The 560,115-nt window shown below is 40.9% G+C and overlaps 53 protein-coding genes, 5 long non-coding RNA genes, 3 other non-coding genes and 1 pseudogene across 175 annotated transcripts; 30 read left to right on the forward strand and 32 right to left on the reverse strand.

The window, feature by feature from the left end:
* Positions 1–537: 537 nt before the first annotated feature.
* Positions 538–23,395, reverse strand: Mid1 (calcium-permeable channel component Mid1). Its single transcript, XM_076618643.1, has 4 exons — positions 20,789–23,395; positions 3,260–3,479; positions 2,793–3,005; positions 538–2,505 (listed from the first exon to the last, which is right to left on the reverse strand). Exons 1-4 carry the CDS (start codon positions 23,393–23,395, stop codon positions 1,274–1,276), a joined length of 4,272 nt encoding a protein of 1,423 aa, XP_076474758.1. The 3' UTR covers positions 538–1,273.
* A 7,986-nt stretch (positions 23,396–31,381) lies between these two features.
* LOC117158532 (E3 ubiquitin-protein ligase RNF13) lies at positions 31,382–36,348 on the reverse strand. 3 transcript variants are annotated; one of them, XM_033337531.2, is made up of 8 exons: positions 36,209–36,348; positions 35,041–35,361; positions 34,620–34,812; positions 34,297–34,505; positions 34,018–34,192; positions 33,756–33,914; positions 33,443–33,652; positions 31,382–33,255 (listed from the first exon to the last, which is right to left on the reverse strand). In XM_033337531.2, the coding sequence occupies exons 2-8, from the start codon at positions 35,218–35,220 to the stop codon at positions 33,029–33,031; spliced, it is 1,353 nt and encodes a 450-aa protein (XP_033193422.2). In that variant the 5' UTR covers positions 35,221–35,361; positions 36,209–36,348; the 3' UTR covers positions 31,382–33,028. The 3 variants fall into 3 exon arrangements, with proteins under 3 accessions (XP_033193422.2, XP_033193423.2, XP_076474774.1); XM_033337532.2 differs by having other exon boundaries at positions 35,041–35,270; positions 36,209–36,347; XM_076618659.1 differs by having other exon boundaries at positions 33,192–33,330.
* On the forward strand, positions 36,219–44,442 carry CSN6 (COP9 signalosome subunit 6). Of its 3 annotated transcripts, none has more exons than XM_076618664.1 (6): positions 36,219–36,338; positions 42,903–43,160; positions 43,230–43,513; positions 43,585–43,750; positions 43,838–44,031; positions 44,103–44,442. In XM_076618664.1, exons 2-6 carry the CDS (start codon positions 42,929–42,931, stop codon positions 44,241–44,243), a joined length of 1,017 nt encoding a protein of 338 aa, XP_076474779.1. In that variant the 5' UTR covers positions 36,219–36,338; positions 42,903–42,928; the 3' UTR covers positions 44,244–44,442. The 3 variants fall into 3 exon arrangements, with proteins under 3 accessions (XP_076474779.1, XP_033193733.1, XP_033193731.1); XM_033337842.2 differs by lacking the exon at positions 36,219–36,338 and adding an exon at positions 42,466–42,841; XM_033337840.2 differs by lacking the exon at positions 36,219–36,338 and adding an exon at positions 42,467–42,824.
* On the reverse strand, positions 37,082–42,215 carry LOC117158673 (uncharacterized). 3 transcript variants are annotated; one of them, XM_033337835.2, is made up of 5 exons: positions 42,074–42,215; positions 38,632–40,267; positions 38,392–38,565; positions 38,175–38,315; positions 37,082–38,091 (listed from the first exon to the last, which is right to left on the reverse strand). In XM_033337835.2, the coding sequence occupies exons 2-5, from the start codon at positions 40,252–40,254 to the stop codon at positions 37,933–37,935; spliced, it is 2,097 nt and encodes a 698-aa protein (XP_033193726.1). In that variant the 5' UTR covers positions 40,255–40,267; positions 42,074–42,215; the 3' UTR covers positions 37,082–37,932. The 3 variants fall into 3 exon arrangements, with proteins under 3 accessions (XP_033193726.1, XP_076474773.1, XP_033193729.1); XM_076618658.1 differs by lacking the exon at positions 42,074–42,215 and adding an exon at positions 41,808–41,943; XM_033337838.2 differs by lacking the exon at positions 42,074–42,215 and adding an exon at positions 40,569–40,709.
* On the reverse strand, positions 40,477–41,808 carry LOC117158674 (phosphatidate cytidylyltransferase, mitochondrial). Its single transcript, XM_033337839.2, has one exon. It carries the CDS (start codon positions 41,678–41,680, stop codon positions 40,568–40,570), a length of 1,113 nt encoding a protein of 370 aa, XP_033193730.1. The 5' UTR covers positions 41,681–41,808; the 3' UTR covers positions 40,477–40,567.
* Positions 44,443–44,506: 64 nt separating the features above from the next.
* On the reverse strand, positions 44,507–52,360 carry LOC117158671 (uncharacterized). Of its 10 annotated transcripts, none has more exons than XM_076618647.1 (17): positions 51,995–52,129; positions 51,649–51,773; positions 51,303–51,462; positions 50,080–50,223; positions 49,496–49,692; positions 49,242–49,383; positions 49,023–49,119; positions 48,753–48,947; positions 48,452–48,604; positions 48,099–48,363; positions 47,744–48,016; positions 47,458–47,665; positions 47,200–47,384; positions 46,816–47,108; positions 46,305–46,580; positions 45,724–45,906; positions 44,507–45,642 (listed from the first exon to the last, which is right to left on the reverse strand). In XM_076618647.1, exons 4-17 carry the CDS (start codon positions 50,208–50,210, stop codon positions 45,484–45,486), a joined length of 2,757 nt encoding a protein of 918 aa, XP_076474762.1. In that variant the 5' UTR covers positions 50,211–50,223; positions 51,303–51,462; positions 51,649–51,773; positions 51,995–52,129; the 3' UTR covers positions 44,507–45,483. The 10 variants fall into 10 exon arrangements, with proteins under 10 accessions (XP_076474762.1, XP_076474761.1, XP_076474760.1 ...); XM_076618646.1 differs by having other exon boundaries at positions 51,886–52,129; XM_076618645.1 differs by adding an exon at positions 50,935–51,053 and having other exon boundaries at positions 51,649–52,129.
* On the forward strand, positions 50,096–52,854 carry LOC143302695 (uncharacterized). The gene is made up of 3 exons (XR_013058427.1): positions 50,096–50,179; positions 50,496–50,575; positions 52,484–52,854. It is a non-coding gene; the product is annotated as an uncharacterized LOC143302695 (long non-coding RNA).
* Positions 52,855–53,168: 314 nt separating this feature from the next.
* On the forward strand, positions 53,169–53,964 carry LOC143302696 (uncharacterized). Its single transcript, XR_013058428.1, has 2 exons — positions 53,169–53,378; positions 53,756–53,964. It is a non-coding gene; the product is annotated as an uncharacterized LOC143302696 (long non-coding RNA).
* A 145-nt stretch (positions 53,965–54,109) lies between these two features.
* On the reverse strand, positions 54,110–55,940 carry LOC143302694 (uncharacterized). The gene is made up of 3 exons (XR_013058426.1): positions 55,488–55,940; positions 54,912–55,066; positions 54,110–54,326 (listed from the first exon to the last, which is right to left on the reverse strand). It is a non-coding gene; the product is annotated as an uncharacterized LOC143302694 (long non-coding RNA).
* jbug (filamin-type immunoglobulin domains fbug) lies at positions 54,354–74,524 on the forward strand. Of its 6 annotated transcripts, none has more exons than XM_033337795.2 (40): positions 54,362–54,593; positions 56,121–56,498; positions 57,471–57,595; positions 57,740–57,870; positions 57,956–58,166; positions 58,244–58,361; positions 58,475–58,662; positions 58,769–58,924; positions 59,013–59,154; positions 59,227–59,432; positions 59,508–61,017; positions 61,092–61,227; positions 61,296–61,375; positions 61,462–61,629; positions 65,882–66,028; positions 66,117–66,344; positions 66,418–66,732; positions 66,806–67,024; positions 67,113–67,433; positions 68,679–68,900; positions 68,992–69,179; positions 69,280–69,484; positions 69,553–69,690; positions 69,768–69,941; positions 70,018–70,325; positions 70,394–70,622; positions 70,702–70,830; positions 70,910–71,125; positions 71,206–71,382; positions 71,466–71,705; positions 71,784–71,927; positions 72,024–72,182; positions 72,281–72,429; positions 72,551–72,737; positions 72,821–73,083; positions 73,156–73,327; positions 73,411–73,629; positions 73,701–73,897; positions 73,980–74,282; positions 74,352–74,524. In XM_033337795.2, the coding sequence occupies exons 2-40, from the start codon at positions 56,129–56,131 to the stop codon at positions 74,418–74,420; spliced, it is 8,859 nt and encodes a 2,952-aa protein (XP_033193686.1). In that variant the 5' UTR covers positions 54,362–54,593; positions 56,121–56,128; the 3' UTR covers positions 74,421–74,524. The 6 variants fall into 6 exon arrangements, 5 of the variants coding, with proteins under 5 accessions (XP_033193690.1, XP_033193686.1, XP_076474756.1 ...); XM_076618641.1 differs by having other exon boundaries at positions 54,383–54,397; XM_076618642.1 differs by lacking the exon at positions 54,362–54,593 and adding an exon at positions 54,958–55,077.
* Positions 74,525–74,635: 111 nt separating this feature from the next.
* Positions 74,636–78,887, reverse strand: LOC117158659 (ribosome biogenesis protein BMS1 homolog). Of its 2 annotated transcripts, XM_033337803.2 has the most exons (3): positions 78,251–78,392; positions 77,676–78,165; positions 74,636–77,596 (listed from the first exon to the last, which is right to left on the reverse strand). In XM_033337803.2, the coding sequence occupies exons 2-3, from the start codon at positions 78,134–78,136 to the stop codon at positions 74,674–74,676; spliced, it is 3,384 nt and encodes a 1,127-aa protein (XP_033193694.1). In that variant the 5' UTR covers positions 78,137–78,165; positions 78,251–78,392; the 3' UTR covers positions 74,636–74,673. The 2 variants fall into 2 exon arrangements, with proteins under 2 accessions (XP_033193694.1, XP_033193693.1); XM_033337802.2 differs by having other exon boundaries at positions 77,676–78,887.
* A 1,764-nt stretch (positions 78,888–80,651) lies between these two features.
* On the forward strand, positions 80,652–86,539 carry Hey (Hairy/E(spl)-related with YRPW motif). The gene is made up of 3 exons (XM_033337565.2): positions 80,652–83,131; positions 83,422–83,636; positions 85,642–86,539. The coding sequence occupies exons 1-3, from the start codon at positions 82,503–82,505 to the stop codon at positions 86,046–86,048; spliced, it is 1,251 nt and encodes a 416-aa protein (XP_033193456.1). The 5' UTR covers positions 80,652–82,502; the 3' UTR covers positions 86,049–86,539.
* Positions 86,540–87,486: 947 nt separating this feature from the next.
* LOC117158548 (uncharacterized) lies at positions 87,487–90,117 on the reverse strand. Its single transcript, XM_033337566.2, has 2 exons — positions 89,682–90,117; positions 87,487–89,092 (listed from the first exon to the last, which is right to left on the reverse strand). Exons 1-2 carry the CDS (start codon positions 89,724–89,726, stop codon positions 88,838–88,840), a joined length of 300 nt encoding a protein of 99 aa, XP_033193457.1. The 5' UTR covers positions 89,727–90,117; the 3' UTR covers positions 87,487–88,837.
* Positions 90,118–92,770: 2,653 nt separating this feature from the next.
* On the reverse strand, positions 92,771–98,802 carry LOC117158410 (uncharacterized). Its single transcript, XM_033337268.2, has 10 exons — positions 98,496–98,802; positions 98,007–98,183; positions 97,809–97,924; positions 97,523–97,735; positions 97,339–97,448; positions 96,973–97,260; positions 96,796–96,890; positions 95,812–95,914; positions 95,526–95,729; positions 92,771–95,457 (listed from the first exon to the last, which is right to left on the reverse strand). The coding sequence occupies exons 1-10, from the start codon at positions 98,625–98,627 to the stop codon at positions 92,858–92,860; spliced, it is 4,038 nt and encodes a 1,345-aa protein (XP_033193159.2). The 5' UTR covers positions 98,628–98,802; the 3' UTR covers positions 92,771–92,857.
* A 427-nt stretch (positions 98,803–99,229) lies between these two features.
* On the reverse strand, positions 99,230–109,823 carry Pfk (ATP-dependent 6-phosphofructokinase). 9 transcript variants are annotated; one of them, XM_076618752.1, is made up of 20 exons: positions 109,654–109,821; positions 108,731–108,901; positions 108,505–108,644; positions 108,049–108,169; positions 107,815–107,966; positions 107,559–107,748; positions 107,274–107,484; positions 106,051–106,159; positions 105,374–105,562; positions 105,087–105,277; positions 104,945–105,020; positions 104,498–104,524; positions 104,363–104,383; positions 103,950–104,051; positions 103,678–103,884; positions 102,980–103,132; positions 102,567–102,891; positions 102,271–102,493; positions 102,038–102,200; positions 99,230–101,099 (listed from the first exon to the last, which is right to left on the reverse strand). In XM_076618752.1, the coding sequence occupies exons 2-19, from the start codon at positions 108,819–108,821 to the stop codon at positions 102,059–102,061; spliced, it is 2,670 nt and encodes an 889-aa protein (XP_076474867.1). In that variant the 5' UTR covers positions 108,822–108,901; positions 109,654–109,821; the 3' UTR covers positions 99,230–101,099; positions 102,038–102,058. The 9 variants fall into 9 exon arrangements, with proteins under 9 accessions (XP_076474867.1, XP_033193154.2, XP_076474866.1 ...); XM_033337263.2 differs by lacking the exon at positions 106,051–106,159 and adding an exon at positions 106,967–107,075 and having other exon boundaries at positions 99,230–102,200; positions 109,654–109,823; XM_076618751.1 differs by having other exon boundaries at positions 99,230–102,200.
* Positions 109,824–113,403: 3,580 nt separating this feature from the next.
* 14-3-3zeta (tyrosine 3-monooxygenase/tryptophan 5-monooxygenase activation protein zeta) lies at positions 113,404–132,738 on the reverse strand. Of its 6 annotated transcripts, none has more exons than XM_033337276.2 (5): positions 132,590–132,738; positions 120,160–120,467; positions 119,284–119,407; positions 116,981–117,144; positions 113,404–116,532 (listed from the first exon to the last, which is right to left on the reverse strand). In XM_033337276.2, exons 2-5 carry the CDS (start codon positions 120,457–120,459, stop codon positions 116,377–116,379), a joined length of 744 nt encoding a protein of 247 aa, XP_033193167.1. In that variant the 5' UTR covers positions 120,460–120,467; positions 132,590–132,738; the 3' UTR covers positions 113,404–116,376. The 6 variants fall into 6 exon arrangements, with proteins under 6 accessions (XP_033193167.1, XP_033193165.1, XP_033193161.1 ...); XM_033337274.2 differs by lacking the exon at positions 116,981–117,144 and adding an exon at positions 117,556–117,719; XM_033337270.2 differs by lacking the exon at positions 116,981–117,144 and adding an exon at positions 118,135–118,298.
* Positions 127,740–129,084, forward strand: LOC143302720 (uncharacterized). The gene is made up of 2 exons (XR_013058460.1): positions 127,740–128,120; positions 128,193–129,084. It is a non-coding gene; the product is annotated as an uncharacterized LOC143302720 (long non-coding RNA).
* Positions 132,739–133,100: 362 nt separating the features above from the next.
* RpLP0-like (ribosomal protein LP0-like) lies at positions 133,101–134,257 on the forward strand. The gene is made up of 4 exons (XM_033337277.2): positions 133,101–133,263; positions 133,389–133,693; positions 133,769–134,005; positions 134,076–134,257. Exons 1-4 carry the CDS (start codon positions 133,236–133,238, stop codon positions 134,232–134,234), a joined length of 729 nt encoding a protein of 242 aa, XP_033193168.1. The 5' UTR covers positions 133,101–133,235; the 3' UTR covers positions 134,235–134,257.
* A 1,510-nt stretch (positions 134,258–135,767) lies between these two features.
* On the reverse strand, positions 135,768–148,097 carry Lpin (phosphatidate phosphatase LPIN). Of its 5 annotated transcripts, none has more exons than XR_013058454.1 (12): positions 147,746–148,096; positions 143,757–144,671; positions 142,522–143,514; positions 142,312–142,445; positions 141,896–142,107; positions 141,526–141,705; positions 140,930–141,463; positions 140,515–140,843; positions 139,899–140,402; positions 139,698–139,801; positions 137,422–137,865; positions 135,768–137,311 (listed from the first exon to the last, which is right to left on the reverse strand). XR_013058454.1 is itself a non-coding variant. In XM_076618750.1 (12 exons), exons 3-12 carry the CDS (start codon positions 143,943–143,945, stop codon positions 137,715–137,717), a joined length of 3,330 nt encoding a protein of 1,109 aa, XP_076474865.1. In that variant the 5' UTR covers positions 143,946–144,671; positions 147,746–147,840; positions 147,935–148,096; the 3' UTR covers positions 135,768–137,714. The 5 variants fall into 5 exon arrangements, 2 of the variants coding, with proteins under 2 accessions (XP_076474865.1, XP_033193148.1); XM_076618750.1 differs by having other exon boundaries at positions 135,768–137,865; positions 147,746–147,840; positions 147,935–148,096; XR_004464410.2 differs by lacking the exon at positions 135,768–137,311 and adding an exon at positions 138,745–139,265 and having other exon boundaries at positions 137,726–137,865; positions 147,746–148,097.
* A 1,433-nt stretch (positions 148,098–149,530) lies between these two features.
* Positions 149,531–162,291, reverse strand: LOC117158575 (uncharacterized). Of its 7 annotated transcripts, none has more exons than XM_076618745.1 (4): positions 162,188–162,291; positions 159,432–160,145; positions 151,164–159,350; positions 149,531–151,000 (listed from the first exon to the last, which is right to left on the reverse strand). In XM_076618745.1, exons 2-3 carry the CDS (start codon positions 160,042–160,044, stop codon positions 156,199–156,201), a joined length of 3,765 nt encoding a protein of 1,254 aa, XP_076474860.1. In that variant the 5' UTR covers positions 160,045–160,145; positions 162,188–162,291; the 3' UTR covers positions 149,531–151,000; positions 151,164–156,198. The 7 variants fall into 7 exon arrangements, with proteins under 7 accessions (XP_076474860.1, XP_076474858.1, XP_076474862.1 ...); XM_076618743.1 differs by having other exon boundaries at positions 149,531–150,674; positions 150,735–151,000; positions 151,164–160,145; XM_076618747.1 differs by lacking the exon at positions 162,188–162,291 and having other exon boundaries at positions 151,164–159,122; positions 159,191–159,350; positions 159,432–159,569.
* On the forward strand, positions 154,203–155,491 carry LOC117158576 (uncharacterized). Its single transcript, XM_033337638.2, has 5 exons — positions 154,203–154,340; positions 154,463–154,598; positions 154,670–154,819; positions 154,907–155,058; positions 155,173–155,491. The coding sequence occupies exons 1-5, from the start codon at positions 154,258–154,260 to the stop codon at positions 155,360–155,362; spliced, it is 711 nt and encodes a 236-aa protein (XP_033193529.1). The 5' UTR covers positions 154,203–154,257; the 3' UTR covers positions 155,363–155,491.
* LOC143302719 (uncharacterized) lies at positions 162,233–167,496 on the forward strand. The gene is made up of 4 exons (XR_013058458.1): positions 162,233–163,387; positions 163,752–163,907; positions 165,272–166,551; positions 166,666–167,496. It is a non-coding gene; the product is annotated as an uncharacterized LOC143302719 (long non-coding RNA).
* Positions 167,497–167,816: 320 nt separating this feature from the next.
* On the forward strand, positions 167,817–171,121 carry LOC117158471 (uncharacterized). The gene is made up of 2 exons (XM_033337383.2): positions 167,817–169,319; positions 170,148–171,121. Exons 1-2 carry the CDS (start codon positions 168,677–168,679, stop codon positions 171,047–171,049), a joined length of 1,545 nt encoding a protein of 514 aa, XP_033193274.1. The 5' UTR covers positions 167,817–168,676; the 3' UTR covers positions 171,050–171,121.
* Positions 171,122–177,289: 6,168 nt separating this feature from the next.
* LOC117158588 (uncharacterized) lies at positions 177,290–179,867 on the forward strand. The gene is made up of 2 exons (XM_033337652.2): positions 177,290–178,157; positions 179,046–179,867. Exons 1-2 carry the CDS (start codon positions 177,744–177,746, stop codon positions 179,484–179,486), a joined length of 855 nt encoding a protein of 284 aa, XP_033193543.1. The 5' UTR covers positions 177,290–177,743; the 3' UTR covers positions 179,487–179,867.
* A 521-nt stretch (positions 179,868–180,388) lies between these two features.
* Positions 180,389–180,470, forward strand: TRNAS-GCU (transfer RNA serine (anticodon GCU)). The gene has a single exon. It is a non-coding gene; the product is annotated as a tRNA-Ser (tRNA).
* A 967-nt stretch (positions 180,471–181,437) lies between these two features.
* Positions 181,438–181,510, forward strand: TRNAK-CUU (transfer RNA lysine (anticodon CUU)). Its single transcript has one exon. It is a non-coding gene; the product is annotated as a tRNA-Lys (tRNA).
* A 347-nt stretch (positions 181,511–181,857) lies between these two features.
* TRNAN-GUU (transfer RNA asparagine (anticodon GUU)) lies at positions 181,858–181,931 on the reverse strand. The gene has a single exon. It is a non-coding gene; the product is annotated as a tRNA-Asn (tRNA).
* A 2,446-nt stretch (positions 181,932–184,377) lies between these two features.
* On the forward strand, positions 184,378–204,300 carry LOC117158468 (uncharacterized). The gene is made up of 23 exons (XM_076618765.1): positions 184,378–184,645; positions 190,212–190,735; positions 191,116–191,673; positions 191,813–192,216; positions 192,311–193,006; positions 193,070–193,529; positions 193,637–194,553; positions 194,658–194,827; positions 194,899–195,107; positions 195,899–195,975; positions 199,326–199,425; positions 199,550–199,678; positions 199,791–199,957; positions 200,026–200,179; positions 200,272–200,677; positions 200,768–201,044; positions 201,120–201,301; positions 201,531–201,981; positions 202,079–202,271; positions 202,378–202,523; positions 202,594–202,717; positions 202,790–203,152; positions 203,285–204,300. Exons 2-23 carry the CDS (start codon positions 190,586–190,588, stop codon positions 203,990–203,992), a joined length of 7,041 nt encoding a protein of 2,346 aa, XP_076474880.1. The 5' UTR covers positions 184,378–184,645; positions 190,212–190,585; the 3' UTR covers positions 203,993–204,300.
* On the reverse strand, positions 196,560–198,891 carry LOC117158475 (CXXC motif containing zinc binding protein). Its single transcript, XM_076618762.1, has 2 exons — positions 198,738–198,891; positions 196,560–198,630 (listed from the first exon to the last, which is right to left on the reverse strand). Exon 2 carries the CDS (start codon positions 198,570–198,572, stop codon positions 198,087–198,089), a length of 486 nt encoding a protein of 161 aa, XP_076474877.1. The 5' UTR covers positions 198,573–198,630; positions 198,738–198,891; the 3' UTR covers positions 196,560–198,086.
* Positions 204,242–205,821, reverse strand: Obp11 (odorant binding protein 11). Of its 3 annotated transcripts, XM_033337399.2 has the most exons (6): positions 205,114–205,821; positions 204,958–205,033; positions 204,769–204,857; positions 204,576–204,678; positions 204,435–204,499; positions 204,242–204,371 (listed from the first exon to the last, which is right to left on the reverse strand). In XM_033337399.2, the coding sequence occupies exons 1-6, from the start codon at positions 205,192–205,194 to the stop codon at positions 204,354–204,356; spliced, it is 432 nt and encodes a 143-aa protein (XP_033193290.2). In that variant the 5' UTR covers positions 205,195–205,821; the 3' UTR covers positions 204,242–204,353. The 3 variants fall into 3 exon arrangements, 2 of the variants coding, with proteins under 2 accessions (XP_033193290.2, XP_076474879.1); XR_004464424.2 differs by having other exon boundaries at positions 204,435–204,678; XM_076618764.1 differs by having other exon boundaries at positions 204,242–204,678.
* Positions 205,822–206,049: 228 nt separating this feature from the next.
* Obp10 (odorant binding protein 10) lies at positions 206,050–208,101 on the reverse strand. 2 transcript variants are annotated; one of them, XM_076618763.1, is made up of 6 exons: positions 207,385–208,101; positions 207,007–207,094; positions 206,869–206,921; positions 206,616–206,760; positions 206,332–206,396; positions 206,050–206,246 (listed from the first exon to the last, which is right to left on the reverse strand). In XM_076618763.1, exons 1-6 carry the CDS (start codon positions 207,451–207,453, stop codon positions 206,229–206,231), a joined length of 438 nt encoding a protein of 145 aa, XP_076474878.1. In that variant the 5' UTR covers positions 207,454–208,101; the 3' UTR covers positions 206,050–206,228. The 2 variants fall into 2 exon arrangements, with proteins under 2 accessions (XP_076474878.1, XP_033193289.1); XM_033337398.2 differs by having other exon boundaries at positions 206,604–206,760; positions 207,385–208,093.
* A 601-nt stretch (positions 208,102–208,702) lies between these two features.
* On the forward strand, positions 208,703–213,377 carry LOC117158469 (uncharacterized). 3 transcript variants are annotated; one of them, XM_076618758.1, is made up of 8 exons: positions 208,703–209,832; positions 209,913–210,181; positions 210,269–210,683; positions 210,752–210,977; positions 211,047–211,231; positions 211,322–211,572; positions 211,722–211,975; positions 212,069–213,377. In XM_076618758.1, exons 1-8 carry the CDS (start codon positions 209,719–209,721, stop codon positions 212,380–212,382), a joined length of 2,028 nt encoding a protein of 675 aa, XP_076474873.1. In that variant the 5' UTR covers positions 208,703–209,718; the 3' UTR covers positions 212,383–213,377. The 3 variants fall into 3 exon arrangements, with proteins under 3 accessions (XP_076474873.1, XP_076474871.1, XP_076474872.1); XM_076618756.1 differs by having other exon boundaries at positions 210,752–211,231; XM_076618757.1 differs by having other exon boundaries at positions 210,800–211,231.
* A 99-nt stretch (positions 213,378–213,476) lies between these two features.
* On the reverse strand, positions 213,477–215,582 carry Bcs1 (mitochondrial chaperone BCS1). Its single transcript, XM_033337393.2, has 7 exons — positions 215,271–215,582; positions 215,006–215,197; positions 214,707–214,846; positions 214,446–214,640; positions 214,148–214,381; positions 213,890–214,060; positions 213,477–213,815 (listed from the first exon to the last, which is right to left on the reverse strand). Exons 1-7 carry the CDS (start codon positions 215,399–215,401, stop codon positions 213,601–213,603), a joined length of 1,278 nt encoding a protein of 425 aa, XP_033193284.1. The 5' UTR covers positions 215,402–215,582; the 3' UTR covers positions 213,477–213,600.
* Positions 215,583–215,873: 291 nt separating this feature from the next.
* Positions 215,874–223,639, forward strand: Uggt (UDP-glucose-glycoprotein glucosyltransferase). 3 transcript variants are annotated; one of them, XM_033337367.2, is made up of 24 exons: positions 215,874–216,024; positions 216,431–216,641; positions 216,713–216,948; positions 217,027–217,209; positions 217,278–217,450; positions 217,603–217,798; positions 217,910–218,123; positions 218,204–218,424; positions 218,517–218,738; positions 218,834–219,192; positions 219,273–219,516; positions 219,624–219,809; positions 219,882–220,140; positions 220,238–220,346; positions 220,436–220,621; positions 220,718–220,924; positions 221,003–221,395; positions 221,576–221,590; positions 221,825–222,002; positions 222,080–222,262; positions 222,371–222,646; positions 222,727–222,843; positions 222,939–223,080; positions 223,212–223,639. In XM_033337367.2, the coding sequence occupies exons 1-24, from the start codon at positions 216,001–216,003 to the stop codon at positions 223,256–223,258; spliced, it is 4,581 nt and encodes a 1,526-aa protein (XP_033193258.1). In that variant the 5' UTR covers positions 215,874–216,000; the 3' UTR covers positions 223,259–223,639. The 3 variants fall into 3 exon arrangements, with proteins under 3 accessions (XP_033193258.1, XP_033193260.1, XP_033193261.1); XM_033337370.2 differs by lacking the exon at positions 215,874–216,024 and adding an exon at positions 216,164–216,298; XM_033337369.2 differs by lacking the exon at positions 221,576–221,590.
* Positions 223,640–223,927: 288 nt separating this feature from the next.
* On the forward strand, positions 223,928–230,963 carry LOC117158472 (proton-coupled zinc antiporter SLC30A2). Of its 5 annotated transcripts, XM_076618759.1 has the most exons (9): positions 225,483–226,019; positions 227,808–228,039; positions 228,147–228,391; positions 228,866–228,982; positions 229,098–229,246; positions 229,402–229,553; positions 229,663–229,870; positions 229,959–230,199; positions 230,291–230,963. In XM_076618759.1, the coding sequence occupies exons 2-9, from the start codon at positions 227,933–227,935 to the stop codon at positions 230,434–230,436; spliced, it is 1,365 nt and encodes a 454-aa protein (XP_076474874.1). In that variant the 5' UTR covers positions 225,483–226,019; positions 227,808–227,932; the 3' UTR covers positions 230,437–230,963. The 5 variants fall into 5 exon arrangements, with proteins under 5 accessions (XP_033193280.1, XP_033193283.1, XP_076474874.1 ...); XM_033337389.2 differs by lacking the exons at positions 225,483–226,019; positions 227,808–228,039 and adding an exon at positions 223,928–224,063; XM_033337392.2 differs by lacking the exon at positions 227,808–228,039 and having other exon boundaries at positions 225,470–225,591.
* Positions 230,964–231,093: 130 nt separating this feature from the next.
* Positions 231,094–233,889, forward strand: Tap42 (immunoglobulin binding protein Tap42). 3 transcript variants are annotated; one of them, XR_004464422.2, is made up of 6 exons: positions 231,094–231,331; positions 231,547–231,885; positions 231,985–232,382; positions 232,466–232,707; positions 233,085–233,246; positions 233,706–233,889. XR_004464422.2 is itself a non-coding variant. In XM_033337395.2 (5 exons), exons 1-4 carry the CDS (start codon positions 231,104–231,106, stop codon positions 232,674–232,676), a joined length of 1,176 nt encoding a protein of 391 aa, XP_033193286.1. In that variant the 5' UTR covers positions 231,095–231,103; the 3' UTR covers positions 232,677–232,707; positions 233,706–233,889. The 3 variants fall into 3 exon arrangements, 2 of the variants coding, with proteins under 2 accessions (XP_033193286.1, XP_033193285.1); XM_033337395.2 differs by lacking the exon at positions 233,085–233,246 and having other exon boundaries at positions 231,095–231,331; XM_033337394.2 differs by lacking the exons at positions 233,085–233,246; positions 233,706–233,889 and having other exon boundaries at positions 231,095–231,331; positions 232,466–232,914.
* Positions 233,890–236,486: 2,597 nt separating this feature from the next.
* On the forward strand, positions 236,487–241,427 carry conu (Rho GTPase-activating protein conundrum). Of its 2 annotated transcripts, XM_076618443.1 has the most exons (11): positions 236,487–237,084; positions 237,198–237,278; positions 237,602–237,822; positions 237,907–238,148; positions 238,246–238,376; positions 238,459–238,664; positions 238,748–238,901; positions 238,995–239,341; positions 239,422–239,588; positions 239,680–239,857; positions 240,037–241,427. In XM_076618443.1, the coding sequence occupies exons 3-11, from the start codon at positions 237,684–237,686 to the stop codon at positions 240,411–240,413; spliced, it is 1,941 nt and encodes a 646-aa protein (XP_076474558.1). In that variant the 5' UTR covers positions 236,487–237,084; positions 237,198–237,278; positions 237,602–237,683; the 3' UTR covers positions 240,414–241,427. The 2 variants fall into 2 exon arrangements, with proteins under 2 accessions (XP_076474558.1, XP_076474557.1); XM_076618442.1 differs by lacking the exon at positions 237,198–237,278 and having other exon boundaries at positions 236,488–237,084.
* On the reverse strand, positions 240,393–243,997 carry Hr83 (nuclear hormone receptor 83). Of its 3 annotated transcripts, XM_033337650.2 has the most exons (6): positions 243,532–243,997; positions 243,321–243,461; positions 243,128–243,223; positions 242,535–242,870; positions 242,074–242,403; positions 240,393–241,925 (listed from the first exon to the last, which is right to left on the reverse strand). In XM_033337650.2, the coding sequence occupies exons 1-6, from the start codon at positions 243,995–243,997 to the stop codon at positions 241,693–241,695; spliced, it is 1,602 nt and encodes a 533-aa protein (XP_033193541.2). In that variant the 3' UTR covers positions 240,393–241,692. The 3 variants fall into 3 exon arrangements, with proteins under 3 accessions (XP_033193541.2, XP_076474565.1, XP_076474566.1); XM_076618450.1 differs by having other exon boundaries at positions 241,703–242,403; XM_076618451.1 differs by lacking the exon at positions 243,321–243,461 and having other exon boundaries at positions 241,703–242,403.
* On the reverse strand, positions 243,878–264,274 carry LOC117158458 (uncharacterized). The gene is made up of 6 exons (XM_033337349.2): positions 263,260–264,274; positions 246,624–246,871; positions 246,248–246,537; positions 245,401–245,573; positions 245,023–245,290; positions 243,878–244,940 (listed from the first exon to the last, which is right to left on the reverse strand). The coding sequence occupies exons 2-6, from the start codon at positions 246,842–246,844 to the stop codon at positions 244,561–244,563; spliced, it is 1,332 nt and encodes a 443-aa protein (XP_033193240.2). The 5' UTR covers positions 246,845–246,871; positions 263,260–264,274; the 3' UTR covers positions 243,878–244,560.
* A 4,477-nt stretch (positions 264,275–268,751) lies between these two features.
* Positions 268,752–279,797, reverse strand: LOC117158557 (uncharacterized). 7 transcript variants are annotated; one of them, XM_033337597.2, is made up of 8 exons: positions 279,583–279,797; positions 274,837–275,342; positions 274,035–274,776; positions 273,100–273,648; positions 272,605–272,730; positions 271,093–271,239; positions 270,186–270,496; positions 268,752–270,116 (listed from the first exon to the last, which is right to left on the reverse strand). In XM_033337597.2, the coding sequence occupies exons 2-8, from the start codon at positions 275,334–275,336 to the stop codon at positions 270,023–270,025; spliced, it is 2,469 nt and encodes an 822-aa protein (XP_033193488.2). In that variant the 5' UTR covers positions 275,337–275,342; positions 279,583–279,797; the 3' UTR covers positions 268,752–270,022. The 7 variants fall into 7 exon arrangements, with proteins under 7 accessions (XP_033193488.2, XP_076474550.1, XP_076474554.1 ...); XM_076618435.1 differs by having other exon boundaries at positions 270,186–270,510; positions 271,104–271,239; positions 279,583–279,796; XM_076618439.1 differs by lacking the exon at positions 279,583–279,797 and adding an exon at positions 276,365–279,121 and having other exon boundaries at positions 270,186–270,510; positions 271,104–271,239.
* Positions 279,798–281,018: 1,221 nt separating this feature from the next.
* On the reverse strand, positions 281,019–313,260 carry LOC117158556 (uncharacterized). Of its 4 annotated transcripts, none has more exons than XM_033337595.2 (9): positions 312,319–313,260; positions 296,936–297,392; positions 295,364–296,677; positions 289,725–289,867; positions 289,313–289,642; positions 284,953–285,128; positions 282,995–283,257; positions 282,382–282,635; positions 281,019–282,298 (listed from the first exon to the last, which is right to left on the reverse strand). In XM_033337595.2, exons 1-9 carry the CDS (start codon positions 312,389–312,391, stop codon positions 281,883–281,885), a joined length of 3,426 nt encoding a protein of 1,141 aa, XP_033193486.2. In that variant the 5' UTR covers positions 312,392–313,260; the 3' UTR covers positions 281,019–281,882. The 4 variants fall into 4 exon arrangements, with proteins under 4 accessions (XP_033193486.2, XP_076474543.1, XP_076474544.1 ...); XM_076618428.1 differs by lacking the exon at positions 312,319–313,260 and adding an exon at positions 297,506–297,906; XM_076618429.1 differs by lacking the exons at positions 284,953–285,128; positions 312,319–313,260 and adding exons at positions 284,343–284,431; positions 297,506–297,904.
* A 2,902-nt stretch (positions 313,261–316,162) lies between these two features.
* Positions 316,163–318,210, reverse strand: LOC117158564 (Translocase of outer membrane 40). Its single transcript, XM_033337620.2, has 6 exons — positions 317,828–318,210; positions 317,551–317,665; positions 317,214–317,467; positions 316,977–317,138; positions 316,721–316,870; positions 316,163–316,555 (listed from the first exon to the last, which is right to left on the reverse strand). The coding sequence occupies exons 1-6, from the start codon at positions 318,003–318,005 to the stop codon at positions 316,416–316,418; spliced, it is 999 nt and encodes a 332-aa protein (XP_033193511.1). The 5' UTR covers positions 318,006–318,210; the 3' UTR covers positions 316,163–316,415.
* Positions 318,211–318,837: 627 nt separating this feature from the next.
* On the reverse strand, positions 318,838–320,114 carry mRpL14 (mitochondrial ribosomal protein L14). Of its 5 annotated transcripts, none has more exons than XM_033337633.2 (3): positions 319,985–320,114; positions 319,317–319,520; positions 318,838–319,237 (listed from the first exon to the last, which is right to left on the reverse strand). In XM_033337633.2, exons 2-3 carry the CDS (start codon positions 319,504–319,506, stop codon positions 318,984–318,986), a joined length of 444 nt encoding a protein of 147 aa, XP_033193524.1. In that variant the 5' UTR covers positions 319,507–319,520; positions 319,985–320,114; the 3' UTR covers positions 318,838–318,983. The 5 variants fall into 5 exon arrangements, with proteins under 5 accessions (XP_033193524.1, XP_076474574.1, XP_033193525.1 ...); XM_076618459.1 differs by having other exon boundaries at positions 319,317–319,517; positions 319,985–320,108; XM_033337634.2 differs by lacking the exon at positions 319,985–320,114 and adding an exon at positions 319,789–319,917.
* Positions 319,927–320,748, forward strand: mRpS28 (mitochondrial ribosomal protein S28). The gene is made up of 3 exons (XM_033337630.2): positions 319,927–320,205; positions 320,348–320,469; positions 320,530–320,748. The coding sequence occupies exons 1-3, from the start codon at positions 319,927–319,929 to the stop codon at positions 320,675–320,677; spliced, it is 549 nt and encodes a 182-aa protein (XP_033193521.1). The 3' UTR covers positions 320,678–320,748.
* A 709-nt stretch (positions 320,749–321,457) lies between these two features.
* Positions 321,458–324,718, forward strand: Mccc1 (Methylcrotonoyl-CoA carboxylase 1). The gene is made up of 9 exons (XM_033337609.2): positions 321,458–321,702; positions 321,779–321,848; positions 321,920–322,304; positions 322,415–322,749; positions 322,849–323,145; positions 323,317–323,529; positions 323,617–324,111; positions 324,211–324,399; positions 324,478–324,718. The coding sequence occupies exons 1-9, from the start codon at positions 321,665–321,667 to the stop codon at positions 324,586–324,588; spliced, it is 2,133 nt and encodes a 710-aa protein (XP_033193500.1). The 5' UTR covers positions 321,458–321,664; the 3' UTR covers positions 324,589–324,718.
* Positions 324,719–324,863: 145 nt separating this feature from the next.
* Positions 324,864–328,527, forward strand: LOC117158562 (transmembrane protein 209). Its single transcript, XM_033337618.2, has 8 exons — positions 324,864–325,116; positions 325,216–325,341; positions 325,429–325,730; positions 325,809–326,129; positions 326,194–326,327; positions 326,416–326,742; positions 326,823–327,044; positions 327,145–328,527. Exons 1-8 carry the CDS (start codon positions 325,070–325,072, stop codon positions 327,271–327,273), a joined length of 1,608 nt encoding a protein of 535 aa, XP_033193509.1. The 5' UTR covers positions 324,864–325,069; the 3' UTR covers positions 327,274–328,527.
* LOC117158555 (uncharacterized) lies at positions 327,465–334,322 on the reverse strand. 6 transcript variants are annotated; one of them, XM_033337589.2, is made up of 3 exons: positions 334,096–334,322; positions 330,941–332,525; positions 327,465–330,842 (listed from the first exon to the last, which is right to left on the reverse strand). In XM_033337589.2, the coding sequence occupies exons 1-3, from the start codon at positions 334,232–334,234 to the stop codon at positions 328,841–328,843; spliced, it is 3,726 nt and encodes a 1,241-aa protein (XP_033193480.1). In that variant the 5' UTR covers positions 334,235–334,322; the 3' UTR covers positions 327,465–328,840. The 6 variants fall into 6 exon arrangements, with proteins under 6 accessions (XP_033193480.1, XP_033193481.1, XP_076474541.1 ...); XM_033337590.2 differs by lacking the exon at positions 334,096–334,322 and adding an exon at positions 333,569–333,821; XM_076618426.1 differs by lacking the exon at positions 334,096–334,322 and adding an exon at positions 333,439–333,552.
* Positions 334,323–335,369: 1,047 nt separating this feature from the next.
* LOC117158558 (uncharacterized) lies at positions 335,370–352,398 on the forward strand. Of its 4 annotated transcripts, none has more exons than XR_013058336.1 (16): positions 335,370–335,580; positions 336,241–336,441; positions 336,529–336,894; positions 337,652–337,865; positions 338,173–338,315; positions 338,387–338,640; positions 338,762–338,947; positions 340,082–340,290; positions 340,385–340,456; positions 340,535–340,772; positions 340,894–341,022; positions 341,105–341,391; positions 341,458–341,550; positions 341,936–342,011; positions 342,104–343,142; positions 352,169–352,398. XR_013058336.1 is itself a non-coding variant. In XM_033337606.2 (15 exons), coding segments are annotated over exons 2-15 (2,463 nt in total). In that variant the 5' UTR covers positions 335,370–335,580; positions 336,241–336,247; the 3' UTR covers positions 342,109–342,159. The 4 variants fall into 4 exon arrangements, 2 of the variants coding, with proteins under 2 accessions (XP_033193497.1, XP_076474556.1); XR_013058337.1 differs by lacking the exon at positions 352,169–352,398 and having other exon boundaries at positions 342,104–342,347; positions 342,548–342,699; XM_033337606.2 differs by lacking the exon at positions 352,169–352,398 and having other exon boundaries at positions 342,107–342,159.
* On the reverse strand, positions 344,594–367,678 carry ITP (ion transport peptide). 8 transcript variants are annotated; one of them, XM_033337624.2, is made up of 4 exons: positions 367,586–367,678; positions 350,091–350,653; positions 349,110–349,230; positions 344,594–347,470 (listed from the first exon to the last, which is right to left on the reverse strand). In XM_033337624.2, exons 2-3 carry the CDS (start codon positions 350,648–350,650, stop codon positions 349,110–349,112), a joined length of 681 nt encoding a protein of 226 aa, XP_033193515.2. In that variant the 5' UTR covers positions 350,651–350,653; positions 367,586–367,678; the 3' UTR covers positions 344,594–347,470. The 8 variants fall into 8 exon arrangements, with proteins under 8 accessions (XP_033193515.2, XP_076474567.1, XP_033193517.2 ...); XM_076618452.1 differs by lacking the exon at positions 367,586–367,678 and adding an exon at positions 365,299–365,325; XM_033337626.2 differs by lacking the exon at positions 367,586–367,678 and adding an exon at positions 364,807–364,984.
* Positions 356,019–372,321, forward strand: LOC117158560 (peroxisomal leader peptide-processing protease). Of its 6 annotated transcripts, XM_033337612.2 has the most exons (9): positions 365,076–365,153; positions 368,191–368,489; positions 368,640–369,435; positions 369,521–369,714; positions 369,822–369,934; positions 370,066–370,261; positions 371,012–371,296; positions 371,389–371,469; positions 372,032–372,315. In XM_033337612.2, exons 2-9 carry the CDS (start codon positions 368,474–368,476, stop codon positions 372,124–372,126), a joined length of 1,776 nt encoding a protein of 591 aa, XP_033193503.2. In that variant the 5' UTR covers positions 365,076–365,153; positions 368,191–368,473; the 3' UTR covers positions 372,127–372,315. The 6 variants fall into 6 exon arrangements, with proteins under 6 accessions (XP_076474559.1, XP_076474560.1, XP_033193507.2 ...); XM_076618444.1 differs by lacking the exons at positions 365,076–365,153; positions 368,191–368,489 and adding an exon at positions 356,019–356,228 and having other exon boundaries at positions 372,032–372,321; XM_076618445.1 differs by lacking the exons at positions 365,076–365,153; positions 368,191–368,489 and adding an exon at positions 364,123–364,659 and having other exon boundaries at positions 372,032–372,316.
* Positions 372,322–373,602: 1,281 nt separating this feature from the next.
* Positions 373,603–386,119, forward strand: pps (protein partner of snf). 7 transcript variants are annotated; one of them, XM_076618419.1, is made up of 16 exons: positions 373,603–374,022; positions 374,348–374,612; positions 374,681–374,941; positions 375,103–375,356; positions 375,417–375,570; positions 375,657–375,950; positions 376,071–376,733; positions 376,857–377,099; positions 377,169–377,339; positions 377,427–377,551; positions 377,688–378,070; positions 378,135–378,505; positions 378,624–379,091; positions 379,180–379,322; positions 379,416–382,343; positions 383,078–386,119. In XM_076618419.1, exons 2-16 carry the CDS (start codon positions 374,486–374,488, stop codon positions 384,029–384,031), a joined length of 7,539 nt encoding a protein of 2,512 aa, XP_076474534.1. In that variant the 5' UTR covers positions 373,603–374,022; positions 374,348–374,485; the 3' UTR covers positions 384,032–386,119. The 7 variants fall into 7 exon arrangements, with proteins under 7 accessions (XP_076474534.1, XP_033193467.2, XP_076474535.1 ...); XM_033337576.2 differs by having other exon boundaries at positions 373,603–373,905; XM_076618420.1 differs by having other exon boundaries at positions 373,603–374,612; positions 378,138–378,505.
* Positions 386,120–386,545: 426 nt separating this feature from the next.
* On the forward strand, positions 386,546–391,249 carry OstDelta (oligosaccharide transferase delta subunit). Its single transcript, XM_033337619.2, has 11 exons — positions 386,546–386,699; positions 387,144–387,352; positions 387,579–387,710; positions 387,906–388,066; positions 388,178–388,311; positions 388,431–388,806; positions 389,015–389,194; positions 389,265–389,487; positions 389,570–389,782; positions 390,122–390,293; positions 390,527–391,249. The coding sequence occupies exons 1-11, from the start codon at positions 386,690–386,692 to the stop codon at positions 390,667–390,669; spliced, it is 1,953 nt and encodes a 650-aa protein (XP_033193510.2). The 5' UTR covers positions 386,546–386,689; the 3' UTR covers positions 390,670–391,249.
* On the reverse strand, positions 391,097–391,882 carry LOC143302661 (dynein regulatory complex subunit 2-like). The gene is made up of 2 exons (XM_076618461.1): positions 391,561–391,882; positions 391,097–391,465 (listed from the first exon to the last, which is right to left on the reverse strand). Exons 1-2 carry the CDS (start codon positions 391,750–391,752, stop codon positions 391,301–391,303), a joined length of 357 nt encoding a protein of 118 aa, XP_076474576.1. The 5' UTR covers positions 391,753–391,882; the 3' UTR covers positions 391,097–391,300.
* A 616-nt stretch (positions 391,883–392,498) lies between these two features.
* On the reverse strand, positions 392,499–393,223 carry LOC117158586 (dynein regulatory complex subunit 2-like). The gene is made up of 2 exons (XM_033337649.2): positions 392,930–393,223; positions 392,499–392,865 (listed from the first exon to the last, which is right to left on the reverse strand). Exons 1-2 carry the CDS (start codon positions 393,160–393,162, stop codon positions 392,499–392,501), a joined length of 600 nt encoding a protein of 199 aa, XP_033193540.2. The 5' UTR covers positions 393,163–393,223.
* LOC117158570 (uncharacterized) lies at positions 393,058–394,920 on the forward strand. The gene is given in 4 exon segments (XM_076618565.1): positions 393,058–394,036; positions 394,039–394,076; positions 394,273–394,553; positions 394,686–394,920. Coding segments are annotated over 4 exon segments (456 nt in total). The 5' UTR covers positions 393,058–393,975; the 3' UTR covers positions 394,762–394,920.
* A 1,208-nt stretch (positions 394,921–396,128) lies between these two features.
* Positions 396,129–397,592, forward strand: LOC117158572 (uncharacterized). Its single transcript, XM_033337635.2, has 4 exons — positions 396,129–396,240; positions 396,328–396,572; positions 396,735–396,914; positions 397,006–397,592. Exons 2-4 carry the CDS (start codon positions 396,328–396,330, stop codon positions 397,013–397,015), a joined length of 435 nt encoding a protein of 144 aa, XP_033193526.1. The 5' UTR covers positions 396,129–396,240; the 3' UTR covers positions 397,016–397,592.
* A 1,088-nt stretch (positions 397,593–398,680) lies between these two features.
* Positions 398,681–409,539, reverse strand: LOC117158553 (retinal guanylyl cyclase 2). Of its 7 annotated transcripts, none has more exons than XM_033337585.2 (22): positions 409,088–409,538; positions 407,598–407,998; positions 407,279–407,442; positions 406,987–407,113; positions 406,278–406,430; positions 405,629–406,001; positions 405,188–405,504; positions 404,842–404,947; positions 404,617–404,719; positions 404,349–404,537; positions 404,145–404,225; positions 403,868–404,044; positions 403,272–403,431; positions 403,033–403,182; positions 402,781–402,952; positions 402,546–402,686; positions 402,167–402,359; positions 401,832–402,003; positions 401,458–401,728; positions 400,951–400,962; positions 400,097–400,656; positions 398,681–400,017 (listed from the first exon to the last, which is right to left on the reverse strand). In XM_033337585.2, the coding sequence occupies exons 2-22, from the start codon at positions 407,869–407,871 to the stop codon at positions 399,716–399,718; spliced, it is 4,197 nt and encodes a 1,398-aa protein (XP_033193476.1). In that variant the 5' UTR covers positions 407,872–407,998; positions 409,088–409,538; the 3' UTR covers positions 398,681–399,715. The 7 variants fall into 7 exon arrangements, with proteins under 7 accessions (XP_033193476.1, XP_033193473.1, XP_076474538.1 ...); XM_033337582.2 differs by having other exon boundaries at positions 405,629–406,067; XM_076618423.1 differs by having other exon boundaries at positions 405,629–406,067; positions 407,598–408,242.
* Positions 409,540–411,806: 2,267 nt separating this feature from the next.
* Rab10 (RAS oncogene family member Rab10) lies at positions 411,807–414,071 on the reverse strand. 3 transcript variants are annotated; one of them, XM_033337629.1, is made up of 6 exons: positions 413,930–414,071; positions 413,504–413,684; positions 413,133–413,193; positions 412,939–413,077; positions 412,763–412,852; positions 411,807–412,687 (listed from the first exon to the last, which is right to left on the reverse strand). In XM_033337629.1, exons 2-6 carry the CDS (start codon positions 413,628–413,630, stop codon positions 412,502–412,504), a joined length of 603 nt encoding a protein of 200 aa, XP_033193520.1. In that variant the 5' UTR covers positions 413,631–413,684; positions 413,930–414,071; the 3' UTR covers positions 411,807–412,501. The 3 variants fall into 3 exon arrangements, with proteins under 3 accessions (XP_033193520.1, XP_033193519.1, XP_076474571.1); XM_033337628.2 differs by having other exon boundaries at positions 413,786–414,068; XM_076618456.1 differs by having other exon boundaries at positions 413,504–414,068.
* A 361-nt stretch (positions 414,072–414,432) lies between these two features.
* LOC117158561 (lethal (2) k01209) lies at positions 414,433–417,763 on the forward strand. Of its 2 annotated transcripts, XM_033337617.2 has the most exons (10): positions 414,433–415,044; positions 415,115–415,245; positions 415,618–415,788; positions 415,867–415,973; positions 416,042–416,212; positions 416,286–416,357; positions 416,468–416,719; positions 416,789–416,998; positions 417,076–417,261; positions 417,340–417,763. In XM_033337617.2, the coding sequence occupies exons 1-10, from the start codon at positions 414,992–414,994 to the stop codon at positions 417,655–417,657; spliced, it is 1,671 nt and encodes a 556-aa protein (XP_033193508.1). In that variant the 5' UTR covers positions 414,433–414,991; the 3' UTR covers positions 417,658–417,763. The 2 variants fall into 2 exon arrangements, with proteins under 2 accessions (XP_033193508.1, XP_076474564.1); XM_076618449.1 differs by lacking the exon at positions 414,433–415,044 and having other exon boundaries at positions 415,856–415,973.
* On the reverse strand, positions 417,678–424,570 carry LOC117158585 (uncharacterized; annotated as a pseudogene). Its single transcript, XR_013058436.1, has 9 exons — positions 423,967–424,570; positions 422,685–422,770; positions 422,534–422,629; positions 422,377–422,457; positions 421,612–421,774; positions 420,574–420,798; positions 418,476–418,588; positions 418,210–418,284; positions 417,678–418,126 (listed from the first exon to the last, which is right to left on the reverse strand). The product of XR_013058436.1 is annotated as an uncharacterized LOC117158585 (transcript).
* Positions 424,571–424,863: 293 nt separating this feature from the next.
* On the reverse strand, positions 424,864–468,308 carry Nhe2 (Na[+]/H[+] hydrogen exchanger 2). 6 transcript variants are annotated; one of them, XM_033337253.2, is made up of 18 exons: positions 467,474–468,303; positions 465,992–467,384; positions 461,979–462,242; positions 458,453–458,649; positions 455,976–456,232; positions 453,110–453,327; positions 450,478–450,680; positions 443,426–443,515; positions 441,765–441,835; positions 440,622–440,837; positions 439,448–439,583; positions 438,107–438,247; positions 437,926–437,995; positions 437,735–437,839; positions 437,348–437,449; positions 434,918–435,079; positions 432,313–432,489; positions 424,864–430,044 (listed from the first exon to the last, which is right to left on the reverse strand). In XM_033337253.2, exons 2-18 carry the CDS (start codon positions 466,455–466,457, stop codon positions 429,806–429,808), a joined length of 3,114 nt encoding a protein of 1,037 aa, XP_033193144.2. In that variant the 5' UTR covers positions 466,458–467,384; positions 467,474–468,303; the 3' UTR covers positions 424,864–429,805. The 6 variants fall into 6 exon arrangements, with proteins under 6 accessions (XP_033193144.2, XP_033193143.2, XP_076474549.1 ...); XM_033337252.2 differs by having other exon boundaries at positions 438,107–438,268; positions 467,474–468,301; XM_033337254.2 differs by having other exon boundaries at positions 429,860–430,058; positions 438,107–438,268; positions 467,474–468,305.
* Positions 468,309–511,310: 43,002 nt separating this feature from the next.
* On the forward strand, positions 511,311–554,092 carry LOC117158624 (cell adhesion molecule 3-like). The gene is made up of 6 exons (XM_033337723.2): positions 511,311–512,064; positions 527,257–527,465; positions 536,520–536,655; positions 544,208–544,341; positions 547,455–547,761; positions 551,718–554,092. Exons 1-6 carry the CDS (start codon positions 512,028–512,030, stop codon positions 551,804–551,806), a joined length of 912 nt encoding a protein of 303 aa, XP_033193614.1. The 5' UTR covers positions 511,311–512,027; the 3' UTR covers positions 551,807–554,092.
* The last annotated feature ends 6,023 nt before the right edge of the window (positions 554,093–560,115 follow it).

A 560,115-nucleotide genomic window follows, 5' to 3' on the forward strand; every position in this document is an offset into this window, starting at 1 on the left:
CATTCGCTACCTCTCTCGCGTCTCCGCGCGTATTCGCTCTTTCTCTTTCGTACGCTGTTCTCGCTTCGTTATACTACGGCGCAATCTTCCCCTCTGACGCTCGCTCTTTCTTGCTTTTTATCTCCTCGCGAAATAACGAATTATCTGTGTGTACGTGCTGGTTCCGTGTGTTCAGTGTATATGTGCGTGTTCTCTTCGTTAAATTCGAATGCATACGACGCATCGAACGTGTAACAATAACTGTAATCGTAATCATTCTATCGTTAACGTTAACGTTACTCCATTGTATCATCCCCACCTTTTATCGTTATCTCGTTATTTAATCGTTATCATTTACTTTATTATCCGTAAACTATTATTTATTCATTGTCCTTTGTCACCATTTTATCGTTATCATTATCGTTATCGTTTGTGTATCATCGTTTTCATCATCGTCGTCGTCGTCGTCGTCGTCGTCGTTGTCGTCGTTGTCGTCGTTGTCGTCGTCATCGTCGTCGTCGTCGTCGTCGTCGTCGTCATCGTCGGCGCCGTCTCCATCGTTATCGTCGAAACGTCGGCGTCATAGTCGTCGTTGCAATTACCGTCGCAGTCACCGTCTCCGTCATTGTCGTCGATATCCTCGTTAATATTTTAATTAATTAATTATTGTTGTGTATTGTTGTTCTTGATCTTGTTGTTATTGTTGTTTTTATTATTATTGTTATTACTATTATTATTATTATTATTACTATTATTACTATTATTATTATTCTTATGATTATTATTATTATTAATATTATTATTATTATTATTATTATTATTAGCGACAGACGTTACGATTTCATCGTTTTGTTTCACGTCCTTTTGTCCTCACGTGCGAACTTCGTGTTTCGACGTCGACGTGTTTCTTCGTCTCTTCGATACCCGGATTCTCCCCATTTCTACTTTCCCCTATTCCTTCATGTGTACACATTTTCGGAAAATTACGTCGCACGAGTTTTCCTCCCGATCCTTCTCACACTCTGTTCCATGTATTTTTCATCTCCGTACGTACGTACTTCGAACGTTTCGCGTTTTCCTCTCTCCGCTTCCTAACGCTCGTCTGCCAGCATTTCTTGTACGCTCTTTCTCGGATTCCAGTCGTTCCGCGATGCGTGCTTCGCTCGAAGACGTTGGATCTATCGAGAGTTGAAAATCGAGAAAGGTACGGCCAAATACGTACTTGCCGACAGAGCTCTGGATATACCGATAGAAAAAACCTGCATTTTGTACGCTTTTGCGTAGACGAACTGCTCTATGGTGGGTCCTTTTTCCTCGAGAATAATTTCGAACGTCGTCTTCCAGCCGAACAAGATCGAGTCCACTGTTCGGAAACTTCTAAAGCCTCTCTGCTCCGTCTTCTCCTCTTTCTCCTCCTTCTCCTTCTTATTCTTCTTCTTCTTTCTTTCCTTTTTCGATTGGCCGCTTCGTCTCGATCACGCCGGAAACCACGAAAACGATCCTTCCTGCCGAGCGATATCGCCGTTCCGACGAATCCGCCGTAATGCGTTTCTCGTGATCGCCACCATCGGCGCAGCCACCACCACCGCCAGCACCATCGTCGCCATAGGCACTTTACCGTGAACGAATCGACGAGGAAACACTCGATCCAACGCTCGTACAACAACGAATCACGATACGTCTTTCGTAAATGGAAAAAGGATTCGTTTTTCACGACGGTGGTGGTGGTGGTGGTGGTGGTAGTGGTGGTGGTGGTGGGGATGGTGGTGACGACGGTGGTTGGAAAGGTGACGACGATGGTAGTGGCGATGGCTGTGGCGATGGTTGTGGCGGTGGCGGCGGCGGTTGCAACGATACGAGTTAGCGTAGCACCGGTAGTCGAAGGATGACGCGTGTCGACGAATCGAGCGAAACGACTTTTCTCACGCGGCCGTCGAGGTCGAAATTTCCATCGGACACGACCGCTCGCCGATGATATTTTTCGCCATCTCCACCACCACCAGTACCAGCAGCGACACCACCAGCTTCGGCATCGACGTTCGATCACCAGCCACTTTTCCAGCAACCGGTTCGCACGGTAACGCGCGCCGACGTAGTTGCCGCGAAAGCAACGGCGCAACCAGACGACGATGTCTATCAGGCCGCTCGTTTTCTTCGACTTTGATTCGCTACCGCAACGATTAGCACGGTGATCGCGACCATCGCTACCCTCGTTGCCATCGAGCGGCACGACCGGCCACAGAAGGATCTTGGCGATCCAGAGGACGGGAATCGTTCGAACGTTGCCGAGGATGCTGGTTAAAACGGAGCATAGCCAGAAGAGTTGCGGAAGGATCGAGGCTGCCGATCGATCGGAGGAGGAAACGCTGGCGATCGAGTCGACGCCATCGCCGGTTCCGCACACCAACGTTCCCTGTTGCCGCCCCGTACTCGAAATCGACGCAGCTGCGGAGTAAGTGGACGAGTCGTGTCTCTGTTCGCGCTCCAGGCTGCTGTCCGTGAATCCCGATTCTTCGTATCCTCCACCTGGTCGAAACAAAAAACGCAGAACCTTTGTCTTACGTCCGATCCAACCTACGGTACGCCGCGTCTTTCCACGTTTCTACGCGGTAAAGAGACGAACGTACGAAGGAAAGCAACCGAGGCTCGAGCCATCCGCGGCGTCTGACGATATCGCTATTCGTAGCGCGAGGGATCGCGATCCAACTGTCGCTGCTGTTCTTCCGCGACGTTTTCGACGCACTTTCTTTCAACCGGAGAATCGGACCGTCGCGAAGAGATCAGCGTAAAGAAAGACGAAAGAACGTACGTACCTGTGGAAGCCGGTTGAATGGGATTAATTTCGCAACGGGGTGCCGTTGGAGGATCGTGGTTGTTGCCGCGTCTCCGTGGTTCCTTGTCCGTGCAATTCGCGCAAATGCCCGATCCCGGCAACTCCTCGGAACACGCGTGAAAGCAGCACTCGTTCTCTTCGCTGCTGTGCAATGCCCTCGCGGCTTGCTCTCCGGTCTCGGGGATATTCGGATCTGAAATCATTTCCGTTTACAAGTGCCGCGTCTCGCGTCTTCCTTCGAACCAGCCACGCGTCTCGTCACAGGATTATCCGCCTTTCGAAATCGGCCATTTGGTCGGACGACTTTGAAGAGGATGAACAGGGTGCCAAAAATGCTATTACCCTTGTGCGATGTGGTGCGTGGTTCGACAGAGGGCGAGGGACGACAAGCGGTAAGAGGACGGTGGTAAAGTACAGGCGGATCGTCATCCACGACCAAAGAGTTACCTCTGCAAAGAAAAGTGGGTTCGCCGGCGTATTGCGTGGGATAGGCGGGAGCACGATCACCCGGAAGTAAATAGGGACAACGTTGCTCCACGGATTGGCAAAAGGACCGACAGGGCCTAAGTCTGCTTCCGGCCCAGTTGTTGGAGCTATTCAAGTCCTGTGGTTCCCCATGAGCAAAGTAAGGCACCAGGGAGCTGCACACCCATTTCCTATACGCTTCCTGCAATCACAAACGATCTGTTTAGTCTGCGTTAGAACGCGGCGGATCGGCCGATTCCAGTCGACCGCTAGAAACAGAAAACACGTTCGCACGATGTGCGACCAAAAGATACGTTATCGCTCTCTTCTCGTTTCTACGCTCCGTTTTCGGAGTTCTATTTGCGACGATCGGAGGTCAGAGCAGGCAATAAGACGGGTCAGTGGCTGACCTACTTTAAATATTACACTTTCTGCGCATCCTCTAAGAGCGCGTTATAATTACGCTCTGGTTGCAGGAAAACCCTTTTATTCGCCACGGCGACTTATCCCCGGCTGTTCTCTCTATCCGTATTCGTTATCCTGCTTCTCGTCTCTCGTCGCTCCGCTTTATTAAGTATTTCGTGTACACAGCTGAAAGAAGCGCTGCTCGGTATCCCTGTGATACAGGATCGTGAAACGGGCTACGCGTTTCACGTTCTTCCGTAACCTTGGCTCGTGCTTTGCCCGGCAAGTCCAGCTGTACGGCCGCTGCCATACGAAAACGAGCGACCCGGAACAAATCTACGAAAAGCAACGACCTCGGCGTAACTGCCTCTGCCCTGGTTTCTACCGAATCTCCGACCAGCTCGCTTCTCGCCGCCAAAATCCGCTCGTTAACGCTCGATCGGCCGAATCTCACGATCGATCCCTGTCGCGATAAAGTCGCTTTTCCGCCAATTGCTGGTCGCAAAGGAACGCGCGACGCAAGCACGCGTCCCAATTGGAAAATATGAATTTCACCGTGGCGAAAGCGTACGGTCGCACGGTACATACGACACGCGCGGTACACGCGTTAACGCGATTTAACGGCCGTTGCATCGTTTTTCATTTGCAACCGTTCGCGCGACCAGACATACAACGGCGCGTTGGAATTGCATCGTACAGGCAGCAGTCGCGTCTTGCGATTTTTCGCTCGTGCAGAGACTCGCGTGACTCGGCTGCCGTATCAAGTAGGCAACGTATAATGCGATACGATATAATACGAACTATTGGTTTGGCACCTAAGTGATCGCGAACTTTGACAATACCACCTCTAATGACAGTTGCCAACCCGATACGATCGAAACTTGTCGGAGTTGGACTTTGTTCGCGCAAATGCCACCTTTTCCTTTCGTTCTTTCTCTATCGAAAACGAACGAGTCGTCGATAACTGCGTTCGAACGGAACGATGTTGCGAGTTAACGGAGATGACAGTGCTTCCTGAAGAATTCTACGAATCGCAAAGAATCGACTAAGAAACGCGGCGGACGTAATCTGCGAAAACCCTGGACGAGCTACCCTCTGTCTGGTCCGGAGACGCAGAAGGGAGACTGTTCGTAAAGCCAAACTCGCGGCAACGCGACGATATCTCACGGTGCGAGTATCGTAGCTTCGCGTATAGATATCGACGCGTCTTTTCGTCGGATTGGAAAATAGAGCGGTGGAATCGGCGTCGAAGCTGTGGCAAGGACTCCGAGGCTGCGACAGCTTCTTCGACTCGACGAATGCCAAGAACGACGGCAGTTCGCCGCACGGTTAACGAGAAAAGAAAGGGCAAAGATTGCTCGGCGAGAAACGCGAAAGGAATAGCCGAGAACGCTAGGACGGTAGATCGGCGGATAGGTAGCTACACCTGAAGTACGCACTCCAAGTTGGTTGACCCAATTCTCTCCAGCCTCTGTCGAGTATCTACGTTCGAGCTAGGCAGATGCGGTACCCTCCCCTTCGGGCTACGTCCTTCCTTTCGTCCCTCTGCCAACCCCGGCTCGTGCTGCTCGTCTTCCACTCGCTCCACCCGCAACCCCGTCCCTCTGTCTCCCATCTCAGCCGTCTCGTCCACCCTGTCCCTTTTCCCGCTTCGTGTCTCGTCGCTCGCCGATCAGTCTTCTCCCACCTTGTGCTCCGTCGACTCATCCCCCTCGATCGGCCGTCCCTACCCTTCCTTCGCTTACAATTAGATCGCTATAACGAAGCGCAGCTTTCGAACAATACGTCGTTTTCCGATTTCCTTCCGCCGAATTCTTCGACGCCGATGCGTTCGCGGTTACGTGGCGCGACGACGCGGGTCGCAACCTGCGCGGGTACGTTCCGCCTCCTTCCTATCCGATCATCCCGTCTTCTGTCTTTTTCCCGCCGACTGAATTTCTCTCCTTTTCTTTGTCCCTTTTTTTCTGCTCTCTCTCCTTTTTCGTCAGATCGACCAGATGGTTCTTAACCCGAATAACGAACGAAACAGCAGCCACGTATCAACGTTTCCGATTCACTGGTCGGACTGGGAAGAGAGAGAGAGGAGCAAAGAAATGGGAAATCGGATATAGTCGGTGGAAATGGTGCGTTTTGTTCGCACGACCATACACGTTCCACCGGTCGCGATGGACCGCGTACTTCGTTCCTTTTCACCCGGACTAACGTACATCGACGCCGAACCTGCTTTCTTCTCGCTCTACTTTTCTTTCTCTTCGATACGGGCGACAGATAGCGCGCAGCCAGAGGTCTGCGTGTGTGTACCGTACGAGTATCCGTGTGGTCGTATTTTGCGACGCGCGGCTGTGTACGCGTGTATGCACGTACAGCGCATACAACGACCCGTAATTCCGCCTGTCATTGTTCACCCCGGATCCGTGACATTAATTTTATCCCTCTTTCGGAATACGCCGGAGTGATCCTTTGTCTCGGTCAGGCCGTCGAGATCAAAGACGAGAGGCTTGAAATTAGTAATGCTCTTTGCGCCAACGATTCTTTCGTCTTTCTTTTTTCTAGAAAAAACGCCACCGCGCTTGTGTTTCGTTTCACGTAACTGGGTAATTTAACCGACGATTTCACCGCCGATCCTCAGGATCGGACAAGCGTCTCGCGACGAACGAAGCCTCGATCGCGACGACCGTGACACAGCTAGCACGAGGCACGTTCGGCTTGACCTGGCGTACGTGCTAATTTGCCCGCTGGGAAATTTTCAAACGATGCTCGTGCAACCGGAAACCGTAGCCCTCGGTTCCGGTGTTTCTCGTTTATACGCCGCACTTGGCTCGCGAACGAGCTTTTCGGCCCACGAGTGCCACGAGTGCGCCGGATTAATTACCTGCGAAAGCGAGCGGAGGAGAAGAAAAGGGAAACGGCGAATGTACAGATCGCACGGGGCGAATGCGTAATTCGTGCAAACCTGAACGAGTTGAGGTGTATAAGTCGTGTCCGTGATGATTGTGGCTGGAGTGGCTGTAGATGTCGCTGCTGGGGGTACTGCTATATTTTCTTCCTATTTAGAATCGTGGAATAAAAATCGGACTTCGGTCGCTGGGATTCGATCCCGCATTCCGAACGTTCGTAATCTAATGCGCTAACCACTGCGCTACCATCGTCCGTTAGTTGTTTACGTCGAGTGGCGGTATTTGTGCTGTCGAGTGCCGCCACAGAGTCAACGAGTCGTCAGCCTTTCGATCTTCGAAATGCCTGCGATTCTCGCGACGACCAGCTGTTCTTGCAACGTTACGCGCGAAATTTACCTCCACCCTTCGAAGGAAATTAATCAGGGGCTCGATGGAATGGGAAATGGAGAACACGCGGCACGGAGAGTGGCCGTGCGTGATCTTTGCAATTTTTCGTAGCTGCGACAGCTGAAACATGGAGAAGCAAAGGGAGAGAAGAAAACGTCCGCGACGCGATTCCTTTCCACCGTCAAAGTTCCCTCGATGGAGCTGCAACGCCGTGGTAAATTCTATCGCCAGTCCCGCGGCAAATTCCTCGGCCGTGTAGAAACCTCGACGGATCTCCGTCGAATAGCTCGGTGGAATGAAAGAAAGTATTTTTCGTTCTCCGGAGAAACGACGAAAAGACCGCCAGCAGAAAAGACGCGAGAAGAATGAAAAGGAGAAATAAGAGCACCGCTGAAACGCGAGATGCGTCAAGCGATACAACGTCGAGGAACAAAGATGCCTATCGCGGATACAGAGAGATGCGACTGTTGTTCGACGTGTCGTGTCGTGCGTCGTGTATCGAGTGACGATGAGGGAAGCGACGAAGAAAGAGAGACAGAGAGAAAGATAGATAGATAGATAGATAGAGATAGAGAGAGAGAGAGAGAGAAACGTGGAAAAGGATGGAAGGATGAAAAGGGAGAAAAAAAGAAAAGGGGCCAGAGGGGAAGGGGTAGGGAAGGTTAGAGCAGCTCGAATGGGGTGACGGGGTGTCGGTGGTGGCGCGCGGCGGTGGTTGGCGGTTGCAAAAGCAATGCCCTTAGTCGCGGTGACCTGGTTACCTGGCCCATATCCGTGCCACCGTTCTACCAATGCTACCCCAAATCCTACCCCTCCTCGAGCCAGCTTCCACAGCCTCCTGCTGCACCTTCTGCAGCCTCGTCCCGGTGGTTTTCTCCTCCTCTTACTCTTGTTGGATCCTGCCTTCGCGTGTTCGTCGTCCTCGTCCAGATAAGGACGTTTCTCGATCGTGCGTGCCTCTCTCTCCTGCGTCCTTCCCCTCGTCTGCGTTCTATCGATGTGCGATCAGAGAGAAAACAACGGAAAATGTTGCTTCGTCCAACCACGCTCGTCTTCTCTTCCGACGTTCGATATTCGGAATTTCACCGGGCATAGATTTGCTCTCGCGTAGATTTCATTAACGGATAGGTACACCTGCACCGCTTTCAAACAGGCGAGTTTCAATATTGTTGGTTACTCGGTCGCTGCGTGCCGAATTCCAATTAGTTTCGCCCCAGAAAATGAAAGCTGCGCGAACCTCGCAGATCGACATTTTCCAACGGCGAAATTCCCAGCCAAGTAAATATCGATTATTTCGAGCGTTTCCCAGCGCGTTGTTTCGGAGAAACGAAGAAGAGAAAAGGAATCATACGGAGATACCTATGAAATTCTCGCGATCTCCTTACCTAAACGCCATTGCGAAGGATCTAGAAACACGACGACGGAGACGACGACGTTTCGTCGTGTAAACGCGGATGAAAATTTTCCCGTCTTCCCACCTTCGATCGGACAGCGACGGAGGGCTGACCAGAGGGACGTTGTACAGGCGAACGAGGACGATGGACGTATCGATCAGCCGAACCGTCTCGTCGTTTCTCCTTTGCCTCGGAGTAGTAAGAAATTTTCGATCGCAAGAGCGGTCGTTCGACGACGAACCGATTTAATTACGACGAACGCGGTTCCCGAGGGCTGTCCACTTTCTTCGAGTAGGCGCAGTTTTGCGAACAAATGAAAAAACATTCAGTTACGCTCTTATACGTCGACCGGGCGCCACTTCTTACCGAGACAATTGCTCGCAAGACGACAGCCGCTGGCAAGTGTCGCTTCTCCGGCCGCACAAAGGCTCGAACAACTTGGAACAAAGAACGACAAAACGTGCCTCGAGTACACGACGTTTCCTCCTTTTCCACACCGTTGCTTTCCCAGCCAGGCTCGATCAACGAACCGTTTGTCCAACTAAATCGCTAAATTTTCGTTTGAAAAGGAAGCGGTGGTTCGAATCGTATAAATCAGGCTGTAGAAGAGAAGAGAAAACGAAGAAAACGCGGAGAAATTGGCGTTCAGTGGGCACGGAGTTTGGTAGAATTCGATGTCGTTCGGTCGGACGATTACGAACAAAGAACGATACGTACGCGTATCACGGTCGTTGAGCGAAGCTTCGTTCGTGTCGAACGATGTATGTACATACGTCGGCCGTAAACGCGTCCGCTTATTAAACTTGGGTATTGCGCTGTAAATACGAGCGGTAATGAATTTCAACGGTCGACAAAGGGACCCGAGAATCTCCGATATCCGACTTACGCGAGCGAAAATTGAAAACGTTCCCTCACGGCGCTTACGTGGTTCGCGCTAAACGCGACAATTACCGTTCGTATAGCTTCACATCGACCACTCTGACCGCTTAGACCTTTCCGATGATATCGTCGAATCGGAAGGAGAAGGAGGCGATGAAATGTCACTCGTTAGACTCTGCTCTTCTCTTCTTCTCTTTTTTATTCCATGCTTTATACGATTGAAAATTATCGTTTCTGTCGGTCGTCAAAAGGTTAATAGATCACCGTGTTCTCCTATTACGAGCGACTGCAACGCCATGGTTTCTCACTGCAGTCCATCGTCGTAAAAACCACCCACCGGCAAAGACGGAGCTAGCAATCACCGAGAGCGTCGCTCGTATCCCACTCGAGGCCGTTAACGATCAAGCAGCGACGATTCCACTGAACGGACAATAAGCATTTAGCCAGACAACGAGAAGATCGTGCGACGAGAATAAATAATCGCCGCGAATGAGAAATTATTGTTGCAAAGCGCGAGCGTGACATGCACCGCAGAGTTGTGCCCGAACCAGCGAGTTTGTAACTAACGCGATACAGAGATCGTTGCGTGTTGTTGCGCCGAGCGCCAAGTATCCCTCGCTGAAATTAGCCGGCCGTTCGTGGAACAAGGCAATTTTTTAACGCTTTACCGACCGATACCCGATTAATCGACTTTTTATCGACAATCTTTCTTATTTAATTCGTTATTTAGTACTAAGGTACTTGCTCACTTGCGTCACACAGTTTCATACCAATTTGAAACCGAAACAGAGTCGGGGCCGGTCAGATGTGCGTATGCGCTGTTGAACCGCGAGCGGTCGGTAAAGTGTTAACTAGTTGTCCGATGTAAAATTTAAAGGTTTAAAGACGTCTCGCGCATCGAGCGCTCGGGCAGCGCCGAAGATTTGAGAAGCGGGAGAGACGAAGGGCCGCGAACCGATCGGATCAAACCTGTTTAACGTTTTCGTGGCAAAAGTTGGAGAAAGAGCGGCGGATTCGGGACTCGGAGATCGATTTACGGCGTTGAATAGCTAGTTACGTTGCAGCTATTTGCGTCGAAGAGGCCAGAACGTGAAACGAACATCGATAATCGAAAGAAGGGCGAGTACGCGGTGGTAACGTGATACCGCCACGTGACATACGTTTACCTGATGAGAGGATTTAAGGACGTACGCGATCGTACGTGGATCGAAGGTCGCGCGATAGACTTATTTGATCCTGGAATATATATAAAAAAAAAATAAAAAGTTATCAGCTCACTTCCTAGCTGTCGATGAGTTTTATCCCCCATCCGGTATGCGTTGCAAATTCGACGAACAATTGCGCGAGTTTGGAACAAGGATCGAGTTTTTAAACGCGGTCGTCCTATTTCCTAAATTCGTTCGTATCAGATTACGACGATGACGACTGTTTCACGGGCTGCGATTCGAAAGAACGGCACCGCGTTCCCTTGGGTATTTCCAGATAAAAGTTTTCGAATATTTACGAACAGCCGACCGTGTCTATATCGGTGTCTATATCGCTCGGGAGTAGAAGCAGAAAAATCGCCAGATACGACGAGCTAAATATACCTATGCAGCACTCGCAAACACAGATAGAATTCGTCATTTCCTACCGCTGCCGTTTCTAGGCGAATCGAAAATATCAGCCTCCAACTAGCGTCGTCTTTCTTCCCTCTGGAAACACGGAAACACGGAAAATCGATTTCAGCTTGGGAACCACTATCCGCTGGTACGTATCGGCGATCTACAGGCTATGCTGAAAATTAATTTTGTCCAACGATAGGACGTAGGGCGTAGAGGGAAGAGAAAAGGAGAAGAGAAACGTAAACGACGACGAGAGAAAAGTGGATGTCCCCGTGAAGACGTATGGCGTAGCGTCGATGTTAAACCGAGGAAAATAACGCTCTTGGAGGAGATCTTCCTGCACGTGTACGGTGTTATCGATCAGGCGAAGGATACGACGGTGACCAACGCGTACGAAGAACCAATGGCGAACAACAACGATCCCTTCGATCTTCCTTTATCCTCTCGCGCTGTATCGCGTCGCGTCGTTCGCTGCCACAGGACTCGCTTCGCTCTTCTATCGATCGAGCTTCGTTTTCCTAATTTCTCCGACCGCCGTTCGTTGCGAGGGTTTCGCGACACGGTACCTCTATTCGTGGAGCTCGCGGATGCCGAGAGATCGTTTGTGAAAAAGTAGAAGGAAACGAGGAAGCGGTTTGCGGGAAGCAGGAATTTCTCACGGGCAATTTCCTAGCGGTCAGCCGTGGAAAGTTTGTAATTTTTAAATGGACGCGAGGGAACTGTGGCGACCACACACGGTCTTGTATTCCCTGGACGTTGCTCGCAAAGTCTCAACCTGCGCTACGTATCGCGTAAAAGCGAACCACGTTACCTCCGAGCCTCGCTTTCAACGTTCTCTCCAGGACGTTACTACGCCTCTCCTCGAGCTTCCTAACAAGGTAAACAGAAAGAAAAAATTGCCACTCCTTTGTTGCTCGTTCGTGTTTCGCACGATCGGATATCGTTTTCACCTGTAACGCGCGACCTCTGGCTTTGACCTACTTGAACTACCAGCATCGATGGTAATAGAGAGAGAACGCTGTCTCGGTCAAGTAAGTTTTACAGTTGAAAGACGTACAGGCCGAACGATTACAAAGAATTTCTTTTCTTCGCGATTAACGCAAGTCGAGCGCGCTACTTTCATCCACGTACATACGTATTTCCCCCTCGATGAGAAACAAAAGCGTTCGTTCTATAGCTGAGATTTTCGTAGCGGTCTGTTTTACCTCGTTTCATCTGCAGCCACGTGCGATAGGACTTCCTTTTGTTTGTATACCGATCGTACGTAAGCGTCCACTAATGTACGCGCGTAAGAAACCTTAGCGAACGATACGATATCCGCTCGTAGTCCCGTCGTTTTTCACGTATAGCGATTCGATGGAGAGTGGAGAGAAGAGACAAGTATTTTTCGCGCGCGCCAACGTAAAAGAGGACGATTCGTGTGTCCTGTTAGAACCTTTTCATTCTTCTGTGCCGTTTCGTTGTATCGATCGAAAAAGTCTTCTGACTGTACAGCCACAGGACGAGAACCGATACCCGTTGTTTACAAAGTCTATTCACCGATGTTATACCCGTGAAAACTTCAAACAACGTTTTACACTTGCTCGCAATTCAAGCAATTAGATACGACTATCGCGATACGCATCGCTAGCAGAGAATCGTTGGCCGTGCGAGGCAAACGGAGACAGAGGTCGAAGAAGATAGAACTCGCAAGAAACGGGGTCGCGCGAAAGAAAAGGCCCTTCCATCGTAGTCGCTGGTTTCTCTCGGTCGAATCGATTCCCTCGTTCCAAACCGAAGGAATTTTAACGGAAAGATGTTCGATGTCGACCCCTTGCGACATCGATCCGTGTTTTATCCGCGCAGCATTGCCTCTCCGGTTCTGCGTTATCCGGTTCGCTGTACCATCGTTCGTATTTCACCTTCGTTCTCTTCTCATCGCTGTTTCTTCACACTCTTTCGACGTTCTCGTTCGAATCGAACGGCAAGCCTTCTCACGCGCCAACTTTCCTGTCTTTCGCTTCGACAAGGAAAAGAAGAAAACTTTAACGAGTAGAATCGAGGGAGCACGGAGGGAGAAGCTAGCGTATCTCAGGGACGAAACACAAGCAATTCGATCGTGTAAATTTAGCGATAGGATGCTCCCGTTGCCAACGAGTTATCGACGTTCGATATCAGTCGTTTCTTCTTCGAGCGAAATAAATGTCTTGCCGAATCTTTCCTATAAATTATAGAAAGTTGTGGCAAGTTGGAATCAGATTAAATCCGTGGTTAAAATATCGCCGCGTAATAGACGCCTTTACATCCATACACGTGATAAATAGTACGCTCTTTTCCACGATGCTAATCGCTCAGTTTCGCATGCCGAATCCTTCGCTTGCACACGGAAGGTTCGTAAAAAGAAGAGAAGAAAAGGTCGATATGGGCAAACGGGAGAGCGATGAATTCGTGGCGTTTCAACACCTTCGATCGTATCGCGTGTACTCGCCTCGCTCGGTACCTGCGTTAAACAGAGAAGTACACTCGTGTTGAGACGTGTGCACGTGTACGTCTCGATGGTCGTTATCGAGTACGTCTCTGGCGCTCAACGAGGCTTACGTCGGCTACTAGGATTACCAATTACACGAACCGTTGCCAATTTCTTGGTCGATGTTCATCGACTAACGACAGGAAAGCGAAACCGTGCAATTTTATGGCGAGAAACGTTTGCAACCTCGAAGGATAATACTCGTGGAAAGAGAAAGTTTCTCAAAGATAATAGAAAGTTTCGAGGGGAATCTTTCGGTAAGGTTACGTCTCGCAACGGTGTTGACTATAAAGTAAAACAAAGAAAATAGAAACGGAACGTCTCGTAAGCGCGTATAAAGCTGCGAACGTGAATTCTTATTCGCTGATTATCCGACAGCATGCGCTCGCAGTAAATCTACGTACATATACGTATTTCACAGCCGTCGATATTTTACGAGGATGCCTGCAATATCGATTCGGTAAGTTGCTAACCAGCGCACACGTGACTACACGATCGCATAGTTGCAACTTCGTGAACTAGTTGATAGACCAGCAGACTTCCGATTTCCTCCATTCTATTCCTTAAATGACGGTTGCCACTCGGGTACGTTCGCCAGTAGTCGACGTATGGCGGAAAGAGAAGGAACGTCAGCGAGCGTTTCTTTTCAGTTCGATTAAAACAACCAGCTATAGAATGAAATATCGACGACGAGTAAACTTAGTATTTTTGCTATACGAAAGTAAGAACGAGCTGTTGAAGTGTCACGCGAAGGAACGTAACGCGTGCTGTAAAAGTGGAGAGGGGACGGTAAGTAGGCGAGAAGAAAGATTGGCGAGAGTAGACCGAATTCGACGATGCCTTGCAATTCCGTCCGATATATGGGTCAGGACGGTTGTTTTCTTCGAGTATTTTTCCGGTTTCTGTTATCGCGTTCGTCGCATTTGCTACAGCGTCGTCGAATTATAAAAAGGCCAGACTTCTCGACACGATCTGCTTATTCCCCGAGACACGCGTCTTTTTTTTTCTTCTTCCCTTGTTTCTTCGACGATCGTCTTGCCGGCGTTCTCCTCCGCCAGGTATTTTGCCTAGTTTCTCGCAGAGGGAAGAGAAGAGCGAGAGAAGGAGAGCCAAGGGACGAAGAGAGAAAAGGACGTAGGGAGGCTGAGTCACGACGAGGGTAAGAAATTTAAAGGATTTCGCGGCTGGAGGCGCGTTTCGCTCGAGTTGCGCGAAATCTTGACGCGAAAAGGAGCTGTGCAACACAGTTCTCGAGTACTCGTAGCACCCAAGTGCAGGCTAGAATAATAGGTACTCGTAGCCGGTACGAAATGGCAGCTAAGCCCCGATTTTATTCGAGAATTTCTTTGCACGAAGGAAAGCCATTTGCACGACTTTATTACGGCGAACACGTGCGGGACAACAATAGAAAACAAACGTAATATTTCCAACATCATCTTACCAACGTTTTACGACAGAGAGCGGCGTCTACAGATTGGAGCAACGATCGATCGTATCAGGTCACGGTCAAATTATCTCTTATTATCGGCTACGGAGGATCGTGGCCGATCGAACTGTAAGCGCGACGCCAGCGGTATCGTCCGACAGACGGATCGAAAAGTCCCGATGGCGATACCTTGGGCACGCGTTTCGGCTATGTAGAATCCGGTACAGAGCAGCGAATCTATAATACAATCGTAACAGCGCTAACAGCTCTACGCTCGTGTCTATAACGTTCCTCTATTGGCGTTGAGTAGCTACCGAGCGAGGGCAATCTCGCTATTGATTGCACCTCGCATCCTCCCACCCCTTTTACTCTCCTACACCGGCTCCCCTCTCCTCGACCATCCTTCGTCCACCCCAACCTTCGGAGCAACCCCTCCGATTCCCCTTTTTCTCTATTCCGCTATCCTCTTTCCCTCCTCTAGACTCTTTCGATTCGAATCTGTTCCGTGACAGACGTTCGGCACGCGCGTATCCTTTCGTTCCTTCGACACGACATACGATGCCGATTATCAAGTCCGACGAGCGATCCGTTTCTGTCCGATTAATTCCTTTTCTCGATTACTCGGTGAAACGCGCGATAACGCGACGTACGCGTTACAATTCGCAGTAGTACCTATATACAGGATAGTTGGTAACTGGTGGTACAAGCGGAGAGGGGATGATTCTACGCGAAAAAAGGAGTCGAAAATATAGGATAAAAAATTTTCGTTCGAGGCTTTGTTTTCGAGAAAATCGACTTTGAATTTTCGCTCGGTACGCGTGCACTTTATCGCGTCTCGTTATAACGGATCTCACTCTGTAGATCGGTGTCTCGATGGATATTATCGCAGTTTCAGTTTGTTTTTGCCGTAACGGAAAATTAAGAATACATAATGAAATAATATTACAAAAATTGCTGAAAATGTTGCCCATTCTGCCGAGCACGTACTTCTGCTCTTTCAATTAAATTTCTATAAACACTTCCTAACGTATTCGATTGTTTTAAAGTACGAAGGGCTACAATAATTTTTTCTTCCAATTGCTCGCAACTTGCGATTTCTTCGGAATAGACAATTGATTTAATATGGCTTCGTAAATAAAAGTCAAGCGGAGTTAAGCGAGGAGGGCAACATTTTCAGCAATTTTTGTAATAACAAACTTTATGATTACTCCGTATTATTTCATCATGTATTCCTAATTTTCCGTTACGGCAAAAACAAACTTAAACTGCGATAATATCCATCGAGACAACAGTCTACAGTGACATCCGTTATAACGAGACGCGACAAAGTGCACGCGTACCGAGCGAGAATTCAAAGTCGATTTTCTCGAAAACAAAGCCTCGAACGAAAAATTTGTATTCCATATTTTCGACTTCTTTTTTCTCGTAGAATCACCCCCTTTCCGCTTGTACCACCAGTTACCAACCACCCTGTATATACGTATGTATGGTAAAATGGTACGGTTACGTCGCAAAGATCACGTACAGTCGTAAGGCTGATCGATAGCTGGAAGCAACTGGAAGCCGAATGGCAAGAGTTAAAGGAACAAGCAAGGAAATAAATATGTATCAGGAAATAGTATCGTCCGCGATAGTTCGAGAAGCGGCGGTCGCGCTTTGACGTCAGTTTTGTTTAATTAATTCGAGCGAGTTGAAAGAAACGATGGAGACCCGAGGTCGAGACTACGTCACAGACGAACAGGGCCGCGTTCGAATAAAACGGCAACTCGATTCAGCACTGCTAACGCGACCTTTCGTCGCTCGATTCCACCAGTGTTCCGGCCGGCCGAAATTAACGCAGCTTATTTTTACCAGCAATATCGAGGAACGCGTCGTCTCGCGCGTCGACTCGCGTCGACGGTCCAGCTTGACGTCAATTTTGTTAATTAATTCGCCTTCGTTAGAACGATCGATCGAACGAGACGCGTTAGCCACCTCGCTACCCGCGAAAACTCGATTTAACCGCTTAAACATTTATCGGGGACATCCTATCTCGTCGACTTGTTATCGTATCGAGAGACCGATATTTTCATTTCGAGCTACAGTTCGCCCCCTTTGCGAATCATAGCTTTTCCTCCGTCGTCGAATTTCACGTAGCGTCGCTTCGTCGCAGCTCGCCGTACGTTCGTCGAATGTAACGCTTTGCGCGTGTCGTAACGCTTCTGAAAAGTTGGGATCCGCGGCGGTAAACGCGATTACCGTAATTCGTTCGCTCGAAGGTCGAAACGGCGGAGCAACGAAGCCATCGTTTCCTCGTAATGCATCGCGTAAAGCCGCGCGAAAATCTACCAAATCCGTCTATCTGCTCACTACCGAAATACGCTTAGTTGAAACAGCGAAACGATAAATTACGGGAAAAGCCGGTCGTTCGATCGGTCGACGCGCGTTACGTACTCGACGAGAAACGTACGGACGCGGTGGACGATGGAAACGAGGGAAAATTTCAAACAAAAGAGAGATAGCATAGAGTGGCGCATCGGAAACGAGAGATACTGGAAGGAAACACCTAGCTAGTCGACATAATAAGGAACACTCTGACAGAGTCGCATTCATCCGCATAGTTTGTTGCCAATTACCCCAAGTGTCCACCTACGTCGAATTCTGCACCAGAGCCGAGAGACATCAACGTCGTATCGTTGAGTAACATGTATGCATAACTTGCATAGGACACGCGATATATAGCTATGCGCGTATATCTACGTAGCTACACGTATATGGATAATGTACACACGTAGGAAACGAACGAGGAAGAGGAGTGGCCGCGCACTGCATCGGACAGCTTGCAACTGCGTATATTGTACATCGGTAATAACCGTTCGCCAAAAATGTAGCCAAGCATAAACAGTTTTTTGCGCTGTTCCGTTCAAGCCATCTCAACTGAAAATCTTTGCCATTTTCGTTGGTCCACGAAGTATTTTATCGGAATTACGAGCTCGGATTTCGCTCGAAGGCAACGAGAACGAGTTACGAGTCGCGCCAAATAAAAGTTTCTTTGGCAACAGGCAACGCGATCTTGCTACCTCGTACCGTACGTTCTCTCTGTCTCTCCGTCTCTTTCCCACCATCTTTCGTTGCTTCGAGTTTCCCCTCGAGCGACGCTCCGCGCTCCATCGTTCGCTTCCCTTCTCGCCTTTCCCTCTTTCCCGCGTTTCTATCGTTTTGCAAACCGTTCTTTCGTTCGTCCGGCCATCCACGCTCCTTACCGATCGCTCCTTCTTTTAACCTGGCGATCTGCCGTTCGTCTCGTTCGTGCCGAATTTTCCCATCTACGACGAGTACTAACGAGTTTTCTCGATACGAGATCGCTGTTACGCTTTCCGCCTTGCCGACTACCGCCGACTAAACTAATTTCGTTCGCTAAGGATACGTAGTTTACGAGCAAATCGTGGCTTATCCGAGGCACGCGCGTCATTACGAACAAGTCGTAAGCAAACTAGCTGCCACGGCCAACCAACAGTTTCGCACCGACGCACGGTTGACTATACTTGACGTTTAATCGTTAAACCACTTGGTACGCGCCAACGTGTCCGTACGCGTGTGTAAGAACAGTACGCACATGTTCGTAGCACGTACCAAGGGACGAGCGAGGCTGGAGCAAGCGCACTAATCGCGCGACCGGATTTCGCGGTTTTCCATCGTCGGGCGAAACGACGGGCAAGAAACGTAAACTTTCGGAGGCCGAATGGTCGACGGTTGGACGCGTAACGTTCGCTTTCCAGGCTAATCGTTCGTTACGTCGAACGAACGATACGTGGCTCGGACAGCGGTTTCGAGAAGGGACAACGAGCCATTAACAAGGTTACGCGAGGATTTCCCTCTATATCTGTCTCGGACGATCCGCGTGTATACTTTGCTCACCTATATACACAGAGACCCTGCAAGCAGCGTAAACGCGCCGACGCCAACACCGACACCGACACCGACACCGACGCCGGCGCCAGCGTCAATTTCGTAGCACAGAAAAGCAATGACCGGCTGCCCGTCGCCTGCCTGCAACTTTAACTGCAACTGCAACTGCGCCGGTCATAGTCTCCGGTACACCTGCACTCGGGACCTTTCAACCCTTGCTGGCTCCGGTATCACCTACCTATAGCGACGTAACGACGTAACGCAAAATGCTCGGACGTTATGTAGAAAGTTTCGTTGGATCGCACGGGAAATCGGTCGGGCCGAAAAAGTTTCAACGATAAAAACCGATAACCACCGATCGACACGTGACTGATAACGGCTGCCACGATGTTCAACGCACTGGAATATCTGCAAATTGATTTCCGATATAATCGTCGGGGACGTCGTACAAATTAGTTTACTACTTGATCGTACCAACTCGTTGCATGTTAAAACAATATCGGTAGCTGCCGAGGAGAGACGAGCAGTTCTAATCGAACAAGTAGCAAGTATAGCGTAACGAAGGTTTCTTTCAGAAATTGCGCCATCCACCGGATATCGCGAATACACGGATTACAAATATAATACAAATAGGTATAGGTCCGCGTTCCTTCCTAAAGGTAGAACATCAATCCGGAGGAAGCGCGCTCGATGATTAGCTGTCTGGCAACGACCCGACTGATTGGGATCGAGACGCGAGGCACGTTCGTATCTCCGATACGTTGTCCTTAACGTTGATTTTAGTCGGATCCCGGTACACGTGCTTCGATTCGTTCTGCTAGGAATTTTCGCTCGTCGATGCGCCACCACGATGCCCTCTTTTCGTACGCGTTTCGTTCGAGCAAAAAGAAAAAAAAAAGAAGCCGATGAATAATAAACGAACCCGTCCGATTAGCCCACAATCAGCCGCCATTTAACGCGTTCTCGCGTTATATAAAACAGACTCGCGTACCGTAACCGGGATCCTGGCCATCTCGTGCAAGTTCGTTCATCCACTTTCGTTCTCCTAATTTGTAGGTCAACGATTCTTCAACTTTCATCGAACGCTGAACAGAATTAATTAATCAGTCCCTTTCCTTTTCTTTCTTTTTTCTTTCTTTTTTCGACAATCAGACGTTTTATCCCACGAAGAATCCGGCACGCGTTCCAAACGTGTCGCGGTCGCGTACGATGCAACGACGCGCTTAAGACGATTCTCTGGCGGATAGTCGCAGCATCGACGGAGAAAAAAGAGGACGAAAGTTCGAGGCGGAGCGCAGATGCAGATCGAGGTAACGAACGAAGAAACGAATCGTCGCTTCATACATATGTATATAATGGCATTAAATCACGAGCCGCAAATGGGGCAAACGAATGGTCGTGCTAATCGCTCGAATCGATATCGCGCTCGTGCTACTCTTCTCGCGTAAACTTCTGTCCGCGCGATCAGCCGAAAATTTTTAACGCCGTGTAAGCTTAGCGCCACCAACACAGCGGCAGTCCGAAGGCACACCGTGGCGAACGATTTTTCATAGTCGGTAGCATCGCACGATTAATCGGATCAATTTCTTCGCGATGTTCCCGAGACTCTCGCTATCGAGCGCGAAAAGGTGGAACAAGTTGCGCGCGATGCGAAGAATTTGCACTAAGTAAGATACTCGTTACGAGAAATATAACGGACGTACAAGGAGAGAGGGAAACGGGATTCGTAGCTAATTGGCAAACTTTCTGCGCGAAACGTTTCTCTGCGCTGAATCGAACGAAAGAGGAGATCGTTCGGTTGTTCGATGGTGCGTCCCGCCGATTCGTCTGCCAAATACCGTGTTTCCGCGTTTTCCCTCATCTCCCGGGAAAGAAGAGGGGACAAGATCTCACGAGGACGACGGTTATCGGCGAGACGAGGCGCTTCGTTTGCCAACTTTTGCGATTACTTTGCAAGTTGGTCGGTTATCGGCTAAAGGCTGGTCGAGCGAGTACGCTCGACGATAACAGAGCGGAGATGGGGGAGGAAACGAAGAGACGAAGGAAGAAGAGAAGGAGCAAACGGAGAGAAGAAGAAGAGAGAATAGAGAGAGAGGAAAGAGAAGAGAGCGTGAAGAGCCGTTACCTTGCAGTGGGTGCAGTTGAAGATGACCGAATAGGGCTGTGCACAGTCGTATCGCGCGAGCACTTCCTCGAACTCACAATGCAATCTTGCGGCTAACACATCGGCGTGCAACAGCTTGTCCAGGGCATCGACGCACTTCTGGCCACCGTTTAGCACATTCTCGAGCGGACCACCCTTGCCAGGTGCCAGGGCGTTGACCACCGCGTGGTCGCAGCAGTGCCGCAGACGCAACCCGCTCATGAACCAATATCGATTCTCCCTCGGGGTTAAAAAACTTCGCGTACTGGTCCGGCCAAAATCATCCCGACAGATGTCCCTCTTATGTGACTCCTCGAGATAAAAAAGGCACTGTTCCGGATCCATCCGTACGCCCTCGGCTTTCTCTCGGTCGGTCCTTCCCTTTTTGTCACTCGCCACCTCACCGCCGTCCGTCCCGGACGACTTTATCGAACTCGAGTCGAACCGTTCCGATTCCGCCACTGCTGTCTCTGTCGTTGCCTCCTTCTTTCCACCGGTCGACCAATAACAATTCCTTCCGGTGACCCTGACCTTCTCGATCACCTCGACGAACTCGGCATCGTTTCCATTACCGCCGTTTCCCTTCGAGCTTGCCACACAGGCGACCGGACAATATTTCGGTACTTCCGGTGGACCGCAGCTACCCTGAAGATCGGCCGGCGCTGGGCCCGCCAGATCGCAGGCCGATAACCAAGGATTTATTTGGTTCATCTCCCAGCTATATTCGTTGTAAGGATGTGTCGATTCGGATTCGAAAACGGCTTCGCCGCGATCTCGATACGACGATTCTTCCACCTCTCGTTGCTCGCGACCTTGGTCTTCCCGCTGTTGTAGTAGTTGTTGTTGTTGTTGTTCTTCGTGACGGCGACGGTGATGTCCGTTACTGGCGTACTCGGCGTCCCGGACCAATTGCTCTCGCACACCGTGCTCTTCCTCCAGTTGCCGATAACGTTGCTTCTGTTGTTGTTGTTGTTGCTGCTGTTGCTGCTGCTGCTGATGTTGCTGATGTTGTTGACGCTGCTGATGTTGTTGACGTTGATGAGCGACGCTCGACGACAACAACAAGGAGGAAATTTGCGTGACATTGTGCCGCGGAAGGTTTTCGACTGGGCCGAGGGATGGATTACGGGTAAAACCGGAGATGAACTGTCCGGAGAGATTCGTCGAACACACCAGCGGCCAAGCCAATAAATACAAGATGAACAGCAATCCGTACTTTCGGCCGCGCCAGTTGTTGGATACCTTCGTCGTCGTTGGTCCGTTCCTCGAGAGTTTCGTTTCATTCTCGCTGCTTCCGTTGGGGATGATCGGCTTCTGGAACCGGGCAGTGTAGTGGCTCTCGCGTCTCCCGCTGTTTCCGTTCGCGACGCAAACCTTTCCGCGCGTATCGCGTCCCGAATCGGCATTCCGCTTACGACGGCTTCGAAATTTACGAAAACGTTCTCCGTCGTCACAAATACCATCGTCCACCACTTTTCTCACTTGGAGTTTGTCCCCGTGGTTGCCAACGTCTCGACAAAATTTCGTCTCTTCTCGATACTCTTCCTGTCCAACACGAACGTTCCCGATCTCGCGGGACGACGCGACGACACGCGACGACTCCCCGATATCACGGTAGCTTCCGATATCATCGTCCTCGTCATTGTAGGCAGTGTAAGGAAATACATCGACCGAAGGAACGTTCGTAACATTCGCGATACGAATTCCAGAGAAATTGACGGATTCCTCGGTGATCGCGCGATCCCGATCGTCATCTTTCTTCCATCTCGTTCTCGGTTTCCTGCTTCCGGTATAACAAGACCGTGACCTCGATGCTTGGCACGTCGATAAAATAAGGTCATTGACGTAACACACGTAGTCGATGACATCGTTGTCGTCGTCATCGTCTTCGTCTTCGTCGTCTTCGTCTTCTTCGTCTTCATCTTCGTCCTCTTCGTCTTCGTCGTCGTCGTCGTCGTTGTCGTCGGTGTCGTCGTTGTCGTCGTCATCGTCGTCGTCGTCGTCGTCGTCGTCGTCGTCGTTGTCGTTGTCGTCGTCATCTTTGTTTTCGACGGTGTCGGCGTTGTTGTCGTCGTTGTTGTCGTCGTCGTCATTGTCGTCATAACCGTTGTCGGCATCGTCATCGACGTTTTTCTTTTCCTCGCTTTCGAACTCGAACCGATCGTTCCCTCGCTGTACGCGACAATCACCGCTTTTTTTCTGCAAAATATTGGTGAGCGTGCGAATGCGCGGGCGCACTTCGCTGCGGTAAACCGAGTCGTAAGAGACACGAAAGGCAGTGGCGTTTCTGGTTTCGGATCCGTTTCCTTGCTCGATCGAGCAGCAACGTCGAACCGACGACAAGAATCGACGATGATGGACACCGTATGCGATAACTGCGGTGAATTGTCGTTGCCGTTGGAGAATCTCGGAACCACGAACGAACGGGGCCGAGAGTCGGAAACGAAAGAAAGAGATTCCCGCGGTGGTAGATCGGCGCGGAAGAAAATGAAGAGGCAAGCCCGAGGACGAGTAGCAGCGGTCGTTGCCGTTGTTCCAATCGTACGACGTGGATGGTGGTCCCGTGAATTCGGGCGGATCGAGCCGCATGGACACAAGCTCGGGAACGTTGTTAACGTCCCCGGTCCGTCCCGACGACGATCGTCCCCGTCGACGGCCCACGCCACTGACTCGTGACGCGGTCCAATATCCTTCGGTTTGTCCACGTTGCCTTTCCGTTCTCGACGATATCCGTTTCGATGATATCGACGCCGACGATATATCGTGATATCGAATTTGTTTCGCTGATGATCCCTGTTGCGATCGCGTACGTTCCCGTCGTCTGACTGCACAAGGCCCCGCATCGCTGCCACCAAAGATCGGGGCTCTTGTTAGCTCGCCGCGTATGCTTCTCGATTCTGCCGTTTCTCGTCGTCGTCGTCGTCGTCGTCGTCCTCCTCCTCGCTTCTGTGCTCGTTGTTCGCTGGACGGACGACGACGGGTCGTCGGTAACGCCGAGGCGACTCGCGCTACCTCGTTCCTCGATTCTCCGCGGGTCGACGACGACGCGATCGACGGCCTCCGTGCTGGCGTCGCCGCGGCGATTCTCGTCGGTAAATCGTCGAGACTCGGATCTTCTCGGTTGCAGCGGCAACGAACACCGACTGTCTCGGGGAATCGAAGAGCAAATCGAAGAGCAGGCCGTGATTGCCGATCGAAGCAAGGCGAATCTTTCGTCGTAACTAAGTTGCCGGTGTCTATCGTATAACCGATACACGGAGGATCGAATTTGCGCGTAAAGAGGGACAGTAGATTGTTCGGCGAGTCGCTTTCCTCCCCGCGGATGATCGAGACGATTTTCTTTTCCAGACGACTCGTAAATGATGTCAGCCCCGCTCGTAGATATCCCGGAGCCGATAGCCGGATGACAGCTGTCCGAGCGGCCCGGGGCGGCGGGGCCCTTAGAAGTCCCCCTGGAGCAGGCGGCCTCCTTCTCGACGATCCCGGCGATCTCGACGATGATCTCGACGGTGATCCGCGAAGCGAACGGCCAACTCGAACCGCGCCAACGCGACGATAACTTGCACGGTGGTGAAAACACCGGACGCCAACTCGCGCGGCAATGACAGTAGTGGTAATAACAATGGCGTGACCACGCGTTCCACGCACTCGGGATTCTCGTGCCACCGCCGCCTCCGCCGCCGCCGCCGCCGCCGCCGCTGCTGCTGCACCCGATGATCCACCGCTTTCGCCTCTTCTTTCTGCCGCGCCACCTGCACCACCGACTCCTCGTGTCGTACAATCCCGCTGCTGCTCTCTTCTTCGCTCTCGATCTCGCTCTCGATCTCGCTCTCGATCTCGCTCTCGCTCTCGTTTTCGCTCGAACGCTCCTGTAACTGTTGTTGCTGTTGTCGCTGTTGTTGCCGCTGTTCCTGTCGCCGCCGCCGCTGTTCCCGATCTCGCTCCCGTTCCACCTGCCACTCGCGAATCTGTTGCTGATCTCGATCTCGATCCCGATCCCGTTCCCGTTCCCGCTCGCTCTTTCTCGCAATCTGATTCTCTTGCCAGATGGTAGCCGCCACTTCCGATGCCGTTGCGGCACTGCAACCACGCCGGTAACGGCAGCTCTCGACCAGATTGACCAGCGAGACAGTGACGATCGTAAACGCGATGACAACCGTCGTCGTCGTTGTTGTTGTTGTTGTTGTTGTTGTTGTGGTAGTAGTTGTTGCTGCTGTTGTTGCGCCGACAACGGCGACGGTGACGACGACGGCGACGACGACGGCAGTGGCGACGGCAGTGACGACGGCAGTGGCGACGACGACGCCGGCGATACTGCCCGTTTCGAGGACGACGGAGACCTGCGATCTCTCGACCGGCGAAAGCACCTGGACACCGTAGTCCCCCTTCCGAGGCTCACCAGCTCCCGATACGGGGCACCGAGGTTCATGCTGCATCCTAAACGCCCGGCTATTCTCCCTTTTCTGTCTGCCCCCCTTCGGTTATCGCGGATGATCACGCTTGCCGATTACACGGCAACGCGTCCCACCGCGTTAACGACAACTTCAACGGCCACCACGTTGACAGCCTACACGGCACCGACGTCGTTTTCTTTGTTCGTTGCCATTGCGTCGGCTTCATGGACACACCCCAAGCAGGTTCGCCAGTAGCCTGCCGAGTATCCACCTTCCGCGCGAGTACTCTTACCTAACCTTTCCTCCTTGACCTCGTTGTGCTTTTCTCTCCCTCTCTCTCTCTCTCTCTCCGTCTCTCCTCAACCCTATCAGGCTGTCTTGCTCTTCCTTGCTCGCTCGCTCTCCCGATACAGTCAACGTATACCTGGTTTCTTACCCGACAACACCACCGTACGAGTTCTTATCTGCTTCCTCTTATCCTTTGTAACTTTTTCCGACACGGATCCGGACAGACACCTTCTTCTCCCTTCCTTCGCTTCTCGTTCGTATACAATACAGACAGGATTGCTTCCTCGGTGGCAAAGTGAGGTTAGGGGACTACCCTTGACAAATATGGTAGCGCGCACCAGGATCCGCGCGTGAGAGCTCGCGCGCGCGCGCGCGGAGGGGCGCGCGCACGGCCCTCTACACCGTGACGATGGAAATTCCAAACGATAGACGACGATAAGATCGTGGAATATTTCCTTCTTCCAAGGAATTCACCGATTCCTTTCTTCTTTCCTTTCCGTGCGTATTCCTCGTCGACTTCCTAGCACGAACGTTCGCTTCGTTCGATCGTTTCGTCGTTTCGCCGCGCGTCCTCGGGCAACCACCTTCTTACAAACTCGACGATTCCACTCGAGCCGTTTCGATACGCGAGACACTTGGACGAGGCACAAAACGGACGGATCGCGCGTCCGATCGGTTCACACGGGCTTTCGAAACGCTTCTCTTGCTCGCTGTACGAACATCGGATCGTAGCTCGAACACAGACGACGACTCGTTTCGGCTAAAATTTCAGCGAGCTTGTCGCCAAGCTCCTCGTGGCACCGTACTCCGTCTCGACCGTGGCGCACCTTTAAAATCGCGTCGTGTCACGTCGACTCGTTTGGTCGAATCCGGCGAAGGAAGACTGGCACGCGCCTGCTTCTATTCGGCACACGATTCGGCACAGATTTACAGACGGGTTATCGATACGCGCGCGACTCCTTCGCTCAACTTCTCTTATCGACGCATCGTATACAGGTTCGAAGGAAGTTTTATGCCACGACCAGCGCGACCGACGAACCTCTCCTTTTTTTCTTCCTCTCGCGCGTTTCTTTCGTTTTCCTTTTCGTTTCTCAGAACTAGGAAACGTTGGAGGCCGTGGGTACTGGCGTGGAAAGAGGCGAAACGGGGCCAAGTATACCGTGTTCCAGCGAAACCGACGAATCCACTTTTCGCGGTTTCGGGCGAGCAACCTTTATCGACAGGATGGTGGCGCGACCGATAACGATCGTGACTCGTCCAACCTTCTTTCTTCTTTCTTTCTTTCCTTCCTTCCGTTTCTCTACCTCTCCTCCCCCTCCCTTCTTCTTTCTTCTCCTTCGTCACCTGCGATTTCCTCTGTTCACCCTCGTACGCGAACGTTCCACAGGCAGGATCCCGCGTTTATCGTCGCGTAAATGAGAAATCCTGCAACGCGGACGGCGCTCGAACCACGCACGCAGGTACGCACGCACATACACACTTTTTGGGGTCGTGCGCGTGACGCGGAAACACCGACCCCGTAGCCGCGCACCAGCAACTGCGCGCGGGTCGTATGACGAACGTGCGGAGAGTCCCTCTTCGAGAGACGACGGAAACTTCGGTGCACCTTCGCTCTCTCGCTGCTCTGTCTTTCCAATTCGCACGCGCACACGCACACATACGTCGAAATTTCTCCTTCCGTTTATCCCCTCTCTCTATCCGCTACCGGTCATCCCCTCCTTCTACCCCATACTTTTTCCATCCCCTTCGTGCTTTCGTTCGCACGCGATTTTCCTCTTTTCACCGCCCTACCTTGCACCACCCGCTCCCTATTTAACTCGCTCCTTCTCCTTCTTTCCCCTGTTAGCCTCCCTTTCCAACCGACCCACCCCCGTCTATTTCGGTCTCCGTCTCTCTCCCCTCTATACACGTATTCCTACCAGTTGTAATCTCGGGTGGATCTCTTGCGCGCGCCTCTATCTCGGCTCCTTTCACCCCTATCCTCCTTTCCTATATATTCCTCTGGGAATATCAGCTACGTTGCCTCTCGCTCGCTGTCCACGTCCACGGCTATTACTCGCGAAAGAAAATTAACCACGGGATGGTACGTCGTCGAAAAACCATCGATATCGGTAGCCTGCGAATAAACATCGATCGCTTAAACACCATCACCGTTTATCGAACCAGATCGGCATCGGTTGATCTGCACGCCGTGCGTTCTGCATACTGTTTACGGAATAGAAAAGTGTCCCGTGATCCGCCATCTTTCTTTTTATCGCTCTCGTCCAGGCGAGCTCCAACCATTTCCACCCTGATGCCTGTTTCCCTACGCCTCGATTCTACCCTTCGCTCTGTTCCCCTACCTCGGCCACCCAACACGGTGCCCTTGCCTTGCCTTGCCATCAGCTTCGCGTTTGTCCGTCTCTCTCTTTCGTACCCCTTCCTCTACTCTCGCTATTCCCCTAACTCGCTTTTCGGCTCCTCCAGCTTCCTCCCTCCCCGTTACGCAGTTTTCACGATCCCCTACCGCCGATTTTCCACCTCTTCACCCCTTTATCCCGTATTTTTCCGTCTCTCGACTAAAAACAACGGTACACACGTTGCCGGTTGCCTTCTGCCCCACGCAGTGCGTCGCTTCTATCGTTTCTACTACCAACGTCTATCGTTACCGTCTCCGACTTCTATTTCTCTTCTTTCCCCCGTCCTTCTTTCTCTCTCTCTCTCTCTCTTTCTCTCACTCTCACTCGGAACTTTAACTCGATCTCTCGGCCTTCGAACAATTTCCACCGAGATGCTCCTTCATTTTCAGAGAAAGCAACAATTACCTTTCCTCGTCACCGTTCGCCTATTTCCGCTCCATATTTTTCTCTCTTTTTCCGTAATTACCGTCTCGTTCGGCATTTCCGAGCTCCTTTCCTTCCTTCTTCCACGTTCGATAGATTCCTGTAATCGTACGCGTTCGCGCTATATCCGAAATTCCCGGACAACGGAGATACCGTGGTCGGGACCGACGCGAGGTCGAGCGTCTGAAAAAAGCGTCGGATTAAGATATCCTCGGATTCGATGTCGCGCCTCCTTTATTCGTTGACCTACTGTCGTAACAGATCCGATAGAAACGTAATTCTAATTGCTTGGGATCGTGTTCGCGAAAGACGTTCGTATCTCCTGTCTCCCACCTTCCCCCTCCGCCGCTTGCCCTGCTCGTACGATGCTCAATCGCTTCGTTCGTTGAACGTAAGGGATCGTCCGTTTTCGAGGACTGATCGTATCTCGATAAATGGCTGCGTTTCCAAGATGCGACGCAATCGTGCGTTCGTTTAAACGACGATCGTCTGATACTTATCTTTGTTGGAGAGAGTAACATCGATATTTACGGAATTGAGAAGATCGTCAACGTCTAAGGACGTATCGCCGTAGATGCAACCGTGATGTTCGAAATATATCTGTGGACGATGCAGCATTGAAGGCGCAAAGCGCATGTACCGCGTTAGCATCCAGAGCGACCACGTTTTCTTGCGCACGGATATACGCATACACGAGAAGGCGTATCCTACCAAGGACGTTTCGCAGCAGATCCTTCTCTCTCCGTCGCCCTTCTCCGCTGTCCCCCTCTCTCTCGTACTTATTCGCTCTCCCTGTTTGAAAGTTAGGTCGGCAGTATTACCGCGCATGACCACGGACGAAGGGAAATATTCGCGAATCGATAATTCGCGAGCAGCTGCAGCAACAGCAACGGGTTAGTCACGCGAACGACTAGCCCGTTCGATTATTACTGGAGCAATTCGCGTTGTGGTGGTAATCTCTAAATTATACATTGTTGTATATCCTTCGCGATATAGCACGGTCGTAGGTTAAGTCAACCGTCAAAGTCTATACGATCGAGATACCGATACGAACGAACGAAATTTCAGAAAGTTGGAGAGATAAGAGCCGGACTACTTAGTCAGAGTCTCACGAGTGTACCAACTCACCTATGGTTTGTCATCGGTATTTTACGCTTTAATTTAGAATCATACCGGCTACGGTAGAGAATTTATCGGTCTCGTAGAATTTGCACGTGTATCGTGTCACATTGTCGTACGTCAAGAACATTCTCAATCTTAAGATGATTTTCGTTCAAGTATATCCTAAAATTTGTACGTCGTTTCCTGCGCGCATGAAAATTTTTACTTGTCCTTCGTGTCCTGACGATAGCGGAAAGATAGCGATAGCGATAGAAAATCCTTGCAAATGTTTACGATAGCCAGATAGCCATCGGAAATAAAAACTTCAAAAACGTGATCACGCAACGCTGATAAATACCTCGCAGAATAGACTCCGGCATTTTAGTGCTCATGAAAACGTGCGGTTATCTATATTCTTTCGAGCTAACTTCGATCGCAATGACATCTGATCATTGGCAAGGAATATGTATGTACACGCTTAAATATACACGCGGTACGATCATCATTGATCTCGTATTTTGATCCGCTCGTATCATGTGCACTAATTATCGCAATATCATTTCCTTTGTCTAATATCGTGAGTTGAATTTTAAAAAGTATATTCTTTGAATATTCAGATTTGTATCTTCAATTCTTTTTCCACCACTTTCCTTCCTCCGACAACACTTAGCATGTCGATCCGGTGTCAGTTACGGACATTAAACGCTATTAACAGATAGAACGTATAAAAACACGACGCAGGTAAACGTAAGGTCAAGTTGTTAGAATTCGTTTTCTTTATCTTCCTCGATCCTCGCGCAACGGCAAAATTCTATTTTTATAAATCGCCTCGAGAACGAAGATTTATCGATTGCGATAAGATAGAACACTCGGCAAAAATTACTTGTTCCATAATAATTTTGTATCCGTACTAAATCATTAATTTTCATTCATCGCGTTAAACATTATGTAACAGCTATAATATCTTCCTTGAATATGCGGATGCGATTACAGCGATGAATCGTCGACAAATTGCGTCGCGTTACAAACGTTATCTAACAATACATACAGATTTTTGTAACACGTTCTGAATGATATACCAATGGTTGCGATACGAGGAAATTGATAGAAACGTTCGATTACTTAATTTTCGGTCGCTAATGTGACACATCCATATCGTCGAGAAACTGTTTTGAAATAACTAGAAAAAAATAAAAAAATTACAATTACGTGTGTACGTGTCGGAATCTGACTGGTTATTAGCATCGGACGTGCTCGATTTTGTGATCACCGCATATGAAAAAGCAGCAAGAGGTAGAAAAAGGGATGTCGAAAGGTATGGGTAACAGAAGAGGAAAGATCAAGAGGATGAATAAGAAAGATTCAGAGGTGGAGGAAGAAATCGGGGTTGCTGCGATAGCGAAGGTGGAGAGGATGAAGCTATTCGGAAGGTTGAAGAGGCCGAAGCTACGAAGAACAGAGCACGATCTTTCCTCGTCATCGTGACCGTCTCTGGCCGATTTTCTAACAAGGAGGCCAATTCAAATGGCATTGTGTCGTCACGTGCGGCCACTCACTCTTTCTCAACAGAACGCTGTTAGAACCTCTTCCCCCTGTACAACCGCAAAACTTTCCTACATTATCACCTCTCTGTACCTACCTTCTTCTTCTCCTCCTACTCCTCCACCACTATCCTCTTTCCTATTCTAGTCATTTTAGTCTCCCACCTCTTCTTTATTCTCTTGTATCAAAACAATCTTCCATGAAATTATACACACTTTGTTTCCTTTTTTCGCGAAATGCAATTTCCTACTCTTTTCCTTATTTTATGTCGGACCTAAAATTTATCGGACAACAGTAACATGTTTCTATACGAACAATTAACACAATGAACCAGTATGTATTTTGAATGTACTATGAAACACGATTCCTCCCTCTATTTATTTAAATAAATTACTTTATCTCGATAGTGATAGAAAAACTACATACAGTAGAACACAAAATATAAATATCTTTTTATTTTTATCCGAATAATACATCTAACGTTAAACAATAAGACGATAGCAAGCCCAATCTTTCGATTTAGACATCATAATGATCAAGTAAAAATTCATTCTTTGATATTGTAAAATATACATATATATATACATACATACATACATACACACATACATACATACATACATACATACATACATGCATGCAACATACATACATACATACATACATACATACATACATACGAGCGCGCGCACGGATAATAAGTTCACACATACCGGCTATTTACACAATTTTATACAACTTTCCTTTCTCCCAAAAGACTTTATTTAAACACCAATCGAATCACAGTAATCATTTCCTAATTTCCGTAATTCCGTAATCGTATTTTCTTTAGATAATATGCTTTTCTAATATCGGTACGCAGTTTAATTTCAGATAATTTTATCACGTTATTAGGAAATGGCTGAAAGCTCCCCTTTCTATCTGTCTATATATATATATATATATATAAAAGTTTACAGAACCTATACAGAAAACGTCATGACAAAAACATTCAATTACATTTTATTACGTCATTTTAGAAAAAGATATTACAGATGTACCATTACTCTCTATCAAAGGTGTTTAACAAACAAATATTTCGTATTAGAATTTTATTGTATTTAGTTATATCTTATATGTTCTGCACATTGAAGAAAATTCTATTTTTGGTCTCTTAACCTATATATGTATATATATATATATATGTATGTATGTATATACAATAACAAATAATATTTACAAACTCATGTTGCGCATCATATCATTAAAAAATATTCTTTCTCTCATTATATGTATATATGTATATCGCCAATAATCATCATTTAATGTTTATAAAATAACTAAAAGTATATCTATTCGTCTATCAAAGAAAATTATGTATATATCATGGTAACTGATAAAGAAAATGATAAATGTAGATATATTAATCGATAGCTGAGTGCAAAGATAAAATATCTAGGCCATAATTGTAAATATAAAACTGTAAATAAACATTAGTAATTTTAACGATGTTGATCAAAACTTTGAATAAAATAAGTGAATATTTCAAGTGGACTGATTATAATAATTTTGGGTAAACTGTTTCTATACGAATATTTTTTAAACGACTAACAGATATATCTGAAAGATTAAATTACATAGACATATGCCTAAAAAAATAATTTGCAGTCTTAACGCTATTAAACTATTTTCATATATTTAAAATGAGTTTTAGTTAAAACAAATTAATAGGGTAACAATTATTCTTACTATTAAAACAATGGCAGATCGTTTTGAAGAAGAAATTTTCTCTTACCTTGATATAAAATACACGATGTAGAAAAAATGGTTGATGAATGGTGAGAATGCTAGACAAATGATATAAGTTTACAGAACATGCACGTTAATGCAAACCATTTAGTTGACCGAGTTACAAGTGGAGATAATTTTAGTTCTTTTAAATAAAAGGTAAAGTTCTTGAAGCATTCAAAATTTTCCATTTTTTCATAGTTACGATTATTTTAGTGATCTATATCAAATTTTGTAACACCTTAAAAGAACATACCAATTTTATCCAAGACATAGACATGTGATAAAAGAATAGATGCAATCGAACTTTATACGTGAATATCGGTCTCTTCATAATCAGTGTCAGTAATATTTGTAGCTTCATTTTCAATTGGTACAACAGATCCAATTTCACAAATTTGTGAATTCGCTACGGGTCGTCTATTGCGATTTATTATTTGAGCAACAGGGGCTGGCAACCCTTCAGCATCAGTATATAAATTCACCGTGTGTGGTTTAGTACTGCTCACAGAACACTCTAAGTCCGGCAACTCACCTAATTAAATGATTAAAGTTGCTATTTTCTTTTTTTCACTACTTTGTTTATTAACCCTCACAGTGCTAGGGAACACTATAACCATATAACAAACTATGTAGGTACTAATGAATAACGAATCATGTTAAGCTGCAATGGGAGGATTAATAAAAACCACATTTAAATGATGTATAAAAATAATTCTTACCATTGATGCTATGAATGTCAAACGCTCTGAAAACCGTTCCACTAGATGGTTCTCCAGCACTTATACTAGATTCATCATCTGGAGTATCAAACAATTCTTCAGAATCAGAACTACTGCTTGAATGGATCATATCGCGCTGCCTTGTTTCCGGCCTTCTAGCGCGACTAAAAGGATTCTCCCTCTGTCGTGAAAATGTTCCACCTTGAGTTCCTAATAAAATATTTCCAATTTAGTAGAATATAACTTATCATACGATACAAGTAATTCTGTAATTGAATTTTTTAATATGGAAAAATAAAGATTTTTTTCATACCTTGATGACCTTCACGAATCAAAGGTGTCGTGTCATCGGCATCCGAATCACTTTCGTCAGTAACAACTTGCTCATCCGCCGCAAAAACTTTTCGTTTACAAACAGGACAAACCCTACGATTTTTTGTCAGCCAAGGGTCAATACATTTTGTATGATAAGCTGGAAATAAATGATACGTTATTATTCAAGATACAAATAATATTAACTATAAAACATTTCATGTACTAAACAATGTGTTTAACTGCACTAAACACATACTAACCATGTGCACAAGGCAAAACTCTTAATTTTTCACCTTCTGCGTAATCATCTAAACAGATGGCACATGTTTCATATGGATCGCCTTTTGTATATTTATGCGTAGGAATCTTTTTCAAACTTGAATTAGGTAACCTATGCCTTCGTTGCCTTCTTCTATCTTTAATACATCTAACAATCTGTAATTTACAAAAAAATGTTTTAAATATAGTTATTTGCTGAAAACACTTACCACAATAATTTAGACATTGTTTAATATATGATATGCTTAGGATATGCTCACCATAAAGATAACCATGACTAGAAAACATATCCCAACAACAATAGCAAAAGGTAAGAGCAAGTGTGTTATATTAAATGGAGTATCATCATTAATTAGTACAAAATACAATTCATCGTATAAATAATTTTCCTTAATAATCAATCCTGTGATCTCGCTAACAAATACAGATGGTATTAATATTCCTACAGGATCTCTAGCTTGCATTGGTTCTGTAACAAAGTATATATTTATAATTTCCCCCTCTCAATACTGGAATATTATTATACAAATATTTCCAATGATGATTATTATATATGTATATTTTTTATAATGAAAATAATTACCTAATTTGTTGCTGTTCACATTATGTATAATTACAGCGTCATATCCTGCTTTCTGTGCCATTCGTATTTTTCTTTCAAAACTACAGTTATAGCGAGCAATTAAAATTACCCAATTACCATTATAATTAGTAATATTGGGAGGGCCCTGTATTTCATGACATGCTGTAGGTGGTTCTGCATACACAACCATCCCCTAACAAAAAGTTTCCCGTAAATCAAAGTATTTATTTCGTTTCTAATTTGTATTTGTTTATTATTTTATTTTTTTATAAACTATCAAAACTATTAACATAATGATATCCCATAGATAATATTTTATATTTTATACATATCTGTATAAATACTGCGATATTTTTTCCAATGTGTATAACATAACAGGAAAGATCATAGAAGCATCATATATGATTGTATGTTAAAATACCTTAATCCCTTCAGATGGTATTAAACCTCCAAATCTTGCAGGTATGTCTCTAAATTCTTCTTCAATTTGATGCCTTGCAGCTGCAGAAAATACTAAAATATCTGCTCTGCTGCACATCACACAAAAGACAAGAAATGTAAGCCACAACTGAAGTTGGTGGCTTAAGCAACACTGTTTCATCTTTTAAAGTATCAGAAGTGTGTATCCACTATCTTGTTAATTTTAATACTCTATCAAGAATTTGATTAAGGACTTCATTATATATTGTATTTAATCCCAAGATACTAATGTATCCATCGCAATGAACAAAATAACGCTAGCCTGCCAAAATGATTATAATAGTTTCAGACTGTTTATTTACATTGTTGTTTACTTTTTATTTATGTATCTTACATATCATCATAAAATTGCAATTAATAAATTATACAATTTTATAATTTTTACAGTGAAGCTTGTGAACTTGTATTCAAATATTTCGATTAAAAACAACATTAGTTTTCAATGTGAATCTTTTTTCCCAATACATATTTCTTAGCGATAAGTCACATATTTTATAGTAATGAAGACCTTTTATCTTTAAAAGGATTGATTATTAGTAGATTTACTAGTAGATATGCTAAATATTGTTATATCATTAAGTAATAATTAGCTTTCCGTGCAATAACAAAGAAGTTAATTCGCATTTCGTGGAGTAATTTCCATTTATTTTACGTAATTAATGAGCGAAATTAAGGAATCAGACACATACAAAGTACCTAATATCGTGTGAATTATAACGTTCCCTTCTAACAATATATGTATGTTGTAAACGATTAATTATTGATTAATTCCTAAATAAACGACCCGTAAGCAGAAAATATAAATGTTATTCTTTTGCTGGTATGAGAAAAAAGATTGTGCATTTAATGTGCGACGCACATCCGTAATTTCGATGTAATATATCGAGGAACGGTTAGCATGATCATAGGATATGATAATTGAATTTCTCCAAGTTATACTGGATACAGTAAAATACTAGATATAATAATTCATATGAATAAAAACAATATACACAAGTAAATAGATACGTGACAAACGGTGAGATACATATGTATGAAAATTTAACCCTATAATTTTTCTTGCTAGTAGAACGCTCAAATATAAATACATAGATAATTTCGATACATACTAGTATTCCTCTATTTTTTTCATCCAGGAAACTGCGTTATGTACGGCACGCAGGGAACGTTCAATCGGTTCGTAAAGTGCACGTACATGCAAACCATCCATTCACAGATGTAATATCGTAGATATTATGGGTATGCAATAAGATACATATCGTTTACACATCGCATTTCATTTGCACCTTCTTGAATCTTTCTTCCAAAAATTTGAGGTTATAAAGATATCGTAAAACGTCGTGAATATTGTTCACTGATAAAAACGTAAAATCTTTACGACGACATTAGGTCGACTGCGAAGTTGATTAATCTATTGAGTAAAATTTGTAAGCAAATGTCAAAGGCCCAGCTTTGTAAACGAATTGCTCATTCGTGCTTATTCATAATTACTTCGATAAAAGCGATTCGACCAGTCGCATGTACATAACACAAAAACCATCTATACAATTTCTCTATTTAAAAAAAGAAGAAACTGTACGTAACTTGATCACTGGAGTGGAGTCACGCGGATGTCATACAGATACATACATATACTTTTTCCTCTATTTTCTTGTGGAACTATCTGATAGAGCCATGACGAACATATTCATCGCTGTGTTTGCCTGTGTACACGTCCACGCGTTGCAAGCGCTAAATTTAAATTCAATTAAATGTCAGCTTATAACACATCGATTTTTATGTCATACGACTAATATTCTTTATAAAACTAACCTACAGATTAAACTTTACTTATTTAAACTTCCGATTCGTTATTTTCATATCCTAATCATTAAAGGAATGCTAATATTTATTTGAGATATTTTATTCTCTAATCTAATCTAAAGTATGTATGTAGTACTCAATTAAATTTGTTATTCTTATAATCAATTATAAAACTGATGTTAATATTTTTAATATTATTTTTATTTTAGTTCATTAAACAAATTAAACATATGACATGATTTTCGTAAAAAGTATATTTAAAGTATACATACTTACAATTAATATAATTAGTACAATTACAACTGTTTACATTAGATAAAACATCTACAACGCCAGTGTACTTAAATAATCACAGAAAAGACTGATTACTCAGTAAAATCAAACAAGGGAAGATACTTTTCTGTTTTCGGATGTAAAATTTATGTCTATGTATTTATAATCTCGTACTTTTCTAAGTTACTTATATTTTATGTTAAGAAATTATTAGCACATGTGCACATCACAAGTGTGAAGAACGATCATTTACAAAATATATGATTCAACAAGTGTAATACATAGCAAAACTGAAATTCGACTTTATCATTTATAAAGACAATTAAAAAAACATTATTTATATGTAATCTGGTTTTTTAATACTTAAGGAATAATTAATTGAATTTACATCATAGTATATAACATATTTTGCCTGAGTGACTTCGAAAAGACTATATTTTTACTATTTCAGCATAATTATCATCATTTATAAAAAAAGTAATTAACTATTACAATGGTAATATACTGAATATATTAAAAAGAAAGGTCATTATGGAAAATCAGAAATTTCGGCTTGTATCAAAGTGTTATTCCATTATAAATAAAAATGTGTGTATATATATATACACATATATACATACACATACACACATATAAGGTGAAGGCACTCATCAGCAAAATCGCTTATACTGAAACAAATTACAAATTTATACATTGCACCAAGTTCGTTATTTTCTATCAGATTTTAATAATGAAGTGAAACATTACTCTGATTTCATTAAAACTTTCCACGAGAAAATCTTTCATCCAAACGTTGTGCTTTATTAATGATAGCATTCTTCTGAGCTTGATCAAATCGATTAACTTGTAAGTCAATATCCCTGTCAAATGGTCTTCTAAGTACCTGCTCAGTTGATCTTGCCTTTTTCTCTTCTTTCTAAAATTTATATTTTATTTACTAAAGTTTCATTTATCGAGAGATCAAAATATCTGAAAACAAAGTATGTAATAAACGTATACCCGTTTTTTTTCCTGAAGCTGGTTTTGATGTATTTCTAAAAGTGACTTTTCACATTTCTTATTTTTCCGACATTCAGTTTCATTACTTTCATCAAATAACTCTCGAATTGATGTTTGAACATTGTACAGTTTTTCTTCTTCCTAAAATAATAAAATATTGACAACTTTAATGTATTGAAATAATTCTCTACTCTACTAAATATTATATCGTATTTACTCGTTGTTTCCGTTTCTCAGCTTTCTTTGCTGGAGTATCTGTCCAGCACGACCTATCAGACATATCTGGACCTGCTTTCATTCGAAATTTTCGTGCTGTTAATCCTAAATTATTGATCTGAGTCGGAGGTAACTCGATCATCCATTCTTCCCGTTGATTCACCATACTATAATCCTAAAATGTTATTCATTATATTGTTGTCTTTGAATATTGTAAATATCGAAATATGATTTATTTTACCTCGTCCTTTTGTTCACTTTTAATTAGCTGCGCTCTTTGTTCCAATTGTCTATGTACATAGTTACTCTCTAACGCTGGATGATTAACCGGCAATGGACCTATGCCGTCTTCGTCTTCAGATTCTATTTGATCTACTTCATTATTATTAAACGACTCTATGGTATTTGGAAGAGTAGGGCCTATGGTTTTTGTATTTGTTTCATCATTACATTTCTGCTTTAATAAATGTGGTGGTAATGCTGGACCAAAGACAACATCCGAATCGTTTTGCATTATATTATCTCGATTAATACTATTTAGTGTGTCTTTTTCAATTCTTTCATTTATATTCTGTGCATCATATTTTGGTAAACAAGGTCCTATAAAATGTACATCTGTATTTGATTCCATACTAGTGGGGGAATTAGTTATTAACTGCGGCGGCAAAGCCGGTCCATATGTCGTAGATTTCTCAGCATACATATGAGATGAATGGACATCTGTTACTTTTACAGAGTCGTAATTATTAAGATGCAAGGAAGTTTGCTCAGTAAAATTCAAATTTTCTTCCTTACTATTTAAATCAACTGTATCTTTCCTTGATTCCGTCAGTATAGGCGACGTAGTACCTAATGAGGAATCTGAAATGGCACCAGAATTATTATTGCTGGAACCATACAACATATCATTCTTCCTTGCATTTACCTTTTGCGATCCTTCCATGGATTCGATTCGTATCACGTGCTTTTTCGGTGAATTATCATATTCATTGCTCAAATTTCTTTTTTTCGACTTCTTATTATGTTGTCGTGATAGTGAGTTCCTGTTTCTTATTTCCGAACTATCAGACATATTTTCATCCGTTTCCGACAGGATATCAAATTCAGATAAATTTAATTCCTCCTTATATCCTTGACTCTCCACTGAAAAATCTCGTTTCATTAGTGATTCATTACCGCTATGACCCTGCCCTATATTTTTGGGTGAGGAGTATGCTTCTAAGCGTTGCCCTTCATCTTCTTTTGCCTGCATCCTTTTATGTATGTATCTTTCAGACTCTCCTCGAAACTTACCGTGATCTTCAGATCTTACTTTATATGATTGATAACTTTTATCACGACTTTTATCGCAAATATGATGCTTATATTTTTCGTTAGATTTACTTCTATGCTTGTCATTTTGAGATCTATCATTTTCATTTCTGCTACGACATCGTTCTTGAGATCTGTCGCTTCGATGTTCGTTTCGATCTCGATTTTTGTGTCGTTTTGGGTCTTTTGTTTTATGCTTTGAGGATAACGAAGTACTTTTAGTATCCGAACTGACATCTCTTACACTTTTATAATCTTTATTATCTTCGCGTCTTGAGTTCCTTGACTCGACAGAATGTTTTGTGTATTTAGTAGAATATTTGAGGTCTTTATTATCAATGTTTAATTCTTTTGAAAATCTATGTTCTCTATTACAATCATGTTTAGATTTGTCTTTTTTGTCTTTGTATTCTATGTCACTATAGCAAAATTCCTGTTCTGACTTTCCTGATTTTACATCTACTTGCACATTATCTTTACGGGTGGCTTCAAAACGAAATCGTCGTCCTTCATCACTGTCCTGACTCTCCGAGTCAGAATCCATCGTAGTCATAATTAGTTACTTGCTGAAAGTAGCAGAAATTTAATTTTTTACATGTACATAAAAGAAATACACATATATTTTTAATATAAACAGATAACACCATATACATATATATGTAACAGAGATTAATTTTAATTCTTAACTCTTAATTATTCTAACTAGCTCATAAAAATATTTCATGACACGACTATACATTATGTGAACGATAATACCCAGGAAAAATAATTACAATTTAACTAGATGAGAACTTTATTTCAAATACATTCGTATGAAACATAGTACATATGACAGAATTAAAGTATGAGTAAAATAAATGTAATTACTACTCCATGCGCTTGGCTGTTTCCTTTGATTGTGCTTGGTTCTTCACACCTTCCACTATGCTTTTGACTTTACTTTGATTTGACTCTAGTTTTGAAAGGGATGTTATCTGTGAATTTGTTTGTAACATCTTCATTACTTTTGCTACACTGTACTGAACAGATTTCATAAATCCAGCAGTTATAATCCCTTTTAAACTTTGGGTAACACTGGATCTCCATACAATTTCTTTCAAGCATTCCTCTAATATTTCACCACAATCAGGATCATAAGCAATTGCTCGTAAACAATCTTCAGTATCCTTTGATCTAGGACCTTGAGACCATGCTCGGACAAGTTTAACTTGTGGTATTCTAGGTAACTGATTCAGATGATGTATTTTTGCTGTAGGACTTGCATCTTGATGACAGGTAACAGCCATTTTCTCAGACTTTGGAATATCAACATAATTTTCAAAATGTTGTAAAATTGGACTATATAATTGCTTGAAGTATGTCAGCTGAGGTAGAACAATGTTATTAACTTTTTCTTTATTCTCACCAAAAGTCATTCGAAAATCACCGTTGTAGGATAAACCAGCAATTTTTTTATAAAAGTCAACTTCCGTAAAATGCTGTGGAAGTAATAATAATGCTGTATGTACAGCTGAATGTAAATTTTGTACGAGAGCTGTAGGTAATTGAGAATATTCATTTGGTTCCACGAGTATTTTAACTGGCTTATGTAACCTTCCTGCTAAATATATATCGGTCCAATCTAACAGATCTTCTATTAGTGAAATTTCAGAAATTACACCATATTTGACAATATATCCTTCTGACATTTGAACTAATGTATTATAATATATTTTAGCACCCCATTTTTCTTGTACATTAGTAATTGCTTTATGTCCAAAAAATCTCAATGGTTGAGCGTAATGTTTAGGATTAAGTTTCAAATTTTCAGCATGCCATTGATTTACATTGCGAACAACAAATATAAGATCCACCATATTGTTAGACTGATTGTTTAATTGTTTGAATGCAGCAGATCCATATGCAAAGCAAAACTTTATGTTTCTTGGGAAATTTTTAAGTAATTCTTTCAATTGATGAACTCCTACTAACTTTTCCATTGTACAGAAATATTAACAGTACAATCAAGTTCTGTATAAAAGCACTCAATAGCTTTAATTCTGCATAATACTTCTTTATCCTTAAATATTAGACTAAAAATTGTAATGCAATCATTACAGATGTTACCTCTTTTCTTTCTTCTATAAATTTAATTAGAGTACAGTTGATTTGTTTTGTGACTATCAAAATTATAAATGTAATTAAAGGAAAAAAAGAAGTGGCACTTGAAGTAAAATAAATATATTTCGGTCCCAAATCGTCTTACAGTTTCAACAAGAAAGATCGCAAATTTTTGGACATTTGTAATCAACTGCGCCCTTTATCAACCGAGATCCATTCCGTCTAACCTAAAATTTCGTCTCATGAATTGTTTAATTAATGTACATACTTACTTAAAGTTGAAGGAATATCCTATACCGAAGATTTACTACTATCCATTAACCTCAATAATATAATTAATTTAAAATAAACAAGAGTAAACAAACGACAAAATTATACAATATAACATTTGTGCTGCGCATCGCATTCACAAAAACATGATTGCTTGAAGTACAATACTATCTGTTTTATATTGGCTAGTTTAGAAATCGCCAATTTCCGTTCTGTCTTTTCATTGGATTTAATCATTGGATACTTCTATGTACTATTTTGTTTGAACATTTTGATATATTTTCGCAGTTATTTTCACACATACACACATATATACCTGTATTAGTAATACAATTAACCATTTTAATAATTCTTAATTATTTCCTTTCAAAAATGTTCCAGTCTATTCGGTAGTATACATATATAGCTAGGTACTAGATGGTTTGTCAACTTTGTCACCCTAGTGTATTTTTTATGCAACTTCTGGTAGAGTACGAGAGCATGATTACTAATTCCAGATTTGCAATAGATTTATAATAATTTACAATTTATATCAAAACAATATATTTTCTAGTGTATTACGTGCATTATCTAGTTATATATGCACGTCTAAATTTGACAATGTTGAATATATAGTTAAACATAATAGCGAAGGAACACACGATCAAATTAGACGTTTTGATTACACGGTTGATATTACTTAAATAAAGGATATTATTTAAAAATATCTATTGGAATATCACAAGGAACTGCTTCGTTTTATTAAGAAATTGGGTATTGTAACAAAATCTGTACGTAGTATATTTCATGAAATATTGACTAACAATTCTATTTAACATATATATTATACAGACAAATAGAAATAGATATTAAAAGCTATGGAGGTTGAGGAAAATAACGCAGCGGCTTCAACGGATACACCGATGGAAGTTGACGAGGATAATTCTGGAAAAACTAATATCACATCAACAAATCCTCCTAGTGCTATCAAAGTAATGGCATCTTCTGGAACTGTTGGCTCTGTTTCTATCAGTCTTCATCCTCTTGTTATAATGAATGTTAGCGAGCATTGGACTAGGCTTCGTGCTCAAGAAGGGACAGATCAACTAGGTATATATTTTGTATCATTTTTCGTTGTTCTTTCGTTAGATCATATTTTTCATAATTTTAATATTTTAGTATATGGAGCACTAATTGGCAAGCAAAAAGGACGTAATATAGAAATTATGAATTCTTTTGAATTAATGTTTACATGTATTAAAGATGATGTTATAATTGATAGAGATTATTATAATACTAAGGAAGAACAATTTAAACAAGTGTTTAGTGAAATGGATTTTCTTGGGTGGTATACTACAGGTGATATGCCAAATGAAAGAGACATTACAGTACATAAACAACTTTGTGAAATTAACGAAAGCCCTGTGTTATTGAAACTTGATCCAAGACCAAAAAATACTGATGTATGTATTTGTTATTATTAGCTATATGTGTACGTGCATGTTATTTAATAAGTATTTAATATGTCTTGCAGCAACTCTCTGTATCCATGTATGAATCTGTGATTGATTTGGTAAATGGCGAAGCTACAATGTTGTTTGTTCCATTGACTTACACATTGGCAACAGAGGAAGCGGAAAGAATTGGAGTGGATCATGTAGCGAGAATGTGTAGCAATGATCAAGGAGAAAGTTCATTGGGTAATTTCAGGCCTATTTAGTTAATTTATAATTATGTAAGTAACTGAAAATAAAATAATATTTAAATCTGTGATTTGTTTGTTACAGTTGCAGAACATCTTACTGCACAACATAGTGCTATAAAAATGTTACATTCAAGAGTAAAACTAGTTCTGAAATATGTACAAGCTGTACAAAATGGAGAATTAAAGGGGAATCATGAAGTTTTAAGAGCAGCCTGTTCTTTGGGTCATAGATTACCAGTTTTAAATAATCCCAAATTCAAAGCTGACTTTTATAACGTAAGTATATGTTACAATGTCATTAGGAAAAAAATTTGCCAACATATTTAATATATTGTTTGTGTTTTTAGCAATGTAATGACTTTGGTCTTATGACATATCTTGGTATCATAACAAAAGGTTGCAACAATATTAATCAATTTGTTAATAAGTTTAATATTTTGTATGATAGACAAGGTGTAGGTCGTCGATTGCGGAGCCTTTTCTTGTGATAAGTGAATAGGATTCATTGTTTTTATACTTGTATCTTTTTTACTCCATAAATTATAATGAATATTCTTGAAATTCAGTACAGTAAATTTAATTGGTTTGTAAATTGATTGCTGTAGTAGATATTGTACCTCTTAAAAATAAACATAAAAGTGAAATAAATATTGCAATACTTGGTTTGAGTTCGCAAGGATAATCAAATTCTATGTTACTTTTGTAATATAAATTTTTTAATACATGCTTCGTACTTCTTTTTTAATATACAATATACATACAAAGAATTTTGAAACACATTCTACATGATATTATTTAAAACAAAACGTACATCGAGAATGTACAAATGGTTGATACAGATATAGTTGCGCGCTTTTTCCTTTCTTGTTTTCATTTTTTTGTAGTAGTGGAAGACATCTCGTAGTATATATATATACATACATACATACATACATACATACATACGTACATAAGTTTATATATATACGTGATTTATGTTCTCAGAGGCCACATTACTCTCTCCTTATATACTCAATTTGTATCGTTAATGTAATTTATTTCGTATAAATTCTATTCAATATAAAAAAGCGGCCTATAAAATACGACTAGAAGTCTTTATCTAAAAATCTATATGATTATTACATATATCTTTACTTGACATTATATAACGACTTATAAATATTATACTGTACAAAATATATAGTATAATAAATTGTGCCTCGTTAATTATTGCAGGTAACTGTTATCCAGTTACATACTTTATGTTAACATAAAACAGAATTGACTTCTTTTTCATATGACTAGATCTCTATTGAATTAGGACAAATGTCTGTTCACGATTTCATCAAATAACTGTGTTAGTTACTTATAATATTTAATTTATATTGCACTAACGATATTTGATGTTACCTGTACAATATATAATATATTCTCTAAAAAGTACAGAATTTACAACTGTTATTTTTGTACATTAAGTTGTGCGAATTTGTTTGATATTGTATTGATATGAAACATTTTAACCACGAAAATTCATGTTTCTTTCTGATTCATACAAATGTTAAAAAACTAAAATTCTTTTGATTGCGAGATATCTCACAAATAATTTCTGAAGTACATTTTACTTTCACGAATTGCAAAAGACACACACTCGTTTGTTGTACTGTTTTGATATTACCTTCAAGTATTTAATAAGCTGTCTTCGATCATGGTAGCAAGTATGTCTACCAAAACAGACAGCATTAAATCGGGCTAAGGACTTGGTTTATCCATACCAATTATCTCCTCAAAAAGAGTATTTCTTCCTTCTGTTCTTTCATCAATAATGTGTAACGCAAATCTTAATGTTGCTGCGGCTAAATCGCCGACTGACCAATGTCTGTCCATAAGAACTCTACTCACAGTATCTAACTGAAATGTCAAATCCAAAGTGATAAAACAAATGGAATTGTGTATGGAAATGTTATATATGATTAGTGTTGTATTTGTTACCTTAGACAAACTGGGATTTCCTGTAGTATAATATATTAATTTTGGTACTCCTGCCAAGGAAGCAGCAAGCCATTGAATAACAAGCTTCAATTGTGGGTCACCCCTTAAACGGGATCCACAACCCCAGTTGCCTGTAGCAACAGGTAATAATCCACCTGTTTGTGGACTACCATCTCTTGGTATCTAAAAGATTATTTTAGTAAATTCAAAATTATTTGTCATTTTTATATAAACGTAATTCAAACCACATAAAACTATAAAATCTTGGACAATGTTATTATAAAATGCACAACAAGTTATATCATATTTTATATTAATATAAAAGTTATACTATATTAATCTACGAGTAAGAGACATTGAAGACGTTATCAGATAGAATGAGAGACAAATCATTAGTTATTGGGAATACAATTAAAAAATATTTTAAGCCAGATAGAGAAGTATATACTTGTAATTCATCATGCAATAAGTAACTAAGTTTAAAAGGCATTTATCGTTATCATAGTAAAAGATAATTAATTGGTGATATCATTACATGCATTATATTTATATTAATATATTTGTAACATAAATTTGCTCACGTTACATGTTATACTCGATTCGAATTGTTGCGCAATTTTGTCATTTCTGATATTGAAAGATTGTGCTGTGTTTATCCCTTTCACAGATCCAGATGTACTTAAAGAAACAGGATTAGATAGATACACGGTAGTTTCGTCATCAACCAAAGTTTGAAAAACTTCAGACGTAAATGTTACCGTTCTAAGCTTTTTACGTTGAATATCCTTTACCTCTTTTGACATAGTATGATTACTTAAAGCATCTTCAGAATATTCTACATCTTCAGACACAGACACCTGTATAGCGTAATGAACTGATGAGATTTGGCTATGTATAAAACGTTATTTAACATAGCAATAGTCTTCAGTTTGTCTCTCATTCTTCATCGATACAATAATTTAAAATAAAAAAATGTATAATCTATGGAATCATTAATAATCCATTTTAATAGATGTATGTTTGCAATATTATTGTTTCGTTCAAAGATCAAGTAATTTTGACTGAAGGAAAGGAAAGCATCTTGTTTCTTACTGATTGTTGCCTCCTATTTTTTTGACGGGCTAGCTCTAAACTCAAACTTCTCACAGCCAAAGCTAATTTATGGCTTTGATTTACGTCGGTAGAATCAATGAAAGGTTGCGGCTCGCCCTCTTGAACTGGAACACCAGCAAACGATTCACTAAGAGCTCTTTTTAATAATGAGCCTGCGAATTGAACTACTGCTCTATCTCTCGCGTCTAATTCACGAGACTCATCTGCTGTTATAGGGTCTTCTAACCACTTCGCCAGTTGTTCGTAAACTTCTTCGAGTTCCGAACAAAAATCTTAACATAAGAAAATAAGTCAGTTTCCTTACATTATATTTAAAAGCTGATTAAAGTATATTATCTATAAAATGTTCAGTGTGATACTTGCCAGAATTGTATTCAGTGCTGAAACTGTACCTACTACTTGCACTTGTGTCTCTTCTTTGTAGCATAGGTTGATTTTGCCGAAATCTACCTAACCATTTTTGTTCAGCTTCCAAAGATTCCTTCAAAAAATCTTCATCCACCGTTTCATCTCGTAAAACAAAACCCCTTGAACCTCCTCTTTTTACTCTATATAATTTTATATAGATAAAATAAATTTTTAATTATGGTACAGTGTGCGTATTTAAATAAATTGTCTTACTTAATATCTTGATCGCAAACGTGACTTCCAGATACGCTTATTCCTACTGCATAGCTACTCTCTCCAAACGAAGTATTCAACGAAGCAGCTCCAGTAGCTGTAGTTTCTCGTTTTAATGCGTCTCTTAATCGTTGAGCGAAAGTTCCTCTTCGTTCTGGGGTATCCAATTGAGTGCTGTAGCGTTTACTTAATTTCTGTTCTTCTTCCTCTTTATTGCAACAAATAATAATATATAAATTCCGCGTTTTGTAATATAGGCGATTGATTAAAAATATTACATACATACCCAAATCTTCATCTATAGTATCTTTCGCGCTATGGAAGCTGTCTGTACTTTGACTATTACAACTACTGTAAACCGACATTTGGCCAAGTGACTTTCGTGTAACTGGCAAAACTTCGCCGCTGGATCCAAGAACGATAAACCGATTTCTTTTGTTTGTATAACTAGTATCATTGTACACTTTATGGGGACTAGGTGATCTTATGGATTTACCATTTGGTTTGCTACGAACTTCTGTGAAAATATCATACTTGTGTTCACATAACACAGATTTATCTAAAAACAGATACGAATTATAATTCTGCGTGATTATTAATTATCTTCGATAATGGTTTTGTTATCGTATCTCCTTTGGTACCGTTATTTGTTGATAATATTTTATCATCCCCTTCTATTTCTGGAGGAGTGCTACTAAAACTTTCTCCGATCGGTGATAATCTCCGAGATGCAACTGTAACGTCTATATCTGATTCTGACTTTACAGGATCAGTTGGGCTACTTGGAATATGTCTTTGTCGGAATCCAAGTAAAGATTTATTCATTTCTCGTAATATATTATCTTCTTCGAATTGTGACAAAGGTAATCGTGAATAATCTTCAGGATCGATACAGCATACCGTTACCTGTGCAAAAATAACAAAGAAATAGCGTAAATGAAAACATATCGATAGTAAAAAGAAAAATTGAGAAAAATGATAATAGTATACTAACGATATTTGGTTTTGGCAGAGCTTCAAATATGGCTCTGTTGCGAGGATCATTTATTCTAGATAAATGCCTAACTCCTTCGACTATTAAAACTTCGTTGTCTTCTAAACCCTCGACAGACAATATTGCCACGAGCATTTCGGGATGCGTTGCTATCTAAGAATTAAATTAATAACTATAATCGTTGCTTTTTATTTCGAAAACAATCTCTATTGTTTAGTTTTTTCGGTCTCTCTTTTTTTCTTTTAGAAAGCTACGATTAATCCAGATGGAAATTATTTTTCTCACGCCTTTAATTATTTACATGTACGGTTTCTTGCGTAACATCACCATCAAGTACACCGCCACCAAATTTCGCACTCGCAAAGCAAACTCGCAGTACTTTAGCTTCTGGTTCCACTCTGTCTAAACGACCCTCGTGGCGTATCATCAGCGGACATAAAGGAACAGTGCTCTCTAACCAGTCCTCAATAGTTAACCACTGTTTTGATATCATTACCTAAAAATTTGATGTTCATTTCGATGTCACGAGATTTTGATAAGACTATAGCATCGAAAGTATAGCATACAGTACCTGTCTAGAAATTATTAATTTTCCATCTAAAGCGTTTTCAGTATCAAGGTAGTCGTAGTAGCGAAATATGCTTCTCAGTTTTGCTTTTTGCCCGTTACTAAAAAAAAAAATAACACAGAATTACATTTACGTTTCATATTGACCTTTTATCCTGTGCTTTGCTGAAAGCATCCTTAACATTAAATACTTTTTACTCAATTTCTTGAGCTTGATCCTTACTTATGAAGATGTTTGAAGAAATTTGTGAAATTGAAGTCCCGTAAAGTTGGGTGCGTCTTTGCGGTTCTTTTTGGGTATGTGGAGAAGAACGCGTTCGCGATTAAAGATGAAATGAAGGCATAACTGTACTCCACGCAATCTCCTACAACGTAGACAAAAAATATCTCGTTTCGTCTTATCCAGGATATTTATTACATTATTATATTATTGTCAATCGCTCGACATTAAATTAAATGAAATTTATTACAAATTACCTTGCTGCTGAAGACTAAAGTGTAAACCTTGCGGAGGTTTACAAGATCTTAGAGCTTTCGCTCTTTCTACTATTCGTGGTATCGTATTTATAAAGATTTGATCCCGTTCGGTGAAATCGAGATCGGTATCAAGAAATGTCGCCAATCCGGAAAATAATTCAGGATCCTGTACGTCCTCTTCAGGATCAAGACTTATGCTGTAAAATAAATACGAAATAGCTTAGGGTAACTCGTTAAAGCTGGCTGGAAAACTTATAAAAACACGTAACAATTACAGTACAAAAAAACATTTAAAACATGGGTGATTTTTGTACAGATAGGCGTTGTATACTTAAGAGCATTTGGGTACATCTTTTATGGATATTTAGAAATATTTTTGATCAGATACCTTTTCAGTATGCACTGTTCCTCGTATCTTTATAACAGCATGTAGCAAAAAAATCGAGTTCGTTAATATCTCCGCGAGACGGAGCAATCAAATCGATTCGATATGCATATCATACATATATATTCGCGTTACCGGTTAATCGAAATTCGCGTATGCGTGATATTCATTTAAATAGCTGTAGTGACGACATACTTACTTGCACATGTCGTGTAGTCTTTGCATCGCTTCCACGAGATCTTCGGAATTCCTGGCAGCAGCCGCCCGGTCCAGTTGCTTTACGACGGCAGGCCACCATGGTAAGTCACAGGGTAACATTACTAGAGCCATTCTAATCGCCGATCTAAACATCAAATATCACGGTATCCGGTCCAACGACGCGTCGAGTATGTAAGTCGAAAAAGAGTGAAAGAAATAATCGGTAATAATCAGTCGTAAGCCAGACGACGTCGCTTCGATACTGTATTTATCTATATTCTCGATCGTGTTTCTAATCACATTGTATTTTATGTTAAAGGACTTAACATACGTAATACTAATCTTTGCAGTCATGCTACCGCATAACATTACGTGAAAAGTAAATATAAAGTTTCAGAAGAAATTCTTTGTTTATAGCTAGCCTACGATCACTGATTCACCGATTTGAAACTATCTATGTATAAGTGCGAAGTTGGACTACGATTGGACGATGATACGTAAGCTAAGAACGAGTACTCGTTATATTATGAACTAGATAAATTTTTGACTAAATTTTACTATGTAATATTTTCTATCTCATTGCTACAACAATTTCGCGTAATTATTTCGATCAAAATTCAATCAAATCCCACAGCATATATATATATATATATGTATATATATATATATACATATATATACATACATCTTTTTACCTGAATTATTATTAGTCTAATTGTAAATGTATTACTACAGCACACACTACTATGTGTATTACTTGCGAGCATACATATTGTATTCTTTTAAAGAATGGCAAGTAGTATAAATTTAAAACAAGCGCGATGTGCCTACCGAATCGTCGACACGGCATACGTACGTTTACGCGCGAATTGTCGCGTAAAAATAAATATTCCATGGTTATAAAATGAAACAAGGTTTCACGCGCCATGTAACTCGATATCCTTGGTCTCTCGCTTAAAAATATACGTCGTATTCCTTGTAAAATGGAACCTCTAATTAATTTTTAAATACACGTATTCGAAAGGATAAGTAAAAACTTCTACATTACGACACAAATTTCACAAATAAATTGTTCTTTTAATCGATATTATTCTCATTGTGCTTAGTAATATATAGACAAATAATTATATTAATATTACAATCAATTATTATAGAAAAAAGATAATTCATAGTACGAAAATCATATTAACGTTAATTGTATATATAGGCCATTTAATAAATTACCTCTCTCTGACACTTCTCCCGGTTCATTTCAAACTGTAAACATTAAAGTATTAAACACTCGATCCACGATTTTCGTTAAGCATAAGTCAGTTTTATCCAACGGACAGGCAAATAAATCTCCATCAAGGTCCCCATATAGATTTGAAAAGTGCTCGTGTGCCTGGTGGAAAGGGTTGTATAGTTAGTAATCTTTCGTCACGGATAGTATAATTAGTTTTTCTTGTAGGCAGGTGGAGAACTAGCCGGTTAATTCGCAAATATTGTGTCACACAGAGGTACATAGGTGCCCGATAACGTTTTGCAGGACACGAGTACGGCTATTCAAAACTAGAATTTACATAATCACCTAATTTACTCGATAGGTTGTCGATCAGCTGACGCGATCACGAATAAAGTCACATCTTAATGTGTGCCATTGCGTCAACGAACATGCTGCATATCGTCCAGTCAACACTCGTGCTATTGTAGCGTCTTTAAAAAGTAGAAAACACCCTACATACAGCCGAATTTAATGACTTTTGCCAATAATTTTTGACGACAATATTAGCAACTCTTTGATATGGTACAGAGATACATAGTTTACCCTCTAACAAATTTGACGCGCAAACTTATCGAATTGATTGGTATACGATGCAGCGAACCAATAAATCTATCTTCGCGGGTAGATGGCACAAAACGCAGAAATGACCCACCGTTAACTACAATCAGCTACAATACTATCTCGTCGTGCACAAACGATGGCTGGCAGTCCTTTTACTTTGTTCATGAGCCGCGACCGGCGGTTGGCGTTGTACGCACTATTTATAGAGCGGCGCCGGCGCCTTGCCAAACCCTATATAGAATTTTTGACAACAAACTTACTTATAATACTTTATTCAATCTGGGTGTCATACCAAGCATCAAGACAGTAATCTTCTAAACTTCTACTCGTTAACGTGATCTCGATACAAGTAAAATACTAACACAGTCTTATATTCAAAATTAACTATATATATGTAAGTACACAGCAAGACGCATACAGGACATACAGAACACATTTTTCTGCTTCACGTCTTGAATACCGAGTTCTCTTACCATTTTAACGTCATTTCCGATATTACCGAGTATAGTATAACGTCTGTGACTAAGTCATTGACTAACAAATCGTAGAGGGCGTAAGAAACACTCTGATTTTTTTCTAGGTCGGTAATTCAGAACGTGAGACACGAAGTCCCACCGCCGACGAGGTACAGAATATTTTTGTATCACATGCGATATTATCGATCCAGAATAGTAGTGGTTTGGATTGAAATTATATTTTCATAAAACTAAATTTTTCCTTCAAAAATTGGACGCGTAGATTATAAACATTATAGTTTACGATTCAAATGTGAATGATTAACTGGATTGTGTATGACTAATCGTTTCTTTGATCTTTTATCGACGGATCATCGACGGATCCTATCAGTCTCGAATGTCGCTGTGCAATAACTTAGATAAAATTAACTTTAATTACAAAGATTATTGTATAATTTCTTAAATTTAATCAATAAATAGGTCTTTTTAAAGCGAATTCGAATGTCTTATCATTTATGCTTAACTCTCTCACCTTTGTCTTTTCTGTCATTTTCCCAAGTTAGATTAAGTGAAACGTTAAAAAATAAAGACGCAAGGTCCAGTGATACAATCCATTTCATACCCTGTTCTTCGCTGTAGGGGAGATGCTGGCCTATGAGGGGATGCAATTTCGATAAATATAACAACGATAGATACAAAAGTTCTTAATAATTACATCGGTAAAACAGCAAGCCGTTGGTAAGCTGACGCCACAAATGTCACGTTTATTCTGTACGTCGGTAATAATTCTTATGTTCGCCATGAAAAATCACAGAGGACGTAAGAAACACTCTGATTTTCTGGCAGGTCGGTATTTCATAACCTGAAACACAAAGTTCCATTTAATATCACATCTATCCTGTCCTTAGTCAGTGGTCCCACATATAGAAGTTTATGTACAATATATCTTGTATTTATATATATATTGTATATTTAGTTAATACCCCTACCTACATTGTGACTAATTTATAAAAGACATTGGTAGGTAGGCATTCTATCTTATATCTTATATTCCATTCTATACAGCTTAAAAAATTGATAACATGATATTCATACAAGAATAATTGTAATAAGAAGCAAGGACAAACATTTTATACTGTATGTATATTGTTATGACATATGTATAAACATACGTACATATATATGTATATGAAAGTTTGATGAAACATGAAATGTAGTTGAATATGTATGAGTAATTCAACTATATAGATTATATAAGAATATGTATTATTATTTTGAAATGATATCGATAATTATATCAAATTTTTCTCATTCTTAATGATTCCGTATAAATAATAAAGCATGGTGAAATTTTTAAATATAACTAATTAATATATTAAACGATATATTCTATGTAGATGGGTGGTTTGGAGATTTCAATACGTGATAAAGAAACATCCGAATACAACGATGAATCCCAGTCATTGAAGTTACTCCCATCCGAGTTGCTTACTGAGAATAGCCAGATATAAAAAAGATCTTTAAAATTCTTGTTCGACAATATATACATACATGCATAAAAACGTATTGTATAACGTAATGTATAATAAAACATAATTTGTTCATACACCTGTGGATATGCTACCTTGCGATTGCGACTCCGACAGGTGCCACCACCTTGCGGAATAATTTGAGTGATTCTAGTTACTGAATTTCAGTGATGCATCAAACAGAAATAAGTAGGATATATTTCACAAAAATTCTTGTTATGCTGGAATAATTTCATTTGAAATCATCTTTTATTTGCTTTATTTGTCGGAAAGATCGAGATATTCTCGTTTAGTAGTCTCTCATTTTGTTTAAGATATATTATTTGGATTATAAAGAAAGTTATGCAGTGCGGGGCCCGTGGATGTATAGATACATGCTTATATTCATCACAATCGTGTGTTCCAAGTTCCAACGGTCTCGGAAAGCGCTTGTGTTGAGCTGAGAAAAGAAGGGGTTTTTCATGTTAGTTCAGTGAGCTCACGCGCGTCGAAGAACAATCGTCGACAACGGTACGATCCGGAAATCTTCGACAACCAAAAATGGCGTTTCTCGCATAGTATATCGGCACGTTAAAGTCCATCCTAATTTTATCAACGAGTGGAGCAAGCTGTTTCAAAGAAAAATCGTGTAAATCAAGGAATAGCGTTCCTTCGGAACGGTTCCCTGAAATTTCGTGTTCAGGAAGTTGCTTCGCAGTATAACGACGTAAATATCAGTTCGCATACCACAACGTTCTTACTTTCTTACGTCTTCAGTTGTGCAAGTGAATGAATAAAACAATTTGCGTTTATAATATTTATTTCGGTGACGTGAACTTCGTTCTTAACGATCAAAATTTTTGCATAATTTCGGAATTATCCTTTTGCGTATTCTTTGAATAAACCTACTCCAAATCGCGCTCTTTCAACGAAGATTCCGATTGGTCACTTCATTAACTATTGACCAATCGACGAATGCTCTTCGTACAAAGTCTACACAATTTACGTACACACATTCTAGAAACTAAATTATCTATTATCTTACGTTAGAATGACTTCCATCGATCATAAACAATTATCCTGTTAAGTCGTTTAGAACCACGTCTGTTAGCGCCTGCCAAATCTTAATTAATATTGTGGAATATGCCAAAAATTGAGTGATTGACAATACAAAAATTCGGCAAGATAAATGTGGTGAAGCTGCAAGGAAAGCAAGTAAATTTCGTATACATCAGCTCTGTAGGTGCAAGTCTGTAACGTCGATATCTATCTGTGCTCTATTAAAGTTTCCCACGAAACAGTGAAAGAACTTATTTTTTCTATTCTTGTGATTAACTAATTTCTTGCAATACGTTCTTACAACGTTAGTATAAAATATCATACATAGTCGAATATTAAAAGTGTATTTTTGTTGCTCGGTAATTTTGTTCTTGCTGGTTTTATATTTATTTTCGCTATTTATTTTCGCTATTTACGTTATATCTCGAAATCGAATTTTGAAATCGAACATTACACGATAAACGTACGATACCACAAGAGAATTCGATTCTATCGTGATCGTAATGTTCGATAGCATCGTCGGTCGAAGTTTTGGTTCAATGTAAAATTTTTACATACTTACGCAAGCTTCACCGGTCGGACAAGGTTTTGAGAGAACAGTGATGTCATAACATAGTGTAGCGTAACGAAGCAATTCCTTTGGCACGTGCAATTGATGTCACATTACTATAAGTATCATATTAGTAATTTGATTAGTAATAGGTTGATTTTTGATGAGACGTCTTTCGCAGATAAAGAACACGAGAACAGAATGGCTGAACTGCAATATTATTTCTACGCTTTCTTGTTTCCTTTCTCTTGCCTGTAACCGTAAGAGATTTAATGAATGCAAATAATGAAGTAGCGGAGCGCTGGATTTTCATTTTAACGGATATAAACTACATAAGATGCATCGATGATTAGAAACATAGCAGTGTACCGACATTTACTTTCACCATAAGATATATTTTAACGAACTCGCGGGGCAACAGTATCGTGCAATCAATCGAATCTTTTACTGATTTTTGGAAGTCAATAAATTATTATGTTGTACTCAAGAAAGTTCGATATTGCTATTATCTCTTGCCCTGAACATATTAAATTACTTGATTTATAGTTCGCATTTAATTATCTCGAACTATTATTTTTTAATTAAGAATATTATATTAGTAGTAAGTAAGAATTTATACGGTATAATTTGTTCAATACACAATAGGAACAAAAATGGAATCGACCGAACAATTACGACCAGAAGAATTAGTGGGTCTCGTAGCCCGGTCTGCCGAGGGTACGGCAGCGAAAGGAATGCCTATCAAAGGACACGAAGATCTCTGGGTGGAAATTCAAGCGAACACTTTCCGAAATTGGGTGAACGAACACTTAAAACACGCGGTCGATGCTGCAAATGGTCCTGTGATCGACCTCGTTGAAGATTTTCGCGATGGTACACGACTCTGCGCTCTTGTCGAGGTACTTACTAAACGACGTTTGCCTCGATGGAATCCTAGACCAGCTAATCAACATCATCATTTAGAAAATGTTTCAACAGCCCTTCAAGCTATCGAGGCTGACGGTGTGAAACTCGTCAACATCGGTGAGATAAATTCTCTGTTACGCTAATTTCTCACTTATAGAATACGATACAAATGTTATACCAAGTACATATATGTATACGATTACTGTAGCAAGGAACGCGTCACATTATCTAATAATCGCTTTTCCATTCTAGTACTTCTCCTAGATGATTTGTGTATAATTACATACATGATTCCTTGATTTGTTCGATTTACATAATTATGTGCTTTTGATCAATTAATTATGTAATTTCTTTCTTGCTAACTGGTTGTGAGGAACAGAGAAACTTTATCTACTAATCGAATGTGCCATATAAACTACAGATTATTTTCTTCGATAAAACATCAAGCAATTAAAATGTTCGGAATCATATATATATATATATATATGTAAAGAGAAGCTCTCTCGGTGGTCAGTGGCAAAATGCACAAACACATGGCTTGTATGCGCTATGCTATGAGTCACATCACGATAAGCGTAATAGTTAAATGTGGATCATCGTCACAAATGTATTTTGTATAAACTTATATATACAAGTAAATCCATACATCACATTTTTTAATAATATTTTTCGAAATTAATGTTTTAACAGCGCTACAACGATAACATTTATGCACAATTAAACTTATCTTTCGAAATGAAAAATACAATTGTGACGACGTTGCTTGTAAATCAAACTTCGAGGTCATTGCCTTTCTGGTGTTCTATTGGCGCCTACGAGATCATGGTCTAGCACCATTACAATTAAACTTCATGTGTGTATCCAGCAGCTAATATAATTTCTAGCGCGTAAGTGCCTTATTAAGTGTCTTTAACACGTGAAGAAACTTTTATAATTTTTTTAACAATACTTACTTACACTTAATGATGGCAGAGTTACTAACATTAAACCTCAGTTACGGTAATGATCAGCTTTATCTGTATAGTTTCTTTTTATTGACAGAAATTTAAATAACTTAAATAATTTTAATCTTACACTTGTTCTTTGTAGGTAACGTAGATATCGTCAATGGAAATTTGAAACTGATCCTTGGTCTAATATGGTCGCTCATTGTAAGGTACCAAATAGGCAAGTCCAAGTTCCCACCAAGGAAACTTATGCTTGCATGGCTCAAGGTCAGTACATATATGTAATTACACCAGTAACTTTGAGTAGATTTACTCTTATATATTTTGAGTTACACGCTGATACATAGGAAAACTTCTTAAGTCTTACGAGCTAAAGGCTGTTTTTTTTATCAATACATACACATTTTACAGACGGTCTTGCCAGAATGTAGAGTCAATAACTTCACTACAGATTGGAATTCAGGCGTATACCTGAGTGCGTTGCTTGATTATTGTCAACCAGGTCTATTTCCCCACTGGCGTCGGCTCGATCCTAACGATAGGTATACAACTGCAGAATCTTAACTTTTCTATAATTACTTTACAAATTACAAGTTAGAAATTCCATAAGAAATTTTATACTTATAGCGTGTATAACTGTCGAAAAGCTATGGAGATTTCAAAACGTGAATTCGATATACCTATGGTGTTGGAACCGGAGTATCTTGCATCTCCATATTTGGACGAATTATCGGGAATGACCTATTTATCATACTTCATGAAGGAAGGTTCGCCAGGTTTTCATGCAACATTACGATGGGTTAACTCACAATTATCTCATCCAGTACAAAATTTTACGGTGAGTGAGTACTTCTTACACTGGTATGAGATTACCATACTACGAATATTTTTCTATTTTCGAATCATTTCTTACAGACCGATTGGAACGACGGGAGAACTTTATGTAGCATTGTCAGAAACTTGGGTGGACCAGCTCCTGTTTACGATAAAATCGATACCGATCCTTCTGCATGGGAACATAATATACAGATGGGTAAATAGCATTTATGTGTAGTTACATGTGAGAGAGTATTTTCACTCTCTTTGTTTTTCCTTTTTCACTTTATTGTGCAAAGTACTATGTTTACTTTATATATTCTTCAAAAGGTATTGACGGAGGCAAAAAACTGGGCGTGGAGCCTATTCTCAAGGCAAAAGATATGGCAGATCAAAACGTAGAACATTTAGGCGTTATGGCGTATGCGGCAAACTTTCAATGGGTAAAGCCTCGCCCTCAAGCGAGCAAACAAATTGTTGTTCACATTGATAGCACTTCCGCTAGAGTGCAACAGCCGGTTAGTTCGTTAATTATTACCTAAGAACTTATTTGCGTTCATTCTTCCAAGTATATTGTTATATGTATTAACAAAATGTAACAGTGATTATAATCATTGCTTTTAGGCGCATTTCAAATTAGAGATTCTTACCAAAGAAGTAAATACAAGAGAAGTACGTGGTGAAGTGATAAATCCGAGCGGACGGATAGAATGTAGACTCACGTGGAACGGAATTCATGGGAAAGGAACCTTCATACCTACTGAAGTCGGAATGCATAAGGTTTGATTCGATAATTCTAAATACATTACATGTTGCGCATATTATATGAGCAATTAATACCCGAAGTTCATTACTGTTTGCGTCACAGTTAATGGTATATAACGATGGAGAATTAGTAGATGGATGTCCCTATTACTTTAGAGTTTTACCTCCTTTAACCAAAATTAAATCGCCTGGTATGGATCCGTGCGCGATAGGATCTATCGTCGAAGTTCTAGTCAACAGTTACGGTAAATATTTTATGTGAAATAAATGAGAAATTATATCAAATTACTTATATTTATAAAACAAATAAATTTTAGGAACTAGTCATGATGGCATTGATGTGACTGCGTGGTCCCCCACTGGAAGATCTCTGTCGTGTCCTGTCAAAGAGAATGATGGAGTTCATACTGCGACATTCCAACCTGATGAGACAGGAGAATGGAGTATCGCGATAACTCATAAAGGAAATCACATACAAGGTGGACCATTTACATGCTTTGTATTTGATCCTAATGGAGTAAAGGTACGTCAGTTTTTATATTGTATATTTTCATATTTATTTTATTGAATATCGATGATATTCAGTAAATATTTGTAGCTACTGGATACGGAAGGTGCTTTGCCAAGACAACCATTTTCATTTACCGTTGATGCAACAGGAACCGGAGGTCTTGGCGATGTAATAATAGATTTAGTCCATGATAAACAGTCCGTTCCTTTCAGAGTGGAAAATCTTGGACATATGCAATACCAAGTTTCATTCGTCCCATCAGAATCTGGAAAGTACAGAGTTTATGTATACTTCAATGGTTCCGATGTTCGAGGTTCTCCATTTTCTATTCGAGTGGGAACTCAAAAAGGATCGAAAAGGTCAAAAGAATCTAGTCTCGAAAGATCTAAATTATCTTCGTTGGAAAGACGAATGAATGGTTTGAACGTTTCGGTTGGAACTGATCGATCGAGTCCTGTACAGCAGAAAACTTATTCTTCGCCTACGTACAAATTACCCAGCCCAACTCAACGAGTACGCGAATACTCTCCCGTACAGCAAACTACCTCCACTTATAAGACATCGAATAATTATTCGTTGGAAAATTCTAGCTCGACATACCATACATCAACTTCTTTTAATCATACTCGATCTCCAAATCATAGTCCTGTTTCACGAAATCTTCATAGTCCATCTATGGTTAAAGATACGAAAGAAATTTATTCTACCACTACATACAATCATTCAAGATCTCCGACTGTACAAAGTCCTAGCTTTATGAAAGAATCGAAAGACGTTTATACGTCCAATACAATAAGTAGATCACGCTCTCCAAATCCAAGTCCGACTGTACATGATCCAAGATATTCGCCAGTTATTAAAGAATCTCGAGAAATTTATAGCTCAGGATCATTAAAGCGATCTCGGTCACCGAACCGAAGTCCAATGACATATCGTAGCGCGACTCAAAGTCCTATCAATAGAAGTTTCAGTCCAAGAAATAACGACAGAGACAACGGTTATAATAGGAAAGATTCTATAGATAATGGAACAGTTGATACAAGTAGCAACGTTAGAGTATCGTCAATGGTAGGCGGAACATCTAGAAGAGATTCGTGGGATGCTATAGAGAAAACAAAATCTTTGTTATCTTACGGCAGTTTAGAATCTCTTGCTAATCTAACCAACAATTCTGCTACAGCTGAAAATACGAATAACCCAAATTATTTCAATAACAATTACAAGAATACTCAAGGTTATAATTCAAAGAATATTTTGCATACTCACAATAGTTCCTCAAATTTTATGTCCACTCAGAAACTTTCAACTTCGGAGTACAACATATCTCAAAAATATAACAATGAAAGTCATAATACTCGCACACAAACGCATGGAATTCTTAAAAACAAAAATAATAATTATTACAAAAGTGCGGATACCACAGATGGAATTACCGAACGGTATATTAATAGTGGAATCTCTACTAGTTCATCAACGCAAGCTAGGGATTACGAACTTGCAAGTGGAAGTGCGCTTGAAACATTGCCGATCCATAGACCGGCTACTTTTATCATAGATCAAAGTATAGATCCGGATAAAGTTACCGTTAGTGTTTCTGGTAAGATTTTTTATTATAGTATATTACTAGTACAGCAGATCATATATTTTTCAATATAATTTATCCGATTTTAGGCCCAAATGGTAAAATAATTCCAGTACAGAAATCAACTCTCCGAGGTTTAACGTATACAATAACCGCCGAAGAAGTTGGAGAACATATCATTCAAATTTTAGTAAATGGCCAACATATTCAGGGCTCACCGTTCAGGTTTGTATTTACTGAAATTATTAATAAAGATATAATCACATAAAAAATTAAATCCTTTATTATATCAGATCGCAAGCATACAATGCACGTGGTATTCAGATTGGGAACATTCCGAATGGCATTGTTAATCAGCCAGTAGAATTTGAAAGTATGTATTTAAAAACATATATTATACAAAATAAAGGGTATTAATGCAAATTTATCTGTATTGTCCTGTATCTTTCAAATTTATAGTTGACGGATCTAATGCTGGATCTGGAAATCTAGAGATCCTCGTGAATGGTGGTCACGTAACTAGTTTTGTCAGAGCATTAGGTAGTCAACGATTCCTGGCATCATTTGTACCCCATGAAGCCGTTGTACACCTTGTGGAAATGACATTCAATGGCGAAGTAGTCCCTGGTAAGTCACTTTTTATTCGATATTTATACGATAAAAATCCGTTGCATTCCTACAATATAATAATTTAGTAAATTAAACTGAATGTAGTAGAAAATCTTTAAAGATAATATAGCGTAATAATATAAAATAAAATTTTAGATATTTCCAAGTTTAAAATATTTAAAGAAGATCTTTTAGACAATGATAATGTTATTTCTATTTCCTGAGTGAACGATTTTCTTCTCAAACTGCCTTAATGTATCAATCTTCTAATAGTAAAAGTGATTCATAGCTTTATATATTTCTATAAAGAAAATAATTAAATAGAGATGGTATTGCTTGAGAATTGAATCTCTCTATTTGGTAAAAGGAGTTACCAAATAAAGTTGTGCAATGCATAATATTTAACGAAAATGTTTTCTTACATTGTAAGAGTATAATCAGTACTGTTTATGAAATTTCTTATATTTATGTACGATATTATATTTAAATTTTGTACGAAAATTACATTTAATAATCTGCATGTCTTATATTATTTCACTTTTTTCGAGCACGTTTGTGCATACACACATACATATACATATACTGTCGGAGTCAACAGGTCATTGATCAGGTCATTGACTTGCGATTTCACGCATCCACGTGATGTTCCACTGACATATATACAACGTCATCATTTCCTTTCTTTCTTAAATTTTTTCCTTTCATTTATTAACTAAGCACAATCAATAATATCCCTATTTAAGTAGAAATATATTACTTTTGTTGTACAATATAATACGATTATACAATGTTTAGGTATTTCGGGAATTTATCTTATTGTTTGACACAATCTTATAATAGTTTAGAACATTATTTACTATGACAGATTATGAAAGTAAAATTTGAAAGAATTTGTGCTACGCTACTGCACATCTACGAAGGATATCATTAACGATATAAAAAATTGCATTTTGCAACGGTAATTATACATTGCACGTGACCTACAATGCTGTAAAGAAGTTCGTTGGTGTACAGTTTTCCAATTGTTCCGAGCATTAAGATAGCTCAAAAATGTCATTTCTGGTTTTTAGAAAAAAACATGTTTAACATGAAAAAAATCAGAAAAAATTAAATATTCCGATAGCCTAGATTTTATTTTACAGTCTACGTCGTATAATATTTGTCGATAAATTACATTTAACAAATTCTTTTATATATATAACGCTAATGCTTTTCAAGTAGCATTTACTAGATAAAGTTTGTATAATATTTTTGTAATATTCAATCTTGTATATTATCATTAATTGAACAAGAATATCACGGGGAGAAGGAAACCGTAGGTGTGGTCACTAAAGTCTTTATATGCTTGTAGACGTATTTGGTTACGAACGAGGATAGTCGATCTCTGCCTACATAGAGGTAAACGTAATTCGCGTAACTGCACATACTATAATGATGATTATGATGATTCTTAAGATTTTCTAGAGAATATTGAGATTTAATATTAATATGTAAATATATCAATATGTCATGATATATAGCTACTATTAAGACAAAATGTATTCGATAATGACCTGGATATCTTTTTACTTTCTTGATATGTTTAAATAATGAGTATTTTTTTAGTTATATTTCTAATAATAGTAGTCTATGATAATTATGAAGAACAGCTGTTTTTATGCGATCATTTGTAAAGCCAAATATGTCCTGCGCCGTTATTATTTATCACGAGAGAAATGATTGCGGTTGTTTCTATTCTAACGCACCACGCAGAATAACTTATGGTTTGACGACATGTGGAATGCGTCTTAGATATATTTTTCAATTTCTTTATTTCAATTGCTTTCTCTTCTCGCTGTTTCGTGCTATTTTAATTCGATTTCCCTAATTTAAATTTATTTCTTAGTTATTTCCAAAATGTTGTAAAAGCACATCTATCGATTGTAATTAGAAATACGTATGTTGTTAAGAATTTATCTAGATATATCTACATATCAAAAAAATATATATACATACTTGCAATGTACCCATATACATAAGTACAATTTCTAAATGCAAGTGATGCGCAAATTACCGTAACGCTCGGTTAGAATATGTACTAACCATGAAAATTTCAATTATGTATTAATTACATCGCTACAGAAGAATTTATTGCGTTTATAGGATGGAAATTACGATACTGTGTTTATATAACATCATTGCTTTCGTGCCAAATTATGTATTCTTACATTACGTATAATTAATTCCAAATTATTATTGCATAAGTGATGTAACATTCATTACGATATTAGATTTACAAATTAGATTTGTTTTTTTAGATTTTTTTTCGTTAATCGTATTTAAATCAGTAGTTAACAATTTAAGAGATATTTTTGAAAATATTGAAACGAGTTTTCTTCCGTATGACCCGTTATGTCGGGGAATGCAGCGAATCATGAACCACAGTCTCTTCGACATAACTCCTGGCATTAAGAATGTAGCGCAAGACAATTCGGAACGAAAGGAAAGCAGGAAATCGTGTAAAACATATCGAACGCTTTTTAATTGCCCTTTTTACTTTTCATACATATAAAAAAACATTACTAATCTTGTTCTTTTTACATTAACAGACTTCAAAAGTATAAGATGTATTTAACATAAAATGTCACAAACACTGGCGAATTCACTTCCAAACTGTCCTATTATTGAAGCGATATATCAAATTTATTATGTCAAATTGGAATCTCCTCGCATGATTGGTTATAAAAGATGGCAATGCCAAATTACTAATAAAGATAAAGCTCTAGTTTTCCGACTCTCTCTCAAGGAAAAACCGAACGAACTCGACCGTCACGAAATTCCAATACATGAAAGCTATATTTCTTTTATACATCCAAGTATTGTGTTGTGATATTCGTTTAGTGTAGTAACAAAAATGTGATTATTAAATAGAATCGCGATACATGGAAGATTACACATTTGTTTCGTTTGTATCGAATGATGATAATCATTACTCTTGTCTAATCGTTAATTATACAGTCACACTTTTTCCATAGTTATTTTAAAGTAATTTCGTATTGAATGCAAATAGTGAAATTTCTATTTGCGGCCGACCTTAAAGTATCGAAATACGCAGATCAGGTATCCTATGAACGTGTACTGTAGTACATACATAATATACTGTAGCCGGTCGAACGAGCAAGAAACGGATGGGAGAACATACTCGTATCATGTCCATTTAAAACCCTACTCTGATTTATACTATAAAGTTAATTTCTAGTTAAAATAGTCTTTTTTTCTTGGTAAAAAATCATCGTATGAAGGGGAAAAGATCATAAAATCCGAAATGAAAGTAAATGTGGAATAAAATAGATACAGGGGAAAAAGTATGAAAGAGGATTGTTGAATGTATACCAAGAAAAGCACGGCCCTGGTTTTGGGCCTAAGCAGCAACCCAGTAGTAGCAGCAGCTACACCCGTCTCGTCGCTTGACTCTGAGTCTGTCTCGATTCTGAGTCGCGACCTGCTGACGTTTCTTCATCAAGAAATTAAAGCTATAAAGTTCTCTGACTTTCTCGATCATTCGATCTTTCTTCTATTTTTCGTCTTTGTAGTTTACAAATGATATTTAAAATGGATTTCCAACGGAATCATTCGCAATTAGTGTTCAGTAAAGATGGAATGATCATAATCGAATTAGTGCGCGAGCGATTGTGAAAATACTCAATATCTGTTCGTGCTTATGGCCGAGATCGAAGTGTATTCCATAATGGAACCGTATTATTGACCGATAGATTCGATTTGTGTGTTTCGATTTCCTATTTTGAAGTTTAGTACCCTTATAACGTAATTCGATTCTACCCTTTCTCCCTTAAGTTTTTCAGCATTTTTCAGGTCTCTTAGTTTAATATTAACAGTAGTAAAGGTAATTTGGTTTCTTGTATCTTCTTACAATTACCATAAATGTCAAATATTCTCATGTCAAATTCGAATAAATATAATCCTAACGATTTTCCCGCGATAATTATGAAATCTATTTTCTTCTTCACTTTACGTTATGCTTCTTCTTATACTAACTATAAAGGTTAGGAAGCACCTGATTGGAGTTACATAGTATTGCCGGAAAATTAAAATTTTACTCAAAGTGATGCAGTGTCATATATAAATTCTTCTATTATTTCTAACAAATTCATGGTGTATATTGAAACAATAATCAATTAAAGATTGTTACTATATTACTATGTATATATATGTATATATTTTTGCAATTTTATATATACAATTATTATCTGATAAAATTATAAATTTACAGGATCACCCTGGCGTGTGGGCATTATGCCAGCCCCAAAAATGTCAGTGATTGGGGATTCCATAAGATTGGTCCCTGCTGGTAGTCCAGCACTTTTTGAACTTTCTGCTCTTGGCTTTAATAGTAATGAAATTGATGTACAAATTATAAGTACGTATCTAAAATTAAGTATATTTCCAGATTTGATATTATATTTATTAATTACTTCGTATAATAAATATATAATAATTATTTCTAGCACCTTCTAAGAGACATGTACCAGCAAAAATTGATGAAGAGTCAGGAAGACCAGGAGAATTTCGCGTTGAATTTACTCCAATAGAAGTAGGCAGTCATCTTGTAGAAGTAACCATCGCTGGACAAAAGCTACCGGCAGGACCACTAGTTGCTAAGGTGTACAACAGCAGTTTGATACAAGTTACCGATGTACCCAGTGCTGTTGTTGGGCATGCCTGTCAATTTAGAGGTAACTAAAGATAACGAATTATAGAAGAAAAAATATAATACATGTCAATCTATATCCTTTGTTAATTTTATAGTTGATGCTAGTGCGGCTGGTGAAGGACAACTTGAAATTTCTATCAATGAAGGAGAAGTACCCAATCATGTTCAAGTAGTAGGGGGAGGACGTTGCCTTGTTTCTTTTACACCAGAAATTGCTAAATCACATTACATTGATATAAAATTTAATGGAGAAGCAGTGAAAGGATGTCCTTTTATTTGTAATGTATCTGATACCAGTAGAGTAACTTTAAGTTTAAATCACCTGGAATTAATTCCAGTAGATCAACCTGCTAGTTTTCATATGGGGGTTGATGGTAGTGGCAGTGCAGAGCTTGCAGTTTCTGTAAGAGGTCAGTAAGAATATCATATTATAAATTTCCCAGTACTATTTTATGTGATGCTAGGAAAGCGTATTCTTTTTAGGACCAAATAGTGAATTGCCCGTGAAAGTAACTGGAGATATAAAAAGTGGTTTTACTGCAGAATTTATTCCAAGAGACGTCGGTGTTCATTCGATTAGTGTTGAATATAATGGTCATCCTGTAAATGGCACACCATTTTTAGCTAAAGCATTTAATGCAGATAAAGTATTAATTGGCCCAGTAGCTAGGGGTAGTGTTGGTCAACCTACACATTTCACTGGTATGTAGAAAAGATATTTAAAAATTACTTCTGTTCAATTTTCGATTTTTTGTTACAATTCTTTACAAAATATTTATTGCTTTGATAGTTGATGCAAGTCAAGCTGGTGAAGGAAATTTAGAAATTACGATATCAGCTCGCAGTCAGAACATACCTACTCAAGTCACCCCACAGGGAAATGCTCGGTTTTCAGTTAGTTTCGTACCATTCGAGGCGTGCGAACACATAATTAATATAGCCTTCAATAAACGAACAGTACCAGGCTGCCCGATTGTAACTCGGGTAGGTGGTGATAGTCATGTAACTGTGAGTGGGCAGGCATTAAGCAGTGCTGGACTAGGACGACAAAGTTATCTTACCGTTAGTAATGTTGCCGGTAGCTTAGAAGATTTAGAAGTTAACGTTGAAGGTATGTCTATCTCCCTCTTATTGTCATTGACATTGACATTTCCTACTGTAATTGTATATTAATACGTGTATCCTGCATGTATATCTTTCAGTTCAAAGTTGTATCTTTACTGTTATCACACAAATGTCACAATTTTCACAGCAACATCATACCCTACGATATTCTTTTATTGTTCCAATTCAGTATTATAAGATTTTTGCAAATGTTGCACAGTGGTTTGCCGACAACCGAAAGTATATATATATATAAGCACCTTCCATGTTGTATTTATCACTTTCATAATAAATTTTTGACTGTTTGTTACATTTGTTAGTAATATTCATGTAATGTATATCTTGTCTGTTAATTATGGTAGAAACTTGCACGAAGTTCTGCCTCTGTGTTGTCTATCTTGTTAATCTCTAGCTTGAGAGCAATTCTCTCTCTGTTGCAGGTCGGCCAGCTTTCAGACTACGACATTACTAGACTTCTCAAACACAACTAATCTCATTTTTATTTTAGTAATGGATTATATGAAATAACTGGTGGTGGGTTTTTTATTTAACGTATACTCTAAAAATATTGTATTGAGATAGCTCATTATGTCGTCTCCATGTTCTTCTACCACTAGTTACCACTTTAGAATATTATAAAGGCGTCGGTTTTACCTTAATATTCGTTTGTTAAAGCAGTGACTAACACTTCCCAATTTTACTGTTAACTACTAAATCAAAGTAAGCGTGACAGCCATTTTCGTGGTGCTATATATATGTTAATTTTATCTTTATCATAGACTCTGAATGTGAAACCCGTATTGCTTTAGACAATGTGCCAACATGATCATTTATTTGAGTAGTACTTAGCTATTAAGTATAATATCAACAATGCAAAAATCGATCTCTAATCTATTTCTTAAATTTTCATACATTTTGCTTGAGTTACTTGTTTTATATAACTTTGCAGTATCTAATATAAACTAACTATCAATTTGAATTCAATTACCAGACAATACAAGCAAACTAATACCTTATTGAATTTTTATTTAAAAAGCTCCAGTGATTAGTTCTTTCATAATAACATGTCTGTATATATATACATATATCGCTTTCTTTAGACAATGCTTATCATAATTAAATACCTTAACATCAGAAAAGAACTTGATAGACTCGCATAAACGCTCCACTGTTCACTTTTGGTATCCATGTGATCCACCCTAGTAGTTGGCTGACTAAATTGTATTAAACAACTAACCGGCGGACTTGATAGGACCCAATGGACAGGCTGTACCCGCTCAAGTCACTGACAACAAAGATACAACGTGCAGCGTAGCATTTACGCCAAGAGTAGTTGGAGAACATAGAATTTCAGTAAGCCATCGGAATGTTCCCGTGATTGGTAGTCCATTTAGCTGCAAAGTGTATGACGTGACTGCTATCAAAGTGAAGGATTCTAAACATGGTGTTATTGGAATGCCTGTAACTTTCTTAGGTATTGTTGCTATAGTTAATAATATATTGAAATCTATTATATATTACATATATCGAGAGTTATTTGTTGATTTTCTTCTTTCTCTTTTTAGTTGAAACTAGTCAGGCAGGTCCAGGAAACCTGGAAGTGACGGTAAACGGTGGTCGCGTACCTACATCTGCTCAAGCTCAAGGTCCTCACACGTATGCAATATCGTTCACACCTCGGGAACCAATTGTACATACTGTGGATTTAAGGTTTAATGGAGAGGATGTACCTGGCAGTCCCTTTAGTTGCCAGGTATAATAATTATTTTATTTTTTTGCTCTTGTAATATTATTACGTATTTCTATTTATTATAGTTGTTTATTAAAAATAATTAACTTCTTTGAAATGTCAGGTAAGCGACACGGCGAAAGTAATAATAACTGAAGGACTTGAAAAAGTGTCTGTGAATCGTTTAACAACGTTTACAATAGAGGCAGATTCCTCATTAGGAACTCCTACTGTAGAAGTTCTCTCACCAACTAGAGAAAGTCTACCAATTCATGTCAAGCAAAGTGGCCATGGATGTTATACTGCAGGATTCACACCTAAAGATGTTGGTATGTGAATGAATATGAAACGATGATAATGGAAAGGATATCTAAAAGAAAGTACATAAAATTTATAGGTGATCATAGCGTTGAAGTAAAAATAAATGGATTGCATGTGGAAGGTAGTCCATTCTTAGTAAAAGCTTACAATGCTGATAAAGTAAAAGTAACAGATATAAATAGTGGTGTTGTTGGTAAACCGGTCTTCTTTAGCAGTAAGTGTAATATTTCCTTATTTCCTTTCATATATTTCATACATTAATTATATTTATACACGCATGTTTCATTTTAGTCAATGCTAGTCAAGCTGGTGCTGGCAATCTTGAAATTATTGTTGCTGTAAATGGTAAGAATGTGCCAAATTATGTGCAAAGCGAAGGAAATGCAAAGTTCAGAGTTAATTTCAAACCACAAGAAGCTGCTGTACACAGTCTTAGTGTTCGCTTTAATGGAGAACCTGTCCCAGGTAAATACAATGAATCCAAATACATAACAGTTATGTATTAGATGCCTCAGACTCAAATTTAATGTTTTATGTTTAGGCTCACCATTCAGCTGTAAAGTAGTTGGTGCAGGCCAAGCCATAATTACAGGTCACAATTTAAAAATGGGAGCTGTAAAGCAATTAATTTCCTTTATTATAGATCCACAAGCTCCTTCAACAAATTGTGACGTAATTGTAACACCACCATCAAATATATCACTTCCTATTACAATAGAACCTATAGAAGGAAAATATAATATCAGCTTTGTGCCTATGGAAGTGGGCAGACATAATATCAGCATATTAGTGGACAATGAACATGTGAAAGGCTCTCCATTTGCTTGCAATGTTTATGATGTTACAAAGGTAATCTTTTTAAAGTGTCACAAAATATCGTTTACTTGGACGAGTTATCTCACTAAAAATTCATGCAGGTACACGTATCAGGTCTTTCTGAAGCATTATTAGGTCAAGCAACGACATTTACTGTTGATGCAGCAGAAGCTGGTGAGGGGACATTGGAATTAGTAGTGAGCACGGACAATAACACAGTTAAGGCCGAAGTAGTTGCTTGTGCTCGTGGATTATACGATGTAACATTCGTTCCACAAACTACTAGTACTCATTATGTCAATATTAGTTTCAATGATGATAATGTACCAGGTTAATAAATCTTTTTCTTTTCATCAGATTTTAATTAATATTCATTAAAAGATTAGTAATTTTATATGTCGTCCAATAGGGAGTCCGTTCAAATGTCCAGTGATTAGTACAATGTTAGATGGACCATCTATGATTCGTGTTGGGAATACAGCATATATGGACTTAGAAATGCCAGGATTAGAGGGGCCTGTATCTGCAGAGGTTACAGGTAAACTTATGTTTCATATATTAATATTGTTATATGATGCATCCTGTAACATTATAATTCAACTGTGCGTCTGATATAGGCCCCGATGGTATAATTATTCCGTGCACACTGACGAAATTATCATCCAATTTATATCGAGTAGAAATTCGTACGCGACAGGTCGGTACCTACAGCGTAATATTCAGTGATGGTCACAAGATAATTAGTTCTCAGACACTTCAAGCTTTCGATCCTGGAAAAGTAACAATTAAGGAAGTGTCAGATGTAGTTTGTCATCGACCAGGAACCATACTAGGTATAACGTGTAAAATATAATTTTATATTAAAATAGATATAAAATATTTCTATTCTAAATAATTCTTTAAAATTCTGTAGTTGTTGCACCAAAAGAAGCCGGACCCGGAAAGTTGACCGTAAATGTACGCGCCGCTGGAGCTGATGTCGATAGCGTAGTTAGAGAAGGAGAAAATGGCCACTATGATATAATGTTTCATCCTACGCGAGCAGCTCCTCATAAAATCCACATAAAATATAACGAAGTTCATATATTGGGTACAGTATTTATTGTCTATTTTTATAGTTATCTGTTGATATTTTAGTTCAGTTACATTATTCACTGTGTGATTTTTTGTTAGGAAGCCCATTGGATGTGACAGTTCGTGGTCCTACTGGAGGAAGAGAAGTAACTGCGACAGGATTAGGATTATATCAATCATGCGTTGGCAAAGTGACCTCATTTACTATCGAAACTTTAGGAAGTCCTGGGAAAGAATTTGATGTAGTAATTAGTGGACCACAAGGTAATGCAGTTCCAGTTCGATGTTATCAGCATCGAGATGGAAATTTACTCGCCGAGTTTACTACAAATACTGTTGGTATGTAATTTAAAAATGCAAGTAATAATACTAGTAATATTATTATACCTAATAGTTGAAATATTCTCATTTTATTAGGGACGTATAAGATTGATGTCTTACAAGGCACAAAGCCAGTTTTAGGTTCACCTTTTTTCTGCCAAGCTTTCGATATTTCCAAGGTGAAACTGCAAGAACTAGGACCAATGATAGTATCTGTACATGACCACATCGCCTTCAAAAGTATAATAATAAAATTATAAATACATGCATATATATTTTTTGTTTCGCAAAATAAAATAACATTTTTATTATAATTGTAATCGTAAATTGTTATAGTAATAAAAACAGATGCTGGAATGGCGGATTTGGATGTAGTAGCGACAAGTCCACTGGGTCAAGAACTTCCGTTACAAGTTACTCCGCTCAACGATGGTGCAGAGATGGTTGAATTTTCTCCTAGCGTACCTGGTACATACATGATTAATATCACATATGGTAAGATTAATATACATACACTTTAAGTATACACTAAAATGTTTAACTAATGTAAAAAGTACTTTAGAGAGATAAAGAAAATTATATTTTTTTTTCAGGTGGGTGTCCTATACCAGACAGCCCATTAATATGTACAGTTGATGCAGCTGGACAAGCTCGTGCAAAAGGAGAAGGTTTATTAAGCGGTCATGCCGACAAAACAGCACATTTTATTGTTACTGGCACCAGAAGCCCTCCAGCAGTTCAGGTACTTAGCAAGAAGTGTAATATTTCATTTGACTCACATTCTACATGGATATTATTATGTTTTACAGTTTTATTCCTTTTTTTACCGTGCTTTATTACGATCTATTACTATCCTTCTTTAGGTAGATGGCCCGGATAGCGTTTCGAAAGCGATAATTGAAGCCGGAGCTAATCCGGGTACCTGGAATGTGTCCTATGTCCCAACTGAAGTTGGGGTATTTGACATTCGAGTTGTTTCTGCTGGTCAACAACTTCCAGGATCTCCCTGGCATCCAAAAATCATAGATACACGGAATCTACGAGTAATTGGTAAATAACAATAACCTTTATTACTGTTGCTATTATAAAAATAATATATTAACTTTTATAAATATTTTCTTTATTTTTCTAAGGTGGCTGGCCGGCTGTATGCGATGATGTTGGGCGATTAAAATTACATCCATCAAATAAAATTAGTTTCGACACTGCTGAAGCTGGACCTGGTGAACTTACTGGAAAAATAGGAGAGCATATGTTGTCTTTTGAAATGACTTCAAATAATAGACTGAAACTCATTCCGCCAGAATTAAATGGTGGGGAACATCGTTTAGAAATATTATTTAACGGAATACCATTCCCAGGGGCTCCAAAATTAGCAATTGTTCAAGACATAGAGGTATTTAACTATTCAGAATTATGTTTATACTATTATAACTGTAGCAAATTAGTATTAATCTCTTACTTTTAGCCGCCTATACAAGACACAAGTCGAGTTTTGCTAAGGGGAAGAGGTTTAACATCAGCAAAGTGCGGAGAAGAAGTTAGTTTCACAATAGATGGTTCTCAAGCTGGCACAGGCACACCAAAAGTTCAGTTATTTTCACCAACTAGCGAACTTAATGTAATGTTACAACATTTAGGTAATTATATCTTTTATTTTTTATAACTATGATTTTTTGTATTACGTCATAATTTGTTGTTTAAATTATGTTTTTACGTATAGGTGACAGCGTTTATCGAGCAAGTTACATACCATTAACGCCTGATCCTCTTCTAATGACTGTGTCTTGGAATGGAAGACAGCTGAAAGGATGCCCTTTGCAAATAAATGTAACGAGTGCCGCTGACGCGTCGCGAGTTATTTGTTCCGGAGATGGATTGAAACATGGTATAGTCGGTCAGGAAATAAGAAGTTTTATTGATACAAGACGTGCTGGACCTGGTATGTATTATACTTCATTATTTTTGTTATTTAATTGTGTGGGTTAAATCTAAATATCCTTTTATATTTAGGCGAATTAACGGCTCATTGCGTTGGTCCTCATAAAGTTGCTTATTGCGAATTATACGATCACGGTGATGCAACGTTTACATTGAACGTAAAACCTCAAGAAGCTGGACGTCATGCATTAACCATTAAATACGCCGGAGAACATGTCCCTGGCTCACCTTTTACGTTACGCGTTTCTGGTGCTCCAGATGCTTCAAAGGTATCGTAGGATCTACATTTTGTATGGATCATGATGCCCATAAACGAGAAAGATGAATGGCGAAAAATGTTTTTAATAATAGGTTCGAGTTTACGGGCCAGGTATAGAACACGGAGTATTAGCAACATTTCAGTCACGTTTTATTTGCGACACTCGTGGAGCCGGCGCCGGTCAACTAACGGTGAGGGTTCGTGGTCCTAAAGGAGCGTTTAGAGTAGAAATGCAGAGAGAGACTCAGAAGGATCGGATAATCTTATGTCGATACGATCCAACGGAACCAGGTGATTATAGAGTCGAAGTTCGTTGGGCAGGCGTCCTTGTACCTGGATCTCCATTTCCCGTTAAAATCGTCGACACTCAAGACGAATTGCTAATGTTGACGCAGGTAATCAGAATGATGAAAATATTCAAAACAAAAAATATATCCAAACTATCCTTTTCCCATTGGTTTTAGAGTGGAGATAATTATTCAACAGGACATCATACTATTGCCTCATGGCGTGGATCACAAGCTATATTATAAATACATTGCGTATAAAGTTGTTATTATTTTATATGGACTAATAATATATTTTCATAATATATAACAATTCTGTAACTTATCTAAAATATATGCAGTAAAACAAATATTTTGACAACTGCTTTATTATATACAGTTTATTGTTTACATAAGAATACGGACGATCAAAACGTGCACGGAACAAAAGTAAAAAGTGGTAAAAGATAACTGCCAGCCTATCTATTAGAATGCAATATATTTTATAAACAAATATACACTATGACCTCTTTTTCTTTTCTAATTTACCAAGTTCTCTAAACACTTGTTTCTTCAATTCTTTCTGCCGTTTAAGTTTTCGTGCTTCAACGGCAGCAATTTTAGCTTGATGTCCCTCGATTCTTCGTTTAGTAGCTTCTTTAAGTTGTTTTTGTTTATAAGCGTAGTTGGTCTTAATCATTCTCATCAGCTTCGCAACGTTAGCTTCATTTGGTTCACGTATTACTGCTACTCTTCCTTTCTTGAAGTTTGGCTCGTGTTTCGATTTTGGCATTAATTTTGGTTTGTCTCGGTACGGGAGCTCTTTCTGTAAACTTCGGGGAATAGACAAAGGTTTGAACACTTTTACCATTCTCTCGATAGGTGTATACATAGAATCCTTGTTAGCAGGTGCGCGAATGTTCTTTTCTCTTTTTAATTGTCCAGTTGTTTTCATTCCTTGCCATCGATTCTTTTCTTCGACAGGTAACAGGAGCGATGTAACAGGATTATAAAATTTTGGAACGTCAATCTTATACCAAGTTCGACAGAAAACAATATCACTCAAAAGTATTTTGTCTTCGAATGTCGCACGGAAACATCCCTCTGGCTTTGATACAGCTTTCTTTATTTGACCACGTATACCGGATACGGTTTTTATTCTAGCACCCTCAAATTTAGCAACTTCGAGTGCCGAGTTAAACATATCTTTTATAAAAGCTGTTTTTTTATAAATCTTCATCGGAACACCAGTAAGTTTCAATTTTTTCATGATCTGTGTGCTTTTATCCATCTCTACGATAGAACCTGTTGCCGCTATTCTAAAACCTGGTACCCTAGTGGCAACATCCTGAACTGCCAGGATTCCTGTACTTTGTGGTGTAACAGGACCCCAAAAATGTGCCATACAGGCAATATGTTCTGGAGTATATTTTAACATTCTATTTTTCAAGTTGTCTTCTAATTTTGAGAAAACTGGTAACGTCTGGAATCGACGCCAACCTACAGAAAGTATTAATGGATCTTTGCTCTTTAGGATCTTCGAATACCATCGATGCTTTTTTATTCTTGTTTGTACATATCCTATATTCTCTTCCCCATGTAACAACCCTCCAATAATTAATGGATATGTAGGATCCAAATTAGTAACCAGTTCACATGGCACAGTTTCAATTTCGACACGCACGTACATACCTGGGCGATAACCTTCCAATTGTACCCTTATGTTATCGTCTAATCCCTCAAATTCTGACTTATTTAAATTCGCTTGTTTTTCAACTTCAAGTTTCAATTCGTCGTAATATGTTTTAGATTCGCCGTTATCATACTCTAAATCAAATTGTTCCTTCAATTTTTTCTTCTTTTCCAAGAGCTTTTCCCTTTCCTCCATTTCATCCTTTATGGATTCTTTTCTACTTTCTGCTTCATGCTTTTCCCCAGTTTCCATATCTTCGAAATCACCGTACAATTCTTCGTCATTTACATCATCTAACTTTAAGAGTTCTTCTGCATCTTCCGATTCTTTCCATTTTCCGGTTACGAAACGATTTACTACAAGTATTTTATTTTCTTCGTCCAACCAATTCCGTTGAGTTTCCGGAAAAAATATACATTCTTCTTGATTTTGCAACTCTTTTTCTTGTACTTTTTGTTTCTGCTGTTCTTGAACGACACGGAAGATACCACCTATTTCGTCATTTTCGACCTCCATTTTCTCCACATTCTCATCCTCTTTCGTGCAGTTCCTATCGAACACTCCGTAAACGACTTTCATGAGATTTTTGTTACTTCGCTGACGTTTTTCGAATGCTTGTCTGGCTTGTTCGACTAAGTTTGATTTCCATTTTAATTCATCTTCAACTTCTTCGTCGTCCTCGATCTCATCAACTTCTTCCTCCCTCTTCTTCTTCTTCATATTATTAGCTTCGATATTTTCTTCTTCTTCTTCTTCCTCGGAAGTTTCACGAAAATCAGTTCCCTTTTCCGAGTCATCCATTTCTAATCCATCTCGTGAATCTCCGTCGCTTAATTCGTCAAAACTTTCGCTCTCGCTATTTATCCTCTCGCTTGTTTTACTTGAATCTAAATTTAATTGGTCGAGCGCTTCCTTAATCTTATTTTTTACGAAGATATCCGATTCCTTGCACAGAGAACGATAAACATCCGTGTCATTCGATACATTTGAAATTCTACCTTTTGTCAAATTCAGAGAGTTTTGCTTCGTAATAGATACGTCGTTGTCTTCCAGATTTGAATTATCTGACGAACTTTTCCTCTTTTTAACATTCTCTGGTTTATAGCTTTTACTTTTTCTCTTAAGGCCTTTCTTTTTATACGTTTCTTTCTCACCGTCATTGTCTGTCTGCAAACATTCAGCCTTCGTTTCCACTTCATCTACTTCCTCATTCTCACTTTCTTCCTCTTGATCGCTGTTTAACTGATCGTCTGCGATATCTTCCTGATCGCTATCATCAGATACATCAGAGAAATTCTCCAGTGATTGAGAATCAGAAAAGAGAACCTTTCTCCTGATCCTGCCATTATCAATTATAGTTTCTCCCTTATAACTGTCTAAATCTTCGCTTATATCCTGTGACTTTATTGGAGCAGCATCGCTAAATAACTGTAGCTCGCTGTATTGTAACTTTTGGTCTAATGTTTCCTGTGTGTCCATTAAAGCTCCAACCAAGCCTGTTTCTTCTTCTTCTTGATGAGAATGGCTACCACCCAATTCAACATAAACAGCATCCTTGTCATATACTATACCACCAACACCGGAAAAAGGTGCATAAATTAATCGTTCCTTTTCTACTAATGCACGTTTCTTTAACTCTTCAGGCAAAGGACACGGATCTGGCAAAAAACTAACATCTTTGATCTTTAGATCGCCACAACCCGGAATATGTATGGATGTTTCTTTATTTAATGGAATTCCTCTCACATACCTGTCAATATTAACAAAAAATTAATATTAAAAATTGAAAGAAACATAATATTTACATATATATATAATCCTTTACATACCCATATAAACTTATTGTCCTATCAACTTTTGGATTTTGTCTAATTAGTTCCGGAGATGTTAAATCTTCTACTCTATCAGCTAAAATATAAGGATGCGTGGTACGCCAAGTCAATGGCCTAAATTTCATGACAGAAATAAATCTTGCTAAATTTTTTATTTCTGTACGTAAATATTCTCCATGAATTAATCCAGATAGATAAAATAATTTTGCTCCGGCATAGACTTCCGTCCAAAATCTTTGTTTCAACGTCTTTTTGATTTTCTTTAACTGTTTTGCATTTTTTACTAAATCTAAGTGAGTTAAAACACCCATAATTCTAGGCATACCATGAACTTGACAGATGTTTAGAAATTCAAATATTTCCATCTCAAAGCCAAAGGACGCGTCTACCAAGAGCAACACTAAGTCTGCTACTTTAGCAATGTCTATCATACTATTTAGATCATTGTTACATTCCATAAAGGTAATTCTTCTTTTCTTCCCAGAAACTACAGTAACAGGGCCAACTATATTAGTTAATGGTTGTTTCACGTAACTCTTAATGAGACATTGAACAACTAAAGATTTGCCAACCTTCGGAGGGCCAACAATAGCAACTAAAACCGGAGGAGGTTCAAGAGGAGTTCTATCAACCAGTGGTATGTGTTGTTTCTTTGTTTCTATATCCTGTTTCCGTCTAAATTGTCTTTCTGCCTTAATCGCAGAATTAAATGTAAATGCCTTTGGATTTTTCTGTTTATCCGTAAGTTCTTGAACATGGCTTTTCTTTCGTTTCTTTTTTTCCGCTTTACGACCGGCATTACGCTCTCTATGAGTTTTATGAGTGACGTCGTTCCCCGTTTCACTTGACATTTTCAATTTCTTTATAAAACTTACTATTCGCTAATTGGTATTATAACATTAAGGTTATATTATATCCACGATACACTTTATACACATATTTCTGCATATAGAAACGGTATAATATTTGAAATAATTTCGATATTTCAACGATAAGCAGGTATTATAATTTGCAATACAATATTTAGAATACAAGAAACGCCACAACTTATAAATGTTTATCACGTGTTGTCTGCGAGGGCAGACGTTTGTCGTTTGAGCGATCGTTGCAAGAAGAAGGTTATGTTATGAAAACTATAATTTATGGGAAATGGAATTATACGAGACAGTATGAGAAAATACATTTCCAAGTTAGAAATTAATAAAGAATTCGATATAACGATCAAAGAGATTTATCACGAATAAAAAATATTTATTCTTGCATTCTTCGGTTAATATTTCATATTTTCACCGCTAGATGATTCTAGTTATTCTAACTATGTATACCGACTACTTATTCTTATATACGTAATATCAGAGGTAACATTAAATTTTGTTTGTATCTCGTACAATGTTCGGAAAACACTACGTTGATAGAGAACGTAAAGAGTCGTTTGAAACAAAAACGGGGGGGAGTTAACGCGTTAGGACAATATGTATCGTTAACACGGCCGCTACATTTTCCCCTGGGATCAAGCGATAGCAGACTTCGATTGAAAAGTCATCGATCAAAGGTATCTTAATTCGTACAATAGCCGGTGATGTTGTAAAATTTGGACGCATGATCGATCGTTCCATAGCATGGTGGCAAGGAGCTGGTTAACTGAACGCAATGTCGTTCTATTCTATGAAAGTAGAAACGAATAAAATGAAATTTCGAAGATAGACGTGCAGTGACATATTGGAAAGGAAGGAACGTGGTTCTGCGGTTGTTCCAGTCCGTCGAATCGGCACGTGACAGCTGTCACCTTTGAAAATCACGGCTAAAAAAATTGTTTAATATATGAGCGCGGATCCGCGACGATTTACACTTGTTTTCAATTGAGACGCCCCGAACCGCGGCGAATTGCTGCGACGATTGGGGTGACTTTTAAATGGAAGTATAATTTTAGGGTGTGAGCATTCCCATTCGACTTTCTAAATGTATATATTCATTTAAGTGCGATGAGTTTCTGGCCACCCCCACTCTCGAGAATATACAACGTCCCTTTTCTGTTCGTAGCCCAACGTTTTCAACGAATATGGGAACTAACTGAATCAGAATTACACCGAAGACACTAGAAACTGACCGCAGGACGACTTTTCGCTTTTCCCCGGATCTGTGTTTAACACTATGGGCTTGTAATTCGAGTTGGACAACGGTTAATCGGAGAGTCGATTAATTGGCGAAGGGCAGGCTACGATGTGCCCATGGCACATATGGCATGGGACGAGACGTTCCATGACTCGCCGGATTTTCAGACATTCGTTTGGAAACGTGAAAAATGTTTCGCTATCGTTCGAATTGGTCGAAAACTGTTCAGAGAGGAAGAAGAAACGGAAAAGGGAGAAGCGAGGAAAGGTAAGGATCGAATTGCTCGTATTTGCGGATACGTAAAATCGCGACTAACCTCGCGAAACGTGTGTATTTCCATGTCCATAGAATCCGAGGTACGACACGATACAAAAGAAGAATTCGATGGTGGAGAAAGATTGCGAGGACAAACAAGGGTAGAACGTACGGTTCGTAGAATCGTAGGGGCTGATATTTATCATTCTATTCCGATCCTCGTAATACTATCGCCGATAAATTCTCGCGGATGCGTGGAGATACTGTAACGCGATCGCCGATAAATTCATATTTCCGATTGATCGGAGAAACTGCACCAACAAATCGTAAAGCAATCGAGCACGCGATCATTTAGATACGCGGACTGGCATATGCGTGCGCGCACGTTGCTTCGGACTCGAGCATTCCGAACAATATCAACCAATTATCGGACGATTGTGTCGCGGTGCCAACTGTCAACGTCGATGGTCAACCGGTCGATCGGCGGAGGGTGTGACCATCGGTCACGATCGATGGACGCGGTCCATCACCCTTCGGTCCATCGTCCGATCGAATTGCGAACCTTTGTTTTCGCAAGGAAGATCGCGCCGGACAAGTGTCGAATGCTACTAATTTTATGCGTGTTTGCTTTACACCGAACATTCGTTGTTTGTGCAAGAGATGGGCAAGCCATCGGACGAATCGACTGGACGCTTTCGCGCGTACTCGTCGGTCCGGCCGGAATTATGAATATAAATATTTGTAGGCCGAAACGAGCGAAGCTCCTCTTGTAAAATTATCCCTACCAGTTTCGCTCGTGGTGGATAGAAGCGTGGATAGAAGCGTGGATAGAAGCGCGTATAGAAGCGTGGATAGAATCGTGAAAAAATCGCGCGGCAACCTCTTCGAATTGGACAGCGTAAGTGGAAGAAGGAGCGACCGCTAACGCGCTAAGTGACGGCGCGGTGCCCGTTCGCAGCAACACGAGCGTACACGAGCGACAAGATTCGCGACACGCGACTTCACGTGCACGAGTCGCGTGCAGCCCGGAAGCGACGGTGAAATACTTTGCTTCGATTTCGACAGCCTTCTCCTATCCACAGAGCGACGCGGAATATCGCGCTAGAACTCTGCCGGAGTATCGATCGAGCTTTTCGATCGCGAACCAACCGCGACGGTCTTTCGAATCAGTTCGAATCAGTACAAAGCATCGCCGAATTACGCCGAAAATTCGGATATTCGGATCTCGCTAGCCGAAGAAGAAAAAGAGGAATTTTCGCGTTTTCGGATCCGGCGAATAGTCGGCGGATCGGCAGCGGTCGCTCGGTTTCGATAAAAAGTCAACGACGCGACGCACGATTAGTCGGCTTGGTTCCCATAGAGCCAGCGATAATCGTAGGAGCGCGTGCCGCGTGCGATTGCCGCGTGAGAACGGTTCTATCGTGATCGCACCCTCCCTCGTAGCCGGCCACCCTTCGTAGCGAGCGTTCGCGAGTCCTGGCAACCGTGGGAGTCGCGTCGAGAGATAGCCGAACCAGCAAAGCGATTTCACGCTAATTCAAGGACCGATCCGCGAGATCCAGTTTTCTCCGATAGATGCGACCGCATTCCTCTTCCTTGTGCGATTCGGTAGGCGTCAGTAGGCTCGTCGACGCGCGCAACGCCAACGCGCATCGAGTGGCGTCACGTTCCCAGATTTTGCAAAATCTCGCACAGGCACGAACAAGAGGGTAGAGGCGGCGTGCGACCAGTTAAGCGCCACGAGCGTTCCCACGAAAATCGCCCTGTCCGATCGCCGCTTTACTCCCCCTTGGTCTCTCGCTCTCTTTCTTCCCCCAGTCGCAAACCCCTGTGCTTCTAAAGGGAGCGCAGAGGTTGGGAGAGAGAGAGAGAGGAGAGGGGTTTTCACCTTGCGATCGAGAAGCGAAACAGAGAAGTTGCCCCCTCCGCACCAAGGAGGCGCGGCACACCTAGTCCCCACCAATAGTGCCAGGGACGAAACGGGGCACGCGGTCGTGTGCCGTCCCCAAGTCCGCCCGCACATGACAAACGTCGTCCGCCACGCGACCAGTGCACACGCCTGCGAGTGCGTCGCGTTTCGCACCATCGTCTAATATATCGCGAGCCTACTTGGCGCGCGTACACGCGACCGCGAACCTCCTCTGGAAGCCGCGACACGTGGACACCATCGACTTCCGGCCAACGCTACGCGAAACAACGATCGCATCTCGCGACGGCCGACTTCGTCTTCCTCTCGTCTTCGCGGTGTAACGTGGTGGTGAAGAGTGACAGCGACGATCGCGTTCGTCGCACGCTTACGAACCCGAACGAACGTACGACGCGACAGCTTGCGATGAATCAGTGACGACCTGTTTTCGATCTGTGCGCGATTTCGACCGCGAGGAAAGCGTCGCCGATCGATTTCGAGGAATACGACAGTTCGAGAGCACGGGACAATTGGCGAAGAAAGAAGAAGAAATGTGGAGGGTCGTGGTGGCGCGATCGGACGAAAACAGCACGTTGCTGTCATCGGAAATCGGCTCCGGGCCGGTCGGTCCGGTCGGCCCGGTCGGTCCCAATCACATCTCCGGTCTTCCCGGTCCGCCTTCCACTCATCATCATCACCACTGGGGCTATCCACCGCCGCCGCATCCCTCTTATCAGCCGCAGCATTCTGACGCACCGCGCCATCATCACGATCCGCGTCCACCTCACGACCTCAGGCATCCGGCCACCACTACCACCAGCACCGCCGATCTCAGACACGAGATGCACAGGTCGGATCCGAGGCATCCTTCCGCCGCATCGGAGATGCAGCAACGACACCAGCCACCGGAATTGCACAGGCCCGAGATGGTGCGACATCACCAGGATTTGTCGGGAATGAGGCCAGACATGGGCAGCGAAATCAGATCTAGTCACGAGTTCCCCGATCTTAAGATCGACGTCGTGGACATAAGGAGTCAGGAGAGCGGGCAGCAGCAGCAGCAGCAACAACAGCAGCAACAGCAACAACAACAACAAACGTCGCAACAGAGAAACTTGAAGAGAGCTATGAGCGATTCCGATTGCGACGACGTGTTTTCCGAGGAGAGCGGCAAAGAACCGTAAGTTTCGATGCCGATTTCGATGCCGCGTCCAATCCGAGTGTTTCGTGTCCGATCGGCCGCACACGTCCAGATGTTTTCGAACGACGCGCTAATTAAAATCTCATTGTCTTGATTGAGAGAGGGTGACTGTTGCGAACAGAGCAACCCCCGGATCGGCCGTAACGTTAACAATAAATTCGATAGTTGTTCTCGGCGGTGTTAGTCGGTTACATAGGTCGTGCACTTACGCTTTCCACCGATTAATTCGTTTCGATCGCTTTGTTGATTCTCTTATTTGTTCGATACAGTTGTAATTCGCCGGGAGGCGATTCCTGTCAGCACGCGTCGCGAAAGCGAAGAAGAGGAATGATAGAGAAGAAACGCCGCGACAGAATAAACGCGTCGCTCGGCGAGCTGCGGAGATTAGTGCCGGCAGCAGCGAGAGATCCTCACAGCGGCAAATTAGAGAAAGCGGAGATCTTGCAGCTCACCGTCGAACATTTGCGGTCGCTTCGAAACAAAGGTAAGCCTCTCGACGACCACCACCATCCGTGTTGCACGCCGGTTGGCCCCTTTCCGTGCTTCGACGAGTCCGACTCGTCCGACGAGGATCTTTGGCCCGAACGCGAATATCGCGAGCCAGACTCGCGAACAGACAGTGTAGGGCGAAACGTAATTATCGCAAGCCAGGTTCGCGAACGGAAAGTCGAGGGCCAAACGTAAACGTCGTACCGCCTACCGCTTGGGTCCAGTTTCGTCGAGCTACGTGGCACGGCAAGGGGTTAAATACCAGCCGCTGCTCGTTTGTTCGTTTCTGAAGAACGTCAGAAACGTCAGAATCTTCCGAGTACGTCGAACGATCCGATAAAGCGAAGGTCTATCAGCGATAGACGCGTAAACAAATTCGATAAATTCGCTCGTATTATATGCGTGCAAAGGCACAAGATTATGAAACTTCTATCGCGTACCTTTCGATCGAAACGGTTGGCACGCGAAACAGATACCGATACAGACTTGCGAAAACAGTCTCGCGGAGTGATTCTTGTTCCGATCGCTCGTATTTTGCTTCTTGAGGCAGAATAAACGCAGAAAGAAACGAACGACGACGAGTGCGTACGCGTCGATGCGTAAGACGCGCATAGATAGAGAAACAAAAGTGGCGCGATATCGTGGCGTCGGTGGTGAAGCGCTAGGCTGAAAATCTGGCGATATCCCGGCACCGGCGGTCAAGCGATCAACCGAAAATCACGCGTTATCGCGACACGTTGTAAGAACGTTCGAGCGAGTCGAGCGAAACGATCAAACGAGCAACGTTCTCTCGTAAATCGGTACGAAGCGATACTTTTTCCTACCGAAAGACACCTGTTGACCGTGCGGCGTGCCACGTATCGTGGTAATCGCGTGTGACTCGAAACTGTGCAACCGAAAAACCATCTGTCGTCTGTGCGTTAAAATCGTGAAAACACGAGTCGCGGTCGTTCACGGGATCTCGTGCACGATCGAGATCGAGTCGTTGGTCGGCATGTAAACGACGCTCGTGTTTCGCGATCTAAACGACACGAAGGCGCTGGAAAACGACGGCGTTCGTTCGTAAAGAGGATCTCGGTGTCGGCGCTGATCCAGCGGACAAAGAAAAAGAGAAGAAAGACGCGAGATCGAACGGTATTCCGGCGATTTGAAAGGGAAGCGCGTGGTCGCGTCGGTGAACGAGATATCCTTGGAGAGAAGCAGGTGGCAGGGAGGAGCTGCAGCCGAATCGGAGATCCTGTGGGAAGCACAGGAAGTCAACGACTCTTCCGAAGTGGTGTTCCCACGATTGGTGGCGAGTTAGGTAGTAGTGGGGTGTCCCGCGTGGCACCCTTCGTCAAGGAGGCACCGCCGAGTTGCTCACGGTCGGGGCAGATGTCGAACCCTGTGGGAAACCGACTCCCGTTTTATATCTGCGCGCGCGCGCGCGCGTACACACACGTACGCGTAGTTTTCGCCCTTGCCTTCTCGCCTACCTATCGGATAGCGATTCCCGTCTCTGTCGATCCACGATCACGCTCTCTCTCTCTCTCTCTCTCTCCTTCTCTTTCTTTTTTTCCAAACGCTCTGAACGCGATTTCTCGCGATTTTTCCAAACGCGAACCGATGTATCGCGTATTTTATTCGTCTTTGCGTAACCGGGGCGCCTCTTGCGAATCGCGCGACGCTCTCGACGAGAGGAAGAACCGACGCGACGTTCGAGCAACGGAAAAAAAAGAAAAGAGGAAGAAAAAGAAAAGAAACGCGGAAGAAATCAGCGTAGTAGCGTAGTCTGGATCTTCGCAGCCTGCGCGTAGCGGCTCGTATAACGCGCATCTGTCAGGATCTACGGGGGTCTAAACGGTTCCCACGCTACCTGTCCCGTTCCTCCTGTACGTACTACGCGTACCATATCCTTCCGGCTGCCATATCCTTTCGCGTAGATGAAAAATACGCGCCGATTCGAATGAAAATCGACACCGCTGCACGCGTACTTGACGCATCGTCTTGTAATTTTACAGGTCCCGAAGGATACGACAGTACGAAGCTGGCGATGGATTACCACGCGGTCGGCTGGGGCGAATGCGCGGCCGAAGTCGGTCGCTACTTGGTCACGATGGAAGGCCTCGACGAGAGGGATCCTCTGAGGTTACGATTGCTCTCCCATCTGCAAAGTTTTCACCGCGATCATCCTCCGTCCGCGGTGCCCTCGTCCGTGCCCCCGGTGACGAGTCTGACGTCGTCTTCGACGAGCAGCAGCTACGAGCCGGCGGCGAGCTCGGTTCCCCCTGGAATGCCACCTGGAACGGGTACTATGCCACCTCTTCTGGGTGGTAGCGCGCTCGGATGGGGCCAGTATCCCGGCCAGTATCCCCAGCAGCAACACGGTAAACCTTATAGACCGTGGGGTGCCGAACTGGCCTACTGAAACACGGCCCATCCTTAGGCGAGTTTCGCCACTTCCTGCGTCTTCTTATCATCTCGTCTCGTTTTCGAACGAACGTAGAACTCTCTTCTGATTTCGTATTCCTCTCCTCGGGGAATTCTCTTTTCTAAGTTACGACACGGTACGGTACTTTACGTACGATAGTCATGCGAGTACCTAATAACCATCCAAGCGGATGTTATCTATTTATTCGGTTCGACTCGACTCGCGATGCCTGCCGATCGAGCCACGACGTTGTACATAGATTTGTATATAGATATAATCGCAATTATTGTAAATAACGAAACGCGATCGAAATCGTTCGCTCTTATTTCTATTTTTTACTCCTTTATATTTCACGTTCCTCTTGTAACAAATATAGTCTGCTCGTTTGTATAATAATCGAGTCGAAGATGTATCGATCGAACAAGTGCCATTAAACGTATCGCGCTGCGTACGTCCTATGGAAGGAAACGCTCAAAGATGTTTGCAATAAAACGACGATAACGAAACATACCATAACGTATATTTATTTACTTATGTACATATAGACACGTACGTTATATCCGACTTCTCGTTTCTGCCGCTACGTTTCCCGCCGATCGAGTCAAATTCACGAAACCATCGAAACGCGCGAGTATTTATCTCTTCTGCCAACTTATTCTCTGCTCGCCTCTATCCCCACTCCTTATCCTCTATCATCCAGGGTTTTCCCCGGAACAGGATTCGCGCTATGCCCGCTGACGCATCGTGCTCGTAACGACAAAGTCCGCCAACTATTCTTATGCAAAGATTCGTTTTGCAGCTTGCCGAGGCCAACTATTGGTCGCAACGAGAAACAAAGTAAGCGTCCGTGGTAGGGTTCCGCTCGAACAGCGGCATACGAACCAGTTTTGCGACTCGTTAAACCTTCCATAGAGAATACGTTCGCAAAACGGGAAATTCGCGCAGCTCGTTACGATCGATGAGAATAATTAGCCGCTGCTGCTTCTCTTTTTTTTTCTTCTTTTTCTTTTTTACGAATATTCGAAATCCACGGGGAGTAGCCGAGCTAATTGTCAAACAGGAAGAATAGTGCGTGGGCACGTGGCTATTGTTCGATGCCGAGCCGCCGAATTACCGTCGCCTCTCTTTGCTCTTCGCGCTCCTCCCTTCTCTTGCGAACGTTACCATGGAACGCTGCTTGTTAGTTGTACATACCTATTTCGCGCGTTTAAGAAACTCGCTCGATCGTTAGTGTCCGCCACTCGATCGATCGCCAAACGTAACTCCTCTACCTTCACCTATGCACAAGTACAAGTACCTATGTACCTCTTTGATCGCAAGCGTAAACGCGTTATGCTGTACCTGCATATGGATACGGGTTACGTGTTTTGCGTTATCGAGAACGAACGCAAGCTTCGATCGAAGCTTCAACGACAAGGGTCATAAAAACGTCGAATAATCGTCGACAAAACTATTTTATTTACGATATATTCGCATGCATTAAAAAGTCACAGCCTCGTCGGACATACTTACAATAAGATATCGCCACTCGTTCGTTATCGTACATCGTCGTATCTATGTACATTCGCGCATATCCTATAACTATGTACATATAGATTCACGTAGTTTCACACATCTGTACACATACCTATACATGTAAATACGATACAAGTAAGTACACGACGCGTACAAACGTTATACCTAAAACTATGGTCGCACGAGAGAACCAAACGTTCGACATTATCTTAACATAAATCGTACGACGTGGTAATTCGAAAAGAATACTGCGAGTAAAATACGAGAGCGGCCTTTACTCCCGCGCGCTTCTTCCGCGAGCTTGAACCTAAGCTTACGACCAGCGGAACGTGTGTAGCCGGCACTCTGTCGTACTTGCGTAAGGAGTGCAACTTTCAGGACTAATTTGTACCATAAAACAATTTGATATCTCTGTGAGCATATCGTGTGAGCAAAATATCTTATCTCTAGAAATAATACTTTCGATAACGAAAATGTTTAAATCGCGCGTCATCGTGCATTTCAGGTAGATTATTTGCATATATCGAAGCATCGATATCTTTTTACGTCTAAGAAACAACGTATTTTTCTCCTTCCTCTTTTCTCGCTTCAGTTCCTCTACTGTCCCTCTGTTCGCTATCAACGATTAAATGCCAGCATCCAATCGAGTCGACGCGAGATCGAAATAACGAGTAAGCGCTCGTGAGAAAAATCCGACTCGATCGAATCGACGAACCACCAACGTGGTGGTATCTACCAACGTGTCGCTCTTCGGAAGACCGATGTAAGTACGTAATTAGACTATTCTTTCCTTCTCTCTGTTTATACGTTATAAACGTTATAAACAAAAATATATCTAATAGGCTCGATTTCACCCGACGTTACATCCTTCGCTCTTAAGAAGTATATATAGCTATTTTTTTAGACGGTTCGTTGCATCATAAAAAAAAAAGTACGTATGTACGTAGGTAACGTATATATCCTCTTTGATAGAACGTAGGATTCGGCGTGGTCCAATTTTCGTTAAAATTCGACTCGAAAGATAACCGAGCGTACGACCATCTTATAAAGCGAACCGCAAAGGATATCCAAATGGCCGCCAATACTTGTGTTTTTTTTTTTTATCCTCTCGACTCTTCCATGTTCCATCCCGTTCGTCGATATCGTGGCTACGTTAGTACGCTCGAGGCGACGACAGCGACCACGAGATTTAGATTCGTCTGGCCAACGAAGAGAAAGATGGAAGTAACCGTATGGATTAAATACTCGTGGCAACCGTAACGTCGCATACGTTAGATCATCATTTCGTTCTCTATGTTCTCGTTTCGCTGATTCTCCTCGTATTCGTCACAGAAGCAACACATTGAGCCACCATCCTCGGAATTGTCGGCAACGTACGTCGTGAACGTGTCGATGCTCTTCGTATCCAGAGACGGTAAAGACCACGAAAGAGACTCTGTCTCCAACTCCGGCATGGCCGAGTGCCAAGAGGTCGAGTTTTGTGACTTTTTCGCCTTGCGGCTTCTCGTTGACAATTTCTTGATGGCCTGCAAATCGAAACAGCGGCATACGATATAGTCTCCACCACCTCCTTTATCTTTTCTCTCTACCGTTTCAGTCCGATTGATTCGAATTAATCGGCGAACAAACGAAACATCATCGTCGAACTCTATCGACAACTCGCTGAAACCGATTAAACATTTTGAACCGACTATATAGCAGCAGTAGGTTAGGTCGTAGATACACGTAGTACATGCACCTTACAAGCAAAGCATATGTCCGTGCGAGTTGGGTTGTAGTTAAACGAATCAATGTCGAGCAAGGCTAAAATCACGCTGACGAAAATTACACGGCCCTGCGTCGTATGAAAAATGTCCTATATAGAATTGATCGAAGCTTTAGTTAGACACGTGTAAAGAAATCTTGCAATGTACACGGGAAACGAGGAAAGGTTCGCTTCGTTACGGCGATTAGACGAAATTAAACTAAAATCAAAATAGCGACATCAACCCGGTGACTAGGTTAACGATGCGAAACGCGAGGTTAAAGAAATCAGGTCGGCCGATGCGACAGAAACGTGCGTGTATACGTGCGTGCGTGCGACATAGTCGAAAGGGATAATTGTCATCGCCTTACCCTAAGAAGTCTGCGACCAGATTTGCTCAGCAATTTTCGTAACATGTCCGATATCCGAATTTCCTTTCGATTGTCAGGAAAATTGAACGTAGCGGCGGCTGTAAGATTGATTTCTGACCGATACGAACTCTCACCGTGCAAACGAATCAGTTCGATGCGCACGCCTCAGCGTCGCGCGACCAAATACCGCTCCGAGCCACTAGACGGTCCTATTTATCACCTCGGCTGGCCGGATCTTATCGTACCACGCTGTACGAACCTCCCTATCCCCACTCAAACACTCACTGTGTACTACTTCCGAGTGGAATCGCGTTTCTACCTTATTGTACAAAGAGCGAACTTCATGAACGAATGGAGGAAGGGTAACCGAGTATGTACGTACCTCGCTGCTTACCTCTTCCCTTTTTTTCAAACGTACGCCAATCCTCTCATCGGTTACATATTTGAAAAGCACTTTTCCCTGCTTTATCTTCTATTATTTCTTCTTTTCCTTCCCATTCGAAACGCTGTCTATCGAAATACTAAAACGGAAGTGGAACGAGTATTCATACTCGCGACATACTCGCTGATCCATAGAGGATACGAGGGTGAAAGATCGAATCGAATTAAAGCGCGATCGATTCGACCTTTGCAATCGTATCGATAGCGAATGTATAATTTTTTCGTCGTTTACGATCGCGATGATACAAACGCGATACGTATCGATCCATGTTCGAAGATGATGTATACCGGCGAAGCTGAGAGAACAAAGAAAAAGGAAAGAGAAAAGAAAGAGAAGAAGAGGAGGAGTGCTCATTGAAAAGTTGGAGGGTGGCAGAGGCGCGTGGCGCGGTCGCGGGTACGCATGCGTGTACGCAAAGCTAGTAGACGCAATACATAGTAGATATGCACGTGCGCGACGTAACGCGTGTGAGCGAAGCTGTTCTCACGCGGCGACACGCGGCCACCATCTCCCCAATGCGCGTCGCCACGTGCCACCTCGATGCACCCACGGAAAACTCATAATTGTCATAACATTCGAGCTGTGCTCGCTCGAAGGAACGCCAATACCGGCTACTCGATCTACGAAAGTAAGTACTCTTCTTTGTAAAATCCCTCTACACATTCGTCGGAATAAATGGCTACACTTCCTTTATGTTTCTGGCCACGATTTCATAACACCGCGATCGTTTCGTACGCGATGCTCGCCGCGACCGTTCGTCGCCTTCAATCACCGAATAAGAGGTACCTTTATCATTGCTAGGTCGTGTCGCATCTTCGGGAAATCATTGTCACCTTTCATAAGGACGAGTTAAACGATTCTAAAGTAGCGTCATACGGACGACGTCACAATGCACCATTCCAATTACATCGATGACGTCAAACAAGACTACTTGCATCTTGAATTGTCCTGAAACTAGTTCGCCATCCTGTATATCTACCATACCATATGTACATAAATATATGTAGGAAGCATGTACGAAAGTCGATATAAGTAACAACGTGATAAAATAAAAGAGAAAAGATGCTTGACGGAAAGATGCGTGACGCATCCTCGTATCCCCTTTGCCTTGTCAGTTTTTAATCTTCGTATATTCGAACAAGCAAAGTAACCAAATCATCATGGCACGTGCCAAATATTTCCGACAGCGGTATCTAACCACCCGCTTTTTTCGCCCCGGTTAAACATAATACTCTGAACGTGGCCCGGTGACTCGACAAGCTATATACGTACTTAATCGGTCAAAGCATATCAGTGTTCTTAAAAAAAAAGGGGAAAATCGAATTTTCGGAAAAGAAACGACAGTTGCATATTTTCAACGAAGAAAAGAATGTGGAAGGGGAGAAAGAGAGAAAAGGGAGTATCGATGAAATAAAAAAGAGCGTAATCATTTTTAAAGGAAACAATCGCCGATATCGATAGAGTAACGAGCGACGCGTGCCGTGTCACGTGTCCCCCGATGCTCGCTCAAACATTATACACGACATGGCGTGCGCAAAATAAGTCTCACCTAATTGCGACGGCTGTTCCATTAGAGATTAAACTTCAAACGAGACTCGGTCAGATTCGTTCGGTTAATTAAGACAGCTCTCCCAAGTATAACACCGTCTTTGTATTCCCTTCCTTTCGTTCGGAGAGAGAAAACCGACGATATCGTATATCCAACGATTACCGCCCTACCTTCTGCCTTCCCGAAAATCATCAATACGGCACCATTGTCGTTCGATCGCGTTATAATCGATCGAACAAAATTTCCTCGTGATTCGAGAAATTGCACAAACAAACGTGCCTCTCTGACAATAGGAAAGTACAAGGATAGAAGGGACAATAGGGAAATCTGTTTATTCGTTCAATGAGAGTCAAAAGTCGCAGTATCGAGGTTGTTTAACTACTTTTACTAACCTCGATATATTACGTAAATCCGAGAGAACCATTCTTAATCTGTTACTCTTCTTTTCACTATGTCACGTATTGCTCGAGTTTCATTACGTCAAATTCACTTGTCACAAATATTTATAGAATCGTGATTTTCGTCACGCGTTGATCCGTAATAAACCGAAAACAGAAATAGTCACTAACATCCGAGCGAATCATTTTCAGCGTGATAATAAACGATATTTCTTTCAACGACAAGTCAGCGAAACAACGATAAACTATCTGTCATACTTGTCGATACGAAGAGGAATAGAAAATTTGTATACCTGTGGAAAGGTAGAAGCGAACTTATGTACACCTGTACTGGTAACGTGGATGCGTACAAGGTCCAACTGTATAGCGGACGTGTGGATAAAGGAAAAATGGAAAAAAAGGAAAAATAGAAGCGTTGACCTTTTGGAACATGGAGTGTCCGTTCCGTGGGAAACGTCGCAATTCGATCCTCACACGCCTTGCTTCGCATTGATTTAGACGCTCAAATATCGATTGACCAATGCTAAAATACCAGCTCAAATTACATAAACAACCAAATGTACATCTACATTTTATTCGATATTATTTATAAATACTTTTTGTATTCTACGTACAGAGATTCAATGGAGAAAAATGATCACTTTAATTAGGGCATAAAATGTAAGTAACCTTCTGATACGAAATAAATTGGACCGATTCCTTCCTTTGAACATAACGAAAATATATTTATTTACATTCTGTGGTATGAATCGCGTTAAATGTAACAGCGCCATGTACAACAAACAGTTCAAGGGACTAGAAGAGGTTTGTGCAGTGTGTTCGCGTCGTATGGTATATTTCTCTTGTTTCCAGGTAATAACATTGGCACTGTTTTAACGCGAAGCTCATAGGGAAAGAAATCATGACAAAAATTGTAAAAATCGTTTCGAGTATGAATAATATCAAGCCGTGCCATTTCTTTCATCAACGCGTACAATTCAGCTTTATAATTCAAGTATGATTTACGTTTGGCGATCAACGTTGTTACACTCGACAACTGATGTATAAATTTTTCAGAAACCACTCTAGTTTCCAACTTGAATCTCGGTTCCATACACTTCCACAAGTATTTATAAAGACGATCGGTAATCCAGTATTGGGGACGGGGAAGCCGAGGGGCTCTGTACGCTCGCCCATTCACCAAAAAAGCCTTATGGACTTGTTTCATAGGACGTTGATTCTGCAATGTAGACTTCGTATTTTTCTCAATTTTCTTTATTTTTTCTTCCCGCAAAGGCAACTTCTTTTGAACTTCTTGCTTGTTTCTATCTATTTTCATACGAGCTATTTCTCGTTCCTTCACCCTCTCTAATTCTCGTTTTATTCCGTCTACTTTCTCTTTATCCCAAAACATTTGCAATGTTTTATCCGACATCAAAAAGTGCCTGATGCTTGTCTGGCCTTTTGGCTCCTCGCTATGTGTGTTTGTACACGTTTTGACCACCGTTGAATGTCGCGAAGGAGACGAAATTGCTTTTTTGGAAGGAGACAGAATTGCTTTTTTAGAAAGAGACGGAATTGCTTTTTTGGAAGGAGACGAAATTGCTTTTTTGGAAGGAGAAGACGGCAATCGAGAAAGATGTAGTGCTTCAGAGACCTTTGATGATTTCAGTGAATGTTCTGCTATTCCATTGGCTGTTGCATTTTCTCCTATTTTAATAGTACTTTCTTGATCTTCAAGTACAGTTTTAAATAAATTCTTCTTTGCATTCTTATTATTATTTGTTAACAACTTTGATTTCCATTTTAATATTTTATGATATGTGTCATCGTTATTGCTTTCCTTAGCGCTACTATGTACAGACAAACTACTACCTTCGAGTATTGTACTCTGTGCTTTTGGCATCGCAAAATGTATAGAATCATCCTCAAAATTTAATGCACACCGATTCGACTCTGTTTCGCTGGAAACTGATGTTTCGGTTGTTGCAGGAACTAAGTAGTTTGTTGCCATTTGTAACTCATTATTTTTATTCTTTGAAATATTAGACTTTAGTTTTGAAATATCATCAGTCTTTTGACTGTGATTCAAACTATATCCTTGTATCTTGTTTAATTGTTCAACGTTAGCAACTGTTTCGCTATTTGATGCAGAATTACTCTTAGAACTTTTTTTTCCACTTCTTTGCATAACTTTTAACTTAGTTGTCGTAGAATCATCTAAAACATTTGAAAAAACATTATCTTTGCTTTCTGTTACCTTAGAACGCGAAAGATATTTTCCTTTTGCAATTTTAGGTTCTTCGGATTCCGACGTTAGTATATTATTAGTCTTCTGTGCAATTCCTGGCGTAGTTGTCACAGAATCGTTTAATATATTCGAACCAATATTATCTTTGCTTTCTATTGCCTTAGAACGCAAGGGAAATTTCCTTTTTGCAATTTCAGGTTCTTCTTCAGATTCCGACGTTACTACATTATTATTTTTCTGTGTAACTTCTGACGTAGTTGTTATAGAATCGTCGAAAACATTCAAAAAAATATTATCTCTGCTTTGTTTTGCCTCTGAACGCAGAGGATGTCTCTTTTTTGCAATTTTCGGTTCTTCCTCTGATTCCGACGTTATTATATTATTACTTTTGTTTTTAACGTCTGACTTGGTTGTTACAGAATCGTTTAAAACGTTCAAAAAAATATTATCTTTGCTTTCTCTTGCCTTTGAACGCAAATGGTATTTGCTTTTTGCAATTTCAAGCTCTTCTTCAGATGCCGACGTTACTATATTACTATTTTTCTTTATAACTTCTGATCTAGTTGTCATAGAATCATTTAAGACATTCAAGAAAATATTGCCTTTGCTTCTTTTTGCCCTTAAATGCAAAAGATTTTTCTCTTTTGCAATTTTAGATCCTTCCTCGGATTCTGAAGTGACTACATTATTATTTTTCTTTTTAACATCTGACTTAGTTATTATAAAATCGTTTAAGACATTCGAGGAAATATTATGTTTGCTTTCTGTTGCCTTAGAGCGCAAGGGAAATTTCCTTTTTGCAATTTCAGGTTTTTCTTCAGATTCCGACGTTACTACATTATTATTTTTCTGTGTAACTTCTGACGTAGTTGTCATAGAATCATCTAAAACATTCAAAAAAATATTATCTCTGCTTTGTTTTGCCTTTGAACGCAGAGGATGTCTCTTTTTTGCAATTTCCGGTTCTTCCTCGGATTCCGACGTTATTACATTATTATTATCCTTTTTAACGTCTGACTTGGTTGTTACAGAATCATTTAAAACGTTCAAAAAAATATTATCCTTGCTTTTTCTTGCCTTTGAACGCAAATGATGCTTGCTTTTTGCAATTTCAAGTTCTTCTTCAGATTCTGACATCGGTACATTGTTAGCTGAATCTAATAAAATGTCATAATTAATAAAAAGTAGTTTTGTAACATATACTTCATAGATTAAAGGAACATACTTTTTTCTACGACATCTTCGTTTATTTTGGGAGAATTTGGAATACTTGAAACATCTAATATTTTCCACCATTCACCTGTAACCTGGCTTGTTTCTATTTGTGAATTAGAATCTAAATGACGACTAGTTTGATTTAAAATTTTCGAATCAGTTGATAGTTGCGTTAACGAAGTGTCTTCCAACTTTTTCCACCAGTATGGGTATTCTGAAATATAAACACTATAGTATGTATACTGTTTCATAATATAAATACCTAACCTAGACAAAGTTGTCAAGCGAATACATACCATCACCAAAAATATCCGTATCGGAATTTAAAATAGCAGAACTGTATCTAGACCGACGTTTGTTTAAACTTTTTCGTTTAGCCATTTTCAATAATATTTTAAATATTTGACATTTTTACAAAAACTATAATTTTCGCGTTATAATAACACTTAAAGTTCTATGATTCTTATTTATATCTTTCTTCTTATAAAGCTATTAATATCTGATAACTAAAGGTATAGTCCAAATAGCAAAATAAAATGATTAACCACTCTAAACATAAATTAGTACATTACATATATTTAATACAATTAGTACGAAACTACGAACACACATTTCTCCGTGTATATGTTTCTTTCTCACATAGAATGTGCGCTCTGTTCCTCGCGCATGTTTCTACCGCCAAAATAACCGAAACAAAAAATGTGCGTGTGGTTCGACCGTTTGACCGCTAAAGGCAACTCGTAGAGCGTACTTTTGGCTAAACTTTTTCCATGTTCATCAGCGATACCCCTATTCATCTCTGATTATAATAAATACACTAAATATAATGAACAATAAAATATATGCAAATAAAATCAAAATGTAATATATGGTGTTATTTTACGCTTTATTATTATATTTTCTTGTTATTGTTAAGCATAGTCATACATAATCATAGAAGTATAAGTATATCATACATATAAGATTATTAAATCAATCGCATTCAGAGTTACTAATTTCGGAGCATAAACGGAAAGTTTGTGTAAATTATGCTCTTGTACATGTAAAATTAGAAAACTTTCACATACAAAGTCTAAAGTTTATATACGCTTAATACAAACGTGAAATATGTATGTGAAGGTCACACGGTAATTCGCATTTTAAAATGATATTAACATAATGGAAATTTTCATAAATACTAATATCAGAAACCTTGTTTATAATACATACATAGATAAATGAAATAGGTACTTCTGTGTGATCAGCCTTAGATAAAAATCTCTTACTTTACTATATATTTATTTAGCTTTCGTAGATGAACGGGATCTAAGATTTTTCTTAGTCGCTTGGTCAACTTCTGGCAGATCGTCATCCTCGGACATGGCAGTTTTTTTTCCTAAACAAAAATCAATTTTGTACTTAAAATTAATGCTTTCAGTGTACGTTAACAATAGGAAAGTTCCTAAAGTCTTGTTTACCTTCTTTTTTCCTTGGCTTTTGTTTTGATTTCACTGTTGTTTGTACAGGAACTACATTTTCACGGGCACGCTTAAGTTGCCTCGAAATAAATACATAAGAAAGGTACGTTTGCAAGATAATGATATAGGTCAAAGCTGTAAATCTTATGACTGGAATATTAAAATTTCCAGTTGCGAAATTGAATACACTTTCAACTTGGCCTAAACCATACAAAAAGACTAACGTTGCAATAGGCAACGTTGCAACGCGTACGAAAACGTACATCGAGTTAGCAACGAGGAATGCCACTGTAACAAAATAATTGTAGAATATTACGAAAGAAGTAATTTTATATAAAACAGTATACCTAATGAAATTATACCCACTTTTTGTCACCTTTTCTTTTTTACCGACAAAATGTACAAGCCTAGCTCCATGAAGCATAGCATCTCCTATGTAATGTGGAACTAATAGTAAGATTCCTACTTGCTGGAAACTGTATAAAATAAGAAAGTATTAGAAAATAATAACTAATATTGTACACTACATAGAAAAATATGTATGTCATACTTAAAGATATAAGCTGCAACAGTGGAAAAGAATCCAATAGTTGCTTGTACAATTCGAGAAGGTATATCTTCCTTCTTTACTCTTTGAAAATATATTTCAGGATAACAATGCAACCAATAAGCAAGTTGGCAAATAAAGAACAATTTTGAGGAAAATGACATTGGCACAGGGTATTCCTTCCACAATAAAGTTATGTTTAATAACAAGTCCTCTCTAAAGGAATCATAAATTTATATTACATTTAATTATATAAAAAATAACTATATTTATATTTGATATAACAGACCTGATAATTATGTCTATACCCCATATAACAGATAGTATATAAAATAAAACAAGTTGACTGGATTCATTAAATTTGGCAAGTTTTACTTTACTAAGATGTAGACGTTTTGAAACTTTCTGAAAAAAGAAAATATAAATGTTAGTAACGGTTTTATTGAAAATATTTAGAATAAAGAAAATACAAATTAATGCATCTTACATCAAAAATATAATCTTGAAATACGGCGTGCATTACAATTGTTATCAAGAAAGAGAAAAATATAGCACATGCGTCTTTCCAACCAGTAGTATATTTCATTGGCATAGTCGGATCTTCAATATCTGAAGTTATATTGTGATGAATAGCAATAAATGTATATGCCCATGGTGATGTTACCTAAAAAATAATTTATAACTTATAATAGTGTATAAATAAGCGAACATTGTGTTAATCAAGAATATTATGTTAATATAACTTCACTTAAGCTCGATTTATTACATATATTCGTATTGGTTAATAAATAATGGCAATGGCAAATAACATATGGTTATCGAACTAACGATAATTGGAACTGTTATTAGGTATAAACTGTTCTTCGAACATAAAGTGAAATATATAAAAATAAAGAAAATCATCGCTAGCGAACTTTGAAAAATATGTATGGGTTAAATAAAAATATCATTGAAATTGAAGAAACTGAATACTGACCTGCAGCAATAAACCCGTTATGAAGATCATAGCCACACAAGAAACAATATCTCCATGATTTTGAATAATGAATTCATGACTGAATATAGGAGGGTTTTTATTTGAATTTTTGCGACCTTTTACTGCAACCATTATTTTCTAGGATTAAAAGCACCGTTCTTGTGACCACACGCGTCAACGACTTATTAAAAGTACCGTCAAATAATTCAACGTGTACTCAATTATACCAATACCTATATACATATACTATAGGCAACAACGCAACACGCGTCGTACCGGGAAAGCAATAAATTAAAGCATGCGACCAACATTGAACAATGTGGCGCTTTCTGTCTTTACTTGTTGGCACCACGTAAGTCAGGAAAATTTTGAAATATATAACTCGGTCAATATATTATACGGTATGCATGTATTTCTCATATTTTTGTGATATTAATTGAAAAATTAATTTTTTATGACATATAATGAAAATTATCTCAGTTAACAATATTTTATACATTATTATACGGATGTTCTATTGTTTGTAAGTGCGATGATCAGTCTAATCCAAGGATCAAAAATAACTGTTATATATATATATTTCTAAAACTTCTATGAAAAAAGATTATTGACTAATGATGAAGAGATAATTAAAAATTATTTATAAACAATATCCAATTTCCAATATATAATAAATTATTCACATGTGTATAAAATTGATGAATATAACAATAATATTAAATCATACGACAGGAAACATTATAAGATACACTTTATTAATAGTATTAGGTACATTTTTAGTGGTCACAATATTCTTATACATATTCCTATGCATTTATTGTTAAAACTATGCAATCACCACAAATATTTCGCGACACTTTAAATATTTATCTATAAATAAATATGTTAATAGTTATGTGACGGTAAAGAGAAAATACATATTTAACAATTCAATATTGAAACAAAATAATTTCTAGGTTTCATATATATTATGCCAGAGATAAACTGTAAAATTCATTGATCAACAATGAGTCGAAAATATACCTCTGTAATCGTAAAAATAATACTCTTCCAACGTTATATTTTCATTATATTATTAGTTAATCATAGTGGTATGATATTAACGCTTGTGTATTTGTACATTATATGTTTGTATTAGCATGCTTAGCAGTGGAACAATAATCTGTCTGCTCTGATGCACTTAAATGAACACATATGATATACGATCAAAATTCGGAATTTATACTTAAAGTTATATAAAATACATCTTGTGTCTGTGTGTGTTGTAACAGTTCTATTTTCATACACAAAAGCGGATCGATGTATTTATTTACACATGCTTTATAATATATTACTTTTGTTTATCCTTATACATTTTTACAATTTCCTTTATATCCGATATTTTTTTGATCATCCGCTCTTGTATTGATAACTGTTCAAATTTGAAGTGCAGATCCTCCATTGATTAGGCCATAATAAGTTTATATTTTTAACAATCATACGTAATATGCGAAGGCAATGTAAAGAGGATATCTTCAAGAATCATTATAACCCTTTGAGAGTGTTATCTTCACAGATACAGTTTCGTTTATATTGAATAATATTTTTTCTTTCATATGCTTGTCAACAAAATCTATTGTCTCAATATTTTGCTAAATCATTTGCATTTACAACAACAATTTTAAATAAACAACATGCATAATCCTCCCTAAAATATGCACGTAATTTTGCTGTATTAAACTAGTTTAGGATTCAGTGACAAATATAAATTAGATTATTTTATGTTATCTTCGTGAGATGTTGTTCTGTATCTCAAATAAAAATATTTCATATCCTGATCTGATTGTTGTTGACTTAGATGAACGTGTTTACATTTTAAAAATGGTAGTCAGAAATGTAGACGTTCTTTAATATTGCAACATTCTAAATCGAAACACGACTTGTATTTTATATTAAATGGACGTGTCAGTCAGTTCCTTGAAAATCTTCTTTATGTGTTTCTTGATTGTATCACCGAACTTTAATTAACATCACCTTATCAATTTTTTTAAAAGAGAAATAAATTCAATAAATACCATGATCGTTAACATTAAAAAAATTTACGATTCTAAAATTTTGTAGAAATTGTTTTTTTCTACATCCAAGAAAACAATTTCGAGTTTAATATCTGTACGACTTGTCGAGATGAATACACATGATAATACACGAGTATAATAATAACACGAATTAAATCTAAATATTTCTGTGGTCACAAGCCTTAAATCTTAGCAAAACCTTTTAATGTTATATGCAACCAGTAAGACTTAGGTCTTTAGTTTGCCCTAAGTATCGCTTGTCGTTGCAAATTATATTTTGAGGTAGACAAGTATATTCTTCAAATAGCTTTTCATAGCTATAGGTAAAGCTAAACCAAATGATAAGTTTTCATTTAAGAAAGATGCCACATTACGTTTAATTTTATATCTTAATAGACCACAAATATAGCCTAAATTTACTCGCAAGATCGTAAAGTAGCCATGAAAGCTGTAATTCGATTCTTAGTTCACATTGCAACCAACAGTATTGGAAAGGGTAGAATATAATACCCTCTAAAAGCGTTGCCATACTGATGAATTTCTGTTAAAGCTACAAGAAAAAATTAAGTGTCAAAAATTTCATGCATTTTTAACATTAATACGATTGCAATATAATTATTGTGAGTGGTATCGAGATTTTAAATAGACAAGGATAACAAATCTGATGCTAAATGTGTTAAAAATGTTCATAAAATCTAAGACTGGAAGCTATTGTACTCGAATGTCGCATTGAGAGATTAAAATCGTTAATTGTATTAATTTTTATCGTCATATTCGTATAGAATTATATTATCTTGTATGTTCCTTGACTATGTTATAATATTTCAACATTGTTTTACATTATATTAATAGGTACTTATATTTTCATTTGTTCTATTTTCAGGTGTATGTATATGTGTGTACGCGCGCACGCGCGTTCCGATGGCAATGACAATAAATACTTGTACATTCAGTACAAGAATGTAATTTTTTATTCTCATCAATGAAAATGCTCGTTACGATGTCACACTACCTGTTTCATTCTTTTATATTACTAAGATATAGTTTACCTTCATGTTTCAGGTACTATTTTTGTACCTCCTACTTCTGAATTTTAAGCCGCAATCAAAATATATAAATTCACTATTTTTTAAACAAAATATTAATCTATACTCTTGATTATGTCAATAATATGCAGTAATTTACTATTTATTAAGACAATTCACATTAAGGAGATTAAGTTATATTAGAGCGCATTTCACTATTGAGTAAACCAATCTATAAATGATAGGTATACAACATATGTGCATGTACACATTGCGATTTCATGTCAATCGCCAAAATAGTTAATCTATACTAAATCTCATAGAATATTAAATTTTACGATTGTGTATCTGAAGTTCCACTTTTTTTTCTCCCGCAAATAACAACGGAAAATAATTATTATAACGCCATACAATACTGTTTAACAAAATCTACAATTAACACTGCATATTTATGGAACATTACCTTTCATCACATACATGTAATTTATACAAGAGGATCGTTATCAAGATCCATTTCTTCTACAGTGATATAAAGTCCTTCTTCCTCATATGTAGACTCATGTTTTGCTAAAACTTTGAGTAATGGCCGCAATTTCATCCACCACTGATATGTCGGAATGCGGTGTCTGAAAATTTTACGAAACGTAAGTACACATTTCCGATGAAAATCAACTGCGATGCATTCCCGTTACTTACTCGAAATCCGTAACTTCAATAAGTTCTGTAAACGGCGTAAATCTATACTGTCTTCGCACAATACCAATCATAACTGCACTATCAGCATCCATCGCCGTTACCTTACTGCCATCGTTACTATATTTTTTTAATTGTTCGCTAAACCACTCAACTGCCTTAGACCCCATTTTTGTGCCCAAATTGCGATCAAATGGAGTCGGTGAACCACCTTGTTGCATGTGACCTATAAAAAATTTTGTAACTTGAGATCTATTGTTATTTAAAATATAAGATAGTATCAATTGTTAAACATATACCAATAATGTTCATTCTACAGCTAAATAGACCCTTTCCTTCTTCGCTAAAAAGTCTCTGCATAAAATCTGTATTATAATTCAAGTTAGCATTTTCATTTCTCAAAATAAGACCTCTCTGTACACCTTCAGACATTTTTGCTGCCATCGCAATGACATCTTGATTTAAGTCTTTAATATTAAACTTCTCTTCGAAAATATATGCTGCGTCAGCACCTCCGGCTAATCCAGCGACCGTAGCTAAATAACCGCAATATCCACCCATAGTTTCAATAATAAATACTCGACGCTTTGTACCTTGCGCCGATTGACGAATTCGATCACAGATCTAAGAATAACACAGATACACTTGACTAAATGAAATATACCAATTGCTGTATTATAAAATAATATATACACAACGTAAAAAATTCTACCTCTGTAATTTCATTTAAAGCAGTGTCACAACCTAATGAAAACTCGGTTCCTGGAACGTTATTGCTAATAGTCGCTGGAATCATAGCAATAGGAATTCGAAATTCTTCATACTTGTCCCTAGCTTTGAAAAAGGTAAGTCCTGTTTGATAACCCTTTTAGAAAAACAGCAACAATAACACATTATAATAGTAAGCAAAATTCTGAAAGACAGTGTATGAATTACTTTAACCCTGCAGAGATCGCGGTTAATCTGATAGATACATATGGAATTTGTTGAAAAATATTCTTAAAAAGGCATATCGTAAATCTTGCTGACAAAGAATAGCTATTATATAATAGATTAAATCTGTATATGTGTGTCATAGGAATATGTTATTTCCGTGAGAAATTTCTATATTTCAAACGTACTAATATTATTCGTGACGAATGTTTTTGGATTCTTACGCGTCCATCAATGAAGAATTCTAATTAGCTTATATAATTTTTACTTTTCTTATCCTTATTACTATGAATGTTTAATATCTATACTAGGTTTAATAATTATTAATAGTATCTGTTTTAATAAAATGAAATTTGTAATAATTTTTATATAAAAATCGGCACTGCAACACGGATTAAAGTCATTAACAATAAATACACCGCGATCTATGACGGAATTATTATAACCGAGATCTTCACAGAATTAAAGAACCATTACCTCAAACCCTCCTATGATGAGCAAAGCTTGAATTCCATATTCTTTAAGTCTCTGAGCAATTTGAGGCAACTGCTCCTCTTTGGGTGGAGCACGTTTAGTTCCTAAATAAGCACCACCTTGTGCTACCCAACCAGTGACAGAAGGCCAATCCATCAATTTAAATTTTCCACCCATAAGGCCCATTATTCCGTCGCAAATACCATATACCTAGAAGTTTGTAACATGAGATCTTGTATTACTATATAAGGATGTACTCATTTTTAAGACGATACCTTATCACCTCGATATATACAGTTCCGAACGAAAGAACGCACCGCAGCATTCATACCACAAGAAGGTGAACCAATATGCATCACACCTAACGTATAGTGTTGCTGTAATAAAATTTGGCGTTAATATTGTGGGGATATTTGATGTCGATTCATGCAGCGTGCACATAAAAAACAAATGCATTCTGCAATTTAACATAATGTTTGATATCAAGACTTTTAGTATGCTTGTGGTTTCTCTTATTCTAGCAGAAATACTTGTTACAGGTTATAACAATGTTATATTTGTTTAGTAATAAAAGAAATAAAAGAAATAAAAGAAATAAAAGAAATAAAAGAAATAAAAGAAATAAAAGAAAAGAAACAGACAAAAGAGAACAAAAATAACATCAAGATTTAGAAGTTAGTTAACTCACTTGTCCACATAAAGTGAATTGCTAATTTAGAAGGAATAGATGAGACTGTTAGAAAGGCTATTTTATGATGCATTAAAATTTAATATTCAGCAAAAATATATACACTTATACTTTCTTCTCTCAAAACAAATTTACCTTTTTTAATATCGGGCCATTACTTTCCTGAAGCAGCATTAAATAAAAGATATAATATAGGCAAATCTTCACTTTTTATATATTCTAGATACCAGAACTAAAAACCTTCACATGTTTTTTGTATGATTCATTATGTAAGATGTTCCGCAGTCGTGGTACAACAGAAAGAAAATAATTCGAAACGAATTTTCATGAATAGTGAACATTCAGTAATGAATATTCAGACTTGATTTTCGAAACGAAACTTCATATGGAAAATCTTTATTCTATACTTTAAATTATTTGGACATCAGGAATCGTCTCTTTTTCGATCATACCATGATTTCGGAAACAACCTGTATATTTATTCAACTGATTTCATATTTATTATTTTAATAATCTTATATGTTTGATAGAAGGCTTTAGGTTCATATCAATCTTTATATTATATGCAAAATTGCAACATACCTTACTAGGGTCGTGATCTACAGGTGCTTTCAAACGGGTTAACATTTTATATGTATCCAAATTACGAGCAAATCCCCTAAAAATATTTACAAAATGTAATATAATTAAAGTTTTATTTCAGTATGTAGTATGGATAACATACTTTCCACGAAGTTTAACAGCAAGTTCCCAATTTTTATCAGCCATAGCTTGTGCTACTGCTTTAGTACGACGAACGCACTCCATAAGAGGTAATCTAACAGCTTGATTGCCATCCAGTGTAACAACACATGCTTCAGTATCTGGTGTCGCTTCCATCAATGCCATTACTGCTTCTGCTCCCATTCGACAACCCTATAAGTTATTACCAAATTAATCTAATACTTTTGTCTTTAATATGTTATTGGAAAAGAACATCATGATATTGTATATACTTATATAATAACTAACCAGAACTCTATCGAAAGCTGATGGATTACCACCTCTTTGAACATGACCAAGAACTGTAATCCTTGTGTCTTGTTGCAGTTTGTCTACAACAACTTTATGAACCTTCTCAGCAGTAATTGGTTGGCCGTTTCTATCTATTGCACCTTCTGCCACAATAATAATGTTAAGTCGTTGTCCTGTGAGTCTTTCCTAAAAAATATATTTTAAATTTTTATAATCTTACACAATACGTATACGTAAGACAAATTGAAAGTTACATAGATAAGTGCAAAGATCGTTTACAAAAAAAATTTAGTTCGAAAGAAATTAAATTGTAGGCGAAAGAAAAGATAATAATATAGAAATTAATGACATTAATGTTCCAATTTATCTTCTATAAACATGCCAAACATTTAATTAGTTAATTTTGGAAATAATTAAACGTTACACATGGAACATGGAACTCTCTGAAAGAACATATTGTAACTATAATAAGCTTACCATTACAAGCAAATAAACTAAACTAAGATTAAAATATCTATAATATTCCTCTTCTTACTCATGAAACAGCATAGCAGCAAACAGCAAACAAGAGCATAAATTTAAAGCAAGGAGTCATTCTGTGATATTACAAGCAATGAGAAAATTAAATAGCTTTATAGAACTGTTTAAAAAATAAAAAAAAAAGATGTGCAGACCTGTAATAGCTTTTTGCACAGCTTGTTTGGCCAATCCTGTTCAGGTGGCCACTCTGGGATGAACACATAATCAGCTTCGGAACATATGGCTGCCACTAGAGCCAGGTAACTGTAATAGTATGTTATAAAAGCCAACTAAAAATATTACATTACATATATAACACAGTAACTATAATATAGTGAAATGGCCAGGTCCAATTTAAACTACTAATATAAATGTGAAGATAAATAAAGAAAAATGTTACTGTTAAAACATTACAAAAATATAATATTGCAAAAAGTTTAAAATCTTGTTTAGTATTGGTAACAAACTTTTAAAACTGAGAGAAATTTATAATATAAATGACCAAAAACTAATATATTCCTATTCTTCTTGATAATTTAACTATTTTGACGAAGGAGCAGACACACGTTTAATATGAATAAAAATGAACTCAATACAATATAATCTGGCTAATAAATTTAATATTATAGGAAAGCATGATTCATTAAAGACAGTATAATGATTGATCAAGGACGTGCCTGTTGCACAGCTTTGCAAAGTTCCTCAACCCAATCACCTGACGGCGGTACTTCAGGTATAAAGCAATAGCATGCTTCAGAAGATAAACTTGAAGCTAACGTCAGATACCTGAAAGACCTTTATTTTTTCATTATATTCACACTACCTTGAATTACTTTATTAGGACTTGTCCCTATCCTTACATTAAAAAGTTATTACAAACGAAATTTTTGGTTCTTTTAATATTCTGCTTAACTGTAAGAAGGTGAGAAGGAATATGTGTAACACTGACAACAGAATTAAGCAATTAAAAATACATGAAAGATGACAACACAAATTATTGAATTTGTTAAACTAAATTAAGGGAGAAATAACACTGTAACAAAAAATTTAGAAAATTCCTAAACAACGTGCCTGCTCCAATTTTCTACATAATTTATCAGGCCAGTCAACAGGAGGCGGTGATTCCGGACAGAAAACAAAGTCTGCCTCTGCTGCTAAAGCACCCACAATTGCCAAATACCTATCCAAAAGGTTGTCACATTTGTAAGAAATAGTATGAAAACAGATATCCTTCAATTTATAAAATATTGTGATTGAGTATTTTTAGTGCTAAAATACTAAATTCTTTCGAAATACTAAATAACCAACTATTTTTTTTATTTATTTAAGAAACGAAAATTCTTAGCATTTCACCAATAAAGCATAATGATCAACTTACCCGCAATGTCGACCCATAACTTCCATTATGAATGTTCTTTGATGAGAATATGCAGTACTAACAATAGCATCAATACTCTCAATAATACGATGTAATGCTGAATCGGTACCAATAGTCATGTCTGTCCCACAAAAATCATTATCGATAGAACCTACCATACCAGCAATATGTAAATGTTGGTATTTTTCTGCTTGTTCTGAAGTAATTTCACCTAAAGAAACAGCATCTTAGTAAAGTATACATAAAAATATAATATTACAATAAAAATATCGGTTTTTTATTTACCTGCTGCAGCTAATTCTTTTAATAGATCTGACCATTCCTCTTTAAATAAATTTGCACCAGTAAGCGAACCATCACCACCTATTACAACCAAGTTAGCTATTCCACGAGTTACTAAATTTTTTGCAGCTTTTCTACGACCAGCACGTTCCCTAAAGTCTTTGCAACGAGCAGATCCTATTACTGTACCACCCTAAAGCACATAATTATAATAGTTTGAATGAAGCTGCAATAAAAGCATGACAAACAAAATACATACTTTATGAATGATACAAGAGACAGATGACCAATTAGCTTCTACAATATTATTTCCACCATCGACCATACCCTGATAGCCTTCATTGATGAAAAAAACTTTACAACCTAGGTAAATACCCATTCTAACAACTGCTCGAACTGCTGCATTCATTCCTAATGAATAAGTTTTATTATTAAAATTTAAGTAATAAAATATTAATTAATATGTATTCCTATTTTTTAATTGATCTTTTACCTTGAGAGTCACCTCCACTAGTAAAGACTGCAAGGCCTTTACCTTTATGACTACCAGGTTTTATGAACCTCTGTGCTGCTACTTCTTCTGCCATCTTTGCTGCAGGATACCAAGTATATCCCTGTAATATAACTTTTTTTGTAACTTTTTAGATAAAGAATTCACTTTATTCCTTTATTTAATAATATAGTAAGTGCTTATGATAACTTATTTTATAGATAGATATTAATCAATGTGCTTCTTTCGTTATTATTACAAAAACAAAATTGTCTCTTTTTTTCTAATAATCAGATCACGATCTTCCTCATTGTCATAACAGAAATATAGAGGAATATTTAATAGTAAATCAAAATATTTTCTTATAAGCAACCATTTCAATTTTGTATCAATCTAATACAAAAGCACAAAGAATATATGGAAGAAGAATGTGTTATATCCACCAAGTTTTCAACTCACTTGTAGAGGAATTTTTGGTTCCTTTTGAATATCAAATAATATTGAACTTTTATCAATATTATTTTCTGTTATGCTCGGAACTGAGGCACATGCCGTACAAAAATTAATTTTATCTTTTAGGAAGTTATGTTCTTTGTCATCTGATAAAAAGATTTATATTATTTTTCAAAATTATTATTATTTATGTTCTAATAACAAAATAGATTCTATACTTAATACATATTACTTAGTTTTGGGATTGGAACATGAGAAGAAGTAACTTCTTCCTTTGACTCTTTTGTTGTGCAAACACATATTTCATCATATTTTATGGACATTATATTATACAAGTGAACATACAAGAAATTTAAACAGACATTAAGAAATAAATTCTTATGCCCTGCATAATATATGTAACCTAAAATAATAAACACTATTTACACTATAAATCAACTCTATTCTTTGTCATAACATGAACATAGTAGCATCCCATTCATTTTCAGGAATTCATTACAAACATTTGTGTGACAATCATTGTTTATGCATGTATGAAATACACTTTTCATATTACAGTATACTGTAATAGCCTTTCCTGTATGAGCATACATTGCACAAAAATTAACGCGCAATGACAAAGTAAATAATAAATATAATATAAAATAACAACATCGAATTTTCGTCGAATAACAACTTATTTCACATGAGATAGTAATTAATCAAGGGCGAAAAATGAAAAGTGTAATGAATACACGAACAATGTTAAAGAACGTTACAACACGAAACATCTTCAGCAGTCCTTCGTATTTTAAAATAAGATAGCATGTGTTCAAAGAATCAATGGAATCTAGCACAGTCTCAATCTGTCGTGCATCAAAACATCGGAATAACGATGTTAATACTGAGTATAGGATAGATCATTGGGATTACTTCATTTGCATTTGCAAGGTAAAATTAATATATAAAAAAACGTCAAACTAATTTAAAAAATATATAGACTGATGAGCAGCAAAGCAGATAAATTTATTAAAAAATTGAATAATAGTCTATTGTAATGTGTATACAAGATAACGTCACTTTGTCACTGACAATTAGTCATTTAGTTATTTATTATCTATAAAAAGTACCTTTATATGTGTATATGTAAAGAAAATTAAATAATTTTCAACTCACCGAACAAATATATGTCTAGTTACCAATAAAGATTAGAATGTAGACAGTTCTTGTCTGATTTTAAAATTTCCTATACTTGTAGACTTACAACGCTCTGACTGAACATCAGACACCGCTCTCGCGTCTTGAGTCCAACTAAAACTGAAGGTGACCTTTACGTGTGCTTCAGCACGAAGTCTCCCACCAGTAATATTTGCTATCCAGCTCTCGCCCCTCCGCCTATGTAAAATTAAATTTAGGAAGTGGCCGTAGATGGTGCTAGTGATACATAGACAGCCAATACGATATTTCCTTGCCGCTGTATTTATTTTACGAAAACTATTTTAAATTCTGCTTACTAAAAATTTATATAATTTTGCCTGCTCTATTTTTTGTTGGAAGAAAACTAATTTCTATATATTCTGCTATATGCTACATGCAAAGATTGATAAATTCTACAAAAAAAACTTCCTACGTATTCATTATTTTGATCATACATATAAAACAGCAAAACATCTTGACTTAACCTATGGATTCAATCATCATTTTCACTAAATAGTTATTGACATACGACCTTTCAAAGACAATGTAATTCATTCTAATAATAATCTGAGATAAAATGAACTTTGCACGTCATAAATAACAATATATAAATATGTACTTTTACGGCTCCTTTACGAATGTGGTTTGACATTTAGTTATTTTTATTTTCAATCGTGTCACTGAAAAGAACAGAAGCTCAAAAATACCATCTATTTGCTTTTGCTTTAACAAATCAAAATTTCATCAACTACTAATAGAAAAGTTTTATGGCGTCTTGTGTATATATACATGTATGTAGATTGATCTATGATCAGATTATTAAGTAACGAATTTTTATCTCTAAAGAAAGAAATTAGTAACAGTGCCGAAAAAAATTATACGTGACAATGTCAATATTATTACAAATTTAAGGTGTAATAAGATATCCTTATACGACATATGAAAAGAATATCTTTGGATTTTAGCGATAAATTTCATCAAAACTGATCATTCTTTAAAAAATCAACTGTAATTGATCCGCCGGATTTTCAAACAAATTATTTCAGTTGTTTCTACATTTTATCAACAAATCAATTTTTTGTTTTACTTCTTTCGTAAATTTTATTACCTGCTGTTACTTTAATCCAATTTCGTTGGTTTTTTATCTCCAGCAATTATGTAAAGATCTGGATAACAGCCCTATGAGCAAAAAATAGTACGCAACTAAACTAAGCACTTTGCAAGTACTCGTTATATGCACTTCGTTATCCTGCCCTATGACTTCATATTTTTAGTACAGAGCACGATGGAACAAAAAATGTTATATCGAAATATCGTGAACTACTATTAGACCGATTCGATCTTATATAATCGGTTGCATTGGAAAAAAGAGAAAAAAAAAGAAAACTAAACGACAAAGAAATAAAGAGAATCTAGATATTTGAAGAAAATAGAAAGTTCCTTTATCAACTACGTCGATTGTATGTAAAGACTTGTATAATTATTTTGCAGTAGGATTCTTTTCTTGAAAAAATGCACGTATGCGAGTACGTATGCAAAAATAAAAAATTATGACGCGACACAAGAATGTAAGGATCTACATACGGATACTTATTAAAAGCCAACTAAATTACTATATTTTCGTAGTCGAATATACAAACATACATATTTTCGTATAAACTTTGAAAGTTAACAAGATGTACAAAGACATCGCGAACCCATTCAATGGCTAAGTTCTTAATTTCAATATAGGTTACCAAAATGTTGCAACACTGCTTTTTCTTTTATTTCAAGAGGGTTAAATTTAAGTGAATATCGTTAATACACAATCTGTTTTATTAAAAACCAATCCCCTCCATTTCTAGGCTTTTATTCGCTCGAATCAGTGTTGAAAATGATATCAAACAATTTTCATTTCACATCCAATCGAACCTATTTTTACCTATTTTCTAATTCTCTTCAGTATCTACATAAGATGGATCTCGAATCAATGATACCGAAGATAAATTATGACGAAGCTAGCGAGCATGAAAACGATAATAATAATATTAATTGTAACGAAGAATTCTTACTGTATAGGAACATTGTGCTTACGTTGGCCTAGCCTCCGAAATCAAGTTTTCAAAATCTGTATTTAAAATACTGTTAAGGATGTAAGCGTTATTATGTTTTTGGACTTATTGACTCAATATAGAATATACTGTCCTTCCAGAACTTGATAATACTGGAAAGCAGAACAATCGAGATTATGGCTTTTCTGAGACATTTTATCAGAATTTATTATTTCGTGTAAACGTTTATAATAATTATAATTTACAATTACGATGATCGATGATAAATACAAATAGAACAACATAACTCGGGACGAGGAAACTAGGAAAATGTAGCGGATGAATATTTGAAATTTGCGATGGCTAGCTTTCTCCACGAGAAGAGAGAGAAAAAGAGAGAGAGAGAGAGAGAGAGAGTGAGTGAGTGAGAGAGAGAGAAATTTTACGAATCGAGATATTATATAATTATTAAAGTGAAGGACAATGTTTTACCATTTGTTGTTATAACACAGTGATAAATATTTCGATAATCAAATCACTAATCTAAACTTTTACAATGATCGAGTAAAAAGTAAATAGAAACGAGAAAATGAATAAAGGAAATGAGCGCAGGAAGGATTCAAATAAGAAAATTACAAAAATTGTACATCACCCCTTCGTAACCCGTAAGAGATCTTCGCTCTCTTTATCTACAAAGTAAATTTACGACGATGTCATTAATAAAAAAAAAAAAAAAGATATATGTATATATACATACTCGAAGATCAAAATATTGAAGGAAAAAGATATATAAATCGATTACAACGAATTAATGCTCCTTGTAGTAACAAGGATATAAGGACAAATGTTGATGGAACGCCGATGGTTTAGGAATTCCAAAAGGGCCAAGGAGAAAGAAAGAGGAATTGAATATTACTAAAGATGCGCTGCGCGAGACCGGTATTAAAGAACAATATATGTAGTTGCCTTCAAAGAATGGTGTCAATTTCCTTTTATAATATCTACCCGAACTCGCTTAACTGGTTCATTTATAGTTGGATTTAAGAAGACTCTCTCGGGAACCATTCTGCATAATTTTATCGTACCATTCTTAGTTCTCAGTCTCTTTTGCATCGGTAACTAATACTTGCGTAAACCGATAGAAAACGCACATTAAAAGGAATAAAATTATCAATCACGGATTCAATCGGTACTTTTCGAACCAAATCGTAATCTACGGATTAGTACTGATTTCCCACGTTGCTATTCGGAATCGATTTTATGGATACCTCTGCAAAATCGACTCGTTTTCGTACTCCAACTTCGTTCATTCATACTCTATTGTGTGTTCAATGCGACAGAAACATGGACACATTAAAAAGTACAACATATTTGGGGAACGTTTACCCACGCAACACACGCTGTAATACCGATAATCGTTATTTGTTTCCATATGGTAAACATTTACGTATATTATTATATGTTTTGTGTCTGTATATGTAAGTCTACGCCTGTGTGTTTAGGGTAAGCGCGCGTATTTTACATACACTTAAAAGTATCCATGCATACGAGACGAAGAATATGTCGAGTTCATTCTACCGAGACAGGTAGATTAGGACCTAATGGAATGGACCGAACCAGAGGCGGATGGTGGATTTCTAAGGATTTCAACCGACTATGTAACAATAGAAACAGAGTAAAAAAGAAACGAAAGCGAACAAATATTTAACGTTTATTTATTTTTAATATTGTAAAAAAGAATGATTGGTTTTAACATAGAAACAAATGGAATTTCGTTTATTCGATCGGCGAAAATTAGGAATTGTTACTTAGAATTTAACTAAGATACAAAACGGACTTGCCATAATTCTCAAATAATTAGAAGTACTTGATTCATACATATATACATGTTAATCCGCCCCTGGACCGAACGTATCCGTTGCATTTGGACGCGATCGATTTATCGTTATCGTTATCGTTTGACTCTTCCCATTTTTAAAATGGCAACGTTCGTCCCTTTTATCAAGGTTTCGTTTGAGCCGATCACAGACCGTTACACGTCTTTGTGATCTGCCGTTTGAATACGTCACCCCGAGATACCAAAAGAAACATGTTGTTTGATAAGTTGTGATGGTTGATGGTATAGGGTCACTATATAGGTGATCGATCAAGATCTATAATGGAGCTTTTATCCGTTAAGGAACAAACGGAAAAAAATTCATTCCGCCAACTTCGCATTTTTCTTTGCATTAACCGAATTCATAGATAATGCTCTGCTTAGAAGAAATTCTGTAAAGTTATTAATATAAATTTGCAAAATAGCAGGATATAACGAATTATCCTCGAACTCTATCGACAAATTTCACGAGATCGATCATGCCGACAAAAAAAGCTGATTATATATATATAATATATATACATGCATACACTCACGCACATACATATATACAAATGAGTATAGATGCTTGCGTACTTGCGTATGTATGTTAAAATTAAGGAGAATATGATTTTTTTTTTACACGCGTACACATAATTTGTTCTCGTTTTCTTTTTTTTCCTTTCGTTTATCATGACATTAGTAATCGAGTTTCCGGTAAATATCTGTTGTATATATATTATTGTGTATAATATATGTATATATATTATAACATATATACGGAAGAGAGGGGAAGAAAGAAAGATAGAAGAGAGGAGAGGAAATGGAGGAGGCGGAGCATAACGAGAGAAAGAGAATCACAGCTTGTGAGAATTATTGTAGTTAAAAATCAGGACAGAAGAAATATCGAGAGAAATTTCTTAAGAGGTAGTCACGTATCGATTGGCTGTTTAAGAAATCAAAATCAAGCGTCCCCTTCCTTCTCAGATATTCACGCGTTAGCAACGGACGGTCATGGCGTACGATGGATAAAAATGCATTCTTAAAGTTATGTGCTTCACTCACCTCGATAATACAGCAACTATGATAAGGACAAAAATTCGAATTTTGAAAAAATATTTAAAAAGAAAAGAGTCGTTTTAAACGTGTCAATTATAAACCATACACACACGGGTACGCGTACACATAAAAAAGATGGAATAGAAAACAGGAAACGAATATGCACACAAAATGTAGTATTCTGTACTCGCGTGCACGCGTGTGTATGCATAAGACTTTTTCGTGTACTACTAACGTGCAATATGTAAAAAGTATTAAATGTAAAAATTAAGTCACCACTGATGTGTTGGAACTTAATAACTTAATGTATTTTTACTCTCCTTTCTCCTCCTGCGTTCTTCCCTTCGTATAATAATATCGTACTTGCTAGACAATGTGAAATTTAATTTAATGACAACTGGATATAATGTAATTAGATTCATGCGTGCTTTTTTCCTTTCACTTCGTTTCTTCTCGAATCTCTGTTTCGTTTAGCGATACTTTAGATGGTAAATAGTGAGCAGATTTGGGAGTAGTGACAGTGTTTCGTGGCTGTTTCTCGCATCCCGCGTCTCATCTGAACAGCGATATCGATACAGGTTTCTGTTTCTACATACCCGTCAAAGACTAGTTTATTCAACATTTTACCTCCATCGGTCACGATTTCGACAGCATCATTTACACCCCGTAATCTACTAGCGATTACCTCTTTCTCTCTTATAACGTTACATATAACATTTTTGTTCTCTTCTATACTCTTCGATACTATCTTTTATACTACCTTATCGTTGTACGATGAGACAGCGTTTGCGAAATTCTCTCTGTCCTTTCCTCTGTTCATCCACAATTTGTTTTCTCCCGTTCTTCCACACAAACACGAGTCAATAACGCTTCCCTCGGATAAACTTGTTGTCAAGAGATCGAGTAACTCTCACGACTCGACCGCTTCCTTTCGTTAAGGGCCGCGCGAGGCGTGGTTACGCAATATCCTACGTTAATTTCGCATAAATTCGCTAATTTTTTCCTTGGCCTTTTGTTGTCTTCTCTTCGTTTCTCTCTCTCTCTCTCTCCCTCCCCTTTCTCTCCATCCCCCCTCCCCCTCCTGTCGTAGATCGACACTCCTTTTGAAATTGAATACTCAAATTCAAAACTTTTGACGAGTGGCAATAGCGAGTATATTCAGCGACCGGCACGTGAATCGATCCTTTAGGAAAGGATACGGTCGAGAACGAGATTCTCTCGTGTTCGAGCTTTCGAATCGGGCGTAACAGCTGTGGCGGTGGCATTGGCAGCAGTGTGCGGTCGCGTTAGAACAAAGAGGTCGTGACTTTCGAGGAGGAGATTAAAAAAATAAGGATGCGGAAAAAAGGCGACGTTGCCCTTGCGAATGTGTAATTGAAGAAAAGTGGAAGGAAGTAAGGACGTAAAGAAGGAAGGCAGGAAAGATGAAGAAAAGGATGGGAGAGAGAAAGGATGGGAGGCATAGAGGGCGACATAGAGGGGAAACCCGAAGAGGGATAAGACAGAATAATAAAACGAGGAGTAAGAGAGATAGGATAGTAAAACAGACAAGATAACGAAGATTGTTAAACGGAATGAGAAAAGAATAAAAGTGACAGGGAAGGAGGGACAGGGCAGCGAGGTACGCGAAGGACGAAAGGACAGGCGAATGAATAAATCGATCTCGGGTGGATGGATGGGTGAGCACTTCAAGGGACGGGGGGACGATAGAGAATAGGATGTTCTTATTAGGTTAGAAAGGACTTAAGCTTAGGAAGGTTAGTTATCTCCACCCTCCTGTGCTTCGTCCGCATCGCCCTGCGTGTCACTGGTCCAAAGAGTGAGGTTGTCGCGTAAAAGCTGCATAATTAGCGTGGAATCTTTGTAGCTGTCCTCGTTAAGTGTGTCCAGTTCTGCGATCGCATCATCGAACGCCTAAAACATTTATGCAAACGTTAAACTGGATAAAACGTACATTCCGCGTTCATTTCAATTTACACACACGATTTTATTCAGCAATCGCGCCAAAACTACAGGAACCGCATTCTTTCAATCACGCGAGATCACACATTCGTGCAAAGCATTAACCAATTTCTATTAGAGATAGAAAATGTTACGAACATATACGTATTAAATGCGTATGATGCGGAATGGTTACCGGATACAGTGGAGACTAATTACAGCAATGATCACACCAAATATCGAAGGAGCTTCTTTCTTTCTGTTGTTTTTTTTTTATGGGTTAGTATGCACTCAGTAACATAGCATTTACCGCACAGTACCACGACACACTGATGTCAATTGTAAATTATATAAAGTACGTTTATTTGTTTAACCTATGATAGTCATCCAACCAAGCATCAAACTGTCGATTATCCCTAACCTGTTTGGCAAGATGACAGGCTCTAGCCGGAGAATTAATAATTTCGTAATAAAAAACGGAGAAGTTGAGTGCAAGACCGAGCCTGATGGGATGCGTAGGCTGCATTTTTGATTTTGCTATGTCAAACGCTTCTTGATACGCTTTCTGTGAATCCTCGACTACCGCTGCAATGCAAACCGAGAAATCTAAATTATAACTTTCATAAATTTCGAGATAGCGCATAACCTCTGTCGAGGTACATTTGTATAAGTGTATGTGTGTGTGTGTGTGCGTGTGTGTGTGTGCACGTCGGAATCGGAAGGAATAAAAAATAGGGAGAAGGAACCAATGGAGCGACTATCCAACCCCTGTGCGCAACTAAGTTTCTCGGGTTAAATATTCATACACGAGTTCGATCACGAAGCTTAGAATACACGCCGACAAGTTGTAAAAGTAAAAGCGTCTTCCCATCGAAAGATAAAGTAAAATCATATTTTTGCCTCCACTGCATCACCACCGCCGTCGTCTTTCCTATTGCAACTTTCCACGATTGCTGTGAACACTACCGACATCATCCTCGTTTTTATAAATTATACCTGTTTGGCCAGCTGGCAGGCCTTGTCTGGTGAGTTGATGATCTCGTAATAAAAAACGGAGAAGTTGAGAGCAAGACCGAGCCTGATGGGATGCGTAGGCTGCATTTTTGACTTTGCTATGTCAAACGCTTCTTGGTACGCTTTCTGTGAATCCTCGACTACCGCTGTAATGCAAACCGGGAAATCCATATTACAATTTCTACAAACGTATACATAGAGCGTGACCTCCCTCTATCGCGATATATATGTAAGGGGACCTCGGGATAGGAAGAACGAAGAGGAAACGGGAAAAGAAACGAGCATCCAGCTCGCCTGAATTCTACGCGAACATTTACAGTATTCGTTATGGTGTACGTGAGCGTACTATACGGTTGTGCGAACAAAAAGAAGTCGACCAGAGCTTAGATACACGACAAGTTGGAAAGGTTAAAGTGCCTCTTCCATCACCCCATAAACGATAAAGCGGAATATCATGTTTTTTGCCTCCACTGCATCACCACCATCCTTTCGCATCTTTCCGCGATTGCTGTAAACTCTATTATCGATATGCGTATCAACCCTCGCCTTTGTGAATTATACCTGTTTGGCCAGCTGGCAGGCCTTGTCTGGAGAGTTGAGGATTTCGTAATAGAAAACGGAGAAGTTCAGGGCGAGACCTAGCCTGATCGGGTGGGTAGGCTGCATCTTTGACTTGCTGATTTCGAACGCATCCTGGTATGCCCTCTGACTGTCGTCTACCACGGCTGAATATATTACGTGCAAAATTATCAGCAAAATTTCAATCTTTTCGTAATCGTCGATATTTCGAATTTAACACCGATGGTACCTCGATACATAGTCATCTTTAACGTTTCGCAGATAACGTGACGATGATACCGATACTAATAATAATAATAATATTAATAATAATAATAATAATAATAATAGTAATAATAATAGTAATAATAATAGTAATAATGACAACAACATAGATACAGAACGATCTGATACACGCTAACCGACATCAATTTACGAAACTCGTAATTCGACTTGTCCGCGTTTCAAACTAATTTCGAAAGAAACGACACCTCTCTCTCTCTCTTGTTTCTGTATGTTATTATGTGAATTTAACATCGAATATACACGAGCGAAATGAAACGTAACAGACGTTTTTGTCATTATCGAGAAAAATATACGGCGTTAAATTCCACCAACGTTTTAGGAACGTTTTTCTGTTCAGGTGTAACGCGTTATACACAGATATTCCGACATAGGACGAGCGTCATGGAATTTTTCAAATCCACTTAAATCTAAGAATATATCAGAGAGTAGTTTCAACGAAGAACACCTGCCGTTGCAGCTGTGCTTCCTTTTTTCTTTTTTTTTTTTTTTTTTTTGAAGTACAACTACGAAGACGGTCACAGGTACGAGAGCATTGTGCGACACCTTTCTATTCGAAGAAAGACGTATATCGATTCTCTCGTACGAATTCAATGTCAGATTACAGACAGTGTATCTTCGATAGTGCAATTACTTTCAAATTACCATGTATCTCAAAGAAACTTTGTAACGCGAGAAAGAAGAAAAAAGAAAGAAAAAAAAAAAGAAAAAACAAAATCTTACGTCGTATTAACGCTTTAGAAGAGCGTCGATGAAAAATCAACTTCGACTAACAGTGATTATTAATCGGAATCGGTAAAGTTGTAGTTGTATAGCTGTTAGTAATTTATCGCATTACCAGATACATACCATTTCTGGTTTCTCCGGTAGCGACTTCTGCGAGATACCTGTAGTAGTCGCCCTTCATCTTGAGGTAGAATACTTTACTCTCGGCATTACTAGCCTTAGGGATCAGGTACTTATCAAGGAGTCCCTGCAATGTTGACAGTGCGATCAATTTTTACATATTTTCCCCTCTATTTAAATATTTACATCGATTTTTTTGTCTATTTATAGGTGATGTCGCGCAAAAATGAAAATCTCCGTTTCCATCGTATATACGCGAGTATACGACGAATATGCCAGTGAGTATTGGGAAACACTCCGGTGCTTTCCGTTTTCCAAACGCTCGTCGCTATAGCGGCTTGAAATATTAAACGCGTTTATGTAAATTTGTTTCGAATATTTGAACACGTCGCATCAAGCTAATCGCTATCAAAGCAAATTCAATCGCGATAAAGAAAGATGTTCTCGCGATTACTGGAACAAGTTTTGTCACGCTCGTTGGACGACGAGAAAAGATCGCAAGACGAGCTATTGGACAAGGAGCCGAGCCGGTGGTAATCAAGCCACGTGAAATCCAAACCGATGAGCGATCTTTGCTTTTGCCAGCCATGGAATACGCAGACGCGACAGAAAGGATCGTTCACCGATGTAAGACGATCCATTTATAAACACCAAAAGCCAGCTACTGCTCCGTGGACGTGTTAAATCTACCATATCAGAATGTTCCGACCAGAATAATGCACGTATCGTAGTTGATCGTGTGCGTCTCATCCACTTAAGAAGGAAATACTCAAACATTTCCCATTTATGTGAATTTCGTTATTCGTCAAATCGAAATTGCATAATAATAATTCGTAATAAAATGTGTAAAAGAGAAGTGAAAAAGGAGGGAATTCTTACCAATACGTCATAACAGATTTCACGCAGCTCCTTCTCAACCTTTTCCCTATATTCCTTGGCCATCTGCTGTTTGCGCTCAGAACCTTCGGTTTTCTGCTCGATGGAGGAGATGACTCGCCACGAGCTACGTCTTGCACCAACGACATTCTTGTACGCTACCGACAACAAGTTCCTTTCCTCGTTCGATAACTCGACTCCTGTTTCGGTGACTGCCTTCATCGCGGCTGCCATATCATCGTACCTTTCTGCCTGCTCGGCGAGCTTTGCACGCTGAACCAATTCCTCCTTATCGACGGACATTGTGTCGGCTAGAAAACAAAAATCTCGATATACAGAGCTAAACAAACAACGAGGCAATTCAGTCAGGCGTAATTGAAAGGACGAAGAAAACATTATTGAAAAGGAAAAGAGAAGAGAAGAGAAGAGAAGAGAAGAGAAGAGAAGAGAAGAGAAGAGAAGAGAAGAGAAGAGAAGAGAAGAGAAGAGAAGAGGAGAGGAGAGGAGAGGAGAGGAGAGGAGAGGAGAGGAGAGGAGGTGTGTACATAACGTACATCGACACAGGCGTAACGGTACAACACAGTTGGATTAACTCGCGGCTTCAATGTCGCTGAGTTCCTTTTCTCATCTATCCGGGAGTCGCTGGTACGCGCGTGAGAATAGATTTCACCGACGCGTTTAGAACACAGAGTATGACGTACTCGGGCCGTGCGCGCGTGTGCTTCAACCTAACTGGCCTCGTTCGCACATAGTGTCGCGAGTATTTTCTTCCTTCTTCTTCGAAAAGAAATAGGGAATTTCTTCTTCGAAGCTACGGATGAGCAGATGTTTCGAAAACGCAGTTACATTCTCCTTTTATTCGGTTTGGTAACGGTCATTGACAATGGATTTACCCGAAAGAGAAATTCGGTCTTTCTCAGCCTTGACCATGAACGTCACGTGCACCTTTAGCTCTACACCAAACATTTTTACGTTCTAAATCAAATCGAATTGAATATAATGGATTTCACTGTTTGAATCTACGTTTCTCTTGCGATCAACGACCAATTCAATCGATTTAATGCATAAAACTATTTCACGTTGAAAACTTGAACTTTTAATTAATTTTTCGCTATTTCTAACCATTTTTATCCAATAATATCCATAATAATTATAATACTCTCTTATCACGATTCGTGTCTAGAAATTATGCACTCAACTAACAAATTATTTCCAATGGAATGATGTTATCGCGTGATTATTCCTACCGATTATGTTCAAAACGACACAAGCTGCTGCAAACGTTCCTTTTCCTGTTTCTATTAATACCGGTAGATTTTTATGTTCATTCGATCGATTTTTATCCGTTACATTTTTAAGCAGGATAGAAACGAGTATAACGATTGTGAAATCTTCCATAAAATGATCGATCGATAAGGATCGCGCATAAATGGAAAGAATAAAACTTCAACGACATCTTTACTAACGTGGATATAATCGCATGGTAACGATGAGTCACTGCATCGGACCGCGTTACAACGCCAAACCGTAGTAGGCACACATCTAAACATCTCGACTCCTTTTAACACGTTCTACGACCGTTCGTCGACCGTGCGCGCGCACGCGCACCCGAGATCTTCGGTTTCGTATTTGTACGCGTTTTACCCTACATTCTCGATCTCAACGATCGTTAAGAACATCGATTCATAGATAGAATCAGCGAAAATCATCGACCACGATCAACAGTAACTAGAAAGAATCCATAATATCGGCACGGAGCTTTTATATCAGCTATATCGCATATGGCGCCTGATTCTCCCCCAATGAGTCACGGCGGCAAGGAACATCGTTGTGACGCGACGTAACAGGCAAATCTATATACTTCTCACGCATACGCGTCGATTACAACTGCATCCAAGAATGAAAGTAATGAATCGCGGATTATACCGGAAACGATACCACCATTTCTCTACGCGTTCCCCTACCGATGTTTAACGACGTTTCCATTTGACTTCAAGCAGAGTCGTTTTCTACTCCCATTCGTATCGATCATCCTCCTTTCTTTCTCGTGCACACAAATAACGCGCAAACTCCGTTCGATTCACGTTTTAAGATTCCAGACGGCTCGAAAAAATCAATTAGCAAAGTAATTTCGAATACGACGATCTATCTCTATACATACGATAAATACGGATTAATCCATCACTTATCGCGATAATAGCAGTAAAAAATTTGGAATTTGCTACAAGAAAATAAAACACGCTGTTCTTATTAACCTACTTCTAATCATAAGCTGAAACGCTGCTATAACATCGATCATTGGTATTCAAAGTAAGTAATTTTAAAAGCTGGAACATGATCGATTTCGTGTATGTGCGATATATGGTAAGTCTTTGTTATTAATTCCTCGAGCGAAATGCATTCTGTGCTACTTAAAGGGGTAACGAACAACGGTGTTTTACGTATCAATCAGTAAACATTTACATCATTGTCATAAAGCAACCATGAAGCAGCTCCTCCCTCCAAACGATTATTCGCAAAGCGGCGCACGCGTATTTTTCATAATTTGCGCATACCCAATTTACGAGTGCGATTCAACGTTGAAAAACAGATGAGCAGTTTTTCGAAACTTGTTTTCTTTTAGTGCGCCTTATCACGCTGGTAAATATAACGACGTAGAAACTGCGTATGAATCGTTATTGTCGCGATCGCCGTTCACATCCATTCATCTAATAGGACTGTTGGGACACGAGAACATTATGTCACCAGAAAAACTACCGTTTTTCTGTAAAAATGTGTATACGGCAATGAAAATTAGACTAAAATTTCTTGTTCGCGTGCTTCCGTTTCGTGGTATTTACTATGAACTATTATAAATCGGATTGGAACATTGCACCATGCAAAAAGATATTCAAGAATACGTTGGCTCACACGACGTTCAAGAAAAACGATTAATCGTAAATCTTATTACAAGATATACATTCATCGAGCATCGTTTTTCACGTTAATGTGTAAATAGTCGATAAAATTATGTACGACGTAAGTAATCACAAGCTGGATTAGTAATCAAATCGAGATTCGATTGAGCATCTCGGAGAAAACATATATCCATGAATCGATATTACAAATTGAATGATACTAAAATGGCAAATTGCGAATCGAACGAGTTAATTTCTTCGAAATTTCGTATCATTTCGTATGGTTGTTATCATTGGTCGATTATTCGACAAGTAGCACGATCCGCGTGACGGTAGATAGACGGAAGGTCAAGCAGCCAAATTCTTCTTCGAAGAAACCCGGACGGAAATATTAAACCGGTAGGTGTATTCGACGTCCTATATTTAATCGCGCGCAATCACCTGGCTTTAGGTTAGCAGAGACTCGGCGACACTGTTGCCGGATCTACACGAGAACTAATGAGAAATCCCACGTTGCCAGTGAAATATTTCCGGCGCAAATTTTTCAACCGGATCGCGAATGAAACGTGACGAAATACATACAACTGTTTGTTCGAACTAACCGATATAAATTCTACGTCTACTTCTCTTGGTCAAACCTACTTCGACAAACGATACGAGCGATTAACGCGAAATACATATTTCGTGCTTCTTTTACAATTTCTTCATACCCTTATCTTTCTTCTTTCAAATGCCATAACGATTCTTACAATTCATTTCGTATTAACTTTGCATTTGGTCCTAAATAGGTCCCCATTGGCCGACCCCATCCATTACCTACCACGACTAATCCCACATTGCATTAAAAATCTCGAAAATGAAATAACTTATATGATATGATCACCAAAAAGCGATAATTTCAGTCACTGAGATGAATACTAGTGAAGATGTCGCACGGATCGAAAAACGTGACATCTCTGTCACGTTGATAAAAATACGAATTTTATCGGCCGATTCTCATTTATCTATGTCTATCTATATCTCGTTATATTACGCGTTATATTCTGTACGATAAATTACGATTCTGTTAACGTACATTACGCTTACTTTAAATCGTTATTTTTCGCATTTAAACACATTAGCCAAAATTGATAAACTAAAGAAACAAGAGGAAACGAGGAGGTTTAATAAAATTTTACCAGTTGCCACACGAATACGTTTCAAGAGGTAGAAAAAGACATTCAATTTAGACACGCAAAGTGGTAGCTTCCGTGGGAGGTGAGGAGCAAAACTGACGCTGTCAGGCCGAAGGTCAAACGCGCGAAACGCTTTGAAATAAAAAAAATTGTGTACATTTATCATGAATGATTTGAGGTTATGCTCGACGTAGTCGCGTATCTCAGCCGAAGAGGGAGCAGTCAAACGGAGCGCCACGGCGCTACTTTCACGAAGCGAGAGCGAAATTCCTTGTCTACGCTCTCTCCCTCTGTCTTTCTCTCTCTCCCTCTCTCTCTCTCTCTCTCCTTAGTTAACACGCCCCGTCCTCGAAGCGTTCACAACCGCTTCATGTCGCGATATGGACTTGAACAAGCCGAGGACAAAGAAACCAACAACGGGAACACCTTGCTTCCGGCGAAAAACGAATCGGCGTCATTGCGGAGACCGCGCCGATTCACTTCGATTCTACTGCGTCGCAGTATTATACCGCAGAGATCGATAACCGATTCACTCTCCTTGACTCGTTAGTTTAATCGTAGGAAAACGCGACACAAAGCGAAATTTCCAGCACATTCTCGAAATACTAATACGGCCTGCAAGAAGGAGGTTCGAATAAAGGAGATACGGAAGCAATCACTTGTGCCTTGGCATGCATGGCAAAGAACGAAGTCAAACGAAAAAGATAAAAAAAAAAACTAAATAGGTAGAAAATAATTAGAGATTTAAGTAAATCGAGAGAGAAACTCGAAAGATAGAGCAGAAAAGTAAATGCGAGACATAGACTTATAGAAAAGAAGCAGAGCAACGAATCGTCGCAGTCTTACCTATATTTAAAGTCTTTTGTACAATAAATACTTAAATAAATATACGATCAGCGTATTCCGTAGTTTCGCGTAAAATCGGGAGGGGGGCCGAAAACTGACTAGACTCTCGGTACTGCTAGTTCTTTTTTGTTCAGGGGGGTAAAGAGCGAGAGCGTATTACGCGGAGAAACTACGCCGGGTCTTTTTCCTCAGTCACTCAGTTACGGTACCACACATCCCTCAGTGACCACTCCCGCACGACTGAGCCGGCAACGCTGCTCGTGGTGGGGACTCGGCGCGCCTCGTGCCCGGACTCGTCCGCATTCGGTTTTACTCGTCCTAGGTCGGTTTCCCTCGGTTTCCTTCGTGACCGAGCCGAAGTATTGATCGGTTCGCCCAGCATGGCCGGCTTGAAAGGTTGGGTGGGGCAGTGGCGCACGGTTGTCCCTGTCCCGGGACGCCAGCCATGGAATACGATGCGTAGCGTCGTATTGCGCTGCGCTACGCAGCGCTACGCGTTATATATTCTGCATATATACTTTCAATATCTCTTTCGCATGCATTCTATATCATTGCTCTTTCTTTTTTCATTCCTTTCCTTTCCCTTCCCTTCTCCTCTCTTCTCTTCTCTTGTAGTTTCTTTTCTTTCTTCCTGCCTCATATCCCTTCAAACTTGTTTTCTCGAATTAAATCAATCGGATAGGTACATCCTTTTCTCCATCGCTTTTTACGTCAAGTCCACTTCTCTCATACTTTTTATTTTTCGTTAATTACGCTGTATAAGTTACCAAAATGTTATTTTCCATGGTTGTTTCGAATCCGTGAAAAATTGAAATCGTGAAAGGTCGTAATAATTTTTTATCGATGTGTTATATATGTACATATATATTTTCACGTATATATTAACGTTTCATACGTTTATTTGTATGCATAATTAATTGCATTTATATAATTATTACGATACTTTTAGAAAAAACACTTCGAAAAGATTCGAATGACGAAACCATTTTCCATTTTAATAAAAATGTATGCGAACAGTGAAAATTGAACTTGCGCGTAAAATCAAATCCTCAACGTGACGCGAAAACACGTGTATCATCACGTGATACGCAGTTCTTGCCGGCGAATCATTTTGAAAATATACGATGTATCAAATAAACATCCAAAGATATCGATTGATTTCTATTTTCATTTTAAATGAAACTACTTTTCGTCGTATGGTTCGCCAACTCGTAGCCTAAGTACGTAAACGTAAAATCAATTGCAGTACGTATTAAACGGTAAAACGGCATTCCGCAAAATCTTCTGGCCTCGAGGTTCGCTCTTTTCAATAATTTCTGAATTTTCATACAGATTCACGTCACGAACGCAGGTGCATATATTTTGATTTTTTTCCGGTAAATCTACAATATATGAGGTGAAAAAAGAGGGAGAGAGAAGGAGAAGACAAGCAGGAAAAAAAGACAAATTAAAAATAGGAATGCATTTGGTTCGATAAGGAAAAAAAGACAAATGTGGACGATTCGTATCAACGAGAATACGAGTATAGAAAAAGTGGTAATTATGTAGAATACAATGGTTGTATCGAGAAGACGCGTACAAGAAGAGGTAGATAGTTTTCGTCTCCTTTACTCTTTAGCTGGTTGGCGAAGCTAAAATGAAATATTGATCTGCGGAGGCGCGCGCAACCCCTGCAACCGACCCGCCCTTCTGCCTTGGCCACCATTTTCCATTGCTCACCCCCACCTCTGCTAATGCCGTTTTGCCATTCTTTGCCGAATCTTGTAGAAATAGGGTATTTATTTCGACCAATTGTTTCTGAGAAATTTTTTGGTAAAAGAAACAGATAAACCGATAATATAGTTCGTGGCTGAATCATTCAACCGTGCATTAAATCGTAATGCTTCTTTGTCCTAAGCGTTGTACCGTTTTTCATAGTTCTTTTACAACGAAGCAACCTCTGGCTTCCATTTCGCGATCATCATACACTTGTAGGAACAATCTTCCTATCCTTTAATTAAGACAACGTAACCTTGAGCTGCTTGCGATCCTTTAAACTCTTCTCTTTCAAACGATCAAACTTTCGACATTTGAAAGCTATGCGATCAGACATCACTAGCTGTCGTTTAGCATCTAACATTGTTATTCGCACTTTCACTGGCCATAACAGGCAGTCCAAATACCTATCATAAACCAATCGAAAGCAGAGTAGCATCAAGCTAATTGTCTTTGGCAATCCTTAAAATGAGTCGCCTTTGACATGCTTGCTCTTACACATTGACGATGACCAAAGAAACGAGTCGCAACGAGTCGATCGATAGTAATCGAGAAAATAAGAGACAAGTTCAAGCGTTACGTTTTCGTTTGATTCTTTCGTCGATTTATCATTGCTTGTTATTAGTGGTAGGTAGCGTATCGATACCACTGAATTTAACGTTTGAACGTTTCATACGAAACGACAGGTAATTCGATGGCAAACAATGAAGTAAAATAGTAGCTCCGCATGCATAACGTAAGTACGTTGATACAAACATGAGAGAGAAACAGATGGGCAACGCGTGAACTTGCCGTCTCGATTCGACCGTCTTCTTATTGCACGTAATAGAAACTCGGTAGCAAATACGAAGGAATTCTTCTAATTTCGAATCCATAGCGGTAAGACGTTGAGAAGTAGCGAAGTAATTTAGTTACTGTCATTACGACTCTATCGATATCACTCTTCGTACAGTGCGAAACAACAAGAGATTAGATTTCACGCTTTCGATTCGTACGGCACGAAGTATGTAATATTCCGATAAACACGTTAGATTCGAAAGGACATTATAGAATAATACGATATGCGATAAGCGTGAAATAAATTGCATCATAGACTGTGCAGTAGAGCGAGCGAACGTGGGTATGGTTGACAACCGTTGGAAGATCGGGTGAAATAAGTTGCGACGGACTGCGCATCAAGGTGCGTATAGTGATGCACGGTGTTACGTGAAGCACAGTGCGTGTCAAACGTTTAAGAGCGCGCGATATTACCGAAGAGAGCAAGTCGTTCGACGAGCGTCATGCGAGCGCGGTAACTGCAAGAACTTCGCAATTTTCGATTTCCAGATGACAAACCAGCTTATTCACGAGTGACTTCTTTTAGATTAAATTCAGCCGAAATATGTAAGAGGGATACGGTTAAACGATATCGCTGCTTTTTCTCTGTTCCGCGTTTGCAGACGGGCAAATATTTGACGCAGAAACGAGCGGTTTTTCGCAGCACGTCGGTAGCAACCGATAAGGCAAAAGAGCTCGTTTGATCGTCGGTCGGCCATGAACGAGTTTCTCGTTTCACGCGAAGAACCAACTTGAATACGCCTTTTCGAGAATAGATGATCGATATAAACGTATCGAATGAAACGAAGAAAAAAGAGAGAAGTGCAGGCCATCGAGGATAGAGGAAGCGTAACTGTTACGACACTGACCTTGTACAGGTGGACCGGCTTAAAACTGTCCTCGTATTTTTCAAGCTTCGTCGTGCCTAACGAAATTCTCCATTACCTCGTCGCGTCGTCGAGGCACCGGGCGTAGTCGCCAGACTCGAGGATATTTCGTTATTGATTTTCAATAGTATATGCACCATGCTATTTTTATTGCTGTGTTCTACAAGATTTGATAATATATCGAGAAACCAACGAGTAGGAACGATGAGCGAGCAAAGTGCGAGTTATAGGTACGTGAGAAAGCGTAAGAAACATTTGTATTTACGACGCAATGCAAATAAAACGATGGTAGTGGAGAGCCGTGTCAACGCGCCAGACATCGGCAACCAGTTTCCGATTGAAATGCGTATAAAGGGCGAGCTTTTGCGAACCATCAACAACGCGTACTACAGGTGGTAGAGCGTACGGATAACGTGTAGGCGTGATATTTCAGCTGCTTCTATATTTTTTCGACTCTCATCTCCAACCAGGTGTATCTCTGCTCCCTTCGAACAAGTTCAACTCGATGATTTCCACCATCTATTCGACGAAATCTACATTCTCCGTTGCTTCTTCCTTGACCATCTTGCTGTTATTCCCATGACTTACGTTTAATTTTACAATTAAGGGAAAACGAAAAGAAGGAAGAAAAGGGTGAACCATGTGAAAAACTCGTGCTTATTTAACACGCTGTTATTGCCGGTGTTCGAATGGCTAACTCGGGCAACAGACGTAGCAAGTGCGTGCTTGTACCGCTGCCATTCACTCGTCTTCTAATACACGCGTCTTCCGTTACGCTCGATATTTTCATTCACCTACGACGAAATCTTATGCCAACTTGAGTTCATCGAGCACACCAACGAGGTGGGGGAAAGGTTGACTGCAACGGGTCAGACTTCTTTCGACTTTTATGCTACTCTACTACTAGCTTCTTCTAGTTTCACGTTCGACCACACACACACACGTACACGCGCACGCGCGCGTCCGCACGCAAAAGTTGTCGATAAAAGGGATAAAATCGCAAACGCTCCTGCCGCATTACGATTTATACAAACCGAATAGTTTCCGTACCAAAACGATCCGCCTCGACAAATCGATCACTAGATTTATGATTCAGATCCTATCAACTAGATCCTATCAAACGTACGAAAAGTTATCGAACCGGACACGTTACTCGTCTCAGACTATCAGCAAAAATCAGATCCGATTATTCTTGAAAAAATCGAGCAAAAAACATCGTGCGCAATTGGTATTTACGTTAGAGGTGGCGTGCGTACATTCGAAGAAACGAAACACAGCGCCAGCTATACAGGATGAACTCGCGCGAGTTTCTGCGTCAGCCGTCTTGGAATAGCGAATGATGTCAAGCTCGCTGCTTCGATTCGGTTCAGCTCGTTCGTTCACGAGTTGGCCGAATACACACGATACTTCGCGATACATTCGCTGAATCGAGAGGATCTTTCGAAACTTTGAAACTCTATAATACCGACTAGTCGAATCGATATATCGACGTTACTGAAACATCATTAGCTACAAGAACAAAAGATAATATGCGACGCTTGCTCGAACGTCTTAGACTCGGGCAACCAATTTGGAGACGTTTGAAAACATGGTAACGTAGGAACGATACGAAAAAGCGAATAGTGCAAACTGCTGCAAGCACACCTATGCTAATAAAAAACCTCTACGATTATATCTTCTTATCGTCAATAACTCGCAAATAACGTCGATATTTTGCGGAAGGATGCTTAACATAAACAATTACGTAAAAATATTTCCGAATGAATAAACAAGCGTGTCACTCGAATAAAACTAATAATTTCATCGAAAGTCTGTCTAGTTGATTCTTTTTAAACAAAAGAAAACACCACTCGATTTAGTCGTTAGCAGTAAAGAGAATGTAGAAAAGTTCAGATGCGATCACTCGTCAAAATGGCAATACGATCGTGAACAACGATTAAAGAGACACGCGACGTTCTTGTCGTATCCAAGATACCTTATTAATCGGTAAAATTCAATTTCCGACCGTACACGATACTCGTACCATACACACTTCCACAAATTTCGATCGCAGCCACAAAGTGTTATACCTATGGTCCGTCCATAGAACCATAAAATCGATAGCTGACTACCCGTTCGATAACGCGTTTAATTACCGTTTTCTCTCATTGACAGTTGTCCTTGATATATAACACTACATGTAACAACACGACCACCGAGACTTTCTTCAACCTCTAACAAGCAAGAACTTGTTTGTTTTTAACCGACTAGTTTTAGCCGTTTAGTTTATAGCGTCACGTTAAAAGAACGAACAATGGTAGATAAGGGTAGCGTTCAGCAAGAACAACCCCCTGCTACTGCTCGATCAAATTCTTGAGCATACCGATCAACAACTCGAGACCGCACGCATACTCGCCAATTTATTATTACTTATAAACTTAGCGCGACAACTATCATTCGAAGCTTTTCTCGCGTTATTTCGGGGGTTTTCATTTCAAATTCGAACTTACAATAGTTGCACGCCAAATTACCGAATTATGGAAAGAAAAAAATAAGAGAAAGGTGGGAATGATGATCGAACGAAGGGACGGTCAGACTGGAAAAAAGGAGTAGAACGTTGACATGAATCGATAGAATTACCGTGCCAACGATGTTTACGACTTTTCCAATAAATTTAGAAATGGAATGGAAAACACCTTGAAATAACAAAATGGCAAACTTATGAAACACATCACCTATATGATAACGAGCGAGCCTTAATAAGTAAGCTTACGGGAACGAAAATCTGTCGTCGGTACTATCGTCATCGCCATCGTCATTGTTGACCTTGGCAAAAGCAGTAAACTTTATCTCAATTCGAGTTGTTCGATGACCGAGAAAGAGTAAAAGAAAGATGCGAGAAAGGGAATTCACGGTCCTCCACTACGAACAAATGCCTAAGTACCTTCTACTAAAATTGCCGTTCACAAAAAATGAGAGATAATTCGCTATAATAAACTAATTCAAGAGAGAAGGTAGAGAATGGCGCGTTACTGCGTCCAATCTTTTTCGTGGAAATACTTTACGGAACTGAATGACGTACTACATATTTTGAGAAAAATGGACGATTATGAACTGCGCGCGTGTTATGTCGGTCAATAATGAGACAGTACATAAATTTATACATAACCTAACGCACGGGAACTAAAATCGAATGTTACTATTGATGGATACCTATATTACGTATATGGACTTGGGTGTTTATCAGGCAAGATGTGTCGACGCAATATCGAAAGCACGATGATCGGTTCACCTGTCAAAGGGCGTGTGCTCGGCACAACGCCTTTACGAAGATGGAAAGCGCGTGTCGTGCTTTAACACGATTTCAAGCGGAAGCAGGCCAAATACATATTGTACGCGAGAGAACAAGCTAAATCTACTACGCAATGTATCTCCGATTTCTCCGAACCATATAAGGGATCAAATATTGCAAGCAAATATTAGTTGTAACATCGATCCAACACTTACGCGGTTAGTTGTCATATCAAGAAATTCCTATGTTCGATGAAAACAACTGCCAATACGTTAACTATCGTGTAGGTATACGGTAGAGCGAGATTTGAAACTAATTATTTTTTCGATTCTTTTTAAGCATAAAATGTATAATTTCATCACCAACTATACAACTAAGATGGCGGCAATTATCTTGTTCGTTAGGGCTGTCGCGTCGCGTGCGTCGCATCCGCTGTGAGCGGCAAGTGACTACCTTCAGACCACCTTTTTATCGTACTGGAATCTAACGAACTTTATTAAAATGATAATTCGTTCGATAAACGAAACGATATGATGACGTACATCAAACGAGAACGAGTCGAAATGAACGATTTCGACTACGAAAATGTAATAAAACGACCAAGTTACAAGTTATTTCGAGCAACTTGTGAAAAAGATCAGGCGACTGCATGGCTACGGGGTCTACACGATCCGCGTTCAATTACACTTCGTATTATTTACGGGCGATATTTTAAAAGACATTGCGTGCAATGACCTCTGCTTCACTTGTACACACGCATATAATTACGTTTGAAAAAAGACTCACCTTTAGAGTGTTACAAACGGCCTAGAAAGTCGAGGCTTCGGCGTATTCAACGGCTCCCGTCCACTACGATCTCACAGAGTGCACTGGCGCAACGAGCGGAAGCCGCCATCTTGAACTGCATTCACTTGACGCTTTCCGTCCATTCGAAATACACTTCTTTACCATTCCCGCCTTTTCTCAACTCTATCGACAAACTATTAATTCGCTTGTGTGCATTTGACAACATCAATTATTTTACATTTTTCCAAATATCTTTGCTATTCCTATGCTTCCTTTAAAATTCTGTTCTAATATATACATACGTAGGTACACATTTTCAATTGATTAAATTGTATGCATTTACATTAGCATGATATTACCGAATCAAAAACAGTTTGACATTCTTCTTTACATTTCAATCAATCGGTTACAATCGTTGTTTCAATTAATTTAAAAGTTGTACAATTTTTCTTTTTGCTTGACATATTTGTTTAAAGTTTGAATAATGTTAAAAACTCTATTGGAACTCGCACCCCCTACGTTTATGCGCCATTTTCTTCAAATACACGTACATTTACCGTAAAGAAAGTTCCTGGTTCGCTAAAGTGCTTCGTCGTTCTATAGACCTATCGTTATCAGTGATTTTTAAAATATCCTTGCAAAAAAGATGCCCAAGTCGAAAAGAGATAAGAAAAGTAACGTTACACTATATTATTCGATAGCTTTTATTTACTGTTTTATTACGAATGCATAATTTTCCCAGACTAACCTAAAAATGCCTCACGTGTCTCCGAGTAATTGATAAATTTGTATTTCACAGTATCTCTTACGAAAACAAATAAGAAAGGCCTTGCTTTGAAACAACAAATCGTGGAGGATGTTAGAAGTTGCGTTGAGAAATATGACAGGATATTTCTTCTATCCGTACATAATATGCGCAATAACAAACTTAAAGATTTACGATCGGAATGGAAAGACAGTCGGTTTTTTTTTGGTAAAAACAAGGTGATAGCGCTAGCTTTCGGTAAATTACCGGAAACCGAAGCTGCGGAAGGTCTTCATAAATTATCATTAGCATTAAGAGGACAATGCGGTCTGCTATTTACAAACAGGAGTAAGAAAGAGGTATATATTTCTCTATTAAAATATTAATTGTTGACACGTAGAAAGTTTGTATTTATTTGTTTGTATCTTGTTAAGGTATTGAAATGGATGGAAGAATATGAAGAAATAGATTATGCTAGATCTGGATTTGTTGCTCAAGAAACTATAGTGTTACGTGAAGGGCCAATGCCAGAGTTTTCACATAGTATAGAACCTCATTTCAGACAATTGGGAATGCCCACAGCTTTACAGAAGGGTGTGGTAACATTAATCAAGGACTACATTGTATGTAAAGAGGGTCAAACGTTAAATCCAGAACAAGCGAGGATTTTGGTAAAGATGTTTTTCTATATTTCATGTTACATCTTAAATACAATGAAATAATCGTTTGTTCCTGTTGCAGAAATTACTTGATAAACCATTGGCTACCTTTAAATTTATACCATTAGGTATATTTTCCAAGAAACATGGATATAAAGAACTTATATCTCAACATGATGTTAAAGAAAATATGGAAGAACAAATGGACATAGAGGAAACAGAAAATATTGATAATACATGAGATAGATACAACAGACAAATTTATATATGTAGGTGTTTTCTTCTACCTCCCTTCCTTCCACACATTTACTCATTTGCATGCACACATACACGTACACACAACGATATAGAATTTTACTTTTCAACTTACACATTTTGTTAAAAGAAAAAAAGAAAGAAAAAAAAAGAAACATATGAACATACCAATTAGACATTTTTGAAACAACTGATGTAAAATAGACATTAACATATTTTTAAAACCTCAAAATTATGAAATCTCCTTTTAACTATTGTCTGTTTATTTAAATCATTTAATGAAACAAAATGATGATGCTACCTCTATATTTTTCTATATTTTGGATTGTTGGAATTGTATGGGTAAATCATAAAATCGTTATGTTAGCCTATGACATGGATATCAAAAAACAACAAAATCTGAATTTAATTTATCTTTAATTGTCTACCTATATAGACGATTTATTATTGGTGCTCCGAGAATCCTTGTAATAATAATCGTAAGATGACTTTTAATGTAAATTCTGATACTAGAAGTAGTACGATATCGATCGATTCTTCGGATGTATCTGACAATGATGAATTTTTGAAACGTAATAGAAAGGGATTAAAATATGAGGTGTATATCAACAAATTCAAATATTAAATTAAAAAAAATTTATGTACTAATATTTATAGTATTACGGCTAATTAAGTTGTTTCGTTACGTATTTCATTATTGATTACAGACTAAAACGCGTTGGCCAAGCAGAACTTCGATAAATGAAATGTAATATGGACATGCAGAATTTCTATCATTGACGACGTCCTTCCATTAATGTAATTTGGCTGTGAAAAGAATAAACCTATAAAACTTGAACTATTTAACAAAACGATTAGTTTTTTATTACTTTGTTATTTATTTATTTTAAAAGCTACAAGATATATATCATTGTTACATATGTATTTATGTTTAGTTGCAGAATACTGAGCAATATCAAATAAATTACATGGGAACTTTGAAATTACATAATACGAGACACATCACAAAACATGTGACAAAATCTACTGAATTTTATAACCTATTTGAAAGAATTAGATCATTATGTGATGATATTATATTAACTATAACGATAAAAATAACGTAATATGCAAATATATAGCAACATACATTAATATGGCATATTCTATAAAACAAGATATTTTATCCAATGAGTAGCAGTATCCTATAAAATTTTATTCATTACGTAGAAACAGGATCTAGTGTAAAATTGCTTTTATTTTATAAGTATTCGCGTCTAGTTAAGCAATATTCATATTAGTTGCAGGAATAAGCATTCGAAATTTAATTTTGTAATTAAATTATTGCTAGGGAATGCTTTCAATAACTAATAATTTATGTATATTCATTGAGTATGAATTCAAACATAACTTCTAACTTTTTTTATGTTTATTATAAATATTATGTAATACCTATGAGACATTGCTGATATTATGTATATTTATGACAAAAAACATACACACAAGTAATAATAAAATAAAATTGATAGAAAATCATAAATTTAAAATAAAATTTAAATTTATTTGTACTCTCTAAAAGTAAATAAGCTCAAGAGAAGCAATAAAATAATACCAAAAATTAAATACATTTGATTTCGTATATATATATATATCATACCAAAATAATAACATAGTAACAAAATAGTAATAATAATAAACTTAATAACAATCAATATACATTGCTTTGCTATTACAAAGTGATAGCAAACTTATGATAAAGACTTGTAAATGGTACAGAAAAGATATTGTCATTTCCTGTATTACATTTTTCTTATAGTTCATTCTCCTTTTTTCGTGTTTCCTTCCTTTTTTTTCTGAGGAATAGTTCATAACCAACCAGGAAATGTTTTTGCGTTAAACTAAATGTCATTAAAATACAATACTGCACCGTCAAGTAATTTGCATCTACTAGCACTATCATTGTGTGGTTAGCGTCAGGATATCGATCTTCTTTACTATAACTGTTTCAAATAATATATCTCTAACATCATATTCTAATAGTACACATTTAAAATACGAAATATATTCTAAACTGAAAATATTTTCGGTTCTATTTTCTTTGGTGGAACGCAATTATATTCTTGCATGTTACTGACAATAGTTAAGAAATATTAAGATCATCACTTTCTCTCATGTTATTATGGTACTTTCATTAACAGAAAACGGCAATCTATACTACTTTACTAACATCCTTTATACTTAACTATCTTTAGATGATACGTTTTGAAAGACATAGGCATAGAATATGTTACTATCAAGAAAAGAAGAAAAGAAGAAAAAGAACAAAATTTCAACAACACGTTTACGTTATAAAATAGAACTTGTACATAGTTTGAAGAAACAATAACTTCGTATATGAAACTATATAGAAACATCAGATAGAAACATTTCTCATTGTTAGTGCAAATAACGAATTCACTTTTATACACTGTTATCGTCCTGACCCCGTTAGTAAGTTGTTCGAATTATATCACAATACACAAATGATTACGTTCTAGAATATGGCAATTTCACAGCACATTAATTTAACAGAGATCTCATATAAAAATAAATAAGAATTAATTTAACGAAATGTTCGATAAATATATTAGCTGAAGTAATATATAAATATCTAAATAATATTATAATACACTAGATTTTTATATGCTAGAATAGTTACGGTTAAACGTTTCTAAAAGCCAGAAATTTTTTGTGAAATTAAACGAGATGTATATTGGAAAAAATAGTAGTAGTGGTACGAATTACGTTATACTGTTTTCTGTTAATAATAAACGGAACTTTCTAGCATGATATATATAAACGCATTAATAAATCATTTTATACACAGGTTTATCACCATATCGAAATTACTCATCGGTATCATAAATGTTTTCAACTATCGACCAGCAACATAATGTATATTTAGTGGAATAATCTACGGATTATCTGAAGCACAGCGTGTAAGCGGTCTGCTTTGAACTCTTCTTGAAGCGCATTATGACGTGATGAGTCCTTTAATTATATATATTGAAGCACTCGTATCGTGCTCTCTAAATGATAATTTTGCTATAAATTATATTGAAAACTAATTTAATGTCTTTGATAACTGACAACATAGTCCTATTACACTATGAGAATTGGAATGTGTTTAAATTCAATTGTAAAAGACAGATTACCTTTCTTACACACTGATCCACGTATCATTTATAAATGATGATAAATTACTTTTATACGTATTTAGTGTTCCTTAGAATCTTGCGTTCGACAAACAAAACATGACTACTAAAGCCTACATCACGGTGTAAATCTACTTCCGAGTCTCATCTATTTGAAAGTCAAGAATCACTACGTCTGAATATGTCCTATACCATATGAAATATAAAAGATGATTAATAGAATTGATTATTATCAAATTACAAATAAAATGTATCCATTTCTTCTGCAGAGTAAATATGTAAAATATTTTCACTTAGGTAATTTGTTTTTGAGCGTAAAGTTCTTCAAGCGATGGTACTTCTGGTATTGGGTCTCGCCAATATGCGAAATTACTAAATTCATCTGCAGCCTCTTCTCGCCATGCTGGGAAAAGATGGTCAACAATAAAGCTCATGTTTGAATATCTGAAAAAATAATATGAACAAATTGAATGTATCGGGTTTATCATAATACTATTATAATACTATTCTGCATGTTTGCTAAAAAAACATTGGAAAACATAAAATCTGGGGTAAACGTCAAATGCATCGTTCCATTATAGGAAATAAGCTACTATATGTATCGCATTATTATACATATGCATATAATGAACAAAATTCTGCCGAAACAATTCCATTTCGTTGTGACCCTAATAATAGTTTCATCTTAGCATAAATATACATATGTATATGTGTATGTACATATATATTAGAATGGCGCTATATTTAGAAATCGAAAATTAATTTAAGCTTGCTGCTAAGGAAGAACATATGTAGTATGTTTGCAAGTATTTATATGAACTGCTTGATCAATTGATCAAAGATCTTTCTAAACAATAGCTCTTATGGATATTTTTATTTTAGTTTTCGAAATTAAAAAGTGAAGCTATATGATTAAATTCAGTAATGCAGAAACAATTCTTCTTTATCACTCGCTTGTAATGTTAATGAAAAAGCCTAATGTATCGACACAGTTGTCGCGCACAGTTGCATCTACACAGAACTTTGTCGTACATATGAGTAATATGTTCGAAGTACTTGGTTGAATGTTCGTGCATAAACAAAAAGAAAGTAAAAACTAGTTTACCATACACACACTGATAATACATTTAGGATTTTTATTTCGTAAAAGCTTTACGCGCATAAAACATGATTATCGTGTATGATTCAAGAGAAAATGATTAATTTCAGTGAAAGTTTCATCTCATCTGTGTAACATTTAAGGTGATGAATCTACATTAAGGCAGCTGTGGATGAATGAAAATGGAAATGATAAGAAGCAATCATGTAAGAACCAGTGCTTACCCTATAAGAATCATAAGAAGATAGGTAGGAGTTCTTGCACAACCAAATACCTCAAAGCATACTAGCAATGTCAAACTAAAGAAATAAGTTAAATTTCTACTTTTAAGAGAAAATAAATAAAATAAAAAAAAAAGAAATTGCCATTGGAAAAATTTAACTGCGCTTCAACAATTTGTGGTATACATCATTATGAAAGATATATATATAACTATTATATTGAGATGTATTGTGTTATATGTAAAATATATCTTGATTCACCATAATATGAAATTTCTATGAGACTGCAAATATCACTATATTTTCTGAGGAAATCCCGAGTATAGAATAATATTCCTATTACGAGGTAGCAAATCTATATGCATTTAAAAAAAGGACCAATGGCACAAATATATTGTTTTGTATAGACCATTATCAATGGGATTAGTAGAAAAAAACAGCTACGGTTGTGCCGCCATCAGTAGGTGTTTCACATGGGCAGTGGCGGGAACAACTCATTGACGATATCGCACTGACATGCGTAACTGCAATCATAGAAATATCCGACCTATCAATATCTCTTTCTCAATAACAAATTTTCCTTTTCTGTAAAATATCTTCTCTTTTTCTTACTAACTGGATGAAATACAAATATCGAATATTTTTCATATCAAAATTATGAATAATGCTATTTAACAAATTAATCTTTATTCATTTAGGAAAAGCCTAGCGTACATACGCAATTCCTAAAAGCAATGTATGAAGATGCAACATAATATACGCATTTGTCCTTAGAATAACATGTTCAAATTATTTTGCAATTTTGTATAAAAAAAACATAAAAATATTAATTAAATACTAATACGCTAATAAACTGATTAAAGGATTGATTACATTGAGCACTACATTAGCGTGTCTGTTTAACTACTAATACAATAATGAAAGAATATAAATTGGCAGAAAAGGCAAATACTTACGAAGATTGGAATGTTTGCGTCAATTCGTGTTTTAATTCACCTCTATGGTTTATAGTAAATATACGCATAGTTGGAATTCCTACAGCTCGATACGCCCAAACGTCCTAGAAAAAAAAAACAATCAAAATGCAAGATATATACTATGTAATAATTCAGTAAAATATTTTGGGAAGCTATTGTAAATTTATAAGAAATATTTACATTAATTCGATTTCCGTAACCAGCATAAAATGGTTTTGAACCTTCTGGGAATAAAGCTTGAATATCACTAAGACAGGATATCTTAAATTCTTCAGGTTTTCTCTCTATAACTTCACGATGGAATGCTGAAATTAAGCTCGTTGGATTTAAAAGCAATGGCCCTTCAGGGAGTGATAAATCTCCCTGTCTAATGCTTTTCAAATATTCTCTCGTAACTTTGGCTTGTCCGATGGCCCTTGCAGAAAGATACAGCAATTTATAACCATTATTTTTAATTTTTGTAAATAACTGAGCAACACCAGATTGAGCCCAATCTTTGCCAACAATTGGCAGAATATGGCCTAATACATCAGATTTTGTAATAGTTCCATCTATATCAGAGATAACAATTTTATCGTCCCATCTCCACTTGTAAATATGACATTTACAACGTGTTGTCCCCTGATAAGCTGTAGTTACACTAAAAACTACTTCATTAGCTCCGTCTTTCAAATTAAGACTTGCCTGTAACAAGATAACAAACTCAGGATAAATACACACACACACACACACACACAAAGTATAAGAATTCGAAAATTTTATCTGTGTTAGAATGTTGTAAAAATCTTTTACATACTATCTGTGCTGATGACAATCTCAAAGTTTTACGATATTTTTCAGTAGATTCATAATACGATCTTCTCTCTTTAGGTATTTTGACTCCTTGTGATTGGTTTTGATTACTATCAGAATCTTCACTGCCACTATAACCTTCACCCTCTCTGTCGCGATTTTTCTCAATCTTGGCGATGTCTTTCGTTAATTTTGCAGATTGTTCTACCGTTTCCGTCACCGTCGTTATAGAATCTGCATTCTGGTCAATCTTTAATTCCCTATTTGCAGTTTCATCAACTGGAGTATTTTCTTTGGTTTCCATCTGTTCCGATTGTACAACGACTCCATCAGCTACAATACGCAAGAGAAGATAATTTAGATTATTTTACATATTACTTGAAAAATGATGAATAAAATTAAAAGGGAAACCATCTTACTTTGACTAAGGTCTTGAGACTTTTTGGTTGGTTGTGCAGAACGTCTCCATGAAAACCACGAACTATAACCACTACGGCTTTCGGGTTTGTCACTGCTTTCTTGTTTTTTCTCTTCATGCATCGGTAACGACATACATTGAGCATATAAATTTTCTATTGTACTTTGTGGTAAATGTCTTTGGAATACAGCGTAAGTCATTACAATCGGGCAAGCGGCCGCCCAATTATAGAATTTTCCATTAATTTTTACAACTAAATTTGGATTTTCATATAATTTTGGATCTGAACAGATATCTTCGAAATGGAGCAAATTTTGATGGAAAACTTCTTTGGATGGGCCAGTTTCAGAATCTAAACCACCGCATAAGGATAAACTAATATTCATATTGCCGTCAAATATAGAATGTTTTGGTTCCTCAAAGTCACTATCCAATGACTTTGGTCCACCGATAGCTCCTTCAACGCTGTTAGGGCTTTGTGGCAAGCTTGGTCCATTGCCTGACTCTGTATCTTCTTCGTCTACTCCTTTCCCATCTACAAACATGATATTAGAGTAATTACACATTTTATACAATTTATCAAAACAAATTATTTACTTTTAACTGCTGCTTGGCCTCTGTGAGAGGAAGGAAAATAGAGAGCTGCAACTTCCGGGTCCAGTTCGTCAGCGTTAAGATCACTAAGATAAATCCCTTCTGATTCTGGATTACGTCTTACACGAGAAGTTTTCCGCATAAACGACAACATACCACTGAGCATAGATCGGTGCGCTTCCACTGTTATTGAAACAATAGTTGATTAGTCTAAAGTATATAAAATTATATTTATATATAAAGACACGTTTTAAAAGATGAGACCAATCTATTAACTGATCAAGCAAAATATAATATTTTATACTTTTTATTTTTACGATTTTTATCTTTACGTTTCGATAATTTTTGTCTTTTGTCTGTCAATTGTACTAACTACTATTCGGTTGATTAACAGCATTTGATGAACTCAATGAACTTCTGTGAGGTGCGTGTGTGGATTCTGGAGGCAAACTGGGCAATTCACCCCATCTCCAACTCTGTTGATGACTTTTATCTTCCTCTCTTTCAGCACCTTCTTGCGTTATTTTACGCATTTCAAACTCTGTGTCAGATTGAACAGGTGAACATGGCCTGGAATCCTGATTCCTATTAAATATGATGATAATAAAAGGGTAAACAAATTAATTTTACATGTAAATAATCATTATACATACACCTTTCTCATAATTTCTATAATATTATATATAATTATATATACATATATGTACAATCATACATAACTTTAACATTTATACATACTCATAGGCACAATAATACAATAATACACAATCTATTCAATGGCAAACTTACTTTGTAATTTCAGTATCACTGAAGAAATGGAAATCTGTTTCAGGACGTTTATCTGTTGTTTCCTGAGATGAAACTATAGGTTCATCTTTTCTCCCCAATTCTACAGCTGGATTTGAATCCTTCAATATCTTTAACTGATACACATATCAAAATAAGCAATACTAGATCAATAGATGAATAATTAATATGAAATGCAACTATTAAACTTACAGATTCGGTAAGAATTTCATCCGGAATGGACGCGTCGTTCTCGCTTATTTCCGTCTGGCTACTGCTGCCATTGCTAGTCTTTCTCTGAGATCCTTTTTTTTTCAAAATGCTTTTCCTCTTCCGTTTCTTCTTACTTGCATTGGTATTGCTTTTGTTTTCTTCGACACTCGCGTCCTTTGAATTTTTTTTACTCATGGACACGTTCGATTCGTCACTCGATTTTTCTCTACTGCCGCTACTTTGCACATCCTCCGTAATTGGTCTAAAATCATTCTTCACAACGCTAATTTTACGAATTCTTTCAGACGAAGTTACAGCTACAAAAGATTTAGGCGTGGACGCAGTTGTACACGTTTCATCATCATTAATACCATCCATATTAAAAATTTCTTCCTCGCCTTTTAAGGAATCTCGTGTTTCTTCTTTTTCTTCCTTCCAGTCGCTTAATAGAGCTTTCTCAAATTTTTGTCTCTGTTCTATAGGGAGTTCTGGAAAATTTTCTTTGAACAATCTTTCTTTATCTTCGTTTTTTAGAGCAGAATACTGTTTGCAAATTAGTTGTTGCTTTTGGACTGTAGAGATATCACCAAAATTATCCTTCAATATTTCTTCCCTCTCTTCTGAAGTTAAAGCAGCAATTTGGAGCCATTTTGCACGGTGCTCCAATGGAAGATCAGAGAATTGTTCGATTAAGAATTTTTCTCTTTCATCCGGAGGCAAAGCTGACATTTGCTCCCATTTCTCTCTTTCAGTAGACAAGATAGATTCTATAAGGATTTTATCCGTTTGCTCTGGAGGAAGATCAGAAAGAATATTAAATCTAGATGATGGGAAACAATTGTCTTCAGGGATAGGGGAACAAGCCAAATGAGGTGGAATTTCAGCGTCAGTCGGTGAACCATGAGAACTAACTTCCTCAACAAAAAAAGCTTCTCCAGAATCTCCTAATTTCATATGGATTTGTCTAGGTTCTCCATCTATTTCTATATCCACCTGTTAAGAGAATATGAAAAATAAATTATTTTTCCTCTGTGTTTGCTCCTACGTATCCTGAGCATTTCAAATGGCAAATAAAATTTATAAAAACTACTCAGTATTATTTAAAACACTACAAAGGTAAGATTTGAATATATAACAAACAAAATACGAGACACGATATTATAACAAAGATTTCAGAAGTTTCGAAAAAATTATAGACATGAGATAAAAACGATAAAAAATTATGAGAAGCTTACTATTTTTTCTCTGGAACGAAGTACTCCGAGCTTTCCAAAACGAACGTGAAAAGGTGAGCAAGTAAACGATCCATCCGGTTGTTCAACAACGATGACATCGATAGCACCGGTCAGCGTTGCTGCATTGATCTCATTGTAGAAAACGCGAAAGTTACTTATGAACTTGCCAATGTAGTTCATACTGTACATTGTACACTAACGTATAGTCTCAAACCACTCTAAAAATGTATTTCCGTTAGGATATTTCACCGCGTTGCAGTGATGCGTGCGTGACAAGATACTGGAAAGTTGCCGCGACACTGAACACCCGTATTTGTTTAAAGGTCTTTCGAGAAGAAAGACATCGTGTCTGGAAATATCGGATTTGAAGGGTGACTTAACCACATCGAGACATTGTTTTTCGATGGCAACCGTAAAACTGAGAAAATTCGTTGTTTCTTGCTCGAGCGAATCGAAAACTGCAACTGAATTGCCTTTCAATTAAATGACACGATTTTTAACGACTCACACAATACAACCGTCACTGTTACGAGTTACAAGACAGTCGAGAACTGTCAAAAATTTGTAGCCGGGCAAATACTTCGATTACAAATTTACGATCAATTTATCGTGGAAGTTGCGCATCGACATTAACGATTTGACGAATACACGTTGAAAATTAGAAAAGAACTGTGTCTATTCAACAGAATACACTTCCGTAATTCGGCTAAAACTTGAATTCTTTGTTCTTGAGAATACTTCGGTAAGAAATTCAGCCGACTACCAGCAGACGGTAGCCCAAATTGACGTTAGAACAGGTCACGTGTTCAGACCTGGCCAATCCAGGTTCCGATACACGTCGGTCAATAAGACTCAACGTCACGTGACCTCCTGGGAATCACGATGTACCGCGTCCTTTAAATGCTCTTACTAGATCTGAAAGCACAAAGACACAACATACGATTACCAATTTAATTATATCTAGGTACGTTCTCTTTGAATTAAGTTTTGAAGGAAACTAGCGTGGCGTTACGTTTATTTTCGTCGAATTGGTTTATCGTTACCCTTGAAACATTGATCGTCGAAGCTTTGTTAAGCATTGATTATACGTTTTCATTGAAACAATGAGAATATTTTAAACGTTGAACTTTGCTCTAATAAAAATTTGCGATATACGTGTAAATTTAACATTTTAACGCATATATACTAGTAACATTTTGCGTAACATTGTTAAGTAAGATTGCATTATGTTTTAAACGTGGTTAGATGATCTCGAAAAGTGAATGTAATAATCGAACATCGGTTTAGCCGAGATCCTCCAACCATTCAATCATTCGATCTTTTGGAAAATTACTGATTTTCTCTTGTTGTTGTTCTTCTTCTTCCTAGGAACTTTTGCAATTAGATTGCTTTCATATACCGTTTTGTTTTAGAAATGGCACGTAAGAACTTTGTATTTTGATCGTTCAGCTTTTATCGCTACAGATCCATATATGATAATCTCTTGCATAATCAAATCTCCATTTGCCACTATCATTTGAAAACGTTTGCTAAATATCAGCAATTCGTAATTGGACAAATTTCAAGAAATTCGATATTCTACTGAATGCTAATAATATAACACATATTCTTCCGAAATTGTTAGAGATTTCCCCGCGTGACGTCTCTCTCATCTCCTGTCTCATTGACATTCAAATGTCGCAGATAAATATTGTTAACGGTTAATACTACACACAGATTACACTAAAGCAGAATGTATAACAGAATGCAATACTCTGAATATGTCCGGTTATGACCCCATACAGACGAACGATTTTTATTCACGTGATATTGCTACGACCATATGTCTGTCTCCGTTGTTCTTAACTGAGGAAACAGTTAGTGGATATGTCGCTCGTTTGCGTCGGGCCTAAAGTGTTAAAGAAAGAAGCAACAGCAGCAACTGTTTCCAACACAAAATAATCTTGCCCTTTGTGTAAATCATTCTGACGAACAATTTTCTCGAACATACATTGCAACTTGGTTAAGTTCACGGTCGGGAATCACGAGCTAGTGGCTACATATTCGCGTTACATCTGATACATTTACGAGTTCCTTGGCATTCGGCGACTCGCCAAAATCGAAAGACGTTCGAGCTAAAGCGAAACACATTCTTTCAGAGTATTTATCATTTCTCACTCGTTCGTTACTGTGGAGCTGTACTAGTCAGCCTCTCTTCTTTTTTTATCTACGATATTCTTTTCTTACTTTCTTTCTTTTACCCTTTTCTCATCTTTCTGTGTTCCTCTTTTTATAGTGTCTAATCGCGTGACTTTCAAGCTGCGTTTTCAAGAATGATACTGTTCTAGTTATTCTGGTTCGCAACTTATCTGAATGGCAGGCTTGTGTAACCGCGTGGCTCCATCGAAAGTAATCATGAAAACAAGCGAAACGAAAAATAAAACAAGAAAAAACAACGGGTGAGGATTTACGATCACTATGCTACACATACGCGCAATTTCAGCTCACTACGGTGACACACACATTTACGCGATATCAGCTTTTTTAAATATGGTGTAGAAGTAACGAACGAAAGCACAGCGTTGGCAAATGCAATTATTTTATCCCTTTCACAATTCCGATCGCTGATTCAAATTTCCAAAAAAAAAAAAAGGAGAATCGCCGACTTCGAAATGAAAAGTTCCAAACACATGGAAGCGTAATTAGATTTCGTAATTATCGTGAAACTTTTTCTTCGGAAAAATAGATGACTCACCGTTGTTTGTCTATCTATTCTACGGATTCTTACATTTTTACTTTCTCAGGTGAGACTTTTCGAAATGATTAATCGAAGGCCGATTCGACAATGACTTGCTCGTTCCTGAAGGTTTTTACCGGAAATAACTTTAATCAACTTTAATGGATTTCACGCGTTAAGGCTGCGGAAATGCGTGTTGTTTCACTCGGAATCTCTCTCCTTCTCTCCAGTTTTCTCGGAACTATAATTACGTTACTGTCACGTCGCGATCGATATACACGCGACAGACACGTCTACGCGAACCTAATTTTGGACTAGTGGCTTCTTTTCTATTCGTTGCTCTCCTCCTCTTTGATCTCACCTTTCTATTCTTCCTGTTTCCCATTAAATAAACCAAAGGAGCAATAGAATGCAGGCAACGGTAGACGATAACAGTAGACTGGCATTGCTATGGCAAACGATTAAAATTTCAAAGATAAAATATCGGAATCTCCTGCCTCTATGTTTGGTCTCTACCTACAGACTAATTTATTGCCCATTCTTCGACACTATGCTTTACGTATGAAACAAAAATTTTTCTTTTCAAGCCGATCATTGGCGACATACTTTTTGCGTCTTCTTATCGAAGTCTCTAACTCCGTCCCGAAAAATTCGAACGGAAGAGAACGATTAAAATAAAAGAAAAATAATTCGAAGGAAAACTGTAGCAAGGCTACAACGCGTCTCGCAAGACGAGAAGCACACGCTTTAAACCTTGAGCTTTGATCATTCTACCGCTTTCGACAAAAATAAGCACGATCGAACCTGAGAAAATACGTGTGACAAGTTCGAAGAAACCAGTGCCAAATGACAAAAGCGAAGATAGACAACTGAATTATGCAATTAGCTTTCCTTCCTCCTTAGCTGCCATTTGTAAACCAACATTCGCTTTTTGCGAACATTGGTAGCTCGAGATACCAACAATCTTTAAATGTCGACAAAAATTGTACATATTATGCTTCGTGTTATTATATTTCTTATCACATAGCGTATCCACGCACAATTCTACACAGCCGAGCGTCTCGTTTCATTCATACATAACTACATACATACATATATACATGCATATGTATACACTCTACTACGTATAGTCTTTCGCACGGCCATTTCACGGTCAGGAAAATATTAGAAAGGAAACTATCGTATCAAATTAAATGGAAATAATAATTTTTTGTTGCAATCGTTAAGATAGGGATATATCTCGTTCGCAGTATGTCCTTTTCCTTTCACTTACCTATTCGAAAATACGGTCCGTGATTTCGTTGTCGTGGTAGAAAGCTTGAGAAATTCGCCAAGTGTGGTACACTCGTCGTGATCGTGTACTTTGTACTACCAAACGTTGAAAACACTTTGAAAAAGTCTATGTAAGGAAGAATCGCGTTGATAACGGTCCCAACGTAGTATTCGATTTCTTCCAACTTACCCTATCGTATTAGCACGTGCATACTTTCGAAAATTATTGGAGAAATAAAGGAAACTGGCTTTACTGACGCAAGAAAAACAAAGTGTAAACTACTTCACGCGAGCATTCGAGTCAAACTGAGTCAGCGACCGGAGAATCTTGACTCTCGATACTGCGCTTACGTTCTATCATGACCACGCGCGATCGCTTGGCGAATATATGTATATACACCGTGCCGCTCGTACTACATTACATACATATGCACATGTATAAATGTATGTTGTAAACACGCACACACGTGCCCATAGCATGCTGAACGCAGCCGTGGGTAACGTAAACACAATCCTTGTCAAGGCAGAGAAAACACGCGAGACTCGTGTTTTCGCCACTGAAAAACTTCTGATTGGTCGTCGATGCTCGGATCAACAGTCGAGCCTTCTTTTGCCTTCGTAGGAGAGTGGAAGGAAACAAAACACATCGTTCGATTGTTGACCTAAATTCTCTGTGCTCCTACATTTGCGTAATCAACTACACCATCTCATCGCATTGCGTTTCCTCGCGACGATGCTAAAATATATGCGTTGATAGAAAGATCATTTTGTTGTCTTTCGTCGATGCCTCCGATCAAATTTTTCTCACCCTTAACCTCTTCTGAATTCATCGGAAATTTACATAAAAAATCATTTGTTCTTTTCAAAAGTGCGAGTAGACTCTGTTCCCACATGTATTCATATGTATATCTACGCATTTCGCTGCATGTTGCTGACAATAATTCCTACAGCGTCGATCAGATTGCGTTGAGGTGATTAACCTTGTTCGGAATCAATCGCTGGGATAATACTAGAAACAAACTATGCGATATGAATGTATACATGTATATATATATATATATGTATACGTATGTAGTTACATACTATCGAATAAACGAGCGGCGAATGAACGACAAGAAACAAAAAGCAAGTAGGAAGATATCGCGTTAGTACGAAGACCGAAAAAAACAACCTTGATTGGCAAACAGCAATCCTTCGAAAGAGAGAATGGGCTGTGGTTGTTTACGTAATATTGCGCAATACTATTGTTCGTTCGGTTATTTACCATCTAGCGCGGTTATAGTTGGCTCGATGCATGACACGTGTATGATCGCGCAAAGTTGTACTGAAAAACAAATCAATTTCGCAATCAAACGACAATACACCAAACGACTATAACGCTTAACGTTCACTAATCCGAACTTTTCTATTGGTTTATCCAGTATTCCTGGTAACAAATACTGTATATTGTATGTATTGTATTGTATAAGGAGTAGGTTAGAGAACAATTGTATGGACGATGACGACAAATAAAGCTTAATGATGTAAAACGTCAAGAAAATAACGTTCATTGTATATAGGCTAAACGAATCGAACAAAATCAGCATGAAACGCGCTTTTGTAAGATTACGTGTTTTTAACAACGACATCGCCTCGTAATCTCTCCTTCGCAATGAAGACGCTATGAATCGATAACTTTCGAGCTATTGCATAATATCACAACTTAGCTTAATCAGTGTGCGCAAGCGCTTTGCGTATCATGAATTTTTCGTTTGGCAAATGATCGCAACAGGTTTTTGAACAAATCTTTTAAAGCTGTTTCAGCATTATTGTTTATTGATTATAGATTCTACATGAAATAGTCACTGTCAAGATAACTGTCGAAAATGTTACATTTGTCGAATGTATATACATACATATACTGCTTTGTTATTGTGAACATGCCTATCATCAGTCGCGTATATTCTTGAGCGTTTACTTGTTTGCAAAATACAAATAGGAGCGTAATATGTACAAACCAAATATTTAATTACTTTAATAATTGGATTCCAATTCATTACGCATCACTTTTTTAATCGTCTGTCTTTTACATCGCAAAGACCGGTACGAAATGTAAAAACTCTTATACTTTTAAGTTTATTTTAAAGAAAGTAAAGAGTAACACTTTCAAACAGAAGATAAAAATACCTCAGTACAGTCTCATGGTATAGTTATTCAAACTATTAAATATATATAATTACAGTTAAAGTTTTAAAGACATCAAGCAGATCGATGAAAGGTGAATCGGTTGACGCAGTTGGTTCAATACAGACATATGTCATATAAATGCTAAATGTTGATTGATTTCGTGAGGGCACCACATACCAAATGATATTTATTTGCGTCGATAATATCGATGAATCGTTACATTCATCTCGACGTCTCGACTAGGTTCGAGTCCACGCTATTCTTCGAGAATAGATTTTGTTTGTCGAATTCAACCCGATAACGATTTTCTTGAAATTCGTGACTCCCAGATAACAATGCTATTCGAGATTACAAAATATTTGCTCGTGAAATATATCGATTCGTAACACATCAGGAAAATAACACTTTCGATAATTTTTCGAAAGTGAACGATGCCGAAGTAAGAATGGAATTAATTTATTCGATTAAAGCAATGTTCTTTTACCGTGGCGTGACAATTGTTATTGCTTTATTTGCCAAACAGAAAAAGGAAGAAAAAATTACGGAGAAGAGAAACATTTTACTGTCTTCGATTGGCCAACTATTGCCTTTCGTATCGAAACGTATTGTTGAAAGCTGAATGGATTCATTAACGATCCCGATGTTCGTCAAATTTTTCAGATCGTAGGTATATTTATGTTATTAGTCGTTATTATTTAAAATTATATAGTTTAGAAATTTGATCATTTTATCGTTATGCTGCGAATAGAAGCGAATGCTAGATTCTGAAAACAAAATCAAGATCCGAGATCAGCTGTTACGACGATAGCAAAATAAGTACATACCTGCATATTTACACTTCGGAAACTAAACGAAGAAGGAAGAGTTTGGTTACCAGTTTATTTACTTCCCAAATGATGCCTCTTCCAGCTTTCCACATATTTACGATATTTCGCAAACTACTTCTTTCGTGTCTCGAAGGAAATCGAAAATGGCTTCATGATGGAATCGTGATCATCCTCGTTTCATTCCGAGAATTCGATCTCGTTCTAATTCCTTCTAAATGAGTATGATTCTGTCTTGTTTCGGAAAATCCAATAGTCTTTTTGTGCTGAAAAAAAAGAGTTTGATAGAAAGAAACTTGCAGATAACGAAGTTTGATCCGATTGAGTAAAGATAATCAGCTCACTTTTTCGTTCCTCGATTCGAGTCAACGACAAATGCAAACTGATCGTAATGTTATTGATCCGATCATATGCAAATATCATACTTACATAGCTCATCGTCGAATCTGAGCCTGCTTTACTCGTAAACAAAGCTCGATTTTTAGGTTAGAAAATATCAACGTTATTGAAATAATATCATACTTTCAATAACAGAGAAAGAAAGTGAGAATGAGAGTTTTTTTTTAATGATAAATAAAGGGAAATTCCATGTTCTTTGTAAGATACACTGCGACCATCTTTCTTCGATTCATAATCAGAGATACGCCTTTCGTATCGTGGCACAGTTTTTAGTAAACATGATTATTTCGGTTACAACGATTTTAGAAGTACAATGCATCAGGAGATCACGTATCATAATAGATAGGCAATCTATTGATGTCAATATTCTTATTAAAGACATTCCTTAATCTTCCATTTCAAGTATGCCAGCAATATTTTTTTGTAATATACGTTGTGTATAGGTATGTAGCGAACACTGAAATTGAAAGTCAAATTAACGATTAATTACCTATCTCGCTTCCTAGTTGGCCCGCTTTCGAAACGGAGAATGCGTTTCGCTTTTTTCTAAACGAAACTGAAAGCGACTTGATCTTCCTTTTCATCTTAGAACGTTCAGAAATCTACACAAACAACTTTGAATGACCGAATTTGCAAACTAAAAAGAGGATAAGAAGGGAAAGAAAGAAGGAAAAAAAAGACAAAATGTGTTTTCTTGTCTTGTCTTGTTTTCATGTCCACATCGATATCGTTTATTCCTTTTCTTCGGGTTTATTGCGCAACTTATGAAAAATGAAACGTGCTGGCGCCATTACCGCCGCCATTATACAAAGATAAAAATTGACGCAAATGTTACGTTCAACGACATTTTTGTAATCATAATTAATAACAATATTCTTCTCGATCGGATGAAAGAACGTGTTTTACGATGTCTCAAGCAATGTTCCATTATTTCCATTAACTACTCCTTATTCAACAGCGCGAGGAGATATTATGCAGAGACAAATTCGGTCTACATCGGCATTGTCATTAATTTTTATATCATCGAACGTGAGTTTACTTTAAAGAGGTTTCAGTTATAATCGGTAACAAGTGTACAGATTTCGGATCTTTTCTGATAAGCGAAAGACGACAAGATCTTTCTTTGAACTTATCAGCAGCGTCCAAGGTAATGCTATATCGGATAATTTCGTTTTCCGGGTCCAGTAGAATTTTTCGTAGGAGGAGTAAAAGTGGTTTGGTGGACCGTTTAACGATATCTGTTACCAACGTCATCGTGATGCTCTTTGTGAAAAATACGTTGGTCGAAAATATCAAAGAACTTAAGCTTAATAGATAAGCAAATCTTACTCTTATAACGATAACTGTTAAGGTAAAGAAAGGATTCGGAAATACAAATAGTTTACTTCATTTCACACAAAACAGCTATACATATGTCGGGTAATCATTAGGATTTAAGGCGCGTAACGATTCTTCGTTTGAATTAGCCATTGTTTTACGAAACAGAGAATATATTTACGCGAATAAACAAGATTTTACAAAATATTATGAACAATGAGTTTAATAAATGATAAGATTAACAAACGATAAGTTTAACTAATAATTAGATTAAAGAATAATAAGTTTAACGAACAATAAGAGGAACGAATAATATGTCTTACGAATAATAAATTTAACGAATAACGAGATTAACGATTGATAGGTTTTACGAATAATGAATTTAATTAACGCTATTGACAATGTTCCGGGGTTCAAACGAATCCACGGTCAACGGGATAACTCTTTACTATGCGTAGAATAATTTTTAACACAAAAATACGATTGCTGAGACACTCGGTAAATTGCTCGATGTATCACTTTTCAAGGCGATCACACGAATGAATATCCGATGAAAATCTTTTTCGCTATACGACTGCATTTGTTTGTTATATGCTCGCTGGAGACATCGAGAAGGTTCCAATCGTTGTTGCTAGGCAATTTCTGTCAAAAGTTTGTTGTGTACTCTTTGGAAACATCGAGAAAGATCGAAACGCCGTTACTAGGCAGTTTCTGTCTGGAGATTGATTCCTAATACAACGTGCGTCCCATTATATCGACATCTCTAAAGTACAATTCTATGTGATTTCTAGGGAGAACGATACAACCGAACCACACCTTCGTCGGGCAAAACGTTTATCCTGTCACGACCGGCATACTTCAAATCCGACGGACTGACGATAGAGATAAAGATGTGGCGGCACTCGGCGACAATGTATATCGCTGAAGTGCCTAATGAACCATCAACATCCCAACGGTCCTTCCACCGAAGGTTCTAGAAGAAAGAGCACGTGGCAACGATCGCGGACGCCTAGCAAATGCATGGACGGTGGGGATGTTGAGGGATGACAAAAGAAAGTAATCGGATCCGATCGAAAGTAAAATCATAAGAGTCAGTCTTAGAAAGTCACGCCTAGAGTTCGGAAGTAGATTGTAAAGTATATTGATGTTAGAAAAAACATAAAGTTTTCTTTTTTATTTTTTACCTCAAATTCCTTTTTTATTTTGTTATTTTACGTGACAATCCCGTGACCGTGGCTACGTTCGGCGACCAGTTATCACCTCGAACCCACTTTCGCTTTCACAAATATCAAACAATTACAAATGACAATTGCTTAATTACAGTTATGATAAAATCTAGGCTAAAGCATTAGAAGGCTTCCTCAAAATTGCAAAGGGAAGGCTCCGGTTTTCCTTTCATCCCCGACACATATATATTACGCTCTGAAAACCTCGATAACCTTCTTGCACGCACGCTTGTTCTCAAGCGACTCTTCTAACATCTGGCGACAGTCTTTTGTCTCAACTAAGACCTGGACGCCCCCTAATGCTTACGCACACACACTCGCATGTACAGTGTAAATGTATCATCTACCCAACAACAACTTAAACTCAAAAGGTATGCAATCGATCATTGTATCTATCCAATTCTCGTGTTATCAACGTATTCGTAGTAATAATTTATATCGTTGCTCGATCAACTGTTTGAACGAAGGTCATAATGTCGATATAATTCGATAAGCCATTAGATAATTCAATAAAAATAGATAAAATTGACGATCGGTAGCCAGATTGTTGACAACTGATCATTCGACTGCATCGATTCATCATGGATTTTCAAATCCGACTTGGTTTCCTACTTCTCCTCCCTATTTTTTTTACTGCTGCCTTTGCGAACCTTCTCGATGCCGGGTAAGTCTTTACCATTACATATTTATGGTTAATAAACACGTATATACATTCGGATCGCATAATCAGTTTCGCTAACACATGTCCTCACTGTGAAATATCGTTTATACGTTTTTGGGGTACAGGGAAAACGACATCATGTCTGAGAACGTATCGGCTAATGTTAATAAGTTGTTCGACGCGATGTTACCCACGATTCGCAAATTTATTTTGAAGCAAGGATTGGATCCCATGAAATTGGAGGATGTATCTGAAAAACTGGTATTTATGCCATCAACTTGACCGAAATCCTTCGAATTTGAACGTCGATCATTCTTTTACTCTTATTATAGTCAGGACTAATAATTCACGACAGAACTCTGAGTTTAACGAATGGCTGGCTTCAAGGACTATCGAACGTAAGACGGGCGAACGATATTATTTTATCTTACCAAGATGAAAGTCTCACTTTGGATGCTACTTTAGCGTTTGACGTTCTTGACGTAAGGGAATAAACCGATCAAAACGGCTCGACCATAACCCGATAATTTCTGGAAAGTTACAGAACAAAAAAATTATCAACTTTTTAGGCTAATTACGAGTATCTTATTAAGGACTTGTTGATCACAAAGAAGGGAGAAGTTCATGGTCGTCTCAGAGATATGGAGATGCGATTAATCATTGCATTCGATATGAACAACTATAAAATTGTCATCCCTATGGCCAAGATCGTTAAAATCGAGTAATTCTCATTTGTTTTTGCGTTAGCACAACTTTCCATCGTTTTGAAAGTGGTGCACAATTTTTAGAGCATGTTGAATTAGTTCTAATCGATTAATCTCTATTTTGTTTTCAGTAAGATCAACGTCATTTTTCTAGATGATCCGATAGTAAATGCTGCGGCCAAAGCCATTACTACCATATTTCGTAAAAGCATAACAAATATGGTGAACAAAGAGTTTTGGAAGGTAATGCAAGAATACGTTGATAAAATCAACGAAAAGATTCCTCAACCGGACCCACTACTGGAAAACCACATTATCTAGTTTACAATTTTATCTAATTTATTGTGTAATACCTGGTGCAACTTTAATGAAAGGTTATTTGGTGAATCTTTTTGTCAAGTGTAAAAATTCAAAATAATAAAGAGATTTTATATCTTTTTTCGACACGTGCATCGCAAGCAAAATTTGTAACGCTATCACGGTCGTGTATAATCAAGTATAGTGCATATATCCGGCCGTAATTTCAAATTTAGAACGATACGTTCAGTCCAGACAGTAGTTAAAGGAGTACTTATATTTTCAACAAATTCATCCAATCTTTTTATTTCGAGTATACACCGAGTTAATAGGTTACAATTCACGCTTTATTCCGACAACTTTATAGACATAGATAGTTACGCTGGTGCGTATAGATATAAGTTAACTAGGGATTGAACTAAGGGTAGAACTTGATCAAGAGATGCGACTGAACCAAGGATAGAAGATCAGTCCGGAGAAGTTGACTGATCTAAGGATGTAAAACCAGTCCAGAGATGTTGACTGATTTAAAACTGAGAATCCAGTCAAGTTCGGTGACGATGCTGCGGCGGAAGAAAGTTAGCGATGGATGTGTCTAGCGTACGGGACCATCGGATTTGTTGATGACAATTTTGGCTAGGAAAGTGAGGGCTATAGTCATTGTTTCTGATTGGATAAGAAGAAGGTCGGTGGACAAGGAAGGGTCTTAACCGCCCCCAATTATCGACGGTTCGATGTCGATGAAATGTTTAGATTATCGGCGGTCCGATGCGAACACCGATGCCTGATATGGTTCCCCAAGAGAGGTTTCCGCGTCTTATTACCTACGCTAAATACTCCACTGACTCGAAAACGTTCTATTATTCATCACCATCGTTATAATTAATGTCAAATTTTTGTGTAAAAAATACTGCATGCAAGGGAAGATCTAAATCTGGATTTTTCCTTTGTTCTAGATATATCTTTAAACTATCTATTAGCTGTCGAAAATCGGGAAATAAACTACATAATTTTTCAACAGTACGCTTCAAGTCATTTACTGATATTTCTGTGCCATTATCAAAGATATTAGCAAAAGTAAGCAATGTGCTAACAAATTTAGGCATACTACCAGGTTTCGAAGTACTACCTTTTACTGTTTCTTCAAGGACCTTTTTTATAAAAGAAATATTTATACGTACATCGGTAGCAGCCCCGCTAGCAATTAAATACTCAGTAGCTTCCAAACTATCGAAAAATGTAGCAAAGCATACTGGAGTTAGGCCGATATCATTGCCAATATCCTTGTCTACACCTTTATTTATCAAATCTTCGATCATTTGTTTATCATTATATACAGCAGCAACATGTAACACTGAAATGTTAAGCTTACCAATAAGTGTTTGATCATCGCTAGTGTTAAGCACTGTTGCATCTTTGTTTAGCAAGAAGTCATAAACATCACGGTTATTGCCTATAGCAGCAATAAATAAAGGTGTTGCTCCTAATATATTAACCGCTTTGATATTCGCTCCTCTTCTTAAGAGAAATTCAACGACATTAAGTTTCCCATGAAAAGCAGCTGTATGCAAAGGTGTAGAACGTGCGTTATCAATAATATCTACATCAATTTCTTTAAACTCATCTATAAAATATTTTACAACATCCAGATGGCCATTTTGAGCAGCGGCATGCAATGATGTCCAACCATCTTCGTTAATATCTTTAGGACGTGCTCCCTTTTCCCATATAAGATATTTTATTACATCTAAATGACCATTGGAAGAGGCACAGTGTAAGGGTGTGAAGCTAGGTTCATCATCCTTAACTTTGGCATTATTCGTTATAAGAATTTTTATAATGTCTAGCCAATTAGCAAATGCAGCCAAATGCAAAGGAGTCCATTCTCCTAATTTCACATTTACTATATCCTGTAGTTGATGTTCCTTCTCAAGGTTGTTTAGAAAATTCTTGAGATCTTCTAAGTTGCCACTTTTTCTAGCAGCACGAAACTTAGCATGCAATAAATATACATTATATCGCTCAGGCTGTAGAATTTTAAGAGTGTCTATCTGGCCACTGGAAGCAGCCAAAACTGCTGCTGTTCTACCAATACTATCCTCAATATCAATCAGCCCTCTGTTCGTATCGACAAGAATTCTAACGATATCTGAGTAGCCGTTGAAAGCAGCAACGTGTAATAACGTCCAGTCTGAAGCCTTTTTTGTAGTTAGAGAATCGTAAACAATAGTAGACACAATATCAATTTTTGCTTTCTTATCTACAAATAGTTTAACAACACTTGCGTGACCATTTTCAACAGCCATATATAAAGGAGTTCTGTTATACTTATCCTTAGCATCAATAATCTTACTAAATTTCTCTGGAAATTTTTCTTCCATTAGTATAGCCTCGTTTAGTATAGCCTCAACTGCTACATTATTGCCATTTTCAGCGAGCAAGTGCAAAGGGGTAGCGTTATTATAGCCGCAAGTAGGAATAGAGTTAGAATCGAAATAAAATTTATGAACTAAGTTTTTATATCTACTTGCATAGTTCCAAACAGAAGTAACATGACTTGTATTCTCTTTAGATATATTTTCATTATTTCCTATTAATGTTAGAGCCTTTTCTATAACTTCCTCTTCTTTATTTTTCTCTTTCAACATTAGTCTTATTACTTCCTGTACTAATCTGTGAATACTTGCCACTCCCCCTTCTTTCAAATCAATCATTGAATATTTATCGCATAGCTCAACGCCATCACAATCAAACATTTCGCTTGCAGGAATCTTGTCAGGAGCAAGATAAGCCATGACATTTAAAATATCTATAGCTTCCATGCCATGATTTTGATCTTTTTCTATCTCTTTTAAGGTAGTTACCCAAGTTGTTAAAACTGTTTCAGAATATCTGCCCTTAATTTTGTGGTAACCCTTGTTAAGTAATTTTGTGTTTTCATCAAGTTCTTTCAAATAATCGCTTATCTCAAATCTTTTATTCCTTCTTTTACTGGACTTTTTCTCTTGATTGATATATGTAATTGCTTGCCTCAAGGCTAATGGAAAGTATTGTAATCTTTTTGCTAACTCTTTTATGTCTTCCTTTTTTAAACCATCTTTTATTTCTATGGAATTTTTAATAAACATTGTAGCTTCTTTTTGAGTAAAAACATTTAATTCCATTACATGTATTTGTCCCTCATAACCTATATCCCAGTCCCGATTACGAGAAGTGATTAAAATGTAAGGTATTTTAGCACTAGGAGGTAAAGAGGTTGGTAAAAATTTTGCAATAACTGTGTACTCTTCAGCGTTATTGAATATAAAAAGACTTTTCACGTCGATAAAGTGCGTATAAACATCTTTAACAATAGATTTAACTTGTCTTTCTTGCATATTTTCACCTATTTTTTCATTGATTGGTATTTTCAACTCTTCAACTGCTAAGTTTTTAAACGACGTTAAAATTTCATCCGTTGCAGACTCTATCCATATAACATTGTTATTATAGTGTTCAGCATATTCTACAGCATATTTTCTAACTAATTCAGTCTTGCCTATTCCTCCCAAACCAATAACAGCAGTCGCTTGTGTTATTAGTGCTCTTCTATCTTCATTTTGTAATTTTTCGTGTAACCATTTTAACTCATTACCTCTTCCAGTGAACGACTTTACTGGATTTGTCATATTGTAATAAATTGGTCTTCTTACCTGTATACTTTTTGGTGTATCATTCATTTTATCAATCTTTTTATTAATATTTTCTATTTCATCTTTTAATCTTCTTCCTGAAAAAAAATCATCTTTTTTGTACATATTATTTAATACTTCTTTTGCTTTTTTTATCACCTCCTCTAATGATAAAATGTACTTGTGACAGTCCTCATTTGATATCTGTGTCGATCCTGATGTGTCCTTTGACTTTCTCGAATCACTACCATTGCCTTCTTTACTACAGTATTCACCAGTGGTACCATCATACATTTCTACTAGATTCTCGTACACTTCTGAAGTTTTATATTCTTTATCACCTATTTTAATTGTATGTCCAAGTTTAGGCATTTTAGGGATTTTTTGCATTACTGTTATTATAAAGCTTTGTCTAGATTTACCTAACTTTACACCTTCGGTTATTAAGTTAACAGAGACAGAGACATTCGTATCTGGATTATCCTGTTTACATTGATTAACATAATTTATTATTCTTTTCGTGGCATCTATTGCTAACTTTTCTATTGCTCTTTCCAAATACTTATCAGTGATCATATTAAACTGAATTTGATAGTTGCAAAAAATATTACCACCAGCTTCTGCCAACATATTTTCTAATTCTTTTTCTTTTATATGTCTAAACACTTCAACAACTGTCTTAGCTTTTTTTCTATGAATTCTATTACACAAATATTTTGCAGCAACAACGAGTGGGTATACTGCAATTGATGCCCACAGAGAGATCTCCTCTATCACTTTTGTTGCTGTTTCCCCTGCTGCATTTTCTGCTGTTATATTATTTTTTGATGATATCTCATTTCTGTATTCGTTTAATGTTTTTATAAATCTAATAACAAATGTCTTTATAAATATTTCTAGGCGCTCATATGTCTCCTTTTTGTCAGGATCCGGAGAAATACTATCGCTATCTACTTGTGTAGAATGTTGTGGCTGTGGCTGCTGGTTTGTTTGGCCAGCCTTATGCTCGTGCGGCTCATTTGGCAGTTTTTGCATCGTTCATAAGAATAATAATAAATAATAATAATATAAGAATAAATAAGAAATAGAGCAATATCCCCTGAGAATTCCGCGTCCTTTAAATGCTCTTGCTAAATCTGCAAGCAAAAAGATGCAACACTCGTTTACTAATTTAATTATACCTAGATACAATTTTTTAAATTAAGTTTTGAAGGAAACTAACGTTTTATAGCTTTGATTAAGCTCTGTGATATATGTGTGAATTTAACACTTTATCGCGTATATACTCGTTATTTTGCATAACATTGTTAAGTAATTATATATTTAAAAAGTAGCTGCCATTCTGGATTTCAATGATTTTTTAATATGTTGTAAAGGTCAACATTTTGCGTTGTAACGCATACGCTGTCACGGATGCACAATTGTAGGCAGAATTCACTGTGTGGTACAGACAATTTTTTGCAACTATACCCAAAATAGCAGCAGCTCTGTGAATAATTATCGATAAGGTTGCATCATGTTTTAAATATAGTTAGATGACTTTGAAGAATCGATGAAATAATCGAATATCGATTTATAGTTTAGATCATTGCCGAGTTTAGTAGGTACATGCTCGTAGACATCGTGCGCAATAAAATGTTTTCCAGTGCGAGAAATTATTTTATTAGGTCGCTTTATCGGTCATGAGCGAACTATTTTGAAAAAAAAAAATGGATCTTAACTTTATTAAATTAGACAAACAAACGATGAGGTTGCGTGCAAAGCTGTATCTAGGCGAGTGCCTTCTTTCATTTATACGTAAGTATTCACGTACATGTCCATACATTGTACTACATATAGTCGTCTCTGAATTCAGTCGGGCAATCATAAATAATAATTCATAATTATTTCCATGATTTCTATGAATATTTCTATGAATGATAATTTCTATGGATACCTAATGATTTTTGAATATGTGTATAACATTTTGAGTAACTTTTTCCTATATTAACAAAAAAGCTACCATTACAGTATGTATGTCTACAACTGTAGACTCCAACTACAATGCCCCTATGGATCCTCCCGAGGTTTCATATACATATATATGTCGGAGATAAGAGGACACCGGTGCCTTCCCTCTGAAACCTCGGGAAAATCCATAAAAACATTGTAATTAAAATCTACAGTTGTAATTAAACAATTTGCCATCATTCTACCCAATTGTATTTGTTTGAGACTTGTGACAATGAGCTTGGGCTCAAGGCGACAATTAGTCGCCGAACGTAGCCGCGGTCAACAGGACGAACTCTCCATCTAACAAAGGCATTGAGTAACCCTATAGCTCTCCTTAAAAGAAAGATTTGTAGCGGCACGTGGCAGTAAACATTCCAACGGTTTCTGACCCGTAGCTCGCCACACACAGATCCTATTCTCCGGGCAGGATGTTTACCAGATGCCGACGCGTCTCCGCAGTACGTGATCGGCTAGCCCGAGGACCGTCATAAACACTAATATCTAGTTACCTAAAATCCTTCAACAGATAAACAGTCTTTGTCCCAGTTACGGGAAGACAGGAGAGACCTATTTTTCCACGAACGACGTCTCCCACTAGCAACCTTCCCTCGAGGGCGGCTAGCATCCTTTTCTAACTACCGATATGGAGATTGGCCAATTAGCAGCAACGTCAATTTCCCTTACTTTCCGAACGTAGGATATCCCCGACGAATCCGATGATCTCGTGTCCTTAGACACACCCCGTCATAGTTTTCCTCTGAGGTATCACCGGGACGGAAAGTCATTCTCTCTTGTGATCTCGTCGAGAAAAAAAGATTAACGCCTTACGGTCAGTGAATATTAACACAGAATCCGACTTAGATTTTTGCGAGTGCGTACGACTACCGTCCCGTTGTCCGCGGATTCGTTATCGAACCTAAGACCATTGCCACTAGCGTCGCGAGTGTGTGATCATCGTGAGTTTGTGTCAACTCCGTAACAATTCTGTGTGTGTCAATAAAAATAACTTCAGTGTGAAAAAAAAATCATGGATAGCTTCAGTGAGGAATCCTTATCTGCCCCAAGCCCCCGCAACGAAGACGACTCGGGCCTAGATTCGGACGCTCACTCGACATATATGTGTGTGTGATAGTAATAATGGCGGTGTCAATGTTGTATTCGATTTCTTCGAACGTATTGTACTTACATACGTATACTTTCAGAAAATATTGGGAAATGGAAAAAAACTGGCTTTACTGGCGCAAAAAGAACAAAGCGTAAACTGTCTTGTGCGAGCACTCGAGTTATACTGTACGTTAGCGGCTAAGAAGTCCGGATACTGTGACTCATGTGTTATCTTAACCACGCCCATTTCTTTGGAACATACGTTTTTGAACGTAGTTGTGAAGATTTTATTTGGGACATCACAACGGCAAAGGAGGTTTAATACGTATGACAGTCTCAGCAAATAGTATGCGTGAGAAAGGCCATGTTCCTTCCAGTTCGATAATTTAGACTCGCATTCCTTCCAAGTGAAAGCGAATTTACAAAATAAGTGCACACTTGAGTATTTATAATTCGGAAACTAAACAAAAACAACGGTAAATCGGAAGAGTTTGGTCCACAGTTTATTTGTTTCCCGAATGATGCCAAACTTTGCTTCTTTGTGTCTCGAGGGAAATCGAAAGTGGCTTTGTGATGAGATCGTGATCGTCTGCGTTTCGTTTCGAGAATTCGATCTGGCATGGTGTATTTTCGATCTTTTTTTTTTTTTTTTTCTGTACGCGGAGAAATCCTCATGGACACTCGCTGCTGCAGTAATCGCGTAACAGCAGAGTAGTGTCGGACTCCTACCGACTAAAATTCCACGATGACCATCCTACGCGTGTGACAGGAGTGCTTCAGGAACCTCTTATGAATTAACTTCCGTTGCACCCCCTTCTCGCGTCCTCTTGTTCGAGCCAGTCCTAATACCTCCCGACTATTGAATTGGCGTTAGGGGGGGTCATTGCCTCTAGCGCTGTCGCTCCTTCCAGTCGTGATCCGTTGGGACGGCGGTGGAGCGGCTCTAGGTCGTCTGACTGCCATCCTTCTCCATCGTCTTATCCTACAGAGGTGAGAGTTTTTCTTTTTCTCCCTTCCCGCTCGCTCTTTCGCGAGCATAACTCGCTCGCAGAAGAGGCGGACTGCCTCGTATTCCTGTGACCCTCTCAACATCGCTTCTACAATCGCTGAGGAGGTCAACGTTTCTCCTATGGCGTGCCGCAGAGTGTAGCGGGGCAGCTCCCACGCCGGACAGAGCTCCAGGGTGTGCTGCGCTGTGTCCCTGCCCTCTCCGCAGTGGTGGCAGATGTCTGTCGTCTCTCGCCTTATTCTCTTCAGGAACTCGCCGAACACGCCGTGTCAGGTAGGCACCTGGGTCATCTGAAGTTCGTTCTTGTATGATTACGGAGGAAAGCTCGGTGTGGGTGTGTCTTTTGAACTAAGGACGTGGATTGGTTGTACACACTTTTCGTTAGAAAAGTGAGGGTAACGATCCGCGATGCCCATTGGTTATAGCTAACGTTACTAAATGAAGATTGGAAGAGGAAGCCTCCTACCGACGTGGCTTCGGGTGACCTTGTTCATGGGAAAAACCGGCTTTTCCGTTAGACAAATATCCACCTTTTCTGTTAGGTAACTACCCGCTTTCTCCGTAATTTATAAGTACGCGCAATAAACCTAAGGACTGTTTTCAATAACATACATACCAGACCAGAAAATACTTGCAGAATTAAAGGTTCCTACAAACTAATAAGATTCAGTTTATGATGGGGCCTTAGATTTATCGAGGGTCTGTATAATGGTGCTTGGGCCTTGACGTTCAGACAATGAAGGACGTCGCACGGACCATCTCACGCGACGTGACACATGGCATTGATTTAAAGGTTAGAAGTTCTTTTTTTTTTTTATTTATTTACATTTTACAATTTGTCCAGTAGGACATTTGGTAAAATATTATAGCTTAGTGGTATAATAATATAACATGTGGATGGCTACCCCCAGTGGGATACCATCTTCGAATTTGATTAATTTATTTCTTTAGTGTGGTGAGTGTTTGTTTGTTAGGTTATGTCCTTTGTGAGATCTGTTGGGTGTTTCCTTTTTAATCTTCTTTTTATGTTTGATGCGCCGACCGTTTCCGCTGCCAGCCGGTTTAGGTGCGTTGCTATTCTTTCTCTGTACCTTCTTGCACATCTGTTAATCTCCTCCTTGATAAAGGTTAGAAGTGATCATGATTTTGTCTCGCTTCGGAAAATCGAATAATCTTTCATGCGTTGAAAAAAAAAGGAACGCAAAATGCCCGGCCTTAGAGCTCGGTAGCGGGCGAACATTATACCGGTTGAACTGATCATCAACAATTAACTCGCTATTTATTTCTTCAAACGTCGATTTACATATCTCATCGATTAATCGAGAGTCTCCTTTACTCGTAAATAGAACTCGATTTTCAATGTTGGAAAGTAACAAGAAGGTTATCGGAATGATACCATATTTTTAACACAGTGAGGGGCGGGGGAGGAAGAGAAACAAACAGAGACAGACGGTCAAAGAGTTTTAATCATAAAGAAAGAGTATCGAAATACGAAGCAGCGAAGAACGGATATCACGTTATCACAACGACGGGCAGTCTATCAACGCCAATCTTAATTAAACACAATCCCTAATTTTATTTTTCAACTATGCCTGCAATATTTTTTTGTAATATACGTTGTGCACAAGAACGCAGCAAACACTGAAACTGAAAGTCATCCGAGGTACATATATACCTACCTCGCTTTCTAATTGACCCGCTCTCGAAACATAGAACCGATTCGCTTTCTTCTACGAAGCTGAAAGTAATACGATCTCCCTTCTCATCTTAAAGCGTTCGTGAATCTATACAAACAATTGTCAATAATCGGATTCATAACCTAAAAGGAGGACAAGAAGGGAGAAAAAGGAGAAAAAGAAGAAAGGAATACATTCGAAATCAATTGAAAAGATTTGTCCTTCCTTTTCAGTATTCTCTATTTCCCTTTATCGTCTATATCGACATAGCCCATTCCTTTTCTTCGGGTATATTACACAACTTATCAAGAATAGAACGTGCTGCTACCATTACCGCCGTATACAAAGATGAAACGTTCAGTATCGATGCGAACGTTACGTTTGACCACATTTTTATAATCATAGTTAATAACAACATTCTTCTCGATCGGATAAAAAAACATGTTTTACGATGTCTTAAGCAATGTTCCATTATTTCCAGCAACTACTCCTTATTCAGCAGCGCGAGGAGATATTTGCAGAGACAAATTCGGTCAGCGTTAACATTGCCATTGATCTTCATGTTATCAACTGCTATTTTCCCGATAAGGAAGAGACGAAAAGATCGTCTAGATCTATGATCTAAGATGCTATATCTAGTAATTTCGTCTTCCGGGTCCAGTAGAATTTTTCGTGAGAAGAGTAAGAGTACTTTGGTGGATCGTTTAACGACGTCTATCAACATCGGCGTGACTCACTTTGTGAAAAATAAGTTGGTCGAAAACATCGAAGAACGAGCGTGCAGCGACGTACATTCGAGAATACCTCAAGGATAAGCAAGAAATTTCGTGATGATAATTCAAACTCAACGGGTATGCGGCCGACGACGATTTTAAATTCCTTTTAGTCCAAATTCTGTATAATTCATCAACGTATTCGTTGCAATAATCTATACCGTTGCTCGATCAAATTTTTCAATGATGGTTGTAATGTCGATATAATTCGATAAGTCTTTAGATAACTCAATAAAACTAGAGAAGATTGATGATCGGGAGCCAGATTGTTGACAATTGATCATTCGACTGCATCGATTCATCATGATTTATCAAATTCTACTTGGTTTTCTATTTCCTTTTTCTATTTTGTTTACTGCTAGCTTTTCGAGCTTTGTCGATACCACGTAAGTTATTGCCACTACATATTTATCGTTAATAAATACATATATACATTTAGATCGTATGATCAGTTTTGGTAATACATATTCTTGTTGGGTAGATGATACATTTACACTGTACATGTGAATGTGTGTGTAAGCGTTAGGGGGCGTCCAGGTCTTAGTTGAGACAAAAGACTGTCGCCAGATGTTAGAAGAATCTGGAAGAGTCGGTTGAGAATAAGCGTGCGTGCAAGAAGGTTATCGAGGTCTTCAGAGTGTAAGATATATGTATAGCTGTTGTGTGTAAAATAAAGTAAACGATTTGTATTTCCGAATCCTTTCTTTACTTTAACAATTCTCACTCTGAAATATCGTGTATTTGTATTTGTCATCCGCGAAATGTCGAATACTTTGAGGAGAATCAACTGCTTCTAAAATATATCTTTTTTTACGGCACAGGGAAAATGACATCAGGCTTAAGAAGGTATCGGCTATAGTTAATAAGTTGTTCGACACGATGTTACCCACGATTCACAATTTTATTTTGAAGCATGGAATAGATCCTATGAAATTGGAGGATTTATTATACAATTTTCCTCCCTAATGGCCAAGATCGTTAAAATCGAGTAATTGTTATTTGTTGTTGCGTTAGCACAACTGTCCATCGTTTTGAAAGTGGTGCACAGTTTTTAGAGCATATTGAATTAGTTCTAATCGATTAATTTTTACTTTGTTTTCAGCAAGTTCAACGTCATTTTTCAATGTAATACAGGTGATCCGGTAGTTAATATTGCGGCCAAAGCTATTACTACTATATTTCGTACAAGCATAACAAATATGGTGAAGAAAGAATTTGCGAAAGTAGTGCAAGAATACGTTGACAAAATCAACGAAAAGATTCCGTAACCAGAACGACTATTGGAAACCGACATTTGACGCTACCTAGTACCTTTCTCTGATTTTATCTAGTTTATTGTGTAATACTTAGTACAACTTTGTTAAAAAATTACTTGGTGATGCTTTTTGAAAAAGTTCAAAATGATGAATTTTCATTTTGCTTCATAAGCAAAATTGTAACTCATTCACGATTGTATACAATCAAGTATAATGCATATATCCGTTCGTAATTTCAATTTGGAACGATACATTCAGTCCAGACAGTGGTTAAAGGTGTACTTGTATTTCCAACAAATTTATCTAATTTTTTTATTGCGAATCACAATTAAGAAAAAGCAGTTTCTCCTCAAGAAGACGTATAATACCGTATAATAATAATAAGAGACTACACTTATATATTTTAATAACAAATTCATTCTGTCATTTCACAAACAGATTTGAGTAAGCCTTCGCGCTTAATAAATAACTATACGAAAAAGATTATCATATAAGTGTGATTGATATATCGTTTCTGAATACAGATGTAAGTACTCGTTAACTTGTGTTTTATGATACTTTAGTCGAACCGGTTCGGATCGAATTGAATCGAACGAAATAGGGAAGAGATTAGTCGAATCATAGGGAATCGAGTCGAGTCGAGCCAAATGAATTAAATAAATCGAATCAAGTAACAACGAGCAAAGCCGAGCCAAACGATGCCGTGCAATGCGATTACGACAGAGTTTATGGCGATGGCAGGAGTCGCAAGCGGCAAGCGTTACCGATGAGTAAGAGGCCAAAAGGCGAACGTGAACGTCGCATCGCGTCGTATCGCGTTGTATCGCGGCGTAGTGAATCCGAGTCGGGCCGAGTCGAGCCGAGCCGGGACGATCCGTGCCGACAAATACCGAACCGAGAGCGCAAGACGCTTATTTAGTGACAAATACACGCACCAAAACGTGCAATTGTCAAATAGCTTTTCGGACTAACATCAATCGGAAAACGAATCATACTTGTATAACTGTAATATAAAGAGCCATGTATTAACGAAAATTCCTTCGATTTCTTAGATACATCATCTTATTAGGAGAATGTATAATCTAAAGAGGAAACGATAAAATCAATTGAAATGCAACGTGTTAACGAACGCAGAAACACATTCGTAGAACGTACGATTATTTCCGAATCAGTGAAGTGAAGAAAGATCCGATAGGAAATTGGTACGGAAAATTTTATAGATGAAACAGGAATCTCGGTGAATTCGCGAGTGCCAAGGAGACAGGACAGAACAGGGCAAAGTTCGAATTCGAGTATTAAATGCATATTAGGATTTGAGGCTGAAGGTAAAAAATTGAGTAATAATAGAAAACGAGACGATAGTAGTTAGGAAAATAAAGGAACAAAGGAAAGGAAAGAAACTGAAGCGGTGAGGAGAGGAGAGAAGCGGAGAGGAGCGAAGCGGAAAGGAGAGGAGAGGAGAGGTTTGGTAGGAAAATAGTTGTAAAGAATTCTGGGAGATAGACGAGCAGCGTTGTCGAGCAGAGATCGCAAGCGGTGACAAGCGGTGACGAGCGGTGGCGCGCGAAGCGGAACCGAGTCGGACCGAGCGGAACCGAGCGGAGCCGAGCGCAAACTCGAGCGAGACCGAAGCCGAAGCTGAAATCGTAGGCAAAAGCGAAGGAAGGTTCGGACTTGGGCTCTCGGCGCTGGCTAGCGAGCGGATAAGCAGCCAGGCGGATCGGCGGCGTATCGCCGAGAACGTGCGCGCGTACAGTAATTGACTTTCTTTCGACGAAGAGCATCTCGCGTATCGAACTCGTTTGTTGAGGCGAGTGTGCGTCTTCCCGGCTGGACGCGCGCGTGTACCGGCCGTGTATGGACGGCGGCACGCGTGCACGAGTCGAGGAGGAAAAAGCCCTGGATTCGTCTCGCCTGCGATCCTCCGCTCGGCTCGGCTTCACGAGTTCCTCCTCGGCCGGCAGTCCTCGTAACGCCAGGCGTAAAAGGAAGAGGAGGAGACGACAACAGCGACGAAACAGTAACGTCGACGACGAGGACGAGCTCGTCGTCGTCGGTGGCGGTGGCGGTGGCGGTGGCAAAGTACTAGACACCGTCAACGAAACTGTCGACACGATCCCACCGATCAAGGAAGAACAACACCAGCCAGGGGAGCAAGTGATTTCCAGCGAGGAATCGACAACAAAGCAACCGAAAAATCGGCTTTCGCACACCAACGAATCTCAACGAAACGTAACTAGAGGAGGAAGCGGCTCGCGCGCGGCTGCATCCTCACTCAGCTCCGGCAACACGCTTCTCAACCGTCGAGTTGCTAGTAAGCGATCGTCCAGGAGATGCAACGCGAACGCGCGTAGGAACGCGATGACGATGGATCTCCAGAGACTGATCACTGAGGTGCACGCTAGGCCCGCGATCTGGGACCAGAAGAACGTCAACTATCACAATCGCGATGTCATTCTAAAGATGTGGCGAGAGATCGCGAGGGCTTGCGAGGTCTCCAGTGAGTATACGCCTCGCTCTTCTCTCTCCTCTTTCCTCTTCCCATTTCGCTCTTCTCTCTTCTTTCCGCCTCTTCTATTTGCGCCTGCGTCGTTGTACGCCTCCCTTACTATGTCTCAATATCTCTCTCTCTCTCTCTCTCCCTCCCCTTACTCCCTCTCAATCTCTCTCTCTTCCCCTTTTGATCGCATCCCTTCCACTTTTTCTTTCCCTTCTACCGTCACATTTTCAACTGTTTCTACTCGTACCATTCCCTTCCCCACTATCACCTTCCTGCGATTGTGTATTGTGTATGTCGTGTGTCCTTTTCATTCCTCGATCAAGCTATCGAATAACCGAGCGAACGACTCGATCAACTTGTGTGTATACGTACGTGTACACGATATAGTCGTGTCGAGATCAATTACAATCTGAACATATTAAATTTATTTGCTGGAAAACGGGCTACTTTCTAAGAGCGCGTACGGTCGATCGTTATTGCGTCGCCATTTCTATAATTTTTTAATTACAGTCAATGCCTACAATTTGTGGTAATATTGATAGCGAGCATGATTTTAATTACTGTTTACACAATATTCCGTCTGAGGTCGCGGTAATTTGAATCCATTGGATTCGTGGGCAAACGATTAAACGCTTGGAGCGCTACAAAATTTTATACTCGACGAAGCAATGTTTTCTTGGCCATTTATTTTTCATAAATTTTTCATTTTATCAATTGTCGTTTGTTATCAAAGTAACAAAGCCATGCGAATGCGCATTATTCACGTAGGAAAGTTTCGAAAAATTTTTTATCGTAACAAAAGAATTAACGGAGAATCTTCGTTTCCAGCGGACGTCGCAAAATCAAAATGGAAGCACTTACGAGACAATTTCCGCAACGAATTAAAGAAAACTTATAGAGGAAAATGCGATGGTGGCGCTAATGAACATGACTCAAAATGGGTTTGGTTCAAGAGCCTGTTCTTCCTGCGAGATCAAATGAATTCAAGAGTAATCGGGTGCACTCTTTCGCAAAATTGCTCGGCGGCCCTTCGATCGTCGCCAGAAGAAACGCAAATCGAACCTCAGATCGATATTTTAGAAGGACACGAGGAAACTCAATTTGACGATTTAGATGGTGATTCTTGTCAATCTTTACTCTCGAACGACGATGGTCTTCATCAAGTTATGCCACCGCCTAAGATGAGTAAGATGAGTAAGATCGGAAAAAGATTCGAATCTCTGCAAAAGAGACTAAGAGTCTCGCAAGAAGAAGAAGGAGACGATACTTATCATTTTTTGATGAGTGTTCGAAATCCTCTCAAAAGCTTACCGCTCGATAGACAAATGTTTATTAGGTTGAAGATTCAAGAACTCGTCTACAATGAAATCAATTTACAAAATCAACAGAATCAAACGTACGAAGTTTCACAAGACGTAAAACCTCCGAGAACAAGGAATGCTAGCGGAACAGCTGGAATCGGAGTCGGACTAGGAGGTGGCGACGTTGGTCTCGCCGCACCCGTTGCAGTTGCCGATACAAATGGTGGCAGCAGTGGTGGTAGTGGTGTTGGTGGTGGTGGTGGTGTTGTTGGTGGTGGTGTTGGTGGTGGTGGCGGCGATATTGCTGCTGGATGCGTTGGAGGTGGATTAGGGGGAGGACAAACCGTTAACAACATGTCTAACCACCCTGCATCGTTACTTCACAATTGCACGACAGAGGGCTCCAGCAACAATGCCTTTTTCGGTTAATATAATTTACATTTTAAAATGTAAGAACCGTAATTTTATTAATAGAAAATAAACAATGGTATTTTTTCAGTACCTGTCCCAAACAATTATTTTCACTGCTAATATCGAAGTCGCAGTTTTTTTCTAATTCGTTGACTTTGTCGATTGATTTCAGAAACAATGTCTAGCGAAGTCCGCGGAATAAAAGAACGCGGTCGATGTGCTTTTTTATTTCTAGTCAAAATAATCACTACCATAGCTTGTTACTGCTCTATAACTATTACTGCAGTCACTACTGCTCTTATCACTACTTCTACTGCTACTACAACTACTACTATTACTGCTACTGTTACTGCTACAGCTACTGTTACTGCTACTGCACTAGTACTACCGTTATTATTATTCTCATCAATCTTATCGAACCAATTATGGCACACAGGTCAAATTGGTTATGCCCGTTAACCAACCGGTGCATTCTTCCACGAAACATCCTCAAAGTTATGGTTTTTTTGTTTCATTGATTGATTTAAGAATGGATCGAACATACAAAAGAATAATTTAATTTCCGCAAGAGCAGGTTCCTTTTAGATAAAAATAACTTTTGCGAGAAACATTTTTACTGACTCGAAAGCTAAGGTGTGTTTCTTGATTAACGACAGTAGTATAGTTTCGTCGCGTTTATTGTCAGGTCATATTACCAAGTGATACTTATCTCCTCCGCGCTCTATCATACCTATCGAACAATAAAAATTAAACATTACTCCAATTGAAATGTATAAAGTAGATTACAAAATAAAATGAAGGTAATTATTCAAAATAGGGACGATCTCACTAACAAGGATTGCCAGTCGCTTTATGGCGGCCGCTTAAAAAGGTCTAAAACAAAACTATATAAAATACGATATGCAGTATCAGGGATATCTTTAAGTACATGTCTATCATACCAAGGATTCATGATTCTTCCCGTAAATATCCTTCTTCAAATTTTCATTGTCCAATTTTGCATTCATCGCTGTATCGATAACGCAGGGAGTGACATTGCGCTAGTAAAACGTTTTCCGCAAAATTTTAAATTTTAATCTTCAAATCACCAAAAATCGTTCCCTCAAATGTTGTTTTTATCTAAAAAGAAGTTATTTTCAAAATTTCAATCAAATCGAAGCACGGAAGGTCTTAACCTTCGAATGGAAAATGAAGCTATCTGTAAAATTTCAACCAAATCGGGTGTGACAAACTGTCTGAGATACGGCCCTGATCTTAAATGTAGCTTCAGTATGCGTAATATTATACGCAGAGAAAAAGCACTACCGTTAACAAGAATGTGAGATAGGAATTGTAGACAAGGTTCGATAACGAGATACTCACATCACAGACTATGGAATATTCAATGGAACTGAAATATTCAACCTCTCGCTGGTAGTTTCGCGATTCGTTGTACGATCCCGATATAGTACGTTTTGCGACTATTCGAGGATTACGAACGAGTAAAGAATTACAATTTCTCAATCGCGGCGACGACTGCTACGAAATTCTTTCTATCACTTTCTCATCGAGCATACGTATAACACCTATGTATAGCATCCGAGCAAAAGAAATATTCTTTTCATTTCACGAATCTGCGTCATTGATGGAACGTATCGTAGTAATAGTAGAGCTTCCAGTACACAATATCTTTTTTCTTTCTGACATAACTTTACCCTCTATTGTCTGCTTTCGTATCGCTCTGTAGCTACGATGTATGCGTGACACAAAGCTTTTCACCGAGATACCGAGTTTAAAGCCCATTTTTCAAGTTTTCTCGTTAATCATCGGTAGTATTCTTTGTTCAGAACCAATTGGAATTTTTGTGACATTGTAAATTACGACGTCCCACATTTGTCAATTAATTGTCAATCGATCCCCTATTATGTTTTCCGATTAATTTTTCGCTTGAAAAACTACACTAGTTTTATACTGTTTTCCATACGATTCGATCGGGACAAACTGTCACTCGATGTCATACAAACATTATAGAATACGTTCTTTCATAGGGAATGGTATTGTACGTCCCATACGTTGAGATAAAGTCGTTCGAATCGAGTTTGCACCAGTTCCTCGCGGTTGTTCACCGTTCAGTTGCGTTATTGGACATCGAAGAAACGACTCGTAGACGAGCCGGTTTTGAATATAGCTTTAATTAAACCAGGTTATTAGGTATAGCTCGCAGAGTATGGTCTGAAACGTTTTAGTCTTTGTTCGAGTAGAATTTATTAGACGAAGACGTCGCGCCGCGGTGAGGAAAAAAGGGGAATGTTAGCTTATACGCGAACAATCGGTAAAGCGGCACCGCGTGGATAAAAAGCTTTTAGCTGTTTCGACTTGCGTCAGGAATCTGCCGATCGCTGCTTAACGAGCGAAAACAATCGGATAAAGAAGACCAATTGCTTACTTCAACATCTCGGTATTGCTTTTCCATACCGTTCGCCGCGCTTTCCATGGGAATCTCGCGAAATAACGAGGTAACTTTTCGTTTGTATAGAAAAGTCACGTCGTCTAGACGGGATACGCTATATTTGTACGGTATATTGCACTGGTTGAATAGCTTATTCGAAAGTCTGCTCTGCTTCGTAGTCTGCTCGGCGGACCACTCGGTTTTTCCATACAAAGAGGATTAGTATCGTCCTCTTTGTCTTTTGCTTTCTTTCTCATACTCGGTGTTCATCGTTTCGTTTTTTTTTTTTCACGGTGTTTCCCCTTCGTCTTCTTCTTTCCCAACAAACCATAAAGCCGCTTTCCCAAACAGTAGCAGCATCGCACACACTCATAACCTATCTATCTCCTGTTTCTTGTCTATATACATATTCTGATGTGGGTTTCCTACATCGTATCAACCACTCAAACCAATCAAATTTTCAACCGTACGAAGCCTAACGAATACATTGCAATAATCAAAAATCAAATGTATAACAACGCGCGTTTTGTGCAATATTTTCGAACGTGAGAAGAAAGGTGCAAAGATTTGTTCGAAACGAGTTTATCGTATTCTCGAACGATAACCATTGCCAAACCGATAAACATTTTGAATTCGTTCGCGCGTATCTTCCTTCCGAGAATGTGTCGTCGTATCGTCTAGCTGAAAATTTGAATAAAAAGCACGTTTACATTGGAGTTGAAGCGATTCTTGGCAAACGACGCAGAGAACGAAAAGCGAGTGACTCGGTAACAGATTCGGTGACCGACAGAGGTTCTCTTTGATCACAAAGAAAAACGCAATCGCTTCCCTTTTTCGCTATCCCGACGTCTGCTCTCTTTCCTGTGTAATCGTTCGTCTTCCATAATCGAAATCGCTTTGCATTCGATATCGTCTCTATACTGAGTTTTAAGAAACAAAATACTAAGGCCGCCATAAACACAAAATACGTATACATACATATATATATACACATGCATATAGAATACACACGCATACACACGCGCGCGTGCACACACACATTGCAAGTTCGGACGAAGAGCGACTGCTAAATTTTCATTTTTTCCCTTAAAAAGCAAAATACGCCAAGGTAATATTCAATGAAATAGGGTTGTTGCGTCGTATTTCGGAAGGAACTGGCAGTCGAAACTCTGAGTTCCATTTATTTTGATCTTGAACTAGACGCCGTCATAACAGCTTATATAAACAAAGTGTATTCAGTGCTGCGATCTATTATAGTTTGGGTACACGGCGGCGATTGCCAGCCTGGCCCTGCCCTGCCTTGCCCTGGCGTGGCCTGGCCTGGCCTGGCCTGGCCTGGCCCTACCCTGCTCTGCCCTGCCCTGGCCTGGTCGACTCGGCCTGACCCGGCCCAACACACGCCACACTCGGAATAAACGCGCGAAAGCGACCGAGTGGAAGCCTACGATGAGTGAAACGAACCAACGCAACGCAACGGTGCCAGTTTCGCCAGTGAGACTTTAGCTAGCGTCCGAACCACTGGTGCATTCCACCGGTACGATTTCTACTTGCACGCACGCTGCTGGCCGCAATTTTCAGCTGCCGCGTTCAATTTTCATCTACCAAGCATTCCGAAGAATAAATCAGCACAGGGGCACCGGTGAAAAATTCGTATACGAAGATAAGAAAGTACAAGTTGACGCGCGTGCGCGAAAAGTTAGGGACCGCAGTCTCCGCTAAAATCTCTCCACACACAGATTCAAGCGTGTTGCGATTAAAGAAATTTGTCTGGTACCGGTAAATGATCCGTGATACGCGGTTCGGTGGTGAAAACACAACTTTTTGAAGAAATGGAAAAACAGCGAGCTCGTCGATGACTCGAAGTAAGTGGTACCGAACAAACATATGTACATGTAATTTTGGGTTATTCACGATGTGGATTCGCTCAACGATTACGAGAAGAACAGCGCTCGAACTAATACGAATTAAGTCGCCTTATGTACTTACAGTGATTGGCAATCGCACGTTTGATCGATCGATCGAAATATGTAATTGCTGTCTCAAAAGAGATTTTCTTTGTAATTCTCGGAGTTATCGGCTAATTTCCAAATTATTTTTGTCTCAATGTAGTACGTGGTATACATTTTCAGCGAATGGCGTGTTAGTAGTACTTCAAAAAAATAGATACTCTGGAAAACAGGTACCGGTAAATTTATTCCAAGAGATACGAAAATAGGAAGGGAAAAGGCAAGCGAATCGCATCGTTTGAAGCATATCCAAATGCAAGCCCTTAAATGTTTCGACACTGGTGTACTAACGTGCGTGGCGTTCGGACAATGTATCGTTTTCTGGACTGTAACTTATGTCAATTCATGACATATTCGGTGTAAATACATCGCGTCTGCGTTACATTTCGAGAGAAACGTTAATTTAGAGACAGGGTTCTGACTTGACGCTCACCACCGACACCTTCCATCTAAATCTCCCTTTCTCGAAATCGTATAACGATTTGTATATCAATGATTTCGTTTTCTCGTGTTATCTGTAAGCGAAAGTACGTCTTTCGTGTTTAAACATCGTTGCCTTTCTCCTTTTATAATATCCGCTTACTCTCGCCCCGCCTCTCCGTTCTCTTCATTCCTCCTCTCTTCTCTTTCTTCCTATGACTTCCTACGAGTCTCTTGCTCGTATTTTCTCTCAATCTTTTACCTCAACTTATCTTTCAAAACACGTTTTGCACGAAGAAATGCGTCAAGCTAGAATCGTCGAACTCAAAATCGAAATTATTCAGTATAATCTATAGCTTGATTAGGCCGGTATTCCATAACTAACAAACAAATAAATAAATAAGTAACGACGAAGGAGACTTGTCGCGAGAATCGAGATGACGGGGAATCGAGTGACGAACGAATTGGCCACTAGTACCTTATAAGGCGCGAAGGTTCGCACATAGCGGCAGCGCTATCGTCCTCCGATCTGGCGAAACCGGCCTTCGGCCGTGTTTGCTTCTCGGATTTCGCAATTTCGATTTTCTAGAGATACTTTCCGCGATCTCGAAACTGTAACCAATTCCGCGAGACTATGCAGCGTGGTTTGCACGTGCGCGCTCGCTAGTTTCGCGATAAAACAGATAGATTTGCCACGAGATTTATTTAAGTGGGAATGTCTGGAGGCAAGCGTCGAACGGTAACCTTTCGTCAACAATTAACGCGTACGAAGCACTAAGAACGCGAGTGGTACACGTCGAGGCGTGGCGGTGCATAAACTGTCGCACTCGACCAGCTCGTGAAACGTGTTTGCGCGGTCACGTTGGCAACACTAGCAGGAAATAGCTTTCATTGGACGCAGACAGAGACCCATCGAGTCGGTTCGCCTTCACCCTGCTCCGCAACACCTCGCCACGGTTCCTCTTGTCACGCTTCGCGTTTGCGCAAACCTTCTCGAACCTGGTAAAACACAAAGCGCTTCAAGTACGACTGGATCCGTGCGAATTTCAAGCTTTCTACTATTTGAAAATTCGTCGTGAACGGTTACACGATCGCGAGAATACCACGTGATTACGCGCAACGACTGTCAAACGTTCTCTAGTGCGAACACGTTGCGTGCAGTGCACTGATTCCAGTCGAATCGTACACTTCGATCGAAACCTTGTCCTCGCTTCTCTCTCTCTCTCTCTCTCTCTTTCTCTCCCGAAGAATCAGAATTGTAAAGAAGAACTTAACGCAAAAGTAGAAAGAATTAAAGAAGGGATAGTTATTTGATCGATGTAATTCGAAGGGAAATAGAAGAAAAAAAGAAGAAGGAAAGGAGTATAAAGAAAAAACTGCTGCGTTGAAAACGAATGTGAGTAATTATGAAAGAGTGGCGTCGAGCGCTTGTCGTGGTAGGGCCTCTTGTACAAGCACGAGCAAACCTCTGATTGCTGGAGGGAGAAAGATCTGGTCGGCAACAAGGTGGTTTGTGCAAACGCGTAGGTACGCGTTTCCAAAGGCAGGCATACGATCGACATCTGACTACCATCTGACGATCGTCCGTTCGAGAAGCGGCCTGTGGACTCGTGTGGACTGGTGGCCCCTCAGTCGAACGTCGAGCGCGGTCATCCACGCTACGTTTATCTTACTTGTGCTCGCGTTCGTCGTTCGATCGTAAGTCAACCGCGTGGCGAGAAGATCGCGTTACGTTCTTTCAAAGACCGTACACCTATATATAAACACGGAATTTCGTAAGTGCATGAATTGATCGAAAAGCCGAAGATCGATTTCTGATCGACTTCCTTGGGAATCGTATCCGCGCGAACCAAGCAACATGTCGGATTTGGTCGGATACTCGCATGATTTTCTCGCGGAATTCATTCACCTCTACCGTAGTTTCCGCTGCTTGTGGCAGGTCAGGTATAGGGGATACAAGGACAGGATACTTCGAAATCGTGCTTATGACGCTCTCGTGCAAAAATTGAGGGAGGTTAATCCGATCGCGGATAAAGAGACTGTCATACGAAAAATCAACACGCTTAGAACCGCGTTCAGAAGGGAATACAAAAAGGTGCGCAATTCGCAAAAGATGGTCCAGAATCCTCGACTACGATACAGATCTTCGTTATGGTACTACGATATTTTAAAGTTCGTAGCGGAACAAAACGAAACGAGTCCACTAGATGAAGAGAGAGACTTTAAGAATGCTTTGGCTAACCCAACGGATCTCTCTCAAGAGGAGATGATGGTACGACCTCGTGCAATTTTTCTCGAGTTACCGAGACTGCGCAAATCGAGACTCTCGCACTCTCTCGCTTTCGCTCTCCCTTTCCCCTTAAAACCGTCCCTTCTCTTCCCCTCCCTTTCGTTGTTATCTATACTCATTTGCACTCTACTTTTACTTCTGTATTCTTAAACGAACACGCAAGCTTTTGGTATTTCAATTTTTTGAAAAATCGAATTTGTCGTTCGTGAACGAGTAATCGAAGGCGTCAAGTTGCGTTTCGTTCTGTAACGTCGTGATGGTACATCACGAACGTAGTAAGTACGGTGAGAACGAGAAGATAAATATTTCGCGAGCAATACGATACGAGCAACAAGCTTCTTTCTCTTCTTATCTTTTCTTTCCTGCCATTTTTAGTCTCGCTTTTAATTTCTTTTTAACCTTCGCTCTATCTATTTCTCTTGCTCTTTACGGGACTTTATCGATCGGAAAACTCGACGAGCGTTACGATGCGCTGAGAATTACGTTTTAATCAAAAAGAAAGTCGAAACGTTGGTTTGTTCGTCCATATATTCGTATATTTAAAACGCTGTTGCACGAATACTTCGTGCGAAAGATTATGCAAGTTGGAAAGCATTTTTATTTCATTGAGAGCAAACTCGACACGACGCGATACGATACGATACGACGCGATACGATAAGATAGAACCTAACAACGCGATACGATAAGGCGGAACGTAACAACGCGAGTCAGTGCAACGACGTATCGAATGGTTCGTTCGGACGTTGGACTCTGTTTGTATCGCGTTCGTTCGTTCGTTGATCGTTATACACATACGCGTACTTTGATCGATACACCATAGTCCATATCGCTAGCATTGAATTACAGTTGGCAACGTAACTGTTTTCTAGTCTGTGCAAACGGACGTAGACAAGATCGAGCCACCGTCACCTGTACCGTCCCCGGCAGCTAGCTCTGCTCCGGCGTTTCAACCGATCATCCTTGAAACAGAGGGCTCGTACGCCAGAAGAATTTCCACCTCCGCATCGGCCGATCCTCTCAGAAGGAAATGTCATCAACAACCGGAAAGCTTTCAAGATCGTCAGCCGAAGGACTCGACGTGTGAAATCTCTCCGAGACAGTTTGCTAGCTCCGTAACGGACGACCATTTCGAGACGTTTGGTCGTTATGTGGCTGGAAAATTGAGGAAATCGATGCCTCGTCAAAGTATTATCGCCGAGAAAGTAATCGCGGAGGTCCTCTTGAGAGCTAATCTCGGCACCTTGGAAGAAGCTACCTGTCTTACGGAAAAAGTACCTTCTCGTTGCTTCTTAGTAATGGGCGATCGTTGAATATCACCGATCCATCACCGGCGTCCGTTTCTCCCTCATTTGTTCTCTCCAACAGTCGCCAATGTTTTGCGTTCGTTTACGCCGTTCATCCCCTGTCTTTCCGTTAAGCAGCATACGCGGTCGCATCTTTGATCCAAACTGACGCGCGCGTTTGTATCCAATGGTCAGGGAAGAACAGCGAACCATCGGCTGCCGGTCGAGCAAAACACAACCTCGACAAATTTGCTCGCGAGAATGGCAGACAGGTCGCATCGCAGACGAGTCAATTCTGGCAGCCAGCCAATCAAACAAGACCTTTTGTTTTCCTACGCGTGAAAAACCCAGTGCACCATGATACATACGTATTTTTTATACGAATAAACCAGTTTCTTTGTAAGCAGATGATAACGATTTCTATTTTTTTCTTCTGTTTTCCACTCGAGATCAATCCACGATTCCATAATTATTCGTTTTATAGCAACATTTATATCCTAATTACGACTAGTCTCTTGACACACCTTTTCCAGGAATTTTTCTATTTCGTTTTCGCTTTCCCACAGCGAATCCATTCCGATGAATTCCATCGCCCAACTTTGATCCAAGTCGCTTTAAACTTTTGCAATGAAAGCTTCGTGTAATCGGTCAGTCAGTTGTATTACATCCGAACCAGGTATCATCGAAGTTCTCTTGCCGATACGATGATTTAAGCTTAGACGAGATAGTAGTATCTTAGATCTTAGATTACCTAGCCACGTTGCATTAAACCGGTCGCATAGGAAAATGACATTATCGAGACGTTATAATTATCGCTCGAAACGCAATTACCCTTTGTGATTCAAGGTTAGCTTATTCAATAACAATAAATTGTTTAAGAAATTTTTTATGTATCATGTTCTGTGTATTGAAATAAAAAGTTAACGGTTGACGAGGTGGCCGAGTGGTTAAGGCGTTGGACTGCTAATCCAATGTGCTCTGCACGCGTGGGTTCGAATCCCATCCTCGTCGGTGTTTTTCGTACCTTTTTCCTTTTTTTGTTTTCCCTGTGTTTAATATTTTTTTCCGATTATCCGAGTATCTACCACTTTTCATTGTCATCGATAAATACGTTTGAATCAAGGAAAAGATTAAATTTGCTTAAAAATTAGTATAAAAGAAAAGATCGAATAAAAATTTTGCTGCACAAAGAGAGAAAGATGGCGGCAGGTTAATATACATACATACATATATGGTTATAATAACTTTAAAAGTAAAGTATAAGAATAAATGTTGGGATTCTGAAGGTTTCTGCCTAAACTTGAATTGCATGGTTAACGTGGTTGCGTGGAACACCATAGATCATAACCAAATTAGTAGAAAATTATGCGTGTTCGTCATTAATGTTCTCGACAGGATCTTACCTGAAAGTGGATGGTATGTTTGGTCAAACAAGATTTTCGACCTAAGTTGCGTTGCGTTTAAAAAGGCGCATATCAGATGCGTTTCAGGGTTTAGAGAAGTTGCCCTACGTTGAGCATTAACTTTCGAGTGGTGTCAGAAGAACTATATCCAATAACATGTATTATTTATCTATATACCGACAAGATCTTAAGAGACACACCAGAGATATAGCTAACTTTAGTTTGTTCTCGGATAAAACCTTAGAAAGCCTCGTAAAACAAGAAAATTGCTCTAAAAGTTTCAGGCGTTTACGTTACAGCACATTATCGTTATACATAAATCGAGAAATTACGAAAACCTTTTTAGTGTAAAACGCGAAGTAAGTTATCGCCAATACTTGATCTCATCAAATAAACGATAGTGTTACGCAAAAATTTGCAACTTATTCCGTAACCCACGTTTCGTATCTATTACGAAAGAATCGAGCGTCGATAGCATTGTCGACGAGTATCGAAAAAATTTATTTATTAGTTAGGCAATTTTATTAGTACGTAATACATATAGTTTGCTATATCAAAGATCGCAAAAAATTATAGCCCGGCTAGCTCAGTCGGTAGAGCATGAGACTCTTAATCTCAGGGTCGTGGGTTCGAGCCCCACGTTGGGCGGAGTGTTATTTTTTGTTGCTGTATCGGCAAGATTTGCGTATTAAAAAAATACGTTGCTTTTTTTTTTTAAATTATGTAGATCTATTTTTTTCGCTTTGATATCAAATAAGTTCAAAAATAATGGAACAAGGAGGAAGGAAAGAAGACGGTACTAGGGGATGATTTTCAGTACCGTTTGCTTCGTCTGTTTGAAAATGGTATAGATTTAGCTCAGCAATTTTTCGGACGAAGTACCATACAAAAAAGTTATACTTGTTCGATGCTTGGTACAATATACGTACAATATTCATGGTCATTTATAAAGTCCTTGCTCGAAAGTCCTGACTCGATGTGACAAAAGAGAAATTCGCCCCCGGGTGGGCTCGAACCACCAACCTTTCGGTTAACAGCCGAACGCGCTAGCCGATTGCGCCACGGAGGCAACTTGTTTCGTCGTTTCTAATATATCGTAGCTGTGGTAAATGTATCAAATTACAAGTAGTGGAACTGATAACGATGAATAGAAGCGTAATCTACATCCATGCGATAATACAATGTATAGGATAGGATAGAAGAAACATCTAATCGTGGAAAAAGTCGATACACTCGAACCCGGGAACGCGCGTTTCTTTTCGTATTCCACCTAATTACGTGATACATACTCGGAAGTAGAATGCGAGCAATTTGGTGGCGCGTGCACCTAAAGGTTGCACACGCAAGTACGTATCTAAGCCTGCTCGAGATAGCAGCAGAATCTCACGGTGAATTAGGTCGGTGCGATGCTCGTTTAAATGAATTTGAGTGGTTGGACGAATAACGTGTGTGTCGGTGAAAGGACTGCGTACACACACCGCTTAGCCGAAAGCAAGATACGCGAAAGGAAAGCTGTTCGCGTGACTGCTCGGTGGAGAAAAGAACAATCGCGGAGGCTGTGACTGGGTGTTTCGTAGCGGGAACCTTGAAGCGAGTTCGAGGGTGTTGCCAGAACGACGAAGGGTGTTTGCGGAAGGTTCGTTGGGAACGCAACGAGCGGATTCTCGTAAAGGGCTCGTTATCCTTTCCCGTTAGTTTCGGTAACGGGCCGCGTCTACTCGGATCAAGCGAAAAGAGTCGATCGCAAAGCCAAGCACAGGCAAGAGAGGCGGAGGACGACGATAGCCCTTCGTGCCTTGTCAACGAGCCATTAATTGTCGCTCGGGCGAGCTTATGCCATAGACTGTAGGCAATCTTTCTTTGCACTGTTCCCGCGGTTCTGCCTCAAATTGTCTTTCCCATTCTTCGTTTTCTATTTCTATTTCTCTTTCTTTCTCTTTTTATTATGCACGGAATCAAATAAGTTGTCTGGATTCTTCGCTGGAAATTTTGTGGCGAAACGTAATTGTGCCAAATGGAATTCCGAATCGCGTTCGATCATTACGTTACGCTCGAGCTTAATCGAGTCGTTCCTACTCCTTGCGCTCCTTTGTCTCCGTGGTGCAAGCGGGAAGAGGTAGCGAAGAAGGTAGCACACCAATTTCGAAGCTCGGCTGCGTAACACGTGTCAATCGTCGATGGGCGATGCGATCGTCGAATCGAATCGAGTGAAGTCGAGAGGATCCTCGGACGCGACAAGATCGATATTTATCCTGGCAAAAATCCAGGCTCGAAACAGTGCCAACTCGTATACGGATAATATCGCATCCCTCTGGTGAGATACCTACGTAATTATCGTCTCGACGAATTCACGTTTGTGCCCCCAATTTCCTTTCTTTTTTTTCTTTCTTTTTTTTTTCTCGCTGGCAAAAGATTAAAAAGGGAGATTCGGGAGCGAGGGTGTAGAGTAAAATTGACGCGAGGCAACATTCCAACATTTGGCGTCGAAGGCAGACAGATTCGGATTTAGTCGAATGGGAAAGTCGAGCATGTAAATGCGAGAAAGCTAGGGGCAGGCATTCGACCGAGCAATCGATAATCTTGCTTTTTGTTCGCGATGCAACCCCGAAAGGTATTCATTTGGCGGTATAAAAGCCGAAGGTTTCGATACTTTGAGACGGTTCGACGTCGCTTTGTCGAAAGCCACGAAGAGCCACAAACAATGGGAGGCACAAAGTCGAAAAGGTCGCTAAATGATAATTCAAACTAAATGATTCCTTCTCATTAAACCGAAGAAGATAAGAAGAAGGAAACAGTTATTCCATGCCGAGAATCGCGCAGCATCGATCCTACGAAAATACATCGTAAAATCGAAAGAGATCGTTGTCGTGTCTTTTCTACGGTAATGCTCGGCGAAATGAGAGCGGGAATTCTCCAAAGTCCCCTCGATTGGATCTGGCTACCCTACCTTGTCGAAGGGTGTCGTCCCGTTTAGCCACTGTTGCACAGGGACGTACGCTCGTCGTTCATTAGTCCTGCTCGTATAGCATACATTATATATATACTACGTAATCGTGTCAACGCTGTAACATCGATTTATTTAAGATCGTGCGTTTTCCCGTAGATGGTATCGTGGACACGCAAAGGGACAGCTATGTATGTATGTATGTACAATAATGTACATCGTGGGACATCGAACTCGATAGAGTCGTCTAGGTTTGTCAGCTGTCGAGAATGCCAGAGCGGCAAGAATTGGTCGGTTTCTGTCGGTCGCGAGAGCGAGAGGCGCACGAAATCAGGTAGAATTCGAAAGACGGTTCGTGCTCTCTAGTTCGTGTCGATATTCCGAGTGAGGCGGTGGGATGGCTCGTATCGACGGGAAAGAGCCGAGAGCTTGACAGAAGCGGACAGTATCAGGTGGAAGGGAGTACATAGAGTATAGAGGGAGAGCACCCCTTTCGAGTACGGCCCTGCAACGTGCCCACCCAATAAGGGTGCGTAGTCGGCGGCGCTCAGTCTCGTCGGAACGGTCAGTGAGGTAGGAGGTTTTGTTCCCGTAATATTAGAGTGTCGCGTGCCGGCCGCACTGCGGCCGTGCCTCTTGCTCTTCTCAAACGGTCCATACAACACGTCTCAAATAAGAAGTGACGCGCATCTTTTCACGCGTTTTAATTTCTCCAACGTGGAATCGTCGAGTAACCGTTCGATTCACGAAGAAGTTGATCGAGATCGGCGGATTTCGGTACTTTCGAAGCGTAAGAAGAGATCGTAACTGATGGAGGATGACGTTCGATGGAAAGCAAGGTAAAGCATTACTTCGAATACGTTCCTTCCGAGACCCCAATTCCTTAACGTTCGTTATTCCACCGAAAGCTTGACAATCGGCAAACAATCACTTCCCTACACTTTACTCATTTATGGACAAATGACCGCCGTTCGGATCAGATTTGTCTCCTAGCATCCGAACATACGACTTTCTCTCTACTACATACTATATAAACGAAATCTTATTGGCGATTGTATCGCCTCTTACCTCCTAGAAAAGAATCTTAATACCGTAATCTTATTAACGTGACGATAAAAGCGGCGATACTGTGATATGGAATATTTGGAGAATAACGCAGGTTAAAGGTTGTACAATAGACGGTGGGTCGTTGCAATACGATGCGTCGACGCGTAAAAGCTGCCGTCGTCGTTGCATCCGTTTTTTTGTCCGAGAGAGAAAAAGCACGTAAACGTCGTTTCGTACCAACAAAACGAACGTAGACGGACAACTTCAGTTCGGCATGGTAAGTGTGGTAACCGTCGTTTGCGCGGTTTTCCGAATCCAGTGCGCTCGAGTCCGTCGCACGCTAGCCATTATCGTTACATAACCTATATACGTTTGCGAACGCGGACCAATTCCACACGAGGAGAACGCCTAGGACGGGACGGTATGGAAGAAGCAAAAGGTTCGTCGCGATTTTCCAGTTATTCAAACGGTTGATCGGACGCGGTGTAAATATCTACGAGTCTCGAAGGAATTTTGAACAAAGAAACGAAAATAGATTTCGCGTCGCGTTCCATAGAACGAAGGACCAATCAGTTTCAGCCGCTTCGAGAGCGACCGCGTCTACGGAACATAGAAACTATAAAAATGCTTGTTCCCTCGTTTTCTGCTTTCCTTTCTTTTTATCAAGCAGCAACTCCGTCATAACTTTTCGCTAGATATCGTTTCATTGTTTGCGCTCCTCTGGATAGGAGTCGAATTTCCAGGAAATATTTTCGCGGATAAACATGGAAAGGCAGAGAGAGAGAGAGAGAGAGAGAGAGTTCGCTCTATCGCGAGTAAGACAACTCGGGGAACGATTAACGTTACCGAGAGTCGTGTCGAAGGGTAGAATATCTTCTTCGAGAATAATACGTAGTCGAGATACTCGATGAACGCGTTCTATCGTGCGATACGGCACGGCTCTCGCGGCCGGAAACGCGAGCCGACGTGCGATATCATTTGTTCCCGGGAACATCGCGCGCTAAGGCGTGGCGTTTCTCGAAAGGCAAAGAAATAAAAAGGCCGAACGAAGAAAGACTCGCCAAGAGTTCATCAGTCTGAAAATTTCGTACAGAAGTCTACTCGAAGCAAAGTGGTGACAGACAGGAAATGATCGTCACCCGAATCAGCTTGCGAAGGAAACGCTCAAAGGGGAAACACAAAAGGGAGAAGACAAGTGCGAACGGGATAAGACAGTCCGCGGTAGGGGTAGTGGTGTATAATCGACTCGCGGTGTGCTTTATTTCGAAGATTCGCATTCGTCGGAGTTGAGAAAGGCGAGACTAAGATTCTCCTTCTACGTATCTATTCGTAACGCGAGTCTGATGAGTGCGAGCCGTCGCATCACGCGTCATGCGACCAATAGATACGGGCGAGCGAATGGATGGATGGATTATTTTTGGTCACGAGGATCCTCGTGGAGGGTAGTTGGCTCGAATTAGCCGTTCCGATAGAGGGTGCGCCGACAACTGGAGCAAAGGGGACGCCTTTTGCTATTTCTCTCGGCCTCCATCCCGATTAACGTTTCGTTTAAAGTTGCTAACGAGTCGTGTAAAACTTAAAATAAATTGCTCTTGCGACTCTCGATCGTTTGTGTTTGAGCTCGTCGATTGATGGAAGAAAAGCCATTCTACATACGTATACGGTACGTATATTGAGGACCGTTCTCTCGTTTTAGGCTTTCGATAAACCGAACCAAAGCTCTCGAAGAAAACCGGGCAAGGTCGAAAAGTATCGGAATACAGGCGTCTACGCACGACGAGTATCTACGTACTGGCGAGTCGCCAACCGACCGTCGATCGTTCCAATCGTTTCGTATATTTTTCTAACGCGCATATTTTCACCTCACGTCATTGTCACGAGAATCTTTCGGGGAGAAAACCGTGTTCTAGCAAGGGAATACCCGTTATCTTTTGTTCCAATGAACCAAACGAACCTACAAATTAGCTTTTCATTTTATCGAGATACCAACGTTAATCGGAATTAGATACACGAGCGAACGATCGACGGTCGAATCGTTTCGCGTTGTATTCCTCCTGATCCCAATTCGGACATTCGAATAGTAGCGACGCGACTTCTTAAGTTCGCGCCTTCTTCGAGAACAAAGTTACGCGTAACGTTTTATTTTATAGCTTGATTTACGATACAGCGAAATATCCCAAATCGAGTGACTACGTAACGATGGCTGTACCGTTGTTCGACGATTTTCAGCCTGGGACCGAACCAAGCTTTACCTCAGTGTCCTTGACACTGACCGAGGTTTGTCATTTCCTCTTCTCTTTATATTTTTCCCCAGTCGCGGATCCAGTCGTTTTCCTAACAAAGCAAACTTTTCTCACTGTGTCGCATCGACCGATTTCGCAACGAAATTCACTAAACAGTCGATGATCATGGTCGGTAATTACGATTTAGAAAGCTGTCGCCATCTTGGATTTCGATGATTTTTTTAACACGTTGTAGAAATCAACAGTCCGAACAACATTTTGCTTCGCGTGTTATTACCGGATTCTTTTAGTTCTTGGATATTTGAAGAAATCTATCGGTACCATTCCAGTGAATTTTGTCCGTTTTCGAGGTATTTGCAAAAAATTGTCGATATTACTACAGTGAAGTCCGCCTATGATAATTGTGCATCCGTGACAGCATATGCGTTAGTATTGGTTTGCCGGTCACCGTGAGGCAACCGGATAGAATGACACCTAACCCGGGCCTATATAAACTATAAACAAAAGATAAGAATTAGGTTTGGTTTAGGCGTGTTACTTCATCCAGTCGCCGCGAGACGCGCATACGCTCTACGAACGCACAATTATCATAGGCGAACTTCGCTGCAGTAATATCGATAATTTTTTGCAAATACCTCGAAAACTAAACCGAGTGGCGGTTATATGTACAGGAAAATGACATTCGGAATCGTATATTAAATATATGAAAATTACACGTCGCATATATTAAAAAAATGATCGACATTCAAGATGGCAGTAAACTTTCTGAATAATTACCTCAGAGTCAGCGCACTTGTGACCGCGTTATCACGGAGTTACATAATTTTGGCAACCGTCCAACTCGAGCGGAACAAGTCGTTTAGGTTAGAAACAAACGCGCGGTTGCGATCGCTTATGTGCCCGTGAACCGTCGTCGATGACTCACGGTGTTAACGTTATTACGTACTCGGAATTGTATTTATGTATAGATAATATAAGCGATATGGATCGAGCGCAACTCGATCGATCGCGCTGTGCGACTTCTCGCGAAACAAACGCGAGATACGCTTCCGTGAAGAAACATAGTCGTCGGAGGTATCAGGAATGCAATGGCAACGGCAACCGGGAAAAGGAGCTGGCGCGCCGGATCGATCCGGCCGGTCAACGAGCAAACCGATCGAGACTCGAACCGTGAAATCGCGGCGACCGACTTGTTTTGTTCCTCGTTCGAGTTTACGCCTGAAAGGGAAATGTTTCGAGAAAACGCGGGGGTGGTGATGAGCGAAGGTCGAGCCGCGGCATGTCGTTCGGACGAGAAAACAGATCTCGTGAAAAACGAACGTTGCTTGGATCGATCGATCGATCGATCGATGGGATCGACCCGTAGATCCCCCGGCGGGGGTTGCCTGGGACGAGAGCTGCGAGAGTTGCCATGGCGACCAACGTTTGCCCCGGCACGGTCGTGGTCGCTACCTCCGCTGCTCTCCGAACCGCCCACGCGGCTGCTCGATCGAACCCTTTCCGAATCCCATCTTTCTAGCTAGCCGTTAGCCGGTACTCGCTTTTTCGCGTCTCTTCCGCTCGTCTACCAGTCGCGATCTCTCCGGGCCCACGACTACTTTTTCTCGAGAACCTCGCGTTCCCTTTCTCCCGTTCTCGATTCCTCGAGAAGACCGCGGTATCGCATCGACTCGCTTCGCGCTGTCGCCACAGTCTGCCGAAAGCGGCTCCGCATTTCCAGAATTCTCGTACGCTCGCGCGTTAGCTCGCTCGCGCGAGAAAATTATAATCAACAACGGGTCGATTATTTTTATCGTAGCGAGCGACGTTGCGTCTTAATCGAATTAATCGCATCATCGTTAAGCGTACGCCGATCGCACTCTGACCTCTTCGCTGTTCGACGCGCGATCGAAGGGTTAAGGACCGCGCTTCTTTCTTTATACGCGCCTCACAACGATAACGTCGCATCGATTCGATCCACCTTTTTCTTCCTCTTCTCGGAATATCGTTGCACGCTACCGCGCTCTACCTTCGATGCCTTTCTTCGCCGTCGGAAATACGATGTCAGTGTGCGAATGCGTCCAACGAAATCCAAGTCTTCCCGTTGGGCAAAATAAATGCTGCTAGTTCTCGAGAACGCCATCCCTTGCAACTAACAACGTAATCCACGAAAAAATGTAAACTCCGACTCTAAATTCAAGCGAAAATCGTAACCGCGAGCTCGCCGGCTTTGTATCCTACGACTAGACGACGAAGATGAAACCACCGTATAGCGTAGCGTGGCGGATCGTCCATTGTCTTGGTCGATTGTTTTCTCCTTACGTTTCTCGTTCGGCGTGCGTTCCTCTTTCGTCCAGCCTAGCACAATGGAACGACGCTCGAACAACAACGCACGTCGTGCTGCGCCGTTTTCTCCGAGTCGACGATTTTTTCGAAATGGCGAACCTCGACTTCGCAATTTTTTAATCGCCTTAACCCGCGCGTCTCCCGTTCGTCGCTGTGCTCTCTTTCGCGAAATATCGCAAACGAAAGTCCGCTTGCCTTCTTTCTCTGCCTCTTTTACTACGATTCCCTGTATCTCGGAATCATCTAGCCCCACTGGTTCCTTTTTCTTCGCTAACCGAGATAGGTTAACGCTTAGGCAGCAGATGGCGTTGTGGCGCTGCGTCGAAAACAAGCGACAGCTTTCTTCACCCTTTTCGCGATCCGAATTTCTTCTCTTTTTTATTCGTGCATCTTTCGCGCCCTTCGTTAGCTTCTCCTTCGACTTTTCTTCTTTTCGCGTAAAATTTCGCCGCTGCTCGAAGAAAGATGTGTCATATCCATAATAACGATAAGCCGTAAAACATAGACATAATTTTCTTGCCGAACGCCTCATCGAGAGAAATCTTCCAAGGTCGTCGAGAGGAACGGTAGTCGATCGATAAAGTCGATTCGGGTTTTGAACGAAACTAAACAGACGACAGCTTTCTGCGAACATCGCGCATCGAGGCGGACGAAACGAGCAACGTTACAATGCCGCTGGCCGTGCATGCTCATGGTTCGATTCTCCTTTTGAAATTGAGTTTTTCGTGGTGGGTGATCAGGACACAAAGCCGAAACAATCTAAGTATGCTTCTCTCGCGTTTTGTTTCAGATCTGTTGGGTCGCATCGTCGAGGAATGGACAAGGTGCGAGGAGAACAAGCAACGCGTCGGCCTTGCACGCTAATCGGACGAACGGCGGCAGGCTAGAAATTGGCGAGAACAGGAAACGTTCGCGAGCTTCCGGAAACTTTGTTCGGCTCGATCGCTCTAGGCTGGCTTGCTCGCGAAATGGATCGATTCTCGTCATCGCCGTCGATGACGTCGTCAGCGTCGTCGCCGTCAGCGCCGATGTCACCACCGCCGTGATCGAACGCGAGTCGAATTCGACGATCCCGCAACAGACCTGCAATCTCCAACACGGCGGGAGGACAGCTGATCTTTGAACGAAGCCTCGCGCACCGTTGGCCGATCACCGTCGCGCATCATGTTTGGAACGAAACTGCGCACATGGATGGAAGCACATATCGTGCGATCGAAAAAGAAAAAGGACCGAAAGGGCAAGGGGGAAAAGGGTTTCGACTCCAATTCCAATTCTCCTCGAAACGGGTCTCACAGATCTCCCGCGTTGCACCAAGTGAGTATGTTTCGACGTGGACCATACGAAACCCTCTTTTGGTGTTGTTTTGCCGCGACGGTCTCCTCCTCCACTCTCTCAAAGGTGAAAACGAGAGTCGCGGAGCAAACGAGCGAAGAGACGAGAGACGGGCAACGGCATCGCACTCTCTCTCTTTCTCTCACCTTCTGCTTCCGTCGACTCGCTTTCCTCTAGCAGCCAACTGCTATCCAATTAGACCGGTATACCGATTGTACACGGGAGTCGACTCTTGCGCTTTACCAGGTCGCTTCCATCGCGCAACTCTCTTCCATATCAGCCTTCGCGCGATTTTCCGCCCCTCCTCGATTTCGGAAGAACCGTGAGAACGATTGCCGACTTTGGATTGTCTGGATTCGCAGGTTCATCCGGTAGATTCGCCGTCGAGGAACGTGGACGAAATTCGATTGCACGGAGAGGATGGTAATCGGTGCGGTACCGTGACCGCGTCCTCTGGTACGTCCGCGGGCACCGGTAGCGTCAACCTCTCTTCTCCGGAAAGCGCCTACAGTACCGGATACTCGACGGACGGTACCTCACCCGGGACCAGTTATCCGCCGGAATATTACATCAACATCAGGACCGGAACCCATTACTTTCAGAGTAACGCGAACGTCAATGCCGGCACAGCCACAGGCAACTACAGTAACAACAACAACAACAACAACAACAACAACAACAGTAGCAGCAAGAACAATAACAATAATAACAACGGCAGACCGAAGAAACCGAGCGATTCGTCGGATTTGCCGGTCGCCTCCGCTTCTTTGCTCTCAGGACGCAACAGACATGGAAGGTTCGAGGGCAACGTCGAACCTTCCGTTTCTGGCTGTGTCACGATGTTCTCCGCGGCAACCACGACGATGGACAAGTTGGGGAAAGACGTGGCTCGATCCAACGAGTACGGAAAGACGAGTAAGGTAGGTATCCCGATCGGGATCCGTTGTCGTTGGTCACGCAGGGCAGATTCAACGGAGAGGAACGGACTCGCGTCTTCGTCCTTTTTAGATATCGTATCGACGGACGTTGCAAAGTGACGCGATACGCTTTGCCAAACAGATCGGCGATCGTCTTCCGCAAGAGGATCTATCGGTACAACGATCGGCGCTACCGAAGGAGAGGCGGACCGAGGAATCCTTCTCAGCGGAATCTTCGAGGAGCAATTTGACCGAGCCACCGCCGCCTTCCTCCATACCGCCGCCATTGCTCTCACCGACCGTTCAATCGCCGCGCGAACGCTCGCGAATCCGGACGAATCCGTGGCTGTCGGCCAACTCTTCCGGCTCGAGTACCACCACCACCGGCTTCAAATCGAGGTTGAATATCGACGATACCAGCAGCGGTTCTGGCCTGAAGCTCACGGAGTCGTCTGGAAGCGCGAGTGACGTAAACGCGAGCAGCGCGCGAGTAGGACGAGCCAGAAGAGAATCGAAACAGGAGAGTCTCAGCGCCGGAAGGAGTCCGTTAGTATATAGCAGAGTTTTCTTTGCCTCTCGAATTCCGCCGCCGAAACGGCACGATCGCCGATCTTTCTTCGAATCGAAATCTTTTTCGTAGGATAAATCAAAATTGGAGAATAGCATCTGGCATGGAGATTCGGCCAAAGATAGCTTTATCCGTGCAAAGACGCAACAGCAGCAGTAGCAGCACCAGTAGCGGCAGTAGCACTAACAGCAGCAGCAGCAGCGGCAGCAGCAGCGACGGCGGTAGCAACGTAAGCAGCGTTGCCGGTAGCAACGGCACCGGCGGTAGTAGCAGCAACGACAACGAGGACGGAAATAGGAACGGGAATGAGAAGGAAAATGGAAACGGAAACGGTAATAGAAAAGGTTCGTCCGCGTCGTCGATCACGCGAAGCGCCAGGTCATCCGAAGACGATATCACCTTGAACGAGATGATGGGCAAATTCGACGAAAGTTACGTTTACGAGAAAGAGACGGACATTTTGTCGGACAGCGATCCGACCGATTGCGAGGACTACATCGAATCTCTGTCCGATCTGGACGCCGTTAGAGACGGTGCCGATGAAAACGATCCTCTCGGCAACGATGACTTCGATTATATCGACAACGGTTCGTTCCTCGATCTCGACAATCTCGATTGCACCGGACGTTTCACCAACACCGGACACTGTACTTATTTCGCGTTCGCCGGCGAACTCGCTCGACGAAGCAGCAGACTGCGAGAGTCGTTGATGAAGCGAAGGAACAGGGACGACGCGGCGACGGCGGCCGCGGCCGCGATGCTTCAGAGGTATGTGCATGCGCAAATTCTATTTCCTGTCGGCGATGAAACGCGTCGCGCCTCTGTTCGCAGAACGATCAGCGCGAAGAATACCGCGAAGAAGCAAACAGCGCGACACAAGAAGCAACCAACGGACGAGAAGCAGCAGCAGTCGAGCGAAAAACGGAAAAAGAGATGCTCGCAGCGCAGGAAACCGAATTTCGACAAACGCGATCCGAATACCAGCGTAATAGGAGGAGTCGTTGGTCGCAATAACGACCGTAACGGCGACGACGACCACAACAACGACGATGACGAAGAAACGGCGGCAAACTTGAACCGCGTGCTGGTCGAGAGAATGCTGCTTAAAAACTCGGGCTTCAATCAGGGTAGTAGAAGCGTCGGTGGTACACCGATTTGTTTGCGTCGCAAGAAACAAAATTGCGACGTGAACAAAAATTTGTCACCGCTCCGATCGACCGACGAACGATCGTCTGCCGGCGGCCGGCTCGTCACCGGTGATCTCGATGTCGTCAAGAGACGTTCCAATTCGGTACGCGCGCGCGCTCTAATTTCTACCTATCTACGTATATCGGCCTATCCTACGTATACCGATTATACCGATATATCGGTCCTCTTTTTTTTTCTTTCGATCTACAGGTGAGCTACGTGAACGGAAACCTCGTCAGGCGGCGGCTAACTACCACCGACAACAACACCTATATGGCAACGTTCGCCTCCGAGATCGCTCTGATCGAGGCCGATAAGGAAGCGGACAAAAAGTATCGAGAATTGATCCTCGAGGCAGAGAACATTCTGGTGAACATGCAAAAGAATCAGACCAGCCTACCCATCGTACCATCGCCCTCCCGAAAGTTTCACAACGGACTGACGAACAAACGGGTCGAACTCATCAAAAATACAGAACTGAATATCGAACTTGCCCTCTCCAAGAGTAGAAACTCGCAGCCGGAATTGCAGAGTGGCAGCATCAAGGATCTCGAGCATACCAGTCCCAAGAGGCAGCAGTTCGTTCAACCATGTTCCCCGATGCGACGATTCGTCGAGCGAAACGTTTCCCCACCGGTGCCCGGTGCCACGGCAGCCACGTACCAATCGACCTCGATCAAATGCACCATCGACTCCCCTCTCGTTTCGAGAAGAAAGGCGACGGCGACGATGAGCCAACGGCAGTCACCCGATAAAAGTATGCTTCGTTGCTCTCGGCCGAGAGTTTACGAGAATCAGGATCCCGACGACTACGATGGACGGCGAGTGAACACGATGATGGCGTCCACGACCGATTCACCATCGACGGTGACAATGTTCAATTGCAACGGTATCGTCGGTTCGGATCAGTGCGCCACGCGCTCTCGAACTTGCCCTTACCTCGTCGACAGGCCTCGCTGCACCTTTTTATCGCACACAGATTCTTTCCCCGGAATAAGTCGAAGAGAACTTCGCACCTCGAGATCGTCGCTCAACGCCGTAACCAAGGAGGAGGGAGTAACGTCGAGTTCCTCGGACTCGGAGGACAGATGCGACGTCAGGAGGCGAGCACCTCTAATGACTTTCAGGTTAGCGTGTCGAACGCCACATCCTTGACACCCACGTTCCCCCGTATCCGCCGATTTTGTTAGAGGCACCAGTTTTAAAGAATGCTCTTTTTTTATCCTTGCAGGTCAGTCGATATGGGTCCCATAAAAGAAGGATCCTCCTATTGTCCGCAAAGCGAGCCGGTCAAAAGGAAAGTGTACGCAGGCAGTGCTACCTATGGCAGGATACAAAAAACTTTAGGGGAGCACGTCACGTTGAGAAATTCGGACGGGGATACCGCCACCGACGATACCGGTAAGCAGCCCATACGATAAGTCGTGACAAGTATAGACAACTATCTACTACGCTATCCTTGTCGTTCACAGATGATTCGAGGAGATCTCTGAAAGAGAAAGTGGCTAGGCTTCGGCAAGAACGGTTGGCCGCAAACGCGTCCGTAAACGCTCAGGATTCGCAGATCTTCCAGCATCAATTGTCCCGACTGCGAAGGCAAATGCTGATGCAAACGATCGAGGGCCTGAAGCGAAGTCTCGAGGATCAGTCCGCGACTTTGAAGCAGACGTGTTTGGAACCGGTAATGACCGATCGATTGCCCTGAACCGATCGCGAAATCGAAAAGAATCGACATCTCCTCGTAAAATTGGCTCGCGATCGGCGAATCCGGCCGGTCGTGTCGCTGTGGAACAGTCACGACGACGACAACAACGACGACGGCGACGACGATTCGCGCATCGAAGATCATCGAGCGACGATCCGCGACCAACAACTTAGGCGCGGCGCACGGTTACGCTCTTCTTCGTGTAACGTTCTGCCGAATTATAACATGTGATGCCCACGAAACGCGTCGAGTCACCGTGAAACGACGATGATCGACGCGAACTAGCCGAATTTCTATCTATCTATTCGTTTAGAAGGGAATCGATCTATTTTTCTGCCTGTTTATACACGGTAAGGGAGTCAAAATTAAGAATATGAAATATTTTCTGGGCATTGTTCTCGCGTTTTTTGCTCGACGTGTTAAAAATGATTACGCCGCCGCGACTGTACGTGATCCCTTCGAGTCGTTTCAGGAAGAATCGCATTCAGTGGAACAAAACCGAGAAACATCTTTTTCAATTTGCCGTTCTTACGATCAATTTGCTCTTATCGCGATTCGTTTTCTTTGTCTTTTATTTTTTCTTTTTTTTTTTTTTTCAATTTGTCTTTTAACTTAACGATCACAAACGATTCGCGTACTTTCACGGGCCTATTCGTAGATTAATTCTCGCGTCGACAGCATGCGCCGGTATCCCAATTTTCTCGTACATATACATATATTAAACTCGTAATGTTCCTATTTCTACTTCATACTTGCTACTTCCGAAGATAAACTGTCAAAGTCACAACGGACTAGGAGCAAAGTTGTCGTCGATTCCGTCGGTCGGTCGGAACAAACATTTCCCGTTAGTATACCAAAGATAATAATCTAGCACGGTAGTATAGAATCGTTTAGTTGATAATAGCATCATATGCTATATAGACGTTCATAATATTAGAAAGCTACTACTAGAACGTTTTCTTCTGAGTTTCGTAGAAAAATGATATTGATTCGCGTGGAGAAATCGTCGAGAGATCTTCCAAGATCGTCAGAATCGAATTCTTACCGTCGACGATCAGTTCGATTCGTTGCGTAAAATATAATTCTGTTTCGCTGGTTCGGCGCCGATGATATTCAACTCTGACGGTCTAATAGACGAAAAATACTTTCAGTCACGGTGATATTTTTGTGAGAATAGACTGATAGCGTTATCGACATATTATATCTTTAGACTTAAGCGTTCGATGACAATTATTTCTTTGTGATTTACATATACGTTTCGAGTTCTCTCTCGGTAAGAGACGACAGTTCGTAATACGCGCACAATATTTATGTTTGTGTTAGATGTGCTAGAGACCATAGTAAAAGATGTTAGAGAACAATAGTGGTAGCGAATACTAGTACGCTAGCTAGTTAGCCAGTTATCGACTATACAATGTCGTAATATCGTTTTTTTTTTTTTTATCCTCTCTTGTGATTTATTTTGCCCGTTTCGTTGGGCACTGTGATTGCAACTTTCTTAGCCAGTTTTAAAGTTAACGCCGTAACACGTGAAATACCTATTAATTTCACAGTGAATCACGGTTGGCTCAGGTCAATTCATTCGCAACTTTTATACCCGATACGTGTGTATCTATACACTCGTATACATATACACACATATATGTATATATGTTTAATTTTTCGTTCGAGAAGATTTAATTTCTACTTTATTTTTACTTTATACAAGTAAACGAATATTGTTATCATCATTGCCATCATCAACATCGTCATCATCGTTATTATCATCATTGCCATCATCAACATAGTCATCGTTATTATCATCATTGCCATTATTATTACGACTATAATTTTCTTACGCGGAGAAGCTCGTTCCGGTCTGAATTAGCGTAAACGTGATATGTCAAGTATATGCTGATACGTTACTACGAAAATTTCCTAACTGAATATTGTTGTTTAGTATGACAACTTTATATTACTATTATCACCATCATCGTCATCGTCATTCGTCATTATCGTTACTATTACTAGTACTATTATTATTGTTTAGCAGTATCATCGTCATCGTCTTTATGGTTTTCATTACCTTAACTAATTAAGTAGACCGAAACATTCCGAAGGTAAGTACGCACTAAAGAACGAGTTCTAATCGCATAGCTGACTAGTCTTGTTCAAACTCTTCTATGGCTTGTTGATTGGTTAACGAATAAAATTTTCAACCTCCCCCCTGCTAACGCGCAATGCTAGTCACCCGGTTATTCAGGTGCAGGGTATAATCGGCAATTTTCAATCAACTTGGAAGAGTTATAAAATTATTGTTGCAAATTTCCTCTGTACTAAACCATTTACGAGGTTAAATGGTCTTTTTTTATATGATTATGAATAAATTATATTACGTCGTTGGAAATGTGCATTCGTTTACCTTGGTATTCTTTCCTACACGATTTAACGATGTCGCTAATTGCGGCAGATCGTCTTACTTTTTCTTTGCCTAGCTTATAGTAGTAGCAATAGTAAGTATCTATCCTGTTCGTATTATAAATATGTATTTATTATATCATAGTAGATTTGTGTATACATGAATGTGCAAGAACGTGTAAATCATATTCTATGTTTTCAATGGCAACAAACAAATAGCTTTTTATTATCTAGATTAGAAAATTACAAATTTCAAATCGATATAGGCACCTTTGAATGTCTCTGCTTACATAAGTATTTAAATATATGTATGCACAATATATGCGCAGATTACACATGTATGTACATTGAAACAAATTGTTTAACAGAATACCATTAAAGTAGAGTATCAGCTTAGTAGTGAAAAGATGAGCAAACAAGGAAAAGACACAAAGCTAAAAGAGAATCTATCGCCTCTATTTTTGTAAAATTTATATTGAATTCAAAGTATTTCTATTTTTCGTAGAGTATCCCATTATGTGTGAATCGATTGCAGTAACAACAAGCACGTAAAACTTATTATTTCATTCTTTCAAATCTGTGTTCTATTTCATAAATTCCAACAGGTTCTTTAATCTTGTCGCAATAATCAGCCCACTCTCCTTCGCTTAAATCTATATCTGTAAATACTTTTCCATCGTTTACGGCTTTGGCAGTCCATCCTTCTCTTGCTGAGAAATCACTAGGTTCGAGGCCCCGACAATCGAATATCGCTATCGTTTGGAATTTCTCCTGATCGTTCGCGAGAAACGATTTGATGGAATCCTCCAAGATGCTCATGGAATTTTCGCGAGAACAAAGTTTGCATTTGCTTGCAAAGTGATTCACCGAGTTTCCTCTTTGACTTGGAATGGACTCGCTCAAAGATACATAATTCCATTTTTCTGATACTTCGCCACAATTGCAGCAAGTAAATTTGAGGTACCATCTAAATTCTGTTCCCGATGGCTTCAGTTCCTCTATATTTTCTAACGTAGCTTTTATCTGAAATGCTATCTTTACCATTCTGATAAGATCTAGCTCTCTCCCTTTTACGACAGTTCCACGCGTGCCTTGATGTTTCCTATATTATTATATGTATATGTATATTTGTTAAAATAATATAACCTTATTGAGGTTATGTTACAAACGAATGATTCGTAAATGTACAAACGATATTTCTCTCCATACAATTAATTGCACAAGTAACAACACATGGACGCTTCTACACAAATTGTCTCGTGTTATACTATACTGTCAATCGAGAGCTACTTTTAAACCAAGTATTATAAACGTATCGTAAATAGTTAAAGTATAATTTTTGAATCGTGTATGTGCGCATGAGTACAATACCCGTTGGTAATGTAGAAAATGATTTAACAAATATTCTACAATTTAGTTTTTCATCTATAATCGTACATTTATTCAGTGTACATTTATTATTACACGAGTTAGTGCTTTGGAAATGGTCTAATCAGGTCTCGTACAAAATCGTTGCAGTGATCACGTTGTTCATAACCTGGATATTTATGAATAGCGGACAAAAGAAATAAGCATGAGACGAACAACTTTTCTTTCTGCAGTTTGTTTTTATATTCTAACCACGTATTCGAATGCAGAAGATATTTTAGGTTGTGGTGGATTTTTGAAAAGTCACGCCGATATCGATTTTGCTAAAGTACAAATAAAGTTGTGAGTAGTTTATCGAGCAGTTCCTGACCGAATCAAATTACAACACAAATTACGACAGATAATGACTTAAACTTTCAATCTATTTAGATATACAAAATCTGGTAGCCTCAAAGATTCTACAGAGTGTGCCCCTAACAATGGATATTATTTCCTTCCTTTATACGATAAAGGGGAATACGTTTTGAAGGTAATAAGAAACAATATAAGAAAACTTCATAATAACCTGTTGTTTAATGTATATTAATTAAAGAAATTAATTAAAGCCATTGTATCTAGTTTTGAATATTAGTTTTCTGTTTATATATATTTAGGTGGATCCACCTAGAGGATGGAGTTTCGAACCTACAGAAATTTTATTGGTCGTAGATGGAACTACAGATGCCTGCAGTGAAGGCAAAGATATTAATTTTACCTTCAAAGGTTTTGGTATCACGGGCAAGGTAAACTATCCGTGTGAAATACATTTTATACAAAATCTAATATATATATGGAGCGATGAAAATTATTCTATGAATTATTGGCAGTATCGTTAAGAAATGTAATACGATTTAGGTTACCAGTTTAGGATCGGATTCTGGTCCTAAAGGTGTTACAGTATCATTGTATAAAGAAAGCAACAAGCAAGTTCCTGTTGGTACAACGGTTACCATGGAAGGTGGTATATTTTATTTTACCCCCGTACAACCTGGACAATATGTACTTGTTGCGTCTCATCCCGTGTGAGTACCATCAGGTTTGACTTAATTGTGTTACGAGACACGTCACATTGTGTTACTTTATTCTTTAGATGGATGTTGAAAGTAAATACCGTGAAAGTAACAGTACGAGAAGGCAACACAGAACTTCCTGATGGTAGTCTGGTAATTTATGGATACGATGTGAGCGGTCGAGTTACCAGCGAAGAAGAAGCAGTTAGCGGCGTAACATTTGTATTGTTTGGAGTAAGAGTTTCTTATATTTTTCTTTCTGATATTTTTCCTGTGCACCTTGTGAAATTAACAAAATTTGATCTATTTGTCTTGCGTTTGGTTAGAACGGTGTAGCTAGGAATTGCGCAACGACACCTATAAGTAAAGATCTCGAATCTAGAAAACCACTTTGTCATGTTGCATCGGATAAAAGTGGTAAATTCATGTTTCCAAGTTTATCACCTGGCGAATATAAACTTGTTCCGTATTATATCGGTGCTCAAACTAAATTTGATGTTCAACCGCCTGAATTATCGTTCAAAGTGAATCACAGCAGCGTCCTATTACGTCAAGGATTTAAAGTTACCGGTTTTACGGTAAATGGTATCGTCCGTACCGCTATCAATGGAGATCCTTTGCCAGGAGCGAAAGTTTTACTTTCTCAAAAGCAAATCGCTATAACGAATGAACACGGAAAATATGTATTGGATAATATAAAAGCCGGTCAATATATTCTGAAAGCTGAAAGCGGTACGCCAAGTTTAATCTCAATTATTGCCTTTCTGCGGAAAATGCGAATTTCAGTTATTTATCTTGCGTTTCACTTCCTATAACGCTCAGAGGACTTACTGTTCAATGACAAATCGGTCAAGATCTCTCCCAATTCTCCGGAACTTCCCGTTTTGATACCAGCAGCGTATAAAGTTCGTGGCAAAGTTACTTTATCGGCAGAGGGAGGTTTAGATCATCGTAAAGTTTCCATCCAGAATACGGCTACCACGTTTACCAAAGAAATTGGAATAGATACAATAACAGGTGAATTTTCCGCCTATCTCACTCCTGATACGTATCAATTAAGCGTTATTGTAAGTGCGGAAGAGAGAGCTAAAGGTCTACAGTAAGTTCATTGTCGTTGGCTTTTTGCCTCTTTATTCAACTTTCTCGATATCTCTTGACGTTGATATGTTTTCAGATTTTTCCCACTGCAACAAACCATCTACGTGTCGTCCCGACCGGTGGGCAACATTAATTTCTTACAATTAAAAGCTACGTTAACAGGAACGGTAAAGTGTTTACCAGAAACCGATTGCAGTCAAGCATCGGTAACGTTGAAGGTACTGGACGGTATCACGATAAAAACAATTCAAACAAAAGGTTAGATTTTGTTTTACCTTATACCTATCTGATGGTTGATCTCTTGCTTTTGGAAATTCTGCGACAATAAGCATGCGTTGAAATAAAAAAATAAATTTTATTTCACACTTCAACGATACGGGACGCTATAGAACAATATTACAACGCGTTCTTATTGTCGTGGTCATATCGGGTAATTGATCCACTCGATACTACTGTTTTGTCTGTAAAGTTTCCTTTGATCATGCAGCTGGCCAATACCAATTTACGGACGTATTACCCGGCCATTACGAGGTGTTAATAGACAATGATGTTTTTTGTTGGGCGAATCCCAGCTATAGAATTTCTGTAACTTCAGAACGATCTGAATTACCGCCCTTCGAACAAACTGGATTTTCTGCTACTTTCATATCTTCTCACGACACCACGGTTGAATATTCGAAAGCAGATGAATTGAAAAAATTAACGTTAGCTCTGAACAAAGGAAGCACAAAGCATTGCGTATCAGAACCTGGAATGTATACATTTACGCCAAAGAGTTGCCACGTTTATGAGAAATCGTCTCACACATGGGATACGAACACTGTTTCGCCTATTTTATTACATTCGACGGAGCATAGTCATATAGGAAACATTTTAAGTCGATCCGCATTAGATGGAATTAAAGTAAAAATCGAGGATGCAGCGGGCGAGGTTATAATGTAAGCGAACACGTACCGTATTTTTATACAACTTTATTGTATCTTCACATTTCACATCTGACTTAATGTTAATGTTTGCGTCATTTCTATTACATAGGCTTGGTCCATTGAAATCAACGCGTCACGAAGATTTGTATAAATATGAATTCGAATTTAAGGCAAAAACAGATAACGTTTATACAATAACACCGTTATCAAATATCCTTCTATTCAGTCCGGCATCACTGAAGGTATTAGGTGTGAACGATTGCCAAGACGATATTGCTACGTTCGTGGGCGACTTAGGGAAGGTGAGTGCTGTAATCGTTCGCTTAAAGTGCTCAAATGCGTTCGCTCAAATTCCTCGTCACGATCGGGGTACATGTTATCATTTACACGTTGCTGCGTATCGTACAGATAATTGCTGGTAGAATCAATCCACCACTGGAAGGAGTTACCGTGAAAATATTTGGTAATGACAAAGCTGTACCTATACACACGCTGGACACACAAGAAGATGGAACGTACAGTATTGGTCCTTTGGATGGGAAAATAGAATACAGGTGCGCACGCTTCATTCCATATGTTTTTTCTAATTCATTCGTTTATAATTCTTCGCTGTTTGTTTATCAGCGTTACCGCGGAGAAAGAAGGATTTGTGATCACTGGGCCTGATTCCAACGGAGTATTTGCAGCTCACAAATTGGCTGAAATCATAGTACAGGTTTCCGATCAAGCTGACAATGTTTCTCTACAGGTACGTACGAGTCTGGGGCGACTAAACTCGATAGCAAATTATGGAGTTGGGTTTGATTATTGCGATATATAGGGTGTCCTGTTGTCATTGTCTGGTGAACAAAGTTATCGAAAGAACAGCATTACCGGCGAGAATGGGAAATTAATCTTCAATTCTTTGTCCCCTGGCGAATACTATTTGAGACCCATGATGAAGGAATACCGTTTCGATCCTCCATCGAAAATGATCAAAGTCGTTGAAGGTGCCACGGTAAAGATAAATCTATACGGGAAAAAGGTCGCGTTTAGCGCGTACGGTTCCGTGACATCGCTAAATGGTGAACCTGAAGCCGGGTTGCTAGTCGAAGTTCAGGGCCAAGGAGACTGTGATAACCTTCAAGAAGAGGCGACCACGGAGGAGAACGGTAGCTTTCGAATCCGGGGGCTTCAGCCAGCGGTAAGCGAAATCTCTGCTTGTAATTTAAATTTATTCGCTTTTTACGTTTTTGTCACGATCAAGGGATTCGTCCTTTCAAAAGAGTTTCAACAACAACTTTGAAAGCAACTTGTCGTCCTTTCTTTCGTACAGTGTACCTACGCATTCCGTCTGAAACCGAACGCCGAAGTTAACGCGCACATTCAACGTACCAGTCCCACCTCAACGTCAATACAAACTTCGTCGGACATTCGAGGTCTTCGATTGGTTGCGTTTCACCCTATAGCGCGTACCGACGTCTCGGTACACGTCCTGTCGATGCAACCAGAACACTATCGTACATTGAAGGTAAAACTATGCAGGGAAGATACACCCGATTCTCCGATACACACGACAAGATTAAATACTCAGCAGTTGAGCAAGGTCGGTAGCGCTTACAATGCTGGTTTCCTGGTCCATTTGCCTCCGTTGCAGGCAGACGGTAAAAAGTACTTTGTGCAATTAGAATCTTCATTGTCTCATGCGTTACACAAGTATAGAACCATACCCTTTTATTTCGAGGCGAATTCATCGTTCAAGTATGTAAAATTAACATTCAACGCGGAACGTAAGGTCGATCATAGTGATATGAATCAAACGTCCGTAGTCGCGTTACCTTTTATCATGTTTATCGCAGTGGCGTTTTTCAATCGGGAAAAATTATGGTTGTGGCTGAACGCTTTAATCGAAAGGTGGCCAAAACCGGCGCCGATTTCGAGAAGCCCGATACAAGCTGTTCCTGTCGATCCGAGAGCGGACGATATCATAGTCGAACAAATAATGAATATTAACAAAAGGAAAACCAAACCACGCAAGGCGTAATTATTAGCAATTTTTCGATCGTTCCGCGATATTTTCAGTAGCGTTACGATGATTAATGCGCTCGCGAACGCGATACGATCTCTTGTCGATCGATGATCGATCTCGTTGCATTTTATATGTACCGTGTACATTATGTGCGTGGATCGATTTAGCGAATACCGCTTTATCGGAATACTTGGCGCCGTAAATGCATACGCCGACTTTCAAGATGAAATGTTCGTTGCTGCGTTTCTGAAGTATATATGTCACTTTCATAGATAATTATATTTTTATTATGCTGATATAATAAACGTAATTTTACTTTGCTACGTTCCGCTACAATAACGATTGTCCAAACGATAACATCGTACTTCTATGGCGATCACGGAGCAATAAACGCCTAGAAAACAAAAGATAAAAAGCTTTTTCATAAGAATAACTTGCGCTATCTTGGCGTACTTACTATAGGATTGACGTTGTACATGCATTTCATAAACATGAAAGTTTTTTCGCATTTATCTTCTGCGTCTAAAAAAAATAATTATCAAAATAATAGATCTATAACAGATAAACTCGCGGTCGTTACAATCGATGGAATACTTACCGACGTCCTTGCAACTATCGACCATTTCATTACCTATTTCTTTGTAAACATTTGGAATTACTTGTTTCAGTATGTTGTATCTTATTTTACCATTCTTGTCTATCTGTACTATGCAAAACGACAACACTGTTTTATAGGAAACGCGATATTATGGTCTAGCTAAGAAATACAATGCAGCAACATCGAACTTTACCATGTTAAACTTTTCCAGAACGCATTTAAAGTAACACTTCAGATTCTCATCTTCAGGAAATTCCCCGTATTCCGTACCTTCGATGGCCTCTGTAAAAGAAAGTCGTCGTTAGATTTAAACGACGAAGAGAAACGACATAGAAAAACGAAGGATCTGTGGAAAGTGTAGCTACGCATTTCGCCAACTTACCAAGCGTCGTCTTACTTTCGACGATACACTTCTTTCTATGTACGGATGTCATTCTCCTGAAGTCGTCGGGATCCGACTTGTTCGTAGAACATTCGGGTTATTTCCATTAAGAATGTAAAAAAAATAGCGAATCGAGATACCTATTACAATACTTACGGATATGGTACCTCCGTGGACGAGAACGAATTGCAACGTTAGAAGACAAATCAAAGACACGCAAACTGCCGCGGCTCTCATTTCTCCGGTAATTCGATGAAAATATTACAAACTCGACCACGCACGTCAGGAACGTCGAAGACACCAGAGTCAACTCTATACCGGCGCTACGAATTCGTACCATTTATAGACGTCCACTTATCACCACAACCGGCTAAAAGGATCGGTTGGCGTAATTTCGGGTTCATACGCCGTACAATTATTTGATTTTACTCGGCAAACAAACACGCCGCCTTCTTCGTCGAATGTTTATCTAATGATAGCGTCTAAACGCTAAAGGAGAAGTTAAGCCCCAACAACAATAGACATTTAGCGTAAATACAGCCGTGTAAATTGCAAGAAAGGCAGAATTATCGAACTCGTAGCCAGCGGACGGTAAAATACAGGCTAACGCAAAACGTTCAATTAATGTTCGAATTTCGTGCAATCGAGCATGTTCCTAGCTACTTTAATTACTTCCTGCTATGCAACGAATAGACCTCGAGATTGCACGAACAAACTGACCATTTTCTTTATAAGGGAAACGATGCATGTTGTCTAGGCAACATCTTACGGATAGCAAGATCATCGGATGTTGTTTCGATTCGAAAAAGAAAATGCGTCACGACAATACGCGTTACTCGAACGAAGCGTATTTCGTTCGCAGGCCATTCCTTTCATTCGTATCGCGCGCATTTAATCGCGACCTCAATTGGCAATTGGATCATCCGAGCATCGGAAGTCGCGATCAACTGGATAGTTTGAACGATCACACCAGTTTCGTATCCAGGTCTCGACACCAGGTTTCAGCGATATATTACCGAGGCGGACGGATAGGGAACAGAGTCGGAAACGTTGATGTGGTGGAAACTGTAAGACAAAAGTAACGCGATAGACTAATGTCTCTTTCTTTTATTAACGTTTCGTACAGAAAGCCGTCTACTCGTTTCAATGGGTAACAATTCTGTTACGTGATAAGGCGAAACACAATTCAACGCCAGCTTCGATTCGTTCGATGAGATAGTTGCATCGCTTCCTTCCGATCTCGTCTCTTCTTCGATTCGAATGAAACTCGGTTAAAAGAGATAGTAGGTCTGAAACACAGGCGCAAACAAGTGGCTGACAAGATCAAAACGATAAACGAAACTGTCGTTCGTTGAATCAGAATTGTGTACTCACCCGCGGAGATGATTCCGCGTAACATTTGTTAAACCTGTACGCGTACTCGCAATTGTCACCTTTAGCTAAAAGAACGATCGATTAACGACCGAAATGACCGTGCAGGATCCGATTAATCGTATGCCATCGAGATAAAACTGGTGGAGTGTTGTTGTTTCACATAAGTGATGGTTTTGGGAAATGAATGTACAGGAAGGAACAAAGAGAGGTTTCGATCGAGAGGTTTCGATCGATCATTAAGACGAAAAATATAACAAATAGAATATAGATACCCAAATATTTACCGATCCCCTTGCACTCGCTGATCGCTTTCTGCACCTCTGCCCTGTAAGCTGGTATTCTTTGGAAAAACGTGAGCATGCCGTTCAAGCTGAGTTCTCTCTTGTCATCGACTAGCCCGAATTGTTCCCACAAACAGTACATGTAACACTGCGAACCAAAGAGAGAGCGCTTCTTTCTTTTCCGCTGAATAAGTTGCCCAAAACCGCGGACATACCGCGACACACCGACTTGCCAACTTTACCAATGTATTATTACCTTCAATTGACGTGTTTCGGGCCACTGACCATTCCTCACTGCCTCTATATCCACTGAGACAGGCAACAACCAAATTAGACTAATTTATTTATTAATTAAACGACGCGTCATTCGATCGCTACTCGACGGTCCTCCTACCTGTCGCCACCCCTGTTTGCGTTTGACAAGCATTCACCACGCTAGCTGCCGTTGCGATCATTTCGTCCGAAACGAAACTCGGTCGCGTCTATGAAACATATTTTTCTTATCGTTAATCCTCTCGAGTTCGAGTCAGATCGAAATAATTACTGTCTATCTATATAAATCTATCCGTTTCTTTTTCCTTTCCTTGCATGCATATCCTTAGCCAAAGCTCGATGCGCGCGCGATCGCCACCGCGACCGCGCGACCATCGCTCTTCCTACTTCTTTCGAATTTCACAAGTAAAAACAAACATCAAATAGATCGAAACAGGATCGTCTGCGAAGAACAAGATGGAAAGAGAATATTTTAAACGTGATATGATGTATTACGTACCCCACAACGAACTACTGGCAACCGAATCCAACAGACGATCAACAAGCTCAACAATACCGTGTAATTCATGATTCGTATCTGATATCGGAACGATATAAGTCGGAAAGAAATGTCGGAACGACTGATTTCCAATCGAAGCTAATCACGAATGAAATAACGTGGTATGGACGACCCGACGTTACGTTCGGAGGGCGAGAAAGAGTAACGACGATTAGCGATGTCGGTGAGCGCGAGGGCGCGACTGAACGTCTACGGTCGACGGCGATGGATCGACCGAACAAGGGGGAGATCTCTCCACCTCGAAATCTCATGTCGCCACCTTCGCTGCGAAATTTAGTCCACGCTGTACACTCGTTCGATTATATCCCTCGTTCCGTTGATAGATGACAAAACGGATCGTGTCTTTGCCTAACTTGCCTTCGATCATCGCATCGATTATCTTGTTAAACTATTTTTCGAACCCCGACGATTAAACCGTCTCTTCAAAGTCAAAAGACACACGGGTGAACGAACCTTTCGATTCTACATATATAGGCCAGGGTGTACGCATAAATGCAGATTTGATTGGCGGATATTACCATTTTGCGATCTGACCCTATGTAATTCCTCTTATCTCTAACACATCCAACCGATTCAAATGACTCGTTTCGTTCCTATTCATTCGTCGTTTACAAATTGCAAAAGAACGAAGCTTATTCACAACTACCGTCGAACGAGAACCAAATACCAACAAACGAAAACGCATCGTGTTCGTTCAGCTCTTTATCCCAGAACTTCGTCTGTTTGGTTGATCGCCGACGAAAGTTTTCCTCTTTAATTTTATTTCTAAGCTCACTCGCAACAACGAGATTGGAGTTGTACAATCGATAGGCAGTTATAAGATCGTGCGTTCTGATTTTTGATTCGCAATCGCGTATTTTTGACACATTATCTTAACATCAACAGAAACAAAGGGAAAGAACGAGAAAGGTTTAGTAAAATATTCGCGCCAAAATACGAATAAACGTACACCTAACATATCTATTCAGCGCGCGAATCACGCGTCAAATAAGCAAGGGAAGCATTTCGTGGGTCAATACAATTCCGGCGAAGGTAGGCGAATATAGCCGAACGAATCGCCAGTAACGTTGTCTCGAGTACAGTCGCCTTTTAAAATTATTGACCATTGACTTGGCCGAACGCGAGTCGTAGTAATACTGATACATATACATGTATATGTATATATACACATATATTAGTCATCGAAAGAACGAGGTCATTCTACGAAATTTGCACAATGATCGTTAACTCAATGTCCGTCGAAATGTCGTGTTTGTCGCGTGATCAATTTTCTCATTTAACATAACCTTTTTAACGATTGTATCTTTCCCGCTGCTCGCGGATATACAGTCAGCTGATTTAGTATTGACGGAATATAAGCCGTCCTTTTTCCATAGAATAACAGGTAAATTTGATTAGATTTGCAAGAGATCTTCCTTCGGGCGTTCGTTTATTTGGAAATCTTTCAGTCGGATGAAATTTGTTCGATTTTCCACGGATGAAACGATTCCGACGAGCTGTTGGCGGTCGATGACATACACAGTACAGTCTGACCGAATTAATATTGACGCATTCTAACGCACGTTTGTTTCAGTTCTTAAATTGAAAACATTTCAAAGCCTAAATAGCGATCATTACGTGGTTTTGCTGTGTCGCATTTCAAATATTTCCTCAGAGAGAAGAAGTTTTTAAACAGCGATGCTTCGACGAATTTGGAATCGCGAAAGACAAAACAAGGACAAACGAATCTCGACAGACTGTACAGCTGAAGTTGTATTGACTACAGCGTTTTCTTCGAGCGACTGCATTTCGGCCAAAACGAGGTATACAACGGATATCGAGAGTGAAAATATAAAGTGTCGTCGATGATCTGCAACACTGAATGAATGATCTTAATTGGAAGAAGATAAATCAAGGTAAATTTATCGAATGAAGTCGAGTTCGTTGAACGTTCCAATTGCATTCCGTCGACGCCAACATTTCGATCCATTTCTAGCACGATACCATGTCGAAGACAAGAAAGAAACAATGCTTTTTAAAATACGTTCATAGCAGAACTTCGGTCACGAAGTACGAATGATACGATGTGGAAGTTTTCGAAATTTGAAGATCGCGCGACAAACGAAAAGGATATCGCAGGAACCTAATTAAAATTTCGGAAAACTTTCTGATCGAGCACTGCCATTGTCACGTGATCCATCCTATTCTTACGTCACTTTTCGCGTAAAATTTAAAATTTTTTGCGACACTCTTGTCGCTTGTTTTGGATGAAACGATTCGGTAACTTGAAACAAAATGGGAAAAACGAGAGGAGTGCATGAAACAACGCCGGAATTAAGAAATCGAATGGTAGGAATGTATGAAGCAGGTTTAGGCCTGCGAGAAATTGCAGCCGCCGTAAATTGTTCGGTACGTAGTTTTCAAAGACTGCATCATATTACTTTCGATGAAACATACGATATTATGTGCATTGTGTTTTATCGTTTTAGCAACGTACAGTAAAGAGATGGTTAAACAGATTCGACAAAGAAGGCACGGTGGAAACTCGGGAACGATGTGGACGTAAGAGAGCAACAACAGCGGAACAAGACGAAGCAATTGTTCGACTAGCCACACAGACACCGATAACGGCAGCAAAAGCTGTACTTCCTGCTTTAGGACTTACTTGTTCTGTCGATACTATACGCGAAAGGTTACATAAAGCTGGAATTCATAATTGGAGTCCTTCGCGAAAATACATGCAAAGAATCCCACTCGGGTTAGTTTTTTCGATGTTATCTGCTACTTTTTAAACGTTAATACCCTATTCTGTTTACGCCATTCGATTCTGCCTTTCCATTCACAGCGATACGGATGGTGTTGCTATACAACAACCTGTATGGAGACCTACTGGAACGCAATTAGGGAAAAAAAAGTCTTCCAGAGATCCTAATAAGAATGAAAAGAATGCTAGTATAGCTAAAAAGAGAAATCCACTAAGGAAAATTAGAGCCAAAGATGTTTATGTCGGAGATGGAGCACCAACGGAAAGCGTAAAGTCTTCTAACGAACAACAGGCATTTATATATCAACAACAAAGTGCTTCGCAGACGCAAGCCAATGAAATACAAGCACCGCCTCAACCTTTACACCCTCAGACAGATTTTGGCAATACTCTGAGTTTAACTCAAGAAACGCAACCTATTTATCAGCATCCTGGTCTGAATATCTCTCAGAATTGGCCTCTAGATTTAGTACAAGGAAGTCATCATTATTCACAGGTTTGTATACTCTGCTTGTCCTTATATAAACATTCGTTCGATATATCATTTCTTTTCCCAAACATTAGGGTCAACAAAATTCAATATCTCACGAACAAGTAGTTTCCTCTCAACAGCTCCAAGAGTTGCACGCGCAACAGGAACGGCAACACCATATCCAACAAGTACAACAAACGATCACGGATCAGACTCATAATCTTGATCAACAACAAGGGCAACTTCAAGCAGAAGTTCAGCAGCAACAACAGCAGCATCGTGATCACTTACATTCTCAGTTAACTAGTCCACAAACCAGTACGAATTTAGTTTCTGATAATTCTAATACTCGTGGTTCTCAAGATAATAATCAGTCTTCTAGCATAGAATCTAATCAGGATAAAGTTTCATCGGAAGAAGGTAGCACGAGAAATCAACTACAAAAAAGGAAAAAAAAAGGCGGGAAAGCAAAAGGGACATTGGAAACCAGCGTTGAAATTCGAAATCGTATGATCGGCATGTCCGAAGCTGGTTTATCCACGTTATCTATCGCGCTTGCAATCGACAGATCGGTAAGAAGGAACATGTTCGTCTTGATGGATTCACATAATTACAATGATCTCGAGGGTAGCCCCGTATACGCAATGCTCGTTATTAAATAGGAACGTACCGTTAAAAGATGGTTAGAACGTTGGCATAAAGAAGGCAACGTACAAACTAAAGAAAGAAAGGGTCGTCGACGAATCACTACTAAAGAACAAGACGAAGCCATTGTTGCTATGGCTACTCAGCAACCGCTGACTGCAGCTAAACATGTTGCGCCTGCTCTGGGTTTAAAATGTAGCGTTGATACAATCAGGGAAAGGCTGCATAAAGCCGGTATACACAGTTGGAAGCTTGGAAAGAAACAGGGGTTAGTATGTTAATTAAGAAACCAAAAAGAGGAAAGTAAAAAAAAGGAAGAAAAGAGAAACAAAGGAAAGATTATCCTTTAGTACACACGTCATATACATACATATATATACATATTTATCCGTATCAAGCAATGGTCAACTATTTTAGAGAAGGAAATGCTGTACATACTGTACACCTTTGGCAACCAAGTGGAAATCGACCGAATAAGCCAAAACTACCGGGCGAGAAGAAGAAAAAGTCAAGCAATAATAAAAAACGCGATCAAGCATCAAACAACACGCAGAAACGATTATCTACTAGAAAAAGAAAACCCGAAGCGGTTCCAGTGAAAATGGTTTCACCACCTGCAAACATAATGTCGGAACAAACTACTACTTTATCATTCCATAATCCTGGAACAAGTAAGATCAACATACCTTAACATAATATCATAATGTATTACTTTTGTACGTATGATCAAAACTAATTGATAATTTTGGAAAACCACTTTTTAGTGGCAAACTATGTTTCAGGTTCTAATATAATACAACCTATTCATAATATTTCCGCACCTCCTTCTACAATTGTTCAATCTCAATCGCATCCGCCAGCAGGTCCTCCGCCAGCATCTCAATCGATACAACCAATCAGTTCTATGATGCAACAAAGGCCTGACTGTCGATTAGCACCAGCAATTGTGACACCCGTATCGGGTCAAGGAAATACCGGAGTTGCCTATCCATCGTGTATGGTTGGAAGTAACAGTCACACAGGACACATGGAACAACCAGATCCTTTAAATTATGAACCGTACATTTGGAGTTTCTAATCATCGATTACACGAATAACATTAAATCATAAACTTCCAAATCACTTTTACAACGTATTGTTCCAAATTTTTTAACTTTTTATCACATCTTATAACGTTCGATTCAAAAACTCAAATTATTACATTAGCTTTACATTTATACTATTTATGATAGTAACGTGAAGCTAATTTGTTAATCGTAAGTCGCATTCGTAGAAATATTTCAGTATTTTTACGATTGCTAAAATTTGGAATAAAAGCCTCAAATAAATATTATCGAGTAACTAACGGTCTGTAAAAATTGAAATAGTATGTAAAATTTTAATCGATTATAATTAATCTTTTAATCATCCTCATAAATATATGAGTTAATTCATTAGAAGTAATTAATTTAATTGTTAATAGATACCGAACAGAATATGACATTTTTGGAAAAAAGATTATTTTCTTTGTATTGTTTTTAAGATTGGATGTATCATTTATATGATTATAAATGCAATATCGTAAAATGATGGAAAAGCTTTTTGTACCGAATCGAAATTGTGAAACGAAGACCTTTAAATGTTCACTTTTAACGCATAACGATGTAATCGACATCCATCCTTTACATGGATAATAAGTTTTGATGAAATTCATATATGAAAAAACAATGTTATTCTAAGTATAAACTTTTATAAAATATTTTCCTTAAATTTAAAGTTATTACTTATTATTAAAAATTTAGTATTAGAAATTATTACTTATCAATCATTATTATTACCAGTATCAATTCCATCGATTTAAAGAATTTTCATGTTGAATGAAACTAATTGAATCAATTTAAGTCAACGTGAAAAAGACACGTCAGTATTGTGTAAATATATTGCGCATATGATCGTAATTAAACAGATATATTGATAAAAATAAAAGAAAAGTTATACAATGTTTATTTTGCTATACAATGTATTTTATCTTTGAATCGTCATTCACAATGTGGTAATGAAATACGTGAAATAAATGACTGTAAAAGTAGAAAATTTGTATCACTATTATTATTATTATTATTAATGCTATTATTATTATTGGTATTGTTACTTTCGTCTTTGCGGAAGTTTCAGGGATGAAAACAAATAGTCTACGATGTTTTAAACTGTATACTTTTTTTATCCTTACATGCATATTTCTTATGACTATTCAACGTGTCGCTGTAAGAATTTGTCGTGCAAAATGATGTTCTACATTACTTAATAATACGATTCATCACGTAAGTTCCCATATGTGTGAAACATTTTTTAGTACATCATCAGGATTGTTTTTATAAAACATAAAGAATCCTTGAATTTGCGCTGGGCTAACTTGTTTATTTTGCGATATTACAGTTTCTGTGAACTGTTTAGCAAGTTTATTTGCTCTGTCGTCAATATTCCTATAAAATCTCAAAAACATTTGTTCCACTTGTTTTGCGCTACACCAGCCTGAAACCAGAGAGCACCATTGATTCAGTACCATAAAAATTCGATCCATTTTTTATCGTTTAAAAATATAGTACCTATATACTCTTTTACATCTACTCTACCAGGCCTAACTAACGCAGGATCCAATCTTTCTAAGTAATTGGTTGTCATAAATAGAATTCTTGCTTCCGTAGAAGCAACGCCGTCCAAACAATTTAATAAACCACTAAATGTAACTCTATTCAAACCATCATACGCAGCTTTCACTGTAACAAAATAAGCGGAAGTTGATAATGCTTTAATGTAAAAAATTATGTACAATCTTATGAATTTGCTTCAGATTTGCCACCTACTTTCTTTGCTTTCTTCTCGGCTAGCAAATGCGGCATCAATATCTTCCAAAAGAATAATAGTTTGTTGCGGGGCTACCGCTAGTAAGTGATTTAATCTATCATCCGTTAAACCTCGCTCTGATAAGTTTAAAACACAAATGCCCAGTTCTAATTCACCAGCTAACGCAGTAATAAACGACGATTTTCCGCAACCCGGAGGGCCATATAATAAGTACCCTCGCCGATATGGAATTCCTACACCAACGGTAAACGTGTTTTGTACTTTGTGCGACGTTTCCCCGTACTATTATTTACATACCACGATCACTATACCATGCAGGATTTGTCATAAATTCACGACAATCGCTTATTATCCTTTCTGCTACCCCAATATCTAAAACGACCGAATCTAGTGGTCTTCGTTTCCTGGGATGTCCAAATTGTCTCCATTCACTTCCCATTGCGGTATACATTATTGTTTTGCCTTCATACTCCCTTAATGCCATCTGTCTGGCTACAAATAAATATTTGTTATTCAATAATATTTTAGCAATCCTGGCATAATGAGCTAGCCTCTTACCCTCTTCTAAAATATTAAAATAGATATTTTTATCTCTTCCTAAGGCTGTAAGTTGTACCGTTTCCCATGGTATACCCATTTGTATATCCAACGATTGTTGTTCTCTAGTTCGATCTACCCTTATCCAATTCCCTTCATATCTATTTATTTGAACATTAAACAAATAATTTACATTTAATCTAAATATATAATACAATTATGAAAACATTTAACTATTGTAATTTTAGCCATTATTACAATGTATCATACTTGTCATTGCAAAATGAAATATTGCAGTGATAAGTACAGTTATTTCTAACCTAATAAAATGTGTTCCAATACTTGGTATGAAATCATATCTAGTTTTTATGTGACCTGTTTCTTTTTGCTCGAAACTTGTTTCAACAGACAGATGTTGTGTTTCTTTTGCACCTTTGTGTGTAATCCATTGTAAAAGCCATTGGTAGCTTTTATCACGGCATGGAACTTCTAAAGTGATCATATAATGTCGCCTATGTTTAAAAAAAATTCAACATCATATATTATTGAATGACAGATAACATACAATTTGGATGTAAATAATACCTAAATAGTATCATTCCTGCTTGCATTCCTTTTCGTAACATCGCTGCTCCGGCACCTAACCCAAATAGACCAAAACCAGCTCCGAAATATGGATTATCGGATAAAGTTTGCACGTAATCTATTATCGTCATAATGCAATTATTTGTTTCTTTCTTAAACGCAGTAAAAGTATTAAATTGTTTTTATTACACTGCTTCATATGTACCAATCCTTCTTATGATATCAGTATCAGTAACGTTTAACTGTTTTTCATAACATACAATATTACTTTTCATTTACATTACATTTAAAACCGTCTAACTATAAAACAAGTTCTTCTTGACCTATTCTCGTACAATTTGAATACTATACAAAATCATAAGAAAGAAGAAAAAAATATTTTTTGGTTTAGGTTGCACAAAAGAATCTAGGAAATTTATAGATTTGTTTCAGAAGCGCATCGATAGTCCTAGATTAAAAGTTTGCAAGTAATACATTTTTGAAAATGATTCATTCGTTTAAAAGGAATATATTACTGATATCTGATACTATATTTTAATAAATCGTCACATCTAGTTTGTGAAATCTGTAAATGAATGCTATGGGTATAATAATCATTCATACTAATACTACGTACTACCACGTATAAACTTAAAGGTAGCTTACGTAGCCGAACTTTTTCACCAGTACGATATTTACCGCACGTGCTCTGCATGGATTGGCTATTATCGTTATCCAATTCTTCCATAATATGAGTTTCATGGTAAATTTAAAGGTATGCAAATTTCATTAAAAGAATCCTTTTCTCCCATACTACGACATCATAAAAATCTATTAATTATATTATTCTTATTTTTAATAATTTTTATTATTTACATTTTTTTTCGTTTTATTCGATAGTCTAACGTCGATATGAATAGGAAGTTGTATCACTTTGATCTATCAATTATTTGAATATAATGATAGAAACATATCTTCGTAACAATGAATATTGATGTATAATAGATACGTTTAGTAGTTCGGCTATTTCATTGTATAGCAAATCAAAAGTATAACTTTTATTCTTCTCAAATTCTAAACATAGTAGTATTGTCGCGGAAACATATTTTTCAACCTTATCGAACCTCTTACATTTTTACTACTACTTTTCCTACTATTAATAATCTTAATATTATTTGCAGATGCGGTTAATTATATTTTTTTATTTTTTACTACTGTGTGTGATATACATTAAAGCAGACAGAAGGGTAAATAAATATGTAACCACTCTAATAGATGCAAAATGGAAAGAAACACCCTTAGCTCTTGAAGCTGCTGAATATCTAAATGATGAAAATCCAAGTTACTTTTGGAAATTCATAGATGCTTTTGCCAATTATGATTTAAGAAATGGTAATTTTCATCTATCTTAACCTTCATTAAATTAGCAGCAATATAATTTCATGTTGTTTTCTTTTTTGTAGTTACAGAAAAAGAAAACTATGATGCTGTTATTGCTTTTGCTGAAAAATATTTATCTCAATCAGAGGTAGCATTAATGAAATTGGGTCTGTCTTTACGAATTTATTCGGCACGAGTGGAAATGTTCACACAAATGGCAGAAAATAAAAATGTTTCCATCTTTGATTGTTATAATGTAGTAGATGTCGGTGGAGTGTTTACTTGTTCTTTAGAAGAATTAGAGGAACTAGCTAGTCAAGTAGGTGACATGTAAACATTTGATACATGTATCTATTTTAATTGATTTCATTTATGCATTTTATCACTTATTACATAGGATACTTGGTTACGTCCAGATACATATAGTGTAGATCATCGTTATCATACGTCTCAGCAATCAGAAAAGATTATTATATTGTATGGCCAGATTGGAACACCAAAATTCTCAGATTTTCATAACAAATTAAAAAGTCTTACAGAAAATAGAGGAATTAGTTATATTTTGCGACATTATTTAAAGGTATTGTAATTATACCTGGTGTAACAGTAATAACAAACTTTTAACGTCTTTTATTATGGTCTTTGCAGGATAGAATAGACAAAAATGTACGTTTATCGGGATATGGGGTAGAACTGCAAATGAAGTCTACAGAATATAAAGCAACAGATGATTCGGATATCAAAGATAATGCAGGAAAAGACTCAGAGACCACTAATGATAGCACAGAAGAAATAGATGGAATTAATTTTGTAACATTAAAGTAAGGTGGTTATATCTTAATATGCATATAAATTTGATTTTCACGTTAGTATTAATTCTGAAGTATATATACGTTTTCAATTTTTCATTTATTCCGTTTTACCTACTTTTTCGTTCATTTTCTATTACTATAATTTGGCTTGATCATTTTAGAAACTTGTACCCTGATAAGCAATTAGAGCTGGATAAGTTACAAACTCATTTACTTGAAACTAGTCATGAAATTGGTGCTCTAAAAGTGTGGCAGTTTCAAGAATTAAGTCATCAAGCAGCTGAAAGGATAATGAATTCTCCCACAAACGAAGCCATTAATGTTTTGACGGATATTTCGCAAAATTTTCCAATGCAAGTAAATATCTTTTTACAATACATATTATTGATCCTGTTGCGAGCATTTTACGCTTTTATTTTATGTTGTTTAGTATTTCCTGTTAATGATGATATCCTAATTTATTTGAAGGCAAAATCTCTAATTAGAACAAAAGTGAATAATGAAATGAAGAAAGAAATGAAACTCAATCAAGCAATGTTTTCTACAAGTTTAAATATACAACCCACAGATACTGCACTTTTTATTAATGGCTTATTTTTTGATCTAGAAGCAGTAGATGTGCTTAGTCTTTTAGAATCATTAAGAAGCGAATTAAGAGTAATGGAATCTCTTCGTAAAATCGGTACGACACATGTTGTATTGTTAGGAATAACTCGTTAAGTGCAAAATGAACTATAACATTATTGAACATCTCATTTATAGGATTTAATAACAAGGAGATGAGTACATTGCTGACTTTGGATTTGTCCACTAACATGGATAAACAAGAATTCGCAATGGATATAAGAGATTCGGCAATAATTTGGGTAAACGATATCGAACAGGATTCAGCTTACGGAAGATGGTCGTCGTCGTTAACAGAATTATTAAGACCAACTTTTCCTGGCATGCTTAGAAATATTAGAAGAAATTTGTACAATTTGGTTTGTAAACGTTGATGATCTAGAATAATTACAATGTAATGTTAGACAGTTGTAAAGATACAAATCTATCTAAAAATTGTATATTTCAATAGGTATTAATTATCGACCCTTTAAGCGGAGAATCCACCCCTTTGATAACTTTAGCACAATCTTTATATCTACATTCCGCACCATTAAGAGTAGGCTTTGTTTTCGTAACAAATCACGATACTTCTATAACTGGATTGACTGATGCTAGTGTTGCCGTTAATAATGCATATCATTACTTTGCGGAAACTAAAGGATCGGAACATGCTTTGCAATTTCTGATAAATGTAAGGCCTTACAGTATTCGATCATTTGTTGTGTAGTTTCATTAATCATATATATGAAATGAACGATATTTGTAATTCATGATGTATAATTTTAGTTAGGAAATTATATTGGTTCAGAAGGTCCAGACGTAGAAGATGTAAAGAAAGCAATAAAAGTGCAAGATTCGTCTGCTAACGTAAATTATATCCTCGGTGAAGAATCTGAATATGACGTAGGACGTCACTTAGCTAATGATTTCGTAAAACGATCTGGTTTTAAAAAATTTCCGCAAGCTTTGCTAAATGGTGTACCTTTGTCAGCCGAACAATTGAACGCCAACTCATTCGAAGAAGCTGTTCTATCTACGATCATGTCACAAACGCCTGCATTACAAAAAGCAGTGTATCGAGGAGAAATAACCGAAGGAGATGATGTAGTCGATTATATTATGAATCAGCCAAATGTTATGCCTCGGTATGAGATTTTATTTAAAAATTCACGAATATGATCCTTGCGATTTCAGTTCGTTTATTATCTTTATTCACTTGTTATAGCTTGAACGAGCGAATATTGAAACCGGAGAAACACACATGGTTAAACTTAATCGGCATTATACCTAACGATAAAGATTATAGTAAATGGAGTCCTCAAGATTTATCAACATGGTTGATGGATAGAATGCGTTATTTATACGTAACACGACGCACAAGTGTACACCATTTATATACCTTTTGGGTTGTAGCAAATTTAAATGATGCAGAAGGGAGACAATTATTACGCGAGGCGCTTGAATACATAGTAAGTGATTTCTCGCGCTTGTTTATGCACAGAGTTGTACAATAAAGTAACTAAGTAAATTATTTCCATTAATATTTAAATATAATTGTGCGGTGATTATGATTCAGGATTCGAATGCAGATGTCAGAATTAGTGTAATCGTTAATCCGCTCGACGGTACTAATGATGATAATACAATTGATATTAATCAAATAGTTCTAGCTACGTTACATAGCCTGCCGGCAGATAAGGCTATACGTTTTATTCGTAACATAATTAAAGAAGATGTTGCTAATGGCAAAATTGACATAGAGGTAATTATTTTTTTTTTTTACGAAAAAATTTGGCCATGCTAATGAATATTTAACAAATTATCGTAAAATTAGGAAGAGGCTGTAAAAGAACAGTTGAAAAACCAAGCTGATGAATTGTTTGTACATCGCCAGTACGTGAAAACGGTACTAAACCTGCAACAAGGAGTTAGAGCGATCGTGTGTAATGGAAGATTAATTGGTCCTTTAGATGAGGGCGAAGAATTTACAAGCGAAGATTTTTCGCTTTTGGAAAGATTCAGTCAAAGTATTTATGATGATAAATTGTTCAAAATATTAATAAAGGGACAATTGTTGGAAAATGATGAGTATGGTACGGAAGTTAATCTATGATAACATATACATATGATGTACAGCTGTGGTATCTATGTTATTTGAATGATATAATGTTGTAATGATCTTTTGTGCAGAAAAAAACGAAGTCACCGATGATATGATAATGAAAATTACATCCTTATTAGCATCGCACCCTCAAACGCGGAGCCGATTTCACGTTCCATTTCACGGTGATGAATATAGGTGAGTGTGGAAATGGTAAAAAAATCATTTTTATGAGCGAGTTTAAACAATTAAACGATTCCTAACATTCTGATTGTTAATATATCTAGCGCCATAAAGGTTCCAGCAACAAATTCGGACGAAGTGGCATTTACCTTGATTGCTATCGTTGATCCAGTATCTCGCGGCGCACAAAAATTGGGTCCGATTTTAAAAACGCTTCGACAATCTTTAAACTGTAACGTTAAAGTGTTTTTAAACTGTTTGGACAAAAATAGCGATATGCCGTTGAAAAGGTATATTATATACTGTTCTTTTAATTTCATACGAAATTATGTTACTACATTGAGCTGTTCCTTTTATATTTATGCATTTTATTTATATTACTTCAGCTTTTATCGTTTCGTGTTCGAACCTCAGTTACAATTCTCCCCCGACGGACGTGTTAATGGGGCTATGGCAAAATTTACAAAATTACCAACTTCATCTCTTTTGACACAGTATATTCACGCACCAGAAAATTGGTTAGTGGAAGTAGTTAGGAGCGTGTACGATTTAGACAATATTAAATTGGACAATGTAGCAATTGGAGTGCACAGGTAAGTGTATCGCGTTGGAAGAAACTATAGATCACAATTAAAATGTGTTTGTTGTATACCCACAATTCTTTGTTACAGCGAATTTGAATTAGAGCATTTACTTCTTGAAGGTCATTGTTTCGAAGCAGTAATCGGAAATCCACCTCGTGGATTACAAATCACATTGGGAACGGAAAAGCAACCACTTATGGTGGACACTATAGTAATGGCGAACTTAGGATATTTTCAGCTTAAAGCAAACCCAGGGGAATGGATATTGCGTTTGCGGCAAGGACGGTCGGCAGAAATCTATGATTTTACTACTATTGGTGGTCAAGATGTTTTACAAAACGGCAATGACGTAAAGGTTGTTATAAGTTCCCTCAGAAGTCACGTGTTGAAAGTCAAAGTATCGAAAAAGCCGGACAAGGTGGGAATGGATCTTTTATCGGAAGACGATAAAAGTTCTGGCTTATGGAACTCTATTTCTAGGTAAATAAAACTTGCACTGTTCGCTTTTGTATAGGTGTATGTCGAATTTTAGAATAGTTTTTAGAATAGTTTTAAATTCGCGTTGGCACTAAGTATATATAAAGATATGAAATATTTTTAGCACATCGTGTTAGGCGATCCTCTAACTTTAATTTCTGTTTATTTTCTCTCTCTTTTTAGCTTTTCCAAATTTTGGTAAGCTTTCAACAACTATTTAAACATTATCGCGTATAACGTATATTGCTCGTAATGTGTAAAGATACATAATTATTTTACCAATTGTTTCGCATCTTAAACGTGCGTTATACATCTGAATACAACACTTGTACGGTTATTCAATCACGTTACATACCTTCCTGAAATTCAACAAAAAAAAGAAACAGTTGAATTTCTTTCATTTCCTAATTTTATCGCTCTCTTCGAAATTAGGACATTTACGACAGCAGACGATAGTGACGATGAGGATGAAAAATTAAATATCTTCTCTTTAGCCTCTGGACACTTGTATGAAAGATTTCTGAAAATTATGATGTTGAGCGTTATAAAGCATACCAAAAGTCCGGTCAAATTCTGGTTTCTGAAGAATTATCTATCACCAACGTTAAAAGTAAGCGATTACGTTTATGAAGTGGAATTAATAAATAAATTAAACGACATATTTCAACAAATCTTCCTTCATTTTAGGATTTTTTACCACATATGGCAAAGGAATATGGTTTTGAATATGAATTGGTACAATACAAATGGCCTCGCTGGCTCCATCAACAAACTGAAAAGCAAAGAACCATATGGGGTTACAAAATACTATTTTTGGATGTGCTGTTTCCTTTAAACGTTAAAAAGATAATATTCGTTGATGCTGATCAGGTATAATAATTACGTACAAGCAATTACTGTAAATCATTAATATTTTTGTTATCTTTGCTTTTACTACTGTTACTTCTGTACGATCGTAATAACATTGTATTATGTTAGGTTGTAAGGGCAGATTTAAAAGAATTGGCGACCATGGACCTCGGCGGCGCGCCATATGCATACACTCCATTTTGTGACAGCAGGAAAGAAATGGACGGATTTCGATTTTGGAAACAAGGTTATTGGCGAAATCATTTACAGGGGCGTGCTTATCACATCAGTGCTCTGTACGTGGTAGATTTGAAGCGATTCCGACGTATTGCAGCCGGAGACAGATTAAGGGGACAGTATCAAGCATTGAGCCAAGATCCTAATAGTTTGTCTAATTTGGACCAAGTCCGTACGATACTAACAGTAATACCGAAATGATTCGATTAAATAATATATAACGATTACAAATGAGCGCGTCGTTTTAGGATCTCCCCAATAACATGATTCATCAAGTGGGTATTAAATCACTGCCGCAGGAGTGGTTATGGTGTGAGACTTGGTGCGACGATGCATCCAAGAAATATGCCAAAACTATAGACTTGGTAAATAAAGTTTATATCATAGATTCGTTACATTTAGTTGATAATACATTTCTAACGTAAACTTAAACATATTGTTCGATCTTTGCATCACATAGTGTAATAATCCAATGACTAAGGAAGCTAAATTACAAGCTGCCGTACGTATATTACCGGAATGGATAGGTTACGATGAAGAAGTAAAAGCCTTACAGATGAAGCTGGAGAATGAGAATAGACAAACGGAGAAGGAGGAAAATGGTATTGATTAAACGCATCGATTAAACAACGATAGCCAATACTTTACCAATGCTTCTCGCAACATTATACATATCAATAATATTATATATATCAATCTTGTTATCAATTCTTCTTGTCCTCTTTTATTTTAGAAACATTCGAAGATGTGGAAGATTTTACCAAGCACGAAGAATTATAAGCAGAAATGGCATGAATTGTACGGAAATCGATCAAGAAAAGGGAAGAGTTTTGCGAATAACTTTCCAAAACTAGTTAAATTTCGTTTTCAATATATGCAGGCACATTGTTGCAGTGACGCGTGATCTTTTTTAATGCTGAGGAAGTAAGAAGAATACGATACATTTACACGCGAATATCGAACGCTGCAGGGTGAAATAGATTACTGCAACTGATTCTATGAAATTCAGCGAAACATTCAGCCATTTGAAAATGGATCGTTGTTATCGTAATATCGTAGTAGTTAACTGTAGCCGGACAACTATGACCGTGCCGTTAACACGATTGTGATTTTGTATTGTCTACTTTATAGTTGTAAAAAATAAACTTGTAACGTTTGTAAGCAATTTTTTATAAATACACGTTCCTTCGTCGAATGAGAATGCTTTCTCTTGTATATAGAATAAGAAAACGTTCGACCTTATATGAAATTTTTCGCAATATTTGTCCATGTATATCAAAATTGTCACTCTGAGAAAAAAAGATCAATCGATTAATTTATAAAGTAAAAACATTTCCGAAAGAATACATCTTATTTGGCTAGTAATGACATCTTTCGTCGATAGAAAAACATACAACTGCGATAGATCGAGCGCGGTGAGCGGTCGAGACAAGTTTTCCGACATGTATAGCGGTTAATGTCTTCTTGTTTACATTATTCGTATTATTTGGTGAAATCGAAAGGAAGAAAGACTTGTATTTCTTAAGAGAAAGAACCTGCCTTTTGTCACAAGAATGGATAAAGTTATTCGAAGCAATCATATATCGTACGTAATTTCATTTTGTCTTTTAATGTTTATAAGAATTTGAGGCTTATAAGTATGTACATTTCTGTAACTATAAATTGTTTACAATGAAAATATACATAAGAGGCTATCAATCGATGAAACGATAACTTAACCAGTAACGTATCGGGTTAATTTACGTTCATTAACGACACGATTGTTTTCATATAAATTTTTAACGCAGAGGTTCAATTCATCTTTTTCATTTTCCTTATTTTTAATAATATGTTTTAATAATATGTTCGCATTCCAAAAGCCTGTTCTTAGTTTTCCGTAGTTCCTTCTTCGAAGTTCATTCGATAAAATCCTGGTATAATGGTTTTTGAAACGAATCTTTCGCACTTCTTCTAATGACGATTTACTTTTATTTTCGAGTTCATCTTGCTTGCGACAAAAGTTGAAAGGTGAATGAAAAAGAGGAGAGAAAGAAAAGATCCTGTAAGCACACATGTACACACAGGTACATTATCGTTTTTTGAAGTTATATCATCGAACACACGTTTACCCCGAAGAGATTTTCTTTGCAAAAAGTAAGTAATTACAATGTGATTAAATACAACAAGAAATACAGCACAACATTTGCGCGTTACAAACTGGAATCGAATTAATCGCTGAAAAAAAGACTGTACACTTGTCAAGAATACGGCTGACTCTGTTGATGCTCAAGTTTTGTTTATTCAAATTTAAGTAAAAGTGGTTTTGTATTTAAAAAATAATTGGCTAAATATGAGTTTCAAAAAATTGGATTTTTTCTATACACTTGACTCGTAAAACGATCGTTAGTTCTCAAACATCAGAAGGAAAGTCGCAATTTAAATGAATTGCGAATACGAATTTCTCGACCCGCGGCTACAGACTATTTTATCATGAACTTTTTACGCGCGTTTCCCAATAGATCCGTTTCTATAATCGAAATCGAGCACGAGAAATCAAATGGAGCGAAATCTTCTAGGCAAGGAAAAAGGAAGAGAGAATAAAGACAGAAAGACGGAATACGATCGATCGATCGAACAAAGTTCCAATCGCGATAGTTTTCGAGTCCATCCGTCTCACCGAACAATCGATAGATCGGATCGATGAATGATAGAAATTTCGGAAAACCAGGATAGTTTGTTAAAATGATAATTGTAACCAACGCTACGTCAGGAAATAACAGAAACAGGAAAGCGCGATACATCGAGGCACGAGGCTATCGTGCGCAAAGCGCAACAAAGATAGAATGAACGGCGAATAGATAGGAAGTTTGAAAGGCAGAAACAGATAGAGGAAGCGAGAAGTGGGGGAACCGATGAGCCAAGAAGGGGTGAAAGAGGAGGAAGGAAATCGGTAGAGAGCGATCTTGAAGCAGAAAGTGGGGGAGGGAATGGAGAAGGATAGCGTGGAAAAGAGCAAGAGGAAAAGAGAGGAAGAGCCGAGGAGAAACTGATCGAGAGTTAAGCTATCTGGTAAAACAAACGGACGAGGCTGGACAGTGGGTTTTCTACTAAAAGACGGGATGAAGTGGCAAACGGTTTGCGTTGTTCATACAACTAGTGACGCGCGCACGGGCTATTCACGTATCTCTGATCGGCCGAGGACTTAATACAATTGTCGACTTTCGGTTGTATGTTCGCGTCGCGTCCGTTTTTCGTTGCCCCGGGTCGACTCACCTGGCCTCGCTACGCCACGAGTCGCATCGCTTCGTATCGCTCCCATCGGTTCGGTTTGACCACCGCGCCGCGCCGCGCCGCGTCGCGACGTCGCGTCTTCGTTTTCTCTCCCTTTTGCTTTTCTTTAACATATTTTTGATCGATCTACCGAACGGTGAATTGATTTGGTTATTCATTGCACGTCACGATCAGCGCTGCTGTCTACCGCACGCTCGCACGCACACGCATACACACACATACACGCAGTCCTCCGCAGCACGAGGATCATGGACGAGGAAAGGATCAAGCTGTGAGTTCGAACATCCCTTTCGAATTCGATCGGATCGATTCGGATCGGGTCGGATCGAATCGCCTCTCCCACCTCTTCCCACCTAGTAAATTCACCGCGTCGCATCACGTCGTCGCGCAGCGTACCGCACGCTATCATTACACGTTCGTTCTTACAAAGATCGTCACGGTATCCTGGCGAATGATTTTTACCAAAAATACATCTTTCATTAAAGAAATGGGACAACGATATTATTAATTATTTAGTTTCTCGACCACTCTGTTACATAGGAGAAACATTCGACCTCTCTGCTTACGCCAAATTCTTCTATCAAAATTCTACGACTTCCGAGCACTTATTCCGTTTACTTTCGAGCAATTATTTGTTTTTTTTTTTTTAATCACTTTTTCTCTTACATCATTTCTACATGCTCAACTCACCATAACTTCGATACCGATAAAATCAAACTCGAAGGCGCGTCCGTGTCTTGACAGCCATGCCGTATGTCATACTATAAAGCAGGAAGTGAATTTCGTTCATCTATCTATCGCAAAGAAGAAGAAAAAATATTTGGGTACTTCACACGGTATTTGAACGTGACAGAGATGCGACTGTACGTTTGCTATTTATGCGCAGTAGGTCATGATCACCTGACGTTTAGTTACATTTGCAGTAAATCTCGTTGTAAGTTGTAAATCTCGGAATGGTAATACTTTGAGATAACTCGAAAAGCGAATTGGCGAGCAAATAGACGCATGTCGCTACAAAAAATTCTATTCGTCTTTACCACTTTGTATCTTTAGTATTATTAGACAAAAATACAAGAAATACCGGAAGTCGATCCAATCAAATATAATTGGAAGAAGCAATCAGTGTGATTAAAGTATATGTCGCGTATAACACGGTCCTGAATACCGTGTATGTATTATTCGTCCGAATGATTTTGCACACGGCATTACTGTTAGCCGGAATCGTAGAATTTTTGTCGCGAGAAGTCATTCTTACGGATAACGATTTAACGAATGCGCATTTGCACATGTTATCCTCGATGATATCTTGTTAGATAGCGAGCTACGTGAGAAACGATAACGATCGTTAAGAGGATCACGCGCGATCTCACGTAAGCGGGAGTTTCCACCTCATCGCCGACTTTTCTCCCTGAATTGCTTGCGCCGCGCTCTCCTACTTTCGATCTTATCTCGCGCGAGTTTTCCCCTTTGAATTTTAGGCGGCAATCTTTAACCACTCTAATTACAAAAAAAAAAAAAAAAAAACAAGAAACAATAAGAAATATCGTGATCGATAAACAATAGATAACAATAGTAAACAACGATATTTCTCTATCGGTCTATGTGTCTATAATATCTATACGTGGAAATAATGCTGGATTTTTCAGCAAACGATCGAAACAAGAGAGACGTGCAAATGCGTATCTATCTATTTCTGCTTTGATCTATCTACATAGGAGTTATTCGCGACAATGAAATTTTTTTCTCACGATAACGCGTTCAGGGACGCTCGACACAGATCGGGCCAAAGCGGGATTAAGCGATCGAGCTCCACCGCCTTAAGCCCCCTTCACACGCGTCTGGAATGTTCTATATCTCTCTTGTTCTCCTTCTTCTTCTTTTTTTCTTCTATCCTCCTCGATTTTCTAACGAAAACCGAGAACCTCGTACTTTCGACTTGATCCGTTTGCGTGATAAATTTCCGATTTAGATTATAAAATGGCAATAGTGTAATAGAAATCAAGAGCAATGATTAAGTATGATAATAAATTCGGTTGTAATCGTTAACGTTCGTTTGCAGTTATCTTCCGCGTGAACGAAAACAAGGAGAGAGGAAAACATTACGGGCCAGAGGATCGTAAGAATAGTTTAGTTTCGATTATCTAATTGGTAATAGTAGTGTGCAAATAGTAGTGACGAAAGCAGATGGACGATAACGGTATAGAATATCATGAAAACGAAGAGAAACCAGAATGTATTACGAGTCCCGCGTTCCATAACTTGACAGAAACCATTTCCACGGAATTGATCGCGTACGTGATCGCCACGTTCATCGACTCTGTTTTACTGCACGTGGCTGCAACAATATACGAGCACGATAGAAGACAGAAATCAATTGGTTCTTTTGTTTACTGGTTAGATTCGAAGACAAGGCTGTATACGGATATGGGACGAGCATTCCACCGAATAACAATGAGATGGATGAGAACGAGGAGACCTCGTCGAGGAAGGTGATCTTTTGCGTGCACGGCAAGCTTTCTGGTTGTTGTACGGTTGTGAAGGGCGGTGCTACATCGGTCGATGAAATTAGCGAAACAACGGCGACTGCAGTTAATGTCACCGCTACCGGCATCAACGGATCCGATTTTCAACAAACTGCTTCCAGTAAGATTCTTCCAAATTTAGATCCTATCGACTTCCAGGTCAGGCGAATGGTTATAGAGGCTATCTTCTTATTTATAATACTAAATGGATTTATCGATTATCTACAGCTCCTTAGCGTTATCAATTTCTAGATCGCCCTACTTTTACAAGTTACCCTCTTTATTTCACCTTACGTCCTAGTTCTTCAGATTTCACCACATAAACGTTATTGCTCGTATATGTGAATCAAGCGACGTTTAATGTAACAAAATTGACTTTTTTTCCACCTGAACCAGCAGTCTCAAAAAGAAAATTTATAAAGCCGGTAGCTAATTCAAGCGGAACATTAGCGTAATTTTAGTATATTCACATGTTTGTCTTGGTGTATCAGAGCGACTGTATTGTCCCGACATTTATCTTCCGACCAAAATTCTGTCAGATCAATGTCTGATAAAAAGTTTATCTTTATCATTTTTCTGTTAAATGTTTTTCTAGCTGTACCAGAAGACCATTGTCACAGAGAAAGGGACGAAGAGATCGATAAAAAGGCGAGAAAGAAATTACTGCTTGCTAGTACGCTGTGCGTACTTTTTATGATAGCAGAAATCGTAGGTAATCATCATGTAGATGTAAGAGCGAAATACTTGTACGATAAATGTTCAAGAAAATTAGATAAAAAATGAAGCTAATGATTATTTTTAAATGGAACGATCGCTCGGTTTTTCAGGTGGAGTATTATCGAATAGTTTGGCGATCGCAACAGATGCTGCGCACCTGTTAACCGATTTTGCATCGTTTATGATCTCCTTATTCTCGATATGGGTAGCTAGTAGACCAGCCACGAAAAAAATGCCTTTTGGATGGTATCGAGCGGAAGTAGGTGTAAAAGATTTGCTATTTCAAAATTGATTATTATTCCATTGTCTTCTCTCGTTCTTTCGTTTCTTGCTAGCAGACGCATATACACGCACGTATGCACGCACGCGTGCACGTACGCACACCATCAATAATATGTTCATCGTTATTCGCAGGTGATAGGAGCCTTGACGTCGGTTTTACTAATATGGGTAGTTACTGGAATTCTTTTTTATCTGGCAGTCGAGAGAATAATTCACAAAAGTTTCCAACTAGATACCACCGTCATGTTGATTACCTCTGGCGTTGGCGTTGTGGTAAATCTAGTGTTAGTGATATATTATACTCAATTGAAATAGTCGAACTGATAGATCAAATCAATCGCAGTCACGATGTAATACATTTTGAGTAACATCGATACAATTTTTATATCGCAGAATGGGTTTATCGCTGCATGAGCACGGCCATAGTCATGGACATGGTTCAGACAAACCGAATCGAAATATAGACAGCGGGAGACTCGATGAGGAAAATCCGTTACACAAGAGGAAAAATATCAACGTTCGCGCTGCTTTTATTCACGTTTTAGGAGACTTCATACAAAGCATAGGGGTTTTCGTTGCAGCATTGGTTATTTATTTCAAGGTATAGCTATATATGCATATGTACGCAATAGTTTTTCCCAATATTTTCTCATGAACGCGAAATTAATACACACTGGTAACAATTACAGCCAAGCTGGAGCATAGTCGATCCAATTTGCACTTTCCTCTTTTCACTGTTGGTGATATTAACCACGGTTGCGATAATCAAAGACGTGATGAACGTTTTAATGGAAGGAATTCCAAAAGGATTTGAATATTCTCAAGTGGAGAGTACATTTATGCAAATCGAAGGTGTGATGAAGGTGCATAATCTTCGTATCTGGGCGCTTTCACTGGATAAAACCGCGTTATCCGCGCATCTTGCAATAAGTAAGCGCATTCGAGCTCTTGTTTCATTAGCAGTTTCAGTTTTTGTTTCAGTCTAAACAAATTGTTTTCTTTTTCATTTTTTCCTATGAAGAACCAGGTGCGAGTCCTCACAATATACTGCGTACTGCTACTAGAAATATTCACGATAAGTACAAATTTTTCGAAATGACGCTTCAAATAGAGGAATTCGATGAACGAATGGAAAATTGTAAACAATGCAAGGCGTTATCGCAATAGTTGTAAATTTTTTGAGTTACGTATACTTTTGAGCTACCCTTCAGTCTTTATACACATGAAGTTGGATCATAAGAGATTCGCACGATTTGTAAATAGCTCAATTTATGAAAAACGGAAGCAACCTGTTGTTTCAAGTATACATCTTACTGCGATTAAAAAATCTATAGGGAAGATATTTCAACATCGCAAAGGATGTCAATTACTTATAAATATTGCGATCGATACAACGATTTTTTCACCTATTAGTGGAACAATTATTTACTGTCTCTCTCTCTCCCTCTCTCTCTCCCTCCCTCCCTCTCTCTTTCTCTATTTTCTATTTTCTATTTTCTTAATATAGAAATTATGTTTATTTATTTTAAATGTGACTTTTAACGACGTAATCAACTTATGTAATCATATAATCATGAAAGAGAACGTATTTACATTTAAACTAACTCCGAAATTGGTAAACAAAGAATAATCGTGTAAAAATATGGAAATAAAACTAAAATGAGAGAGAAAAAAGAATAGATCAAAAGAAGAAATTTGTGTTTAATTTATTTATATTCTGACATTGAATCGTTTTCAGATTGAAACATTTTGAACCAAACCGCCAAACATATCGATACATATCTTGTTTTTATTATCGAAGTTGATTACGCTATGCTTACAACTTCGGGATGTTATGCTTGTTTTGCGTTGTACGATCGTACAATCATACATAACCTTTTTAATCTTCGTTACGTATCAAACGACAGCTGTCAAAACGATAGTTATGTCGGAAGAAAATTTGTCGAGTTCAGAAAATGACGGGAGAGATGCTGCAACGCTATCAGAATTATTCGACAAAGCGTTTGAGCTATTTAATAATATCAATAAAACAGACGAACCTACCAACAGTTCCAAAGTTCAGGTACTAATTGTCAACAATTATGTATAATTCTTTTTAGGATCTTCTCTTTGCTCCCCAAATTGCGTTTCTCCAAATTTTGGTCGGAAATACAGTTGTTCATAAAAATCCTGCGCTCGAATTAAATATCACAAATTTTTAAATGTGCACAAACAGTTTGTATTTTTCCTACATACATACATAATACATGTTTTTTATTTCTTTTTGCTATATGCCAGTCTGATATCAAACGTACCATGAATATGTTAGAACAAGCTACAAGACTAGTTTCTATAGTCGATATGTTTAGCCAAAATGAAAGTTTCGAAGAAGTGGCTACGGAAAACATCAAATACTTTTTACTGCCAGCGTTCCTCGGTACACTCGCTACAAAAATTTGTAATGCAGATGATCGACTGCACATCGTTAACGTAGCTGAAATTTATTTCGTGGATTTTTTGAAACGCGTTAAGACTTATGGTTTGACCAACATCGAAGTGCCCGATATTAATCCGGAGCGTGAGAAAGAAAGCGTATCCGAGAGAGTTCGAACGAATGCTGAATTAATTACCGAAATGGTAAGTCTATTCTAGGTTTACAGGTCTCTGAAGATCATTACTGTTAAAATATTCTTCATAATGATACATCTACTACATGCATATGTATTATATTTGTAGGTAAATCGACGAAACACGAAACTACAGAGATTCAAGGAGCAAAAAGAGTTGGAATCGCGTTTGGAAATTTTAAAGAAAAGTCTGTCAGATCCAAACATAGATGATGAGGTCAAAAGAGAATATTTCGTAATGCTTATCAAATTATACGTAAATTTGACAATAGAAGAACTGAACTCGTTAGCAGCCGAAAAGCCAATTTTGGAACATATGAAAAACATGGGAAAATCTGGAACCATGTCCACCCAGATTTCGCAAAAACGTAAACCGCCTGCTCCAAAACTGCAACCAATTATTATCACTCGAGATGAAGTAGAGAAAAAGGTGTTTGGAGTTGGTTATCCTAGTTTACCTGTTCTTACTGTTCAAGAATTTTATGATCAACGAGTGAAAGAAGGAGAGTAAGTAGAAAGTTGTACAGTTGTACATCAATGCTTTTAACTAATTTAGATTTAACAAATATTTCAATGTATTTTTATCTTAGCTGGCCCGATCCTTCGCAACAGCATCAAACAAATTCAAAATGCTTGCAAGATTTAGTAAACAGACAAGGAATGAATAATGAAGAAGATGATATCAAAAAAGAAGAAATGATCGAAGCTGATGATCCAGAAACCTTGAGACAATTACGTGCCATGGATGAATATAAAGATACACACAGAAGAGGATGGGGCAACCGTGCTAATAGGAGTTGAACATGAAAAAATTCCATTATATTATATATATGTATGTATATACATATATACATGTATATATATATTAAGAGTAGTCTAGTACATAAGGTTTATATGTTCTTCTTTGATCTTCTATGTGACATCATATTGGTACCATTTGCATTAAGAGATGATAAAGATGGTATACTGTTTAAAGTAATATTACGATCCGTTACGTAATAATAATTTAAAATAAAAGAATTATGCCTTTTTAGAAAAATCGCTATTTTATTTTGTTTTTCATTTTTCCATGTATCTTCGCTAGACATTGTTTTTTTTTTCTTAAACAAGAATCACACGCACCTCGTAGATGCGATTCACGTCAATTTGCGATTGTCATAAACTATTCGTATTCTTTAACTAGTTATAATTAAAAAGTCAATGTTACAGACAAGTAAGTTAATGGTTAATCGTGATTGGAAATTACCAAGAGGGAAAGTAAGATTTGAATGTTTGAAGCATTGACTAAAGACAGGATAGACGTGATAATATATGAGCGTGACATTATACATATATACTGGCATGGATAAACACTCAAGTGACATGAAAATGGTAAGAGTGTTTCCTATAATACTTGGTAGATAAAACAATTTCCTATTGAGATTCTACTTTTGTAATTGTATTCTCAAAAATGTGAATTTGCATCAATATCTAGAGTCTAATCGTGATTATTTATTTCTACATTCACTAGTTTACATTATGATGAAATTCATATTCTAACATTTTTGCAAAAACAACTTGCTACAAAGTAAACTTTATAGAATATCTTGCAGTTATAGTAAAATATGACAGGTTCTGTATAATTATCTTTTCCCAGTAGTTATCAAAATAGTTTTTTTTTGGAGATATCCCTTTCATTCACATATACATAATTACTTTTATAAAAATACTTCTGTGGTATTATATCTGTAGTATTACTCTTGTTAATATGCTATATATAAAAAACATATAAACTGTTTAAAACTTTAATTGAACATTAGGAATAAATTGCTTTTTCTATGTTCATTACAGAAAAGCTGTTTCGAGAGAAGAAACAACATCCAAGATACTACAAGCAGCCAGCAACAACAAACAAGCAATGATCTTCTTGGAAATCATTATATAATACAAATCAAAAATGAGATTGTTAATTGTAGAATAATTATACAAAGTGTATTTAAAAAGAGTTTCAATAAATCAGAATAGTTTAACAGCATTTTACAATCTTGTTATTTATATTTTTCACTATCCGAAATCCTAAACAAAACAAAAAATTAAATTGGGAAATAATTAGGATCACCCAAGACGATTCCGAAAAATTCCAGGAGTATGGCGTTATTTCCGGGAATCGTAAAAATTGTGCCAACTTCTATGCTGTCATGTTCTCCTGATAAGAGATCTTCGAAAGCTTCGAAAATTGAAGTAAAATTTAAGCAAATTCCTAGAATGTCACGTCATTTTTCAGAATCGTCACAATTCCTGGATATGATGTCATTTTCCAGAATCGCTGAATTTGTTCCACCTCCTGTGACGTCCTGTTTTCCTGATAAAAAAACATCGAAAACCTTGGTTCGTGAATGGCCAGAATTCCTTAAATATGACGTCATTTCCAAAAATCGCCGGATTCGTGCCACTTCCTGTGACGTCATGTTTTCCTGATACAAAATCGCAAAAGCGGTCCTACAATTTGATCGAAAATATCAACTTTGACGAAAGCCTAGAATGTGACGTCATTTCCAATAACAGCGGGAATTTTAGAAAACGACCCATTCATCGCGAATTACGCGAACTTAATGGTGAACAAGGCTATTTTTCGAGATTCGAATTTTAGAGCTTTGTTTTACAGTTCCGCCACCTTATTTCTCGTTAAAGGATTAGGATTGGCCATACTACGATAGTTGGGCAGGCGATGAAATGATTAAACTGCTGATTAACTTTAATTAAACGTTTACTGAAATAATTCAGTAATGTACAGTGTACAAATTATATAAATTGTATAAACTCTATTACGAATATTAATATAACTTAATAATAATATAGCTTAACTCTGTGCGTCTTATGATATTCTTAACCATTAATAATCGATTCAATTCTACTTAAAAGTAATTAATACGCGAAAAAATACGATAGTCTAAATGTATATACATAATAATGTAAGTCTTGCTATACTTTTATAATGAAATTCTTATAAATTACGTTTACAAATCCGTTTACAACCCGTCTTAAAGCTATAAATGAGTATATATAGACATCTGCATAAGTGGGACGGAAGAAAAATGAAAGGTGGATGGAGAGTTGCCTAGTATTAGGCGCGTTGGATGGCTTGGCGTTACCTAAGATTTATTTTGTATGCTAGATCGTCCAAGCAGAAATTCTGGAAGCCCAGATTCGTAACAATTGAAAACTTATTTCTGCTTAATTCGCATGCCACAAATTTTGTATTTTAAAAGTTGCATTTGAAATTGTGTTTGGAAGAAAATTAAAAAACATCAACAAACCATTGCTTAGAACAGCCATGTTTGACTCAACAGCTCTTGTCAATACAATTCGCACGTTGCAAAACCTTCTCGTCTAGTATTGCTCGTATTGTTTATCTTTGCCGTATACTACCGCTATCTTCGTGTAACAATAAATATATATCTGTCCTTATTGCACAGTATCGTTTCCTCTGCCTAATATGTGTATATATTCGTGTCCTTATCGCACAAGTTTGCGCTCTTTGTCTGCGAACAAACCATGTGCTGACATCTGTTGAAGGAGGAAGGAACAGCGACTTGGGGAATGCGAGGATAGATGGCACCACATGGTGTGTCCGTAGACAAAGAATACAAGATTGTGCGACAAACCATGTGCTGCCATCTACCGAAGGCGGAAAGAACAGCGACTTGAGGCATGCGAGGATAGATGGCATTACGTGGTTTGTCCGTAGACAAAGAACACAAGATTATGCGGCAAGGACAGACTATATGAACGGTCCTAGACAAAGAGGGTTGTAATGTGCAACAAGGACAGATGCGTTTCTTGTGTTCAAAGAGAGCAGTAGCATACGACATAGGCAAATATATGAATCAATTGTATCTTTTAAGCGCTCCTTTTGCGATCTTATCATCCTAATTAGTCCCCGAACTTTCGTCCCATACTCCCTTTAACTGTAAACGGCGTGAACGAACCAAATAAATTTATTTTTTCTGAATATTATTAAAAAAAAATTACAGTACTCTTATATTTAATGTATTAGACTGTAAAACAAGTGAAGCTAATATTTCTTCTGTGTACTACAGTGCAGCGATTTGCCACTCTTTTTCGAATCGCCATTAAACGTCTGCTTTCGACTAACTCCGTATGGTGTCGCCAATATTGCACGACGTTCTATTTCTGATTCGACGATAATTCTGATTCACCCTTCGCCTGTTACGAGAAGGCAATTCGCTCGCGAGTTTGGAAACATTCTTCTTATGCTTAATTCTTCTAATAGATTGGCATCTACAGTTTCTAGATTTTTACGAAGTCATTTTGGATTTTACCAAGCTTAAATTGAATTTGAGATTTTAGTCTACTTCTATATTCCAAGTTCCTTTTAGTTCCAAATAACAAACTGAGTTACTTCTGTAAGTAGTTATCATAAAAAAGAAAATATAGTGACTTTAATAAAATAAACAAACGAAATGTTCGACGACAAAAATAATAATATATATTGTATATAAGATTATAAACTATGTACATGGTAAAAAGTTTAGGATTGTAAATATTTTAAGCTTGATGTCATGAAATAGAAGCAGATGAAAATGGAAGTAAAGCTAAACGAACCACATCGAATATCAGGTCTATCTTGTACTTAGTCAATGGTTTAAAGTATCGGAAAACCAGATGGCGTGAACGGTTAGGTGCATGGGTGGCGCAGGTGTCAGCACGAAAACAGCAATGGTGTGGGTGTGAATCAGTGTGTAAGTATACGAGTGGGAATCGTATGCGTCAGCAACAGGTTGTCAAGTTGTGAGAACACGTTTTCGCGTTTTCTATTTTCAACGTAAGTTAAATTCGGAAAAGCGGGAATTATGCAGAGGCGCGAAAATTTGTTGGTTAAAGTTTCGAGATAGACTCGTTAACGTCGAGTTCAGAGTGACGAGTCGAGTAGGATTTTATTAACGAGATGGTTGTGATTCAAAGGCATACACCGAATGTAATTGTTCTTGGAAGTAGCAAATAATCTCTTCATGCATGAACTACTTATTTAGTTGTAAACAAATTTCTTAGCACGATCAAACGCTAATGAGTTGTTTCTTCCTTTGTATGCTTTCTTTCGAGGATTCATGCAACCACGTCAACCACTGTCGATTTAGGCTTTATTTATGGAATAAGATGATCGTGCAAGCAATGATAGGACATTCACGGATCACATCTACTCACAAATGTACGTATTTCGTTCATAAGTCTCTTGCTACGCGTGCTTTCGCGCAAAACTTTCCATCATAGAAAAAGGTTAGAGACAATAACATTTACATTTTTCGAAATCTTTGTCCATAGTTTCACTTTTCATGGAACATGCGTATGTTTACGCTTCCCTTATCTGGATCTCGACAGACAAATACGTATAATTTGCATAACGTAAGAATCTATTTGAATTTTTGTTTATTCGTATTTCGTGCCATTTTCTTTCAACATGGATTGTTTGAAAGTGTCAGCGATACTTCCTCCAGGCAATGTATATGTTAATTTGATTTGTGTCCTACTTTGAAAAGCAGATTATAAACTTCTTAAAAAAATGTCACGATCCGAACTGTTGTAAACGAAATTACGTATCGTATCGACGTATAAAGTTTTTGAACGATCGTCTTTACAAATTTATCGACGATTATGGTTATTACGATTCGAAACATTGTAAATTATCGTACGATGGTCAAAGTCTAAACGTCTTCTTATTTTTTCAGACACCTGGCAGAACAATTTTTAAATAGCAGATTAATAAAAGTAGATATCCTTCGAAGCATACGTAACAAAACTTTAAAAACTATGGAGAGGTCACAGACAACCACGTATATAGGAGGTGACAACCACCTTTTAGAGTATTGGGAAGAATATCAAAAAATGATGGAGGAAACCAAGCTGTTGGACGATTACCTCGAAGAGGAATATCCACGTAACTACGATGGTACGTAGTTTTCTATTACTGTTCATCTTTATAATTGACGGTAACAATTGTCAATTAACAAAGAATCTAAATTGGCTTTCAAAGACGGCGAAGAGGAAGCTGAATGGTTACGTACAGCTGGTTTAGGACAGTTGACGGAGGCATGGAAGGCTGGAAGAGAAGTACCGCCGGACGAATTGGGCGCAGCATTACGTCCGTTATCGCGAGCACAAGCTGAAGCAGTGAGACGTCGCGTTAAGTCGCTCAATCATACGGTGAAACAGCGTTTTAATCAACGACAACGTGTTCGTAAACCGGATATTAGAGATGTCTTTAAAGATATAGAGGTGCGAATTATAAAATGTATATTATATAGAAATTTATAAATTGTAAAAGGGAACAGCGATAGATCGATCATTTTTTGTTAACGGGGTTCGTCGTTAGGCATCTAGTACTGGAACGAGATCGCGTAGTGCCACACCCGATTCTTTAGATTCCGCAACAGGTGTAACGCCAGAGAACGCTTCGCCTCCGTCACTGGCAACGGTTACCATCGACGATGCCCATCGTACAAGGTTAGACTCGTTTGTTACGGGCTTTTCCATGCTCGTGGCCACGTCGTACACACGACGTCTTAATCGTATTTTACTTTTTAAGTACTGTTACCGTGCCAAACTTTGTATCGGTTTTTCATCAATTACCAAACGATTGCAAATACAAAGAGACGGTACGTAGAACGCCGAGTGCGCCATCGTCGGCGGTAGACACGGCGATAACATCGGGATCGGTGTTTCCTTTCGGACATGTCTCTTCAAGTGGATGGGCCGGATATTCGTTACGAGGAGACGTTGCTAACGATTCAGGTATTTGACGTTGCAACGACACTTTTCCCGATTCTTTTTTACATAATCATAGAATCACAAGGGCACATTACGTTCATTTATAGAAGGAATTCAGCTGACAAGCTACCAGAGATTGGGAACGATACACGTGTCGAAACCAAGTATACAAAGACGAAGCGGAAGCGATCCTAGCGAAGTGGCAAATGCGACGGACTTAGGCGACGCTATCGAGAACACTCCAACGGATACTACGTTGAGGTGTGTTTCCAGGTTTTTAGGTCGCAAAATTTTAATCGAAGTATCGTATCGCCTCGACTGATAACGTGATTTGGATTACGTATGAAATTTTAGAAGAAATTCGGGGAATCACGCAACGGTAACCCGAAGTCATAGCAGTCTGTATGGATTAACAAGACCAGTGGACGAACGTTTGATTACTCATCCGTTGAATCGAACATCCTCTCACGGTCACTTGAGTTTCGAAGAAATGTGTAGAACGAACGAAGTAAACTCGGAAATCTGGAAGTCGGAAGCTCTTGCTTTGGCCGACGATGTACAGAATCGGCTGGGAGTAGAAACGCTTACGCAGCGAGATTTGACCAGGTTACAAGCGTTACTGTGGCTTGAACTTACCGCGGTATTCGATAAATATAATCTACCATTGAAAAAGCGGAAACCGAATAAGCGTCGGACGAAAGGTTCGCATCGATGCTAGTAAACTGCTTAACCAAAAAGTAAGACTCGATGTTATAATTACTGAACACCGTTATATTCGTAGCTGGAAACTTGTTCGGGGTTTCGTTGTCGACTCTTTTACTTCGAGACAGTCAATTATCGTCCGAGGAGAGTAATATTCCACTGGTATTTCAAAAGGTTCTTAACGAATTAACAAGACGAGGCATAAAAGAGGAAGGTATTCTTCGCGTTGGGGGACACAAGCAAAAAGTACATTTTCAACAAATCGAAATTATCAACGAAGATCGATATGCTAAGTACATACGTATGGAATAAATGACACTATCGTTGTTTCGTTCAGGTCGAATCGATGTGCAGACAGTTGGAAATGGATTTTTATTGCAAGCCGAAAGAAATGGACAAGTTGTTTAAATGCATGTCGTGCCACGATTTGTCGGCAGTTTTGAAAAAGTTGTTGCGTGACCTGCCACAACCGCTACTTACCGTAGAGCTTATCGACGCTTTCTACCAAAGTCACGGTAAGTTACGAACGTGTTAAGCTTAAGATGTTTTCCACTTTCGGTCTACTAGCGCTCTCGTTTCATTCGATGCGCTAGATTTCGAAGAACGTCGTGCGCGCACTTCGACGCGTCACTTTCTCTTTTTTGCCATATATTTTATTAAATAAAAGTTTTTCTTTTTACTCTGGTATGCGCAGGAGTGAAGGATCGCCAGGAGTTGTCGCACGCATTGAACTTGCTCGTACTATTGCTGCCAATAGAGAACCGGTGTACTCTGAAGGCGTTGGTTAAATTTTTCGAATCGATCGTGGAAAATCAAGCGTGGAATAAAATGTCGATCCACAACGTAGCGATGATAGTAGCACCGTCTTTGTTTCCACCGCGATACATTCATCCGCGTGATCGTACCGATTTGACCGCTCAGCTTAATATGGCTGCCATATGCTGTCAGGTAACGGAAGTTCTTCTCGTTAACGGGAACAAACTGTGGTATGTACCGAACGAACTTTTGAGTCAGTTACACAGACATTCCGAGGAAGAAAGATATCGAAAGTATAGAAAAAAGTTTTATTGATGTTTGTAAGATTCGAAGGAGGGGGAAAAAAAGAGGATAAGATAACAAAAGAGAGGGGCTTGTCCGTTTCGCTTTAATAAGTTAATCGATGGATGAATGATTTCTGAGAGGTCGTTGCCGGCAGTTTGGTTGATCGCGTTAGGACTCTTAGAGCCGAGCGACACAACCCTTAGCCCATAATGCCATCGCAATGGCACGGAATTACACATAGTTTGCTAGTCGGCGATTAACGTAATTTGAACGTATCCGTGAACGCGATGATAATTGGCAACCGATCGTTCGTTCGAGACGCGATTAGTTTTATCGATTTTCACGCTCTTCAAGGTGCAATAGGAAGAGATTCTATAGGATATCTTTGGATATGTTTGCGTGGATGAGAACAACGGTAACGTTCGTAAGGCGAAGATAAAGTTTCGTCTCCGATCGATCGATCGTACAGCATTTCCAGGTTGAACGTGCCTGTTGCCTGCTGTGTTGGAAAAGCCGCGTTATTCGCTCTGGTGCTACGTTAAATGGAAATGCGAGTTAAAACGCGAGTTGGGACGAAGCTACGAATAATCAACGAATTTACAGATTTATATGTCGCGCAACAGCGTGACTTAAAAAAAAAAAAAATATGCGTCGTACCGTGTGTGAGTATTGTAATTTATTACTAACGATAGCGTGCGTGCGCGTTCCTGTGTGCGTGTGAAGATTTTGCAATTTATAGCACAGCTATGTGGTAATATCTAGTTTATTTTCTAACCGCATCTTCTCCACATCTTTCCTTTTTACTTACAAACGCGTATCGATGATAATTTATCGTTACTCGTTTCGTAATATTGCTCGAAGCGAACGAACGAAACGCTCAACGAATCGTCGCAGATTTTCGCCGAACGTTGACGCGTACCGTTTCGCGAACTCTGCTGCCTTTCTTCCATCCTCTTTGATGCGCCATATTACTGTAAGCGATTGTACATATCACCGAACGTGAGATCGTTACATTTGCGCGAATAAAGTGCCAAAGAAAATAAATGCCGATCGCAATTCTTTCATCCAGTGTTGGCTCCTTGTTGCATCTCCGTGACGAATTTTCGCAGCAAGTAAGTGAAAACGTTTCACGTGGTAAACGCTTTTTACGCAGTGGCTTGCGAAGGACGGGGAAAAAGGGAAAAAGAAGGGGAAAGAAAAAGGGAAGGAAAGAACGGAGGGAAATAAGGAGATTACGTTGCGGCGCGGTGACTAGATTTTTATGACAGGGAGGAAGATACACGAACACAGGGTGGAACGAACGATCGAGTCAGCGCACAGACGCGATCACTCTTTCGAGGTCGACGTCACCGATAATAGGTGCGAAAAGATCGTCGGCTAGTTCCCGGGGGCAGGATCCCGTCAAGATGGGTAGCACGAGCATAAGTTTGGCCATCCTGGCCGACGATTCGGTTCTACCAGCAAGATGTCGAACCAGAGCGTCCACTGCGGTGTCCGTTGCTCGCGACGTCAAACGTATGCCGTTCGCCGTCTCGGCGATCTCTGAATTTCCAAGGGGTGGGGGAAAAAGAGAAAGAAGCTTTAGAAAAGGGGAGAAAACACCGTCGTGGCACGGAACGTTGGAAAAAATGGTGCTGGTAGTGGGCGAAGATCGTAGACGCGCGTATCGTGCGTAAAAATAATTGATTACCGGGTCGACAGAGGATCAAGGTTTCCAGAATCGAGAGCTCGACTCGATCGGGACGCAAATTAGAGATGGTGGCTCTTGCCGAGGATACAGCGTGATGGCGATGGTGTTGGGCGTTGTCGCCGTGTCTGTCAGCCGAGAGGGTCGTTTTCGGAAAATTAGTCAAGTCGACCGGCCAGATCGCAGCTCGCAGAACGAACGCCGCAGCCCATCCTCTTCGAAGAATCTTATTCTGCTCGTCGAAAGCGAGCATCGAAAAGTCTGGATGCTGGCGAGCGGCTCGCACGGTCGCGAAGAATATCCGTGCCGCGACTTCGTATCGTATCGTGTCTCCTGGAAGCAATTGCGCCTCGTTAGCATCGCGCGTCCCCCTCGTACGATACTATCGCCTCGCCGGTTTTTCTCTTTCGTTTTGTTTCTACCGTTTCTACCATGCGACCGTTCTACTCTGCGATTTCGTTTACCAGCGACAAGAATCGTAGGCACTCGTGGAGAATAGAGGATCCGTCTCATCGACGAGAAAGAGAGTCCGTTATCATCGACGTTAACGTCGGTCGCGTGATATCGCATCGTTGGGTTTGCAGCGACGGCCGCCTCCTTTGCGATTAGAATCGGTGCTACGATTCCTGGGTCCAAAGAAGATGAAAGAGATACCAACGGCGGTGGCGGTGGCGGTGGCGGTGGCGGTGGCGGCGGCGGTGGCGGCGGTGGCTGCGGTGGCGACGACGACGCACGAGAGAAACGACGCGCGACGGATGCGATCTTGTTTCGTACGCGCGGTCCTCTCTCTTCCTGAACGGCTGGACAAAAGACAAAAACGACGAGCTATCGTCTGGCGTTCTCTTTGTCCGAGGATCGACTGTTTATAGAATATTATCGGAGAGCGCGATACAGTCGCGGTAAAAATAATGGTCGCGTCGCGTCCACGCGTCGAGAAGAGGCTCGCGACACGCGCTTTGTTTGCATCTCGTTTCGCCGGCCCCGTACGTCGTACGTCGTACGTCGTAGCGGCCGGCGTACTTGCGTTCGCGATCGAAGTCGATTCGATTATGCTTACCTGCCGTGTTCATGCCAACGGTAAAGCACTTGTTCAGGCGGCAATACGGACACCAATTGCGTCTCGCTTTGTCGACGAAGCACGCTCCGGTTCCGGCTGAAAAAATAAGGGGCGGAATCGCGAGACGATCTGGTCTCCGTGATCAGCTGGAAAAGCTACGGTACGGTAGGAAAAGAGGAGAAATCTCGCGAACCTATGCAGGTGAACAGAGCGCCGCGACGCACCGACCGCTTGAAGAAACACGAACAACCGTCGCAACAGTAAACCCCGTAATGTTTCCCGTAAGATCGGTCGCCACAAACCTTGCAAGCAACCGGCGTCGGCAGCGTTCTTCCTGCGATCCGCGACAAGCAATCGAATTAGTGGACGTTCTCGATCGGGCGAATCGTACGTCGAGCACTTACCCATCTTTCTCCGGCGGAGAATCGCAGACAGCGCGGAATATTTGGAAGCGAGGAGAGAAGCAAAGACGCGAGAACAGGACAAGAGAGACGAGAGAGCTCGGCGGGGTTCGTCCAGCAGGACGTCGAGGGTTGGACTGATCGGTGGACACACGGTGCAACGAGACCACGAGAGATCGTGAGAGAGTATGAGGGGCGCGCGAACGTCAGCCGGGTCGTCAGACCGCGAAAAGACAATATTTACCGAGCATCGTGGAGAAATCCACGTTGGCGACAGGTTCGAGAGCGGGAGGTAGCGCAACGCTTCGAAGGACGACGCGTCTCTCCTTCGACAAACGACAAGACGAGGTCGAAAGCTATTCTCTTTATTGCGCGTCGGAAAACTAATCATACAGGAACTGTACAAAAAAGCTGACATTTCTTCGAAGCGGATAGGTCGTTCGCGCGCCTTGGATTCGCCGCGTTCCATGCGCGATCTATCGGTCGATCAAATCGTCGACACGCCTCTAAAACTAGTCTACCGTAGAAATCTACGTCGATTACGAATCGACTCGCGATTTTTATTTACAATCGAGTACCTTTCGTTGGCGAATACATGTATACCGTTCGACGAACGTAAGCGTCAAACGTGTCAGAACGACCGTGTCACGACGCCGAAATCGATGAAAGTCGGTCGATAGCACCTAGTGTGTGGTCGCCACGACGTTTCCTTTTTCTCTTTTCGAGGGACGAAGACGACGAGAGAACTAAATATACGGCGGCGAATCGTCGACGAACGATCGACGAAAGCATAAACCTCGCTTATCCATTCGGTCGGTTCGCTTATCGGTCGCGTACGGTATATTGCGCGTAACGTACGCGGCAACGCGACAACGACGAACGACGACGGACGAGCGAGAAACGAAAAACGAAATACGACGAAACGAGCAACGCACGACGACGACGAACGAACGCGCTCGTCGTCCGTTTCGCGTCGGCGATTGGCGCGCATCGCGGACATCGTCCCGTCGATTCTTCGACGTTGAGATCAAATTACGTGGAGGCTAACAACTTGGCAGCCGCGGTAACGTGATGTTGATGATGATAGGGAGCTTCCTGGCTCCCGTAGTACGTTTGCTGTTGATGCTCGCTGGTCGCCACCCCCAGTTGATGAGGATGCTGGTAATACGAGGAATACGGTTGACCGACGATGCCGTCGCAACTTCGCGGTTCGGTTTTTACGGTAGCTACGCTTCCGGTCGTCAATAGAGACGTATGCCCGAGATAGACCGGTCTGTCCGACGAACTGGACGCGCCACCGGCGGTCGATTTGGACACCTCGATTTGATGTTGCTGCTGTTGTTGCTGTTGCTGCTGCTGCTGCTGCTGCTGCTGCTGCTGCTGTTGTTGCTGCTGTTGACTACCCTTCAATTCTGTGAATGGCAGAAAGATCGCCGTGTGGAAAACGAAGGAATGGCGAAAAGGATCGGCGAGGACTGTGGATTCCGTGCTTACCCGTGGACGGAGAAGAAGCGGCCGAGACGGCGTTTGTTTCGTGATCCACCGTGGACGATCTGGCGTTCGACTCGGGCGTTTTCTTCGGTTTTCGTTTTCGCGTCTGAATACCGTCTTTGCGCATCGCGAGAGGTCTGTTGACGCCGTGCAGCTTAAAGTAGAGACCGCAAGCGTTGCAAACAGGTTCGCCTTCGTTGTTGCGCCTCCAGAGAGTGGTAGTGCGGGTACCGCAATTCGTGCAGCACAAACCCAAACGCCTGGTGGCTGTCTGAAATCAGCGAGCGACATCCGCACGGGTTCGTGGTTCGTAGTAGTAGACGGCCCGCGACTAAAACGCGATCCACGCAACGACACGGTTGCTTTCCATCATCGACTTACCAGCCGTTTGGACGGCTTTATCAGCGGTCTGTTCATTCCGTTCATCTTGTGATAGAGTCCGCACGCGTTGCACAGATAATGCCCGGTGCCGTCCCTCCTCCAAAGCGGCGTCGATATAGCTCCGCAATTAACGCACTCGCGACCCTCGCCGAATTGAAAATCCATCGCGGTGTCTGAAACAATCGAGGAACGCCGGTTTTTCGCGGAACGATGGGTGGTGAACGCGCGCGACTTTCTCCCCCGCCCCCCTCGCGCCAGCAGGTCGTCGACGTTGCCGAAATCGTGCCGAGAAATCGCTTCACCACTTTTATACGTACTTTTATCGGATATGGAAGAGGCGCGGCGCGGAGCGGCGCGACGCCGCGCCGCCGTCGAGTAGCCGAAAAAACGATATACGTATGTAAGTATGTAAGTACTGGCGCGGAAGAGGAACACGCCACGCACCGTGTGCACCGGCGGTGGAACACTCGACCGCGAGAATTCGTTTGAAAGAAGCCGCTATCGCTCGTTCGACGCAGATGGCCCACCACCGGCATCACCACCGACGTCGTCGCTGCCGTCGCAGTCGTTGCCGTGGTCGTCGTCGATGCGTGGCGGTGGTGAGCGTTCATCGACCAGCAGAGAGAAGCTTTTTTCCTCTTATCGAGCACGCATCCGTCGCGTCGCACTCCGCCGCTTTTCCTTCGCTCGATCTACATGGTCTGGTTAACGTCCAGCGTCTCCTAGCCTTTTTGGCGATCCGGCGGTTCGGATCGGCGGCAGGCAACGACGAGGGAGCCGAGAATCGCGAACGTTCCACGAAATGGAACGGACGACGGAGAAATCGATCGGCTGAAATGATACGAACCGTAAGGAGAGGCCCGTTGAAATCCAGCTCCATCGTAGGCTCGCCAGGAGGACATCATGGCGACGTTTTGGGCGTAAAAGGGGGCGGCCGCGGCGAGGCTCGAGTGAGGGTGTCCGGTGTGCGGATGGGCCGCGTGCGGATGCGGATGAGGGTGCGCGTGGCCGGAATGCGGACCCATGGCGGCGGCGGCAGCCGCAGCCGCGGCCGCGGATCCGCTCGCGTGGCCGGCGAGCGCGTGGTGCGCGGCGTACGTCTCCACGCCATGCTGCCACGAGGCCGCGGTCTTCTCCCTTTCGTGTCCAAGGAAATGTCGTGGTGCGTTAGCCAGGGTTGGTAGGAATCGGACGATGGCGATCGGTCGCCGGCGGACACTTACCAAGCGGGCGAGCCAGAACCGGGGAACGAGTGATATTGAGCGGCCGCCGCAGCGGCTGCCGCGGCTGTCGCAGCCGACGGGATCGTCGGCCTCGAAGATGGTACGTAGACGGGCGCCTGTAGCTGCTGGCCGTGTTGCTGTTGCTGCTGTTGCTGTTGTTGAGACTGCTGTTGGTAGTCGGAACTCGCGCCGTAACCGCTGCTTCCGCCCCCGTGGAACATCCTCCCCGAGAGCTAACACCACGGCATCTGTTCGACAGAAGAAAGCCTGGCGATTACTCGGTGGAACGATTCGAGGCGCGCACGATCTGGCACCCCGAGCGGAGCGACGAGCACGAAAAACGGAGGGGGTTCGCCATAGTGGCGGCCACGGAGAGAGATCGCGCCGCTCGATCGACCGAGGTTCGTTCGTTCGTTGGTTCGTTCGTCCGTTCGTCCGTCCGTCCGTTCGTCCGTTCGTTCGTTCGTTCGTTCGTTCGTTCGCTCGTCCGTTCGTTCGTTCGTTCGTTCGGGTGGGACGACCGGCAGGCCGCAGGGCGCGGCAGGGGTCCGTGGGGCTAAGGGCAGAGGGGTAGAAGAGCCCGGGGGACGTCTCGGGGGCGGGAAGGACAGAGGGTGCGAGAAGGAGGCGCGCGCGCGCGAGGAAGGCAGCCGCGAACCTAGGAGCCCTCGCCGACGAACGGCACCGTGTGCGTGACCGTGTGCAGAGAGCAACAGAAACGCCGCGAAACACAGACGAAGGGGGATGGAGATGCAGAGCGAGACGGAGAGCGGCGCGCAGCCGCGTCTCCACCTTCGAGGCGCGACTCCGCTCCGACCGTAGAATCGGAGATACGGGATAGCGGCCATCGCGGCCACGAATAAGATCCGTGTAGGCGGGACCAAAGCTCCGCCGCTTTCGCGCGTACGCGATTCCGCGAACGCGTTCCCGTCTCCGCGAACAGACTCGCCACCTCACGCTCCAAACTGTTTCTCCGTTTTTTCCATTCTTTCGTTTTCCTGTTTTTACGCGCTTCTCTCCCTCCCGACTCTGTCCGATCCCGAGGGACGACTCGAACTGGCGAGCGCGATACGATCGGATCGCGTCGACTCGAGCACCGATCCGAATCGCTTACGAGCGATTCAACGAGAGGATTCGCGGTAGGCGGTCGAGTCGAACGAAAATCCGTCGGCCAGACACCACGAGAATCACACAGCGTACCGCGATCGCCAGTCCGATTCGCAACAAGCTTTTTACTCCGTCGAGTTTCTCTTCGTCTCGTCTGCTTCTCGTTTCGCGATTTTCTAGCCGTGGCAGAAAACGCGCGCCTCGAAGAAACCGAGGAGAAACCGAGTCGCCGGTTCGTACCGACGTACGCGGATCGCGGAGATTTACGAGCGTCGCTTATCGGTCGCGAAATGCGCCGGTTTATCGACGGCACGACCACATCGCGCGATAAGCATCGCGCTTTGGTCGCTTCGACGAGGCGAGTTACGCGCGCGGCTACGTCGCCGTATCGGCGCGATCGTGGCGATCCCGTTTTCCGAGAGAATTTCAGCGCGCGAGAAACACGAGCGTCCGGTACGGTTCCCGTGGATTTTCCGGGCGCGGGCCGTTCCGATGCGACGGCGAGGCTTCGCGGCGAAGGGCTTTAACGAGAACCGGTTAGAAGTCTAATCGTGTTTTCGACGGTGGAGCGGCGGTGAAGCGGCGCCGGAACGAGCAGGCATCTGGCGCCAGGCCGAACTTTGCGTTTTCAAGGCGAAAGGGACCGCGGCGAGATCTCGGGGAGGAACGACCACGAGCTACCGAGACTATCGCGCGGTCGCGCGTCCATACGATAGACACGGATCCGCGCGTCCTCGAGCGAGTCGTTAAAAGGAGCGTGAAAGACTGGAGCGACGGTTCGGATGACCGGCCCCGAACCTCGACTCGCCGATACCATGCGACACGCTAATGGGAATAACGTTCTTCGTCCACCTTTTCGGTTTTTTCCTTTCCTTTTCCTCTTTTTTTTTTTTTGCAGCCGGGCCGCGCGACTCGTCGTCTCGTCTCGGCTCGACTCAGCTCCACTCGGCTCGAGCTCGATTCCCCCCGTCCAAGCCCTTGCTCCCCTCGCTTCGTCTCCGTTTCTCTAGCGACAGCCGCCGAACGAGAGACGAGCGGACGACGACGAACGAAACGAAAGTACACGTATCGATTCTCTACGAGCCCGATTAATCGCTTCGAACGCCTACCGGTTCTCTCTTTCTCGACCTGACTCGAACGAGAGCCGTCGTTCCGCCTCTCACGAAATCAACGCGCACCGAAAAACGTCGAAACGTTTTCTCGCTCTCGGAGACGAAAGCCGGCAGCCGAACGGAGCCGAGCCGATTCGATACGATACGCGAAAAGGCGACTCTCACGGGACGAGAGTCGAACGAGTTGGGATCGAGAAGCAAAGTCAAAGTCCGATCCGTCGCTGAGTGTCGCCGGATGGGCCGATCGTTCGGTGCCAAGGCGCCACGGCGCCGACCGCGTAGAAGGGTTTCCTTGTAACCACGTCGTAGCAACGCGACTCACACTCTCGCACGCTTCTGTCTCGCCGCGCCGTTCGTCGCGCTCCTTCCATCCATTCGTCGTCGGCTACTTTGTCCTTCCGATTCCGATTCCGAAGCGGCGACGCTTCTCGCTCGATCAGGCTCGCGTTACCTTCCATTCGCGTACGATTTCCGCGATTTCTCTCTCTCTCTCTGTCTCTCTCTGTCTCTCTCTCTGTCTCTCTCTCCCTCTCTCTGTCGATCTACCTAGATACGAACGATAGCTGGATATCGAACGGCGAGCGCATCTAAACGCCGGGAAGCGTGTTAAAATTCTTTTCTCCTGTGTCTGGCGATCTCCTATCTCGAAGAACTAAAAGCGAAACGATGGAAGAATGGGACGGGGAACGGAAGAAACGGCGCTCCGGTGTGAACGCCCCTTTTCGTAACCCGATACCGAAGATGCAAACGAGAGATAAGATTCCTCGGAAATTGCGCACCGGTCCAGTTTCGGCACGCGCCTCTCACAGCCTGCCCGCCCTCCCTGCCGCGTGGTTTCATTGACAGGCACGCGAGCTTCGCAGCGTTCCGGAATTTCTACGAGATTCGCTACTACGTTTCCGTCCGTTACTCGTCGTCCGTCGCTCGCTTCGTCCACGTTCTTCCCTTTCTTTCTCGTTTTCGTTGCCAAGTCGCCGACGTTCGCAACTCTTACCGTTGCTCGGATCTACAGCTTGCAGCCGAACTCGAGTACTCGGATAGCCAGTGGATCGAGATCCGAGTATCCGAGTGTATAGCCGAGTATTCGGAGCACGTTCGCGCGATTTAGATTCCCGGTATAGTGGCTTTTCCTTCGGGAATCCGCTCACTGGTCGACGAGATTCCACCGTATCGATGGATTCGATCGAACATTCGTCTCTGCGGTGTACGGCGTTCAGACGCACGCGCGAGCAAAGATTCGTACGTGCTTGAGCAATCGTGAGAAAAAGAGGGGAATCCGGATACTCGAGTAATGGCACTCGTATCCGATTCTTGAACGAGAGTTCGGGTATTAACGAGTACCGCGAGTACTCGGATACCCGGCTGAGAGCTCCAATTCACGTAGCTACCTACACGGCCGGGTGAATCGCATACGGTCTCGCCGCGTCGGCCGTTGGCATAAATCCTTGACGAATTTCATTTACTCGCGCTTGTGCCTCGACGAGCGTGACGCCAAACCGGGCCGCGTGAACAGCGCGAACGGAAAAAGATAGGTCGAAAGAGGAGCGAGTTCGAAGGAGGAAGAAAGAGGGAAAGAGCGTGCATGTGGCTGTGCCTGTTTGCGTGCGTGAGTGGGAACGGCTGGTGAGACAAACGGGGCTATGGGGGAATCGAGGAAAGAGCGGAGAAAGGAGGACGGTTTCGTTACCTGACCTGCGAGAATTTCTGCTACTCGTCGCATCGTCGTCGTCGTCGTCGTCGTCGTCGTCGTCGTCGCCGTCTTACGGAAAAATTCGCTACGCGTAAGAAACCGCGGGGAAATCGACGTAAAACTCGATAAGCGGCAACCAATGCTGTGCCTACGACCGCGGATAACTCTTCGTTTCTATATCCGGCCAGCGAGTACCGTTGCGAGCTCGAACCAATCCGCCGATAAACAAACGCGTTAAAAGAAACGCGAGCAACGCCGGTCGGTCGACCGACCGAACCAACCGAAAGATATAGGTGCATCAGGGACACGGACGTACGCGCCGACCATCCAGCCGACTCGCCGAAGCTGGGTCGTTGCGACGACCTATTTTTCCACCACCGTTTCACCGTTCGCGATAAAAACTCGAGCGGAGAAGACGACTTCCGAACGCTAGGTTCGCGCGGCCATATTCCTGATAAGCGAGCCGAGGGGGGCCGCAGAAAATTCCTCGAATAGTTTCCGAGTGTTTCCGAACTCGACCGGTTCGAGCACCGGCCGTCGCTTCCACCGCGAACATCGACTCCTCCCGATCGTTCGTCGAGTACCGAGTTCGTCCACCGTTTCTTACGAACAAACGCGTCGATCGCGATCGAGGAGGAAAGAATCGAGGCGATGGACGAAAAACGATTCGCCACGCCGATCCGATTCGTCCGACTTTCGACGTCCCCGTGGACACGTGAATGATCCGCTCGCTAAACTGTAGATCGATCATAGCGTATTTACGCGACGTTTTCTTCGAGCAGGCGTATCGCGAGAAGAATTTTCGTCGCACGAGCCGAAAACATCGTCCTTTTATAGCCCATTTCCGATCAATCGCCATCGAAGAACGACGAACGACGGTATGTTGGTTCGTGCAACACGGTTCTTACCTACAACGTGTACCTTTAAGAAAATTCCGATCTCGACTTCGCAGCATTAGAAAATAGAAGAAAGCTCCGAGCCGTGGCTATTTGTACGCGAATCGTTTAACGATCTCGTAGACTGCCGCCATATCGCGGAGAGTTTCAAAGCGATTGTTCCAGCGAGAAATTTTCTATGTTCAACCGCGTAACGCCGATTACCAGCTCGCTGGCCACGCCGGCATAAATCGTATCGCCATTAATATTAATAATGTGCTCTCCGCGATCGATATATCCTTTGAATCTTTTTCTACTATCGGAAAGTCGTTATATCGTATCTCGTTGTAGCTTTAATTGCGAGCGCAACGTTTACTTTTATACGTAAATACATATATTAACTATATACAGGGTGGTTGGCAACTGGTGATACAAGCGGAAAGGGGGTGATTCTACGCGAAAAAAACAAGTCGAAAATATAGAATAAAAATGTTTCGTTCGAGGCTTTGTTTTCGAGAAAATCGACTTTAAATTTTCGCTCGGTACGCGCGCACTTTATCGCGTCTCGTTGCAACGGATCTCACTGTAGATCGTTGTCTCGATTGACGTTATTTTTAAAATTTTTTAAATTTTCAAGTTTTTAAATTTTTAAATTTTTAAATCTTTAAATTTTTAAATCTTTATTCTATACTTTCGACTTCTTTTTCTATCTATATCTACAGCAATGTGTTACTTTACTTTAGAACCACGTTACATTCGAGCAGCATCGTTTCCTTCGAGGAAGATTCACAGTGGCGAATATCACGATGTTTCATCGTTGTTTATAGAAGGAGCATCGTCGATGGTCACCGGGTTAACTCGGTGTACAGAGACTCGCGAGAGACCCTCGACTCGTTAAATCGTGTTATTCTAATTCGTAAAGCTAGCGTCATTCCCTGGACGCAGCTGCCGGCCACCTCTGAAATCGTCACCTTGTTGTCGCGAAACTCGACCGATCGTCTTTCTAAATCGTCGAAGGTTCGCATCGGCCGTTCCACGAGGATCCCGCCTCTTCTCTCTCATCCTCTTTATCAACGACGCGTGAACATTTTGCCGACATAGTGGATTTTTATTATCCGCCGATGATTTAAAAGTTTATCAACAGGCTGGAATCCTTAATCGTTGCCTGATATATTCGAAGCAATCTGTTTCGACTTCATGAATGGAGTGTTGAAAACACGTTGCCGTTTAATATCTCGAAATGTCATGTTACGCGTTTCACGCGGAAAAAAGCGGCACTTGATTTCATCTACTCCGTATAAATGATACACCACTGGATAAACGAGAAACAACAACCGACTTAGGCATTGCGCTCTCCTTTTCTCGTTATCTTCCACCGGCTATGTTACATATTTATTATTTTACATCGATGATCTAACCGGTGAATCTGCCCATGCTAGTAACGCGTTACTACACGCTGGCCACCTTACGCTGTATCTAAAAGTCGATTCGGTCGGGCATTCGCTTAACTCGCAATCCGATCGAACCGTATTAGCAAACACTGGCGTTCTCTAAATGATGTAAAACTAAATATACCGCGCAGCCGTATAACGCGGATTGCTCGTAAACGTTACACGCGCGATTTCCACCTATCGCTATCGACAACGTTCCTTTTTCCATTATATCGGAGAAGCTTGTGATCTAGGAGTTACACGTAAATTCGCCACTCCGTTTGCATCGGCGTATTGGTCGCACGATTAACAAGGCATACGAATGTCCGAGCTTCGTGAAACTCGTTTCACGCTCTATCTTTCACAGGCCGAAAGCTTTACAAACGCTATATATATATGAATAGTTAGGCCTACGTTAGAGTACGCATGCATAATCTGGACCGCCCACCGAGATAAATATACGTGAAACAAATCGAGTCGGTACAACGCAAGTTTCTTAGACTTTTCGTCGTTTAAAATGGAAATTCTCGTGTTAAAAAACGACCATAGTTACCGGCTTGTTGAAAACTCTCGTCACCTACGTTCTCCGCAGCAACGAAGACGCGTCGATTCCGTTTATTTTCTTTTCAACGAAAAAATTAAGCGTCCGTATATACCACGTCTGATACGACTCGACGGCCCTTTCGCATCTTTTCGCTCCTCTTCATTTTTTCCCGTGAAAATTGCCACCAAAGTAATCGACTTTCCTCTCCACCGATCCTCTCCACAGAACGTGACTTTTTCCTCCGGATCCGTCAAACCATCGAAACACCCGTTCTATGTACGCGTCGTTCACTTTAACTCGTACTCGCCGCTACGCTCAATTCACTGTTTTCGTATATTTTTTCTAATAACGCGATAACGTCGTCACGATACGAGAGACAAGGCCGTAAACATCGCTGGAACCCGTCATCGGACACGCCACGGATTTTAAAAACGTTCTCGCTTTTCAAATATTCCGCTGCTTTCTGTCTACACGACGTCTCGATTATACGCGCGAAGCGCGTAATCCGACGCGATCGAATCGCGTCAAATTGCTGGCGAGCGAGCGATACGAATTTCCAAGATACCGTCGCTTTCGAAATTAACGAACCGATATACCGAAAGCTCGCCGTAACTACGAAGATATTTCTGAAACCTTCGAACACGTTCACTTCGCACAGCGTAGAAGCATAGCGCACCCGACCTTAAAATCCTCGTTCGGTTTGTCGTCTGTGCAGAAATTCTCGCGCATTTCGAATCACGCTCCTACGATATCCACTGGAGGAGGGCGACTCCTTCGTAGCGCTCCGGATCGCTCTAGTTCGAGTAACTTGGACTTTGCTCAACCGCCAATGACGCTAGCGAAATCGCCGATTTTTTCCCTAAGGATCCGTAATCTCCTTCGAATCTTTCTTGTCGACTCGCACGAAACTGAAAAAATCACAACATAGAGTCGCTTCTGCCCTTCCATTCATTCGCTAGTCTCGTACGCGGCTACGAAGGGCGCAATGCCCGTTAGATAAATAAATAGATAAACCAGCGTCATTTGGCTGCTACGAAGGAAATCGTTGCTGCTTCGATGGTGTGCTTCTAAATATTTTCATTTCGACGGACGAAATCGAGTTTGCTCTCTGGCTAGCAGTTTTCTCGCACGGCTAATTCGGCCGCCTAGCCAACGATCGTCAGCGACGCGTCGGTGAAGCGAGCGATCTACTAGGCGTTATCTTCTACGTTTGTCGTTCGGCTGTGTTTTTCCGTCTGTATCGCGGCGAATTTGTATTTTTCGCTGCCCTTTTCCCCTCTGTGTTTCCCGTTTTCCTGAGTATCCGGCAACTATCTGTCGTTGTAAATGCGTTTGTTCCAGCGGGCTCGTACACGAAAACGGACAAAAATAAACCGGTCTTCGCATCGACCGATATAGATCGATCCGTTCGAATCGAAGAAAATTACGGCGCATTCCGCGTAACTCGTCAACGACGGTGCACGCGATGGCCAAAGCAAAGAGACCGTGTTTCGCGCGTCGCAACGAGCAAGGGACCGAAAGACGGTACAGCGAGTCGAAAAATGACGCTTTTCTTCGCATCGCTCTTAGTTCGGTTCGACCGTCGACGCGAAAAGCGCAACGAGCGATTCCATCGACAAAGGGAGTCTCGTCGTTGCCGTCGGTTCGTCCCTTCGTGAAGATAATTTCGACTAATTTTTCGAATCGGCGTGATTCGCTGGCCGTGGAAGCCGGACGAATCGGCGCGAGCGCGAGCGAGAACGTTTCTTGCAGTAACGGAAGGACGCGTTTAAGCGGATGCGCGTATCGCTTCTCGAAAAAAGCGAGCAATTTAAAGCGACCGTGGCAACCGGTATAACCGTCGCCTCTGAGTTTCCACGCGTTCCGAGTAAACGAGATCGCGATCGCGCTCGCATACGAAATATCGAGGCGAGCCCGTAAATATCAGAAGGGACGACCGTACACCCGCGTTTCCACGCGTCTACACGACCGTGCGCGAGCAAATCCAAAGAACGAAGCTCTTCCGTTCGCTAGCCGTGGAACGCGACTCGACTCCACTCCACTCTACTACTCCACTCGACTCGATTAGAATCCGAATCGAGTTTCGGTTCTCCTCTCTCTCTCTCTCTCTCTCTCTCTCTCTCTCCGATTCTCTCAGTCGCGCGAACGCTACGCACGCCAGGATTCTCGCTTCTCGTGCAGACTCGTTGCAATTATCTTCTTCTTTCTGCTCGAAAAACACCGTTGCGTTCGCGATCACGGCCACGTTTCGACGATATTCCGTGCGTTCTCGCGTCCCTCGTGCGGTTTTCCACGTAGGAGAACCGCGCGAGCAAGAGGAAGAGGGACAGAGAGAACAAAGAGCGAGAAGGAAAGGAAAAAAGGAGAAAGGGACAAATGAGAAACGAGCGCGCGATCCGCGACACCCGGTTTGCCTACTTACGCCTACTTCGAAGTTTAGGCGGACGGCGAGTCGCGAAACCGCGTCTCCTCTGCCGAGGCCGAGGATCGCGAGCGTCGCAACGAGCCGCGACGGAAAGCAGCGGAAAAAAGGGAAAGCTACGTTCGACTCTGGCCACCGGGACTACCCGGGGTACCGTTGATAAGAGACAAGAGCGGCGGTTCTTCCCGGCGATTTAAATATTTATGAATTATAGAGTGGCTCGCCTTGTAGTTGGCGAATTTTTGTCAACGACTTTGAACCGGGAAGCGAGTAACTTCTCCCCTTCCTCTGCCGTGTCTATTCATTGGCCGACTCTAAAGGAGATTTATGCGCGCAGCCTCGAGCGTCGTCGAGAGAAAAGCACGCTCGCAGGCATTCGCGCGTTTCCAACGACCGGTCGAAACGAGACGCCTAATAACGAGAGACGCGCAACGTCGCCGCGCGATCCATTTCCACTCGAGTTTTTACGTTTGGGTCCGGACAGCTCGTAAACGCGCCGCCGCACGGCCCTCGTCCCCCGCGCGGACACCCGGATTCCCGGTTCGACTTCCGGTTTAAGCGTAGAACACGACTTTCCAATAAGGTCGTGGCCGATCTCTTCGGTCCCCGGATCCTCGGTATGTTTCCACCGTTTCGGGTGGCCGAGTTCAGGTACGAGAACGTTTTCGACCGAAACGCAACCTGCGGTTCCCTATCTTCGTTACGATATCTTTGCCTCTGCCCGTTGTCGTCTCTTCTTCGTCAGCCCGGTGGCTGGCGGCTGACCGTCGACGAACCCGGCTGACAGATGGGGAAAAGTCGAGCGGTTCCGTCATATCGTCGCGGTAGGTAGCATCGGTATCGATTTTGCCAAAGTGACGACGCAGGGGGTGTGGATCGAACGTACGACCGCCATTTTACTCGGACCCACCATCGCGGTTTCTCCTCTCTCTCTCTCTCTCTCTCTCTCTCTGTCGTTGGCCCTCGTTTCATCCCCAAATCTATTTTACGGGGAAACGACGGAGCGACCGGCCGACCGTGGCAGTCCATTACGTTCGGTCGTCCTGTCGTTAGTTGGCCCATCAAACGAGAAAGCCCATCGATAGCAGGGGGTCGCCGGTTTATAGCCTCGCAACGCCATCGTCCCTACCTTTCGCTGTTTCCAGCGTCGCCGCTTTCCGCTTCGGAGAACTAGGCTCGTCTCTGTTCGCGATATTCTCCCTCGGCCGCGATATCGACGATCACGCCGCGACTCGCCGTCGAGCAGCGTCTCGTCGAAATATCGAAATGCTCGCCGCCGCCTAGTCGCCGGAGGCGGCGAGCGGACGACTCGACGATTCGGGCTAATTATAATATAAAACTTGCCGCGCCTTGTCGCCTTTCGTGTTCCTCCGCGATTCCTTTTCCTGTCCGTTTCCCTCGGGAACAAGGTTGCGCCGTTCGTCGCGGGCTCAGCCGTTCCCAACCGAAAGTCGCGTCCGGTCACGGTGCCGCTTGGAACGCGCGTCCTCCGCCAGCGGCGTCCGATCGCGTTCGATCTCGCCACGGATCGACGTCCGTTGGCACCGGCCGGCGGACGATCTCGAAGCGGCGAGACCGCGTCGCGTGCCGCGAAATCGCGACGATCGCGTCGAGGGGCGATCACGGCTTCGGTTGAGAAGCACGGTCGGTGTATCGGCAGGCCGTTGTCTCTATACTCCTCGAGGGCGCTCGATCAACGCACCAACACTTTCACGGCCGAGCCCCGATCCGATGCACGCACGCACACGAGCTCGCGGTCGACCAGCCGCCCGACCAGCCAGCCATCCGACCAGCCATCCAGCCAGTCGGCCCAACAGCCGCATAATACACGCGCCATAATACGCGCGCGTCGCATTAGACCTCGGTTAAACGCGCTTGAAAACTCTGCGATCTGGCCGTTTCCATCCGACCGCTACGACCGCGGCACGGAGCGAGCCGCGGCGCGGAACGACGGAACGCGACGGCGTTCGAGGCACGCGACGCGCGTACGTTGCGTCAAGGGCAAACGCGATCGCGGCGATTTTCCGCGATTCGGTGATTTCGATCGACGGCTCGAAACGAGCGTGGAGCGGAGATAGGCGTTCGACGACGGACCAACGAGGGACAAGAGGAAAAACGCACGGGGGGGGGGGGCGGAAAGTGGAAGGAGGACGGAGAGAGAAAGAGGAGAGGAACGCGGCGGTTTAGCTTTCGAAAAGATCGCGCGTATCGGGTGCTGGACGCGACGGAGAGGAATCGATCGCGCGCTAATTAACCGAGTCGATTATTCGGCTGGCATGCACCGTCTCGGACCGGTTCTACCGTTCTCGAGCGTATCCGGGAAGTTCCGTGTAAACGTTGCGATGGAATCGCACGAAGACGCTTTGCTCCCGTTGCCGATCCCGTTCTCGCTCTCGGTTCGTCGTACGGCCGCGCCGTTCCGTGATCGGTCGTCGTTTTACGTCCACCGGCGTAAATTCGCCAACGGATGAAAGGCGCGCGGACGCGTTCCCATGCGTGACGACACCGGACCACGCTTCGCCGGCCAACCAGCCAGCACCTTTCGACTTTTTCGTGCACGCGATCTGGCGCGCGTGGTCGACTCTCGCGACTCGTCGAACGTCGCGTGAAATCGACGCGATGCAAGCCCGGAGAGAGGAGCGAAGGGCGAGAGAGGTTTCGTGCGAATCGGTCGGCCGAGACCGGTAGCAGAAACGGACGCTGCGGGACGCGCGTACGCCCGATCCAATTATCCGGTCGGTCTGCGAGAGCAGATCGCGGTCGCGGTTATCATAAATCAAGATTAACGGTCGGGAGGATCTTCGCCGCCCAACCGGTCGCCAGTCTCGATTTTTCGAGACTCCGAATATCCGCGTGCCGTTCGGTCGCGTCGCCGAGCGTCTCGCACGGTACGCTCGCGTGGCTTTGTAGCGCGGCGCGTCACCGGCGAGAGACACGGGAGAAAGGGCGAGCAGACGAGGAGAGGAAAGAAGCGGAGCTGAAAGAGAGCTATCGCGCGATCAACGTCGATGCGTTAACGGGTTAAACGTATTCGCGATTACGCGATAATTCACGATTTTTGCCGCAGCATCGGGTAAACTGGTTTCGCTCTCGCGGGAAAAGACCGACTTCCTGCTCGCGTCGATCCGACGCGCCACGCCAACGGATTCGCCGGTATCGATGATTTTCGAGCGGCGATCGAGCAAACGCGTTCGCGTCCGCGACTGCTCTAGCGCGCGCGCGCGCACGCATCGCCGACCAATCTCGAGCATAAACCGGTCACCGACCGGACTCGAACGAGTTACGATAAATCGCGAGTAACGGCCGCCGACCGGAGAGATTCGCTGCCGGGTTCGCGTTAATTTTCTGTTTGTTTTCCAATTAACGTCGAGAACGGTGGTCCGTCGGTTGTGGCACGGGGATCGCGCGTGGCCCGCGTTGCCCGCCGCCTGTACGCTCGTACGCCCGCGCTCTGCGTCCACTCGTCGTCGGTCGGTAATTTCGGAGTAGACCGGCGGAAGCGGAAGAGAACGCGGCCACTCTCGCGTCGTCGATAAACGTCGAGAGAGAAGACGTCCGTGAGCGAGAACGGACGTCGCGACGTTCGCACGGTATTTACCGTTTCCGCGAGCAGTCCAAGGCGCGATCGCGTTCGAAGCGATATCTTTCGACGATCTTTCGAGCGGTCGAAACCGGTCGAGCACCGGATTCCGCCGGATCGTGTAGGTATCGATCGAGGGTATAACCGCGATCCGGCCGAATACATCGTCGGTACGGCGCGAGTAAGAAGACGCGCAGAAACGACGCGACGATACCTTTTTACCTTTATCGTCCCAATTAACGATAAGGATTCGTCGCGTTTATTCCAACCGGACCGGAATTGCCTCTACCAGACCGAGACGTTACGATTATCGTCCGGACCAGCTACGGCTACGATTTTATCGCGCTCTCTCCTACGATCTCGCTCGATCGAGTTAATCCGGCGGGTTGGTAGCGCGCGAGAACTCGCGATCGCCTCGCGTCTCCTTCCATCTGGGTTCTTTCTCCCCCTGTTTTCGATTGATCGCCGAGGAACACGGATCTGCGCGCGGTCGCGTTCACCGCGTGCTCGTCGCGTGTCAATTTTTAGCGAATCGCGCGACTCGTCGGTTCGTTGCACGGACCACGCTTGATTTTACCGTTAATCGAGTTACGTAAATCGAAGCGATGTATCGAAGCTAAGCACGCGAACCACGCGCCACGCCGTTCTTCGCCGTTCGCCGCGTAACCGCGAAAGTCGTTTCTCGTCCTTGACGACGTTTCGATTTCACGGCGGAAAGACGGACCAGTCGTCCGACCGACGACCGACTCGCCGACGAGGCGAGGGTGCCGGCCGTATCTCTGGCAGCACGCCGACCGATACGCGTTTTATCGCGTCGTAATTCCTTACGGCCGGTTTTAACTATCGCGAGTGTCCCGCGGAGGGAGCACCGGTGGGTGCTGCGCCGCTCTTCCGGTTCCCACCGATCCCCTCGTGCCTTCTCGCTATCTGTGCCTCGTTCTCTAGCCACGGTCCGTGGCTGCCACAGCTTCGATTTCGTTTCGATCTCGTTTTCCGTGCTGCGTATCGAGACCGCGCCAACCGGATCGCCAGAAAACGAGCAGAGAAGCGGGACGGTTTAATCACGCGCAATCGCTAGAAGAAACGCCGCGTGTCTCTCGCGGTCGGACGGACCGAGAGAAGAGCGCAATTAGCGGCCGGCTATAATTTAAGCCGGTTCGATTAATGCATCTGCCGCGGAGCGACGACGAGCTCGGACCGCGCGCCACCCTTCCGAGATAGGCGAGGGACGGCGGAGCGATCGTTGTCTAACCGTGGCGAGCATTTCGTCCGAGCTCTCACCGTGGTAATTAACGTTGGCGATACGTCGTCGTCGTCGTCGTCGCCTTTCTCCGTTTCCTCGTCGGCGTTGTCGTTCTCGCGGTCCACGAGTTCGTTAAACCTGAAGCCTCTTCCTTCTCTCTTCTCGAATTTTTCGTTTACACGGCGATTTCCGTGATCGTCGCGCGTCCCGCCGCCAAGCCACGGACACGAGCATCGACGTCGATCGACCACGCGATTTTGCATTCGAACTCGATCGCCGCACCGCTAATTACGGATGGTAATTAACGTCGCGATACGCGCGATTCGCCGTTGCTTCGTTAAATCGCGCGTTCCTTCTCCTTCTTCGTGGCCGGCTCGTTGTTTCAGCGCGAGATTCCTCGCCGCGATCCGAACACGCCGATTCGTCCTGGTCTCCGCCTATGCGTTCGATCGTCGAGAATTCCGCCTCGCGACGGCGTTCCTTTTGCTCGTCGCGAGCTAGTTGACTCAAAGTCGCGACAGCCTCGTTGTACAGTTATATCCCGGATCCAGGATCGAAAGGTTGGCGCGTGTGTGCGTGCGTGCGCGCGCGCCAAACCTCTCGGAAGAAAGAAGAGGAGACGAAGGAAAAGGAAAAGAATAAGAGGAATAAGAAGAAGAAGAAGAAGAAGAAGAAGAAGAAGAAGAAGAAGCGGAGAAGGACGAGTACGCGAACGGAGAAAGACAGGAAAAAGGTGGCAAAGGATCGTTTATCCGGGAGTCGCGGCGCTCCGGCGTTATAAGCCGCGGCTGTGCGTGCGACCGCGCGAAGAAGGTGTTTGCATTGGCCTAGTGCCGAGCCGTTCGCGGCTTAAATTAATTACCTCGTCCTCCGACGTAACGGGTCTTTGGCCGATGCGCGCAACCTCGCTCGCCTCCTTCGATCGCTCGATACCATTTTACCGGATTTTACCCCGTGCCGGTCGTCCTCTTCTCTACCGACCCCGACTTTTGCCCGAGTCTCGACGAATTTCAGCGACGCCGCGCCATCGCCACCCACGATCGCGACGGAGAAAATCGCGACCGACGTAGGATGGGCGAAAACGCGGTTGATAAATCGGGCGACTTTGCCTATTCGTGATTCTCGAACGAGTCGCGAGATCGTTCGAGATCTTATCGATCCGACGGCAGACAGCGTGGCAACGTCGTTATTACGAGAACCCATGGCGATCGTTATCGATTCGTAAAAACGTTAACGATCGTTTTACGATGCTCGATAAACACGACACTCGATAAACGCGTATCGTACCGAAAGCGAACGCCAATAAAAATATCTATTCGATACGCGGAATAGCTGTTACGGTAAATTAAGCGTGCTTCGCGCGTTTCCCGATACCGCGAAACCAGCGATACGGTTTACTCGCGTCCTTCGTCTACTCGCAGCCCCGAGTTTTCGTCCTTCCGCGTCTCCGCGCGATCGCTGGTTTTAGCTTCCGCTCGCGCGTCGGATCGTCTTCTCCTCCTTTCTCTTTCCTCTCGTCCGCGTTCGATGCGTTCGACGCGCGAACTCGCGGATCACCGGAAAACGATCGGCGGATCGATCGTCGTCTCGGTCGCGTTACGAACCGAGCGAACGGCCGCAGGTACTCGACGCGACGCTCTCTTAATAGCCAGCCTCGAAAGGGTGGCTGCGGAAAAAAAAAAAGACGGAACGACGTGGTAACCGTAGAAAGGTCTGCTTTCTTCGTGAACGAGACGAGGCGCCGGGCGACAACCAATTAGGCCTAAGAACCGGACGAGTGTTCTCGTAGGGAGACGCAGGCCGCCGGCCGCCGGCGCCGTTACATCCCTGGAAAAACCACTCGAACCTCGAGTTCGGTCCCTTTGCGTCACGATCTTCTCTCGCGTCCTTCTTTCTCGTCGAGCCGATCTCGAATTCCAGACCGTTCGAATCGTCGCTATCGCCTCTGCGCCCAAGTACCGCGCGATTCTTTCTTGTCCGCAACGCGCGGCGTTTCGCGCGTAAATTTTCCACGAACACGCGGCGGCGTTTCGGCTCGGCTAGAAACTGGTCGGTTCGACGCGGTGCTCGTATCTCACCGCCGTTTCTACGGGAAATGGCCGTTCAGATAACGCACGGCCGGGGAAAGAATGGCGGTGCCGGCATGCTCCGATGTAACGCGATAAACGCGCGGCAACGTTTAGACGCAACGAGCGAGTTTATCGCACGTCGTTTAACGGACCCGTTCGACGCCGTTCCCGAGCGTCGAAGATCCGCCAGATTTTCGGCCAATTCGCCGCGGTGTGGCGGATGAACCGCGCGCGGACCTTCCACTGGAACCCAATCGAACGGTATTCGCCGAGCGATCGGACCGAATCGAACGGAATAGGAAAAGCGATACGGTCGTGGTATCGCGCGCACCGCGCGAGCGTCGCACGATCTACCTCCATCGTCGTTATCGTTAATTAACGTCGATAACCAAAAAAGCCTACGGATAACCACCCGTATCCTTCGCATTACGACGAACGCTTCCTCCTCCTAGCCACGCATCGATTATCGCTCGTCCGCGAACGAAAACGAACGCTCTCGTCTCTCCGGAGACGCGATTCTCGCGTGCCATCGTACGCGGAGTAACGCGCTACGCAGCTACTTACTCGTAATCAGCCGTCCAAACTAGACATCCTAGAGCGCCGGGGCAAGGTCGAATCGGACGTCGATGAAACGTTTCCACGTGTCCACCGTTTCCGCTTCCGTTTCCGCTTCTTCTTATCGTCGTCGTTGGCCGCCTGTCAACCGACGATCGTCCGCTGGATTCCACTACCGGCAAACTCCGTCGTCGACGGAGCGAAACTCGAATCGCGTTGGCAATTGCACCGAGGAGAACGATGCGTTCCACGCGACCAGGATCATCGAGTCGACGAACGACGGCACCGCGATAGCCAGCGACTCGCACGATCTATGCCACGAACAAAACGGTGACCGACGGCGTCGGCGGCGACTAGCGTCGACGAGAACCGTCGCGTGCGAGAACCTGGTCGACGTTCGCGGTCATTTCGAGAAATCGCGCGAAACGCGCTCTCTCTCTCTCTCTCTCGCTGTCTCTGTCTCTCTGTCCCTGTGGCTCGAGGTAAGGAAACCCGCACACCGATTCGTTTCACTGGCGCGCACCGATCGTCGCGACGACGGAATCGACGATCGTGTAACGCGCGCGACGACGTCGCGGTGGGAAAGGCGAAACGGCAGGAGGGAGAGGACGAGGAAGAAGCGCGAAGCGTGTGGGAATCGCGCACATTCGTCGACAACTGCGAGGCAGCGCGAGCCAACGAGCGAAACGAGCGTGGAAAGGACGCGGAGCGAGAACAGTTCCACGGAACGCGGTGCGAGCGATGACTGCGCGCCGCTTCGACGCTCGCTTGGACAGTCACCTTTGGCGCGGCGATCGTTGGCGTAACGGGGAGGGGGTGGTTTGGTCGGAGTCGCGAAGGCGAAGGCGAACGCGAAGGCGAAAGCAGTCGCGGCGTGGTCTAACGCGGAGGCGGGGGCGAAGGCGGAGGCGCGATCCGAGACGAAGGGCGAACGCGACCGCGGACCACGGATCACCGGCGAGGAATCGTCTGGTCGTCGCCACGGCGGCTCGTCCGGCTTGTCCGCTTCTCGGCCGAGAGTCACGAGACTGTGCAGTGGCGAAGGAAACGGCGCGAGCCTTCCGTCGCGCGAGAGAACGAGACGGAGGTCGAAGCGCGCGCGTGGTAGGGATGAAAATCGCGAAGCGAACGCACGCGACCACGGCAGCCACGGCGCGAGGAACGCGCGTCCCAGGCAGACCGAGAGGCGGTCCGAGGCGGCGTATCGTGCCGGCTCCTGGGAGGCGGAGTCTCGACGCCCACGAGCACGAAGGGCGTCGAACGACCGAACGACCGATCGGCCGGCCGACACGCCGCCGCGCATCGGCCACCGAGCAATTTTCATAAAATCCTTTTTACTCCAGGCTGCGACGCGACCTCTCTCTTCCGCTCTTTCTCCCTTTCTCTCTGCCTCCCTACCACCACCGCGCCTTCCTCCGGCCCTATAATGTCCGACCAGATCGTGCCCGGATAAGCCGTGTCCGCGACCGGATCGTACTTCTCCCGTATCTTCGGAAATCCGCGTTGCTTCGCCGCGCGGTACTCGCTTACGAGGAACCTACGCGCCAACCTCTCCCCTTCGCGTGCACGCCGCGGCTCGCGCGTCCTCCACCCTTCGTCGTTTCTTCACGGTCGTCCGATCGTCCGAGAAACGCCGCGCGTCGATCGCCGATATCCACGGTTCGTCGCGCGTTTCCAACGGCGATCGCGATTTTCCAGAGTCCGTCGAATACGCTCGGCGGCGCGTCGCGTCCACGGAAAACACGGGAACGCGTGGCCGAGAGCGAAAAGCGACGGAGCACGCGCCCGTTTCGCGCGCCGCTTACCGATCGCCCCTGTCGGAAAACCGGACGTAGCGTGTCAGGTAGGAACCCCTGCGAGTGCGATGCTTATCGCTACGCCGGAAGTTCGCATCCAGGCCGACCCTCGGCCCAAACCCCTCGTACCTCGCCCCTTGCCCCTTGCCCCTATCTCTTACCCCCCTATCCATATCCGACGTCGGACCGATGTTCGCCACTCGCACGGAGACCCTCTGTCTCGTTTCCGTCGCCCTCGCCTACTCTCTTCCCCGAGCTGGCCGTATCGCGCCCTTTTGCACGCACCCGCGTTTTCCCTCCGAAACACCGGATACCCGACTTTTCCATTTCTAGGATTAGTCGAACCGTCGCTCGCGTCCACCTAAGCCGATCGGTCGAGCCGTATCGATGTTCGGGCATCTCGCGTTCTCGTGTCATCTCCGCGTTCGTTTCCGACGTCCGTCTCCTCTGTCCGACGTGCGTGTCAAATTCTACGATATCTTTCTACCGTCGTCATCGTCGTCGTCGTCGTCCTCTCCGTTCGTCGTCTCGCCGGCGCGAGAGTCGCAGCAACCCCGCCCGAGCTACGAATCGAAGACGCGTCGTGAAAACGCGCGGCCATTGACGCGGTCTGCGAACTTCACGGACGTCCGTTCGATTGGTTTCAACGCGCGCCGGCTGTTTCTTCCGTCTCTTAATTCCGAGTCGAGGGAAATCGACGCGATCCCGCGAAATTTCCTGCCAGACGACCGACGTACCGACGCGCGATCCACGTCCGATGGCGACCGCCGGCACGGTCGAAAATTATCTCGTCCGCACCAGCGAGCTGGTCCTCTTCCGAGAGAAACGCGCGTCGTTCGATTTTTCTCGTCCCGCTTCTCCGTTTCGCCACGATCACGACCAACCTTGCGAAAACGCGTCGCGCCCCTTCGTTCGCGATCGCCTCCTCCCGATGGAGAATTGGAATTTCGGAAATTTGTGAAATCGGTTGGTCGACGCGTCCAACGCAGACCCTTCTCCGTCCGTATAAAGTGGATACGATCGGTCGAAGGACGAAGACAAAGGCGAGACGCTGGTCGAAACGCGGCAGGACCTGCGTTTCTACTCGGCGGAGCCCGCGTCGCGCGTTAATCGCCGGTACTCCGTTCGATTTGTCGGAGCGTTCGCTCGGAGACGGTAGAGAATCGGTCGTAACCGGCGTAACGAAGGTCCCGATTATCTCGTCGGGACGTAGGGATAAAATACGAGTGGTAGAGCGTGCCATTAAGCAACGGCGGAGATAGATAGGTGTGGCGCCGATCGGAAAATTGGAGGGTGCAGCAGCAGCGGCGAGCGGTCGTCGTCGAGCGTTGCGGGGTGGCCAGCCTGTCTCTCGTCTCGCGACCATCGTCCCCCTGGTTCGCCGTCCGACGTGGAAAACGATCTCGGCCGACTGGCAAAGCTTTTCCGTGCGCGTTCCAACGACTCGCGTTTCTCGGGACGACGAAGCGACAGCGTCCGTGGCAGGCAGAACGCCTTTCACTCGCGTAGCCGTGATCGCGCGACGATAAATCAACCGACACGCATTAAGCATTAACGCATTTACATATCGACGTTGGTGCGCGAGCGCGCGTCACCGCGCACTAAATCACGCTCGATTTGAAAATAATGCATCCTACGAATCGTAAGCGGTGGCTGGACCGACGTTGCGCCGTCTCTCGCGCCTGTCTGCTCTCGCGGGGCCTGTTACCGCGAGGCGATCCGACGAACGCGAGTCGCCGCGAGTCGACGAAACGATCGGACGAGAGCCGCAAGGACGAGGACGAGGTCGGTCGAGGAGAGAACGACTTTGCGGGAATCTCGATCACCCGGGTGAATTGGTCGCCGGCGAAGGACCGGGAACGCGGTGCGGTCTCTTCTCTAATCTAATCGTCGTTGGTCCGCGTTTCCCGCTCCTTCTCCCTGTGACCGTCTCGAAACGCGCGCCTCTCCTCGCCCCGTGCCGGCCTGGCCCGTCTTGGCTTGGCTCGGCTCGGCTCGTCTCGTCTCGGTCCCCCTTTCGCCGTCTTCCTGGAAACCGGGTCGCTGGTACGCGGTTGTTTCCACGCGTGTAGGTACACGTGTACGCACGTACACGCACGCGTTCGTGGATGCTCAGGATCGGCCGTAGGTTCTGTAATAGCCCTGTGGGCGAACGAGTCGCCTCGCTGAAAAATAAGAAAATTCGAGGAGGATCGCGCGACGTATCGTCCGGTTCTCGGTGCGCGGTCACTCGCGATCGCGTCCGCTGCGAGTCGAAGCGAAGCCGCGGGCTGACCGGCGGCTGGCGGACGATCGCCGCGCGCGAAACGCACGAGACGCTGCTACTCGGCGAACGAGATTGGCAGCACGCGCGTCCGCGAGACGGCGATTCGAATCGGAGGACGCGCGGTCTCGCCGCCGCGCGTTACGAGGAAAACGCGCTCTCTCGGACGAGCGTATCGCGCGCGCGCACCACCTACCGTGTAACGACGTGGCGCGCCGGAGTAGCCACGACGATGGAGAGGACCGGAAAGCGAGAAAATATGGCGAGAACGGAGAGAAGGGAGAAAGGCCTGAACACGCCGAGACGAGGCTTAACTTACGTGCTCGTGCCTCGGCCGTGAAATATCGCGAACGCGCCGATCGGGCTAAGCGATGTTCCACGCGGCATCGCGAACGATCTAATTTGTTGCGCTTCGCGCTTATTTATGGCGACGCGTCCGTTCTCGCGCCTGCTCGGCCGCTTCCTACGGATTCGAGCGACCCGTGCTCGATCGACGATCGTCACCGTTCCGACCTCTTTCAGATCCTCCACGGGATGCATCCTACCGCGTACGAGGAATTTCTTTCGGACAAAAACTCGAAAGTCGAACGCTGCGGCTGAAAGTCGAAGTAACGGTGGTGTGCTGCACGTCTCGCGATAAGACGCACACCGGTTGGCGCCGCGCCGATAGGGAAACGTCGGGCGCATCCCTTAAATTCCAAGCGATCCGACCGCGCGAGAACCCGTACGTTCTTCTCCTTGCCCCTTCTGTTTAGAATGAGTTCGCGCCCGGCTATATTTCCGTACGCGTCGTTTCACATTTCGACGACCATCGCATCGAACAGAGAAACGAGAATCCGGCAAACTCGGCATCTCCGTCGAGCCGACGCGACGACGATTATCGAAAAGAAGTGAAACGTTAGCAGTTCGCGACGATGACGATAACGACGACGACACCGACGACAACAGCGACGACGACGACGACGACGACGACGACGACAAAGCTTGCGGTATTTCCCCGCGCGAGAAGGGATCTCGAGGGCGGCGCCACGTTTGCGCCTCACAAAAAGTCCAGGAGGGGAATAAAAAGGGGGAAAAAAGAAAAAAAGAACTCGCCGAGAGCGGCTAACATGGAATAGCCCTTAGCAGGCACGATAGCCACTCTTTAGGCTGATGGACTCACGGCCCCCCGCCTCCCCCCTCGGCCCCGGTGAATTCCCCGATCCCCCCCGGCTGCGGCCTCCTCGTTTGCCTGCCTTCCATTTCGCCTTCCCGAGCGGCCAGCCGCTCGATCGCGCGCGCGCGCTCTTTCCTTTTGCTCTTGCTGGCGATGCCGATCCTCGCCGTTTCGTGGACCGCTCGTCCTCGTCTCGCATCCTTCTTTCGTGAGTTTCTTTCAAGGTTTTCACCAGTCGTTACCGCTTTGCGCCGCTCTAAACCATTTACTACCATTTCGGAACGCGTTTCCATCGAAATGCCCGCATCCGACCAAGATCGGATCGACTTTCTTTTATTCAAGCTTTTTACACAGACCTTTACAATTTACAAAACGAACGAAGGTGGTTTCGCAAGGCACGCGCGACCGTTGTCGTTACGCGGCCGTACGAGTCGTGGCGCGCTTCTCGACGTGCCAGCAAATAAATACGTTTCTCTTTTACATTTTTTTCTACGTTTCGCGCTTCCATTATTCCTTCGCAATTTTCGGCTCGCGCGTCCACGCTTTGGTCAACGTCCGAACACGCGTATATTACCCTTTGTGGGAGAATTCGCCTCGCTGCACACCTACGTGTACTCGTTTCTCTCGCGAGTACACGGACGCGTCATATACTATACGTACCAAACACGTACGCGCGCTGGCACGCCGGTGTATCGCGTATATACATCGGGCGCGTACGTAGGTGTACGCGAACGAAAGCAGCTGCGATCGGTACGCCGTGTATTTACATTTACAAAGAAACGCGTCGGATCGAACGCGCCACGGACAAAATTTTCGCAGCGTTCGCGGACTCGGCCAACGCCAAGAACAAAGGCGTCCGAGGCGAAAGAGCCGACGAACAGGAGGGTCGAGAAACGAGAGAAAAACACGGCCATCCCAGGCGGTCTCGCGTTTCTCTTCTCCTCGCACAGAGGGCGAAATCGTCCGACGAAGTGGCGATGCATCCGTCGGTACGGTCGAGCACGATCGGTAAAGTCAAATTCGTCGGTAAAATCGCGCGCATCTCGAGCGTGTGTTCCAAGTTCGCAACCGAGTCGAGTCGAGTCGAGTCGAGTCGAGTCGAACGCGCGACCGGCTCGATTTTGATAATTGTTTTACAAATAAAAATAAATAGAAAGAATTTGTAGAGAGATAGAGATAGAGAGAGAGAGAGAGAGAGAAATAGAGAGAGAGAGAGAGAGAGAGTGAGAGAAGGTGGGAGGGAGAGGCAGATGGCGAGACGATATCGTTTCTCGCCCGGAAACAGAAAAGAAATCCAAAATCGCAGGTACGCGACGAGTCGCGTAGCATTCCGCATTTCGTCGACGAGAACGTGACCGAGGACGAGAAAGTCGACGACGTTTCCGTGACACGCCCGAGAACCTTTGGTCGGTAAAGAAGTTGGTTGCTGCGTCCCGGACGTTCTCCAGTCACCGCGTTGGCAGAAGCGGCACTCGTGTCGCGCTAGTTGGCGCCTTCCACGCGATCTTCTCTACCGCGTTATTTTTCTTCTTCTCGTACATCTCGTTCTCGTCCTCGTTACGACCTTTCGGCGTGGATAGCCGTGGTGGAAGTTATAACCGAGAGGAGATCGCCACCGGTTTGGCTAACGATTGGCTCTAGCGGTGGCACGCTAAAAGATAAGAAAACGAGTGAAATGTTAGCGTCGCTGAAACTGAAAGAGGCGAGTCGTCGCACTTACGTAAGGGTAGTCTGTCGATTGAGAACTGCGGCGGTAGGTAAAGCGAGGGGCGAGTGCGCGTGGCTAGCGTGCCCCGATCGCCCCGTAGTCGGTGTACCTAGGGGTGGACGACGTTCGTCGGATCCTCCGTTCCCACCCGACGCGTTACCGCTTCCGTTCTCGTTCTCCGCCCGATCCCCGGTTTCTGTACCGGCACCACCGCCGTCTGTACCTGCCCCGGTCGCTGCCTCGCTCTCGGCCTCTTGCTTCGCCTCCGTATCGGCCACTATCCCACCCCCGTTACCACTACCACCGCTCCCATACACGTTCAACTGCAGCGAGTCCACTGGAACGTGAAAAGAGACCAACGATTCGAAACGTTACCTTCGCGTTCGCTCCTCTCCGCTCGGTTACGCTCGTCTCTATTCGCGCTGCTCCCTTCGCCCTCTCCTCCCTCCATTTAGAACGAGCGGCGAATTTTTTATCTCGATCGGTCATCCGACTTGTTTGTTCGCAACGCGGCGCGGTGTCGCTCCACGTCGGACTTTACTCCCGATCCGGGACTCGAATTTCGAGTCGTTCAAGGTCCGCCATGAGACTACATACTACGCGATGCTACGTATTTTATCGTCATCGTACCTTTTCGATTCGCGCGTACCTATCGTTTTTCCTCCAAATCGTACTTCCATCGACGAGACGCTATTATTATTATTATTAAAGAGAGAGAGAGAGAGAGAGAAAAGAGAGATAGAGAGAGGGAGAGAGGGCGAGTTACAAGGAACGGACGAAATCCGAGAAACGACGATTCGTCCGATCCGTAGGTACACCAGCCGTATCGATCGACGATCGATACCCGTCTCGAGATAGACAAATAGACGCGTTGGGGGAAAAGCGAACGGAAAAGGAATTTAATGACAAACTTGCTCACCGAAGACTCACCGAGTAAGTTAGACTTAATCTCGGTCTTGTGCATGCCGCTCGGTCCCGCCAAGTTTCCGCTCATTCCCGAATGATTCTTCGGCTTCCTTTTCCTCGTCTGTATTCCCTCCTTCTTCATGCTCAGTGGCCTGTTCACCTGCGCAAAGACAAAAGAAAAAAAAAACAAGACTCAACAAGTTTTTCCGCGACACACGCGAACACGAAATTACTGGAATTCGTCGAAACGTGATAATAAACGGCCGGCCGTATCGGCGTTTACGATCTCGTTAAAATCACCGATAAGACGGTTGCGCGGTCGATCGGCTCGTGGGATCAAAGTCGATTAAGGACGCACCGCGACGCACCATCGGTGATGCATCGCGGATAACAGTCAAGGTTTCAGAGACGCGGAACGCCGAGCGAACGCAAGTTCTCGAGGCGAGACCACTCGAGGTGCGCTGAAACACGGCACTCGTGATTTCGTAACGACGTATCGCGTACACGTACGTAACACGCGTGTACGATCGATGCACCGATTTCACATCTTGGCGTTTTCGAGATGTTTTCGGAACAATTATCGGAGAACCGGGGGAAGACGAGTCGGCCGGCGAGTACGCCGAGATAAAGGCCACGCGAGGAGCGTCGAGTTGCGTAAGAAAAGTAATCAACGGGCAACCGGGATCACGAACGGTGACCGCGTTTCGTTCTCGATTCTTGGCCAAGATTTCGAGTTTCGACGGATCGACGACATAGCGCGCGTGTGCTCTCCTTAACCCCTCCCCCCCCCCCAAGGTAATAACAACGAACTTTACTACCTGGCAGAGAATCCGGCGGCAAAGAACCACTCTTGGCAACAACATTCCCAACGATATAGGTGATAAAATATTAGATCGATTATACGTGCGAAAAACAAAGAAAAAAAAAAAAAAAGGAAGAGAAAGGAGCTCGATGGCAGTCGAAAAATGCGATTTTCTTACGTATCGACCGTGGGTCGTAAAAGAAGCGGCAGATTCTATCGATGACGTCGCTACCAGCGAATCTGGATTTGCGAATAGGCGCGTGGAACAAGGGTGACATGTTGGAAATAATCGGAGCTAACTCGCGTCGTTAGATCGGTGTAACAGCCATGGTTTCCCGTCGACGGTTTTACGCTGGTCCAGCGACGACGCAGAATGTCGCGACGACGCGCGATCGCCGAACAATCGCGATCGTTGCGCGCCACCTGGTTAACGAAGAGCGTCGGGATCTTTTTGCGAGATTTTACAGCGGGATTCGGCTTGTTCGCCCGTTGCTTTCCTTCGTTTCAGCGCCACACTGACATAGACGCGCTTTCGCTTCGAAAGTAATTCGCGGCGATGGGTCGCGGCAGTTGTACAAACAAAGAGAGAGAATCGGCTCGAGTCGGGAGACGAAATTCGTCGGTCGACGAGGAGTCGTCGTCGCGTTTCGCAATCGGTGGCTCGCGATGCACGGCGGAGGAGAGAAGGAGCATCGATCGACGAAATCCTTCGAAAACACTTACGTTGTGTAGCTTGTAGTAGAGGCCGCAAGCGTTGCACACCGGCTCGCCGTTGTTGTTCCGCCGCCACAAGGTCGTGTTGCTGGTCCTGCAATTGGCGCACTGAACCCCCGTCCTTCGTACACCGGCCTAGAACGAGAAAACAGGGGACGAGAAATGACGGAGCGGTGGAGTATTCGCGTGGACTCGAGAACGCGAAAATGGGAACGTTCGAGACGTAGAAACTAGAGTAAACAACAACCGGCGTGAGCCTCGGCGCGATTGTTTGCTCTCGGTAACAGATAACGTCGATTCTTTTTTTCGCGGACGACGCTTGCCAACGAACGAACAGGGAGGAGAAGGAGGAGGAGGAGGAGGAGGGGTAGAGGGAGAAGAGGAAGAAGAAGAAGAAGAAGAAGAAAAGGAAGAGGAAGAGGGAGAGGGAGAAGGAGACGACGAAGGGGAAGAGGCAAGATCGGGCGAAAGGGGCAATCGCGCGAATAGATGCGAGAAGTTTACCGTGGCGACGGTTTGTTTGGGTTTGCCGCATCTCATGGACGACCTGTTTATCCCGTTCATCTTGTAGATGCAACTATGACAGTAGAAACGGCCGGTTTCGTCTCTCTTCCAGCTGGACGTTGGATTGCCGCAACCGAAGCACTCCTTCGGATCCGCGGTCATGATGGTTCCGTCGAAACCGTCCTCGTTGGTCAACGGCAGATTCGGCCACGGGGACGGAGCCGTGGTGCTACCGGTCGACACGCTGTACGCTCCTCCCGAGTACAGCTGAATGTTGGCCGCGTCACCGACGGAGATCGCCGCCACGTTCTGATAGCTCGGCACGCAATCGAACGCGGGCGGAGACGGAGTTCCGGCGGCCGACCAGTACTCGCTGGCGGTGTTCGGCTTCGTGTAAGAGTACGATCCGGCTCCGGTCCCGTACAGCGTCACCTGAGATCCCGGCGAGCCTGGCTGCTCGTAGTGAAGAGGCGGCACGCCGCGCGACCCTCCCAGCGAGGACGCCAGCGTCGGGTCGCCCTTCATGTACGCGCTTCCAGGGGACTCGACCTAAATTACCAATCTCGTTTAACAGAAATATCAATCGTTCGCGCATACGTTAGATTCGGTGCGATTCGACCTTCTTCGCGTCTTTCCGCCGCTCTCCGTTCTTTTTTCTTTCTTCTTTTCCTTTCTTCCCCTCTCAAAATTACGACTACGAACGACTCCACCGAGTAACCGAACGCGAGAACTCGTCGATCGTAACTATTGGGCTGGCAGCTAAGCGATCGCTTAGTTGCCAACCCAATACTATTCGTAGTTGTCGTTCATCGTCGTTTCGTTGTTCTTATACGATTCCCGTAATAATATCGCAACGCTGGGCAAATAGACAAACGGACGAAGAAATCGGCGGTACGATAGACGACGGAGAAAAGTATCGAACGGAGCCTACTTACCCCGGGCACTCGCGACGACAGTTGAGACGGATACGCGAAGATCACTTGATCGCCGGGTTTCGTGTAGCTGTAGGTCGGTGCTTGTTGAAACGTCTCGCTGGCGGATATGTACTGCTGGTACTGGACGGCTTGCGACGGCGGAATCGGCACCGTCTCCAGCGTCGTGTACGTGCTCGACACCTTGATACCGTCGACCGGAACCGTGGCCCCGACGGCCGCTGCCGCTGCTGCCACCACCGCGTTCGTCGCGGCCACGTTCGCCGCCTCGGTCTCGTACTTGATGCTCACCCCACCGGTGTTCACGTATCCCGTGACCATTTGATGCTGCTGGCCCGGCTGCTGGTGACCCACGGAAGCCGCGGTCGCGCGGATACCGCCGTCGCCGCCGATCGGCGGAGAGTAAGACGGTGGCGCGGGTGAATCGAGCTGCACCCCGACGTTCGTCTCGGCCATGCCGCCACCGCCCTCGTATTCCTCGTTGGTCGCGACCAGTACCGGCGACGAGCCCTGATGATACGACCTCGCGACCGCCGTCGATCCGTTTCCACCGCTCGATTGGCCGCCTGCCTCTCGCGGGCTGTACCTCTGATTGCCGCCGGCCGACTGAACCACGCGTCTCTCCTGCACCGCCTGGATCGCGATCGCGTGACTGTCCCTTCGCATCTGTTGCTGCTGTCCGTCCGCCGAGTATCCGGCGTACATGCGATCCGCGTCCGTTCTCTCCGGCTCCGGCGTCTCGTACCTTTCGAATCGTTGAAAATCGTTGAAAGATCGACAGACGCGACCACGCGTTTTCGCTTACCTGACCGTGTCCTTCACCGTCAGCACGGACGGATCCACCGTTTCCGACACCTGCACCCGCACCTCCTGTCCGTTGCTCGTCATGTAGACGAGCGACTGCTCGCGAGAACGAGCGTGCTGCTGCTGTTGCTGCTGCTGCTGCTGCTGTTGTTGTTGCTGTTGCATCTCCGCCTCGGTATGAGCAATTTGCAGGATACTCAGCTTGCAGCCTTGGTCCTGTTGCTGTTGCTGTTGCTCGTCCTGATACGAGCGCGATCTGCATTGCTGAGCTTGATCGTCGACCGATCGACGATGATGCTGAGAGTCCGCTTCGGGTTCGGCCACGGTCTCGGTGATGTGTCCGGCCGTGGTGATGGTGCGCACGTGCCTTCTCGCGGTGATCACCGACCTGGAACTCTCGACGGATCGCTCGTCCGCCGTTGCCACACGCGGCGAATCCTCTTCCGCTCGACCGTCCTCCCATTCGCGTTTAACCTCCTGCTTCGACAACGTCTCCTTCATCGCGACCTGCGAACACCAACGCGACGAATCTTTCCAGCGAAACTACGCAACGAGAGCGAAGCGGAGGACTGTCGTTCGCCGTCGTCGTCGTCGTCGTCGTCGTCGTCCTCGGACGAACGACCACTGTCGGCCGAAGCGCGGAGGTGGGGCACGACTCTCGAGACACGCGACTCGCTCGCGTTTCGTGAAGGCGAACTGAGAAATTCGGTCGGTCGGCGCGTCGTGCTCGCGTCGAGAACAACGCGAGAACAACGGGCTTCGACAGGAAGAAGAGCGGCAGGAGAAGAAAGGGACGGACGGCGCGCCTCGTCCGTCTCGAGAAAAAACCGACGAACGGCTGTTTGCCCTGACTCGCGTCACACTTCCCTTCGACGATGTCAAACTTTCGACTTCCGGACCGAGCACGCGACCGTACCTCTCTCTCTCTCTCTCTTTCTCTCTCTCTCTGCTCTCTGCTCTCTGCTGTCTGTCTCTGGGACGGCGGGCTCTGGCTCGCCGCCGGTGCTCCTTCCGTTTGCACGGGCTGCCGCGTTAACCAGCCGTTGACTCCACTACCTTCCGAGAGACAATCGAAATCGCGCGCGAACGCGAACGCGTCGACGTCGGATAAACGTTACGCGTGCACTGTGCGGCGCACCCCCGTGACGGTTGCGCTCGTTTCGCTAAAAACGATCGAGCGAATTCACCGAGCGACAACAGCGAACCGTCGCGCCGCCGCCGAGCAAAGTTTCTGCTTTTCTCTCTTTTCACGGAAAACTGGCGAAAGAGAGGAGAAAGACGAGCGCCGAGAATCTCTGGCTATCGAGTGGAAAAGAGGCAACGGAGGGGTCCGTTTGTTTGTTCGTCGATAACGAGCGGCCGCTCGCTAGCTCACGGGCGAGATAACGCCTTGTCACGAGGGGTTGGGGCGGAGGGAGCTGGTGCACGAGGGGATCGCGAGAGGTGTTCGTGAGTCCCCCGGCGCTCCTCGCCCTTCTCGTCGGCCATCGTTGTCAACGCCATTTTGTCGTCACGGAATCGGTACGTACTCGGGGTCTCGGTACTCGCTACCCGGTATTGGTAGGATGCTCACGGTGAATCATTCGCACCCGTTGCTTATCGCCGCTTCCTCCCTCTCCCTCTTCCTCTCTCTCTCTCTCTCTCTCTCTCTGTTTTTTTCTCTCCCGTCCTCCGTCCACCGACATTTCGTCTTTCCCCTTTCTGCCCCGCGTCTTTCGTTCAACCGGCCGAAAGTACCACCGTCATCGTCCGTGGCAAACGACGAACGAGCCGCGGTTGTCGCGTCGTCGACCCTACGGCACTGATTCATCTTCGCAAAGAAAGCAGCGTCATCGGCGAGGTAACGATTCGCCGGGCGAATGGATCGGCCAGTTTCTCGAGCAGGAAGCGTTGGCCGCACGACGCGGAGGAAAAAAATCCACGAGCGAGGCATACGTGACGGCGATCGACGTCTCGCGTTTCGCCATAGATACGGATTAATCGAACGATCGAGATAAAAATCGAAAAACGTTCTCGGGCCAGGCTCGATCGCGATAACGGCGCTCGAAGAATCACTCGTCGCGCCTCTTCTATTCCGCCTTGCGCGTTTTTTTCTCGGGTGATCGGCGAAAGGTGGTCGATGGCGTCGGTCGAGGGACACCAGCCACCACCGGCTTAGCGAGAAATTTTCCATCCATCCATCCTCGCCGCGTATCTCCGGCGAAATCGAAAAATTCGTCGTTTATCGGAGAACGAAGGAAACGAGCGGATCGCTTCGCGTTATATCGTTGATAACGAACGATAAGAAACAACGAACGAGTCACGATGCTGTCCGTTTTCGACGGCGTTTCGATCGAGCGCGTTTCGTTCGAAAAGCGAAACGGCGAGGCGAAACGCGAAACGATCGAACGCGAGCTTCGTTGGGCGACGACGACGACGACGACGACGACGACGACGACGACGAAAGAAAAGGCCGAACGCAGGTTGCACGAACGGAGGGCGACGCGACGCGTAGAAGGACGCGGACGCGTGGATGTGGCCGCGCGGCGGCCACCGATGGGGATGTCGAGCCATCGGCAAGAGGCACGCCGTTGTCAAAATAAACGACACTATCGCGATTTATCTCGTTTCCCATGATAATAAGAGATAAAACTGCATCCTTACATTAGCTAGTATATCAGCTAAAATGATAATTTCAGTCGTCGGGTTCGCCAGGAAGGCGTAGGGCCGTGTCTCTAGTTCCGCGGTCGAGTTTCGCGAGGACGTCTCGAAGCTGACCGCCGATCGTCAGTCGTCGCCATTTCGAGTTAGCATCGGCGGTCCGAGTCGCGGTCGTTCGATCGTTACGCGCCGATACCGCGACGCGCGGTGCGTGCGATCTCGATCCTGAAATCGTCGCATCCGACGAACGCGGAGAGACGAGTGAGAAACAGAGAGCGAACGAAAGAGGATGTGCACGGGGTGGCGAATCGCTGTGGCCGTTGAAACCGGGTAAGCTCCGGTCGACGGATGGTACGAGTCGATCGCGCGTCACGCGCACGCGATTCCGCTTGCGTTTTCTTTCGTTTTTTCGGCAGGACGACGGCTGCGAAAGACGACGCACAGGGTTGCGTCACGACTGGAATCGCGAACACGACGAGGCCATTTTCTTTATCAGTCGAGTAGGAAATTCTTATCGGCGTAAATCGGTGAAAATCCCAGGTGAGCCGGTGTGGGTGCGTACGTGCTCGCGCGAACGGAACGATATCGAAAAGGCGTACGCGATCGCGTAAGAAACGAAATTTTTTTTCGTTTCGTTGGAACGCGATGACGGTGTCCGAGTGGCAAGATCGGGCGGCGCACGCGCCGAGGGTTGACGCGTACCCGTCTCGATCGCGTTACGCAATCGCGTTTCCTCGAATCGAGCGTCGCGGTTCCCGTAACTTTCCATCTCGTCGTCGACTTCCCAATTCGATTCGAGCGACGCGTTTCTCGCTGCTCTGCTCTCTCTCTCTCTCTCTCTCTCTCTCTCTCTCTCTCTGCTCGTCCGACGAAACCGAGTTTGACGATGGATTTGGCGCGGTGTCTCGTCTCTTCGCGTCTCGAATCGTCGCGGAACGCTAGCAGCGTCTAAATCTTTTTACGACGCGATTCGCGCGACCGCGCGATAACGCCTGATCCATCGGAACGGGTCCGTGGCGCGCGATCCCGCGTTTTACAACGCCAATTACCGTAATAATTTACAACGAACGAGCCGTGTCTGTCGGTTTCCACGAACAAACAGCGCTCGTTCTCGCTCTCGCTCTCGCGCTCGCCTCCGTGCCCCGCTCGCGTCGCCGCGTTTCCGCGTAAACGGCAAAAGCAGCGCGAACGCGTCCCACGAATTTCGACAACGAACGGGTCGCGCGTTTCCGCGGACGATGCGCCGCGTTCCGTTCGCGACCACGCGACTCCCGAGACCAATAATTAACGCTCGAGCGACAAACAGAGCATTATCGTGGCTGTTGCCCGATATTATTCCATTATCTTACCACGGCTATGTGCTCAACGATTAATAAAATATCTGCGCACAGGGGTATCTCGTCTCGATATCGTATAGTTTCGCGGTAGACTTGGTCGAGACGGCTGGCACTCGTGACCGCCGGCGGCTTTCTCGCGTCTCGTTGGCCCCCGAATCGAGCAGAAGGATTCGACCTTTCGCAGTCTGCGTGGCCGCGCTACCCGACGAATCGGACGATCCGCCGAGCCACAAGTGTCGTCGATCCACTCGGAACGTAAAACACAAGTGTTTCGTTCCGATCGGGCTGGATCGTGCACGCGCTACCAAAACAGACCGCCAGTTACGTCTTTCCAAATATCGTTCTATCCGTCTTGGTGTCTCGAGTTGCCACGACTCGCCGCGTCTCAGCACGCCGCGCCGCCACGCAATACCGTCCCATACTCGGCGTGTTACGGCGCCGCGTTTCGATCCGCGGTACGTTCGCCACGAAATTTCCAGTTCGCCCGATCGTCCAACGGTATACCGAGCCACGCGACCGACCGGTTTCCACGCGTTTTCTCTCGCGATTTTCCTTTTCCCTTCACTACGTGCTTCACGCGCGCTCCCTTCCGTCGCCGTTGTTAGCACGAGGTGACGCGCGACCGACGAACCAGCGTACGCGAGAAAACGGCCGAAAGAACGGAGAATAGCAGGCGAGAGAGAAAGAAAAGAAAAGAAAAGGAGGCGGCTGCGAGAACGAAACGGACGAACATCGAAGCGGGAAAATTAAAGGACGAAGACTGAACTTACCGTGATAGGAGAACGTGAGAGAAACGTTTCGCGTGAACGAGGTTCCGTGATACAGGTAGTCGGTTTCGGCGAACGATATCGAAGAAGCTCTGATTTGTGTCGCGTCGACGGTCGATGGTCGACTCGCGGGACAGACGCGGCTACGATTCGACAGCGAAGGTGGCGAAAGCGCGGCTTGACACAGGTGCGCTGCCAAGGTGTGCCTACGACGATTCGGGTCGGCTGCCGCCTGGTAGCGTCGTACCGAAGCTTCGATTCGAGCAAACGTGGGAGAGGGAAAGCACGCGCGACCGCCAACGTTAACGCGAACCGCGTTAAATATTGACCGAACACGATTAGACGAGTGCCTCGGCTCGTTCCCTCGCGCTTTCCCTCGACTCGTCGCATCGATCGCGTTTTAGCCTCCCTTTTCGCTCGCCGCCATCTTGGTCTCGCTGCACCGGATCCTCCCCTTTTCGCATTTCCATCTTTCTCCCTCCGCCCTTTCGCCTCCTTTGCAAATCCTTTCTCGGGCGAGAAACGGGCCACGCGGCAACGCGGACGACGAGGAAAGGCAGCTGGCTGGAGGGAGAAGAGAAGAACGATTTATCGCTCCTTTCGTCGCCGGCAACCGACTTCTTCTTCTCCGGTCGTACCGGATCGTCCGCGTCTCTTCCCGATCAACGAGATACGCGAACCGTCGCGTATACGAAAAGAAGCTAAAAAACGCACCGTGCGTTAAGAGAGACAGAGAGAGAGAGAGAGAGAGAGAGACAGACAGACAGACAGAGAGAGACAGAGAGCACTCATACCTCGCGTTATCGTTAAAAACAGCGGGAGAAGAGGCCGAGAGCTCGAGTCGAGAACAGAGGGTGTCGTCATACTTGCAGAGCACACACGGGATTCCTGCGATAAGGGACTCGCTCAGGTGAGACACGGTCGTAAGATTGGTGCCGTGGGGCGCGACTCCGCGTAAATCCCAACGGCCTAACGTCGTCCAACTTATCCCCACGGGAGCAAACATCGCACGCCTCGATCCCCCTCGTCCACCTATCTCGATAATTCCCATTCATCGGCCATCTACCACGGGCTCCCGTCGTTCACCCGGAATACGCGAAATACCCGGAATACGGCAGCACCGTTTCCAGCACCGGTTACGCCAATGAGGCAGAGAGCCACGCCGCCGCCACCGCCGCCGCCGCCGTCTCTCGTTCGCTTTCGCTCTCTCGAACCCAACCTTTAGCCGAGATTAGTGGAGATATCGCGGTCGTTATCGCCGAAAATACACAGGGATGAAGTTTTTCCTGCACGTTCACCGACTTCTCTTCGCCAGCTGGTCGAGTAGTACTCGTTGCTGCGCGTGCTTCTTCTTCCTATGCTCCGCTTGCATCTGCCGCGAACGTTCTACATTTTCAGGAACCCAGGGCCGGTCTCAGCAGTCTCGTGCAATTTCATCCTTGCGATTTAAATATCCCTTTTTATTTAAAAATAACCTATTTGATACAGCACACTTTGAAAATATATCAACATGTTAAAACATAACGTGCGACATTTAGTCGCTGATCGTCGATATTCAGTCGTCGACATAATTACATTATCGTTATAAAATTACTATTTTCTGTATCGCATCGTGATATACATATATATATACGTCGTAGTGCAATTGAACAAATCGAACGCCGCAAGGTGACGCGATGCTACAATTAGATCGCGATAGATAACGATTATTTTTAGTTTTCTAATGCTTTCGATTCGACGCGCGCACAGCTCGCGCTTCGAATCTACGCTCGTTACTTTCTAATAACGTGTATTTCCTATTTACACAGACAGGATCCAACGGTCATTCTCGCAACCCAATCTTTCCCAACAACGTATATTCGGCAAAATTCTTACTTCATTCTACGTACGCGTAACGCCGCGAGTTCGCGCTTTACGAAACGTACTCGTATTTTCCATTCCTTTCGCCGATCTTAGGGGGTGTTATAACGGGTGTACGAAGGGTACAAGTACGTCTTTTCGACGAATCCAACGATTCGTTTACGCGTCTTTCGCGTCCATTCCATCGGTCGTTGTTCGAACAGCGAACACGCACCGACGAGAGAACAGCCGGAACGAAAAGAAACGACGAAGGACATTTCCTTTTCGTTTTCGTTTCCTCTCGTTCGTCTCTTCTCGTCTCGCGAACCTCGACGAACGTTCGTCTCTCGTGCCCGATCGTCGAACGAAAACGTTCCTAGTTCGAAATCACGATACGTCCTCGTCGGCCCCCTACGGCTACGTTGGAGATTCATCAGCGTCGAACGTCGACGGATGAACGGACTTTACGACGATATCGAGACGACGGTAGGTCTGTCCAGGTGACCGTTGTCCAGGATAATTTTAGTGGCCGCCGTGTTGGGCGACGAATTGCCAAGCGTTACGATATGCGGGGAAGCGAGTTGATGATGATCGGGAGAATGACTCGCGGATAACATGACCGGCGATCGATTCGCGCAAGGAGGCGACGGGCACTCGACTTTCGGCGAGTGCGTCTCGAGTAGTTGCTGATGTTGATGCTGATGTTGATGCTGCTGTTGCTGCTGCTGCGGCTGTTGTTGCTGCGAGGCGATCATATCGTAATACATCTCCGACTGGTAGGAGACGATTCGGCTGGTTGACTGCGGACTGCCGTACAGATTGCTGCCGTAGCTCACCTGAGGCACTGCCGTATGGTTCATCCTCAATTCTCCGTACGTACCTGCGCAAACGTTGCAACGTGATGAACGAAATCTGCGAATAGCGCGGCGGCGTGGTACAACGACGCCAACGAGATACACTTACCTGGCTCCAATTTGACGTTGTTGTTGTTGTTGTTATTGTTGTTGTTGTTGCTGCCGCTGTTGCTGCTGCTGGCGGTGGTGATGCTGGTGTTTCCGTTGTGACGAGCAGAGGTGCCGTGACTCGCGGAAACGCACTCTATCGTGGTAGACGTTCCCGAGCGCGTGGACTCGACTCGCGGTGCCATCATGCGAAGTCCTCGTCCGACTGGCATGGGCACGATATCACCGGGCCCAGGGACGAAACCGCGCGTATCTCTGTTAACAAAAATACACTCAAGCGTCAAAAGAAAGACGGAGATGGAGATGGAGGATCGTCGGGAGCGTCGATCCGAGCTACGAAACGTACCCTGGTAGCCACCGGGGGGAGGAGGGAGAGATTGGTGCCATTCGAGTTCGCTAGCGCGACTCTCTGGAGCCGAATCTACGCTGCTCTTTCGTGGTCCAAGGTGAAACAGCGTCGATTCGGCTTTAGCCTCGTATTTGATAGGCGTATTTAATAGCAGAATCTTCGACCAGGAATAGTCGTAACGTTCGGATCGAGTTCAACGATAACGAATCGTTCGACGGTCGTCGATAAACGTGCGGTATAAAAATCCGTATATTCTATAACGTACCCCTCGAGAACCACCTCACCATTGCCTGTACAGGACGCTACGGTGCCGGCGATCGCCGTCGCATCGGTCGATTTCATCTTCGGTTTCCTCTTCCTGGTTTGAATGCTGTCCTTTTTCATAGCGTGAGGCCTGTTCACGCCGTGCAATTTGAAATAGAGCCCGCATGCGTTGCAAACGGGCTCACCTAACGTGTTCCTGCGCCATAACGACGTCATCGTCGTTTGGCAATTGCTGCACGACGTGCCCACTCGTCTCGAAGCGGACTGCGGACACACGAAATCTCGTTAAAACGCGACTTGGACACGAAGAGAGAAAAACTTGAAAGAGAAGGGGCGAGAGAGGAGGAACGCGGGACAGGGAGGTTGCGACGAGATATCGCCAAGAGCCTCTTCTCTTTCGTCCAAGTAGAAGAACGAGCGAGCGAGCGGACAGACACTTATAAAAGAAGAAGCGAGACGGAGAAGGAGGGGAAAGCAAGGTGTGGATCGGGTTGAAAGAGATCTTACATCTACCGCCGTTTAACTTATGATCGATCAAGCCCGAACGCTGACTCGTGCGCGGCGATCGCCAACCGTTCGACGCGATCGGTACCGCGCGCGAGACAGCGTAATCGGCTATACCCTCTGCGAACGAAATCAAGCGAGCCTGCCGCTACGACCACCCTCGATCGAGCGAGAACCGAGCGACGACGAGAGTCGACGAAGCGATTTCTTGGCAGTTTGTGGTCGCATCGACGAACGACGCGCTGCGTGCACGCGTCTAGGTAAATCGGCGCACGTCGTCCGATCAGGCTACGCAGGATTTCGAAACGGAGCGCGATTCTACCATGGGTATAGTGGCACCTCGAAGCTACGACAAACGTTCGACCGGTAGTTGTTGCTACTTGCGAGCTACGCTGCAAAACAGAAGTCGTTTGTTCTACTCTCCGAGTCTTCGAGGGAAGTGCGTCAAGACGGAAGTAAAGCGAGCAATGGGAAGAGAAGTAACGGACGATGAGAATGATCAAAACAAGGTTATCGATGAAGCATGATCGACGTATGCGCGAACTAGATGATCGAAACGGGATCGAAATAAAACAGTAGAGACAAATAATAGCCAGCGACCGTGCGAGCGATAGAAACAGAAAGGAAGATGGAGAGAGAGAGAGAGAGAGAGAGAAAGAGAGAGAAAGAGAGGGCGGGAAAGAGAGACACAGAGCGACACAGAGAAAGAAACAGAGAGAGAGAGAGAGAGAAAGGAAGAATATACGCCGGATGTCACGTATGCACGGCGAGATGAACGAGATGAGCGAGCGAGTGAGTGAGCGAGTGAGTGAGTGAGTGAGTGTGTGTTGGGGGATGACACCTACCAAACGCCGGTTCGTCGATTTCTCCTCGACGGCGCGACGGGCGCCACTATACCCATAGAAGCCTTTGTAGAAATCGCCCTGGTCCGCCACTGAAACAGAGACAGGATGCCAAACGTTAGGGGTGCTTCTAGTCGTACGCGTGCGCGCCTAAAGCAAGCGGCGCCTCCAATCCTTTCGTTCTTTTCTCAGACGTGGAAAGTCGAAAAGAGCACGATGTCGAGCATCGGTCCTCCCGATGCGCTACCATCGCGTAGCGCGCGTCTGTTCGCGCGTCTGTTCGCGCGTACCGTTCTTGAATCGCGGATACCGCCCGATCCCCAACTTGCTACCACGCGAATGGCAAAACCATGCATCGTAGGCCCATTTCGGACTCGGGCGAATTTCCACACAGGCTCCTCTGTTTTCTACGTGTACGCGGCACCGCTCTCCCGGCTACCAACTTTCTCCTCCCCTTTCCGATTGCGAACGGAGAAAATGGTCGCGCGAGAGCGGCAAACGACAAACAGTGCGATGCCAAGCGCGCGTTCGCGCTCTCGACGAGAAACTCGCCGATCCAGCGTTCCCGCGACCGCTTAGCCGGCCGTCGTATCTCCTTCCATTTCTTCCTTACCAATCGCCGTGGCTGCTTCACCAAGGGTCGATTCATTCCGTTCATCTTGTGGTAGAGACCGCACGCGTTGCACAGGTAGTGGCCCGTACCGTCTCGTCGCCAAAGCGGAGTGGAAATTGCGCCGCAATTTACGCACTCGCGTCCCTCCGTAAAGTATTCCGCCTCGATGTTGTGCACTGTGCGATTTGTACAGTTTCAATATCGAATCTTCGTTCGTCGTGCCGCGCCTAAGCAAGCGGCCATCGATGTTTTCCGTATTCGGTCGGTTTTTCCCTCCGTGAAATTTACCCATCGGAGACCGGCGATTTCGAAATCGCGTGATTTCACCTCGAAACGGTTGAACGTTGGAGAAGCAGGAGAGAAGAAAAGGACGCGACAGGGATACGCAAAAGCACGCTGCTTTGCACGCGCCAACGATCCGACGCGTCCGACGACGAACGCCTGGCCGGAGAAAGTACTTTGAACGCGAAACGCCCGCAGCCACGTGGTTTCCAAGGTATTTCGTGGAAAATACCCGCGGCGATCGTCGATACCGAAAAATTTCGTTTTTCTAATTTTCCATCGCTCGCAGGCAATCGTGCGACTTTTATCAGAGACGCGCGCGCGCAACCGTAACTTTCACCAGCGACGATTCTACCAAGCGACTCTCGCCGAGATTCGTCGAAATTCGCCAAAGTTCGTTAAAATTACGCGGAAATTCGCGAATTCGTGCCCCGTCGATCGAACGGAAAACAGACGCGAAACGAGAAACAAAGGCGAAACGCGCGCCGGGGAAGGATACAGGAAACGTAGGAACGCGCGACAAAGGATGTCGAGGGATATGGCGTTATCAGAATTTCCGCTGTTTCTCGATAACAATAACCAGCGGTCGTTGCGAGTACGCGCGACGTGTACCGCTACGTCCAGCTATTTAAATACGTCACGACGACGAACGGTATATCGTTGGCACGCGTTTCCACCATCGTTGCTGCTATTACCGAAGAAAAAAGAAAAAAAAAAAAAGAAAGGACGAGATACGAGATCGACGAAGCGACGAACGTCGACGAGAGACGTAGCCACGACGAGATTCGGTCTCGCGTTACTCTCCGAGACGGCGACATCGAAACGAGAAGAGGACGAAAAGGTCGGCGTACCGGTAGTCGCGTATCCGGCAGAAACGGGACTGGGAAGCAATCGGATATCGTATATTAGTAAGCAAAATGTAGCTGACGTCAGCTGCCATCATCTTACGATCTCTAGCCGCTCTCAACGACGCGATACCGAGACGCGAAGAAACGGAGTAGCCGGACAGGCGGAGGAAACGCGCAAAGACGCGGAAAGCGTCTTCCTTTCGACGCGTTTTTAACTCGCTTACGAGAATTACGATGTACGCTTCTCGCGAATTCTGTTTGAACGAAGGGTACGAGAGCGGTCGGTAACGTTATCCCTTTGCAGGGCCGACGTCGTTGCGACAGAGAGACAGCGATGAAGCGGATCATCGTCGGTGTGTGCCCGCACGGAAATGCTAGATATTCTTCGTCGTAACCGAATATTCGACGATGACCGAGACGCCATACACGCGCGCACGCACGCACGCACGCACACGCGCACACACGCACACACAGGGAAGATGACGAAGCGACGGGGAATGAGAATGGCAGAGTCTAATTACTTGACGAAGCAGTGCCGTAAGGGCAATCGCGAGCCCTCCTCCTTTTATCGAGAGGGTGAGAGGGAGCGGAAAGCTAAGGTACGCGTCGAACGAACAACGCTACACGATACGCGAGATACGTAAAAGCGGGATGGTACGAGGAGAATCGATGCGAAAAAAAGGGGGCAAGCGAACGCGTACGATTCGGGATAGAAGAGACGACGCGGAGAGACGGGAGAAAGCCGAAAACGGGACGGTGAAAAAACGAAACGCACGAGCTCGCGAGATCGTTGCGATAAAGAGAGAAGCGATTCGAGCGTACTCGAACGGAAAAGGCCACGTGCGTGCAGTTCAGGTTGGTGGAGGGCGCGAGCAACGAGAGACGAAACAGGACAGGACACGTCGAAGCGACTCGACGAGGTCTGGCGAGCAGAGTCAAAGTTAAACCGAGAGCAGGCGCGTGGTCGATCGTAGAGATTCGCCCCGTCGTCGTTCTTCGTTCGCGCGGACGAGCCTCGAGACTCGACTCGTCGCAGACGCGCGTTCCAAAACCACTCGAGATCCGCGGTATGTTAAAAGCCCCATATTCCCGGTTCCCCTCGGCTTTCGGCTAAAGTAACGAGCTCGGCTCGCAACCGCACACGCATCGGCTCGCTTTCCAAAAGAACCACGCGCGCACGCCACTTAAAAAGCTTTCGACTCGACTTTCTTCTCCGTAGACGGAGCCTCTGGCTGGCGTTCCGAGATGCGAGCCGCGTGCGTCCCACCGCGCACGCACGTCGCCATCCACCGTCGCTCGTAGTCGTCGACACGGTTGTGGTCGTTGGATCCACGGACGAACCTTCGATCGAAACTCGAAACGAACGCGAGCCGACGCGACGGACGCAACGACGAAAGGCGGCGCAGCTGCGAGAAACAGCCGCTAGAGTTTTTTCTCTCGTTGGCCTACGAGAATCGAAGCATCTACGACGTCGATCGGAATAAAAAAAAACAATCCGCGCGACCTTTTGAACCGGTCGAGCCGTCCTTCGTCGAGATTGCGCCGTGTGATGCACTCGACGCGGACGTTATCGCGGCGACCGTCGTTATTACAATAACGCGGCGTAAAAATAACGATCGTCGAAAGCACGGATTTACACCGATCTCGAATCGCAAACAAAACACTTTATCGCGCGAACGCAAACGAACCGAAACGATCGACGACTTTGCGTCGTTCGGTGGTCGCGCTCTCGCTTAACCGTGCACGCGTGTTCGCTGTCACCGCGAAATAGCCGCGCGACCATAGAAAATCGTTTCTCTCTTCGACAGAGATGGTTGCGGCGTTCTTCGGCAACGAACGCGCGTTCCATGTTCTATCCGTGCAGAGAGTTCGACTCCGACTAAAACGCGATCGCGATTCGCCGTCGAACTTATCTAAATTTTGCGGTCCCGGAACAAGATTAGATACATAAAACTCTATTATCGTTGCTTCTGTATCGCGCATAGACAAAACTAGATTGGAAGTGCGCCTGTTGTCTAGGTCATGGTCGCTGTATATCAACGCCTCTTTCGATACCGAGCACGACGATCGTAGCGCGCGTACCACGCGGATCGCGACCAACGTCCCACGCGGCGAACGCACCCGGTCGTTGCGTCGCGAAATCGTCGCGTTCGTCGATCTTCGTCGTTCGCGAAGACGCGACCGAGAAACGCACGGTCGTCGTTTTCAGAGACGAAACGAGCACCGTGTCATCGGTCACGCCTCGGCGACCCGTGCAACCGATAAAAGTCTCGTCTCGAGCAGATAACCACGAAAATTCGTATCCATCGGCCGTACCTATCCCTTCGTTGCGCGAGCGTACGCTCGCGCGAACGCCAAGTACGTTTCCACTCGTCGTATTTTGCGCGCAAGATAACGCGAGATGGGCGCGAGGAGAGGCGAGAAGGGAGGCGAAACTTCGCTTTAATCGACGTATAAACCAAATACTTGGACTACGGAACGATGAAAGAGGGCGGAGGGGGCAGAGAGAGGAAAGAATGGAAGAAAACAAGAGAGGAAAGGAGGAAACGGAGGAGAAGTCGGGAAACGAGAGAAACTGTAACGCGATATTCTTTTTTTTCAGGCGCAGGGGACTTGATTTCGGCCCACCGACGTCGCCGAAAAAATTTGTCACGACTCGCGTGCTCGCGCTCTGCCCTCTCGCTCGATCTCTCGTCCCTTTGCCTCTGGACGTTCGTTCGACGAATTAGTAAGCAGCGAGGGGAACGAACGGGTCCGATCGAATCCTTTTCTCGTAATTTACGAGAGCCTGCAACACGATGCAGCTGGTGCGTGTCGCTGTTCCTTCGCGCTCCTCCCTGATCGTCGTCATCCACGACGATTTATCGTTTTTTTTTTTTTTCGAAACTCGTCCACGGGCAGCCGTAACGCGACACTTTTCGTCTTTCGAGCGACACGGACGGCCAGCGAGTCGACGATACGCGTAAACGTAAATACCGTTTGACGTCGAGCCGTTTGTTCGCGCGGAATCGTTCGAGCAGCGTGTTCGCGAACGAGCGCTTGGCAAGTGACGACGCGTGAGGAATCGAAGGAACGAAGGGAAAGGAACGAGGGAGAAAAGAGGAGAGGGGAAAGGGGGCGAAAGGAAGAAAAACGGGGTGAGACGAAAGCGCGATTCCAAAGGGAGGAGAAAACACCCGACGAAGAGTAGAGAGAAAAGAAAACGCAAGAGACGGAGGAAGCGTACTTACTTGTACTAAGGCTAGCAGTGGTTGTCAGCTGATGTTGCGCCGGAGTCGACGGAGAGTTGACGACGGGTTGTCGCCTGGAAGGAGCGGCATATTGAGTGGCCAGGGTGTCGTTCGAAGGCGAACCGTAGCTCCAGGTCGAAGGTTCCACGGTGGCTCCTACTCCGGTGGTGTTTTGCTGTGTGGAATAAGAGGGGCTGTATCCTCGAAAACTTGGCCGACCACAGAACGGTTGCGAAAAGGCTGGCAGGGCCTGATGAGTCACCGTACCCGAGGATTTGCCGCTGCTGCCGTAATCCTCCGAAATTGCGGAAAGGCCTGTCGTCCCTAAGCCTGTCGTTCGAAATATCGGTCGTCGATCAATCTTCGTCCTCGCTCGCTCTTCGCTCGTCGTCGAATACCACGATAAACTTACCTTGAGCGTTCCATAACTGCTGCGGCGTGGCTGTCAATTCCGTGGGGTTGCCGGTCATGTAAGGAAGTCCGTAAGCACCAGCGGTTCCTGTCGCGCTAGCCGCGGCCATACCGGTCACACTGCTCATCGAACGATACAACGGACTGAAACAACACGATGATACACGCTCGATCGTACAGGCTGCATGTTTAGCGAGGAGAGCAGCAGCCCGGCCGAGGATGATGCACACGCCCCTGCCCTTGGGAATTCGTGCGATCCGATTTGATTTACGATCGGGTCGAGGCAAAGAGGAAATTCGAAAGAGGAAAGGGGGGTGGGGACGAACGAAAGGCATACACGACGGAAAGCAAAAAAAGGAAACCTCGGCGACACGGGCCCGCTAATGTTTCGCGGGAGACCGGAAACCGAAGAACCGTTCTCCGATCCATCGGGCCGTAAATGCGGGCGCGTGCCGAGGCAGGACGTTTTTCGATGTTCTTTTCCGACTAAACACTACCCGGAACACAACTACTCCATTACCATTACCATTACGGTGGCTATTAACGCTACCGTTACCATTAGCGTAACGACCCCCCTACGTCTACCTGAGTTTTGACGACCGTACGACGGAAAACCGTAGGATGCGAGACACGAGGCGCCTTCCAAAGGATTTCCAAAATGCCAGGCCGCTTACGGACGATCGTCCTTGTCGTTGTCGTCGTTGTCGTCGTTGTCTTCTTCGTCGTCGTAGTCGTCGTAGTCGTAGTCGTCGTAGTCGTCGTAGTCGTCGTAGTCGTCGTCGTTACTTTCCCTGCGAGAACGATAAACGCAGTTCGGCTGCTGGCGAAACAGACCTGGCGAAAGAGTTCCGGTTCGCGCAGCCGTTGCGCAACGCGAATGGCACGTGTCTCGCGATGCTCGAACCGTCACGATTTCCAACAATAACGTCCAATTCAACGTCACACACGTACGTCTCTCTGTCCGAGCTCGATCTTCGCGCTCGATCGCCTTCTTTATCGCGTATCTTTATCGCGGATCGGGGCAACGCGTCGAACGCTGGCGGACACGTCGTCGATCGAACGACACAAAGCAAACCGAGAAACGCGCGACCTTCGCGTTTTCTCACGACTCGTCCGACACGTACCGCTCGATCGGTACGTGCTCATCGGACGATTCGCGTATTCTCCCGGAACGATTTCCAACAAAACTGGCTCGAGCAACGGTATTCGCGGTAATGGAAACATCGATAACCGAACAACCTCGTCCTTCGAAACGATATATCGTTGCCGTTTGCGAATGCAAAAACGAAAATCATCCGACGACGAGTCGCGAGGCGAGCGCGAACAAACACGAGAAAGGTCGAGCTGCGTTCGATGAAAATACGCAGAGAGAGAGGGAGAGGGAGAGAGAGAGAGAGAGAGAGAGAGAACACGGACGATTCGATACGCGTCGTCGTCTCTCGTCACGGTTGCTCGCGTCTCGAACGTTTCACCTGGAATCGCGCTTCCACTTCCCTGTCTCGGTCGTCGTCCACGGTACTTTTCTCTCATTAACCAGGTGTCTGCCAGCTTCCTCGTGCCGTTTCGAGTCGACGGACGTGGACAAGGGTAAACGAGAAAGGAAAGGATACGTGCCCGTGGCACGTGTTACGCGCTCGTAACTTCCACGACACGACTGGGTGCAACACCGACGTCCACTCGGCCGTATCGACGTCCGTGTCCGAGGTTCCGAGTACCTTCGTTTCGCGAGTCACTCGGGCGACGACGTCTCCTTCCAGAGTCATCCGTTGCAACTTGAATTCGCGTCGATCCTCTGTCGCGAGACGGATCGATCGAATTTATCTCCGCGATATATTTACATACGACGTTACACGCATCGATAGACGGATCGGTCGATTCGGAACGCGGGTTCGAAGAAAATTCTATTTAGTTGACCAACGGTGACCCGACACGCAACCTAATCGGAAATCGAAACCGCGAGGCGACGCGTACCAACGCACGTCCCCGGAACCTTCAATAACCGGGCGATCGGATTTCTTCCAAGTACCATCTCGAGAGACTCTCTCTCCCCGCGCTCTTTCCTCCAATTGCCGCGATTCTCCGGCCGCACCAAGTTCCAACGGATCGCCATAGATCCGCTCTTTCTCTCCGAGCGCACCGTCAAAGCGAGAGAAAAGCGAAAGGAAAGGAGATATTTCGGTCGGGTCGCGAAGAATGCAGATATCGCGAAACTCAATCTAGAAGGTCGGTAGCGACAGGGTTATAGCCCCTGTTACCGGATCGCTATCTGAATCCACCGAGCCGATAAGCCCTGCCGCTTCTCACGATAGCGCGCCACGTCTCGTGGTGGGAAGAGATCCGAGGTCCGCTAAACTCCGCCGATGGGAGCTTCTTCGTGGCGTGGACCGTACTACACGGTGTACCATGATACCGCGATATATCGCCAACGCGATGATCTTCGAGACGAATCGGCTGCGTTAGTAACGACTAGCGTGCCAGTCTGGAAAAAAGGTTTGGACGTTCGAGTCGCGAATGAAAATCCCGTTTTCCCTGCGTAGTCGCAGCGTGCCGCGCGCTCGGCCCGCGACGACCACCTTCCACCCAAAGTCGAGACTCGCGCCGTTTATTTACGAGCAATATTTTCGCAACCGTTATCGGTTCCCCGTTTACTTTGTTTTCGTTTCGCGTTCGCTACGAAGCACCGATAAAAACGAAACGTCGCTCGAACGATACAACTGCGAAGGAGGGAAGGGGTTACTACATCGCAGTGCGGTAAAACGAGAAGCAACGTGGAACGTGGCAGGACTATTTTTGCCAGGAAAACGAGCCACGCGGGTGAAAGGATGGGACGAAGACGAAAAGGACGAGCACGAGAACCCGAGCGAACACGGAAAACGAGAATCGCCGCGAGACGACGAACATCGCCGATAGCCTGGAAAGCGACATATGCCACGATTCCGACGTCGAACGTCTTTGTCCCTCGATCTTGCCTGGTCGGCGTCGCGATCTCTCGAAAGGAAACGAACAGCGAGACCAACGAGAGAACCAAGCAAGAGGTAACGTTTATCGAAAACACTCACTGCATAACGTCGTTCGCGTGGTCGTGCGAAAGGACCTGGAGACCCTTTGCTAGTTCGCGACTCGTTCGGTCTTCTTCCGCCCTTCTTGATCTTCGTGTTCTCGTTTCTCGCTATACTCCGGCAACTAAACTCGGACGCGAGAACCGAACGCGATCTCGTTCGACGATTCTTTCGCCGAACAGAAGACGGACAACGCGTACTTACGGGAAACGTACGACGCGAATGGCGTTCCAGATCCTCGAACGTGGTCAGGATTTCCCCTTCCGTGAATCTCTCCCTTCCTTCGTTTCTTTTCTACGTTCGTTCGCCTCCCCTCTCGCGATACCTCGCTCCCGCCCTCGATTAACGCTCTCTCGCGCGTTCTTTTCAATTCCCCACCACCGTTTCGCGCTTCGCGATCTACCACCGATCCTGCGACCGCCGACCGCCGACCGCCGACCGCCGACCGCTTCTCCTGATCTCTTATACCTGATCTTGTTTCTTCCTAGTCTTCCCCTACGAGTCAGCTTACGTCGGAGAAGCGACATGCCGACGAAAACCTACGATACGGATAACGAAGCTGCCTATATAATACTACGCGTAGTAAGTAACCGCACGTGTAGGTACTTGCACGAAACGATCGTGCCATTGATAACTATCGTCAGCGACGCGATAATTCTGCCAACGAACCGCGTCTCGCGTTGCGCGAAGAAAAGCTTGAGAAAAAAAAAAAAAAGAAAGAGCCGCGAGTAGCCGTCTCGAGTTACTTTCATTCACGAGGATCGATCGCGTTCGTACCGCTCGAGTAAAAAAACATTAGGCGTTGCTTCGCGTCGCTCTTTCGTCGCATCCGTCGCCGTTTCGATCTGCCAGTTTTTCTCGTCTATTCCGTTTACCACGAGAGTTTGAACGACCAAGAACTACTACCACTTACGAACGACGTATATCGCGCGTCGTACGTCTGCCCCACCCTCTCGATCCTCGGACGCAAGAACGCGTTCTTTCTCGAGTCTGTCGCCATCGTCGTGTCACACGATACCAAAAGGTTTCTCGGAACGCGATGGGTACGACTCTGTCGGACTGTAAACCCTGCGCGATGATTCACGATGACGAACTTTGCGTCAAAGATCAACGATTACTGGCTGCTTACATATTACGTACGCGTCTTTTTTTCGTTCCCGACTATACCTATGCCGCAACACGTCCAACGAATTACGTACGAACGAATAACGGACGAGTAACGAACGAGTAACGGACGAGTAACTAACGAGTAACGACCGAGTAACTGGCAGGTAACGACCGAGTAACGAGCGAGTAACTGACGAGTAACTAGCGAGTAATTAGCGAGTAACGACCGAGTAACTGGCAGGTAACGAATGAGTAACGACCGAGTAACTGATGAGTAACGAATGACTAACGACCAAGTAAATAACGAGTAACGACCGTGTAAATGATGAGTAACGAACGAGTAGCGTGGTTTCTTGGGCGGCCCGCAGAGAGAATCGAAAAGAGGAGAGAAAAACAACGGGGTTACGAGATCGTGGACAGTAAGCGAAGAGGAGATTTTACGTCATCTCGGCTCTTACAATTAGAGCGATATAATCACGGCAACGAGATATATCCCGCAAAAAGAGAAACGAAAAGCGCGGATTGTCCTCTGCACCCGAACTTTTCATATCTAAATTCGAAGGTCGTGGCCTCTGTGCACGCGCACAGAGCATGAGGAAATCGACAAACACGAAAATGGCCAAGGAGCTGGAGCGCGCGTTACGCATGCGTGTACTCTGTGAAACCGAGCCCACGAGATTTCGAGTTGGCCGTTTTACGAATCGGAGAGCATCGACGAATCGGAAAATGCAACGCGCGTAATCGACGCGGCTGCCGATAACGTTTCGTTCTGCCGACGCGCGAGACACGGACAACGCGCGCGATCGAAGAATCGTTTCTATCGGAGTCAATAAACTCTTATCGCGACAGCGTGAAGAGACCGAGCTCCGGTTCTGGTACAAATCCTATGCCGTACTCGATTCGCGAGACTCGCGTCGAGGCGTGCGAATTTCTCGCCTATCCTCGGACGAAAGAGGAACGTACGGTCGCGCCGCGCACGTTGCAAAATTCAAGCGGACGTAAAACGATCGATGGAAAAAAAAACGTTCGGAGGACGAGCGGTGACGGCAACGGCGGCTCGTGCCTGGACGAATCATCGGCAAACACCAAAGGACGTTGTGTTCATTTTCACAAAACTGTTAGCATAGGGCCGCCGAGGCGTCACACTGTATTCCATCGTCGGTTCAGCTTTATTTTTCGTTTTGTATCGCCTACGTATACAATACTCGAGGAAACACGAAGCGTGCATCCCATAAGCCGCCGTGTAAATACTCTTGCGGACGGTAAACCTTCGGAGCGGGTATTCACGTCCTACGACCACGCGCGGTTCTTGCGCCTGTCTTACGGCGCAGCAACGCATCGCCGGATGGGACCTTGCGATTTCCCCATTTAACGGTCGAACGGCGTAACGTCTGGACGGAACGGAGCGCGGTCGTACCATGTTGTCGTCGTTGGTCGAACGGACGGAAAAACAGAAAGCGTACCCACTACTAACCTGGAAAGCGGGCCTGTAGGCGAATGCGGCGTCGACGAGCCTGCCTCGTGATCTTGATGATGATGAGGCGTTCCTACAGCGTGATGAGCGTATATCGAGTCCATGTACAGCTGATCGGATACGCGGTCGCTGGTGTCCTGGCCGAGACCGTGGTTGGCCTGAACCGAAGACGGTGGCTGCATAGCGGTCAAGTGAGCGTACGATTGCCTACCATGCTCGCTCGGGCTGTATCCTCCTCCCTCCGATTGTCCTTGACGGTGAGGCGATGACAATTGTTGATCGTCGTGCGGACTGCGACTGGAACCCGGTGAACTGCCGGTTCTGAGAGTCGGTGAACCTCCGCCGCCGCTGCCAGTACCACCGCCACTATTACCCTCCGCGCCACCGCCACCTCCGCCTCCGCCATCCGCACCGCCGTTGTTACCGTTACCGGCACCTCCTCCACCTCCGCTCGCCCGTATCTGATGTTGGAGGTACGCGGCATCCGGTAACACTTCTTCCAAGTGGTGATGATGATGGTGATGATGGTGACCGTGCTGTTGTTGATGGCCGTCATTCGCACCGACGTCGCTGGCCGAACTGGTCGCACCGGTGGTGCTGAGATTCGGAAACAACATACCAAGGGTAAAATCCCCACGAGCGCCCCTCATGGCTGCGGTAATTCCACTCGTTCTCTCCGTATCCTCGTCCGTCTCTTGATGCGGCACCGATTGCGAGTGAGAGTGCGAGTGCGAGAGCGAATGCGAGTGCGACTGTGCTTCTTGTTCCTCCAAGTGACGATGACTTGCCGAAGAGAGCACCACACTTTGTTGGGTCGTGTCCGATTGTAAGTGCTGCTGCTGCTGCTGCTGTTGGTGATGATGGTGCTGTTGATGGTGGTGGCGCTGAGAGTGGTGGTGGTGATGGTGCTGGTGGTGGTGGTGATCGGTCGCGGTCGGCGAGAGCGACTCGCTACCATAACGATGCATGGTAGAGCGAAGCGCGTGACTGGCGTCCCGATTTTCCTCCGACAACGCGCAGACCTCGCCCGACCGTCCGTTATCCCCACCCTCGGTAACCGATACTTCTCTCGCCTCTAGTTGAACGTACTCCGACCGATGGTGTTGGTGTTGGTGTTGGTGGTGGTGGTGGTCGTGGTCGTAATCGTAGTGGGGGTTGTGGAGGTGGTGATCCTGCTGCGGCTGCCTACGCTGCTGTTGTTGGTGATGCTGCTGCTGGTGAAGGGGTTGGGAGACCTGTTGCTGTTGTTGCTGCTCCTCCTGTTTCGAGGAATCGCCGCCCCCGTACTCGCTCGAATCCTGATCGCGATAACCCCTTGACAACCGACACACGATAATTCGTTAATATTTCGCGTTTGCCTCGACGCTCGAACGTGCCGCGATCGTTTCGCTCGGCGAACGAGAACGATGCCGCTTGCTTGTATCGCTCGATTTCGTCGCTTCGAGATCAAGGACGGATCGTTGGACGCGATTACTCGACCGAGCGACGTAACGTGACGCGTCGAAACGATTCGCCCGAGACCTGCTGCGCCCCTACTCGTGGTCGAACGCCCCTAGATACCCAACTGCTCACCTTTCTCCGACGTCGGAATCCTGGCTGACGAAGTCGAGCGAGTGCACGCCGTAAGCGGCGTCCACGTCGTTTTCCTGTTCCGACGAGACGAGAATCGTAACCACCGGTTCGGCGTTACTCGCCTCTTCGACCGCGCCATTTTCAATTTCCTGCTGTCCCGCCTCCAGCCCGCCTACCATGTCCCCGCCTTCTTCGGTTCCATGCTTTTCGTAAGGTAACTGTTGGTGGCGTTGCGGTTGCCGTTGTCGTTGCCTTTGCCGTTCCCTCTCCTGGTCGTCCAGTTGTTGCTGTTGTCGAAAAAGTTGCGCGGCTACCGATCTGCCGCTCTCGATTCGCATCAGCCTGATCGATTCTTGGTCGTCGTACCCTTCCACGCTATCCCCGACCGCTTTCGCGCATCTCGTCTTCCTTCCCGTGGCGTAGTCCGCCGCCGTGTCGTCCATGTACTCCGTCAACTCTGTCAACAGCAATGCAAAGGATCGTCTAAACCAAACGATCGATCGACCGAGCGAACGACGAGGCTCGATTTCTCCGATCGTCCAAAGCATCGTCGATTTCGCAAAATCGTACCAGCATTCGCTTTCGATCTTGCGAACCACGAGACAGCGTCGTCGCTGCCGCGTATCATAGTAATCGCGGTACAACGAAAACCGGCCGACCGATGCACGATCGATCGATTAGATGGAAAATGTGCTGCTCGAGGCGTTTCGATGACACACGCCAACAAACTGTTGCTAACCGCTACGGTACAAAAATAACCATTCGTCGTCGTTATCTGTAGCTCGTTAGCGATCGTGCAAACTCGCTCACATTCTCCTCGTATATATGATTTTACGCGTTTGCGCTTTGCATCGGTCTTCATATTTTTCAGCTCTGGAAAACAGAGAACTAGCCGACTCGCCCCTGGCCAGGTGCCAATGGACAAGAGAAAAAGAAAGAAAATTGAACCTCGGCTCTGCTATACTACCCTGTATAGTGTGTATACTACCCTGTAGTAGTATAGTAGTAGGGTAGACCAAATATTCTTCGATCGCGTTCTTTCTTTTTTCTACTTTCCCTCGTCTTCGTTCTCTCTCTCGATCGGTTTCACGGGAAACACCGTTTACCGGCTGTCCCTGTACGCACAACCTCGTCTTATCGAGATACATCGTCCTTATCGAGGGCGATACACGTGTACGATCGGAAAAAGCAACGAAGTCAGAAGGCAGAAGGGGGAAATTCACGGGGGGTTGAAGCAGCGATTAGAGGATTGAGAGGAAAGGGGTGAAGGAAAGACGAAGAGGATGAGAAGCTGAAAGGAGATGGGAGGAGAAGACATCGACGGAGGCGGAGGCGGTGACGAAAGTATCGGAGGCGGAGGCGGAGAGATACGTTAACGGAAGCATAAAACACAGGCAAATGCAAAGGTACGAATATACGTACGTGAGTTTTGAGAGGAAAAGCGAGACACTTGGCGGAAACTTCGTAAACGATCGAAACGGTATCTGTGCGCGGTATCTGTGCTCGAAAGCCCTGTGTCGTCGGTTAACATTCAACCGACCTTATTGACGCTAGTTAATCGAATTGGAAAGGTCAGGTTCGCTGGATTATCTGACGTTGCTTCGTTCCATCGCCACTCGCCAATTCTATCGAAAAAGTGTTTATATATTTTTCGCTAAGAGTTCAAAGACGAAGCGACGTTTGGAATAATGGAATTGACGCGTCGATAACGGAACTTCGTTATTGCGCGTTCGAATCGGCTACGATCGGATCGAATCGAATCGTATGGAGTCTAGTCGCGTCAATGAGACAGCGTATAGGAGCGCGGAGTTGCGCGAAGACGCAAAAGTCACGACCCCGATTAATCAATCTGCACGAAGAAAATATACGACGCGGCGCGAACCACCGAGAAACCTCTTTCTCGCTCGCGTTGCGAAACCAAATCGCACCATATCGGTCACGAACCTATCGCTGTTCCATCCTGTTGCCTGTCTCACCTATTCCATTAATTGCTGGTAGAGTCGTGGCGTGCAATCGCGGATCGATCTCTCCGACATCGTTTCCCTCCGTCTCGTCCTTTTGTCGTTTAGCCAGTGGCTGTGAACGAGTATCGGCTCGTTACACGCGTACGCGAAAAGACTACGAGAGACCACCCTTGCGCGTTATACATAGGCGCGTCGTAAATCGCGGCCGAGAGCCGTCGAATATTTCATCGTTCTTTCGCTGCGCGGTTCTTACAATGCTCTCAGCCAAAGAAACGAGGTTAACGTTCCCCATAGAAGTGGTAGCGAGGAAAGAGATTCCGTTGGCCGAGCGGAAGACGTTTTGTACAACGGGGGCAGAGGTTGCTCTTATCTTCTTGGCCCCATAAAAACGTTCACTGTTATCCGCAACGTAGACGAGCAAGACGGCGCACATCGATGCGGTTTACGACGAGATTTTCAGAGATTGAATAGTCCCTTTATCTCGACCTTCTTCATCCTCCGCCCGTTTCTCGCTCCCTCCTTCTCACCCTATCCTTTTCGTCCCATCTTCTCTGCTCTTATTTTCCCTTCTTTCCTTCCTTTATCCCTTTCCCATGATCTCGCCGCTTACACTTCGAGAATACACTTTACGATGCGATAAAATAACTTTGTTTCGACTCATCGATCCCTATTTACGAGTAGATATGCAATAAGAGGATGATAGACGCGAGCATCGATACGGTACAGTCGCTGGGGAACAACAAGACGAACGCGTGGATATATACGAAAAGTACGTTGGTTCTGCGCTCGAATTGGCTAAGGCTAGCGTAGACCTCCCTCGTGAAACCGTGGGTCGACGCGCGATAGAATAGAAGAAAGTATAATAGCGTGGAATGGTCGCGCGTTTCAAGCAGAAGAGCAACGACGGTATGTCCCGCGATAGAACAACAACGCCATTGTACAAAGACCAAACGTTCCTTGCGCGGACAGCTTTACGTTCGACGCAAATCGGCCGGTATACGTTTTCGGCGCAACCTATTCGACGGAAAACCGGCTTTAAATCCATCCCGTAACGACGCGGATATCGTTCGAGGTAAAACAGAGACCGATATACGAAATAAGACGGCACACGACCACTGCGAGCAATTGCGGGCAATTGCGGTGATTCTTTCGATAGACACGTATCGAAGTAGGCAACAGTCCTGATCGAGATATTCTCGATCCGAAGAAGTTCTCCAATCGAACCAGTGGATGGATATCGCATGGAACATGACGAGCCAAGGGGATGGAGAGAGGGTTAGAGTACACGAATATGTGTAAGTAAGTACACGCACGACAGTGGTAGAGGAACGAAGGCGGTCGGTAACCCTGGTTTATCTCAGCGGTTCTTCGTTTCTGTATCTCGACTGGTGCCATCTGTGTCTGTCGCTAAAAAATAAGCTTGTAAAATCGTAGATCCGTAGTTGTAAATCTACGATAATTCAGAGTTCCGCTCGTGGGACCAGGAAGAGGGAGAATGCGACGCGCGATTAGCTTTTACCATGGTAAAGTCGACGAACGTGTATCCGACGTTGTACCTGGAACGGTGTAAAAGGAAGGCGCGTCCACGCACGACCTACCCGTACCGAGAAGGATCCGTACGCGATGCAAGGAAAGAAAAGAAAAAGCGAGGCGAGGAAGAAAGGAAGGAAAGCAAATATTCCAGCGGACTGCTCGCCCTTCGAAAGAGGAAGGAGAGAATAAAAGAGAAACGTAGCGGTTAGGATCGTTAACGGCGTCTCCAACGAGGAAACAATGCCGACCATCTTTGCAACCAGTTCACGGAAGGGGGAACGACGATAAAACGAATATGAACTTACAAACTACGAACCTGCGAACGATACGTGAAAACGAATCGACGATCGACGATCATCCAAGTGTTATCGGTTACTATATAGGCAAGAACCTGCTACGTGTTTCTCGTTTCTCTGCGTCTGACGAATACGCGATCGTAAAAAGAGAACTAGCGCGCATCTATTCGGTTATATAGAGATATATAGCGTGGCGATCGTTGGGAATGGTCGAGTTGCCACCAAGTCGAATCCGTTCGAAGCTAATGCGACGCGGCTACGAGAATGCTAGGTGTCGAGTTTCTGTCGTGTTTTTTACCAAAATATGGTCGAACACGGTTCTATCCTCGGTCTCGTATTCGTTTAGCCCCATTAACTTTCCGACCAGCCTATCGGACCAACGTCCCGAAAAGGGAAAAAACGTTTATGAACCATGAAAGCTGCCAATTACGGCCGCGTATCTATAAATTAAGAAAATAGACTTTAGCGAGACACGAGAACGCGAGCGCAGCGATCGCCGCGACCTTACTGCTACTCGTCCACGCGACCCCCACGCTCGTGCATCTTGATAAAAAATGACATATTTGTTTCGGAGAAGAGCGTGCAACTCGCAACTCTCGGTAAAGTCCATGAGTTGCGATAAGAAAAGAGAAGAGAAGAGAAGAGAAGAAAAATGAGGAACGCCACATAAATTTCGCATCGATTTCAATCTTTATTTCTTAACATCCCTCGGATCTTTTACGTTCGAACGACGTAGATTCATAGCCGACGTTAAGCTTGCCTGTAACATCGTAAACAACTACACAGGCTGCCCAGAAATTTTCCACGTCCGTTTTTCCATTATTCCATTATTAAATGTTCCATTGTTCCGTGCGCCTCTGTACAGGATCAACTATGCCTGCAGTAGCTGTATCGGTCGTATTTACAGTTTACTCGCTCGTCTACTTTTGCTCGAGTTCTTGCGCGACGCTGCTCGTCTTTTAAGAAACACATCAGGAACCGTTGTACAAGTCGTAATTCCAATTCCAACTACCGTTCCATATGTCACCTTCTATCGATCGTTAATCATTTGTTCATTAACGTATGTCGACTTCTCTCTGTACCAAATGCTGTTACCCGTATAACCTTTTTTTATGTCAACGATATACGTTCAAGGTACGGTTGTTTGGACCCGTTGTACCGTATCCTTAATTATGCAAATTGCTACGCTGACCGCTTCGTCTGCCTTGCTAAAAATACTTCGTTTAAATGTATCTTGCGCCGACTTGTAGCGTGGGATTGTATTTCTTTAACGTATGTTTGTTTGATTTCCACGCGTGTACGCGTATAATCGGGCTATATAGTCTATGCCGGTAAACAACGTGATACTGCCCCATAATAAAATGAAATAACTAAACAATAAATTTCAACTTTGTTTTCTATTTCACGCGATATGTTCGCAGCCTCGTTCCGTGAACGAAACAGAACTAAACGGGACGAAATTCGATAACGACGTAAATACAGGCATGGGGAATTCTCTTTCGGTAAAAGCTTGCCACCGATGCATCCATCGAGATTTACGCAAGTCCGTTTCTTTCGTGCGGCTCTCGTGATACATGTCAGCCGTCACGAGCCGCGAAACAACGAAACGCAGACTGCGTGGCGTAACACGAGAAGGGAACCGATCGCGCTATGGGACATGCTCTTACCTCCCCTTGCTCTTTCTTTCCTTTACCCTTGACTAAAGCACGCTCGCCCTACGATTTTTTTTTTCTCTTACTTTTTTTCCTCCTTTTTCTTCAGCCCCGAACCAAGTGGCTAAGCGCCACTTTTAGCGCATCAACGTAGACGTTAACGTAAGCCGTTATCGATGCGACGGTAGAACGGACACAGTGACGGTCAACCGCACGGAGTTACGTAAGAAAAGTAGCCTTCTATAAGAACTTGTCATCAGTGTACGCGTATTACCTTTCTACGCGACGCGTAGTCAACGAATGACTACCTGTACGATGAAAATTATTATTATCGTTGTTATTAACGAGCTAAACCAGTTGGTTTAAGATAGGTTAAAGATTTGATGCGGACAAAGATAAATTACACGCGCAAATATATACGAGACAAAGTGGAGAAAGAGAGAAAGACGTTACTCGGAGCTTTGAAATTCACGATAAACATGAAAGCTGAAAGTATATTTAACTAAGTCAAGATAAACAACACTTTGAAATTGGTACTCTATGAATCTCAGTAAGTTGTATATTAAAGACTGTTTACCACGTTGATAACATTCATCCGTTCTGTAGTAATATAGTAATTCTGTAGAGATAATTATGTTGTATTTATTCATCGGCCGTGTTAAATTGTGTAAATCGATTTTGTAAAATTACCGTGCCTTTTCGTAACTCGTATTACATAAACCTCTTTCTGTCCGTCACTAACGAACGCTTTAAGAGATCTTCCAACGATAACAAGGACTACCTAAATAGATAGAATAGCGATGCCCACGGTTAACGAGGTAAACAATTCGACTTAGTTAAAATAGCCCTAGGTAGTAAAGTTTTACCGTGTAGAAGGGAGCAATTTCTCGGCGACCAAGGAATTTTTTTCTCTTTTTATTATTTAATTTCTACTTTATAATTTGTCCACCTGGACATTCGGTAAATCAGCGGTCTAGAATGTTCGTCTACTAGGTTTTCTTCCGTTACTCAATGCCGGAAGATTTAAGATTACTACGTCGTAGCTACGAGAGTCGAAAGACATAGGATGTGCACTATGTCTGGCAACGAGCATCGAACGTTGCATTAACGAGTGGATAAAGAAGCAAAATTTTGGAAATTTCGCGACCGTTGAATTCGTTTCCGAAAGTTAGAAACCTTCGTCGACGGATTGTACGTCAGCATGTTCGCTCGACGTTGTATCTGGATCGTAGAAATATTCGTATTGCGTATAATTTTCGCGTCGCGTCTTCTTCATTCGGAAATCGATCGAACATATCGATAAAAATGTGACGCGACGTAATATTTTCTCGAAACATACTTGCGAATAAAGTAAAATAAGAACGAGTAATTTCCGCTTGCAAAAGCGCTTTATTTACAAAACTACGTATTTACAGGAAACATTGTGCATAATAAGCGTCGAGATCGACGCGTATCGACCCACTGATCTGCCCGGTTTAAATATAATTTCGTTGGATCGAGTTCACGGCAACGATGGGAGCGAGCATTCGAAGAGAAGATGAAACATATACATTATACGTTACATACATACACGGTCGGGGCGAGTGAGTTATGTATATAGCCGGCGAGCCACATAGCTAACGAGAGAATGAGTTAGCGAGGCAGAAAGAGAGAAAAGGAGGCAGAGCGAGAAGGAAACAAGTGCGTGAAGACGCAGAGGGAGCGCAACGCTAATAAATCAGTCGTCGAAAGGTCGAAGGTCGTCAGCAGTGCTCCACTATATTCACATCGAGACGGTAATGGGGTATTAAGACGGGGCGATTTTCGAGTTAATTTTCTAGCGTTCGCCCGCAGCTGTGAATAAGAAACGGTTGATTAGTATAGCCTTAGTCGTTCGAAGCAAGCGTCGCTCGCCGATTTTTCTCAATTACGTGGTCGTCTGAAAGATAAATCGTATCTGGAAATCAGCTTGGCGAATATCGAAGCGACGTCGAGGATCTTATCGCGCGAACGACTTCCCTCGCGATCTGCGTTTCGAAGGATGGCAACGAGCCGTCAAAATAAACAAATAGTCGGGTTTCGTCGTCCTCTTACTTGGGAGAACGACGAAACTGGGTCCGTACGGGTCAGTTTAGAAAACGGTACTCGTTCCTTTGTCCTTGTACAAACGAGGCGCTTCGCGTGTTTACGGTCAAGTGAAAAAATCAGGGTTGAGGCAATGCGTTTTCTCGAATCGTCTATACGCACGTTTACGTTTTAGATTTCATGGAAACGCGTTCTTCTCCTTTGATATTTGCCAATAGCTTTTAACTGCACCAATTACCACGATTATACGAACGTAATAAGAAACAACAACTGGCACGACTACAAAAAAATGGAAATAGAAATGCAACGATGAGAACAAGGATAAACAGAACAGGGATGATAATAATAAAAAAAGATCGGTATATATAACCGACGTCGTAGGTGAACGAATGAGAGTGTGGGGTGGGCGAAAAATTGTTTGCGTAGCAGGCAAACAGGCAGGCAAGCAAAGCACAGGCAAAGCAAGCAAGCAAAGCGGCAGGCAAGGCGGCAGGCAAGCAGGCTAACAGGCAAGCAGGCAAGAGAGGCGGACGGGTGGGTAGGTTTACGGTATTCGCCGGTCTGCCATCGAGCAGCAGTTTTGACGTCACATCCTGCGCGCGGGCGGACATCCGGTTTCACTGCCGGACTCCTGTCCCCGAGCGATAACAAAATCTACGTTTGTCAAGGAAAGAGAAAGAAACGTAGAAAAGGAACGAGCGGTCGTTCGATGCCCGGGACGAGACCAGGGGAGGACGAATAGTTTCCGTTACCCTTTTCAACTTGCCGACCTTTAAATCGTTTTACCACCACCCGATACGTGCGAGTTTCTTTCCGCGAAAGGACGAAAGACAAAACGCCTCGTTTCTTGGTCGATGATGGTCGATTGTTCGGCCAAACAATGAATCAACGTTCCAACGATAAACTTGGCGTCGCGTGACGTCGTATCGCGTCTCGTCACATCGCGTCACGCTGCATCGTTGAATCGCGCAATTCCGACTCGGTAATTAACAAAATTAGCCCTCCAAACGTACGAGCGTGTTGTAGAGATACGCGCGATGAGAGAAGGAAAGTTGTTGCACTGGAGAATCGCGGATCCGTCCCCGCTTGGAATCCCACAGGGATTAACCGATGGACAGAAAACGTTCCTTGTCTTTCCTCGACCATTCCTCGCTTCCGTGTTCTTACTCCAGCGAGAGACCTGCAGACTCTCTCTTTCTCTCTCTCTCTCTCTCTCTCTTTCTCTCTCCGACAAAGGGTGTAACGTTTGGGTAACAAAGCCGCGCGTAAACTACGGATACGTGGTCGCACGTACAGTTTTTCGTCCAGCGAGACGACCGACCAAGCTTTTCGAAAGGACAACCGCAAATATTTGTCTCCTTATTATTTTACTGTCCTGTTCCATCGGATTACCATCGGTTTGCACGTTGCGATCATTCACTTCCCACGTTCCTTTCGAAGATTCGGAAGAGTAAAAATTCCTGACACGCGTTACATCGTGCGTACTTGACGTCGTGCCACGCTGTCGTTTCCGACGAACTCCTTGTAACGGAGAAAATTTGTTCGACGGAGCGAATTTTGTTTTCACGGAAATAACCGCGATGGCTTCTCGACCGGCGCTTTCAGTACGGTTATGGAAATCTTTCCGAAAACCGCGTGACCAGAGTCAACGTCTCCTAGATTTTTCACTACGTTTACAGAATACCAAAGGTACGGGGAGGGGACGCAACGACGTTGCTCCATGAGTCTCTCCGTGATGAAGCAAGGTTGCGCACTATCAAGGGTTTAACTAGGCAAAGGTTAAGGCAGCCTCACCAACACCGTGATTCGCCTAATCTACAGTCAATTATCTGACTTTCACTGTGTCTGGGGAAGGCTCTGCTTGGGAAAAACAGTGTGATTCGCGGAAAACGCGTGGTGATCCGGCAATCTGTTGGCGTAAGAGTGCCGATTTCGATAATTTTACCGCAGCTACGAACTAGTGGTTGAAATCGTTCGAACCGCGAGTAACAGATGGCATTAGTTCGTCATTCGCCGCTGGAAAAGGTTCGCGAATATTCAGTTGGCGGATTTCTGATGGGCCTATTCTATCGTTCACGTTCGTACAACGCGCGTTTGCCGATGTATCGTTGAGAGATACCGATCGTAGAAATCGTAGAACGAGCGAAGGATCAAGAACGGCGAAAATGTACGACAGTTCGTGGAAGAAAAAGAAAAGAGAGAAGTAAGAGGAGACAAACTCGTGGAATTAGGACGAGCCGCTTTCAGTCGAAGGGTTGGCAAGTTTGAACGTATGAAACCGATGAACCGATCTCGCGTCTGGTACGCGTAGATAACCGGCCGTACAACTCGATGGGGGCGTTTTCGGGGCGGTGTTCGCGTTCCTAAGGGACTCGCGGCTCGGTGCACGTTTTCCCCGCGGGAAAACCAGAGACGACAACATACCGAACCCGTTCTCCGCTCGTTCGAAAACCATTCCTACTCGCACGGCGTTCGACTCGTCCGGCGTCCTCGCGATAACACCCGCATCCACGTACGGCACGAAACGGCAAACCTGCCAACCATACGAAACACCACTCGCTCGCTTCATCTTTGACCCCAACTTTCTGTTTCCGTTGTTCGCTTCGTACGTGGGAAAATAACCTCTTTTTCTCTCTTACCGTCGATCGTCCCATCGTCGTTTCGACGATCACGACGATCGCCAACGAATACGCCGATTTCGTCTCTCGATTACGAACGTACATGTTCGCCTACGCTCCGTGAGGATTGTTCAGCTGCCTCTTTCAACGTGACAATAAAAGAACCGCGTTTGCAAAGGACTCGTGTGCGAGGCACACCCCTATAAACGTGCTCGCAGGTGGCCACACCGTGTTCTCGACGGAGGAACGTGTCGTGTACGTGCCTAGACGGTTTCTCTCTTCCGCACTCTCTTACGATCCGCTAGAATCGCCCGATCGAGCAAAAACATTTCGCAGAGCTAACGAAAGCGTCGGCCGAACAGCTTGGCGCCAAACGAGAGGAAGAAGAGGAGGAAAAAGAAGAAGAAGGAGAAGGAGAGAAGGGAGGAATGTTAAAGGAGCAAGAGAAAGAAAAGAATGCCAACAATGTCGCGGTTTATCTGCGCGTCCTTGGCTAATCTCTGTCCATGAAAGATTACCCTATCACCGGGAATTGTGCTGTGTCTCCGACGCTCGATATACGTAAGCGTTTCTATCACCTCCATCGTCTCTATCGCCTCTATCGCGCCTCTATCGTTTTCATGTTCTCCCTCCTGCACTCCAAAAGTATACTCCACCCCTTATCCATAAAAGCTTTCTTCCGCCTCCCATCCTCTTTCTCAGACGTTCGACAGATCCTTCTCGGATCGCAGCCGATCGACTCGGCAAATCTGTTCGACTCGCCAGCTAGAAGACTAAAAGTCGGTACCGAATATCGATGTATCGCGATGGGCACGCGCTCGCGCTCTAAGACAGTCCGACAACGCGATCGGTGGCCGTACGACGAAATATTTCTAGATTCTCGATCGACGTTCTCTCTGTTGACGTTCGCGCTCGCGACGAATAACGTGGCTGAAACACGTGCGAACGTGTAGTTTTAGATGCGCAACGTTAAGAAAAAAGTGTGCAGACGGAGAAGATCTAAGGACGGAGAGGCGAAACGAAGCTCGGAAGGACGAAACGATCGTGCACGTTTAACTTGCAACGAATAGAACGTATTTCTAACGCGTGACCAGGAATTGGCAAGAATTCGAACGCAAACACGATACGTTACGCTATTCGTTTTTCGAGTCAGGCGTGCGGCGTAAGTACGGCACGCGGGAAGGAGAGCCGCGGGAAAGTACGAGGAGTGGCAACCGTGGTGACGGTGACGGTGGCAATGCTGGTGGTGTGGTGGTGTGGTGGTGTGGTGGTGATGGTGGTGGTAGTGGCAGCAATCGTGGTGATGACGATGACGATGGCCGTCATGGTGGCAGCGGCAGCGGAAAGTAAACGCGGACCAAGACCAACGAGGGAGGAGGAAACGAGGCTAAGCAGGACGATGCGCGTTACGTTGGGTCATGCTGCGAAGCGTTATCGCAGACCGGCGGTCGGCCGATACCTTATCTGGAGTAGTTGCACACCGACAGTGGCTCCCAACTTACTGGAATCGTGATTCCACTCATTTTTTTTTTTTTCATTTTTACTTCTTGTCACAGAGCAAAGCGAAAAATGGTTCGCTACGTCGAATTGATGCATTCGATGGAAATTATCGTCGCGACGATGCGAAACGGAACTAAGGAGAGCGAGGGGCAAGCAGACCGGAGAGACAGAGCAGAGTCTGCAATTAAAAACAAGAGAAACGTTCGACGTAGACGGCTAACGACGTAGACTAACGCGAAAAGGACGTTCGCAAAGCAAACGCTCTTTATCTAAATATTGATTCGCGATGATCGCGTACCGTTCAATCGCTTCGAAACCCGATCACGGATTTGGATCTGGAATAGGCAAAATTAGAGAGAGTGGGCGGACCGATACAACGATGCCAAACGTTTCTTCGTTGAAGAACAATGTGCCGCGAGATAACTCGTAGGTACGTCGTAGCTAATACACATGCTGCTCGATGGAACAACCATTATTCCACCTAGCACGCAGTCGAGATAGAAGACAACGCGCGCATCGGATATCGTGTCGCATCGAAATTAGCGGACGCGAAAGTTTATTTCGTTTTATCTTTATTTATTTGTTTGAACTGGAAGTAAAGTGTAGCCTTTGGCGTAGAAAATAACAAAAGTAAGAGGAGTGTTAACGTTAACGTATGGATATACATGTATAAGTTAAAGATGTAGATACAAGCATGAAATAAATTAAAACGAACAAAATAAAGAGACTAAGGTTTGTACGAACAGACGCATCCTGGAACGAGAGGACTTGACGCGATTTAGCACGCGATGGATACGATTAACGTAAGCATAAGTTGCGCCATGTTGATTAACGCGAAAGAAATTATTGTTTCTAAGACGCCTTGAGGGAACAAAATCAGATGCTACTCCGATATCCGCAATATCTTTTGGTTTACGATCGATCGATCGATCGTTATGACCTTCCGCGTGGACACCGATTTACCACGTTCTTTTAATTTTTTACGACGAGAGAGAAGAAAGACGAGCAGAGAACGAGCTACTCGAACAGAGAAAGACGAGCACGCTCGCTCTTTTTTCCGTCTTATCGTTAGAGGAAAAACTATATTTCCGATTTGCAGATATATAGTATCAAAGTCTATTACGAAGAATGACGTCGCCGGCGACGGATATTAAAGTAAATAAAACGTATGTCCGTCTTTTAGCTTGCTAGCCTTCTAATGTTTCGGCCTTCGTAATCGTTGCAAGCATACGTATATACGCGCGTTAGTTTATTCTTTCGACTAATGGCAGTCCAAGTAACCTTGAACACGCTACGTATGCACGTAAAAATCAGCTCGCGAACGTAACGGTACGCTTGGTGAAAAATACGCGATGAAAAATAAACGAGCGAATCTATTTAAATTGGACTGTTCGATACCGATGGAAGCGGCGAATAGCGAATAAGCAGTAAACGTAAGTAAGTAAGTAAGTACATATACGTATACGTAGCGAGTTTAAGCGAGCAACTCGAGCAACGTAGCTCGGAATATTTCGCGATCGTTCGCGAGTTACGATTTCTAACCGAGCGAACCGTTTCGAGAAACTCGAAAACAATAGGCAACCAAACGGATCGTAAATAACACGGTATGCGGTATGCGCTAGCTATAGGATACGTGGTATGGGGTATAGGGTACGCGGTGTATGGGATATGTAATCGCTACTTGGCCGACTCTTGAATGGCAGAAGAGGAAGGTTGTGTTTAACGACAACGAATCTCGATACGAGATCGATCTAATCGCGATACCAGAACGAAAACTCGCCACACCGAACCTATATGTCTATCTCGTACGTCTATCGAATTTCTGACGGTCTCTGCATACAAAACTAAGCGAGATAATCGCGCCAGGTCATATCGAATGGAATAAGAAACGAATCGTAAGATTCGAAGAGATGCTTCTCCACCAAATCTTGTTATCGTTGTTCGGTTTTGCGTATTACGCAATTCGCGCCATGTTGTTGCATCGACAACAGGACCGTCTTTATGCAGCGTCCTCTCGCGTATTCGCCAAATTATAACCACCTATCGTTGAAAGCTGAGAACTAAAAACGGATACCGACGTGTCGGTCGAAGCAAAGAAAATCCAAGAAACGAGATCCGCGCACCGAACTCGATTCTTCGATTAGTTTCAAAGGATCGCTCCGCCGTTTTCGAAGGGCTACTACGAGCGATTTGATCGAACAACGGGTGGAATTAAGGCGGAGCGAGCCGAGAGAAAGGAATTCTTTTCAACCGCGTTAGCGACTAACCATTCGCAGCGTTTCATCGTAGCGGCCATTTTCGAACATCCATGATACAGCGCATCCTCCTCCTTTTTCTCCTCCTCTTTCTTCTCTCGTCGTTACCTGTTGCGTGCCGATACCGGCTAAACAGCACCGATAATCTACGAATAACGTATCGGTTATCGAGATATCGCGACACGCGGTAGTCCCTTCTAAACTGATTCTTTCCGCGGATCGTTTATCGAGCACGAAGGGCTATTGGAATTTTTTTTTTTTTTGAATTTATGAAAACGCCTACATACACGAGCAAACTGCACGGCAACGAATTGATTTAACGGGTAACTTTCAACGCTAGTACGCTAATATCGCGCTATTGTTGCGTACATTGACCCATGACGACGCAACACGTCCATCGTATGGTAGAAAAACTGTGATAACAGGATTGGACTTGGACCCTGTAAACTAACATTGGAACTTTGCGTTCACAGCTTTTACGCTCGAAAAATTCCATCTCTCGACGACGATCCTCGTCTTTACCAGCCAATTTCAATTGCTACTGCGACTTTAATACGATGTTTGCCACGTATCTCGTATCTCGTATCTCTGAACGTCGTATCGCATCCGTCCAAGAGCCGACGTCGATTAAAAATAGAAAAAGTTTGCTGAAAAACTCCGTTTCCATAAAAACGGAAGGAAAATAAAAAATTTGCCGATATTTAGACCAGCTTTAAAAACATGGTCGAACGTGCAAATAATACCGCGTTACGAACTTAACCGTACCTCGTTCCCTTTTTCTTCCTACTTTACTCGGGTTCGTTCGACCTGAATGATTATACCTAAATACATTGGACAAATTTTCAAAATTCCACGAAAAAATCTTGGTAGGGTTACGTCGTCTTGTTTAGGATATACGATATCGGTATATCTGATACGCGGCTCGTCGAGTGTCAATTATCGAACTATATCGAAAATATTTCGAAATTTATAGGCGGAAAAGAAAAGAAAAACAAGAGAATAGCACAGATGAGGAATAGTCCCGGCGTCCTGGCGTCGCGTCGCGTCGCGTCGTATCGAATCTATGGCCGTTCACGAAAATCTCGTAGGCCGATTCGCAAACGCAAACGCAACGACGACAGTTATTAACGCGTACATCGCGTTATCGTCACCAGTAATAGAATTATCACTCTGATATCCAACGTATATACATCCCCCACGATCGGCCCCAGGTTTCCAGTGACTCGCGGACCACCGCGGCCCGTTGTTAACCGATTCTTTCCGACGCTCTCGAAACTCGTGCAGTCTCGCTTTGTTCTTTTCTTTTTCTTTTTTTTTTTTTTTGTTTTCCTCTCCATTCTCGTTTTGTCACCTTCCCTCCAAAACTATTCTCCAAACATTCCTTCATTTATTCGATCAACGGACCGCGAATCGTTTCCAATCGCTCGCTAACCGTTAGTGTCTGCCGACCCGCTAAATCGATCAAACACGGATCGCGAAATCACCAAATCAGTACGCTCACCGTATTCGTTGATGTGTCGTCGATGTTTCGCCATTTCTCCACGAATTTCATCATCGGATTTCCTACTCTTCATCCCTCTCCCGTTTCTTGATGTCGGTACCGCGCGAAGCCAAACTCCTCCGCTGGACGAATCTTCGATCGAATCGTTCTCGAAACTTCGACAACTCTTCGAAGCTCGAATCTCGAATCGAACGTTGCTTCGCGCGTTACTTTTTTCGTGTCACACTTGTATACTCGTAATACTACAGTCGAGGTTAGAAACTCGTTGGCTATCACGATTGCTTGTACTTTCACAGAACAAGTGACATAAACGGGAATTTACAACACAGCCAACACTTGTTTAACCGCTGCAAATCCCAACGATATACAAATTATTTTATTACTCGCAGTTCCTTCAAAGGTTCCTTCGAATTTCACCGTTTGCCGATTAGGATCGTGTACGCGTTGACCACTGTTCTAAGATCGGTAGCGAGGCTGGTGTGCATTATGTACACAGAGGAGACCAGTGAGCAGAGTGGAGCTAACAAAGAGAGCACTCGACGAAAAGAACGACAGAGCGAGAAAGCGAAAGAGCGAAAGAACCGATAGAGTGAGAATGAGAGCATGCATAACGGAGTTGTATGCATGTGCATATACATGTGTGTGTATGTGTGTGTGCATATGTGTGTGTGAAAGAGAGAGAGAGAGAGAGAGAAATAGAACTCTGTGGATGGTCGAATCAAATCGGATGGAGTTAAATCGATTCAGCCTAATGGTGTTCGATCCAATCGGATTGGATCGTATCGAGTTAGATCTAATCGAATCGAGTCTTGATCGACTTGAGTCGAATCGGATTGCGCGTGTCAGCCAGGCACGAATCCGAATGCGTTGCGCTTCAATTTCGAAGAAAACGAGGCGACCAAGATGAACAAATTTTCGAAAAGAGTAAGAAAGCTGACGGCAAATACTAAGGCTCGAAAGGACTAAGTTTTGGCCTAACCGGGGAAGCCCCGATTCCCCTGCGATCGACAACTTGTTCGCATTCTACGGTGGGGATATCGCGAATAGCACCAAGGAAAACTGCACACCATCAATTCGATCGCATCGTCGTTGATCGATTTGGATCGACGCTGTTCGTATACGCGCCTCGTGCACGTTCGCGTTCCATGACACACGTCGATCCTCGCGAAAAGCGCATGCGCCGCTTCCTTTCTTTTCCAACGTGTTTTTCTTATCAATCGTACGCGTATATACGTACATATATGCAAACGTATACCAATAAACATATATAGTCGCTGCTTCTCCTCCATTACCTCGCCCCTTCGTCAACTCCTCGTTCTCCTTATCATTATCCCTGCCGGTTTCCCTCCTACTCTTTTACCCTCTTTTTTTCCTTCCCCTTCTTCTCCTTCTCTCGATCCACGATACCTCCACCCCATCCATCTACCTTTGTGCCTTTGTGTGTCTAATTAGTTTACGCTGCTGCCCTTCCAACCTCAATTATTAATCTCGTCGTGCTACAAATAATACACAGCAATCGAATTAATATTCCTCGAATGCCCTTCGACTAGTATTTCAATGAAATATTTAGACGAGTTGCACGTCTAACCAACGCGCGCAAATACGTAACAAGAATACGTAACAATACGAAGATTCACAAAATAGTCGACGTCGGTTACTTATTGACATAAGTTTTCCCTTCGATATGAATCTTTCAAGTGACTCATGGAGCTTCTTTTTTCCTTGAACCTAGCTTACGTGCTTTACATAACCAAATTACCAATTTTAGCCCTATACCCATAAACACCTTTTCAACGGTCTTTCCAAATCTTTCCAAAATTTCAACAACAACCGACCGATGATAACAATACAAATGACTATGTAAGTTTGCATATATATTAAATGTATATATAGGTACTGTACATATATAGAAAAAAAACACGACCATCTTTTAGCAATTTCGGTGTTCATTGTTTGTAAAAATGACTCACGTTGTCCTATGACCTCTTATAGTCTATACATTCGTGGGTTTTACGATACTCCATTCCTTCAGTGAAATACGTATTGTCCTATAGACTGTTTCTGCAAGTGTTGATCGTACTCTCTTTGCTTTGCTCGGTCACGATTCGATAACGCGTTACCGGAAGCTATGCATGTATACCGAAACTCAAGGACAATCATGTTCATTCATCCGTCTTTGGCAAGATCAATCATATGGATCAATGGGTACTAATCCAATTCATCCTCCCTATACATATAACACGCTACAACCAGAAAACATGAATTCAGGTAGTGATGCACTTCTAGCGAATAATGCGCGATATTTCATATTTTATAGTTCATAAAAAAATTCGCTGAACGGAAAAATGAAAGTTACGCATGCACTTGGTTTAGTCGTGCTCTTAAACTCCATACCGCGCTGTACACGGCTAAGCTCGTGTTGCCAGCCTCTCTTAACTTTTCTGCTGATCGCTTATTGTATTCGTCGAGAAACAATCAACATCTCCACGCAAGCTTAACTCCATTTATACAAACCAGTTTGCGACACGAATAAATAGGCTAAGACGATTCGCAACAGCGGAAATTCATTGTTATTCTTAAGTTTAGCCTACATTTTTTTCTTAAGCTAGTATAGTGTGCATATATATATATATATATATATATATGCGCGTGTATACTTATGCTATTACTCAGATAAATATAAATCTTTAGCGTAAGAAAATCTTGATCGGTTATCGCGAGAATGTACGTTTCATCGACAATTCTACGTCCAAGTCTCGATAAACGATACGTTACATGACAATTTCATTTCAAATCTTAGCGTGTTCTTAATCAATGAATCCGCTCATAGATGTTTCTTCTTTTCTCTCTCTCTCTCTCTCTCTCTCTCCCTCCCTCCCTCCCTCCCTCCCATCCTTCCCCATTCTTCTATTTGCTATCCCCAAACTGTCGAGTAAACGAGCAAAATATTACTGTTACCGTATTACGGTTGTATTTTTTGTTCAATATGAGAACAACTCGTGTTATTAGCTTAAAATAAAGATGGGCGATTAGAGAGTCAAAGGTCAACATCGTTAAACGATATGAGTGCGCGCTGCTTTATTTTTCCAAACGTATTTGCATCAGTATACGTAAGCACGGCAAAGCAAGAACAAAGTGTATCGTAACCAATTGATAATACTGCTCGGTATTTAAGTCGATATTTCTACGGAGCTCGTGTTCCACAACGATGCTTGTATACTATTTATTCTTTTGCTTTAGTTTACGTTGTACTTACACGCTCTCTACCGGTATGGATAGAATTATTGAATCAAAGAAAACTGAATAACGAGTCGATAAATTGCAATACATACACGTATATCAGAGCGTAGAATTTACTCGAGATATAAAGCTTTTTCCTCGAATAAGGGTTCTACAAATTACAATAAATAACATATTAAAAATAGTTTCATCCTATAACGTAAAATTTATTATACTTTTATATAATTCTGTTCGATTCCAAAGAAATTTTTCGTTTAATACACCTTTTTCTACTATGAACGATTATATATCTTTCTATGACCTCTGAATTAATCCTGTTGCGTATGCGTATAACAAAATACATGTGTATTTTCGAAAATAAAAAATGCTGACAGTATCGTTCACGTTACTGTACAAGCGCGTTTCTTTATATTCGGAGAACAGACATGATCGCGATGAGATCGTCACATACTTTACGTCTTTTATCGAATGTCACTTATCTCGGAAAATTTACAAGCCACAACTCTCGGTCGACGAACGATTGAACACATTGATCAACCCCGACAAATCATGTATAAAGGGAATAATGAAGACAGCATGCCTTAAAGTGAAGAAACATACACAATTAGGAAAACCTGTTGATACGGTGTTTCTTTAATAAAAAATAAACAAACAAAAACGATCTTATATAAACACGATGCCGAGCAGATGAGGTAATCAACAAATAGAAGGGAATCAGGTTGGATATTCATCAATTGTCGATATTAGTTACAAGTTTCTTTTGAGTAGAATCCTCAAAAGCTGTGGTACTCCATTGTTTTCCTTCCTGACATTTAACTAGATTATGTATGCGATTCGCACTCTTCTACGTGCTACTCTTAACCAATTATCAATCCACAACCCAGTCTAAACTGCGGCTTACTATGATTTATCATACCACTTAAAGCAAATGTAAATGGTAATGGTTGTAATTTTTTCTCCAAAACAGCACCCACTGTCCAATTCGTATCTATAGTTCCTATAATATAATAAATATAATGAATATAATAAAAATGCGCTTCGAAAATGAACGTACAAACAAACGAACGAAAAAAGGAATGAAGGAACAAAATAGTATAAGAATGTAAACGAATTAACGATAGAATAAACAATCTAGAACTAGCAACTACGTGCTCTATCATACCTCTAAATATTAAATCAGCTTTGGGTAAATCGACTTGGTAAGCAATAGCTCCGGTAGATTCTTGTATTCGGCAATTAATTTCCAATTCTACACCAACTTGCAGCTGCTGACTAGCTTTTTGATGGAAACACAAATGACATCCAGATAAACCTATTGAGAAACGATTTTGTTATTAGTTATGAATTATTTCGCAATCTTACGGCAGGCGACCATATTATGATTATTGGGTTCATCGGGAGTATTGCCTTTAACGCACCTAAACTACCACTAATTGTAGAGTCTCCGTTCGTATACCTTCCAGCGGCTGAGAGAACAGCGACTTGACCTCCTGGTACAGCAGGGCCTCGTTGACAAGCGAGTTCTCCACCCAACGCGACAGATGGAGTTATGCTTTGAAGATAATGCATTACGAAAACGCCTAAAAAAACAATTCGTTCCGTACCATAATCGTTTCTAAAATTTTACATAATCGATCTTTACCTCGAGCGCTTACCAGAACCATTAAGTATGTCCGGATTACCCAAAGTCAAAGAGACTGTATACGCGTCACCGCGATAATCCGTTGTCATTTGAACAGCAGTAAATTTACTTTTGTGTACTTGAGTAGCTAATTTTCCTCTTAACCTTTCGCCAAACTGATGAATAATATTAGCATTAAGATTCCCAGTTGGATCGATATCACCCAGTAACACTGGATAAGCTTCCGAAGGTACTGGTTGCTGAGTACCAACATAAGTTGCACCAAACCTGAACATATTCGACCATTAGTATCAGTTGTTGACCATCCGTTTCCAAATAGTACCCAACTTTATTCATAATTTCAACCACACCTATATCCAGATTGTGCAATGGAACTCATGCTTATCGTATGTGATATTTGGAAATGATTACTAAGACCTTTATTAAACATCAGCTTCGCACCCTCAAAGTTTGCGGGAAATACATCTACGATTAAATTAATATTTAAATACATGTATATACAATTGTTTTCGTAACAATAATTTTAAAATAAGACTAAGAATAATAAAAAAGAAGAATAATCAAAAGAAAAAAGATTAATACATCGATTACGTGAAAATGGATCGAATAGATACATGGGTACCTTACCTTTACATTTCTTATGAAGATCCTCGATTGTACCAGGATTTTTCAAACCGTCGGAAAATTTGTTAGACGACTGCAGTGACTCGGAAGAATCTGGTTTTTCTAAATTTGGTAGTAAACCTGAGGTTGGAGGTGGCGGCGAAGGTGGAGGAGGTACAGAGGCTGCCAGTACGTTTCCCATTTTTCTCGATTTTATGGCTAAGAATTTTAATAATTTTGCTTTTTTCTCTGTACAATACTCTAATGTTTCATTCGGTATCAATTCTCACGCAAAAACGTTAAATATTTACTATATATACACAAAAATCGTTAATGAAAAATCTGCCGATTAAAGGAAACAGCGTGCTTCTACCTAAGCCGCCATTTGTAAAAGACAGCCACTACCGCTCAGAGCATGGAAATTCTCTTTTCCTCGAAATATCCCTATTAAAGCATGATATATATTATAAGTAAATACTTATCAGGCAACCGGATAACTTACAAATGGAAGTACGCGTCACGCGTACTATTTCCTTATCCTGATTGGTTGTACGTTGCAATTATCGATATATATATTTATTTCTTCTCAAATCTAAATGTAAAACATGAACACATTCAAAACAATTTAACATAATTTTTTTATCTATAAAATAATATTCATAATTCTTGCTACATATAAAAACAAACTTTTCATCCACTTATGTAATTCGTATTTCTTTACCTTTCCCCGCTTGTAGACCAAAGTAGGTCGTCCTAGTTACAATCTCTAGGAAAGCTACCTCATGTTGGTAATGCTATGTACTCCACTGTTGGAAAGCGGATTTCAGTTTGCGAGAGCGGTTCTATTGAAGATAAATGCTAGGATTAGGCGATCCCAGCGCCTCTCTTCAAAATCAACGCAGACTTCCATTTATATATATATAAACAAATAAATTTGTATAAATCATATTTCGTATTATTGGTTTCAAATTTGGACTAGTAACATAATTTGCGTTCCCAGTTAATATCTATAATATATAATAATGCAACTGACATTATGAATGTAACACTTTATTTTGTTATGCATATATAATTTGCAGTATATATACATAATAATATTAACATATATACATATATATGCAGATGCAGTTCCTAACTATTTAAGGTAGTACCTATATGAAGAATTGTGCGCTTGTATGTATTATACAAATTTTGTGGCAATAGCTAGCAATTTTGTATAATCTGCACCTTTGCTGTGTGTATTATTTCTCATGATAGTTCTCAGGATATGAGGAATTGGTACATGAATCCTAGTACCTAAAGGTGTTCCATTTTCATCTATGAGAACTATGTTATTGCTGTCAAATCTTGGTACTTTGGGATTTTGACGTTGTTTCAAACCAACCAATATACCTTTCTTTTTCTCACCTTTTATGGCAACTAATACTCTGTCCCCTACATTGATTACAAATAATGATAAATAATATATCTGTTATCAATATATTTCAATAATCTATCTGTTAGCTTAACCAACCTATTAAACCAACTCCTGTTTTATTATAAATATGAATACAACGTGGTGGTTTTCCTTCCATCATAGCCTGCTTTCCAATTTCACTATTGTCCACAACTCTTAATCTTGTTAATTTTATTATTTGATTACATATCGTCGATGTAGAAACATTTCTGGATACAATATTGAATAGCGTACCATGTATAGGCATTATTGCAATATCTTCTATAATAAAAAACGTTTATATTATTATAGTAATCAATATTATTATTGAATACAGTTTAATTTTTTCAATAAAAACAATAAACTTCGTACAGCAAAAGAAATGAAATTATAAAATTTAAATTTTGTTTATCAACCCAACTTCTTTCACATTTTATTTCCTATATTTACATTTATTCAATTAAAAAATTTAATTAATGCGTCAGTTAACAGAAAGTAGAACTATTTATCTTGAAACTTTTTATTTTAGCACCAAAATAGCACTACTCACTTAATTTATCTGAAACTGCCGAAGTACTGAAAATGTTTTCTTTCGAACTTTAAGAATGATCAATGTTCGGAACAAGTCGAACATCAGAACATAACCTATATGAAATTTTAACAAGAAACACGTTCCCCGCCTACTAAGATGAATAAGGTTCAATATCATCAAAGAATAATTAAACAATTATATCTCGCTTACGCACCTCAAATCAGTTCACTGTTCGTCCGAAATTATTGTATAGAAGGAAAATCGGGTGAAACTATAACAAATGCGAAGGAACAAGATAGTAGTGACGAAGATCCAGAAAGTATTAATTCTAAACAAATTTGTCAATCGATTGAAAATATTGAAATTGAGAAGAATTTAGTGAATCCAAGACGCAGTACTTTCACTTCGTTACTTCGACATTCGAAATTTATAGATGTAAATATAAAATATTTTATTCTATTACACAATCTAACATAGCATTTATTATATATATGCTTTTTTTGTCTTGCTTCTTTGTTCTTTTTAAACAAAATCCAAGTTTCTAATTTACCACTTATGTATATTAATTATATTTCAGCTAGGAGATCCTGAAGATAAAGTAGTATTGGGAGAAATTTTTCAGATTGTTAATAATGACTTATACATTGACTTTGGATGGAAATTTCATTGTGTTTGCCCAAGGCCTCAAAAAAATTCTATGTAAGTCACAAGCAGAATATATGCTTTAATAAGTAATAATGTTAATTTTTATTATTACAGTCAATATATCAGAGGTGCAAAGGTTAAATTGTTAATAAAGAATTTAGAATTGTCTTCGCGGTTTTTAGGAGCATCTACCGATTTAACACTCTTAGAAGCAGATTGCGTTCTTCTTGGTTTAGCACAATCCCCATCGAAAATACGGTAGAACTAGAATAATTATGTTTATTTTGTACAATAATAGATCATAAATAAATAAAAGAATGCTTCTTTTGACCATCTCTTATTTTTTTATTGTATAGAATATTATTACAATTGAGATTACCATATTATATGTTCATGTAGTTAATATGATTGTGTAGTTAAGTTGATTTAATGATTGCATTGTATAATGGATTTTATTTATGGAATTATATTAGTGTGATTCTATCGTTTGTTATAAAAAAATTAATTTCACTTCAGCCCATTAGTTCACTCGGTTAGAGCGTCATATCTGTCATATCACTATACCCAGTTCGGAAATTTCACTTTTTATTATCCTTTCAACCAAAATATTCCTAACTATATAGATAGATAGACATAAGAATCATACAGGTCCATTTCATAATCAATACATTCACCACCCACAAACAAACATAACCTACGCATAAATCATAGCAACAAAAATAGTCAAACGATTGACAAATCGATACCAAAACACACAAAATGTAAAGAATCTTTTCGTAATTTGTTTAGTCCCACGCACACTCACACCATATCTAATTTGAGCGTAAAATAAACAAATTATTACGAAAAAGAAGTTAAAGCGGTGTGCTAATAGCACTAATAACACGAAAGCTGCAGTACTGCAGCACTCATGGGACGAAATTTTTCTTTAAAAAGCTATTAAACGATTAAATTGGTATCTAATTGTAAAACAATCAAAATTTTCATGTTTAAATTATAGGCAGTTACGTATACATTCATATTATTATCTTATCTATGCATACAGTATATGTATGTATGTATGTATGTATGATGCGTATAACCATCGGTATAACCTCTCCGTAAAGGTTAGCGATTGCTGGCTTGCTTACGTAAAACGCTTTAATGCTTAATATAGATGGAACGAATGATAAACTTTGTTTTGAAGGCAAGAATCGGAAGAGCGTTCATTTACAGTTATTGCGATAGCAATTCATTTTAGGAGTAGATCATGCGTCTAATAGAAAAAATACAAATATCAATTTCGCAGTAAGTAAATTGTTAAGTGTGTTAATCCATTTTTTTGTATGAAATTGAATAATTATATATTATCAATAATGCTCAGATGCAGTACATTGATTCCACATAGTCGTAATTTACATATCTCAAAAATCACAACTGACCGATTTAATAAAGTAAGAATTAATTTTTCAACTCATAATTTTGAAAATTAACAGAGCTTATGCAGTTCTTTACTGTATTATAGATTCTAATTGCAAACAGAGGAGAGATTGCATGCCGTGTAGCAAGAACTGCTAAAAAATTAGGAGTGAAGACTGTAGCAGTATATAGCGACATAGATAAAGATTCTTTGCACGTAGAACAAGCAGATGAAGCATATTGTATCGGACCTGCACCATCTAGCCAGAGCTACTTAAGACAGGACAAAATTATCTCTATAGCAAAAAAGTCAAAGAGTCAAGCTATACATCCTGGTTATGGCTTTCTCTCAGAAAATGCAGAATTTGCAGAACTCTGCCAGAAGGAAAATATTGTATTTGTTGGGCCTCCAGCAGATGCAATTAAAAATATGGGAATTAAAAGTACTTCAAAAGATATGATGATAAAAGCTGGAATTCCTGTTATAGCAGGTATGATTTATGTCACTGTACAAGAGTATATACACGGATATACAAACACACATAACATATTATATAAATAAAATATTCAAATCTGATTATTATGCTATTGATAACAATAGGATATCATGGAGATAACCAGTCTAATGAAACCTTATTATTGGAAGCAAAGAAGATAGGTTTTCCTTTAATGATAAAAGCTGTATGTGGTGGAGGAGGAAAAGGCATGAGAATAGTTCTAAAAGAATCACAGTTTATTGAAGCTTTGGAATCTGCAAAGACTGAATCCAAAAAAGCATTTGGTGATTCTTCCATTTTACTCGAACAATATGTCAGGAATCCAAGACATATTGAAGTACAAATTTTTGCAGATAAACATGGAAATATTGTTCACATGTTTGAAAGGGATTGCTCTATTCAAAGGAGACATCAAAAGATTATCGAAGAAGCACCTGCAGTATGTATATGCATATTTAAACATTTGCAATGTGAGAGACTTGACATCTTTTTAATACTATGAAAATTATAATAATATAATGATTGTTCTGTTTTGTAGCCTGGTATTTCAATAAATTTGAGATCGGACTTAGGCGCAACAGCAGTTCGAGCGGCAAAAGCGGTAGGATATGTTGGCGCTGGTACCGTCGAATTTATAATGGATCGGGATCAAAATAACTTTTATTTTATGGAAATGAATACACGTCTTCAAGTAGAACATCCCATAACGGAAGCAATTACGGGATTGGATTTGGTTGAATGGCAGTTACGAATAGCGGCGGGAGAGGAACTTCCATTAAAACAGGCACAAATTAATTTTAGAGGACATGCCTTTGAAGCGAGAATTTATGCAGAAGTAATGACAAAAGTCTTTCTTTATAAAACACATAACTTGTACCTTCGATGAGATAAAATGGCTTTAATATTTCCATTAACCAGGTTAATTTCGATAACCAATCGTGGAATTGTAGTTGATTCTTGCAGCAAACTAGACAAAATTGTATAAATAAACTGCAACAAATTGCAGGAACCAAGAAAAGATTTTCTACCGGGAGCGGGTAAATTGTCATACATGAGAGTTCCAGAAATCGCAACTGAAGCGATCAGAATCGAAACCGGAGTTCGTGAAAAAGACCAAGTATCAGTACATTATGATCCCATGATCGCTAAATTAATCGTCTGGGGAAAAGATCGAAAAGAAGCGTTGGCTATACTTAGATCAAAGTTAAACGATTACAACGTAAGTAAATTTTCAAATGGAAAATGCGTATGTATTATTTTATTAAAAATCTTGTATATTTATATTGTTTTCTGTATATATTTTTAGATAGCAGGACTAAGTACTAATATAGAATTCATCAAAGATTTATGTTCCCATCCGAATTTTTTGCAAGGTCAAGTACACACAGGATTCATAGAGGAACATTGTCGAGAATTATTTCGAGAATTACACGTGCCAAGTGAAGTTGTAGCTCAGGCTGCTCTCGCTTCTATACTTTACGAAGATACGCATTCTTTACGATCATCACTTACAACTGTTGATCCTTTCAGCCCTTTTGCAACCGAAATTGGTTTAAGGTTAAATCACACTCTAACGCGGACTTTGCATTTCAACGTTTGCGATGATGATATCGAAGTTGAAATAAGATACATTGAACCTGAGGTCTATTCCATGAGAATCAATCAAATCGGTCCTTGGAGGAGAGTAACAGGCACATTAAAGAAGAAGGAAAACACGCTGGAATTATGTACCGAAATTGACGAAACAATTACTAGAACGAAAATTATTAAAATTCATAACAAATTACATTTATTCACCAAAGCTAGTATTTTTTCTTTTTAATATATTTTTGTTCGATTACTTTAATTCCGAAAACAAAAACGCCTAAGAACTGATTATCTTCAGCTTTAGTTTTTATAGGACCGTGAATGGCAATTTAACATACCTCCTAGAAAATTTCTTTATAATCTTGCAAAGTGTCAAAATAAGGTGGACCCGTGCAAAGCTTTAAGTCCTATACCAGGATCTGTAGAAAAGGTATGTGTGGCGAAAGGAGACACTGTAAAGATTGGAGACGCTTTACTTGTAATTAACGCCATGAAGATGGAAGTATGTTTATATTATGTTTCAAAATTATTGTAACTTCAGACATGTGTTTATGTTTCAAAGTTAATTATTTACTTACAGCACATAATCAGAGCATCCGTAAATGGAATGGTCGAAGACGTGCTATGTTCGATAGGTGACAATGTACCAAAGGATAAAATTCTGGTTAAATTAACTAAATCTGTACCTTGAAACACAAACATTATACATTATTATTGTCTTCTCTTTTTTTTATTTTACTTAATTTCTCTGAAACAATTCTTTTTTATCTTACAGTTATAAAAGATTCATAATATTTAATAATAAATTCTTATTCGACCAACGTATACGTGTATTTTATATGCAAATCAAATTTAAATTATATATACGTACTTACGTACAATATATGAATACTAATTTCAATTTTTTGTGAATTATATATTGTGCGAATATATATGTATACGATGTATATTGATATATACAATACATAAAATATATAAATTACAATTAAATGTATCAAATTAAACTACACAAACTGCCTGACTGTATTTCTGTTGTAATTCCGTTCCCAAAAACGCGCCAAAACAGTGTCGTACTATTCGTTTACGAAGATACGTTATTTCAAGAATAATAAGGTGCTTTTTAAATAATTCTTAGACTAAATTAACAAGGAGAAAAGAGAGTTGTAGGAAGAATGAGTAATTTTCGATCTCCAATGCGATACATTTCTCCGAATGCAAGGTAATGCAATAAACTAGAAATAGAGAAAGGCATTGAACGAAGGTTAGAAAGTTATTTATTCCCGGCACGTATGATCACGTTGAATAATTTTATTTTTAGAGTTTTGACTGCCAAACCTCAAGTGGAACAAACGCTTGATATAAGACAAACTCAAAATAAAGCAAGAAATAGTATTACCTGGTTTTTCGTCAACAGTTCTTTACTTGGAATCCTCGTCTTTGACATGTAAACTATTCATATTTCTTAATTAATCAATTGTTCGTTCTATCAGTAATGAAAGAAATATACATGTTTTATATGTTACGTTTTTAGAGTATATGGAGGTGCAACATATGAACCATTCTGTTGGGCTGAGTGGTGTTTGGCCTTAATATTTGCATTAAATGCTGTTTATCATATAACAAAATATACATGGGCAAATTTTTCTCTGCGGCCAATTCTGCTGAATCCTAAGCAAAGATACCTATTAGGTATATCAGAGGATGACCCCCTTTTTAAAAATGAAAGACCATCGTCTCCAAAAACTTCAGAGCCACCGGTCCCATTAAATTTATCATGCATTAGCCTCAATAGGAGAATGACCTCACTTGGGTCTACAGGATTAAGCGAATCTAGTATGATAAACTTCTTTTTTACATTCTGATATTATTCGAACCTATTTGTTTTTACCATATATAAAACTTATTTTCAAGAGGACTTTTCATCGCCGAATCAGTTTTTTAAGTACGGTAGCCCTACATCACAAAAATCGGTATCCAGCTCCAATGGATCTTTTAATAAATCTCTCAGTATTTCGGCAAATGGAAATTTAACAAGTGAAGATTTGATACAAAATGAGAGAGAACTAAAAAATTATTTGGAGGAAGCTCACCAAAAAAAACATGTTTTATCAACGGATATTGATCAGCCTTCCAATTTGCTTAGCTCATTTTGGTCGCATCCAGCGATTAGAAGCCCCGGGGAAGTTTCTCCATTGTTAAGAAGATGTGCATACCAATTAGCACCCATTATTGGTAGGAAAGAATATATTTTCTTTCTTTGATAAGATAAAATTTACGATGCTTTCTTTTCTCGTAGATAAATCAAAATCAGCTAGTCCTGGGAGCGAAGAGGGCAATTCACCTAGGGGTATATTCGGCGCTCCGGATGTTTGGAGAAAATATAGGATCGACCCAATTAAAGTAAACGAATGGACAGCTAATCTTCGCATGGCAAGTAAAACAATCAGATATTGAGTAAATTTCATTATTTCCAAATATACGTACATATATAAAAAGAACATTGTATCAACTATTTCAGTGGATTAGCAAAACAGTTATTGAACGTGTAGCAACCGAAATTGATAATGTTTGTTTGGCATTGGTCCGTCATGGTTTAAGCGATTCCCAATTAGGATGTGTTGGATTGCATAGATTGAGAAAACTTGCACAAGCACCATTTTTAGTATTTGCTATTCCTACTTTACCAACTTTAGTACCTTTTTTAGAACTTTCTAACAATCAGGAATATTTAATTAAGAGAATTAAAATTCTTGCAAAAGGGGGTTCAATGAGTGAATTCAAGTGGAATGGTGGAGGATCTCACAATGATAAAGAATGGGATTCTAGCTTGCCAACTGATTCAGCGGTAATTTAATTTTTTTGAATTTTCGTAAAATATTATCCAGATACAATCAACAATATGTATATATTATTTTATTTCTGCAGATAGTTATGCACTTGGTGTCAACGTATATGGATACACAATTGGAAGCCCCTCTAGATCAACCCGATGCACGACCATTTACATCGAGGTATATGGCTAGATCAGGAATAACTTTACCACGTAGCAAAGGTCCCGTGATAGTATGCCAATCTATAAATCCACCGCATTACAGTTTGGCACATTCTGGAGATTCATTGCCTAGCGATTATGAGGAAATACAACGTGTAAGTAGATTCAATTAAATTTACTTTATCATCACGTTCACTTACTTTAGTGTAATATTTGCAAGTTGAGACTAATTCTTTTCTCCTTTCTCATTTTTAGGGTAGGAACAACTTATTTCATACACTTCTGTTATTTTTATACATTGTTAAGACAAGAGATCACGGTATGTTAGGCCGTGTTAATTTGGGTACATCGGGTATAAACGTTTTATGGGTAATCGATGGTTGAATATCTGAAACCCTAACAAGTGATAAAATTACACCGCGCATATTCGACTACATATCATTTCTTTTTGTTTTTCTTATTATATTTCTTTTTAACGATTTGTTTGTACTTTTATTGTACATTTATCTTATTTGAATTAAAAATATTTTACGCGCGTATGTATCAACAGAAGGAGCAGAAATCTATTATAACCGTTTTGATACTACGAATATGTTTTATTCACAGTACTTAAGTATATGTACAAATAAATGATAAATCACGATCCGCATACATTGAAAATAAAATTTTAATATACTGTTGAACAGCATATGATTGCTGTTTTGCGCGCGTCTTAAATTTCACTTTACAAATTTTATTTGAATACACATGAATACATATTAAAACAACTACCGCAGAATTTTTCGCGGAATTCTTAAAACTGTCATCATATGACCAAATAAATGCGTCATCCTAGCGGATCGTAAATGAATCTGCATTCCTATTCGTGTTCCATCGATATCATGCCACACGCAAGGAATGCAATTACTTTCAACGTTAGCATTAGCGCCACTTTCTATACAATCTCATAATTATTTTTTTTTTTATTTTGTTTTATTCCAACGATCGGAAATCCATATGTCGTAAAAAATTATGTTGCACTTTTCGTACAATTTATAATACATTCTTTGGATAACGGTTTCTGTACATTTAAAATCAATCGGTATATACACCGTTGTTATGTCATGATAAAATAATAATAACGTATTCGATATACAATTAAAAAGCAACAGATTCGTTTGTACGTTAGTTTGTAATTCTGTAAGTTGAAGATGATAATTTTTGAAGGCTAAGCTGTGTTTCACGAAATCACGACACCTTGACGATATCAACGATTGATCCGTTCAGAGTAAATTTAGAAAGAATTATCGTTGAGATCCTCTTACATTTGTATTATTTTAAAATGACATCATATATGAAATTAGATGAAACGTTTGATGGTTTCCAGTGAAATACGACAACAAAATGGATTTCATAAAATATTTCTGTACGACTTTTGTACCTTTTGTTCAAATATACGTGTGTGCGTGTATACACGTATATATTTACGCATATACATATATATTTGCGTGCCTACAGATCGCAATTATAATTGTTTTTTAATCAACAATAACCGACGAGAAAAGAGACACACATAGACACAGTAGAGGGACATGTACGCATGGGCGTACACATACACACATAAATCAACAAGTGTTTAAATAAACTGATTCGAAACTATGTGATACAGGATCTCTTGTTTTCTTTTATGCTCCGTTTAAGACGACTCCGTTACATACAAGTAAAACAAGTTTTCATTCAACTGCATTTTTGTTTCCTTTCTCCTTGTTCTAGATTTTTACAACAGCTACGACTCATATTTAAATATAAACAGAGATATACAATGTATAATACAAAGTCAAAGACAGTATTTCAATCACATTTTCCCTCTCCCTCTCTTTCTTTGTTGTGATGCTGAGAAAGAAAGTTTTCGGTTTACGAATGGAAATTAAAGAAACAATCTGATGAATACATAGAAAAGTTCTATCCCAACTTATGATGTAGTAAATATTTTGGTTCCTTCTGGTAATATTACTTCCTCACCGACATCCGTAAGAGTGACTGTAAGAGGAAGGATCAAAGGCATTAATATCTCTTGAAGTTGCATAACTGTTTGTTGAGTGGCGACTGATTCAGGTTTAGTGATAGTAATGGTTTTAATATTCTGTGCCTTTACTATTTGTCCTTGTTCAAGAGTAGTCTGTTGTAGCACTCTTTGTTGATTTTGAGGCGTAGCCTGTACTTGCGCGGTTAGTGTTTGAGCACGATTTTGATTCTGAACAAAAGTTTGTTTACACCTTTTACTATGAGCGTATCGACTTCCGTTGTTGTTAAACCGTCTATCGCAGGTTGGACAGGCATAAGGTCTTTGACCAGTATGAATGAAGACGTGTTCTTTGAGCGACTTCAGACGACGGAAGTTTTTCGGACAGTACTTACAATGGTATTTAGCCTCGCCTGTATGCGAAGTCAAATGATTAGCAAGCGTATCGGCTCTAGCAAATGCTCGTGAACAATATTGACAAACATACGGTCGTTCTTGGGTATGCGTTCTCATGTGCATTTTCAAATAAGCGTTAGTTGTGAACGGTCGCGAACAAACTTCGCAAACGTATGGTTTTATACCATTATGTGCTCGAAGGTGTGCAATCAACGTCGTCGATTGCGTAAAACTTTTCGAACAAATTTCACAAAGGAATCTTTTCGAGCTGTCCGTTTCTTTATTCTTCTTGAAAGTTCGGTCATGCTTTGACAAATGATTTGTCAACTGTTCCTCTTTAATGAAACGCTTTGTGCATCGTGTGCACTTATATGGCTTAATCATGTTATGTTTAGCTACGTGTATCTTTAAATGTTCCCTTCTATAAAATTTTTTTGGACATATATCACACAGATACTTTTTTCCTTCGTGGACTTGAATATGTCGTAAAAGCCCTTTTCTCGATGTATATTGCTTGTTACATTCCGTGCACTCTAAACCTACGATATCAGTCCTTCTCTTCCTACCAATCTTTTCACCTGGTTTTTTCTCCTCGGGTCGCGGTTCGATATCTCTCAGGTCTTCTTCCGTAAGAATGCCTTCGGTAACATGTTTCGATCTATGTTCTCGCAGAATCTCATTGTTCTCAAACGTGTCTCCGCAGATATTGCACTTTCTCACTTGATCGGGGTTCTTCTCCGAACACTTATCATAATGGGCTTTTAGTTTGTCTTTGCGGTAAAACTTAACATTGCAAATATCGCATTCGAAATTCGGTTCTTCGTGCAACAATTGATGACGTAACAATGATTTTTTCGTGCTGTATCGTTTTTTACACTTCGGGCACTCGTGATTATCCATTGGCCAATCCAAACCACTTTCAAAATCCGAATCATAATCGTCATCTCTATTCTCTTTATGGTACATCTCCTCATTAGCGTAGTCCCTTTGCCAATCTTTCTTATCTGCCGATTGCTTTTGCTTTTCCGACTTGACCACTCGTTGTTGCTCGTCTTTTACATGTTGCTCCATATGTTTTGTTAACAATTGCTTTGAACTGCATCTTTTATTACAACTCGCACATTCCAATTCCTTCTTATGATTATGTCTCTTATGCGAGGATATTTCTCGCTTATTCCGACTATAATTATTATCTGTAACATTAGCGCGATTAATTCTATCGATATTCTCCTCTTCCTCGTCGAAATCTTCCAAACCATCCTCGGTTTTAATTTTATCGATAATTTTTTGTGCAGCTCTCGCAGCAACTCTTTTAATACGTTTATTAGGGTCATATTCTTGTCCATGAAGGAAAGTTTTATGATTAGTAGCTATAAGATGATTGCGTAAAGTAAGTTCGTTACCAAATGTTTTGTTACATTGTGTGCACTTGTAAGTTTTTACACGTTCATGTTGCTGTTCCGTATGTTTTTGCAACATTTCTTTCATTGCAAATCGTTGGCAACACACCTTGCAACTATAGTCAATCCCCGAATGACGATGGGTCTCCATGTTTCTAAACAATAAAATGTTTCATCAGAATGATAGACATGTGCAAGACGATTTTCCTATAATAACATAATATACATTGCAACATCTTTAGTTCTTACCTACCTATCATTTTTCTTCGATAAATTATTTTCTGTTTCCAGCAATCCTGGTATTGATTTGTTTTCCATCCTGTGATTCCTGTCTATGCTATCTTTATCCTCTGTCTCGTAATCACACGTTTCCTTACTAATTGAATACTCTGCATCCATCTCAAGTTCTTGTTCAGTTAGAACACCTTCAACCACGTGTTTCGCGCGATGATTTCTTAATTTTTCCAGTGAATCGAATTCTTCTTCGCATATACTGCAACTGAGAACAACATGCGAAATCGCATGCCTTTGTAAGCCACGTTTTGTATAAAATTTCTCTGCACACTTGTCGCATGCAAACGTTTCTGTACGGACATTGCGATTCTCCTGTTCCTCTTTTTTAATCAAATTACCCACTTGTCTTTTATCGTCGTAGTCATTGTATTCATCGTCGTCGTCATCGTCGTCGTCGTCGTGGTTGTCATCATCATTGTTGTTATTGTTGTTATTTCCTGCTGCTCCTCCTCCTTCGCCGCCGCCGCCATCACCACCACCACCATCACCGCCACCGTTATTGCCTCTTTTCGCCTCGTTCCCTTTTTCTTCCTCTCTATGCTCTTCTGGACCCACCTCTTTTTGTTTGACTTTTTTCCGATACTCGTTATCCAAATGCCGACGTGCATCTTTATAATTATCAAGATCTAGACTATGTTCGTCTTCGTGGAATGATATTTCTAAGGGCATTGATTCTTCCTTGCCCTCTTCTTTCTCCCTTTCATGTTTTTTCAAATGTTTACTAAACGAGGTTATATATATGTATTGCTTGCCACAATGCGGGCACTTGTTTGATCTCTTACCCGATGGAGGGGACTTTGCAACATTATAAACGTTCTTTTGCGGTGTATCCGGTGTTTTTTTCAGAGACAATACCTTTCGAACTTCTTCGTGAGAATGCATATGCTCCTTCAAAACATTCTTCGACAAAAACTCTTTGTCGCACAGATAACATAGAAAAATTTTTTCCGATTGATCAGAGGACTGACCTTTTTTCAGTCTCGAGCTTAAATTCAAATTTTCAAAATAGTTTTCCTCGTCGGAATCTCGTCTCGTTTCAAAATTTCGCCGAACTAATTTACGTTTGCTTCTTCTCGTTTCATTTTGACACTGAGAATCTGTATCTGGCTGAACAACCGTGTTCGTAATATCCGATTTTTCTTCTTCTTCATCTTCCACCTCATCTTCTTGTTTTGTCGTTGCATCAGCTGCTTTTACCAATAGATCTACGTACTCGGTGCAATCCTCCCGCTGAAACGATTCTCCGGAGGGATGTTGATGTTGATGTTGATGTTGTTGATGATGATGATGCTGTTGTTGCTGCTCCTGCTCATTCGTGCTAGATAATATACATTCCTGCTGCAATATATAATCGTGTTCTACCGTTGAAATATTTTCAAGGCAATCGTTATCCCCGTTTTCGTGTTTTAACATTTCTTCGTTAATGGGAGCATCTATGATTACTTTAATGTCCTCTTCTTCATGACTCAGGCACTCTCCCGATGTCTGCTCTGTAGCGATAGTTTGATCGATTACCTCCTCCATTACCGCGTTCGAGTTCTGTTCTGGGAAACGCGAAAGACTCGTTAATAACGGTGTTCGACTAAATAAATACTGCCGGCCATGCGAATTCACTTTACCGCAAGAGAAAGACGCAAAAAGAAAGGATTGCAAGAGAAAAAACAGAGAATCACGAACACACGTGTTGACGAGTCGAGAGTAGCATCGCAGCCTACTTTAGATGCAAGCCATGGTGAAAATAAATTTGGCAACAATGTTTATAACTCTCGCCTCGGTGTAAACATAACCTAGTCAACATGGCCTCTCCAAAAGTTTCGCGCGAGTTATGAAATGCTGTTATGATAAATGACACTAAATACTAATGCAACGAGACAATTATAATTCAATACAATAGAATGTATAACAGCGTATACCTATAACAATATATATATGTATACATAGCGCAGATTTTTTCTATATTTATAATCAATATATACATGTGTAACACAGTTGAATCTAAAGTCAAAATTTTCAAATATTTATTTCGTATCCTTTATTTTATCTTTTACAGTAGTAAAATACAGTAGTGTTATATAGATTTTTATCATAGGACCTAATAAATGAATAGTGTCATAGCATCACTGTGTTCTCAGTTTTAAGAAAAATTGACATTACTTTAGAATCAAATAATTCTCTCTTTCTAAAAAATACAAAATTATAAATTCTTGCATCAGTAATGGTAACGTATCACAGCAGTTATCCTGAAGTGGGAAAATATAGCATATCTTTTATTTATCTAAATACTAATATGAATATGTCCATTCTCATCTTTATTTACAACAATTATAATACTGTTTTAGAGATAATTTTTTCTGCAGTATTTTCTGTCAATTTCTCTTGCCACTGATTTTCACATATATGAATGCACTTAACCTCTTTCGCTTAACGTTAGTCGTCTCGTCTCCTTTATACCTTTACCTTTGCTAACATGTGACACTTTTTTGTCCATTTTTAGAAGCTTTAATTGTATTCAAAGATGATTTTAACTTGTTTCATGCTCATGTTCGTATTTAAAACTACTGTAAATACTTGAAATACAAGTACTTACATGTATGTATCATACATCAAACTCTTCCATGATTATATATCATAGTATTTAGTACACAATATATTATGATATTTATACATTAGTTAAATATACAATAATTATCACAAGGATTAGGGGTATATCTTGAATCAATTTCAATAAAAAACGTTAATCACAATCCGTTCAAGCACATATATATATGTATGTACATACGTATTGCACTTCAACTGCAATATTAAAGTAAAAGATTTGATGTTTGTAAAAACATTGTTGCCGCATCGTTCACCATGGATTATATCTAATATCTAACGTAGGCTATTGTTGCATACAAAAGAGAGGTGTACGCAGAAGTAGGTATTACGCGAACGAAGTGTTACGTTATCATGTGAACTTGACTTTATGTCCATAAACAATAATATATAAATTAAGCGCGCGACACTTGCAATATTCAGTACGGAAATACAGAAATGGTATAGAGAAAGTGAGGAAGATCTACTAAATTGCTAATTCCCTATGACTTTTAAGAATTAAACATTGAATTTTCTTACCTTTCGCACTCTGACTTTCTATGCAAATACTAATGCGTGTTTTGCATCTTCTGCATACAAGTATTGACGTGGTACATATGATTTCAAACTTCGCTCCTAATTTACATATCGATATCTGTAAATCTGAAGTTACATTCATGCGTTGACAGCTGCTCCGTTGGCATCGAATATGGATTTCGAGTTGTCACAACATTAAGCAATTTCAAACTTAAATTAACCTAAAACGATCTAAATGAACGATATTAATTGTTACAAATGAAATAGAAAGATTACAAAGTTTTCTTTTAGTTTTTGGATAACATTTTTCCAGGTTTTGACTGTACACATTTTGACCTATTAACTGAGTCCTCTATTAATTACAAAATATCTATAATGACGAAATTAAAAGTTAATCGATTATTTTTATCAGAAATAAAATAACATATAAAAAAAGTAGAGGACTTTTTTACAATAAAGTAATAAATAAAGAAATTATTACATCAGGAAGATCGACAATTAGGGAGTGACGGGTTAACTCGCCTTTCTCGGCTAACGAGCTAAAGCATAGATTCTTATTCATAGGTCCCAGTTAATTCCTTGTAATATACGAAATCTATTTATGCACTTTGTCTGTAATTATAAACAGCTTTTAATACATTTTATCAGTTACTTTTCTCTCATAAGTAAATTCACAGACAAGGTATAAAATAGATCTATGATCCAATGCATTTAACATTGATAGTTAGTAAATTTTTGATATAAACGTCTATTTATGAAATTGCAACTAAGGTATAGAGAGAATAAGATATTTTATAATCGCAAATAAAATATAGAATTCTGTATTTGTACAATATTTGTTTACCTTTATACAGATATTTATTTCACGGATGAATAAAGATTGTTTGAGATTATTCTGATTAGTTCCTTTCCCAATTTGATATGTTCTGACTGCATAAATAAGTCTTCATTTTTGAAATTATTAATCGAACGATTGGTTTAATTAAACTTTTCTCTTATTTTTTGCCTTGTTACTCACGAAACTTTAACTTTCGTGAACAAGTATTTACTATTTTTAATATAGAAAAGTACTTTTATTATTCGAGTTCAGGTACATTATGTTGTTTGTGCCCATATCTTCAACACATCATGATAACCATTGTTAATGACAATTACATACAGCTTATTGACATATTTTAAATCAAAAACCATAATTCAATTCTTTTTAGTAGCTTTTTGAGGTATATTAAACTAGGGAGAGTGTAGAATGAATCATCGAAAGATGCGCGCGCACATAGGTACGGCTATTCGTCGTTTTCTACGCATTGCAACTTGCAAGCTCGTGTTAGATCTTGAAGGAACATAAATGTTGACAGATATTTTAAAGTTACCACGAAAATCATCATCTTGCATAACTTACATTATAAAGCGAATATTTTTTTATCTTCTTGAATGCACGACATATCGAATCACTTAGGAAGAATCGCGAATCTCTTTTATATATTTTCGGTGAGTTCTCTATAAATAGAAAGATTTTCGAGAAAGTTAGTGGCGAGATTAAATTTTGATATTAATATGTGGGTGTATATACTTAACGTTTAATGTCAGATATATCTATGATTTCGACAAATATTTATCTAAAAGTGTTTCAAAATGCATTGTGTCTGTGTTACGAAAGTATTATTAAGATTAATTCTTCTTACGTATCAGACGTGTATACATTATACGTGTATGAACCGAGTGCCAAGATATGTATATGTATAAATGAGATCAGATCCTAGATCATCTATCTGTGTCTCTCATATATTAAATATTGGTTTCCCTTAGTGAAGTAAGAAATAGGAAAACAAATAGATATTTTTTGATTGTGCATATGATATAGCAATGTGCGACATGTGCAGCGTATCGCGCTAGGAGAGGTCCAGTAAAAAAAAACAAACTGAAATCAATGAGAGAGGGAGAGAGAGAGAGAGAGAGAGAGAAAAAGTGTGCTTGGTATAAAAGCCAGCAGAGAAGGATTCTGTTTAAAGATCCTTCAGCAGGAGGGAAACTATTTTTAGCTTATATACTGTGCACCCTGATGGATTGTAGTTTTTGTGACTTTGTATCTATCTCTATTAATATAATTTTTTTTGTTAATCTCTTAAAATAGATTATTTCTATTTTTAGCAAAACTATGGAGAATGAACAACGACATTATGAATTACGAAGTGGAAGTAGATCACGTTCTAGAACTCCTTTGGTGCAAACTTGTGTCATGAGTGAACCAGAAACTCTAGAACATCATTATCATTTAAGAAGTTTAAGTCAGGAGAGATCTCATACTCCTGGAGAAGTTGCAAATACTAAAAGATCTGGTCCTAGAATATTGTATGTATTAAAAACATATGGTTGGGAGACTACAAATTTAGACATGGTTTACGCATAATCTCAACTATAATTTGAACATTATTATAGATCTGGTAGTAGCAGTAAAACAAATGATCAAAATGTGGAGGCTATAGTGGAAAGAAAAAAAGAAATTCTCACTGTTGAAACAACATTGGGGGATAAAAATAAGCGAATTGAAAATCCTTCTGTCTATACAAAAAGAGGAGAACGTCGATCTGAACGGCAAAAGGCAAAAAAACAGATATTTGCAAATGGTCAAACTGATAACAAGGAAGGTTCATTTGAACATAAAAGCGGAGAAAGCCAAAAAAACATCTTTCCACATAGAACTATTACTAGTGATTATTCTTCAGAGGAAACAGAACAAGAAGAATTGTCTGATAGATCATGTTCTGCGCATGAAATCTATAAGCAAGCTGGTGATTGGTGGAAGTATGTATTTGTGAAATGAAGGTCATGTTGTTATATTATTGTGTATTTATACACGTTCATTGAAATTTAATTAATTAATTTCTTATATAAGTTATAATTTCGTATAAATAAGTTGGCTGAATTTGACTTTGGAGGACATAAATTCATTGGCCCCTTTTTTTATATGTTATGATAGCTTTCAACGAGTAAGATCCAAAAATACAAATATTAACTTTGGAATCTGATGATTCAAAATATATCTGTACGTAAAGTTGAGCGTTTTTAGCATATTTTATACGTTATTTTAACGCCATGTTGGCTTCTGTTCGTAATTTGTCCAATGAGTGGAGTCGCTGACCGTACACAAATGCACGTGAGTTGTGGCCATTTTGTGGCGGGATTTTGAATTGTGTGTATTGTACTAGGGTTTGGTTATACTTTACCCTTTGACCGCCGTTAAGCGAAATTCAGTTCAATGCTCATCTGTGCGGACCAATCAGATGATAGATAGAAGCAATATGGCATCTCATACTAACCTGTAAAATACGTTAAGAATGCTAAATTTTACATACGCATGATTTTTGAATTGGATTCCTAGAATTAAGACTTGCATTTTTTGATTCTATGCCTCAAAAACTATGAAATGACAAAAAAAGAATTCAATAATTCTATGTCCCCTAAAGTGAAGTTAAAGCCAAGCGGCTGTTACGAATGATTAATTTTATTTTTATATTGTATCATATGAAACTATTTTACATTAGTTATTAATGTTTGTTAGTGTATTTCCTAAAACGGACTACACCTATTCTGAAAGGTCCAAGTGTCGTTATGAAATAGCGCCAGGTATACTAGCCATGCCTAATATGTCACGGCGATCCATCCATTCAAATACGCAGGATTCTAATCGATCCTTGCATGTTCCGTCTGAGAATGTTGTATATGAAAGAACAAATATCGGAAACGAGAGAGGGACAAAAGCAGAAGATTCTATAGTAAGTACAACAATTTGATTCCAATATTATATTATAGATGCAGAATTGCAAATAATACATGATTAAATACCGAATGGATGTTTACGTTAGAGTATCAATAACGAATGAAGAATGACTTAGAATTTTTATTTGTATATGATAAAAATGTGTTGTACATATATGTGACTCATAGTACGATTGAGGATTAATGCAAAATATTTCAGTAAACTACAAATATATCCTTATTTATTCACTTATTGGTATTCATTTATTGGAATTCTACATACATACATATAATTTATATCTTATTCGTTACTGTCTTTTATAGTTTGTTAATGAATATTATGGAGCACATATATCAAGTACGGATAAGTCTAAAGCTCAATACACAAAGACACATATAGAACAGTACCGTTGTCACAGGGAAGTAATTTATGCAGAACCTACTAATTCAACGAATTCACAATCAAGGTTTGTTATGTGTTTCAAATCATTCTTAAAGTTATATGAAACCATTTAAAAAAAATATGTTTATTTCTTAGGCAATCGTTGAGCTCTGATTTACCATTAAAACGTATTGATTCTCGAAAATGTAGAATTACATCTGCTGTTGATTCAGATACTGAATTAGAAGAAACAGCTTCAAATAACTATAGCCAAAGAAGCAAAATAACACATCAGTTTACGAGTTTTATATTGGTTACTGCTTTATGGTTTAGCAAATTCCTTGAATTTCTAAAGCTCAAGCCAGTCAGAAGAAGAGAATATTATGCCACTTATGAATATCAAAGATATGGTATTTTTCAATTATTTAACATGTCTATAAATGCAATCTTCTCATAATCTCTTCATATTTTCTTATAATGTAACATAAAATGAATAATTTATTAACACATATTAATTTTATGTAATTTCAGAATCTAGATGGTCCAAGATTTGGAAATATATTGACAGTCCTTTGCATTATATTTATCTTTTTATGGTCAGGGTGTTTTTCTTTGACTCGTGGTTGTTGAGTCGTGTATCCAGTATTAGGAGATGGATGCATCAGAAAAGCCCAATACTGTTTTGGATTGCTTTATTGCCATTGTTTCTTCTTACTGGTAAATTTTATAACCACTAAGTCACTGTAAACGGTTCGTCAATTAAGAAATTCGTGACTTCATATCGATATTCTTTTATTTTTCTTTTTTTTTCTTTCCTTTTTATTATCTGCCATTTTCACCCACAAGATCGAGATTTTGCCTTGGCATCTTCGGGAAGACCGGTGAAACCTATCCTGGCGTTTCTTTTTCTTTTTGTTTCAGGAACTTACATCGTGCAAAAACAGTCCTTTATCTGTCTGGATTCTCTGCACAATATTCCCTATGATGTCACTGAGACGACCTATCGCATCTTTAACAATATTATCAGTTTAACGTCTTTTCAAACCGATTTATTTATTGAATATATAAAAAAAATTAAAAATTTGTCAGTATATTTTCTGCCCGGTGTGAACGTGTCTTTACCCGAGATGCCTTAGCATTGGTTAGAATTTGATCTTTTCTTCAAAATTTTTTTATTTACCGTCTATATAATTTGTTTTATTTGTAGTTTATAGTGACGTGGGATTTGGTTGAACTTACTTTATATTATATTCATACATATATATATACATACATACATATATAAATTTATGTATGTGTGTATGTATGTTTGCCTTGTGATGCATAACTGACCTCCCGTAATTTTTAAATAAAAAGTGACAGATTGTAATTGATACCGAAAGGTATTATCATGTTATGTTTTCGATATATTTTATGCATTATTATTTATTACTAGTCATTATATGTTTTTATCGTGTATATAAATGAGTTAAATAACAATAGTTACCAAAAATTTATCCTTATATATGCCCGGTGCTGTGGTATCTGTAAAAGCACGTTCATATGCAGTTCAACGCGTTCGGAGAAATTGATGTTCGTAAACATCGTAATGTTATCAACGTAAAACAAAAAATAACTGTAATCAATGAAATCAAATGATTAAATTTAACTATGGGAGAAGGATAGAGGGAGTAGGATTACTTCACTGGCGATGTAGAATTGGAGTATTCGTGCTTCACAAGGAATATGGATGTAATCTCTATATCTTGATATCATCGGAATGGTGAGTCCCTTCGTCTATCCTTCTCTCGGTATTTGTATCAAGTTACAAGATTAGCAAAACTTGAAGAAGATTATATTTTTATATTTCAGGTTGCTGGTGTTTACCACATCTTTCAGCTCTATTTCCTCAAACCAAAGTAATTACGCGGGAATTTGGAACTGGACAGGAGTTAGTTGCAAGTGAAAAGCAATTATTTTTAAAGGGGGAAATGTTTGGAAAAGAAGATAATTTTGAATCGATCACCGAAAAATTACACAGTAGGATCAACAACTTGGAGGATCGAACTATCAAACAATCTGTAAGGCTCTTTGTTGACATTTAATTACACAATATGAAAAGTTTGTTAGTTTTTTTAACGGATTAGCTACTAGTCATATATTTAATATACACAGGACCGCCTTTTCAATATAACTCAAGCGCTGGAGCGGCTTAAAGAAAGGGGATATATCTGGCCAAAAGATGATGTAAGTTTAAACAATTTGTTCGTAATACTTTTCGATGTAATATTATCTGAACTTGACATTGTATTTTGTTTCTTTCAGAATGAAATATTATTGTTGGAGGAGAGACTGAAAGAATATAAATTAGCTGATATCTATTCTCAAGAAATTGATGTTATTAAGTCTCAGTTGGAGAAACTGAAAGAATTTTATTCGGAGTTAAAATTATGCTGTAGCACACGTACAAATCATATTACTAGCGAAGATTTAGAAAAACGCATCGAAATGGTCTTAATTGATCATTTCGGTACGTTGATGTCGAACGCAGAAAAAGTTAAAGGTACCCGATACGTAATAATCGCAGTACTCATTTAAAGCGAGTGAAATATTCATGTTCTTAATTATGTATCAAATACAACGGGTGTGAATGCAAAGTGTATGAAAAATAATTCTTTTTACAGTTCGAGACAAATCATGGATTGCGAATGATGTTATAACGGATGATCGCGTTCGCGAAATAGTCAAGGAAGCCATAAAAATATATGATGCGGACAAAACGGGACGTGTTGATTATGCTTTAGAATCTGCCGGTGAGTTTGTCGAATTCAATAGATTGATTCGGCTCAATATTGTTCTGACTGGATAAAACATATTAGATTTTTTTATTAATAGGTGGTCAGATCATTAGTACACGTTGTACTCAAAAATACGATATAAAAACTAGGGTAGTCAAACTGTTGGCTTTTACATTATATCATGAAAATAATAATCCTCGTACAGTGATACAAGGAAATCCAATACAACCAGGTGCTTGCTGGGCATTTCAAGGCTTTCCAGGATATTTATTAATTAAGTTACGAAGTTCTATTTATGTTACTGGATTTACAGTTGAACATGCACCGAAATCGATTTTACCCAATGAAGAAATGAGAAGTGCGCCTAAAAAGTTTAATGTCTGGGTAAGTAAGTCGACTCTTTTATAAGTGAGGTATACAGCTCAATTCTACATTCTCATGTTGATATAGGGTTTTGTCGATGAAAATGATTCTGAACCTGTATTGTTTGGTGATTACGAATTTGCAGCTTCGGATGATAATCTACAATACTTCCCAGTTGAAGTAAGTTACTTCCTTAATGCAGTAATTTTATTAGATCATTCTGAAAGTAAAGATGGCTTTGAATTTCTCGTTGTGAAAGAGTATACCATCACGAAAATTCATTATCCGTGAATTCAAATAAATACTATTACGTATTTTTACCAACGTTATATAATAGTATTTACCATATCGGGTACTTTCATGGCCCAATTTCGCAAGTGTTATTTAGAAATGTTAAATCAAAATCAACAAAATCATACAACAGAAATCTACGGATATCGCCAAAATACATTCGTTACAATGGTGCTTATTTATGTTTTATCAAGGAAGCTTCAGGATGATCCAATTACATACTTTGCATTTTCTTAAAGACTCGTTCTAATATAATTGATATTTTACAATGCAGAATACAGCAATCAAGACACCATATGAATATGTGGAATTAAGGATACACAGTAACCATGGACAACTTGAATATACATGTTTGTACAGATTTCGTGTACACGGAAAATCAGTTTAAATTTCTTTTACTGAAAATTCAAGTGCAAAATTCTTTTGAATATTGTAATTGTAGCAGGAGTGGATTTGCAATTCGATTCATATCAGTCAATAAAGGGAGTAAGTAAATGAGTCGGTGAGTGCGCGTGAGTCAGTAATGAGTGTCAGTGGAGAAAGGGTTGGGAGGGAAGAAGATTGGAAGGGAGAGCCATTGCATGTTGTGCCTTCAATTACTCTTCGATATAACAATAACCATCACGATTAAAGGAGAGATTTATTCTTTAACGCGTGGAGACATACGCAAAGTGAATAAAGCGAACGTAAGTTACCGTTATCATACGTAGACAATACAAGCCTAAGTGTATATATGTATATGTGTATATATATATACATATACATATACATATATACGTAAGTACATGGAGTCGATTATTTAATCATTTTCTTTCTTTGTACGAGTGTTTATACTTCTTTTCCCTCAAGTTTTATCATCAAGCACAAATGTAACAACTGTTTTCAGCGAAATGTACAAAAAAACACAAGCTGTTTTTCGAAGAACCAATTAGATAGGAATAAAAAATGAAAAAGCTCAGCGTCCTAAATATTACTCAAAGTTCAGTATCATTATGTTTCTGATATCGTACAGTTGTAAAACTCACACGACAGTACAAATTGTAAAGAAAAAAGCTCTGCCTAATTTCAGGTACATAAGTATGCAGTGTTTCTACGATAATTTTTATTATACTAATGCGTTTCATAGAAATCTAGTATAACATGTTTGATAATATATTTGGTTAGCGCATATGCAATCACTGTGCGCGTGTTGTGTACATATGCACATATACATTGTACATGTATAAAATAGCAAGAATTATACTGTTTTGCAAGTTATAAACTAAATTTACAAGAAAAAAAAGAGGCTACTTTTATACATATTATCTTTTCTCTTATTCTTCACCTCTCGTTGAGGTTACTTTATCGAACACGATACGATATTTCTTTTACTGTTGCATTATTTTTTATTACCTTTACTTGGCTTTTCACGTAATGTCATTTCCAGTAAACGAAGGTGTAGAGTGTTTGAAAAATACGTACTTCGGAAGCCACAGTGACACGTAAGTACATATAAATATAATTATATACAAAAGTAGTGCATTATATATTCAACTATGAAGTGAAATGACTAGAATAGAATTGTTGAAACTATTACTATATTATCAAGAAATCGTTTGTCTATAAGTTCTTATTCACTATACCAGGTTATACAAACCAAGATGTTAGACGTAAGTTATAACGAACGATTTTACAAAGAACGAATGTTATAATATAATCTTTATAATGAGCGATTATACGATTAAAATTAGTAGACTACAACAAACGCGAAGAAATACTGACGGTCGCCTCGCCGATTTTTTATTATTCCAAAAAATGTCTTGCTTGCAATTGGATCTCTTAGATCGTCGATTATTTCTCATTGTTAATAAAACTGAATATTAGCGTAGTTCGCTCATCTATTTAGTATTTATTACTTAGCAACCTCTTAACCTAACCTAGAAATATTAATCATGAATAATTAAAAATAATTGCAGCCATGAGTCAACAAAATACGTAGTGAGAAACTCTGAGAAAATTTATGTATAACGAATGAGGGTCTAATTATGTAGTAGTAACACAGACAAGTATCATACGATGTGACACTTTAGGCCTGGTGCAGACGAACGAACGATGCGTCAGCGTCACCGCCGCAACAATTTGCCGCCGCATTTATGCCTCCGACTTTTCTTACAATTCACACAAGCGTTTTACGTTCGCTTTCATATCGCATATTTGTTCATTCAGTTAAAATTTAATAACATGGATGCGGTAACTCATTACCAAAATTATAAAAAAATGCATTTCTGTAAGTTTTATTTAAGACTATATTAATCTACGACAGGAAGGAGATCTTGGATATATCCCTTCATTATTGCCAGACTTCTCAAAGTTCCATGTTTATCAATTTGAGGGAAAACGAGATAAAATTATTTATGTTTATATGGTCGGGAATATTTTCATGAATTAAGTGTAAAAATTAATGAAAATTTGATGTAACGTCCACCGAGTGTCAGTATTCCGTTCGCAACCAAACAGTACGAGCGTTTGTTTTGATAGACGCAAACTTACTGCTTATCTAGTTGCCGCTCAAAGTTGCGTTCTATGTGAACTGCTTACAGCTACTGCTTACTGCTTAAATCTATTTTGTTTTAAAGCGCAACAACAAAATGCCGCGACGGCGACGTTGATGAAAACCGTTCGTCTGCACTGGTCCTAATCTGTAATCTATAAAAATCTATTCGAACTGAGCTTGATAACGTTTATGTGTCCAAATCATCATCGTCAGATATATTGGATGTGAAACGACGTTTCATTTACATTCTGACTGATTAGTTTTAATCCTTCCGGCTGATGGTTATTAACTGTAAATAGAAATTACGCGTAATATAGGCTGGGTAATGCTAAATTGATCGGTTGTATCAGAATCATCATATGGGGATAATGGTGAGATACAGAGGCGGCAAAAAGGCTGTTCATTTTTGAATCATCTTTATTCACGCAAAACAAGAATAGATTTAAATATCCGTGTCAATAATCGTACGCGTACACATATGTGTGCGTACACGTCGCTTAGGTACATGAAGCGCGTGTACGTAATTTTTTATGCATATACATGTGTGTTTATACGTTACACTTTATGCGTATGGAATATAAAGTATACGTATAATGTACAGTATGTACATGTATGTATGTATATAAAGTATATAATATATATTATACATTATATATTATATATCAGATAGTATATATTATATACTATATAAGATGTAATATAGTATACTTTATATATATGTATAGAGAGAAACAGAATGAGAGAGAGAGGGGGGGAGGGGGAGAGAAAATTATAAAAGAATCGAATTAAATCAAATAATATATGCACATCACGCCGCGTCTTTTTCGTTTCTACCTACGTACCTGGTGACATGAGCAATGGGTTACCATCGATATACATACATAAAATACATTATATATCGTAAAACGAACAGTCGATAATCGGTGTTTTAACTGTTGGAACGGCGACATTCGCAAGACTCGGTAACAAAAGTGTGTAGATGATTTCGAGGAACAGTTACATATGTTACGAGGTAGAAACGGATATATATCGGCGATGAGATTTCGGAACGATATCGGAATGGGTTCAATACTGATTTTGGAATGGTTCGTAATTCCCAGGATTGGGACGAGTGTTAGAACAATAAATAATATTTAGTAACGTTAATGGAATTTTCATAGCATCCACTTAACGGTTCCTGCTTGATAATCAGAGATCATCTATCGGGCTGTAAACTTATACGCGGAAATGATTAATTTCGATCGTAACTTTTTTCATACAATAACTATTTCGAAGAATATTGTTGCGTAAGTTTTGTGACCGCTTTACGATCGCCTTTCTCAAACTAAAAAAGTAAACAAATAAATAAATATTATACATTTACTACATACGCATAACTCCGTTCATCGTTCGACTCACGAACAACCGAGTATTCGCATTGGTCGTTGTTTTAGCTATCTACACCACGCAATTTTGTTCGCTTCCCTATATTTTTCCAAATAGTCAAAGGTGAACTCGAAGTTGTCACACTGTCGTAGCAATTAAACAACAATAAGTATGCTATAAACTAACAATATAATATAAAATAATATAATATAGTATAACACAATATCAGTAATAGAAGTCATAGTCGTAGCAATAGCAATAAGTTAATAATAGTAATAGTACTAACGATAATAATAGTAGCGATAGTAATAGTAAGGGTTGTAATAGTAGAAGTAGCAATAGCAGCTGTAGTAATAATCAATAAGAATAGCAGTAATAAAAACGATAGCAACTGCAATAATTGAAACAATAGTATTAGTAGATGTAATAGCTGTGGTGAAAGTGGAAATAGAGTAGCAACGAGAGTGACGATGCAAGTAATTTTACTTATATACAATTGCAACGACAATAGCAGTAATAACGGTCACAGTAGCGATAGCAGTACTATTGGAGGTAGCAATAGCAATGATTTAACAACCACAACAACAGTATAATTATTTTTACTGTTTTTGTAGTTTTTGTAGAGCGGCAATTGTAATAGTAATAGTGGTAGCAGCAGTAACATTATAGCATTAATAATAGAAATACTGTAGATAATTGGTGACGTAGTATTAATTTGATCCATGAATCTTCCTCGGTTTTTGTATCGAATGCCCTGCTTTAGCCAATCGTTTGAACATTTCGACGATCGAATCGAAGTCTATTACTAAAATCTATAACGAAAATCTTGTCCTCTTCCACAAGTGCATATAAAGCGGTTTGGGCGAGATTTTTAATGGTAATTGCGACAAACCATCATAAAGGCTCTATCTATCTAACTATTTAACTATCTATCAATCTACTTTAACCATTGGAATCATATACTGAATAAGTAACATGTACGATTGCTAGTTTTCTAAGAATTATAATATCAATATAAAAGGATAAAAAATAATAATCGTTGTAATAACGGACGACGGTATTTAAAGTAAATAATTAATGATTAATTGAATAAAACGCAAATATTCTGTCGACTAGATTCGTATATGGGTTCATTAGCACGCAAACTTAGCTCATACCACTTCGTTTTCATGCTTTGATACGCAATGCTTTGAAAAAGGAGAAAAACGAATGAGACGAAGTCGAGATAACGATAAAAATGAATAATTTAACTAATGCTTTATTACGTCTACGATCACGTCGATCTGTCGGTAGATCTGTGACTGCCTTGTAGCAAAAGCAGAAATTTTGCTGATTTATCTAACTGATAATTCATCGAATATTCGTCCATTAAATCTGTCTAAAATTCAATCTGTTTCCGTAAAGATTTGTTTCCTCCCGGATGCATATTTGCATATCTCATTCTTTTTCTCTCCCATTTTCCCGCTCTCTCCGTGTGAACGAGTGTATGCGTGTAGTAATCAATTACATTTACTGCTAATCCATTTGATGCATCCTGGAAACGAAAGGAAGAGGTATGATCGCGTAGCGTGCCTCGAATTCCCAGTTCAGGGGTGTTCGATCTTTCGGACGTTGTGAAGGAAATAGCATGAACGAATGTTGATAAGTTACTCAAAATTCTGCGGAAAATCGTTGTCAAAATTGTTTCTTATAGCTTCTCGTTTCTCGTAGTTCCTCGTTGGTCTTGTTAGAATCGTTCATCGTAGATGTCGTGTAAATGAAAGTCTTCGTAATGAAAGCGCCTCTGTGTTCTTTTCTTCTTACTTCTTGCCGCCTAGGTACTCGACCATCTCCAAAAGCTTTTCCTTTTCATCTTCAAGCAGCAATGCTTGAACGCAGCTGTTGAAGTATTGCGTACCAAAGCAGTTTTGCCTAAATATATAAAGAAATAAATTAGATCGGATATATATATATATATATATACCTTATATCTTATCGTGTAAATCGGATTTTTTTGTTTGTAAATCGAATGTAAAACTGAGGAAGAAGAAAAGAAAAAAGGAAAAAAGAGAAGGAAAGAAGAAATGAAAAGAAAAAATCTAGGATTCGTTCGTTTGGTTTCGTACGATCTTCTTTTACGCCTTGAAACAAGAAACTTTCTCATTGTTATTGTCAGTTACACACGTGAAATTGTCGTTTTACGACACATGAAATGTCAGCGAATAGACCACGCCTTTTCGCGTTTACGATAAACACACACAAACGAATCCTTCAATTTCGATACAACGATTGTTAAATAACGTAGAATTGAAAAATTGAAAAATTGAAAAATTGAAAAATTGAAAAATTGAAAAATTGAAAAATGTACCGATTGAAACGGTGTACATATTTTTTCTCTTATAAAATGTGAAATGACTAGTAAATGATTTACAATGGGTATATCTTGTCCGCAAAAATCGTAATTGCAAGGAGACAAAAAACAACAAAATACGCAACAGCTGCTTCCAGCAACAGAACCTGCAAAAATATTTGAATGTTGCAAAAACTTGTTTTATTATTCTCTCCTCTTTGCAGTACATATTTCCATTGGCATCCTGTACCCGTCGTGTTGTCTGAAAAATGTACGTTAGTACAAAATCTATGTCGTTTCGATGAGGCACGATAACGCGCGACAAAAAACAGTTGGAAAAAATGTCGAAAAATGTGTGTTGCTCATCTCAAAAATCGTTGGGAGAAAAATGGAAAAAACGAATGAAAACGAACGACCGAATCGGTAAAAGAATGTAACGCCGCCATTTTGTATCTTATGTATCCTCAAATATGGTTAGCTACGATATTGAAAAATCGATAAGCATACAAATAAACATGTACTTATCTACGAGACGTAAGAGTTAGAAGAAATTAATTGAAAAAGAGTAATTACTCATCGCTCAAAATGCGCATAATGCGTCTATTGAAATACCTATAAAATGTACTAAAATATCGAGCAACATCGTTTTATTATTGCGAAATTTACTTAGAATTACCTAAGGGCAGCATGCGCATATGTCGCGTATCATCGTGTATATTGTGTGCATCGTTGAGTCGTGGTTCATAAATTCTTGAGACGACCACAAAGGCGTATAGTTTCCGTCGATCGGAAAACAACTAGTTTGATCGTAAACGTCGGTAACTATCGGGAACGAGAATTTGTTAACGAGCAACGAAAACAAACGTGCAACCAAAAAGTAGAGAAAATTCAAGAATCGGAATATAGGAGGACAAGAAGATGAGAATGGAGATGGAGAAAGAGAAACAGAAAGAGGGGAATGAGGAGGAGGAGAAGAAGAAGAAGAATTTAAAGAGGTAAAAGTAGTTAAAGGAGAAAGAAGTAGTTGTTCGAGACACAAGTAAGATGAATGATTGCTGAAAGAAAATGATAAAATAGGAAAGGACGATAAGATGATCGGGGTAGATCGAAAAGAGAGGAAAATGAGAGAAGCGAATGCGTTCGGCGAATAGAGTACTACATGTAAAGCTATAAAATGAAAATACGCGGATAAGAAATCATAAACACAAAAAAAGAAGCTACCTAAACCCCGGGTTCCGCTCCATGAAGTGTCTTGATCCATGTTTGGATCTTCTCTACTTCGTCTTGTAACAACAGTACGTCTAAGCATCCTTTGAAGTAGTCTGATGTAAAGCAGTTTTTCCTGGAAAAGATTTCAAAATACAAACACTAAATATAATCCGCTGAATTCGCTACATATCGTTATCTTGAGTGATTCGTCCTAGATCTGAAAATAAGTGAAATACTAGCGAGGTTCGTTCTCGCTATTATAAGATAAGGATTTTTAGACAACCTTCGACTCACAAATTCACCGACGAAAGGTAAAACAATCACTGGACGATACACTTTTTCCAATATTCCTTCCTTCTTCGAGCTTACGATTTGCGATTTCTCGACATCCGTATCATCGACGTATCTAATCGAAAGTACGCTTTAATCCATCGAAATACAATCGAAGTTACGTATCGACCTTTCGATTGTCGCACTTCCTCTCGTAAACGGTTTACGTAAGGCGTAAAAGAAATCACGCGCACGTTCTACAGAGAAAATGTTTGAACAATTTCATATCTAGACGGTATTGAACATCTTTCTTGCCCTCCTAAATTTTCTCTAATTTGTACTGTTTTTGAGGCACGAAACATCCGATCGCATACGCGTCGTATTATCGACGAAGTAAAAAAGACAAGACGATTGCAGTCACTGTATACGTAACGCGTGCAGTAAAACGAAAGTTTTCTATCGAAAGGATAGAGGATGTCGACGATACGGCCGGGTAAAAGCATTCGTGACAAAAAATAAAAATGTAAGTACATACTTGCTTATGTTTTATATCGAAAGGAAGGAATCGTGTCGCGTGCATTACTTTGCGATGGTACCGAAAAATTTCGTTCGTCGATGGTTATCTAAATCCACGATACGTTACAATAAACACACTAGACGAATAGACGATGTATGTCGCATATACGATTGATAGAACGTATTCGAATCTTTATGGATAATTACCTGCATAGTTGATGTAATTGAGGTTCCCGAAACAGGTTATAACAATCCTCGCAGATACGGTCCAGTCGGGCAAAGATACTTTTATCGTATATACCCTTACATTGAATATCGATAAAGGACCTTTTACCCAAAGGATGTCCATTCAAGATGCCAGCGTCCGTTAGACCGATGCACGATGAAACGAGTAACAGTGTCACAGACCAAGCTAACACAGAGACGAGTTTTGGGCAGGGTATCGATACAGTTGACACGATCGACGATTCGCTTGGTAACGAAGGTAACCTCGAGCATGAGGTTTGTTGTACGCTCCAGGAATACGACGACAAGTTCGATGTCGGCCACGTCGTTGACAATGGTAGAAAGATGGACGACGATGACAACGGCGACGACGACGTCGATGGCGACGGCGATGGCGACGTTGAGGTTGTCGTAGAAGACGGCATCGTTACAGACGATATCGATGTAGTTGTGGATGGGATAGATGAACGAGACATCGAGAGCGGTAAGGTTAACGATGATAAAGACGACGATGAGGAACGAAGCCTCTGTTGCCGATGCATAGTCTGAAAAAGAAATAAAGTACAAAATAGATTGGCAAATCGGAAAGAAACGAAGATGTCAAAGAAACCGATCGTTTTATATCCGTTGAGCTGGAAAGACATAGTCGAGATTTGCCGAAGTTTAAGAACGAATAACGTCTCTGTGGCGAATCTACGATAAAACTGCGCCAGAGGAAAGAAAGACTAGCGAATATTTCGGAAGAAAAGGAGAAAGGGGGGGTGGGAGAGGAAAAGAGGGGAAGAGAGAGTGCGAGAAACGTAAAATTCGAAGATGTATTAAATCCATCCATCGCGGAGACTCGTGTAAGTACTTATATGCTTGTACAGTTCGTACACTGCTTACGGATGCGTATGGATTTCGTACTTGTACGTTTCAGTGTCTCTGCACTCTCTTTCCCGAACCTAACCCCTCGAAAGTGTACAAGTTGTTTCGTGGCACTCGTAATAGTGGCCGTCCGTGTTCTCCTTGTCATTTTACCGTGGTGACAGTAACAAACAGCGGCGACAGCAATAACGAGAAGGAGAAGAACGTCGTCGACGACGATGACAACGTCGACGATAATGACCGCGGCCCTGTTCGAGTCGAGCACACGGCATTTCGAGGCTCGACAAACTCAAAGCGATTCGTGAGGTAAAAGTAAAGATGTAAAGCTCTCCTCCTAACCAGTCCCGCGGCAGTCGTTGTGAATGGACCACACGCAGGTAGGCCCCACCTGTAAACGTCCCGAACCGACAACTTCATTAAGCGGAGCTGAAGCGCAGAGCGGCACAGCACGGCACGGTACTGCATAGCAATGTGCGAGACGAGGGGAGCCTTCTTATGCGCGGCGATGCGGGGCAATGCGAGATTCTCGAACGCACGACGGTTTCTTGTTTGTTCTTTTGCCTTCGTCTCATCGGCGCGGCGGCACCTGTACACGCCGAGGAGAACGTTTCGCTCGGTTCTCTTTTTTCGGAACATAATCACTGCTCCCGGGTGGGATCTTATTTTTAGCCACGACCGATTCTTGGAACTCTCAAACCGCCCCACTCTATATCGGACCCCCACCTGGTAATTACCTGCAGCCCGATAATTTGCCGCTAAAGTCGCTCGGTCTCGATCGTTAAACATCGTCCCACGGATTTTCAGACCGAGTATGATCGTCCATCATCGATCATCGATCGCCGACCGCCGACTGTTGATCGCCGATCATTGGCCGTCTCGCTGCGTTGCGTCGTATCGCGCCGCTAATTCATCTAGTTTTTCTAACAATTTGCATTAATTTGCAACGATAATCGGCGTCGATAAACGGTAATCGATCGATTAAAACTCCACTTAACAGGTTTAATTACAATAGTTGAATTTATCTGTAGACGAGTTTCCGTTCGTTTCCGATATTACGTATTTCGATGGTATTTAGCCAGATTTGCGAAAGTAGCGTCGATTTGCGATTAAAAGTCTCCGGCTATAGCTACAGCTTTCTCTTCTTCGCAGAGCGAAAAAAGATAAATTCCTGCTATACTAAATTGGAATTCTAGGTTCGTCTCGAGTCCCGAAGATAAAGAGAGAATAAAAAAAACTACGGATGGTGAACGCGATCAACCTGCGTCGGATCAACTAGAGATGAAAATAGGAGACGAAAGGCTCACGGTAAAGATTTTAGGGTGGAAAACTATAACTAAACGTCGAGGTTGAGGGGCAAGGAAGAATGGATGGCGAGATGGGTGGAATACGAAGGGTGAAGAGCAGATAGCGGAGAGTAGAGTGGAGAGCAGAAAGCAAAGTGAGTGTACGTAAACGAAGAAAAAGTCAATGGAGACCGGTTACTCGACAGGTGAGGTCTTTCCTCGGTCGAGCCATGCACAGGTGTGCAATCTGTAAATCCCCCTTAGCAAAAAACTATACACTCTTCGGCACCGCTTCACGGCTCTGTCGCGCGCTGTTATCCGAGTCACTAGTTATGTACGTACGTACTGTATACACGTTCGATGCTTACACGCGACCGAATGCAACTCCTTTATCGACACGCATCTTAAATGCTTGCATTCGAATCGTGCGAATTAAAATATAGATCTCTTCCTTGCACCCGAAATATTACCGACATGCCTGCGAAGTATCCCGTTTACTTGCGTCCGTTTAACTATTTTTATTTCAGATCTAAAATGCGGCGCGAGAACGAATGTAATAATCGAACGAACGCATGAAAACGAACGAACGAACGTTTGTCGTTCCTCCGGTGTTATACAAACTCTTCCGAGAATTCGGAATTGAGAGCTTATCGAAAAGAAGAGATCAGTTGAATTTGTTTGTTTGAAGAGAGAGAGAGAGAAAGAGAGAGAGAGAGAGTATCTCGAAGCATATCCTGTTGCGTTGTAATGCCACTACCCAGAATCAGCAACATGTTCCCAGAATTATCAACATCAAATAAGAAAATAACGAATATAAGATCGCTAGCAAAACGAGGGGGAAAAAAGGAGAAAGAGAGAGAATAGTAACGTTACAAGTTGAATCGAATCGTTTTGAGTCGAACCCACTGAAGTCGAAAGCCAGTTGGGTCGAATGGGATAAGAGGAAGGAGCCACGAGGCGAAACGGTCTATATCGTTAGATACATCGTTGGGCTCTCCTCACCAGGTGGTCCTCTTCCCGTGCCGGATGACTCAATCGTGAGAAGGAGTTGCTCGACGAGCTCACGAGAAGACTCGCTAGAACCGTGTGTGCTTCGTGTCTTGGTCTGAGTTTGTCTGCCCGTCTCCTACCACATTCGTGTATTCATGTACGTACATATACGCGATTCAGTGCAGTCCCTTCCCGACCTCCTTGGCTTTCCTCGTGAACCAGCTTACCCGATATTTCTACGCCGGTGACAGTGGTGTGCGTACTTACACGTGTATGCAGATCGTTCTGGTCAAACACGTGGATCTTTCGAATAAAATGGTCTTCTCGTCGTCTCTTTTTATTCATACGCGTTCATTCGCGAGGAAATTAATCGAAACGAACGGAGCTTAGGAAGAAGAGAGACGACGCGATACAGATTCGCTACTTAATAGAGCAAGCAAGCAGAAAAGATAGTCGAAGTATTTGCAGGGACGAAGAAAAATTAAACGCGGAGAAAGATTAGATGGCTGAAGCAAGAGAAGAAGAAGAAGAAGAAGAAGAAGAAGAAGAAGAAGAAGAAGAAGAAGAAGAAGAACAAGAACAAGAAGAAGAAGAAGAAGGAGGAGGAGGAGGAGGAGGAGGAGAGAAAAGGAACCGTTTGAGCGGTAAGCGAGCAGATTCAAGGGAAAAAAAAGAAGGAAGAAAAAGAAAAGGTAGACGCGGATCGTAAATCGATAGACAACGAGGTGACGAGATCAACCAGCAAAGGGATTATCGATCACCTCCAAATTAATATACGAATTTGTACATGATACTTAAAATTATATTTACCTATTATTCTCTTTTTCTGTTTCATTCCTACATAAAAACTCATGGCTGTTCACGCTGTGTTGAGAAATTGATTCTATTTAAAGAACACGTATAAGAATAACATATGCAGCTATGGTGCACGGTACCGACAGATGTTCCGATCAACGATAAAAATCGACGATGAAAGAAATTGAGAGATTTATTCACTTGTAAACGGTAACAGCGCAGAGGGAGGTGCATAAACTAAACTGGTACTTAAATAAGTACTATATGCCATAGGTATTAAAAGAAATATCAAGAAAGCGAAAAGGCATCGAGGAATCTATATCGTTCTTGAACAAGTTCGAGAACTTTCCGGTAGAGTCGAACGTAGTTAGAGGTAATACTTTGAAAGTGCCGCGAAAGTGCTGGTTATCTGGTCACGATCGAAGATCAAAGAGGTGGGATAGGAAGAGGAGGGAAAGAGAAGAAAAAGGGAGGGCGGGGGTTGTCAGCGGAGCGGGGAGAAGGACGCGGAGAAGCCGAAGAACTCAAGGAGAAGGAGAGATAGGCGGGTTGAACGGACGACGGAGGATCGAGGCGTCCGGCGTCCTCGATCGCGGGATCTTGGAGCAAAACTAACGATCTCCCGTTCGCTTGCAAGATCAACACGACGATAATTTAATACACGAGATCACCACCCAGGTGTGCTCTGACGTGTACAGATGCTGTTTGTAACCTCGACAAGGAGGAAAAGGCTGAGTCGACAGAAGTGGGAATCTGTATACTGTATGGCGTATGGGATTCCAAATGCGAATACGAGCTCTTCCCCTTTTGCACGATCTCTCTCCCTCTCCCTCTCTCCCATTTTCCTCTTTTTCTCTCTTCCCCTTTCCCATCCCCATCGTCATCCCCCGTACGTCGGTCTTTCTTTCTTTCTTTCTTTCTCTCGTATCCGTATTCTCTCTCTTTTTGCACTACCGATATAAACGACCTGTACACGTGGACACGTGCGCAGATTTTTGCGAAATATTTCGAAAACTTTTCAACGACCGATGGATAGATGCATCTTCTAAAAAAACTCGATCGTTGCTGGCCAACAAACGTACGCTTGAAACGCACAGTCACGAAATATCGTGATTGTCATCGTGACTTTACCTCTGCTATGCCTTCGCATTTTAACATATCGAAAATAACATATCGAAAAATAATTCCCAATTGGAAGGTGGATACTAGCTTATAGCTATTAAATGCCGGGAACGCAGAGCACAAAAAAGGGTACGTTCCTTTGACGTCATACGCTTTCGTAGAAACAGCTCGATACATCGAATCGTCGACAATCAGAATGAAAAAACAGAAACACGCGTATACTACTGGTGGTTCTCCGATTCTCGAAGAGATGCTACATAAATAGAAGAGCCGATGACGTCAATCGTTTGCTTTAATTACATAAGGACAGTCCTTATTAACCTATGCCGACAGCTAATGACGAGTTAATGATCGCGATAAAATCTCTAAATCCATTTATCGATCGAACGACGATTCTCGTTTCATACATCTCCTTTTTGCTGCCTCTTTTTATCTTTCCAACTGTTTAACTATTCCGATCGAATAGTACGGTCGAACGTCGTATCGTCCAATTTGGCCCCGTATATGTATCTATATACATATACTTGGACACGTAAATATACGTATATACATATCATCTCATCGTTATTTTAGCGTATGTATATAAATAATTTAAAGCAAAGTATATCATTAACATACGAGTATAATTAGGCAAGAGCAAATTTAACATCTCGATTAATTTATAGCGATAGAATTTGCGCAAAGAGAATTACAATTCAAACGAACGACGCGTGTACAGATCGATTTCTTCAAATCCCAGTTCTCATTAAAGATGATTATATTTCGTGCATTGTCTTACTCTCTATTACGTAGTCCGTTGTTAGCGTTACGTTACTCAACAAAAATCACGTGAAATCATAGGTTTTTCCATACTGCTTTTTCATCTGGAATCGCTTATACAAAGGAATTTCGTAGAAACAAATCAACGTGCAAGTTGATATTTGCATTAAAAGACGAATAGTGAAACTTATTTCCATGAAATTCGTGGAATACTCACGAGCAGAGCAAAACAAGGCAAATCAAGACAAGACAAGGCGAGACAAGACAAGGCAAGGCAAGGCAAGCCAAGGCAAAGCAAGGCAAGGTAAGGCAAAGCAAGGCAAAGCAAGCCAAGCACAGCTGCGTCCTGCGTCCGCATGCACCTTCGTATGCAATGTACGTAGTCGACGCGCGGGTATTTGCGAAGGAATGTTCAACAGGTGTGTCGCTCGGATTGAGCTTTATGCGCGCGTACACGCCTTTCCTTTCGCCCTTCCTTCTTCTTTCTTTCTCCCTTCTGTATATCCCCATTTTTCTATATGTTGAATCTTGTACGCCAACAGTATCGTAGCGTATACTCAAACAGGCCGATTATAATATAGAAAGTGTAGCGATAACAAAAATAAACCCAAAAGTAAGAAATATTATCGCGCCTCTTCCGAATCTACTTCCGGCAAGATAAATCCTAGAGATATCAGCTTCTACTTGATGCGTTCCTCGCTCCGTCTATATCGATCTGTTCGATCCGTCTAACGATAAGTAAAAAGCTTGGAAAAGTTTGACGTAAGATGCTTTTCGAACGACGTCTACATGTAAATTGCGTTATTTAACGTAATAATACACGTGGTGTCACATTGTCACTGAAATCGAACGTCGAAGCCAATTATTTCTCGCCGAGTCGAGATACGAGAAAGTATACGAATATATACACAGTACACAGCCATCGACAGAGAAGTTACTGTTTCTTCAGTGTGGCCGTGTCTTTTTCTTAGTATGCTTGGAATCATTCTCCAACTCGCGGCTAAGTGGTGGTTAAGAGGAAGCTATAAGGAGAGAATCGTACACGATTTATTTACACGATCTGGCTGGCCTGGCTGCCCGTTACATTTTAAAAGTGTAAAGTACATGTATATATATATATATATATGTATATATATATACACACATTTCGCGTATGTAGGACAAAGCCTGCACTGTGGTGGTCGCTTCTACTGTCGTTCTGGTTATCGTATCAACATTGCTGTCTAGTCGCGGATTTCACCCATCGGACGTCTTTAAGTGTCCCTTATCGTTCGTCGTTGTTTCTATCCACTGATTTTCTTTTTTTTCTTTTCTTTTTTTTTTTCTTTGAAAGTAGCGACAATGGTGGCAATGTCAATAAACGTTATCGCGATTTTAATACGATCGCTCTATCATCGATAATAAGCGAGTAATAAGCGAATAGTGGCGACAACGACGGTCGAGGTATCGAATATAAGCGCGAAGAACGAAGATGGTGGCCAAACAGAAGTAAATATAGAAATTGAATTGGGGCTGAAGCAACGGTACTGAAGCAACGTAGTGTTCGCGAGTACGCGTACAAGTAATAGCAGAAACAAGGACGGGAATAGGGGCAAAAGCAGAAACAAATGCAGAAAGAAGAACAAGACAAGAGTTGCAGTCACTGCTGGCAGCAACGTCGCGATTGGACATTAGCGTCGAACACTGTAGTGGGGCAAAGCAGCGTTCCGGCAGACAGCTTGGCGTCCTATGGTTCGCATTACGACAAGCTGTAGCCTTTCTCTGTCTTTCGCTTCTCTCGTTTCGCTTCACCGCATCTTACATTGCTAATGTTTCGACGTGTTTTCTACGGTTATTCCAACATATCCTTTTCTCAGTTTCTCTTCCCTTAATATCTCCGCAATTAGTTTGCTTTCCTTTTCTTATCTCTTCTCTCCTCTTCTCTCCCCTTCCTTTATTTTCTCCTCTTTTCTTTCTATCTTAGCAATTCCAAAATGCCAACGAATTTCCACGAATGCTACGACATCGTTCGCAAACGGATAAACACGCGAGCGAGACGATGATCGATCAAGAATCGAACGTAAACGCGATAAACGATGGCAATTAGTAAATGTTTGGAAGAAACAAAAAAAAAAGCAGGGGGTAGCTATAGTGAGTTTGTAGTTACATAGAAACGCGAATGAAAGTAAATTACGATGGAAACGGGAACTAGGAAGAAATTGATCTCTATGACGTTCCGCGATAGACAAGCCCACGATTCAAGAGTACAATACGGATAATTCTTCCTTCCAATTCGGACTAATCGAACTGACCGTTCGATCGACAGATTTTTAAATATTCACACGAACATGGTATAAGACTACTCGTGTGTAAAAAATTGATAAGGAACATATGCCAATTTTCGTTTGTTTTTCTTTGACCATAAGCCACGTCTCGTTTAGACGGCAGTTACGGAGCTGGTACGATCTAACGCGATTAATCGCTATACTGGCTTAGCTTGTAACACGATCCGTTGTAAACCGTACGTAGTAGTAAATGCATTTTGTCCGCTTGAAATCAAATTTCGTGGCAGCGTGTAGCATCGACGATGTACCAACCGTATAAAAGCAATCGCATATTAAGGATCTCTGTGATGTTTCTAAATTTATAAGAAACGGAATCTACGCTACATTTCACATCTGAAGCATCGCGAAGAAACGATGCAACGATATTAAGCTTGCTGGAATCGTGTGTCGCAATTTAGTTAAATGCAGCGCATTTCCCTACTTGCATTTTGCGATCGTTTTATAAGATTTCTTTCGAAACATTGCGAGATCGACCACGATTAGTCCGTTCATCTTCTAGGCTAATAATTTCGAGAACTCGAGTGAAATACCGAAAGAATTAAGACCGTAAGCTACGTTTCTACCTGCTTGCCAGAAAATGCGCACGCTCGCTGGGCGAGTTTCTTGAGAGGCGTGTCGCTGCTAGCTACAGGTGGCTGTACCTCATTCCTCCTACTCTTTCCCGATTTCCTTCGTCGTCATTTCTTTATTTTATACTTATACTCTATGATATCACATACGCAATGTCCGTTTCTTTTAGAATTTCATCCAGTACGAGCATATGTACATTACTTTCTTTCTTACTTACATCTTGTTAATTGTTAAATGTTGTTTCGCACGATTCCGTTTTTTAACAGTACTTTCCCTTTCCTTTCTCCATATTGCAACCAAACTTTTCCTTTTATTCCTCCTTTATTTCTCTTTTAACGTAGCGTGGTAGAAATATTTCACTTCAGGTGTAAACTCGCCTCTTACAAAAGGAACGACTATCGAATTAGAACATAAACACACGTATTATATACGTGCTATACGTAATTAATAATGTTTCTTCGAACGATCTGTTCGCATTTTCTTACAGCGGTATATCAAAAATACCACACTTTCCGACTAAACCGATATTAACTCTTTTGTTTGCCATTCCGTTTTACTTAATTACATTTCCCGTGCGTTTCTATTCTTTACAATTTCGTTTTCTTGTCACTAGTACGGAAATTCGGATTAAATTGATGTACCTAAGCGAAGAACAAGCCCGAATCTCCTTGTTTCCCGCTTCTTCATACGTTGGTCTTTCAAGTATGACTCAACTCGTGTTTGGTCCTCACTCGGCCCTGAGTGAAAGATTCTCTGAATGAACTCTAAAGATAGAGACCCTCTATATCCTTTCATCCTCTATCTTCTTTTCACCTTTTCGTTTGTTCTCTTTCTTTTTCTTCTTCGTCTTCTTCTTCTTATCCTCCTCCTCCTCCTCCTCCTCCTCCTCCTTCTTTCTTTTTATTCTTCGTCTTTTTCTAACAGTGTTCCACTCGAGCACTCTAACAGTGCTCTTCCCTTTTCGTTAATGTTCTCGACAGCATGGTAGAATTTCGTTCGACAACATGTGGTTCCAACTTTTTAAATTAGCTGCTTTCGAGTACTTGTCCGTAAGAGCTTTACGCTTGTCGTGTAAATTCGTTTACAAAAAGTCTCGAAGAAAGATTCAACGATACGGAAGCTCGTAACTCATTTTGCGGCAAATTCATCGAAACGGATAAATAGGTGAATAAGTGAAAGTGCAAAATACTGTTTATAGAGATACGTTATGAAACGAACGATACGTAAAATTAGTGGTTGGCTGAAGCGAAGAATCGAAAGAGAACCGCAGTTTCGTTCTATTTTATCAAATTTTAAATATGTCCAACCTTGGGTCTTCCTTATCGCGCATGTTTCTCCAACGAGATGAAAATAATTGAAAGAACAACGAGAAACTATTTGACCTGCCTTATTGATTTGACTCGATTAACGGAAATGACGATCATAAGTGCATTGAAATTAAAGTATCGCGTTGTATCCGTAGGATAGACATAACAAAAATACAAAACTTACATTTAAAATGCTCTTTCTCCCTTTTTCTTTCACCGTATTCCCGTTTGTTATGCTTTCTAACTGTTTATCTTCAGGTGTGCTGTTAAGTCTTTCAAACTTTCTTTCTATGGATACCGCTCTTCTGTCTTCTCTTCAGCTTCGCAGCACTCCTGTTCGCTTGTTTTCCAGTTGTACAAACTATTTCCTACAGCCGAGACGATCGTTTTTATGCAATTTGGTTTTGTTATGGTAAATCCCTTCCTACAGTAACCTTTTTCTTCCTCTTCCTTTTCTTTTTCTCCTTCTTCTTCTTCTTCTCCTGCTTCCTCCTCTTTTCTCCCTCCCACCCTCCCACCTGCTTTCCACCCCCTATTTTCTCCCTCTTCCCCCTCCTATCTCCCACCCTCCCTTTTAAACAGTTTCGTATCCACTATTAATCGCTCTCTCTCTCTCTCTCCTCTCTTCTCTTCTCTTTTCTTAATATCGTCGTGATAGCCGACGATATTAAGAAAGATATCAAAGAAATCGTACGTCGATCTCACCGAGAACGTCTCCGCTGGTCTCGATTCTGGTCCTTATTTATTCCTTCTTTACTTCGTTTCTACTTTCCGATGTTTCGATCTAACGTTAGCTTTAAAAGGCTGAAAAACAACAATCACTTCACTAGATATTTCGTACGCGCCACCTCGCCTCCCGTAGTAGTATCTTAACGATCGTTTAGTCGCTCGACGACCACTTGATTCTCTTGGGAAATCGGAAATCTTTCGTATTTCTGTCTCCTGTGAAACACTTCCTTCTTCGAGGTAGTTCCTCAAACGTCGCGGAAGGAAACATGCGAGACAAGTACCACCGCGGAACTGTGGTATCGCGATCTCGAGAAAGGCGCGCGCGCGGCAGAATGCCCGCCCGCCTCCTCGGCCACCCACCCCCTTACGGCTCCAAGCACCGAGTCCGTCGGGGCCGAACAACGCGAGATATATCGAAGGACAGCCGTTCTCCGACGCGATCCACCGCGCACAGGTGGGCCGTGCGTGACAATCCGAAGAACCGATCGGATTGGCCTATTTGTATATTCATCTACTTATTCCATTATTTTATTTATCTATCCGGCTTTCTTTCCTAATCTTTCCTTTCTTCTCTGCTCGCTCACGCATCCATCGTGTATACGTAAATCCGCTCTCCTTCCTTTTTTTACTCTCTCTCCTTTATACGTATCAAAGTAATTTGGTCCTTTCTCTTACGGTTACTAACTCTTTCAGCACAACGAAGATAAAATATGCTCGACAAACTAAAGAAAGAGTTCCGACATGACGTTACCTCCAGCTGGTTATCTTCGTTCGTAGGATACTCGAATTTCTGACCAGTACCGTGTTTCTATGCACTATCTCTTCTTCTATAGTGTTTATTATTATTGACGTCGTTAACGTTGCCATCAGTATCGTCATCGTCATCGTCATAGTCACTGTCACCGTCACCGTCACCGTCACCGTCACCGTCACCGTCACCGTCACCGTTACTCGCTGTTGCAATCATTGGAATCACTAGTATACCATCGTCAACGCTATTAACACTACATCTACCAGCATCGTCAATATCATCACTGGCAATACCAGTTCTATCTACGTTTCCATTGCATATATACATATGTACATCTATTTCTATCACCACTATCTACTTCTTATATAATTGCAACCTCTATCTTATTGTCTTTTTAGATCTCACTCCTTTTTTTTAGATGCCATACTTGGCTTGTTCCACGTATATTATTTTTGGTAATTAAATATAGTTCGATACATTACTCGAGAATGCTTCACCCTTGTCTTTCTCTCGTACGCTCTATCGTCCATTTGTACAGATGCTCTGCTCTTAAAAAAAATGTTCCGAAAGATACTCGTTCAACGTTCCTCGTCAATATGCAACGACAAGTACCAAAGATGCCATATAAACGTTGCTTGTTTTCGTCCAATATACAATATTTTGCCGAGTCAGGCTATGTACAACAAATATTTTATTATTTCGCGTTCTAAGAACGTACATTTAAAATTTCCTAGAAAATTCCCTCCGTGTCATTTCGATTTTCTCAAACACCGTGCGTAACCTATTCGGAAAGAACCGAGCTACTTTAGAAACTGTCTCGTCATGGTCGCGTAAACTCGCGTCACGGTTGCATCAACCGACAACAGAACTAAGTTCATTGCGTCATTTTATCTTCTCCATTCAAAGCCAGTTGTAATAAATCTTTCCCAATTTTTTAACAAACATCTGATGCAAAAATTGTATACAATCATCGTCAGCTTTTTATCAAGAAACAACTGTAGTTTTTCAGCAACCAACTGTTCGTTACGTTTACACGACAAATGTCGTCCATCGAACGACAGTAAAGCATAAACCATGGGCCAAAATGAGACTCGATTAGACATATGTAAGTATAAACAAAGAAAAGGTAAAACTTAGTGTAAGATCTTGAAAATTTCCTGCTCTTGTTCAAAATATTCAGCTCGTATGGAAAAGAACAGGTAATTTTCGTGTCATCTTATCGTTTCTCTTGAATACGGATTATCAGGCTGCGCGTTTAAATGGAGAAATTTCAACGAAGAGCAGAGAAACAAAGTAAAAGTACAAAGACGAAAGAAACAAAGAAATAAACCAAAGAATTATGAAAGAAGATACAAAGAGAAAAGAAAAGAAAGGTATGAAAGGAAATAACGGATAAAAGAGAAGAAAATGTAGAAAATTGACACGTCTGAAACGATGCAGCGATCGATGCCAATTAATATGCATAATAACGAAAGACAGCGTTATTTTCGATGAAATATTTCGTTAAATGTTACGCACGCTCCAACATGCCTTTCCACTTTTTTTTACTACAATTATACTTTATAAGTTTCGCTTACAAAATAGGTAGTTTCACAGAAACATTCACTCTCGAAACTCACGTAGCGAATCGCTAAGTTGACACGGCTCCTCGTAGCGCGGTGACGGTCGTTGTCCTCCATGGTGGATTATACGCGCCGGCAGCTTCATTTCCCTCGAAGAACACCGAATTAAATCGAAATCAGCCCTACTGATACGTTCGAGACTTAAGAAAATTTGATCATCGTTATCGACTAGCAGTTTTCCCTTCCACAAGGATACCGTGCACCGGTAACAAACGTTTACGACGCGAATACAACGTAGCCTCGAGCTTTAGCTTGCTTTTCTTCTTCCCAATATGTAGCTCGTTTTTACCTATAATTGTTCCATTCTCGCACAACGTATTCTTCTCTATATTTGCACAAGAACTCTCCTCTACGTATCACGTATTTTCTTTTTTTTTCATAATTTTATCATTGTTTTAGTTGCGTAACATTGAACTTTATTACGATTGAGAGAGAACTCTGTCAACGATGAGGAGGGCTGATAGGTTTAATGTCTGTATCCGTGCCAGTCGGTGCATACGCTCCGACCAATTTTCTCACGCGTTTGGCTCCAACGTCGACAGCTAACTCCTTGTACCAACAACAACCGTTCTTGCTTCGTTCAGTCGTTCACCAAATTTATAATCTTAATACCGAATCAAACACCGAAATATGTCTTTGATACGCCACTGTATATGATAACTCTTCCTTTAACCTACACGCGTAATTACTTTCTCATCTTCGACTATACGTATGCTCCTTTTTTTTAATTTTTCAACTCTTTCTCCTACTTTTTTTTAGTCCAACTCTCGCCTCTCCTTCCAACGCCACCACCACTTGCACCTTCACTTCCACCACCACCATCACACCACCACCACCACCACCACCACCACCGCTGCCACTACCACCGCCACCTGTACCTTCACCTCCACCTTCACCTCCTTCTTCTGCTCTATGTTCTATTCCTCCTCCTCCTCTTCCTCCTCCTCCTCCTCCTCTTGTTTTCTCTTCTGCTTCGTAACCCTCTTCCTCCTCCTTGTCTTCCTTTTTCCCTTTCTCTTCTTACCTCTCTTTCCCTTTCGAATTCTAACAAGTATTAGTAGTTCACAGTAACGTTTTAACTTTCTTGCAAAACATGGAACGAACGTAATACACCAACTTTTCTTTCACGTATAAATTTTCTACTTTTGTTTCCCGTTGTTTTACATATCGTGCATGTACTTAAGAATTAATTCTGTACGGAAAGTTTAATCGACGAGGCTCGAGTTTGCCTTCTTCTTCTCCTGTTTTTCTTTTTCTTTCCTTTCCCTTTTTGGGGGACAGTAGAAAATGCAGAAATACAGGACAAGATCACGCAACGGATGTAAAATCTTTTTCTCTCGTGTGTGGCGTGTAGAAATTATACGGGAAAACTGATAACCGGTGGACGAAAACAAACAAGTACGAAGAAGAAATATGACAAGCAAAATTAACGGTAAATTTCGCATAAATGGAACACTGTAAAAGAGAGGGGAAAATACAATAACGTCCGAAACGTAACGACACGCGGCACCAATTTGTCAGGTTCAGAGCAAAGAGCAAAGCATCGGTGATAGAGTAGCCAATCACAGTGAATACTGACTCGGAATCGGACTGGTTGTGTAGGGCTGCGAAGCACGCACACGCTTTGCCATCCTTTTCTATTGCGGTCGAGCCCCTCTGTAGGTACGACTGCCACTTAACGCGAATGGACGGTTAAAAGACCCTCCTGTGCGAGTCAAGCGGCCACTCGAAACAACTACGATCAGCCTAGGTTCCTCTTACGCGCACCCGTTCATTGCTAACCCCCTCCTCTGATCCTACTTCACTTCCCTTCCCCTTTCCTCCCTTTCGCTGTCTTTCAGTTGTACCTCTGCACGCGCGTGCTCGTGTTCTCTCGCGGCGAACCGTATCGCGAGTCACAACGGAATGGTTATACTCCATTTACTCGTACGTAAAGTATTATGCGGTCCGAAAACACAATTCATCCGAATTTTTCTATTCCGATTCCCTAACACCGTGCCGTTCTGTTCTTGCCGTTTCTTCCAACAAAATTCCAAACTTCAATTTTCCAAATACGGCTATGCAAATCAACCTTTCTCTCCATCATCGAAGAATGAAACTCCGAATCGTGTGTGATCATCCATCTTCTATCATGGAAGCTTTGAAATAATCGGTCAACGGTTTGGGACGATCGTTAGACTCTTCCTCCGTTCCATATTTACCATCAGGCTTTTTATAGGTTAGTTTGTTACTTTGATGAATTCTATCGAATCGAATCAACGTAAATTAATATGTACGTCAAACCGATTTTTATGTATCTAGTACTTACAATTAGCGAAGCAAAGAATATCGAGCAAAGATTCCATGAAGAAAATTAACGTTAGTAAGAAAAGACAGAAACGGGAGAAAGATGAAATGTCCTTTTCCGACGAACGGACCACGATAGGGTTGAGCTATAAATAACTCGACAACTTCTCTGAAAACGGAAAGTAGCTCGCCTTCGAGTTCCGTAGCAAATTCCCAGAATAGCTTTCTGGATCGGTGTTTGTTCGTCCCTCCGTTCGTTCGTTCGTTCGTTCGTTCGTTCGTTCTTTCGTTTGCCCGGTCGCTCGGTCGGTCGATCGGTCGGTCGGTCGGTCAGTCGGTCGGACGCTTGGCCGGTCGCTAGTATACCATGTGCGATTATGATGGTAAATAATAAGCGGTTACGTTGGTTATTTTCCTAACGTCACTTACACGATCGCCTTCTTGTATCATTTTTTAATAATAAATAAATGATAAAACTATTTAAATGGTGCTCTTGGATCGTCTACGTATCTATGTTTTCTTTTTTCAGTTTTCAACCTATCGATTTAACCTATGTGACATTTCGTAATTACGTAATCCATAAATCATTAGAGATCATATCGTTTATCGATGTAATCAATATGCTTATCGGCTGTTACTAACGAATTATAATTATCGCATAGCATAGGTTTCCAACGATTATCGAAAGAGATTTTGCCACTAACAACACACTATGTTATTTACAAACGTTAATTGTACGTTTTAAAATTTCAATATATATAAAATATAAATACAGTTCATTGTTAGTAATCGAAACGCGATTTTATGATTTTATCACGTTATTTTTTGTAGATATGACCTAGCTCTTAGACAGCACCTAATTTTAAACATCCCATGTTTATCCTAATTTTCATCACTCTCGATATTTATCACTTAGACAGATGATAACATATAAAAGATATTTACACCCGTTTTTCTGTATTTAACCACTTATAAGCCCCTTTTCTCCATTCTCCGCTGCAATATTTCCTTCCTCGAACAGTTCTGACACTCTTTATATTCTATTCTCCTGTTCTTTAACGATTTGACTATCGACCTTCATCGTTGGGAGAAGATTGTGTAATGATTAATGGATAATGCTTATCGTGTGGAGTATATGAAAGAAAAATATGTATATATATACAAGTCATGTCAAGTATATAAAAGAAAAATATGTATAGATATAGTAATATATTAGATATCGGTACAGTAATAAGAAAAAACTCGGTAAACGATTTTGACTCGTTGAAACATCCAACAGTTGAAATGTGCTCACGGTTCATTCGAAAGCGTGCGTCAACATGATTCGTTGATGACGTTTACGATATCACTCTCGAACGACCGTGCCAAGATGCAATTGATATAAATTAAAGCGGACAATTAGAGAAAGTGAGAGAACGTCGTTCTTTTCTCGATATATCTCATTGGGTAGACAGCTGGCCGTATATACACGTTATTTTGTTTCAGTTATTTGTCTCTCAAGTCTTGGACGACCATTTATTCGATGGCGTGCTTCTGTATTTGAAAATGGAACGTGACTGTAACAGTCAAACGCGGTTAAACTAGCTCTCTTTAATTCAAGCCAAAAGAAAAACAGCCATTCAAACTTTTCATGTTCTAGTTATCCATCTTGTGTCTCTTATCCATGATTTCTATATAAGTTTTATAAAACCCGAGAGAAAGAAAGACTATGTGGCGTGTGATACATCCTTTCGACTTTCGAAACGATCCGATTCAATTTGACCCGACCCTAGTTCGATTCGAATCCATATACAATTCGTTTTGATTCGATTCGACCCGACTTGTGTTCTTTTATATCCTGTTGCGTTCGATTTTCTTGCTCCATTCCCTAGTCACGACACGATACGCGATACTCGAGACACTTAGACATGCGACACTCGACACTCGACACTGAATACCGAGGACGAATCCAGACCTTAAAGACAATGACAACGTTACGGTATAGAGTTTTCTCCAAAACCAGAACTTTGCTGTCGATCGAGATAACAATAACTAGAAAGTGAATCTTTGAGTCGGTATCTCGAAAGACATACCTTGATACGGTCTTCCTTGAATGACAGTAACAGCACAACGAACTGAATCCTTCTGATCTAGGCGTCGCGGCGTTCCGCGTCTAATATACACCTCTCGGCGGGTGTTCGGTGCGCGCGTCCTTCTCTTTCAGGGAGAACCCCTTTCTTCGCCACCCCTTCAACTTGCCCAGAGAATCGCTGCGTTATCGCTCAGCTTCGAGTTACCTCCCTCGGCACCACCAGCTGCCCGCCTAATTGCGAACAGGCAGAAATAGAGCCTGCAATCTTCTTCCTTGCAAATAACGAGTAGCTTACGTCTTGTTCGTCACGAGCTCTTTCTCTCTCTCTCTCTCTCTCTCTCTCTCTCTCTCCCTCCCTCACTCTTTCCTTTGATTTCTTCTTTCTCTTTTCCTTTTTTCCCTTGTCTTCGTTTCTTTCCGTTACCCTCCCTTCTTGTTATCCTCCATCACCTATCTAGCTTTCCTGTCCGTTCCCATCTTCCTCCCGCCTTCGCTTCGTTTCCTACGATTCTTTCTTTCTTTCTTTCTTTCTTCCTTCCTTCTCTCTTTCCTTCTTCTTTATTTTCTTTCCAGTCATCTGCCATCGTTTCAATTAACTTTTTCAAGATTAAATGTAGACGCGTGACGCAATGTTACGAGCTATATTTCGAAAATTGACGATAGCAAAGGATGATACTGTAGGCGTTGACGAGAGAATAAAAGACAGTTGATCAACGATAATTTTGGGATACACGTGGAACGGCAAAGAAATTGCCTTGAGTACACGTGCCATTGAGTTGCTCGCTGAAATCGAGGATACTGCGAGGGTGCCGCAGGGACGCCACGGTGGTATCGGATCAGAGACTACTATAACCAACAAACACATGCATTGTACAGATAGCTTCGTTTGATGGTGTTTGAAAAGAGTAAATGTTTTTCAACTCACCTGTGACCCTATTCTCAACAATATGCGTTTTACGCTCCTTATTTCCATAAAAGAAGACAGATTTTACCCGCGTAGTAATCTTTGTTCTTATACCTTCCACTAGTCTTTTTTTTTCTTTTTTTCTTTTCAGGATTCCTTTTCTTCGCTAAAGGACGAACAGTTACAGAAGAAGCGTGGAACAAGGAGATATCGACGATGCACGTGGCAGAAAATGTTTTCGTATCGTACGCTTCCTTGACGGAAGGGACGATGGTTTCACATGGCTATTCTGGCGTCTTAGTCGCAGAACGTTGGGTACTTGCACACGGTTCCATGCTGGCCCCAGTTTTATCTCGATCCCGGGATTTCCTTCGTTTCTTTACAGTTTTAAATTCCGGAGATTTAGCCACGGCTCGAGCATCGGAACAGTTGTTCGATGATTTAACGTTTCAGATACATCGTAACCATTCGTTAAAGGAATCAGGAAAGTTAGTAGCCGTTTGGAAATGTCCTCTTTTGGAGGAAACACTGGAGAATTCTTTGAAAAATTTTACCTTCGAGAAACAACACGACTTTGATCGTCTTTTATTACCTGTCTTCTTGATGATCAAATGCAAATCGTTCGAATTAAGCGACGAAACAATAGGACGAGAAAAAGACTCGACATTCGTAGAAAGTAAGCAGCTGGGCGGAGAATCAGAAGTAACGGATAAAGCGAAAGTTAAACAAGTTTTACTTCAACTTGCGAAACAAGCTGCTGTCGGCAAAATTACAAAAGGAGCTATCGTTGAATTAGTCTCGACGCCGTTTGGAAATGCATTTTTTATCGACTCGGTGAGTCGCGGAATTATTGGAAACTTACTTGGAACCAACCAGTGTCTCATTGTAATCGACGTGACTAGCTTCCCTGGATGCGAAGGTAGTCCTGTATTTTTAATCAACGATTGGTAATTCATTTATTATATTTTCAGCCGTTTGCCCTTTGAATTTATTCTTTCGTTGCACTTGCTAACATTTCGTATAATCTTCAAGTGGCCGAAGAAATATTTGCGGCATGGTAATTGCGTCATTAAGCCGGTACCGCGGAGAATGGGTAAATTGTACTTTCGCTGTGAACCTGTTATCATTGTTGAAACGAATTCTCCAAAGTCGTGTCTTGAAAGATGATCCTCGATGTTTGTCCTGCAAGATTTTACCTTTCACATGGCGGAGTCTGCCCGAAATTGGTACGCATGCACTTTTCCTTTCTTTCTCATTAGCGATGTTCACTCTTGAACTCTACGGGTCTCTATATGTAACTTTATGGACAATCATTGGTTCGTCCTTTGTTCAGACACCCTTGAAAAAAGTATCGCGATCGTAAAGTGTGGACCGAACTGGGGCACCGCTACTTTAGTAGACGAACAAAGCGGAACATTCATAACGTGCGCACATGTTGTTACAATGGTATACAAGTCTTTCTTTTTTCTTTCCTTATTTCACTTTTTCCTCTCTAAAGTTATTGGAAAAGTCGCCGTGGATTTCTTCGTATCGCGAATCACGAATCTATTTTAATCTTTTTATTTAATCATTTCTAGGCACCAGAAAGAAAAATTAAACTTGCAACCTGCATTATGTCGCGCACAGACGAGTTCGAATGGTTTGCAGAAGCAAATTTGATATATAAAACACCAACGGAACGACCTTATGATATTGCTGTATTGAAGATCGATCTAAAGTTCAAAGAACCTTCGATGAAGGCTATCGAACTTGCTGATACAGATGCACAGAAGGGTAAGGCGCTTAAAAATTGCATACTTTCTTTCTAACTTCCAGCTAGCTCTACAAGCTCCGCGTTTAAATACCATAATATGAAAATAAAAATACAAAAACGAAAGAAATTCGTTAGACATAATGCTGGTGTGAGCTAAAATGGAAAAAGAAAAGCATATTGGTGTCATCACTAGCGCAGTTCGTATTAACAGTTATACGTTCGGTTATATCAAGAATCGAGACTTTTTTGTAACGCATCCACACCGTTGGAGGTTATTCCGGTTGGTTAACGGTAATGAAAATAAGAATTAAGAATATAGGAAGATCATGGAGTAGAAGGCGACGTTGTGGCGCCGTACGTTGCAAGGGAAAGCAACACTGACCTTCTTTCATTGACGGAAAAATAACTAGGTCTAAATTGAGCCAATTGATCGTTGAGGGGCTGAATCGACGTTTCGTTGATATCGAACAAATGTTGCGAACATCCATCCCTCTTCCAAGCTCTCTCGCTATTCATCCAACTATCCATCTGCCTTTTTTCTTCCTTCCGCTCGTCTTTCAAACTCCCTTCAATTGAGTCTAATGAGCCTCTATTATTAACTACGAATTGGGTACAAATACTAACCAAATTAAAAGGATTTCTTTGGACATTTGTTCCACACATACAAGTGCGCACATACACGACTACACGTGTATATAAAGATGTACATATCTCCCATGTTGAACGTTGATAATCATAAGCTATGACAGAATAATATGGTTTTTTCGTAGGGGAAGAAATACTTTCTATAGGATTTCCAATCTCCTTGAAAGGACGGCCTACCATCAGCAGCGGAATAATATCAAAAACCTGGCGACACATGTTTCAAACCAATTGTTGCGTGCACGGTGGCGTTAGCGGTGGACCCATTGTTCGACGCGCCAATTTTAAAATGTTAGGGATAGTGGTTTGCAATGTTGCTTTATCGAACGATTCTGTTTTATATCCACGATTGTGCATGGCAATACCGACTACTGTTTTTAAGAAACCACTGGATGATTATCTACGAACTGCTGGTACTATACATACCGATTCGCTAAAATCTTTTCTTTTTTTTTACTTTTACATTAATTCTATGAAAAATGAAATGTTATTGCGAAATTTTCAGATCCTAAAGCGTTAGAAGGATTGACCCAATATGATAAGAGCGTTGCAAGCACTTGGAATTTTACTCCTTTTCTTCCCTCAAGTATGTAATATATAAACTGTGTTAAACAAAGTAAATATAATATATCGAAGAAAAGAAGGCCTTTATTCGTTCGATGATCAATTTCAACAGATTAAAATCAACTTCATGCAATTTTATAATGTGCTACTTAACGAAATTTAAACGTTTAGATATAGCGTATATATCGTTATGCGGGATCTATTTCTCTAGATAAAAACACCAAATAAAAATAAGTAGAATACTTTATCGGAATAAATTTAATGTATATTTTGTATAATTTCGTGATATACTTTCATGCTAAATGTCAAATGGAACATTAAGCATTTAATTTCTATAAATTCCATTCGTTAATTTACGTAGAACAATTGTAGTACCTTATTTTGTTTATATCAGAAGATACGAAAAATAAAAGAACATGTTACAAGATAATTAGGCATTTGTTCATTGATCAAATGATAATTGCAGCGAATTTATTATTTAAATATAGATAAAGGATGCCTATGGGTAAATGCTGTACTTGTTTTCCTGATAAAAAAATTTCATCCGAATAAGGATTTTAAGAAATCTGTTCTATCTGTTACAGGTTCGTTTTCCTTTTTGCTTCTAATTTCAACATCGGTATCCCTCTGTTTTATCTCAGGCGGTATAAAACTACTATATCCATCTTTTTGTACTTGACGTAGCTTCCTACTTCTATCGATATTGTGCGAATAGAAGTTTGCTTCTCGTTTTGCCTGTGCAATTTCAGTTCGTAATCTTTGTTTATGTACAGCTCGTTCATAAGCTAAACGTTCGCTTAAGTGAAGCCACTTGAATCTAATAAACACAATATAAGATTAAATTATTCCTACATAATAAACTACAGTCATGGTTTAAAAAGCAATTTGTTACCTTGGTAGATACTTTATATTCCAAATAGCATCGTAAAATTTGCTTCTTTTTCTAGATGAGATGTGTGTATTGTTCAATATAGTCACAACATATTTTGCTACTGCCTTACTTTCAAATTCAACCCAACCTTCTGTAAACAACCTTGTACCAACTTTCTTTCGTTTCTTTGTTTTATCATCCCGTCCCAGTTCTGTATGGAAAAAACATAATGCATATTCGTCTATAAAAAAGTCTTATAATATATATTATCAGAAGATCAAACAAATATTGTTTTAAAACCGAAAATACCTTTGACTACTTATTAAATAGAGGTTATGCTATATATAAGTGGGACATTTATCAGACTACCTTATTGTTTTATCCGTAATGACTAACCATTTTCTGCTAACTGTAAATAGATTCTTCCAACTTTTCCGTATATAGAAAATAATTCACGAATTTTCGTGATATTCATGTATTTAGGTATATTAGATAAATATACAATTCCAGGTTTTTTTCTTTTCACTTTCGATGTATTATCGAGTTTTACATCCTCTATATTTTCAATGTTTTCCACTTCCATATCCATATTTTGTAAGCACGAATAAGTAAGAGTAAGAACTAATGCTATCTTGTGCGAGTAACAAACTTTAGATGACACATGCGACACTGCAACACACAAACGTGGTTCTTCGGTACTCCCTGCTTCTTGCTTTGCTATACTTTCATCTATCCAATTTTTAGATAGCCGTTCTCTACTTCTAATTTATCGTTATTCCAAGTTTGGCATCAAGCTTAATACGATCTATCAAATATGCTAGAGACGAAAGAGATGAAAATTGATTTTTTATTATTTAACTCATATGTACGATATATGATAATAAATAAGACATATCTCTATTGTTCTTTTTTAGAATATGTCTTCGACTATATAAAAATTTCCGTTTTCGCCTAAGATTTAACAAGAAAAATGAGAAAAAATAGGTCAGGATATGTATATACAATGTAATTTATAACTGTGATTGAAAATTCTCTATATTATGATCAAACATCATTTCTTACAATTAGGTAGAGAATTTGGAATACGAGAATAGTATCGGTGAAAAGTGTAAAAGCTAATGATAGCATAAACTGGAAACTGATGTACTGCAAATGAGAAAAATGAGAAACAGTTATGGAACTAAGAAAAATGAAATTTTTATATCGTCAGCCACGATTAAATGTGGTGTATTTAGCGCGGCACATATAGCGCTAGTGGTTTGCTCTTCTTGTTGTTGCGCAACGAGGAGCGCGCAGCGTCTCAGTATGTGCAGGAAGGTACAAGTGCGTTCGTAACATCATGTATCGTTGAAAAAGTCATTATTTTTCTGCTAGTTACGTTATTTTGACCAAAGTTTCGCTGATGAAGTTCCATACAAGTAATTCTCCTATGGAATAACTTAATAACAACGAAACAACGACGGATGTCTGAAAATTTTCGGGGAACGTTACTTGGCTGAATCAAACAAAATGGCGACTATCCTTTTCTTGGCGGTACTGTTTACTTGACCGTGAACGTTATGTTCTTTACAAAGTGTGACATTAAAGGTGTTGTGTATTTAACTACTCTGCTATTAATTAATATCACTTTAATTTGATATTTAAAAAAAAATCTTGTGCTGTTTATTATTTTCAACACCATTTTCGCAATCGTGCATTAATAGAGTAGGTAACAACGCGACAAACACGAATAAAACGATAATACTACATATGTATGTGGTTATGAGTGTGTGTGTGTGTATATACCATAGTTTTTTTATTACTTGCTATTTTATTTTTTCTCCATTTCTTCTGATTTTTGATATTGATGTATCTTAAAAAATTTATTCTGTGAGATTCGCAACCTATTTCGATGTCTTACCCGGCAGCTTCAATTACATAGCAACGATATTTCATTTTCATTCAACTAAGAACGTGGCGAATTAATTGGCATTCTTGTTTATCTCTTCTACTATCGATGCTTGTTCGAATGTTTGCTCTTCTATTTTAGAAGTGTATATAATCTTTCATTCTTTCGGATACAACGACTTATTGCTGAAACGGATGCAACATCTTGCAATTGTCCTTTTTGACAAGACGGTTTGATTAAAACAGTAAATACCGCGACAGTAATTTAGCTTAGAAAAAAATGTCTAGCTCGTACATTATCGAGCCACAAGAGAGCGGATCAGGAAAGAAGGATGATACATTAATTATCATTGTCAATGATGATGGTACTATATCCGTCGACCAAGAAACTTTGCAGACTTTAATTAGTAAGTTACATTATTTGGATAAGTTGGATTGTCAACTGTAAATATTGAATATTCGTATTGATTTTCAGTGAATCAATCTAATGCAAATGTCAGCGTTGTTAGAGTAGGACAAGCAGAGACAGACACAGAAAATGGAGATATTACATTAACTGTAGATCCTCCAATGTTTACATCTGCTGCAATTAATTCTGGTGGTACATCTACTGATGCAACCAGTTTAGTCGATCCTTTTATGGAAATGGATCCAGAACAGTTGGAACGATTAGAGACAGCTTTACAAAGTGAAGAGGCAAAACAAATTCTTGGAGAAAATGTCACAGCTATGCTTGGTATTTTTATTATTATTATTATTATTATTATTATTATTATTATTATTATTATTATTGTTGTTGTTGTTGTTATTTCTATTCTATAATATACTGTATTGTTAAAATTATATTATTCATACCACCTTTCCATTCATATATATAGCAATCGCTACATTTTATAGATATGTTAACAGTAGAGGAACAACAAAACTCTATAAGATATAGCGTTAAGTTGGATCACTGCTACACAAGTAGATTATCACCTTCTGATCCAAAACCGAGGGATCCATTGCCTGTTATCGATTCACCTACTTCCGACGATGGATTACAATACTCGCATCAACATTCACCTGCTCCTGGAACATCCAAAACATCGTCCCCTGTCGGCGAAGCTGAGAATACTGTCGTGATCAAGCCAAAGGCTACAACCAAAACTGTGAGTATTTAGGTAGTTTGAGAGAACCGAATTAGTCAATTGTTACGATATTTATCTTAGGGCAAACCAGTTGGTCGGCCGCGAAAAAATATCCCCCCGACTCCTGTTCCTACCTGTAATAGCAACACGAGATCGTCGACCAATATAGCAAGTACGCCTAAATCTCTCGGACACCCGGTTCCAAGGAATTTATTGCAGCAGGGTGTTGGAAAACGTAATCATACTGTGCTGTTCCATCAAATTTATCAAAAACACTATTGATATCATAATAGCTCTTATTACTCTTCTTTCTTTGGTTAGATCAAGGAAAATCTAATGACGAGGATGAAGAAGAGTTAATGTCATCCAGTGAATCATCCGAGTCAGAACCACCATCTGACAATGATTCAGATTTTGGTCCACGAGGTCCTAGAAGAGGTGGTATAAGAGCTAGAGGCGGTAGGAAAGGGCTTACTACCAGAGGAGGAAGTATGGTAGCTACTCGTAGAAGAGGGCCCAACAAACAAATGGATATGGAACAAGTTCGCCGATTAGATATGGAAATGGCTGCTGCTGTAAATGCCATGAAGAGTCCAGAGAAAGATGAAAAATCAGGTATGAGAGTAGCAACGCGAGTCATGACTATATGTTCTATGATAGTTATTTGCATAAAATGACAATAAGGCGCGTGAACTAATGGTAGATTAAAGACGGTTTTATCTTTTCTTTCGATAGGAGGATTTGGTTTCGTTAAAGGCAAGAGACAGCTTAAAACCGTTATTGGTCGGAAGAAAGAGGAATCGCAACGCAACGAATCGTCTTCGATAATAAATCAAGATGTGTCGGTTAATTTTGAAAAACCGCTGCAGACGACGAACCAAGTTAAAGCGAATTTGATCAATGCTAATATGGTTAAAGGCGACATGATTCTCACAAAACCAGGACAGGGAAGAGCTAATCAAAAAGTTACTTTTGTACAAAAGCAAGTGCTTATGAAGTCGAATGACCTTAAAAATATCGACGTAAAGAAGCAGGTGATTCTTCCTAAAGGGAAATTTTTTAATCAAACCGGAACCAAGTTCTTCGCGACCAAAGATGGCAAACTGGTCCAAATACCTGTAACTACTAAAACTATAACGTCAAACTTATCGATAACGCAAATGAAAGGAGTGATACCACAAGTGTCATCAACACAACAGCCTGCCATGATACAAACTCAGATTTCAAATGTGCAACAGCAGCAATCGCAACAGTTGGCTAAAGTGACGACGCCTGCTGTTATTTCAAAAATTAAATCTTGCGATCCGAAGAAAGAGAAACGAAAATCTGACGGTCTGGAAAGTATTACGAAAATAGAAATCGATACCAATAAAACAACAGAGATCAAAGTTTTTGATGGTTAGTAAGAGTAGCTTATTTACCTGTAATACCTTATTTCCCCTATATATTATTCTCATTGATTATCTTACTCAATACACTAGATATATGAAATATTTCACTTAAATTTTAACCTGCTTTTAGGTATGAAAAAACATGCAAAGAAAGAGAATCGTAAATCACCAGCGTACATGGTGGATACTTTAGGTCCTGCTCTTTTTTCAACCCCAGATATTATTCGTCGTGTTGGTTCGAATGGTGATTCGAAAGTACAAGAAAATATAGTAACACCGTCTGTAGCTGTTGTCTCTTCTGGAAATTCTCTTATGCAAGTAACACATTCACCGTCATCATCGTCGACATCACCCATAACATCAAATCGTTCAGGTTTGTACTTGTATATGTAGAAAAAAAATTGTTATACGTTCAAAATTATTCAAAATTTTGTGATTAAAGGTATTATTTCTATGTCTTCCGACCGAACTACACATTCTGAAACTTCTATCTCCACGGAAAAGCGAGAAAGTCACGATTGTTTGGTAGAAAATCATGAAGCAGAGTCTAAGCCGGGTGTAAAATCAAACGCATCAGAAGAATTACAACCAGCTCTGGATTCGGGTAAGTCGGGTAAGATACTAATCTTAGATAAAAGATGTGTTGAAACAGTTGTCATGTATATGTATTTATCATTCTAATCTCGAATATCTTTTGTAGGCGCTATAGAAGGCGAGGAACATCTACTAGCTACATTAGAAATGGAAGCTAGTAAACATGAAGAGGAATTGCTGGCTGAAGCGTTATTATTACAAGAAGAACTTGGAGTCGACTTGGCTGAACATGTATTAAGATTTTTGTTTTTAATAGCATTAGTGTTTTAATTGGAGGATATAGTATCGAAAACTTAATTTTTATTAGGAAATAGAATCGGTTCTCTTTTTTCATTTTTAACTTTTCCGTTATCCTTCAACTGTATAGGCTGCGCTTGTGGAACAAGGAGGAAGTGTTGCGTCGGAGTCGATAACCTCAAATAACATGCTTATTCCTTCCTTGATCACATCCGAGCAAGAAAGTGCTAAATCGCTGGATCCTTCTGCGACAATAATCGTAACAACAACTATGACAAGCACAGCAACAGTTGCAACGATGGCAACAACTAGCGCGAATACAAATGAACTTAAAGAGGCAGGGAAAAAGTTTGTCAAAGACGATAAGGAACCTATTCAAATTATTCGTGGTGGACGAGTAATTACGTTACCTCCCATCGAAGCACCAGCTACCAGAAGCAAACGGTTACAAATTAAAAGTACTGAACCTATCCAAAAATCATTTGAACCTGCTAAACGGATGGAGAAGCACGGGTACGTAACCAAGCCAAATAAAACTAAATTATATAATTTTCAGATTATATTTCATATTTGCTAGAAGTTACAGTGTACAAACAATGCAACAAAGGGCATCGTCGCAGTCCATCAAACACGAAATTCGTGCGAATATAGATCAAGGTGAGAAAAATGAATGCGCAATTCGGGTGGAAGAAGAAAATATAGAGGAGGAAGCTGAAGAAGAGGAGGATGAAGAGGAGAAAGATATAAAAGAGAAAGATCGGAAACAGGTCGGTGAAGAAGACGAAGAAGAGGAAGAAGAAGAGGAAGAGGATAATTCAGATTCAGAAGATGATCCTGATAGACTTTGGTGTATATGCAAAAGACCGCATAACAATCGTTTCATGATTTGTTGTGATGTATGCGAAGACTGGTTTCACGGAAAATGCGTACATGTCAGCAAAGCAATGGGTAAGACGAAAAATACTGTAATTATTTTGTATAAATAATGCGATTGTATAAAGCATAAAATATGTATATATCGAGTTCTTAGTTCTATTTTCTACTTTGTTTCCTCTCTTTTATCTAGGTCAACAAATGGAGGAGAAAGGAATAGAATGGGTTTGTCCAAATTGCGCCAAAAAGAAGGACGAAGAGATAAAAGCTAAATCGAGTACCCAGAGTGCTTCTGGAAAGCAACGGATTCAATCTGACACTGTATTTGAGAATACAAAAAACCTTCCCACGGTTAATCAGAGTTCATCTACTGGAGAAACATCGCCTTTGATACAATCTGGTTGTGACTATGGTGGTGTTCAATATTCTAGTAGTATGCAATGTGTCGTTTGTAAAAAAGAAGCAAGAAACTCGAGCATTTACTGTTCCGACGCATGTATACTTGCACATGCCCAAGAAACATTGACCAAAGACAAACCAATACCAGGACCAACAATTAGTCCAAAAGGAACAAGGTCGTCACCGTTCGACCCTGCTTCAAAGTCGAAATCCGATGCTCGAGTTATCGTTTTTGAGAGGAAAAGTGGAAGAATATTAACTGGTAGCTTAAATATATATATTCATGGCGTTTATATTCACGGGAAAGGAAAAGAGATATTTCTATTCATCGTTGTCGTTGTTCCTTCAAGGTTCGGACGCTCCTACAAGATCAAATTTGCGTACATGGTTAAAGGAACATCCTACGTTTGAAGTGGTTGGGACGAATAATCTTGGTGCACTGCAAATAGGGAAAACGATTGCGACTATTCAACCACAAGTACCTGGTAAAACAGTGAGTATAGAGATTTTCTTTTGAATTGTTTGCTTTTCATGGTCTGTATGCTTTTTATTCTCATGCTAAATGTTTAATAAAATGTGATTTAAGACAAAGTCTGCACTACTGTCACCCGCAAAAGGACAAAATCTTCCGAAGATGACGTACGCGAAAGTACCAGGTTCTAAGCAAATGATTTTGACAGCAGGAAATAAAAAATTTACACTTATTTCTGGTGGACAACAGCAGCAACTACAACTACAGCAACAACAACTACAGCAGCAACAACAACAACAACAACAGCAAACTCAACCGACAAGTACAAAATCAATACAAATGAAACAAACGTTATTGCCAGGGTCAAACAAGAGTCCTTTGTTATTAAAAACGACAAAATTGATTACTCAACCACAAATAAAGCAATTGGGTGTTGCTGTGTCACCGAAACAAACACCAAATGCAAAGAAGCAAGAATCAAAGCAGGCAATCATACAATCGAAACAACAGCAGATTAAACCAAGCCCACCAAGAAAACCTGAGACAGAACCTATAAGATTAAATATACGGAAAACTTTGACAGAATTGTTATCTAGCCGTATAAAAGAAACCGAAGATTTGAAACTTACCGACGAGGAAATAGCGGACCTAGCGTATAATATCGAATTAGAGTTATATAAATATTTCAAAGACACCGGTGCAAAGTACAAAGCCAAATACAGAAGTCTCGTATTCAATATAAAAGATACAAAGAATCTAACATTGTTTAGAAAGATAGCTGATAGATCGTTGACGCCGGATGCGGTGGTGCGGTTAAGTCCTGATGAAATGGCCAGTCAAGAATTGGCTGAATGGAGGGAGAAAGAAACAAAGCATCAGTTAGAAATGATTAAGAAAAACGAATTAGATTTAATGGCTCAGGCTAAATCTATCGTCGTTAAAACGCACAAAGGTGAACAAATAATCGAGAATGATGGTGGTATCGATCATGTGGATCCAAAAACTCCGGTGCAAGATATCGTGACTGCATTGAACAGTGCTGACAGCATAAGTTCGACCGTGGATGATATGGAGAAAGATTTGGAGAAGGCAATCGACGAGGAAAGATTAAGAGGCAAGGAAGATGCGAAAAAACTGAGGAACTTGGATGATAAGAAAAGGAAGGAAAAAGACAAAGATAGAGGTAGGGAGAAAGAAAGAGATAAGGAAAAAGAAAGGGGAAAGGAGAAGGAGAGTAACCGTTCAAAGGGTGCGAGCGATCGGCGTGGTAGAAGTATCAGTAGAAGTAGACATAAGCACGGTAGAGACGATAGGGAACGTAGTAAAACTAGAGAGAAAAGCAGAGAACGGAGGTCTCGAGATAAGGAAGGGAAGCGTGAGCGAGAAAAAGATCGTGATAAGGAAAAAGAACGAGATCGCGAAAGAGATCGAGAGAGATCCAAAACTAGAGATCGGGAGAAATTAAAGCTCCGCGAGAAAAGTAGCAGAGATAAAGCTAAGCAAAAAGAGAAGGACAGGGAGAAAGAGAGGGAACGGGAACGACACAAAAGCAATGAAAATATTTTGAGAAGTCGCAGTAGTGGTTTTGCTTATTCTGAATTGAAAAATGTTGATAAAAGAGAAGACGAGAAGAAAAGAGAGATGGAAAAGAAAGAGGAATTGTCAGGTTTAACGGGAACATCGGCCGGAAAATCTATCGAGGATCGGCTTTGGCGGCATATCGAAGACGAAGCAACTACCAACATCATTGATGGGAATGATTCGGACGTGTCAGACAGAGAACCTTCTTCAACGGTTAATATCAAAACACCAGACATTAACGAAGAAATTGATAGAGAAAGAGAACAGGAATCATCATCGACTGTCGAGGGTGAAACTCCGAAAGCAGGAGGATGGCAAACGGTTTGGAGGGGTTTTGTTAACATGGTGGATGTTGCAAAATTCTTCATCACCGCACAAGAGGTGAGTGGTCATGCGAAAGATTTGATGGACGATCTACCAGATACAGTTGACGTTGTTGGCCGAATAAGTCACGAAACTGTTTGGGATTATATTTCGAAGATGAAGAAGACCGGTTCGAAAGAGATTTTGGTAATTCGACTTACCGCAGCGAATGACGAAGAAAAGATTCCGTACATAACGCTGTATAGTTATTTGAACAGTAGAAGTCGACTTGGAGTCGTTGGGAATGTTTCTAAGAATATAAAGGATTTTTATATAATGCCATTTTCAAATCAGAGCACGATACCTCAGGTTCTCTTACCTTTGAACGGGCCTGGCTTCGAAGAGCACAGACCGCATCTTCTTCTAGGAATCATTGTTCGCAACAAAAGAAAACGACCCGCTGGCATATCGTCTACAGGCATACCGATGAAATTATCGAAGAAGGATGCCGATCGAAGTTACACGCCACCTTTAATAGGTGCCTCGAAAGATAAGTCTAGCAATGGTAGCAACGCGACGATCATCGTATCTACCTCTGTTACCTCTACCGCAACACCAACGATATCATCACCTTCCTTGGCAACCGCAACGAGTACATATCATAAAACATCGGCTACCACGGTCAGCACGACCGAGTCTACGAAAGAAAAACAACATCCCGTTACTCAAACCACTCTTGACAATTTAAATAGAGCACATATAGGAATGTCGAGGAGTACGTTACTCGATACTGCGACCATATGTAAAATAGTCCCTGAATTGTCGTCAAAGATCGATCTTACTTCTTCGCCTGGTAAAGTACCTCTCGAGGACGATGGTGACGAGCCGTATAGTCCTGGCCAGATGGACGAGGAAGATATTGATCTTGACTTACGAACTTGTCCTACATCGACATCAGTAACCACAGTAGCTCCGATATCTGGTTCACTGGGTATTCACGATGTTAGTACACTCGATAATGGTATCATTTCTTCCAGTAAAAATTCGACCGAACTCCAACGAAAAATGGAAGAATTAAATAGACAAATCGAAGAACAGAAGCAACAAATACAGAATATTAGTTCTTCATTTCTCGGTGAATCAACGCCTACTTTGCCGGTGAGAATTTTAACAAGATTTATTTTTTATAAAATCGAATGTTATTGTTTTTCCTTTTATCCTATTGTAAATAAAATTGATTTCAATTCTATCCGGATATCCCCTTCCTATCCTCGAGCTGCTCGGATTTTTACTTCTTGCCGTAAACAAATTTCACTGAGGTTTTTTTACCTCTGTCTGGGAGGGAGGGGCAGGAGATATACTTTTTTTCTTTTCTTTTTACTTCTTTTTTCACCTAAACTTATCTATTTGTACAATTGTATAAATTTCATTTACGATTTAAAACGATCACGTATTTCGAATCCCTACGTGTCATTACGATTACAAATACAAATGGCGTACGTTCTCTATAATTTTCATGTTCGTCGTTATCTTCTGGCAAAAGAAAAAGGAAAAACATATTAATACGCGACATATATTAAACAAGTAGTAGAAGTCTGCCAGTAGCTCTAGGTCCTTTCATTTCCGGTCTTCATTTCAATTCTTCCTTCTGTCAACTGATATCAATTAGTATGGTTAAATCTAAAACAATGTCGGCGGAGATTGGTGGTTTGAAGTTAAGATTGTACTTTGTTTATTGCAAAGAAATTAGTCGTGTCATACGCATTTAATTTTCCGAATACAGTGATTTCTTAATACGTCCGTAGAGGATATCGAAATTGAAAGAAAGATAAGAATGGAGTTACAGACTGTGTAACATTTCTAACGTTGTTGTGGTTTTGATGGTTTTTCAGGGCTTAGGGCTGGACCCACCGCCCAGCGATGAATGCGAAGAAGCTTACAGTCCTTCGGACACGAGATCGTTTACACCACCGCCACCCACGGGTATTTCAAAGTTCACTCAACCGATTCTCGAAAAAGTCTCAAACATAACGATACCTCCAAATTTACAAGAGATTTTAGCAAACGTCAAACGACAAGAGAGCTCTAAAGTAGACCCGTATTTACCTTCTAAACCTAGTGCCACGTTCTTAACTACTGCAAATTCTTCGATTTACCAAAATTCGGAAAAATATTCCTCATCGCCTGGCGTAAAACTTACAATTAGCGGATTAAATAAATCCAATTCGGAGAAATCTATAGTGGAATCGTCATCTAATCATCGAGAATCGATTTCAAAAGAGAAAGAAAATAAGGGTACTTTGAGCTCATTAAGCGATTTGGATTTAATTAGAAAAGCAGAAGAGGAATTAGCGGCCGTCGCAGCTGCATCTGCCGCAATAGTGCCAGGAAACAGGGTTACCGAAAATTCTGTTCCATCGAGTTTATCTGGAACAACAACAGCTCTTCCATCGATCATGGGAACCACTACGTCTCCATCGTTAATCTCTCAACCATCTGCAAATCTGTCAAGTTTAACTTCGACGGGTTCTCCTACTCATGAAGGGATTCCTTACAAAAATCCCTTCCCAGAACCTTTCAAACGAAACATAGCCCCTGAACAGCCGAAACCCCCAGGTCTCGAAGACGAGGATTTCCCTCCGTTTCCATCTACGCCACCAAACTTGGAAAACAATGTATCTAAAACGACATCTTCTCATTCAAAGTTCGTTCCAAAGAGTGGCATTGTGTTAAGCGTTAAACGGAAAGTTAACGACGACGTTCCTCCTACTTCTCCTTCCTCCTCGACCAAAATAATAAGAATGAAATCTCGATGGGGCCAGGGCCCATCGGAATCGATCGATTAGCTACTATATTATACAAGGAGGACAAGCTTTTCCCAATGAAAGGTTAATATTATCAAGCATTTCCATTTAGGAAGTGGAACGTCTGTTATGTATCCCAAACTTTTGCGTTGAGCAATGTAACTGTATATTCGGTTAACCCTGGCTAAATTTGAGTAAATTTGGTACAAAGACATGTCATTGGATTGTTCTTCGACTAGAATTCGTTGGCTGGTGACTATTAATACGAAAAAAGGACAGAGAAATTCTTTATTGTGTATCATTAGTTGTTAGTCATATTTTCCTACCAAATCGATGATCTTGGTATAAACGTAAAAGCGTTTATTATTATCTGATACGTAAAAATCGATCTGTTTCACATGGATATTTGATCCTGCGAACCATCTGCGTTTGCATGTGTGCGTGTGCGTGTGCGTGTGTGTCGCGTGTGCGTGCGCGCGCGCGTGTGTGTGCCTGTGTGCCTGTGTGCCTGTGTGCCTGTTTATGCTACATGCGTGTGCGTATGAGTGCGATGTGTGTAGTATTAAAATCAACAAAAAAGGCAGAAAGCAAGGACTTTAAAAAATCAAACATTGTCGAAAATGCTTTGGCACGTAAGGTTATGTTGTAAATACCAAGGCGATAAAAGTGAACGCTCTTTTTCGTTCATTAAGTCCTTCGCTATGTGTATATAGTCTCACTAAAAATACTGTAATATATTGTTTAAATTTACTCGAAAGATCATGTAATACGGTGCATACGTGTTACATGATCTGTCAGTGTATATATATATATACATACACATATACACTATGTGTCTATATATAAATATATATACACGTAAATATACACACTATATATATGTATATATAAGTTAATTATAAGGATCTACGACCGACCAATGACTTTATTTTTCCGATCAGCACGTTTGTACATTTGTTTGTACGGTTCATTTATACGCCGTGCATCTTTTTAACAATTCATAAATATAATATGATACTTTTAAGTTTGTAATGCTTCATTCGGGAAATTGAACGTTTATGCAAAGGTGTAATCGTAGATTCTTTGACATGCATACGGTTCAAATGCTTCAAATTCACTACGGCTACATTGTCTTTATTTTTCCATTTTCAATTTGAGATCTATGAAGAAACTAACCAAAAATCGGCGATCTCTCGTTTTTCCTATTTTTGATGTTCGTTATAAGTTTGTAGGTACACATTGATAGTGTCGCGGCGTCGCATGGTTAACGCATATTGATGCACTACTACTACTGTGCTATTATTCTTACATTATCCTCCCTTCCATTGAATTTCACTTTATTCTCTTCGTTCCATTTTCTTCCTCTCATCGATGCGATTCATTCAACTACAATCTATCTTTGATTCGCTTACAAGTAATACGAAATATTGCTTGAAGATCGAAGACCTATTAGATATTACAATGACAATTATATGTAAATACGGTTTCGATTTAATAACATATTGCTGAAAGTATGCAATTGAAATGGAAACTTATATTGATTGACACACACTTGTATGAACAATGTATGTATGTGTATCAAAAGGAGACAAGCATTTTGATCAAAAGGGAGATCGTGCAATTTTCATTATTCTTACACAAAATCTTAATCATTGCACGAATATATCGCTCTTTTCATAAACGAAATCCTGTGTACGTTTAGCTATATTCGTTTTATACAGACCAATTATCGTTAAATTTAAGTTTTGTACACATTTTTGAATAGTGTGACACAATAACAATTCATTGTATAACGACATCATTATCGCTTTCGTTAATGTTGTTTTTATTATCTTTTATTACGATTAATATGATTGCTATTGCATATTGTCATCTTTATTGCTTCGTTATCGTCATTGGTACTGATAGTGTAATTAAAATCATCACTTATTTGTTAGTTAATCATTAGAATTATCGTTACCGTAATTCTACGTTATAAAGGTAAAGTCGATGATTAACGTAATTAATTTTGATCGTAATTATACATGCAATTATATGCAGATTATTCATTGTTGAGTTTTCTTAAAACGATTTCGAAGAAAATCAAACGTTTTGAACCGTCGGCACTATAAAAAGTACTATGAAATTCGATTATTCGTTATACGTTATTTTAAACCAAGATTCTTAGAGCCAATCAGATTTTGCGTCTATAAAAGCTCCAATCGCGCATATTTGTATACGGTATTTTAAAGTAGGATTAAAATTCTTCACTTTTTTAATTACAAATTCTCCAAATTCTACGTGAATATAAATATAATCACAGTAAATTTTGTGGCTTTTTTTTTTTATGTGACATTTTCAGTAGAAAAATTCATAATTTATAATATTCGGCCATTGCACGACGTTGAAACGGAGACATCTGAAGAAATTAACTCTCATTATTAGTAAAATATTACTGATTCAAATTCGAGCATTTTGATATATTTTAACTGGTTATCCCATAGTGATCATACCAATGAATTTTTAGTAAACTATGCACGTACAATTGATTGAATATTACCATATAATTTGTGCGCATGCTTTTTACTAAACATACTTTTGTTTTGCCAACTACTTCCGGAACGGAGAGTCGTCCATTTTTTCGTACACGCGCAATGGGTAAAGAGCCATTTTGTTCGGAGCAGCAACGTGGCAGCCGGTCTTCCCGGTCTTCCTCCCATAATGAACATTCGTGAGTATTATTTAATGGTATACTGTTTTAGGATATTTTTTAGATGAATTTAAATACAAGCCTTTATAGATATTTCTATTCTTCTATAATAATGATACTTCGTCCTTTGCGCTCAACTCCTATATCCCTGATTCTTTCGATCAACTATACTTTCCATATCTTATTTTTATTGCGTTTATTCTAGAGTTTATTTCATTACTTTACTTTTCAAAAAAATGATATTCATACGTATTTTCTCTTTTAAGTTTAGTAGTCGTTTTTATATTAGCTTCATAATAACAAATAATAATGCACGGTACATGATACACGTACAGTTTACATTTCCATCAGTCTTCCGAGAGATTTGCATAATTTTAATATTTAATTTAAGTATAACCACAAATATTAAAAATAATCAAAATAGAATCTCAGTTGTCATCTAACTGTGACACAACTTTTTTTCAGTTACACCACTATTAGTCATTACTATCGGTATAACAAGTTGCTTCTCGGCCACCGAAATATTACAATCGACAAACTCCTATTTAACAACGGCTGATAGGGTTCATTTAAAGAAGATACTTGAACCAGGCTTAACATCAAATGATGTTGCACTTACATATTATGCAGTTCATGGATACACATTTCTCAAAGAAGTTTTGCCAAACAAACAGGTTAGAAATACCATTTTAATGAAAATGTTTTATATTGTACTTAAATATATTTAACCGTATATTATTTCTTAGTGTATATAAAAATGTGCAGATATATGATGATATGTTTTGCCGTAATTGAAATATAATGATTTCTTGATTAGTCTTACTGATCAAATTATTTATATACAGAATGTTTCGTACTGATCTTTTGTCAATATTTTAACAAGGTTCTTATAATTTTTAGGATATTTGTAACTTTCTAATAAAAGTTATACAAGATGATAACAATATCACAACAGAAAAAGCTTTTTATATTGCATCTACCTGGCGAAATGTGGGAAATTGTCAAACTAATCCTCCGTCTAATATTATAAAGGTTTGCATCTTTGAAAAACTAAAGCATAAACTGTTAATTAATCTTTAAACGACTAATGATGTTTAGAAACTTTCGTTCTACTGGATTTTTATATTGAAGAAAGCTATGCTTACTGAAAAAAAAAGAATTCATCATATGCATTAGCAAAAATTTCGTTTATCAGAGATATAAAGGGAAATTGTTTTGTTTAAATAGGTACTGGTGAGTGCGATAGAGAAAGAGACTTTGAGTATGGTAGAATTATACTATGCAGTAAGCGGCTTGACTGTTTTATCGGAAAAATTATCCCGTGAAAATGTGGATAATGTAATTAAGACAATACAAAATACATTGCGAAAGGATGATAATTTATGGAAGTATGGCTTACTCTGTTTATTTTTAAACTTATAGTTTGTTTCGTTTTCATTAAAAATTATACAAGGTTCGTCGCTAACCATCTAAAAAATTCTAATTTGTATTATGAGCAGCTTGGGTTATACATTCCACATCGCTTCAGATCTTGGTGGTACCTTTGGTTTTGATCGTATCGAAGATGCGATTATTCAGGCAGATGAGGTAGATGGACAGTATTTGCAATTCGAAGGTGGTCTCTCTGTAACCAGTGAGTACTAAGTGTGTTATCTGATTAGTACTACGACCTGCGACACGTTACAAGAAATGGAATTGAATTCTGTACAATCTCGACTGTGGTTAGTAGAACATACTTTGTTTGTTTCTTAGGTTTCCTAGTAAATGGTATTTTTAAACTATCCAACACGTTGAAAAAGAAACCGCCATTAACACCTCAGCAGATAGTAAAAATGGCTAATTATCTTCTATCTCGACGTTCCGTACAGACACCAAGAGGCGTTACAAGTTTGCTTTCAGCATTAACGACTTTGGCAAACAATGATTTTGAGAAACCAACCTGTGTAATATTAGCCAATGAAGAAATCAGCATTTCTACGCAACAGCCCTTTGTCACAATAAGAGTTTGCGATATACTAGGCAATCCGTTAACCAACACGTTTAAAGTGATTGCAAATTCTGCAACAAGAGTCGGTGATGATGTCGTTATATTCAGCAAACAAAATTTGCAACCCTCGTCAACGGATAGGTAAGCGTTAAACTTTCACCGCCTTTCCCCAATACTTTACCGGCTCGAATTTTCTTTTTCAAGTCGGTTATACCTTGGGGTAAAGTATTCGTGTTGGTGCTACCCTTTGATCTTTCATTAAAATCATGGAAAAGATCAAGAAGCTCAACAAACAATTTTTCGTGATATAGAAGGTACAAAGTATTTTAACATGATCATTTAATTTTAGGACCTTATTCATGATGAACTTCATGGAAATGAAACCAGAACGTGGATTTTACAAGATATCAGTCACTGCTGGTTCGGTAACGAATACCGTTGTGGTGAAAGTTCTTTGCGAAGTTGTAGTTGATCATATGGAAATTGGTACTGCTGATGCTGATCAAACTACTCAACCAAAGCTTACACGGTAATTGAATCGAGACGATAGATTTAAAACCATAAATCGCATATGTTCATTCGATAAATATTGATTACAGAGTGCATTTCCCTGAAAAATTGTCACAAAAGATTGAGGCTGACTCTCAACAAAAATTAGTTATGCGGTTTCTACTAAAAGATGCTGCTAATAAAAAACCTATGCGCACACATCAAGCATTCGTGCGGCTTTCTTCTGCGTCTATTTCAAACAACGATAAAAGAGGACATGAAATTTTGTTTGTTGCTGAAACAGATACATCACATCTTTATAAGTTCGATATGGTAGTTGTACACTCCTTCTGTCATCATTCTGGTGATCTCTGTTGAAATTGTTTAAACATCTCACTATTAGAACGTTTTATAGCCGGTGGGAGGAACAGCAGCGAATTTTGACTACGAAAGCGGGGACTATAATGTGGAATTGATTGTCGGTGATGCAGTACTGAGTAATCCTTTTCAATGGACAGTGGCAACAGTTAGCCTGAAGTTCCCTGAACCGTCTTCGACTGAACGAGCGGATAAAAATGTTTTTTACAAACATAAATCCAACATTTACACGACTAAGCCGGAAATAAAGGTATAACAGTGTGTTTTACAATTACTCATTGATTACGAATTGGTAATTTCGTATACAATAAAGACTTCGAATTTTGCAGCAATTCTTTGGCCATATGTTATTCTGTGCCTGATAGAACCAATGCTCGTTAGTGATAGTAATCATTTTAAGATTCTGTCACCTCCTTAACATTGGAAAAGAATTATCGCTGTCGAGATATCTTTCTGTTGTTCTAGATCAAATTCTGTTTAGAATGAATGTTTACATTCACATATTTCGACGGACATTTCTTTCAATTCGAAATTTTTATTGAACTTCGTTATCAATGGGTTGATTGATAAATATATCGGTATGTTGCAGCACATGTTTCGTAAACCCGAGAAGAGGCCTCCCGCCTTTGTTTCAAATTTATTCACCGGTTTGTGCTTAGCACCAATTCTCTTATTGCTTATTTTATGGGCTAAACTTGGAGTGAATATATCAAACTTTCCATTTTCGATTAGTGCTGTGACGTTTCATCTCGGATTGGGAAGTGAGTAACATTATATAATATTCATCGTAATATTATTTAAGTATAGCGTGCCCGATATCTGACAAATTATAGTTTTCAGTTAATTTGCGATAGCACTTCGGGCATAAAAGAAAAGTGAAATTTTCGCAAGTGTAATTATCATATTATAGTTGTAGCCCAATTTTCACGACACATAAATAACCGCTTATTTGTAATTCTTAACTGCTTCATTTACTATTTTTGTGTGCTTTCAGGTATTTTCACACTTTCCGGAGTATTTTGGTTAAAATTAAACATGTTCGTTACTCTTCGATATCTGTTCGGACTTGGTATTGTTACATTCCTTGCAGGCAATAAAATGTTGTCACGTATAGCGCATAAACATAAATTGCGTTAACTCGTTAGACCACAATGATATTTTTATAATCGTTTCCGGAACTTAAGTTATTTGACATGAAGGAGGACAAGAGAAATCCAGGCAAAAGCATAAGACTGGCTTCGCTAGAAATAAATCACCGGAAGTAACGAACGAACGAATTTGTTGCTGCCGGTATTTTATGATGAACATCGCGTCGATATTGTGTAGCGTAAACTACGATCGGTCAATACTACCGATAAGCAATATGCATATATATTTTTCATCGTAATCATATGCGAAATAAGTTAGATTTGTGATTATAATGAATTATTGCAGCTATGAACAATTCTATTTATTAAAAACAAGCTGTACTCTACACGTCTCATGTTTATCGGTACACTGTATGCTTGTTATAGGAATGCATAAGAAATTTGAAATTCTTACACAAATTGTTCATATTACTGCATTTTTGATTCTTTATTATGATCTAACGTTTATGATCTCATGTAAATACGTGAGAATACCTCTGAGAAGAAATTGATATAATCACGTCATTTTCAATGGTATACGAGTACCACCATCACACTTGTACTTGATGATAATAAACCGATTTTTGGTAGACCTTTGTTATGTGTACTATTCATTGATTTGTCGAAATATATGCTTCGAACTACATCGGACTTGTCTCATCAATAAAGTAGCGTTTCATCAATTTTCGTAAATAGTTCGCTTGTATCAGTAACTGGCATTTTTCTGTACGTAATTCTTTGGTGATTATTTGCGCAAAATTTAGTCGACGCCAAAAATTAATGAGATATTGAAAGTCTTTCATAGTCTGAAAAAAATTGTTGTTGGAGTGGTTACAAAGTGATTACAAAGTGGTTAGAAAGCGAGTTAGTAAATACGTATAATAGTAAACTAAGACCTAACTGTTTGAAATGGAAGGATATTGTTATCGGTTGTTGGTAATTGCATAGGATGATTATCAATCATTGGAAGTACTTTTTCATCTTGCGTCTCGTATTTTCGACACATTTGCATATAAGCGAGTATACGTTCAGCTTTGATCATCAAATCTTTCATGTATTTTACACTGTGATTATATTCCTTAGACATCGTCATTGTTTTATGTTTATCTTTCTTGCAACCTAATAAATCACTCACTGTCACAATCTACCGCTACCTGGTTAACCACTTGCACTAGAAAGACGTGCCACGCACGTCGGGATGCTTCCGTTCCAAAATCGCCAGCGACGTGTATACCACGTCGATAGGCATTTGTCGCGTGTTATATTGTAGCACACGGCACGTGCAACCGTGAGTTTATTGGTAGCGTAAGTGGTTAAGGGAGAGATGTATCGAACATATGTACCAAAGATAAAACGTTCGTTCGTCTCTCGATAGGCATTATAAAAGAAATTTGATTCTTTTGTCATTTCTTGTAGTTCAATTATAGATTCTATCTTGTAAGAATTAATCTTGCTACGAAATTTCATGATCTCGTCGAGAAGAATCGCGATACGCATATTTTGTTGAGTTATCATTTGTTGATCGGTCTGATCCTTTTTTCTGACAATCTCATAACCTTTTCGTCGATCTTCTGTACCTATTAGGGAGGGTATATGTATATGTATATACGAGTGAGAGAGAGAATAATATCTACATACTTTTACGATAATCAGAAAAAACATTTCGCAAATCGTTCCATAGATTCTCTAATCTTTTTTGAAGTTGCGTTGTAACTATCCTTTTTTCGTTTTCTCTATCTTCCACGAATGTGTTGATTTTACCTTAGAATTGGAAAATGTATCAAATAATTTAATGTCTGAAATCGTTGTCCCGAAAGTAATACGGTATCCTTTTAGTAATCAAGAAAGAGATAATCGTGTGAGAATGATATATGATTCTGCAAGCATGGAAAACGTTAGTAGGTAATATATCTTACTAATGGCAGTACTTCTCGCGACATTCGTTGCATTTTCACCTCGATGATTTAAGAACAAGTTAATTTTCCGTAAAGCAGTTTCTTTCTTATTTCGATAATAATTGATATTTTCAAACTGAAAGGTTTTATCGGCTAACGCCGTTTTCATATTTCCATAGAAGAGCGTGTCGGCCTCTGTTAGTCGAGTTTCGTGTATTTCTAAGGATCGATCGATTATCTCTACGTGGGCACCATTAGCCGTTCGTCGTTGATTTTCGGCTTCTTGCAGACTGTCCAATAATAAGCCGATGCTGTAGAGGTACAGGGGATATCTATAATATATTCCAATGGGTCGTTTATCACATCGTATCGTACCTGTAGTCCTTGAAGTCGAAGGCATGTTCTAGAATTTGCCAAGTTATGTCTATCTTCTTCGAGATATCCGGCATTTTTACGCGCGTAAGCATTTCTCTCCAGTAATGTCGATTACGTTCCGTATTCAAAGCGCTGAGCTTAAGTTCACGTAAGAGCGTTTCTCGTTTGAAATCTTGCTCTGATTTCTGACCGTTTGATTTGTTCCGTGTTTTTCGCTTCGATTTAGGAGCCATTTTATCGTTTAAGTCAACCTTCGCCAACACGCTCTTACGATCTTTTTTCTCTTTCCTCCACGTCTCGTTACAGATTAGCCTATATCCTTTACGTTTCGATTTTCATCTGTAAACGTACGACTCTCCTTTTTCGACCAATCGAGAATATCTCTTTCGATATTATCGATATTTATTATCATCTATCGTAACGGTTACTATTGTATTGCTGGTAAAGTAGTTTTCAACACATTGAAAAGGCATATCGTACGATACGTAACAATCGTTATCGCGTCGTTACAGATGTTCGATATCGCATAATTGCTGGATAAATGCGTGAAATATGCCTGGTCTAATCATCCTCTCAAATTTCAAATGATAACCGTAATATCGTATACGTAAGCGTTTTTACATACAATTCTCTAAAGATGTTGCGTCTCATTCCACTCATCTCGCTCTGCCTTCTTCCGTGATTCGTACATCGGTATTGGAATCTTCAAGGCCATGGAATTAAAGAATCGACTGTTTGCACTGTTCAGTGAAAGCCGATAGTTAGCACGCTGTCTCGTAGTCTTTTTTTCGAATTCTCCGTGAGTGTCGTCTTTCATATACGATATCCAATTCTCAGTTTTAATACTGTTTCATAAATAAAATGCATAAACGCTGCATCGTGGCATCGAATTAAGGAAGAATGCGATGAAAAAGATTCGGTAATTTTAATTGGTCGCGCCGATTAAAAGAAAGGGAATACACCTAAAAATGGCTCTTAATAAGTCGAAGAGGAGGAAGGAGATTTGCTAAATTCCGGTTCTAAAACTAGAAATAGGCGTTAATGATATGGAAGGGATAAAATTTGCGCTTCTCATATATAAAGGCGATTCGCGCGGTTTCAAGCATCGGAATATTTTCTTTGTCGCGAGTCTGTCAATCTTGACGAGGTTAGTACTCATTGTTTCTCATTCTCGCACATAACGATTTTTTACGATTCTTTGTTACAATTTTCATCCTTACGAATTTCCATATCTTCTCGGTTCCACGTTCTTTTCCTTATTCTTTTTTCCTCCCCTTTCTGTCCTCTTTCCTTCTTTTCGTAACCACATGGAAAATTCTAATTTCGTCGTCTTTGCTTTCTAGATGAAGTCGTTTTACTTTTTTATACTGGTGGTATTGCTCGTTGATCCGATTCGTATGTTATCGATTGCGCACGGAGGAAATCGTCTCTCTATTATACGGGACGATCAGATTGTGGAAGGAAAAGCGATTCGCGTGAAAAGAGCTCCCGTGTCTCACTTGCCTTTGCTCGCGGGAGCAGCCTTAGTTGGTAAAAAAGCACTTTTATTGGGCGGTGCCGCCGTTGGAGCAAAGGCCCTTCTTGGTGCTGGAATTGTTGGAGCTGGTTTGTACAAAGCTAAATAGTGAGTATATTTTCAGGGTATTCTATATATGTATATGTATACATTTATTTTAGTAGTTTTCTTTTACTGTCAATCATGTTTCTTGTTTAACGTGTATATATAATTTTGATGAATTTCTTGGATATGTACCAGTTATGGCGGCGGTTATGGAGGTGGATATTCAAGCTATCACTATGTGCCATACACTTACGGACCAAGTTGGAAGTAACGTCTAATCTTCATCAATACAAGGATAACAATTTTGGAAAATAATTTTGTCGTTATTCACACAATTACTTCGGCACGCGATAAAGAGTCGATTTATAGAAGATATTGGTGTATCAAAATTTGTCTTTTATGTTTTAAAATATATTATTTTATATTGTAATATATTCTAAGTTTGTTTCTAACACAATTTACTTATAAAAGAATAAAAAATGTTATTTATTACAATTTAAATACGTACGTACACGGTTAGTACGAGAATAAAAAGAGGAAAGAAGGAAAAAAAAGAAGGAAAAGAAGGGAACAGAAGTCATTTTCTTGTTATTCCTAAAATGTACCGTTTCATCCATAGCGTCACGTTTTCAGCTTTTGTTTTGTTCGCATTATTCGCTAGTTGAATGTTTCGATCTCGTAACTCGTAATGTACAGCGATAGATTTAAGTATTTGATTGTACGGCAAAACTCGAGTACGAGAAGAATTGATCAATCGGTTCATATACCAAGGTGAAGCACGCGGTTAAAAATGTTACGAGATGGATTTCCATCGACGAATACCTAATGACTCGAAGCATTGTAAAAGCAAGCACTTTCTTATCCGTCTTTTCTCTTACTTTTGCAACCTTTTTCTTTTGCGATCCGTATTCGTTATTCTTGTCACGCGCTACTCCGTTACCTAATTCATTGAACGATTGACATCTGGAAATGTAAGTAAACCGAAAATGATAGAAATGGATTCATTACTATTCGGCGATTGTTCGTTAAACTTGCGACACTTGCGATTAAAGGTGCGACCCGGTGTTACGTTAACAAACGTAACATACATACATTATTTGATATGCGGATCGATTGATTTTGTTCTCCTCGTCTCGTATATACATATATACGTAATTAATTATTATTATTATTATTTATTATTAATTATATCAGCTTAATCGTTGTGTATTAACTATCTTATTAAATTATTTCTTTTTTAGCTCAACCGTTAGAATCAATCACGGAAATTAGAGATGCTACCAACGATACGTTTAAGCGAAAATCGCGTTAGCTCACTGTAATATACGCGTGTGAATTTTTGTACATCGTTGATAGACGATAAAAGGAATCGCAGTTCACATTCGCTGCACATTTTATGCAGAGAGTGGCATCTTATGAAATTGTACAAACACGTAGCTTAGAATAGCGAAAGGGACAAGTATCGTAATACAGAAAGGCTACGAGCTTTAAGAGCTTTTCACCGATATTTTCACCTCATCGTTGTGTCGCAAGTGGTTCGAACGTGGTGAGAACGGAGTAGTGTAACATTTAAAAAGGAACACGAACGTAAGTTGGATCGTTTGAGTGGGTGGGAGAATTCGTCGTTTCGAAGGTAGGCAAGCCTCTATATAAAAACAAAGGAGGCTATCGAAAAGGTACCATACGAGTTAAAAACGTACGCTTAACATTATTCCTAGGCCCCTCGTACGAAATACAAAGAAATACGACGGTAAGGCAACGAGAAATCCATAAGCAACGTAATTATTTTATTCCGAAATACTTTTAACGGTGATCTTTCTTCGTTTCTTCTCGCCAGATGCAGCCAATTAGCATTGTGGTTCTTGCTGTTGTTTGTTGTTATATCGTACCATGTATAATAGCCAAAGAAGACGCTTTACCATCGACAGAGAGCCGTTCCTCGATTCTCGATCAATCTGTTGGTCAATTAGAAAATGAAGAATATTCGGGTGCTACGTTGAACAGGCAAAAAAGAACGCTTCTGCTGAAGAAAAAACTTATCGGTGCAGGACTCTTGGGCTTCGGCTTAGGTGCCGTGAAAGGGTAAAAGAACAATATTTCCATCCGTAAAGCGAACCTTTACTTAAGAACGTTTCTCAAATTGTAGCTAGTTTGTGTCAGTTTCTATGAATATCTATCAGATATCTACAAAAATATCTACAAAATGCTTGGTTTAATATCTTGTTTTTATTTTATCACTTCCAGGTACAAGCTTGGTTATAAGACGGCTCCAGAAGTTCATCATGTTTATGTATCGAGTCCTCCAGCATCCGTAAAATACGTTGAATACGTTGACAAACCTGTCTTCGTGGAAAGAATAATTGAGAGGCCAACTCCGGTTTTTAAACCGGTACATGTCGAATACAGGGAATCTTCTCCTTACGGGTAAGCTTAACTTATGGCAAAAGATCGCCGTTTTTCTGCGTGTGATATGCTAATCAAATTTCGTTCCTGTTTCCTACATTTTTTTATTCAGGCCTTGGTAATGTCAATGGAAATCATCAATCGGTGCAAGTAATCACGTAAAATTGGCCAAAAATAATAATCCAATAGCCGGCATAGACCAACAAGAAGAAGTTTGTAAAGTACCAGGAAATTTCTATCAAAACGTCTTCGTATTGGTTTATTTTCATGTACACACGCACGCCTATGCAATTATGCATACGTTCAAGACTCATCGTACAATAGAACAAAACAATATTTTATACTATACTCGACGTTGTATTCGTGACTGGCGATCTAAAATTTAAATTGATGCGGTATCATACTGTTTTATTGCTTAAAATGAATTATTGCGTCAAGACGAATACAAAGTAACATCGTCTCTTTAATTACCTTAGAGGGAAAAGAAAAGGAGTACATAGAAAAAGAGTTTCATTTTCTTGTATCATCGATCAAATTTTACTTTCCATGCGTATGTTCTGCTCCACGTTTTGCGTTAATTTATCGCACCGTTCTTAGCCGCATCGTTGCGTAGAACGAATTACGGATACGTGGTTCATTTGTCAGATGATTGATTTAAATGGCTTAATGTTAAATAAACGCTCGTATTTTTACATCTTATTATCGATCACGATTCTTTCCAATATACATATATACGTGTTATAAGCTTCGCGATGCGAAAAATTCGTTGATAATCTCCTAATAATTTTTCGCTCACGAACGCTTGCAACATTATAAAATGTCCATCTATACATTATGTGCGCTATATACACTTATTCGTACATCTAACACACAAATTATTGCACGATCACATGAAACACGTTTGCACGTGCTGTTTTATCGTAATTAATTGCGTGTGAGGTCGCGCACGGACGCAATTTTTAATTGGCGCGTTTAACGTCGCATCGTTCGGTTTATTAATCTTCTTATCCTTAATCTCAAAGTACACATTACGTTCGAAAAATTCGCGAAATTAATCTTTACGATAGGTAATTGCACGATTGGAAATCGGAAAGAGGGAGAGAAAGGGAGAAGGGAGAGAGAAAGAGAGAGAGAGAGAGAGAGAAAAATACCTACGTCTTTATATTGTAGGTTTTTGAATTATTGTCGACGACGATTCGGGGACGACGATGTCGCGCACACATTCATGAGAAAATAACGAACTTCTTCTCTTGCTGTACGGAAATGGTGCGAATACGCTTAGTTGCTTGCCAAATTGCATGCAATCCCATTACAGTAACAAGGTATTTGTCTCGCGTGTTGTCTCGTTTCAGCAAGATTTTTAAGAACAATCTTAACGATAAGATTTTGCTTTGTTGGATTGTTCGCAGCATTATGCATCTTATGTAGAAACACGCAACGTTTCGTTCCAAGTCGTAATTAACTGTATCGAGTTATTGATAAAAAAAAGTGGGCAATTCGAACGACATCGATATTGTATTAATTACACCGGTGTACATTCTCGTTTTCTTCGTTCGAAATGAACGAGCCGAACACTCGAAACTCAAAGATGTACAGCGGAATAAAATTTTAGGAACAAAGTTTCGTCGATCTCGAAGGAAGTTTTTATCAAATAATCTGTGTGCAAAATGTAAGCGACAGCAGGTAGGTAACAGGTGCGTGTAGTACATGTTGCTGTGTAGCTTTTACAGAGGCTCGTGGTACGCGTAGAATTTTCCATATCTGTGAATATATTTTAACGCGCAATATTTAAATGATGCTATAGAGCGAGTTTTTATTTGTGATTCTGTGGATTTCAGCAAGTAGGCAGATCAAATGTGATGCAACGATTCGTTTACGATTTTCAACCGAGCGCTATAAGACACTAACTTACAACGCTGAATTACCGTAAACCTATGCGACTCGTATGCGTTCACCTTTCTTCGAATAAGAAAATAGAAGGTATTGCGAGTCTTCTTCAATTTTTTTTACAACGATATACGCACCGTTGCGTGTGCATTGCATTAAAATTTCGTTTCGTCAGTCGATCGTATCTGAACTGATACGATTATGTGCCTTGAATATTTTTCGTCGAGGCGCCCTGCTTGGCAAGTGACATCGTGATACGGTTCCCTGTCGCTCGATCGAATGTGCAAGTAAGTATTTACTTGCACTGGCATAAGGTGGGTTGCGCGTGTACAAACGCAATTCGCAGCGCAAGATTAAATTATTTATAACTTGGAAAAGAAGCCTCGTCGTTTTTACGCATGAACTTTCATCCACAACGGAATCGATCCTGTAATCAGCGTTCACTTTTTATAAACGTTCTGTATGCTATTGGCGATTCGTATTCATTCTTAGGAAGCGAAACGACCGAGGAAATACGGATCGGAAGAAACGCAGAATTACAGAGTTTGTACATGTTTCCTATGCGAAGAACACAACGCGAAGCCTGCATATACACATATGCGTGTCTCTATGTAACGGAGATTGTCATCCGCGATAATGGGTATAAACTTTTCTCTATACTTGACGACCATAATCAGCGATCGATCACAGACCAAACGTCGATCTATTATCAGTATCGTAAAATTGTAAGAAAGAATTCTAAGAGGACCGATACAATTTTTCATTTTCACGATGACCGACACGACTGTTCTTTTATCATTTTAAAAATGTAATATCGTTTATACAGCATATCCGATGACTCACGAATATTCGTGACGATTGTCATATTTTTTTGTGAGATTTTAGTCGCAGGTGCTCACTGATCGACATTTTGACCAACTAAAATGGAACATTTATCAACGAAGCGTTAAAGACTCGACAGAAAGAGAAACGGATGCGGTTTGTCTGTAGTGATGAAGAAGAGGTGCCGGAGTAGATGGAACCTCTTCGATACGTTCCAAGTCGTTCGCTGCGCCCGCGCTGTTTTGTTTGTACAGTCTTGTTGGTGCCGTATTCGTGTTTTGTTGCTGTTGCTGATAATGATGGTGTTGAAGCTGCGGCTGATAATTGGCCGGTTCGGTAAAACCAAGGCAGGCGGTTTCATCGGGCCGATCCAGACTGAACTGCCTCTTCAAGAAACGACAACCTGTACTTCTTCCTAAGAGAATCGAATGGATGGTCAATTGGATTGATAATTGCAGATCTAATAGAGAAAGCTGAGAAATATCAAGACTTGCCATAATGTTCGTTCGGAGACAGACATCTGTAATGATTGTATGGCGTGCTCAAGTCGTTCTCATCGATATAACCAGCTATTCTTCGATGTCTTGGCGGTCCCGGTCTATAAGGGACCGTAGCCGAGCTTGAAATCGACGTAAGGGAAGTGGTAGATGCGCCAAGAACGGCTGTTTCCGTACAAAATATAGCAGATGTTCCTAGAGCCGCTTGAGTATCGCTGGTAGTTTTGACGACGGTAGCTGGATTCGCGTCGTCGTTCTCTTTTTCGTCCGGTTTTATCTTCGACGGTAAAACTGGCGCTGATTTCGAGGAAGAACTTGAATCCTGAACTTGTTTATCGTGCACAGACACTGCAACTTTACACGTCTCTGCATTTTTATCGATATTTCTGGCTGTATCGCCATCGTCGACGTTTACGTTGCGACATTCGTTATGGTTTTTGCGTTCGTCCTCCTCCTTTGTATCTTCGCAAGACAAAGCCATGGATATAGGCGTGCCGTCTGCCGATACGATGCTTTCTTCGTTCATTGAGCTCTCAAATATTAGACTCTCGTTCAGCCTTTGGCGTGGGAAATTGAAAATCATCAAATATCAAATTAGTCGTTAATTGGATTCTTATTTAGAGGGTGGAGGAAGGATCGCTTGTCCGTTATACTATCCGTATTCGAGGATACGTGCGCGTTTATCATTAAACATCGATATTTTACATAGAAATCGTTTTATCATACGTATATGTATGTTCGCGCATGTATCCACGCGATCGTTCCATTTGCACGTGTACCGTGTACGTGCGTAAAACGCAATTGATCATTTCTTACGGTTGCATTAACGTATTTACCGATTTTTCACTTACCCATGGTTTTCCCTGAAGATGGCGGCAGAATGGCAACAGATAAAAGCATTAAAAATCTGAAAAGCAAACGGCTCCAATGAAGATCTACCAAATCAAAGTATACGATGCAGATGCAATGAGCGTTAGCACACACTTAACGACGTTGAATATTCGAAGGAGAAAAGAAGGAGAAGAGAAAAGAAGGACAATTGACATTCAACCGTATCTTCTAATTCGTCGTACGTGTAGTTTTGGATGCGACGATGTTCGATGAACGAGACGATCGAATCGATAGCGAAAGATGAAAGGAAAAGGCAAAGAGAAGACAGGGTAGCCAGATCTACTTATAGAGATCGGATCGATAGAATTATCTAGAAAGAAGTAAATGAGGTAAATAGGTAGGGAAACGAACGAAATATTTTCTTTTTCTACATTATGGACATAAATATATGCACGTACGTTGTACATATGTATAGAAGTGGCTTTTAACAAAAGAAATAAAAGAACTGAACGAGTATAAAGGCTTACCCGAGCGTGGGTGGTTTTGGAAGTTCCTTATCGAAGCCTTGTTTCCCTAGTAACCAATAAGTAGGCATTTTTCCCTTGCCTTTAACTTCTGTCCGTCCACGGTATTCGATCTGATATCCACCCGCCTGAATCAGTCGATCTCTTGTCACTTGGCTGAGGTGGATACGCCATGGTGCACCGGTAGACTCCATCCTCGATGCGGTATTAACGGTATCACCGAAAAGGCAGTATCTTGGCATAGTCAGGCCAATAACACCGGCGCAACAGGGACCTACGTTTACGTAATCGAGATACGCCGTTAACGCAAAACGTACATATACGTATTAACGCAATAGGACGACGTATGCTATAACGTAGATGATACGACACTTAACCGGTATGAAGGCCAATTCGAAGTCTCAGTTGCGTATTTGGCAGATGTTTCAACTTGAATTTTCCGCTTTGGTGCAGTAAATCGAGGGCCATGGTAGCTATTTGAGAAGCATGGTCTGGTATTCTTACCGGACAGCCACCTACGACCATGTAAGCGTCTCCTATAGTTTCCACCTGTAACGGCGAAGAAAGAGAATGATTTTCTTTTCCATTGAACACGATCACAGATACGTATCGATATTCTCCGCGGAGATTTCTTATCATCGAATAAAAATCGATCACGCTTTTTGACTTATCGACCATGTACTGTGTCTATTGCGTCCTTGCATTCCATCACCTTATATACAGTATATGCGTTGATCGTGGCATCGAAGCAGGTATACAAGTCGTTCAAAAGATCGACTACTTGGAACGGGGTCGAGTGTGCAGAGATGGTCGTGAAGCCAACAATGTCCGAGAAATAGATCGTTACTTCACGGAATTCTTCAGGATCAACGGGCATGCCCAGCTTCAATTTCTCAGCAACAGAGCTAAAAGGTCATTGCGTGTTTGATACGCCGCCAATCTTAAAATATCAATAGGTAAATATAGGTACATCTATACACCTATTGTTCGATTCTGTACCAAAGGAAGAAAGGTAGGGGGAGGAGAGAGAGAAGTAGGGTGGGTAGAAGCGAGGTGACGTGCGATGAAACACAAAAGATATCTCTATTTACCTGGGTAACATTCGATTCAATAGCTGTTCCGTTTTCTTCTTTTCCATGTCGAGTTGTTCGGTGCGCTCGCGTATTAGCTCTTCCAGATTGTTCGAATACTTTTCCAACATTTGAAACATCGTATCGACGATATTGACTTTTCTACAGATACAGATTAACTAGATGTGTGAAACGAACAACGATCTACAGTAGCGCTAAGAACGGCTAGGTATACAGAAACATAATAACCATTTACCTTCCATGATTAAGCTTCTTGAAGAGATCGTGAACATCGTTAAAATCGGGTCTCATGTCCGCTGCTTCTGCCCAACATTGACGCATGATATTTATCGCTTCCGGTGGTGCGGCACCTTTGCTTACAGACGGCCGAATCAGTGGCGGTGGTTTCATCACTTTCTCGATGATATCTGCATATAGGAAGGTATATATAAATTTCTATGGAGAAACTTGCACGGTCGGTATAAAGGATTTTCATTTCGTTAGTTACCTTCCGGGGACAAAGCGAGCATGCAAAATGGTTCTCCGCGGACTACCACTTCCTGCATAATAATACCAAAACTGTAAACATCTCCGGCTTGCGTTCCCTTCTTTCGAAGATTTGGTTGCCTTAATAGTTCGGGTGCCGTCCACAAAAGATCTAAACGCGAACGCGTTAGGAAAAACGTTATTCCGTCGTTCGAAATTTGCATTTCTTTTGTATAAAAAAACTAACGGGAATCGTCATACCCCTAGCGGTTTTTGCCGGAGGAACGATATTTTGTGCTTCGTGAAAAACAGGCAGTCCATAATCGGTTACCTTGAGAACCCAGCGAGCATCGATGACGCAATTTCGCGAAGTAAGATAACCGTGTACACGCACTGGTGTACCATGAAGATATCTCATACCCTTTAAACAGAAATCAACAAATTTCAATTAAAAATCAATTTTTTCGTTACGTCATCAAGGTAACGAAGCCTTGTATATTCTTATGACAAACGATTAGCGAAATAAATGTACGTGGAATATCGCCGTTACATCGTGCATCGTACATTATAATGCGTTTCATCGTCGTACAATACTCCGTTATTCGAAAGTCCGCGTTTTAATTTTCGAGGAAACAGTTTCTTAATTATCTTACAAAATAGATCCTAATTCTAAGAAAGTAGCAAAATGAAAGATTTATTGTTATAATACTTTGTAAATGTGAATTTAAAAACTGTAACTATGCATTGTATGAAGGTTTCTTCAAGCGTTTAATAACGTGCTGATCTTGGAAGCATGTCGAGCGAACAGGGCGCCGTACGCAATGCGTTAAAAAATTGCAAATAATTCTTTTATTTACCCGCACAAGATCGGTGAGGAACGACAATCTGAAGGACCAATCGAGCTTGATCTCGTCCTGCACCAGTACGTCTTCCAACGATCCTCTTGAACAATATTCGTAAACAAGGCACGGTCTTGTCGGTTCATTCAAACATCCTATCAGAGGATTGAGATTCTCATGACGCAGACCATGAATCTACGATCGATAATAGAGAAAAAACGCGATTGTCAAACGCTTGTTATCTCATCTCGATGTTAATAGTCGGCGATATCGTCGAATGGCAGAATATTCTTACCATGGCCAATACATCCATAGTTTTGCTTTTCAGTTCAAACGTACCCTGAGTTGGTAGTTCTTTCAGTTGCACAAAGTCACCCTGCCATGAACGCGACATAACAGAAAATTGTATATTGCTTGCATGGTCCCGGACAGACAATTACAGGTATCTCTATCCATACGAATACGTATTCATTCGTTAATTTCATACGCGTATACTCACGTTGTATCTTGCACGAGGATCCTTCAAGAAATTATGACGCGTCAGATTTCCTGTGCTAGTTCGTAAACATGGTTTCAGGGAAGATACGCTACCTAGTTGAAGTAGATCTGGCTTTTCTACTTCGGGTCCACCAAACTCTTGCAGTTGTTGCAACCAACAGCATAACATTCTCTCGATACCCTCGTCCACCTACACACCTTGCCGTCAACTTTGTTCCTCGTGGGAAATTTTATATACATGAAATTCGCATTGCAGATTATCGACTTACCCTTCTGGAATCTACTTGAGGCACTTGAGGAAATACGAAATCCGACGTGGTTAAAATGATCTTGTACGTACCCTTGGACATTCTCTTCTTAAGCAACTTCTTTCTGAGTTTCAAAGGATATTTCGATTACCACATTGATGACATTTACACAAGATAAGTCGTGGTTACTCGGAGAATACCAAGGAAAATAGTACTTTAGATGTATATTATAGATCGATTCGTTACCTAATCAAGATTGCGACCGATATTGCGAACACAGTTAGTAAGAGCGACCCCAGGATGATAGTCACGATATGTGCGATACGCAATGCTGATTCGTCGGAAGTATTCTCTGTAAAAGTGGATATTTTAGAAAATTCATAGAAAAATTTCACCTAATCCGATCCAATTATCTTGGATATGGATTAGGTGATTTAGGTTAGATTTAACGAAATTTAACGATACGTTGAGTCAACGTTTCCCGACAAATTCTAATTTTACACGCCGCTTTATGAACATCTCTTTTAATTTCAACGAAGGAACGTAGATACGAAGATAATATTAGTCGATTTATTTTTTCTTACTTTCTTACCTGTACAATCGATAAAGGGAATCCCGTTGACATCGATGTTGCATCTCGGAAGATCAGTGTCATTCATATTACGAAAAGCCACCGCATTCGTCGATAACTTTCGAACAAACAATTTTTCACGTCCTTCCACGGTGATCATTATAGGTTTCCAGGCGTCAACACGCCAGTCCAGCATAACGTACGTGTAGATCTTGTTATTGAATGCATTTATACTAGAATTGTCGTTCATTAAGATATTAAGAGTTTCGTTCAAACGGTCCATCAACGTCGGTACCATATATCGTTCTACGCCCTCGAATACTTTTTCTACGTCATATCTGTAGAAGAACGCATACGCTTCCGGTTTATCATCCATCTTCAACAGGTTGTTATACATGTACACGCGTTATATAAATTACATAAGTAGAAGGTGGCAACAGTTTGAATAAAACTTGACCGTACCTGTAATCGAGGGGTGTTATCGTGATCAATCTTTCTAGAAAAGTTGAGCTCAAGTTTCTTGGCGGGTGGAATCGGTTACTTGTTTTTGATTTATTCCATGGTCGTTGTCTGGTTTCTTGCTCTTCCGCTTCCTCCAACGTGTCTGCTACCGCTACGCTGTCATCGTAGTCGTCAAATGTCGTTTCATAGGACACGTTCAAGGCAGAGTCAGAGAGATTCAAGGGTGTTAGAGTCGCCAGCGAAACGTTGGACGTTGCTGAATCGAAATAAGAAATCGAAGTGTTTCCGGGTGGTAGAAAGAGGTCATCGTCTTCCGTATGAACAATCACGGTCATAGAGTCCCACATGGAATTAGAGGTTTGCTGTACGTTATCTATCTCGGAGAGGACACGAGTTATTAATCCGTCTTCGTCGGATGTGGGTAGACATAACACCGTAACTGCGTGCAATCGAAAATGAAATCGTGAATCGCATTTGAATCGCATTAACACGTTACGGTGTACACACGGATAGCGATATATGTATGTATAAGCATTTAAAAAAGCGTTTTAAAAGGCGTCGAGGTAAGTTGGACGAACCAACAAAAGCCAAAGCAATTCGATCGAAAGTTGAAACGTACGAAAGAAAAGAGTACAAAAGTGATGCTCACCTCTGCGAGAAACCTTGTAAACGGTGCGAAGAATTTTTCGAATTTGTTCGAAAGAAGCTCGCCGTGGTAGTACCGCGCGTCGTCGTACTACAGCTCCGATACTTTGCAAAGAGTTCAACAATGCTCTTTCGAGACTCATCCATGGCTCGTGATCTGTAACATCGTGTACATATATTTACACGCCCGTAATTTCATACTCGTCCGTAGGCGAGCTCGAGAAGAATATCATCCGCGACGTTGTATAAACGCGCTACGATTTATCCAAAACGCTAACGCGATACACGCGATACGTATACGATACGAGATACGCTTCCGCAAACAAGATATACAGGCTAGTTCTTTCCCGAGTGTATCGCCTATATGCGTCGTCTGCGTCGATCATCCTTCGATCTATCGAAAAGTATCAGCAGCAGTCGAGATTCTCGGGATACCTTGAGTATCTGCCGAGAATCGTCGTGCGAACGATTTAATGATGAACTATTTCGAAGGAAAAACAGTTGAGTCGCAAGCCATGGCTTCTTCCAGACTTTTCATTCTCGCGATGAGTGGAATGCGATGCGATAAAAAAGATTTGATGTTGAACTTCAACGTTAAGGTCGATCGCGCGGCTGCTTTTTTCGCAGATCTCCGTCGATTCGGAAGTGTAAAGTAACGCTACGACGATTACACGATATTACCGACGAAAGGAAAAACAGAAATGAAAATTTACCTGTTCCTATTATCGCTACGGTTTTCCATTGTAAGTGTATCAGCATCTCCGCGAGGGCTTTCGCTATCATAGGTAACGACGGCGACAGCCTAACGATCGATGAAACTTGCCTTTCCTCCGAGTCTTTCTGAAACGATTACCGTGATTGCGTACGTATATATCGGTCGGAACGTTTGTACGACGTACTTACGATTAGGTTTAAGTTACTTGCTTACGTGCATAGAACGTTGGGAACGAAAGAATCGGAACGAAGAGGGCGTATGTGCTACTGTTTGGTGTTTAATTCGCTTACCAAAGGACAAGTCCATGTGAACAACGGCATGTTCCAGAGATGCGCGAGTTTAACGGTAACTTCGCACATAGGTGAGTCGAGAGCGGCTACGAGAGCTTTTGCTCTTCTTTCACCAAGTACACGTAACAGAGCGTCGAGACCCCAAGTTTTCGTTTCGCACGACACTAGGGAGCAGAGAAAAAGGTTGGATCCCTTCGATTCCGTTACGATAGACACGGAAATGTAGCAGTGTATTACTTATGTATGCGTGACAAGGACGGATACAGCGTGACGAAGAATTTACGAATAGAAGGATGCTGCGTATTAGTGAGATACTCACGCGATAAGGGTATAACGGTGATCTGCACGTCGAAATTAAATCGATCGAAATAGTCTTGAATATCCGTGGCCATATCGGTGGTATTCGTCTCGCTGTTGCAATCTTCTCTTAAGAAGAGCATTACTTCCGCTTTGCTATCGTTGTAATTCTCGTCGATCGTATCCGACAAATAAGGAACGCATGGAACTTGTTCACCATTCAAAGAAAACAAACATCCGGGCAGGATCATGATCGAGATCCACGACCAAAGCCGGCGAAAAGAGTTCCCGGCCATGGGCCTGTAACCACCCTGTTTACCGTTTTCGCCCCGTAGCTTACTCGCTGCTCGCTTTTTTCCTCAGCAGCTAACCTATTGACCCGTATCTATTTGTCTCCGTATTCGCCTTCTTTTCGTATCTTCGCTGTGTACGGGATAAAACGATCGTTTAGATCCGGAAACCGAAAAATCTGGAGCCGCCCCACCAACGGATCGTACGACGTATCGTCAGCTACGTACCGTTATACTCTCTTATTATCGTAGCCCTACGTTTAACAGACTTTAACAAAGAGAGATCGAGACCGAAAGAGACAATTTTTCTTCTGTTCTTCTAATTTTCTTTTCTCGACTGGCCCCACGGTAAAATGCCAATGTCCTTTGAATTTCAACTGCAACAACCTCCTAATCGTATAAGCGACATTCTCTTTCACTTTTGCCCCTTTTTCCTCTTTCCATTTACTTTTTTCTTTTGTCGAAACGACGCGTTGGCGATCAAAATGCAAAATACATACATCGATCATTGGTACGGAATTCCTCCATTTCCTTCAAATTACACGGATAACTTTATTTATTCGTTTATTTATGGCGAATTATCGGAAAACGCGCGGAAATATCGGTATCGGTGTCTGCAGCGTCCACAGAATGTGGTAAGCGGCGACAACTAGAGCGTGCACGATCTTTTCGTAAAAAAAGGTGAATCCTTTAATCACGGTAGATCAATTTGCTGTAAACACATTTTCCGCTACATTTAATACTCAACGACGTTGAAAATATTTGCAAACAATAGCCCATGGTTGCTGTCACTCATTCCCTATAATTATCAATGTATAATAATCGCAGGGTTGCAGCAGCTTTGAAAGAGGAGCAATCCTGTTCCAATCCGTACCAATGATTTCGAGAAATCGAACGTCCAATTCTACCTGATAGAATATTTATATGTCGCACAGCCTGACGTATTATTTTCTCATCGACAAACGATAATTGCATTACAATATTCGAGTATCAACGATCGAATTAATTGGTATATTCGATCAAAGAGAATAACCGCGTTTCCATCCGAAGTGAAATTTATCGAAGAACGGAAAGCAGCAAGTTTAACGGAAAATTAGATTTTTTAACGAAATTAAAACGGCCGATAGATAAATCGTCGATATTTGAAAAGAGGAAGCATGTATCGATACGTTGATAGGCTCGGTTAAGTATACAAAGTGTATCGTTCGGAATTTCATCTTACCGTTTCTCTTTCCGCGACGAGGAACAACGGTGAAACAGTTCTCTTTTTTTCTGTTTGCGTATATACCAGAAGGGGATGCGCGAGTCTAGAAATATTTTAAAAATACGCATATCGCGAACAACCAGCAACGAAGTTACTTTATTATATTTCAAAATTCGGTTTGACTTTCTGTCGCGCACAGACGAATAAAACGCGTGTCTCAAATGTAATCTGTAATTCGTCCCGTCCGAGTAGAAATCTCAAACGTTTCAGACGGACCGAACGCCTCGGCGTCCGGTATTGAACTAAGTCGAGTTTCACCCTTCTACACATGCCCGAAGTGACGTTATCACGAGGTAACGAGAACGTTCCGTCCCGGGAAACGAATCCAGCTAGCGGACGCACGAGCCCGCACCATTCCCAGTATCAGTCGCGCGCCCCGTACACGTTTCGATCCGTGTCATCGTTACGCGAAAGGCTAGCTAACCTTCCGAATTTGTCATGGAACACGAGTGAAACTGTCCTTGGCCCACGCGATATCTATCACAGTCGCTGTCATCCAAAATACACGTACACTACGCCTAAATCTTTTAGCTTCATGCGGTTGGAGATATTTAGGGTAATCGTGTCGAAGGAGAACGCTGCACGAAAGCGTACGGTCAAACTGTAAAATTTGTTTTCTGAAATTGATCGATGAATCGACGGTCCAACAGAATCCATCGGTAATAAGAATTGAGAGAAGGATGCGAGAAGTCTGGAAAGACGCGAAATATGCAATATGAATATCGAATAAGATAATTACTTTATATCCTATTTCCTTACCAGTTAACTACTTTGCTTCGATTTTTCTTAATATCGCCAGTTTAATTTGATCGATTTACTATCGCTTTGATCGTAAAAGCTCTTAGTAGTTTGACTAAAACACCTTGCGGCATTAAAATGAGGACGAAAATTGAGTTTCGCAGCTTTACCACTGAACGATAATTTATCTACAGCGATCGAATCATTAATTTATCTTCACGGTATTTCCAAATGTTATATAAAACTAATAAATTACTCATGTAGGGTAAGATCTTAAATGGCAGCTTAAAAATATGTACTTTAGCGAAAGAAACTTCGTTTTCGTATTTCTATTGTTTTCCTTATCGACACCTATATTTACAAGCTGCGTACACATCACAACATCGTTTATTCTCATATTTATACGTATTAGTCAATTGTAAACTTTCCCCTATTTATAATAATTATTTTGTTTCTTTAGCATTTTAAACCATTATTTAATAATTTACTGTCTGCTTCTATAGATCAAATGCGTTTTCAAGAGGCCATCTTTGAGATTTTCAACTTTCAAATGCATATTCAAGACGTAAACTTGATCAAAATTCTGGACCGATTTTATAATCGATGTAATTTTGTTGGTGGTGGCACTTATTCTCATAACTGGAATTTCACATCGTTTCTCCGAATTTTTGAGAACTGTTAAATTTAGTGTCATTTTAATTATTTTGCAATTTCATTTTTTAGTTTGTGTGCTTTTTAGTAGTTTTTCTGTAAACAAAACGTAAAAAGCAATTTATTTCCAATATTTAGTGAAACTTTCAAGCATTTTGTATATTTTCTTTATACTTACCCTCTGCTGGTACGAGTGCACATTTCCATTTCGCCCCGAATACGCTTATTTCTTAGCATCTGAGAAGAAATGTGCGTATAGTCCAGCCTTTGGTCGCTAGGGGACCTTCGTTTTATTGTGCATTTTATGGCTGACATTTTTAACACTGCATCGGCGATTTCCATACCCCCCTTTTGGGAAAAATTCAATCCTAATCCTTCCAAACGCTTTTTGATGGGTTATGTTTGGATTTTTCGACTTCTAAATTCTGCTGGGTTGCGTTTGGAATTTTTGGCCTCCAGACGAGAGAACTCGAATCCTAATCCTTGGAAACGCACGTGAGAACTGAATAATCCAAACCTGACAAACATTAAACCATTCGTACGTTTTCATCATAGATAGAAGTACCAGTAAACTGATACTAGATCCGTATTTTAAAAAATGATGATACAACGATTACTATCTCTTATACAATTGATTACAAATATAGATTATAGGATATTATGTATCACATACATATCTATATATTATTTGTTTTCACAAATAAGATATTCGCTTTGTTTATAACATCATCGCTCAATACCAAAGTTTTTGTATATTTCTTATAGCGAAGTTTTGAACGTAATACGAAAATATTTAAATTTCTGTACCTTCCCTCTGTTTAGTATTAATCGATAGTAGACACAACGTTTTTAATTCTTTGCTTTTTCTTTAAACAAATAATTTAGGGGAAACATATCTTCGACAACGTATGGTCTACTTATTTCGATTATTTTCCTTAAATGGAGTATTGTAAACACTATCGCATATTGTCTGTAAAGTATTTGATTAAATTTCCCCATAATAGGCGTGCATTTCTATCATAGATTGCCCCTTTTGGCCATATTGAAACACTTCCGATCCACGTATATTCGTTTCCCTATATATATTCGATGCATATTCCGATACCAGTATTAAAATCACTATCACAAGTACTAATCATTTTACTAATACATTATAAAAACCGAAAATTTATGTATTGTGATAATTACTCGTAGCACTACTATTGACGTATTATGTATAAAGCCAGTTTTTATCAAGTACCTATTACTATAAGTTAAATGTATTGCGAAGGAAAACAAAAACAATTACTTCGAAATCGTGAATATTTATATTTGTAGTAAATTAGTCTTACACAAGTAGGATAAAAGCTCTTGGACTTAAGCTTTTAGATTTTAACTTAAGATGTAAATAAGCAATGTAGTGCAATGTCCGTATGAAAAAGCATTCACATAGATTTTTTTAAGATCGAAAGCCCTCATTCATTCTCACTCTTCTCATTATGGTAACAAATTGCAGCCTCGTAACAAACAAATTGTTCCTAGTTGACTTTGTTCGTGCAACAACGCATGAAGTTTCACGTGGAAAACAAAGCTCCATCAGCAGTATATATTATTGATTTTTTGTGTTCTTTATAAAAGCTGTGATGGAGCTTAATGCTTGTATACATGCAATAGACACATTTATAAGTACATTTATAAGTATACAGTCATATATGTGACAAATAGCATTTATAACCCACCCTTTGAAATCCAGGTATAATTAAAAAACTTCACTTCCAAATTGGAGTTGCTTCCTTTTATATTTTTTGAAATAAATTTAGATATATCTTTATCAGAAATCTCATTAAATAAGTACAATCGAATTTGATTAGGCAGTGTTGTGAAGAGTTTAATTATACTATTATGCTTTTTTAAATTATGCTCTAAATCTATCCACAGATCTATTTTGAGTGGCACGAGCTGATATATAGTATATTATGCGCTGTTAAAATAAATAATATAAGATTAGCAGCACCGATTAGAATTCCTTTCCACCCTTCGATCAACCGTTACTCTATCAGGAGCATCTTGTGGTTCCTTTCCATGAGTTTTCTCCAATATTGCTTCGGTTAATTCATTAAATGCACGGTCAATATTAATATCTGCTTTCGCAGATGTTTCCATAAATCTGATTCCATGCTCTCGCGCTATCTAAAGGAGGATATTAATTTATTAGTTTGTGACATTTTTGTAACTTACGTACAATTTAAATTATAGCTGCTTTACCGCTTCCCCTCTTCCTGTGCTAACAACACGTTTGTCTTCCATATCGCTTTTGTTCCCCAGTATCATTTTCTCCACATCTTCATTCGCATGCTAAAATTAATTAAAAAGAAAAAATAAATAACGATTGTAAATGACTATATTTATGTATAGACAAAAAAGTTTGCAATCATACTTACTTCATCTATATTTCTCAGCCATTTAACAATATTTTCAAATGTCTTTTCATTAGTAATGTCATAAACAAGCATAATACCCATTGCACCTCTGTAATATGATGTAGTAATGGTATGAAATCTTTCTTGACCGGCTGTATCCCTGTAAATATACAGGTTAAGGACTGTTTAGATTAATTTAATATTTTACAACTTACCATATCTGTAACTTGATTTTCTTTCCTCTTAATTCCACTGTCTTGATTTTAAAATCGATACCTAAGTGACAGAAAGCATATTATTCATATATCTAACATACTCCACAGTATAATAGCATTTATTTACATAAAACAATCAACTTTGATGACAATGTTGTCAAAATATTAATTCAGAAACGCGAATTTCTCTATGCACTTAATGTAATAAGACAATCACACTTCAATATTCAATTATTTATTGTTCATTAACTTCAGTTTACAATATCATTATTTTAGTAGCATAACCTACTATACCGAAAAAAAATTCACAATAATGGATAATTTGATCGAGGAAATCCACGAATGATAATTATTTGGACAACTTTCCTTACCTATCGTAGAAATAAATGTCGTTGAAAATGCATCATCCGAAAATCTAAACAATATACAAGTTTTGCCAACTCCGGAATCACCGATCAGCAGCAACTTGAACAACAGATCGTACGTCTTTTTTGCCATTTCACTGTTGCTTCTTGTTAACGAGGCGCCGAAGAAAACAAAAAAGATTCGAACCTGTGGAGCACGATTAATAGTTTTGTAGACGATATTTCGAACATCGAACGCTATGAACGATTATAGGTTTCAAGGTCGGACGAGGGCGCGTCTCAACGTACAACGGTGTCTTGTTAACGACGGAAAAACCGGTCACAGGGGCTGACTATTAAAAGACAGTACGACGTCACACAACAGACCAGCACGCAGAAGCATCGGGGTAACTTTGCACTTTGCTTTCAGTCACAAGCCTGAACAGAACTTACTGATTTATTAATCGACCAACAATCCGTAATATGTACAACTGTATCTTTATAGTAATTAGCGGTAATCGCGAAACTCTGCCGGGTTCAATTGCGAATATTTCATCTACCACGGGAGGTCACCACCACCGCAAGAATAATTTTAAATCACCTGGATACTAACGGGACACATACGCACAAAGTTATTACTAGACTGCGGATGTTTATGTAAATTCACGTTTCTCTGAACGCAATCAGAGAAGTGGAACTTAGAAATTTATTTCGATTTCTAAATATCATTCTTTTTTCTAAATATACTGGCTTACTTTAGATAGTTTGTATATTTTCACATATCATAAATATTCTGTGCGTTTTTCACAGTTTCTATTTTTATATAAATATCTGCAGTTTAGTTATTACTTTTTTTATCGATTTCACATTAACGCTTATACATCTGTACTTTGTTCGTTTCGTATCGATGCGCATCATACATTATGAATATTTTGCGATGCGATATAATTTTTTATCTAATGAACATGCTTTACAGTTACTTTTAAGCGATTTTTGCTTGAAAAATCGATGAATATTGTTAATGACTAAGATATTTTATCGCATGGTTTTCAACATTTGGATCAGGCGGGAAAATATGTTGATGAATGCTGTATATGAAGGGTAGTAATGGGTTCAACAGGACCAATATTACTATATACATACATACAAGAGTTTCTATCTCTTTGTCAAACGTTATTCAAAATTCATACAAAACTTCATAAATACCACTTTAATTAATTAATGGATTAGAAATATAATTATAAATTTTAAAGACTATTGTATTAAATTATTTAAGAAGGATATGTACATATATAAATACTCATATTTAAATACCCATTATTGGGTAATAAGTATAGAAAAATTGCTTCGGAACATGAGCGATAGGTGGCAATGAAAAATATCTACGATTTCATTATCGTTACCTGTCTTTGTAGTTTGTAGTTTCTGTCAGTACAGATTCAGATGCATGAGGAAGAGAAGCTTGGTAAAACGTATTGTAACAATACGTAATTTTTCTTCTACATAATCAAGAATATGGCAGCTAAAATGCAACACTTTGATCCACCAAGCTCAGCGAGTTCTGAAAGGTAAACCACAGTATTTTACCATCTGTTTCGTCTGTCCAGTCGAATATGCATTGAATTTACTGTGCTTTAGCGACGATACTGAAGTGTGTTTCGACGAGAAGGAAATTTTATTTGCTGACGAGTTGTGCGAGGATGCTGAGCGTTGCAGACGTTCTGACATTGGGACACCTACTCCACAATCTCCAAGACCACCTTCCACGGGTGAGATTTCATACACTTTCTCCTCAATGTATCACTTCTTGGAGTATTCTTACATCTTACTTATTTCTTGAAGTAAATAAGCGATGTACCAATTATTTACAGAGTCATTGATATGGAGTACTTGCGTTTGGCAAACAGGATGTACATGGTTTACTGAAGTAGAATCTTTTTGTCATTTGAAGAAAACAGTTAAAGCCTTCAAAAGTACCTTTATCCTTTATCCCTTATCCTACATAATAGTCGAAAGGAAACCTTTTTCTTTGATTTTTATTTACTTTTATGTATTTTTTTGGAAATGTAATTAATAATACGATGCAACTTCGCGTAATTTCTGAAATGAATTAATAGAAACTATTTGTGTTTATATGACAGGTTCTCAGAGATCACCAAGATCAAGAAGACAACGTACTACTAGTCTATCTCAGTCTAGCAAAAAAACTTCTGCAGAGTCTATCCTTAGAAGTAAAACAAGAACAATATACACAGCTGGTAGACCACCATGGTACAATTCAGCTGGTCAGCAAGTAGAACCTTTTGTAATTGGTTAGTAATAGAAACATAAAATATATTTATTACTTTAAAGGGAAAGAATGTACAATGCTATTAATAGTTTTGTTTTAGGTATTTGTGGAGGCAGTGCGTCTGGAAAAACCACAGTTGCAACAAAAATTATAGAATCTCTAGATGTACCTTGGGTAACACTTCTTAGCATGGATTCATTTTACAAAGTATGAGAAAGTTATAAATATTATTGCATAAAGAAGAGTGCAAATAGTATATCCAATTTTTCTTATAGGTTTTAAATGAAAAACAACACGACATGGCTGCGCGGAACGAGTACAATTTCGATCATCCCGACGCGTTCGATTTTGAGTTACTTAAAACAACGCTACAGCGTTTAAAGGAAGGTAGAATGGTGGAGGTTCCTATCTATAATTTTGTAACACATCGCAGAGAAACTAGAACTGTATGTAAATATTGATAAGTGTATAAATGTTAAACATACTTTGTACATATAATGTTTGCTTTTTATTTTAAAGAAAACAATGTATGGTGCCAATGTGATTATATTTGAGGGAATATTGACGTTCTACAATGTCGACGTTTTGAAGGTAAGTCAATGTATTGTCAGGAAAACAGAATGAGTGGGTTTGAATAACAGTAGTAAGGTACGAAAGTAAAAATCAAATTACCACTGATCTCCTTCATTCGATTGGTCAAGATGTGCGACATGAAGGTGTTTGTTGATACTGATGCTGATGTGAGGCTTGCTCGAAGATTGCGTAGAGATATATCGCAAAGAGGGAGGGACTTGGAGGGTGTGCTAAAGCAATATAGCACTATGGTACAACCCGCTTTTTATTATTATATAGCTCCATTCATGGTTCACGCGGATATTATCGTACCTCGTGGCGGAGATAACGAAGTCGCGATAGAACTCATTGTACAGCACGTACATACTCAGCTTCAACTGGTAAAATTATCGGTTTCGTAAATCTTGCTCTCCCTTATTATGTTTACTTTAGTTCATTTCTTGTTCTAGAGGGGTTTCAAACTCAGAGAAAAATTAGCTCATTCTTATATTGGTCAGCCATTGCCATCTTCTCTCTACCTGCTTCCAGATACACCACAGATAAAGGGTCTCCACACATTTATAAGAAACAAAGAAACATACAGAGATGAATTTATATTTTATTCCAAACGTCTAATACGTTTGGTTATTGAATACGCGTTATCTCTTCTACCCTTCGAGGTAAATTTTAATACACAACGCTAGTGAGATGTGAGCAACGTGACTTTTAATAGCCATTTACAAACACGCGTTTACAGGATGTAAGAGTAGAAACACCACAAGGAGTATTATATCACGGAAAACGCGCAGCTACGGATAAGATATGCGGTGTTTCCATTTTGCGTGCCGGTGAAACTATGGAACAAGCTGTTAGGGACGTATGCAAAGATATTAGAATAGGAAAGATACTTATACAAACCAACCAACAGACTGGAGAACCAGAGGTAAATGATGTAATTTACTTTTCTAATTTGCCACGATCATTTAAATATTGACATAAAAATTATCAATATTTTCTTCAGCTTTATTACCTTCGATTACCAAAAGATATTAAAGACTACAAAGTGATATTAATGGATGCAACAGTAGCAACGGGTGCAGCAGCCATTATGGCTATCAGAGTTTTATTGGATCATGATGTTGCTGAGGAGAACGTGTTACTCGTATCTCTACTTATGGCAGAATCAGGAGTACACTCGATAGCATACGCATTTCCACGCGTAAAAATCGTGACGTCCGCCTTAGATCCTGTGATAAATGAGAAGTTCTACGTATTGCCTGGTATCGGTAACTTTGGAGACCGATACTTTGGAACCGAGCCATCAACCATCGAAGATTAATACAACTTAAGATCTTATACTTCAATTTTCGAAGCTATTTAATCTGTTATAATGGAAGTGCAGTAATCTCATATATCTTTAATAAAATTTGTGTTACGCTGGGGAATATATGTATCGTTTATATTCATTCTATCTACAATACACAAATTTCAACACCAATCTATTTAACTGCGCGGTTAAAGAGACGTTTTATCGATGTTAGAGCCAACGACGCCTTCTTCCACAGTGGTGCGCGCGCTATGTAATTATTTGTAATCTCCTCTTGCACTTGTCCAATGGGAACGGTGCCAAGAATCCAAATGGCCAGAGCTGACGTTTCTCGATTGTCCCAAAAGATACGTGATCATACGATCGAGTGCGGCCAAATCTTCACTTATATTGCCAGAATTACCCAAACCTCTGGCTTCTGTTCGATATTTCTAATTCCACGTATTCCATTGCTAGCGGGAAGTTCAAGTTTTGGTGTAAACTGCGTAAGCGGTAGATAGCTTTTAAATTTACGCATGCATAAGGTATCGCTATAAATTACGAGATATCTAATATTTTAATTACCTCTTCTGGACAGTGTTGACCATAACTCGACCTCTGCACCTTGCGGAATGTTTTGTGCTCAATCCATCGTAAAAGCTGGTAACATTTCTTTTTTTTTAATTTTGCGTTAAATACCATAAAACATTAAATATAAAACATATCATGTTTTCATGTCAATGAAAGGATTTTAGAAACTTTTAATTTTCTTCATAGTTACCTTGATTTTCTTCTTATTTCTACTCAACTAGCAACAGCAAAAAATTTTATAACAGAAACATTATAGTTACCTCGGGTCCAGGAAGCTGTTATCTCGCGAGATGTTCTTATTACGGACCAAGCGGATATCGTGTTCCCAAAAGCGACATAGTTCTGGCGTCGATGTGTATGGCGCGGCTACTTCCTTAATATAACCGGAAACCACAAATCTATTTTTAGAAGAGATATTCTACGCCTTTTTTACCATTTAATTAAACAATGCTGAATGTGTTTTTATTAAACAAAAGCATGACCAAAATTTTGCATTTTCCACGTGTTACGTCCGGTGACACTGTATCTAACCCAGAATGCATCCCTCGAGGTGGCCATTACCTGTGCAAATATAATTAGTCGGACCGTAATAATCCTAAGGAACTGTAATAAAACTAAGCATTTGTATTTTACTGTTAGGTCCCTTAATCGTTATAAAATATATTCAAGTCGAGATGTTCCTTATGGTTATTGCTCCATCAGATAAAAATCAGAAGGTCGGGTTTGTCCCATGTTCATTTCCACCCGCGAGTGACCGGTGGTGGGGCGACCAACACCCAACAATAGTTTTCCTCTGCGACAGGATCGTCACCGAACTTCACTGGTTTACCATCGTCAGACCAGTCAACATCTCTGGATTGGTTCATCATCTTCAGATCAGTCAACATCTCTTCACTGTCTATATCTACTTTAGATCATTCATTTGGTTAACTTATATCTGTCGGAGATGAAAGGACACCGGAGCCTTCCCTCTGGAACTTTGGGAAAATCCCTAAAATTGTAAGTAAAGCTTACAGTTGTAATTAAACAATTTGCCGTCATTCTGCCCAATGGTACTTGTTTGCGATTTGTGATAATAAACTTGGGCTCAAGGCGACCATCAGCCGCCGAACGTAGCCGCGGTCAACGGGACAGGCGCTTCATCTAACAAAGATATGAAGCGATAGTATGACCCTCGTTAAAAGAAATACCCATAGAGGTACCTGACAGTAAAACATTCCAACGGTTCCTTCGGACAATGAATACCAGATGTTGAGGCACTTACACGGTACAAGTGTAGTTAACCCGAGGACTCGCTATAAAACCTGGGGTTTTTGCTAATTAAAGTTGTTCAAACGGATAGGTAGCCTTTGTCCCAAATTGACCAACTGACAGCAACGTCAATTTCCTTTACTTTCGGAACGAGGGCTATACTCGACGAATCCGATGATCTCGTGTCCTTAGACACACCCCATCATAGTTTTCCTCGGTGGCATCATCGGGACGAAAATTCATTCTTCCTTGCGATCTTCTCGACGAAGAGAGTGGATTCGTTATCGAACCTAAGACCAACGTCACTAGTATCGCCAGTGCCCAACCACCGCGGTTGATTGTCAAATCGGTAGTATCCATACTCGTATTACCAGGCCGTACCTTCGTTATAACACAGCGATGGTCAATTCCAATGAAGATCTAGAAAAAGGCCCATAACCCTATTCCTGACGCTTCTCCGACATATCTGTAAGCACCGAACGAACGTGTCTACGTCTACAAGTTGTTGGAATAAAGTGTAAATTGTAACCTGTTAACTCAGGTTATAATCGATTCAACCACCTCTATTATCCTAAACGAATTAGGGGATCGATCGTTTCGTGGCATCGATTGTATAATCGTAACGGGAATTTACGACTTCCGTTGACGCGCTTCCACGCGATCGCGTCTCTCCGCCAACGGTCGAACACCACGAGCAAAAGCAATGGTTTTACGAATTTCCGAATTTTAAAACTGATAATTCTTACAAAATTAGAATAACGAAAAAGAGCACTGAATCACGTGGAAATTTTAAGAAACAATGCACAATTAAGATATTATTCGATAAACTTGGTTAGTACATCGTGTCCTTTTTATAAAGATATCAGGACCAATATGTTTCTATTATTAATAATTAATAGAAACAAATTTTTCTTAATTCCTTCAAAATTTTCTTTTAGCGAATTAATCAGCAGATCTACTCTACAGATGTCACTCTAGCGTCATTATATTTGCTTACGTAATCACGTGACAATGACATCGTGATATGAGGAATTATTGGGAAAATGACATCACGTGCGAGAGGCGATTTCTTGTGTTTTATCTTTGAGAAATCAGCTGTTTCGTGACCTTGCTCACCTTCAACGCGACGATGGCCGTGATAAAGATGCACATGACGTTAACAAAGGTCAAGCACGCGCTGATTATTCCGTTGCAGACGAATTCAACCGGCAGGTAATCGGTGTACACATAAACGTACGAGGTGTTGTAGTCTGTGTACGATTCTCCTTTCATGTGCGGCATTTTAATCGGTCGATAGATTAGCCGTATACATCCGGGAGCCCAGAATAAACCCTGCGGGAATAAATTTCATCGATTGCCACGGTCAGATTAACTGCCATTCATTAATCACTGCTGATGGAATGAGAACACCGCACGACTGCCGATACCTCTTTTCGTATCTATCTTCCCTCGCGAATTATTCCGTCTGCCCGTGTCGATAGCTGGCCAATTTCAATGTCTCTTTCGCGGATATAGAGATATATGTATTTCGATTTACGGGATCGTGAATAAATAAGCGGAAAAAACACGTGAATTCTCGACTCGATCGTTAAGAAGCTTTTTAAATAATTTATAGAAAATCTGGTGAAATACGAGTCAATGAATCTCTTTTATAGGCGAGAAATTTTTAATTTATTATCATGGACACTAATTCTACGTTAACACTTTGACTGTCACGTTGGTCATATTTCTCCTGTGACGCCACGGTGATCATTGGTGACCGGAGTGCTTGAACTTCTTACAATTGTAAAAATTGAATGAAAATTGATAGTTAGGACATTTTGAATATAATATAATTAAACATTTTTATTAGAACATTATCCTTAGTTAAAATTATCCTTCCAGTTGATTTTCGGATTAAATATGTGTTTTACTATCTTCTCACACATTTAGAAACTATCAAGAGTGTTAATTGTGATTAATATTATAGGTTAGTATCGTAGACTAACATTAAAATAGTAATTTCATGTTAATCACCAAGTAATATAAGAGTGAGAAACTCAACAAAAATGGATTTATCATATTCTTTTCGCGTGATCTTCGTACACATATTTATTCCACCCTATATTTACGGTATCTACGGTGGGTTTATCGTTCGTTACTTACACAGTTTACCACTGGTGGTAGCAATGAAGCTGATATGGCAACTCCGATTAGGGGACCGTTGCTTCCTTGTAACAAAGCCATGACTACACCTGTGTTCGATGGTAAAGCCCATAACACACCCATCCAGAGGGACCTGTAATTTCCCCTGAAAGAAGACGCGTATTACTTTTCGCGAATCTTTATTTTTTCCATCCGAGCTACGAATCCTGGATTCGGCACCCCATATATCGGGCATACACCAGTGCCATCTGTAGTCAATAATATATTTTTTCGTTATCGGCAGAACAGTTTCTGTCGATTTTATTGATATATTGGATTTATCACTTCTTAAAAGTTACTTGTTGTTGAAACAACATCAAAACGTTTTACGCAATATATTTCAAACATCCAAACGATCGTATACTGTTTCGTGCTAAAAAATCTGTTAAATCCATTGACAGTGAAACGATATTTCATATACGGTTCTTACAAGAATTTATGTTATTTGAGACTTAGGAAAACGTATATACGGCAACCACGTACACTGTGCGCGCTTCCGTTCAGTGACAGTACTTCGGCGAAGCGAAAGTGTTAAACAAAAGTAAATTTGGACGAAATTTTATGTAAGTTCATTATTTTATATACATTTAGTTATAAATTAACCATTGTCTAAGTTAAATCATAAAAACTATTACTTCTTTAATCATCGGTTATTTTGACCGCAGACGGTAAGAACGGGTATACACGAAGTGTCGGTAGGTTTAATGTTAAGAAGATATATCCGACAATCTTCTGGCTAAGTCATTCTTGATGGGTGTAGCACCAACGCCGCACATACCGCTATACGTGCACTGAGTTGGAATTACGCTGGAAATTGTTGGAAGGTGAACGAAGACATTTGGAAAAGCTTCCTGGAGGGGAAATACCGAAGACATTAATTCACCTTACTATGGAGTTCATTTTCACGCCGATGCCCATTTCCGTGAGCCAGTGGAGGCAATTCTCGCATGGTTCCCCAGCTGGTAGCAGGAAATATCACCTTTCCAGAGAGATAAAGCCAGAGAGTAATAGGAAATGGAAATAATTAGCGTTACTCTCTTACCTCGTAATACACGTTTCCCTTGTCCCTACACCAAACAACGTGTTCCACTTTCAGCTTCTTCAGCAGCTCCTCTAAGACCTTGGAAAATAATAGCGATCGATAAAACAGATAGAAGAAGCTTGTATCAAGTCTTCTGTCGTGCTACGTTGTACAATAGGGCATACAATTCTTTTTTCTCTCCAGTTATCTCGGTTGCCTGATGTCTGGGTAATTGGATGCGATTTACTTTGTAAACCGAGGCTATTTTATTTCTGTAGCTTCTTTAATATTCATTCGTTCTTTATTCTTCCAAATTTAATTTGTGCTCTGCTGTCAAATTGATAAAATAGTAAGTAATTAATATAATGGAAAGAGGAATAGTTAAAAGAAATTCTTGTTCTTTCAACTTGCTTCAGCCTCATTATTCCTGTTTCTTGGCATTAAACTGATAAAATAATTGATGTACTGGTTTGATTAGATAGTTAAATTATTAGATATATAATTCTTCATCTGAAAATAAAGTAGTGGATGATGTAAGAGATCGACGAGGTCAAACGATGTAAAACGTTATCCAGTATTGGAACTATACCATTAATATTTCGTTATTAAAATTATTAATATGCTATTACTGAAAGTTACATTCTACGTATTAATAAACGAGATTCGTATTTTATGTATCGCAACAACAGTTCATCGATATTCCAAAGCAGCCATATCATGGGCCTCTAATTGAGGCTAAATAAACCGAAATTACTCAACGATAGTAAAAATAGAACGAAAATAACGTTCGTCTATCAAACGAAATTGTAACATCGTAATAATCGAAAGAATACTCCAGTGTTGCGATAGAAGCACAATAAATTTCCATTTAGTGTAAAAAAATCTTAATTAGTGCCCGATTAAATAAACTCCTACTGAATATATCTGAACGTCTATTATATCAATAAAAAGCCATAGATAGCGAAGAGAATCGGTAAACTTCTATTATACGAATTGTTTATCCCCCGATCGGCTCATATAAAATATAAATGGCGTTGTGTAAGAGGCATTTTCAATTTAACGTTTAATTGCCTTCGTGGAATCTTGAGGTACCTCGAATGACATAAAAATTGTTATAATTTCGCTTTAAAATAGCAAATGACGTAAAGTTTCGCTAATCTTCGTTTAGATCGAACCCTATAATTGTAAACTATAATTTCAGACTTAAATTTTCATTGTGCTACCTCAGAATCCCAACAGAAAATCAATATCTTTCTATCTCATCGTAACGGTTAAGGATAAAAAGCATAATATACCGTTTCCATTGACACGAAAATCGGGTCTCTGTCAGTCACGCTGACCGGAAATGCCACGTCCTCGACTTCGAAGATGTCGCCTATCGGCCAAATCATCCTCGATATCGTTCGAATCGTCGTTATTATTCAGCCTCGACGAATGAGTCCTCGATTTCGTTTGCCTAAGTCGTACATCGACTTTTGGTCCAACTAGCAACTTTTCTGGTTTTTCGATCTTCGTGAATTTATCATAAAATATTTCTTCCATAATGTTTCAAAAATTTCCCATTGGTTTCTATGATAATTTTTGGCAAGCTTTTAGCTCAGAAGCTATAAATTGAGGCTGATGGAAGGAGAGTGAGAGAGTGCGTTTCGTCCCGGGACTACCGGTGGACTCGTCAGTAAGGCTATGCCCGGTAGTCCCTGCCTTAGACGTAGAGGGAGTCTCGCTAGGTGCGGTATTTCTATCAATCGCTCGTATATTCAACCCGCTAGCGAGTTAGACAGACAGACTCGTTGTCGTCGTAGCCCTCTAGTGTTGGCGGTTGGTACCCGCGGATCGCCCGGGAGGTGTTGCGCCGCGTTGATGCCTCGACCTGTCGGCGTCCTGTTGATACCGATCCGCCACAAAATAAATCTTAGAAAGAAGAAAAATATCTCGTCGAATAATAAACCGTCGAAGTACCAAAAATTTTGCTCAGTTGCGAGATTAGTGATCATTCTACTTAAACGTTGAAATGTATTTTATTCTGAATTGTTCGGTGACTTCAAAAACGTATCAGCTTAGTTTTACGTTTCAATTAGAAAGAAAGAACGTAGGATAAATGTAAGGCAAGGAATGAAGGCAACAGAGATGTGGAAGATGCCCAAGAAGGGAAGGAAATTTTCAAGTGCCAAGATAATTGCAAGACAAGCACGTTGTTTTTTTTTTTTACGAAATAAACATTTATTTTAACAAATCAACAGCGTAAAGACTAGCGTCTAGAGACTAGTCCGACATTTGTCTGACCTAGGTAACTAGAGGCCGCCAGGAATATAACGCGCGAAGGGAAATTTCGAACTCTGCCGCGATTTTTACGAAAATTGAGAATCGTTCTTTGTCTCCACCAAAAAAACCCCTCGCTTTTGAAGCAAATATTATTCAAGCGAGATGTGCGTGAAAAATGTCCTCCCTAAACAACGAGTTTGAAGGAAACCCTACTGCCATAATTGACAAGAATTCTGTGACATCGCGTTAATCGCAGTCTTGGTCGAAGATGCAATTTGCCGGATACTTTTGTTTCCAAGTAGAAATATTTTTCAGTCGATCGTGCAACAAGGTAACGTTATTGTAATAAGGAAGCAGCTTATAGAGTAATTTTTACGCGAACAATCGAAGCGTTCATAGATTGAAAATGAAAATCTATGAGGGATGAAATTTTATTTAAATCAATCATCCTGTCAAATATTACTGAAAGTACTTGGACGTGAGTTTTGATACTTTTAAAGTTCCTTTAAATTCATTTACCAGAAAAGCTTACTTCCGAGATAATTAAATGGAAAAGTTGTGGATTGAGAAATATTTCGAAACTTGGAAGCGCTAAAACTTCTATCGTGGAAAGTATCTTTTTCTTTTATACGTAAATACGTATATCTCTATGGTTAATTCTAAAGAAAACGTACGTATACGTGCGTTCATAGAAGTCGTAGAACTTATAAGAGCAACTTTTGAAATACCAGTTAAGACACGGGATTAACGATGATTATGTCCACGCTACGATTATTTTCTACTACCTTCCAACGTATTCCGCTTCGTGAATATTTCTGAAGTTGTTCTTAAAGTCCACTCATTAAGATAATTTGACGTTTTAATTTAACTTCATATTTAACTTCGGTCGATTCAACCGTTAATTGAATTTAATCTAATTTATCATCCGTTAAAATAATCAACTATCTATCATATTTAACATCTTATATCAAATATCGAAGTAACTCGATATACATATTTAAACCACTATTACATTTCCACGAAAGTTCACACTCTTCAGTTTCTTCGATCTTTCTCGACAATCGTATTTTCGACCAATTCAAACGCCATCGATGATAACATTAAATCTCTAAACGATCGAAAGCTAACAAATCGATTTCGTTCAATTCCGTAAGCATCTAATCAATCTCGAGTGCCAGTGTAGAATTATTAATTAATCAATGAATATCTTCAATTCTCATAAAAACCGGAATTCTAGAGTTTCCCTTGGCAGCTCCCCGCCATAGTTTCACACTTTGTCTTGTCACAATGTTTGTTTCACTCGTTTCGCGTCGCGATAAACGATCGTAACAAATTAGTCATCGCGATTAACTTGCTACCTTATCTTGCTAAGAAAAATTTCTTGCTTTTTTTCCTTTTTTTTTTTTTTTGGCTTTTCCCTCGATCTTCTTACGATCTTTCCCAGTATCTTTTGTCTCTTGTCTCGTTATGTACATACGGTGGTTTTATTGAATGCGTTAAGTACAGACCTACGACGCTTCCGCGGCTGTTTTTCTACACGAGACTGTTAGTCGGTTATTTATTTATTAAGTTAGTTATTTTTTATTTTCTGTTTTCTGCTTCTTTTAAGGCCATACTTAAGGAGAGGAGGAGCGTTTCGTTTAAACAACTTTCAAGTGTGTGTGTGTGTGAGCGTGTGTGTGTGTGTTTGTGAACGAGTGTGTGTGCGTGTGTGTGTGAGCGTGAAAGAGATTTCGACGATTGTAATATGGTGAGTTCTATTAGAGATGCTCGATATTCTTATTTTCCAGCATCTTTTCGACAGTTTGCTTTGTTGTTTTCTTGTTATTGTTTCGATCGTAGAGATTCTTCGTCTGTATGATTCAAGAGATCACTGTGTTCGAACTAGTTTGATGCAGTGGTCCTCGTGAATTTTTTTGAAACAGATAAATATAGGCGAAAAGTTTTCTCTAAAATTTACGCGTACTTTTAGTATAACATCATGTCGAATATACATGTCGAGACTTAATGTTTTGGATGCCGAGTGTAGTATTTTTTTTTTTTTTTTTCGTAGTTGAAAATTCGCAAGAATCGCTGCAAAAAATCTAGCGTGAGAGTAAAGTGAGTAATCTAAAGGGGGACATCGTTGTTTTTGAAAACACGGAAGTCTCGTTGGAAGAAAACTGAGGAATTCGATAGATCGAATGTTCGGTAAATGTAAATAAATCGCAATTTTTTCTATTTCCAGATCAATTTGGATTTTATCGGTCGATCGTATACTCCGCGCAATTATTTTATTTTCGCTACACAAGAAAAAGAAATTATCGAAGAATCGCTCTATTTTCTGTTCCACAAAGAGAAGAATATTTTATAAAACGAAATGAACAAATAGATATACCCGAAATGGAGACAATTTTATTCTATTTTCAACTCTCGCTGTGTAGAAATAAAAATAATAAATAGATTATTCTGTGAAATGAAGATAAATTGAAATCTATCGATCAATTGTATTCTTAATTTTTCTTATACGAACCAATAGCGTTAGAGTAAACGAATAGCAGAAAATGATATGAATGATAAATAAATCCTAGAAAATACTCAGCCTGAAAGAACAGCCTGAAGTCTCTCATTCTCTTCTGCCCAACATTTCCATATTTTCAAAACACAACAGGAATAATTAATCGTCCCCATTTTTACTTTACATCAGTATATACGCCACATGGCGTGTCTAAATCTAGACTCGCGTCTATAAACTCGAAAGCGAATCGCACGACGATTTCAGCGTTGCGTATCGAGTATAATACCAAACTTGTACATATTATACATATATATATTTATATATATATATACTTCATTTTCGAAAGACTATTTAGCGTTGGCGTTACCAAAGAAACTGAAAAAGAAAGAAAAAAAAAAAAAAGAAAGAGATCACCACGTTTACATGTCATGATTTAATCGTCATTTAAACGCAACACATATCAAGGTCCCTCGAGTTTTTCCCACAAAAACAAGTCACCCTTTTTATACCTTCAATCTCATTCTCCTTGTTTTTCCTCTTCATCCTTTTTACAGTATACCGGAAGGTTCGAAGTTGCTGCTAAGATATTTTTAGGAATCTTAAGGCCACGATACCAAGTTAATGAGCGATCGTTAAAACGAGTCGTCGCTACAAGGGATACACGCTATTATGGCGTCTAAGAGAAAGAAATCGCGTGATTTTTCTGGTTCACGATCTTTCTCAGCACGCAGAAAGCAACACATCGACGAAGAATCGCCGGTGCTTCAAAAATCTTTCGTTCCTGCTGATCGAAAGCATCTCCCTTCCAATGGACGAATCATTCTTCTCAGGAAGCATTTGAAAAATCAACTACCAAAAAACGTTCCTCCAAGTCTATTCGTTAATACTTTTCATCCGTCAGTCGTGCTACGGAGGAAACGAGGTGTATCGTCGGTTTAAAAAAATAGCTCTTTCTCTCTCTCTCTCTCTCTCTTTCTCTCTTTCTTACTTTCGCTCTTTCTCTCGCTCTTGCACTCTTTATTTCACTTGTATCACTCTCATGGTCGAATATTCAAAATGGATTCACACGATCACCGAGTATCAAAAGAGAACGCAACCTCGACTGAATCATTCTCGTCGAAAAATGGTAACATCGCTATATCGAAAATCACGCTACTACAACGTCAACTGTATTATATATCATTGTGTCAACGATTCTATCGATTAAACCAACCGAGAAAATACTTGTTTGTCTCCTCTGAGATCGAAGAATTCTACCTAAGTAACGTATTAGGTCGCCTAATAAGTTCGTTCACATTTCTTTCATATTTAGATGTTTTTAACTTCGGTCCAGTCTCATTCTGTTTTAGATATCGATGGATAGTTAATTCTGGAATATTCAAAACGTCAGACTCCTGGGCTGCCTTGTACTAGAAATTCATTCTCAGTTACGATTCTTAAATATGCAGCAATCAAAATGATATCCACCGAATCGTTCTTTACAAGTGCTTTTTCTGGGTTGGCCTTGATCTTATCGAAGGTTGGTCATTGGTCATCTTGATCGCTTATCGTTCTGTATTCGTAAAATAACGTCGTAGAGACGACGAACTTATTGGACGATCTAATTTAGGGTGTCCCGAGAGATTGTCCCATACATTGATCAATGAATCATCAGTCGCATAATTTCATTTCTCTTTCGGCCGTGAATTTGTGTCAAGTAATCCTATTATTCTCTAAATTATCAAACGTCTTGAAGATTCCCTCGCCGTGGCTGGTAGACCAAAAAGAGAGAGAAACGCAATTCCAACGATTCAATAAATTATTGCTAAAATGTATCTACCTTATTCCATTAAGAAATTGTACAAAGATACAAACGTAAAGCTTCTCTTATTATATCTTGCACAAAGATCCAACAATTTCTCATTTCCCTCGGAAATTATTTAAAAAAAAAAAAAAACAAACAAGGGACTAATTTTTGGGACACCCCGTACAACTCCAAAGCATTCGTTTCTGCGTGCGAATGAAAGCATCGGTAGTCAAAACGAGGGGTACTTTCCGTCATGTAATCTGGTCCTGTGGAAGAGAACAAGAGCTGTCAAAACAGCTCGACGTCTCCAGTGTGAGTTCTATTAAAGTGTCCATCCTCGAAGGGAGCGAGATCGGCGATCGTCAAAGGGGGAACAAATATTATTTTCGTTTTCGGTTGAAAGGTTGATCGTATCTCCCTAGAATGGGGCGAAAGATATTAGAGGCACGTCCTCTGTTCAGACCGGAGCGCTAGGTCGACGTAAGAGAGACGAGAACAACGAACGCCGAGGTGGCCGCCGCCATGGCCGACGAAGACGACGCTCGTCGACCGCGAACGATGACGTCTGTTCCTCGACGATCCCCAAAGGTCAAGCTTTCTCTTCCTCCTCGTCTATCTCCTCCGACGATTCGGAGGAAGAAGTGATAAGGGCGGTGGAGAGACTTGGAACCTGGGCCGAGTATGCGAACGAGCTCATTCGGATCCGTTGAGGATTCCAACACTCTGGCAGGGAATGGGATCCGTCCTCCGTACACTTGTCCGATTGCGATTTCTCCATGGAGCACAGCTCCATCATGGATACTCGCCTAGTGGGTCCCTTCTTGCTGTCTGTAACAGGGAAACTGTTTTGAGGGTTTTAAGTTTTTATGACAGAGGATTGTATGTTTATCGCAATTTCAGGTTTTACGTGTAAACTCGTGAATACGGTGAACATACGGTGAATTCAGAATAGGATAATCAGACGTTTCGAGGTTAGTTTTTCCAAGGATTCGATCTAACGTTCGATGACGTTGGTATAGGATTTATTAATTATTTATAATGGATCAACACGTTGACGCCGCTTCACGGAACAAACTCGTGTGATCCACCGATGGTACACGCCGGCCTCAACGTGTTAAACAGGAAACGATGGTTATTTAACGTGAACTAAATACAGTAATGTGCTTTCACGCGGACCACACTCTCTCGACAACGCGATTCACACTCTCCGACTTATCAACTCACGCTGACTGTTAATTCGTCTTTCTCCCTTAGCATCCCTTTGTTTTTTTTCATAGCCCCACCACGCACGTGTTCCGCAACCGTTCGTTGCCAGGATCAAGTAGGCCACTTTTCCGCGCAACTGTTCGATCGGAGGATCGACGATACATCGAAGGGTCTGTCTGCACTTAGGCTTTCTCGCGACATTGTTTATGGATCACCCGATATCTCTTAGGCCTTTGGTCCACGATGCTACATTAGTTATTATCAGTTGGCTGCAATACTGTCGCGATATAACAATATAATTCATAATATGTAACTTAAGTTGTATTGATATTACAGTCGGAATACGATTCTGCAGATATAAATTCGCGTACGAATAAGGAAGAGCGAAGAGGAAGAACGGAAGAGACGAAAGGAATAAAGGGAGGAACGAGAAACGGGTCAGACGAAAGAGAACGTTATTGTATGTATTGTATGTTATTGTAGTATCGTGGAAAAAAGAGCCTGTGGTGACACTCGATTGTAAATACCACTACTCGACACTAAATAGTGTCGGATGACGGTAGCGCGTGGTTAGCGCCTTAGGTTGCAAACGTTCGGGACCCGGGTTCGAATCCCGGCGACCGCAGTCCGATTTTTCTTCCAAGATACAAAAATAGAAGAGAAGCGGCCGTGCCCAGCAGCAGCAACATCTACAAAAGCCGCCTTAAGCGGTGCGCGAGAAAGACGACGACACGACGAAGAGATTGGCGTAATGTGGGGGGACCATTTAGACGTCAACGGTCCAGGAAATCACGATCTCAATAATCAGGACGGGGGGCGGAATTGGGGTAAGTCCTTCGTGATAAGACGAGCCTTAAGCGCGCACAGTGTTAACGCTCAAAAAGACCCTAGAGGACTCGCCAGAGAAAAATTCCAGCGAGTGAAATTAGCGCTGACGAGAGCACATCCGAGGGCAGATAGGATGTGATTGTCAGATATGACCGAGTATTATTATTAGTATTGTGGAAAGAAGGGTTTTGTGGTGGCACTCGATAGTAAATACCACCACTCGACACTTAACAACTAGTGTCTGACGACGGTAGCGCAGTGGTGTTAGCGCCTTAGGTTGCGAACGTTCGGGACCCGAGTTTGAATCTTCGGCGACCTGAGTCCGATTTTGCTTCCACGATACAAAAATAGAAGAGAAGCGGCCGTACCCAGCAGCGACATCTACAAGCGCTAAAGCGCAGCCTAAATTTCCACGATATTACATTATGTTACAGAAATAAAGCAGCACGCGTGTCTGCTAAATTAAAGTAACATGTGTTTTAAAGATAAAAAAGCTGTATTATCTTAATTTGTCCCTGAAGGTAAGCAGATATAGTACACTGCAAGAAATCACGGTAATTTTTATCTTGCGTAAGTGGTTTTCGAATATAACTGCAAGAGAGTTGAATCGTAAATTCTATGCGACGTTTATGTCACGTAATAAACCTGCATACTTAGTGGCAATGAAATCACGACTGATAATGTTACATTTCATGGTCCATAACGAGATGTAACTGTTTTATTCTTAATATCCCCCTTTTATATTTCCATCCTTACTCAATGTCGAGTATATTTAATACTTGGCTGAATTTACGACGTCTTTAACGTGGTCTATATACCTTGCTACACTTCATCTTTATTAATTATATCTCCTTGAGAAACTTCAAATCTTTCTTGTTCATTTCATAAGTAGAACTTTGAATTTTTTTCTAAAATTGCATACATAGATCTTATATGTTGCATCGTTTAAGTTGCAAAATTTTCTTTTAAAATCATAGTTAGCATTGAAATCTAAAACTTTACATTATTGTACCGTATTATAATACGTTACTATATATAGTTCGATGATTTTTACCGTCTTACCTTTCTCGTATTCACTGAAGGTTTTCGTGGGCGAATCCTCCATCTGTTCTGTCCTCGTCAACGTGTACTCGTCACGCTCGTCCACAGTTTCCTGGCGATCGATACCATCCGGGGTGCACACACTCTCACCACGGAATAGACCAATTACTGACTGGACCTTTGGTTGCTCGATTCCACCTTTAATTAGAAGCAAGTGTTACTAACGAGGTTAATGAAGATTCATCGAGTGTTTCGGTTCGACCACCTCTAATATCCCCCCCCCCCTCTCTCTCTCTCTCTTGGAATATCTCTGTTGAGAGAAAGTGCACAGAGTTGATCGTTTTTCTAGATTATGCGCATAATAAAGATCACAGGCGAGAAAGCTATGATAAGTTCATTTTGATTTTTTAAGTTTCATCTACTTACACGCTTTATTCCAAAATCTAATAAGAAGATGCAGCTTTTAATGGAACGAAGAACGTAACTCGTATCGTAGTCCTTGTATTATCGTCTTTATTCTGTTTCTCTTCTTTCATTCATTGGACGAGGACACGAACATAATTTAAAAATCATTACAACGTATCTATTATACGAAACGAGGAAAATTGCATTTGTTTGAATAAAGTTTGAATATATGGCTCAGGATATTAGCCCATTTCTCATCGAATACACGTTAAGCGAATAAAAATCTATGGTCCACCGCATTTAATGAATTACAGCCGTTATTAACCATTTGTGCTCGTTGCTGCAAGGGAACTTGATAACCGAACATCAACACCATCCGGTTAAATAAAGATTAATAACGTCAGGACATTTAAAAATGGTTTACATTCGATTGAAAAAAAAACAGTTATCGTAAATTTTGAGAACCCAATGTTCCGACGTGCACTACCACCAATCACAAGTACCCGGACCATTATTTCCTTCACGAGACGCAATTTCACGTTTTATATGACAAAATTTTCAATATAACAAAATTCGATATAACAAATAGGTGTCAAAGATTTGCATTTGCATTTTTGATCGTATTCTTTGTACCAAACGTATATTCAATCGTGAAACCGAATGAGAAGAACGTTCTAAACAATTTCTAGCTATAGCGCGTGTAATTCGACAAATATATTTGCAAGCTCCATCAATTCTTAAATTTTCACATCGACACAGCAAGCCGATAGCAACGAACATCGATGTTTCAGCTGGCCAAAGTAACCGAAACACCCTGTACATCGTAGGAAAATGTGAAACACAGAGAAGTGCTCGTGGAAGAACTTGGCAACACAAAAGTGTTCTGGATCGATAGTTCGAGGCTGAGAATATGCACGAAAGATTCGATAAGATCGATCATGTGTGATGCACAATCAATCGTGTATTATGGTGACAAGGTGCTTTGTGTATGCAAATGTGTGGTGTACGTGTGAGTGTATTTAAAGAGTTCGAAGGGGGATTGGGTAACCCAAAGATCGAAAGAAAAAACGCATTCGCTTTGCAGATCGAGAGAAAATAAAAGAACGACACAGAAATTTTGAGACCACTTGAAGATAACATTTACATGTTGTTCGGCCGGAAGTCCGAGGCTAGTATCCTCCGAGCTCGTTAAGCTGGCCCGCTCTCGCAAATACGGCTCTCCTGTAAAGCAGCGTTTTTTTCAACATTTTACGTACCTTTTTATCTATTAGCCGAATCGACAGTCAAAAATATTTTCTTTTCATACATCAACCTACAATTAAATATTTTAGATGTATAGATACAGATTTTAGAATATAATTGGATATTGGAAAAATTGTTTATTCGGTCCGAGATTATTATTGGTTGATTTTAGTAAATGAGATTTTTAATATTAGCTATAATAGACGAACTGTTATTTAGCTAGTTTATTAACGCTAAAACTACCACGTCAGTGAAAATGTCTGGCTTGACAACTTTATTTTTAAATTCCTACTTCGTGTTATATCTTTTCTCCGCAATTATGTAATGACTTTTGCAGGGATAGCTAAAGGAATAATATAATAAACTTTAATTTTGTTTTATTCATTTAGAATGAAAGTAATTTTGTATGATGGCTACTTATACCAGTATCGAATACCAGTACCAGTACCAATATCCAATCAACCTTGGATGGAAAAATGGACGTGTTAGGGAATACCTGAAACAACGCGTAAAAGTTTCAAAATATATCATGAATAATTTAATGGAAATACGTAGAGTAGATTTGTCTCTCTAACGTGAGAGGGGTTACCCGAGCCCCATAGAAAAGTAGCTGTATGTTAAGGTTTCTAGTAGGTGTCGGAGAGTATAATTTGGGTATTATTTTTAAAGACTGTTAAAAAAGGATGATTCGATAATTCTTTCGTCACGACTAACTCTATTTGATTCTCTAAATAGTTAATACATTTAATAAACGTTCAATAATCCGGTACGAGTAAATTTTTGAGCAATTTTTAAACATCTTTTATTTCGTTCATTTTATGAATCACCTTTCTTTAACACTTTGTTGATTTAGTGAAAAAAAAAAACAGAGTGCATGATGTAACGAAACTACGACCGAGTATTATCAGAAATTTGTATGTAATACGCGTGGCGAAATGATGTATTCGTAGTATCGAGTGGATTATTTAATCGATCGTACCTAAGAATGTGGCTGATGGGGAACTGTAAGCCAGGTACTCCTTGTTTGAACACCAAGCGGGGAATTCATTCTGTTTAATCGGATGCCCGGAATCGTAATCGTCTTCTCGCTTCCATGGTAACATGGTCTCCGTGGCTGTTGGTGTCGTTACCCTGTAGGTTTCTACAATTCGAGAAATAACAGTATTATTGCTACTTCCATAATACTATTACAAATCACGGGAAAAACTTGAGACTTTCAAACAACCCTGTCAGGTATAACGAAGATTCTAAGAGAGAAATGTGTTAAGGAAAATCGAGGATTTGGAAATACAAATAATTGGCTATATTTCACACACACCAGCTATACATCTATATTACACTCTGAAGAACGTCTTGCACGCACGCTTGTTGTCAAACAGACTATCCAGAGTCTTCTAACGGCAGTCTTTTGTCAACTAAGACCTGAACGCCCTCTGACCCTTACACACACACTCTCATGTACAGTGTAAATGTATCACTTCCATAACAAAATGATTAGCCTTTTTATTATCAAAGGATTTAGCAAGAATGTTAGGTAGATGATACATTTACACCGTACATGTGAATGTGCGTGTAAGTGTCAGAGAGTGTCCAGGTCTCAGTCGAGACAAAAGACTATTGGAGGCTGTTAGAAGGATGTAGAAGTGTCGGTTGACAACAAGCGTGCGTGCAAGAAGGTTATCGAGGTCTTCAGAGTGTGATATACAGGGTGGTTGGTAACTGGTGGTACAAGCGGGAAAGGGGTGATTCTACGCGAAAAAAGAAGTCGAAAATATGGAATAAAAATGTTTCGTTCGAGGCTTTGTTCTCGAGAAAATCGACTTTGAATTTTCGTTCGGTACGCACGCACTTTATCGCGTCTCGTTACAACGGATCTCACTGTAGATCGTTGTCTCGATTGACGTTACTTTTTAAATTTAAAAAATTTTTAAATTTTTAAATTTTTAAATTTTTAAATTTTTAAATTTTTAAATTTTTAAATTTTAAATTTTAAATTTTTAAATTTTTAAATTTTTAAATTTTTAAATTTTTATTCTATTCGGTACGCGTGCGGTACGTTATAACGGATCTCACTGTAGATTTCCACTTGTACCACCACCAGTTACCAACCACCCTGTATATATGTATAGCTGTTGTGTGTGAAATAAAGTAAACTATTTGTATTTCCGAATCCTCTCTATACTTTAAGAAAAAATTCCAAAATCCTTTAACACGTTGACTGCCACGCGTGTTTTCAAAGAAATCTCCGTCAGGCCACGCGCACAGCAGTACCAAGCGTTCTCTGCTAGATGCTCCCTGATGTCGATATTTTAGTAATGCGAATCGCTCAAGCGGTGGTCTCGAGAACGATCTTTCGTTCCATTCGTTCGCAACATTAAAACCACTGGCTGTTGTTGAATATAACGGAGGAAAGTGTGGTATAGATTATTCCGACCAAATGGTTTCTTGTGCCGCCACAATTAGAAAAGGAATCAAATGATACGGAAAACTTGGCATTCCATTCTTTCTGGGAATTTCTGTTGTAAACGCTTTCACGGTTTACAAAATTGCAACGAGAAGGAATATAAATATTAGAATATTTAGACAATTATTAGTTGCGAAATTATTAGGGTTGTCCGAAAATACAAAAAATCGCCGTTCGGAAAAATAATTCCGGAAGAAGCTTTAGACGCGCATGCAAACTGTGTTATGCGAATAAAAGACGTCGAATGGACCGAACAAAGGCACGAAAGAATTTGAAGAAAACAACTTATTGTTCAAATTGTCCCGACCAACCTCAGCTAAGTATAGAATGCTTTAAAGTTTTACATTCTAAATAATTTTTTTAATAAACCATTCTCGTATTTTTGTTTTATAATAATTCAATTATTATTACGATTAGTTATTAATTAACAATTTATTACTATGGAATATCTTTTCAGATGCCTACGACGATCCTTCGCGAGTAGTCAAATAAGCGACACCCGAATATGGGTTACGCGGCCTGACCAGAAACTTTTCTGACACCCGTATTCGGGTGTCGTGGCAGTCAACGTGTTGAAGAAGGATAATTCTAAAGAGACAACGAAATATCGAATAAGATACTTTACGCTTCAAAGGTTGATATTCTACGAAATTAGAATTTCCTTTGATACTAAAAGATTCTCGAATTCGTAAGAGATGTTTCAAAATAGGAACGAAATGTTTCGTAGTTTAAAGAAACTTTACGAGATTTGGCAGAAATTTTGGCAGCCGAACCATCTTAATCTTTTGCGCTATCGGAGTATCCGACGATTCTTCTTACGCTGTCGAAAGGAATTTCGAAGACGGTTAAATCGTGCAAAGTACTCGACACTTGCACAAGGAATGGGATTTCCATTGAAAGACGAACGATCTCTGGCGATACCATCAACAACGAGCAAGAACTCACCGTCTCGTCCTAATTTCATATCGGGATCGTCGGTATTTATGGTGTCCATCGAGGTAGTGGTGGTGGCGCCGTGGTGGTTGTCCACATTCACGTTCAACGAGTCTACGGAAATCGAGCGACGAGAAAATTATAACTACGAATCGGGACAGGAATTAGCTGCTACACCTTTTCTTCTGCTGTTTTATATTCAAAAGACACGCTTCGGCAAGAAGTCTCGTTGAATTATCTTGCGCGAAACTAATTTGTCAAAAGAATCGGCGCGAGGATGAGAGGATAATTCGAGAACTTTGCGCGCCGTCTTCTATCGACGACGCGACGTAGCCAAAAGCTTCGCTGAAATGAACGAAAAAGGTAGAAAAAAAAGAAGGAGAGAAAGGCTGTTCTTACCGGAAGTACGAGCTGTGAAAGTAATCGCCGAGTCCCAGTCCTCTTTGCTCGAAGGCTTTGACGTGTCTCCGTTCTCCAATTCGTACAGGACGCCATTGATGTAATCTAGGTTCAATGAAAATTCACGTATTCAAACGAGATCCTTTTTTTCCGGCGAAAAAACGCGTCGATATCTCTTTCGCCAATTTTACCTTGTGTGAACAACTTCGTCGAGCCATTTTGCTGGAACTCCGGAAAACTCACGTGATTCTGCTTACCGTCCTACGGTTCGGTTGAGAGAAGGAACGACATTTTAATTGCAAATCGAACAGGACATATAATGCAAACTCGTATAAACTCGAAGAACACGCGTCAACGCGAGAACATTCTTACTTTGAGCAATTTTTTACTGCGCTTGTGACGATGCTTGTGCTCTCCCATCATCCGACGTATGTTCATGTGCATTTTGTAATTGACTTGGGTCGAGAGATCGCGATCGTTCACCGCGTGTCGGCTGTAGCTTAGACGCCGATGCTGCAACAGTTTCGTTCCATGCTGTAGAGAAACGTTTTTGCTCATTCGCCTTCGTTCTTTTCGTTTGTACAGGATTTTTCTAACATATACATATATATCCACGAATACGTACATGCGACACAATTCGACTAATCGTCGTGGCAAAGAAGCATCAAGAAGATTCGATCGTTCAAGGCGGTTCGAAAGTCTCTTAGAGTATTTCTTGTTCTTCTTTCGACCGCCACGCGTGCGAGCAACTTAAACGACTTTTACGTATTGCAAATGAAATTAAGCGTTATCGGTGGAATTTTAGCTGTCGATGTCGATTTTCATTTCATCGAGAGAAAGAGAGAGAGAGAGAGAGAGAGAGAGTACAAAATATAAATTAATACAGGGTGGTTGGTAACTGGTGGTACAAGCGGAAAGGGGGTGATTCTGAAGAAAAAGGAGTCGAAAATATAGAATAAAAATTTAAAAATTTAAAAATTAAAAAAATAACGTCAATCGAGACAACGGTCTACAGTGAGATCCGTTGTAACGAGACGCGATAAAGTGTGCGCGTACCGAGCGAAAATTCAAAGTCGATTTTCTCGAAAACAAAGCCTCGAACGAAACATTTTTATTCTATATTTTCGACTTCTTTTTTCACGTAGAATCACCCCCTTTCCGCTTGTACCACCAGTTACCAATCACCCTGTATATGAAATTTCAATAAGTTGATCTCAAGTATTGATATTCCGTTTCACGAAAATTATAAACAACTATGAAATTTTTATTTCTAAACGCGAGAAGAACGAAATGAAATTCAGACTATCTAAATTCTGACGTGGCTAACGTTGAAAAATAACAATAGAAATTCCCAATGCAATTTATTCTATTCATTTTGTCTTATGCTCGGCTTTCTCGAAAAGCTTCGCAATTGACGAAGACTAAGTCTTCCGGAATCTGAAACTTTCGAAGCTGCAATTTTCTCAAATTGCAGGATCTCGCCACTCGTACCACTTGTCTTCTAAGTCTCGCATAATACCATTACGTAATATAACTAAAGGATAAAATCGACAGCTGAAGTTCCAAGCAGCGATACGATTATCCTTCGAAGAAAAAAAAATCCGTCCTCGTCAGCAAGGTTTTCAGGGACGTGCATACACGATATGTACCATATATATATATATATACACACACATAAAAATTTGAATACTCAGCAAAAAGTGTGTTTCTTACCCTCTTGTATGGCTTGCAAAGTTCTTCGGCCAATAGGTGGTGGATCCTGGCGTCCGTCAAGTCCTTCTTGGAAGGGTTGTACTCCAGTTCTTGGAGATCAATATTCCAGCCCGCTTCAAGCTGGCTGCAACTCGGACTGGAAGGAGAAAGAATGAGACTACATTTTTATGACGGGCTGCCACTTCAAGATCGATACTGTGTTTCGAGGAGGGTCCACCGTTCAATCGAGATACAATGCAGACTTATCTTCGGTTATGCTCCTTGGCCAGGGTGTATACGGGGTGAGTCATGCAGGCAGTCATCGACACCCTACGGCGTTTTGTAACGCTGCAGCATATAACAGGACATTGCACCGGATGGAAAGTTACTTCGCGTCGTGTCCTTTCCATCTCACCGATGTGACGGGACTTTTACAATAATAGAAATTGCTTCTCCTGTTTCTTTTTCGTTAACAGTGTTGTCGACGATAAAAGTATGAAAGCGTATAAAGCTTCTACCGAAGAGATTAAAACGAAAGGTATAAGACAATGTACGTAATGCAAGGAAGAAAAGAAACTTTCATCTATGTTTTACAAGACATTCGAAGGCACTACATTGTAAAGGTACGAAGGTTGCACGACCGATTGATCATAATTTAAACGAAACGGTCGATACGTAAGCGATATCTTTATGATCAACCAGAATGTACGTCTCTATATTTGATACTTTTCCGTTAATACGATGAATAGGATTTTTACGGTAATAGAAATTACTTGTTTAACTGGTTTCCAGGTTGACAAGTAAGAAAATCACCGAATCAAATTTCCGCGTGTCTTGATTCATAAAAAAATGTTAAAGGTAAAAAGGAATATTTTAACTCCATTGTCAATTTTTTGTGACACCGAACTAACGGAAAGAAAGCGTTGGACTGCGAGGTGGATGGAGCTCAAAGAAATTTCGCTCGCAACGATTTCTTCTGTTTCACCGGGAAAACTTTCCTCGATAATTAATACATTTTCACCAGGGAGACAAAGGGATGGCGTACACATCTGTTACGATCAAAGAAGCATTCATCGTGCTCCTTATTGTGCAAGTAAACAGGTCAGGTACGAACGAAGATAACTCAGTGTGCCAACGATTGGGAAGAATGGAAAGAGAAACGAAGAGTGGAGGGAAGAAAAGAACGGAGCCCTACCTTCCATTGAACTGTCCTGTGTTGCTATAGTTGCGGAATATCGCGGACATGCTTTCAGTTCCGCTGATATTGCCGATGGTGGACGCGTTCCTTCTAATGTAATCCAAAGCGTCTTTCATCGCGAGCTTCGAGTACGTTTCCAATATTTTCGGTTCCGCGCCACAGTGATCCCTCACTAGGTACGGACGAACGAATTTATTATCGAACCGCTTGAATCTGTGAAACAAAAGAAAGAAACAAGATGACGAAACGAGGAACGAATATTTAAAGATGAAATGTCAGATTACGAGATCAAAGAATTAATAAATTTAAAAAAATCATTCTCAAAGTACGTCATTAATATAGATATGTTGGAGTTTGATTTTTACGATATTTCTCAGAATAGCGTCGTTTCTCTTCTACGTGGAATTTAAAATGAATATGTCACAGTAATTGTGGAATCTCGATTATCGGAACGTCATTTTGAAATTATTCTAAATATTTAGGAAGTAAATATTTAAGAAATTCTTTTCACGTTTCCGAAAAAGATTAGGAAACTTGTTGTCCATCGTGAAACCGTAGTAAATAATTTATGATGGTGAATGTACTCTGATGATCAGGATCATCTGCATCCCGCATCACCATCTTCAACGACTCGTGAGTCATCCTACTAGGGGAGAGAAAAGTCAATAAACTTTGCTCGTGTTTTTCAACGTATGAGAAGAATCAGTGGCCGAAAGAACGCAAACGCCAGAGGAAACGTTATCTTCGATGTTAACGAACGTTAAACGCTAGTTTGTTGCATGATAAATGTCACTTTTTCAACAACATCTTATATTACGGTTACTTTATGACGAAAAAAATATTCCACGGTTATTTTCATTCGTAACTCGTATGTTTGTAAAAGACTACGGTCTATCGTTTCATTCGACGACTTAACGATATTTTGAAAACAGTTTACAAAGATGTTCGACTTTACGAGCGTCGATTCGGTTAAATCGTTTCAAAACACGGAAAAAGAAGGCCAGATTTTACTTTGAAATTGAAATCAATCGAGCCGGTGCTTACTTTGAATTACGGCAATAAAAAGCGTAATTTCGTGTTATTCTTTAGCCTGCAACGATATTCGTTATACAACGTAATATATTCAGAAATTATGCATACTTGTCTCGAACATGGTAATTGCCGTGCTTGCCCAAAATGTCCTCGACCCCAGCCATCACGTGGTCCATTATCTGTAAAACGGAGATGCCATTTTCCTTTACTCCGCCGGATTTATCACGCGCTTGTTATTTTCCCTTATCCAGCAAGATATTTCAACGCCGGTTTACGAAAACATTCCCACATTTGTCCACATTTTCTGTTATACGAAACATTCTGAAAGTTCATCAACACCGTAACAACATCCAACTATCGTCGTTATATTGGCAAAATTTTAAACGATTCTGAAAATGTGTACATTTAGTTACAACACAATTGGTACGAGCGTGCATTTTCCACAGATAAGAAGAATTATTAAACGAGTAATTATCTACGATATTTCTTAGTTTCCGTATTCGGTTAAAGTCGAAAAGAACGACCTTGGACGGGGAAAAAATCATTAATCACGATATTCGCCGTTCTGAACCAAAGAACTTTTTCCTCGTACATCTTCCTGACATAGCGGACAAGATTTTTTTTTTTTTTTTTTTTTGGAAGAATTTTACGATCAATTCTCATTGAGAATTATAAGTGAATTATTTCGTATGTTTGATTCTAGCTGAATCTAATGTTTAAATCTAGAGGATAATGTCTTTTTAGCCCACGGATCTGATCCGTCGTGTCAAGTAATTGAGTAACCGATGAGTTTTGGTGGTTGTTAACTCTTACGTTATATCTGTTACTGAATTTGGATATATCTCAAGGTCGCGATGTATCGTTTCGTTGGTAACATACCAAGGTGCATCTACCAAGGATCTTCGAGTTTTCGATCGAAATCGTCGAAGAATTTCTCTGTTGGAATTACTCGCTGTTCCCCATAGTTGGATCCCATAGGTCCAACCAGGTTTTAATATTGCCTTATATAGCATTATTTTACTCTGCACGCTCAAGTTGGAACGTCTGCCAGTGAGCCAGTAGAATTTTTTAAATTTTGATTCAGGTTGTTTGGATTTATCTACGATGTGTCGTTTCCATGTCATTCCTCTGCCCACTAACGTGCCCAGATATCTGACTGAACCTTCGTTTGGAATAGGAATATCATTTATGGTCACCTGTGGACAGGATCGTCTTCGCAGCGATAGCGGACAAGATGAACGAAAAATCCTGTATACTATCGGACTAGCTTCAAATTTTGCCAATACGTACGATCATTACAGCGCCAATGAAATTTCAAAATACTTCGCATTAACGCGCACGGTATACGCGTAAAAATTTATTACGAATACTACGCGTGGCAAAGGTAAAACGAAGCGTAGGAAATTGCTCTTTTCCTGCAGCAGCGTTCGTTTACGAAAATATGGCTACCGGTGAAAATCAGTGCAGTCTTCTCGTACACATCGGCCAACGAACGATTATTGATTTTCCCGTGTATCGTGGCTCGCTGCTCTTTTTTAATATTTGCACGAACGATAAGGGCGTATAACCACGCGTCCTCTATAATTTATACAACGCGCCGCTCTTCGTTCGCCACTCTTTTTCCCCGACGCAACGTACTCTCTCGCTACTTTTTTATTAAGCCATCGATCGCAAAGCGTGGCACTTCGCTCGTTATGGCTGATCACCGGTCTCGGACGTTTCTTTTTTTCCAGGCAAATACAAATAGTAGAAGACAACGAACAACTTACCCGTTCGTGGATCCTCTCGTTCATGGTAGGTTTCTTCTTCTCTGCCCGTTTCACGTTCAGGATTTTTACGAGCGGCTTGATCGTGATTCCCTGGAAATAGAATTTCTCATAGTGGATCTTTCTCTAATAGACTCATTGTAAACGAATGTGTTCGATGGACGAAGAGCGATATTAAATTGTCGGTTGGCAAATGCAGATTAGATTAGGTCGAGCTAGAATTTAGACCGATACTGTTTGTCAGCGAGATATCGATTCGAAGGTTGAGCGATTGGTATACTTTACGTAGAATTATAAAATGATAAAGAGGAAGTTTGAAGGTAAAATCCGTTTTTCGCGAATATTCATTACGTTATTGTAACGCGATGGAGTTCTATAGGTCGAAGATAGAGTAGATCGAAAAATGATATTTTAAGCGCCGAATATAAAATATTCAGGTGACTGGATACTTCTGTAACTGATTGTAAGTGTATACGAGTATCGGGTAGACGATCTACACGTAGAAACAGAAAAAGAACATCAGAAAGAAGATTTAAATTTAGGGATATCGCAGGAAGAATATTAGATTCAAATGTGCGGCTCTAAACGACGAAATTTAAATGCAGAAAGAGAACAGTAATGTTAAATTGAAGATTCAAATGTAGAAATAGAAGAAGAACGGTGATTTTTGTATTGCGCCCAATTGTACCTATTTCTGTGATATCTTCTTGTGGTTGCAATTACAAATTTAAATCGCCAAATATTTTATCGCGCAATTATGCGTATTACTTTAGACACGTTTTCAGAGAATTTGAATACACCGCCAGATGCCATATTACACCGATGGCTGATTAACCCCTGACACTGCTATGTGACTCGACGTCAGTTTTTATCTCAGCAGCTCCTTTGTCGAGTCCCACTCGACGTTCTTTCAGGCCCACCTTTCTTGCTAAACGCGCGAAAGAAAAGCAGGATTGCGTCCTGGAAATTGTTTCGAGAAATATCGTACACTTAAAAATTAGAAAATACAACGATGGCGTGAATAAAACTGGTATTTAAGCGAATTTCTTTCTTCCTTTATTTATTTAAATTGTCTTAGTTTTTAGTTAAAGTAAATTTCAAATGAAACACTTAAGAGCGTTGGCAGCTGCTGGTAACGAAATGGAAATAAAATTCCGAGTGCAAAGGGTTAAAGGGTCGTCGTTTAACTGGCAGGGTGGAGTCGAAATAACCCTCGCCATATCTTTTTAGTATTCCCAATGTATTATAGTTATCCGCTCGCGACGCGTTATTTCTATTTAAAGGAAGATAAAATTAGGAATCATGATTTATTATAATATAACAAGCTTTTATATCTACGAACCTATTCACATAATTAGCAAGGAAATGAATAGTTGCGGGTCTAACTTTAAATTAATCGTTCAATTTGTCTATTTAATATTTAGATTCCGACATTTGCATATTATCGATATTTATACATCGTGCATGGTAGTATTCGTGCTTCCACAGTTAACAGTTGACGTTACTTTCCATTGATTTAGAGTGGCGAACGAAAGGAAGTTCAACGCGTAAACGTCACTGAATTACAAAATGGAATAACGTTTAACGAAAGCAACGAATAAATATAATATATTTAGGGCGTTCCATGTAAAAATAATCACCTAAATATTATCATTATGTTACGACGATACAATCAAGATATTAAAGGAAAACACGCTGCAAAGATTATTATTACCCAAGGGTCGTTTCTTTCAGAAGCTTTCAAAGTCCCTGAAGACTTCTCGCATATATTTGAGTGCATCTCTCTTTCTTGCATATTCTACGTCGCGTTAAAGTGCATGCAGAGACGTATAGTGACACGAATTATCGAGCAAATATTCCTGAAATAACATATGTACCTTTTACAAATGTCAATAAACTTTCTAATCGTAATCGATCACCATACTAACACTTTCTTGTAGCAAATTTACTTTTTTTTTTTTAATGAGTGAACTTTCTTTTATCCGCCATTGTCTATGGAATACTCTTCTGTCGATCGTTCATGCGAATTGTCCTTAGAATCTTGGCAGTTAAATCAAGTTCACGCGTATTCGAAAAACTTGCAAATTCGATTTTCTCGGAAATGAAGCTCCGTATGACGAAACTTTTGTCTAGATCTTTCACTTAATTCTATACGAGCAACCACCCTCGTATCACAATTTTTCATACACCTTGTATATAGAATTTAAACGCGCGCAGCGTGCCTTTTTGTTAGCTGCGTTATAAATACGCGATCGACGATGACCTTTCTCTATGTCGATACTCATCGATTGCCTGGCTCTATTATAAATCTGCGCTACTAAAGCATAGTGATTGCGCGTATTATATTCGAACGCATCATAGGTCGGTACGAATTGACAGGCGGTTCTTTACTCCGGTGGATCACGGGGAAGAAGGTTTAAAAAGTTTAAAAGGTGAAAGGTGCAGGAAGATTATCAGAGGGAAGATATTGAAGATTAACGAGAGACTTGTAATTCAGGGAAATTAATTTCATTCGATATTCCATCGTTAATTTTATTCTATACAAAGTTGTTGTTGGAAAAGTTTGGAAAATTTTTCAAGATTAGGCTATTTATTAGAAACTTCTGCGAAAGAAGTAGATGATGTATTTAGATAAATGTTTCTATTTGTCAGATATTGGACATTAAATGGAATAATCGACGAAGAAAGGAATTGACCGTATTGGTCGATGGAGAAGAGTCGACAATCGATCGAGGTGTCCATATTTATCTGCCATAAATACCATTTCTTTATTAAATACATTATTTATTCTGATTTTTACGTAAATTTCTTTAATGCGAAGAAACACAGTACATATTAAAAAATAGAAGAAATTTTGGGAAATATTTGTATTTGAGTAAATTAATTTAAACGAAGAGATAACTCGATACGAATAATTGTAATATAGAGATCGTATCTTTGCGCGTGTTTTGGGACAAAAATATCGCGAGACTGGGTGGAAAAATCCAATGCAATTTATTAACACTTCGTACATAGTTATTCGCTTTAATTTCGTCGAATTTCTTCGCTGATGAATTAAATCGAGTTTAAAAGAAGCGTGGCCAAATAGAATAGCGATGTAATTAAACTGCAACGGTTAAAGCGCCTCGAGCAAAAAACGACTAGATAGAAAAACATGCTCCTTTCATCCTGAAGGCGCGTCCTGTTTGCGACCTCCGCGGAACTACCGCTCTGGGCCTCCATTAAGCCTAGAAACACCATCGACTTTGTCGTGCAGTCGATCGGAAATTCGATATCGACGGCACGCTCCGCGATATCCGGCACGATCCTTTTGCATAGCGCGATAACTTACACGAGAAATGCCGGAGACATTGTAAAATTTCTAAGGCAACGCTGGAGAAGACATCGTCGAATTTCTTGCACATACAATGGCGGACGAAAGAACGTCTCGCTTACAGTAGGCGTAGAAAGTATTTGTCTAATGATCGGTTACGTCTAAAATTTTGTCATTAGGTTTATCGTGCGATATTTCTGAAAAACATATGTTATACTAAATGCCAAGATAAATAATAAAATACAGAATGTAATTGTTTCGTTTACAGCTTCGTTCTCGAGAAGATCGAAGATTCGTCAGGTATACAGACAGAAGAAAGTTTATAAGATAACAAGTACAGGAAGAGACCATAATTTTAATTTTGACAAATTTCCACGCTTCCAGCGATCTCCTCCCTTCGGCTCGTACCATGATTTTCGATGTATCCTATGTATACATGCGTGCACACATGCAGCATAAAAGAAAAAAAAGGAATTTCCTCCACGTGGTATGTTCACGCATATACCGATATTACGACCGGAAATATTATAACGCTCAATTATTTTATATTAATATTGATATTATAATGATCAGTTACGTCTAAAATTTTGCCATTAGGTTTATCGTGCGATATTTCTGAAAAACATATGTTATACTAAATGCCAAGATAAATAATAAAATACAGAATGTAATTGTTTCGTTTACAGCTTCGTTCTCGAGAAGATCGAAGATTCGTCAGGTATACAGACAGAAGAAAGTTTATAAGATAAGAAGTACAGGAAGAGACCACAATTTTAATTTTGACAAATTTCCAAGCTTCCAGCGATCTCCTCTCTTCGGCTCGTACCATGATTTTCGATGTATCCTATGTATACATGCGTGCACACATGCAGTATAAAAGAAAAAAAGGGAATTTCCTCCACGTGGTATGTTCACGCATACACCGATATTACGATCGGAAATATTATAACGCAGTATGTTTGCGTTCACTAGACGGTGTGCGGTGATCGTCGCAAAGTCGCGCGAGTCGAGCAAAACTCGACGGTTCGATAGTAGTTGTCTGTAATGACAAAATGACCGAGACAAGTAGCGAATGTTCGCGTATTTCCCGGTTAACGCGTATACTTAGTAGTACAAACTGTGATAACAGGTTCCGGCGTATGAATTCCCATACGTCGCATCGCTGCTAGCCTTTTACGGAACGTTATTTAGGTAGTTTCCACGAGCAACGATCAAATCGAATATAAATGTTTCAGCTACGTTTGTATATTTCCTTTCATTCTTTCCATAAATCTTGGTTTAGTGAAATAAAGGAAATTGTGTTCTTTCCTTCGTATAATCTTCTTCTATTTTTAATAAATGTCTTGGAATAATTTATATATGAGTTCTTTCTCTGCTCGAATATCTATGAATATTTTAGATAGCACTAATTTTAGAAATTAGTATGATTAATGCTGAAAGACGAAGAAATTTCATTTCGTCTTACGTAACTTTATTTCCTGAACATTTTTTTTTCTTTTTTTATCTAAACCGCTTTTTAATTTTACAAACGAGAAGAGACCTTAAAAGCTGTCATCTTAAATACTTAGAGGTAAAAGCCATTTAAGTTTCTTCTTCCTTGGAACCTTTTAACCTGCGTGCTCCAATAATTATTAATGCCGGAAGCTTCCAGAGTTTCGAAAAATCATTCATTTCCGAGAAACTTTGGTCCACCTATCGATGTACCCGGTATATTAGAATCAAAGGGAATCGAGAAAATTCGTAAGAATGGCTTCGGCCCAGCCGAGCCAATGAATGGTTCTCGAGTCTGAATCAACATTTCTCAAAGTTTACTTCTCACGAACAACGGGCTCTCGGGGTGAAATGTTGATTTAGAGGTAGGGGGTGTTCCTACTATCGCGTCGTTCTGTCCTGAATCGAGCAACCTTTCTTTATTGTTATCTCTTCGTATGGCACAGGTAGGGTGGGTTATTTGTGTCACTCAAGCTACATCTTAAAAATCAATCTTGAACTTTGCACAGGAATAACAAAGCTCGCGATATTATAAAATACTACTAGCTTTTAACATATTAACGAAAGAACGAGAAAATTTGAATGAGAGGGGAGCCTTTATTGTATAAGAATTAATAAAATAACGAAGTAATGTGCACAAGCTACTGGATTACGATAATTACAAGTGAGAATATTAAGATTAGTTAAGCAGATTTCTCTTCTCCCGACAAGCAGAAATTATATCTCGTAGAAAATTATGGCTGTCGAGCTGCCAACGTACGGGGTATATTTCACTGTTTATTATGTCATTAACGATTAACTCTGTTTTCAAATATAAATCGCTTGTAAATTTTTCGTAGCTGAAATTTTACGAGGCGAACTATTTTTTAGTCAAATTCAACGTGACTCGAATATCCTGCCGAGTTAAATAACTCCACGGAATAAGTTCGTATTAAAACGTAACATAACGAAAACACATTCGAGCGTACCGTGCGTTAGATTACGGTGAAGTTTAATTTAAAGTTTTACGCAAATGATACGAGACCACGCGGGAAAGTAACGTTGAACCTCATTGGTTCGAACAACTGTTGTCTACGAAACAATTCTGGGATGTATTGGGACAATCCAAACGAAAGACGCAAAAAGGAGAGGTAGCATGAAGTTATAATGGCAAACGTAAAAGCAAGCATAACCGAGGCTATAGTACTCGATGGAAACTGCGCGTAACAATGCTCGCAACGGAGATGAAAAGAACGTAATGCACAAATCTCAACTATTTGCTTAAATGTCTTCTTTTAAGGCAAATATCCGTGAAAAGTTCGCCGAGTTATTCCACCACTCGAAACACAAGAAAACGCTCTGACTCGAACTCGAAGGCTCGCTTGCTTCCATCCTTTCTATTTAATTTCCCAACTCTGACAATATCTAAGGGCTTAGAATGACGTTAACAGCGTCATTTCGTCACGCGTAGTATAGTTAATTGTAAAGACTACCTCCGAATTAAGAGATTTCGTGATATTTAACGTTACAAAGCGGTTGCGGGATTTTAATATTGTAATCATTGACGGTCAGAGGGAAACCCGAAGAGTATGGAAATATCAGTATTACCAGTAATACTTGGTCGTATTGCTAGCTTATTGTTAATAACGTTGATATCTGTAGTAATAAAAGCAAATACGATAACGATCGCGATTTATCTTCCTCGTGAATGCTGGATCGATCGTTCTTTCTATTAAAGAAATTTTGTTCGCGATCTGACACGAGCAGATATTAAGTATTTAATTCCAGATATTCCTATATTATTTGTATCGAATGGTAACTTTGTTTCAAAGCTATAGACGTGGGACGAATTTTTACTAAATACGCGTTTTAATTAAAAACGGGTAGCTGGAATAGTAAAAGAGACTTTTAAACTAATTACGTTTCCTTTATCGAAAATTTGAAAAAAGTATCGATATAAATTTCGTTGTAATATTTTTTTACTAAAAAAAAATGATTAATCGATCTCGATTCTGCCGATAAAATTCCTTCTATGAATCCATATTAAGCTATTCGTATACTCTATATTTTATTCCAAAGTAGTTTATAATCTGCAAAAACGAATTATTCCCTTTTATTTTTCTAACAGGCCAGATTAACCATAGTCTCTAATATTATGGCAGTCGAGATACGAATTGGTTCCCGAGGCATAAACCGTAATATTTGATTTCCCTCGGTCTATTCGTTATCGTACTGCGAGGTTACTTGATTGATCGTGTTATCGTTGTCTTACCTGTATGAACACCGTGAAGTAGATGACTGCTATCGTAGTGGTGACGAACATTGGCTGCAAGGACACGTGCTTTGGGTCGATCAGCAGGACCAGAGCAAACGCTACAGCACCTCGTAAGCCACCGTAAGACATCACGAACTTCTCCACCTTGTTCAGCTTGTGCAGTCGAAATTGATTAGCCAAGGCTGTCAGTAAGATCACGCCTGAAATTCGATTTCAGTCTGACTCAATGCGTTTGCCCATTTCGTCGCTGATAATCCTCTACAGATCTGACTCAAAAGCTAATCACGTGTCTATTTATACGTCGTGAGTTCTACGTCTGTTTCCAATAATTATTAACTTGTACACTTTGACGTAACACCGGAAGAAAGCTATGTTTAACCGTAGGAAAGAGAAAATTTCTATTTACGATAATTGTCTTCGGTGCGTAAAGAATTTTGTCTTCGTATCGTTGCATACGTCAATGAAAAAATTTGCATCCAAAAAATTTCTCTTCGTATCTCGCGCGTCAACGAAGAAACGCAGTTAATTGGAATTTTTTCGACGATCAAAAAAATTTCCGTGCAAAGAAATCATTAATTTCCAATTTGTATGTAACGTCGCAACTACGAGCAATTGCAAGCCCTTTCTGTAAATGGGAAATATATTCGCGATAAATACAAATTTCCATTTTCCAGCCGACAACGAAGGCCTGTGATTAGTCGTAATGGAAAAGGGAAAAGAAAATTTCTATTTACAACAATTAGTTGTTCGCACTTTTTTAGTCGACGTATACACTGTGATCGAATATATTTTTAATCGAAATAGACGTTATTTCTTATACGACAACGAAAATCTGTATTTAATTGCAACGTTTTTTAAAGAACGAGCAGTAGCTTACATACTTTATCCGGGAATAAAAAGCTGCGGTTAATCGCATCTTTTATTTCGCAAAATAAAAAAAGGAAGAGTCAAGAGGGAAAAGGAAATACCGGGCTGTAGATGGTGGAAAGCAGAATATTGCCAAGGTATATCTATAGAGACAGCGATGAATTTTTTAAGTGTCGCCGCTGGCTGACGATTTGGCGATAAACCGTCGATGGAACAGGAAGCCGTAAGCTCGTGACAGTAATCCGTGATGTAAACTGCCGGTTGTGGAAGGAGCTAGACGAATCTCGTTAAGTGTCTTTCGATATATTTCGCGTCTTAAGGGAAGGGATAGATCAGAAAAATTCGTGCTTCTTCAAGATTATTCTCTCCGTTTGTCTAATGGCCAATATCAATTTTCGGGATTGGCTATTTGGATAATCGAGATTGCGGGCAACGGAGATAAATTATTATACATAGGGGTTGTAACATACAATTTCATATTTCCTAATTTTTTAACTTTTTCTATCTTCCAATTACTCTTTTCGCTTCATTTTTTAATCTATTAACCTTCCGCGAGATATTGGTACATTTAAAATGCTCTTGAATCTTCTGTCTGATCTAATGACCAAAAATGATGTCGATTATTTTTCTCAAGCTTTTTCAACTATTTCTTAACGTTATTCGTCTCGTGTATCATCTTCGCGCGTCTAATTTCCTCTACGATAAATACGAGAATAAAATTCTTTCCAAAAAGTAATTTTTAACACCATTTTATAAGCATAATAAAATAATACGATAAGAAGAGACGTTGTACTATGATCCTGAACTTTGTGATCTCTTAAGAGGTTAATACACCAGATGAGCGATCATCCACCTAAAACAGGGCACCGTCCGAAGCACATATTCCACCCTAATCTTCGCTCCTTCTGCCATCCAAATTACACCAGAAAACAAGAAACAATGCTTAGTTTCATGCCAAGTTTCCCTTCAGTCCGGATCGATATTCCGCAAAAAGACAAATAGCAAAACACGAGAAACGCTTTATTCTTGGCACGGCCGCGTAACCATTCTCTAAGTAAGTGACACTCGATAAGCCATGATCGGTTTAGCTTAAGACTCCTTTATCTCTTGATAGCATTAACAACTCTCTCTATCTCTCTTTCTCTTTCTGTCTGTGTCAAATTCGAATCGTGCAGCTCGATAGCTGGAGTCACGTGACCAGATTACTGTCGCGAGAGTTAGGCACATACACGACACGAAGATTCGTAACGAGAGCTAAGAAAGGTTCGACTGGAGAGTTCATTTTTTTACCACGTATAACTCGACGAATATTTTCTCGAAAGATCTTTCGTCTTTCTCGGGAACGAATTGCTCCAACCAACTTTTACGGGCTTTTAAAGTACTAGAACGCGTTGACTGCCACGTGAATTTGATGTATTTTGCCCTGTGAGCCGCAAAAACGTTGAAATATATTATTGTGCGAAAAGTTTCTTTCGTTTCCAAAAAGTTCCTAAAAAGAAGGATAGCAAAAATATTTGTTGTTTCGCTCGTACAGAGCTTCGAAAATCGCCCGAAATTTATGCCTCTAGACCAGAATACCCCCTTAAGTTTCGTAAAGACCGCCATAAATAATAACGAGATTCTATCGGTATATTTGGCGAACAGAGGCGGATAGAAGTGAAAAATATGTCGCAATACGTTCGTGAGCGTATCTTACAACTTATATTCTACCCTTGTGTGTGGTCATCGTATAGGGTACAGCATCGACCTTGACATTACTCACCAACGATTCGATAAACCGAGCAGAATACGATGGTCATGACGACGAACCACGTGTTCCAGTCGTGACGGTTGTTCACCGTAGCGACTCCGAGGAACATAAATATGATGGTTTCCGAGCTGCTTGACAACATCTTCATCGTGTATTTGACGGTTGTGTGCGATTTGTGCGAGATATTCGCCTCCACGTAATTCTTCATTGTGATGCCGCAGAAGGTGATCCTACGACATACAGAGGTCACGGTTAATCGACGAGGGTGGACGACACGTAGAGGGGTGGTTCGAGAGACGTTAGGATAGCCGCGTATCGATCGCCATTCGGCCAGTTTCCCAAACGTCGTCGAAATTAATTCGAACGTATACGATCCGAGGGGTTTACGAAATCGACGGGCTACGGCCCAATGACGTCGATTCGATTTACGACAGGGACGTGACCGCTCCACAACCCCTGCAAATTCGTGCCTACGTCTGTCTACGTACATTTAGATGGCTCGTAGACTGGATCTGCGAATCGTTCGCTAAATTGGGCTAAGGGAATTTAGGAGCTTGATTTTCGAATTTGCAAGCTTCAAGTCTTCTATTACAGTTGTCATCTTACGTTTCTGATCTGTCGGCGCGGTTCGGCAGAACGGGCAACATTTTCAGCAATTTTTGTAATAAACTTTATGATTACTTCATATTATTTCATTATGTTTTCCGTTACGGCAAAAACAAACTTAAACTGCGATAATATCCACCGAGACAACGATCTACAGTGAGATCCGTTATAACGAGACGCGATAAAGTGCACGCGTACCGAGCCTAAATTCAAAGTCGATTTTCTCGAAAACAAAGCGTCGAACGAACAATTTTTATTCTATATTTTCGACTTCTTTTTTCGCGTAGAATCACCCCCTTTCCGCTTGTACCACCAGTTACCAACCACCCTGTAGAATTAACACCATAGAGAATTGTTTAGTTTGCTCCATTTCTTTCTTTTTTTGGAGTACAGAATACGTTGTTTCGTATCGAGTTCAATCGAAATACATTAAGGTCGATGGGTTATTGGCTACAAAAATACAAAGATATAATCCAATCGTGAATAATAATAGGTTATCGAATATGAATTAGTTGGAACGAAACGTCGAAAGTAATTTAGAAGGCGAAGGACATTGATTACATCCGATCAATTCTCGATTGATCTAAAACGGTCTGAAGGACTAGTAGCATCATTAAAATTCTAGTCAAGAATTCTTGATCATATTTTCCCCGGAGCAAAATTGAAAGAAAGAAGAAAAGAATACAAAGTCGTAAAAGCAGTTAAACGAACGATTCTCGTCGAATTCGCTTCGCTGTCCAAATATTCGCACGTCTTAAACGTTTTTAAATAAACAAACCGCCGGTTTGTAATCGTGTCACGACCATCGGTCGTATATTCAAAAACCGTCTGTTTGTCAATCAAACACAAAAGGAGGCTCTGTTTAATCGTATGAAGAAAAATCACGGTAAGCGGAACAAGAACCGAGCGATTACGGGTTAAGCATATTTGAACAGTTATCGCACAGCGAGCATTCTTTATATCGAGATCGATCATCGATTTCGCTAGAGAAACGTGTAAATAATAGACTTAACTAGAATCGCGTCGTTGTCGTAAAGCTTTCCACTATTTACGACGACCATTTCTTCTTACCCTTTCGTTTTTTAACGTAAAGACCAGCCTTGAGAGAATTATCGAACAAATCGACGATCACGAGAACGCGCCGCGCTTTCGTTCGATCTTTTTTCTTTCTTTCGCCACACGTTCCGCATTTTGCATGATACAACGGTGGGAAAAATGTGCTATTTTCACTTCGTCGTTTAACGAACAGTTTCTGCGAGGTTGCTGGAAGGCGTGTCGAAATCGTTACGTTTCTACATCACGCAAAATGTGCACGCTTCGCTCGATATACAGGGTGTTTTGTAATTGACAACGTATAAAACCACGTACAGCGTGATCCTACGTGAAAAATAAACCGAGACTATACAAGAACATTTTCTCATACGGAGCACGGCTTTTGGGAAAATTGCGTTTGGAAATTTTGTCGGAAACGTATACGCGAACCTGGTTGGCTTTCAGCTGGCAAGAAGAAGGATAATCGACGGGAGATTACTTTATTCTACGCGTGTGAAATAAGACAAGCGAAACGTACGAAACATAAAATTCGTTCGTTTAAATCGTTGTTTTCAAGAAAACACAGTTTCATCGTATTAAACCCTATACGCGCGTATTGGACAGATTTTCAAAAATTTCGTTTCATACTTTCGATTTAACTTTCTACGCAGAATCATTCCGTGTCGAATCGTATTAGCAGTTTGTAACGAGACACCTTGTAGAGGTAACGATTCGCGTGAGAACTGGAAGGTCCTTTTTGGAATTTACCGCAGGTCGAGAGCGTGTCGAGGAATGAGCTATGCTCGTGCTGCAAATTTCTAGGTCGCGGTGGCCACGTGCGGCCTATTTGGGTTTATCGATGTAAACAAGGGAAACACAGTGGAGAAATTTGTATATGTTCTTCTCTGTTTTCATGGTAAACTGACCTTTCGGAAAATTTTATGCTCATTTGTTACGAGTCTGCTAATAATTTCATTCGCGTAAAAAGTATAGCAACCTGGACAACAATAATCATCCATAGTTTTCTTAATGGAAAAAGATAAACGTTCGAGTGTACACAGAAACAACTAAGAAGCTTCTTCGATAGACGTCAAAGACAAATGACAATTCGTTTTCAATTTTGCCAAATCTTCGATCGATACGTACGTATAACGAATTTACGCGTTGCCTTTAAATATTCTGCCTGTTTGCATTGCGACAACTGGCCAAAGAGCTTGCAGAAGTAGATGAGTTAACTTACGCCAGAATGCTGGACATGTGAAAAATCTCAGCGTTTAGGTAGGCCAGGTAAGCCATGACGAATATGAAGATGGGCTCGATCACGCGAACCTGATGAGTGAACCTCGTAACGAATCCAGTTGCGATACCCCATATCACTCCTATTATCGTGCCGCCGATCGCCACCACGAAGAACGAAGCAAATCCTGACAGTACGTCCGTGTAGAGTATTTCCGTTGGTCCTATCTCGTTGTACGCCTCGAACATGTGGTACAGTACCTGCGTATCATTAAACAACCACAACTTATTCAGCTGTCCGTCCGATTAAACGACTGCACGAGATGCCATCGAGTAGATAAGAATTCTTCGGGTATATGAAGCCGAGTCTATGAAATGGAGGACACGTGAGGTCGAGTAATCTTTAAATGATGTAAGTACCGTTCCAAGATAAGGTTATAAGTCAGGGACTTTCTGATCTGGGCTAAGATTACGTTCGAACTTTTATTTACCGACTTTCTGCGAAGAAATGTCGTTACATCACGTTCTTCGACTATTTCTTGGGAGATTTTACTAGCGTTTAATGGTGTGTGCAATGTTATTAGCGCCGATGTGTAATTTTGTATCTTAACACTAGAACTACCGATAGTTAGCACGAAGCTGTTTCTACCAAAACCAGTGAAAATGACTGGTCTTTAAAAAATACGTAGTAATAGAATATTTTTATATTTTTTGATTTGTTACTTTCTCACAGAAGCAATTCCATGTTATGTAGCAGATTTTTGGTATTTTTAATCCATCTGGGATGCCTAAACGGGGGTTGATAAATTTATAATATCGTAGAACCTGCCATTTTGACTGCTGTGATATTTCTAGCGTTAGCATCTGGCTATTTTCCTGATAACTGATATCATCATATCGAATGATACGCACTTGAAATTTTGAAAACGTGCGGGAGGTTGTAGAAAACGAGGAAACTGGTTAATTGGGGTTCGATAAACAGATTGCAGGATCCTTTCACACTTTGACAAGTACCAGTCATTCTTGACTGCTATTGGTATAAGTAGCCTTGGTACAAAATTATTTCGAGTTTGAATACATAGAAAACAAAATACAATTCATTATATTATCCTTTTAGTTATCGTTGCAAAAGTCATTACATCAGCGCGGAAAAACGTATAACATGAATTTGAAATTGAATAACATTGAATTTGCAAACATGAAATGAAATTGTAAAACCAGTCAATTTGACTGGCGTGGTAGTACTAGCGTTAAGGTGGAAGGACGAATGAAGGTACAATGTGAGTTATAGTAGGCTCTCATTTGATCGATCAATGCGGTAATAGGATGTTACTTTGATCAACGAACGATCGATGAAAGTTGATAAACTAATATATCTATAGTCTGGGATTAAACAACATATATGTAATATGTTATGTACGAGTATCTTAACCCTTTGCACTGCTACGTCGAGTGTGACTCGACATCAGTTTTTATCTCAGCAACTCCTTTGTCGAGTCTCACTCGACGTTCTTTCAGTCCCACCCTTTTTTGTGAAACGTGCGAAAGAAAAGCAGGATTGCGCCCTAGAAATTGTTTCGAGATATGTCGTACACTTAAAAATTAGAAAATACAACGATAGTGTGAATAAAACTGGTGTTAACTGGTGTTTTGGTTAAAGTAAATTTCAAATAAAACGCTTAAAAGCGTTGAGAGCTGCTGATAAGGAAATTGAAATAAAATTCCGAGTGCAAAGGGTTAAAGTGTGTTTCACTTGTGATATTTTATACGTTTATTCTTATCCTTGTAAACTTTGTATGTTTATACTCGTTGTTAGACTACAAATGTTTATGCAGTTTCGTATTATAACTAGAAAATAATGTTTATACAGGGTGGTTGGTAATTGGTGGTACAAGCGGAAAGGGGGCGATTCTACGCGAAAAAAGAAGTCGAAAATATAGAATAAACATTTTTCGTTCGAGGCTTTGTTCTCGAGAAAATCGACTTTGAATTTTCGCTCGGTACGCGTGCACTTTATCGCGTCTCGTTATAACGGGTCTCACTGTAGATCGTTGTCTCGATGAAAAAATAAAAAAAAAAATTTTTTTATTCTATATTTTCGATTTCTTTTTCCGCGTAGAATGACCCCCTTTCCGCTTGTAGCGCCAGTTACCAACCACCCTGTATAACATTGGTCATGAATATAACTAGAAAAATTCATTTTAGATAGATTCGTTTCTTCTGTTAGATATCACCGCCTTGTATATTTTATATATTGTTACATATAATATTTAGATATTTTATATATTTTTATATGTCACTGTGTACAATTTCTCAGCCCTAAGCTTCTCAAAAATGCACGGGCATCCGCATTGTACTCGTCAGAAATGCATATACACGCGCAGCGTAATTGCGATGAATCAGGTATGCGTAAAGATCCTCGGAACTAGTACAACATTAAAGGTAGTTAAGCCCTGTAAGATGAACATAAACGGTACTTACGACGGTGACAGCGTCGTTCAACAAGCTCTCCCCGAATACGACGATGTACAAGATTTCGTTCACGTGAATTTCCTCGAAGACCGCTAGCACGGCGACAGGATCGACGGCGCTGATCAACGCGGAGAACAGGAACATTTGCAACAGCGGAGTTTCGAAACCGAACAGGCCGCTCTTACCTAACACCCACAACGAAGCTCCTATAAACAATTTACAAAAAAAAAAAAAAAAAAAAATAAGAATATTAAAAATTAACCATTTTAATCAAATTTTAGTTTAATCCAACCATAATTAAGATGGCAGTTTAAACGCCATTGAAATGCGAGAGATTGAAATTTTCAGCAGTAGTTTATTAAAAGGTCGAAACTCGAGTTTCTGGATTTTCAATAATTGGTAAAACGATTCATTTTGAAGCTCGTTCAACTGTTTCGTATTATGAAGTATTCTACAAATGTAATTAGTTTTTAATGAAATTCAATCGGAATCAATGGTGAATGTAAACTTCATTTCTTCGTGTTCGCGATGAACGTAGCTGTTTAGGGGGGAATGTTCCACATTCCTTTTTATTAATTTAATTACAAATTTAATGGAAAGTTAAAATGTCGTAACCATTCGTTATATTTAATCGTCTGCCCCTATCTCCTTTACATCCAGTTGATCGTCGTTAGGTAATGATTACATATCATGTAATACTGCTCGGTTTAAACTATATAGAAAACGCAACTTTGTAAAATTGGAACACATATATCGATATACAAATGGTAAAATATAAAAATGTTACATCGAAACTACGTATATGTCCACAGATGAATTCACTCAATCAGCATCATAGCAACCCGGTAACAAAGTTGTTTCGCTTCGTAATAAAATATAAAACCAGAATCTCCATCGCTTTATTAAATTTTCATGTAAACCTTTATCCAGTATTTTTTAATACTTCGTGCGTGAAATAACATTTCCAGCTTTTTATATATCTCGCTATTCTCAATACACCAATGTCATAACTGTTTCTGTCCTGTGCCTTTCCGTACTGTGTTATATCTCGTCCTGTGCAAATTCCAAGTTCTAAGCGACACGTTTCGAACCCAAACGCGTAAACAGACCGATCGGTAACTCGATACAAGAAAAAGATCGATCCGTGGTCCAAGGTAAAAATCGTCGGTACGAAAATTTTTTGGCAAGGACCGTCCTCGCGTTAGCGGCGTTTGTTCATCGATATTAATAACAAACGCGGATCACCGGTTCCACGAATGTCGCGTTCTCGCGGAGTCTTTAATTATCGTGGACATCGAGCGAGTTGCGGACGTTTCGTAACGAAGAAACGTCGCACGTTCGCGAACACGTTGCGTCGTAAACAGAATTCGCGTGGGCGCGTTCGACATCCGCGCGTTTCCACACTCGATACACCTAGGCGTTCGCGTGCACGAGTTTCTGTGTTTGTATGGGTGGTTGCGAAGCGCGTGGTTGAACTTTGCGAAAGGGTGAACGCGCGAAACGGACAGCTGGCATGAAAATACGAAATGTTGAGTTAATATTTAAAAAGAATACACGCTACGAATGTTTGTAACTGGCGACTGTGAGCGTTAGTGCGAGTTTTGGATATTAATAGATTTTAAAGTACGCTGTAGGATGGGCTTCGATGTTCTTTTTTTAATAAGAAAAGAACGTTTCCCTTAAAATCTTCTCTAGTCGTTATAGACAAGGTGGAAGGCCGATTTTGATTATTACGATATTTATAAACGTCGAGTGAAGCGGGCGCACGGTTCAGCGTATACGTGGAAATTTTCGAAATTAATTCCGTGAAAAACTAAACTGCGAACGAAAGAGCTTTTATTTCATATATTTTCCACGTGTTTTAATAGGCTTTACTAGGAATTATTAAAAAAATATTTTCAAATTAATAAAAAAATTTATTTACATTTTCATTTGCCGTCGTATGTAGAATTAATTGACAACTAAAATTTCTAGATTCGTATTAAACGTTATATCGTATTTTTCTTCGAAAAGCTTTCCGCTCTATCTAAAAATAGTTGGAAAAACAAAATCCCTAGAGTAATATGAAAAACTATGTTTCATTTCAGAAATAAACAGAGTGAGATTTAAAGCGATCTCTTTGAGATCCATCAAAAGACGATTTGCACTAACTTTTAAACGCGTTCAGCTATTTTTGTACTACGGAATATCTTAAGAAACATTTACATATACGCGCGATATAAAGTAAAGAATAATATTAATTGGACGATTCCTGTACCTGATAGTTACATTAAGACCATTGAAAATGCGTTCAAATCGTTCAAGCGACGTAAAGGTACTTATACGTTGCCGTCAGTGAATATCGCTCGAGTTTATCGTTTAATCGACAACGAATCTTTTATTCCATTACGAGGTCTAATTAACTCCGTAAAGTGCCCTTGCGCGATTCTATCGCATCGAACGCTGCCAATGTTTGAGAAAGAAGTATTTCTGGACCAGCATCGATAATCTCACAAGTAGTTTGAACACCTGCTGCACAATTACTCTCGTGCACTCAACACGTGATCGGTAAAAAATAAACAGAGGTAGAAACGTAGAAGGCATAACTAGCGTAAAAACAACGTAACACGGGAGGAAATAAATATTTACGTCCTGAACGTGAATTCTTAAGAAAAAAAAAAAGAAAAAAAGAAGAAGAAGAAGAAACGCTTCGCTACTGTTTTTAAAAAGCGCCATCTATCTCAGTTTACATTGAAAAACGTCCACGTCTGTTTAAATCATCAGAACCCGTATCCACATGGAAGAGGCGAAACGAAAATAAAAAAATATCGTGGAGGTCGTAGATCGATGTAACTGAAAAGCTACATTAGCAAGAGAGAAAACCTAAAAAAATATATAGAGAAGAGCGTATCTTGTTTGCGTAATCTCGAAGAGTGGATCTTAAATTTTAGTCGATTCACTGTGATTTGTATTGGGATAATGGGAACATAATATTAGAATAATAAAATAAAAAAACGTACTAGAACGATAGATCCCTTCTGGAAGCTCGTCTTATAAATTAGAGACATAAAACAAATTTTGTCATGGTTTATAAAGGATAACGCGTATCGTAATCCGCTAGAAATATTTCATTTCCTCCAAGTATCATAAAATTTATGATCCAACATTTATCGATATTTATCAATTTTATTATTCAATGAAATAATTTATAATAGTATTTATTTAGAAGATATTAAGAAAATTGCTGGAATTCTCGTTCTTTCCATAGCCATAATTTGACGAAAAGAAAATTTTCTAATATAAATTGACTAAAATGAAACGAAAGTCTGACGTACAACTAAAAGATATTACGATATCGAAAATATTCTAAGCGAAATGATTCCTATCGCAGGCCAAGAGCAAGCAGTGCAATGAATTACGCGAAACACGGCGATTGTTAAAAATTTGATACGTTAATAGCGGAAAATCGAATGGATCGGTGAGCAAACAACGTTGAAATGAAATTTTACGGCGTTACTTTCCGCTATCTTCGTAATAGTTTTGAATTTTTACTAACCTATCGACAAGGTGTTAAATATAGTCCCAATGACGGCGAACAGGAGTATCGTTCCCAGATGGTCGAAGAATAGTCGGTTCGGCATGAAATAGCCGGCATCCAGGATGATGGGCGGTAGCATGTAGAGGAAGAACGTGTCGGGAGTTAAGGGTGACACGTGGACGCTGCTCGCCTGGAACAGTAAGACACCAACGACGACGCCGACAACGATCAGCAAACAGGACTCCGGAAAGATCTTGCTCAGCTTTGACGTCATGTGGAAGCCTGCACGTACGCGATCATAATTTAACACGGTCTCGCTTTTACGTACATTATCACCCGTGATAACTGAACGACGCGAAAATCGCAGTGGTGTAGGTCAAGATATCGGCGACTCGAACTTCGTCGCGTATTTTAACTTTCGAAAGTATCATCCATTTGGTTTCGTAATTAATCAACAAGCTGTAACTTTATTCTCGAACGTGATACACTTTTCAGGGCTTGAGATGGTACGACGAATTTTCGACAATAATAAACAACGAACACTATTTTATCAAAAGTAGCTGTGGATCGACTTATGTCACTATGATTCACAGCGTTGCAATTATTCGAACGATATCGATGGTCGGTGGACGTTGTTGGAATAATTTGAATCCACGGCATACAACAAGACACATGAAAATAGTACTCGTTGTTCCAATAAAGAATTATTTACGTTAACAGTGATAAACATCTTTTAGATTATAATTTTCATAACGCGAAAGACGCGTGTTTTTCGTGTTCGAACAGTTATGAATAATATTGCACGTAGGTGTATTAATAGAACGGGGAATGCGGCGGAAACGTAGAATCGCGAAAAATCGTTTCGTTGGTAGATCGTAGTGGTAGCACGCGAACGTTTTATTATTAACGCTCGTTCGACGAACGCTGTACTTGGACCGATTTTTAAACCGCCTGTTGCAGCTTATCACGGAACTAGTCCTCTTGTCTTCGGTTTTGGTATCGACCAGGTCATCGCGAGATAACGAGCATTTTGTGAATATCGTTTAACGATCGAATTCTACTAGAATTATCAATTCGGATATGACCCGAACGTTTCTTTCGCAATAATGTGATCTCTTTGACATGGTATTGGAATTTTGAAATTGCTCTCCTACAAGAGATAGACACGCGACGATATTTTGCAAATTGTGTCGTCGAACAGAAGGGAGGGAGACGCGATATTGGCTGTTATTTTTGTAAGATGTGTTGAATCTATAAAAAGCCTGATTGTATACGGACAGTACAGTAGTTCAGGAGCATGCTGCAAACGGGATCGATATTACTGAGAAACAAGTGGAACCCTCGTTATTCGAACCTTTGGCTCGTAGTTGTTACATCGAGTTGTCTGACCACTGTATTATCGACATGGTTATATTATATCGTCCCTCTTCGAAATGGAAACGTTTTACATTAACTCGAACACGATAGAATGCAACACAATGCAGCCTTATTTATAGAGTTTAATGCGAGTCTAATATTCAATAATCATTTATATAACAGAGTAGGTAATATTCAGAGATTAATGTTTACTAGGTGGAAATAAACTATGAGACAATCGACTAGTTTCATAATGGTTACAATTATAATTCGAATAATTGAGACTATTAATTAGTAGACTGCAGATGTTTATGCAATTCCGACTTTTTGTAACTATAATTCTAGAAATTAAACAGAGATTTATTTCACCGAAATAATACCATGATAATGCAAAATTATTTGATAATAATAAAAGTAATAATTATCAAATTATTAAAATAATACGATTAATAATAAATAATACTAAATTATTCGAGCAACGAAATTAATATTAAATAATGTTTAAATTATTAGAGTAAGTAAATTAATAGTAGATAATGCTAAATATTATAACGGAACCTTTTTGAATATTTAAAGCATAATAAAGAAATTTCTTCGAATATTTACTATGAATCCTAATAATTATTATTTCTCAGACAAGAAAGAAGAAATACTGAAACGATTTTCTAGCAAAAATGTAAACTGAGAACGCAAAACGTATTATGAAGATTATTTCCTCGAGTTTGAATTTTCCAAGCGATTGAAAGCAAAATGCGATTCGAAGCGTTTAATAAATACAAAAACCGACACACAGAGAAGCATATAATCAAATAAATCGGATTAAGAATCGGTTGAATGTTTCTACCTCGCTAATTTTCAATATTTCCGACAATTCTGTTCGAAATTTCCAAGTAATCATTTCGTAAAATATTATCTCTTATCTTCCCAACCAACCAAACACAATGTGAATTCAACAACAAATCCCAATATTGTCGTAAAAAGTAAGAACGACGATTTCTTAAACGAACAACAATAAAATGTTAATTGTGGAATTCGAACGATAAACGATGTAGATGCAAATGGGATAAAAAGTCACTCTTTTTTTAGTAGAATTTAACCCCTTAACCTACAACTACGGGCATAGCCCGTAGTACGACGATCGGACCAAACGTAAACATTACGGGCATAGCCCGTAGTACGATGATCGGGCCAAATATAATATACAGGGTGGTTGGTCACTGGTGGTACAAGCGGAAAGGGGGTGATTCTACGCGAAAAGAGAAGTCGAAAATATAGAATAACAATTTAAAAATTTAAACATTTAAAAATTTAAAAATTTAAAAATTTAAAAATTTAAACATTTAAAAATTTAAACATTTAAACATTTAAAAATTTAAAAATTTAAAAATTTAAACATTTAAAAATTTAAAAATTTAAACATTTAAAAATTTTTTAAATTTAAAAAATAACGTCAATCGAGACAACGATCTACAGTGAGATCCGTAGTAACGAGACGCGATAAAGTGCACGCGTACCGAGCGAAAATTCAAAGTCGATTTTCTCGAGAACAAAGCCTCGAACGAAACATTTTTATTCTATATTTTCGACTTCTTTTTTCGCGTAGAATCACCCCCTTTCCGTTTGTACCACCAGTTACCAACCACCCTGTATAATAGCTTTTTTACGTTTTCGGCCCAAAATTCTCGAAAGTAAATCGTAGGTTGAGGAATTAAACGCTATACCGAATACGACGTTAAACGTCGCAAGTGCTAGAATAATTCATTGAAGAATTCATTAGGTTTTAGAACTATTAAAATAGAGCGTCGACTTTAAACCAGTATATCTCATTCATACTGAAAATCTCCACTTTCGACACTTAGAGTGATTCACGGAAGTATTTGAATACTTATCGCAAGAACCTCTTACGTATAATACTACGTGCATCATGCAAAGAATATCAAAGTTTCATTAATATTGTAACGACACGATTATTATGATAGTACTGAAACAAATTGGAAAACTAAAAGCTATGACACATTTATGGAAAATTTGTAAGGCAATATCTCCACACTGTATACTAATTTTTTACCAAGTTTGTGTTTGCGTTTAACGTAATCTAGCTTCTACGTTCCATACGATCGTTCTACACGCAACTAAAATTAATGTTTCTCTTTTTCATTTCAAATCCATATGTATAATACGATATTAATCTATTTAATTGTACATTTAATCAAATTATTATCGATATTGAAAGAAATTTTACAGCTAAACGTTCGTCTTTTTATTTCGTGTACAAAACTATAAATTCGAAGATACTGTGAAATCCGAACACGAGTGAGGATAACTATATATGCGTATAAGTTCAGATCGATTGCCAAACTTTGTCAATATAATCGTGCTTCGTGAGAGCAGAAATGAAAGTTAAAAGCTTGCATAACACGCATAATACATTCGTCAAACTCTGCCACGATAACTAAACCAAAGTGTTATTACGAATCGCTACAAATAATTAAACATCTCAACTCCTCCATTACGTCTCAAAATTCCAGCATCGAATTCGCCGAACGAGGGTCGAAAGCCATCGGTTTACCGAAATTACCACGCGGCAGCGACAAGAGTCGACCGCACAGCGGCTACCAACGAAACTAACAAACAATCAATGCCTGAGCCAAGTTCAAGCTCCACGCATTCCGTACCTATTTTCGCGAGACTCGCGAAGAAGATCCAGATTCCAATGATAAACGGTGTCTCGACTCGATGAAACTCCACAGACATGATCTTATACTCCGGTTTGCTAGGCTTAGATTCATCTTCGTGCCCTTCCATCGCCTGATTCGACGACAAATGTTCCATGGAATTGGCTGCTTCCTCTTGTCCGGAGGCCAAACTTCGAAAAGATACGTCATCGGGCAACGAACCATCGATCGGACCCATGGGACCGAAACTCTTGCCTGGATAAGGCTCCCTGAGATCTCGAGGGAACTCATGATCGTCGACGATCGGTCCGTGAATCGCGTAGTCGTTGTTAGGAATTCGTCTGTCCGGTTGTAGATCGGGCACGGACTCGTAGAACCTCGCTAAACCCGCGTGACCTTGAGCAGGCCAGCAAGCAAGGATCAACGCAAACGCGATCATCGTCGAGATGACGATACGTGGAGCCATGACGATGTTACTCGACGACTATGATGCCGATCTTGGTTACGGGGACCGCGCTGATTTTTCGCGCTCGTCCACCGGTGCTGAGTCACCCTCTGTACCATCAGAGACCTCCGACCTCGAGAAACCTTAGTTTCAATGGCTCCCGCTGTTCGAAGGGAGTGCACCCTCGTGTATCTACCTCACTGCACCCTTCTCGTGCTTTTTTCTACCACGAGTTTTGCTCTCACGGTATAATCTTCCGAGTCTTTAAGAATTATTTATTTATTCAACGTCCAAGATTTCGTTTATTTATTTACTTATCCGTTTGTGTACTCGACGCAAGATTATTTCGCAATTATTCTATTATTCCGTTTCCTAAACGATGATCGTTTAAGAATCGTTCGAGGAGACTGTATCGTATTGTATCACACGTGGAAGACGATCGTTTCACACCCTCAGCAGTAGGTCCGATTTCTACGGTAGTCCTATTTATTGAAGTTGCAGATTAAACGAGCCAGGCTCGCTTATTGCTTCTATGGCAGGCATTTACTCTCAGATTCTGTTTTCTATCACTCGTTGTACACACGGTTCGCGATAGCAACAACAACTTCTTCGAACTGTTTTCCTAAACACACATGAGATTCTCAAGATTCTTCCGTATATCAGGACGATTCGTTAGAGATTCCGCTTAACAGAGGAGAAAAATTCCTATCGATTCACAAACGAGACACGGCAGGGATCCTTAAACAGCCGCGCTTCCCTTCTCCTCTTCGATATTGCTCCACTGTCGGCCTCGTTCCACCACGTTTCTATATTTGTATCGTCGGTGACCTTTTTCGGCGGCCAACGAGTTCCAAAGTCGATTTCCTAGCCACAGTGTCAACGAACCCTTTGGAGTACAGCGAAGAACAGAGAGACACGGAGAGAGAGAGAGAGACGTAGTAGAGCGACCTAGACGTCGGGCAAAATCGAGATCCATTTTCGTTCCAGCGGAAAAAAGGAGCGGAGGTCCGCGGCGGCATATTTGTTTTGGTACTTACCGCGGGTCCGACGCTGCTTCTGCCTCCCGAGCGTGCTCTCCCCGCCGTTTATTGGCTGGTTATCGACGAAGAAGAGAGAGTGTTCTCGGTACGCAGCTGCAACAGAACCAGACCAGGGGGTGATCAGGCACTCGAGCAGCCCTTATCGAGCCTCCACTACTTAACCATCGTGTTTATGTTCCTTGCACAAGCAACGGCCTTGCGATTACGATCGATCGAGCGCACAGATTCGCCTGATCACTTTACTAACGATATAATCAGAAAAATACTTCACTGGAAACAGGCTTCTTTGGTCGACTCTGTCCCTCTTGCGATAGTAGAACGTTCCTTCTACCTTGCTGTCGTCATTCGTCAACGAGACTCGAGATATTCTAATTCAACGAGAACAATTTCCAAAAGGTAGATACGGTACTGTTCGCGAACGAGCGAGGAAACCACAGGGTGGATATACCGCTGGTTCGGACGAGTTTCTGGGCGGCAGCTAGCGTAGGAGGGTTCACGCTGGTACTTGTCGATACACGAGCCTCCTGTAACTCAGATAACCATCCGGAGACTCGAACGGAGGGCACGGGACGACGACGTGGCAGCCGGGCAGATGCATCGTGGAGTCGTTAAAATGGAAGGTTGCGTGGCATTCCCAGGTTTCAGCGGTGCGCTTCGATCGACCGTCACGGCAGCACTGCGCGAAAAGGAGTCGTCGAGTCGCGCGCCGGCTCTCGGCAGCTACGTCGACGTCGTGCACACGATCAACACCATTGCCACGATCAGAGCTATGGGCATCGACGAACGTTGCCAAAAACGTGCGTAGCTGCCGACGAGGCCACCCTCGACGTCGCTACTGACACTAGACTCCACGCATTTCCATCCTTCTTTCTCTAACTTTCGCCCATTCGATATCTCCCGTCTTCCTCCTATATAGCGCTGTCCCGCTTCGACTCACTGGTATCCGATCGTTCCGTCTCCCTCTGGTTAGGTCTCTTTGCCCCTCGTCGGTCAGGTTCCAGCCAGCTGATCGTTGCGAGAACCCGCGCAGGCGTCACGACGCCCCGATATAGTATCACGCGGCGGCAGCGGCGGCGACGACGACGACGACGACGACGATGACGACGACTGGGTGTGCGATGCGTGCAGCCAAAGCTTCGACGAGGTTTGTTGTTGAACGCGGCCGTCTCCCTCTTTCTCTTTCGCTCTCCTTTTCTCTCTCTCTCTCTCTCTCTCTCTCTTTGTCGAGGCCCGGACATCGCATTGCGAATATTGCGTTTGAAAGGGATTACTGGAATTCTATGCGGCTGGAATGATCGATAATCAGACTGGATAAAGGATAGACGGAATGGGATATTGAATTGCGGACCGCGGGTGCAGCTTTGTTTGCAAATGGCGGGAATCGGAGACGCGTAGCGGGATGTTGTGTTTTGTTTGATTTCCACCGATTGTTTCTTGATTGATGCTCTCGCGCGATAATGAGGAAATTGTGATTAACGAGCTGCATATGTATTTTTACGAATAAGACTATAACACGAAAGAGAGAGATTTGCTATATTTCATAGACGTTGTGAGAGCAGTCGTATTTGCGATATTTTATATACTTTTGTCTAATTTTATACATTTCGATGTCTCGTTCATGCACAAATATTCGCATCTCGAGTGATCGTTTCGTTTATTTTTCGGAGACCGTATGCCGCGAGTGCAGTTAGAGACCAAGTTGGAAGATGAGTTATATTTTGGTCGATCGTTTGATTAATTTTACTCGACTATCAACTATTTCGAGCAACTGTTTTATTTATCTTCCGATGGTCACACGTCGTTCGTAGCTTCGTTCGCAAATAGAAGAAATAGAAGACGAGCTCGCTTAACTTTATTGTGGTCTAATCGCTTGTCCCTCGACCGATCATTTCAAATGAAAATTAACGATAAATTTTAGACGATTGTTCGCTTAAATTTCCAATGGATATCGAGTGTCGCTGTACGTTGCATAGGTAAGTTAGATTGACCGAGTATACCGTATGTCGACGTCACGAGGTACGATCGAAACCCGACCTTTGGATTTAAAGGAGAGAACGCACGTAGGCTTCCACTGCTTTGTTTTTGCTTCTTCGGCCATTTTACCAACAGTTTCGAGGAAAACGCTCGTAAGAATGTTTTACGAAACGCATCGCTCGTAGCTGTTTATTTTTCGCGACGAGAATCAGACGCACGACATTTAGTCGATTGGAAATATCAGGATTCGAAGTGTCGCTTTAACGTTTCTCTCGATTACGTTAAATATCTTATAGAGTACAATAAGCGCGAAAAATCCTAGTTATACAGAGAAATTACGTCGACCTGTCTATATCGAGTCAGGGAATGCGAGATTTCAGGTTTAAAATCGAGAGTCGACCTTAAACCAGCCGCGTCACGTCGTTGGATCTTCGAGACATCTTTAACCTTGACCTCGTCGCTGTTGCGCTAGCAAAATGCTGGGCTGTCTCGACATTCAGCTCGCTACTTGCCAACCTTTTCCATCATACGGTGTGCTGCGACACTGCGACCCAGTGCTCGCCATTCCTAGCCTATTGCACGTGTCGGTTCGAGAGAGACGGTCTGATCAGTTCGGGATTGTTCTACTCGATAAACCGCGCTGGTAACGGATCGGTATCGGAGCTTTTTCTCTCGTTACAAATGGAAAATCGTACACTATACGCCGTCTCTTCGTTCTCCACTGACCGATAACAACACGATAATTAAACGTACGTGGCTATTCGCAAACGCAGTCTGTTCGATTTGAAACGAAAATGGAATTGTTTCTGATGCTACCGTCGAATCTTCTTTCTTTGAAAAATGGTAGAATAATCAACGACTGCAATTATCGTATGTAGGTTACCGTTTTCGATTATTTCTTTACGTATCGAAATGTCTGCCACGACATTCGTTTTTTTTCCATTTTGACTGCCCTTCGATTTGTTAACAATTACGTTCCTTTGGGACACATTTGGGAAATGTAACGATCAAACGGTAGGTCATTAAGCAAATTTAGAGTTTTACGTGCACAATTAAGGAAATAGAAATTAGGAAAATTATAATCGATATTCTACTTGGGATATTTTGTATATTTTTATGTATCATATGTACCCAGTGTAGTTTTGCATCTTTAAATTTCTCTCTGCACTTTTGTCTCTGTCGATTTTCTGACATTTACGACACTCGGTGGTTAGAAAATACATTGAAAAATGAAATCCCGTCTTATATATAGCGATCGTGAGTTTCTGTTCTCGTAATTCCTGTCTCTCGATCCGCGAAGTATAATTTTACGCTGCACGGTTTTCGTAATAAATTTGATTTGAAATTTTTGCTGTTCGAATAATTCCTGCGTCTATAAATCCTCATTTCCCTCGGTGTTCGAAGTTCCGAAAATGATGAAAATGGAACACGAACGTGTCGTAAACGTTAAAACGTACGTCAACGTTTGATTAATTACCTTGTTTTATGGAAATCTTAAAAATACTACTCGCTTTGTAGCTCGTCCGAATTTATCGTATTTTTTTGTCTCCAATCTTTTCCACTTGAAATATCGAAATTAATTTTATTATCGTGGTAAAGCTATCGCAACGCGTTCGTAAATTCCGTATCTCTAAACTGTATTACTGTATCTCTGGGCTATATTAACGATTGCATCCTGCAATAACGAAATTAATTTTATTATCGTGCTATGCCTATCACAATGAATTCGTAAATATCATATCTCTAAACTAGAAGTGTATTAACGATTATAGCGCGCAATCCAGTTGGAATTAAATTCACGTAATTTCGTTCGTCCAATCTATAAGACGACTCGATAAATCACACGTTACTACGCTTTGACAAATTTCGATATATCGTTCACTCATTTTTCTCCGTTTCTTCAGGGTCATTAGGTTGTCAACGTTTTCCTCGATATCCTATTAATCGTATTAATCGTATTCATTTGGAATTTTTAACGCGAACTTTCGTCGAGGTCCCTCGTCGTTACTCGTTCCATTCGAGATGTAATTTGTCAACGATTCTTCGCTTGCAAAACGCAACACAGGTATAACAAATGATTCTTCGGCTCGCGAACAATCAACGCTTCAAACTCTACCGTCGTTAAACGATTAGCGACCAAACAGTGATAAAATCTGAAAATTCAAACGCCACAAGGCTCGAACCGAGTCCGAAGACTAAAAATCGAGAAATTGGAAAATTCGAGAATTCTAATATTCGAGAATTCCAATATTCGCGAACTTTACGGATCGAAAGTTTGAAAATTTGACAAAATGAAATACGAGTTAAGACGATGTTACCATGGTATCGTTAAGATACCATGCAATGTCTGATTAATTTAAGAAAACGCAGAAAAGTCAGAAAAAAAATATACGCAAATCAATTCGAAAGAACATCAATAGCTGCGATATCATCTTTCGAACGATCTGTCGTTGACACGTTGTGTGTTTTTTTCTTTTTTTTTTTTTTTTTATCAACGCGCGACATCGAGCCAGTCAGTTTTCAGGCAGATAATAAGCCGATTGATAAACGGCCTAGCATGAAATCTAATACGATCCGGTCGAATCGAACGGTGTCATCGGTTATTCGTTGATAACGCGTTACGTAACGTTTCCGATATGAATTTCGCGATGATTCGCAGCTGGATATATTCGACAGACGTTTAAATCGTTTTCAAAGCGAAGAGGCTCGGATAACAGCTTATTCCAACCGCTCGAATCGCGAATCTATTATGAACCAGCGAACCGGTTCGCGAACCAGTTACGATCGACACGTTTTATTTACACGAAAGGTATAAGGAGTGGGCGGGATTTCTTTTCGGAGCTTTGGCGAACGTGCGCCGATCGACTATCGATGGCGGTAATGTAAACGACGCACATGCAGCGAACGAGATCGTTTCGATATCGAAAACGATCCTTCAGCTCGTAAATAATTCTGCCTTTACCAGAAAAGCGTTTGCCTTTCTTCGGCAACGAAACGCTCTCTCATAAGGCTGTTTCTTTCGTGTATTCGCGAGTACAGAGAAGTCGAGAGAGTAGAGGGCTGAGCTATGGCGCCGTTTTAACCTTGTCCTGTCTGTCTATCAGTCGCTATTCAAAGTTGAATTTGTAGGGGATTGCCGGATTTTCTTTTTAAGCAAAATAGGGAAAATAAATGGACTGTGGCGGACGGACCGAGATAACGCTTATTTATTTCGGCAGAAAGAAATATGCCGTGGCGATATTATCGACAAATTTATATAATGTATTAAGAAGAGTTCAAAATACAAGGGTACAGGTGAATGTTCACGCGTTTCGTAATAATATTTTTACAATTGAAACTTGGATTTCGGGCAAAAGTTCTAAGAATAATATCGATATAAATCCGTAGAAAAAATCGTATGCAAACGAGATATTTGAAAATCATACAAACGCGATTGTATGGAAGATTTTCGTAGAGGGGAATTATCGAATCTCGAAGATCGTAAAGTCGTACAGCCTTGAAGAGGGTTTTTTTTTTTTTTTAAGAAAAGCTTCGAATAATTTATCCCTGGTTTGAAAGCGTAAAAACGCAATATCAATTAAATCTATTGACCTTGCCGATTGTATCGTCTCTCTTTTAGTACGCTGCATACATATTTCTCAATCAGTTGATGTGATTAATAGTTCCGAGTGTCGTTTGGTATTACGACACCGAACAAACGAAACGAGGTCTGCTTGGAATTGGATTTTAGATTAAAAGAATAAGATTACAGATCGGATTACAGGATGAGACTCTCTTCGATGATGCTGAAAAGATTACTACTCGCTGGTAATAATTTTACAGCAATTGCGGGATTAATCTTTTCAAATTATTTCAACAAGTTATTAATCAACGACAAATGGGGAAACATAGATTCGATAAAACTGCTCTTCGCAATTTTAACGCAACGTTCCTCCCTTACGAAAGGATTCTACTATTGATCGTAAACGAAAGAAAATATTATCATTCGTCAATTATCTTCCTTGTAAACAAGCAAATTTTCTTTTTATAATTAAAAATAGTTCGGTATGTATAGTTAGTTTAGCACAGTCGCATTTCATACGTAAGTGAAATTAATAAATTTGAACGACAGGAAATTTAAGTCGAATGGAAATGAAAGAGAATTGAATCTCATTTCTCCAACTACAAAATATTAGTCTTCAAATGAGCGAAAAATCGATGTTCTCAGTGTACGTCGGAGACAATAGTTGCCACGATAATAGAAGTTGATTTTCACTTTATTTGAAATTCATTCGAACAGCCTGATACATAATTGTATTTGCATATTCTTTGCGCTCTGTTTCTCAGCTACGCGTTTCCTCACCTTTGTCTTCCCTCACTTTGTTAACGTACCTTTCATCCGTCTGTCTATACCGTCATCACAATTCTCACTATTATAAACGAAGGATCGCTATCTCGTTCGTAAATAATAAAAATAGAGGAGGAACATCGTTATCGATTTTATCGTTCCATGTTTGGCTAACGACGCGATAAATAACACCAATGGAAAAGAAATTCGAGCAAACGCCAAACGGACATCGGCTCGTTATTAAATGAAAAATTACGTTTTCAAGATGAAAGGAACGCGGAAATAACTTGATCGCGCGTCATTCGTACATTATCGTCGATCACCGCGGTTCTCGAGGGTGCATCGATTAAATTTACAAATCTTACTTCGTTCTCATGGAATTTCAGTGTTCGGGAATACCGGTTCTGCAATATCAATCAAACCATGTCTAAACAAAGCCTTAATGCGAGGCTTATCCGTCCATTTATCGCAAATAACCCACCGATACATTATCGTTTCATCGAAACGATCAAATAGCCGTTATTTTAATATTAATGAAACATTTCACGAGAAACCTCTCGAAATTATACATGTAACAATTACGATGATTTACGCTGATGTTTATTTAATCTGTCCGATATACACAAACGCGTACACCCTCGTCCACAAGTAACCGATTATTAGGAGAAATGTAAGAAAACTTGAAAGATGGTTAACAATGATCGTAATACGATAATATACAGTTCAATAATATTATACTAAAACGTTTCAACATTACTAATTTCATATAATGAAATTTCCTTTTCTCTTATTATATGTCCGTTATGTTTCTTGATAAATTTTAACATTAACGTTATTATCGTCAAGAATATCGATAACATCGTTATTGTCGTTCCAATTTTTCCACGATCCAAGAATTGCGACATCTCGTAGAAAACAAGTTACAAGTTACAGATCTCTACCATAAACTTTCATAAAATAAGAAAATCAGGCAACTTGTAACTTCCAACATTCGCTTGTAAAATTTCATTCGCCTCGTTATCAAACTTGTTCCATTAAACTATTCCGAAAGGATGTATATAATTGCTGATAATTCGAAACTTGTGAAATTTCGGTAACAGTATCGGTTCAGTCGTACAAGACGGTCCGATACTTGTGAACGAGAATGTACACAATTGTAAGAAACGATTTTCAACGTAGTCAAGTAGCAGCGGCTCAACGTGATGTATGATTCATGCCGAAACTGATAAGGCTTATTTTGGAAGCAAGAAGTACACGGGGACCGCGTTTATCAAAAGCTTTTTGCTTCCAGTTCTACCGCCGTTACCTGTGAAACTTTCAGCCAACTTCGATTCGTCTTTGTACGATAATAACAATAACAAACGACAATATTCTTTCACGGTACAGGCACGGGACAAATCGCGGTCGTTCCGTGAGTGCATAATCGATTTAAAAAAAAAAAAAAAGAAAAGAATAGAAGACAAATGGATCCGCACCTTGCCGAATAACGATAAATCTTAAGTCAGGCGCTATTTAATTCTACTACTATTCGAGACAATTCGCTCGATCGACGCCGTGGATTGCATGAAATACTGCAGTCAGCGCGGCAAATCCCATCCCCGTGAAAAACCATTATGGATCAATCGCGATTACACAACAATGCCTTTTAATTTTATCGAATTGGAAAAACGCCAATCGCCGGATAAAGTTTTCGTTGACAAGTGCTAATTGCTGTAGAACGAAAAAAAAAAAAAAAAAAAAAAGGTATCATTTGTTGGCTAGCGATCGGTGAACCGAGGAACGTAGCAGTGTAAATCTGGTCGATGCCATTTTTTCGTGAAACGGCCCTTCGTGTTTATTATTTATTTTTATTTATTTATCCTCCTGCTATCTATTTACTTTTTCATATTTATCGCCTAAAAGAAAAAAAAAGATGCTGAAGATAAAAGAACAAACGATTTACTCGCGATCTATGTAACCGATTATATTCAGATAACTGTTATCGAGCGATATAAAAGTATAAATTAATTCGATTAATTCTTTATGCCTGTACCGACATCTCTATGCGAAATTCAAATATCGTACATCGTTATAGTTACACGAGTTTATCGATTATTACCTAAGCAAGGTGACAAACGAATAATAAAATTACATAGAATCATCGAGCGATCCGTGATTTCCAATCTGTCGATGATTACGTAAATAAATAGAAGGAAGTATAATTAGCGCGTAACTGATCGATTTAGAAATTAGCATTAAGATGTTTCAATTTTTCTACCTGGTAAGTAGAAGGTGTACGTAAAACAAGCTGTGCCATTTCTCTGCGGGACAAAACGCGCAGTATGGTAATGCTGAAGAGTTCTTGTATTACGCGACAGGTGATTCTCGCTGTCGCTGATAAAATTTGAGAAATGGAGGGTCTGATGGCGTCGAGTGTCTTTGCGCCACCGAATTATGTAAGTTTCTTCGTGTAGATCCTCCGTTTTAAATATTTCAAGACCATGATTATTTCCTTTCTGGAAATATATTTCGTTTCGTTGCTAACAATGTCCGTAATAATAAAATAATAAACAACTCGAAGATACAAGATCCGACCTTTCGCATTTTCTTCCTTCGTCCAATTTATATAGAGAGTTCGTTGTATAGGAGAAGTTGGAAAGATAATTCGTCGTGTACCTTGCAGACACGTTGCGCCAATTGTAAACCAATCGATATTGCGACACAGCCTTAATTTCGCTCGGGAAATGTTACAGCGTTCGCTGGTAACAGGGGCAGAACGTTCGAAATCGAAATAGGTGTATATCGATTCTATTGTATCGCAATTCGTGTTACAACAGGCACAGATTTACCAAAAATATAGTACAAGACGGTTCGAACACAGTGGCGTTAATGCGCAATTTATTTCTGTTGTTTTTTGGCGGACGATAGAAAAATCAGAAAGGCAGGGATTTTTTTATTTTGTTCACATCGTCAACATTTTTCCAAGATATTCTTCAAAATTGCCGGTTAAAATTGTTTGCAACGCTCGATATCGACCGGTGGAAATTTTATTTGTCGCCTTTCAAATCACTGCAACGTTGAAATTACTTGATTTCGCTTATAAAGATCATAATGGAGGAACTTTCTTCTAAGATTTCTTTTATATTCAAGTTGTTGAATTATTACGACCTTTTTATTTATCCTTCAAGTAATAAAAAGAACGTAGTTCCTTAAGCGCCATTATAATTATCAATTCAAATATTGAAAAACTGCTTACTTTCGACGTAATTTACTCGATTTACCATTCTGTTTTACGAGCTCTCTTACCAGAAACTTTCTCTGTTATTCTTGAAACTTGCCATTTCTTGATCACGTCACGACTTTTTCTAGTTTCCAATTTGTTTCGCCCTCGAATTGTATCTTTCCAATATTTTTCACGTCTAATCCTTTCCTTTTTAAATTTCGTTCGCTTTCAGGTTTGACTAAAAATCCTCCGATTTTCACAGACAGACTCAAACCGAACATTTTCATTCCACGATGCCTCCAACTCTTAACTCTTGCTACCTTTGGATTTTATCAAACATCCCACGACTTATTCAAATTCAGTTTTCTCATTCCACGATACCTTCGCCCTTTAATTTGAGTCTTTCAATCTTCAGATATTATCAAACTCTTCTCGATCCTTCCTCGACCTTTCAAACATTAATCCAAATTTATCTAGCAGATTTTCTACATTCTGTCCACGATTAACAAGGCAAGCTTAATCCTTCCATTTTGCCAACATTCACCATCAGATTTTTTCAAAAAAGCTTCGAGCTTTTAAAATCAAACCTCCGTTCTTCCCATTCCATATATTTCTGTACTTTTGATTCTTTCGTAAGCCAAAGTCAGAGAATCTGCTACGTACACTGCCATAAATATTGGCAAACTTGGCCAGACTTCGCTTTAATTTGACATTTTGCATCGTAAAACGTACAAACACGACGCGCATAAAGCAAATTTATAATGAAACAACTAGGAAACACGGGCAACGAAGAGCATTCGATTCCACCAAATGTCAGCACGGCCTTCTCCACGACCATTAAATTAATATTACCAAGAAAATTTTACAAATTCCAACGTTTCCAACGTTAACAAATTCCCTTGGGTACAGTCGCGAGTCATCGAAACCGGCGATCTAATTATATAATTACATAATAAATTATCGCGCAAGCTGACCCAGGTGTCCTGATACTCGGTGCCGACAGTGGATGTGCAACGTCTGACGATCATCGGGAAAATCCGCTCGTAAGGTACGCTGGACACGAAGGAAAAAGCGAAGATGAACGACGAACGATCTTCTCCGGTCGACGAGATTTTTCACCGTCGAATGACGAAACGTTCAGACATGCCAGTCTCTCTCCGCTTACATCCTCGTTATCACTCCGTCCGACAAATCGCGCTAACGTACGATAAAGGTGTCCGAGCGGCCGAGACGGCACCAGGAAAACTGTCCACGTTTCCACCGCGAGCCGATATCGATTTCTCGTTAGACCACGTGCAGCCTTCGTCGTAGTAGGCTGTGCGCTTATTTTTCAAGATGGCAAATCCGTTTCCGCGTGTACCGACGAGTTTCACCGTGAAATTCTCAACGACAACGACAATGACAACGACAATGACGACGACGATGACGACGACGACGACGACAACGACGTGGAAGCACTGCGGAATTCGCAACAAGCGTTACTTCGAACCGGATACCTGCTTGGGAATGTTTCCTATGGCAAATTCGACTCGAAGAATGGGAAAATGTTATGTATCGTATGATAGGTATGATGAAGATGCGGTGACTGTTTGGCAACTGTGTCTGCGCAAGTTGTATCACAGCGTCTGTAGGTGAATTTACCAGGAGAATTGTGATTCCACGACGGGTACGTGTTATACGAGCAACGGTGTTTCGTGTTTTGCGACCGATGTTCTTCTCGTTTTTCGGCTGTACCAGGTGTTGAAGAGGTTTTGCAACGTCGAGCGGCTGAATCGCTGGCTTTCGGCCGGCTCAAGTGGCTGATACCAAATTCGCGGCTGCATGTGTATTCTACTTGATACATGTAATTGGTCAACTGAGTGCACGCGTGTTGAATAACGTTATCCGGATTTTCTAACGACTACTATTTTGTAATAGTTTCGTTATATGAGTGAGATCGCAGGCGTTTATGTACACTTGGAAGGTTGACGAACGCGCAACAATACACGCAATATATAAAAATATGTAAAATATCTCAAAGTATAGTACTCGAGATATTTAATGAAACATATAAATATCTTGGCGTGGGTTTCATTTTTTAAGCGTATTCACAGATATATCAATCTCTAGAGACGCTCGTAGAACTTGCTGTCATATTTTTAAACACTGTGCATAAACGTTTAACAAATATTTCTCATTTTTATCCAGCGAAGGAAAAAGCTATTCGTCTATCCGTCAGAAATGGAAATAGACTGGAATTCTGCAAGCCGTGTCTCAATTACGGACACTCGGAAACGCGGCAAGAAACTTCCTGTGTTCTTCGATGAAACTGGAAACAGAGATGACCTAACGCGATATCAAAATGACAGAAACAGCGGGTGTAACCGAAAGGACGAGGGAAAAAGAGTTGGCTGGTCTGGCATGGTTTCTAAAGTGCTGGATTTATAACATTAATTTCCGTGATGGACAAGTTAGCCCGGCTAATGGCACTTTAATGACCGAGAACTATATCGAACCGTTGCTCGTTGGCCATGCGTACCGTGACGCATCTAAAATCAAGATTTACCCTCGTGACGCTGATCAATGACCGACTCCCCGGCCGATACACGAAACCGCGTATTCGATGCTTGCGGATCCTTGGAATTCCTTCGCGTCATGCAAATCCGGCTTGAGTTTCGGTTAACATCTCACGCTGAAGTGGCTTTCTCGCTTCCCTTCTCAAACTGCTGATCCTGTTCCACGGAATTGTTACGAGAGGATGTTGTCAGAGATGGAAATTGGTTGACAAAGTGTTCTTTACTGTTTGACGATAATAAATGGCCGGAGAGACGCGAAGAAGTATTTGCGTGTACATTTGGTCAGATTAATCAATTGCCTGGATTTCAGTGACTTGAATTTCAGAAGTTTGCAATTTGTTATTCGATTTTGACTCGTTGTTTGTTCTTCGTATGAATCGAGATATTCTTTTGCGTTTGTTTCGTCCTGTTGGTCGAGCCACTTGAATTTTATATTATTCCGTAGGATCTTTACTACAATTAGTTTATTTACAATAAATGGATTCAACAGATGTTGGTTAAACAGGAAACGATGGTTGTTTAACGCGAACTAATCACAGTGACGTAGTATAATTAAGACAATTAAATAGTTGATTTGCAACTTTCGTCACTACGGTTCCAACGTTCTCCCTCACGCGGACCATGCTCTTTCGACAACGCGATTCGCACTCTTTGACTTCTCGATTCACACTGACTGTTAATTCCCCTTTGTCCCTTGGCATTCCTTTGTCTTTTGTCTTAGCCCCACCACGCACGTGTTGCCTTTTCCGCGTAACTATTCGCTCGAAGGAAGGACCAACGATACATCGTTGGGCCCTGGGCATAGGACATCTATCGGCACTAGGGCTTTCTCGCGACATTGTTTACGGTTCGCTCGATATTTCTTAGGCCTTTCGTCGACGATACTACAATTCACTATCTTTTTCTACAGTTAACACGTTTTAACAAAGTGACAGATGTGACCCTATCTAAATTAACCAATTTTTAGAAATATTACTGCTTTTACACTGTCTGTGGCGGCACTCGACCACGGAAATTTCCAACGGCTTCGCGACACAAAGCGCTATGCGTTCAAAGCGTAAGGCGACAGGCTTAACGTACCATCGATATCCCTACGATTCTTTCGCCGAATATTCCGAAGAATGTATACGCGACAACCGTCGCGGACTTCGAACAAACACACGCGTAGTGGGGATATCGAGGGGCAACAAAGGAAAGAATCTGTTTGGTTTCGAACCAAAACATTCATTCTGTCCCGAACTGCGAAGTGCGCAAGGTTAAACGAAGTAAACACAATTAGAGAAACGGGTTATCGACTCTCGATAGTTCAGTGTTAATCGTTAATCGTGGTTAATCGCTGTTTGTTGTTAATTGTTAAGAGTTTAATAAACGTTATTGTTGAAAATCGAGAGTATTTCTTGTGGGGCACCTTCACCGACGATCACCTCGTGTCTTTCTTTTTTCTTCATTTTTAACTACTGTGAGACTCGTTCGAAAATCCTTAACGATACATCTGAACAACAATACGTTTTAATATCTAGAAGCATACGTATTTTTCTACCGGATTTCGAGTTAAAAATATCGTCTCGTGGCAACAAATCTTCCTTCAATTTCATCCCACATATCCGCTCTCCGATAAAATTATCCACTTATATAAAATCATATTCACGAATCCGAACGATTTCGATTCGAATAATCCGACTTGCGTAACCCGCCTAACATAATAATTTAGAAGCTTAAGACACAAATTGTCAGTTATCCTGGGATCTTCGCGAGGAGTCGAAAAGTACCCTCGAACGTAATTATCCTGATTGTTCGTAGCTGGTAAATCGATACGGTGTCTCGTTGGCGAAAAGATTCTCTCAGAGCGCTATAATAGCTGAAAGAAAGAGGGAGAGAGAGAGAGAGATAGAGAGAGAGAAAGAAAAGGAGAGAAGTTGTGTTGTGTCGGGGCTAATGAAAGAACATTGTAGAACATCGGAGTTTCTTCATTTTGGTGTTCTTCCCGATGCTTTTACCAACAGCATTGCGTGTTACAGTAATCTACTCTTATTTATCTTACCATTGTTTTTCATTGTAGCAGGCGATGTAAATCGATAACGGGTGAGCGTTTTAATAAAGCAACAAAAATCCCCACCAGTACGTCGAGATTGCCTTTTTATTAAAGAAATCCGGTGAATTGCTGGCGCTTGGATAGGTACACGAGTTATAAAATGGAGGGCGCGAGTGAGTAAAAGAGTCGAAATAAATTTCGCCTGGGCGGAGCCATCCTCGTACGGTTTTTGTAGCTTTGAAATCTCATCGGCTAGGCTCTCCGGATCATTTTTTTGTAAGGGGAACATGAAGTAGAAGCACCGAGAGAGCCACGAGAGGGTGACACTTCTACATTGCCACTTACAGTCACTAAATCTAAGGGTCGACGGAACTCGATGAGCACAGCGTTCCTCTAGCTCTATGTATTGTGCAAACTCGATTTTGCTGAAATCGCCAACTTTCGAAGGTAAATTCCGCTCGACGATATCGATCGATGTTTTCCTTAAAAATGATTATCGATAACTTTTTGATAATATCATACATTCTAAAAGACATTGTGTAACGTATATAGCGTTTCTACGCATTGCGACAGATGTACAGGATGGTCCATCTTAATCGATCTCCTTGCGCATTTCTTTACCGTTATCTTCATTTACTAACGCTTGTTTGTTCAGTTTAATCCATTAAAGCTTAATTTAAAATTAGCTCAACATTGCATTCGCAACTTTTTCTTCCGGCAATTTATGTTATTGCTTTGGTTTTTAATATCGCCGCTGTTTTATCACTGTCGATGTCTACGTATTTTTATATCTTCGATAATGTGCACTTTTAAATGAAACAGTTACCGACTACTTAACACTTACTTACTTACTGTTAAGTGAGAACTTGTATAAAAAATTACGGATTGATAGCTTTGACCACTTTAGTAGTTCGAGTGCCAGCGGACAGTAACTGCGACTACGCAACACGATAATCAACACGATATTGAATTCCGTCGCTTAACGTTCCGATTACAAAGAAAATTCTACGATTCGTACAGATTTTATAACGTTACGAAGCTAAAATACGGATAAATTTTTTACTGGAAATAAAGATTTGAATAGAGAGACGGAGAAAACGTTCTAATAAAAGTTGTAATAAAAATCGTTCAAAAGACCTCTAAATAAACAAGTTTCTCCGAGCTCGAGCATTCTTGCCAATTGAAAAAGCACGATGAAGCGAAAGAACTCGTGCCATACAAAATTCATAACTGATTTAAAACTTCCAAAAGTGTATAATGTTTATCTGTGAAAAAAACACACCATCTTTTCCTCTCTGAAAATCGTATCACGTCCACTACTTGTAGAGACGCAACAACTTTCCATTGCTCTAGTTTCGTTCCAGCATGACCGATATTTTTTCTAAAACGAATATATTTTCCGAACACCCGTAGCATCAGGTCAAGACTTAGCAAAAAATTACCAACGCTCGAGCAATGGAGCGAACACTCCAAGCTACTCCATCAAAACCCGCCCCAAAATTCGTTTCTTCACTGTGTAGTGCTGTTGGCTGGTGTCGGTTTGCCTGCTTCTACGAGAAAATCACGCGTACGCTCCATCGCTCGTTTCCCTCTTCAAACTGCGATGGTTCGACTATTATACACCGTGTGCCTAAATTCATGCTTCGAACAAAATCAGAGAGATTCTATGGTTTTTTAGAATAAAGAAAGAAAAAGAAAAAAATTGAGAATAACGAAATTATGTCAGAGGCGTGAGTTTTCAGGCACTCGATTATACTGAAAACTACTCGCTATGTTCATATTGGAAAGATGTAGCAAATTTTACTTCGTTTAGCGTTGTACTTGTACTTTTAGTGCGTGACGCAAATTAAATAAAATATTTAACACACAAATAAATAAAAGCAACGTAATGTGTACAATTTGCGCTAAATATTAATAGCTTGAATAATATTTGAATAATCCCTGAGTAGACAGACAGCTGTGAAGAGATGAAATTTTAACCTTGGAATTTTTACAGAAATGTTTCATACATTCTATGTCCAAGTTGATAATTTATAGATCGTAATGCGTTCTAGCAAGCCCAGTTTAGTATCTATTATATCTCGGACATACTTGGAATTTTTCCAAAATTTCGATTTTCTCCAAAATTCAGCTCGCAACGCAATTTCATTATCCTCCGGTCATGGAAACTCTGCTAACGTCACATTAAAAGATTTAGCGCCACGACGTACGTACTGAACCCTCGATAGAAACAAGTAAAGTCGCATCACTTGGCCGTTTTTCTTTTCGATTCCCTTCTCGTCTTTGCCCCGCTTGATCACGCTTTGATCACAGCCTGGCCGGCGTTAATCAAGGCGTAAACTGCGCCTCGCTTCTTTCTTCGACGCTTCAACATGGCTGAGAAGGCTGTGCTCTCATTTCCAAGTTCAAAGAATCCGAGTTTTTACGACGGCTTGTTTTCCCTTAATACTCGATGTAACACGACCTCTCGCGTTCTACGCCTTCCGCGCTTCTTTGATCACAGCCAAGACTTGCAACAATCCTTCTCTTTCCCCCTTGAACCATTGATAACGATAACGAGAGGGTGGATGTAACCGGAGGGTTTTACAAAGGAGGAGAAAAAAACAAAAAGAAAGAAAGAAAAGGAACGAAAATGAAATATGTTTCGGCGGTTGGTCTGGTCTGTTCCGGGAAAATGGCTTGTTCGCGTGTCGAATTTATCGAGCACGATTGAAACGTAAAATCGACGTTACACGGCTGAAGGATCGCGTAGCTTAAAGCGTTTTCGCGAGCAACATCCAGATAACGAGTCTCCTTCCTCTCCTTTTTGTTTCCTCTCTGTTTTTACCGGCTCCTCCTCTCGACTTCTCTCGCTTCTTAACGGCAGGGTCTATAACGATATTACGGTTCTTCGACTTCCGGTTCGAGTTGCTACAGCCCGGTAGATTGATCCCTTTGAATTGGAATCGTTGCACCTTCGAAAGTCGAGAGAGTCGAAAAGTCATTCTACAGAATTCGAGCAAGTTCTAAGTATCGAATAATGTTTCCGTTCCCTCGCTGATCGTCCATCTTACGTTCTAATTTTTCCACTAGAAATAACGATACTTGCACGGTAAGTAAGTGTTTGGACACTCTGATCGATTCGCAGTAAGAATGTGTGAGCTTTGATAAATCGTAGAAATTAATGGCGAATTATAACGACTGCAAGCTTTTACTTACTAATACTTTGTTACAGAGTCAGTGAAAGTTGTAAATTTTGGTTACTTTAAATTGTCTGATCATCCGGTGTATCTGGTTAAACGAACAATAGTATATCATAGCTAATATTAACACTAGAACGTCCATCTTACGTTCCAATTTTTCCACTAGAAATAACTATACTTGCACGGTAAGTAAGTATTTGGACACTCTGATCGATTCGCAGTAAGAATGTGTGAGCTTTGATAAATCGTAGAAATTAATGGCGAATTATAACGACTGCAGGTTTCTACTTACTAATACTTTGTTACAGAGTCAGTGAAAGTTGTGAATTTTGGTTACTTTAAATTGTCTGATCATCTGGTGTATCTGGTTAAACGAACAATAGTATATCTTAGCTAATATTGACACTAGAACTACCACACTAGTCAAATTGACTGGTTTTACAACTTTATTTTAAAATTCCTACTTCATGTTATATTTTTTTCCACACTGATATAATGACTTTCGCAACGATAACTAAAAGAATAATATAATGTATCGTGTTTTATTTTCTATGTATTCAAACTGAAAATAATTTTGTATCAAGGCTATTTATACCAACACCAGTCAAAATGGCTGGTAATTGTCAAAGTGTAAAAGGGTCCTGCAATCTGTTCATCGAACCCCAATTAACCAGTTTCCTCGTTTTCTACAACTTCCCGCACGTTTTCAAAATTTCAAGTGCGTATCATTCGATATGATGATATCAGTTATCAGGAAAATAGCTAGATGCTAACGCTAGAAATATCACAGCAGTCAAAATGGCAGGTTCTACGATTTTATAAATTTGTCAACCCTCGTTTAGGGATCCCAGATGGATTAATAATTTTACGAAATCGCCTTGTGTCAAAAGTACGCGTCTATCTGGATACTTGTAAGCAGTGCAATAAAGTATTATCACTTTCAATTTTTTATTTAGCGATCTATCGATAACCAATTTTCGGCAGGAAACTCTGCATGCATCGTAATATCCGATAATTTATTTCTACGTAACAATAAAAAAGCGGACGGTTGCCAGCAATACTCTTACGTTGATCGTGTTTGTGCATCGTTCTGTCGCCTTTAATCCCACGATACCGGCCGCTCTATACTTGGTATGAATTCTCCTTTCTTCGTACCGTTGCCCTGCATACCTGATATAGATTCTCATTTCTTCGCGTGTCACTGGCCTCTATACGCGATATAGATTTTACAGGCAATTACAACCCGTTGTTTTAAGGGTGAAACCTCTGGGTTATAGAGTTAATTACCATCGAGGCTTGAAATTCAAACTTTCCATGTACAGGCCCCTGTGTAATGCGCTCACGTGTATAATAAAGTCGTAGATTGAAAAAAGAAAAAAAAAGAAAGTAGACAAACGAAAAGTAGGATCGTTATTTTAAGGGCGAACTTTATCCGGTTTGAAACTGGACGGTAATTTGGCGAGCAAACAACAGATGCAAATTATAAGCTGTTTCAATTATAGAATTAAATTAACGGACAGTTTATTTACAAAGTATCCGAGTATTTGGTAATTGCAAGTTCTTTTTTAAATGTCACCGTGCGTCGAAATTAATGGACGGTCTGAAAAATGCAAGCAATCCGAGCCACAAAGCGTGGATAATGAGACAACTGAGCTGAATTATGGACTCGACCATGCGGAATTCTCGAAACGCGTGAATCTCGCGTTACGCCACGAGAACTCGCATCGCCGTTCGCCAATTAAAGCGAATGGATGTCTCGTTGATCCATCGATCGTCGATACTTTTTCACGCGATCCGTTTACTGCGCGGCTAAGAAATATGTTGAGCGAAACTTGTTGTTTATTGCGATCACCGGTACTGGTATCCGAAATGTGCTGATTTAAGTAACCGATATATTACACTTTGTGTAAGTCCTGCTTCAAGGTTTAGTTTTTGGTGATAAAAAACTTGGATAAGATCCTTCGGTGAGTTTGCGATGGAACACATAGTAAGTATAAGAAGTTGAAGCTATTTTCGTAAGAAACCGATCATTATGAAAGAAACCACTTAAACTCACTGTCGAAGAACGTTGTTAGCAATAAATTTCCCAATTAAAGATATTAAGCCTGTACCTTATTTCAGATATTTTCCATTTTAGAAAGATGCAATTTGAATATTGAATCTCCTTTTCCACACCAAGGAAGGAAAAATCACAATTAGCATTAACGATTGCGACTACGTAACGTTAGTATAAATCTATCCAATTAAATTTAACCTAACAAACACGATCGATGGAAATTTGTGAACGATAATCTTATTTATCAGGTTATCCGCAAAGCGTCTTTCTTTTACAGATACGTCTTTTACAACGATGCATCTTTATACAAACGTGAAACCTAATTTGTCGAACGTCGTGATCTTTATTTTGATACGTGATATTGCGATATGTATAATTTTATGTGCTAGACTAGGTTAGTTGCGTAGTGGTGATACTTGTATGTGAATATCAGTGTGTGGAAGTATGTGTGTGCGCGGCGTCTCGAAAACAAACGAATGTAAACTGTTCAGTCGGTTAACAGTCTGCTATGGAAGAAGCTGAGAGTGCGTGCAAGTGTGTATCGATGAATATCTTTGAAATCGCTTATCAAATAAATATATAACTATTCTAATATGAATTCTAAGTGTGAATTTAGTGTTCTTATACCATTATTTCGGCTATTAAGATCCAAAATTCTCAACGCGTGATTCGATAAAATAATATAAAACGGAAAATGTTGTGCATCGATTAATTCCTTACAAAACGAAAGAAACTTTTCGGGTGACTTGATAGAAATAATATTCTGCTAGCATATAATGAAATACAATTTTGTAGAGTGAATTAATTCTCAAATTTGTGTCGTCTATGGTGTAAAACATCTTTCGTGCACCAAGCGAGAAGCCATATTTTTCTTTCAAACGGGTATCAAAGATGGAGACAGTTAGTGCTTTAAACGTTATAATATTTAGTCGACGAAAAACGAAGTGAAAAGACGAGATCCTCGAATGTTTATCGATTCAGTATGCAACAATAGATCCGTGATCGTGGAAAAATGGTTGACATTTCGACGCGTTGCCAACGGAAGTGCATAATGGCTGCTCGAAAATTTATAGCGTCCTTCGTGACAGCAAACTTCGCATGCATAAAGCGCGGACACGCGGCTCGGAACGATCACAGGCGAATTTGAAGAAACACTTCAGGTTCGTTCTAGCCTGGCATCAACTAGAATCCCAGTTTGCTCTTCTATCAACGAGACTAGATTCCTTGGACTCTGTAAACACCAAGCGCACGGTAAATCTTAAACATTGACACAAGATCGTTCGAATAATCCTGGCACGGGGACGGGCAAAAATTCCATGATTTATAGTTAAAAGCGATCCTCTGTTGCAAGGATACAGAGCGGTTCGTTTAATTCTATATCCTCCAATTTCTGTTGAATATATTTATTTATTTATTTATTTATTTATTTACTTTTTCTATTTTCTCTGGTGTCGGCACCGGACAAACTTCCGGCTTTCCACTGTGTTACACTTTTTACATTTTCTTAAAATTTATATTTCACTTCGTATACACCATAAAATATAACATTTTGAACAATTGTATAGCACGTTCTATAAGAAATAACGATATGTTGTTTAAAAATAAGAATATAGATGGCGGAATGGTAGAATAAGATGGTGGAATTGAGATTCTGATTCATCCGTTGAATATAAATCAACTAATATTATTAGGGAAATTTCACGAGTCGCAAATTTTCAATGTTAATAAATGTCTCTCGTATATCAGTAACAAGTCTGATGATAAAGTAAGATAGGATTTTACAAATCAATTTCACGAATCTAAATTTCGCCATATTAATCTGAACTGTCGTTGCACAGTTCGTTTTCGATAAACGACACGTTATTTTAGTAAATATTGTCATCCAGTTTTATTATTATAGTTATGTACGTAGCCTGTTAAAACGATCGAACGAATCCCGTAAATAAGATACACGAATTGTATAAAAAGAAAAAAATGTCGGTCAGCGGAGTAGAAAGTTACAGTACGCTCAATTACGTACAGTTATTTACGTGACATTTGAAAGAATGGCCATAATCACCTGTGGGACATAAGAAGCGCCTAGCGACTATAAATAGTGACTTTTAATGCAACCAAGTGCTCGACATTGAGCGGCTATAGTCATCTTTAGCAACGACTTAACTGGAACGCTATATTTCATTGGTCGGTACACGATAATCACTTCGAAGGACAGATTCAGAGACAAGAAACTATTATTTAGATTATTTATTATCGATTTTCGAGAACGCGTTATTTATTTATCAGCATGTTTTTATTTCTCTTCGCCATTTGTTACGAGCCAAGTCGTTAGTTTCGGTCGATGCGAAGTCGAATTAAAGCGCAAATGCAATTGCGATCAAATTGTAGGACAATAATGGAAACAATAGAGATAGGGAATAAAGAGAAGCTTGAAACGATCTCTTAAGGTTCGTAGATTAAACCGACGGCAATAGTTCACGGTGACATCGACGATTAGTATTATCGTTTTGACGATTTAGGTAGCCTCGAGGGGGTACGAGACATAAAAAAACACAAGGCATATAAAATGGAATATAAGAAAATTAATTGAAAGAAAGAAAAGGTATTCGATTTAGAGATTTTCCCCGACAAGCTAAAACGATGTAAATTTTGTAGAAAAAACATTTTCTAAAAATCTAAACTGTAAAATGCTGAACCGCGAACAAAAGTTAAATATTTCGTCTGATCGATAATTATTATTAGCACACAGTGATTTCCGAAGAATTAAAAAGTTGTAATGTTTCGATCAAAATTCACCGTATTCGTAAGCAAATGGTTACAACCGAACAACTTCGAGCAATAATTGAAAATTCCTCGATCAGTTTCTCGTTACAGATAAAATTTCTCAAAAGATTTATCAGTCGTCAAACGTTCGTCGATATGCAAAAGCCCGTGTTAATTAGAAACGAACTACGAAGGGAACGTCGGGAACGGGCAACGCTCGCGACGTCAGACGCAGCCACTAAATCGCTAAGAAAACAAGGCTGAAACGCATTCCAGTAATTACAGGAGTCAGGCTAAAGCTGTTTTTAAATACGTGGATCGGCTGAATCGTTGGTTGGCTCGCGTCGTTTTCCTGAACGCAATTACCACGAATATTCTTCGTGGCCACGTGGCTCTGCAGGAGTCGCGCTTATTCACGCTACCGTGCTCCCCTTTCATTACAGGCTTCATTTCATTAAGGGGACATCTCGCTAGTCTGTGCAACGATTATGGGAATCGAGAGGAAAGAAAGAAAGAAACAGAGTTCAAAGGACTTGAACCGCTCACTGGTTAACCGTTTCCTTACTCGAGTCTGCTGACTTATCGTCCGATACACGTATATACAGTCAGGTGCAAAAACAAAAGAACAGGTGGTAGTGGAAGTAGGTTTCAACGAAGTTTAATCGAACTAGCGGTACTGGCGTTATATGCTCGAGTTTAATTTATCGAGTGATAAGTTTATTCGCGTTTACTTAAAAGAGCGCGTGAGATACTATTATTTACTTTCGCACAAAATCTATTTAAGAAAGCTACGAATAACGCATTAAGGGGATGTCCCGAATTAGAATATTCTAAAACAGCGTCTGTTTGTGATTTTTTTTTAGAAGGGCAAGAAAGAAACGAAGTTATTGAATTTTGAGGTATGGTTTTGTATATATTTAACGAATACAAAAAAATTTTTTTTAGAGTAAACAAAAAAATTATAACAGATTTCTAAGCCTATTTCATGGGCTGTGGTTTTCGATCGGCGTGAAGGATACACCTCGTAATTCTTGACTGAAACGAAAAACCAAAAAAGCATTAAATTATTATATATTTTTTTTTCTCGATGAACTTAAGTTGTTCCGAAAGTATCTTTCGTTTTGTAAATAAACGATAGACGTACGACGCTTTTTGTTTTCTTTGTTTCATTGAATTATGTACGATCCATTTATATATATCGTATCTTTTAAAGAAACTTTTGAGACAATCTAATATATTTAGGCGGTTTGTTTATAAATTCAGATGCATTCACATTTTCTAAACTATTCTTGTAACCATACTGGGAATTTCTATGCATTTCTAAAAAATTTGAAGCCACAAAATTGCACCAGGATGTACATAATATGATGTACGAAAACGTACAAGATATTCAAATTATAATTTGCTTTTTGTGGTACTTGCTGGGGACTAAAACAATTTCCTACCGAGTTTCTACTTTTTTAATTATATTCCCAAGAACGTGAATTTGCATAAAAATCTGCAGTCTACTTAAAACATTCCCTTTGAATGTATACATTAATGGAAAGCGAACCGACTTATTGCTCCAATCCATTAGATTATTCAGTAAAAAATAATCGAAATTAGTATTTACATTTTTCTTTAAACAAGCCGCATTTCATTTCAATTCACCGATGCCTATTTCCACTATCTGGCCGCTTATTCTTGTGCCCGACTGTATACACCTACAGAGAAAGAGAAGCTTGGGAACGTTGGAAATGGAGAAAAGAGAAACGACCGTCCAGCTTAAGCAATCACATTTTCAAGATCTTAATATAGAGACACGTCATCGTGCCGCTTTTCCACTGCACCCCCTCGACCCTCTTAGTTTCTCTCTCTTTCTTTCTCTCTCAAATCGACGACTTTCTCCCAGTGGAACTGAGCAGCGGAACCCTGGGAGGAGAGGAGAGGAGAGATTGAGAGAACGCAGGGAAGCAAGAGAACACAAGAGCACAAGGGGGAACGGAATGGTACAGCAGGAGGGGGAGAAACTGTAGTGAGATAGAGGGTGGCCTGGAGGCGAGGCACCGTAGGAAGGGTGGAAATAACGGTGACTGCAGAAGTTTTCGCATTGCACGTAAATTACAGACGACATCGATGCATCCACCAAGTTTCCTATATTTGCAACGCTCTCCTCCGGGCGAAACAATCGCGGGATCTCGATACTCCTGCCGACAACCTCGCCGGATTCCAACCCTTCTACTCTTCCTCCGTGGATCAGGCCGTTCGTTTGATTTACCAGGCAAACTTTAATCGCGATACACTACGGCTAATTTTATTCCAGCAGCCGGGCTGCGATCAATTTAATAAAAGGGAAAACACGACGAGAAAAGAAAAGCAAGGGAACGCGAACTTGGACCATCTCGACGATGGATTTTATTTTCTGATTACGTAGGAAGATGAGACGAGCGTCTGGTAAGTTGAGACTCGAAGTTGATCCAACGGGCCGACGTCACAGCACGGCATGCAGTGGACAAAAGTCGGAAAAATCATTGTTAGATTTTGATCTTATTATCGGGTTGCAAACGATAATTCCCTGTTTATTAATTCCGATCAAACAGTAGCTGTTACGTCTCAAATACAGAGAATCCGAATAAAAAGACGCATAATTGTAATTTCCAATTTAGATGTGTCTTTCTTTCTTCAAAGAGCAATTTAAAAGAAAATGTTCGCACCGTCCTGTAATTCTGATTCTTCTGTGTCAAAGAGGCATTTCGTATTACGTTGCTGTATAATCTATTTTCTGCTACAAAAACTGCCACGCTTTATTTCCTTATATCCTTTATTTTTCTTTTTTCTTTTTCTTTTTTTAATGAAATCTATTCGTAATCGCGACTAAGTAATTTCGCATGGCAGTTAGGAAAAGATGGAAAGATCGTTGCCGATATCGGCACTGTTTATTCAAACGTCACCGTGTATGCTTGGACGAAGAAACGAATACTGGAGATATTTCAGTCGAGCCAGGGAGTAGGGAAAATGCTAACAAAGATTCGATAAATAGACTTCTACTCGCGTCCTATCTCCTGATATCAAGTTTCGAGAAACTGCGCATTATATGCATTTCTCGATCTTTGTCCGGAATGCTCGTTCAAATGCCGCACTGTAAGACGCGAGACCGTGCACTCCGAGTCTGTCCAGTGAATTTTGATTTTTGCTCTGAATTCTCATTCAAATGCCGCGCTGTACGACGCGATCATCTTCTCGAAATAACTTCTGCTTGAATTTGGCTTTAGTTTTACATTATCCACGGTTAAATCGTGAGTTATACGGTGGATACGAGACAATCGTTAGAGGCGATTTAACTCCTCACTCTGCTTAAGGCTGTTTCATTCGAAATAAAAATCGTATTTTAACAGATGTTATATTTTAATTTCGTTCTTCGATAAAACATTGCGTTTATCGCGTAGAATAACACAAAAAAATAAAAAACCAAATTTAAGATGAAAAATAAAAGAAGGAACTTTATTTCTTTTTTTTTCTAACACTTGGTTTTACAACAGTCAAAAAAGAAATAGCAAAATATAGCGACAGATATAGCAAAAGAGTCAACAAACATCGAAATCTCCTAATTACTGGACTACTTGATAGACCTAAACATTAGATTTAATTAGTTATTTATATTAAGCAATATTTACTTATTTACAACATTTACTTAAAACTTACTTATCTATAATAAGTATTAACTTATTATAAATATTTACCCATGTCACTGTTCCACGCCAGAAAAAGTGACTGAAAATTCCCAATGCGAGAATTGATTGTAAATATCAATAAATAAAAAAAAACTTGGTTTTACAATTTGTTTCCGAGCTCTAAGCGTGACTTTTCAAGACTGACTCTTACAACTCGACTTCCGATCGGATTCGGTTATTTCACTTTTGTCACCCCTCAATATCATTCCCACTATCCGCGCGTTTGTTAGGCGTCCGCGACCGTTGCCACGCACGCTTTCTTCTGGAACATTCGGCTGAAGGACCGTTGGGATATCGATGGCTCATTAGGCACTTCGACCATATACGTTTTCGCCGAGTGCCGCTACGTCTTTATCTCCATCGTCAGTCCATCGGGTTTGACGTGTGCCGGTCGTGACACGTTCTTCGACTTCTTCTGGATATTTCGATTCTACAATTTCAATTTAAATTGGTCGAAAGTATTTTAGCGAATTAATGCACGATTTTTTATATACTGATTTGTCATAGTCTGCAAAATAGTTCGCCATTCCCTTGTAACGTCAATTCGCATCAGAGACCAGGTCACACACCGCGGGCAGGATGACGCTCAGATGTCTGCACATCCTTGGCGCGTACCCTCGATAGTCCTAAGTACCCACCGGGGGTCTTGTAATTTTCATAATTAAGGTCCTTCGGACCAAGCGAGTATCTCTTGTCTTAGGTTTCCTTTTACGTTTATCGTTTACTACGGGTTAACACGGAAAGTTTGTTTTTCCTCGCTTCTGGTACGTTTCGTTAGCAACTTTCTCACGAGGGCGGCTAAAACCCTTCCTGGTCCACCAACCGTCTTATTATCCAATCGGAGACGGTGTCTACTGCCCTCGCTTCCTTAACCAAAATTATCGTCAACAAATCCGATAGTCTCGTGTCCTTAGACACACCCACTCCTAGCTTTCCTCAGACACGGTATCGTCAGTAAAACTTCACTTATTCTGTATCCTTAAAATAGTCAACGTATCTTTGCCTGTCTCTACCCTTATAACTGTCGCGTACTTAACGTATCACTGTAACTAAGTTTTACATAACGTGGTTGGAGTGAATTATGATTTAGGTTAATTCAGCGTGTATTGCAGTTTGATCGCTGAATTTGTAATAAAGTTCAATTAAAACAAAATTAATAGTTGTGTTACGACTCAGCTATTTTTATTCTATCATCCAACCCTCAAGTTTACGTGACAACCTCGTTGATATTCGTTGCTATATATATCGTGTATTTCCTACTCTTCGCCAATGAAGTATAATGCATATTTGAAAATTTACGAAGAACGAGTATAAACGCGAAGAATAAACAAAAAGAACGGAAGATAAAGTCCTTTTCTGGTCACGATACGGATCTTCTGTGGGCTTCTTATAAATTCGGGAATTTCGTGTGTGGTAATCGATTTATTATACAGATCGTCAGGAATATGGAACGAAAGAGTATGGAACAAAGAGCAGGTAAACTGTAAAATCGAGGTTTCCTCGGAGGTAGAACTTTTGTCGCAGTTTTAAGTAAAATCCTATGCTTGTTTTTCGTTGTACTGTGCGTTCGAAAGATTTAAGAATATTGTATTAAATCGTATAGTTACGAGCGGATTGCCAATGTTTATACAAATTCGTACTTTTATGCATGCAATTACCGAAGCGAAAGCTAAACGGATGTTCGTTTCGTTGTTCAAATATCAGAGTGGATTCGCTTTACGTATTTTCCGTATTTCGTAACATTTTTGTATATTTTTGCATCCCTTAATTTTCCTCCATACGAATGCATAAGAGTTGGCAGTCTAGTTATTAGCAATGGCAAAGCAGTTGCAATTCACTCGACCAGACAAATAGCTGGGACGTTGCTCGAGAGTCAAATGAATAACCACTAACCACGAATCCGTTTTAGCCAAATAATACGAGGCTCGTCCCATCCGTAGAACGATTCCGGATTAGCCGTCGTCGCGGCTTAAACAATCACATTTTCCAGGTCTCAAACAAAGACCCTCGTCCCTCGTTATTCCCCCCGCTTTTCCGTTTAGATGACAGCGGCGAGACAGGGTACACAGACGTGGGGTTGCTCGAGGCCAGGCTTCAACATCGTCGAGGAGAAGAGTTAAGCTCGAGAGCTCGTTCATCCTCTTCGTTCTATCGTTTAATCGACAAATGAAAACTTATTTATTTATTGATATCGTCCTTGGTGCGATAACGACTCGCGACAATCCATAAAAATATATAAGTTTTATCGCGTGCATCAAAGCGATATTTGCTGAATAATTTACGATTCGCATCGTTCATCGGCGACTACCTTTTAACGATCAATGCACGAATATACCAGTGTCTTATCGTAACAATAATATCAAGTTAGTTTTTGCATCACGAAGGAGAAAATTATTTTTCAACGTTTTAACAACATCTTCGAACTTTTTCAAGTCTGGTTTATTTTTTTCATAAGCAGCTCTTCGCGAGAGATACGGATGTATAGATGTATAGAAAAAGGCGATATTTTTTTTTTTATTTATTTAGTATTTCACATTCGCAATTTGTCCAATTTGGACATTTGGTAGAATTTTTTAGCTGTTTGATTATCATGTGGGTGGCTACCCCCAGCGGGGTACCATCTTCGTGTTTGTTAGGCTATACCCTTTATGAGATCTGCTGGGTGTTTTTAGTCTTCTTTCTATGCTTGATGCGTTGATCGTTTCCGCTGCCAGCCGGTTCGGGTGCGTTGCTATTCTTTCTCTGTACCTTCTTGCGCATCTGCTAATCTCCTCCTTGACTCCTTGATCCTCGTTTCTAACGTACCATGGAGCGTTTACTATTGTTCTAAGAATTTTAGCTTGCATTGTCTCTATTTTGCTTATATGGCTCGTTGCTGCTGTTCCCCATAATGGTATTCCGCGTACGTCCAGATTGGTTTTATGATCGTTTTGTATATTTTTAACTTATTTTCCATGTTTAAATTGGATTTTCGACTTGTTAGCCAATGCACTTGTCTCCTTGCTGTCTGTATTTTGTCTATTATTGATTTAATATGCTGTTTCCATATGAGTTGCGTATCTATGTGGAAAAAGGCGATATAGCAAGAAAAATTCAGAAAGATTACTATTGCTCCGCGTGTTTAAATATTTCCACGTTCATGCAGATTTAAATTCGTATGAAAACGTAGCTGCACTCTTTTAGGAGACAAGGGGGTGGCAAGTGTTCAACGTTATATTCGTACGAGGGAAAAAATCCAAGCAATTTCTATATCCTAAGCCTGGACGTTCCCTGAGTGGCCAATTCCGCAGGTTGCTCGACCCGGGCAGGCGTTCTTCTGGTCGTTTCGCTTCTAACGCGGTTCTGCTTTCCGCCAAAGCAGCGCGCCACGGTAACAGATAAAACCGGATAATGGAAAAACTAGCAGCGGGGAAAAAAGCGGCGAAACGACGAGCAGAGATGGAAGGGATAAGAGTAGCAACGGTAGAGGTAGAGTCGTGAAAGTTTTGCATCGAGCTCTGACTTCGTAGCCAGAAAAACTCGACGCGTTTGAAAGAAGCTGAAAGTTTCGCTTAATCAAAGCAACGCTGATCCGAAATTGCAACGTGTCTATGTATATTTGTACATGTACGCTACCGTATACCACGTACTACTGGTCGAAAGTGCGTAAACGTTTATTTGCTTCTTAGCAGAATATGATTTAGTTGCAAAGTTAACCAGCTGGAAACACTCGTGCTGATTTTACCATTTATTGGAATATTAATTAGTATCGTTGTTGAAAATTGTGGATCTTTGAAGTCGAAATAACGTTATAAGAACGCTAAGTTTATACCGAGGATTAATATTAAAATAATGATATATTTATTTCATGAACGATTCCTTATATATTCATCGATACACACTTGCACGCGTCTCAGCACTTTCTTCTATACCCGACTGTTAACCGACTCTTAACCGACTGAAGAGTTTACATTCACTGATATTCATATACAAGTATCTCTACTACGCATTTAACCTAGTCCAGCATAGAAAATTATACATATCTCAACAATTGTACAATTTACTTTTAAAAGTTAACGCGTAATAATCAAATTAAATGTCAAACATTGTGGAGAAGTTTTGTCATTTAAAGAGTTCGTTGTTCTCGGATTGTTTCGTTGTCGAACTGTGATAGGCCATAGCAAAAATGATCTTTGTTTTTACTTTCTAGATAACGATATACTCGTTAAATTCAAAGTTAAACGGTTCTACAAGAATGTTATTTATCAAGGTTCGACGATTTTATGATTTAAATAAATACAGCTCGTTTGTGATATCGATATACCGATATACTTACAAACATTGCGCAATTTCACCAGTATTTCGTTTAAAATAGTTGAAATATACGAAGCATGTCCTGGCGCGTTTCTCTGGAGAAACATGGGCTGCGATCATTTTCGATATTTCATTGGAAAAAATTCTAAACAAATAATTTGTATTCCATACGATATACATCTGTTGATTCCACGATATTTGTCACAACTGGTTTACCATTAATTCGTATACTTTGGTAACATTCGCGTGTGCCGTTGATACAAATCGACCAAAAGTGTCTACATATTTCTGAACGCGGTGTATACAGATTTATATACAAGCAGAAACAACGGCAATTATTAGTTGCGACGAGAACGAGCTAGAACACTGTCGATTCGTACAAAAGCATCGCGTGCCTTCTACGTCTGTTTAAATTAAAAAAATGTCTCGTCTAAGCTAATTAAATCGGACGCGCTGCCGCTTCCTTTAAAGCATCGCTGTCTAATCCGCTCGAGAAGAGCAAGTGGAACGTGTTTGCAAGTTGCTATTGCGTTTGTTAATTAACCTCGACGCCGGTATTTCGGCCGTAACGAGCAAAATTTTTCGCGTGTCAGGGACTTTTGATTGTTTGTTCTGTCTACCGACGAGATACTAGGTTTTCCCCTTTAGCGGTTAGCACAAGAAATGGACACATTAGCGATTCTCACACACGTACGTACGCGTGCGTATACATACGTATAAAGTACAAGAAACAATCAGGCCGTGATTCGTTTAAATTCAACGCTTTTGCATGAAATAAGAACAAACATGTTACGTATACGTACTGTTTACGTGATACGGCCATATTTATTCCACGTGCATAAAATTTCAGATTACCGCTCAGCAAAAAATACTGCAAACGTACGATTCACTATAGCGTTTGGATGGTATTTCTTAGTGAAGCGAATAGCACGAAAAGGAAACGAGTAGAAACGACAAATTTTCATGTTCGAGATTAGTCGAAAATTATGGCACGCCGTTGAATTGGTATCGTTGCTGATTCAAGGTCGTTAAAAGATGGAAAAAGCGAAGCAAAGTTCTCGAGTTTCTTCCATGTTCAGTGATTATTGTTCGAAGTTTATCGACTGGTCGTCCCGATGGTTGAAAAGTTTTTAATGAAAACAATAGAAACTCCGAGGACGATGCAGAAGATAAATGGAATCGATGCAGTTATGTTAAACGCTTTCCGAAAACTGTCCAGCTACTCTTTAACTGAAACCTGTAAACTTAAAAACTTCTTCTAAACTCTCTCGTCCGAGAGACGTTTCTTCTCAGCTCCTGAAAATTCCATCTCGTTTCGTACCTTTAAGTGCTTTTGTCAGATTCGCGCACGTACACGCGCGCACATTCCTCGGAATCGCTCGTCTGTTCGAGACACGTGCTCCTCTTCAAAAATCTCAGCTTACGAGTCTATCAGACTCCGATCCGTAAATTCAAAAAATTATAAAACTTTTTCCTTATTCTCTTTTTCCTGACCAGATTCGCTTTAAGAGAGGGCAGCGTGCTGAGATCGATCCCGGAAAATTCGGTTATTTCCCGATTTTTCGTTACAACTCGCCAACTGAAAGAGCTAGAAAAAATGCTTTCAGACAAAGGTTTTTTTTTTGCTTATTTAGTTGTTTACATTCACAATTTATCCGATTTGGACATTTGGTAGAATTTTTTGGCTGTTTGATTATCACGTGGGTGGCTATTCCCAGCGGGGTACCATCTTCGTGTTTGTTAGGTTATACCCTTTATGAGATCTGTTGGGTGTTTCCTTTTTACTTCAGACAAAGGTGATTCTTCTAATCAGAAGTATCGTTTGGAAAATAATTTATCAACGAGTTACAACGTCGTACCCTGACGAAGATTCTTACTTCCCGAGTCTTATTCCATCATTTACGTCCTACGACTCACATGTCACATCTTATATCGTGCATCCCATAATCAATACTTCATTTTCCATACACGATGCCACACAAAAGTTGCATATTACGTTCCACGACCTTTATTCCACTCGCCACGTGTTCCACTATTCGCATACTTTATACTCTATATTCGACATTTAACATTCACTATGTCATATCCATATCCATGTCCATTATCCAAGCCTATTCCACAGTTCACATTTTCATCTCGCATCCAACAACGTTTCATATTCCCTGTCTCCTTTTCTATATTCCTTTCCCAGTATCCTCGGACCATATATTCCATTCTAATTCACACGGTGTATATCTCCGCTCTACGCTTCATATTTCTACATTCTTCGTTCCGTAGCACATCTTGTCCCGGCGCATATGCCTCTCCTCGCATTCTACGTTCAATATTTATCGAAACACAGAGAAATAAAATCGAAATACGTTCGCGTAGAGGATTAGGATACGCAACGACCGATCGAAGTTTACGCTTCGAACCATTTCTGACACGTGGAACGCCGGCAAAGAAACGTGGCTGCACGTATCCTTGGCAATACCAGGTGAAATCTAATTCGCGACACACGCCGACGCTCGTTCCGTGATTCGCCATCAACGCGTCAGTGGTTTCGTTGCGCGTCCGAAACGAGTTTTGTTGTTGTTGCTCGGTGTCTCCTTAACGGGGTTCGCAGATGTCATGGAAATCCCAGCGCAGTTCCTTGGGAGAGGAGAAAATTCCCCGAGACGCGGTCGTGCCAGCGGCGACAATATCGTAGAAAGCGAACACCGCGTTCCTCCATAAACGTCACAGTTCATTTCGTGTGACAAACGAGGTTTTGCAGCGTTACACCTTTGGCAAATCTCTGCGAACCATCGCGCACGGACTATAATGTAATTCGTTGGATAAATTGAAAACGTAAGAGAAGAAACATGTCCTGAAATGGTGAACGTTATGTAGCATGAAGAGGCAGCTCTTTGCGAGAGGCTTCTTCCTGCCAATTTCGTTAAGGTATTCTAAACTGGAGAACGTTGGTAACGCCAGTGAGTTGCATCCTTTTAGACAAAGATTAAAAGAATTATTTCTTAATCTGATTGAAAGAAATATTCGTAGAGGTACTCGACAGTAAACATTCCAACGGTTCCTTCGGGCAAAATGATTACCAGATGTCGACGCACCTATCATACACGGCACAAGTTCAGGTAGCCTGAGGACCCGCTAGAAATCTTAGGATTTTGTTCATTAAGGTTCTTCAAACGGACAAGCGGTCTCTGTCCCAACTATGAGAAGATCCGAGAAATCTATTTTTCTCGCGAACAACGCTTCCGCTAGCGACTTTCCCTCAAGGGCGGCTAGCATCCTTTTCTAGCCACCAACATGGAAATTGACCAATTAACAGCAACGTCGATTTCCCTCGCTTTCCGAACGAAGGCTATCCCCGACGAATCCGATGATCTCGTGTCCTTAGACACGCCCCATCATAGTTTTCCTCTGAAGCATCATCGCGACGGAAAGTCATTCTCTCTCGTGAGGTCGTATCAGCGAGTGACTTTACGCTCGGTGGATATTCCACGTTTTAACAAAGAGTTAGTTTAGTGATACTTTCAACGTAGCCAAGCAAGTCGATTACGACTTGAGCTTTGGAAGAAAGCGCATTCTGTTACCCCGTTGACCGCGGATTCGTTGTTGGGCCTAGGATCATTGTCGTTAGCTTCTCGAGCGTCCGATTACCGCGGTTACTTGTCAAATTCTGTAATAATCGTATTTGCACTAGTCGATGTCTTCTCCATTGCATGGCGACAATGTGCAGTCCGAATGAGCATTCGTTTCACGCCCCTAACCCTAATCGTAACGAGAACTCGACATATTTATATCTTTATATGGTAATATTCAGCCGTTTATTTCGAAAGCGATGTAAATCCATTTCCTAAAATCTATAATATAATTTATAATATAAAGCAATAGCTAGAAACAAATGACGGTGAATGTAATCGTAATCTCTGTACCAATAATATTGCATTCATGGATGTGAACAAGTTGTTTAAATGCGATTCGGTGATACAGCCGTAAATTATCATTACATTTATTAAATTGTCGATACTATTATTAAGTTAAATTGTTATAATCGAACGTAATTATTACGACATTTGAAATATTATTAAATCAATTACATTTGCATCGCATCGTATCGAAGTGCAAAAGTATTACATATTGTCGTTATCTTTACTCAATGGACAACGACAGTGGATAATGATCCTGACAAAAGATATTCGTCTAGTTGATCCTCGAAAAAACTGTGTCTTCTTTTTTGTATAATTTGTATAATGAACTTACATGTACTTAAAACATATAGAAAGGTGAACAGACTAAATAGATGTTATCAGGATTTTTCGATCGATGGAAACGCAAACGCTTTGAATATTTCGAAACAAAAGAAAATGGACTTACATCACTTTCCATATATCCAATTATACAGGGTGGTTGGTAATTGGTGGTACAAGCGGAAAGGGGGTGATTCTACGCGAAAAAAGAAGTCGAAAATATAGAATAAAAATTTAAAAATTTACAAAATTAAAAAAATAACGTCAATCGAGACAACGATCTACGGTGAGACCCGTTATAACGAGACGCGATAAAGTGCACGCGTACCGAGCCTAAATTCAAAGTCGATTTTCTCGGAAACAAAGCCTCGAACGAAAAATTTGTATTCTATATTTTCGACTTCTTTTTTCGCGTAGAATCACCCCCTTTCCGCTTGTAGCACCAGTTACCAACCACCCTGTATACGACGAGGGTAAAGTTAGAGTCTTAGAATTTAACGTGCAAAGATTCCAAGCATTTGAACGTTCGAGTATACAGTCGTTTCGAGGTCCCTTTCACATACAGATTTCTCAAATTGTCATAGAGATGGTAATATTATTTTTGTTTGATAGCCCGGAAATAGTAAGAAACGTATCTTAAATAAGAATCACTTTGTTTCGGAAAGAAAATCACGGTTTTCTCTGCACGGCAAAAGGCGGAATATTATCGTTTACAGCTTTGACGAATCTCGTAGCGTTATCGCGCAGAAATCGAGAAACAATTTGTCGGATATATTGAAAATATAAGGTAGGAGAAGTAGTTTCGAAGCGAATCTCCGACTTTTATTCAGAATATCGAAACTCTTCTTGCTCCGGTGTGCAACTTTCATGGCTACATCGATGCAGAATTTTACGATGCCAGCGTGCTACCATAATATCATTTTTTCAGTATGTTCAAAGTATTATTTTCAACTGTTTCCTCGTAAACGTCGGTGTACTCTTTCCTTTCTCCGAGATAACTTTCATTGTACTTTCCGTCTGAAACGATACCGTCTGTCACAGAACGAACCAACGATAATCTTAAAATATGAAATTCGTTAAAACTACCGGAGATGTTCGTGCAACAGAAACATCGCGAAGAGTCTACGTTTTTATATGAAAAATAAGCTTCGTCGAATGTATTCGACGAATATTTATAATTTCACCCCGGTGCATGGCTCTGTGTGATTAAAGGCGATAAAAACGTTTCTGGAAAAATGGTTAGCGACAGAGAACACCACCATACTTTCGTTCTAAATATTAAAATTCGTTTCAAGCGAATTGCGCTCCATGTTTTATATAATTTGCCTCTTCTATCGTGAAAAGGCGAAAGAAAGAAAAATTGTGTCACCGCAGTCGTTGCTAATATTAGAAATTCACAATAACTAGCGTAAGCTGTAACAGTCGGAGTTCATTTTGTATGAGGAACGAGTTCCGCTTATACTACTTACCTTTGGCAAAGATTGTAACCTCGTCACATAAAACCCGGCTCAGTTTCCGCGGAATTCTGAGAAACGTCGCGCAATAAAATTGTTATGATCAAAAGAACTTCTCGTTTTAATGCGAACGTCAAAGTTCATTTCATACGAGAGCCGAGGCTCGCCGTCATTCTTTTCCAAGTGAAACGCACTTTTCTATCGCAAACACTTTGCGAAAATACCTTTCGCACGTAGCACGAACTTTAAATGACGAAAATAGAAAGTTTTAAGCCTCTTTCAAATTTAAATTCAAATTTATATTCATATACGCGGGGATGATGTTTGACTCGAGGTTGTTTAAATTCATGTAATCTGACTTTATGTGGATGTCTCGTTTAAAATGGATGTCTAAAATAGCGCGCAGGAAAGAGATTAGGTGTGTATGAATGTTAATTGCATTAATACCAGACTACTGCGACGTGCCTAATGCAATTTTTTCGTCCTCCTACTGTTTCACCTTTGTTTCTAAATTCGCGAGAACGATTCGCGTTTCTCGATAATATAAGAACGTAGGAAAGATAACTCCGGATACGAGTAACCGGAGCAGCTAGAGAAGGAACAGCAACCAGAAGAATAATCAGAATTCAAACAACATGACCAACCTGGCCAAGTATATAAATTCGAAAGGATATTGGAAAGCAGGTTGCGTGCTTTCAAATTTGTCGAATGCAAATCGATCGCAACTGAAAGAGACTTTACGAGGAGTTCAAACAGGGGGAACACGAATATCCTATTATTACGCAAAACAATATTTTTCAGACGGTATTTCTAGCAAAGCGATCGGTGAAACACATCGGTGGACGATAATTCTTTAGCGATGCGAGCGATCAGAGCGAGCGAAAGAAGCACTGTACGTTGCACAACGAACGTGTCACCATCTTTGTTTTTCTTTGTTTAGAAGCAAGTTTCATAGTCGTATATTCGCGAATGCGATGCGCGTCCCAACAAAGCAGACGCAGTCTTTCGGAAATATAAAATATAGCTAGGAGACAACGGGGAGGAACGTGGCGAGAAAGAACTCCGTGGCCGTTCGCCATCGCAAACGCGTGCAACCGCGTTTTGTCCTCGTATCTTTCGCAGGGCTCGTAGATGTTGCGGAAAACCTGACACAGTTTCTTCGAACCGTAAAAAAACTTCCCGGGAAGAAGAGAAAATCAACGATGACGGTACCGTGGGAACGGAACTACGCCGGTTCTGCCGCCAACTCCGGCGTTCTCGTTCGGCTCGCGTGCAATCGAGTTTCGTCGTCGCGTCATCAGCGAAGTAGACGATCGCGAAAACTCTGACACGGCGTTTTTCGAAATATGGTGAATTCATCGAGGAGCCGCAAAAAAAAGAAAAAAAAGGAAAAAGATAATGCGAATAGGAGACTTCGTGTTTCGCACTGAAAGAGTCGTAAGTAGTTATCTTTCTTCGCGACTTTAAAGCTTCGCGACATTAACATCGAAACTACCGACGATCGCACGATTGAAATTATTAATAAAATCTCACACGCCACAAATTCGTCGATATTACTTACATGCGATTATCGACGAATAGATCGATAAATAAATCGGTAATAAATCAGACGAAATTTTACAACTACCCGTTAAACTATCGACGATCGCGCGATTGAAATTATTAATAGAATCTCACACGCCACAAATTCGTCCATATTATTTACATACGATTATCGACGAATAGATCGATAAATAAATCGGCGATAAATCAGACGAAATTTCACAACTACCGATTAAACTATCGACGATCGCGCGATTGAAATTAATAAAATCTCACACGCCACAAATTCGTCGATATTATTTGCATACGATTATCGACGAATAGATCGATAAATAAATCGGTAATAAATCAGACGAAATTTTACAACTACCCGTTAAACTATCGAGGATCGCGCGATTGAAATTATTAATAAAATCTCACACGCCACAAATTCGTCGATATTATTTGCATACGATTATCGACGAATAGATCGATAAATAAATCGGCGATAAATCAGACGAAATTTCACAACTACCGATTAAAAATTTAGGTTAACGGTTTATTGTCATTTCGGCTATCTTTTCGCGATAAATAAAGTTGCAGGCGTAAGCCATTCGTTTTTCGATAGCAACGACAACATTGTCGATGACGACAATGTAGCGACAGTGAGAAATTAACGAGAAACGAAGTTAATCAGTTTGACTTCTGAAAAATGATGTACCACACGTCACGGTAGTGTCTTGCTCGATTATTACGATAAGTATTGTGTAAGTCCTCGCTTCGTCGCATCGTCACATTCGTTATTCTCGCGTACTCTTTCGATTACACGCTATATGCGATCGAGATAATCGCTGATAAAATAATCAAACGAAATCACGATAATACCGTTTTCGATCAAATTTCACCCTGGTGTCCTGTTTTTTTTTTTTTTTTTTTATTTTACCGATCAATAGAGTCAAATAAATGCAATTGAACGTTCTATTAATAGCAAGGGGGGAAGTTACTTTTTGCAGTTACGTATCGCGATTGTCACGGTGTTATTTTCACGAGGTAATAATATTAGCTCGCAATTAAACACGTTCATCAACCTTCCAAAAGAATAATTATAAGGTAATTTTTTATTTCGTCGCGCGTCCTACGTATGCTAAAACGTACGTAATTGGCTGTACAATCGCGCTCGTTTTACCATCTGTTCGTTCTAATATCGTACATCGAAATATGTAATAGACTAGTATTTAGAGTTAATCCATTCCAGGTCAACGGTCTAAGGCAAAGTTTCGATCCAGTGTGATTTAAACAGAGTGGCTGACTTTAGAATAACATTCGAGAGCGTAACAGTTTTACGATTCGGATAAAATTATGGAATTAAACGGGAGATCAGTATAAAAAAAGCTTCGTCTATATTCGCTTGATTTAACATCAGCCATTACGGTTGTCATTTATTCAGATTCCAATACGTTTATCCGAACGGAAAAAGTTTCTGTGAAGGAAGGGGTTGAAAAGCTCGAAGAACCAAACCGAAAGTTCTGACAGCTAAACTCTCGGAAACGTTGAAAGATTACGTTACCCGATCGTATTAACGCAATACGCAGAAATGCAAAAACATTTTGTTTAACCCAACGAAAGTAGAAAATGAAAAATTGAAGTGCAGGATTCGCAAGAACAATGAACGACTTTCCTATCGCGCAGAAACTTACAGACAAGAAGTTAGCCGTAGCTTCAGGTTTCAAAAAATTCAACGCAACGGTAACAAAAGCATTCTAATAAGAAGAATGTTCGATCCGAACATCGTTAAAACTGTACAGCGACGCAGAGAATAAGAGACCGCGTAGAAGAGCGAGAAGGAAACGGACGGTCGCGATTCTATTCTAGAAAACTGCTTTTCCCCTGAATGGCCGTTTTACCGAAACTCTGCCAGACTATGTACGGAAAAGCCCTGACGCAGCCTCTCAAAAACGCGGCAGCTTGCCGGCAAATTGGAAGAACCAGGAATGACATCGTGTACGGCGACGAGCAATTCCAAGTCTGGCTTCGTTGGCTTCGTTCTCAAAAATATCAAAAAACCAAAGCGTTCTACGAAAAAGCAAGGGAAAATTCAAGTTTCGGACGAGCCACGATCGAAACAAACGGAATGATACGTAACGTGGAAACGCGTATTTAACACGATTGTTCGTTGCGAGCGACCGAGCTACGCGAAATCGAGAGCTTGACATTAAACCGTCGAGAAGCAACGTTGCGTTAACGCCTCGGTCGTTTTACGATTTCTTTCTAATCGATTCACACGATCGACGTCTATCGAGACCGTGTTGCGATTCTTCATCGACGATATTCGTACGAATTTCTATCTTTACGAATGTAATTAAAAAGATGCAGCCTAGGTAGAAAGTTATTATAAATGTCGTAGAGTCTGGTATTTCGAATATTTTATATACAGAGTGGTTGGTAATTGGTGGTACAAGCGGAAAGGGGGTGACTCTACGCGAAAAAAGAAGTCGAAAATATAGAATAAAAATTTAAAAATTTAAAATTTAAAAATTTAAAAATTTAAAAATTTAAAAATTTAAAATTTAAAATTTTAAAAATTTTAAAAATAACGTCGATCGAGACAACGATCTAGATCCGTTATAACGAGACGCGATAAAGTGCACGCGTACCGAGCGAAAATTCAAAGTCGATTTTCTCGAAAACAAAGCGTCGAACGAAACATTTTTATTCTATATTTTCGACTTCCTTTTTCGCGTAGAATCACCCCCTTTCCGCTTGTACCACCAGTTACCAACCACCTTGTATATTTGGATTTCGCGTGATTTTCCACCTTGAAATTTTCTAGAAACGAATAAGATTATAAAAATGAGTTGCAGAAATTTGCCAGATATTGTTCTTATCGGTGTTTCTTCTTCTTCAGATATTTGTTATAATACCAAAGAATAATTAACAACTGGAATAGCCAATTTATAACCGATAATACAACAAATCGATAATAATTAATCGTCCATTGATTTAAATAGTCCATCTTATCTGCTCTCCATGAATCTCGCATCGATAATATCCGCAATTTTATCCGAAGGGAAGCTCCAACCAGAAAAGCACGAACCGTTCCAGCAAGTCGGTCTTCTAACTAAGACGCTTCGATCGAAAAGGGAAATTATTTTCGTGGAATCATCTTACGCGTTCTTCCTGTTTTTATGCCTCTTTCTACATCGTCTCCTATCTTTCCTTCTTCTCTCACGAAAGCCAGTCAGTTTCTTCTATTACACGCGCTCATCAGCCGTCGACCGATCGAGCCAGCACGAATATTCCACGGAAACCAATGCCATAGAAAGTTGGGCTCGCGTGCACACGGGGGTGAAATCCGGCCTACCGATAGATGCCGAGCAACCCCTGGCCGGCGAACCCTCCTGCGTTCCATGGCTAGCAAAATCACCCTTGTACGAACCAGACGATAGCCCAACGCGGCGTGTCACGCGAAACTTTCACGAACGTTCTATTCACCCTTTTCTCCCCTATCTTCCGTTTCCTTTTTCGCGACGCGCACTGGTCGCTTACCTCCCCCTGTTTGTCGCGTTTTCTTCGGTTTCTAAGACACCGAGCCTGACATTTTTCAGACGTTTACCCACTCGCCTACGAAAGGTCGTTCGTAAGTATTGTAATAGGGGGTGGGATCATACTCGCGATAACATTTTTTGCGTATTTATGAGAATTTTTATCGCATTTAACCGCGGTAACGAGTTTCGATAAAACTCCATAGTATCGAGTGGTTTGGCAAATAACTTCGTCTCTTATTTTCCACTTCGAATTTCTAAGCGATTAAATTAAACGATTTGATATAAAGTACACGAAAGAACGAGTAGTAATAACGAGGTTCGAATTAAGCAGTACAAATCTGAATTTGTCAGAAATTAGATGTGAGATGGAAGCTCGAGTTGGATAACCGAACTCCAAGTAGAAAATTATTAATAACACGATCACGTTTTCTATTATCAGCTACTATTGGATATTTGTATAAATATCCGTAGCGTACGTCGTAAAAGTAATTATATCGCCTAATGATCTTTTGTAAAACTTTGTACGTCCATTGGTTATTTCAAAAGATTCCTATTTTTTTGACTAACGAACAGATTGTTTCCCTTTGCAACTACATACGTCGTAGCAAAGTACTCTTATTCGTCTTGAGGACTTTTTCGTCTTGAAGATCGATAAAAATATAATTCATCGTGCGATCTCCGCTCCGGAGAAATTTCTATTTAGAACACGCATCGAACGGACTTTGAAAGCTTCGCCATAGGTACCCATAGGTCGCCATAGGTTAGCGTGAAATGTATCTCGTGAAATAATTTCTCTTCGTTATTTTCTCGTAATTCTCGTACTGTCAAGCGAGTACGCGTAATCGTGCGGCCATTTAACCGCGTTATAGCCAGTTACGTGGTCGCGTTCATCAAAATCCTCGTCGAAAAGACTCGTCAGTGAAATCCGGATTCTGAAAGACGCGAACAACAACAACTCGATAAACGAGCAGAACAACCAGTTGGTTTACGATTGTTCCGGGTTATACAGATGCTCGTAGTGTCTGGTCGAACATACTCCACAAAGCAGCTGAAAATATCGTTCGTCGCGCGAGCAATTCGAAAGCCATTGTGTATTATTTAATGACTTCGAAAGCCATTGTTGCGGGTCGCGAGGTTCGTCGATTTTCACTGGGCGCAACAGCTAACGAAAATTCCATTTACGCGCGATAGAAATAAAAAGGAGGACAAAAAATATATCTAAGTGAGAGGTCTGGAGAGATCGAGGTGACCACATTACGCTACTTATGCTAACCAAATCCATCATCCTCTGGAGACGTAGCTATTGAAAAACCGTGCAATCCAACGAAAAGAAGTTAAGTGTGACGAAGCACCAGCGCATACACACACACACACACACATATAGGTATATAAGCGACAGAGTCTTGCATCCGGTGGCAAATTTTCCGACAGATTATTCTGAAAAATTGCCACGGGAGAAAAGCAAGATCATGGAAATCCATCTCCTATATATTTTCTGGCCACATATTAACAGGAAATTGGATGCCTCGAGTAACGCTGTTTGGATGACGCTTTAGATTCGCCATTTTCCCGACCCTGTCTATGATCCGTGCATTTTTTCAAACGCACTCTCTCACCGGAGACAGCGACGATTTACTACGGAGAATCGTCTTTTTCCCCGCGAATATTAAAACAGTGCGGCGGTTCAACGATCGAGATACATCGAATCTATTTATATCCGATCGTTCTCGAGAAGACACTCGATTATGCGCGAAATATATCGATACCGAACTTCTTCCCCCCCCCCCCGATTTTCCCGCGGAGCGATTTATCCCAGAGATCGCCGCGAAATTGAAATTTACGATGTATCGGTGTTTCCAACTTGGACGAATTTTTATCGGCGTAAAGTCGTTGACAAACACGCGTAATAAAATCATGCGACGACAACCCCCTGCAAAAAAACGAAGTATACGTTTCGAGTATCGAATTTCGACCACGTACGAACGCGTCTGTAATTACGATAATACTCTAGCGAGTCACGATTATTATTATTAGGACACTTACGCGTTAGTGTGAACTGAAAGTCTTTGATAAATTTTATCTCGAGTACTTGACACTTAAGATAACGAATCTACGATAGTGAATTAAAAAACGAACGCGCTCAAGTGCGTTCGACTCTTACCACGTATCGCGAAATATCGTCGGTGTATGTCGGAAAAGCCGAAAAACGAATCCAAGTTCAAGAAGCAAGAACGATAGACTTTCGTACTTCCCCAAGGACGACTTCGGTTTCCTTGCCTCGCGAAACCATAGAAATAAACGTCGGAATCGGGCCACGAGAGGGGTAACGTCGGCCAACAGGTGTTACGCAACAAAATTTCATTAAAAAAACAAGGAGAGCGAAGCGTCTCGGGACAACCTGCTTGAATCCATTCTTCGATCTCCAGTCGATTAGAGCCGACTCTATCGAGTACAGCGACTTGGAGTCGCCCGCGGGCACGGGCGAAAGCATCCGTCGGGCATCCGTGCGGACAGAATCTGCGAAAACGACGAGCGATCTCGCGAGCTCTTCCCTTTCTTTTCCTCCTCTCAGCAGCCAGCCTCTTCTACGAAACAGAGAACGACGTGTGTCAGGACGGTGCCGGTTGCAAAGGAATTGCCGGTATCGGTGGCCCGGTACCTGGCTCCGCTTCCAGAACAATAGAAGCATGCACAAAGGGCAAGGATGCGTCTCTGTGTGTCGCGAAGAAGGATGCTCCGCTACGAGTTTAGCGTTCCGCGTTGCACAAGGGACGCGTCTGCGTTCGCGTCCTCCGCGAACACATACTCGCCGGCTTACGAAGGACGAAGAGGTTCCTGAAACGAAGCAGCCACGAGTTAACACGGTTGGAAGAAGAGGAGGAACAGAGAAGGAGGAACGGTGGGTATTGTGGGAAGGGTGGGAGTAGATGATTTTAGAGTAGGGGGTAGGGAGAAGAGAAGAGAAGAGAAGGAAGGGGTTGGCCTATCGGCTCGGGGTTGCTCGGAATCTATCGGTGGGCCAGATTTCACTGACACAGTGTACGGCTTACCGGCACACGCAAACGATATCCTCTCGCTTTGCTATCGCGCGTCCTCCGCGACCATCCTCGCCCCTCGTCGACTGGTTCGGTGGTGGTGAAAGACGACGGCGACGAGCCAAGAGGAATAGCGGAGAGAGATCGGTTGCGGAGCGCTTGCGCGCGCACTCGCACTCGCGCCGCTCCTCGACGTCGTTTTGCAAGGAAATTGATTCTGCGCGAAACGCCAGGCTACGAGGGAGCATCGTCGGAAGAGCCGGGCTCCGCAGACCGCGCACACACCGCACAGGGGGTTGTTCGCATCGTTCGCCTCGCACGACACCGTCCGATACGCCGCTTGGTCCTTCGTCTAGCCGTCGGGGGCACGACTGTTCGTCGACCGTGCGCGACGTTGCTATTATGTAAGGGGACGTCGTGGTCGTGGTCGTGGTCGTGGTCGTTGTCGTTGTCGTTCGCTCGGGTGCCAGCGGGAACATAGCAGAGGACGCGAACACGCACTGGACACGCGAAGGGGAGAGAACACGCGCTGGAAGGGCGACATGCGAAGAGACGCGTCGCGCCGGCCGCGTTACGACCACACACAGACGTGCCACGATCATCGTAACCACCAGCGATCTGTGCAGGAGTAGGAACGTGATATTCGCAGGACGACCACTGCAGGAGAGCATCCATGGAATTGAAAATCCTCTGGTTCGTTCATATCGTGGGTGAGTGGAACCATATCGTCAAATTCGCGTCTATTATTCGTAACACGATCCTGCGATCGTTCGCTGCATTCTTTCCACGTTTTCGTGATCCTTGTGCGTAGAAATTCTGTCCGACTGTTCTCGTCCCTGGTCTTCGTACGTTCCTTCCGCTTCGTCCGTCGTTCTGCCCCTGCTTGACCCTCGCTTCTCGGCCATCCTTGCGGGCCGTTGCCCCTCGTGTCTCGCGTCCTGTATGGATTAGATTCTCCGTTCGAACGAAGCCCGTTATCCCAAAGGCACGATAAAATAACGTTCACGCGTACAGCGGTTTGAAGTTTCGTCGCGTGTTCTTAGGCGATTGAACGAGGTTCCGATTATTTTAGATAGATTTAAGAGGATTCGCGTAAATTGTGTGCGACGTGTGTCGGCACGTCGATGTCTCTCAGTTTCGTCGGTGGTTTTCTCTTTGATAGAGCGAGATTGAAGCAAGCTGGAGGGTGGAAGGAACACGAGCTGCCGGATGAGATCAGAGGCATGAATTTTAAGTATGATTTCATGCACCAGCGGCGGGGTTGTTTGGTGAAAAGCGTGCGGCTCGTTCTTTGAGGGGATTGAAACGCGATTTAATTTCACCAAGCGCCGAGTTTCTTTCCACTACTTACGATGGTTACATTTTCGTTTATTTTTCGCTTAAGGAATTAGGAAACGGCACGCGCGGTTACACGCTGAAACGCGTAAAAGATTTCCGTCGAGCCGAAAGGCGATAAATCAACCAACACCTGTGAATAACGACAGAAAGAACGGCCGTTATATCGAGTCAAAGAAAGAAAGTGTATCGAAATTTTCGTGAAATCATCGCCATCGGATTTCCAACGGATCTGGACGCTTCAATTAAAAATGAACGCATGAAATCAAGCCGTTCGAACGTGAACAGGAGACAGAGAGGAGAGAGAGAGAAAGAGAGAGAGAGGGAGGGAGAGAAGGAGAGGGAGAGAGCGAGAAAGAGAGAGAGAGAGAGAGAGGAACTCGTTGAATATCGACGCTTCCGTGAAATTTTGTAATTTCACCTCGCTTCACGTGTCGCGACCGTGTGTATCGACCGACTCTTTGTTTAGGGGATGGAAAAAGCACAAAAAAAGGGAAACAAGCGAAAAAAGAGGTAAAAGAGGAGAAACGAAAAAGTGAACATACGCGTGCACACATGTACAGGTACAAAATACGCACGGGGGATATGCAGTAGAGAGGAAGAGGGACAGCAAGGTTGAAACGAGCGAAAGGGAAGGGAAAACTGCGAACGAAAGTCGGATGTCGGGATCGTTTTTCGACGATACGCGAAGGGCCGAAGAGGGCGACTCGTCACCGGGCGGTTAAAATATTTGTCCGCGCAACTATTTATTCGTCGAACGCGAATCGAACAGCTCGATTGGCGAACGCGTTTGAGAACCGATATCTCGTCGACGAACAACCGTATCGATCGATCGAAAAAAAATTACTCCGTGCAGATTCGTGCGGAGAGATGAAGGAGCAAAAAAAAACCGTAAGAAGTAGCAGCAGGAGGGGAGAGGCAGACAAAGGATGGTGGATAGGATACGAAAGGAGGAAATGGCAGGAGAAACGAGTGGTACATGGACGGACGTAGACAAAGACGTAAACAAAGACCTGGACGAAGTACGAGATACGAAGGAGAATAGGAAGTCGAGAGGATTCTCATCCATCGGAGCGTTGAACTCGCGAAAGGGGGGTGGCTCGCGACGACGAGACGCTGCTTGCAAGGGTCACTGCTCTGGGACGGTCGAACGGTCGTTTCGATGATGGAAATTTAGCGAATTTGACGATTAATTGTGTCAATGGATAATTGCGTTAACGCTGCACGAACGAGCACTGCCGGTTTCAGGCCAGATCACCCCTCTCTTTCTATCGTAATTCACTCGCCGCAACAAATCGCAACCCCCTCCGTTAGTTTGGCCTCTATCGTCGAGCCATCCTTTGCGTTCGTTCATCGTCCAGTTATTTCATCGACGCTCTATCGAGTTCTTCTCTTTTTTCTTTTTTCTTTTTTTTTTTACCGCCTGTTTCATCCAGCTGATCTCTCGTCCCTTTCAACTTTTTAAACACGACCGACGATAAACTCACTGCTGAAAAATTCGTGTCGAAGAACCGCGGTTTAATCGAACGTGTATATTCGTGCGGTTTTACGAGCTCACGGATAGAAACGCCGGGAGCCAGAACCGCGCGCGAAATTCGCGCGTCTCGTTTTGGTTCTCAGCCGCGAGAACACCCCTCTTTCGTCGAATCGCCGACGTGAAATACGATCGCGCGGCGTCGAAACGTCGATTCCATTGTAGCGATTCCATCGACATCGAGCGCTCTTTTCTTCCTCTTTTTTCCCGTTTCCCGACCGGCTTTTTGTTCTTTACTCGCGCGGCGCCGCTAGATTGTTTTCCTTGCCTCTTTCTGCCTCTTCGCCCTTCCCCGCCCCCCTCCCGTGTATTTTCTTCCAGCGTGATCCTTTCTCCGTTTCTGCCCCCCCCCTTTATTCTATTTTCCATTCTCTCTCTCTCTTTTTAATCATATCTCGCCAAGCCTCCGCCGATACGCGTGCACTTACACGATCGTACGAAAGACGCAAGTCGGTCGGATCGGTTGCAGCGTGTCCCATCTTCGTCACTCACGCTTTCTTCTTTATTTCCTATCCCCGTTTTTCTCCTTTCTCATGCCGTTTCGCTCCCTTAGGAGGGAGCAGGTGCATTCTCTCTCGCGCAGTTCTTCCTTCCTACGTGTTTCTCTCCGTCTGCTGTCCGTGCTCTGTGCCACCCTTACAGCTACCGTTTCTTTCTTCCTCGTCGTAGCTGTTCTTTTCATCCCCTTGCCAAGCAGCCACGAGAGGTTAACGAGTCACGACGATTGTCATCTTTCACGCAGCATCGCGCGGCGTCGCGCTGCCAGCCAGACTCCGTTGAATAGCTTCGCCACTCTTGCAGCGTGGATCGTCGTTTCCCACCGTGGCCAAGCAATTCTGCCGACGAGCAAGCGACCCGATTTATTCAGACCCATCCGGTCGCCGCTCCTTATTCCGTTCTTACGCAACCAGCGATTCTTGCCGCGCCCAACCCCCCTACTATTTCTTTCGAAAGAGCTATAGACCGCGGCTACGAGAAACCGGAAGAATTCCTCGGGTTCGATTGATGGCTAGGAAGCGGTCTGGGACACGAGTAACTGGCTAGACAGGACGAAATATAGCGATACGTGGATCGTAGATTAAAATATCAAGGAATGGCAGCGTTTGATGTTTCGGGTCGCTGGCTCCGTTAGTAGTACAACTCGGATTTTTCGCTCAACGAGGTCAAGTATTTTTGCGACGTTTGTTTCGCTTGTTTTTAGCACTGGTTAAACGTTCAATTAAAATTATATTCCGAAGTAATTATTTTTAATACGGTTAAAACTGTTCTTCCATGTTCGGAGATTCGGTTTGTTCGACAATCGTTAAAAGGAAATCGCGGTTTAGAAGAGATCGGGAAATACTACGAGATAGAAGGAATAGAAATAACCAATTTATCATCTTTTGCATATCGTTACTTACGACGGAGATTTGGAAGATTCGGTGTACGATACGTATGTCTTTTTGTACAGGCTTTCGTTTTGACCGTTGTTCACATTTGAAACACGCATTTTCATATTTTGGTAGAACAGTTGCCGGTGTTAGCGTTAAGAGGCTACGTTCCAACTTGGAAGCGTAATTGTTTGGCGACCTTAGGACGAGGATGTCGTGAATTTTACGTTGCCGCAGCACGCTGCGTTCGTTCACGAAGATTTCGAAAGCCGATTTTCTTCGAAACGAGTGTCTCCTAACAAAATACTTGTTTTTCGCGTAGAAATTCAACGACAACTGCAGCACCGTGTACAGCAAAACAGACGAAATTTGCCCTGATTGTAGTGGCATCGTCGGCGTTAAGGCACGTTAAACGCAATCCTCGCGACACCATCCGCGCGATCTCGCTAATTTGCATCCGTGTTTATCATCCGGAGTGGGAGATAATTGCCTTGGATGCGTTTCATCGTCGAAGGAAACGCGTGTTCCTGCTCGGAAGTCGGCAACGTGTTCTCCCTGAACGTTTAATGTCGCGCCCGAATCCGAACAATCGTAAGGATAATAGGTTGTACGATATGGCCAAGTGTCGTAACGCTGGTTAGATGATCGAAGTTTACATATTCGAACGCTTGCACGAGCCAATTTGTCGAAATTTCGGAAGATACGAAGCCTCGATTTGCGTCTCGTGAAATGCAGCTCTGATTCGGTCCCCTGTCCAAAAGCTTACAACAATCGCGCATAGAATTCTGGTTGTCGTTGCATCAATTGGTATGCTGTTACTTGGCACCTTCTGAATCTCACTAGGTGGAAGTTAGTACGCGCTTCTCGAGATCCCTGACTGAAGTTTCCAACCCTTATCTTCTATGGTTTCCCTCACTTTCCTCGTCCAGCCACCCGAACGTGTAAACTATGACGCTTGACCGATTTTACGAGCCGATGGAGTATACGATACACACACTCTCGTTCACGAGTATTGCGACGTGATTCGTTTAAATCGCCGAGCGAATGATTTTCCATTCCTGCCAGACGATCCTCGAAAATATATCGTAGCGCTTCGATGACCGGTAAGTAAGTTGCAGTCAGAAGAAACATATCGAAAGATCTTTTCGCGGCATAATTGGCCCGGTCATTTTGTCATCGAATTTGTAAGCGACAGTTACGTTGATACGTTCCCTAAACGATCGTATCCTGAACTATTCCTAATCTGTTTGAATCGAATTCAAAGGACTTTATGATTTGTCCTATTTGTTAGACCTTTTCGCGGCATAATTGGCCCGGTCGTTTTGTCATCGAATTTGTAAGCGACAGTTACGTTGATATGTTCCCTAAACGATCGTATCCTGAACGCCACTATTCCTAATCTGTTTGAATCGAATTCAAAGGACTTTATGATTTGTACTCTTTGTTAGTTTAAATCGGGCGATACCGTGCAGTGTATGCGATCTTTACGTACGTGAAACAGGGTATTTTGGATAAATAAAATGTACACCACCGATACGTTGATGATTTTATGAAAACGTGTATTCTCGTATGAACACAATTTGCATAAATATCCGCGGTGCGGTCGTGCAACCATCTTTATTCCATGTTCTAATTTAGAATCTTTTTATTAGAGAGAGAGTACGTACTGTGTCTTCCTATATATACCATCTGCTGACCCATGACCGAGGTTTCGAAACTTTATCGTCTATGCTTTATGTCAATTTACTCGTCGATATACCGGAACACGTAAACCATGACGTTTCTCAGTCTTTTACGGTCTCACGGAGGATACTATACGTCCTGTTAAAAAATGTAGAATGTCACATAAAATTCCTGCGTCACTGTGTCAATTTCTCGATATTTTCGTTCGCAACCTTGCTATAACGAAAAAGTATTCTTTTCTGTGTCCGATCTATGATCTCTTCGACTACTTATTTTCCGTCATTTCTATTAACTTTTACAACTGTGTCGTCTACGCTTGTCCGTCGAGACGACGTCTGACTGACTTTATGATTCCCCAGAAACTACTATACTTTAGCTTTAGTTCCATCTCTTATTGAAAAATTTACAACGCCGCGCAGAACCACGATTGTCGTTGCAACGATCCATGTGGTTGTTCGATTCTTCGATTTACAGTCTTTTTCTTTTTTGGATGTTACTGTATTTCGGTGACCAGCCTGTATCTCGTATTCGGTAATTTTCTTTTTCAGATTACACATTCTACACTACGGATTTCTATCGTTAGCGTCAAAACTTCCTAAGGTGTAAGGTATAACGAAACAAGTTTTAACAGGCTTGTTGGAATACAACGATATTAATCGCGTACAGACGAGCCGATTGATTCTTCCCTTCGTTGCCCAGCGATATCCCCATTAGCGTGCGTTCGTTGGATGTATGACGGCGGCTGGCGCGTGCATGCTCTTCCGAGGGTTCGGCGGAAGAAGCGTAAGGATATGGATGGAACATTGGGCACGTCGGTGTCGCGCCTTGACGGCGTAGCGTTTTGTATCGCGAAACTGCTAGAAGGTTCCGTGGCACGTGCCGCCACACAGACATCTACTCGGGTCACACTCGTTACTGCAAATTGTTCGAAATGTTTTCTCAAGAGCCATGGGTCACTAAGTCAGTCAGTCTGAGAATAACTAGCCAACTGTCGACATTCCACGATACTCGCTTATATTTCCTGTAATTTTTGCTTAATAAATATCACATAATATTATTTCGACACGAACATCGTGTCTTCCACAGATTATTAATCTTAATTTCGAGATTAAATTCTAACAAAGTTAGGTAGCTAAACCGAATAATTGATTATTATAAAACTAAGAAACAGCGTAAATTGAAAATTTTTAACAATATCACGGGCTACATCCTTGGCTTCTTTCCATCAGCGCTCTTTTTCTCTCTCTCTCTCTTTTTCCGAGTTTCCTCGCATTCATTTAGTTTGCAGACCTCTTTCAACCTAACCTTTTCCTTCTACAAATTTCGTTCACTATTCAATCAACCATCCGAACTTTTCACTCCTCTCGTCCAACCAATCACCACTTTCTTTTAACGAAAGTTATATATTGTCCGACAGAGTTCAAACACAAGAATTTAGTTGATATATCCGTGTAGTATCGAAATAAAGACGTCGATGTTCAACGATATATCCAATAGGAGAATTATCGTAAAACAATTTCGCTGTAAATTGTAAAATAATAGTAATAATTCCTGCTGCGTAAAGGATAACTCGTAACATCGACATCGCGTGTCACTGTTATACAATTTGTACCGTTGCTCTTTCAATTACGATATATACCTATATCTCAGTGCATCGTTATCGTTATTTATCTTGTTTCTAGAAAAATATGCGTTTTTGCAGTTCTCGCTAAGCTCTACAAACGATAAAACGAGAAGCAGAGCAAACTGCTTTTTTTCGTTCCTCTTAACGTGACAAATTGACGCAAGGGATGACAGCCAACTCTGTTACGGTCCTCGAATTTTTATATCCTCGTGCTGTTTGAACGAATAAAAGAGACTTTTAATATTCCACGGAAAACATTGTTACAAAACTGAAACAAAAAGATCCTGATGGAACTTGAGAAACTCTCTAACGGCAGAAAAACACGATCGGATCGAAAACGATGCAAATCGGTAAAGTGTTTTCGCACCATTAAGTTGGCCGGAGCATCGAGGAATTCGTAAAACCATTCGCCATAAGAAACGCGACTCGACTTACAAAGTTAAATCCATCAGATTTCAAACTTCTTATATAATCGGTTTATTCGCCATGAGAACCAATTTTCATAGCTTGCGATCGCCAGGAAGATTGTTCGCCGAGTCTTTTGATAACGTTATGAGTTATCGAAACCATTTCTATCCCCGATGATTTTCACTGAACGAACGAGCTTTCACGGGCCCAAGATTTAATCGTCGCCGCCTCGTAATGAATTCGCCAGGGTTTTCTTAAACGACCGGCACACCCGCCGCCAATTACATCGCCGATTAAATTACGACCGCCTGGCAGAAGGTGGGTCGGTGTCGCGAATGAAATTCCGGCGAACCGACTGCTCTCGAAATCTTGATACTCTCGTATATTTCATGCTCTTTCATCTGCTGACTATATGGGCGGCTTACATTTTCATGATTCTCAGAGATACTCTATAACGAAGGTTTTGTTTAGTAGGATCAGAAGCTTCGGTAAAGTCTACTTCGGTTACATTATTGGAAAATTAATTTATAGGTTTAAACGAGACGAGTCCGAGTTTTGTCGAGTTTCCCGCGAATTGGCCGTTTCTCGTCCGATTGACAGAAAATTTGGTTCGTTGATGAAGCAATGGCGAACGTTCATTTAAAGAAACGAAAGAACGTGAAGCCGAAATTCTTCTATTCGTCTTTTCAAGTATTCTAGAACGTTTTAACGAGTTTTCGTAAGCCGAAAACGATAAAAAAAGATCAAGCGTGAATATAAACGATCCGGTTTATACCAAACGCGCCTATATTTTTTACACGATTCTTGAAATTCTTCTAGCGTATCACGCAACTTGAGAATATACACTGTTTTTATATATCCGAGGTATCAGCGATAATTCTAAGTACCGTAGCATTTTAACGACATTTTTACTTTCCCCTCTGGAAGTAACAGTCTTAGGAAGACTAATTGAATTTCATCCGTTTAAGGTTCCATAAAAGATACACTTCGGGATATAAAAGGCGAAAAGTGAATTTAATTATAGGTACCTGCCTTTAATTCTTAAAAACTAAGAGTCGATCTTTTATCGATCTCTTATACGCAGACGTTCATTCTCGACGAAGGATATGTTTTCACAAAGCTACAAACAGTGAACGTTTCCATATTATTCTTTGAAATCTACCTTATTACATAATATAATGATATACCATATTATTATACATCACCCATCTTCGAGATCTTTAGCACATCATCAAAGTTGTCTAACACGAACTATACCTTACGTCATACACTTCAACGATATCCTCCATTATCCTCGCAATATTAGCCGCGTCCTCGAACCTGCGACTACCGATACGTCCTTCCATTTTCTACCTACTGTTAAACTTCCATTTTCATCGAAAACTACGTTTTCGCAGATCTGTAAATCGTTCCCAGATTTTTCCTAAATTTATTTCACGTACTAAACGATAGCAAGGTCATCGACGTCATTCTACTTCAAAGTTCTCGCTACGCTGTCTCAAAGTCGCTTGACGCGAACTATGTCTTACGTCAAACTCCTCGATATTCCCTGTTATCGTCACGGTGTAACTTATTTCCGCTAATAGGCGATTTCCCAATTACCTCGCCGACAACGCGTCCTTCCGTAAACCTCCACCTCCGCTAAAAAAATTCGTTCCCGTAAGCTTAGTGTAGTATCGGGGAGAAGGGCCTAAGAAACGTCGAGCTAACTACAGACAATGTCGCGAGAGCCGAGGCGATGTCAGCTCCATCAATGCGTTATCGGGTCCTTCGAATAAATAGCTTCGCCGAAAAGACCTACGTGACCCTGGCTACGAGCGTTTGCGGAACGCGTGTGCCGTGGGCCTAGCAAAAGACACAAGAATGCTGCAACGGTCAGAGAGGCGGTTGAGAAGCAGAGTGCGAGTTGAGCGGACACGGAGTGTGAGTCGACGTGCGACGATATCGTAGTCGGTCCTCTTGTTATTGAATATCACTTCTTAAAATACATTAAACTTTGAACCTACCATCATTACTTGTCCTTACTCTAAGAATCCATCAGTTACTACATTAGTAATTATTTCAAGCCATTCTTCTAAAAATCTGCCTGTCGCATACGCGTATCGCGTCATCCTTGTAAAATCGTCTGTCCATTCTACTCGAAAATCCACGATACTACAATCCTAACGCGAGCCGTATCTTACATCAAACACCCCGACGATACTCGCATTATTCCTCGATATTTCCCGAAACATGTGATCCCCTAATTACTTCCAACAAGGCGCGCTTGCCCTATGCCGAAACTTCCGCCTTCGAATTCGTGTGCCGTCCCTCGCTCCATGGAGCCTGCGAAAACATCCTCGCGCCCTGACGAGGCAGCAACAGCTCCGTTTCAAACGTTCATCAAGGATCTTCTTTAAACAATCCTAGCCAAGCAATCTTGTCGACGATTAAATTAGGGGGGCCGGGCAAAGGTGAGCTACCGGGGCCAAGTCGCAAATGAAATTCCGGCGAACGGAATCCGGCAGAAATCTTAACGATCCTGCGCTATCTTCTCGGGACAGAGTGGCAGGGCGACTGGGAAAGCGTGGCTCAGGGGAGCCGGTGCAATTTAAATCTGGCCAACCTCGCGACGCCAACCCCCATCGCGCGGAGAATGGGACAACGGGACGCTTAAAATGCCTCTGTGTCCGATTAAATCTTAACAACCTAATTTCCCGAGTCCCGCGCGTTCACCTCCGTTCGATGTTCCACTGCTCTTCGATCTCTCCGCCATCCCACCAACCTTCCTTCCGTTTCCCAACGTTTTTCATTCTAACTTCTATTCTTCCTTTTACCCCTCTGCTTCTATCTCTATCCATCTTTTCGTTCGTTGGATAGCTGCTTTCCTTTTGATTTTCTTGAATCGAGACTTGAATTGGAACGAACGAGTCTCGGTAGGGAGTTCGTGGTTGTTGTACTTGATTCGCTAGGTCGAAGATCGTCTCCTTTGAGAGCTCCAATTGCCCGATTGTGGACACCTGTGTGCTGCCTTCCATTCGGTTAATGGAAAGACCTTCTTTTCGTGTTTCCACTTGCATGCGATTTCCAGATACAGCGTGCATCTGTTGTTGTAAAGTCGTTAGGAAGATCGACCGATCGTTGGAGAAACGTTTACAAGCCGCGTTATGTGTTATAGAAATATTATTAAATAGGTTTTCAGGTTCGATATTTCAAATTGATTCGCACAGCCACGAGAGCGCTGCGGATACTCTCTGATAATTAACACGCGACGAACGCCAAAACAAAAGAGCGTCGTTAGAAGTCGTGCCAACTTTGCACGTTGTGCAAAGTGAACTAGTGATCGTACCAACCTAGCATCTTCCTCAACAAAAAATTCCCAATGGTATTAGATGCTTTGCGAGTTGCGATGTACCGCGATTGTCTATATTTAAATAATTTTATTTTACTTTATCATACTTCCTTTTATATATATTTACATTATTCAGATATATATAATTTTGTGTGCTGGACTAGATTAGCCGCGTAGCAGCGACACACGTGTGCACGGCGTCTCGAAAAACGGATGAACGTAACTGTTCCGTTGGTAGCGTGGTATGGAAGAGGGCGAGACAAAGAAAGTGCCGAGACGCGTGCAAATGTTTATCAAATAAGTCTAAAACTATTTTAATACGAATTCTAAGCATAACCTCGGTGTTCCTTTACTTTTATTTCGCCAATTAAAATCCACAGTAATTCTCAACATATATATGTCGGAGATGAAAGGACACCGGAGACCTTCCCTCTGGAACTTCGGGAAAATCCGTAAAATTGTAATTAAAGTTCACAGCTATAATTAAACAATTTACCGTCATTCTACTCTATTGTACTTATTTGCGATTTGTGATAATAAACTTGGGCTCAAGGACGGACGCGTCGTCTGGCAAAGGTGTGGAGTGGTAGTATGGCTCTCGTTAAAAGAAATACCCGTAGAGGTACTTGACAGTAAAACATTCCAACGGTTCCTTCGGACAAAGTGAGTACCAGATGTCGATGCACCTACATGGCACAAGTTCAGCTAGCCTGAGGACCCGATATAAAACCTAGGTTTTTGTTAATTAAGGTTGTTCAAACGAACAGGCAGTCTTTGTCCCAAATTGACCAATTGACAGCAACGTCAATTTCCCTTACTTTCTGAACGAGGGCTATACTCGACGAATCCGATGATCTCGTGTCCTTAGACACAATCCCATCATAGATTTCCTCTGTGGCATCATCGGGACGAAAAGTCATTCTTTCTTGCGATCTCATCGACGATAAGAGTAACGCCTTACGATCTGTGAGTATTACACGTTTGAGTTAGATTTTGTGAGCAAGGATATCTATCATCCCGTTGACCGCGGATTCGTTATCGAACCTAAGACCATTATCGCTGGTGTCGCGAGTGCCTAATCGCCGCGGTTGATCGTCAAGTCTGTAGTATCCATACTCTTGTTAATAAACCGTACCTTGGTTATACCATAAGGATGGCTAAGTCCAATGCAGATTTATCAAACGCCCACAACCCTATTCCTGACGCTTCTCCGACATATATATGTGTGTAGTATCGGGGAGAAGGGCCCAAGAAACGTCGAGCTAACTACAGACAATGTCGCGAGAGCCGAGGCGTTGTCGGTTCCATCAATGCATTACCGGGTCCTTCAGGTAAATAGCTTTGCTAAAAAGACCTACGTGACCCTGGCTACGAGCGTCTGTAGAACACGTGTGCGATGGGCCCAGCAATAGACAATAGAGTGCTACAACGGCCAGAGTGTGAGTCGAGAAGCAGAGTGCGAGTTGAGCGGACACGGAGTGTGAGTCGGCGTGCGAAGATATCGTAGTCTGTCCTTTGTTATTGAATATCACTCATTAAAATATCTTAAACTTTAAACTCTACCATCATCACTTATCACTTACTCTAAGAATCCACAAGTTACTACATGTGTGTGTGTATGTAAAGAGAGAGAGAGAGAGAGAGAGAAGGAGAGAATTTTTACTTTGCCAGACACAATTTATCAGAGAATTTGATACGAGTAAGTAAAATCCTGTGTACGGGGCATTAAGACGCGTATAAATTCGCAAACATCATCTGGAAACGATCTATTATACATACGTACAATACGTTGTTGGCGAATATTCTGCGCGAACCGTTATATCGCGTGTCGCCCTGCTATAATATATTATGTATCCTTGGACAATGTCCGTAAATATACATACGTGCACCCTTTCTACAGCGATATAAATAAAGCAAGTATAAGTCGTCCGTTATAGAACGGTAAGAAATTTACAATAGTTATCAATAATCTAACGGACGCGTTATAAGATTGTATTCAATATCGATTTACGTTGTGCAATTGCAGTGGGAAGTTGCAATCCGACTTAAATACTTAAGCAATCAAGACGAGTCTTCGGTTCTCGAAACTTCAATATCAGATGTCTTCGTAAATAATGCATATTCATCCAAATGCATGGGATACGGGTTTGCTCTAGATTTGCCCGCACTAGATTCTACGTGCTAGACAAAATTTAGTTGAAATCGATGGTCTTCGCTACTGTAACGTTTCCTTGCGACGGGATTTAGTTAACTGCTTTCTTGCACTCGCGTCGTTAAATTACACTGGGCCAACTTGCCAAACTAATTCTCGGGAATGTGAACATTTTCGGCGTACAGAGTGCGCGGTCGAATAACACGTACGAACGGCCATAAGCTACTATCCGACGAAGAAATAAGAAAACAGCTAGTAGAATAAAATTGCTTTGTACGACGCCTACTTTTCGAGAAGATCGAGCTAAGAAAATTTGTCAAGTACACTCGAACTTGGTTAATTACTACCTAGGCACGAGAAAACAATCGGTAGAATTGCGCGTGCGAAGATAAGCAAAATACGCGCAACGAAATTTTATGCATAACTCGCACATGTTACACCCTGTATGTAACCGGTTAGCTCCCAGAAAACTACCTCGAGTGCGAACGTTAAACGCGCATAGTATATTTGTAAAAATGCTGTACGGTTGTTAGTGTCCAAATACTTTCGCGAATCGCAGTATCTTTTTTAATTTTATTCGATTTCGATATCATTTTACCATCGTATTTTACCAATGCAGCATCGCAATAATACTAAATCGTTGCTCGTATTTACGATAATAATTAAACGGAGATTTCAGATTAAGCAAACAAACTGTAACGAATTACAACTTTTACGCCTCGCGAGCAAACAAAATTTTGGTTATATAAGGGATAAAGCGGAGGTCAAAATTTTGATTTCACATTATAATACGATTATAGGATTTTCGATATAAACAGCGATACGTTAAATAATTACGAATACCATTATACACGATAACGCGCAAGTGGAATTAATTAGCGAGAAAAAACACACGCTTTACGTAGTCGTACAATAATTCGTTGTTTTCCCAAGCTTAAAATATCTGCAGAAGATTGCGCCTAACTAGCCCGTAGGATATTAAATTCTGTTGACCGTAATCAGCGAAATTCATTTCGCTCGGTTTATGCGGTATTTGTCTGTTGTGCTTTAAACTGCATTCAAAGTGGTGAATCTGTTCCGGACAGGTCGATTGAAGTGCCTCAAACCCTTTCACGATTTCCACTGATGACAAACATCGATCTTCCTTCGGTGTTGCACGCGAAACGCTGTTCTTGCTCCTCTATGATCCTCTATAAACCTCGATTATCGTTATGTCAGCCTTTATTGCTCCGTTTACGAAACCATCTTTAGAAAAACAACAATCGACAAACAGTACATTACGGTATAACGTCTCTACTCTTCTCGAGCAATTTTACGACAAATATTTTCGGAAAGTTTTGGAAAATTTCTGATTATTCGGACGACTAATTTTAAGAATCGTTTCAAAATTTTATAACTAATTCTATTCTATTATCGCAAAAGGTATCTTTCGTCGAGGACGGAACGGTATATGACGAATCAATCCCCCCTCTTTTTTTTTATTTATTTATTTATTTATTTATTTATTCCTCCGGTCACATTTGTTGCTACGTTTAAGAAATCAGCTTGAAAACGATGATCAAAGGCGGAATATTCTATTACGTAATTACCTTTCCTTTCTTCGAGACTGCTGTACTCCAGAGAATTTATTATTTCATTTATATCCGCTATATTTAAAAATTTATCTGGAAAGATCGGGGCGAAATGGCGAGTGTGGCGTGTCCAATAAGGTCAACTACAAAATTCACCATTTCCAAGCAGCGTTCGAAAATCCAAGCACGTTGAGAAACACACCGGACGAACGAGTTGACGTGCATTTTTCTAAGTAAAATATTCACGTCGGAATTTTTATTATTCAGCGGGATCGCGGCGGAAGTCGCAATTATTTCCGGTGAAACGCGGCTGTCTCGAAGACCGTGGAGCCAAGTGCATCTGCAAAATTACAAGCACACGACCCATGCACGAAAAACTTGAACATTTTCAGTCGTGTAACTCAATGAAAGCTACAATTCGCTCGTGTACGCAGCGTAATATAGCAGCGTGAAACCGAGCTTACAATTCGGTTTAGCTTTCCCTTCGACCAAAAAGGCAACGAAAAAAGGAAAGCCGCGGGCTCCTTGACTGCATGCTGAAACAAAACCCAACGATAAAACCTCTGAAATAGTCTGAGCAGGAGCTACCTGTCGTTAAACGCATCGCCGCGGTTCCTACAACCAACCGCCTTCTTCTCCTTCTACTACTTCGTCCCTGCTCTCTTTCTTTTTTCTTGCCTCCTCTTTCCACCAAGAAAGTTCGAGAATACTATTCCAACTTGAACCCAGGTCTCGAGCTCATTAATTCTCGCTCGAGAGGGTCGACACCTTCTAGGATCGATGTCGTTGGTGCGAGAAGGAAACGGAACGCACCAACACTCTGCACGCTGTGCACGTACAATATCAAATACAAAACGACAGCTATGCTGTATACGTGTGAACCGTATGTTGCAGGAATTTGCTCCGGTTTGCGAGAGGTGCGCATCCAGATACCGACGGCCGTGAAGAAAGGTGACTCGGCGATACTCAACTGCTGGTATGACACCGAGGGGGATCTTTTATACGCCGTCAAGTGGTACAAAGGGGGTCAAGAGTTTTATCGCTATGCCCCGAACGAGATCCCGGTCGTCAAGACTTTCCCCATCGGCAACCTGACGGTGAAGGTGAGCATCGTGTTCTGTCTATGCATCTTCTTTCGCGCACTCGACCTCGTAGCCTGCGAGCCTATGCAGAGTCTGGAGGGTCGTCGATGCTCGATAGAGAGTGTCGGGTATCGCAATGACACCAGATTGTTATACAGGGTGCCCCAAAAATGAAAACACCACGAGGTTTCCAGAGTAACGACGAGTATCGTATTTCGTCTATTGCTCGTCTTCTTTTTCTCGTATGCTCGACCTCGTGGCCCGCGAGCCTACGCGAAGTCTACAGGACCGTCGACGTCGAACAGAGAGCGTACGAGGTAAATCAGATTATTGTACAGCATGTCTGAGAAATGAAATCACCGCGTAGTTTCGACGTGTTCCATTTGTATTTCACCTTCCTCGTGGCATTTCGACCTCGTGGCACGACGATTGAAAGGGAGTCGATGCTTTAACGAAGAGTATGAACGACGATATCGGAACAACAAACAGCGTTATACGGAATATCCGAGAAACCATATCGCGATCAAGTTTGTCGATTGGTAATTTGGTCCTTGGCGTAGTACGCTGCGATTTTTCACGCGGCGGATAATGAAAAATTGGTAGATTTCGATCGCCAATATATTCATTTTTATGGTAAAGTATCGGTTACAGAGGATTCAGTGAATGAACATGGATATTTGAGATTCAGAGTGGCACGTGGAGATTTGTGTGGAGATTTGTAAGTGGTGCACGTGGCCAGAATGTATATATGTTGCACGCGTGAGACATTTAAAAACGCAGCATGATTGAGAATCGAGAGTATGACATACGAGTCGAGAATCGGAAATCGTGTTCACAGTTGTTTCGCTTGTTTTACTAGTAAATAATAGTAATAAATATTCTCTTCGTTGATAATATCCTTCTTAATTTCTCCAATGCTTAATTCTGTCATACTGCTTCTCACTCTGTATTCCTCTTAAGAATACTTCAACGATTACCGAACACAAATAGTAATCAACTATCGTTTCGAACAGAACAAACAACACGTCTCTGCCTCTCTGTAAAAATTGGAAACCTGCAATTAGTCAACGTTTCTTATAAAAAATAACGTTTCATTTTCCACTCGTAGTATAGCAAAATAATTCAATGTGATTTTTTTCTTTTTTTTTTTTTAAAATTAATAAAGTTGCTAATGTTATAGAGATATCGTATCAACGTCGACGCGTTAGATTAATATTTTAATACGTAGATAACGTTGTTGTTCCCGTACTGCGCTCTAAATATACGTTAACTTTAATCCCACCCCCTCACACCCACAAACCAAGGAAAAAATAATAAAAAGTAAAGCAAGGTAAAAGGCAGCTAGCTAGGGTCGAAGGGGACTGGTTATTAAGAAATTTATCGCAATGAAGGAAGGTTGGATGGAGGAATAACCAATCGTTGTAAAATACGATAGAAAGATATCATCGTCCTCTCTTCGACGAAACTTCGAGTCGCGTTGGTTTCCTAATGAGCGGAGGGAGGCAACGCCGTCAATTTCGTTGAAGGATTATTCCAATGTTCGTTTTTACGAGCGTGTCTCGGAATGAGCAAAAGGGTTCCTGGAGAATCGAGTATTATCGCGATCATGGCCAAAGATACCGTAAACACGGCTCGTTTTCTCGTGGATAACAAGGGTGCGTGACTCGTTAAAGGCCAAGCAGTGAAATAATGCGTAAAGGTTGCGCGAAGGCGACGTTACAAGTAAATTTTTCTAAACTTCTGTAAAAGTACCATTGAACTAGAAAAACAGATGCTTTATAACAAACTTGCTATATAAAACGTTCGTCCGATCTACGATTTAAAAGAGACCATAGTTTATCGTAGTACCATGTGGTTGCACGTTTCGTCGAATCTCAAGAAGGTTACGTCTGTACGTAAATGTCGAAGAATTCGAATCACGCTCGAGAAAGAAGATCTTCGCCTTTAAACTCGATGCATAAAATAATACGTTGCCTTTCATTTTGATTTTTTCGGCAAACACGAATTTTATAGTTTCTCGTTGCTGGTTACAAACTGAATAGATTAACGTCGAATGTGACTTTTTTTTAACCCCGAGAGAAATATTCTGTTAACATACTCGTTAATTTTTAGCAGTGGCAAGTAGAAGGATATTAAAACGGCGGAATTGCTTTGGTCAAATGGTACGAGAAAATGGGAAATTCTATTCATTGGTCGGTGCTGATGCTGATGAAACTCGGGGCTGGTAGACGGCAGGATTAAAGAACGTTTCATAGACGTTCGATAGCTTAGAATATTCGGGCGATAAAGGGGGTGTTTTATGCGGTAACGCGTAAAACAGCGGCGAGCTGGAACCCTTTAGAAGAGGGACGGCGGCTTAATGGCAACCAGTGGTCTCATAATCGTCCGACCCGAATTTTAATCCCGTCAGGATATATTTTTTTCCCTCCATCTCGCCGCTGCTCTTCTCCTTTTCTTCGAAACCAGCGTCCGCCCGCGAAAGACTGATTAGATCTCCACTTTTCCATGAAACGGTGGAAAATTCGTTTTCGAACGTAAAACTAATCACGGGGAGCACAAATTTCCGTCTTTTTCTTTTCTTTCTTTTTTCTTTTTTAGAGAGGGGGGACCGTACTTTGGAAAAGCGTTGGAGATTAAAAATTCTCTTTCACCAATTTCATACTTCAAAAGTGTATCTTTTATGAACTTTAATACAGCGAGTTCTAATTAGTCTTCGAAGAGTCGAAGAAGAAGCTAAAGTTCGAAAGAAAAAGTCTCTTTCGACTGAATTTATAGCGGAGATTGGTCGGTAAAAGAGTGTCGTTTAAGGCGTTCGTCATCGACGTTTTGCATACGCTAACGTATTATCTTCACTGCAATTAGTTTATTTCAAATAAATGGACCAAACAGATGTTGATCAAACAGGAAACGATGCTTGTTTAACGCGAACTAATCGCAGTGACGTATTATAATTAAGACAACTAGATAGTTAATTTGCAACTCTCGTCACCGCAGCTCCAACGCTCTCTCGACAACGCAATTCGCACTCCTTCACTTCTCAATTCACAATCTGACTTGTTAACCCTTTAACCTACAACTACGGCCTACAACTACAACCTATGATCGGGCCAGACGTAAATATTACGGGCATATAATATAAATATATATGTCGGGTTGGCGTTAGACTTAGGGACGTGTAACGTATCCTCATTAGGACAAGCCATCGTTGTCGTTCAATGGAGATTATATTTACAATTATACGTAGAAATGTCGATTTAACAGAGTTTGTCAATTAAACGTGGCGATTAGACACTCTCGATGTTAAAGATAATGTTCTTAGGTTCGATAACGAATCCACGGTGAACGGGAAAACTCTTTGTACAATTGAACCTATTTTGAAACACAAAGTGACGTTAGCTGTGACGCACGGGTTTTCCGACCGACCGACAAGACGATGTGCGTAAACGCTCCAAGGTGATCGCAAGAATAAAAGACCGATACGATCGCGTTTGTCAATTGCATATTGACCGGGGATATCAGCAAAATTCCAGGCGCCGTTACCAGGCAGACCCGCGTAGAGCCGTCGTTGCTCCTGCCCGGGGCTCGTTTGTTAATCAGCGTGTGTCCCTCGATATTGGTACTTCTTCTGTTAGGTACAAACGTTCATCCCGTGACCGTGGCTACGTTCGGCGACCAGTTGCGTCACCTCGAGCCCAAGCCCACTGTCGTAATCTCGGGCAAACGTAGTCAGATCGTATCGCAACGACTACTTCTTAGTTCTATCATTTAAGTACAGCTATAACAAATAGTTTAGACCAAAGTATCGGGGATCTTCCCAAAATTGCAAAAGGAAGGCCCGATGTCCCTACATCTTCGACATATAACGTAATATATAATAGCTTGTTTAGGTTTTCGGCCCAAAATTCTCGAACGTAAATCGTAGGTTAAGGGGTTAACTGACACTGGCTGTTAATTCGTTTTCATCTCTTAGCAACCCCTTGTCTTTTGTCTTAGCCTCGTGTCCCTTGTCTTAGCCCCACCGCGCACTGTTTCGCAACCGCTTGTTTATAATTCACCCGACACTCCCCAGGCCCCTCGTCCATGATACTACACTAATAATATATATTATAAAATATTGTGAACACGTATCACGAAATGGTACGATGAGAATAAAGTATCTGTACAAGACTCGTGATACTAGATGCGATTCCTTGCGCAGAAACAGAGATTTGAAAGGAAGACTAGAATTGTAGAATAAAACTTTTCCGTGGCAAGCTTTGTTTTTCATTTGTATAGATGGAACAGAAGCACGTTTGTAAATACAAACGTGTGTAGGAGTATATTTGTCCATGGTGAAAAAGTCGCTTCACGATAAACGTACGCATGCTCGAAAAAGATTTCCAAGTGTTTGTTTTCGAAAATAAAGCCTTGCATGAAAAAGGTGGATCGTGAAATTTAAATTTCGCTTGAAGTAAAAAGTCTCCTCTTCTTCGCTCGTGCCGCGTACATTTTCTATTTTACAACTATACTAGCGCCGTAATAAAAATTAATGTCAAAAGTTAACGGAAAAATATAGAAAAATCTGAATTCTGTCATTCTGCAGAATTTCACGAATTTAATAGCGAAATATATCGCGATAACTTAATCACGATTCTATTTAAGTAGAAGTAAAAATGAATTTTCATAAGTCCAAAAATAAGAATCGAGATCCTGTCGTTCTATCAGATTTGTCGGATTTGACAGCTCTAATAATAAATATCGAACGAATTACCAAATGTTTGCACAAATAGCGCGTAACGTAGATGTCTAACGTTTCGCGATTCTCCATTTGCCTGGTCCGAATGAAAATTTTTCGTGGTTTTCTCGCCACGGCGAATTAACGTCGGAATTCCCTAGTTTCTTGACAGAAGTAGAATACCAAGTGGTAAGCGCAATTCCCACTGAGAGAGCAGCAAAGTTAATTTAATTTGTAGCGTTAATTTTCGTAGCCATCGTTTTCCGCCAAACGCGGAAATGAATATTTGACGATCGAGTGTATTCGTACAAGCTGGAACAAAAAGATGAAACACCTTTCATGCAAGCGTACATTACACTTCTTTAAAGTTAAATACGCGAGAGAGAAAAAAAAGAAAAGAAAAAAAAGGAAGATTGCATGGACTAACCACCGACGAGTTGGCATTCGTCCATTTGAAGATCGAATCAACCCTTATGAAATCTATCTATTTTCGCGAGTAGATAAAAATCGATGTAATTTTTTAAAATTGAAATAAAACCATCGGGGAAATTCAATCTTCCAACCTGTCAGTCTTCCACAAACAAGGGGGGTTGCTCTCGCCATTTCGAAACGGAAAAACGAATATTACTTCCCCTCAGTATCGTTTCAAACTTCCGAACAAACTATACGCCAGCTTACAACGGTTCCACTAACTGAACAAATACATTTTAATCCTCTGCAGCGTGCCGTGTAACGTAGAAGCTACACACTCGCGTGTCTGTATTTTTTAAAAATCTTTTATTTACTTTAACACCGCGCTACTATATTTTATTACGACACCTCCGCGCGTCAAGCTGGCCGTTAAGTGATTCCATAAGTAATATCGCGTTTACATATGCGCGTCATTTCGAAAATCACGTACGAAAAGTGCAGTTCGCTTATTTTTTAGGCAAATAGTACATTATACGTTGCTTTATTTATTTATTTATTTATTTATTTATTTAGGACGATGTTTCGCCCTTCTGGCAAATTTTTTATTTTTACAAAATTTCTTCGAACGAAGGTTGTTAAGATTCTAGCGATTGATCGATTCGAGTTTCTCCGTTGTATTCATCCTCCACCATCCTTTGTATCAGTTCGATAACGTTACGTTTAACGAAAATAGGACAGCCCTCCACGCCACTTTGTTATTTGTCAACAAAGCGAGACAATGTTATTTCATTCTTTTTTTTTTTATTTGCAACGAAAGAATTTGCGCAATTTTTACCATTTGTTCCACCGATTCTTTTACCACGCCGACATCGAGGGCAATTTATTTACCAAAGAACACGTTAGATTAAAAACATACTCTCCGTGGTATTTTATTACAAAGTATCCTCTGGAAACACCTCTAGTAGCTCGCTCTATTCCATGCAGTCCATGATGTAACGACTCGATCTTGGAAAAACGACCATCCAAATTATCAACCCCCGTTGTCCCAGACCGAAATCTAAAGAAAGACGGTAATTAATTAAAGCGTGTTTTACGAGCAGGCAAAAATTGCCTATTACGAAGGTATGGTCATCGGCCCTGCGCACTCCTTTCGAAAGCCACGACGAATAGGTGCAGCAGCGAAAATGTCGCCACGCCATAAACACGCGGCTAGTCAGCGTCGGATTTTTTATCAGCTCCAGTAAATCCGAGGGAAACCGCGTTCGCCGATCCCATCGCCATTTACCTCGGGCGAATTGCCGCCGCGGGGACAAGCCTACGCGCGAATAAATCGCGAGGTGTCGCGAAATTTCGCGTAACCAGCCGTCGGAGCGCCGTTACGGAGTCGTAATGTTGCTCGTAAACTGCGCGAAAAGCCAACGTGCGGTCGGCGAGGGTGACATCGAGTGGCCCTCGCAATCGATATCGCAAGGAGGCGTTTGTACGGTCCGCCGAGCTCCACTCGTCTTCCTCGTCGTAGAAATGCTCTCGTGGCTCGATTCTGCGACGAAACAATGCGACGAGCTGACCATCACCCTTTGTCTTCCGGTCGATTGATCGATGCTCGCGCCGTCATTCTTCGATGTTCGTTTTTTTTTCTTCTTTGTCTCTCTCTCTCTCTCTCTCTCTCTCTTTCTCTCTGTCTCTTTTTTTGTTGTGTCGAGTTTTTTCCATGCCGTGGCACAGGTTGCTGGTGCATGGACAGGTAGAGTCATAAATCCTCGATTGTCAAAGCCGATTCATAGGCATCGAAGATGCAGGACTGGTCGTGACAAAGGACTAGTCACAGTGTAGGAACTTGAAACTTTTCCTCGTGCGCTGTTGGATGACGGATGGAGCGGTGACGTAGCATCGTGGTACGGATCGATCATTTGACAGCGTAATCGAACGACGAAGAACGCCGAACGAACGATGCGGGAAATAATTGTTTCTTCGACGCGAAGATGTTGCGGATTTTCGATGGAAAATTTACGACCGGAAGAAACATGCGCGCTTTCAACTTTTCCCAGGGAATAGATATCAATGTTTAAATATATGTCGGAGTCAGGTTGACATTTTGGGGGGGCATTCGATAAACCTTTACTTACTTTACCGTCGCGAACGTAGCTAATATTTATCAGTACGAATGTGGACGCTACAAGAGGCTATGAGTAATGGCAATCGGATGGTTGAGATGATGGTGACAACGAATTCAGGTTCGACGACGAATCCACGGTCCACGGGAGGACAAGTATCGACGTACTACTCGATTCGGGTAACTCCTCGATAACTCGATCGGCAATTCGTCCAACGACTAACAAACTAACTCTCCCTTAATCCAAAAGAAACTTCCCTTATATACTCCTGTCCCCGCTTCTCGGGTCGATCTTTGTTTTTAAGGAGAGCCATATAATCATTTCGTACCTCTGTCAGGTACACGTCCCTCCCGTGACCGTGGCTACGTCTAGCGACCCGCTATGTCACTTCGAGCCCAAACCCATCGTCGTAAAGTCAGATTGGAACATTAAGACTATTTCTTATTTTTACTACTTAAGCGCAGCTATAGTAAAAGTGTGGACTAGGGTATTGGGGTTTTGTCCCCGTCTGTCCTTCCATCTTCGACGTATAAGTATCATCCAGAGGTGTGTGTGCGTGTGTGCGCGTGTGACAGATTGCTGGGATTCTCTCGTACTACGTTCGTTGCGTGGTTTATCGCTCTTGAATCGTCGCGTAGTTTCGAATCAAGCGATAAAACAAAAGATCGAACGATAGCGATGGAACGGCGATGATTCCTTCGTTGATATCGATTGAACGTAAAATTGGCATCGGTGTTTTCCTAAAAGGAGAAATAGATCGAAGAAAGCAGAGTTGTTCTGGAATATTCCGGTAAATGGCGGTGGACAATAGGCTTCATAAACGACAATGGAAACAAAAGACATTTGTCGTCATTGTTCCAGCTCTGTTGCGCACCTGCACCATCCGACTTGTCCAAACGTGACAAATCCAAATGAATAGAAATCAAATGCTGACATATTTCGACCTTCGGAACGAACATGTCCGACGGACATTCGTTTAACGTTGACTTTGTGCAACTGATTCGAAACGATGTTTAACGCATCCGGTGACGTTGTACATTTTCCGTTTATCTTCGAGTCCTAGCTGTGCGCAACGTCCGCACGGATTAATTATTCGTCCGTGTCTTTTGTTTTCAACTTCTAATGGAACTGAAATTGCGCTAAACAAACGCAGTAATTGCAGTACTATGCGAAAACCTTAAACCACTTACGGAACGGAAACGTTTTGTTTTTACGAATGAGCGTGAGGATCGTTTTAACGCTACAACTGGCACAGCGGCCAAAACGAACAATTTGTACTTTGTCAGGGAAATTTTACGAATATAATACAACTGCGTATTCTTCGAACGTTTGTCCCTGTCTCTAACTTGTGAAACCGCTTTTATACGAAAATCTTCAATCCCTGAAACTGAGAAAAAAGATCTTCCTTCTATCGGAATTAGCCCCTTTCAACTCGAAGAAGAATACATCTCCACGTTCTTCGCGCTATTTGCACCTTTATTCCCCGTTGCAAACAGAAACAGAGTCGCGATAACCAGAAGAGTTTCTAGTCTGGCTTGGACAAGAATACGTCTACGTATTTCAAAAGAAATAAAATCGAGATAACGGCAACGATGTCTAATCTACAAAAAAAAAAAAAAAAGAAAATTTCCCATCCACGAGAAAGCCTCAAAGATCTCGCGATACACCTAACGTATCTTCCTCCTGCGTCGTACATCGACGAGCTCCAAGAAAAAGAAGAAAATCCTCTGAAAAGACCTTGGAATAGAAAAGCGAATGGTGACTGCTCGCGAGGGTTAAGCGAAAGGAACGACCGTCACGATACACGTCTGACTACGACGATCCTGTCTGTTGCAGAAAAGCGAAAGCAACTCGACCCGGGTTGCCCTGACGAACCTGGAACTGGACGCAGCGGGCGTCTACAGTTGCGAAGTGTCCGCGGATGCTCCTTCGTTCCAGACGGCCTGCGTCCAAGGCACCATGAACATAGTCGGTAAGAGAACGTGTTTATTAACCCTCCGGTCAAAGACTCGAGCTGCTTTACTTTACGAGCCGCCATAAGCGGCACATAGAACCGAAAGGTTCGGTCGTGTGTACATATGTACACGTGCACGTGTACATAGCCGAAGCTGTGTTGGCTTGCGAGCGCACTTTCGAACTGCGAATTAATGCCAGCCACCGGCTCGGTGGACTTAAAGGCTTACGCGAATCGCTGTGGACCGAGCCGAAGATAATACTGCGGGTACACGCGGCGGAATGAACGGGAATTAGGTGTCTTAGGCGCCCAGGGAACGAAGCCACCCCGGGGTTACGTTTTCCTACTCTTCTTTTTCAACCCTCTGCCCCTCGCTTCGCCCCCTTTTCAAACTTGCTGCGCGATTCGCCACTGGCAGAGCGAGTTTACGCCGTCGTTCGTAAATACGAGCAACCTGTACGAAACCATACATCGGGGCTAAAATCGCGTACACCTTGTTTGTATCTTGTAACGAATTTTTATGCAAATTCGTACGGTTTTCAGAGTGTAATTAAAAACGTAGAAGCCCGGTAGAAAATTGTTTTGCACACGGAGTATAATGGGAAACATTATCGTACAGTTCGCTTTGATTATTTTACGCGTTGTTTTCGTATTGCGCGCATTCTCGGATCCTTTTGCCGTAATACCGTAGAAAGATCGCCAGTCCACGTTTACCAACTAATTGAGAGAAACAGGTCGTTCGACGATTCGACCTTTCGCCATACCGAGATCTACTTGAAGTTGCACGAGACACATAGAATCTGCAGCGATTCGCTCTCTTTAGCTAACTCTACCTAACGCCTAAAGTCTTCGTACAGATTTCAAATCAGATAATAATCGTTAGAAACTGTAACAAGTTGCCAGCCATTCCTCGGATTAACTTCGTTCTTTGTAAATGCCTCGAAGTACGAAGTTTCACTCGCTTCGTTTTTCGTCTCTTCTTGTTCCTTCTTTGGTAATTTTATTTTCTGCTAAGGATTTGACAAGAGAATTTCGGTATGTGGGCGGAGAACGTTTGTCAACACTTGGCAGCTCGTCGAGCGACAAATTGGAGAGCGCGGAGTAACGAAGTTTCAATCGCGAAAGGGTTGAACAGGCTCCTCCTGTGTATCGTGAGTGTCGCGAATGTAAATTTAAGGAGCGTTCCTTCGCTTTCGTTTGACGATACGTTTCGTATCGAGGCAAAAGGACGGTTTCGGTTATCATCTCGTGTCTCCGTCGAGTTGCTGGAAACGGAAACTTGTTAAATGATGTAATTAGGAGAGTAACAAGGGGAACATGTTTAATTTGTTTCCGAACAAATATTAAACGACTCGATTGCAGTTTAACCCTCCTGTTCTCGTAACTGAGATTGTCATATAATACAGGGAATGTTCATCATTTTTTACCCACATATGATGCGATATAAGTCAAAGGCTAGTTTAGAAAAGTTTGTTTCGAAACGCTTACAGACTTCGAACTAGCTTCGAGCTTTTCAACTTTAATTTCGGAATGAGCACTTAGTTATAAGCGTTAGATATAAGTTAGTAGTTAATTATTAGAAATGGAGCAAGCAAGGTGCAATAGATAGGTATAGACAGTATATAATAATAGAGGTGCTAGAGTAAGAGAAGCATATGTGATGTAGGGGCGACGAAAGGTACGGACTAAGAATAAATAAAATAAATAAAATAACAACATTAATTTCCATAACGCAAGATGTGATGCGATATAAATTCGAGCAATTTTTATTCTTACATAGATAGACAGTGCAAGATTTTCAAAGAGTTTGGTTTCGTACAAACGAAAAATATTTGCCCTATGTTTATTAAAAATTCTATATTTTCTATCGTATTTCGTTATTGTGGAAAGCAACAAAGAAGCATAACTCGACGATAAAAAAGCGAACGAGGTAAAACAGCGACACGCTAAAATTACAATATCGGTATTGTATCAGTGTGCAGTGTGTTCGCGTAATGAATATAAAAACTCAAATATCAAACAAATATTATTATAGTGAATTCTGTATGAATCTATCGTGTAGGATGTTAAAGCGTACGTGGTAGGAAAGAATTTCACACATTCGTGTGATTTTAGAGTTATTTTTCAAGTTACAAACAATTTAATTTCCTATCAGTTTCGTACGGCGATGCAAATGTCGGATATATCATTTTTTAATTTACCCTTTTCTCGAAACCGTAAGCGCGAGGTTGATCAAACGGGACAGAGAAACGTGAAAATACATTTTCTAAGAAAATAAATCGCTTCGGTAAAATCGATCGAAAGAGCGATGAAATTAATTATCCTATCGACGATATGGTGAATCGACATATCGAAACAGGCGTTGAATCGATCATCTTCCACGCATTTTGCGTTATGGAAATTAAAATTGAAAAGTTCGAAGCTTGTTCGAAGTGTGTGCGCGTCTCGAAAGAAATTTTTCTAAACTAGGCTCTAACTTTTTAATATTGCATCGGTATGGATAAAAATGATCAAAATTTCCTCTATTATATAATAATCTCGGTTACGAGAGCCGGAACTTGCCAATTTGCTCGTGTTACAACGACCAGATCGTGACGTTTCTCACGAAATCTTGAAAAATCAAGTTTCATTATTTTAAATCGTATATTACAAAGACGATTCCATAGATTTAAAGCGATACATTAGGACGACGATACTTCTACGAACGTGAAAATAATTATTGAGAAAGAAAATGTTTCGTAACTTGCTGTGACGAATTACACGTTTCGTACACGTTGCCTGACCTAACACTACGTTAGCATATCGATATAGCTTGTGGAACAAATGAAAAGTGAAATACGCGTGAGAATCTGAGGCTCAGCAGAAGCGAAAGAAACTTTTTATTAAACATAGAGAAGTAAATCAGCGTTGTTAATCTCGACGTTCCATATTACCAGAGTATTCGGAAGGCCTTTCTTAATTGTTCGCGTGGAACAGAGTCAGACAACCGGAGTTATCATTTTGATGTATTAATTAATACGCAATTGTCGTTTGTTCGAATAGAATTACGGTATAACGAGCACTTTACGAGGTCGTTAAATTTCTCGTCTGCGTTAACCGGAAAATTGTAGGCCAGGGGAACATAGACGTCTCTAAATTGCGAGCAACGTAAGAGAGAAAGAGAAAGAGAGTTGCCGTATCGGAAAATATGATTAAGACACCGATAGAGGGTAAAAGTAACGTAGAACAGATCCGTTGTAAACGCGGTCCAAGGGCGGTGTGTAGGTTGATGCGAAATAAAGCTAATGAGCTGCAACGTTCTCTCCTCTGACTGAAGCTTAAGAGAGAAGAGAACGGTGCGTACTTTGCGAGAAGTTTGGCGTGCGCGGGCGCAAATTATCGAATTTTCATAAACCAATCTGTTTTTGATTCATTAACGAGAGATACGATGACGGTGGTTGGAAATACACGATCGACGATACGCTTTACGGTTCATAAGTATCCGAACATTTTCCTCGATTTTCAGTAACGGCATTTAAATGTAAACAAAGTACGTAAATTAATAACGAATTAACGACCGCAAATAGTACTTGGTATCGTTTAATGGAATCAAGAGTCTATAAATTCCAATTATTCGCTGTAAGACGGGGCAACGAAATGCGCGACTAATTAATGCACACAGATTCGCGATATTTGAGTTGGTTCTGACAATTTAACAAGAAAGAAACATCTTTCAGACAGAAGAGCATCGACGGTAGTTTCCTCATCGCACGTTAGTTTCTAAAAATCATAATTATTTTCATCGTTTCAATTATTCGCTGTAAGACGGGGCAACGAAATGCGCGACTATTTAATGCACACAGATTCGCGATATTTCAGCTGGTTCTGATAATTTAACAAGAAAGAAACATCTTTCGGACAGAAGAGCATCGACGATAGTTTCCTTATCGCACGTTAATTTCTAAAAATCATAATTATTTTCATCGTTTCAATTATTCGCTGTAAGACGGGGCAACGAAATGCGCGACTATTTAATGCACACAGATTCGCGATATTTGAGTTGGTTCTGACAATTTGACAAGAAAGAAACATCTTTCGGACAGAAGAGCATCGACGGTAGTTTCCTTATCGCACGTTAGTTTCTAAAAATCATAATTATTTTCATCGTTTCAATTATTCGCTGTAAGACGGGGCAACGATATACGCGACTATTTAATGCACACAGATTCGCGATATTTGAGTTGGTTCTGACAATTTAACAAGAAAGAAACATCTTTCGGACAGAAGAGCATCGACGGTAGTTTCCTTATCGCACGTTAATTTCTAAAAATCATAATTATTTTCATCGTTTCAATTATTCGCTGTAAGACGGGGCAACGATATACGCGACTATTTAATGCACACAGATTCGCGATATTTGAGTTGGTTCTGACAATTTAACAAGAAAGAAACATCTTTCGGACAGAAGAGCATCGACGATAGTTTTTTCATCGCGCGTTAGTTTCTAAAAATCATAAGACTTGGAATCTACGTGTTGATCGGAGGATAAAATTCTCTATCGAGAAATGCTGATTGCACAAGATAAAATGATCGTACTTCTACTTATCCAATTTTGCTGGAAACCTATAAGTATCGAGATACTTTTGAGCGGTAATGTACACAGTGCGTGTCTAAATTTCATCTTGTTACGAATCATTGAATTCCTTTCTACATAAATATCCACTTTCGCGAATATTTCTACATAAATATTCAATTTCAACGTCGCTCTCCAACCAATTTGTTTTATTCATTCGTACCTGCCGCGTTAACACAAACGGGACTCGAATCGAATTAACCGTGTTTTCCACGAAACGACACCGTCGCTTCGTCCGAATTACAATTATACGAACACTGCAAAAACACCGATCGTTTTGAATTTTGTCGCTGCCTGCACGCTGTTTCCCAGTGAATCAGATTTCGTTGTCTCTGGCGAGAAATTTTTGTCGCGATCCTTTATTTCCGGCGACCTCGTGGTTGGTTAGAAAAGTTTCCCCGTATTATAGCGCGGTGAGTTTCGCGGAAAGGAATTTTTCGTACGGAACTCTCGAAACCGATATTTATATTCGGATTATTTTTATTAGAAAAGTATCGAAAAATTGGAAGTTTCCGAGAAACGAGATAAGATAAAGCGCGCTGCGCGAACAAACCGTTCTTCTTTCTATTCTTTTCATTTACTTTTACAGCCGCAAAATCATGTGGCGAATTTTCATGGAAAACAGACAGCGGTGGAAAAGAGACAGAGAACTATGAAATTTTCTTACGAGAGAAAAAGCTCCAGCTCCGATAGAATATATTCGTGTGTCCGAAACGGTTTAACGAGGATTACGAACGAATGCAGGGAGAACAAAATGCTTAGAATATTCCAACTCGCGACAACGATGAAATCCTACGACCGTACTCTCTCGCCAGTCTTTTTTTTTTTTTCAACTTTTAATAAGTCCCAAATTTCGAAGGAAGAACGACAATAAAAAGACCTTACGTATGCACACGGTAAGAGAAAACTTTTACATCAGAGCCGAGCATTGCTCGCTGGTCGGGGGAAGTTCCTCCGCGCTCTTCCCACGTTTCCTTCCTCGACGATCGCGCGGCTAGTGAATTCTCCCTGGCAGAATAACAAAAAAGAAAAAAGAAAAAAAAGCATACAGGAGGAAAAAGAAAGGGAAAGAGAAAAAAAAGAGCTCGAGAGGCTCTCGCAAATCACGAAAACGATACGTAACAAAGAAGGGTAGGATAAGGGGGCTGAAAAAGAAGAGAGTCACGGGATCCGTATGCTTAAACGGTGCCGTTATATCCGCGGATGGAAAAACGAAACACGCGAATCTTCTCAGATCCGGCTACGTATATGTATGTTCGTGTCTATAGTTATATACAGGGCACCCTAGGATTTAACAGTTAAACTTTGTGCGATACGTATCCGTCGCTCTTACGCCACTATCGTGAAAAATATAAAAATTCACGATTCAACGTGAAATTATCGGATGAATCAGGCTTGCTGCATAATCGTTACATTATCGTACTGTGTTTGCCGCAACAATCGTCTCTTTAATCTACGTAATTAACCCCTTAACCTATGATTTACGTTCGAGAATTTTGGGCCGAAAACCTAAACAAGCTACTATACAGGGTGGTTGGTAACTGGTGGTACAAGTGGAAAGAGGGTGACTCTACGCGAAAAAAGAAGTCGAAAATATAGAATACAAATTTTTCGTTCGAGGCTTTGTTTCCGAGAAAATCGACTTTGAATTTAGGCTCGGTACGCGTGCACTTTATCGCGTCTCGTTATAACGGGTCTCACTGTAGATCGTTGTCTCGATTGACGTTATTTTTTTAATTTTGTAAATTTTTAAATTTTTATTCTATATTTTCGACTTCCTTTTTCGCGTAGAATCACCCCCTTTCCGCTTGTACCACCAGTTACCAACCACCCTGTATATTATATTTGACCCGATCATCGTACTACGAGCTATTCCCGCAATATTTACGTTTGGTCCGATCGACTGCGAGCTATGCCCGTAATATTTACGTTTGGCTCGATCATCGTACTACGGGCTATGCCCGTAGCTGTAGGTTAAGGGGTTAAGAACGAGAAAGACGCTCGATCGTTGTTGGATGCGAAAATGAAAATTTATACACACGCGACTTTCGTATAAAAGGTCCGACACATCCCACGAATATAACCAAGCGCGCGATATCGTACAAACACCTAAGCTTTTATATTAGAAAATTAATTACAATATAAAATGATCTTCTCTGTACGACCTACTCCTCTTACGTACCACTTTTTGTTCGGTTACCCTAATAGAACGCACCGACCAAGTTTGCCTACGTTAAATCCCCTAAGCTAACGATATAAACTGCCTGCTAGAACCATTTCCTCCGGTAACTAGAACGATAATTGAAAAATTTTGTTCCGCGTCTTTATACCGGTTCTTTCAACGAGGTATACCTCTGTTCGTTATATTACAATTTACCAGGCCCCTGTATAACGGTGCACACACGTTCGCACGTTCACGTGCGTCGGTGTAGAGACGAAACGAAAGGTACGAGACGCATCCCGCTTCGAAAACACTTGCGCGGAAACATTTGGCACGGTGAATTCTCTGTAAGGGGAGATCGGCACGATGCCGTCTCTCTTACGAATGCATTATTCCGATATCGAAACGCGAGCCCGAATTGCCAGGCATAAAAGAAGAATTTTTCATCAGGCATGCAGGCTGTTGGTGCGTTGGCGAAAACACACGGTCGAATCTATCGGCTCGATCTGTGCACACGTGAGTACACTGGTTGGTTGGTTGGTTGGTTGGTTGGTTGGTTGGTTGGTGCATCCGGGAATCTTGAAAAGTCCCCTCCCCGCCACCGCCCCTGCAACCAAACCACCCGACGTCCTATCTGTATGCATACATTTGTTATATATATATATATGTATGTATGTACGTACGTGCACGTGTGTATGTACACACACGTAGGAAACGGTCGAACGTCAAAGCGGTGTTTCGAACATGCTTCGCATACTTCCGGGACCCGTGTGTACCTGACGTCTCTTGTTCCGCAGAATTACCCTCTCAAGGGCCGTCGATACACGGGTTAAGGAGGAAATACCGGATCGACGATATGCTACGTTTGAACTGCACATCCGGACGGAGTAAACCCGCGGCCAATCTCACCTGGTACATCAACGATCGACAAGTACGGTTTGCTATATGAAATCGCGAATAGCGGCTACAAATTCCTAGCCTCCTATCACCGATGTCTTCCCATACCTCTCGTACCGTATTCCGTTCTCTCGTTCTCTGGCTCCTGTAAGACGTAACCAAGCAGCCACCGCCCCGCCCCCTGCCCCGTTTCGCGTTACAACCCCTTTCCGCCGTTGCGAATGCTTCGAGACTGTGCATTACGCGGCGGATGCATTGGCTAGGAAACAGTTAGCGGATCGAGTCTGAGATTTTAGAGTTAATTGTTATGGCGGTCGAGGAACTACGGTTGCGCAGTTTGATGGATTTAATCCATTAAGGGGCTGCGATCAAATCGCGGCAACGCTTCGCTCTTGCGTTCTTTTTCCATCAATTTATAACGCGCCTCTGTACCTTTGGATATCGCGGCTACAAAAGAGAATCCAGAGATATTTTTTCCCATGCGATCTATTCCGCGTAGATTCTACGGTTTTTGCGAAATGTAACGAAATTTCCGAGGTATTTGCGATACGGTGACCCGACGCTTTCAACGATACTCGCGGTTATCGATTTGTCCGCGGACTCGTTTCTGCAGATTTTGGAACACACTCGTTTCGAGATTATTTGATTCTATGAAAGTTCTAGATTATAATATCGTCTTGACGCGTTCCTCCACCGAGTTTCCAGTTATACACCGCGATACTCGAACACAGCGAGGTATTGATTGCGCTAAATCCGTGGCTCAGCTTCCCGGCTTTTATCATCCATCGAAATAGAAGAGAATTGAATTAAAATGTCGAAATAGATGTACGCCGTGGAGAGAAGACAACAGGAGTTACGGTCGTTCCGATCGTTTCGTCGCGTCTTTCGATACGCGCAAGACGTCGAATACTACGTGGTTTCGTTCTCAATTTCATTCGTTCTATCTTGATGCGAAGCGAAATTGAGTGGAGAAATTGAATTAGACGGGCTTGGATCGAAATTCCTAGTACAAATGAGATCGGGCAGCTACTACTTACGATAGAATTGCCACGGAGAATTATAAAATTGCACCTGCGAGCATCATTTTCGAAAATTCAATGTCGGCCTGAATCGAAAATTTGTCAAATACACTCGATTACTTCTTCGCCATTGCTTACTTTCTTTGCATTATTCTATATAGACGATAACGAATCGAAAATGTAAAATGCAATCTTTCCTCTTCGAGGTTCGTTTTCGCGACAGTTCAATTTGAAATTTGTTGATTCTTCTTGTTATTCTCGAGCTTCGTTTTATTCCAAGCCACGGCGTCCCGCCCTAATTTCGTTTGTAGCCAACTATTTTTTATTATTCGTCGTATCGAGTTCAGGACGGTTCGCCGACCGTGCTCCGTAATTTTTGTTCGGATGTGTCCCACGCTGTCCCGTGTCACCTCGAAGCTTTATCATTTTTTTGCGGCGAAGAACGGCCAAGTTTATTCAGCTGATCAAATTCTAGACGGTTTTTAAATACACAGCCTCGTGCGTGCAATCTGTCGTTGGATCCAATTTCTAAATTGTCGCGTTTCAAACGTCGTCCGCTCTTCCACGTCTCAAACATCGATACGTTTTACTCTTTAATTACGTCACGTTGAAAGATCGAAGACTCGAATTATATTTTCGGGAAGTCTCTTCTGGAGAAACGTCTGTTGTTTCATCAGGATGCGAAATATTTCGCGAAATACCGCATTTCGGACATTTTTGTCCGAGATGAATACGCATATTGCGATCGGAACGAGGCTCGGAAATTTGATTTCGCGATGAAATGTTACCTAACGAAACCTCGTCGCGTGTTTTTCTCCTGTCTGTTCCTTCAATAAAATGACATATTACGGAAAAAGCAACGTTGCAACGTTATGACGAAAAATAAGGGAGAAAAATAGAAGAGAGAAGAAAAAGTAATCGAAGTTTCTTGGACGTGTAATGACGGCGTTATCAAAACACGGTCCTGTCGAATCGGTTGTCTATCAATTCGGTGCTACGTGCGTGCCCGGCGATAAAATCGCATTGTTGCTCGAAATACCGATACTTTTGACGTGCACCCTCCTCTTTATCAGCAGTTTGGAGTGACAGAAAGCCGCTGCGCTTGTCTTCTGCTCTTACGCGACACCGTACACCCTTTTAAAAATCATATTATTCTTCAAAGAAAATATCTGCAGCGGAAGTAGCGAATTTTCGAAAAATCAATTCGTGATTTTCCGTGAAAATTCCGCAGATTTACAACGGTACATATTTAATAGTTTGAACGATTCTCTCGTTGCAAAATATTACGATAAAAGCCTGTCTGTTACTGTACCGTTCGTTTAGACTTTTCCGCCAGTTTTACATTTTACTCGCCGATGGTTCTAAATTGATCTGTCCTTAAACGGATTCAATGTTCATTAATATTCCATTGTAAAGTTTTCGTTGAAACATTGGAAATTGATGATCGAAAGCAGATATCGCAACATAAATTTAAATTAATTTAACGCCTGATAAAATTGCGGAATAATTAACGGTATATCGAGCACCTCGTGCACTCGATAGACAATCCCAGTCTAACGATGAATGTCGTCGTCTAAGAAGTACGCCGAACAAAGTATCGCTTCAAACTTGATAGAATTTTCGAATAATTAACGAAATACCAAGCAGCCGATATATAGACAGTTTCGGCTACAAAATCGGACGTTGTGGTTGAAGAGATTCGTCGGCGAATCGATCGTTTGAAAGATCGACCGACGACCACGAAGATCAATGGTGCGAGTATTTTTCTGAAAATTCCCTCGGGAGGATCCTTGATTTCCGATACTATAGGTAATGAGACCTTTAATAGCCATTAAATACCAACATTTTACGCCCCCAGCATATCAGGTTCGCAAACTATCGTCGGTCGAAGACCACAAAGGGTCCAAGTAGCCCTAAACGTCGTAGAAACCTTGTTATCGGAAACGCTCGAAGCGATTAGCAAATTCCTCGATCGCGGCCAATTAATCGGGCTGAAATTTGTCCTTAAATCGATACGACGACGTTCGGATTAATTATCGGCAAGTGGAAAGCCGAACGGGAGCCAGAGAATTTTCAGGAACGTGGCAGACCACCTGTTTAACCTGTTCGTACAAATTGTCACACGCAGCCGCTGAAGTCGCACGTCCGCACGTACAGTCCCTTGGACACGAACGAGTCCGAGTGGCACATTTCACAGATCGGCCTTCAGTTCCTCGTTACGCACGACCATTTCGCGGGGGGCAAGCTGAAAATACGATGCAGCGCCTCCATATACGACATTTACTGGCAGAGCACCGAGGTCAGCACCGAGGAGGACAAACCGAGGCTGATACACTACGAACCAGCGGCGACCATCGTCGGTATCAACTACCTGCAGCCGCCACCCAACTTCCAGACCGGCCAGAAGAAACCCGATGGACACGTCGGAGTCAAAGGTAAAACAAATCTTTGCACTTTCATTTGCTGAACTGTTGGATTGGCAGCCGAGTGACTGCGGATTTTGTCACTAGGTGGTAGTTGCCGATCCAATATTAACTCTCCTACGCTTTTTCGGTCATTTTCCATAGAATTCGTTAAGTTTGAGAAACACGAGAAACGATTGTGATTATTCGTCATTTAAGAATTATCGTTATATCGAACCCTCGAGAAGCATTTCTATGACGTTCGCTTGCAACTTCGTAATTAGCAGTCGAATTTATAAGACGAATTTACCGCTACTTCGTTTATGTTTGCTACGATTGAGAAGTATCAGCGTCTGCCACGTCTGTACGTTAATATGTAAATGTAGAAGCAGGTTCGCGCTTTATAATTTTCTATAGTACGATATTCTATGAAACGATCGTACGAGCGATCGCTGGAAATTGTAGAAAGAGATTCAGCCTTCCTCGATCGCAGTCTCTGATAAGTAAAAATCCGATAAATTCTCTTCTGCAACGAAACGTTTCGTGAATTTTTATCATTAACTTGACACTTCAACTTTCGAAAGGAAAGAAGAAGGTAAGATCGAAAGGCAGAAAATTCCAGGATCGCAACAGGATGAAAGAGCGTTCTTGCGAAGGGAGGAGAAGGGTTGCTTAAGTCGTATAATAGGCTTAGCGAGTTCTTAGATCTTTTGGGGTGTTTACAAGCAGGGAGGCTTCATGGAAAGCATTCCACCCGTCGTTGATTGAACTTTTTGATAGCGATACTGTCGAGGGTTTGGTTTACCGTTGCAGACCGTGGGATTGCCGTCTTCTCTTTCAAACTTTCGGTCTTCATTGGTTATTTCCAGAGAATTTGTCGGGCTGAAATAACGATGTTTGATAAACGTTAAAGATTAGTATTCCGGAGAATCTGAAACCGTTGGGATTAAAACGCGACGATAAGTTTGCGGGATAGCGAAATTTCCAAACTTTCCGATAAATATCTGAAAGACGAGGAAAAGGGGAGATTGTGAATTTTGAAACAAAGACGATTTATTCTTCGGGAATAAAATCCACGCTTTATCTACGACAGCCAAGTATCTTCGTTAGAAAAATCGTCGTGTTCGATATGGCTGCTCGAGATGGTGGTTTCCATTCTAATTCAATTAAATCAACGAATATTCATTTTTCCTATTATCATCGCCAGAAACATCGCCACATTTTACGTAGCTTCCGTATATACGCTTCCAATATTTAATTAGCAAAACCACTTACTTAAATCGCGCAATCACCGCCGTAGGCTTATAACGTTAACGAATTCGAACCGTGTCACTTCTATACGAAGATTAAAAAATAAAGAAAAATCCATTAGAAGAGCGCGTCATCGATCGCGCGCAAAAACCGCAAAGCATCACAGGCAAGTTCGAAATTTGCAGTAGCATTTCAATCCGTGTGCCTCGTTTACGACGACTCTGCCGAACGAAAAACGTCCGTTTTACGGATTAACGAGTTACGAAGCCGGTTTGGACCGATTAAATCGAGCGACTGACATGTCTGCTATTTTTTCCTTTCGTTTCTCCCATTGAGCCGTGAACGGACTGTGCACGACGGCCGAGCATCCGGTTGTTTGTCCACATCGTGGTCCGGGATAATCTGACCGGTCGAATTATCCTGGTTAACGTCAAATAGCTCGGCACGCCATCAAATAATTCGTTTCACGCCAGCTAATCCGAGGCTGCGGCGAAGATAATTCCCGACGTATTCCAGGATTATTTGCTGCGGCTTTGGATTATTTGGCGTCAAGTGAGCCGCACTTCAGCGGCGCGCCGCGCTCCTCTCGAAAATGACAACGACGAAACAACGACGACGAAACAACGACGACGATCGCTATAGCGACGAACGACGGCGAAAAACAAGAATGGAAATAAATAAGCGAAAGGACGCGGTATAGGTTTCCTCGGTGCACCGGAGAAGCGTTGTATAATAAGCCGTGTGCCAGTCGCAATTCGATCGAAATCATCTCGTTGGAGGAAAAAAAAAACGCACGGTCGAATTCATCGATCGTGGTTTGTAAAAAAAACTTCGTTTTGTTATTTGAGTTAGCCGGTTTGCCTCGTTATAGAAGTGGCTCTTCTAGTTTCCATCAGCAGCAGCAGCAGCAGAGTCCCTCTTTCGTTTCATCCATCCTTTCTCTGTATTCGTTTCTCCGCCGGATCGTGGCAAAGCAAGTTACCTGATAAACGAAATATTTGCTCGTTAGATGGCGTATCGATCGCGATTCCACCGATGATATCCATTCGCCTTTTTCCCTCGATAGAGCCGCTGGATAGTCAGATTTGCGGACGAATTAACCGCGCGCCCATTGCGCGTAATTGCCACGATAAATAAACGTTAATTTATAATATACACGAGCGAAGCCGCCCGAGTGTTTGTAACAAAGTGTAACTATAATACGATATAATAGTGAACGGGACGATTATTAACGATAATTAATGGCAGCATATGGCATCCACGGCGACCACGTTACTTTATTTAGCCTGCGGTCGGTGTTTGCGCGATTTACGTATAGTTAGGAACGCGTTCAGCTTTAAATTTACTAAATTAACCATCGGGCACAAACGAGCATTGTAAAAGGTGGTAATACCAGCGATTAACCGGCGTCGTAATTAAGCGTCGTTTATGCGGATAGAATTGGTGATAAAGGGGGCGAGCAGGGGATGACAGACGAGACCAGGAGAAAAGAGACAGAGTCGCGTTACCGTCACGGTTCGCTCGCGGTTCGTTCAAATGTTATTCGAGGCCTCGAAGCGTGACTGCAGCGATCCAGGTTGGTTAATTCACTCGCAGAGCATTGAATAATATTTGATCGAAGCCCGTGACTGGATCGGGACTGCCAGTGTAAATCAAGTCACCATGGTTAGGGGTTAATTAGTGGGTCGAGAAAGTGCAGCCTAGCGATCGAGCGTCGACAGGCCAAAAATCGTTTCTCTTCTATCTATGTTATTTATCGTTTTGCCATCGGGTACAAGCGTCGAGACGGACCAGACAGAGACAGAGAGAGAGAGAGAGAGAAATTTTTGTTCATTCGCAGTAGCGCGTAGGAAATCCGTCATCCATCATCGTTCGAAAGCCTCGATCGAAATTCTATGACCTACATCCGGAGGCGGCTGTTAAAGCATAAGCGTACCCTCAATTTGATTTTTTTTTCTTTCTGCAGGCGTTATTATGCTCGGAAGCGCCGTTTTATTACTTTCAATTCCCGGTGCTCAGCACCTACATCGCTGACTACACAGCCATGTATTAGCACGTAGAATGGCGCGTATTAATTCGGAAAGTTTCGCGCCTCGACGCAAGGGGATCCCCGTAGTCGCGCTCCCCTTCTCCTCGCTCTTTGTTCTCTCTGAAAAAAAAAGAGCTGCCCTATGGAGAACGCCGATGATCGGTAATTCGATCCATTAGCGACGATTCCAACCTGAACAATGTTCGTAAACGCGGATCGTGAGCGTCGATAAATTCCATTCGTTCGACGATCTAAGAAATTCGTAGCTTCCGCTTCCACCGAGTAATTTGCTTTCGTCGCGTTCTCCGATTACTCCGTTCATTTTCCAAACGATCGGAAAAGCGTTCTGCTCGATCGTTAATTGCGGAGAAGCATTCGTCGGTTCAAAGTACAACGTTACCGTATGGCGGAAACACTCGCGCGTAGCATGGTCGAATACGCAATTTAGCCTGTTACCGCGTTGGTCTCTGGTCCGGGGCAAAAATTCATAATATTCTCTGTTCAAACATCGTCGAAAACGTAATCTCAGCCTGGTCGAAACTCCGCTTAACCCGTTTCGTACGTCTAAAAGGCAAAATGGAAGCGGTGGGTACAAATTCATTTATTCGTCCATCGCGTTGCGGGCGAACGATCGCCGCGAGCACGCGACCGATCGCAGCAACGAACGCAGAACTTTGAGTGCAGCAGCCTGTGTATTCTCTGTTTTCAGTTCTCGGCTCGTCCAGGTCGGAGATGCGGCTGCCGTCGGCGCGGCTGGTCCTGGGACTGTTCGCGTTCCTTTTGATCGCCATTCGTTAACCGTACCGCATTCAACTACGCGCGCTTTGGAGCTGTTTATATAAATCGACGTGCTTGTAAGAAAGTCCAGGCCGCTTTGTGTCGCGCGATGGTCGTCCTCCGGCGACGCACGTGCCGCGTCACGCCCTTTTCTGGACCACGGTGAGAGAGAAAGGAAGAGAGGAACGCGGCCGAAGATCGAAGGAAAACGAGACGAAACGAGTTATTAGGAAGCTATTCGATGCTGGATAAGTCGGTTGGATCGAGCTGAAGAAACGAAGGAGCAGCGAGAAAGGCAAAGCAGAGAGGAGGCAATGGACAGGGGAAATTCGCCGGTGAATCGCGGAGAACTGGATACGGCTGTATCGCGGCATCTTAATTTTCTCTACGATGATGGCGATCGACGAACCGACTTCTCGTGAAAACAGGTACATCCGTGATCGGCCAAAAATCGGAGAAGAAACGGCCAACGTCCGAGGAATATTTCATTATTAGACACTATGTATTTCCTTTCTCTTTGGCAGAAATCGTGTGTTCGCAATGTGTAGTACACCATTTACGGTGGCATCGTTTCCAAGATAAAAATGACAGTTTTCTTTTTCATACTTTTATAAAGCCCTACAATGGACTAAACTCGTAGCGTGGATGTATATATATATATATATATATATGTATATATATATATATATACATGTATATTCTATATAATATATATATGTGTGTGTGTATAATCTGTCTGTATATCCGTCTCTCACTGCCATTATTCATTGCCTCTAATTCTCTTCTTCTTTTAACTCTGTCTTTCCACCCGTGCGTCGATTTCAATTTTGAAAGAAACAAAGCGGTTCCATCACGTCACGCGATTCACCTAAACGAGCAAGAAGAACGAAACAAAATATGGAAATGCGTAAGAAACAGCGAGCGAGTAGATGTACCTGATGAATCGGATATTCGACGAGTCACTTTGCGTTGCTACTGTTATCGTGTCTGATATTCTTGTAATCGAGAGGACGATGAACGAAACCGAAGAGAAAAGATGGTGCTCTTCCCGCGCGAATTGTTCGCCGTCGTGAAAAGCTCTCGTGCGGGGAAAATAGGCGGCAACGGAGAAAACAAAAGGGCAGGACGAAAGAGGAGAAAAAATAGAAAAAAAAAAACAAGCCAAACAAACGAGGAAGAAAAGGACATTGGCGAAAGAAAAGTTTATCCGTTTACGGTTGGAAAAGAGAAAAAATTTGGTCGTTTGTTATCCCTACGCTTTTCTGTTCTATCCGCGTGCACACCGTGTAATTCCATCGGCAGAAGGTTATTACGTATTCGGTTTATTAAATTAATAGCCATTTACCGTTCGATTTAATGCGTTTCCCTCCGATACATTTGTCAACCGCGTGTGACACGCCTTCGTACGTAACGAACAACAAAAGCGATTTACACAGTCACGTTCTGTTTACAATGAATATCGAGCTTACTGTTCTCCCCCGTCTGCTTCCGGTTTCGAACGTTGTTTCCTGTTGCTCACGCCGGTGCATCGTTCGCCTCGAATCGGTACGCGCACAAATTCCACGTCTTGCGACTCGCGTCGCTCCAACAATTATTTATTTATTTTTTTATTTGTCGTTTCGCAATAACGGACGAGGCATGACGATCGAGCATGAAAGAATTAGAGAGAAAGGACGAGAAAAGGAAAAGGAAAGAAAGAAGCGATACGAGGAATATCGTATATATATGTATATGTATATGTATATGTATATTATGTATTAACGAGCGATGTGTGCTAGTATTAGTTACGAATTATCGATTAAGGATCGCAACGACTGAATAATACTCTACATGATTTTCTAATTGTAATAAGTATTTTTGAAACCGTCATCGTTTCTACGTAGCTAACGCGAGCGAGCGTTCGATAGGGAACGTGTTTCATTCGGAGAATTAGCCAAAGAGAACAAATAAAAACGAATAGACGAGGACGAAGAAACGAGAAGGAGAGAAAGAAAAACGCACGAGAGCGGTGTAATTGATATTTTCGAACGAGATATTATGCGTCTAATAGAAAGAAGAAGGAATAAAATAAGTGTAAAGTGTCAGGGAGAGAGAGAGAGAGAGAGAGAGAGAGAGCGAGAGAAAGAGAGTGAGAGAGAGAGAGAGAGAGAATCTCGCGTGCACGCAGCATAGTTTCACGATTCTTTGTGTAATAGAGACGATGTTAGCGGAATTTTTGCCAATTTTTTGGTATCGATGCTCGTTATGTTCCTCAGCTTGTCACGATACGAAAGAATATTTATGATAATAATAACGATATGACCACAACATCGTATTTCATTTCATTTCATTCAAAAGCTCACCGTCATTTTCGTTCTTCCTCGCTATTACTTTTCATTTTACCATCTATCGTCTTTAATTCGTATCATTACGAAGCACTATGTAAGAAGAAAGCAAAAAGGATATCGAAATACAGAGTAACATCGTACTCCTGTTAAAAATATAAATCCTACTCCCTTTCGCTGTTCGACTTCTCGCAAGAAATCGGTCGTCTCTTTAAAAATCGCAGCGAGGGGACACCTTGCGAGAGAGGGGGGCGGAGGTAAAAAGGAAAAGTAGCTTACTCAGAGTCTCTCAATACCACTTAACCTCCTTTTTTAAATCCCTGTTTTATTCGCCACGATATAACGTAATTCCTAATGGCCGTTCATGAAAATTCAGCATAAAACGGACCAAATATTCCAGCGCACGAATTATCCACGGCTTTACGTATTAGCACGGATAAGAGGCAATTTCGAGAAGCGATTTTTTTTTCATCAACGATATCCGTGTTCCTGCCATTGAAACAACCCCTTAACGAATCAGCCGATTTTTCACCAAAGTCGATCCGAACGCTACCGGTTAACAAACGTTATTTTATCAAACGCTCGCCGATCGAATCGTGTTTCGCTGGCATTATTACTCCATTTGTTTCCGCGTCACAGGCAATAATGCTGATGAAATAATTCAATTACCCGTTTTGCATGCGATACGATCATCATGGCGGTGCGCGTGCAACACGGCCCCGCTCTACTCCTAACTTTCACCCCTATTAATCTTCGAAGATGCGCTATTCACCACCGACTAATCCGTTTATTCTTTTAAATCCGAAATCCGATATCTCGTTCGAAAGGCCACGCTCTGCCGCGTCACGCTTTTACTTACACGAGAGGCTTAAACGCTTGTTGTATTTTGTACTTTTGTTTTTTTTTCTTTTTTCGATCGTCCGCCTCCCTAAAAAACCAGCGCTGGATGATATTCGTTCTGTCTACTGGAGAATTCTTATCTTTCTTTTTTTTTTTTTTTGTTTGCATTTCCTTTTTTCTTTTTCTCTTTTGAAAAACGAAGAAGATGAGCGATCGTCGACAGATTACGAATTTTTGTTTCTCTCTTTACGAGTAGAATCAAAGAAACGGAATCTACGTGGAAATTTGCATACTTATTTAGAATACCGGCGCCACCTGTTAGATATCTTGCGTATTTAATGATTCGCTTTGATTCATACGCATGATCTATCCGTTCCTCTGATCCTACCTATTATCCTACGTATTATCCTAAATCTTAACGTCACACAGGTTAATTCGGCCTAAAGCGTTGAACGCGAAACTGTCGATAACAACGAGTCTTCTAAAATTAAATTAATTTCAAACGTAGAAAGCTAACGCGACAAGCGTTGATCCTTCCGATAAATAGAATATCCTGTTTTGAATTATTAGCGATCTGCTCGGAAACTTTAAGCATTTTTCTGTTCTTTTCTGATCCAGTTTCCATGAAGTACGAATTTTCTATTGATTCGGATGTTTACAGTTTCAAGAAGTTCACCCGCCACCGAGGTAAATATCGGCGTGTATTTAGTTCGATGAAACTAAAGATATTTCAACTCTTGTTTTTGGTATCGTATCGACTCGTGGAAGTTACGCAAGACGAATATTGTCCCACTCTGCGCAACTTTGCCGGCGATAAACAACTCCTTAATGATAAAAACTGTCTGCGGATAATTTATAGAAAGGAAACGAATTAGACATCTGCCGCGTTACTACGGTTCGTCCAATTTCAACGAGTGGATCTTATAATATAATGTTTCAATGAAATGCAAAAAGATGAAACGAACATTTTTGTCCGTCTAGACGTCTAGTACACACTGTACTGTTCGAGAACTACAAATCAATTGTTAGCAAACCTAGGAATAATTTACAATTCTCGGTCAAAATTTTAATTACTGATTCGTCGTTTCTGATATTTTGATATTTTTTTTAACCATCGAAACACATCGATACGGTCGACTTTATCTTGATTTCAATTGGCATTTCTTGATGGGCATAATCGCCACTATTGTACATTTGTATTCGCAATAAACGATCGTGCGATATTGTGGCATGCGTTTGAAACTACATATGTAGCAATCAATGGATGAATAAACAGTATTCAAAGTTTCTCGTTCAGTAGCTGTAACGCAAAATCTATTCGATAATTGCTATCGGGATGTATTGTAATATGCACGGTATTTGTTTTGAAATAAAAATCGATTCTGGATATCTATCTTCGACAACGTCAATTTTCCAATTTTGTCGGGGATTACATTTTCTCATTTACTAACGTATCTGTCCCGTTCGAAAGATTAATAAAGAACAGTGTTAACATCTCTATGCTTTGAAAAATATGTATAGCTCTTTTTCATTAAATCAACGTTAAATCGTTTTCCTGTTTAATTCGCGGAGGGAAATTGTACAAAATATGTTTAAGCAGTTTATAGATTCCAATTTGTAAAGCATCGATGCGAAACCACCGATAAAACATCCAGACGTCTATATTTCGCTACATTCAGCAAATAAGCAACGGTAACGACGTTTCCTCGATATACATTTTATAAATATAATTCGTTAAACGACCATTTTCTCGCGGTAACTCTAACTCGGACATTAAGAGATTTCAATATTTTACCTAAAAGAAAGAGAAATAGTCACGAATCTGCGAGTACTCGAAACATTCTGTAACTTGAAAACCATTCGAACCCATATAAAACCCAGAACATCAAGAAAACAAACTTTCGATTAGAACGACGTATATTTCCTCGTCTCTTTCCAATTCTCTATTTCCTCTCGTTTGACCACAAAACAGTATACCATACAGTGACCACAGACGTTATTTGCATAGCATTGTATTTATCGTAACATCGACGCGCTAATTAATCCGGACCAGCTATATTTTTCATATCGTTTAGTCATACTTTCGTACGAATAGAAAAGTTACATACTGTGACGATAAAATGTAAGATCTGATAAAAAAAAGAGAAAAGAAAAGAAAAAGCTTAAACGAGAAATAAAGATATGTAAACAAGGTATACCCGTAGCTGAAATTCCCAGACATTCAAGTTCCAAGATATAAATCCACTCATCTTGTTCGATTAAACTCTATTTCCGCTTGGTCAATGTATCCGCGACCGAAGCGAAGATAATATCCTAATCGGCTGGCCACGGCACGCAACTAATCAAACGTATTTTTAGTTGTTCCGCCAGACGTTCCGATTTTACAATCAAATTAACCGTTAATGGAACATATCATGGAGCGCGTACGAGTCGATGGGAATTGGCGAGCACATAATACAGGTCCATGCGCCCGTTGCCTAAAGGGCAATCGATGCTATTTCTCTGTATACGTGACGTTATATGTACACGCGAACGCACTATAGCCGACAAGCAAACCAGAGACTATCTGTATGTAGAGAGAAACACGCGCGCATATACACACGGATAGTCGCAAGCTTCGGTTGCCTGGAGACGGGAAACACGGTGGGCGGAGGAGCACGGCGAAAGACAGAAATTGGGCTACAGTCATGGTTCCATTTGGACGGCACGCGGATTACGCGCAGGAAGTTTTCATCGTGCCTCGATGATTAACAACGCGATATTTATCGAGATTCCGTGCTTTGTATCTCTTTTGTTTTCTATCGCTCGTCAAGGATGATACAGCCCGCGCATACGAGCGGCGATGCGTTCTTCTCGCGATTGAACCGTGTAGTGCGTCATAACCTCTGCGTAGTCGCGAATTTTCGCGTCGAATCCACGCGAATCGTTCAACGACCACGTATATCGATGTACACGTAGAGCGATTGGCAACGTACCGCGTCGTGAGTTAAATTTTCTTCGTAACGTATAGGCGATTGAATAGAGGTCTAATTGGCGGTGGTATTTATGACAGACTCGTGAGGCAGGTGCTTGTGGACTTGTCGGAGAATTGGTGGCGATTTTTGTCGTGCAAACGATAGCCGTTGACCGGCCGTATCGGATATGCTTCTTTTTTATTTGCACGCGTCACGTGGACAATTTCGGGTGAGCTGTGTCTGCTGTGTCTCATCTGCAACAGCTGTGTAGTCACTGCGAAACGCGTTTCGCTCTTTGCTTCCTTGTTCATCCTTCGTACTTTTATTTCTACTTCATCTTTTGTTTCGTTTTATCATCGCTACCTTCGAATATCTGGACTCATGCAAGTATTTTCCAACGCTCGTAGATGTCTCTTACGAATATATTATTACGAGCGTATAACAAGTATCGAATACGTTTTATTAATAGAACGAATAATCGACCGTTTAAATAGTCTCGTGTCTTCTACGAAATATGTACTCGTACCAAATTGCCCGTATAACTCGTACGTAGGTAGGTTTTTAGATTCGTTTCAAGTTGTAGCGATGTAATCGTGGTGGTCGTATGTCATTACGGCGCTAAATGAAATATCAGAATGTTTTATACGACACGTGCGATATGGTTATAAAAGTTTTGTACGGTTACTATTCAAATACTTTCGTGAGTCAGTGTATCATTATCTGCATACGTGCTTATCTACTGTTACGCAGTATAGTCCGTTACGATACACGAGGTTTGTCGTCAATTTCTCCGTAATGCGGGCTAGTTCCTTTCGTAATTATGATTGTAGCATTTATTATTGATATTATCATAACGCGGGGCTGCATATTGCGACCGTGTGTCGACCGCGTTCAGGACGCGGGATTATTTTCGATAATTATTTAACTTGTCCTCGTACAACGTACAAAAATAACATTTTTATTGTAATAAAAATTATCATTCGCAACGAAAATTGTTGGCCACGCGCCGTTATCATTTGTTCGATGGTTTAATTTCGACTTGGTGCGTTTGATAGAAATTGTATTCAAATTGCGATCTTTTCGAATAATAACGCTTTGTTACGAATGAGGTTACGGTCGAGCGTTTTCATTGGTCCGTAAATTTCGACGATTGTTATTTGACCGACATCGATTATATCAGAAGGCGTTTGTATTTTACATTTCCACGTAGGGATCGTTTCACCGTTCGTGGAAAAAAATCGCATGCGTGATTAGATGCGGTGAAAAAGTATCCCTTTCCAAGTAGATGCGCATAAACGACCACAAAACAATTTGGCCGCGGTCCAGTCAAATCGGTGACACGTCGTATATTATTGGCGACGCACATGGACTCGAAAATTTGCGTGCGAGATTTTTGAACTGTTGCCTAACAACCGTGGGCACGATATCGATAAAAAGTCAAAATTCCGGTGAAAGAAATCCGACTATTTTTGTCGGTGCGTGTCAATTTTTAGAAAACCTATATATCGTAGACACAGACGCTCTTCGCTGTCGCGTTAAATATTTACACGTTACCGGCGATCACGAAATAAAAGCGAAAAAGAATGTAAAAAATTCTGCGTCAGAAATTTACATCGTTGAATTTCGTACAACTTTTGTTGGCAATATCGAATCTTTCAACTGGAAGCGTAGAAATTTCGTTATACGTAAACTTCGAAGACATCGCTTGCGCGGCTGGTAACGCTAATACTTGCGAACTATCCAAGCAGAAATACGTAATGAGACTACATGTCAATGGATGGCACCACCGATGTATAAACTTGAGTAGCAGCCTCGTGCACTCCCGAGGCGTGTGACGCTCCTGCCAACGTAGCATACAGCCGCGCTGTACTGCTTACTTTGCTTAAAAACGTTATCGTGCATTATGCGCCTTCGATACCATGCACGAGATATTTCCATGTATCGAATAATTCGTCAGGGGAACGATTCAAAAATAATCTGTCGCTTGTTATCGTGAAATATTGACCCCGCCTCATTATTGATTCAGTCCCGTCAAACACACATGCTGACAAAACATTCGTGCTCTATTTTCATGGTTTGTTGTTACGTGTATCGTAACGTAGCATGCACCGTTCCCGTATACGTAGTCGATAACTTTTCTGACGTATCGGTAATCTTTGTCGAAACGGATAATTCGCGTAGTCGAGCGAAAGCGTGAGGTATACGCGAGTAT

Source organism: Bombus vancouverensis, chromosome 5 (genome assembly GCF_051014615.1).
Source record: "Bombus vancouverensis nearcticus chromosome 5, iyBomVanc1_principal, whole genome shotgun sequence".
Classification (NCBI taxonomy): domain Eukaryota; kingdom Metazoa; phylum Arthropoda; class Insecta; order Hymenoptera; family Apidae; genus Bombus; species Bombus vancouverensis.

What these genes read in the sequence shown, in the direction of transcription:
- Mid1 (XM_076618643.1), bottom strand. Translation starts at nt 23,395, where the DNA reads ATGCGGCTCGATCCGCCCGAATTCACGGGACCACCATCCACGTCGTAC. An exon ending in ACCCACTTTTCTTTGCAGAG is followed by an intron (nt 3,006 to 3,259) that starts GTAACTCTTTGG and finishes AAATGATTTCAG; the next exon opens with ATCCGAATATCCCCGAGACC. An exon ending in CATTCAACCGGCTTCCACAG is followed by an intron (nt 2,506 to 2,792) that starts GTACGTACGTTC and finishes TGTTTCGACCAG; the next exon opens with GTGGAGGATACGAAGAATCG.
- LOC117158532 (XM_033337531.2), bottom strand. Translation starts at nt 35,220, where the DNA reads ATGAAACAGTGTTGCTTAAGCCACCAACTTCAGTTGTGGCTTACATTT. An exon ending in TGTGAACAGCAACAAATTAG is followed by an intron (nt 34,506 to 34,619) that starts GTAATTATTTTC and finishes ACTTTGTTACAG; the next exon opens with AACCAATGCAAGCTAGAGAT. An exon ending in AGTTTTGCCTTGTGCACATG is followed by an intron (nt 33,915 to 34,017) that starts GTTAGTATGTGT and finishes ATTTATTTCCAG; the next exon opens with CTTATCATACAAAATGTATT.
- LOC117158673 (XM_033337835.2), bottom strand. Translation starts at nt 40,254, where the DNA reads ATGACTACGATGGATTCTGACTCGGAGAGTCAGGACAGTGATGAAGGA. An exon ending in AAAGTGAACAAAAGGACGAG is followed by an intron (nt 38,566 to 38,631) that starts GTAAAATAAATC and finishes ATAACATTTTAG; the next exon opens with GATTATAGTATGGTGAATCA. An exon ending in AGCTTCAGGAAAAAAAACGG is followed by an intron (nt 38,092 to 38,174) that starts GTATACGTTTAT and finishes TATAAATTTTAG; the next exon opens with AAAGAAGAGAAAAAGGCAAG.
- LOC117158674 (XM_033337839.2), bottom strand. Translation starts at nt 41,680, where the DNA reads ATGGAAAAGTTAGTAGGAGTTCATCAATTGAAAGAATTACTTAAAAAT.
- CSN6 (XM_076618664.1), top strand. Translation starts at nt 42,929, where the DNA reads ATGGAGGTTGAGGAAAATAACGCAGCGGCTTCAACGGATACACCGATG. An exon ending in TCAAGGAGAAAGTTCATTGG is followed by an intron (nt 43,751 to 43,837) that starts GTAATTTCAGGC and finishes TGTTTGTTACAG; the next exon opens with TTGCAGAACATCTTACTGCA. An exon ending in TCAAAGCTGACTTTTATAAC is followed by an intron (nt 44,032 to 44,102) that starts GTAAGTATATGT and finishes TTGTGTTTTTAG; the next exon opens with CAATGTAATGACTTTGGTCT.
- LOC117158671 (XM_076618644.1), bottom strand. Translation starts at nt 50,231, where the DNA reads ATGTTTAGATCGGCGATTAGAATGGCTCTAGTAATGTTACCCTGTGAC. An exon ending in AGACTACACGACATGTGCAA is followed by an intron (nt 49,693 to 50,079) that starts GTAAGTATGTCG and finishes TTTATTTTACAG; the next exon opens with CATAAGTCTTGATCCTGAAG. An exon ending in AATATTATCAACAAATAACG is followed by an intron (nt 48,017 to 48,098) that starts GTACCAAAGGAG and finishes ATCTGTTTTTAG; the next exon opens with ATAAATCTGTGTTATGTGAA.
- jbug (XM_033337795.2), top strand. Translation starts at nt 56,129, where the DNA reads ATGGAATCGACCGAACAATTACGACCAGAAGAATTAGTGGGTCTCGTA. An exon ending in TAATGGAGAACCTGTCCCAG is followed by an intron (nt 69,942 to 70,017) that starts GTAAATACAATG and finishes TTTTATGTTTAG; the next exon opens with GCTCACCATTCAGCTGTAAA. An exon ending in GTGCTCCAGATGCTTCAAAG is followed by an intron (nt 73,898 to 73,979) that starts GTATCGTAGGAT and finishes TTTTAATAATAG; the next exon opens with GTTCGAGTTTACGGGCCAGG.
- LOC117158659 (XM_033337802.2), bottom strand. Translation starts at nt 78,529, where the DNA reads ATGTCAAGTGAAACGGGGAACGACGTCACTCATAAAACTCATAGAGAG. An exon ending in AGGACAATAAGTTTATATGG is followed by an intron (nt 77,597 to 77,675) that starts GTATGTAAAGGA and finishes TAATATTGACAG; the next exon opens with GTATGTGAGAGGAATTCCAT.
- Hey (XM_033337565.2), top strand. Translation starts at nt 82,503, where the DNA reads ATGTGGAGGGTCGTGGTGGCGCGATCGGACGAAAACAGCACGTTGCTG. An exon ending in GAGGAGAGCGGCAAAGAACC is followed by an intron (nt 83,132 to 83,421) that starts GTAAGTTTCGAT and finishes TGTTCGATACAG; the next exon opens with TTGTAATTCGCCGGGAGGCG. An exon ending in GCGGTCGCTTCGAAACAAAG is followed by an intron (nt 83,637 to 85,641) that starts GTAAGCCTCTCG and finishes GTAATTTTACAG; the next exon opens with GTCCCGAAGGATACGACAGT.
- LOC117158548 (XM_033337566.2), bottom strand. Translation starts at nt 89,726, where the DNA reads ATGTTACGAAAATTGCTGAGCAAATCTGGTCGCAGACTTCTTAGG. An exon ending in CTGGTCGCAGACTTCTTAGG is followed by an intron (nt 89,093 to 89,681) that starts GTAAGGCGATGA and finishes TTCGATTTGCAG; the next exon opens with GCCATCAAGAAATTGTCAAC.
- LOC117158410 (XM_033337268.2), bottom strand. Translation starts at nt 98,627, where the DNA reads ATGGTTGCAGTAAAAGGTCGCAAAAATTCAAATAAAAACCCTCCTATA. An exon ending in TTCAAGATTATATTTTTGAT is followed by an intron (nt 97,925 to 98,006) that starts GTAAGATGCATT and finishes TTCTTTTTTCAG; the next exon opens with AAAGTTTCAAAACGTCTACA. An exon ending in GGTATAGACATAATTATCAG is followed by an intron (nt 97,736 to 97,808) that starts GTCTGTTATATC and finishes TGATTCCTTTAG; the next exon opens with AGAGGACTTGTTATTAAACA.
- Pfk (XM_033337263.2), bottom strand. Translation starts at nt 108,821, where the DNA reads ATGTCCATAAAATATGATGAAATATGTGTTTGCACAACAAAAGAGTCA. An exon ending in TCTCTTGTATCATTCATAAA is followed by an intron (nt 107,749 to 107,814) that starts GTATGTATTTTG and finishes TATGTGCTTTAG; the next exon opens with GGTGGTACAGTAATAGGATC. An exon ending in AATTCACTTTATGTGGACAA is followed by an intron (nt 104,052 to 104,362) that starts GTGAGTTAACTA and finishes ATTTTATTACAG; the next exon opens with CAACACTATACGTTAGGTGT.
- 14-3-3zeta (XM_033337276.2), bottom strand. Translation starts at nt 120,459, where the DNA reads ATGTCCGTCGATAAGGAGGAATTGGTTCAGCGTGCAAAGCTCGCCGAG. An exon ending in TACCGGAGAAACCAGAAATG is followed by an intron (nt 117,145 to 119,283) that starts GTATGTATCTGG and finishes TTTGCATTGCAG; the next exon opens with CGGTAGTCGAGGATTCACAG. An exon ending in CCTGTCATCTTGCCAAACAG is followed by an intron (nt 116,533 to 116,980) that starts GTTAGGGATAAT and finishes TAAATGTTTTAG; the next exon opens with GCGTTCGATGATGCGATCGC.
- RpLP0-like (XM_033337277.2), top strand. Translation starts at nt 133,236, where the DNA reads ATGCCCAAGTCGAAAAGAGATAAGAAAA. An exon ending in GTCGAAAAGAGATAAGAAAA is followed by an intron (nt 133,264 to 133,388) that starts GTAACGTTACAC and finishes TGTATTTCACAG; the next exon opens with TATCTCTTACGAAAACAAAT. An exon ending in CAAACAGGAGTAAGAAAGAG is followed by an intron (nt 133,694 to 133,768) that starts GTATATATTTCT and finishes TATCTTGTTAAG; the next exon opens with GTATTGAAATGGATGGAAGA.
- Lpin (XM_076618750.1), bottom strand. Translation starts at nt 143,945, where the DNA reads ATGTACAGTATGAACTACATTGGCAAGTTCATAAGTAACTTTCGCGTT. An exon ending in TTCGTTCCAGAGAAAAAATA is followed by an intron (nt 143,515 to 143,756) that starts GTAAGCTTCTCA and finishes TTCTCTTAACAG; the next exon opens with GTGGATATAGAAATAGATGG. An exon ending in AGGCCAAGCAGCAGTTAAAA is followed by an intron (nt 141,464 to 141,525) that starts GTAAATAATTTG and finishes TCATGTTTGTAG; the next exon opens with ATGGGAAAGGAGTAGACGAA.
- LOC117158576 (XM_033337638.2), top strand. Translation starts at nt 154,258, where the DNA reads ATGGATTTTCAAATCCGACTTGGTTTCCTACTTCTCCTCCCTATTTTT. An exon ending in GCGAACCTTCTCGATGCCGG is followed by an intron (nt 154,341 to 154,462) that starts GTAAGTCTTTAC and finishes TTTGGGGTACAG; the next exon opens with GGAAAACGACATCATGTCTG. An exon ending in TAGCGTTTGACGTTCTTGAC is followed by an intron (nt 154,820 to 154,906) that starts GTAAGGGAATAA and finishes TCAACTTTTTAG; the next exon opens with GCTAATTACGAGTATCTTAT.
- LOC117158575 (XM_076618743.1), bottom strand. Translation starts at nt 160,044, where the DNA reads ATGCAAAAACTGCCAAATGAGCCGCACGAGCATAAGGCTGGCCAAACA.
- LOC117158471 (XM_033337383.2), top strand. Translation starts at nt 168,677, where the DNA reads ATGGACGGCGGCACGCGTGCACGAGTCGAGGAGGAAAAAGCCCTGGAT. An exon ending in GAGGGCTTGCGAGGTCTCCA is followed by an intron (nt 169,320 to 170,147) that starts GTGAGTATACGC and finishes CTTCGTTTCCAG; the next exon opens with CGGACGTCGCAAAATCAAAA.
- LOC117158588 (XM_033337652.2), top strand. Translation starts at nt 177,744, where the DNA reads ATGTCGGATTTGGTCGGATACTCGCATGATTTTCTCGCGGAATTCATT. An exon ending in TCTCTCAAGAGGAGATGATG is followed by an intron (nt 178,158 to 179,045) that starts GTACGACCTCGT and finishes ACTGTTTTCTAG; the next exon opens with TCTGTGCAAACGGACGTAGA.
- LOC117158468 (XM_076618765.1), top strand. Translation starts at nt 190,586, where the DNA reads ATGTTTGGAACGAAACTGCGCACATGGATGGAAGCACATATCGTGCGA. An exon ending in CTCAGCGCCGGAAGGAGTCC is followed by an intron (nt 192,217 to 192,310) that starts GTTAGTATATAG and finishes TCTTTTTCGTAG; the next exon opens with GATAAATCAAAATTGGAGAA. An exon ending in TCAAGAGACGTTCCAATTCG is followed by an intron (nt 193,530 to 193,636) that starts GTACGCGCGCGC and finishes TTCGATCTACAG; the next exon opens with GTGAGCTACGTGAACGGAAA.
- LOC117158475 (XM_076618762.1), bottom strand. Translation starts at nt 198,572, where the DNA reads ATGGTAAAGATAGCATTTCAGATAAAAGCTACGTTAGAAAATATAGAG.
- Obp11 (XM_076618764.1), bottom strand. Translation starts at nt 205,194, where the DNA reads ATGAGAGCCGCGGCAGTTTGCGTGTCTTTGATTTGTCTTCTAACGTTG. An exon ending in CGAAAGTAAGACGACGCTTG is followed by an intron (nt 204,858 to 204,957) that starts GTAAGTTGGCGA and finishes TTTCTTTTACAG; the next exon opens with AGGCCATCGAAGGTACGGAA. An exon ending in TTCTGGAAAAGTTTAACATG is followed by an intron (nt 204,679 to 204,768) that starts GTAAAGTTCGAT and finishes TGCATAGTACAG; the next exon opens with ATAGACAAGAATGGTAAAAT.
- Obp10 (XM_033337398.2), bottom strand. Translation starts at nt 207,453, where the DNA reads ATGAATTACACGGTATTGTTGAGCTTGTTGATCGTCTGTTGGATTCGG. An exon ending in TGCCAGTAGTTCGTTGTGGG is followed by an intron (nt 207,095 to 207,384) that starts GTACGTAATACA and finishes TATGTTTCATAG; the next exon opens with ACGCGACCGAGTTTCGTTTC. An exon ending in GGGGATCGGTAAATATTTGG is followed by an intron (nt 206,397 to 206,603) that starts GTATCTATATTC and finishes TCGTTCTTTTAG; the next exon opens with CTAAAGGTGACAATTGCGAG.
- LOC117158469 (XM_076618756.1), top strand. Translation starts at nt 209,719, where the DNA reads ATGGGAAAAACGAGAGGAGTGCATGAAACAACGCCGGAATTAAGAAAT. An exon ending in CAGCCGCCGTAAATTGTTCG is followed by an intron (nt 209,833 to 209,912) that starts GTACGTAGTTTT and finishes TTATCGTTTTAG; the next exon opens with CAACGTACAGTAAAGAGATG. An exon ending in AAGCTTGGAAAGAAACAGGG is followed by an intron (nt 211,573 to 211,721) that starts GTTAGTATGTTA and finishes CAACTATTTTAG; the next exon opens with AGAAGGAAATGCTGTACATA.
- Bcs1 (XM_033337393.2), bottom strand. Translation starts at nt 215,401, where the DNA reads ATGACGATAATAGATTACGTGCAAACTTTATCCGATAATCCATATTTC. An exon ending in TGCATGGTATAGTGATCGTG is followed by an intron (nt 214,382 to 214,445) that starts GTATGTAAATAA and finishes CCGTTGGTGTAG; the next exon opens with GAATTCCATATCGGCGAGGG. An exon ending in AGATGTAAAAGAGTATATAG is followed by an intron (nt 213,816 to 213,889) that starts GTACTATATTTT and finishes CTCTGGTTTCAG; the next exon opens with GCTGGTGTAGCGCAAAACAA.
- Uggt (XM_033337367.2), top strand. Translation starts at nt 216,001, where the DNA reads ATGAGTTTCATGGTAAATTTAAAG. An exon ending in GTTTCATGGTAAATTTAAAG is followed by an intron (nt 216,025 to 216,430) that starts GTATGCAAATTT and finishes TATTATTTGCAG; the next exon opens with ATGCGGTTAATTATATTTTT. An exon ending in GTTTGTCTAATTTGGACCAA is followed by an intron (nt 222,647 to 222,726) that starts GTCCGTACGATA and finishes GCGTCGTTTTAG; the next exon opens with GATCTCCCCAATAACATGAT.
- LOC117158472 (XM_076618759.1), top strand. Translation starts at nt 227,933, where the DNA reads ATGGACGATAACGGTATAGAATATCATGAAAACGAAGAGAAACCAGAA. An exon ending in ATTTCCACGGAATTGATCGC is followed by an intron (nt 228,040 to 228,146) that starts GTACGTGATCGC and finishes TTTACTGGTTAG; the next exon opens with ATTCGAAGACAAGGCTGTAT. An exon ending in TATGATAGCAGAAATCGTAG is followed by an intron (nt 228,983 to 229,097) that starts GTAATCATCATG and finishes TCGGTTTTTCAG; the next exon opens with GTGGAGTATTATCGAATAGT.
- Tap42 (XM_033337395.2), top strand. Translation starts at nt 231,104, where the DNA reads ATGCTTGTTTTGCGTTGTACGATCGTACAATCATACATAACCTTTTTA. An exon ending in CTGAATTAATTACCGAAATG is followed by an intron (nt 231,886 to 231,984) that starts GTAAGTCTATTC and finishes TTATATTTGTAG; the next exon opens with GTAAATCGACGAAACACGAA. An exon ending in CAACGAGTGAAAGAAGGAGA is followed by an intron (nt 232,383 to 232,465) that starts GTAAGTAGAAAG and finishes TTTTTATCTTAG; the next exon opens with CTGGCCCGATCCTTCGCAAC.
- conu (XM_076618443.1), top strand. Translation starts at nt 237,684, where the DNA reads ATGGAGAGGTCACAGACAACCACGTATATAGGAGGTGACAACCACCTT. An exon ending in GACGATGCCCATCGTACAAG is followed by an intron (nt 238,377 to 238,458) that starts GTTAGACTCGTT and finishes TTACTTTTTAAG; the next exon opens with TACTGTTACCGTGCCAAACT. An exon ending in CGCTTTCTACCAAAGTCACG is followed by an intron (nt 239,858 to 240,036) that starts GTAAGTTACGAA and finishes TGGTATGCGCAG; the next exon opens with GAGTGAAGGATCGCCAGGAG.
- Hr83 (XM_076618450.1), bottom strand. Translation starts at nt 243,997, where the DNA reads ATGGAACGCGGCGAATCCAAGGCGCGCGAACGACCTATCCGCTTCGAA. An exon ending in CGTTGGCATGAACACGGCAG is followed by an intron (nt 242,871 to 243,127) that starts GTAAGCATAATC and finishes TCTTTTGTCCAG; the next exon opens with CCGTTCAGGAAGAGAGAGGA. An exon ending in GCCTACGATTCTTGTCGCTG is followed by an intron (nt 242,404 to 242,534) that starts GTAAACGAAATC and finishes AATTGCTTCCAG; the next exon opens with GAGACACGATACGATACGAA.
- LOC117158458 (XM_033337349.2), bottom strand. Translation starts at nt 246,844, where the DNA reads ATGTTCCACGGGGGCGGAAGCAGCGGTTACGGCGCGAGTTCCGACTAC. An exon ending in TCAACGGGCCTCTCCTTACG is followed by an intron (nt 245,574 to 246,247) that starts GTTCGTATCATT and finishes CGATTGTTTCAG; the next exon opens with ACACCGCGATGGATTTTCAA. An exon ending in CGCTTCTTCTCCGTCCACGG is followed by an intron (nt 244,941 to 245,022) that starts GTAAGCACGGAA and finishes TGCCATTCACAG; the next exon opens with AATTGAAGGGTAGTCAACAG.
- LOC117158557 (XM_076618435.1), bottom strand. Translation starts at nt 275,336, where the DNA reads ATGAAGGAGACGTTGTCGAAGCAGGAGGTTAAACGCGAATGGGAGGAC. An exon ending in CCAAACAAACCGTCGCCACG is followed by an intron (nt 272,731 to 273,099) that starts GTAAACTTCTCG and finishes TTCTCGTTCTAG; the next exon opens with GCCGGTGTACGAAGGACGGG. An exon ending in GATTAAGTCTAACTTACTCG is followed by an intron (nt 270,511 to 271,103) that starts GTGAGTCTTCGG and finishes TTCACGTTCCAG; the next exon opens with TGGACTCGCTGCAGTTGAAC.
- LOC117158556 (XM_076618428.1), bottom strand. Translation starts at nt 297,797, where the DNA reads ATGAAGACCGATGCAAAGCGCAAACGCGTAAAATCATATATACGAGGA. An exon ending in AAGATCGAAAGCGAATGCTG is followed by an intron (nt 297,393 to 297,505) that starts GTACGATTTTGC and finishes TGCTGTTGACAG; the next exon opens with AGTTGACGGAGTACATGGAC. An exon ending in GCAGTTATGGAACGCTCAAG is followed by an intron (nt 289,643 to 289,724) that starts GTAAGTTTATCG and finishes TTCGAACGACAG; the next exon opens with GCTTAGGGACGACAGGCCTT.
- LOC117158564 (XM_033337620.2), bottom strand. Translation starts at nt 318,005, where the DNA reads ATGGGAAACGTACTGGCAGCCTCTGTACCTCCTCCACCTTCGCCGCCA. An exon ending in TCTTCATAAGAAATGTAAAG is followed by an intron (nt 317,666 to 317,827) that starts GTAAGGTACCCA and finishes ATTTAATCGTAG; the next exon opens with ATGTATTTCCCGCAAACTTT. An exon ending in TACAATTAGTGGTAGTTTAG is followed by an intron (nt 316,871 to 316,976) that starts GTGCGTTAAAGG and finishes GTTTCTCAATAG; the next exon opens with GTTTATCTGGATGTCATTTG.
- mRpL14 (XM_033337633.2), bottom strand. Translation starts at nt 319,506, where the DNA reads ATGCCTATACATGGTACGCTATTCAATATTGTATCCAGAAATGTTTCT. An exon ending in AACAGGAGTTGGTTTAATAG is followed by an intron (nt 319,238 to 319,316) that starts GTTGGTTAAGCT and finishes TAATCAATGTAG; the next exon opens with GGGACAGAGTATTAGTTGCC.
- mRpS28 (XM_033337630.2), top strand. Translation starts at nt 319,927, where the DNA reads ATGAATAAGGTTCAATATCATCAAAGAATAATTAAACAATTATATCTC. An exon ending in GACATTCGAAATTTATAGAT is followed by an intron (nt 320,206 to 320,347) that starts GTAAATATAAAA and finishes ATTATATTTCAG; the next exon opens with CTAGGAGATCCTGAAGATAA. An exon ending in AGGCCTCAAAAAAATTCTAT is followed by an intron (nt 320,470 to 320,529) that starts GTAAGTCACAAG and finishes TTATTATTACAG; the next exon opens with TCAATATATCAGAGGTGCAA.
- Mccc1 (XM_033337609.2), top strand. Translation starts at nt 321,665, where the DNA reads ATGCGTCTAATAGAAAAAATACAAATATCAATTTCGCA. An exon ending in TTATCGAAGAAGCACCTGCA is followed by an intron (nt 322,750 to 322,848) that starts GTATGTATATGC and finishes TCTGTTTTGTAG; the next exon opens with CCTGGTATTTCAATAAATTT. An exon ending in CAAAGTTAAACGATTACAAC is followed by an intron (nt 323,530 to 323,616) that starts GTAAGTAAATTT and finishes ATATATTTTTAG; the next exon opens with ATAGCAGGACTAAGTACTAA.
- LOC117158562 (XM_033337618.2), top strand. Translation starts at nt 325,070, where the DNA reads ATGAGTAATTTTCGATCTCCAATGCGATACATTTCTCCGAATGCAAG. An exon ending in TACATTTCTCCGAATGCAAG is followed by an intron (nt 325,117 to 325,215) that starts GTAATGCAATAA and finishes TTTTATTTTTAG; the next exon opens with AGTTTTGACTGCCAAACCTC. An exon ending in CCAATTAGCACCCATTATTG is followed by an intron (nt 326,130 to 326,193) that starts GTAGGAAAGAAT and finishes CTTTTCTCGTAG; the next exon opens with ATAAATCAAAATCAGCTAGT.
- LOC117158555 (XM_033337589.2), bottom strand. Translation starts at nt 334,234, where the DNA reads ATGAATGTAACTTCAGATTTACAGATATCGATATGTAAATTAGGAGCG. An exon ending in AGAAAGTCAGAGTGCGAAAG is followed by an intron (nt 332,526 to 334,095) that starts GTAAGAAAATTC and finishes CGCGTTTCCCAG; the next exon opens with AACAGAACTCGAACGCGGTA. An exon ending in TTATCGAAGAAAAATGATAG is followed by an intron (nt 330,843 to 330,940) that starts GTAGGTAAGAAC and finishes TTTATTGTTTAG; the next exon opens with AAACATGGAGACCCATCGTC.
- LOC117158558 (XM_076618441.1), top strand. Translation starts at nt 336,248, where the DNA reads ATGGAGAATGAACAACGACATTATGAATTACGAAGTGGAAGTAGATCA. An exon ending in AGATCTGGTCCTAGAATATT is followed by an intron (nt 336,442 to 336,528) that starts GTATGTATTAAA and finishes ACATTATTATAG; the next exon opens with ATCTGGTAGTAGCAGTAAAA. An exon ending in CAAGCTGGTGATTGGTGGAA is followed by an intron (nt 336,895 to 337,651) that starts GTATGTATTTGT and finishes AATGTTTGTTAG; the next exon opens with TGTATTTCCTAAAACGGACT.
- LOC117158560 (XM_076618444.1), top strand. Translation starts at nt 356,120, where the DNA reads ATGAAATTCGTGGAATACTCACGAGCAGAGCAAAACAAGGCAAATCAA. An exon ending in GCGGAGTCTGCCCGAAATTG is followed by an intron (nt 369,715 to 369,821) that starts GTACGCATGCAC and finishes TCCTTTGTTCAG; the next exon opens with ACACCCTTGAAAAAAGTATC. An exon ending in TGATACAGATGCACAGAAGG is followed by an intron (nt 370,262 to 371,011) that starts GTAAGGCGCTTA and finishes GTTTTTTCGTAG; the next exon opens with GGGAAGAAATACTTTCTATA.
- ITP (XM_033337621.2), bottom strand. Translation starts at nt 363,284, where the DNA reads ATGGAGGACAACGACCGTCACCGCGCTACGAGGAGCCGTGTCAACTTA. An exon ending in TCAACTTAGCGATTCGCTAC is followed by an intron (nt 350,654 to 363,224) that starts GTGAGTTTCGAG and finishes TTTCTTTTTCAG; the next exon opens with ACTATGCATCGGCAACAGAG. An exon ending in CAATTACATCAACTATGCAG is followed by an intron (nt 349,231 to 350,090) that starts GTAATTATCCAT and finishes AATCTTTTCCAG; the next exon opens with GAAAAACTGCTTTACATCAG.
- pps (XM_076618419.1), top strand. Translation starts at nt 374,486, where the DNA reads ATGTCTAGCTCGTACATTATCGAGCCACAAGAGAGCGGATCAGGAAAG. An exon ending in CATAACATCAAATCGTTCAG is followed by an intron (nt 377,100 to 377,168) that starts GTTTGTACTTGT and finishes TTGTGATTAAAG; the next exon opens with GTATTATTTCTATGTCTTCC. An exon ending in TCTGGATTCGGGTAAGTCGG is followed by an intron (nt 377,340 to 377,426) that starts GTAAGATACTAA and finishes TATCTTTTGTAG; the next exon opens with GCGCTATAGAAGGCGAGGAA.
- OstDelta (XM_033337619.2), top strand. An exon ending in AAGGATGATAATTTATGGAA is followed by an intron (nt 388,067 to 388,177) that starts GTATGGCTTACT and finishes TATTATGAGCAG; the next exon opens with CTTGGGTTATACATTCCACA. An exon ending in GTTTCATCTCGGATTGGGAA is followed by an intron (nt 390,294 to 390,526) that starts GTGAGTAACATT and finishes GTGTGCTTTCAG; the next exon opens with GTATTTTCACACTTTCCGGA.
- LOC143302661 (XM_076618461.1), bottom strand. Translation starts at nt 391,752, where the DNA reads ATGACGATGTCTAAGGAATATAATCACAGTGTAAAATACATGAAAGAT. An exon ending in ATATCCTTCCATTTCAAACA is followed by an intron (nt 391,466 to 391,560) that starts GTTAGGTCTTAG and finishes AATTTTTTTCAG; the next exon opens with ACTATGAAAGACTTTCAATA.
- LOC117158586 (XM_033337649.2), bottom strand. Translation starts at nt 393,162, where the DNA reads ATGGCTCCTAAATCGAAGCGAAAAACACGGAACAAATCAAACGGTCAG. An exon ending in TTCGACTTCAAGGACTACAG is followed by an intron (nt 392,866 to 392,929) that starts GTACGATACGAT and finishes GTACCTCTACAG; the next exon opens with CATCGGCTTATTATTGGACA.
- LOC117158572 (XM_033337635.2), top strand. Translation starts at nt 396,328, where the DNA reads ATGCAGCCAATTAGCATTGTGGTTCTTGCTGTTGTTTGTTGTTATATC. An exon ending in GGCTTAGGTGCCGTGAAAGG is followed by an intron (nt 396,573 to 396,734) that starts GTAAAAGAACAA and finishes TATCACTTCCAG; the next exon opens with GTACAAGCTTGGTTATAAGA.
- LOC117158553 (XM_033337582.2), bottom strand. Translation starts at nt 407,871, where the DNA reads ATGGCCGGGAACTCTTTTCGCCGGCTTTGGTCGTGGATCTCGATCATG. An exon ending in TTGAATCGAATGTTACCCAG is followed by an intron (nt 402,360 to 402,545) that starts GTAAATAGAGAT and finishes ATGACCTTTTAG; the next exon opens with CTCTGTTGCTGAGAAATTGA. An exon ending in GTCTCCGAACGAACATTATG is followed by an intron (nt 400,018 to 400,096) that starts GCAAGTCTTGAT and finishes CGATTCTCTTAG; the next exon opens with GAAGAAGTACAGGTTGTCGT.
- Rab10 (XM_033337629.1), bottom strand. Translation starts at nt 413,630, where the DNA reads ATGGCAAAAAAGACGTACGATCTGTTGTTCAAGTTGCTGCTGATCGGT. An exon ending in AAAATCAAGTTACAGATATG is followed by an intron (nt 413,078 to 413,132) that starts GTAAGTTGTAAA and finishes GTATATTTACAG; the next exon opens with GGATACAGCCGGTCAAGAAA. An exon ending in GCACAGGAAGAGGGGAAGCG is followed by an intron (nt 412,688 to 412,762) that starts GTAAAGCAGCTA and finishes ATCCTCCTTTAG; the next exon opens with ATAGCGCGAGAGCATGGAAT.
- LOC117158561 (XM_033337617.2), top strand. Translation starts at nt 414,992, where the DNA reads ATGGCAGCTAAAATGCAACACTTTGATCCACCAAGCTCAGCGAGTTCT. An exon ending in ATCGCAGAGAAACTAGAACT is followed by an intron (nt 416,213 to 416,285) that starts GTATGTAAATAT and finishes TTTATTTTAAAG; the next exon opens with AAAACAATGTATGGTGCCAA. An exon ending in AACAGACTGGAGAACCAGAG is followed by an intron (nt 417,262 to 417,339) that starts GTAAATGATGTA and finishes TATTTTCTTCAG; the next exon opens with CTTTATTACCTTCGATTACC.
- Nhe2 (XM_033337252.2), bottom strand. Translation starts at nt 466,457, where the DNA reads ATGGCTCCACGTATCGTCATCTCGACGATGATCGCGTTTGCGTTGATC. An exon ending in ACGAGAGGATCCACGAACGG is followed by an intron (nt 441,836 to 443,425) that starts GTAAGTTGTTCG and finishes TCCGTTTTACAG; the next exon opens with ATAATGGACCACGTGATGGC. An exon ending in GACGAAGTTGTTCACACAAG is followed by an intron (nt 437,840 to 437,925) that starts GTAAAATTGGCG and finishes CATTGAACCTAG; the next exon opens with ATTACATCAATGGCGTCCTG.
- LOC117158624 (XM_033337723.2), top strand. Translation starts at nt 512,028, where the DNA reads ATGGAATTGAAAATCCTCTGGTTCGTTCATATCGTGG. An exon ending in CTGGTTCGTTCATATCGTGG is followed by an intron (nt 512,065 to 527,256) that starts GTGAGTGGAACC and finishes CGTATGTTGCAG; the next exon opens with GAATTTGCTCCGGTTTGCGA. An exon ending in GGTACATCAACGATCGACAA is followed by an intron (nt 544,342 to 547,454) that starts GTACGGTTTGCT and finishes TGTCACACGCAG; the next exon opens with CCGCTGAAGTCGCACGTCCG.